The following is a 537,440-nucleotide window of genomic DNA, read 5'->3' on the forward strand; positions in this document are numbered from 1 at the left end:
AGGATCCCTTATCTGATAAAGGAAAAAGAATCCTATCTTATGAATCAGACTGTAAAACTTGGCTGATAATATCAACACGCACCTCCACCACCGAGTTGTTGTTCAGTTTCCACTTGTTACCCGAAAGGACCGGTCTGCCGTCGATGTAGATGGGTCGTCTGCCCTCATTGGCGATGAAGAAATCCCCATTATTCTTCAATTTAATAATTCCTGGGAATATTAAATGTCATTTTACACACACACATTGCTGACAAGTTTTGGTTTTAATTTCTTCGCATTAAACCACCTTGTTTTCTTGAGATTTTCCAGGCCGGCCCCTCTAACGAGAGATCCACATCTATCTGTTTATCTTTGGTTGCCCGGCCCAGTGTAATCTGGATGGGGATAAATGAAAAGGATGTTAAGGAATATCCTCAAGGTGTAACTTGATGCGCTCTTAAGCGTTCACCGGTAGCACTACGTCTGACGTACCTCTCGCGATCTCATGAGGTAGCGCACCATTCGCCCCCTGAGAGCGGCCAGCGTCTGGTTGTCAAAGTCAGGCATGCTCATGCCTGGCACACAAAGTCATAGCAACGTGTAAAAAACAAATAAATTAATTAATTAAAAAAAAAATAAATAGAGACAATTTTTACCTGTGATACTGTCCACAAGGACCTGCCAGCGGGGCAACTCTTGCTCCAATTGCCTGATCTCTCTTTTTTGATGGCGATCTGATATCATCAGTTCTGGAAAAGGAAAGCAGATTTTTAATGTTTTCAAGCTGGGCAATTAACACAAAATGAAACTTTCTCCCCACTCACCGTGTTCCAATACTTCATCTCTGCTCTCCCTGCATGTGATGAGAAGATGACAAATTGATCAGAGGTGTCATTTTAAGGATTCTTTCAAATAAATAAATACATCTTCAAAATGATCGTTAAACAAGAACACCACGCTCTGCCTCTGTTCGACGGCAAAGACAAAACAAAAAAAACGACAACTTCCTTTTTAATTTTGGGCATGGTCTCAATTTATCATTCGGTTTGCATTTTCCAGCAAACTTCCAAAATGAACACAAGTTTCCAAATGTAAGTGTGCCTTACTTTAACTTGACATCATCGACAATCTGCTCAGCATCAGAGAAGTTCAGGACTTGATCCCCCTTTGGGAGCGGCTGGACTGTAAAACATAACGACAAAGATAAAGATGGTCTTTATTAATCCCACAGTGGGGAAATTCACAATGTTTCAGCAGCAAAGATATAGGTCACAAAGAGGTTAAAGTAAAACATTAACAGCAAACACATCTATGTAAATATACACAAATATGAATGTATTTACACACTTATTACATCCCTCCACCTATACAAGTGTAAGGAAACACTCCGATAGTCTGTCCATGGTACAGAGAGGAAATAAAAAAAAAAAACGCAATGATAAAAAAGAAAAAACGCAATGAATTTATTTATGCTCTATATTCACAGCAGAATGTATCACATTTATTCTAGTTATTTAATTACAACTTTTCATGACGAACAATATTTGATTTGGATGTGTGAGCCGACTCACCACTTTGGTCATCCAGTAGGTAGTACTGCTTCAGAAGTTGCCAGTGGACAAGCAGACTTTTGGGAGTTCGTGACTGGTGAAAAACACTCGGGTGTTTACTCAGAAGATCCTGGAATGTGTCTAATTTGGGCTGACTCGTCTGTTTGAGGACAAACGGAGAAACATTCCATTATAACGCTAAAACTGTGAGGCAATTATAGGAGCATCACAAGTACCGACCGAACCAATCTTGGCCAGTAGTACTTCCTCAGCCTGGCTGAAGAGAGCTTTACTTTGTATCGCCGCCACGGCTTCTGGATGAAGCTGCCGCATCGCCTGCCACGCAAGTCTGAACGGACGTGAAAACACGGGAGGAACGTGAAGGGTCAAAATGTCAAGACAGCGAAAGGAGAACACGCTGCTTGCCGGCCCGGTGTCTTACTTTGAGATGACGGGATCGTAGAGCAGCGAGTACCACCGCTCTTTGATTTCTCTCAAAGTGAAACGACAGCTGAATTTGACGCCCAAATGAACAGATGTGAGGTCTGTTGTCTGTAGAAAACAAATACATGAACACGTACAGTAATGCAAATAATTATTCATTAAAATGTATTGCATGAAACTCACCTGTAGCACCGCATTAATAAGCAACAGGTCATCTGTAGGCTTCCAGCGACCCAAGTCTTTTGTGACATGTAGCGGCTGTTTACTTTTTTTCATTCTTTTGGGTATCGGCGTAGGATGCATCAACATTGTCAGAGGCGGCGTCAAAGACGCTCCTGATTTTGCCACCTGACAAAAAATAGCATGAGGGAATGGAGAAAAAATAAATAAAAATTAAAACAAATGTTTTTTTTCCACTCCTATGATTTTTTTTTTTACCTTCTTTTTCTCGCTGGAAGAAGGTTCACTTCCTGAGCAACGTAAAGGCTCCATGAGAGGAGTACCTTTAACGCGACTTGATGATTTGACAAGGCTGCTTTCCACCAGCTCGTCGTCAAACTTCTTCCTCTTTATCGATCTGCGGATTTTTGTTGACAACATTGACACGGTAGTTTGCGATTCAGTACACAAGACTATTACGAGTTGCAAGAAGTAACACTTTATATCTTTATTAATCCCCAACAGAATATGAGGACCAAGCCCGAACTAGACAATAGATAGAATGGAACCTGGAGGAACTTCTGCGTTTGGGAACGCCACCGCCAAACGCTTGCGTCGCCGTCCTTTTCACATCTTTTATGACAAGCGACTCTTCGTCTTCTGAGCGGCTGTGTGAACCTGCTACTGCCATTGCCACACCAGGCTCAACCGCTTGCATCTGCTCAAACAGAACAAAAGACAAAGAAGAACCTGACGTGTCTGTCGTCTTGTGGAATTTTCATTTCACATCCAGAGATGATATAGACATTTTTGTAAACTATAGCAAGCTATAATAAGCCTTTATCAACACTGCAAGGTTCAAGTGATACTAGTAGCAATTGTCTTTTCAAGCTTCTTCCAAGTGCGGATGAAAATCAGATGTTTGACATCATTGAAGTACATTAATTACTGATCTGCATGCAGGTTGTTTCATATATTCAGTTTAAATATGATGACGCTTATTGAAAAGCACTATAGCTACCTGTAAATAGACTACACTGTAAAACCTAAGATTCTAAAATAGAGGATTAACATCGCCTCTCAGCGATTATATTTATGCTTGAATTTTTTTTTACTGTTATTGTACCTGGATGACATAGTAAAACAAAAAATTCAAAGCAATTGTAAAAGTTGTTGTCCTGCATTTAATGACATTATTAAACCACATACCTCACATTTAACGTGCGCGTGTAACAATCGCAACAGCTGTAGCGTGTTAGACGAGTAGAACACACGTATAGTCACTTCAAAACATCACAAGACCTATTAAATACGCGCTTTTCGACAAAGTAATGCCAATTCCTTCGCAGCTAAATGTTTTTGTTTACATGTGAGCGCTTGCCACAGGGCCGAACCAACTAGCAAAACACGCTCTTACGACGTAATATCTGCTCCGGCCATCAGTGCAAAAACATAAAAAAACATTAAAATGAATCTTGCTTTCATAATTTGATTGAAAAACACACTGGCTTTATTCGCCTATCCATATTTGCTGAGTAAAATCTATGTTCCAATGTGCGCTAAAGTTAGCATCTGTTGATTAGCCAGCTAATGCTAGCGAGGTGCACGTTCTCCTGACTCACCGTTCCTTCGTCGGTTTATTGTGGTATTAGATCCAGCCTTTGACTGCGTGTGTATTATATTTCGACGCGCAGTAACCGTATAAGCAAGTGCTTTATTGCACTACATAGCGAGATCGGGACACAACTTTAGCTAGCATAAAGCTCATTGTAGTCGTGTTTTCTTCTTCTTGTGAAGAAACGGCGAGGTCAGTTAATATGTTCACGGGGGTAATGGCGACACCTTGTGGACTGAAGTGACAGTAGCGTAGTCCCAAAAAAATTGGTTATGTATGTAATATGTAATAGCTTCACTGATGCAATAAAAAAAACAAATAGAATAATATAGATTTAATATTGAAATATTGCTGTTTAATGTTGCATTTTAAATAATAATATGAACATTAAATAGATAACAAAAATGCACAATAATATTGGTGAAAACAACCACAATATACAAACAATTTGAAATTACATTTAACATCTTTCTTTTTTAAATTTCATCTATAAATGACCTGGCTCAACTACATTTTGAAATTCAAACGTGGCAATTGACTCCCGTGTTCACACAGCAATTTTAAAATACACCAGAGTACAATCCTATAACCAAAATAATTTTTAATCAAAAATGTACATGTGTCAATGCCGCCGTAGACGTATTGATCGTTTACATTTTGACGCATTATCTGTTGCTAAAGCAAACATCATGAGTGCTGCCCAGGTACAAAAACTTTGACATGCAACGCCACATTTCGGAGGGTTAGGTTTAGGGTTAGGGGGTTAGGGTTAGGGTTAGGGTTAGGGTTAGTGTTAGGGGTTAGGGCTAGGGTTAGGGTTAGGGTTAGGGTTAGGGTTAGGGGTTAGGGTTAGGGTTAGGGTTGGGGTTAGGGTTAGGGGTTAGGGTTAGGGGGTTAGGGGGTTAGGGTTAGGGTTAGGGTTAGGGTTAGGGTTAGGGTTGGGGTGAGGGTTATAGGGTTAGGGTTAGGGTTAGGGTTCGGGTTCGGGTTAGGGGTTAGGGCTAGGTTTAGGGTTAGGGTTAGGGTTAGGGGTTAGGATTAGGGTTAGGGTTAGGGGTTAGGGTTAGGGGTTAGGGTTAGGGTTAGGGTTTAGGGTTAGGGTTAGGGTTAGGGGTTAGGGTTAAGGGTTAGGGTTCCGCCGCGCAAGTGGCTGCCTGTTTACAGAAGCGTGGCTCACTATTGAGCCTTTTTCGTGTGTTTTTTCCCTTTATCCTGTTTTATTTTATTTTGACCTCATCTCCGCAATGGACATACAACTTGCGGTGGTTTTACTGCTGTTGGTGGCCGTTTTTTGCGCGATCGTGTCCGGAGACGAAACTCGGAGCTACGGATCGATCGTGTACTCAAGTGATCAGCTGTTAGCACTCCAGCCCACCCACTCAATGACATTCTGAGAACACTCCACAGCTCCTTCAGTGATAGACTGTTACACCCTCGCTGTACCAAAGAGAGATTTCGCCGCTCCTTCCTGCAGACTGCTGTCAGACTTTTTAACAAGAACATTGGGTCAGGCCTACAAACGGGAGGGCATTAGTGCAATTGTGCAGTCCTAGGATGCAATATTCACTACTACTGTACTTTCAGCCAATGGTGTACTTAAATATTGACCAATGATGTATTTTGTTTACCATTACAGTATTCTTATAACAGTACTTCTATCACTGCAGTATTTCTACCATTGCAGGACGTTCACTATTACAGTACTTTTATCATTGCAGTATTTCCCATCATTGCGGTACTTTTACTATTACAGTACTTTTACCATTGCAGTATATTTTATCATTGCAGTACTTTTTACCATTACAGTACTTTTATCAGTGCAGTATTTTCTATCATGCAGTACTTTTCTAACATTTCAGTACTCTTACCATTACAGTACTTTTATCATTGCAATATTTTTATCATTGCAGTATTTTCAATCATTCAGTAGTTTTTATCATTACAGCGTTCCCCCCTCTGTATAATGTACAGGCATTAGGAGTGTTTCCTTACACTTAGATACGTTTATACTGTGTATATTTGCATGCTTTTTATGAATGTCTGCTGCTAATGTTATACATTAACGGCTACATTACGCCGCCGACTCTGTGTGATCTATATCTTTGCTGCTGTAACACTTCAAATTTCCCCATTGTGGGACTAATAAAGGACATCTTTATCTTTATCATTATGCAACGCCACATTTCGGAGAAATTTATTTCTACGTGCCAAAAGTTAAGCTACTGGCGTGCCAGTTCGAAGAACATCTAATCATTTAGATTCCACCTGAAAAGTGTCGGGTTGGCACAGAAGAATGGACACATACGCACGCATGCACGCACGCACACAAAAATGCTCATGTACCTGGGAATTTATTGTCATGTACGTTCCATGTTAAATTACAATAAATACAGAATTCAGACAATAATGTTGCTACGTTTTCCAAAGTGTAAAAAAATGTGAGAATTGCCTAAACAGTACAGTCAGATTTACAAAGTGAATTCAAAATATTTGCACCATGAATGTTTATGCAAACAACTATTTCTAACAGCTGCCAGTTGGTTGCACGTTGTTTAAAAAAACCCCAAAACAAAACAAAACAATTTTTTTTAACCATAACCGCCTTTTGACATTGACAAAACCTCTTTTTGTATTCTTCAGTGATGCTCTTTGTACCCACACAAACATGTACAGTGGAAGGTCCAAAGTGGAATGCCCCCAATGGTCACACAAATTTGAAGTTTAACCAGAATAAAATTCACACACAATATGGAGTTCAATCGTCACACGTGACATTGAACAAGACGAAGGGGGAAAAGGTGGTGATAAGCACATAACTGCAAATGGAACTTTGTAGAAAATTTAAAATCACCTGGCTGCCCAGCAACAAATAACAAAACATCAAATACCGACACAAATTAATTTTACGGAGCAGATTCAAACGTAAATACTATTACCACTAATTCAAACAGAACAGTATAAAAGTCCACTAGGTGACAGTATCGCTCAGCAAAAACTTGTGTTACCTCCATTTTTTTTCACAGAATTTTTTGCTTTGAGTTTTATTTATGATCGAGGTCAACTTTTTTTTTTTCATTTGTGCATATGAATTAGGACTAAGAAAATCTTAATCACACCAGCTTCATTGGATCCAATACAAAAAAAATCTCCAAAGGCTTAACATGACGAGTAATAAAAAAAACAAAAAAACAAAGTGGTCTGAGGAGCATCTGTTAAACGACATTCATGGGAGCTCTGACTTAGTGCAAATATGCATTATCACAACCAAAAGGCTAGTTAAACCCCCATGGAGCGCCTCGGCCGCTGTACTCGACTCCAGAGGCGTCCTGTGGGCCTTTTAGCCTTTTTGACACGATTCTGAACAGGTCCCCGCCTGCCCGCATGCTTTGTGCTCTTGAGAGCCGTGGTCAATTTGACGTAACTCGGCCTGCGCAGAAGAGTGAGTCATCGTTCAACAAACTGCAGGTTAATGACATTTTCAGGAACGAGCAGCGTCCGTGTCATGGGCTTCACAGAAACGCCTTTCGGGTCCGGCCGCACGTCGAACTCTATCAGGATCTGTCGAGACCAGAAATGCAGAACAGCGAGTGAGACGTGATTGGCAGACGTTAAAACTGCTTGTCGATGAGTTATTGAGAACGTGAACTGGCGGCTCACAACTTTACGCCTGCACACACACGTTTGTCCATTGGAGCCCATAGCAAAACTGTTTTGATTTTATTCATGCTTACAGTTTTGACTGACACTGCCAGAGAGGTCTGAATGTTGAAATATGTTAGTTATTAAGATCGGCATTTGCAGTGGTTTTCATCATACTCAAAAGTACTTCTTATATTTTCGTTACATAGGGCTTGCAAAATTCGCAAGATTTCCTAAATTTGAATCATTTGGGATTTTTTTCATTTTTGACCCATTTTTTTTTTTTGTGGAAAATGCTGAATGCTCGCTATTCAAGAGCTGGCTCGGTCCCTATGCCCCACCCGCTTGTATTAAATGATAACTGACAATGTCAGTCAAATTATAGCATTGCTTTCTTTGAAAAGGCAAACATGGTGAAATGTTATTTAGATTCATAAGAGGGTCGATACAGAATACGTAGTTGAAAGCACGCATCATTATGGTATGTTTAAAGGGGAAGTCAACCCCGCAAAAATCTTTGCAATCATATGTTGCAAGTGCCTTCACTTGTCTAAGCATGACATTCTGATGAATTTTGCATTTGTGGAATATGAGTTTAGCGGCAAAATCCACCCGTTTTTCGCCATCTCAGGGTGGCCATTTTGTCACTTTGTGTCGACTGAAAATGACATCACAGTTGCACAGATCTCAGGTAACGACCAATCGTGGCTCACCTGTTTTCTGAAGCTGAGCCATGATCGGTTGTTAGCTGAGTCCTGTACAAGTGTGATGTTATTTTCGGTCGATAGCGAGGGGCAAAATGGCCGCCGCGTAAGATGAACAAAAACGGGCGGATTTTACCGCTTAACTTCATTTCCGCAAATACAATTTTAATCATAATGTCGTGTTTCGGCTAGTGGGGGTGCTTAGAACATATTCTTGTTCAAAAATGTTGTGGGTTGACTTACCCTTTAAGGAATAAAAACAAGTGTGTTCTCACCCTGGCAAGCGCGAGGTAGAGCTCCAGCTCAGCAATGCGTCGACCTATGCAGCTGCGTTTTCCCACCCCGAAAGGCACAGAGGCGTATGGGTGATGAGTCTGGTCCTTTGTCAACCATCGCTGCGGCACAAACTCATTTGGATTCGGAAACACGGCCGGATCACGTGATGTTGCAAAGTGGCACAGTGTAATCAGAGTCTGCAAGGAGTGATTTTAGTGTTAGTGTTTCGTGGTGATGAAGATACTGCCCAAGTGTATCAGACTGCTTTCGACTCTCCTCACATTTTTAGGAATGAGGTAGCCTCCAACCTGGATGTCTCTCTCAGTGATGACTCGAGCATTTGCAGGAATGACCGGATACAACCTGGAAAAAGTCACCCGTCGTGAGCGTGATCAAACTCACGCATTCCGACGAGGCGTCTTTTGGAAGAATCCTACCTGAGCACTTCTTTGACTACGGCCTTCATAAGAGGCATGCGTGCTACATCTGCTGCCTGAGGCACCTTCCTGCCTTGCAGGACGGTCAGAACTTCATCACGTAGTGAGGCCTGCACCTCGGGGTGACGCGACAGCTCGTACAGCGACCAGGACATCGTCCCGGATATCTGAAAATAACACAAACATCATCACGATTACACGAATAGAATCAGCCCTAAATCACATCAGCATTTATTGATAAGATTCACGGCCCGCCAATGTAATAAATGCACGGGAGATAATGTGAGACAGCAGCAAAGACAAAGATGATGTTTGGTCTTACAGTGTCGACGCCGGCAAGAAGCAGCTCTGTAATATTGCTGTAAACAGTCTTCATGGGCAAATCTGTCCGGGACAAGAAGTAGGCAAGGTAGTGGCCCTTCACTTTTTCGCAGTTGCCCTTTTTCTCTACTTCACTCAGGCGCTGGTCAATGTGGCCTTTCGCTGGAAAAGTTCATGCAGAGGAACACGATGAAGACACCTAATTAGGTACGCATGGCACAATCTAATGAGATGCATTATGATACCATACAACGGTGTTTCACAACTTTTTTTCAACATACCATGAATCCCCATTCACCCTTTTTGATCTTGATATCCAGAGGAACCTACCAAATTCAAACATGTTGTCCCAGCACTGACAGAAGGTGTTCCAGGGCTTGGGGAATAGCCAATGTATCCATTTTGGCATGACCATGGTAAGAAGCGTCTTTACGAACATGGTGTTGATGGACTCGATGAAGAGCTCCGTTTCTTTGGGAACCACCGGCTCCAGGCAGCCGATTCTGGATTCAAACAACACGGAGGAGATTCCTGTCAAAAATTGAAAAGAAAAGAAAAAAACGAGTCAAGACATGTCAACTGATCCAACACTAATTTGGCACAGAACAGAACAGCATGGTTTGATAGCCACTCAAATGTGATGAAACGCTTGACATTAATCATCACTTGTATCCAAAAGTATTTAGTGAGAGATTTACATTTGAGTCTTAAGGATTTATAGAAGCTGATGAAACAAGATATACAACATCCCTCCTTCGTCATGCGGGGTTACATTCCAGATCACCACTGCTGGAAGTCAAATCCATGATTTAAAACTACTCTATTTAAATACTCCGTGGAAATATTTTTTTATGTAATCTGTGACATTTCATTTTTCTTACGGTCTTTAAACGCACCTTTACAATCACACAAATACTTAATATTTTGACAGACTAATGGGAAATGACAGATTATAATACAAACAGTGTAAGAGTGAATTGAACTTTCTGGGTTTACAGTAAAAAAAAAAAAAGCTTTTTCCCTCAGGCATAAAGTGGATGACATAACGAGGTAAAAATACAAGCCATGTCCAAATTAGTGGCTGTGTCCTACAAAGGCCAAATTTGTCGGTCACAAGACAAACGTCCGGTGCGCCCCGACCACACGCTGGTCTCGAAATTCACACGGTCTTCAAATCTGGTTTTCGTTTCCATGGAGACGGAGCCTACACTTTCGTAGGCACCATTGCTTCGTTCTTCTTCTACACTGATTCGTTCGTGAACCCCAATTGCATGTTCACTAAAGCCCCTCCCCCGCCTGACGCTTGGTGTTGATTGGTCATTCGCGAAGATTCTGACTCTGCATTTCCGTTTCCGCTGCATGGCTCAGCTCAAATCAACTAAAGACCTGTCCAAATTTGCAGCAGTGAATCTAGTCAATTAAGGCGACATGAATCGGGAGGAGCCTTCGAAGGACCTCACAGGACACAGCTGCAGTAGCCTACAATATTTCCTGTTTTGATTCTACTTCTTTCAAATTGACAGTCTCAAACTAAATAAGTGTGCCGCTATCTAGTGGTTGTAAGTGGAATTACATTTCATTTTATATGAGCATTAGACCAAAATAGTTATTTCCTGTGCAACAAATGGTGTGGTGGTATTTACTGTACTATACTTCAGTTATCTATAACACAAATAAATAAATAAATAATAATAATAATAAAATGATGCTAGATGAGTGAAAAAGAAAATAGGTCAAGTCAGGCCTTAACATGCACGCATGACTCCAACTATCAGACTCATCACGAAACAGTCCTCCAAGCTCTGTTGAACCTCACCCTCGAGGCCGAAGTAATAGAACTCCCTGGCGATGTCGGTCACGAGGCCTTCGGGATGTCTGCGCAGGCGAAGTTTGGCGATGAGGTCAGTGACCACGCCGTTCAGGGTCTGGTCGTACGCTTCGACCGCCTTGGGCCGCAGCATGTGCTTCGCAAGGAGGCTTCGCACCTCCTGCCACTCCTCACCTTCACTGAGCACAAAAAAAACAAAAAAACATCAATATATTTTTTAAACAAGGAACGTGAAACCAAGCATGTTGAAATTCATGAACATCATGACGTTTGAATGTTCCGTTTGCAAGACCCACTCACTTAGATCGCACCCCGAATATCCAGTAACTGCGTACATGCATGCGAGTATTCTACAGTTCCTGAAGCAGTGGCCGGCGACACACACCGCCAGACCAGTACCACCAGGTGTCGATTTGAAGGAGGCATCGATTTGGATACAATTTGGTACAATTGTACAAGAAAATTCTTACGATTATGTTACAATTAGAACGCGACGCCTCACAGTTTCTCTTTGCGTGTCGTTTTAGTTTTGCTTCCTATCAATAATGCAGTGAAGTTTGAGGCGGAACTAATTGTTGCCTTCCATGAACTTCTGCATGGTCGCATATAATACACGCACGTCTGACAAGCGCTCTGGCAAAATGATGTTGATTCCTGCACTTGCTGTTCGCCCTGCAAGATGGGTGAACGAGGTGGCATGTCGCCTTCTGGATGTCATTTGTCTCAATTTGACATTAAAAAAAGCACACTTACGATGTCAACAGTCCGTAGTGCTGACCTCTGAGCTTCCTGTAGTCCTTCCAGGAGGAAAGGTCAGAGCGCATGGGGCGTTGGCCCTCTTGCCTCAACACTTGCTCAATGAGCGCCGGATGAGCCACATGGACCGTCGTGATGGGGCCGAAGCTCGCCTTCCACATGGGGCCGTACCGCTGGACTCCTTCCAGCTGGGACGTGAAACATGGGTTTGAGCTCATGAAAATAACGTGGCTGTGTGTATCTGGAGGTTTTTCAAATGAAAAGCGTCACTTTTATGAGATATCTGACGACGGGAATATTTTCACCAGAAAATGTAAAACTTCTGACTGCATTTTTACAGCACTGCACAACTTAACCATCATTGTCCTGCAAGGTGTTTTTATCATTTTCCACAGATAACCTTTCAACACTTTGTTCATTCTCAGTAGTCTGTTTTTATATTTTTTAAAAATTCAGATTTTCAAACCTTCTTTACAAAGTAAGGCCCGGAAATGACTTAAAATGATGGTTCTGTTTGCACGAAATAAAAATAGAATTTAGAGCCTGATCATTCCACCTCAAAGGTTCCTCTGATTTCATTGGAAATCCAAGCTTTTTGGCACGTCAATGAGGCGGGTGTGATCAAATCTTTAAGAACATGCAGTAGGTATGCAGCCTTATTGGCAAAAGAACACCTGCACATTGGAATGCAAATTACAAGAAAATGTCCTCCTCATCAGAGCTCATTTTTGTCTGTCAGAAAGTGATCATTTAATAATGGGTGGTTGTTGAACTGCTGGAGCTGACAATTAGATCGTTAACTCGTCATTTTGATGGAATGCTTCTCTAAATCTCGGAAAAAATCTAATAAAATACACTTTCTTGAATCTAATCAGAGCATTTCTAAAGGCAGAATTCTTGATACAGCCAGGAAGCACGTTTGCATTTTGCAGTTAAATGTAAGTCGTTATTCCCTGTGCAACTACTTATTTGCAATAAATAACCAAAAACTTCTCAAATACTGTAATCAACTTGTATAATGCATTTCAATATCCTGCTTTGGATGCAGTCCTGTTGAACGTGCGCCCTACCTGCAACTGGTGCAGCTTGGACAGTCCCCGGCGGGCGAATAAGTCCCAGGCGAAGCCGAGCACGGACGGGCCGGGCATGTCGTCCAGGCTCCTCACCGTCATCCCGTCGGGACCGGCCGCTGCGCCCTCAGCCCACCTTTCCACCCACTTGAGGAGGGGGAAGGCGCTCCGGCCGGACACTCTCAGAGCTTGCTGCAGCATCCTTCTCACAGAGATCATGGAGCGGTCGCCGCACGCCGATGCTCATTTTCTCTCCCCCGCCGGGCTGGAGGCTCTATTTATAACCCGGCGACCTGCTACCTCGAACCCGCGGAGATAAAGCTGTAAATTTTCGCATTCGGGGCCAATGGTGGGTGTGTGTGCGGCGCAGGTCCCGCCCCCGCCTGGATGAGACGAGGGAGCCTGGAGGTGTGTCCAATCACAGGGCCGAACAAGGACCATCCCCGAGAGGCAGCACACGTGGAGCTCCAGGATAAATAATACAAGCCTTACTTGTGAGCGTGCGTCTGAGGGGGGAGAGAGAGAGAGCGAGAGAGAGAGAGAGAGACAGAGAGAGAGGAGAGAGAGAGAGAGAGAGCGAGAGAGAGAGAGACAGAGAGAGAGAGAGAGAGAGAGAGAGAGACAGAGAGAGAGAGAGAGAGAGCGAGAGAGAGAGAGACAGAGAGAGAGAGAAAGAGAGAGAGAGAGAGAGAGAGAGACACTGGCTTATCGCGAGTACTTTGCTCCCCTACAGACCCGCAGGCTGACACTTTTAGTTCGCATGCATTCGTGCATTAATACCATTCAAGGCGAATGTTTTAAGAGGGGGGCGAAGGGTTGCATCATTGGGTTGCTGCCACTGTAAGGATGCCGGTGAACATTTGAAACTTTTGACACATTTCGATGTTCGCGGGGAAATGACACCAAAGAGCCTTGTCAATCAAGTGCGTCACAGTGGGAATTGATTAAACACAAATTGTTGAGTGCATTTTTGTCTACATGGAAGCAGCCTTCCATTAGTGTATAAATGTGTGTGTGAATGGGTGAATGTGAGGCTTTGTGAAGCGCTTCGAACACCATATGGTGTCGATAAAGCGCGATATGAGTTGCATTCCATTCCGTTTAGTATATGCAATGGTGTGCTTTCACTCACTTGTACATTTTTTGGCAAAAGTCAGCTGGACAAAGTGGGACTTTTTCACTTTATAATATGACTAAGCAATGCATTTTATGTCTATAGTAAATGATATTTCACATCAACTTAGGATATCATTCTCAAGCAGTTCTTCTCAAATAGTGAGATGGGCCCCTGGAGGTGTGCGGTGCGAGGCCGGGGGGTGCGCGGGAAATTGCACATCCACTACAGTAGTTGACAGCGGCGCTCTCACTGTCAGTATGGATAGGGAGTATGTTAATAAAGTTATTCTTTGTTGTATGTAGATCTATATAGATTTTGTTTTCTTATTTTTTTGTAACAAAAAAAATTGAGAAGCGTTGTCCTCGATCAGTAGACGATTCGATCTAACATTGTGACCTGAACCTGGCCTTTTTTAATTATTTTATTTTATTTTTTAAAATATTTTCCACCTGTGATGAGGTCATCTGTGTGTACACACATACATATAATTATAATGTATTATAAAATATTATTTTATAGTTATAAAACAGTAGACCTAAATGAGCAGAGTCACATAAGTTTAGGGTGCTTTATAACAGCTTCGTTGAGGGTTTATTTGTTTTTAGGATTTAGTGCAGGCGTGAGCAAACTACGGCCCGGGGGCCACATGCAGCCCGTTAAACGTTTTAATCCGGCCCACTGAACTTGAAAAAAATTAAATGAATAAACCTTGTTCACGTTATTTTCTAAATGTTGTGGTTTTTCAAGTCCATACAAATTGTTGTATTGCTTTTGTTCACTTTCATTTAAAATTAAATGTATTTTTTTTCTCCAATGAGGTGAGGTTACCAAAACACTCCTGAATTGTCAGAATACTAAAACTCCCGTTCATTATTATACATTATGAGAATGCTTTTTCGGAGCAGTTCATCCAAGGACTTCATTACTTTTACCGTCTATGAACAATGAGCAGTCACTTCCCGACCCCTGCTGTTGATTGTTGCCTCAGAGACAGATATAGATGTCTATCCATCCATTATCTATAACGTGTGTCCTCATTGGGGTCACAAGCGAGCTGGAATCAATCCCAGCTAACTTTGGGCAAGAGGCGGGGTACCATCAGAAAAAATACATTTACAATCACATGTATGGATAATTTAGAGACTTTGGTGAAGCTAAGATGCATGATTATGGAATGTTGGGAGAGGCACAGGTGAGAAAATGCACAATGCTCGGACTTTGATTTGACACCAAACGTGAGTTTTAGGGTGAGGTACTAAATCCATATTTGCGACAGCGATCTGATGGCTTCACACAACAAGTCAACGTTGATCTCATCCTATTCTTGAGCATGAGTCACAAAAGAGCTCCTCAGGAGGCAAAACATCTGAGCTCATTTAAAGTTGAAATGGAATAACAAGCCAGTCTGGTGGTGGTGGCGGTGGACTATTTAAAGTGGCTCCACACAATTATTTTCGCTGACTTGCAGGCTTTTCCAAGCCCGGGAGAAAAACCTGACCTGAAGTGGAATTCGTGTAAAGCGCCATGTGTGTGCGCTGTGTTGAGTGACAAGCCAACGGCTATATTCCCAATCGGCCTCAGGGCCTTGGCTGACCCTTATAGGACACTCTAACCAGAGGTCTTAAATCAGCAATGTTTCAGGGAAACACAGGGGATTGATTCATAATCTGCTTTACGTACAGTATATTCAGATTTAGCGGAGTTTGGCATCAGTGACGTGTAGCGTGGTCGAGTCAAGTATTTGCCCCCCCCCCCCCCCCCACCTGTACATACTTTGTGTAGCATGTGTCTCTTTCTAGTCCAGTACTGAACCCCCACAATATAGTATGTGTCATGTTAAAGCAGCCTTAAGTCATTCGCTGCCATTGACGGATATAGACGCCAAAATGTACATTTATTTTACCTGAGCCGGCAGTGAATGAGTTAACATATTTGGAGCATCACTCGCCATTTTCATGCACTATGGGCTCTGTAACGCTAGTTTATTTCAAAACCAAACAAAGAAACTATATCAAGCACCATTGCAAAAAGACAATGCAGCATGACAACACCCCATCATTCCAAATAAAAACACCAAAATAGCAACAACTGAACCGCACTCATTTCTTCCTGATCACAACAAAGGGGAAAAAAATCTTTAACTTCTTATTTCCCTTGGCTCCCTGGCTTTAAAACCATAAACTAAACCGTTCCATCATTTTGACTTGCAAATGATTCTAATTTTAATTGTTGCCAATGACATGAAGGTTGTGTTAATCCAGGGGTGTGCAAACTTTTTGATTGGTGGGCAAGAGTGGGTTCTAAAATTTGACAGAGGGGCCGGACCAGGAACACATAGATGGCATGTTTTGGTCACCTCATCTCATCGGAGAAAAAAAAAAATTCTAAGAAAATGAACAAAAGCATTACAACAATACATATGTCTTTGACACACCAGATTATTTAGAAAATAAAACATTAACATGGTTTATTTTAATTTTTTTCACGTTTGGCGGGCCGAATTAAAACCTTTAACAGGGCCGCATGTGGCCCCCGGGCCGCACTTTGCCCACACCTGTGTTAATCCAAGAGGCAAAGATTCCACAGACATTGTTGCACATCATTTAGGTGTGCTCATTCACGATGACATCCCAAAGTCAGTTATTAGGTTGCGCAATAGTTATGAACACCAATGTTGCGTAACCGTAATCAATTAAAAACACATGGACAACATTGACAAGTGCATCGGAAGAAAAAAAAAAACACGCAAGGCATTTCCAAAACCCGTACATAAAACGAGCGTGATGTTGAAACGGAAGAATGAAAGTCACAGCGCATGGAGCAAAGATCAATCCTTGGGAAGAGTCTCGACATGGGACTCGTACGCGAGGTTTCCCTGGTGGAAGATGTTGCCTTATCTTGGAGGTAAAAGATAAATATTGACACAAACAATTTTTAGACAAGGCCACCAGAATGTCTGGTTGTTACAAAATCGCAACACAAATACAGCAAACGCCGATGCCGAATAGTTGACATCTAATACAGACAATGTTTGCACTCTTCTACTGTATCAGTTGCACATATTGAGCTCCATCTTATCTTCTTACTACAAGCCTGCCTCTTTTTTGTGCATGCAACTTTGCGCCAATGTATTCTCTGTTTAGAGTTTGGGAAAAAAAAAAAATTCTTCGCCATTTACGAGGAAAACCTTGCAAAGTTAGATTATAATTGCGCATTGTAACCATTGTGTGTCTGCATGCATGACCGAAAAAAAGAAAGAAAAAAAAGCTCGATTCTAGAAAATGGAAACCACAGTCTACTAAAACGAGAAAGCCGCTGAGTAGGGTGAACAGCTCTGCCAAAGAGGAACGTCGAAGGCCTGTAAAGAAGAGTTTAAAACAAAACATTGTAAGCAGTTTGCACTTTAAACGTGTTGGCAAATTATGCTTTACTTTTGTTGCAAACCAGAGGTGCGACTTCCACCAGTTAGGCATACTGGATGTTTTTTTTCCCCCGAGAGCGTCGTGGTTTCTCAATAATGAAAATACAGGTACAGGAAGGGGCCAGAGGGGGTCTTTATAATTATGTTCTACTGTCATGTCATATTAACAGTTTTATAAAAAATAAAAATAAAAAAAAGAAAGAAATTGTGAAAAAAAAATTTTTTTTGTTATTTGTTTTTTAAATTGCAAACTCACGCTGTCAAGTAAGGTTATAATAGTTTGGGATTTTTCATTATAGTTCGCTTTCACTTTTGTTGTTTAATTTCAGTTACTTTTAATTAGTTTTACAGGAGGTTTGTTTAGTTTGTATTTTTTCGAAAACGTTTCATTTTGGTTTAGTTTTAGTATTGTTTTTTTTTTTTAATTGAGTATTTGTCAAGTGTAACATAAAGTCAGTAAGTATTTTGAAATACATTAAGTCTCCCTTCTTCTGCGCAGCAAAATCAAAACAAATACATTTAAAATGAACCTTGAATGATCACGTATGACCAGAAAGGACATCTTCGCTGCAATTACAAGTTAGTTTTATACACATAATGTTTAGTTTCCTTTTTTTTTTCAGCATTTTTATTTTATTTCATGACTGAAAATTATATTATAATAATTATATTTCAATGATGTTTTAAAGTTATTTTAGTAGATTTTGTTAACATAATAACCTTGACTCAAGTCCGGGATTATGAAGAGAGGTAACCCTAACATAACAGAACCAGAACATGACCAATAGAAAGTTCATGGAACAGCCCAAAAAAAAAAAAAAAAAAAAAAAAGTGACCAAAAAAAACAAAAAAAAAGTGACCAAAAAAAAAAATCTTCCTTGCATCCAGCATCTCAACAAAGTAAAGTTATATTCATGATTTTTTATATAGCGTGCCGGATAGCGTGAATGATACCATTTGTATTCGAAACCGAGCTCAAACAGAGACGAGAGAAAGACAAGAAATCCCTCCATGTACATTCTTATTCCAGTGAAAACAAAAACCTAAGAGCTTTCAACTATGCACACATTCCAAATGTTTTCAGCTTCAATGGCTTCGTTGCTCATCTTTGCCCACCTCATTTTGCTCATTAGGTAGCTCATTCACGACCACACAAGTAGCCGACGGCTTAAACTCTCGGCCGAATGTCATATATTCAACGAACGGAGAAATGAGGGATTTATATTGATTATGAAAGAACATAAGAGGTGGCATGAAAGAATAGCCTCTTTGTGCCGTCGTGCGGTGGGAACTGATGTGGCCCAGTTGTAGATCATTTTCTGGAGCTCGGTGGGGACAGCCTGAGAGGTATTTTCCCTCATTGTGTTGGCCGGGTGCCCAGAGGGGAGACGGCTCGCTACTCCCAGACCACTAGGTTAAAGTTCATGGCTGCAGCCTGCCTGTCTGCTGGTCTTTGAGCACATGCAAAAATGCGTGTGCGTGCGAGCGTGTGTCTTGTCCAGTGTGTTGTGTCCATCCCGCCACAGACAAGGGATGACTTTGTATTTATGAGCAGTTGGGGCAAATGTGGCGTATTGTATTGGTCGTAGGCAACAGCAACAACCATTTTTGGAATGTCCAGAAAAAAAAAGAAAAAAAGAAAGAAAGCACTGGTGGTGTACTAAGCACCAGATATGGAACAGGTTGGCCAAAGGTATCAAGAGCAGTTGATGACAGAAACATTGCGAGAGCTGTGAAGAAATATCCAAAGACAACAGTGACTGACATCACGTTGAACGGCCACAGCGCAGAGATGAAGGTATCACGATCCACCGCTCGAAGAAGACTTCGAGAGAAGAAACGTACCACAAGATGCAAAGCACTCATCAACAAAAACAATCCAAAGGCCGGATCGGATTTTCAGAAGATGAGTCACAGTCATGAGTTTTGGGGCGACGTTTTTGCGACTGATGATGAAGATTCAAAGGAAGACAAAAAGTATGGAGAAAGAAATTATCTGCTTCGGATCAAAATGACACAAGCTCATCAAGCATGGTGGAGGTAATGTCATGGCTTGGGCCGCTTCGGGAAAGGGCTCACGAGTCTTGCTGATGTAACTCATGGTTGCCACAACAGAATTCGTTCGGATGTCGGCAAAACCATTTGACAATTTACAGAAAAATGCAACGAAAGTAATCAGGAGCGGCTTCTTTTGTGCAACAGGACACTGACCCAAAACACACTGCCGACGAAACAAAGGTCATCATCGGGGGGGGGGGGGGGGAGTGGAAGGTCTTAGACGGGCCAAGTCAATCAGCGGACTTTAACCCAATAGAGCATGTATTTTAGACTGAAGAAACAGAAGCAAATCAGAACTGAAAGATTGCTCACTTAAAAAGTGGGTGCCTTCCAACAAAAAGTGCTCCATCTTAAGTTATTTAATGCAACGAGAAAAAAATAGGATGAAATAAAAGCTTGACTTCTGAACTTTTATTTAAAAAAAATCCAAATGTCTTCAGTATACAGAAAAACCAAAAGAATTGACCGTGACTTTGAGAGGAGACCGTTTGTGACCAATAATATCAGAATATATTTTTTAAAAGGCAGCAAACATCAAAGATGGATAAATAAGGAGAATGGCTAATAATCACTGTATGCTTGAGGTTCTTTCCAAATTTAGCTTGACCGATCCCTTGAAGTCATTTTTTTCACTGGACCCAAATTGTCCTGCGATGGGACATAAAATAGAAGAAAAAGCACTGCGGTCGGGTCCACGTTTAAAATTGGTATTGGAAATCACAGTCATCGAGTCCTCTGGAGCAAAAAATTTCAAGGACCACCCAGCATGTGCAATGCTCAGGGCTCGCGTTAGTGCCCATTAAATGGCCAATGGCAAGAAATTATTCACGTGACGTGACGTGGCTTCGTGGTCAAACAAAATGATTTGCAAAATTTATTTTCCCTTCGCTTTGTTTGTCAGGCAGGGGTGAAGAAGCTTTTTCCTGTCAGGGGACCTTTTGTGTTTCCACCAAGTCGTCTGACGGACACACTGAATTTATGAAAAAAAAAAAAAAAAAAAAGATTATTATTTATTTATATATGACAAGCATTTACGGGTTAAATATTTCTGGCCTTTAACTGTCCGTCTAAGGCTTGATTTGTTTTTCCAGCTGCATGGTGGGTCATATCAAATTGTATATGGCCGAGATGCAGTTTAAGGGGGAGTGTACTTCAGATGTATTTTTGCACTGGATGGCAACTGAAGAAGGCTCTGAAGTGACACGGATGAGCTCTGTTACGCTTTAAAACTTCACTTAAAGGCCAATGAAACAAGAAGCTTATGATGTACATTTGTCTGGATAAATTTGAAGTCGACTCGACGTCATCATTACTTTGACAACTAACTATTCTAGTTTTAGGTTTAGGTTTAGTTTTAGGAAACTAGATGCTACTTTTCAAACGTATACTAGCTTTCGTGGGAAATTTCTGGATCAATCTAAAAAATTTTCCGGCACAACCTTTACAGGTGAGAAAATTTCAATAATAATTTCAATAATTTCAGCAGTTTTTGCACAACTTGCCGTTTTCTAGCAAGGTTGGCCAATAAATTCTGGTCAGGAAACAGTCATCTTACTCATCATTTCAAATCACGAGACTAAGACAACACCTAAAAATAGATTGCCTTCGATGAACGAACAATCATCAGCAGATTGCAACAGAGAGAAACAAAGAATCACATTGAAGTGGATGTCCTTGGATACGTACGTCATGGCTCGAACTGGAAGTTGTGCAAAAAGTTTAGACATGCTCGAATTAAGTTCACCTGAAAAGGTTAGAGTGCATTTCAATTTCATCCTGAAATTGCAGCCGGAAGCTGACTTTCTTTCTTGTGTCCGAAAAGTTCCAAATCCAAACTACAAGGCCCCCCCCCTTCATCAACCCCCCCAGGAGTCCAACACGCATCTTCAACAGAGAAGCCACAACTTAAAGCACTCCGGGAAGGATTCTGCGCGTCTCCGTTTTCATGGCCATCTCAATGTCATCCTTGACTTCAAAATGACTTTTCGCATGATCTTCTGTCATATCAGTCTTGGAGCTTTTCTGACACAGCTCATATTTTATTGATAAGAAGGAATAGTAAAGTCACGCGCTGAAAATAAAACGAGTTAAATTACTGGGGGGCGGGGGGGATTTATGTTGATGATATGAGACAAATGATAAAGCATTAAATTTGGTAATAGTAATAAAATATATCATCGTTTCAGTTTCTACGTGTATGTGTTTTAATTTGTGTTCTAATTTCCTGCTAATTTATATTCCACGGTATGGAAAATGCGTTTTTACAGCTCCAGCTGTTGTGAAATCTAAATACAGTTGTATTGTATTGTAATTTGGATTGACCCAAAAAGGAGACCAACTTTTTAGTTACGGGTCTTGCAATCATCTGCTTTGAGAGGGAATAAAAAAAATAAAAAAAATTGGACCTTCTTTCTGCTAAATGCACATGTAAAGGTCAGTTGCGTATATTTTAATCCCAAAAGAATATTTTACTGACATATTTATTATTGTGTAATGACTTTGTTACAGCTGTTTATTTAGTTTTTTTTTTTAAAAGCTAACCTCAGATTTCAACAAGTGACCCAGTTTACTTGAACGCCAATGGGCAAGGATTGCAATTAATTGACTAATTTACTTCAGGTGCTCCAGCTGCTCATGGCATTGCGTTGACATGAAACTTTTATGTTGCTTTTCCTTTTATTTGTCACCCATTTGTAGGATTTGAAGGTATGTGGTGACTGGCATCTGTTGCGTTAACAGCATCTGGGCGCCACATGTACGCCGCTCGACTGTACGTGGAAGACTTTTACATGGTCCAAATGATGGACGACCACTATGCTGCCGTGGCAACGTGTGTCGCGACAGGAAGTGCGTCTCTCTCTTCTGTGATTGATTACGAAACAAAGAGCCTGCTGGAAGCTAATTAATATAAAGTTAAACGGCGACTAGTGGTCATTATTCCAGCATGTATCGTAACTGCTGGCTCACATGGCGTAATTTTTTTATTTTTTTTGCATGGTAGACTGCAGTCGTACAGTTTTACTGTACACATTCCACTGCAATGTGATACGGCCCAAACCGCCTCTCAAAAAAAAGAAGAAGAAAAAAAAAAAAGAAACATGTTTTGCTCTGGTTGAGGTCTTGTTACATTTAGAAACACAATTTAACTTGGCCTTATAAACATGTTTTGGGCACAGAGAGGTCGACACACGGATTCAAACGCGTGACTTTCTTGCAGCAACGGTGAATAGAAGCAGACCATCCAGATGCGCTGCCACATTCTCGACATATGTTTTAGTTTCAGACGAGACGGCAGATTTAGTAGGATGGCACTGAAACCGGCAGAAAGGTGATGGATTTTTTTGGGGGGGTAAAATGGCAACATGCCCGCCATGTGCGGCGGCGTTACGTCGGGCGGAACAATTAATCAAGCTCAAATTGACAGCGCAATGCGGTAGGATGACATTTTCAAATTGCAAAGGCTGCAATTTGAAAAAGGAACAAACCTCTGCATCATTTCGGTCAGCCGCAGGCTTTCTTTTCTATTTTTGAGATGGATGTCAATTTAGTGTCTAGATCAGAAAACGTGAAACGATGAAGCCTAAGATTTGTTTGCGTAATTGTTGTCATCGGATTTATTTATTTATGTGTTTGACAGGATGAGGTGAAATTGTCGCAAATGCTTAAAAGACTGCAAGTCTAAGAGTTGAGTAAGTTAACAACTCGGATGGAATTCGATAAAAAAAAAAAAAAAGGATCATTTGCCTTTATTTTAGCATAAGCCTAATCAATAAGAGCAAAATATTTATTTTTACGAAATGTGATCAATTTATTGCTTGTGTTTGTTTTCGAAAATACATGGAAAAAGACCTTATTTTTCAAACCATTCAACTTGGTGAACTGATGCTCATATTGCGTCATGAACCAAATGTGGTGATTTACTTTTTATATTCTTGTAAAAATATACAGATTTTTTTTTTTTTAGAGCATTTTGGTTTTAGGCCAATTCCAAGAAACAGATCACCTTCTTGAATAAAAAGCTGCCACCGGCGTGCGCTTGCTGAAAAATGAAAACTTTGTTGAAGCATTTACATTGTTGACAGTTTTGGGCTCAGAGTCTCAGCACGGCACACGTTGATTGAATGACATTTGACCTCTCTTTGTTGCAAAAGTGTCAGATTGTGTCGTTTTCATATAATCAACTGGATTTAGGTCTGGTCTCTGTCTGGGTCGTTCCAAAACTTTAATCATCTTGGAGTGAAAACATTCTTTTGTTAATTTGGATGCAGGGTCAACGTCATGCCAAAAGGTGAAATTCCTCTACAGATTGAGCTTTTTTTTTTTTTTTGCAGACAGCTGAAGGGTTTGCGTTATTTGGACCTGCTCACAATCCCCTCCACCTTGACTAAAGCTCCTGTTCCACCTGAGGCGAAACAGCCCAACGCATGATACTGCCGAGACCACGCTTCAGTGTGCATATGGTGTTTTTCTGGCGATATACGGCCCAAAAATTCAATTCAGTTGAAAACGCGTGGGGGTTGTGCACAAGAGATGCTTCAAAATCGGACAATTTGAGAGCACAGGGAAGAGTGGTCAAATGTTGTTGTGATGCGCCATGCAGACAGACCAATAGCCCAAAAGATTGAATAAGGTAATATAGCAAAGGGTGTTCCAACTTTTAATTTATAGGGAGTGGAGTTATGCAATCAGCCAACAGGAATTTATTTTTTTTTAAATTAATCAGATTCATCCAGTGAAAAAAAATCCATAATTAATTGCAACTAATCACATTTTTCAACTACTATTTTTGTGAAGCATGTAATTACTTGAATAATAATTTGGGATCAATGTAAAATAATCAAGTCTATTTTAATTCCAAGACTGTTTTGAGAAGCTTTCTTTGATCCTTGAATACAATCTAAACTGTGTCATCTTTACGGGCATTTTTCTTTTACATTTAGATCGTCACACAAGCACCACACTACAGAAGTGTAACTTGAACAGAGTGTTTTGTTCTGAGATGATAGGCTAAAGATGTACAGCTAGTATGACTTTGCAAATTATGCAAATTATTTTTGAAGTAAATAAAACTGAGTTCACAGTTAAAATATTCACCTATGTTAAAAATGCAGAATTTAATCTCCAGAGTTAATGCTTTAATATCGACAGCTCTAATATATATTTTTTTAAATATTGAATGTTTATCAGCATTTTCTCACTTGAATGCATTTCAATTGTCGTCAATTATACGCGGAGTTCCGCTGTTATGAAAAGGGGAGGGGGGTGTTCAATAATACTGCCCAAGTTGAGTCATTTAAAAAAAAAAAGGCTCAATATGTTGAACTAGCTCCTCCAGGCCTTACAACTACTGGTATCGATTAGATATTGCTAATATTTCTAACGTTCATATGCTGAACCTTGATTTCATCAAATAATAACAGTAGTGGATCAAGATAAGGCAAAATATTACCGTTATGACCCGAAACTTGACCTGAAAGATTAGAGGGAGCAATTAGAGTGAAATCTCTTAATCCCCTTTAGGGCAAGCAGTCAAATGAGCTCGATGGCCTGAAAGTGGAGGTTGCAAATGATTATGAAATACACAATTTACTTCATGGTGATAAAGCATGCAGACGGAGACGGGTTTTGGGCACATACCGATGAGGCGATTCCAAAATATAGAAGATCTGTAAAAGACAAGAGCAAAAAAAAAAAAAAACGACTTGGATTTAACAATCGTGTCATCTTATTCAACACAATGTTGAAGTCAGAGGATTTCCCCGCAGCATGTGCAGTATGAATCATCTCCGATTTGTAGTGGAGGGAATGCACGAGTCAGGAGTTCTTTAAGTCTTCAAGCTGAGTTTGGGTCTGACGAGTACCCTGAAAAAAAAAGCAGGTCATACTCGCAGGAACATTTTCATTATCACCAGCTGTCTCCGTAAACGCATCCGGACAACGGGGTGATGTCTTCAACAAATCTGAAGTCCAGATGGGACCAAAAGCAACTTCCGCAAGATGTCACTCGCGTTGTCTAATGCAAATTGTGTCAACCTTAAATTTCAGCTTTCAATTTAAAGCCCTTGACTCATTTACTGCCATTGACGGCTAAAGACGTCAAAGATCCAGATCGGTACACCCGGGACTGGTCGCCAGTGAAACGCAGATTACATGTCTTTAATGACCATATTATCTGGCTGCTTTACACAGTTTTGGTACACACGGCATGGATTCATGAATTTATAACACAAACGAGCATCTGGACAGGTGAATATGACGAAGCGTGAGAATGAGAAAACCAAGCTCAGATACCAGGGAAGGACAAAGGTTTTAAATGAACTACTTCACTCAGTGTCAAAATCTCGCACAAACCAAAGATGATAGCGTCTAGGTGCATATTTCTACCTTCACCTTCAATATACTGAGGCAAGTGCTGTCCTGTTTCTAATCGCATCCCCTGCAGCAGCAAATAGTTGCAAACTCCTGACAGAAAAAAAAGAAAAAAAATCAGCCAAAGTGCAAAAATTAACTGATGAGTTCAGAAAGCTGGTAATTGTGTCACAGGCTTCTCTTGGCACTCCAACAACAAGCGCTATCAGCAACATAGAAAATAGTTACTAGTTAAATTCATGCCAATGCTTGTTCACGGTTACATCGTGAACTAGAATCTGTTGCAGTATATTAGGTCCGATGAAAAAAAAAGTTGATACACATACAACGTCGCACCCGTGGATAGAGAATGGATTCTGGATGTTTCTCACCGAGGATCTCCGTGAACATTTTCTTTCGATTTTTTTTTTGTACTCGATAGCCAGTTAAAGACAGAAAAAAAAAATCTTTTAAAAATATACCTGCTCTTTTTATTGTCATCACTTCATGATAAGCGTCTTACTATGATTTGTAGGTTGAGTTTTACAAAATGATTTACGGGGAAACAAAAGAGCATTTTTAAAAAGTCAACAAAAATCATTGAAAAAAAATGTACGTTAAATAAAAAAGCAAAAAAAAAAATAAAATAAAAGACTAGACACACCACTTCTCATATCGGTGTAGTGCGGCAACGACTCGAGAAGACATCCACCTTCTGTTTAATCCTCCAAGTTGCACCAAGAACAGCAAAAGTCCATCGCTGTGAGTCATTCAATGTCCGTAGTTTTTACACCAATACAGGATCTTCAATCCGTCGGAAAATAGCACGAAAGTTTTGCCCTTTGTTCCGCTGCACTTTCTTTCCCTCCTCTGTGCACACACCCAATCGAGAAATGATGACATCATCAACCTGCAAAAACAAAACGATTCGGATGAGACACAAACGATAAAAACACTGAGCGTCATCCTGTAAATAAACCTTAAAATGAGATATCATGATGCGTAAATCAACGTTGTCCAAACGATTTCCTCCGAGGGTTGCTCACGAAAAATTATACAAACACACGTTGGCGTTCTTTGACTTTATCAAAAATGCTGAAAGCATTCTATCAAGCGATTATATATTTCCGTTGTTTTATTGTGTCGGATTTGGCATGGAGTGCAAACCGGACGAGGTCATTTCTGCATTTTAATTTAAGACAACCTCATTATTTTCGTTGCAATTTTTTTTTTTTTTTTTTTGGCATCTTTGAACCTGTCAATATACATTACACGGGATGTCTCAATTTGAAGCTGCACTACAATAGAGACTTTAAATATTTACCAACGTTCTCACTTGAAAAGTTAACCCTCTCAAAGAAACTGGAACACTGCAAAAAAAAAAAAAAAAAAATCGTGCCCTCTCTGGAGCAGACAGAAAACAAATACAGTTGTGTGTGACCTGCAAACAGAGAAGGGGGAAAAAGAAAAAAGCTCCACGTACCAGCTCTTCATCAGGGACCTGTGTAAATAATGGATGTTCGTTGAAGTGCTTCACCATCCAAAGGTGGACCTCCTCCACATCTGTGACGGTGTAAACCAAACCCTAAAGAGACACACGCAGAACGGCCAATAACATAAAAAATATATCCGTACACAGTAAAGTCCACTAGATACGGATCAAGTCCTGCCACAAATTTAAGAAAAAAAAATCCAAGTAATTGACACCCCACCAAAATGTGCCGAATCGCAAGTTTCAACCGTATCCCAAAAACTCAAAAGACTTTCACATCATTTCCCTTTTATCTTACATTACCCTTAAAAATAAATGGCTTGCAGATGACTTTTCACCAGAAATTGCGCTTATGTACCCGTCAAAATAACCAATTGTCAAGAAATAACAAGACAAGTCCTTGTAAACTGAGATTTTTAATGGCCACGCAACAGAGCAAAAACTTTCATGTGGCAAAGACTCTCCACAACTCGCAATCTGACTTCGCTTCCCCTCAACATACAAAAGATCTCCCAACTTCAACATACGCTTTGAGGTTATTTTAGGTCATTTCAGAGAGAGCACAAAAAAAGGTGATTTGGTGAGTTTTATAGCCTTTCTAACACCGACATTTACCTTCTTTCGATGATCTTTAACATCAAAGTGGTGATACTACGCATTTAAAAAAAATAAAAATAAAAAAAAAAATACGTGAATTTGAGAAGCGTGTCTATTTTTTATTGTCTAGGCACTGTCGGTATATTTGGTTGCGCACAACTTGGTACAGATCCAAATGAGAAGTGATGCAACCCCGGCGAGAGTCATTCCGCTTATTAAGCTTTCAGTGTAAATTGCGTCGGAAGGTTTCATCACATGTGCAGAGCAATGATCCTTGGCAGTGTGATAAAAATAACCCAGAGACAACACAGAGGTTAATCCCCTATGTCACTGCAGTTTACACTGGAGACTGCACAGATAGCTTTACTAGAACAAGGACTTCTTAGAAAACTCAGCCATGGCACACATTACCACACCGCACTGCACTTTAGCTCACTTTTTTTTTTTCCAGGGAAGTCGAGGTACGACAGACTGGACTCAATTTATCTGCTCAGCTGTCTCAAATTTGACTTGCGTTCAGATGCAAAAGATTGCGTCACTCGTTAACTATAATTCATACTTTTAGGGAGGGGGCTGCGGCATTAAGTGGCTTTCGACTCAGCATGACACTCGGTTTTGTTTTAGCGTTTTGTGCTTCTTACCGTTTTTATGTTATTAATTTCTTTGAACAGTCTTTGTTGGTGTACGAATCATTTTTGCCCCACGTACAGCACTTTATACGCAAGGGCGGTTGTTAAAGTGCTCGATAAATACAGTCGAGTTGAGTAAGTAGACTTCTATGACAGCCGTCCCACCCAGCAGCACAGGTATGGCTGGCCGCCAAAAGAGAAGGTCCTGGCAGGCCTTGTACACACGCATGCACGCACACACACGCGCAGACATGCACATACATGCCAAAGGAAAATCGATAAAAATTTATTCGGCACAAGGCCCTTCTTTGTTACCAGCAAAGAATTGGTGACTGGAGGGAAGCACATCCTTCCTGCTATTTATATATCCACAATACTTTGTGTAACACAAAACATATAACACGCAGGTGTTCAAATAATCATCTGAGGACGATGCATTTTGCGGTTGAAGGGATACTTTAGACAGCTCGTTAAAAATATGCTGTAGTTGTGGAAATGATCCAATAAAGGTGGAGGGGACTCATTCTGCTGTCTTGACTATGTGACAGGGCAGCGGAAATTATTCAGTAGTGGGGGAGGGGGCGGATGCACAGGTGCGCAATGGGTGGCCGCCACGCCCAAAAATCAGGGAAAACTGAAATGGTGAAAATTCTCCACAACTGATTGCATAAAGTACATATTACTTAGACATTACACGTGTTTTCAGTGCTGTCAAGTGATCAAAAATTTGAACTAACTCACAAAAAAAAAAATCTATGGTTAATAATGATTAAACACATTTTTCTACGACAATTTTTTGTGAAGCTTGTAACAGATATTTACATGAATAATATCTTGGAATAATGCTAAAATAACCAAATATAACGTATGTTATATAAACACATTAAATAACACTTTTGGGGCCAAAATAATTTAGCTTCTCACAAATGTTACACAACCGTGCTTCGATTTGTATCGTACGTACCCCGATTCTCAGTGTGTAGGCATACTCTGCCAACAACGTGGGACTGATGATCCTCCATTTGTGTTTGGTCTTCTTAAAATGAGGGTCCGGGAAAAGGAAGAACATCTTACTAAGCTGAAAAGAAGGGGAATGGGAGAGGAACCTGGAGAATGAGCAACTTTCAAACACTCCAACCAACACGCAATTGTAGTTTCAATTTTTAAAACAACTGCCGGTACCTTAAAGCTATAGAATGTAACCTTTTAAACACGGGCGCCACAAGAATTTGCGGTTGCTAATTAACACTGCTATTTGAAAATTTGGAATTTCCCTTTATAGTTCCCCCGGAGTTTCTCACGTCAAATGCTCAGGCTGTTGATATTAGCCTGTCAGATCCATTAAATAGCATTCAAACCACTTTTTTTTCCAGAAGGAAAATGATTAATGTCAGGTATGGACAGAAAGATGTAAAGGTAATTACTGGGGGATTGCAGCAGCCTAAGGGGACTCAGTGCTGATGGAAGATGGGGAAAAAAAATCAAACGTATTCTTTTTAAAATAAAAAAAAATAAAGTGTTTTAAGGTCTTCAGAAAAAAAAACATTAAGCTTTAAGGGCTGAATAATGGTAAAGTTAAAAAAACAAAAAAAAAACAAGAAACCTGAATTAAGATTTGTTCATGTTTTTGTATGATTTGGAGTGAAATCGCCAAATTCAGAAAGAAATATGCTTGAAAATCCTCACAAAAATATCACACCATCAAGTGGAACTTCAGCAAATTCTTGAGATAATTCAGCCCATTGACGACAGGTATGAATGTGAAAATACTACTTGGAAGATCTTCAAAATGTTAATTAATGTTTTAATAAGTACAAATAGAGTACTGTATTTTAATTTAGATGGACCCGAAAATGGATTATGTTCAACTTCAGAGGTTCCACTTTTCTACTTCAACATGTCAAAATCCTGCCTTGTGACACGAATGGAAACGATCAGCCCCCTGAGACATGCCCTTTGAGAGCTGTTCTCCAGTCATGGACCGGCGGGGCAAACAAACAGACCGGTAATTGATTACGCTACAGTTAAAATCGTTTTACAGTTAAAGGTTTAAAAGTCACTCCTAATTATGATGAACTGTCACCACATTCAAATCTGCTTTGCTGGGATTGAATAATGTGGCTTGTTATATAAACGTAGCATTGATGACATCATTGTAACTTTGGCACTAGACCATCAGAAGCTTTCAATCAAGTCGCTAGGAATTCAAGACAGACTGCAAAAAAAAAAAAAAATGGGACATGTGGTAACTAGTAATGTACAGTTTTTTTCTTTTTAAATCAAGCATGGACTGTTTTAGTTCAAGTTCCTTATCAAGAAACATTTCAGTGTACGAAGGCTTCGTTTCACTCTGTATAAAACCGCCTCAGGCCATTTGAGGTGAACATTTAATCCAAAGTAACTAATATGACTGTGGTACAATACGATCACTGTTTAATCGAACGAGCGTTTTAACAGGTCATAGATTACTGGAGCTAAATGGAGTGGATAAAAAGTGTCTTGCGCTAATTTAACGGTACTCTAAACTCAGCTGATGCGATGCCCCCCTCAACATCAATCACCCCATTGTTGTGAAATCCTACTTTTTTTTTTTTTTCTGAAATCCCTAAAGTAATTCAGCCTATATGTTCAACTACAGGAACGTCATTCTTTGAGTTAGAAAAGAGTACTCTTGTTACCTTGGCAGTGCCAGGACCGAACGTCAGCATTCATTTACGCTTATTAATGGAACGGCAGGCCTTTGGGGTGGCGCTGTTAGTAGGAAGTAGACACGCAAATCTCACAATTAGGATTTGTACATATGTAGTATGATGCCGAAGTAAATGGCATGGCAACTTTCATCTGCATCAGTTGATACAAACAAGTTGCTAATTGATGGTGAAGCATTCTGTTGATTAAGTCACACTCAAATGTTATGTGATTCGAAATGAAACGCGTCAAGAAGCCATTAGGAAAAATGCAGTGCAGTACTTGGCCATGACCAGCAGAGGTGCTGTTACTTCATTCGCTACTCGTTTGTGGTCTAAAGAATAAAAACATGACATTAGTTATGGGTGAATCTATCCAGACTGTTTTTTTTTTTTTTGTTCCAACACTGGCATCAAAAGACGACTTTGTTGCCCACTTAGATGGTCAATAGTCATTACATGTGATGAAAAATTTTGTCTCTCTCTAACTAGAATTTTGGCAAGCCAAAATGGACTTAACTGAGAGTTGATTCGATTTTACGTGAGCTACATGAGTAAGCGTGTGATGCAGTGCAACGCTACACACTATTGGAAACATTCTTGCATTAATACAATTTCAAATCTGAGCATTATAATCTTCGCCAAGGTAGAATTTTCCATTATTTATTGTATGAAACCTTTTACTCCTGCAGGGCTCCCATTCATGTGCTGGTGACTACGCTTGCTTTTTCATTGCATTATTTACATGTGAAGTCCAAAATAAAAACGCCAAATCTTGCAAGCAATCCAACTTGTCATAAAATAATAAGGGGAACAGGCCACATTTGGATCCCGAAAACTGACTAGCCAAGTATCAAGACATCCACGAGGTGTCAATAAACCTGCGAGTAAACACTAATGTGGAAAAACTGTACGGGAACATCACAAACAGTACTATATTATAGTAAAAACAAAATGGATTCATAAATTGCGACAGCCTGAGATGAAGATTACAGAGTTAGAATACGGTTGCTTTTCTGTGAAAAGAAGGTCCGAAAGATGACTGCATGAAAAAGACATCATGCTGTTTACATGCATGAACAGATGGACACTTTTTTTGTCAATGTTTGTTATATACTAATTTCAATTTCACCATTGAACACAACAACGAGGGAGTAAAATCTGTTAACGGTTGACTGCTGAAATAAGACAAAGCAATATAACCAAGTTTCTCCTAATATGACAATTTGTGGTCATGTGACTGTTGAGCAACTCAAAAAAAGGCAACAACAGAGAAACAAATGTATGACCAACCGACCCACGCTTAATCTAACTCATACACATGTATTGTTATTCATGTTTGAATTTGTTATCAATATTTGACACCACAGCATTCTCATGGACGGTTTACAATTCAACAGCCTTGGATTAAAATAATGGTTTACTTGAAATAAATGTAATAAAACAAAGTGCGTTATTGCTGACAAACACAATTAAAAAAAATTGTGAGACAAAAAAAATTATTAGATTATTTTTAGGCACAAGGCACGTAGCAAAAATGTATCAACTTTCTATGGCCCAAAACCAAGATATGGACTGTATAAAGGTTATCTGTACAATCCCACCCCTGGTAGAATTAAATATTTAATCACTGTTTAGAATTTTGTTTTGACCTGTTTTTCCTAATTAATATTACATCATTACACCGTCAGTAACGAACTTTTTAAGTTTAAAAGTAATGAAATGGAATGCATGTAAATCGTACCTGTCCCTTCTTGAAGAAGTTGGGAAGATACTTCATGGCGTTACTGCGAAGGCAGGCAATGTTCTGGTAACTTCCAGGATTGGACTCACGCAATGCTTTGATACGATCCTGGACATAATCGGACACTTTCACCCGAATCTCCAAGCCCAGCATGAGTTTGTCTGGGAAGAGTGGAGATAACTCCACTGAGAGAAGCACGAATGAGCAACAAATGAAATATCCAAAGGTCGACAGAGTACAAGTCTAAAACGTAATTACCTAAAAGTCCTCCGTATCCGCACCCAATGTCTGCAAACTCAACTTGTGGAGTTCCATCCCCAGACTGCTCCTCAGTAAAGAATTGTGGATAGAGCGTGTGCCAGTCCATCTCCTCTGGACACACAGGACTGACAAGACAAGAATGAAAGGAGTGAGTCTCTGTGAACATGTATGGAAATAGTTCAAGCAAGATGATTATGATAAAGAAAAATATTGTTTCGTAAAAGACACGAAGGTGTTTTTGTAATTGCTGGGAAAGGAACGCCACTCACTAATCAAACGAATGATGCGCCATCGGGTTTGAATGTGCTCGCTGCCTGTAGTAACGCTTCTGCGGCATTGATGAACTCATCTTGGCTTCGACAAAGATGTTGCTCCCGAAAACACACAAGTTCTTTTATTCGCTACTTCCAAAACGAGTACTCTTATTCTCAAAATGCCAACTCTCGTGTCACGTTGGTGTCTGCTTATGTTTCCCAAACAAGCGCGTCGCAGAGTTCTACGTCATCGTTAAGCGACCAGTATTTTTCAGCTAAAAAAAGACGGCAACTTCTCAAGCCATTAAAAAAACTTGCTTTTAATAATAATAATAATAATAAATACTCATTTTAGTAGTACTTGTGAATTAAGGGTTAGGTTCAAAAACATTTTTTTCTCTGATGGTTAAATCTTATTGCGCATGCTTTTAAAGATCAAATTTAAAAACAAAAAAACTTATCTAAATTGAAAAATATACTCGAAAAAGTGTATAAGAGTACTTCTGTGAAGTATATAAAACATTATTTAAAAAGTACACTTGAAGTATTCTGCCTCCGTTTTAGTATTAAAAAAAAGTTCTTATACTTGAATAAACTGCTTTTTGCTAAGGGGATGCATGTTGTATTGTACCGGTTACCGGGTCTCGAGTCCCAGTGAAATAATCTTGTCAAGCCACAAATGAATAAAAGTCAAGTCTTTCATATATTTATACATTCCATTTACCTCCACAGATTCAAATACAACAATTTGAGTAAATGCGAGGCCAATGTGTCAATGTGTAGGATGTTTAAATCCTGATCCTTGAGCCTTCCAAGTTCTAATGTCTCAATAGATACATTTGCAGTACAAATACGCACAACAGTATTCTTCAGAAAACAGATAAATTACAATTATTGGTCTTGCCAGTACAAACAAAACAAAACAAAAGATACAATACAAACTTAAATGAATAAATAAAGTTAAAAAACAAACAAAAGAAAAGGATAAAGTTCAACCAAATTATATTTTTATTCAACAATTGTCATGAAAAGGATGCGTTAGGGACTCCGATATAACCAATCCATTCACCCTTTGGACACATAGACAAAATATGTGCTTGTGTGGGTTCAACCTGGACGGAAGTTCATGGGGCTGTTTTAGCTTCAACACCACATTTCACTTGTTTGCTTCCGAGCCTGCTATACAGCGGTCACCCTCATGACGACCTCATGGTTGATGGTAAGGTTGTTGGGCCTTAGCCTATTCAGGATGCTCAGAATCGTATTGCCCACATAGAGAGTAATGCAAGACCTTGAACGTCGCCTCGGCTCCAGTCCGTTTTCGGGAACTTCTACAGCGTTGCTTTCCTCACCACTAATAATTTTCCTGCTGGAACTGCTCAAGTCTTTTGTTGTCTCATAATTCAGCACTTTCCACTTCTGGTTCATTGTATGCCAGCGCCTGATAATCCGGTAAACAGACGGTCCTTCTTGGATTAAAAGTCCTGTGCATAAAGAACAAATGGTAGGGGTACAGCAAAGAGGGTTAAATACTATTTAGTGAATGGGAATCAGGAAATAGAGTTCAGTTAAGTGCAGGAAATGTGTTCAAATTTGTTCAATCATAAAGCGTTTTAGAAAATGTGACATGTCAGTATGTCGTGTCGTACCTATACAAACGAAGTCCATGAAGATGTACATGCAGTATAATATCTGAAAGATATAATCCTGGCGCTGGAATTTGGCAAAGGGGCTGACAATTGACCACAGAAGCCAACCCAAGCTAGCTATGAGGAACAGAGAGCCCAGGATGACGGCCAAAATCTGTACCTTTTCAATCAAGTTCAGAGAGATGGGTTGCCACTGCAGAAACACACAAGACAGATACAAGCAAGTAAGTGCGAGTTTCAGTCATCATGAAATTAGAATTCTGAAACTCCGGTTTTATTATAAGTGGCCAAATAGCTGCACACAAACAGTACCATGATGAAAAGCCTTTTTCTTTTCATTGGATGTTTGCGATTTTGGTATGTCACTAACTGCCCTGTTCATTACTCAATTATACTATATATTTTTTTTTTACATGGTTGGTTTCATTCTTTCTTCAATGGAAGCTGAAGGCACCCTTTGGCGATTCTGATGATTTTTTTCATTAAATGTTTAGATTAAACGATCATTTTCCTGAGAGTTGTTTTCATCGTTTTAAATACACATATTGTGAAATGTTGAGTTTGACGGTAAATTTCAACAGGAAGTGGCATTAAGTCAAGTCAAGTCAAGTCAATTTTATTTGTATAGCCCTTAATCACAGACAGTCTCAAAGGGCTTTACATAGCCACAATCGACATCCCCGATCTTAACCCCCAGGAGGGCAAGGAAAAACTCACAAAACCTCATTAGGGGAAAAGTGAGAAACCTTGAGAAGGGACCACAGATGGGGGAATCCCCCTTCCAGGATGACCAGGTTGCAATGGATGCCAACTGGGCAACATTTGACACATACAATGATGCTATGCAATAATAGATGAGATAATGTGAGTTAATTGAATGAAGTGCTGCAGGAAGATGACTTCAGTGGAGTGGGTCCTCATCCAGGGCCGTAATATCCATGGCAGCATATCCGAGGATGAGCCTTCGATCTTGTACCGGTCAGTTGGTGTAAATTCAGAACAGCCACTTCCAAGTGAATCACCATCACCTAATTCCCAAGTCGGGGAATTGGGAACAGAAAAGAAAGAACAGAAATAGTAAACAGGCCAACAAGTAGTTCAACGAAGTGCTTAAATATAAGGAAATCAGAAGAGGCGCTGCATGAAGACGACTTCGGCAGAGCAGGTCCCTTCCCGGTTCGTCTGTGCCGTAATCTTCAAAGCATGTCCCCATCACCTAATTCCCAAGCAGGGGAAGAGGGGGCAGAAAAGAGAAGAAGCGGCAGTAAACAGGCCAAGACATAATTAAATTAGATGCTAAAGTATATAAATAAATTGCTGCAGGAAGACGACATCACTGGAACAGGTGCATGCCCAGTTGGTCAATGCCTTTAAACTTCCTAGTGGGTCACCGTCACCTAATCCCCCAGCCGGGGGAAAAGGCGGCAGAAAAGAAAACAAAAGAAAAAAAAGCGACTGTAAACAGGCCAACAAATATTTCAGCTAAATGCACAAGAGTATAAATGCGTCTTTAATAGTGTTTTGAACATTTCTACTGAAGTGGCGCCTCTAATATCTGAGGGTAGAGCATTCCAAAGCATTGGTGCCCGAATAGAGAACGCTCTAGAACCTGCGGACTTCTTTTTGGCTCGCGGGATCACTAAAAGACCAGCATTTTGTGAGCGAAGATTCCGGGACGGAACATATGGTACCACGAGGTCAACAAGATAGGAAGGTGCTAAGCCGTGCAATATTTCAAAAGTAAGTAGCAGAACTTTAAAATCACATCTCAAGTGCACCGGAAGCCAATGCAAATTGGTTAATATCGGGGTAATATGATCAAACTTTCTCGTCTTAGTTAAGAATCTAGCTGCTGCATTTTGAACTAACTGCAGACTTCTAATACTAGACATGGGGAGACCCGAGAGCAAAACGTGACAATAGTCGAGGCGAGACGCAACAAACGCGTGGATTAAGATTTCCGCGTCACACGTTGATAGAATTTGGGGAATTTTAGCAATGTTACGCAGATGAAAAAACGCAGTTCGAGTAATATTTTTAATGTGCATTTGAAATGACATAGTTGCGTCAAATATAACACCGAGATTTTTTGTTGAATCCTTTTGGGTAATATTACATTTATCGATACTCAGAGTGGTGTCTTTGAAAAGGTACCGCATGGAAGCGTTTAGTGTAGGGATGGGCAACTTCTGTCCTCGAGGGCCGCCTATCTTGCATGTTTTTGATGTTTCCTTCCTCCTAAAAGTCTGATTCAAATGACCAGGATTGTTATCAGGCTTCTGCAAAACTTGCTGATGAGCTGATCATTTCAATCAGGGATGTTGGTGGCGGTAAACATCAAAAACATGAAGCATAGGGGCCCTCGAGGACCAGAATTGGTGACACGTGCCCTTGAAAAAAAGTCAGGTCACTCAAATCACATGGCACCACTGTAGTTTTCTCAACTGTATGTTGTGAGATTTCAGAAGATTGTTGTACTTGAGGGGCACAATGTTTGGTGATACGAGATAAGCCCAGATCATAGAGTCAATAAAAAATTGAATAAAGTGCACTTATACCAAATGACAAGAAGACTTATTCACGTATCAAGTATAAAACAATATCAAAACAAAATCAATCAACTTAAGTGAATACAATCTTATAAATTTTAAATGTTTAGATGTGCCCAAGTATCACCGTTCAGCTGTACAATGTGGAACAGTTAAAAAAAAAAATCTAAATGTGACACATTTCCTTTTGCAGTGTTGACCAGATGGCGATAGTGGTCAACTATGTAAATAACGTGACACAAGACAGCAAACAGAACATCCAGCATTTCATGTTCACTCATGCAGCAATGCCGTCGACCCATCGAATGAATAATCCACCCTTCAGGTTCTGTATGCATTTTAGCAGATAGCCCCAGCAAAAGGATGCAAAAAAGGTGAAAAAAAAGTGGGAGGGCAATTTAGACATCCCAAAACGTTAAAAAGTACTTTAATCATCCCCCACTTTATGACTACTTTTATGGGGCTGAGGAGTTTGACCAAAAATAAAAGATTGGGGACATTATTGTACCTGGAGTGGGTTCTTGGTGCAAACGGAAAAGACTCGGTACTTGAAGCGGCAGAGCTCACAACTCCAGGAGCTAGTTTCTCCAATCCAGCGGACAAGGCAAGATTGGTGAGAGAAGCGGACAGAGCCATCACAGCGGCAGGGGCTCAACAGCTCCCCCTGCAGAACATAAAGAGCATCTACATGAAGTCACAGACGACCCATTTCATGTGCCTAGTCCCCAAGAAATGAATATCGTTTGTAAAAATTAGAGAACAAATTCTAGTTAGTTTAAAAATTCAACGATCAGAATGTATGGCTGAGGTTAGGATTTAAAACTAGGGATAGGGTTTCAAAGTAAGGTTACGGTTTCAAACTTGGGTTCGGTTTCACAGTAGTGTTAAGGTTTTGAAGTAAGGTTTCAAACTAGGGTAAGGGTTTCAAAATTGGGCTTAAAACTCGTGTAAGTTTCAAAATTAGGCATTTCTCTCCTTAAAGTGCCACACAAAGGTAAACAACCATCCAATTTAGAGTGTCCAATCAACCTAACATGTATGTTTTGGAATGTGGGAGGAAAGCGGAGTACCCAGAGGAAACCCACGCAGGCACAGGGAGAACATGCAAACTCTGCACCGGAAGGATGCAGGTGGAATCGATCCCAAGACCTCTGCACTGCGAGGCCACAGTGTAAACCAGTGCTGCCCTGCTCGATATTACGCTCAATATATTTTTTGGGGGTTTGGACTATATTTGTGTGTGAATATTGCTTATGTGACTATTCATCTGGGATAGGCTAGAGTATGCCGATTACCATGAGGACTTTACTAAATACAGTTCAGAAAAGGGATGGATAAACGTAAAGGCTGGATGTACTGTGGGCTGTGGCACTATGCTGCCTCCTACAGGTCAATCCTCTTAGCACATGAACTAATTCAGCTTCAAGCAGGCCTTAATTGTTTTGTCCTCACTGATTTGTCATTAAAAATCATTCATAAATCTATATAGTGATTGTTGTGCTTATATTGTCCACTTGTGATTTTAATTTGTACATCTAGCTATACATAAAGCGCAATATTTTCACCAATTGTGATCATCTCTCCACTTTTTCCCCCCATTCCAAAGCTTTCCTGTTTTGAGGAAAAGTGTCAACGCTTTATTCGGTATATGATTTAAATTTGTAAATGTATGCCTGCGAGATGCCTTCATAAAGAACACATTGAAGTGAAGTGTACCTTGTCTGGACCCTCGAAGCAGATCCTACACTGCGGAGTGCGCATAGCCGCAAGACTGTTGACGGATACAGCGTCCTCCTGCAGGTGCTTTGCTTTATCACCTGGCTCCTGTTCTTGCTCCATCTCCTCCTCCTCCTTGTGCTCCTTCTCCTCCTCTTCTCCCCGACGAGAGCGGCTGAGCGGCAGCCAAGAACAGCTTCCGATGACCCCCGTCATGCTGGAGCGGGTGTCGGTCGTCTGCTCCTGCTTGATTCGAAGCACAACACGATTAGTCACCTATCATTCTTTTGCGGACACGCTACTCCCAATCGACCTCGGTCAGCGAACAGCTGTGGACCCCTTTAGCGATACATTTCTTCGCTTATTAAATAAATATACGTTTTTTTATGAAACAAATATAAATGATTTTTTAGTTTTTAAACTGAATCCACAAATTAGATTGAGTTTTTGAACTGCAAGTGGAAAGCCTGCGTTTTGTCTCGCATCCATCTAGCCAACACTGTACTGCCTCCTCCTCTTCGTCAGAATGAGTAAGATCATGAGTATAAGTTTTTACAAACTCTCTTCAAGAGATCGTCCCGACGCCACTAATCGTTAAGAGGCCAAGTCAAAACTTGGTCCACTTTTAATCACCTGCTTCTGTCACTGGGGCTGTTGACGTGACGATGGTGAAATTCGCAGAAAAGTGTCAAAGACGACGCGGCTGTTCATCTATTTTTATCAAGGTGATGTAATTGAATATGACAGCAGACGTTAGGTAAACGTATTCTTTCAATGTTTTTTTTTTTGTTTGCTTCCAACATGTGGTGTGATGTTTTTGTTTGTACACTGGATGTAAAAACAACCGTAGACACATGTAAAAGTGTGTTTTATTTATTTACTTATTTATATATTTTTATTGGGTGGTGATATGATATTAAAAAGCAGACAAACGTCAATACTTTCAAATGAACTATAAGACGAGCATGGGGAAAGAGCATCCAAATTCCAAATAAACAAGTTCTAAAGGAGAGATTCAAAACCAAATCTCTTTTCTGTGAACAAGATATCCTGAAAATGTTAACAATTTGCTATGCACTATTCCAGCATGCTGCCAAAGTGAAAATAATGAAAAAAAATTGTAGGTTTTAAATACCTGGAACAGGCTGCAATTGATTTGCCTCCAGTCTGGTGTGAACTTCACCTCTTGCCCATTAACAGCTCGAATAGACTCCAGCTCACCTACAAGCTCAATAAGTGCAATAGAAAAATTATTTATTTTTGTTTTGATTTCTTTGTAAATAAATCATTGACAAAGTAAGAACAGCACTGCTTGCGTGCCAAATTTGAACGATTCCAAAAATTGCAAAGCATATAAAATGAGGCTTCAAAATTGTAAGAAAATCATGCCGCTGTCTCCTCTCTCAAATGCTGTGGGCGTGTCCCCCGCTGATTATCCAAGACAATAGATGATAAAATGGTACACAGTTTGAGAGAAACAGAGCTCAGGACTCAGAACTGGACACTCTTCCTAAATTGATGAAGACAAAACCCTGATCAAGGGCTAGTAAAACACCCGGCGCTTCGTCAACATAGATTAGATTTTGCTTTTATGTAACCAACATATTAATAGCTTTCATTCACATCAAAATTTGTCTCCTTTAATCATTCCAAAAGCTGACATTTTGCGTTCAGTTTTGACTCCACACCATTAGCTTATTGATTTGATTTCTTTTCGCAATCAGTTTCCTGGCAACTAAAACTGGAGTGTGCAATTTTTTTTGTTTAAAAAAAGTGTCATATTTGTCTTATTGGCTCCTCTAAGATCTTGTTGTAGTTTGAAGTCATTTAAAATCTATTTTGACCTTTTATAGAACAGTGACATTCCCGTACTGTCTGAAAATGCCGTTGCGGAAATGACATATTTTACCAAGCATTGGGTTGAACGCTGCCCTTGTCTTCCATTGGTAAAAAGTTGAAGAAAATAATCATATAACAGTTTTCCGTTGTTAATTGTGGTGGGGAGAATGAAAAACAAGGCTGACTGTGATGGCTCTGCACTTGCTGTGTATTTGTGGCAAGTCAAAAACGTTAAAATTCAAGAAACTGGTGGGAATGAAAAGCTCGATGCCAACCTAGAAAACAACCTTCCAATAATAGAAGTTAGAAATGGTTACAACCGTTACAAAATTGTGAATAGAGTGCAGCAGCGACCAACTGTCTCACTTTTGTCCACCGTTTAGAATTAGCATTTAATTTTTTTCAAGTTCGGCGGGCCGGATTAAAATGTTTAATGGGCCACATATGGCCCCCGGGCCACAGTTTGCCCACACCTGGTTTATAGGTACAAAGGCGGTTGTGTGTGTTTGCTTTTTAACCATCTATATTATAAGTTCTTTCAAGATATAGAAACTATCTTCATATACTCACCATCATATTTCAAGGAGTGCATATTTGACCAAAAGGTTTAAGCGACGTGTATGAAAACAAATGATTTGCAGATAATTATCAAAAGTGTTTTGAGCCGACATGTTGGTCTCAACATCACCTGGAACTCCTCGCCTCTGTCATTTCACAAATGATGAACAAAAATGAGAAAAGTTGAAAATAAACCATAATGTGACTTTCCAGCACCGAATTGAACAGAAGACACACAGCCGTCATTTGAGCTCAAGTACAGGATTGACTCGGTAAAACAAACAAAAAAGCAATCAATCTTCAGATTCAAATAAACATTCAGATTCAAACACAAGAGAAATAAATAAAGATGATGATTCTAATTGCAGTTGCAGATCGCTGGATTCTAATCGCATGTAAGCGCCTCCCACCAGAGGATGAAGAAGAAAGGTTTTCAGATGCCCGTTTAATGCTTTGATCCCTCCTCCATGTCATATTTCATGCAAAACATCTTCAACAGATGACACGCCATGCAAGGGACGCGTGTCAAAATTATGAATCATCTGTAACCGCAGATTTCCGATTGAAGCTGTTTAAGTGTGATGAAATTATAAATCAGATATGAACCCTGATCAACTTCCAGATGAAACGGTGCTCGTGATTACTCCTTCCGAAGACATTCCATTCAGCCAAATTGGATCGCATGTAATGTTACAGCTAATAATGTTACATTTTCACAGATGTAACAAAAAGCAAACACACAGCACATATCATCTAAAGTTCAGGCAGAGCCAAACCATTTATATCTTTTTTTTTTTTTTTTTTGCAAGGTAACGCTCTCAGGTCTCTCAATTTAGCCTTTACCTGTTAAATCACATCTATTTGACTCACCATAAATCCGCAACAATTGCATAGGCTTTCCACCGAGGCCTTGCTTACATTCTCACGAACCTCCAATATGTCTGCCGTAACCCACAATGCAAAGCGGTGCAAAAGCCCTGATAGTCAGAATCGGCTTTCCTTACCGATCCAGGTGAGGACATTCTGAAGTTTTTTGGTTTGTTTTCCCTGGCCAGTTGGCTATTCCTGTGTACTATCAAAAAATATACCATATTCTCTATGAAGTGATTCATCACACAGCTGCTGACACCACACATGATGTCGTTTAGCCCAGCCCCTGCATCTGATGACTTATGTTCTTTGTACTCTTACACAAATGGTCACACTTTAAAAGCTGCTGAGTTTGTACAGATCAAATCGTTTGAGGAAACTAGTGACAATGATCCATTTAAATTTGCAGTAACTCAAATAACGTTAACAAGCTTTTTTTTTTTTTTGGACAACAAATAACTCAGATATTTAACTAACATAAGCAAATTAAGTTTTGCTTAATAACCATTAGCATATAAATACGGAATAATAGAGGGCCAAGTACCGATCCCTGCGGTACTCCTAAAGTGATTTTACAATACCCAGACGTCACATTGCCATGGATTACACAGCGCATCCTTTCTGAGAGACAAGATCGAAATCAAGAAAGTTGTAAATCTGTAATGCGGGTACACGTTTCGAGGCGATCTAGTCGTAGGTTAGATCAACGGTGATCAACAATATCGAAGGCAGAGATGAGATTGAGTAATAACATTATTCATGAGGTGTTGTAGTCCATAGCTGGTGAAAGATGTTTAACCACTTTTGCGGGGGCTGTCTCAGTAGAGTGAGCCGGCCTGAATAAGGACTGAAGAATCTGGAATAGATTGCCCGAGGCTATGTGATCATTCATCTTGTTATGTTACTTTTTTTTTTAGATTATTTTTAGATAAAGAGGTCAGTATCGGTCTCTCAGGGTTTATTATTGTGGGTCGGTTCATGTTTAACCAGTGTCAATCCAAAAGTATCAATTATTGTCTGAAATTCAATGATCAGTGGTTCCTACAGGGATATTATCTGATGGTGTCACAAATCAGCAACAAATTCAGAAAATTACTCTGAAAGGTCTGATATAGATAACAGCGAGATAGAATAGCAGTGATGCGACCGGCGCATAACGAGAACCTCAAATGTTTTAAAGTTGTAGTTTGAACGACTGCTGAAGTTGAGAAGAGATTATGAAGTGAGGGCCATGTTCTTTGCCCACTAACTGAAAAACTGTAAACCCTTTAAGCACCACAGTTGCAACATTACAACAACAAACATTTCCAGTGTGCCTTTTTCTCGAACCATTTTCAATCTACATTGTTTTGAAATTATAAAGATGAATATTTTATTGGCGCCTATTGGGTTAATACACAAGTTCCAATGTGTAATACACAAGTACTGAACACAAGTACTTAGAAGTGTCTAACCCAAGGGAGTAGCCATAATTTTTTTCAGCAGAGTGACCCGGGTGACACAACATCTCACTAAGGAGAGGCCATGAGCATCTGCACACATGCGTGCACGTGCTTACATTTTAATGCTTAACTATGAGGGAAATGCAAAGCCACCGAAAATGAAATGACATTATCTAGTAAATTAAGATGAGCAAAACGTTGCTTTTTACTTTGACTTAATCCTGCTTGTATTAGTGTGTTGAGCAGGACTCTGAATGTATTTAATTCTGAATGTGTTGGTATATATCTGCATTTTATTTCATGAAACAAAGACTGTGGATGTGTGATAAACAACGACTTCTCAGTCATATCTGCTTGCTAAGACGCTGATAGTAACAATCAAATGTTCTTTACTTAAATCGGATTGTTTTACAGTTGGCATTCATATCGATTGTAAATTTGTTCTTTAAATATAGTTTAAAAAATGATTTCGGTATTTTTGAATACTGGTTTCATGTGGAAAAAGGCAGAAAACTCACAGGTAGGTATCAAAATGTTCCTCGAGATGTGGCGTGGCCAGAGAGTGATCGCACAAGTATCAAGTATAGTTAAATTTGAAAATAAAAATTTAATTCAATTCTCTGTAGTCGACACAATGTACTCCGTTAACATGTGTCTATACAGCTGTTAGTCAATACTTTTAAAATGCATATTCTGCACCAGTTCTTCCACACGGGGTCAGACTACATCCATATTTCCATCATCATCCATAAATCTGCGTAGAATATCTTTGACACATGAGTGAACAAAATATTCTCCACAATATTCTCCCCAGTATTCTAGTCGTGGTGCGCTAAAGAGGACTGCATTTATTGTAGCGCCGCCCCCCGAAGCGACTTTCTTGAAGCAACAGGAAGCGACCCCCCCCCCCCTTCGAAAAGAGTGCAGCCTGCGAGGAAAAAGAAAGGGTGGGTGGAGGTCGAACTCGGATCGATTGATTGTCTTTTCTCGATTGAGATCTCTGGGTAGGCTGCCCAACTCGTTCTGGCCGTCTCTGAGCTTTTGCGAGTCGGGCAGAACTTCGACGTGGCAGCGCATCGAAAAGCATGTCCGCCTCGTAAAGCTCCAAAGGAAGCGGACCCGGTTCTGCAGAGAGAGACGAAGGTAAGGCATTGCGAAGTAGAAGTGTATGACAAATTCCTTTCTTTTTTTCCCCCCATCCGTGGGCGACAGTTTGGCTCCTGGACATAAATAAGACTTTTTATGTAAACTCGCACTTGTGCAAGTTTTTCCAGGTCACTTTTGCTTTTGGGGTGCGCCACGTCAGAGGATGTGGAGGTGTGGATGCAAACTTGTGGGTGCTTCTTGTTTTTGTTTTTTGTTGCTTAGTGTTCACTTTTCATTAACAAAAGACGGAGCAGCACCACGTGTTGCGCTGCCCCCCCCCCCCCAGTCCTGGCCTGGTTCTGTCTCTGCCCCCGCCCACCGGCCTGCTGTGTCCGGATGGCTTAGATAACTAACAATGTTGTTGAGAAATACAACGAAACGTTGATTGTAACCATAGAACAATCCCTATGTAAACGTGGGATAGCTTTAAGTAGTGAATGAATGACGTCAGTGTTCAGGTGAATGACCTCAGTGTTAGTAGACATCAGTGTGACAGCTGTTTCCCCTGTGGCTATTGTTGAACACGAACAATGAAGCGTCGCAAGCTGATTTGACCACTTTGGAGCAAAATCACAAGGCAGGATGATGTGAGCAGTTCTGAGGTTCAGGGTTTGAAATTTGAATCTGTGACGTTTGCTTGGTCTCCTTATGCTGGATCCAGATACTCCGGATACCTTCCAACTTCAACCAATCAAAGTAACTAGCTCCCCAAGGATCACCATTTTGCAATACGTACAGCAGCGTAGTAAGCCTAAGTGTTCATTAAAAACGAGGCGAGGCTTTATACCTTTAAAGCATATTTAATATTATTGTAATCGACTGCAACATTTTGCAGTTTGAACATTCACACTGCCCTTATATACATGAAAAAAACTGTACTTAGAATGATTGAATTAAAATGCATCCACATATGTTATATTCAAATTGTGCTTGAATAAATAAAAAATATTCATGATTAAATGCAACTGTGTTGTACTCACAAGTTAAATCAAACATTTTTTTCTATACATAGTTTAACAAATCTTAAGTCACTGTAACATTCTGAACAGTTTAAACATTTGATTCAGAAGAATTGACTGATTTCAATCCCTCAAACTAAATTGTCAATGGGCGCGAATGTGACTGGTTGTTGCCTTCTGCTCAAAGTAAGTTTAAAACACCCGTGAACCTAATGAGGACAAGCACTATAGAAAATGGATGGATGGCAAGTCATGTGGCCAGTTGTCTGGATTTCATAATGACTGTCGCCAGAAGAAAGTTGAAGTGAAAGACATTCATCACGTCATGCTGTGCTTCTGTTCATATAATAGCAATCAAATACAGAAGATTCTTTGTAGTAACTTTTGTACACACCCAGTGGGTCCCTGCAGGTAAGCAAAACCGTGGAGGTCCCCCTCAAAAAAGCATCATAAGCAAATGCATTTGATATTATTTATCATGAGGCCCTATTAGAGGGACTCCCAAATCCTGAAGCATTGTTGCGACCTCTAAGGGGGATTCCAGCTGCGTCGTAGATCTTGGCCTATAACATAATAGTATTGTATAATTAGGTTTTCTCAGCTGTCATTTTGGGCCCCATTTAGCTTGAGGGTCTCGATGATTGTCTTGGTTGCCATATCCTGTTTTGGTGGCTCGCGTTGGAACGCGCCATGGTCTAGCACTAACCTACGCTAATGCTAAACTAAAGGCATAAGTTCGTAACTACAGTAAATAAGACTTCAGCGCTATAAATATAAGATGATCAAATTAAAATCATTAGTACGGCATTAAGTGAACATGTCGCGTGTAGCAACATTTATTATGCGCCATTTGTAACATCATATCTCAGTAGGACTTAACATTTACATTTCTTTTGTTGCTTTTCTGCACATTCCTTAAAAGTGCTTCCCAAGCTTTACTAAAGAAAGTCTTATATTTTACATAATAACAATTTCTATTGCACAAGTTTTTATCGGTCAAAACTTTAAAACAAAAAAAAAAAAAAGAAAATATCGCAAAAACCTGATGTGCTAGAAAAAAAATGTAATCCATATTTAAATCAGCGTCAAAAATACATTTAAGGACATATGAAGACATATCTGATTAAAATAACCTGTTAGCATATGTAATTATTGGACCAATTATGGGAGATTGCATAATTTGCCGCGGCACACCTGATGATCTCTGACAGCCACAGCACAGTGCCTGTGAATCGCTGCCTTACACACAGACACACCTATTTTATCCTGTTCAGGGTCACAGAAGGTGACGGAGCCTTTTACAGATGACATGGGGCAAAAGGCTAACTACATCCTAGACTGGTCTACTGTGATTACTCGGGCTGAATTGCAGATTACAAAGTGTGCAAGGTCTGAGAATTGATCCCTTGTATCTCAGATGAATGAGTCAGCTATGCAAACAACTTCACGACCAATGGTGCCTGCCTTGTGCAGAAAATATTGTACTTCATATACTTCACATGTCACGTTTTGGAGTTTGCATGGGTGAGTTTGGAGAACCCAAGTGTAGAGAGGCAACGGTTGCAGGAATCTCACATAGTCACACAAGGCACTTGGGAATGATCAATAATGCTAAATAAAGAAAAGTCCCTAAAACATACTAGAAGTAAAAAAAAAAGCAAAACTTGGAATAAACTCACGACAGCGGTCAAGCAGGGTAATGACAACAGCGGCAGAAATAATGAACTGAAAAAAAAAAACAAAAAGTAATGAGGGAGACAAGACGAGTGCGCTGGAGGAAGCTGATAGGTGGACACAAGGGACCGGGCTGATGAGAACGGGTGGAAACAAAAAAATAAAATTAACAAGCAAGACATGACATGAAAAATAAGGAAAGCATGAAATAAAACTCAAGCTAATCAGTATCTTGCCGCTGTATGAAAAGTGTTCATGAGGTGAATGTTGAAACGAGCGTAAACACGACCAAACAAAACACCGCCAACGTATGAATTTGTTCGTCCAACTATATGAGTACGAATAGTTTTGCCATTGAAAACATGTAAATTATGATCGATGACACCGATGTCTAACGTGCGGAACGTCTTAAAGTGATATTCTTTGAGACTTCTAACATGTTTTGACATGGGCATAATGATTAACTGATTGTTAGGAATTCCAGTGATGTGTGGAGTTAATTGTTGATTTATTGCAATGTGAAGCAATGCAGGAGGGAAAAAAAAGATTGCACTACTTGGTTGCAACCTTGCAGGGGCATTGTTGGTTGGAGAGGCACAATTCCAAATCCCTATGTGATTTGTATTCTTAAATTCATTTCAATAGAGATATACATATATTTTTTAGGGCTTATCCAGATTCGATATATATATATATATATATATTTTTTTTTTTTTTTTTAATTTTTTAAAATATTTTTTTAATATATATATATATATATATTTAAAAAATTCAATATATTCTTAATATATATATATATATATATACATATATATTAATTTTCATATATATTCATTTTCATTTTTAATATATATATATATATATTTTAATTTTTTAAAAATATTTTTTTAATATATATATATATATATTTAAAAAATTCAATATATTCTTAATATAAATATATATATATATATATATATATTCATATATATTCATTTTCATATATATATTCATTTTCATTTTTAATATATATATATATATATATATATATATATATATATATATATATATATGTATATTCAATTAAACTGAGTTGGTCAGTTTGCGAGGAAATTGAAACGATATCATCATTATTTCAGTGTTCATAGTTTACGTGACATTTTTCTTTGGTGGCGTGCCGTGCCATTTTCGAATTTAAAAAGGGCGCTTGGGCTCAGAAAACCTTGCGAAACGCTGCAGTAGATAATTACCAGTTTGGTTTTGTTTAATAAGGAAATGTCAAAGTTAAACAATCATAAATGACAGCAGGGTGAGCTTCGGGCAGTGACTCATCTTTGTTGGCATAGAGTAACGTGCTTTGGCAGCATGAAACATCACTTGTTCTTCTTGTTCACAGCAATCTACGAATTGATGAAAGTGGTCTGGCATGGTAAATAAATATTTAGACCCCATCATTATTTATTCCCACATAGACCGTACATGATAATCATTTGTAATTGTACGTTTTTGCTTTCATTGCTGGCAAGAGTTTTAGCCTGTATTACTCCTGGTGAGATTTTTTTTTTAATTGACCCTCATGCTGCAAAATGTGATCTGATGATTGCAAATTTGTTGTCTCGCACACCATTCTGGTGTGTTTAACCAACTTCTGCTCTCAACTTATGAAGCAACCCCACAAAAGTGAAGTTACAATGCACTTAACGACAAGCTGGACGGCCATTTGAGAGAGTTAGGATTTTAGAAGTCAACACGAACGACACACTACAAAAGGCAGTCGATTCATTGCCTAAAGTGTTTGGCTTTTCAAGTGGTTCTCTTTATTTTCCGCTGCACTTCAATCACTCTCCCCTGCAGAAACAATCCAAGCTGCGGCCCATTTCTCCCCCCTTGAACAAGCTCTGACCCAGCATGGCTTGGAGGCACCATCAAAGTCTCACACACCTCTCTTCAGCATTAGTTAATTCAAAAAGAGTAGGCCTCTCAGGTAACAATTGATCTACAGAACTGTCCCACTTTTTCATTATTAAAAAGCCCCGAGAAATAAGGCAGAATTGCAGAAACATTTGGCATTTAAATGGTGATTAAAAAGTCACGAATCAGTTCGCTGTGAGAAGTCGGGTATTCTTTTGTACGCAGTTGCAGGTGCTTTACGCCAATGGTCCCCAAGCTTTTTTTCTTTCGACTCCAGATGTGAGTTAGGAGGGGGGGCGAGGGGATGCCTAGAGACATTTTTCATTCACACAACACTAACAAAACTTTTCTAAGCAGACATAAATGCTGTGCTTTAATACTCCAGCAAACGTTCGGCGACCGGCTGACCAGACCAAGATGAACCGTGCCTCTTGCCCAGTGCTTCTCAATTATTTTCTGTTACGACCACCCACTAGCAAGAGGAAAACCATTCGCCCACGCCTCACCATCACGCACTCTCTGCCGCAACTATAAATAATAGTATTTTCGTTGCAAAACAAACCTACACCGTAGAGTTAATACTCGCTGCGCACAATGAGCAACTACTGCCAACTACTGGAGTGGATGTGCAATTACACTTTATTGTAGTACGGCGGGAAAAAAGCATATTCCCCTGGGTCACACGCGCCCCCCTCGTCCCCGATGAAGAGTGAACCAGATTTAACAATGGAAAATTATGTCAACTGCTCTCTGGTTGTTGTTATATTGTTATTACACGATAATATAACATGATCTGTATTTATATTTCTCTTTCAGCGTGAAACCGGTCATGGCCCACGGCACCAGCCTCCAGTATGAGCGAGTCGCGGAGATAGGCGGCGGCGCTTACGGGACCGTCTATAAGGCCCGTGATACGGAGAGTGGTAGGTTTGTGGCTCTAAAAAGCGTGCGAGTGCAGACTGACCATAATGGCCTCCCCATCTCCACGGTCAGAGAGGTTGCTCTGTTAAAGCGACTGGAGCAGTTTGACCACCCCAATGTGGTTAGGTAAGACTGTGATGCGCACTCAGCCTGTTGTGTGCGCGTTCTTGCGAACGCACCCTCAAACATCGCCGCTGTTATGCTGAGCATTGCAGGCTCATGGACGTGTGTGCCACCCAGAGGTCAGACCAGGAGACAAAAGTCACTTTAGTCTTTGAACATGTGGAGCAAGATCTCAAGACATACTTGGAGAAAGCGCCAGCTCCTGGGTTGGCCCCTGAACGCATCAAAGTGAGTGCCTCAACTATGATGTTTAGCTGTTTTAAACACTCTAACAGTAAAAATAAAATGAAATAAATATAATGACAATGTCATACGGCTCGGTCTCGCAAATATCTGTTAGCCTAATACTTCCGGAATGTTCTATCTTTTCATCAAATCCACTTGTGTTGTCTGCCCGCAAACGAAACAGCACAAGTGGAAGAAGATTATTCCAATGTCTTATATTTGTGTGAACCGTATTTAATGTTCAGAAAATATTATATTTTTGATAAATATTTAATGGTGTGTATCAGAAGTATTTTATTTTTGAAACTTATGCCATGTTCAATCAAACGTTTTTATCTTAAAAGTCAGACTCACAACTGTTGTTTTGGACGTCATTATTTTCTGCTGGTACCCTTACAACTTTGTAGTTTTTGATGACATGTATCTGCTTGTTTGTATGCAGGACTTGATGAAACAGCTGCTGTGCGGTCTGGCATTCTTGCACTCAAACCGTGTGATGCACAGAGACCTGAAACCAGAGAATATTTTGGTAACCAGCCAGGGTCAGGTGAAGCTCGCTGACTTTGGACTTGCGCGCATGTACAGTTGCCACATGGCTCTTACTCCTGTGGTAAGAACTAGATTACTTTTATATTTTCATCAGTTACACATTAGATGGACATATATATATGTTTTTTTTTTTTTTTTTACAAAATAAACAAATGGTGCTATTCTATCTAGAAACAGATTAAATTGTGCGCCATAGCTTCCATTAAAGGGGAAGCCATCCCCACAAAAAATCTTTGCAATAAAGTGTTCCATGCGCCTTCATTCGTCTAAACACGGCATTCTTATTAATGTCGCATTTGTGGAATATGAATTAAGCAGCAAAATCCACCAGTTTTTAGCCCTCTCCAGGTGGCCATTTTGTCACTTTCTATTGACTGAGAATGACATCACAGTTGCTCAAGGCTCACGTAATGACTAATCATGGCTCACCTGCCATACTTGGTCATTAGCTGAGCCCTCAGCTACTGTGATGTCATTCTCAGTCGACAAAATGGCCGCCCCTGATATGGCTAAAAACGGTTGGACTTTGCTGCTTAACTCATATTCCGCAAACGCAATATTAATCAGAATGCCATGTTTCGATTAGTGGGCCTGCATAGAACACATTCTTATAAAAAAAAAAAAATAAATACATTTAAAAAAAATGAGGGTTGACTACCCCTTTAAAACTTGAAATCAATCTCCTCCAAAAATAACATCGTGGAATTCGCCCACTCTAGTTCTCTTTAAGAAGTCGAGAAGTTGAAAACTGAACATTTTCAACCTGCTCAATGATTTCATTTCAACAAATAAGTGTTGATTTTCCTGATCACTGCCGCATGCATTTCCCTAAGGTGGTGACACTTTGGTATCGGCCTCCTGAGGTTTTACTGCAGTCCAGCTACGCTACACCTGTTGACATCTGGAGCTCCGGCTGCATCTTTGCGGAAATGTTCAAACGCAAGTGAGTCATCAGAATTGCTTATCGGATTCGAACTGGTTATGACGTCAATATCATGCGAGTCCATGCGTTGGGAGCACTCAAATTCGATATTTGATGCGTATATAGAACGTGGAGGTTTGCTGTACATTCACCAGTCACTGACGCACCGCATGTTGCAGTCGTTTTACAAGTCTCATGAGGCTAAATAAGGTCATCAAAACATTAGGCAAACCTCATTTTCTGGTGCAGTGCAGTTCTACACAATATGTCAGTGTCCTTGAAAATTGAACTGAAGTGAAGTCTGACTTTTTAATACAGCGATTGGATTGTAAGAGTACCTAATAAGTTGACCCAGTGAGAAAGTGTCTCCTAATTGGACATTCGGCACATTTGTCATTTAAATAACTTCTCGTTTCAATTGTCAATTTATGACTTTAGTGTTGGATGTTGCATTAAGAATCGGAAAGCACAAGAAGTCATTAACATTCCTATCCGTAAACTGTTCTTTCTGTTAGACCCTTGTTCTGTGGAGACTCCGAAGTGGACCAACTCGGGAAAATCTTTGAGTGAGTCACGCATTCATACCGAGGTTACTTGAGTGTGAGATGATGATTCCAACATCGCTGAAATTGAATGTGTCATTGCAGAGTGATTGGTCTGCCACCAGAGGAGGAGTGGCCAACTGGCGTTACACTTTCAAGAAAACACTTCGCCACATCCTCGGCTCGCCCAATAACTGACTTTGTTCCAGAGATAAATGAGCACGGAGCGCAACTGCTGCTGGTAAGATGTCGGGGAGCTGAAAGTGAAGTGACTGTTGATCAGGAATGCAACCTGAGACTTCTTGCTGACTGAGGAAACGTCAAAAAATGTCAGGATTGCATCATGAACTGGTGCCCTTGTCAATTACTCACATTCGTCACCATCAAAAATGCTGGAATCGTTTCTAGTTTTGGTAAAAATATTTTTTTTTATGTTCAGAATTTAATTATATTATTATTAATTCTAAGTTTATTTTGAAGTAACCTTCCTGAATTAATTGCACATGCGTTTTAAACTATAACCGCTTTAAATCAAAACATTGCTACAAAAAGTACACATTTACATGTTTGTCACGCCTGATTTTATTCTAAATAAAATATATATATCTTCTATTCAATGCTTTTTAAATTAGGCGTTTTTTTTATTATTAAGAATTTATAAGCATAGCGTTTACCATCCCACTAGCTAAAGCTCAAAAGTATTTATGTTAGTGTCCTTGAAAATTTCTGTATGTGTGTGCTTATATGTGATGTAGTAAAAGTTAGACAAAACAACAACCGTGATCGGCGAACTTGACCCTGATTATTCTTTTTACCCTGAACTTCTCCGTTTCTCTTTCGGTTGCCTGGCAACTGGCTTCATCCAGGATGAGAGCAAAACATCCTGTAAAAAAAATAAAAAATGGCAGCTATCAATGTTTGTGTGTTCTAGAGCTGACGGTGAGCTCGTTGAAGGCTCACCTTCAAGACGGTGAATGTCACTTTTCAATTGGACTTTTCTAATATCTCGCTCTTCTCTCTTCCTTTCAGGAAATGTTAACCTTTGACCCTTGTGATCGAATATCCGCCCTGAATGCACTAGATCATCCGTATTTTCGCAACGAGGAGATATTGACTGAGACAAAAAGCTGAGCTGCTGCAATAAAACACAGCAACAAGAGAGGTAACAGCCCAGCTTTGGCCACAAGATTGCACACTCAAGGAGTCCCTCCTGTGCCCTGGGATCTTTTTTTTTTTTTTTATTAATCCCGTATCGAAAACAATTGAAGAGGAGCGAACTTATGGATCACGACCTTGCTTTCCCAAAATGTAAATGTCACGCTTATTGATGTTAGCATAGCATGACTTGATTGTGTGTGCTCTGTCTGTCCCTCATTATTTAGTTACAGGCGCCGCAAAGTGACCGAATTGACATCTTGGTTGTGAGCAAGTCAATTTAGTCAATTGAAAATACACATCATGACATCAATCAACTTCAAAGTCATTACGGAAAAAAATGTTTGGCATTCTTCAATGACTGAAGAGGCGGATTGGAGATTCCAGCGTTTTTTTTTTATGTGTGTGTGTTTTAAAACCCTCTGAATTCAGCCTGCACTGCAACCACAAAGGAATAAAAACACCTTTAATCACAAAACCACTCAATGAGTGAAAGCTTCATTTTGTGTCACTGTTCTTCTGCCGGCTCTTTATGCTCACTCTGCTATGAATGACCAGAGGACTGTGAGTTAAAGTCTAACAGGTTGAATACCACGAAACGAGGAAGACCAGGAAGATCAAGTACAGTGCCGTGAAGACTTATCAACCTCGTAGATGAGGTGGGAAAGGCTTGTGTCCAAAATGATTCCCTGCTTCATGTGCTGTTAAAGTCAAAGCCCACACACACGCACACACACACACGCGGGGTGAGGTGACAGAGTCTAAACAAATGTCAGTGTGTGTACCAAACGTGTTTAACTGGTCTAAGTGTGCAATAGATAGGAAATGCAAGGCCTTGGCAAGTGTAAAGGTCACAGCAATAAATAAACCAGCTCAAGTCCCAACATCTAATTATGTGCCAAAGAGGTCCAAATTGAACATCACAAATCGTGCCTGCACTAAAAAGTGATGCCAGGCAAATCTACACAGCTAAAGTACCCCACTGATTGACACGATTGTGAATTTGTGATAAAGTTCCAGATTGTCACTCTTTTTTTTTTTTTAAATGGCTAAAAATGACAAATTTGAGACCATACACATTTTTGTGCGTCATCAGTAAATTAGAACATTTTTATGGCTCGTTTTGCTGTGTTCCATGTTCATGTCTTTTTTTTTTTTTTGTCTCCGCCTGTTTTCATTAATTCCGCTCCTCTTGTCAATTAATTAGCTGTCTCCAGCTACTCGTCTCATGCAGGTGTGCCTTGTTGTCTCGTCAATGCGTTTGTATTCAGTTCTGTTGTTTCTTTCTGTTGACGTGTTTTGTTTATCCTCTGTTACTTTGTTCACCGATTTTTAGATTTTAGTTCAGTATTTTTTGGGGTTTTAATTTCCTGTTTAACTTTTTGTTTTGCCATTTTCTTAGAATTAATGCGCTTGTTTCATGACACCTTTCAGACAATATAAGCACATATGGAGTACTATTAACTACTAATAATACTGCTGCTACATCGTATCCTTTAAAGATGACAGAGCCTTCCAATAAATTTCCCCCAAAAAGTGAAATGCATTAAAAATTTGTTCAGGCAGGCATTCTGGTAAGACAATTTTTTTTTTTTTTTTTAACTTGCATTTGTTTTATTTTATTTGATTGTATTACGTTTTTCTATACTGTAAAATATTGTGACTCTGTAGTTTCTAACTGACCCACAGATGATATCAGTTATGTGACGCACTAGGACGTGTGGCTTAACGAGAAAATTATGTGCACATTGAATAACACACTAAAGAAACGTCAGGCATACGCACAAAGTAGAGGTGTTTAATTTAGTGCCAATCAAAATTAGGCCTTGGTGAGCGCTACGTGGTTGAATAACAGTTAGCACGTTTTACTCACAGTTGTGAGGTCCGGCGTTCTAAATGCTGCGTTGGCCTTCCCGTGTTGAATTTGCATGTTCGCCAATGCTTGTGTGGGGTTTCTCCTGTGTGCTTTGCTCCCCCCACATTCTGAAGACACGCAAATTATCTCATTGAAGACTCAAAACAGATGTGTATGAGAGTGTTGTGAATGCTACTTTATCTATAGTGCCTTGCAATTGGCTAGCAACCAGTCCAGGTTTTACGCCCCAAAGTTGAGTTAGCTTTGATCGGCTCCAGCTCCCCCGCATCCCAAATCAGGACAAGCGCTCTAGAAAATGGATGGCATTGGCAGACCTTGGCACTGTCTTTTTGTCATCGTGTGGTGACATTTTGCCTCCCCAGATTGTAATGCGCCCTTCCCTCCCTCTCCTCTTCTTCCTAAATCTTCCATTTTTTAATTTGATGTTAAATGTAGTCTATGAGCGTAGCTATGGTAATTGTTCTCATCCTGTGCATCTTCTCTTTTGTATGCGAGCGGCCAGGCAGTGAGAGCAGGCGCTGCCCATAAATTGCTTTGGAAAGGACAGAGAGAGAGAGAGGAAGAGAGAGAGAGAGAGAGAGAGAGAGAGAGAGAGAGCACCAGGGCAGATGCACTGGCAAGAGGTTTGTCCCCCCCCCACCTCCCATCTCTTTTGTAGTGTGCACCAATAAAAGATCTGATGAACGTGAGCAAGAACCGCCGCCACCACCTCGCAGTTAGCTTCTCCTCGGAGCCAGCGAGTCCAGTTGTGCTGCAGGATTACGGTAGCGTAACTGGGGGGGCTTTGAGGGGAGGAAAACGGGAGGAGGGGCTGTGGTGAGCTGGTGGGCTTCCTCTGCCATACAGACACATTTTATTGACTTGCTAATTGGATGAGGCACTCGGAGGAGAGGATGCGGTGACCGAGAGGAGCTGTTCTCCACAGGACCGATACAGACACAAGGAAGCATTTCGGAATTTCTTCTATTTTTGGGGTGCATCACAACAGATGGGATTTTTCCCCCAGTACCCGCCTTGCTGTGGATTCCTGGTTTTATACATGACATTGTCAAATGGAGGCTCCAGCTGCAAGACGCATCATGACAAGTGAATGATTTCCTTTTTTTTTTTTTTTTTCCCCAGCAGGCTCCATTTCACCTTTTTTTATTTCCCATTTGGATCGATCAGCCCTTCACCGTCAGTTCCGTTTGATACCAATAGATCGCCAAAAGAATCCTTTTTACACCAGGACCTCATCTAATTGATGCGCGACAGAATGACGGTATGAACACAATTTAAGAAGAAAAAAAAAAGCAAGGGGAATGTGACATTTGTATTATTTCTAGTGCAAGGGTAGCCAAATCAAATGCAAACTTGTCATTATTAAATATCATGTCATCTCCTATCCATCTGCGTCTACCTGTCAGATTTGTACAGAAGAGTTCAGGATATAAAGCAAGGATCGGCTCATGAATGAATTGAGCGTATAGACAAGTAGTAGCAGTATGCATGGATGGGGATTAAGTGATGCAAAAAAAAAAAAAAAGCAGTCTAGACTGGGTAAGGCATTTAAATACATTCCAAAATTGCGTCCAAGCCGTGCAATGATCCAAAATTCTCTTCTGTGTTTCAGTTCACTCCTGCTGCCATGAATGAGCTTTGCATGCGTGGCCTGGTCAGAGACAAGGTGCGACTGTGGTGAGGTGTTCTGTCCCAATGAGCCAAGCAGACAACCCACAGAGACGCACCACCTATCTCATCTCCCTCACTCTGGTGAAGGTTGAGGCTTTGCCGGAGGATGTAGCCGGGAAACAAGTGGAGAAGGAGGGGGAAGGGAGCCCGGAAGAGAGGGAGGAGGTGAAACGTACCCCGAAAGAGGAGGAAGTATGTGTTGGTCCACAAGTGTCGGATAAAGAGAGCGCACAAGTGGAAGAAGAATCGGAGCAGGTGCATGTCAAGTATGGCAGCCCGAATGAGAAGTGGGGGAAAGCAGAGAGGAGCGACCAAAAAGACGTTGTCCCGGTCGCTAAAAGCAAGGACGTTGCTGTTGTCCACCCGCCTTTGAGGCAAATGGTGAAGGTGTACAGCGGCAGCAGCTTCGAGACCACCGTACGCAGAGAGGGGCCTCGCAACGATGCTTCGCGTCCCAAGACGGAACTCTACCGGGAGCCTCCCAGGCTCTACCTAAAGGGCGAAAACGGAGCTGAGCTCAACAACCGCTCACGTTGCAGCCTCCCTTTTTCGGTCCCGCCTCAGGTCAGCCAGCGCCCCGAAGTCCTGATGAGGTCGCATACAGGGGCGAACTCTGCATCCTGGAGGGAAGCCCGAGAAGCCAACAGCAGCTTGTATCACTCGGCCAAGACGCTGGAGCGGAGGGATAACCGGATCGGGGAGCAGTCCCCCTTAATGGCAGCTACAACCCTGGGGCCTTACAGGGCGTCTTGGGCCGACAGCGACGGACGAGGAACGCTCATTCGTCCGGCGGCTCCCCTCAGCGGAGGCTATTCCGGAATCATGAACAGGGAGAACTCTCACGAGGACAGATTTAGGGTTTCCTTGGTTACGCCAGTTACCTGCGATGTGAACCGACCTCCAAGAAAAGCCACCAGTCGCACCCTAGATAACAGCGACCTACATTGCCTCTCCGAGGACGCCAGGAGAGGGAAAGAGGGCCAAGGAGGAACGATCCAGAGAGCTCCCGCCCGTGACCGCAAGATGCTCAAATTCATTAGTGGGATTTTCTCCAAAAGTGCAGCTGTGCCCCCAAATGTCAGCACGGCATCCGTTCTGTATCCCGCCGCGGAGAGGGGCTCCAGCGAGGAGGAGGGTAAGTTCTTCATTGATTCATCTCTCTGAGAACATGACAGAGATCTATGGCGGGCTCTCTGTACTTTTAACATACACATTGGCCCTCTAATCGGCCCATTATTTCACACAGTGTGCTTTCCTCGCACACTCACTGACACGATGATGCTACAGAGAGAAGATGCAAAACTGCGATTGCAGAAACAGATCACTTGTGAATCTAAATAAGGGAGCAGTCTTGGTGTTTGTTACCAACTCCGACCTGATTCTCAGAAATGCTCTCACTGTTAAGCTATTTATTATCTAATTTTATGAATAGTATACAGTATCTGATTAAAATAAGATTGTGAAAATTAGGATGGTTTTAGAATGGTGCAAAAATATAGCCATCATAAAAAAAAAAAAAAAACACACACAAAAGGGCAAACACGTTTCATCAGTATCTCTTACACTCTTTTGCCGCTGTTGTATTTGCATTTATAATTAAAGATACCCAATAACATCAACAAATAAAAAAAACAACTTGTATTTGATACGATTGAGGGATACGATGCGGAAATGAAAAGTCTACACACCCCCGTCCAAATGCCGTGTTTTGATGATATAAAAAAAAATGAAATCAACCAAAATAGATCATTTCAAGACATCGCCTTTCCTCTCCACTAAACATATGACCTATAAATTATCCAACTCAATTGATCAAGTGAAAAAAACGAGAAATAAAACAAAGTGAAATAATGTCAAAATCATCTTACAACCGAGAAAATGGTATTGTTCGGAATGAACAAATTCCATACAAACTCACAAGTCAGCACATTCCTGCCACCATTCAAAAAGCCTCTGATAAACCTTGAATAATATGAAGCTGTTCTAGCAGGCTTTTCCTGGCATTTTATTCATGCAGCCTGAGGGTTTTGTGATAAAACGTATTTATTACTTGGAACAGTTCATAAATCCCGCTGTACCTCCAACTACGCCGAGGTGGTGAAAACAGCACCCAAGCATGACGCTGACCCCCACTCATCATTATAAGAGCGGCGTTGTTTGGATGATGAGCAGTGTTGTGTTTGTGCCAAAAAAAAGTGGAGGGAATTGTGAACAGTGCTGAACGCCAGTCAGTGTTAGTACAAAAACTTCAAGCTTCCGTTAGAAAAAAAATGTCAGAAAAAGCATACAAGAACAGCTAAAATTTATTTGGAGTTAATCTGTGACATTTCATTGAGACTGGTTGATTTTGAACACATCCACATTGTTTATTTTAATTGGCCCCCTTAAAAAATGTTTCACTTTTTTTCTCCTTTTTTATAGCGCATTTTACATCCGCTATAGCCTGGAAAATTGTAAAATACATCATCACTACATTTTAGGCAAGAAGTGATTAGCTCAGGAAATCTCTAACAGTTACGAACAGCCCTCAAGCTGAAGCCATTTGTTTTTTTGTGTGTGTGTGTGTGTTTATATGGTAATTGACTCAGCCTTTTAAAAAAATCTCGGAATATGACAATGTGCTAAGCTTGTTAAATATTGGCGTTAAAGCATCTTCAAATGACTCCAGGGGCCTCAAGCGTGCCTTTTTAAACAAACGTGTCTTCGCCGTAGAATTGCTAGCAAGCAGGAAAATGCTTCGGTCTTGTCACAAGCAAACGGGGGCAGGAAATACTGATCTTGTCAATTGGAATACCAAGATCCAGATCCATCCTTTTCTCAAGCCTTAAACTGAAGGAAGTTGTCCATGATGGTGATTGTGGTATCGAAGCAAAGAGCTGAATAATTTGTCAGGAGTAAGTGGGACATGAATAATTAAGGTTGGGGAGACACAGAGCTGTGTTCATGCAGAGAACAACCTACTACTTCCTGCTCTGTGCGGCCTGGTCATCAGCATTCACACTGACGACACGTTGACTCTCGGAAGGTAACGTGACGTCGTCTACATTTCACCTGCCGTCTTTAGCAAATCATGTTGTAAAGACCGTAAATTAATATATACTCCATTTGCACCCACGTTGACACACACACACACAGAGGTGGACACAGCCTCTTTATGCCTCTCACATGTCGCCGCAACCGAGAGAGACCATTCATTGTATGGAGGCTTCTGGAAAAAGGAGTTGCCATGGCAACAGCCAGCTGTGAGAATTGTTTGGTTGGTCGTGTGACGCTGATGACGGGGAGTGCAGGGGTTGCCCAAAGATGGAGGATTAGGGTAAGGAGCGGGAGGGGGGGCGGGGGCGGTCATCAAACGGGGTTTAAGGTAGAACGTGTCCTCAGTGTGGCAAACGACAGTGTGGGTGTATTTTGCGCAACATCACAAAAAGGACCTTCGGGGTGTGCAGGCGTGTGTGTGTGTGTGTGTGTGTGCGTGCAAACAGACTGAGTCATGCAGACTAACGATAGTTTCCATGGCCACATTAATGTTCATCTCTTGAGTAGAATCACTCAGGGTGCGTTTACATTAAAAAGTGAAAAACCTCTTTAAGTGCTCAGTCTGTGCCGTTTTTTTTTTTTTTTTTTAAACCACCCTTATAATTGTTGCTTAGTTCCTCATGCATGTATTCTGTTAGGAAAGAACTTTCAAAACAAAATTTCAATCAGAATATGTAGAGCGCTTCAAGGGAGGCACAGCTGATTGAGTAAAAAACAAAAAAAAAAAGGGTCGCGGGGGGCCTATCCCAGCCTAGTGGGCGGGGTACACCCTGAACTGGTTGCCAGCCAATTGCAGGGCACTGAAAGACGAACAACCATACGTTCTCACACTCACGCCGAGGGCCAATTTCGAGTGTCCAATCAACCTACTTTGCATGTTTTTGGAATGTGGGAGAAAACCGGAGTACCCGGAGAAAACCCACGAAGGCACGGGGAGAACATGTAAACGCCACACAGGAAGGCCGGACCCGGAATTGAACCCTGAGTGACCAGATTATATTTCAGAGACTATTTCATGGGGGACTGTTTTCTTCAGTTTTTTTGTTCAAAATATAAGAGTTTAAGATGGTTTGATTGACGATGACCTGAGTTTTTTTTTATGTTCAAATGCACACAGCAGTATAGCAACCACCAACACAACAATAACACCTTGAATATGGCATTTAGATTGTGTACATAAGAGGATGGGGACTAGGGGAGGCATCAGCTGTATTATGTTCACTGAGAGGAAGCTTACTGGCTCACATTTTGAAAACCTCCGTGATTGACGATAGCTCAAGGACAACAAGTCAGACGGCGACTCCACAGAAATAAAACCCACTGTCAGCATGACATTTTAACGGGACCCTCAGTCGTCATGATGTCTCTCTCATGAGAAGAAGCAAAGCATGAGACCAACATCCCTTTTCAAACTTGGCCAAAACACAAACCGTCACGTTGCATTATCACACCGCTGTATTTCTTATCCACATTCTCCTTTTTTTTTGGTTCTAGCTGCATGCACCAGCAGTCAGGAATGGACCATCACTCAAACTGTGCAAGAACTTCACCTGGTAAGATGGACTGCTTTCCTAATCAGAGCTTTGATATGCAAATAGATTCTCAAGGGTTTCATTTGCGTGCTTTTGTGTCAAGGCTGTGTTGGGAGGCCTGTGCAGTGGGAAGTCTGCGTTGGTCCATCGACACTTGACAGGAAGTTACCTGTCACTGGAGAATGCCGAGGGTGGGTTTCGCCTCGAAACATTTCCATATTCTTTCACGACAGACATTCGAACGCTCACTGACCACAACATTAGGTACACAAGCACAATATTACCACCAGCTATGTTCTCATCAGGTGAGCTGGAGCCTATCCCAGCTGACTATGAACCAGACTGATCGTGACTGCCAATCACAAGGAACACATAGGCAAACGAGCACTCACTCACATTTCCACCGATGGGCAATTTAGAATAACAGCCGCTGGTGGAATTCCATTTTTTCATGTCTAGATGACGTAGCTTAGTGTGAGAACTAAATCGACGCAGTAAAAATGTCATTTACTTCTTTGGGACAGCAAGCGTTAAACATTATTCCCATTATCCAGGGCGTCAGTACATCAAGGACGTCTTGATTGATGGACAGAGCCACTTGTTGATCATCAGAGAAGAGACTGAACTCCCAGGAGCCCATGTGAGTTGGGAAGCGAGCTTCGCTTGGATATAATCGAGTCGGTCCTTCTCTTGTGTATCGTGAGCGCCTGCTCCTTGTCTGCCTTGTCTTCAGTTTGCAAGCTGGTTAGACGCGGTTATCCTGGTCTTCAGTTTGGAAAATGAGGCCAGCTTCCAAGAAGTGTACAAGATCTACCATCAGCTTGCTGTTCATCGGCCTGTCACCGAGATACCTTTCGTAGTTGTGGGCACGCAGGGTGAGCGCGTTGAAGTCTTATTCTATTGGGAAGCCAGTTTTGACGTTGTAATTTAAGGCCAGGTTCGTCAATTGTAAGATTAAGAGATCAAGTCCAGATAATTGCCTTCTAGTCAAGATCTGGAGCAACATAATGGATAAAAGTGTTAACAGTCATCTTGGTAAAAATTTGAATTTGCATTTATATGTTAGCAGTGAGACTTGCGTAACATTTCAAAGCATTGCCACGGTATTTACAGTATTTTCATTTCTTTTTCTAAATACTTCTATCACATTTCTTGAGTTGAAATGTGCTTTAAATAGGCTTCACATGATCACGATTTTGGAGTAGAAGATCAATCGGCAAACTTAATAAAAAATAATTAAATAAATCACTGATTCCATTCGAAAACGGACCAATCTATCCAATCAAACTCTGATAAACATCAAATACATGGAAAATTGTGTCAAACACCAAACACCCCCTCCAAAAAACCCCCAACAAAATAATTTTAAAATATTGGGAACATTTTTGAAAAAAAGCTTCCGACTGTATATGCTGAGAAACGTTGTATTATTAACGATGGCAGCACAGAACATCTCTGGAGCAAACAAGATTGTGCTTGCGTATCCGATCATTGATATATAAAATGAAGGCATTGCAACCAATCATGATTTTCCATAAATTTCAAAATAGCCGATCCAGTTGATCAGATCTATGTGTAGTATGGTTTTAAATAAAGTGCTTTTGAACTTCATTAAGGACCTAAAAATGTAAACTTCCAGCTTTAGGATGCAAACAGCTTCTACTCCTTTTACCCGATTTTCAGTTCACCCAAAACCTGCTTCACTACTTGTCTAGCTCACACACACACACCCACTCACACACTCCTCGTGTGAATCTGCTCTGAATATCAACGATTTGACTGTCTGAGTCGTGCCTCGTGGGAGGCGGTAAAATGCATGCGATGGTTCTTCGTAATTTCTGTGCGCATACATTTGCTACAAGGTAAAGAAAGCCGAGCGAGTTGAAATGTAAACGGACAAATAATGTACTGGTTAACAAGCATTATTCAAAATAATAGTTGACTGCAATAATTCTGATCAATAGTAAGACCAACCTGACACCATAGCAGGGCTTCGTTGTCAAATCCCCACACAAGCAACACTATACTGAGGAGGTCAAGGAAAAGCTACGAAGAAACCTTGACCAGAAGCAATTCTTATTTTGGAGCGCTCTGGTTGAGACAATGGAACAAAAAAAAAAATGGAAAAAGTTGATATGATAAAGCTGTGGGGGATAAGAAGGGATAGTCTGGGTTTTATAGGAGCTATCAAACATTCAACAATGTGTTTGCACTGGACTCCTTACTTTCCAGCACGGTTTTAATATTTGTGTCATCCCCAGATAAGATCAGCAGCAGCAACCCGAGGGTCATCGACGACGCCCGGGCCAGGCAGCTCTGCTCGGATGTACGCCGTTGCACCTACTACGAAACATGCGCCACCTACGGGCTCAACGTCAACAGGGTCTTCACTGATGGTATCTCACAGTCCTCATCAACCCCGGACTCTCTAAACAAAAGCGGGAAACTTGCGTAATTTTTTTAGGGAGTGGGGTGTCAATTATTCTATCTTTATTTTGTTGCAGCTGCTCAGAAGATCATGGCTGCCAAGAAGCAAGCTGCTTTACTGGCTTCCTGTAAATCTCTTCCAAACTCTCCCAGTCACTCGGGGGGCTCCACTCCAGTGTCTGGTGTCTTTCCAGGACAGGTAAAAGTAAAGCATTGGAAGAAATGTCACATAACTACCGTTGTCTACTGGCTTGAATCCAATGATTTATTGTTAATTTTCCCCACATGCCCATTCCTCTCATAACGATATGCCGTTTTTTTCGTTTCATTTTCAAAGAAAAGTCAGCTAATAAAATGAAAATACGGGAAAGATTTACACTCCATGAAAATGTAAGTGGCTCATATCACCCGTCAATAAAAAAAAATGTTATTTGTGTTAATTTCCGATTTTACAAGCACGGTCATGGGAAATGTTTAATTTAATTTCACACACGCTGCTATTAACTAGTGCCTCGACTCAATGAAGACCTTTTACCTTTTTCTCTTTGTAAAACACCCTCTCCCCCACCACCCCTCCGCCTCTCGTTTGCAGGCCAGTAATGGGGGTCAGAGTAGCGATTACTCCTCATCACTTCCCTCCACCCCTGTGATTAGCCATAAAGAGATTGGCAGGTCGGCAAGAGGGGAGAAACAGGACAGTGGCACTCCCGGCTCGGTCCGCAGTGCCACCCGCAGACGCACCGCACGCTTTTCGGTAAATATATGCCAAGCACGAGCATGTAAATATGTTGAACCAATTGAAAAATGACGCAGTTAAACAATGAAGCTGGCTGTATCCATAATTAAATACGTTAACTGAATCACCCTCAACCACAGAGGTTCTTTTTAATTGGCCTGTGCGGAGTATGCGTGTTGTAATCCCTTTGTTTCTCTGAGGGCTTCCTTCAATTAGCAGTGTTTAGCAAGTTAAGTCTAATTTGTCAGCTGGTGTGACTGCAATGTAGGTGCCATTTCTGTAATATGGCAGCCACGCGAATGGCTTGTGACCTGTTTTGTGGATAACTTCTCTCGCAGTGCAAGCATTAATTACTCACGCTTCCAATTGATTTTATTTTCTGAGTATCCCTTAAGAAAAACTAGTATATATAAAGTATAGTCAAGTATAAGTACATAGAGTACTCTGAACTATGTACTTGTAGTGTACTTAAAGTATACACACACACATACATATATATATATATATATATATATATATAATTATTATTTTTTTTTGTCAGCTTGCGTTTCGTAATAAAACAATAAAATTAAAGATAAAAAAACCATGATATAAATATTTCTACATAAGCAATCTTAAAGGCAAACAGTCGCTTCCTCACATAATGCAGTCAAGTCACAAGTCCACACACTCCGTGCGGCCATGGTGTTACGTCAAAACCAAAGCTATTACCTATAGCATCAACTAAAAAGGATCCTAGCGAACAATAAAACAACCAAAACAAGGATCAAAGAAATACAGTTTACTCAAAACATGTCTCTCATGGATTCATATCGCAAGTGCTGCAAAGCATCCTGGGAGTGCTTCAGCCTCCCAGTAACGCAACAATATTGCGTTTATTATTGATAGGTTCTAAAATTGTGACAAGATAAGATGTGGATTAAGTGAGATGAATCCCCATTGAAAGCCAAGGCACCAAATGCATGGCCACCCATTGCCCAAGACTAACCACGTTATCTCCATGATTTGCTCACAGCTTCTCATTTTTCTTCACTAATAATGACCACTTGTGATTGCTCGCATTTTTAAATTGCCAGAATTTTTTTCTGTCGTCTTTAAGCGAATCGTTAGTTGTGAGATGGTGTATTTGATTGCCGCTGCTAATGTAGCTTTATCGTGCTAGCAGAAGTTTGCACGGCTTGCGCGTCGTTAGCTGTGAGACAGACTGTTTCAGTGCCACAGAGCAGCTGGCGATGATACGCTGGTGAGCCAGGAGCAGAAGGAGCTGGGAATGAAGATTGGGAGGCCTGTGCATACTTCCACGGAAGATGACAGTTTTTATTGTTTTTTTAAGTCAAGGTGGCAAAGACAAGAACAAAGTTAGTTATGGCCAGGACATTTCATACACGAGAAACTCAAGTGTGGATCTCCTGTCACCTTGCTTTTGGTGGTCTGGACTTTTGTGTGGGGATTTGTTTGACCAAATACATCCTTTCAAACACACAATTTGACGTTGCGATTATAGAAATGATTACGATACAAAAACGCAATATAACAGCATATGTACAAAATCTGGTACATTTCTGAATTATGTATATATTTTGCTTAATAACATTTTAAAAAAAACAAATAATAGTTACCAGAGCCACTGATTACACTGTTCAGGAACAAAGTTTAATCAGAGATGGCTTCATGTGTCCCAAAATGTATTTTTGATTCTGATTTGAAAAACGTCTTTCCCTTTTTTTTCTTGCACATCAGATTTTTGAGATATTTTCATTTTTTGGCTTAAAGCTTGACCAATAAAAGCTTGCGCAGTATAGATTTTACCAAACATTGTAATTTATAGCTACGACGCTTCAGGGGAAAAAAATCTGCCTGTTGCTGAACCTAATACTAAATTCATAAATATGACTTAATATATCCCTATGTTGCGTATTATATTACTGTTGTGAATCAGCATTTTGCTACAGACTTGTTAGACAGCCAGCGAACTAATGAAGAAAACTCCGTGGACAAGGTGGACTTTTCTTGCTTTTGTGAAGTTTTCTTGTCCTTACAGACAACAATTGCAAGGTATTTTTTATAAATATAGTAACCGCAACAAAGAAGAAATAAACGTAGAGTAGATAAATATATTGTAGGTCTGCGCACGAGCACTTAGCTTGATGAAATTACACTTTTCTATACACCTGCGTTCGAAATTAAGTTCACACTTGACCTAAATTAAATGTTTAGGAAATTAGAAACACTCACAAAGACGAAAGTCTTCCAGGGCTCAAGTGTTTTGGAGTACGTTTATCATGTCACGAGATACTCTTATGCAAATACGACGATATCGTCTATCTTTTTCTGCTGAGCTGAAATACGTCAAAGATCCACTATGGAACAGATGCGCTAACATCAATGAATTCGAAAACGATCCACAAAAAGAAGAGTTGTTACTCTTACACTTTTATCTGTAGTTTGAACAGCTTGCACGAAGCAATCGAGAATAATATACTTATTTACGAGAAAACATGACCTTATTCAAAATCTTTGACGAACACAAACTTGTGAAATATTAAATGTCTGTTCAAGACATGACACAGGTCTTCTTAAGTGTTTAGATCTTGCTTTCAAAATGTGCCCCAGTGTAGATCCTAATGAAGAAAAAAGATCTATATAAAATTGAATGTTATGTATGACAACTACAGATTTAAAAATGTTCCTGAAAAAAAATAATGCCTAAGCGTTATTCCATGGTTGAGTTTTGACACTGGAACAAATATTTCCTATGGGACATGTACTACATTCCAAACAACCAACCAACATCCCAGTGTATATCGAGGTTCCACTGTGTAATAGTTACAGCATCACCACACTTTAAAGCACGTTCTTTATCCCCTTGTGGTTCCTTCAGGGTCGAAGAGGCAGTGACTCAGCCAGGCGAAGTGCAGACTGCAAAGGAGATGTGGGAAGTGGGCGTTTTATTCCCATCAAGCAGGTAAGACATACAGAATACAAATCTGGAGTCCATCCAATGAACTTCAGCAGAGGACATCACACCATGACTCCCTTCAAATGACACTTGTCAGGACACCTGTTATTGTGTGAATTAATGCAGACCCCATATGGCTAGATAATACATTTTGGGTGTTTTTGGCCGCCGCCAGCCATCACGCTGCCGAACTGTGTGAGATGAACACGATGTGAACGGCGCTTTTTCGTTTTTTTTTTTCCTGTGACCTCTACCAGGGTTTCTTGCTCAAGCGCAGCGGGAACTCACTCAACAAAGAGTGGAAGAAGAAATATGTCACCCTCTCCAGTGATGGCATACTGTCATACCACTCCAACGTCAATGTGAGTGTGTGTTTTGACCGAGTGCTTTTGAGGGTTTACAAAGCGGTAACGGGGCCTGACTGACTCGGCAGGACTACATGCTGAATACTCCCGGGAAAGAAATGGATCTGTTGCGAGTGACGGTGAAGGTACCGGGAAAGCGTCCTCCTCGTGCTGTACCTACCGGCGGACCTCCTGTCGGGCTTAACGGGAGGGTCAAAGATGTGCCGGGACCAGAAGGCGTCAGCCTTGGTGAGAAAGCGTTTGCTCCCTTCCTGATTTATTTCTTTAGTTTTTAAATGAATTATTATTAAGGGAGAAAAAAAATCCAAACCTGCATGACTTGTGTGAAAAAGTGATTGCCCCCTTCAAAACTAATAACTGGTTCGGGTTAGAGAAATCAAGCATTTTCGATAACTGGCAATGAGTCTTTGACATCTCTGTGGAGATATTTTGGCCCACTCCTTCTTGCAAAATTGCTTTAATGCAGCAACACTGGGCCGTTTTCAAGCATGAACGACTTTATAAAGGTTATGCCACTGCATTTCAATCAGATTCAAGTCTGCATTTCGGCAAGGTCTCTCCAAAATGTTCATTTTATTTTTAGAAGTCAATCAGAAGTTGACTCACTGATGTTTTTTCGATCGTTGTCGTCATGCAGAATTCAAATGTTCTTCAGCTTAAGGTCGTAAACTGATGGCCGAATATTCTCCTTCAGGATTTTCTGTAAAGGAGCAGAATTGATTGTTCCATCACTCACGAGAAGTCATCCAGGTTGTGAAGGAGCAAAGCAGCCCCAGTATATACAGACATTTACACCTATAGATATTACACAGGAGGGTCTGACACCTGATTTGGACCCAGAACTTCTCGACGTTGAAGCGGACATCACAACAATTCCTGACTGTGCTTACATAATTAAAAATCCTTAGAAATGTTATTCACACGTTTTCATCACACCACCTATTGTGGAAATCAGTCAATTAGCCTCAAGCATAATCCTGCAAACAAACAAAAACAAAATGGCCATGAAAACAAATCCGTGGCTGATCACTTCACAGTGGCAAAGAAGCAAACAGAAGAATCAAAAGGTGGATGGATAGAATTGAGCTGTATTTGCTCAACTATTGGCAACTTTTTGCAGCAAAGAAGAAATAGCAGCAGTAGCAAACATAATTAATATCTTTAAATCAAATATATCTATTGCATATTTACGACATCAACGGTAGCAGTGAAGGGGCAAATATGTGGAGCCTGATTGCGAATAAATAAATGAATGTTATGCTCTTGTGAATGGGACGCAATGGAATTGGAAGAAGCGGCAGCCTTGGAGCGGCAGCTGTATATGAATTAATAAATCATATTGACACTGCCATGAATACAGAACAGAGCTCTGTTAATTATGTAGTCTAATAGGACAAAGAGAAATTTGGCCTTTTTTTGTTGACTCGATGCTTGTCATAGTTCCCGTCAGTGCCAGCAGCCTCCTGCAAGTGGACGACATGGAGGGGCTCGGGGGTGCTCTCTTCCTGAGGAGTAACAGAGGAGTGCAGCGATGTTCCTCCAACGTCTCCAACCACGCTCAAAGTGTCGGTGAGGGAGAATTCTCAAAGTGGTACGCATCGACGTGTGAGATGATTCAGTGTCGGTGAACGTGTCGGCAGACTCTGCAGTTGAGGGCGTGTCCAGCTCCTCGTCCACCAAAGATGTCGGCTCCACATCCCCAGTGGAGGACAGGAAGAAGCATCGCAGAAAGAAGAGCACGAACCAGAAAGCGGACGCCACCATTGGCCAAGCAGACGGTGATGAGCTTCCCGCAAACTCACAAATAAAAATATGAGTTTTGACTGTTTGAGAAAAAAAATATTACGGCCATTTTACATAAAAAAAACAAAAAATGTAGAATTCTCGCAATGATAATGATTTCAATTGTTTGTTTTTTGTCATTCCAGCCAAGCGCAAAATGTGGAAACTTAAAAGCTTTGGTAGTTTAAGGAACGTGAGCAAAACAGGTAATATTTTTTATATCATCTGAGTTCTTATTGGATAGTGTCTCATATTGCATGTGATGTGCTCCTGTTTTCGTTTCACTAAAAGGAAAGGAGATTGCATCATTTAGTGCTACTGAATATTACAAAAAGACTACTGGTGTGCTTGTCATCACTCAAAATAGAATTCTGTTGCATATGAGCTAGGGGCGTCTCGATATTATTTTTTCACTTCCGATATGATAGATCAGGGGCGGGCAAACTTTTTGATTGGGTTTTTCAATGGGTTCTAAAATTTGAAGAGGGGCCGGACAAGGAACAGATGGATGGAGCGTTTTGGTAATCTCACCTCATCGAAAAAAAACTACATTTAATTTTAAATGAAAGTGAACAATAGCATTACAACAATACATGTCTTTGAAAAACCACAGCATTTAGAATATCAAACATTAACAAGGTTTATTCATTTAATTTTTTTCAAGTTTGGCGGGCCGGATTAAAACGTTCAATGGGCCGCATGTGGACCCCCGGGCCGTAGTTTGCCCACACCTGTGATAGATATTGCAGCCTTGAGTGAAATGATATCAGTGGAAATGATACATGCTTTATTTTTGTATGAAATGTTAGAAGAGACTTGATCAAATGATACTTTTCAAACAAAGAATAGTGAGCGACAGTCAGTATGAGGAAAGATCCTCCATTTAGATAAATTCAACATCAAATCCTGAGAATGTCCTGCACTTGAATGAAATAAATACAAAATAAATTAAATGATCTTGAGAATCAACGTAATAAAGTCAATAAAAACAAATTAAACTCTTTCAAGTGCGACAACAAAAAAAATCAGATATTATTTTTGATATTGGACCGTTCAATATCAGCTCGGGTCTGACTACCGGTAACGATCTTTTTATTAAGTTTAAGTACAGGATGTGTAACAAAAAATAAAAAATAATGCAGAAGTCGCTAACACTTAGCAATTCTAAGATAGAAGTAATATAATTGCCAATGTATTTAAAAAATGTTTGTGCATATTAACAATCATGCAAGACAATACAAAATAAATAGGGCAGAAGAACCTGCTATTGAGAGTTTGTTTGTGTGTGTGTGCGTGCGTGGGGGTGTGTGTGTTTGAGCCAGATGAAGAAAACAATGACTTTGTCATTGTGTCGAGTTCTGGCCAGACGTGGCATTTTGAAGCCCAGAGTGTGGAGGAGAGGGATTCCTGGGTGCAGGCCATCGAGAGTCAGATCTTGGCCAGCCTGCAGCTGTGTGAGAGCAGTAAGAACAAGGTTAGAAATAAATATATACATATATATATTATTTTATTTTTTTAATCTTGCACCTCGTATTCAATGGCGTCTGCTTTCCGTTTGCGAAGAAAGAAAATCCAGTAAAACCTCCCATCCTTGATTCATGACCCTACAACAGGGTCATGATGGCTTTTGTCAAAAAGATAAAGACAGTTTAATTGATTTTCCACTACTGAAGCCACTTCATCACCAGCGTGTCATGATTTCAGGCCTGCTCAATATTGCCTTGTAAAGATATCCGCAGTGCAGCAAGGACACATTCTCGGATGAGCGCTTAAAAATGTCATTTCCTCCGATATCACAAGTTAATGCAATGATGCAGTTCTCTCTTTTTTTTTTTTTTTTAATGGAAACAATTTAGTCAGGTCAAACCCTTTTGATATGCGCAGTCATTTTATAGAATTTGTTCACGGGCAGATTTGGTTACTGCTAGAGTCATTATGCTTCATAAAGACGAACACTGCTAACACGGAACGCTTTGTGTTTTTCACAGGCTCGCAGGAACAGCCTAAGCGAGGCCGTGGCTCTGCAGGCTATTCGCAACGCAAAAGGAAACAACTTTTGCGTCGACTGCGATGCTCCCAGTTAGTGACATCTTTGTCTACTGAAACCTCTTGTGTTTGTCGACCGTGTCACATCTGACTGATGACTGTTTCAAAGCCATACATGTATTGTATCAATCATCTTTCATCTTTGTGTTACTGCATTCATTCGAAGATGAATAACGCTTGACATAACAATAGAACAAAGTCGCCCATTAGTTATTGAGTCATTTCTCACATTTATTTGCACACTCGACTGATCACGGCGGGGGGGATGGAAATCTCACAATGTTACAGAAATCAGTTTTAAAATCTGGATTACGGCCTGCCAAAAAAAAAAAAAAACACTTTGATGTCATGTTAATTGTTCCACTGAATCAGAATTGGGTCACTGTGATGTGGGACGAAGGGGACTTTTCTTCACAAAAAACATCTTCCTTCTCAGTGACTATAGTCTTCTCTCTGGAAGTGATGTGAAAACATTTCCAATTATTTAATCATATTTTTTTGTTGTTGCAAACCCGACACACTGGAGTCAAGTGACATGGACAGTTTTAGGAACGAATCAACGTTTCATATTATTATTGTAGTTGTAAGGGGTGTACTGCATCATAGTGAGAGCTGTTTCGAAAATGACGCTTTTCCTGTCAGTGGCAAAATATTAGAAACAATTTGAGATTATGCCGCTGCAGGCCTACACCATTGCAAATTAAAATCAAAATCATATGGTTTAACCCTTACAAAAAAATGACCCCATTGGGGGTTATTCTTCAAAATCTTTACAATTAAAAGTGGGAATATTTTCATATTTTATATTCCTCATGAAACAGGTGGTCATTAGTTTTTTACTTAATTTTTCATTAATTTTAAGAAATTACAGTTTTCATATTACCACCCCACTCTTCCAGAAGCAAGCATTTCCTATGGAATCTTCTAAGTACTTTTATTTCCCAGCCACTCTGGCTGTCAATAGACATTTCCTGCCCCACTTACACATCTGATGTCACCTGATTGATTGATTCTTATTTGGTAAATTGTGAAGAAAAAGTGAAAAATGAACAAAAATGAAATTTTCAACAAAACATATAATCTCCAACCAAAATGTCATAAGTTTATTGCAAAAGCGCATTGATTTTAATTTGGGTCATTTTTTTACCCCACTCATGGAAGAGTGTATGTATTGGTCGGCTATGCATCCAAGGGTTAATTAATAAAAAAAAAAAAAAATTCTACAGGTTCTTATTAGACTTTATTTCGCTGCGTCCTTAAGGAAGTAGCAAGTTAGCATTGATTAAAGATTGTGATTGGCTTGCGTGTGTGTTTTTTTTTTTCTTTCCAAGATCCTACGTGGGCCAGTTTGAACCTCGGCGCCCTCATATGCATCGAGTGTTCAGGGATCCACAGGAACTTGGGGACTCACGTTTCGCGCGTTCGCTCTCTCGATCTGGACGATCTACCACGAGAGCTCACGCTGGTTCTCAGTGCCATTGGCAACCACATGGTGAACTGTATTTGGGAGGCACGCACGATGGGTCACCGTAAGCCCCCACCTGATGCTACCAGGTAATCACAATATAAACTGAAAACTCTAGGAAGAACATCCCAAAAAGAAATAATATAACCTTCACATACATGTACTGGAAATGTTCTAAAACTCTTCAGGCTAGAAGCGATGTCCTCGCTGTCAGTGAGGATCAACGACTTTATTGTCTTTGCTGTTTCCAGAGAGGAACGAGAGTCGTGGATTCGGGCCAAATATGAGCAGAAAGTCTTTGTGGCGCCATTGCCCCCTCCCAGCCCCAACGAGGGTCCCGACATCACCCTGTCCGGCCGTCTTTTGCTGGCTGCGATGGAGCACAACCTCCCCAAACTGCTGCTCCTTTTGGCCCACTGCACTAAGGAAGACATCAACGGCCCCCCCAGCATGGCACTCTCCTCCCGGTCTCTCCTGGCACTGCGGCTGCCCGGCTCTGCCCTTCATGCTGCCTGTCAGCAAGCCGACGTGGTGATGACACAGCTTCTCGTTTGGGTCAGTTTACTTTGCTCTTTGTGTATCCCGGTGTGGCTTTGCAGACTGGGATGAACAATTATTGACCACCACATTATAAGATTGCATGGAAAGTTCTGCCTTTCCAAAGACAACAATGCTCAGTTGTGATTGACACCGTGAGAGATGGAATTGTTACGTGTGAAATAGAGCATTTCTTTAACATTTATTTTAGCCTTTAGTTACATGAGAGGGACAATTATCACCAATTATGAATACATAGCGTATTAAACTCTCTTTTTCCTCATTTATTTTATTTATTTATTTTTCATTTATTTAGGTTTCTGAATGCTTCAGAGATCGGCAAAGCAATTGCACAAAAGATTTTTTTTTTAATTTTTTTTTATACAATTGTTTATCTCACAGGTGTCAAACTCAAGGCCCGGGGGCCAGATCTGGCCTGCCACATCATTTTATATGGCCCGCAAAGGAAAATGTTCCTTGCTAAAATACCAAAATTGCGAATTGTCGTCAATTTTAAAGACGACAAATTATCGCAATCCTTTTTTATTTTATACTTTTAAAATGAATTGAATCGTAGTTAAACAAACAACATTTTCCTGAATTCTGACTTTAAAAAATAGTTAGCCATCAGTTTGTTATATAATATTGCCTTTATTAGTCCCACAATGGGGAAATTCGAGATTCGAACCCAGGCCTCCTGGGGAGACTGGGTCCTGAACGCGGCGCCTTAGACCACTCGGCCATCCATGTATATGTAATAATAATAATAATAATAATAATAATAATAATATGATAATGATTTATATGGATTGACTGTCATAATGGCTCACCAACTGAAACTAAAACTATGATGTGGCTCGTGAGAAAAATAGTTTGACACACCTGGTTTATCTCTACAAAGTAGTTAAGTATCATACTGGATCTCGTTAGACCGTGCACATGCACCTAATAAAAAGTCTGGAGAGTGAATAATAATAATAATAATAATAATAATAATATGACAGAGACTCTCCACACTTTGCTTCTCAGCCCCAGGTACAGGAATTTATGTACCGCAATACTGTATTTATTGTATGTCCTGCATTGCTTCACCTTGGCCGCTATTAGGATTCTCGCTTTCTTCCTCGAAAAGCAATTTTTATTTCAGTGACACCAAATTTTGAATGCCACCATAACTAATGTCCGACAGTCAGTCACTCATGAAAAGTTTCAGTACATCACACACGGGTCGGGTGTGTCCCTGGATTTAGGCCTCTGGTGGGTGTGGTCAGTTGATAATAAACATTCTAATAATAATGATAATCTAGCACATATCTCAAAGTGCTGAAGGCATAAAGAAAGTAAATTCCAAGGTCACAGGAATACATAAAGTGTGTTTAGAAGTTAAAATGTCTCTTAAAAATACATCATTTAATAATAACTCCAAAAATTAAAGGAAAATGTGACCAAAACAAACTCATCTCACATCAAAGAGTGCAAAACATCACGTTAGGCGTATGAAGATATAAATGATGTGGAAAAATATTTCTTAAAATGTGAATCCTATTGTTTTATTTCTCCTTGTCAGTATGGATGCGACGTTCGGTACAGGGACGCTCAGGGCCAAACAGCGTTGACCCTGGCTCGCATCGCGGGCAGCCAGGAGTGCGCCGACATCCTTCTGCAGCACGGATGTCCCAATGAGGCCGCCCCTCCCGTCGCCACAACTGGCGGATTCGCATCCGCGGCCAACCCAGGCTTCCCCGTCACCATGACGTCGAATCTGACGGTCGCCACGACGCTCAGGATCTCGCACAGGGGCGGCGGCGGCAACACGAGCTTCAGCTACACGACGTCAAGAAAAGCCGTGTCGTAAAACAGGAGGGGTGTTTGTTTTTAAAGATGGTCGTCCGATTGAGGCCTGCCCTGCACATTCAGGACGGAGGAGGAGCATGTGGCCAGATGTTGCACTAATGCTGTGACACAAGCTCTGATTGGCTGCTTTGTCTACGAGAGAGACGGAAACAGAAGAGGGGAGGAAGAGAGAGAAGAAAAAGCGCAAACTGACTACAAGAGTCACGAAAGGAGGTCGGCCTGAGGAAAAGAAAAATCTCAAATCCAAATGTTAAGAACTGCAATAAGCTAATGAATTGATCTGTATGTATTTGTTTCACTAATTCCACGAGAATGTATATATTGTGTTGCCTTGAACGCAGCCAAACATTTGAGATTTGCGCTACAGCGGCTGTCGCCGTTTTAAAGAAAATCTAGAGATATGATAATAGAGTTCTATAAACCTCCCACAGCAACAACAACAACAACACAAATTGAAGTGCTTAATTTCCTCATTGTACTTTTTGTACAAGGTGGTTCCGTGTACAAAAAGTGGCTCGGGACGAGATTTACAGTTTCTTGCTTTGGTGTTCCTTTGATAATTAACTCTTCGGAAGCTCAAGACTAAGATTTATATGTAATGTTTGTATCACTGTGCGCGACATCAACACTGTCCATGATTTTGTGCATTTTCAAAATCTTGAGCGAGTGACTCCGAGCTGAGGAAATGCCTTCATTTCAACTGAATGTATTTAAAACCGTCACGTCGGTCGGGAAGAGAAGCGTTGCCTCTTTCACGGATGTTAACCGACTCTCCCGCCGTGACTAATAGAGATTAAAAAGTATTATTTAATAGGTTGTTTTCAAGCGTACGTATATCTAGAAGTGAGCATTGGAATGAATGTTTATCAATGAGGGATAATCAGCGTGATGAAAAGAGGAATGTTGCCCACGTGGAGATTTCAAGAGTAGCATAAAAAAGAAGTCATTCCATCCGTACTTTGATGTAATTCTGTGTTCATCTAATGACTGTTGCCGAGTATACCCCGTCTGTGCTGTAAGGAGTCTCTCTATTCATTTGTATTTTTTTACCCATGCGACGATTCATAAATCAATCATTATCAATACACGCGGCTTTTTTCATTGAGTCAAACTGCAAATGTTGCATGTCGGCGAGATTCTGATTATGTCTATTTATGTCCCTCAAGATGACAGGAACATGTTGCAGCTCGGCGGTAATCAGCCAGCAGAAATCACTTCACACTCATCATCTCGCTGTCAGATTGTCGGCTTCTTGGCTTTGCCCGGCAGCTTTCTGGGTCAGAACACTGGGCCTCGCTTTTATTATGGCGCTTCGACACTGCCAGCTGTAGACCCAGAAACCTGGACTAGATGATTTACGATCATAAGGAATGTCAATCATGAATAAATAAACAAAATCACTACCCGTTCAGTAATGAGACGCTGTCAAGACGGAATAAACTTGCTCTGAATTCACGTTGACGTTTCACTTTTCAACCCTTTATTTAGGGTGAAACAAGGAAACACTTGTCGGAAGGTTTAAATAAACCCACGTGCTAAATATTTGATGCTCTTCTTGAAGTTGCTGTCAAAATATGCCAGCGCAAATGAGCCACGCCAACTTGCAATGTCTCAAAAGCCTCCGGGTAAAAGTAAACAGCTTGCGTACGCCAGAAAAACTATCAAATGCACAACTGGGAGTGGGTTTAGGTCTGGGCTCTGGCTGGGTCATCCCAACATTTTAGGTTGTTGTCATGCTTGTGTTATTATTTTCCAGTAAATTGTATTCCTGAAAATGTGCCCATGCAGCAGCTTTTGGGAATGTTACCAAATTGAGGCATTGTGTCCGCTGAATGCGCCACATGAACAGATCTGCATAGTAATTGTGAAAGCGTAAAACTCAGCAGCTTGATGATGAACTGCGACACCCACGAGGGATGATGAATGTTTTCAAACAGCAGTTAAGGAGGCGGGGATGGCCGGCAGCTCATTTGCATGTGACAGGACCGCCCCCTAAAAACAGGCTCATTTCAGAGCGGCTGGGAAAATACAGTGTAAAGGTCTGCTGTAATCGAGTGTTGAGGTATTTTGATGAATGCATCTCACTTGGTATTAAGACTCTAAGGACCCTATCCCACTGAGGGGGCAAACATTTTTAACTCTTGGCGAATGTAGAAAAATGGATGTTCACATCAAGGTCAGTTCAAGATCGCGAATGTTCGCCAAACGATCGACAGACGTTTACCTGTACTTTTCTTCTCGCACTGTTGCAGAACATCCGCGCATTTGCTACTTTCGAAATTGTTCGCTGCTCAGTGGGATAAGTCACAATGGCCGGGGGATCGAATCCAGATCATTCTTCCACCGAGCCATTATGCCACCATCATCGATTTGACTATTTGCAAAGAGTTCGTCATTGAAAATGGGAATTTGCCTTGCCTGGATTCAAGAAACTTAAATAAATACATTCTTCATTCAGGAGGCTGGAATGTAGAAAAAAAAAAGCTGCATTAGTAGATTTTGATCAGATGTTGCTTTGGTGCCACAAATGATGCAAGCGGATGCTGGTGGCACAGCCAACATCAGAGTCCACCGCTTGCACGATTGCACCATCAACACTGAATGCTGAGGCAAGAAAATGGTAAACAAGTTTATTTTTTAATATCTAACAAAAAAAAGAAATATTCATATCACAGTCTACAAAATGTCTCCAGTTTAAAAGGCACGTTCACAGTCGCAAGTATTATATTAGGAAGCCAATCAAATTGAAGACTTCGGATTGACTGAAGGGCAGCATGTCCCCGTGCTTTCATGGGCTTTGTCCAGGTTCCCCCAAAAAACAAAAAAAACAATGCACACGTATACAGACTCAAAATTGTCCTTGGGTATGAATGTGAGTTTGTATGGTTGTTTTCCGTTTTGTGTCCTGCGATTGGCTGGCGAACAATCCCGGCCTCGGTGTACCTTTTGCACAAGGCCAGCTGGGATTGGTTTCAGACCCTCACGAGGACGAGCGCTATACAAAACAGAATGATAATTCACTTCTAATGAGCAGTCTAACAGTGGGTAACATGGACTCCAGGATTTTTTAAAAATGTCATATTTGATATTTTTACATCTATCGGTTTTGTATTCCGCTTATCCTGTCAAGGGAGCCAGAGCCTTTCCCAGCTGAATTCAGGTAGACGTGAACTAAACCTCGGATGGGTCACAAGACAACACATTGAGACAACATTCACAGCATCACTGCGTGGGAATTGAACCCTGAACCCTGGCTGCCTACATGGAACAAGTCTGGAGAGTCAAACATCCATTACATCATCGGAATTGTTTTTTTTTTTAAACACAGTGATGCAAAACAGCTTCTTATGAACCTTGACAACCGAACAGCAGCTTTAAATATGATCCTTTTTGTTTTATCTTTCTAAATTTAATTGATTTGGGAAAATCTAATTTCAGACTTTTAAGCAGCCAGGCTCGCCCCCTTGTATGCGTGAAATGACGAATTTTTGGCCTGCTAGGCAAATATCTTTGCGATGAACTCCTTGAAACGCTTCGCATACTGCTCTGGATGAACTGTTGAGATTTCTGCTCCCGCCTGCACACGCACGCACACACACGCACACACGCGCACGGTTGTCAGTATGAATAACTAGCGTCAGTTGCTTTACACGACACTGATGCTCACCCCGTGTTTGACGGCCTTGGCTGCGTGAGCGGCTTTCTTCTTGGTGTCGTACTGCGTCAGCACATCAATCAGGCCCATGAAATACACTTCCCTCCGTGGCGCGCCTACATTGGAGTGAGGGAGGCTCAACATTCTAGCCTTTGGTGATTGCTTTTGATCTTCATGCATCATCTCATGCGCCCTGTGAAACATGATTTTAAGGCACGCAAAAAAAAAAAAAAAAAAGCGCCGTCAGGACTCACCTACGGCACTCTCGGTAGCGTACACATCCACGTAAGGGTCGAACTCCCCGGGGCCCATCGGCTTGAAGGAGTTCATGTAGCCAGCGATGCCTTCTGGTGAGGTGGAGCCTGGAAGCGCAGATAGGCTGCTTTGGTCTTGCTCTTCTTCACCATCGGATGACTCCATCTCCTCCTCCTCCCTCTCAGCCCTCTCCACATCATGGATTCCCAGCAGGAGGCTGTAGTCCATGATCCTCATACGTACCAGGAACTGCGGAAAGAGGGAATTCTAGCATGCAAGGGAGCATGAAGGGTTTGTCTATATCAAGGATTCGCCAGCACTACGCAAAAATTCCAATTCAGAAATGTCACAAATCAGCAAAGTTTAAATGAAGCGTGAAACTCATTTGGTTCACTGAGTACATTTGTTGGTCTTCAGTTGCGAGGAAAACGTGTTTTTGTAAGCATGACAGATGTAAAAGGCAAACAAACGTTTTGTAAATATTTAAAAAAATAATAATAATAATAAAGATTTCTTACCTCAATATCTCTGTTGAGCTTGTCCATGACAATCTCCTTCTGCTCGTCACACATGTAAATTTTTTGCATGTTGTTCATAAAGTCGATGTCCTTATAGGTAGGAAGCTCTTTGACCTGGGAAGGCATGGCAGCTTTATTTATAAAGTGAATACATGATAAAAAAAAAAAAAGTAAGGAGAGAAAATGTAGCTTACTAAAATGACTTAATGTGACATTGACATGAGGCGTCTTAACTGTTTGTTTTGTAGCGTTACACACATAACAGCCCTATACACATTTCACAGAATTTCCACCAGAGCTTCCGCCGTGTTTGACATATGTTGTGGTATGCTTTGGATCACGAGTCACGCTTTTCCTTCTCAATATCTCCTTTGTAGATTTATGTTGATTTTTCAGCCAAATGACGACATCCGTTTGAATTGAGAGCTTTGGCGTTCGTATTGAAACAATAATCACATACCCGATAGGAATTCCAGACTTTTCATCAGCTTCCTTTGTCTTGAAGTAACAGCGGAGCAAACAAAACATGGCCAATAAACCTCCCACTCAAAACTTGTGAAAACTCTTGACATTTCAATCACATCTAGCTTTTTTTTTAAATTCAAAATCAATTCAGTATAAATCATGAAAAAAAACGTGTACTTGTGAAAAAAAAAAAAGGTCGATTCACTTCATACTCAGCCACTCATATCTAATAGCGCAGTCTGGAGTACGCCAACGCAAGCTGGTTTCCATCATTATTAATGCTGCAGGATCGGATGAGTTCATCACATATGCATGAATATCAATCAGTTCTCGCAGCACTGACACATCCTTTCATGTGAGCTCACCTTCTCCTTAAAAGTTGCTTCTCGAGACACCAGGGAGCCCTGAGGAAATGAAAGACCACACAACATTTCTCATCTGACTGGAGCTCAATTAGAGTGGAGACCCGACTCACACATGACTTCACGGAGCTGTTGGCACATCACTGACTTGAAATTAATGATGTCCTTGTGAAATATTTTAGCGGATCTTGACACCTTGCAACGGTGCTCATAAATTTGCTCTAGTTACATTTGTACAACGGTCGTAAATTTTCTAGTCGCTGCCAATAAAAATGTTCAAAAACGTGAAAGCACTAACAATGTGAATTGATCGCACATCAGCTGAACATCGTCTAAGTCAGTGGTTCCCAAGCTTTTTTTGCAGAGCCCCTGTTTTGGAAAGGAAATTATTTTCTGGGATAAAATAAAAAAAATAACGTAAAAAAAAAAACTTTATTTGGCTGTGTCAGCCAAGGTTATTTTAGTCAACAAAAACTAATAATAAAACTAAAACTAAAATTGAAAAAACATTTTTGTTAATGGAGTAAAATAAAAACTAAAATCATTTAGAAAAACGAAATCTAACAGAAAATAGATTTCACATTTCCAAAAAAAAAACAAAAAAAACCAGAGCATTCCACTTATATCAGGCATCACCAAATGGCGGACGGCGGTCCGCGTCCGGACCGCGCGATGGTTCGGACGCGGACCCATGACCAATCTACGATGAATTTTTTTCAGGGCGCATTCGCATACGTTGGCGCTGCAATTCTAGTTAATACAGAAAAGGCGTCACTGATTCGAGCCAATCAAATCTTTTGTTTACGATCCGCTGCCAATTGCGCAGCAGACCGGAAGACAGTGCTGCTGACAGTGCTGCCTTGCTAAAAAGTTAGCAAGGTCGATGCGCGTTGTTTTAAATGAATGGACGGAGAAATTTAGTTCCGTTCTGGCTACGGCCGATTCAAAACCAGCGTGCATCATATGCTCCGAAACCGTCGCAACATTGCGAAGCGCCACTACGAAACAAAGCACCGCCCCTTTTTTGCAAAGTTATCCGCTGAAGTTTGAGGTGAGCGCACGCAAAAACATCGAACTTCGAGTGCAGTATAACAGATTTTTACATTTCCGTTTACAGCCCAGCGGCATGCAAACGAATGTTCACTAAAAGTATCATGGATTTTGGGGAGACATAAAAAAAACATTCAGTGATAGTGAAGTTGTGAAGGAGTGCTTAAATACGGTTGCGCAAACATTATTTAAAGGAAAACACAAAGCCCAGATGTGTGAAATTATCTACCAAATCCCAGTGGCCCTGACTCCGTTCCAACCCAGATTTAAGTTACTGGCAGGGCAGTCACAAACTCATTTTTCTCATTAAGAGAATTTAAAAAAAATATTCAAAAGAAAAAGTGGTGTCAAAGCTCATTTTGAATGAGTTTTTCATGAGGACAGCCATTTTTATTGATTGTGTACTGAACATGTTGACCTGGTTTACTTGGATAATTAGGCTTTCCGTTTTATTAGGCTGATAACTCTTTGATTTAAAAAAAAAAAAAAAAGGTAGAAGATGTTAACTCAATGCTTAGCACTTGATATATTTCTGCAGGAGATATTTTACAGTTTTTTTTCTGGAAGTGGCAAACTTAAGTTCCTGGAGCCACATTTTCTTGAATGTGAAATAAACGCCTTTTTTTGTTTGACTGGCAAAGGTATTTAAAGTGAACATTGCTAAATATTTAGTATATAAGTGCACTCTGTTGAAAATGACTAATTATTGAAACTAAAAATGTAAACATAGGATAGACATTAAGGGAAGTTGGACTTTGGTTCGGACCTTTTACTGAGAAGACATTTTAGTCGTGGACCTCTGTGACTTTTAATTGAATACCTCTGACTTATATAATAATTAGGTCACATGCATGCATGTCTGCATCGAACTTTAGAAGCGGTTTGCACGGCACTTATTGTGATTCAAAGTCTGTGGACGGTTAAAACCGAAAACTGTACCATTGTTTATCAAAATATTTTGAAATGATATTTTTGTTGAATTTTCACTGCAAACTTTTTTTTTGTAAAATCTTCTGTAAAACATTTTTTTTCTAAAAAAAAAAAAAAAACTAAAACAAAAACTAATACTAAATCTAAGTGTTTTTGAAAAAACTCAAACTAATAAAAAACAACTAACAAATCTGCCCTGAAAAGTAAATTAGAAAGCACGCCACCCATGATTGAAAACCACGGAACTGAGTCAACCACCTCACTACCACGACTTACCCTACCTTCCACACTTTACCTTGAGGTCGTACTTCCTGTGCACATGCAGTCTGTGGCTGAACATGTTCCTCATGACCAACAGGTATGTATCCTCACTCTCCACTGTGACTCTGTACATGGCAAGGAACTGAGGAAGCAGCGTTGAGCCGTGACAGGTGACAACATGCTACATGGGAAGAAAAGAACAGCGGAATATATTTTACGGCATTGATTGGAGAACCAAAATCGTTATGATGACAACGACAGAGGACCGAGTAAGGAGCCACATTTTGCCCGTCGTTAAAATGTGCTTTCAAGCTGTGCATCACCTGGTGATACTCAGAAAGGATGTTGTGCATCTCGGCCACCTCCTCACCGGCGATTTCTTTGACCACCAAAGTGCGGTCGTATGACGCCAGCAGCAGGCCCTCGCATGTCCCCTCCCCGTCTTTGAGGGGCGGACTGCGAGCCAGAGACACCTGTTGATGAAAACGTGTCCTTTTTAACATACCGCATTTTGCACACTCTTTAACATGCAAATTCTTTTCACTGAAATGCAAATCGCAGCAAACAGGACAATTGGAAAAATATATCGCACGTATTGCTGATTTCCTGCAAGGTTTCATCTCAAATAGAAAGTGGATCACATCAGTCAGTTTTAAGCTCAAATGTGTTCTGAGGGGAGCACAGAAATGCAAATTGCACACAAACAAATGCAAATTTAGAGTTGATGCCGAAAAACAAAGCAGACAATGCGTTATTTGAGACGTGTGCTTGGGTCATACTTTTTATTTTGTTCTTCTTAAACTGTACCTGGAAATCCTGGTCCTCAATGCCAAAGCGCTCACGAAGGTTCCTGAAGACTTGCGGACAGTATTCTTTGAATTTAAACTGTCCTGGAAGATTCTCTCTGAGAAATAAAACCACATGGAAAGATCAATTTTATTCAATTAACAAATCCTGAATCAAGTCATTTGATTGGCAGTTGAATGACGTCATACTATATTTCATATTTTGGTTATTATATTTAATGACGTGATCGTTACTATCATGCACTTGAACAAAGCATCCACACAAGTGTGTTCAAAGTTACACCGAAATAAAACAGCTTGTCTGCGTACTAACAAAAAAAGGAGCATGCGATAGAAATTCATAACGAGACATAGAACAAATCTCTCACATGACAAAACACATTTTATTGTTCTCGCCGAGACTGTTACACAACCTGGATTCCAAAGTGGATTAAGGGATTATTTAAAGCTACTCGTTTTACCAGACTTGAGTTATGTCGTATTTCTTTGAAGGATGGAGAAACTTTTATTTTCTTTGTAGGTATGTCGAAAACTCGAGTCTAAACTGCAGAAATTTAATTTTATCGGTGAATTGCATTACAATGTAACATTGGAAAACATTGTTTCGAGTTGGAGTGCCACACTATTTGGACTTTCTCTTAATAATTAATTATGTACAAATTATGAGGTACTGGATGATTAACATTCTGATCGGTGCCAATGAAGTGAAGTGATGCAAAAAAAAACAGTCACGTGAAAGGAAAGACATTGCCGTACTTGTTGAAGAGGTGGTGGTTGACTTTGACCTTGGTGCTGGCTCGGAAGTCATCTGGAAGCAGCATGACAGGCACGGGCACCTGGCTCAGGTCGTTGATCTGCACGCACATTTAGTCAGTGGGAAGAAGAGACCACTTCAGATTTTTCAGGTATCTGTGCAGTAGTTTACCCGAGTGTCTGGTTTTCTGACAGCATTTGACTTTACATTTCAGAACAAATTTCTGTAGTTTTTCTTCCTTTGTCTAAATAAACGTACTTTTTTTCAACCTGCGCAAGATGATGACATGACGTAATAGAGATAGGGAAGGTCATCCGTGTTTGCGATCTTGTCTGATTGATCAGAGGAACGTTGAACGAGAGATTACTAATGATGGCAGCAACAGATGCAAACTAGACAGTGTGAAAATTGGTTGGAAAGTTTGTCTAATGTAAAAATTGTTACACTCAAGATTCAGTGTAAATAAATTATTTTGCCATCAAAAGTACATTTTCATCGTGGATGGTCAGATTATTGCGGCATCGGCTGGCACTCACTCAAATGGTTGTCTTTTCAGTTTTTTTTTTATATGATTGGCATTGAAAGAGTTAAGAGAATTGTTTGATGTTTGCTGCCAAATGTGTTGTGTCCTGTGCCAGCCTGAAAACCAAATCCAGTTATGGCCCAGTTGGGAGGATTAGATCAGGGGATAGCGTTAATATTTGTCAACTGTTGGCTTGTGAATTTCTTTGAGACGCTTTTGTGATCAGAGGCTTTATAAATAAACTTCACTTGGCATTTGAAAATTCTCTCGTCTAACGTAAAAAAAATAAATAGAAAAAAAACACATGCAAGTAATCTATTTTTTCCCCCCAAGTTATCTGTATGGCAACGTAAACATTTTTTCTTACTCAATTGACAATACCAGCGCTTGGTTAAAAAAAAAATATTTTTTTTTTTTTTCATTACAAGTTTTTTTTTTCAACTCGAAAAAAGACGAGGAAGCTATTTATTTGTTTATTTTATTAATTTGAAGTACTTTATTTAACTTACTTACAGACATACCGCTGAGCCTGGGAGCTCCATGTGATTAATGTTTGAATTGTAAAATTTAACAAAAAAAACTACAAATAAATTTTAACAAGTTGCAAATCTAAAAGCTGTTTAACACACTTGTGCTTGAATTAAAAAAATCAAGTGTTGCATTAAAAAATGTTGATGCTAATATTTTCCCTTTTACTGAAAATTTATATCAGCTCAGAATATCGGTTATTGGCCTCCATCGTTAATCATAATCGGTATCAGCCTTGTAAGTCAAACTCTGATTTTTTGTGTAAAGGAATATTTTTTCCATAGTGCCAATGTATCCAAACTAGATTGGACTGCATTTCATTGACAGTAAAGTTCATCTTAGTACATTGGTTTCAGTTTCTTTCTTCTTCTTTTTTTTAACGTGTACTACTTGCCAGTCTCGTTTTACAGAAGTACCAGGAGCCTAGCTATTTCAACTTAGCTACTTCTACATAAGTGCAATGTGAGTAGTTTCACCACTTCTGCTGGACACGCACCAAGACACGCACACTCGAACGGACACGCGCACGCACGCACGCACGCAAAGACAAGAAGTTCTCAATCACATACCCACCGAGTGATTGACTCCCCACATGAGCACGCTCGACACGGGTTCCCCGGCACGGAACACCTCCACTTTCTGCTGCACGAAATGCTTCATCTTGGTCTTCCTCTTGTGGGGGACGCGAACCGCGTTCGGAGAGGACATTGGAGCACTTTGGCGTGACGCAAGACTTTTACGACTCTTTGTCTTGTCGGTGTGCGGTGGTCAGTGGTCACCTCGCGCCGTCGCGGGTCTTTGCGATTTATTTGCATAAGTGGGCTGGATGATGGTGAAGCTGTGGTGGATGGATCAACTTTCTGTTGCAGGTTGGTGGCGCTATATCGTAACACCCACCTGCTATTGAACCCGAATCAGTCACCACGTGATGCATTTTGTTGCAGAAATGCTCGGAATTTGCCCTTAAAGTCATCTGTCGGTGTTGTAAAGCAAAATGGAATTGCTTTTTTTTTTTTTTTTTTTAAACTTGGTTTTAAAGTAATAAACGCAATGCAAATAATAGTTTTGATTCTAATACATGCATTTGAATGTCACAGAACAATCCTGAACAAAATATCCACAGAAGTCACTTTTTTCATAACTTTAATCAAGTCACTGATGGTCAAATAAGGAAAGAAATCTGTAAATAGTACTAAAATGACATTTTAATTTACAATGAAACGTAAAAATATTGAATGCAAAAAAACAACAACCTTTATACCAGGTTATATATTGTTTTAACAACAAAAATGAGTGCATTCAAATTGTATTGTTGCCTACTCTAATGGCTCAGCTATGTTCCCAACCAATTTATTATTATACTTTAAGTATAAAGTCAAGTGAGAAAGGTACAAAAGGATTGTAACTTTGAAGGTAGCCACACAGCTACACTCCTAATGAAAAAAAATCCTCAGGTGTCATGTTATTTTTTTCCTTGTGTTTACTAATTAGCATTGGTTAATGCTTTTGTCATTAATTACTACATGACCATAAATAATGGCGGAAAGAACATAAATAAGATGACAAATAGATATTATATACAATCGGTTGACTGTTACAATAGCAGTGGTGTATTTTGATATTGTATAAATATGTTATAGAAAATAAGATGTGCTGACAAAGGAAAAATAATTAACCAAACTGAGCAAATTAGTCGATGTAATAATAATTGGTAAATTACAAACAGGATATGTTAATATGGAACAATTAGCAGGATTCATTAGGTACAATTACACCATCCAATATAAGAGTTGTTTAATGTTTGTGTGCAATACAATTATCTGGGACTGCTCGATAAGAATATTTTAAAATTACATTATATACTATATTAAACAAAGGAGTTTTGAGACTATTTAGATGGAAACGTTTTATAGGAATTGATAAGGAATAATAGCAATGAACACTTCGGGAAGATAATAACTTCATTATTTTTGTCATAAGCAGACATACAACCTTTTCCATGAAAAGTTTCCATTTGGAAATTCTTTGAATTTGGCAAATAGGAACGTATATTATGATGGTGCATTAGAGTGCACAGCAAACTACGTTCATTGTAATAAATATTGTTGGCTTAATACTTCTCTGAAAGTGTCAATCAAAACTTAACGTTTGATAGAACTCTGATATTAGATGGTATTAATTTGAGCTGGTGTACCTCACATGCGTCTGGAGGGCTTACGCAGACCTGCCTGATCAAAACTATTCACCACGTGCCCCCAAGAGGGCGCCAATACTCAAGTTACACCTGACACCAGACGTGGAATTCCTAAAGTCCGTAAGGAGGTCCTTTATCGGCCCATGCTGGCCACCAAACTTTTGTCCTTTCTTTAATCCAACATGACACTCTTCAGCAAGACAAGCCTTTATGTTTTTGTGACGTCACCGGCATGCCGCTCTCATCCACGCACCAGCACCGACCGCGTTGTTTACCTCGAGAGGACCAACACTGCACACAAACAAACAATATCATTTACTAGCTCCCAAATATGCGTATGCAAACATATGTTAATTTGCAGCGATAGTGTCTGTCTATCTATCTATCTATATATCGTGCAAATGGACCCATGGAATTGTTGTGAGGGTTGCTTATTATATTCCGGTCAGAAACGCAACTCTCGTGTGGTTCCGCACAGTTTTCTTTGTCATGTCGCGATTCCACGGTAGGTTTTTTTTATTTATTTCTTTTTTTTATTGTTTTACTTGTGATTTTTTTTTATTATTGGCATTTTGGTGGGAGGGCGTATGACAAATGAGTGATGTGTTGTTTCATGACTGTGCTATTCTGAAATGGCCATAATTGAATTTTAATCTGATTTAAAATAAAACAATTGTGTTTTGCCTGCTCACTCATGTTTTCATTTGTTTCGTTCGTTATCTATCTAATCTATCTATCTATCTATCTATCTATTTACCTACCAACCTATCCATCCAGTTTCGGTGATAACGTGACAGTACAACTCACCTGCTTCTTTCTGAAGAAGCCACGTTTATCACAGTTGGGCATGTAGATATCATGATGGGACTTGAATAAATGGCTATCAAGGCCTCTGATAAGTGTGGTTAGCAGCTTTCGACATGGGGCCTGTCAGTGGAGAGGATTTTTTAAGTATGACTAATCATTAACTGTCTCCATAGTGTATAATTACTAGAGAAGACAATGGTTACCTCTGCCGGATTCTCAGTAGGTGCGGGATCTAAGGGTGGAAACACATCATAATTGACTATTGAATGTGTTCACATCTAAAATAAGTCATTAAAAATGCCTGAACTAACTGTTATGGCAATTGCTGCTGATTTTCTATTATATGGTTTTATCTAGAAGCATTAATAGCACTGACTGTAATCAAAAATCCACACATTAGACAAGAGAAACATTCGCACCTAAACTTTTGTTATTGCAGCACTACGACTGGCTGATGCATGCACATCCATCAACAGTGCCATTCAGGCATCAAAAACATTACCTGCAGTCTGGCTTTTTTCCGTCCAGCTGATGACGCTGATGTTGCTGCAGACGCCTCTGCCCTCCAGCAGGGTACGGAGGGGCCGTAGATCATTTGGTGCAGGTGCACAACGCAGACCGCTAGCACAGCTCAGTGTGTAGACCCCACATGGCTCTCCAATGCTCAGAGCGGTGACATTTAAAACTCCCGGCATGTGCATTTGGGAATACTTTCCTTTGCAGCCGGGACATCCTCTGGATGGAGCAGTTAGCGGCCTTGGGCTGGAAAGAAGTGGCTGCAGGAAAAGGAGCCCCAGCACTTTAACACACAGAAACATCTCACACTTGAACGTTGTCCAGGGCCTTGATTTGTAGACGGTTGTTTTCTCCGAGGACCTCTGAAGCTTCTTTGTTTATTTCCACTGAGCTTCGAACGGTGGATAGCAAGTTGCTCAAGCCAAGAAATGGTGATAATGAGGCTGACAGATAGCACTGGCAGCAGCTTTTAAAGGGCCCAATACGGAGAGGAGAGGTATGGGAGGGTGCGTGATGAAGAATGCTAGTTTTCCCTCTCATTTCCACAGAGCTGAGCACACCCCATTTCTCCTTGTCACACAAACACACACACACACACAACTCATACCATTTGCTGTCTGTCATCTTGAAGGATAGTCATGTTTTCTATTCCAACATAAATCAGCAGTGACAGTTGCTAATACGTTGCTTTTTTTTTGCAAGTCAAGGTGTAATCTATCCAAATTAACCAATTAGAGCACTGCAAAAAAGTTCTCTATCGATGGACTAATGTTAAGTAGCGCTAGTTTCAGTATTGTTATTTGCTCAAAAGAATTTCGGTCAATGAAAAAAAAACAAAAAGAATTGCCAGTACAATTGCTAGATATTTTTAAAATTATAATATAATGCACTAAAGTTCCACAACACATCTGCTATTGCACAGTCTACATGTGTGAAGTAGATGGGAAAAAAATCTCTGGGCATTCTGTATGCCAAATGTCAACGTTAAGGGAAGTCTTTCATCCATCCATTTGATGTACCGCTTGTCCTTGTCTATTAAAATTAGGGAACAATATTTTATTATTATTGTTATTTTTGTTTTATCATTGGTCTTAGCTGCATGGTGGTCGACTGGCTAATACGGCCACCTCACAGTGCGGAGGTTGCGGGTTTGATTCTAGCCCCGCTCTTCCTGTGTGGAGTTTGCATGTTCTGCCCGTGCCTCACTGGGTTTTCTCCGGGTACTCTGGTTTCCTCCCACATTCCAGTGACATGCATGTTAGGTTGATTGAACTCGCTAAATTGTTCCTAGGTGTGATTGTGAGTGGGAAGGTTGTTTGTCTTTGTGTGCCCTGCGATTAGCAAGCAACCGGTTCAAGATGTACTCCACCTACTGCCAGAAAACAGCTGGGATAGGCTCCAGCACGCCCGCGACCCTCGTGAGGATAAACATCTTGGATAATGGATGGAAGGATGAATGTTTGGTTTTATACACAGCACTTTGTTAGAGCTGCAGTTGTTTTTTGTTTTATATATATATATATATATATATATATATATATATATATATAAAATGCTTTTCTGGAAAATTGCAACCAGTTGAAAAGTAAAGATTATTACATGGATTTTTTGAATAGATGTTATGGTAGTTCTGTGACACTTTGAGATGAACCTTCAGATTATTGTTATCATATTAATCTGTGGAGTGGTGTGAGACTGGATACGAGGTAGCTAGTCACAACTACATACCGAATACACACGCGCACGCACACTTGATGGAAAATGATATACGGTATAGTTCAGTAGCACACTGAATGGAATAAAACACATGTATTAATCAATTCGTTTTATTATTCGCAAATATTCTCCTTCCAAACGCATTTACTAAACAAGCGCAGTCGTGTGCGCAAGAACGCGCTTGAACACGCACGTAAAATACTCACGCGCACGTTGTATGAGTCTGTTGATCTGATTGGCTGCAGAGGCGGAACTTCCGGCAGCACCGGTTGGACAGTGGAAACGAAGTGAAAGACTTCAGCTGCCTATAATCGGAAGAAAGTCTGAAGAACATCGAGTTACGGCTTGTCAAAGAGTAAGAAAGTAGAATGCGAAAGCGGGTATATAATTAGTTTGATTTCTAACTTTCGTTTCGATGAGTTGTCAGCGCTTTTAACCACTCAGCGCAAAAGAGTAGCAGCTAGCCGGCCAACCGTGTCGTTTTGGTGAATCTTGCGGTGCGTTTGACAACCCCGTAAATATGTAAACGGAAGTGTCGAAAGTGCACAATTATCCCTTTGGATAATTGGTTATTCGGTTATGATGTCTCCATACGTGTGAGACGTACAGCAACAATTGATTGCGTTCAATCCGGGATGGTAAATATTCGATTGCTACACATGTTTGTGTCTAATAGAAAACTTTTCATCCCATTACTTTCTGATTACATAACTAATCTACAGTACTCCAAAAAGGTTCAACCGAGTCCACTTTTCTGATGTTGTCTTTAAAACCAAGCCAATTGTGTTTGTGTACTATGATAGCCCTTACATGTTGTTCTTCTGTACTTACCTCTTTTTGATCTGCTTTCCAAACTCGTTTGAATGGTTTCTTAAGTCTTGTCTTGTTTTCTAACTGAGTTGTCAAAGCTATTATGTGTCATCATATCCATCTCTAATTATTTCACCACCCATATAGTTTTGTATTGTCACTGTATTGGTTTCAGGAAGCGCTACTTTTTATAAAATGAACAGCGTGCTGTGTATGTTTTTTTTTTTTGTGAATGTATATTCTGACATGTGACGTTTAGTAGAGGCTTGGTTCACTGATGGTGTAGTTTGCTCACTTGTTCTTGCAAGTCAGTGTGGGTTCAGTTTCCACCCAGCAACAATGTTGTGAACCTCTACATGTGCCATGTGATGAACTGATAATCAGTCCAGGGAGTACCGCAGGGATAGGACCCATCTTCCCACAACAATTAAGAAAATAAGTGGTATTGAAAGAGGATGGATTCAATTGAAAGGGAAGTTCCGATGTTGTATGTCTTGAACTTCAATATTTGTTTGACACAATTTTTTTTTTTTGGGCTTCAGATTGTGATGGTTCTCACAAATGGACGACATCAACCTCCATTATCGCTTTTTGAACTGGAGAAGGCGAATACGAGAAATCCGTGAAGTACGACCAGTGCGTTACCGAGATCGTCTGAAAAGAATGCTGAGGGATGGTGATGTGCTCAGGTAACACCAAAGAGAGTGTATTATCTGCACTGATTACTTTCACTTTCAAAATAAACGAAACCAAGTTGTTGCTTGTCCCATCATGCTTTTGTAATATTTCACACATCAAAGTGTTTAGTAATAGTGTCTTGTTTGTTTTTGTATTCTCTGTGCAGGTACCATGGGAACTCAGATGAAGTTGGCTGTTTCGTGGCGGCGAGGCCATTGTCAAAGAGAAGTCGCTATTTTGAGGTAAGCGTTAAACTAAGGTAAAGTAAATCGAATTCAGTTGCAAATACAGAACAAAAAAATAAACTTCCATACACGTTGCTCCCGCACTTCTGTTCCCTCACATGAATAAGGTTTCACCAGAAAAACAAAATGTCTGACTTCTCAAAACCATCAGTGACGAGACTAGAAAAGTGGTATCCCCAAGAAAAAAATAGCCATTTGAGTGCTTTTACAAGGATGTCCAGATGTGCCATGTGCCTTCACAAAACGATTGAACGCCATGTAGTAATGCAGCCGAAAGTAAACACTCCTTTATTATGGATTGTACAGCAATTAGATTATTAATAATAATAAATAACATGTATATAGAAAAATGCTATGGATAAAATGTTGTTGTTATAATCCACAAAGGGAGTCATGGAAATAAATAAAGCGTCATATAGCCTACTCTATGTATCATAAATCCTTATGAGGCAAATTTGTTCAATTTACATTTAAATATTTCTAAATTCTATGGAAGAAGATGTGGCTTGGCTTTAGAAGTATAAATATGTTAACCAATATGCAGAAAAACCCAAGTATTTCCAGTGTGTATTTGTTAAAAAAAAAAATGCTAAGCATCCTTGTCCCTTATTTTGATTTGTGAGCTCATGCATGTCAGTAACATTGGCAATGTAGGAATTGTCAATCCATTATATATGTGTGTGTGTGTGTGTGTCTTAAGTGCATTCTTGACCAGATATTCTGTCAAATTCTATTACCACTTTTACATTTTCTGACGCTTGCCAAGCTCTCGGTGGCAGGTATTGTACAATAATATAAAGTCATAATTATGGGATCGTGATAACCTCCCCTCTGTAGGTATGTAATTGGGTGTGTTTATAGTGTTCTTCTGACAAACGACAAAAACATTGTCTGCAATTGCGGCGGGGTGTTAGGCCCGTAATTAACGTCTCTGGGGTGTGTTCAGCAAAAAAAGAGCTTACTGTTTGTATGGCTGCTGGCCCGCAGGCTCCATCCATCTGCGTTGGAAGTTGACAATACCGCCTTGATTTGGAGTCTGGGTCAAGGAATTGCTGTCAGTGAAGCAGTCGGGGAAGTTGAGGATATAACTGGAATAGCCCGCAGTGGGAGATGTAACGTAACACCACATGGATGCCTTTTATGGTGTTCCACAAAGCCGTCACATTTTCCCCTCGACACCTACAAATGAGATAGCTCATCGAATGATGCGCTTTTGTTAACAATGACCTGTCCGGGATTGTATTTTACTTTTCCGTGAATGGGTGCGTCAGTTCCCCCACCCCCCCCCTTCCTAGTCTACTGCATAGAGCGTAATATTTCATGGAAATCATCTGCAAATTGTGTAGATTTAAAGCACAGTTTTATGTCGAGGGGACACATAACAGACCTTTGTTATGGTTTGTGTGTCTCCACTTGCATGAGTCAGAATAATTGAGAAATCAAGGCAGTTTCATAAAATTAAACTTGGAAGCTTCTGGATACATCAGAATACATCATCCAAGGTCGCATGCAGTCCCTTCAAGGATACGGTTGACCTCCTATTTCTTTGGATTTGGAAGCAATCTTTCCCATTAGAAAAAAATGAAAATAGAAATAAGCAACTGTTGCCTTTAAAACCTTCAACTATTCATCGTGTGTAATAATTTACAGATCAATTAATGATGTTCTTGATTGGCTCAAACACAATCTCGCGCACTCCAGGGATGTGCTGCCATCATTCATAGTCCAACATTTCTCTGCATATATGGTACTTTATAGTCTGATTATGTTCTTCATTTCCCAATATTAAAAAAAAAAAAAAAAAAGGTTTGGATTTCTTTTTTTGTCCCGCTCCCACATTTTCCGTATGTCGAATTTTTATCAGTGTTTTTTGGGCAGAAATTTTAGGGTTTATTTTTTATTTTTTTCCATTTCATTCTGTGTCAATTCTATGCAAATTTGGGCCGTTTGTGGGCCGTGCACCACCAATTGCAGTGGTTGACTTTACAGTAAGAAATAAGTTACATAGATGGGTCCATCGTCAGATCAGATGGATTTTCTTTTTTTTTTTTTTTTTCAAAATTCAATGAAGAATTTGTTGAATTTTGAATTTCCTGACCAATTTCAAGGTCAGATACAGGTGTAATCATGCAAATCCATCTTGCAAATTCAAAATCTCTGCCGTAAATTAATTTCACGTTCACCTGCTCATGTGGACGTGTTCGTTCTGACCCTTGAACCCCCTTTGAGCATGAACGTGCATGTTGCTATCGCAGCAGTTGGATCAGAACAGGACAATATTTCTTCATTAAACAAAGAACATTCTGTTTCATTATATCAACTTACCTCAGCCTTATTTGCCATGTCGGAATCTCAGTTGTTGGCCTCGAAGAATTTACGAGTCCGTGTGCGAGGGCCGACTACATCATATGTTTTGTTGATCCGAACATTCATCAAGTCATCTTCCAAGTACCTTTTCCTCCAAAACATTTTATTGTCTCTTTCCCACAGTGAGCAACGTTTGTTATTTTTAATTATTATTTGTCTCGTAGTGAGTTGAATAATTCTGCCTGCTGGAGTTGTCATGTCATGAAGAGGATTGGGGTCAAGTGATGGTCCTGTTTAGGCAGCTATCTAAGTTGAGACTGAATTAGCTCGAGCCAAGTAGGACATGTTATTGCCTCAAATTCCACACGACACGACTAATCAACTATCAATTCCACCGAACCTGAATTCCCAACAATCCGTGAATCAATTGTTCCATCCCATGTGCCGGTACACTGGGTTCTGACTTTTCCAACTGACTGCCCTTTTGACTGAAGAATTGAATAATATGTTGTGCGGATCCAAGTTGCAATTGTTTTAGGAGTCTCCTTAATTATTTTACTTGCTTATTACAGGCCGATGACGTGATCCCGCTGAAGCTTACCAACTTTTTTTTCCTGTTTTTTATGACCACATAATATGTCTTCTGACGTGGCTGTTTATCAAGTGAGAAGCTCCTCATTGCGTCAATTTGGCTTTAATAATTTGAAGCATGAAGGAATCTGACTGGATCCAGATGAGATTTTTTGGCCGTGTTGTCTGTGACAAATTCAGCTTGTGGAGGAGTACGTGCTTCTGCCTACGCGGAGTATGGTAGCTCATTGCTGCACACTAATTTGTCACTTGTTTCCGTGTTTTGTTGCGCTTGTACTGAAAGGCGCATTTGTGTCACTGAGCCAAACTGTCGCCATTTTAAAGGCTGTTGTTGAGTAACATTTTACCATCACACATAGGAACTTGTTATACGAATACAACTAAAAGTTAAACGACTCACCGTTTGAAGACACCTGACACAGATACTGGAAAGGAACCAGGGAAAAATGGGGACATTTCTATGCTCGTGCAGTGCTTCTCAATTATTTTCAATTACGCCCCCTCTTAGCAAGAAAAAAACAATTTGCGCCCCCAACCACCCTTCACTCTCCGCCGCAACTATAAATAATAGCATTTTTGTTGCAAAACAAACCTACACCGTACCGTTAATACTCGCATTGCACAATAGGCAATGAGAGCGCCACTGCCAACTACTGGAGTGGATGTGCAATTACACTTTATTGTAATACGGTGGAAAAAAGGCATGTTCGCCAGGGTCACACGCGCCCCGCTCAACATCGCACCATGCCCCCCCCCAAGTTGGCCCGCCCCACGATTTGAGAAGCTGCGCTAGTGCTTGGTAAAGTGAATTTGTGTATTTCAGTGTTGCCTAATAATTTGTAGTGCTTGCATTGTATTGAGCAACCAGACTTTGTCCTATGGCACACTAAGTTTTATCTCCAGTTGGTTGTTGGGTGACTTTTTCCCTTTGTCATAACTAGGATGGGGCATTAAAAAAAATCAATAAATAAAAAAACATTCTGCTCCTGTTGACTCTCTTTTGAGGATTCAACTTCACCATTTATGATTTATGAGACTCTAGATGCTAAGTTGCAGTGGCAGAAGCAACCGTGTTCAAACTTGCTGCACACCCACGAGGCCCCGGTCTACCTTGTAGTGATACAGTAACCACACCTTTGAACCTTTCTGCTTGCATGTGCTTCTTTCTTATGACTCACAATGTGGGAGGCACAGTGGAGAAGGGAGGGGAGAGGCCATCTGCGTCAGTTGGGGTTGGGGGGGCCTAATCAGCGACGCGACCTCCGCATAGAGTTGATGTCAGTATTTATGGGCCATCTGACAGCGTTGAGAAAAAAAAAAAACAGCGATTTATTCCCTTCTCAATCACGAGGGATCTTTGAGGGTTCTGTTGAGGTCATGGGAAAGAAGTTGAAGTTTCCCCTTCTGCTTGCCCTTCGTCTGCCAGCGGTGATCCAGCTTGTGCGCTTCCATGTAGGGCTTCCCGGGAATCACGTCACACACTCGGTATTCAGTTGTGATAACAACGGAACAGACCGCTTCCTAGCGTCACTCTGAGTCAGTATGTGGACGTGCCACAAACTGAATTAAAAAAAAAAAAAAAGACAAATCTAAAAAAAAAAAAGTATTGTATGAGGGCATGTTAAATAATGCTTTCTAATATATATATATATATATATATATATATCCATATTTATTTTATTTATTTATTTATTTTTTTTAAATTTTAATAAATGAACTACAAGCTGACAATGCACATGCAAAAAGGAAAATATGTGAGTCTGCTGGCAAATGTTAACATTTCCTGAGCACACAATCAACATGATTCACTAAGCAAGCTGACTGTACTGTTCAACAAATCTATTTCACATTTCTGAAAGGTTTTCATATCAACTGATATTTCACGTTGACGTAGTGGACATGTGAAGCGAGACAATGTCCAACTGGACACGTAATATGAAAGTTATGATACATAAGCATGAATATTTATTACTCAACTGGCCACTGTTTTCGCCTCCTTTGTAGAAAGATGAAATTTCTTTAAGGCCGCTATGGTTGTTCATCGTAAAAAATCAAATGTTATCAAATCTCTTGTTGTGGACAGTAAAATCATATTAAAATATTTTTTGGATCATTTAACCACTTACACACACTTTTGTTAATAGAGTGTAGTGTGCGACATGCCAAAAATCACACAAATCGAATGGGAAAAAAATTGTATTAATTGAACAAAAACTTACTGCATTTATACAGTTTCATTATGACGCCATTGACACGATATAGAGAAATTTCAGTTTTTTACTCATGCTTATTCTGTTCATGTATGAATCCAGTTTCGTGGTGAGTGTAACATTAAGGGCTGTGCTCTCGATTGGCTTTCTCCGTTGTTCCCAAGCATTCTCACAGTTCCCAGAAACGTACATAAACAATATCTGTCGTCTGCCTCACAAATGCATCGTTATGATGGCGCCGTCACGGAACGTACAGAATGACTCATGAAATTGCTCGTGTCTGCGTTTTGTTGAATCTCCTCTGAACCAATTGCAAATTTAGAACGTGGCATCTTTTAAGGTCATATTCTTCGTGATCTGTTCCTGTGGCTTCTCCTAGGTAACAATCGTCGATACGGGGGTGAGGGGGATGATTGCTGTTGGTTTAGTGCCTCAGCTCTACAAGCTGGACCATCAACCGGGCTGGCTCCCAAATTCTGTGGCTTTCCATGCAGATGATGGCAAGTACGTGTGATTTTTTTTTTTTTTCCAAGGTATACACTTGCGGTCATGTTAAGGAGCTTATAAAATACCTGCAGCTCACTGAGCACATTCATTTAACCTATCTGTATTGCATTTAGGGAATGTAAGCGGGCTATAAATGTACACGACACAACATTTTCATGCTCCTGTGGTTTCGTATGCGCTGTGAATTAATGCAAATTCAAAACTTGCCTGTCACACTTCCCCTTTAAAAGTCGCACAGTGGTGGGAACGGAGAGAAATCAACAGCACAATCTCCTCGCTAGTCCCAGAGTAATAAACAGCAACATTAAGGCCTTAAAAAAAAAAAAAAATCAGCAGTAATATAAATTCACATTGCGTCAGACTATCTCTAGCTTCGTCTCTATATTTGTTCTGCCCTCGGTCGTGTTTTTTTTTCATAATTTTGAAACGACTACTATGATCACCGAAAGATGTTTGGAGTAGCGCTCAACTGAATTGGATTATTATTTTAAAACAAATGGATAAAATAACTTTTGTCTCCCTCAACACTTACAACCTAAAATATATGAATCGCGCGCTAACATCGACCCCTAATATGAAGTCTCAAATTTCTGCAGGCTGTACAACGGCAACACTGTAGGACAACAGTTTGGTCCAAAATGCTGCAGAGGGGACCGAATCGGCTGTGGAATATCCCTGGACTCCGATGATGGACAGTTGACTGTGTTTTTTACCAAGAATGGTAAAGAAGTAAGTACTCTTTGAACGTGACTTGATTGTGTTTTGTGAAATTTGAACGATGTGTAAATATGTGCCCAGGTTGGCAGCTTGGACGTGCCGGCCGCTGAAGCTCTCTACCCTGCTGTAGGAATGCATTCGCTGGGGGAGGAAGTGCTGCTGGACCTGCACGCTGAATGGAGGATGGAGGAGGATGATGGGTTGATGATAGTAGACAGCCATGAAGATGACTGGGGTCGCCTACATGACATCCGGGTGTCTGGCACTGCAAGTACCAAACGTATCAATAGAGCGGTCCAGTGGGTGGCACTTTGAAAAAAAAAAACATCAACAGTTTGTTTAGTTTTTTTTTTTTTTAGCAAGGCAACAATCCTCTAAACAGTTTGGGGTCGACACTGTTGAATCATTACTGTCAGAAATGCCAAACACAGAAGTGTTCACCAATTCTTAATGATAGAATCAAATAATTATTCCGAAGAGGTCGTTGACCTCCCTCCCTTTTTACGATCCCCTCCCTTTTTTTTTTGGAGACATCCAGACTGCAGTGTTGGTGTCTGACTCAGATGCTGAAGTGCACTAAATCTGAGCTCAATTATAGGAGGCAAGAGGGAATCGCAGCTGAATAACCCTCAGGCACCAGCAAAATAACCTCAACGTCTGCAACACCTTTTCTTCATTCCTGATTTCTGTAAATGAGTCCCCAATCATTTTATTAACGTCAATCTTTTGGACGTCACCACATGCGCATGCGAGCGGAATTCCTTCGTGCAGTCCTCAGGAGACCTGTTCGGAACAAAAATAATAACATAACAAACGGGCTCCCTCCTTCAGATAGCTTCAACTTCTGCCAGGCTTGAACTTGCAAAGTGCTGCTTGTTTACATATATTACGGTAGCTGTGCTTGGTGTTTGTCGATTGTAGTTTTTTAAAGTGACATCTAAATATGTTGACATTGATCATAAACAAAAAATATCATTTTAATTTGTTTTGTATTTATGCCATCCCTTGTCCTTATTTTTTTTGTCTTATGTGTCCTTAGATGTATTTTTGAGTCTGATTAATTTTTTTTTCAGGCTTTTGAGATATTTTCATTTTGTGTTTTTTTTTAAGTTTGACCTCTAAAATCTTGCACAAAACAGATTTTGCCATGTGAAGTAATCCATAGCTATGACATCGCAGAAAAAAAATCCACCTGTTGCTGAACCTGACATTTAATTCATTAAATTATATTACTATATGACATATTATATTGTCCTGATGCGCTATAGAAGAATGAGGTTAGATTCGTAATCAGTGTAAAAATTAATCTAGGAAAATGTAATTGCATCTCTGATTCAAAATAATTTTGTAAAAAAATTGTTGAATAGTGTAAATTACGTTTTCACAAATCAGGAACCACATTTTAAATAAAATATATTAATTATGCTTCGGAGATGTGCTGGCTTAACTCATTTAATACCATTGACGGCTAACGACGTCAAAGATCCATCTTTTTTTTACTTGGCTGGTAGTAAAATTAGTTTGAATTTTTTATTTATTTATTTATTTATTTTTTATCCTTGTTTGGAATTAATTGACTCAGTTAATTTATGATCACCCATTTTATTCATTTGGTCGCACGTAGATGTTTTTAATTTGAAGCATGATGACACTGACTTTGGTGTCCTAACCTGTTTTGGAACATTATAATGGAATGCATGTTTGAAACGCTAACATGACCATGTTCTTTCCTCAGCTGCTGGAGTACACGGGCAAAGGGAAAAGCATCGTTGACGTGGGCTTGGCTCAGGCCCTTCGGCCGCTCAACACACGTTTTCACTACTACGAGCTGGAGATCACAGACGCCGGGGAGAAGTGTTACATCGCCCTGGGCCTGGCGCGCAAGGTACGAGACGCCCCGCGCGTTTCACCTTCACAGTGTTTGACAATCAGCGTTAGGCGCTCACTCCTCCGGAGCCCTCCCTTCGACATGTTTTCACTGTTTCCAGTCGACGTGATGATGGATGAGGGAGGAAAAGCGAACAACCGAATAAATATTGTCTCATTGTGCCCTCACATCTGCGTTTCCGTCCAAGGCAGGTTGTTCCACTTAGATGCTAATCTGCCTCATTAAAGAGGAAAGTGCGGTCACGTTGGAGAAACTTAGGTGTTGTTCGATAGCAAATGATTCACATTCTGGAAACGGAAAGAAGACCCGGTGAATGTTTACACATTATCGAGCCATTGTGTCATTGAAATAACACATTTGAGAAGAAGTGGGCCTCAGATCTGGAGATGTTCTGCCATGTGCTCATTGTTTTCTCTTTGCGGCGGCGGCGGCTAACTGACGCACACGTCGCTTTGTGCCAGCTGTGCGCGACGCCGCTCGCAGCCTGGGAGGCGGCGGATCTTTCTTGCTCTTTGCACCCTTTCTAATCTCCTTCTGAGTCCTCTGGCGTTGATGTGTGCGGGCGTGTCGCGACATCGGAGAACAGAGCTGTCATTTCCCTGATCGTTTTCCTTGGAATTGTTTTTCCTGCACGTCTGTGGTTTTGGGAAAACATTATTATTTTTTTTTTAATCCATCAGTCGGTCGTTCCTTTTGCTTCAATCATCAAAACAAAGGTATCTTTCTTTCTGTCAGGCTAACAGTTTGTTCTTTGCTCAGTCCTTCCACAAGGCTTTTATTTCCATGTTCTCTCTGGAGGAAAACGAATCAATCTTTGCTCCGGAGGACCTGCCTCTCACTTTTGATCTGATTTGGGTTTGTTCGCGCTGCGCATAATCCATTTACAGCTTTTTACTTGGAATGTCCAACACGAGGACAAGAAAGGACCAATGAGCCGCTCACGTATCTCGTCGTGCGCCAATCGGGTCGGTCAAGCTCGTGGCATTCCTTAACGCATGTCAGCGTGAAGGAAAGTCAAGGCTGATGATGTCAAAAGCATTTGTTTATAGAACCCTTTAAGCAACCTCACCCTGTTAAATGTACAACTTGGTCAGTTGAAGGCTAATGCTAGAGAGAGCGCAAGTGTTCACGCCAAACGAGAAGCCTCTGCTGTCTTTCTCGTGCAAGGTCAAAGCCGTCATAAGGGAAACTTCATGAGACTTTTAAGACGACCTCACCCTGCAGCACAATATGAAGAGTTGAAGGATGAAGCTTGCCCGAGCACACGCTTCACGCCAGACTCCAAGCCACCTAATTCAGGACTTCATAAAAATAAGTACCCGTTTAAAAAATTACTGTCAGCTTTGTGTTCAACGAAGGCCCAGATTTCATTTTGTGAGTAAATTGATACAAGATCAACATTGTTTTAGTCTTTATACTTGTTTGGTGGCGTGCCATGAGCTTTTTATAATGTTAAAATGAGTGCTTTGGCGCAATAAAGGTTGGCAAACCCCGATAAGATTTTGCGCACCGTTGCCAACAGCTGTTGAGCTTTAATAGTTGAAATCTTTCATGTAAAGCACGACATCAGCAAAACATCTCCTGTATCTGTTTTTTTTTTTTTATCCTCCTCTTGTGTTGGCTTCAAGTATATTTGTAGAACCAGACTGGTTGTATCTATAAGAGAATGCCGCTTTATCAGGGAATTGTCGGCCATCTTGTCGTCTCCCTGGTGATGATTTTGCTCGTTGATGTGATCGCTCGTATCCCGTATTTTAAAGATCATGACTGATCGTCCCAGATCAGCTTCCACACCGTTGAAAGCCTCAAGTAAATCAGGCCCAATATGGACACGGGCCAATGAGGAAAAATACATTTTCACGCATACTTAACGGAACTTATTTTGTCCCGCAGGATTATCCTAAAAACAGACATCCAGGTTGGAGCAGAGGGTCCATAGCTTATCATGCTGGTGAGTGTTGATGATCAACTACATGATCGTCTGACGCCGTCCGTCTCTTCGATGGCAACATTTCAGACTTATTTTTTGAATGCTGTCGTTTATATGCCAGGTCACCCAACCGCTTTTCTTATGTGAAGATGTTAGATATGCGACTAAGAGCTGGATACAATAGTAATGCCGTCAAAAGAACAATGCTGTGCCAATTTCAGATAAAATGAGGAATATGGCAGTTGTCTCATCGCAGCATTGGTGGAATCTACTTGACATGCCATTAAAGCGTCCAAGATAACTGTACTGATGAACTCTTGAATTTAGATCTTTCATTTATCGCACGTGCGCAATAGAATTGTCCCAGTAGTAAAAGTACGAAGAAAATCACACAAGTGGATTATGAAAAACTTTTATTAACCTTAAATGATGCTTCAAATGCTTTTGTAGACGACGGGAAGTTGTTCCAGGGCTGCGGCGTCGGCGACGCCTTCGGACCGCGTTGCTTCGAAGGAGACCTCATGGGCTGCGGCATCATGTTTCCCCGTGACTTCATCCACGAGGGCGGAGGCGAGTCGCCTTACAACGCTGTCCGACGTCTACGCCATCATATCCATCGTCTTAATTTTTTCGTTTTTCACTTGACATCTTTGTTTAGATGATGCGGACGACTGGGACCTGGAAATGTTTCCGCAGCCCTGCGAGGTTCGGAACGATTTATACGTGAGCAATGATGATGATGACGACGACGACGACGAGGGGGAAGACTTGGAGGGAACCAAGGTCACGGTGAGACGCTGCCAAAATCGCACAAAGTCGAGATCTCCTTCAGTGCAACGTTGCTCACTGTTCTTCCGCTCCTCCTTTTGGGGCAGGTGTTCTTCACCCGCAATGGCAAGGTGGTGGGGCGCAGGGAGGTGTCCTTACCAGTAGGGGGCTTCTACCCCACTATCGGCATGATGAGCACCGGCGAGAAGGTTAAAGTGGACCTGCACCCCCTCAGTGGTTGAACGCCGCCACGGGATTCCATTCCCCCATCATCAACGGGCTGCTGCGCGTCGCTCGCAGAAGTCACATCAGGATGGAACTGTGGCCTTCTCATGCTGTAAGAGTCAAATGATCCAAATGCGTTTATTACTTGAAGTTCTTATTGAAGCACACATTGTGGCGTTGATGTTCTCGGAAAGAAGCAGAGCAGACTCAATATTCGCAGCAATCAATTTCGTCTGGGGCCTTATGTCCCATGAATGGTGCATTACAGACACTCGGTGGTGAGAGTCTTGTACTGCAGCTGGCCTGAAGATGGGACAATCCCTACAGTGTTTCCCAACCTTATATTGAACCCATCCATCCATCCTCACGCATATTTTTTGACATTTTTGAATTCTCACAGCTTACTGCAGCAACAAAAATGAAAAAAAATAATGAGGATCTCATTTTTTCAAATTTATTTGGTGTGAAATCTGGGTCTATTAAATTGAACACAAAACTTATTTTCTGTTGTAATGTTGCTGGCATAAATGGGTCAACATTTTTTTTTTTTTTTGGGGAACCTGATTTTCTTGCATTAATGTGGCACACAGCACAGTGGTTGGGAAACATGTCGTGATGGCCTTTAAGGCTCATCTATGGCAAAAAATAGCTTTTCTCTACAATTTTTTCATTTTCTTGGTGTGTCAATTTTGCAAGCTTTTTATCAAATTACGAGATGTAATACTAAAAGGGAAGACGTAATTTTTGATGGAAGGATAATGAATGACCAAAAACAGAAATTGTTTAAATGTTCTTGACGATGAAGCCATAACTATGATTTATTGTTCTCAAGTATATTTAAATATCTAAACTGATTATCTTTTTATTTATTCAAGTCATTGATGTCCTTTGCATCGTGTTGCGTTTTATTTGACTTGCATCTTCTTTTTTTGGGGGGGAAGAATTAATGTGTTCTAAAGAAATGATTTTTTTTTTTTCCTGACACTAAGATTTCCCACTTTCACCCGCGCTTCTTTTCTGCAATTTAGTTCCTGGAATCAAATTCTATTCCTCCAGACGGGCACAGAAAGGTTATTTGTTCTCCTCCCACATGCCACAAACATGTATGCTCAGTTCACTGAACACTAAATTGAGCCTAGGTGTGAATGTGGGATAGGCTCCTGTTTGGCTGTGCGACCCTAAATAGCTTCAACAGTGTATACCGTAAAATGGTTGAATGCGTGAAAAGTTGTCATAGGATTACAAGATTAACTTTGTTTATAAAAAAAACAAAACAAAGTGCCTGCGCGAATGCGTCCATGCTGTCCTCACATCAGCATGTACTATGTTTATGTCAGTGATGTGTTTACAATTAGCAATATTTTAAAAAAAAAAAAAACAGCCAAATGGTGCGCTTGTGCATTTTCACCCTCAGCTCGTGATTATTTCAAAACAATCAACCAAGCCAGGTTTTATATAAAGCTTTGGCTTTTTTGTAAAGCAATCTGATACAAGCCAAAGAGTTATGTACGATATACATTTTATTAACATTTGAAATATTCTTGTAGTTTTGATATTTGCTGCTGCATTTTAGGTACATGTACATATTAAAAGTTCTATGTTACAGTTCATGTGTTTTTTTGTTTTTTTTTAACCAGTGCATTTAATGTGCCTGCAGGCACTGACAGCTGTTACTCTTCAAATTTTACAAAAGTTAAAGTACCGGTTTGTCTTGGAGGCAACTTATTGTGGACAGTTTTATGAATGGGTGCCATGCTGCTTCTTCGGTGGAATATTCGCGCATTTAATGGAAAAATGAAAACTTTTTGTTTTATGTAGTTTTCATTTATTCTATCATTTAAATTCACGTTAATTCATTTACTGCCATTGATGCTAAAAACGCCAAGGGTCCATTTACTCGGCTTGTTGTGAATGAGTCAACAACAAAAAAAAAAAAACACCAGATGTTTTCCTTTAACAATTTATTATGCTTGAACATAAAAACAGTACTATTGAAATGGGATCCATTATACAAGTCATTTAAAAATCATCCAGGAAAACCAAATCAGTGGCACTGCACATTGTTTTTGAAACTAGTACACAAGACCAAATAGAGAAAAAGATTTCTGAAAATATATTAATTCGGAGCGCGTTTTTTTTTTTGTGGCAGTAAGAACATTTCAGGAGCATGACTTTGTAGGTCAGATTCATTCTCAAAGGCTAAAAATAATGTTTACACAAATGTGACATTACAACTTTCTTTGGATACCAGTTCGGCTAATATGGCAACACCGTAGTTTCTATTAAGGTGTTCGGCAAAAGTAAAGGCCTTTCAGAGCAGCTGCATATTTGTAACTAATATTGTTTACCTGAGATTTGTTTCCAGTCTAATTCACGTTTTTAGGACAGTAGGAAGGGAAATGAGAGTTGACTCCTCTAACAGTATAATGAAGAGTTATGTTGAAAAATTGACAAAAGCTAAAACCAAAAAGCATTAACATGAAAAATAATGTCTTTTGTAAGACAAACTGAGTTGACTACGCTCTTCTCAATCGTCGTCTTCATCGTCGTCATCGTCATAGTAACGGTTCCTCTTGATGATGTCCTCGGCCGTCAGCTCCTCTGCGTTGCTCTCATCTTTGTCCTCCTCCCAGAAGCCGACGTCCTGCGAGGCACGGTTCTCTTTGGGTGAGGGGGACGCCGAGATGTCAGGAGAGAGGCTCGGGGAGCCGTCATCGGCCAATGGGCTTCCTTCCTGTGCGTCTTCACCACCTTGATGGTCGCTCTCCACGACCTCCTCCAGACTGCTTTGACTGACTACTTCACTAGCCATTTGCTTCTCTCTCTCCTCTCTCTTCCTCTGCAGCCCCACTTTCTTGTCTGCCATTCTTTCTTGAGATAAGCTCTTTTCCTCCAGGGATGCTCTCCATTCCTGCAGGGCCTTGAGAGGTCGCCGAGGCTCCTTGGGAATGGCGGTGGGTTCAAGGCTGGCCTGGGAAGCCATGGTGAAAGGCCGACTGCGCTCCCTTAGAGAGGAGCTCCTCCTCAGGCTCGTCAATTCGGCGCGCTCGGCGCTGTGAGATGACGATGCCGAGGACAGCGAGTCGTCCTCCGGGGGCCACTTGGCCCTCCAGGCTCGTCCTGAGGTGCCGCCCTCGACACCTGGGCTGCGCAAGCCTGCGCCGGGGGTGGCCTCTCCGGCAGGGGGCGGCCAGGCGATCCTCAACCTGCGGGTCTCGGCCGGCTTCTCTGCAGAGCTGGCGGCCGTCTGCATTTGAGTCTCCAAATGGGCGGCGAGGTCGGTGACCTTGACTGGTGGTGATGCTTCTTCGGCAGTTGGGGTGGCGGGGTGTTTGTCTGACATGCTCTCCACTGACTCGGCTCTCCTCCTCGGTGCCGCAACTTGTTCTCTGGGCTTCAACGCTTCCTCTTCGCCTTCATCTCCATCCTTACGAGGCGCCCACAGCTCCTTGTGAGGCCGGTGGCCGAAGCCCTCGTCGTAGTTGCCCTTGGCTTTAAACAGCTGACTGAAATGAGGCTTGCAGTACACGTTGCCGTGCAGGGAGGCAAAGTTGCCCAGGCTGAAAGCAGACAGAAGGCAGAGTCAGCTAAAGTTGTATTTGACTCAACATTTTGGATGTGAGATCAACCTGAGCTTTGTGCTGCAGTGGAGGCAGCGGAAGCAGCTCTTGTGGTAGACGTGCTGAAGAGCCGCCAATCTCTCCAGAGGATACACCGTCTTCTGACAAGCAACGCACGTCTCCTTGACTGGAGGGCAGAACTTCTGAACACACACACATGGAATTAATCGTATGTCTTGTCTACAGACTGAGAGCTGCACTGCTTTACTCACCCGGGATGGTTTTATGGGCTCACTGCTGGAATCCCCTGAAACATTCAACACACAACCTAGGTTTAATTTATTGACAATCAGTAATAGTTGATGTATATTCAGCTTTCCGGTTAAATTTCAGGATAAACCTAAAATGCCTGATAGTGGGACATTTACAGTTAAACTTAAATGAGATTCTTTCAACTTTTGAAAGCAAGTTCAATTGTTCTAAGCTTTTGAGACGGGCATTTAAGGTTACAGATGTTCAGATTAAGTTCACCTGTTTCACTGCAGTTTTCATTCTGAACTAACTAAGCACTAACTTTTTATCAGTCGTGAATTAGCTACACTCACGTTGACATTTTAAGTTAAGAGACAAAAGTCAAAGTTGATAGTTGTGCACTGCACATGAACGAAGAGCTTGCTGCTCTTAATGTCTAATTATGATTGAATCGAATGCACTCAAGTGCAGTGCAATCGCTCCTCCTGAGTGTTAACAACTGCCACTTCGCAAAAATGGAAATGAAGAGAACGACTCGGACTAATTCACATGGGCACGCATATGACGCCTTTGTCACGAAAGTCTGGTTCGTTTGACAAGTTTGAGCACTTTGTGTGCACTCAAGCTCAATAGGATTGTTCCACCTGTCACAGTAACTAAAGACTCAACCCGGATTTCTTAAAATAATCAAAGCGCACGACATATTCACGTCCACAAGTACAAGCACCGGGCTCTTAGTAATTTCTCCCACCATTAACTAATAATGACCTCCACCTTGCAAACTAGTTCTAAATGTCACGTCTTGAAATAAGCCACACAGCTCCGTCAAAGTACAAATGCTCAGTTTTAACACTCCTCTAGTTGCCTGGAAACTATTTTACATCTACTTTATGATGTCAGCTATTGTCCACATTTAAGGATGAGCTTCCAATGTAGTTTTAAATTGACTTGTAATTTATTTGGGCATTTCGATGATACGCTCCCAATGATTGTCTGCTGTCACGCGTGCATGAACTCTGCCACATGTGCATGGGGGGAAAAAAAAAAAATGATGGTGCCGCCTGAGTCACCTCATGTTGATCGGGCCAGTGACTCACCATTGCACTCGGGTCCAGGTGTCACTTTCTGAATTGAAGATAGAGTTATTTTGGAGGGCAACACGTCTGGTGTCACAGCCTGGAGGAAAAACAAAATGGTTTTTATATACGTAGTGTTAAAAAGGGGGAACATTTTAGTTGGGGGAGGGTTAGTGATCAATCAATACGCAGATAAATTCTCACACTCGCACCTCCACTTGTCAAAGTTCACAGTAACATGAAGTAACATGCTTTTAGGCGGACAGAAATGCGTCCAATCGACATTTCAAAGTACAGTCTAAAACGCTTTGCTCCAAAAAAAAAAAAATCTAGAAAAATGGACACAAATGCATCCCACAAGGAAAACAGTTTCTCATTATCTAGTACGATAATTGTCAAAATGTTGCGATTTTACTAGTAATGCAAAATTACCTGAATCTACCTCGCCTAAACGAAACTCAAGTTATTTTCTTGTTGGCCGGTTCAACAAAGTTGGAAACGAGCATTGTCAAGACTTGTTGTTTCATTATTCTGCTACATTTCCATGACGACGGACACCAAAAGCACTTATCGCAATTTTGCCCCTTACGTGACGGGCGAGGCGGCCATTCTTTTACTCACAATTTTAGTGTTGCTTTGTTTGGACACAGCATCAGAATATTTGGCCAGCTTCTCTCTCAGTGACATCTTCTCCAGCACACGGTCACACACTAATGGAACACAAAAGACAAAAAAAAAAAAAAAAATCAGGTTTTCCTCGTTTCAATCTTAGCACTGAGGTCAAATTATGTTAAACCTCACCAGAGATTTGCTCCATATCTTCTGACGAGGCACTTAGCAGAGTCGACCTGGAGCCCTGGATGAAAGGGGGAGAATGATGGTTGAACATTGGCACCTTAACCTTAACGCTTAATTCAATCAGTGCGCTCGTTTCTCCGCTTATCATTCCTCACAGGCCACTTCCTGTCTTTCAACATGACCGTACTGTAAATGTTACGCTCCCCTGCAGTCTAAACGCAAGTTACAATGCTTCAGCCTAAGCGCGCCGCACTGTCGTGCTGCCAAACGAAGCCTGAGCGATCGTCAAAATGCTCCGACGAGAGCGCTGTGAGAAAATGTTGGAAAGTGAGATAACAGAGGTCTGAATGATGAAACAGTCCTAGGTCAAGAATGTTCCTACATTCCTCGCTTGGCCATGGTGAGCATTTTTTTGTGCATTAGAAAGGAAAGAAATATCCTTTAAAAGCTTTAGATTACATCCTATAGAAGGTTTAACTGGACAATCGGGAGGAAAAAATTACAGCCTGCTACCTACACACGGAGACCGGGCCCTGGAAAAGTAAATCCGGTGTTATTTTTAGCAGTAAACTACATTTTGAGGCACCTGCACTGTAACTGAGCATTTCCTGGACGGGGACTCTCCACACTTAACTTCGATAAGTATGTACTTGTATTATTATATATGTACAGCAGTGCCACTTCATATCCGCAAATGCAATTTTTGCTGTGAAATCTTTCAGCGACAGAGACTCTCCACGCTTCTCTTTTTAACCACATATCCATAGGCTGTAGATAAGTTTTATTATATATATTATTAAAAATACCGAATGAGCGTGTCGGAAGAGGGAAGTCAGCAGTTTAACATGTTTTTGGATCATTCAATAAATTAATGTGAAAGAGAAATCACCAGTCACCTTTCCTGAGGTGTCATGTGCCTTCTCAAACTTCATCTTGAGATTGTTGAGCGGCACTCTTGGCTTTTCATAGGAGGCGCGGGGACTAGTCGGAACTTGTTCGTCTGGCTTTTCGGGTGTTTCGCGCCGCGTCGGCTCATGTTTGTCCATCCCGCTCTGTTCTTCTGCTTGTGGAGCAGCTGGGACCATTAGGACGGGATCTGCGTCAGGTGTGCTGGGTGGAGGTTCCTGCGGAGGCCGCCAGGTCACCGGGCTTTTAGGAGTAGGGGGCTGCTCGCTGAGAGAAGCCGCTCTGGCCAGGATAGGAAAGGTGCTTTGAGTGTGTATGGGCGCAGAGATGAATGGAGTCTTGTCCTGATGACTGCCGTTCCCTGCTTGCTCCCAGCGCTTCTTCAAAGCACTCAGGTTACTTGTGCGCTGAGAGGACGACGCGCCTTCAAAGCCCTGAAAGACAACAACGAATTCATCAGCGATAAACTTGCTTGCTGAGACTGCATGATTGCAGGGGAAAACTCTAAAGGAAATGCCACAATCTCCTCGCTTGGCTTTCTTGGTCCATTTACCGAACATATGTTAAAAAAAGGAGTCCAGGAAATACTGAATATGTCTTTGCCGCATCTGCTTGAGGCAAAACGAATGACCCGAAACGTATCTGACAGGGCTGAGCACGCATGCTGCATTCCATTGTGAACAATTTCACCTTTACTAAAACACACAGAGGAAGGCTGTGTTTGCCATTCGCGCCAATAATAAAAGCATGCGGCGCGACGGACAAGGCGCAGCAGAGCAACGGCTGGCAGCTGCTGTGTCACCTTCAAAAACTTCCTGAATTGTGAAAGGGGAATGACACGTTGTAGAAAAGAGGATCTCTACATGGGCGTCAATCACGCTCAGAAAATCTTGGTTGCCAGCTCTGAATTGACTCAATATTGAGAGAAAACCTAAAAATAACAATGGGATTCTTCTCACCATCCATCCACAAAGTGACACAAATGACCCAAGTAATCACAACAAACCGGTATGCCAACAACTCACATTTGGATGCACAAAAAAAAAATCCACACTGACAATGTGTGTCAAGGCTAATCTGACAAAAACTGAGCAAAAATCAATAAAGTCAACCTGTAGCAAAAACAGCCAGCAAGGTGTGTGAGCGCGTCCTCTTGCTTGGTCTTGTTCCGCTGAGTGCGAGGTGGAAGTATGCCAGATGTTAGCCACCAGACTAAATAAACTCCCATGACTTAGTCCAACCCCTCTGACACCAGGAAAGAGAGTCAAAGCCCGGCAACTCAAGCAGGAAATTATACATACAAGGAAAGTTAACTCTTTGTTTACTGTGCACTCATTGCATAGAAAGCTCTTTAAATCTTTGAAATATTTCAAATTAACATCCAGGACTGAACTAACTTTGATTCGGAATGGAACAAACGCTAAATAGATAAGCAGTCTGCGCACACAAAAACTTTTACAGTCCAGCTGAAAAAAAACGGTTTCTCAAAGTGTCATCAAAGAGAACTTTGTAGTGGTTTGCGAGTACTTTGGATTTCAAATTACGCTCTCATCTTAAATTGTCTTTATAAAAGCGTAATACCTTATGATGCAAGCGGCCATTGTGGCTGCCGAGTATAACCGATAAAAGCCGGACGATTTCAAATGTGCTTGACTGCGATGTGTGGTGTCTTCATGCCACCAAATTTGCCTCGTCGTTCGTCTTTGATGTTCTCTTTGAAAGACGCTCAATTTTCCGAGTTTATGTGCCGTTATTTACACAGGCAATACTTGCCAACAATCCTCGTAGCTCTTTTAATGTTGACGTGGGCTTCTTGGCAGCGTCCCTTATCACATTTCTTCTCGACTTCACGCCCACTTTAAAGGGAGGCCCGGGCGTTGGTACCGTCCCGGATGAGCTGCTTTTTCTCCATCTGTTAAAGGTCTTCATTGTGGACTATGTTGTACTATTGTGTAGCGGTTGCAACACCCTGCCACCGACTTGTACCCTCTACAAACCCTTTCATGCCTTCCTCCCTTTGTGACCAGAGCTTTGGCTTTATGATGCGCTCCAACAAACATCGAGACACGTTGTTTGAGTGATCGGCTTAAAAGTTTCATTTACTGACGAGTTTCCTCAGTGCCGTTCGTTGTGATGATTAACGCACTGCAGCATTAGTTGTTAAATATAAAAGTGAGGCTCTTCTCACATAACCTGTGCAAGCATGTTGATTCACTTTGCAATCCTTCGTCAAGTCTTCCCTGGCTCGTCGATAGTTGAGCTTTCTGAACTCTTGCTTAAACATTTTAAAACAAACTGACAACAGAGACTTTGATGCTAAATCGGACACGCAAGTGTTGTCTTTGTTGACTTTTATGTAATGTTTACCTAATCATTATTTTGTCAAATTGTCCAACAAAGTGTTTTCTTTTTTTTCCCCTTCTTGACTAATTTTGATAGTGTGTTGTATCAAAGGTGGATTTCCTTCCAATTTATCAGTTATTTTTGTATTCTGATATGATTATCGCTGACAAAATACTGCATCACAAGTCACTGCTATTCCCACCTTTAATTTACTTTTCTCATTGTTTTTTCAACCAACAAAGAATTTCAGCGCCTTTTTCGGAATTGCCCTTTACAAGCGGACATGGCATTTGAACAGGTTTCACGGCTAGACTTCACCTGTTTTACTTCCACAGGGCAAAACCGAGCAACAGTTTATCCTTTAAATGCAATGATTTACATTGTGAGGACTCGTGTGCGCGAACGCACAGACGCGCACAAACGACAGATGGTCTTTTTACGCTGCTTATTTAAATGAGCCTCAACTACACCAGGACACCGTTTTTTTTCTTCCTAATAGCTTAGCAATGTTGCATCCTTGAGATCTTTGTGTCTTACACGCAACTACAAATGAATCTTGTTGAAAATTTCAAAACAGCTGAACTTTTAACAGATGACACAAGCTAGTAACAAGCATTTTCCCCCCAATACAAACTTCTACGAATGCAGCACGTAACACACGGCCATATTACCTTGATTTTTTTCATGACAGTGGCTGGCCAGTTGCAATAATAATAATAACCATTAGTCCCGGCATGTGTAGTTTGCCTTCTTTTCAGACAAAGCCGCTAAGAGTCGCAACACCAGAGACCATTACGAGCAGATTACACTGACTGAGGGCGGATTATGGGTTTGATAGCCTGCCCATTGCTACGAGTGGCCAATGAGAGGTCGGCCAGGACAACACAATTTGCCAAGATTTGTGTTGACGGCGTAATGTCTATCTGGCACCATTGCTCGATCCACTTCAGGGAGGCTCGAACGTTTAGTTCGGCTCAAAGTTCCAACATTGATTGATGACTCTGAACGGAGGTTGTACATTTGGGATTAAACTAAAGTTTTCTGGTGAACGGAAAAAGTCAGAGGTCAAACCGTCAGACATTCATTATACTATATAAATATTATAATTATTAATATGAACCTATTTGAAGACACTGTGTTATATATTTGTCACAATAATAATAATAAATATCAATACAGAACAATTGTTTTCTTTTGCACTTCAGAATGATCGCTACACCATTCCTAGGAAATCACAATGTTCCATCACTGGAAGACCTTTTACAACAGGCCCGCGGGCGACTTATGGTCTGAAACTCACGGGCACCATGTTGGTGACCTCTACCTTAGAAGAAAAATGGATGAGCAACTTGAGAATGTGATTTACATGTGTTGCGTATGTCCAGGCTGCTCAGTAAAATAATGATAAAATCCACTCTGCGGCTTGTTTCTAGTACATGCGTCTCTGCTTCTCCAGGATGCTCAGAACTATAAGACCAAGTCAACAAAAATGACACTAAACTAAGAAGAAGAATTGAGTGTGGAAACATGCGCATACTTTAAAAAAAAAATGAATAAAGAAGAGGTTGGACTTGACAGTGTATCTATCCGAAGCATCCGGTTATGTTACTTACCCCTTTTCTCTTGTTTGCATTTAACTGCTCTGCAGCTTTCTGGTACCTGGAAAAAAAGCCCCAAAACAACACAAAGCTTAGGTCTTCTAAATGATTTATTATGCAGAAATTAAAGGACAAATTAACATAAGAGCAGTTATACTCAGTGCACATTGTAGTAATAAACTTTGATAATTCTACAAGTGCTGCTATTTTTTCTGCAGGACAAACTAAAATCAAATATAACGTGCCACAGAAATCATTTTGTTGACTCACTTGGAGAAGCGCTCCGCAATGGCGTTGCTTCTTCCTCGCCCGCTGACCAGTGACAACTCCTTTGCAGTGACACGCAACGAATGCGTCACCCACGACTTTCGGCTGAATGGAGCGCTTTCCATTTTTGCAGCTACCTAAATTCCGAGACACAAACGCAGCGCAGAGGTCAGCACACACTACAATCACTCACCCTTCGCCACAGTTTTGTGCAAGACAAATCAAAATAAAAAAAAACATACTAAGTGTGATACTCAATATGCATTCCTGGTATTGACGCGTTCAAACTTGCACTCTTGTGCCTGCTTGATCGCAAGAAGAAAACTGCAAGCAGCCAGGCTGTTATTTTCGGAGGACCAGCGCACACTCCGCTCTGCGGACATAACTCACTAACGGCTCATAACCACACAGCTCAAAACGCACAGTCGCTATTTAACTTTATTCTGACCGAGCCATATCATAACAGCGGCAGACAGATGATAACCCTCCATTACCTTTCCTGTGTTTAGTGGGGTGGAACTTCCAAAAAGTCTGGGAATGAATCCCACTCCGGGTGTTCCCGGAGTGCGCTATAAACATGATTTAGGAGCAATGGGAAAGACTGAAGAGAAATGCTAAGACATAAACTCTCTAAAAAATGTAGTATTAAATTGGTGTTGGGGTGTGAAATACAGTTTTTTTTATTGCACCAACATTTCCTAGATGGACACCTTTAACACATTATGCATCTCAGCTCATGTCTGTAATACAACGGAAGAGCCAGACCACACAGACAGAAAGCTCCTAAAAAGCGAGAAGCCATCAATAATACCAGAAAACATGACTACATCTTTGTAACTCACTCTTGATTGTCAATGTTTGAGATGCATCATCAGAAAGTGAGCACACGGGTTATCATTAACTTATTTCTACATTTAGGATAACCTTTGGCTAACACTGTCACATTTGCGGCAATGTTTGCTAGTGTGCATTTGAGATGTTGACGACTCAATTTTCTCGTAGTCAAGTACAATAGGATGAAAATGGAGTTGAAGTCGATTAATCGATGACATCACTGATATTTTTGTTAGGACGGCACAGCTTCACGTAATGATAGATATCATCGGATGGGCATAAAAATAAAATATGTGATTAGGAATTACTGGACCTCAAGCGTTAAACATGGCTAGGGAAAAAATTAAGAAATAAAATCTGAATTTGAGTGTTAGTGTTGCCAAAAATATTGCCTGTGCTGTACTGTATATAGGTTTGATGATGGTATCGGTTTGACTTCTAATTGTTACTTTCTATGGAGGGCGGGGGATTAAAATATGAACAGAATTAAAATTAGTGGTCAGACTGTACAGACGACAGATTGACCTTTGAGGTTCTACCGTCTTTTGAATTGCACAAGGGAGTGGCATTTTACCACTGGTGTTAAATTCTAAGTAAACAAAGCAAAACGGGCACAAGTGTTTGATTGCTTTTACAAGTATACTGCGCAAGATCTACCACCAAGCACTGATTGTCTAAATGTCTGGGTCTTCCGCTCTGGCCCTCTTACGTAATCACTGCAATTACAACCTATCGTGTGGACTTTGGACAAATTATTTCAACGCACATTTATTGTCGCTTGTAGTTCTGACATTTAGAATTAACATTCTTTTATTTTAGAGTGTAATTGCCGCCAGCACACCTGCTTGTGTTTCTGCTGAGATTAGGTGAGTGATTACAGGAGAGTTGTGTGACAAATTAAGAAGTCTTCGGGACGTCAGACAAGCCAAAGATGACGACTGAACAATGACATCAGCAAATGAATATGAACTCCCCTGAAAAATAACATGCTTTCAGAATCCTTTCCTTTGTTTATTCCTGTCAAATGAAATGAAATAATAGATTACTGAAGAGTGTGGCGTGTCTCTGACTGTGACACATTACATAGTTGGTTCTTTATATCCTGTCTGCCCTAAAATGCTGACGTGCTTTGCTTTAGGCCTTGTGTGAAGTCATTACATCCACAGATCATGACAAATGGAAAGGGAGTGCTGGCCTTGGTGAGGCTTTAGCTCTTCTTGGTTGATAAAGTATTAAGAAAGGCGTTCAGCTCTGACAGTTTTACATGAACAATAATAAAAAGACAGCAGCCATTATTTCGCGTTGGCGCAAGGTGCATAGTTACTGAATTTATCTAAGTTACTGCAGCACATTATAATACCTATGCGGCATTGACTGAAATTAAATTAAAAAAAATTATCTGCCAAATTAAATTGACAGAACCTCTGATTAGTTCGAACATTTACGTAAAATTGGAGAAGCCTGCTCCTCCCGGCCCCTACACAGCTACTATATCATTAAGTACAGGTGTACGACATAGTGGCTGGATATGAAAATAATAACTTTAAAAAAAAACATTGCGAAAAGTGGTTAAGAAAGACGTGATCTAATTTAAAATTATATTGTTAATCGAGAAAATGTTTGAGTTTACCGTAGGCAGTCAGACAATGTTTAGGGTAGTCATAAATGAGCACATAGAGCGAATTATGACCACAACGAATCTACGAGTAACATTTGACTGCTAAAATTATAATTAAATGTATCCAGTCTTTATCTTTTTCTTTTACCGTGTCGCATTAGAAGCTGTCTTACCTGTACGTACTTCGGTGGAGTTTTGACGAAACTTAGAGACACCTGACACTAGCTCAAGCCTGATGCATGGTTGCCAGATACAGGATGGTCCTCTAGGTTAACGAGACTTTGGCAACTGAAACTAGTCTTTCTCACAAATTGTCCCTCTGTTGTAGTTAAATGCTGTAATTGAAATACGTCATACAATCACCTAACTCAATCAAAATAATCGATAATTTGATACCTCGCGTAACCAAATTGTTGCCATTAAACTATCAAAACTGGCAACATTCACGGTGAGGATACTTTGAGGTGGGGTGAAATGAAAGGTGTCACAGGAGTGGAGGAGGCGGGTCATGTGACTTCATGCACCAATGACCTTTGGTGTTACGTTACTTCTACCTGGCCTGGTTTTGTTTATTGTTCCAAGTCAACCAGTGTACGTTTAGTTTACAAGTTACACTTTAAGAATCCAAAATTTAATTTAGCGGACATGGCTTTACAAAGCACGAAATAGAAAGAATTGAAAGAAAACTATGGGGTCTTTTAAAAGGATTGTGATATAGACGAAGCCAAGAGTGTTTAAATTAAGCATTAACACGTTTCATTAGTCACCCATTTTGCTTATACAGTATTGGTTATATTTTTACGACTGTAGTTTTTTTTCATCTTCTCAACAGTAATTATTATTTTATTTTTAGCCTCCTTGACAGACAACAAATCATCTTTGTGTTGAATAAAATTATTATACTTTTTTATTAGATTAGAATTAGAAATCCCTTTATTGTCATTGTACTCAAGTGTGCAACGAGATTAGACGTACTTAATATCAGGATGAAAATTAATATGGAGGATTCATTTTAAATTTGTAATTCAAATGGTAGTACATTATTGTTGCGTGGGCACTCATTATGAAGGTGGGGGCTGAAGCAGGGGCGCGGGTTGTTGTGCTTAGTGCTTCTCTCCCTCCTCCTCTTCTTCTTCCTCCATCTGCGTCTCCTCAGTCGCAGCAAATCGCGCTAGGACAGCCCCCACGAAAAACATCCACGCAATTACACTCGAAACGTCGAGTAAACGCCGCCAATCTACTATCTAATGTGCAAATGATTTCCACGAGCGTGTAAGGCTCTTTGAGTCGACGCTGGTTGGCCACCGAGTGGTTGAAGAAGATGATCTCTTGGCTCGGGGAGGCTGTGCTGCTGCTGCGTGGGGGAGTGGGTCCTTACATCCTGTGGCGTTTCCTGTGTTTGTAAACTAGACGCTCTCGGAAAAATCCTCGGCCGACCCAAGCTGCAAGGTAAAACGACCATCCGTTCATTTGGTTTTTGGGGTTTTTTCTTAAGGTTTAACGGTTGATTTTTATGCTGAGCGCCGCTTCGTTCTAGACGCCCACGTAAGGACGAGGGTGGACGCGAGACATTTACTCGACGTTTTAGCTTCGACGTTAGCCGTCGCGAGCTAACGTTAGCTTGTGAGACGAGAGGGGGAGGCTCTCCACGACGGCCATTATGAGTGTCGTTATCGCCTCATCTAGTCTCGAGCGATTCGGGCTTTGTCTCTCAAGATTCACGCAGAGAGCTACGTCGTTTATCCCACACTGCGTTACGCATACATTAGTCAGGCTTTTGTGTGTAATTAAAGAATAAATGGCGCCAAAGAACACGCAGTGTGTAAGATTGCAGTGGGCGAGGGCGCTACCAAGACGAGCCTGCTAATGGCTACTTGATGTTCGCTAAACTGGCGTCAGGTTTGGTTGACGCGCGAAGGCCAAGCCCTGCAAAATGTCGGAAAATAGCTACTACTCTTCCTCAAACAAAGTAATAATAAATGACCACGGTCATATCCATGACATACTCCACAATGTACAGTGTTCTTTCGTGAGCCAGTGTTGTGTTGTTCGCGTTATTACTCAGTAACAAGTGTTAACAACGTTAGCTTAGCAACGCCAACATAGCGCTGCAGATTTTCCCTAAATAAATATTTTCTTTTTCCCCCCAACTCTACTTTGGTTTTCAAAACTTTACATTATCTTAACGAATCACGAGGGATATACACTGTACATTATACTGCACATACGCACTAGCAATTATCATGGATTTTTTTTTATTAAACGTTTTTCAATTGTCCTGTTTAGCTTGTTGCTAAAAATCGATCTAGCGAAGTCTGAATGCTATTAAAAATGAGACTTCATTTACAGCAGCTTGCATTTCACTTTGATTTTCAATTAACAAAATTAAATTACGTAAAGAAAATATACTGAATTTCGTTTAGCAGCTTTGTGGTGGATTAAATGTCATTTTCCATCTAAATCCATATCACAATCCCTTGTCAACATGTCCCATGCTATGTATGTTGTCAGTTATTGCCATATATTTCTGTATTGTTTATCACCTAGCAATATATATTGGTACCATTAACAGTTGTAAAGAAGTTCTGATTGTTCACACGGGTGTTACACTCATAGTTCTTTGCCTATGGGTCTTTGAAGCCAATACGTAAATTTACCATTGTACTTTAAAATAACTTAATGGTGTTGATGATTTTGTGAGATAAATATTATATTCAGAAAAGATGCATGCATAGTTCCAGCAGCCCATATACTTGGATAAACATAACCATGGGAGTGTATGTACCTAAAAAGGCAAAAAGTGATGTTGTAATTCCATGTGTTGTCTATTTCATCCACATCCTCCTCTTCTTCAGTTTGAATGCTAGATGAGTGAGGTGGGTGTGGCTTCCCACCAGCCTGACCATCCTGACTGACGGCTCTCTGGATGACCTTGTCCCCACCCCTGTCCCTGCGCTCACACACACCGTTACCACAGCAATGTCACACCTGCCCAGCAGCTCAGTCCGCGACCATATGAAATGGGTTTGTGTTTTATAACACCAAAGTGGTTGCAAGTCACTTTTTGATGAACAGTCTTATGTCACTCAGGATGTTGTCGTTGATCATTGCAGTGCGGTAGATGATAGTCCACAGATTGTTAATCTTAAATCTCATCTTTCATTTCCCAGGCCGGACTGCTCGGCTGTGAAGCGGTGCTTTCGAGTATGGCCCTGATGCAGGCCAGCACCATGGCAGCTCCACCCAAAAAGATGATGGCTCCACTAGGACACGCGCCGCCACAGAGGGACGGACCTGACCGTGGGCCACAGAGTCATATGATCCTCCCTTCTGGCATGAGCTGTCCACCCCTGGTTAGAATTCACTGTGAAATTTGCAAGAAAATTGCACTCTTTGAATGCTACATTTATAATATTTCTAAATGATTTACTTTCTCCTCAGTATGAGGCAAAAACTCTGTATTTTCACCACTGGTTTTATATAGTGTTTAAAATGTTCTCTGTGCTTTATTTTAGCTGATCCGGAAGGAAGGTGAATTCCAAGCTCCGCGCCTGCTGGATGAGAAGGACATGAGGACCAATGAGGACCTGCAGCAGAAAAAAAAGAACAGGAAATCAGTGGCGCCCTGTAAAGTGAGAGAACAAGAGGGAAGGGGAGGGAAGGTCAGTGGCTGTGATTGCAAAACAGGGAACGGTCTCGGAGCGCTCCCCCCTCTTGGGGCTCTCACTAGTCTGCACATTTGTTTGTGTGCGTGGGGGTGGGGGGAGGAGCGCAGGGAAGATGTGGTGGGGGTGGAGGATCTGGAGAGGAAAGCAGGGGGGAGGGGAGCAGGGCAGAGCGGTGCACAATAACAGCAGTTGTGTGCATAACAGGGGGAGCCGCACCACGGCCTTTTGTGGGTGGGGGGTTGTAAATTAATTCTCCATCAATCCGAGACAGAAGTTCTAAAATAAACCTTGATTGTAAGGCATTTATATACAACTTATATATCTTTTCATTAACAAGATGGTCAGGAGAAGGTATGGAACCAAACGCCTTAGTTTATGACTGGTGCACAGGAAGTGTTGCTCAACAACTATTCATTACTGTCCTCCTCAGGGCTCAGGTGGAGATGAGAACGGTCCAGCTTCCAAAGTGCAGAAAAACTTTATATGTGACCACTGTTACGGAGCTTTTAGGAGCGGATACCACCTGAAGAGACACATCCTCATTCACACAGGTGAGCGCCACGCCATCAACCATCGTGCCCTGAATACAGCACATCTAAAATGCTCTGGATAATAGCATTGTGCAGCAACTGTATAAGGTTTAAAATGGCCTGTTTGGTATATTAGGTTTTGCCTCACAGTGTTAGTGGTTTCTGTGGGAGCTTGAACTAAAACTGGTGCTCTTCGGTTTAGGGGAGAAGCCGTATGCTTGTGCCGTATGTGACATGAGGTTTATTCAGCGTTACCACCTGGAGAGACACAGCCTCATTCACACGGGTATGCGTCTTTTAACCGTACCCATGTTGCCTATATCCTCCAGACTGCCTCTTGTCGTCTGACACTTGAAATAATGGACGGATGTTTAGGGTTCATTTTGTCTGTGGACAGTAATTTCCAACAAAGCCACCACGCTAAACTAAATCTTGCCCAAAGCATTTTAAATACAAAGTTGTATTTTCTCAACATCAAGTAAACCTGCTCCAGACGGTTAAACAATGTGTGTGGTCAATCAGTGCCAAGTCCACTATTAAAAACCCTTGCTTTTTGTAGTTTAGCACTTTTCATTCATAGCTTCAGTACATTATTTTGACTGCTGCACATCCTGCAGAATTCACATGCCGATTTTCTTTTTTTATTTATTTTTTTTAAATCCCAGATGTGTGGATGCTACATCTGGCTTTCATTGGTTTCTTGATCTTGGGTCTCTTCCTTTTGTCCGACCCGTTTTGTTCTTACATCAATGGCTTTAAAGAGTAAAACAGGAGGTTCCATTGCTTTTTTTGCTATTGGTCCAAAAAATATGAATTTCTATATTACAAAGACAGAAAAGTGTTTTTTGCAACCATTCTTTTGAAGTGCATGCATTTCCATTTGGTCGCTGGTGCATTTAGGTGTTGTAAGACTAAAGATTTATTTTTGTAGTCAACAATAATGTGATAAAAATTGAGACAAAGTCGATTTATTGATGCCCTCATTGATTCTTCTTTTCATCACAGTTCAGCAGTCCCAAACTTATATTTGTGTCACTGACCAGTTTCATTTTAAGACAATTTGACGAACCATCGTGGAAATAAATGAAAGCAAATGATGAAGAATACAGATCCCGATTTAGCCTGACTGTGGTTGTTTCTATTCGTGTGAGCCTGGCACATAATTTTGTCTTCACCACAGGGCCAGTGTTAGAGATTAATCATTAACCCTTGAGAATTTTCTAACCGAAGTAGTGGCATTTTTTTTTACTTCAGTACATATTTATGCATACTGTCGGAATATATTTTAAGACACATATATAAATACACATACATACATAGATTGAAAGATTGAAATATGTATGCTTGTGTTCAAATATAAGACATCATTTTTGTTATTTATTAATGCAGACACGGCATATTAGCAGCGCTCACAACAGCGCCCCCTGTGGTCACAAAGTCCCATATTATTCCTAACTCTATCTCATGTTGTAAGATAGTTCTGGTAGGAGGTTTTAGAAGTGCAGTAAGCATGTGGGATGAAAATAAATCTTGCTACAAAAGCAAGATTTCTTGATAGTGGACTTGAACATTCACTCGTTGACTACAGAGATCGACCTCATTATATAGGCCTGATGTGCTCTTTTTAAATGAAAAAAAAAACCATTTAATTAAGAGTGACAGCATGGACATCAAAGGACTATGTCACCTTAGATTTGTAAGAATTATGCATTGAAGTAAAATCAGCTTGTGACTTAAGTAACGTTCCTTTTTACGTAACTATCAGAAAGTAAATCCTTAATTACGTTGGTCCTTTGACATTAGGATTATTTTCAAAGAGAGGCCACAATAAACTGAGACGTCAGATGACATGAACAAGAACCCTGTCATAATCACACCACTACCTGTCATCTAGACATCCCAATCACATTTTTTCTTACAATGGACATTGTTGGTATGATGTTAATAATGGAGTTATTAACTAGTTTAATTATTTTTTATTCTATGGATACATTCAATATATTAAATAATGTAGTTTTTTAACACGATGGCATTCCAATAATTATTGGTGGATCACGATTTTCGGTGTATGTAATTTAAACTGATGGCACGTGAGGTGGAAGGAACTACTGGATCGATTAATTATGGCACTGGTAAAATGTGGTTGTCTTATAATTATCCTTGCATTTTTTTAAATAGGTGAACATGTCAGGTGTTGGTTTGTAGTAATTTGCATCCTCCAGCCTGGTGCATTTTTGACTCAAGCCGTTTCCTGCCGCATTACCAATTAGTCCTTTGATGTCCGCCCACGTCTATATATGCACATTAATGGCTGCAGCTCATGTGGCTAAGCTCTAATTATCTCTGGCGTTTTTCTACTCGAGGCTTTCAACAAAATTTCAATGATGTGAGTTTGGAGCAGGGATTGAAAGTCAAGCTTAAGCATTCCGGTACAGGTCATGCCTAAAAAAAAAAATCCTTCCCAGTGTTTAAAAAAAAAAAGGTCATTCCTCATAGTAACTAGTGTTGCAAATGTGTCTGCTTCCGCTGGCCAGTGTGGTCGCTGTCTTGCGCGTTTCTTTGCTGTCTTGCTGCTGCTGCCTTGTGTGTCTCGTTCACGCATGCTTGGCTCACATCCTGTGGCTGTATTTGTGTCATAACTCCACGCCAAAAAAAAAAAATGCTTCCAAATAACAGAAGACACAATTGGACCTAAACAAGCCTTTAATGACTGTCCCTTATAATGCTAAAGTGGGGTCGTAGCTAATGTGTTACTTTGTGTATGTAGGGGTGAAGCCGTACGCTTGCTCCATGTGTGACATGAGGTTCTTCCAACGTTACCATCTGGCAAGACACAGCCTCACTCATACTGGTATGCGTCTACTTACACGCGCTTTTCCGGTCGAAGTGACTCCACTCAATCCGCTCGTTAAAACAACAGACAGAAACATTATCATATCCCAATTGTCTCACATTTTTATTTGACTTGAAATGTTAGGAGGAATGAGGATGTATCCAGACATGTTCCGACAGCCCAAAGCGTTAACATGGACACGTAAATGTACGAAACGTCAGCTTTTCCCCCGCCGAATGCTCTACTTGGCTCCGTGCAATTATTACTTCTTTGTCCCCCCCCAAAAAATATTAAGACGCATTTTTAATGTGGCTGACATAATTTGGGGCATATTAGACGCGCCTAACGTTAGTTGCTGGGAGGATGTGGGGATGTATAAGAAGAGCTACACGTGAGGGAAGAGTTGATGGTTCTGATTTGTTGTGTTTCTAGCTTCTACTGACATACTTTTTGTGTGTAGGGGTGAAGCCATACGCTTGCTCCATTTGTGACATGAGATTTTTCCAACGCTACCACTTGGCAAGACACAGTCTCACTCACACGGGTATGAGGTTGCTCTTCCTTGATCCATTTAAACCTTCCTACTGGCCTAGTAGTCATTAACTCTTCCTTAATCTCGAGAACGATCTCCACTGGTCTTCTCATGCAGGCCTGTAGCGTGTTAGTGCTTGTTACTATTTGACTTAATAACCCTTGAAGCTGTTGTTTCAGAGAGACTTTGGCTTACTTTGACCTTAAACTGAAGACAAACACGTTGAAGTCTTTCAACACGTATTGTGAACGACTATAAAACAATAGCTCAGTGCGTAAAGTGTCGTATACTTGTGCCACTGCCTTTGGCATGTCTGGATACATAATAACCGGGTGTGTCCTGTTGACATCATTGTGGTGTTTGCTTTTTCTTTTTACAAAACTTTTTTTTTTTTTTTTTGCTCTGTGTGTACAGGGGTGAAGCCATATGCTTGCTCCATGTGTGACATGAGATTTTTCCAGAGATACCACCTGGCGAGACACACTCTCACACATACGGGTACATGTTTATTCTCAACCCCCTCTCACCTTAGCGCATTTTGGAGTGTATAGGCCTCACCTCACCCTACCTGTCAGAGCACCGGGACACAAACGCCTTTCCACTGCGCGATACCTACACGGCTCTACTCGCTATTGACCTGTTTCTACTGTTATGGCCAGGTACTATTTCCGGTACCCGGTCGGTTGATGTTCCAAGCATGACGTGACGAGACCATACGGGGTAAACGGCTGCAGATTTGTCGTGTTGCGTTTTTGTCACATTTGGATGCAAGGCTCGGAATGCTGAAAAACGACACACGCGCTAATGTTAACGTGCTTTTTCTGGAACGTTCAAATGTTATGCTCCACAGTGTGTTTTCTTGCTGGTGCCAGACTCCTCTGGGATAAAGTCTCCATTTATCGTTTGTTGGCATGACATTTTTTTTTTTTTTAATTTAAATTGGAAAAAAAGGAAAACCAACGAGGCCAGCCGTGTAGGTGCCACACAGTGGAAAAGCAACTCAAGACAAATACGGGCCCTTTAATTTTGTACTTTTTTCCCATGACTTAATTTTGGTATACTTATTGTGTCGGCATGAATGTGTGACTAGGAACTCGTTAGCCCTGATAGTCTCCCGAGTATGTAATGGCCCCAACCTGATTTGTACATGTCCAAATAAATTTGTCTTTGTAGCTGACAGGAGCACTTTAATAAAGTTTGGTACTGTATGCATTCAGGGGTGAAGCCGTACGCTTGCTCCATGTGTGACATGAGGTTCTTCCAACGTTACCATTTGGCAAGACACAGCCTCACTCATACCGGTATGCTGCATTTGTTCCCCTTTTACTTGAAAACCTTCAAATACAACCGAGCTACAACATGTCTAACCTATTCTTTAAGTCTCATTATGTAATGGGTGGGAAATTTCCACTAAAACTGTAGGCTTTGTTGGAAAACCGTCCACTGAAAAAAATGTCCCTTCTTGTGATTGAAAACTATAATGTTACCATAGCATGTTATCATTGAGCACTTGATGACACCACCAACAGCGGGCACATTACACAAATAAGATTTAATGGCAGACATCAGTAGTCTGAAACACCCAAAAGAGAATTTCCATTTCTCCCAATTGAATCAATGTTTGGCTTTATTGCACCTTTGAAATTGTGCAATTGCAACAACGTCAGCTCAAAAACTGTGTGCATTGAGACTGAACATTATTAAAGTAGCTCCTACGTCAACCTCTTGAGCTCTGCTTCTTTGCAATCACACAACTTAGCTTATGATGTCTGCCAGTTCTTTGTGGCGTAATGTCTCATCTCCGGTCAGTTTGATAGCATGCTGCTATAAAGCACCCAATAGCATGTCCTTGCATCGTTGACATGTTGCGTTTTCTGGAAATGCATCTAACCTTCTTGTGTTCCATTCAGGAGTGAAGCCATATGCTTGCACCATGTGTGACATGCGGTTTATACAACGTTACCAACTGGAAAGACACAGTCTCACTCACACAGGTAGGTCCTTTTGATTTAAATGCGGCATGGGTCACACTGTCACGGTCATCTGGCTTCCTTGAAATTGTGTTACCACATGTCACAATGTAGCCAAATGATCGTGTCTTGTCAAGTGTGTACTTCACGAGCTTTTGTATCGTCTGACGGAATTGAAAGTTCCTTTCCTACTTTGCCTGGGACAAAGTAAAAATGACTGTTTGCTTCATGTGTTTAGTTGTTGCGTTTTTTTTTTTTTGTTGTGTTGTGGCATCTTATATTGAAGAAGCTCGCCTCACGACTGAAAATGACGTGTTTGATATGTAGGCCATTATTCGTAGACATTTATTTAAACGTCTTATTTGACATTAAATAAGTGTGCGGGATTATACAAATTCATTTCGGTTAGTCCTGGGTCTAAAACCTAATTTGTAATTGGTATGTATTTCACCCACAGCACTCCACACAGGTCAATTATTGTGTCATTGTTCATTCAATTTACTGATATTGCCTTTTGTCACTTTATCATTAAAATTATTTTCACGGACGCATGAATTGTTGGCAGATCATGAAGCTGGGCGATATTACTGAAAATATAGCCCGATATATTTCCTATCGGTCGATTATTGATAATTATTGAATTTTTAATTATTACAATCTCTTATTTTTACTTTCCAAAATGAGGAACCCAAAAAAAAGGCTGAATTTAGGTAATTTTACACAAACATATAATATCTAACCTTTAATAAGATGTCTATGCAACTATGTTAAAGTGAAATAAAATGGTCAATATGAAGATGAAATAAATGTATTTTTATTCATAAAGTGCTTAGTAGGACTGGGCAATATAATATGGCCGCAAAATGTTTGACAATATAAGTATTTCATATTGGTCAATATTGATATTTATTGATTTTTTTTTTTTTTTTTATTACCTATTTGAAATAAGAAAATTAACAGTTTTTTTTGTGTGTACATTGTAATGTAGTGTAAATGTGCAAAGTTGCTCCTCCAGCAGTGTACCTACCTATTAGCTATTAGCCTTCATTCAATTTTTCATACACTGCAAGTGTTGTGAACTAATACTCGCGTGCATTGCATGCATTATTTTTTTAGCGGGCTCATTATTGCCATACTCCACAATTCCTGGGTCAGGGGTTTATTCCTGATTTCTCATTTTATCGAAAGCATTTTCTTTTGATATTGAATTATCTATCGCCCAGCTCAAACAGATCAACAGTTTTTCTTTATTTTATTTTATTTATTTTTTATATTGCATCATTCTATGATCACAATGTTTTCCAGAGTATCTGCCATTTTGTAGTTATCAGTTACTCAACTATAAACAGTGTTACATGTCTGATTTTTCATTGCAGATGTTACGTTCTTTATAAATTGTGCATAGTTTGCCAACTGCCTAAAATTGTCTAACCTGCGATCAGCGTTGAAAAATAAATCTGTAGAAATGAGGAAATCTCTTATTGGCTTTTGTGCTTGGTGAAATGTGTCCATTTAGGACCTCAATTATTCCTTTGGATATTTCGGTTTCTAGGTTTGCAGATTGGTTCCTTTTGCCCTCCGGATGATTTTTATTGTCCATCAAGATTTAGAAATTGGAACACTGACTGTCGAATTAGCAATCCTAGTCGTAGAGAAAAGTCATGTTGAATTGGAATGGCAGATGTACTTCCTCACCTGGTGGAATCTCTGCAGCAAACTAAGCGCTGATAAGTGCAAGCAAACTTTACTAAACAACTAGTAAAGTTTAGCGGCGATCATTTTTGGCAGTTGAATCATTTCTTTTCCACGCTAAAGCTGGTACTTTGTGTGCATAGGGGTGAAGCCGTACGCTTGCACCATGTGTGACAAGAGGTTTTTTCAGCGCTACCACCTGGCAAGACACAGCCTCACTCATATGGGTATGCGCCTGCCAATCTTAAGACAGTCACACCATGAGGATGCTGCAACATCTGTTAAATGTCTGTGTTCTGACACATTGTTGATGGGGCAGATTTAGTGTATTAGCACCAAATGACATTATTGGCTCGTGTAAATTAAGTGGATTCGATGATAGTGTCATTTTAAACGAGCACCGTTCTAGCTCAGACTTTGCCCGTGTCACTATTGTTAGGGAATGACATTGGTTATTAACCACAGACATCAATTTAGCCCGGATGAGTTGATTTTTCAATACATCAAGATTTCTTGTTGCTTTGGTGCAGAGACACAAATTAATGCTGTTGATGCTCTGCATTTAGGTGTGAAACCTTATGCTTGCACCATGTGTGACATGAAGTTTTGTCAGCGTTACCACCTGGCGAGACACAGCCTCACTCATACGGGTAGGGGTCCGAACACCGTGCCCAGTACATTCTGTGTGCGCCTTTTCATTTCTCACTTCACTTCAGGAAATCACTCATATGTGTAACCTACCATATCTGAAACAGGGGATTGGAGGAAATCTTTTTTTTTGTGTGTGTTTTTTGTGACGATAGGGCCCTCTGATGATTGGGTGTTATTTTTGTCGGAAAGATGTATTTATTCCTGTAGTTGTGAATGCATTACCTTTACGTAGTATCAAAAATGTATTAATTGAAAATAAAACCCGTAGAAATAGATTAGCTTGTGCACTCCGTTTTGATCGATAGGCAACACAAAAAACAGACAAACAAATCAATACTTTTGGTAACTGGGATTAGTAACATAGTTATTACATATTCTCACGCTGTATTTTTTTCTGCTGGCTGTCTTTTAATTTGAATTCTGCATCTGCTGTATTTGCATAAATACATTAAACATCTTAAAACTTTACGAACATGGGCATAGAATGCTTGTCCGAGGAGGCAAAGGGAGTGGCGATGTTGTTTGGATGCGGGGGAAAAAAGCAAAATTAAAGTTTGTGAAATGTGACGATCTCTGAAGAAGAGAGTGCACCGGTTTATGGAAAGACCACTACTTAACAAGAACCAACGAGTTTTCTTTGGAGCATCTTTCATCTTTTTGTGTTCATTGCTTCGGCTTTCAAGACCCTGATTGCTCGTCAAACATGTCAAGTATATTTTCTTAACTAGTAGCGGTGAACCTCTACTGACCAATTAATAATGGATTTGATAGACATTTGGTAGAACTTGTTTCTTTTGGCTTGTTTGTGATGTTTGACATTAGCTTGCCATGGCTAGCATGTAATTTAGCTAAGTAGTGTTTCATTATGCCACAAAAATCTTTGGCCACTTGCGCTAAATCCTTTATGGCAGAAATGTGAACAGATTGAGATTTTGTCATTGTATTAATTGGGAAATGTGTGGTTAATAACCAATAGCGTAGGTACCGTATGTTTACATAGCCAAATCTGCAAAGTGAAGCAAAATATTATAATGTTGCCACTTTGCATTTAGGTGTGAAACCTTATGCTTGCACCATATGCGACAAGAGGTTTTTTCAGCGCTACCACCTGGCGAGACACAGCCTCACTCATATGGGTATGCGCCCACCTTGCCCATGACACTCAAAAAAAAAGTCCCATTTGACTTTCCATGACATCACACACAGCATATGTGACAGTCGCTTAAATTCTTAGCATATCTACGAATACATCTTAGATCTTCAGCTATGGATTATTGCTTTCCACGTTTTCTACACAGATTGGTCATTTAAAATAAAAAAAAAAGTTTGCTATATTTCCTGAAAATGTTGGTTTACAACCCATCAATTCTGAGTAGAGAAAAAGTACATTGCATCACTGTTGGATTGTGAAGACGTAAAAACCGAAGTGTGAAAGTAATACCTGTAATACTCTGCGTTTAGGTGTGAAACCTTTTGCTTGCACCATGTGTGACATGAGGTTTGTTCAGCGCTACCACCTCGCCAGACACAGCCTCACTCATACTGGTATGCGTCCATGCACCTGCCCCGCAATCGTGTTGAACCCTTACCGCCAAACAAGCTTTAGCACACTCAGCCTCATTTAAAAGATTTTTTTCGTCAGGATTATAGGCGAAATGTCTTTTACAAAAAAAACAAAAACATTTGTGTCCAGTTGCGTCACAGCCGAGTTAGTTTTGCAGTTGAATGCAATCCTCAAGAAACTGGAGGACGCCATCTTAGGATATTGTAGTGTGTTTTCACAATGCAACAGTTACAGCCCGAGATGCCAACTCTCCTAATTTCCTGGAATGTCCGAGATGACGGAAATCAGCCCGACTCCTGACATGAATAGATCCTAAACATTTAAAAAATAATGCATCCTCCATTGTCTCTGTGTGTGCAAGACGCATTAATTATACGACCTGTCTATGTTGCGAGCGCATTCTCATAAATTCACAATTAGACTTAATCGCTAGTCGACGTCCGCCTCGTGGGTGGTTGTGCCGGCTTCTGCCTCCTGGGCATTTCAGGAAGTCAGGAGGATTGGCATCTCTCTATTCCTGGCAGATACGTGCATGAAATACAGTTGAGAACCGCGCCATGTTATCGTTGTTGTCGTCGATGCAAACTGCAGTGCTGCAAAGCCGCTAAACGCACTGCAGAGAGGCTGACTGAAATCGGTTTTCTGCATGAATTGGCGACTGTGTGGTTAATAACCAATAGCGTCGGGATGTACTGGCAAAGAATGAAAATGGAGCGTAAGTCATGTAACATTGCTACTTTGCATTTAGGTGTGAAACCTTATGCTTGCACCATGTGTGACAAGAGGTTTTTTCAGCGTTATCACCTGGCGAGACACAGCCTCACTCATATGGGTATGCCCCCGCCCACCTAAACAATGACACTGACCCAACTTCCAATATGGATTCTGATTATTAAAACACTAGGCGGATTTGGTCGTGTGCCACTAAGCGTTTTGAATCGCAAACACTAAATGAAAGCAAACAAGAGTGTGACATCATCAGCTCATGTTGTGTTAGCTGTGGATTTGAAAATTGGTCCAACACAACTTCAATTTATTTATTGGATTGAGATTTGAAAAAGTGGTTAACAACCCATCAATGATAATTTGACTAATCGATGGATGATGGAGCCGAATGACAAGTCTTGATAATTAATGTCTGAATGCTCTGCGTTTAGGTGTGAAACCTTTTGCGTGCACCATGTGTGACATGAGGTTTGTTCAGCGCTACCACCTGGCGAGACACAGCCTCACTCATACGGGTAGGGGTCCGTACACCTGCCCCCCTCTCATCTTTCCAGTCACTCCGTGTGTTTGGCGCAATCTTTCCAAGAGCGTAGCTTGCGCACTGCCAGAAATATCAACACTGACTTAGACTTTCCTGTCTAATATTAGCAAAAAAAAAAAAAATGTTTGAGAAATCCCCGGAAAGCTTTTACCACACACTCCGGTTGAAGTTAACGACGCCACCAGCCAACTTGTTTTGATCGTCAAACATGCTAATCTCCGAACATACAACTGTAGCTCTGAGTTAAAGAGCGTCTCAGTTGTGGATTTGTGTAATCCTTCGTCTTGTTTTCCCACTGGGATTGATTCACAAGATGACCTAGTGGCTTGCAGTTTAGCGTATTAGATTAACTACTTTTTATAGTTTGTTTCATTTTCTCCAATTTTGAAAGCAAATAGAAAAAAAAATGTTTGCATTGTCTCTGTACCTATGATGCTCATATATAGAATTCGTCATCGCTTGAGTTGAACACGCTTATTTTTGCAGTAACCCTTAACTCAAATGCTGTACAAAGAAAATTAGAATTCTGAGCAAAAGGCATATTTTTACGTTTGTAACCTTTTTGATATGATATACCAGCACAAGACACCGATACAGATATATGCAGCCGATATTTATCTTAAATAATGGGGAAGACAATGGTTTCATAATTAGAAAGAAAAAAAATACAAACCTGCAAATTATTACTTTATTTAAATTTCTTTAAGCATATTCTGATTGAGCAACTTTTGATATTTGCAAAATGCTGATTTTATTTTATTTTTTTAATCATAGACAATTAGTTTTAAAATTCTAACAAAAGATTAAGGGAGCTCCCAGGTTCATCAGCATGTCCTAAAAGTAAAATGAAAACCGAAGTCCATAACTCTCTATTGTTTTCTACTGTAAATCATTTTGGAATTGTTCAAAATAACTTAAATATTAAGCTTTCACTTATCTTTGTTTTTAAATTTCAAACAAAAACAAACGAGAGTTCCCAGAGTCAGGGGGCATCTCATAAAGTTGTCCTCACTGATTGGCTGGGAGAAACCTCAGTTCTCTGCTACCTTCTCACTTGGAATCATTTTGAAGTTAACCCAATATGGCCCCCTGTCCCTACATTTATGACACCGATCTGTGAACGCGGGAGATCAAAAAGTGACTGTTCTCCCAGAACATAGAACGCCTCATTGTTAATCAGACGCAGTGCGCTTGACATATTCTGTGTTCCCAGCTGTTTCCACGTAGTTGCATGTGTGAACATTTCCGCATTGTGTGTGTGTGTGTGTGTGTGGCCGAGGTGATGTTGCACGTTACTTGACCTTGTGTGGTGTGTGGCGGGTAGGCCTAATACGCTGCTCTGTGTGTGTAGGGGTGAAGCCGTATGCTTGTTCCATGTGTGACATGAGGTTTATTCAGCGTAACCACCTGGAGAGACACAGCCTCACTCACACGGGTATGCGTTCCGTTGCCGCGCCCCACCACTGCCGCTCGCACACCTCCCCCCGCCCCGCGACGCGCCACCTCCACTTTGATGGGATGTTGAACCAGCATCACACGCCGCCCAGATGTCGTTGCGTACATCTGGGCCATGATAACTCCACTCTGATCTACACATAATGAGTTGATGAGCAGGCCTTTTGACAATCCAAACACTCATTAGTTACAGATAAGGCTTTCTTCCTACTATTGCTGCTATGCTAGTCCTCAAAGACAGTTTGATACACTTGAGTGGTGCAAAACAACAAATATTGACGCATTGACTCTGTTGTGTGTGCTTTTTGCTAGGGGAGAAGCCGTTTGCGTGTGACATGTGCGATATGAGGTTTATCCAGCGCTACCACCTGGAGAGACACAAGCGCGTCCACAGCGGCGAGAAGCCTTACCAGTGTGAGCGCTGCCAGCAGGTGAGCTTGACATATTTAGTTTTATTTTTCAGGATTAGATTCTAAATGTCTGTATTTTCATTTTTTTTTGTAGTTAGGTTATTCATGGTTCTATGTTTTTTAATGGCTTCTGTAATAAACGGTGTTCCAAATTTAATGTTTTCAACTTAAAAAATGTTGCATTCACAAGTTTTGAAAAGAGGAATTATTCAGCATTATTGTTTTATTTGCTGTCCTTTAAAGATTCTACTGATTCTCAACTGCTGTCACTCGGACTTAAAATGATTATTTTAAGAACTCTGGTCAACAACAAATTTTAATTAGAGATGGCATTATGTGTCGTATTTTAAATACCTTTGACAGCTTTCAAAAATGTTTTGACTTTTTTCCCTGGCACATCAAAAAAAATATTTATATTTGCTTTTTTTGTGTGTGTGTGTTTCAATTTGACCTATAAAAGTTTGCACAATTCGGATTTTAACATGTGTTGTAATTTATAGCTCTGACAGTCCAGACTGAAAATCTGGGAAAATGTTCACCATTCTTTCCAAGTACAAGCAGATGTTTGCAAATGTCTGATTTTGATTAGACACAGATAACATCAGTCGACTTCTACAGAAATCTGAGAAAATTCTTTGTAGAGGCTGAAATCAGGATTTGGACCCTTGAGTTAAATTAAGACTCGAAATACTAAATTATTATCAAAACGGTTGTTGAATAAGTTGCTAATTGATTTGATGTTGATGTGTAGTCGTTACCCCGAGACTGTTTTCCAAAGACTTTGCACCTGTACTTGTATTTAAAGCATGTGTGGAAAACCTGTCTTCTCAAATGTCCACTTGTTGTTTTCCCAAAGAACTTTTCCCGGACAGACCGTCTTCTGCGGCACCGCCGGCTGTGCCAAGGTCGCGGCGTCGCAAAAGTGGAGACCCAACCGTGTTGTGAACCGCGCCAGTATGCCCAAGAAGCACCCCCCGCCCCCCCGACCTGGAGCCCCATGCACCCCCCTCCAGGTCGTCTGGCCGTCTGACATTCCATGTTGGCCGCGTCTACCAGGCCGCCAGACACAGGACTGGCCGACGGGCGCGGCGCTCGCTCTGTGTTGAGCAGCTCGAGCGCAGACTGATCATGCGGCTCCAGTCTTGGATTACTAATAAACTGCGGGACATTTGTTGGTTTCGTTGTAACTTTCTTTTCTCCCCACCATATTTTTTTAACGACTTTTCTGTGATAAAGAGTGTTCCTGTTTTGTACTTACTCGGTTTTTATTGTTCCGATGCATCCACTTTTGTTGGTACTCTGTAATAACGGCAGTTTTTTTTTTTTTTTTCAATTGACATACAGGGACGTAGTTGCGAGGAAAAGCATTTCATTGTGTCACTTAGGTCCAAGTATGGCTCACATCAACCAGATCTTGCCAGTCGTGGCAGCTGTGTTTCAGTTAGTGTTGTTATGGCAACGGCAGCTTGACCGGGACTCTATTGTGAAGCCATCTGGTTGACCAGCGTTCTTTGCCTCTAACAACGTTAGAGGTACACTGTCTGTAAATATTGCTACTAAGTGTTTTTTTTTTTTGTTTTTTTTTTCCCGGGGTGGGGGGGGTCAACTATTACCTACAGTCGTGTTATTGTTAACGAGGACTTCCATGGAGTAGGTGTTGAGTGGACGCCATGTACCCCCATTCTGTTGCTTGTACACATCCCTTCTTTTTTTTTTGTCAATTTTATTTAGCCATTTTCCTCAATGTTTTATTCTTGTGTATCCGATGTATTTACAAAGACAAGGCCGCTTTTATGTCACAGTGGACGTTCCTCTAAACATGTCGTGGTTACAGAATGTTGGTGACCCCAGTGGCACAGAAAATGTCATCGTCACTGATGGGGAGCCACATGATGTCGAATACTGAAGGAAGCCCGGTCTGGTGAAACCAACACTCTGCTGCGCACTAACCATTGCCTTTTTATGCAGATATTATGTGCTTGGTGTGTTTTAACAGGTGTATGTCTTATCATTTGGTGTAGCCTTACCAAAGTGCGGATACACAAATAATCATTGTAATGCTAAACATTAATGTAAAAAAAAAAAAAAAAAACATTTTTGTTGTATCAGCGAAGGCCGAGAGGTTCCATCACGGCCGCTTGACTCCTTGCCGATTCACTTCTCAAACGTGACCCTCTAGTTGTGTTCTCGTTTACGGTCTTGTGATGAGAAAGAGCTTGTGTGTACATAAGACATCCTTGAGGTTGACTGAATGTAAGATAGGCGCAATCCCAGAGTGTATGTAGTTCCTCCGCGGTTGCCAGAAAGAACATTCGTGCTTTATGTTCAATACAAATGAACAGTGTTGATTTCCCTTTGCTGTGTTTACAGCCGTTGGACCGACGGGAGGGTCAGGTTCGAGGAATGCGTCGACACTTTTCCAGCTGTGCACAAAGCATGCTGCTGGTGCATAGTGACACGTGTTTAAAGGGCAATACAGTACTTGTCGGTTTAGTTTTTAGTAAGACCACGCGGAAGAAGCCCGGCGTCGCAGTCGCTTGTTTTTAATTTGGCGGTTTTAACTTCTTGCTCGGATCAAACGTGGGTCCGACCTTTTATTTCAAGTTCCTTTTTATTCAAAAATTGTAAACACTGGAGTGACGGGGGGGGAAAAAAGGCAAACTTGAGTGATGGCTATTTTTGTTCCCTTCAAATTATACTCTGTTTTAGACAAAGCCTCTTAATCCTCAGAGATGAACAGAAAAATTTGGATCAGTACAGTTGACAGCCCACTATGGTGGTTCGTTTGAAGAAAAAGATTTCCTTCTCATGCGAAGTCCCTGCTATTTGTAGTAAATTACATTGATCATGCTATTAGGAGAGCGACGACATAACGGTAGCAATCACAGATTAGTTGTTTTCTTTATTAGTCTTGCATGCAGAGTTATGGTCCTCAGTTGAAATAATAGAATCTTGATATTGATTATTTTGTGTAGAAAAATGAGTGCATACAAGTAACTTCCTAAAACTGTTAAAATAATTATTGTAAAATGGGCTAACTAATAATGTACCCTTGTGATCCAATTAGTTTCAACCGTATGGAAATCGGAGGAGAGGCTTCTTACTATTATGCTGAAATAAAAACATTTGTTAAGGACGACTGTCTCATTACTTAAAATGCTCACATTTGATTAGCAACTGATGCCTTTTTTTTCCCAGCAAGTGACAAAATGGCCGCCCTCTGAGATGGGTTAAAAACAGGTGGATTTTGCTGCTTAATTCTTTTTACACAAACGCAACATTAAGCAGAATGCCATTTTTATATTAGTGGGGGGTGAATAGAACATTATTGGAAACAACATTTTTATTTGACTTTGCCTTTAAGTAAAGAGAATTTTCATCTCAAACTTGCTGTTATTATAAATTCATGTTTCTACAATTTGACAGTAAATCACTCAAAACAAAAAGTGAAACAACTCTTATTGGTCATTTTTATTTTGAAAAATTAACAATTCAAAGTTTTGCATTCCACATTTCCACTGTGTTTTATGAAATCCAACAATTATTCACCGATTACAATTTCAACTTTAAACTATTAAATCCATTGATAACATTCACAGCACTGTTTATCACAGTCACACAGTTCTGATATTCACACTCGCAAAAAAAAATAAAAAATCCCTAAATTAATATATAATTTGATGTCCTGCACACCAACTCCATACTAACCAAATTCCATCAAGACATTCTCAAATTACTTGAGGCATTTGACAAATTTACCTCTTACCTTTATATCGTGAGTTTCAATCTCACAGCATACATTTCTTCAATTTCTATTAATTCTGCAGCCAATTGAGCATTGACCCACAATTTAGTACATTTTTGCTTGTTAATCCGAGCACAAATGTAGTACTTATTCCAGGCCTGTAGGCGGCGGTAATGTGCTCAAGTGTTGGTTGAACGTTTTATGTTACTCAAGACGCACACACGGAAGGAAACAATCACCAAAATATGTAGCTTATGAATATAATGTTAATTGTAAAATTAACTGAACAACAAACATGTTAAATAACAGTGCAATGTCGCAAGGTGATGGAAATGAACAGGACTCAAAAGAACGCGTAGAAGAGAAGTGGACACCGGAGCCGAACGCGACCACTTCATGCAGGTTCTTGCAGCTCGAACTGGAGCTCAACGCGCACCTTCGTGGGCTCAGCTTCGGAGAACCCGTCCGTTATGTGTACAACCCCCTGGAGTACGCGTGGGAGACGCACCGATGCTACGTGGAGAAGTACTGCCAGGCGGGCCAGAGCTTCATGTTTTTAGGCATGAATCCTGGACCGTTCGGAATGGCACAGACGGGGGTGAGTTGAGCTTTAATTACCGACAGGTCATTCGATATGACGTCATTAGTCATCTTGATTGTATAATGCTAAAAATGGGAACATCTGCATTTCATTGTTTAGTTTAATTTATAAGAAAAATCGAAATGTTGAGCATGCAGTATTTCTTACTTGCTTTCTACGCGTAGTAGGGCGTGAGTATACATGTATTACATATAATTGAAATGTAAATATTACTCCTCCACAACAAATGAAAAGACATCGTGTAAAGCAGAATTGTAAATTTAAGTCCAAAGGCTCTCTGGGCTCCTGACACTAGAAAAATAGAAAAAAAATACCATGGTAGTCATAATATTTTGTTTTAAATCAAAAGTTTATTTTTTTAATACAATATTTTAAAGATTAAGGTCGTAATATGAGAATAAAGTTGTATATTGTCAATAATTTAAAAAATATTTTTAGATGAGTTATATTTTTTCTAGAAATGTCATATTACAAGAATCAAGTTCAAAGTCATAATATTACAAGAACAGCTGCTTGGCTTAGATGTTTGCGTTACTTGTTTGGGTAGATTTTGAAATTCTCTCTCTCTATATATATATATATATATATATATATATATATAACTTTAATCCTCATAGATCTTTATCCTGAAGACACAACTTTGTATTTCAATTACATGACTTAAACATTAAATCTTTATTCATTTTTTTTTCAGTTTGAATCAAATACTACTTTTGCTGTTTTTTGTTAAATTTTGCCAGTTTTAGTCATACATCTTGTTTGTCAGACACTGAAACACATCAATTCGCTGGCAGGATATTAAACACTGTTAGAATCTCCATCTCAATTCTCACAGGTTCCCTTTGGTGAAGTGAATTCAGTTGTTAATTGGCTGAATATCACGGGCGAGGTCGGTCGTCCCAACGATGAACATCCGAAGCGCCGCATCACCGGCCTGGCCTGCACTCAGAGCGAAGTGAGCGGCGCCCGCTTTTGGGGCTTCTTCAGAAAGTTGTGCGGTGAGCCTGCGGCATTCTTCCGCCACTGTTTTGTGCACAACCTCTGCCCCCTCATTTTCATGAGCAGCAGCGGGAAGAACCTCACCCCCCCTGAGCTCAAAGTCCGTGAGCGTGAGGAGCTCCTGCGCTTGTGTGACATTGCCCTGTGTCACACTGTGGAGGCCCTGGGTGTCTCCATGGTGATCGGTGTGGGCAGGGTAGCGGAGCAGCGGGCTCGCCGTGCTCTTGCTGCAGCTGGTATGGACGTGCGAGTGGAGGGCATCATGCATCCTTCCCCGAGGAATCCTCTGGCAAATAAGGGCTGGGAGAGTATGGTTAAAGTTAAGCTTGCAGAACTGGGTGTCCTAGCTTTGCTTTCTAACCACACAATGCCAGAATCCTCTCAGACTCAAGACAATTCATAAGGGGAAAATCAATTCCCCTGTTTTCTACAGTGCTTGTCCTCATTAGGGTGGTGGGTCAACTGGATTGCATTCCAGTTAATTTTGGGTGAGTGGCATACATAGAGTGTTCGCAAATGTATGCTTTTGTTACAGGCAGTACTGTATACTGTTTTTTTGTACGTTTATATTGAATTGTTATACAATGATTTATTTTGCATCAGAATTTCACCACTTCTGTTTATTTATATTTCTGTTCCTTGCATTTGTTATGAATAAAAGGTTATTGTATTCTGTTGATCTGTATGTTCATTCATTTTTGTGATTGATCAACAATCGTGTTTGGCATGGCTGCCACATCTTCACAATTCCATCCATCCATCCATCCATCCATCCATCTATTATCCGAACCGATTATCCTCACGAGGGTCACGGGCATGCTGGAGCCTAGAGGCAGGGTATATTCTTAATTGGTTGCCTGCCAATCGCAGCGCAGCAACCATTTACATAAACAGTAACACTGAGGGACAATCTCGAGTGGTCAATTAACCTCGCATGCGTGTTTTTGGAATGTGGGAGGAAACCTGAGTACCTGGAGACTATGCAAACGCTGGTCCTCTGCACCTTGAAGGACCAGAGAACTGTAAAATTTTAATAAAAAAAAAATCTAGGCTTGCATTTCCTCTTTAACTATGTGCCAATTATTCTTCTGTGACAAATCCACAAATTGTTAAATTATGAAGGTCAAATGACATTGTTCACTTTATGATAATTAAAATTAATTGTAGCATTTGACTGAGTTGTATTTGAAGATTTTTGAAGGCTGCCCTTTGTCTCAAAGAAATCGTGAAAAAATATTTAGAAAAATTATTGCGGTATAAGTGACTCTAAGTCCTGTCATTAGGCTATGAATAAGTGTCATAAACAACCCAGCCAGTCTTCCTGGAAAACCTCTGCTACTGCCAAGAAAAGAAAGAAGCGAGTAAACAACTCCGCAACGGATTATGTGTCCAGAAACAGGACTCTGTCGCTTTTAATAATAGTGAACTACATTTCCCATGATCCTCTGGTGTGACTATCATCGGACAGCACCTGGTCAACTTAGTCAGTGTGATGATGGAAGAAAGACCGTGAGCTACTCAGAATCAACGCCATTTTTCAACAGGTAAGACTTTTGAATCGAAATTCTTACTTTTCAAAACAAAAAAGAAACAATTAAGCTTCTCTAGCTTACAGTTTACGTGACTATTAGCCAAAAAGCGCTTAAAACTGAGCGGCAATATAGCCTATAAATATTTTCGTGTATTTAATCGTGCTATATAAACAGTACTCTATCTATCTATCTATCTATCTATCTATCTATCTATCTATCTATCTATCTATCTATCTATCTATCTATCTATCTATCTATCTATCTATCTATCTATCTACCTATCTATCTAATCTATGATGACAGCATGTTGTTTATCAACACGTTGTGGGAGGCCATGCCGCGTTGCCTAACAGTGTTTGTCTCTCATATGTCCTCCCTGCTCAGCTGTCTTCCTCCTGTCGCCGGATCAGCGTGTTCCTTCCTCCTCGTCATCATCATGGAGAAACAATATCCACACTCTGCTGTGGTGTTTCGAAATGTGGGTCAGCGCTACTTCCCCCAAACCAGAGTCGAGTGTCACTACAGCGTGACTTCAGCCCATCAGTGGAGCAGTAGTGACTGGATTGGCATCTTCAAGGTGGTGTTATAGCGCCAAGCACATGGAAAAACGTGCTGCCGCCATTTAAAGTGCTTCTGATAATCCCCCTGTTATATTTTTTCATGTTCTAGTAGGCTTTTTTAATTCTCAATCATAAACACCTGGCAATTAAGCGTGTAGATATTTTATACGGACTATATTGTGTTTGTCATTTGTTTGTGCAATTGTAACTAATGTTGGCGGTCTTTTTCTTCCATAGGTGGGATGGTCGTCACTTCGCGAGTACCACACATACTCATGGTCGCTTGTCCCCGACAGCTACAGCGAAGGAAGCGCTGTCGACTGCTGTGCACTTTTTCAAGGTAAGCATCAAACACTGCAAATAGATGCTTTGTAGTTTTGTTGTTGAAATGCTGTTTTTTGCAGCCTTTTACCTGCCGCGCCCCAGCACGATGGAATACCAGTTTGTCTACGTAGACAAGATGCGGAAAGTTTGCGCCCAAAGCCCACCTTTCACCTTCTGCGCCCCCAAACCTCTGGATGAGTTGGAGACCCTGAGAGAGGAGCGAAATGAGGACGGGGGAGGTGATGATGACGAGGAAGAGCTGCTCCTAGTGGTTCCCAGAGCTCAGCTGCTGCAGGTGAGGGAAAAGGCACATCCTCTTTTCTGCCACACCACTTGAATTTACTGTGCATTATTTTCTGTCCGTAGAGTCAACTGGAGGAGTGCTTGAGGGAGAAGGCAGAGTTGCAGCAGGCTGTGCAGGAGGCCAAACAGGAAGTAGAGGAGGAGAGGAGGAGCAACATAAAAGAAAAGGAGGCGTGGGAGAGCGAAAGGGACTCCTTGATGGAGGAGGTTGACCAGCTCCGTCAAAAACTGACGCACAAATGTGACGCTTTGAAGACAGTGGAAGGAAAACACAAAGTAAGACCTAATACAGATCACCTAATGTTTGATTATTGAGGAATACTCATAGGTTGCTCTTCAGGATGTGAAAAGCAGTCAGGAGAATCTCAACTCTGAACTGAGTCAACTTGCAGCTGAAAAAGTGCACAGCCAACAACAAATCAAAGACTTGGAAAATGAAGTAGAGGTGCTGACTGATAGAGAGAAGGACAGACACGTGGAGATGGAAAGGCAAGACATTGAAACTCGTGATATGTACTTGTACATTGAAGCTCTGCCTATTCGTAATTCACTTTTCACAAATTTACTTGGTACAAGATATCTGGCTAAATAAGAAAGTAGTAATTGGTGCCAAAGTATGTTGACGTTATACATCTCACAGTGAATGTTCAGTGTTTCCCAGTTCCGTAATTATTTTGTCAGTATGCTTTCACATCATGATGTAATAACGAAAAAAATATTTTTGCTCTAAAGTTAAGTCTAAATGTTATTTTAATATTGAAGCAAAACAAAACGCTCAAAATACTCTATGTTAAGCTGGTACTTTGAATTCTGGAACTTTCTGGGTACTTTTGCAAATTACATGTAATTGCACAAGTTACTCTTTTTCTGTTTATGTTTTCACACAAAGTCTTCCACTTGCAGGTTTAAGGAGATATTGATGAAATTATCTGGTCAGATCAAGCATGATGAAGAAAAGAGAAAGTCAGTGCAGGTCTGTAAAGTCCTCCAAACCTCAGACATCACAAAATGTCTGACGCAATTTATTTGTCAGACCCCGGAAGTTCATCCTCGTCGTTCCTTCCCCCTCAGGCGGAGCAAGAGGCCTCGCAGGCGGAAGTTCGCAACCTGCAGGTTCGCCTGGAGGCGAGCGAGCGCTCGGCCGAGGGACTCCGCGGGCAGCTGAGGGAGCTGGGCACCCGTCAGGGCCACGCCCACGCCGAGTTGCACCAAAGCCGCCTGCAGGTGGCCCAGCTGGGCCTGCAGCTCTCTGAGGAGAAGCTTCTACTTAGGGAGGAGCGTGCCAACTGGGCACTGGAAAGAGAAGCTTTGAGGAACGCGGCACAGGTAAAGATGGGCCAAAAGCATAAATAGGTTATGTTCTTGCTGAATGAGGAGAAAGAAATTAATTTAGATTGTGTGCGTGTGCGTGTGCGTGTCAGGGTTATAATAGTTAGGGAATTTTCATTATACATTTTTTTTAAATTTCGTTTTGATTTATTTTTTTAAATTGACTTAGTTTTTGTTATTTCAATCGCAGGTTTGTTAGTTTTTATCAGTCTTGTTTTTATTTTTTGAAAATGCTTTGTTTGGTTATTGGTTGTTTTTTGGGGGTGTATTTGCTCTGCCAGATTAATAAAAAAAAGCGTCATGATAACTACTGTGTAGTTAAAATTCAACAAAATAATATTTTAAGTGGGACCATCCAGAAATCAAACAACACTACCCACCTTGTTTATTTATATATTTTTTTCGTACATGAACCAAAAAATTAAGATTTATCAATTTTAGTTTTAGTAGTTATTTCACCAGTTTTTGTGAACTATAATAACCTTGGTGTGTGTGTAGGCTGACCAACAAAAACTGGAGGAGCTGAGAGTTGAGGTGCAAAGGAAGGATGAGCGACAGCGAGAGGACTCGATCCGGCTCGAGAAGCTGCAAGCAGAGTTTTGGAAAGAGAATGACAGCGATCGAGTGAGTTTATATGGACACACACACACACACACGCGCGCGCTCCTTTTAATATAGCCACCGGTACCGTGGGCTGCATTGCCTTGACACAAACCCGATTGTCTACTCTCCAACCATGCCAACTAACTTCTCGCGTAAAGATTTGCGTGTCACGTGACCTGATCACTATAAATTAGTGACATCACTCACCAGTGCTGCAGATTCAAGCTCTCCCCTTTCATTGCTTACTTGTTCTGCTGGCTCAATCAGAAGCAGACTGAACAACACAGTGACAAGACACAAGTGATGCCCCCGGCACTTGTGGACCCTGTCTTCAGGTGACCTTTATACCATATAAACAACACACACAAGCCCAAATAGACACAGTCGTACACGAACACAAGTCTTTAATTCAAACTATTTCCTCTGCAGTGAAATGACGGGCTCCATCATGTGGTGACGCAGAGAACTGCAAGTTTGTAATTGAGACTGAGCTGTTTGTGTTGAATTGTGTAACTTATGGCAGTGATTCCCAACCTTCGTTGAGGGAAGGCATTAATTTTACATTAAAAACATTTCATGGCAATCCACCCACATAAGTATGCAACAAGATTGATGTACGGAATACTAATAATTGATAATTAGGACAATTAGCAGAAGAGCATGTTGGCAGACAGATGCTTTACTGCAGTCAGGAAAGCTTATTTTCCAGGTTTTGTTGATCTAAAAATGAAATAAACATCCAACCATGAATAGTATATTGAAGCAGATAAACAAAAGCATCAAATAAACAATCCCACATTATACGAGTGCAATATTAACACACCAAATTAGCGTGGCAGCTTGGGAAAATTATGTTGTAAATGTCTGTAACTGGAATTTTGACCGCTCAAAATTGATTTCGATAGTTTGGACTGGACTGCAGATATCTTTAATGAAAATACCAAGTATTGAAAATGTAATGATGGCGAGCCAGAACCGCAAGGTTTGAAGTCCAAAGTCTCTGCTGGAGAACGTCTTCATTACATTGTCACTGGTTAATTAAATCTTCTGCCATCTCGTGGAAGCTTTGTTGCTCTTGTCATTGTAACTGGAAGAGAATCATTTTTGGACCTATAAAATAAAACCGGACAATTTCCCTGTGCCGTGGCACAGTGGTTGGGAGCCACTGCCTTCTAGCATTAATGCTTTTAGAATGAATGTGGAAGATTAACAGGTGTTTTGTTTTTTTATTCTGCCGCTGTAAAAGAGATACAAAAGAAAACATGTATTTCTAGAGAAAATGATACATTTGCTTGAATGGGTTTGTGTTAGTTAGCGTGTGTTAAAAACCGGCTTCAAGTGTGCGACAGATAGACTTGCATGGCACTTGTGTGTAACCTAAGTCCATGCTAAAACGCCTTGTCGAGCCGCTTGACGCTTTCATTCACGGCTCACGTTTCATTGTCAGGATCCAAGTATGACATTTGACTACTTCTGGGTTTATCATGCCACTTACATTCTTGCTAGTGTATTTGAAATGCCGGCTTTTATGTCACAGTAATGAAATGAAATGCATTCTGAGTGTCTGGTTAATGTGACGGTTTTCACTTGATATTTGTCTCATCGGATGACTTTTTTTTTTTATGGTTCACATGCTCATTAAGTTTGAAAGTGATGACAAAATAAATACAGCTGCACGCCGACAGGTGTGAAAACACAAAGCGCCTTTTATGAAAAATACAGCCAAAATAACGAGCAAACCAAAGAAGCAAACTACATAGACAGATTTAATACAAGCAGAAACAGATGAGCCCGTTTATGAGATGTTTAAATCTCTCCACATGGAGATGACGGAGGAGGTCGGCGATTATTAAGGGACACAACGTTTGAGCTTCAAAAGTCATTAAATATTCTCCGCATATAACACAACACAAAAATGTCGCAACCGTCAAGGCGATGGAATTTTAATGAGCCAAAGTTGATTTGATTTGTCACAATTGATACTTTTTGCATACTGATGTCCCGATCAGCCTTGCATGCGGCTTTTGTTTTATTGCACTGGCTCGAGTTCAGGAAAAAGACAAAAGAAATGAGACTTTATTGCCCATGTAAGATCCTGATGCTTGAAGATCTCGTTCGTTGGAAAGCGACATGCTGTGGACAACATTCAACAGTGCAAAACACATTTGACTGATTTTGTTCTTTGAGACATTCAATGTGAATTAACATTCGTTTTAAGCCTTTTTACATCATTTCTATTTAACACTTAGATGACATTCTGTACATTCAGGCTCCGCATGTGAGCATTGTAACAGCTAGAACTGCGAAGATGTGATCAAAAATTAATATTTGGCATCAGAAAAATGACGACTGTGTCCTACGTGTGCGTTTGTTAGCTGTAAAACAAGTTTTTAAAATGATTGGAGGTTGACTGTAGATGGTTGCAGGATTAAAGTAGGCAAGTCATCATTTTTTATATTGTAAAAACAAAACAAAAAAATAAAAATCGCACGCACACACCTGAGGGTTGCTGTGATGTAAAAAGTTCGTAATGGCTGCTGGGGCATCTTTATGGCTTAACGCGTCCTCTTCATTATGTAATGCTGAGTAGTGACATGGAAAGGCATCTGAGCGCTTATGTCCACCTCAAGCCAAATTTGTCCAACTAGTGACGACAAAATTGTGTATTAGTACATGGACCTTAAGATGGGTTTTATAAAAAAAAAAAAAAAAAAAACAGTTTTGTCGTTGAGTTGGGAATCATTGCGGTTGTTTTAGAATCACATATGGGTGACGCTCATGTGAAGGAATGGGAATCGATAAGAATATAGCAATTTTAATTCCGCATCGATTATCTCTGGATGAGGGAATAAAATAATAAAAACGGAATTGCTTGTTTGAACTCTTTTATAACTTCAACCGGTGTTTCTCAAACTTTTCACACTGGTTCAAACAAGATGCAACTTTGACAATGCTACATTTTACCTGAGCGAATAACAGAAAATATGTAACGAGTGAACCGACGGACATTAAATGGATAAGCGCACTCGGCAGGACGCATTTTTTTGGGACGCATTCTGGATTCCCATCCCGATTGATGATATAAGAGTCAATATTGCTTGTTTTGAGAAGACGTCGACCACCTGGAAGACAATTGGAAGTTTGGAGTCCTGCTCATACACACACGCACACACACGCGCTTAAGAAAATGGACAAAGAGCTGAGACAATACATCATCAAATAAGAAAGTATAAGTAGCGTTTCTTGTAACCCCCCAAGAAAGATGAGATGTCTTCTATACAAGGGTAGCCCTTTTCCTGAGGAGGGGGACATTCCTCGTGTCCCTCCCGCCTCCCTCCTGTCACTGCGGACCACAATGAGTCGCTTGTTGAGTGCTTTTGCTTCGTCCCTCACTCCCTGTAAACTTTGCAATTCTTTTATAAGAGCCTGATGGTGTGAGGATGAGGATGCCAGGGAGGGAAGCGTCCTACTGCGTTGTCCCGCTTTTCTTGTGTGTGCTGGTCCCCCCCACCGCCGCCGCCGCTGCCGCCTCCCCCCACGGCTCGGCGTCACTGTCCGCCAGCCGCTCCCTTTCCTCGTCCCAGTAGTCGTCATCCTCGTCCTCTTCTTCCTCCTCCACCGCCGACTCGTACGTGGACTTCTCTTCCCGCTTGATGGCCTGAACGGCGGGCGGCGCAGGAGGCGCGGCAGCGGCGGGGCTTTCCGCCGAGTCGCTGCTGTCCTCGAAGGCGTCTGGGTTTTCCAGCATCTCCCTGATGAGCGGCGGCATGGGGCCGGGGATCTCCATCTTTAGTGTGATGGCTCTCTCGGCACCTGAGTGGACAGACGGGTAGAATGACGCAAATAGTGAGAATCCATGAGTGGTTGACGCCCCCTTTATTGATACATGTGCCACAAATGGCAACAAAGCACTTCTTTTGTCTAAATGAAGCTACTTGGTTCACTTCAACATAGTCTCTTGGCATCAAGATCATCTCGTTTAAAGCGTTGCAAGGAGAAGGTTATGTTGATCAATTGATAGGCGTCGTCTTGGTCTCATGATGTCATTTTAAACGGTTAATGAAAATATACTCTACACACCCGATCTTTGGTGTTCTTAAAAGCCCCTCCCCCAAACATTTTTTGCTAATTTTTCTGTAATGTAAAATCCAAACTGGGAGTGTTTGTATGTGGATTGCGCAGGAGGCAAACTGACCTTTCGTGCTAATTCCTCGCAGGTCGGTGACTTTCATCAGCATGCGTGGAAACATGTGAGGCTTATTGGGGCGTCGGCGGCGTGTGTAAATCTTGAGCGCCTCCAGCAACGGCTCCTGCAGCTTGTCCACCTTCCCGGGTTCTTCAAGGTCCATGCGGTCTGAGGGGGCGGCGAAACGGCGTTAAAATCTCGCCAAAGGGGGAGGGTGGAAAGATACAAAGGAGGTGAGGTTTGCTGTACCTCCGCAAATGAGGCAGATGGCACTGAGGAGCCCCGTCTCGGTGTCGTCCATCTCCAAAGGCAGCAGCTGGCCGGCGAAGGCGAACACCAGGTCTGTGAGCGGGCCGAAGCCGGCGTTATGCATCTGGGTTCTGTTGAGGGTCAGGCCATCAGAGAAGGTCATGGTGTCTTGCTCGGGCGTGTAGCGCGTGCATATCCTCAGCATCTGAAGTTGGTGGGATGTTGGAGAGGGGGGGGGGGGGGGGTAATCGACACTTGAGGAGGCTTGCTGGCAGCTGTTCACATTTTTATGTTTTTTTTTTTTTCCTATCAGAATTTAAGATGCGTGGCGAATGGGGCAGCATTGTGTGTGAGACGTCAGTACCAGGATGTCCAGACATGCAGACTTGAGGAGGGTGATCTGGTCGGCGATGGTTAGGGTTGTAAATCCTGGTAGTCGCTTGGCGAACTCCACAATCTTGATGATGCACTTGGTGGACAACTCGCTGAACTTGTCCCACAGGCCCAAGTCCAGCTGGACTCTGTGGTCAGAGCTCGAGTTCTGGGAGAGAGACAAACGAGGCAGAAGTGTTTGGACTGGGTTGGTAAGCACAGGTCTGCTTTTCCTCGCTTTCTCACTTCAGCTGTGGAAAACATCGTCATTTTTCCGCAACACTCACTGTGGTGTACTTGCCCAGCTGGCACAGTGACGGAAATGTCTCCTGGTGGGCTTTGCTGACTTTGTTGACCAGCTCCTCAAGCTCGCCACTCAGCTCGTAGTTCTCGGGCAGCACCACCTCCTCCTTCACGTCCTTCTTCTTCTTGTTGCGATCGTTACGCACGGCTTCTTTGGACATGCCCACCTCGAAGCACTTCTGCAGTCGGCAGTACTGACAGCGGTTGCGGGTCACCTTGTTTATCTGGCAGTTTTTGTCTCTGTGGCACGTGTACACCATGTTCTTTTGGATGCTGCGCCGGAAAAAACCCTGAAATGCAAACATGATGGATGTCGATGAATGTATATATGTATTAATTTTAACTCGCGGTGGTAGGCTGTTGTGATGCATCTTCACTCCGATCTTTGTCAGCAAAGAGATAAATTTAGCCTGGGTTTAAGTCTAGTTATGGAGAGTATGTCATATGTTTTTTTCCCCCAAGTGTGTGGCTATCAAAAAGCTCAAGCCAACAAATAATTGCTTCATAATAAATTAATATTATATAGGATTTGGGGATTAAATTGAGATGGCATCATCGCTATTTTAGAATGTTTACTTGTATGGCCTGCCATGAGATTTTTCCAAAGTAAGTGATGGGTGTAAAACATTCTGATGACAGACTGCGTAGTACTAGTAAGGCCACACTAGAGGGCAGCAGACTGCTTACAGTCTACCAGCGTACCTTGCAATCGGTCTGTCAGTGGTGCTCGCTATTACCTTGCAGCCCTCACAGGAGCTGACCCCATAGTGATATCCAGACGACTTGTCCTGGCACACAAAGCAGGGCTTGTAGACTCGAGGCGGCGGCGGAGGAGAAGGCGAGCTGGGAACCATCTCCTCTGAGCTGGTGCTCTGGGTCTCCACGGCTGCACGCACAAGAAGCAGCATTGAACTTGTGGAAGTTGAACACAGAAGCAACATTTGACAGCGTGTGGTCACCGGGGCCAGAAGGCCATCTCAAAAGCGGCGATTTTTAAGAGAGAAGGGAGGAGGGAGGCATCTGATTGACAGGGGCTTAAAAGACACACAATTAGCTGATGGCCAGATGGCCCCGCTGATAAAACGCTGATTGGCAGCTGAGATTTGATTGGCTTCTCCATTTACTGGCCAACAGAGGGGGGCGGCATTCCTGTTGACTTTTTCTGGAGTTTTGTGTGTTTGTGTTCACAAGCTCACATTTTTACGTTGAAAGGCCATCCAATGCCCATATACCTCGAGGCCCATGTGAACAAACAAAAGCTGGAAGTTTACAAGGCTCGGCCCCTGTCCCCCCCTCTCTCTCTCCGAAGGGAAACTGTATTATGACAATTGCTAAACTAAGGCCGTGTTGAAAACAAACGAGAAGATAAAAACGCGATGACAAAACGAACCAACGCAAAGAAAAAAATCCAGAGAAGCGGCATCCGACTCCTTTACATTTGGAGGTGATGACTGAAGAAGCAGATTGTCTGGAACATGCCTTTCAACTTTCACCTTCACTCACCCCAACTTCACCTTCCTCTGCCCATTCCCACCCCCACCCCCTTGTTTCCTGGCCCTAAATTCCTCAGCGCAGGCAGGACGGAGTTTAATAGTTGCCCAGGCTTACAAGCGGCCCTATAAAGGTTGTGTCTGGGATGGGAAGGAGGCCCCCGGCCAGGCTGACGACCCCTTTATTGGTATCCAGTCACCTTGGGCAGCTATTCACACATACAGCTCCGTCCTCGCATCCCTTCCTTGTAAAAATTAAAGAATCCGGGGGTCAACCCCCCCCCCAATGTCAATGCCCCTCCTGTCACCTACAGCGGACGACACAGGACCCAACCAAATGTGGCCCACCCCCTACCCTGCTGCAGCAACCCTAAAATGAACCCGGCGGCCTGTCATTAACAAGAGTGGTAAGGTTTCAAAACGCAGAGAGGTAAAAGCACAAAGGAATAATCCAATAAAAACAAAAGAAAGGAGAAAAGAAAGAGAAGGAAGGAGGTGAGCGCGAGGACAGAAACTTCCCAGTGGACAAGAGCTTCAATCAAAGCTTGTCCATTTAACTTTGACCTTGGCTCAAGAGGGTCATTACTAACTACTTGCCCAGCAGACACTTTAAAAGTTCAATGTGTGCGCAAGTGGCATTCGACAATTCACCCTTATGTCTGACAATTACACGCGGGTCACTTTGTCTCATACTAAATAACTGTATTCCCGAAATTAGAAAGAAGGGCCAGAATTTTAGAAGCTTATTAAAAAAAAAAAAAAAGAATAAAAATCCCCCTCGAGTCTCAACATTAGGAATACTGCACTTTAATGCAGATAAGAGAGTTGTATAGGATTGGATAAAAAGGTGATTTTTTTTATTTGATTGTTTTGGGGGGGGGATTCATTAAATGTTAGCTTTTTTTTAAAATATTGGTTTTATAGCTATGGGCCACACATAAGCTAAATAGAGCACTCCACCATTTTATCGCAGTTCTGACAAATCGAAAAGCTGCAGCCATTTTGTGGAGTTTGCATGTTCTCACCGTGCTCCCACATTCCAATAACACATATTTGATCAACTCAAAACTTTCAATTGTTGATATCCGAGTCTGAATGTGAGTGTGTATGGTTGTCTATTGGGACGTTTTCATTTTTTTTTTATTCAAAGCATAAACGTTAACTAGACCTAAATATTAAACGGAAACGTGCAACTTGTGATACAGCCGAGCAATATGACTTTAACACAATGATAAAATGGAATTTTCATTTACCATTTAAGGGGCAAAATTAGTCTTCTTCAATCACTCATGTAACAGCAAGTAACAGGCTCATCAGGTGACGTTTACATAGACATTCTTGTCTCCGTTGCAACAAGTTTCACAGAAATGAGTCACTTTGAAAATATTGCTTGTGTGAAGCTGCCTGCCGAGACCGTGTGCGGTCATGTGATTGCCTGGCTTCATCTGAATATGTCAAATGTCACGAGTAGTTCCGTTTGATTCGGGAGTCGGCTGAAATTATCTATCCATCCATCCATTTTATGAATTGCTGGCATGATCGCTTAAACTATAGTAGACAAATGTAATGTTATCATTTCTTCTAAAAATACAACCAAAAAAGTATCTACTCGCCACCTCCGCCTCTGATCCTGCTGATCAAGGATGGTAGAAATGAATATTCTGCCGCTATAATGTAGCTAAATAAAGTAGTAAAAGGTTAAATAGCTTACTATAGATCTGATAATATCAATCATGGCTTGTGATTTTTTGAGACAGATTTTTGCAGTGGATCGCATTAAAAAGTGTCCTGTGAGAGTATAGCCACTCAGTTGCCCATGCAAATAATGTTACAAGTAGTGTCCACAGAAGAGCGTCTCGCTGGGAATATACAAATATTGTCCTGGTGATGTGTTGACTTTTGAGGCTTTAGAGTTCAGGTGAGAGAGGTTGTGGGCGGAGCTAAAGCAGTAAGCTGATCTGTTGATACACTAACAATGTACGAGAGTGTCTCCGAGTGGGGAAAATAGATTCCATTGAAGCAGAGGTAGCGCATCTGGCGCCAGCCGACAGGTACTGACTGACGGCGTCTGAGTGTGGTGAGAAAGGGCGAGGAGGAGGCAGGCAGTGTTGAAGGTGGAAAATGAGAGGACGAGGGAGGGGGAGGACGAGACGCTACCTGGCGTGACGAAAAGAGGGAGAGGAGCCAAAAAGTGTCAGCAGGCTGTCATCAGCCTGAACTGCGCACGGCCTCGGAGGCTCGGCTTGAAGAAACAGCAGTCTGGTCTTAACCTGCGGCTCACCCCGCTGTGTGTCATAACGTCTATCAGCACACCTTTTGGAGGAGCCACGAGACAACATGACTGGTGGGAATCGACGTCCACTTCAGCCGTACAGTGGGGCCACAACACACACACACACACTTTTCTCGTAACATCCTGGCAGACTTTCTGTCACCTACATCAGCGTACAACTATTCGACCGCCACGTTTGTGTCTTGTTAACATCCCTTCCTTCCTTCCTTTCGGCCATGAGTTTGTCTCATCAACGCAGTCCAGTTTGGCCTCGTAGTTGACACCTAGTTCACATTTGAAACGCGGCCTGTTGGCCCTGCCGTGTCTCCGTCCATTTGGCATCTCTGTGTCAGTTGGACTTGACCAATCTGCCAGTGTGTGCCTTTACACTGACATTGAAGGTGTTTTTTTTTTTTTTTTTTTTTTTTATTGCTTGTGGGGGTGGCTGTGTGGACGACATAGTGACATATGGCATGCAGCTTGACTTTGGCCCGGGGGCCAGCATCACATTAGGGAGGTGTTGAGGATTGTCCATTGTGGAACCTCTAAACGAGAGTGTCCCCACTGTTGTACAATTTGGAACCCGATCTCAGTGAGCCTGCGAGTTTTTCTTGGGTTATTTAGTGATACCAGCAGAGAATGGTTCTGAGTACAGAAAAAAAGTCAAATGTGAGATGACGTGGGGCTGCTACAATTCATAGAATACCTCAAAAAATTTAATTAAAAAAAAAAAAATGCAAGTGCTAAGTCAAACACACCACTCAAGATGTTGCGGCGGTGCGAGCAAGGGAAAAGAATCAGTGATAAACCTACAAATTCCAAGTTTGAGATCACACTGAAAAAAAGAAGAAAAGTTGCTGCAACGTGAATCATCACAAAGTAAAGTACCGATGTTAGCTAATCTGATATAGCCTAACATCACCGGTTAGTACGTATTGGAATTCTGGCCTAAGTGGTCAAGGATAGACACAACCGCCGCCGAAGCGCTTTTAATTACTTCACTGAAAAGAAAACAAACATCTAATAAACATGAGCTGCTGACAACACAACGCCAACTCTGTCAATTTGCTGTTGACCAGTGTAATAGAACAAAACTGTAAGAACAGCAAAATTCCGCTCCACATTTGTCATCGGGCTTAATAAAAAGTGCAGCAATTTTTTGTTTTGTTTTTTAAACACCCTTGGATGTCAGTTAAGAATGTTATAAAGTGTGATGCATGACACGAACTGCCTTCAGCAATCCCGCATGTCCCTGAACACCACGCGTCGATCACAAGTCATCGAAGGCCGGGTGGTTTTGCATTCGATTTGTTTTTAGAACATCATTTCAAACACCTGCATGGCAGTTAAGAATGTTCAAATAATCCCTGAAGCTTTTTATGCCTACAAGAGTTGGAGGGGGGTGGGGGATTTATCCAATTTCAACTTTCCACTTCAGCCTGTCAATCAAAAACCAAGTGTGTGGAGAATCATGACAAAGCGAATCCGCGCTTCCGACAACAGCAAATCTGACGAAAATCTTGTGCGATTATAAGAATTCAAATGCAGCCCTTCAGTTCTTACAAAAATTCTGGCTCCACCTAATGTTCGGCAGCACCCTGTGGAATGTACGTGCACATGTGAATATGTGTGAGTGTGTGTGTGTGTGTCGTCAGCCTGCTGCACAGGGGTCACGGGGTGGGAGACAGCGGCCTCGCACATACACACAAACACGCAGCTAAGACGCAAACGTCTGCCTCGATTCGACTGCATTAAATCCAATGTTGTTGTCGCTGTCAAGTGCTTCGCATTACTTTGTTGTCGAGCCGTGGTGGGGTGGGGGGAGACGGCCGCTGCAAATATGCTGAGTGAGTAATTGCCACAACAGCAGGGAGGAGATGGGGGAGATGTGAGTGACAATCCCTTTCATCAGCTGTTCTAAGTTCAATACCAGCGTCCCCCCCACCCCAAACCCTCCGTAATAACCCTCTTCCCCCCCTCTGTCCTCTCCTGCCTTCCTGCCCGGGTAGGAGGAGGAGCCCTTCCTGTCATTGGTAGCGCCTCTTAAAGGAAAGACTGTGAAAACCGGGCTGCTGTCCAGAAGACAGCTCCATAAAAAACAAAGCACCAGACATTTAAAAAGGAGGTAGACACACACACACACACACACACACGCACGCACGCACACGTTTGCACAAGCTCACCAGAAATCCTGGACAAATACTTCAAGTTGACAAGCTTCACACACTTGCGAACAACGCCCTTGGATTTCAGATGGACTCCACAAAAGTGAATCATCAGCAAGCTTAGCGCTCTGATTGAGTCGAGCTGGATGGACAACACGCATACCAACATTGGTGTCGTAGTTTCCCCTGACTAATGTGGGGAGGGGACGCATATTAAGACAGCGTGTTAAATACGTCTTCGTCCCCCGCCGATATATCATCAGGTCTTCAATACACCCTTCGTTCTCGACCCAGAGCACATGCTCTTAGGGGCCTCAAAACGCATTAAATTGCTTTTAAATATCAGTTGATTAAAAAAAAAACAAATAAAACATGAATGCAAAAGTTACGTAACCGGTCTTGTTGTACTTTAGAGATTCCAAGTGTGATAATCTGCTGGGGCTTGTTCTCACGTGTATTTTGTACACAATGTAACATAATTACTAAGGAAGAAAATACTGATTTTGAGGTTAAGTATTTTAACAAAGATGTATTTTTTTTACACAGAATACAGTGTTGGCAGTTGCACTTTTATAATTGATCTCAGCTGTAAATATTGTCAGATTTCTGTATTGCTCGATGGAAGCAAACTTGTTTTTGTGTTGAATCAAATCAAGCCACAAAGATATCTGCTTCTGCTTTGCAAAACAATGATCAACACGTTTGTTGATTTGCTTACATCGCGATGAGTAACTGAATCCAATTTGATTGCCCGTTATCCGATATCCCGTTTTTCAAAAATCGTGGAAACTTAAAACTTGTTTTGTATCCGATTCATCAACGAATCAACAAAGATGAATCCATCATTCAAATAATCATGAGTTGCAGCCATAAAGCAATGCAAAGCTTAACTTTTCATTGGATTTCACACTAAACACGAGTGGCATTATCTGCGCATTTATCACTCTAATGACTTATAAGAGCTTCTGCTATCTCGAGCTCATCTTGACTTTTAAGATAAGTGATAAAACCGACAGAGCAGCCAAAAGCACATTCAGGGCTCTTTCGCAAGCTTACAGACTATTGTAGTAGCCTCAAAACGCAAACAAAAACTTCCTGACTCATGAGCGAGGGACGGCACATCTCACTTTGGAGACATGGTGGTCCTGCAGCATTGTTGAAGTAGATTTGAGACAGGAGATGTCCCCCCCCCCCCCCCCCCCCCCTTCAAGGCCTGAAACGCCAAGATATAAGGAGTCAGTGGGAGGGAGGGGGTCGCGGGGCTAATCCCAAAACCAAATTCATCCCTCTACTCCGCTTTCATGCCCCCACACGCCTACTTAATCTCTTAATTGAGGCCTTTTCTAATTATAATGGCTTCATTAAAAGCTGCGGGTTACACAAGACGAGGCGTGTAAACTGAGCCGTGCGCGAGGAGGACATCAGAGAGGCGGACCAACACACACTCGTGGACGGGGCCATCGGGGCAAAGAGAGAGTGGATGCTCCAAAGCGGAGAAGAAACAAAACGTCACACCGGAGACGCCGGCGCGCTGTGACACACTTCGCTATGGACACCGCTCCTTTTAATGCCCGTTGACGGTGATACAAAGGAAGGCACAGAGGTGCTCAACTGACCTAAATGCGCAAAAAAAAAAAAAAAAACCCCGGCAAGGAGTGTAAGCAAAGCTTTCCAGAGTCTAACTTTGAGTATCTGCCGATATCGAGTCCCGATCCGATAATCCAGCAATGAAAAAATCAAGCAGGCATCTAAACAACCTCGTCTAATTTTTTTTTAACGACGCATAATGGATCAAGCCAAGTAAACAAATAATATCCTGTCTTTATTATGGCTAAAAATCTCATAAATAAATCTCCGAACTTTTGCTTATAGCAGCAACAAACCAAAGATCCACTCCACTTTTAAGAGGTCGCGTCACAGTAGTCACAAATAAAAACAAAATCCCATTTGAAGTCTCGTGCGGAATGTCGACCAACTGGTCTCGTATTGAAATAAACACGACATTTAAAGGGAGCTGTATTGATTTTCTTTGCGTTTGTTTTCTATAATCTGACGAGTAACTGTACTCATTTTTGCTGACTGATTTTGATTCAATTTGGGGTTCATAAATTATGAACGTGTCGTCGTAGCACAAGTCACTGCTTTCATATCAACTGAATGACTTTGAGCAATGTCACACACGATCGAGTCTTTATCAGCTGTGAATGACACTTCTCTGTTTTTCTCTTTTGATTACGTGACGCTACGGAAGCTAGATGGGCTGAAGGCATTCAAAGAGTTTTTTTCCCCTCTCTTAATTATTACGAGCTTTATTAATAGTTAGTTAAAAGAACTAGCAAGCAGTAAAAATAGTAGTCAGAAGGTCAAAGATGATTGATATTCAGCAGCAATTTGATAAACATCCAAATCGTATTATTTTGATTCTCATTAGAAGTAGATGGCGCATAAAGGTATGAGGTGAGTCACACTCCTTTGCATGTTCCTCTTCAAATAGACGAACAGGTTAGTCCGGGAGTGAAAACACTTTTTGCCGAACGGTTTCTTTCCTCTAATGTTTGGTAAAGCAAAGCATTTGAACGCAGTTCAACAGTTGAGTTTAAAAAAAAAAAAAAATTCAACAAGTTGCATGAATGTGTATCTTTTGGGCTGGCATCTGGGGAAGCTCCCGAGCGAGTCGGGACAGGCCCCGCAGTGGTGTTTGTCAAGCCGACTGCTCATCCGTCATCGTTAGCGTTTCACCGCCGACTTGACAGTCGGCGTCCGAATGAATACTGAAGATAAATAGGCTCAAGGTGCTCGGCCCGAGACGCTTCGAACCACTCGAGCGCAGCACAGGGTGGGCGGGCGTGCTGCAATGTCTGACTGGCACTCGGCAATTTAACTTGAATAGATAGTCAATGTTTGCGTTTGCTTAGCACAGGGCCAAACGGAATAAAAGCGCTCCATGAGGGTAACAAAAAAAATGTGCTTTTATTATCTTGAGCGGGATCGTTCCAGAGTCCACACCTGATGCCAAGCTGGCACACAGTCGACCGCTGCTCTGCTCGCAAACGCCAGTCCAACAGTGCCATTGAAAATGAACATGGACCATGCCGCAGAGGAAAAGCCAAAGTGTTGAAACCCGCGTGGTTCCACACCAGAGGCCAAATTACAAACAATGTGATCTCAAGGCCCGTTCGCCTTCAATCTGTCAAAGCCGTTTCTGTTTGGACATTGTGTTCTGCACTGTCTGCCGGGTCAGGTCCTGTATTGTTCTAAGCAGCTGTCAATCATGTGAAGTCATTCACAAAGACAACAAACATGATGATGTATAAAAAAATATGTGCCGCTTTAAGTCCCCCGCAAAGCTTGCTAAGCACGTCAACAAACGGACGGCGGGGGTGAGAATGGTCACAGAGCATTGAGTGGAATCTGCCTCTTCCTGTGGAGAGAGCGCCGCGATAACATCGGCGGCAACCCTGATAAGGAGCAATCAATGTGATGATGGAGGAGATTTGTCCGAGTACTCACACTGAAGGCTGCCAGTCCCGGCCCAGGCGAAGGGGTCCAGGCTGGAGAAGAACGGGGGCGCCTTGGACAGCATGCAGGAGCCCTGTGCAGACACATCGTAGAGGGGCCGCGGGGCCAGCCCGAGTGCCTCCATGCAGTCGAACATGCTGGAGGGACAGCGCTTGCGTCTCGGAGCTACAAAGTGCGACTCCGGCTAAGTTGAGAGGTCTTAAGCCGTTTCTCCAGTTCTCCGTGGAGCGCCTTCCTTCTGGCCTCGGGTCACTCTGCGGACCTCAGCTCTGTAACTGATCTCAGTTCCCCTCTCAGCGGCTCTGTGGGCCTCTCGCTCTCCACCACAGGCACAGGCAAGGCATGAGCACAGGGGGGAGGGGGGGCGGGGTCCGGGGAGGAGGAGTGGGCGGGGCCGGGTGTGCGCTTGATGTCTGATAGGCCACGCGGAGCACCCCCAGTTTACCTCCGAATCGCCTCCAACTTTTCCAGCTTCGTATTTCAGATTGGATGCAAATAAGAACAAACCCTTTGCCCTGCCTTGCAATACACTTTTGAACTTTCTTTCTTTTTATGCAATGACTTCAAGATGAAACGCTGTCTTTTTCCTCCTCCTCAAATGGTACCTCTGTTGCCGGTAGCGACAAAAACAAACAACAGTAACACTTGAAAAAAAAAAAAAATCACTTCACACCTGTTGGAAGGAAGACAGGAGCGTGTTGAGAGATGAGCGGTACATTGAGATGATGGACTACGGGGAGGTCGAAGTGCTTTCGCAAACACACTTAGTCATGACGTAGCCATTTTCACGACATAAAAATGTCTTCATACTCAAAAAGTGTTTCAAAAACATTCCATTAAAAATATAACATGAAAGCCATGGCATGGTTAACGGATTGATTTGAAAATTACAAAAATGCTTTCTATTTTTTTCCGCAGTTGTTCTCGGGCTAATGAGATGTAGCATTTTTATTTATTTACTTTTTTACATTTTCAAAATAACTAAAAAATGAAATATTTGCTGATTCCCAGGCACGTGCAAGAGTGCTCTTTTTGCTGCAGCCCATTTTTATTTAATTCACTAATGTTTAAAAAAATAATCCGACAGAAATTAATACAGAAGTTAAATGTAGGGTTTTTTTTAATTGTATTTTTGTCTTGAGCAAAGGCCCCCCATTTAAAATCTCTGAGCACATGCATGCATTTCAATGACCTTGATGACTGAAAATCAATACAGAACATGAAGAAAAAATTATTTTTAACAAGTACATTATTTTTATTGATATTGTGACATATAAAAATAGTTATTTTAGTACAAACTTTAAAAAAATCCATATTCTTTTGAGGATGGCCTTATACATTTTATTCTGAAATCTTGATAAAGAAAACATAAAAGAAAAACATAATTTGGTAATTAAAATATCTCTATAATCTATAAATTTATTTATCATTAACAAAAGCATCATGTGGCAGCAATTTAAATCCTGTTAATTGTGTTACAAATCCCATTAGATCATGAAAGAAAATCCCCTTATGGAGCCTTGTCAAATATTTTTTTTAGACCTAGCCTAGATTTGTCTTACACTTATTAAAGTCCAAGTGCTTTTTTTTTTTTTTTTTAAAACAACATCCTAAAATGTGTTTCTCACAAACTTTAAATCATGACTTTTCTTCCTTTCTCCGCAAGCATCCTGTTTTGTGCTGAGTGCCGGCATTTGCGGTTATCTAATTCAATTCTTTCAAATGGGGTCCACACTGATTAAGTTGTGCGTGTTCAGCTTATTGGACCGCAGGACCCAAAGTGTGAGCGTGCTGCAGGCGACACACACACACACACACACACAAACGTGCGCACGCACATGCTGGCCTGCGGTGTGAATAGTTTGTATACTAGACAGCTTCACTCTCCTCCCTCCACTCCTCCCTTTCCTTCCCTCCTTCAAGAGGGATGAACTCTAGAAGAAACCCCCACTGGGGCTCCAACACCCCCCCCCCCTGCACACACACATATACACACACATGCACACCCGCTCCCAAACATGTCATGCCTTCGGCTTTGTACACTCCGAGTATTACAATTGTTTTTTTTTCTCCCCTCTTTGTTTGTTTCTTTTCACCCCCCCCTAACTGAATACATTACGATTTCCAAGTTAAAGGGATGCTGCGCTCTATTTCACACATCTCATGAGCTCTCCTCCGACCCGCTCTTGTTTTTCTTGTTTTGTTTTACCTGTCTTTCAACATCACGGCCGGGCACACAAACACACACTATAATGACACACTGCAGGGAGTAGAGTGGCACAATAACAGCCCGCTGAGCTCTCTCCACACCTTGAGACAATTACCCTCCCCGCCTCGCAGCACCCTGCCCCCTGTTGCTGCTTTGTGCAAAAGAGACACACAAATACAAGGGGAATGTGAAAGAAGAAGACGCTTGGTTTTCATTCACTTTTACAAAAAACGCCAGTCGCCAGCTCGTCGCGCGGGGCCAAATTGCACACGTTTTGCTCTTTAAAAAAAAAAAAAAAACTTGCAAACTGGCTGATTCTGCCTCATACCTTTTTTTTTTTGAAGAGGGTCACATTACAAGCGTTCACAATCAGGTTCTTTAGCTATTCATCCCGTCGTCATGTCTGACACAATCACACAGAGCTGAACAATGGCCTCTCTCTCTCTCTCTCTCTCTCTCTCTCTCTCTCTCTCTCTCTCTCTCTCTCTCTCTCTCTCTCTCACTCTCTCGCTTTCATTCTCCAGCTCGGCCTCAGATATTTGCACAAAGTCTCACTGCGGCCATCAGAGAGCGCACAAATAAGTCACAAATGTGAGGAGCACGGCATTCATGAATGTTGGAATGTGCAGCCTACAGAGTGGCAATGGAAATATCTGTGCGCGTGTGTGTGTGTGTGGGGGGGGGGGGGGTGCACGTGTGTGTGTGTGATATTAGTAACTTGAGTGGGACTTGTGTGTTTTTCTTTGTGTCTGTCATCACAGGCACTCAGTTCGAGCATACACACATAGTTGTGTGTCGGCACACACACACACACGCGCGCACTACAAAGAGTGACTGAATTTATGTGATGAAATAACCGATGGACATTGCGTTCATTATAGGGAAAAATCAATATGGTGATATGTTCAGGTTTTTTGTTTTTTTGAGTCTGCGCAACATTCCACAGCAACTCTCGGGACGAAAGAATTTTCCTGTTTGCACAGGATGACATACAGTTGCTATAAAAAGTCTACACACCCTTGTTCAAACGCCAAATTTTTGTGATGTGAAAAAAAGGAGATCAACATAAATTATTTCCAAACTTTTTTTTTTTTTTTCACCACTACTTTTGACCTGCAGCCTGTACAACTCAATTTTCGTTTTAAATCTTTTTGAGAGGAGAGGTAAAAATGAACTCCGATAACGTGGTTGCACAAGCGTGCGCAGCCTCTTTTAACAAGCGGTTTTCAGAATGTGCCAATCACATTCAAACTCTGGATAAATGGGAGTCAGCACACACCTGCCGCCATTTAAAGTTCCTCTGATTAATCTCAAATAAAGTGCAGAGGTTCTAGGCTCAATCTGACATTGTTTTTGCTTTCGCTCAGTCGCCTTCCAATATTTGTGCTGACACTGATTGCCATTTCCATCAGTTCATAATTCCATCCACTTCTAAGCACCGAGTTGCACCAGAAGTAAAAACAACCCCAAAGTTTGATGCCGCCAGCACCTTGCTTCACTGCACTTTTGGTGATGCGTGAGCAGTGTTGTGTTTGTGCCAAACATACTGAAGCTCTTAGAATGATAGTCTAAAAGTTCAACCTTGGTTTAGTCAGGCCATTTGGGGTCAGTCGTGTTTGGGGTTACACTTTAAATGGTGGCAGGTGTGTGCTGTCTCCCATTTAACATGAGTTTGAATGTGATTGGTTGAGTCTACCGCGGTGATTAAAGGTTGTCCACTCTAAAGCAGCACATTATTTCAGCTGTTTATTTCGAATTCCCTCTCAAAAAGATTTTCAGTGTCCAAAGCTTTGAAATGATTTCTCTTCATCACATATAAAAACTGGCATTTGAACAGGGGTGTGTAGACTTTTCATAACCACGCCGTTCGACTAAATCTATTTGAAAGACGCAGGGTGTCCAATGGGATTTATTAAGTTCCTTGTTTGCTGCTTGCTTTAGGAAAATAAAAGACATCTTATTGTATGAGTGAATCGGCTGCCGCGAGCTTTTGAAGTTGCTACTGTATGCGCTTACTTCAAGTGCACCGATGCTTCAACTCATTAGGGAACACTGCGCACGGATTAATTAGCAAAATAATGAGAGATCACTGCCGCTTTATTTGATGTAAAGGAATGGCCATGCGATCGGGATGGAAACCCTCCGAGAACCATTTCAAACAACTGAACCGGGACCTTGTTGGCATGTTAGCGATTAGTATTCAAAAGGCAGCATCCATCAAGTCGCTTTATATCTTCCCGCTGCGAAGCGAGGGTACCAGTCGAGAATTGGGTGTCATGATAAATCAAAAACACTGAGCTCAAATTTGAAAAATAGCTAAGTGGGATATATCAGAGCTGCTTTGCATTTTTTTTTTCATTTCTTCTCCGTGCTTAGATTTGATTGAAATGTATGTCAACTCCACAATTCTGCTATTTGTATTTATTTTGACTTCAATGGTTGTTTCTATAGCATTGATGTAAGTGTGCTGTGAGTGTGTGTGTGAATCTTATGAAAATTTAATTACCCTCTGAAATGACTTCTGTCTATTAAAACTAAGAGGCTAAAGAAAAATGCAATTCCCCCCAAAAAATCCACATTTTTAGAATAAGAGAGCATAGAATAAAGAGATTAAAGCTGCTTTAATAATAATTCATGTAGTTTATGTAGCTCAGGCTTGTCCTATTCCGAGCTTGCTTGCGTGGAATTTTAAATCATGAACTCCGACGACAACATTATCTTAATGAAACTATCGTAATTACAATTACCGACTGCCTGCCGCTATTTTCCATCATCACCGTCACTAAATCTCAACTACATGACTTAAGTACAAAGTCTGACACATCTGTCTTCATGTGTGATAAAGTACCGGGAGCGACATGTTGGAGATGCAATCACATGCTGGCTGCCAGGATGGCCGAGTGGTCTAAGGCGCCGCGTTCCGGACCCAGTCTCCCCAGGAGGCCTGGGTTCGAATCTCGAATTTCCCCATTGTGGGACTAATAAAGGCATTATTATTATTATTATTATGTTGGAGATGCAATCACATGCTGTGAGCTACTAGCCTGCTGAAATATATGCTGCTGTAGGGTCCACTAAACGACTGCAGATCAAATGATAACAGCTGCTCGGGGAGTGTGCACAATTACGCACACGCACACAAACAGATTGACAGGCATGTTGGGCTCGATGCCCATTTCGCAGGATAGTGGCACCCAAATATGCTGTATAAATTGTTTGATTTGGACCGTGCACGAGCTCCCACCTCCGTGCTGCCTTGTTCTTCTTGCGCGTCACTGGCAGCGCTGCATCATAGCTGCAAGATTGTGCAGCTGGCCGGGACATGACTTCAGACAGACTGCAGCAGGCTAATGTGGAAGCTACGCTCAGTTCAGGACGGGTGTCAGTTACATACTGTAAATGCAGCTATTTATACTCAGGACAGTAAATTGTTAAACAATTTGGGATGGCAGTCAAAAGAAGTTGGCTTTGGAAACGGGAAATTGCAGGAGGAAGAATGGAAAATATGGCTTGTTAGTTGAGAGATGTCCTGGAGCGTGCGCCCTTCAGCAAGGCATCAAATTCAAAACTGCTGAGTGAGCAACACCTCATTATGAGACTATTAAAATCCGCGTCAATCTTAATATGACTATAGCTGGACTTTATAAAAATTGGATTGGCTCAGACTATTTGATCAGAAAGCCAGTTCCTCTTGCATGTACAGTCATGAACTAAATATTGGAGCCGTAGTGAGAATCTGCCCGACCCAACTTTACATTAATTTCCAAGAAAAGACGAACATTGTTTGGACCGAATAGACGAAAGAATACATTGAAAAAAAACCCAGCTTGATAGAAAACGGTGAAATAACTATGAGCCCTTTTCCAAAACAACACAAAAAAATCTCACTCTATTGTGCACCGAGTCTAAACTCTATTAACCTTTGGGCCATTCTAACAGTATAAAATTAACAAGTCTGAGTAAACCATCTCATAATAATCCAAATGGATTAAGCGTGTTTTGGAAAAGAGCTTTTCGCGTGGGATTTGTGTTTTTAACTGCTGAGTTCCTTTAAATGTACCGAAAGGAAGAGTAAGGATATTGCAAAGCAAAAATACATAAAGGCGCAATTTATTTTCGGACATCTTATCCGAATGGGAGCGATATTTCAATTTTTGTACAGTGAAACAGCGGGAGCCTCTGTTCACTACCCTAAGCTTCAAACCTGGAGCGTTATTTCTGCTTACTTCAAGCTAATATTGACTATGCCGACAGCACTGTTTTATTTTTGCAAACAGGAAGTGAACATGCTCGTATGCAATTTCAGGAAACGTACTTTTTCTCCACCCAGAGAAATTAACGTTTGTATCACTTCATGTGTGAAAAAAAAAACATGAGGCCCTCACCAAAAGTGAATTGTACCCAAACTTGACAATGATTGACAACAAACTGGGTGAACCAAGGTAAGAAAAGACCATCTGTGAGCAGTCATTGGACAGTTCCTGAATGCCAACCAGCCACAACATTAGGCACACTTTCACTATATAATGAGGCCAAATATAGTAGCTTTATAAAAAGTTTGCCTTTCAAATTTAATTGACACTGTCAGATAATATTTAACATGTTAATTATGTTTGCAGTTGTCATTAAGTGTGTAAAAAAAAAAAAGAAAAGCAGTGGCGCAGACCTTGTGACGGCGCTAAATGAGATCATCAAAATATTAGAAAGAGCTAGATTGTTGCTGTGGTAATGAGCTCATCCATTTGAAGTTTGGCATTTTGAAATGCCGTTTTTTTTAAGGCTCTTTATACTCAGAAAGTGGGCAACCCTTTTACTGTTCATGTGAGAATGTGTCTGTCTAAATGGTGTCTTTGTTCTCCTTGCTTTTAAGATAGATTCAATGTAACAATAAATATCTGGATGATAATGAAATGAAGCATCACAGGCATAAATGTTAAGGAAAAGCCCCAATCTCGAGGAATGTGAAGAAACCATTTGTTTATGTCTCTTGTATGCGTTCGGGCTTCTGAAAGTACAATAGCACCCCCTGTTGCTCAAAGGACGCAACCTCGCGCTTGAGTTAAAGATTCAATGGAACTTTATTTATGGAGGTCTTTGAAAAACAACCGCAGCTCAAACAAAGCGCTGTGCTCCAAATTGAGCCTGGAAATAGCTCTAAAACGCTCCCAAATTGAGAGGAATTCCAATGTTGTTCACACAGCACAGACAGGCCGCACTCAGTGTCATGTGCAGGACTGTGTGACTGAGATTAAAAATGCCAATTCTTCGCGCATTTTATAATTACCACCAGAGTCTGACCTCAACTGTATTTATGAGCCAGTTGCAGATATTAACTGGAATTCAGAGCGTTTTTATTTGTACATTCATCAATTTTCTATGTTGCTTGATCTCATCTGTTGAGATGGGGGTTATCTCAGCTAACTTTGGGAGATCAACACATTTCTGTGAACATATGGACAAGTAAGGTTGGGTAATTTCGATTTTGGCTACTATTCATCGTAAAAAAAAATCACTGTCCAGAACGGCGCTATAGGTTTCCAAGTTTCCGACGTTGTGAAAGTAACCTGAATGCACCATGCTGCTTGCGTTGCAAGCATGTTGCATATGCGATTCTGCCAATCTCTGAGCGTGCTTTAAAGTTTAATAAAACCCGTGACACGCACCCAAAATAATTATACACATAATACATTTAAGTATTAAACGTGCTTCATTTTTAAAACGTTGTGAATGTTCTAGTCAATGTAAAATCTCATTGACATGCTCATAGAATTAGCATGGATTTAGGAAGTGATATTCCTTTAAATAAACACAAACGATGTAGAAACATCCACAAAGCTAAGATAACAATACCGAAAACCACAAATTCTTCACATCATGTGAAAAACAATTGTATTACTTTACCTCCATGTACAGCACTTTGCATACAGCGGTGCTTGTCTAAAGTGTTTTATAAATACAGTTGAGTTCAGTTATTTTACTTCGGCGCAAATCTTTTCCCCCTCATTATACTATTTAAAGTTGAATCTGCAGGGATTCAAGGAATTACCTTCCCCAGAATTCATGGATACACAGATCTAAGGACTTTTTTGTTCTATCATCACAAATTTCCACATGATATGGCACGAAAAACGATACCCGAGGTCCCAGGTTAGCCCAGTAAGTCCCATGACTCGTGAAAATAAAGATAGAACAATAACACGAGATAAAATAAATGATAATGAGATAAGGGAGATGCTTATTCACGTTTTGAATGTGTGCAAGGCGTCGAAGGTGTGGATGTAGCAGAATCAAAATGCAAGAGGCGTCAAATTCACATGATTTTTTACAAAGTTATTTAGCACTTGACGAAAAGAATAGAAAGTGTTTAAAGTGTAGGCATGAATGGGCATTAGCCTGTGGGGGGGAGTTATCACCACTTAAACTGTAACTAAAGCAACATTTCCTATATTTGGGACCCAGCTCCTTGTTTGTAAACTGAATTCAAGTACTTACACAATGCCGCCATTTCTTTGGGAAGGTCTGCCCCAAAGCGACCAAAGAGGTTGCTGCTGGCCAGCAGGTCAAAGGGGGAGTGGCTCCTCATGGCATTGAAGGGGAAAGGATACATGGTGCGAGGGAAGCCGGCCATATGACGCAGTTGATGCTCCCTGTTGGTCGCCATGGTAACACAAAAAAGCTGCTGGTGTAAATCTGGGTGATGTTGAGCCGACTATTCTTGACGTCTCGGTGGTGGTCAGGGGCCGCGGGTGAATGTGAAAGGGGCCGGTGCCATTCAGCCCGTCAAGGTGCTGACTTCTCCCAGGTTGGGATGCGAGGGGGGGGGGGGCAACGGGGTGAGGCGGATGATGCTGAGGGCCTCCCGGGTACCACGCGACAGAGGTTGGGAAGAGCCTCGCCGCACGCTGTAGAGGACAGTGGACAATAGAGATGAGTTAGATGCTAGAACAAGAAGTTTCTCCACAACTCACCTCCAATCAAGTCAATGTGGAAAAACAATCTCGCCGCTACAGAACAAAAAGAGGCTAGTGAGGAAAAAGCAGCAAAGGAAACAGCCTTTCTCTCTCATGCTCTGTTTCCTGAGTGGTGTAATGATTTCAGGCAATGCCATATGATTTCAATCAGCACAACTGTATTATAAAGGGTCTCTGTGTTCCCCCTGCCAGCCTGCCAGCAACATGGGTAAAATTAACCCCTTCCAGCAACACACACACACAAAACTAAGTCGTGCTCATCGTACCCCACAGGAAGCCCTCTGAGCTTTCGCTTTGCTCAAGGTCGCCGCGATCTCATCCCACCTTTTCTGTCTTTTTGGACTCCCGCTGTGCCTCAGTGACCCGCTGGAAAAGTTATACGAGGGCTGCCCTCGCTCGTTTCGTTCTCATTCCCTTCAGTGATTTCACGAGTGGGCGGGGCTTAAGTCTCTGTGGTAGAGCTGTGGTAAATACAGCTCAGCCAAAGAATGTCTTGTTGTTTTGGGCCTGCTTCAGCTTGCGAATCAAACACACACACATACATACACACACAGAGCAGCGGCTGAGGGAGGGAGATCTGAATACACAAATGTCTTCCACTAAAGTACAAAGAGAATATACTGAATCAACAGGGAAAAAAAAGGGCAAAAATAGCCAGAGTGGTGGAAGTAAAGGCAAATCGCAGCTTGGCTGTCATTGTTATCACGGGTACACGCGGTCACACACAGCCGCTTGTCACTTCTAGAGGGGCTGCAGCGGGTCAACTCATCCCTGCTTCAAAAGTAAAATGTTGCGCATGTTCTTGAAAACATGAACACAAACACTCACATGCATACCTGTTAATGTAGTTGGAATATGTTTCACGCAGCGTCATTGTAAATATGTTTTCGTTTTGTGCTTCACATTTTTAAAGGCATAATGGCATCACCGCTGGCCAAAAACAACACTTCGCTTACTCTGAATATTCCACACGACCCCAGTTTGGAAAGTTTTTCTAGGACTCGCTCCTTTATGAAACAAAATACATCCAGTTTATACAATTGCTCACTTTGACTGGTACTTGACGTTTGCACCTCAAAATGTGGTCTAATACGTCCACAATTTCCCAATACAGTAAATTCATTAAATTAAACAGCAGGAGGTTTGCAAAAGCCCAAAGTGAAACTTCATACGAAATATGCCATCCCAAAAAACTGAATATCATTTAAAAACATAACGCTGAAAAATAAAATGCTGATTTATCCCCCAAAATAATCAGTCAATCAATAAATAAAAATCCAAAATGAAATAACCCAAAAATATTAAATCGGCATTCAAACAGGGGTGTGTAGACTTTTTAAATCCACCATACCTCTTCCAAGCACGTAAACATGGTGGCCAGATGTTGTGTTTATTGGTAAATTTATTAGTAGTAACCAATTGCCATAGTGCAAGGATCAAGAAATCTCCCAAGACATCTCGGTGCACATCTGGATCAGGATTTCCTGTGATCACCATTACAATTCATAGGCACTGTTGTGGCACCAGATTCAGCAGCAAACTCGACGAAAAGTAATTGGCATTACTGCCACCTGCAGGACTGGAGTGAAACTGTATTACACTGGATCGTTATTTACAGTGAGAAGAATAAGTGAGAAGAGTAAGTTTATTTTGCTTTGGCTCATCTTGTCTGCTCCATAAAATCAGCGACAACTCTTATTTTATAGTGTTGTTTAAACAAGCTTAAACAAATATACCATAACTCACAGCTACACCAAAAACAGCCGTGGAAATAATCACATCTCGTGAGCATTAATAATACAGTGCATTGGGTAACATTAGAATGACAAATCAGCAGTTGTCATTACAGTCAAATTCTTTTGCTATTTCTTCCCCCACTCTCTCACACACAAAGTCAGCGCAGTCAATGTTGTTTTTAAAGTCATATTTCCCATATTGACATATTTCTGTAACTGCTCGGCTCCATTGCGGTTTTTCTTCACCGCGAGGGCCAGTTGGGGAGAGTCCCTGCAACTATTTCCACAAAGAACTTGACTGTTTGACGATCAAAGAATGTCAAACACCGGTTGGACAAAGTGGGCAGTTAGTTTAAAAAAAATAAAACTGAAACAAAATCATACACATGAGCAAAATGCCACATTTAACAAACGTTAACGTACACATGCCTGCGTATGAGCGGAATCACCAACACACGCAAGCACGGACATGTAGCCTGCAGACGTGAACGTACACAGATGTTCTGCACGCTTAACCCTTTGGGGTCAAGGACTTTTTTTTTTTTTCCTCCTAACGTTGGATGAATACACTAATTAGTATAACATGGTTTCTTTCTTCAGCACACCCTATGTATTTTTTTTTTTTCTATTTTACACGCTGGTTTGAAAATGTGAAGCGTGAAGCCAAAAGAAACAATGGAATTTCAATTCAAGTGGGAACTACATAAATATTGATCAAAGTTTCAAATACTTGCTTTTCCAGGCATCACAGTGTAGACAAACCTGAGCGGGCTAATCACGCTTTGGGGCAAATAATCAAGTGGAAAATTTGTCAGCTGAAGCGTCATTGAAAGCTGCAATTGACCTTGAAGAATGAACGAGTAAATATCGGACAAAGAATCCCTCCACAGATGTAGCCTTTGGGTCACTCAGGTTTACAAAAATCAAACCCAAAGAAAGACTAAAAAGTCAAGTATGAAAGCCAGATGTATAAAACGGTTTGCCATGGAGAAAAAAAAAAAAAAAAAAACAAGTGTTGAAAGCCGAAAAAAGATGGCAAAAGAGAGCATGGGGAAGGAGTTCCAAGCATCTGGCTGGCCATGTGTAAGAGTAGAGTGCTATTAATTAGAGGCGCGCTGGAAAGTGGATTAATAGGAGAAAGAAGGGACTGTGGTGAAACAGCATGGGGGCAACAAGAAAGCAGACAAGAGTCGTTAGCGAATGCAAACATAAAAAATTAAAGAAACACTTTTATTCCTGCTAATAAACAGTGAAATAATGTGCGCGCCATGCCTAGGTATGGTTTCTTTTTCTCTAATGAGTAACACCCTCCCGCCCCCACGCTTTGCCTCCAGGGGGAATACACCTTGGGTAGGGCAACAAAAGTGGCGCTGTGTCTCCGGGCCTCCGGGCCTCAATGCTGCTTTTATGAGCGCAGGCTGGGTCAGGTCAGACTGGGTCACCTGGTCCCGGTCCTGCTGACACAAACGCACACATAAACGCACAAACTGCTGCTGCCTTCTCCCAGACAATGGGGATTAAAAACAGGTTTGGTGTAAAAACGATGAATGGGGCTTTCCATCGGCGTGTCTTTTCCAACAAGTTGCTACATAAGTTACCATCAGCGCTGCTTATTTTCACTCCATTTCCACATCTAAACAGTTGAAATGACATAAACTTTTTTCAATCACATGTTCCGCTGTTTGAGGCGAGTCATCTGGATATAGTTATCCTTTGTAAATGTGACTGGATTTTATAGTTTTTCCAAATCAGCTTGTGGTTACACTTATGAAACGCACGCAGTCATTACTGAGAGTCACACTGGTAACGTGTCCCAACCAATGTTTCATGTTGAGTTCATTAATGCCCACTTCCACACAAGCGTCCCCAAACAGAAAAAAAAAACAAACAATTGAGTCGACATCAAAAGCACATTTCTGGTCAAACACATTGAAGTACGTTACTTTTCATTCGTCTGGCACAAGCGTTTTGACCAAAGCGGTCTTCTCATGGCAATTTAGAGTTTTAGTACCTTGGCCACTTCAACATGCAGACAGGAGGAGTGAACGCTTTCACTGCCAACCCTTCAGCTTCCATGTCAGGGCTCATTAGCGGACATTGAGGACGACTGGCAGTGTTATAAGCCTTGTTTATCTTAGCTAAACGACGGAGTCACTTCTTTTAAAAACCTCCAGACGTATATTTGACTTGCCGTGATGAATACATGCAGTCATAAACATTTAAACACATGGTCCGAAAACAAAGAAGCCAATGCCGGTTCATGAACGTACTGCACACAAACACAACGGATCTGTGTTACAACATCACGTCTAGTCATAAACATTGTTTGATCAAAGACTGCTCACAAAAACAACAAGTTAGGTGTTCACACTCTGGAACCAAAATACTGTAAGGGAAATTCTGCTCTGTTTCGCATACACTATTTACTGTTTCCATGGTCAGTACTCTTGAATTGTACCAAAATAACTTATGAACCATTTCGTGGCACCCTCCATTTTGGTTGCAACCGCAGTCGCAGAGTGGAAATAGACAAACAAAATCGTCACTTGTGTATAGCAACTAGCATGGAAAGGAAAGAATATAAAACACATTTTCTCAAAACCTGTCGTTTTTTGTTTTTGTTTTTTTTTATTTGCGCAACAGTAATTTTCCAGAGCATTCCTTTTGACCGGTGCAAGCAATTAGCAATTACGGGCAATAGTGAACAAAATACACTTTAAAACGCAACGGGCGCTCTTGCATAAATGTTATCATTCAAGGATGGCACAAAACTGCTGACCAATTTGTGCAATCTTAATATTAGCGAGGGACTATGTTTTGTCTTGCATATCATTCTAGTTCTGCAAAAAAAAAAAAAAATGGCCTGCTCACATTGGAGTGAGCCACGTCTGCCATCAAGTGGCGAAGGGTGATATTGCAATTTAAAACTAGTTAATCCATGCATACTTGTGGTTCGCTACCCGTCGATTTGCATATTCATATTTTTTTGCATTTTGGGGATATTTTGCACATTTTTTTCTCTAAATGTTGTCCCCATTTTTCAAAGATTTAATCAAGGAGCCTCTCAGAATATGGTCGGGGGCTCCATGCGGCCCTCGCGCCACCAGTTGTCCATCCCAGCTGTAAAGTATATACTTGAGCTATTCTAATCTTAGGCTGCTTATGAAAGCACAGAGATCTTGTATCTAAACACACTGAAAAGCATAATATCCTAACTATATTAGTCGCCTAGGTCAAACCAACATAGAATTCACAGATGGGAGTGAAGATAGACACGCTTCATACATGCAGCATCTCTGCAATTTGTATATCATCAATGAGAGCTGGTGGTTAGCCTTGATGCCTTACCGATTTAACACTGGCAAGTGTTGAAATTAAAGTTATAGTTTTTAATGCCATAGCAAGGTTGAATTGTATTGTATTTTTTTATTTTTTTTTTTGCTTTCTTCTCGGCAAACGATGCAAACTCTGACACGCACTCATCTTCTTTTTCCCACTTAGCGCACAGCGCAAAACATGACGTCAAACGACGACAATAAACCAATTCCATGTGACTTTGGTTGAATTAGTGAAATGGGTGTTAATGGTGGAACGCAGACGTGATGTTCGGCAATGCTTGGATGGCCTCCAGTGGTTACAAAGTCGAGCCAGTGGGGGCACATTTTCTGCTTGACACTGTACAATGGTGCTCTTTATGTAGTTTGATCATGTGGTTGATTAGTACTCAATGTTAGCGTATCTTATAGATTACATGGCGATGTGCTTAAGTGTCTACATCCCAAAGTGTGAGAGACTTTTGAAGCTGTGATTTTATGTGAAAGACTGAACTCAAGATCTCAATATTTATGTTTCTCAACCTTCAAGTTGTGGTTATTTTCCAAAGTGACGTTAGCATGTTTAAAGGCAATGTGTTTAATATCATTGGATTTGTCGCTTCCGGATCTCACTTGGTTCTTCCGCGCTCTCTTGAGCATTTTCATATTCTGCCTGTTGCTCACGATACAAATGTGGACCAGGCATTCAAAAAAAGAAGAAATTGAAGAAAACAAAGAGGTCTCAAATTTGTTCCATGATTGTAGCGACTTCAATGACCAGCATTGCAAGATACAGCGTACCGATGGCCAAAATACAAATCCTCCGATCTGACAGAGGTATTGAAACCAGGTCCATAAAGTAAACCCTGCCAGTTTGTCTTTAGCCACAGGTGCTTGCACTCAACCGGCAGGTAAACGAGCTCTTGAGTAGAAGCACCTGTCGCGAAAGACAAACTGGCAGGGTTTACTTTCTGGACCTGAATTTGACACCTCTGTCAGATAGGAAAATTTGCATTTTGGCTCTCAGCAGCATTTGCTTGAACCGGGACCACTTTAAAAAAAAAAAAAAACACACTTCTTAAATAAAAAAAAAGGGTACTTCAGCCACGAAAACCACAAAAAACAATTAAAAAATTTTTAGGAAATAATGAGAAAATGAGACAATAAAATGTAAACACAGCATCCACAACCACAATCTAATTGGGAATATATATATATATATATAATATTTTTTTTTTTAAATATATATAAACATTTTTTCATTAAAAATGGCATATTGGAGGCCTACTATTGGCTAGCGCCCAACCCGCCATGCACCCTGACTCTCGCTCAAAGTCAACGGGAATAGGATCCGGCGACCTTAGTGACAATAAGCAGTATATGACTATTTTGAGGTGGGAAACTCAAAACTCGCTGCCTCACCAAGGTGAGCAGAGCCTGTACCTACATAAGTGTCTCAGATCCAACCACTGCAATTATCTTTTCCCTAAACTGCACACGTCCAATGTAAAGAAAGGGAATGTGTCAATGTGATAATTAATTGATTATTTAAAGTATTTGGCATGTCAAATCGACTCTAAATAGGCTGTTGTTACACTTCATTGGTTTGAAATGTGCTGTTACCCTGGCAAGGACTTTGATAAACGATCTTGGCATTTTTTTTTTTTTTTATACACTGAACACTACATAAATCAAGCACTCTCTGTGAAAACAGGACTACTTGGATCTTGGAATTACACAGCGTAAATGGGGATAATGTGGATGACCGTGATGTTTTATAAAACACACAATGTTGTCATTATGTGGAGTCAAGCCTGTGGGGTGCTCAAGGTCTCGAGGTCGATGCCGGGGTCAGCTTCTGTAGCTCCAGGCCTTGTCGTCCGGCCATGGGTCAGGCCTAATTGAGGCATTTGCTAGGCAGCTTTTCATTTAGTATTTAAGTGAAAAGTGAGTCTAAACTCCCCCGAATCCCCCCCCCCACACGCTCACACGCAGTCTGTGGCTCCAGATAGAAGATTAGAAGTGTGTTTAAAAGGACTTGTAGCCCGTGCTGAGCGCAGAACATCGTCAGGCCACAATTGAACACACATTGAGAACTGCTTTCAATGCACTGGCGCGCACACACACACACACACACAAAAAAGCAGCAATTCAAGTGACTTCCAAATCTCTGAAGCCAATTAGGCATGCATGACTCTCACAATATCTCGCTAAATAATTCCATGGACGATGTGGAATAATGTGAAGGAACAAGAAAACATTTGGTGGGTTGAGGACGCATAAGTTTCGAGTTTCTGCTTATTATACGATAATAACAACTGCTGAGAAAAAAGATTAGACGTTTGTGGAGGAAAAAGGTTGAGGCAGACAAATCCTAACGTCGCCTCGGCCTATGGGGTCATTGCAATTTGTAGACAACGAAGATTGCCGCAGGGTTAAATAATGACATCCAACACACCCAAATCAATTTGAGCAGACACCAATAAAACCGTCTGAGGAGTTTCCATGCTACAGGCTTTAACCAGCAACAGATGCATCCGTCACTTTAGACCGCTCCGAGTTGCTCAGAGGGACCGGTTTACGGTTCAGTCGACAATGGCAGATGTCGGCAGACACGGAAAGAAATTGCAAATGAAAATGGCCGGCTGAGTAGACACGAAAAATATTACTTGGAGTAGCCGACCTCAAAAGACATGCTAGCAATACCGTTGAGCGCCGTTCTGCGGCCATGTGACACGTCTCAGCCAATTAAACCGTCCATTCTTTGCGAGTAGAGTGCGTGGAGGATAAACACGTAATGTTCTGCTTTTTACTTGGATGTGACTTATTTTTTTAGGATTTTTTGGCGTAACTCAAAATGGGCACACCCAAACCTTTTCCTTTGTTCTATTAGCTTTTGCCCCACCAATTTTTAGGCACTTGAGAATGAATCAAATTCACCGCCGATAACATAACTCATCATTCCTACTTCCAGTTCAGTTCGGGACTGAATTATGATCCGGTGTGGAATACTTGGAACGCCAACTTGTAATTGCTATTGTGAGTCAGTCTTCAACGTGACCCGAGTGTTGACTCCAAACTTTTTTTTTTTTACCTCCCCATCGACATGACGAACGTTGACATGATGATGAACTGATATGACGCAAATAACGAGGCATGGCAAGACTGCTCGGCAGTATAGTGTCAGGGGGCCAACCTGGATCGCTCAGATGAAGTGGAGAGAAGGCACTTATTAGCAACTTACTCTTACTCATCAATCACACCGTATTTATAGCTCGCGAGATGAGTCACTGCAGATTATTTGGATTTATGCAACTGGGTAGTATTGAAACCAGTTTGCATAACCTCGAAGGGACTCAGAGACCAAACGGGATCTACTTGGCCATTGTTCCATCACATGAGCTGCACAATCTCACCTGAGGTACTCGACTACATCCAAACGTGCTCCCTTCTGTTCTAAAATAACATCCAATTCAGCATCGGGGAATCCGAGAGGTCAGGCATGCGCATCCGTCACCGGCGCAAAGCGAGACATGCTAACACCCGTGCAAGATCTCATCCGTTCCCATCGAGCGGCCCTCGCGTTCAGCTTTCATTCCCCTCCTTCAATGTTTCTTTCTCTCTGCCCCGTTCTCAATTAAAGCGCTCGTCAGGAAAGCCAACCTCTGCACTCGTGCTGTCCCAACAACACCCAAACACAGAGAGTAAGAAAGACATCCGACTCGTGCTCTGACATGCCCGTCCGTCTTTTCTTACACGCCGCTGGTACACACTCAAGTTTGAAAGGAAAATTCAGATCAAGTGAAAAACAAGACTGCAAGTCAAACTTACCAGATGTGTGATGGGAGTCCGTCACAGTCTGCCTGCTGTTTTTATATGTTTTCTGTCTTTTTTTTTTGTTTTTTTTTGTTTTTTTACAAGGATGTAATTCAGTGGAGGAACGAGCAGAGCTTGAAATCAAAAGTTGTGAAGTTTCTCTCAAGGCGACGACTGACTTTAGCCTGTTGCATTCCGCCTCCCTCTGCTTTCCCCGTCTCTCGCTCTCGCTCCCTCTCTCTCTTGAAGTCATAGTGCGCTTTGATTCACAAACCCTGCCTCTGTCACGTGATCCAAAACCTCAAATATACAGTGCATTTTTTTTTTGCCAGCCGCAGAATGCCCGTAGGAAGGGAGAATGGGGTCCTCAAGGCTTAGGTTTCACTTTGCTGCCCACCCCCTCCACTTTTTTTTTTTTTTTTTTTGTAGCCTTTGTCTCATAGCACGCTTTTACTTTTTACGCATACGCCGCATCATTATTGACTCGAGCTCTTTAGTGCTGTCCAAATATAGTCCACAGCTGACACATGCTCGCATAAATGAAAGAGTCATTAGCTAACAAACACACATGCCAAACGGCGCTGCACACCTTTGGGGGTATCGGTATCAACCCGTAGACCATTGCAGCATGTTTACAATGCCTTGACTTAAACCTGGTGGCCAGCAAATGTGGGGGTGCAAGGGGACTCATTCTTCAGACACATGGGCCATGATTGAGACGAAATGGCCAAATACGCCTGAGTGGGAAGGATCATTTTTGTTTTGTTTTTTTAAATAATTTTAATTTTAGCATAAAAGTACTGATAGCTTAAGACAGTGCTTCTGAAATAGAGGGGCGCACGTGTGACCCTGGGGAACAGGCTTTTTTCCCCCCGCCACACTACAATAAAGTGTAATTGCTCATCCACTCCAGTAGTTGGCAGTGGCGCTCTCATTCCCCATTGGATCAAAAAAAAAAAAATCTGCATAAATTGTTTTATTCATTTTTGTTTGAGTTAATGTTGCTGAAGTCAATTTGAATTTGTCAAAAATGTTTACATCTTAATTTTAGGCAAATTGTTGCACTTAAACTCTTTTCTTTTATAGTCGAATAAAAAATGCAGAAAATAATTGAGAAGGACTGGCTTAAGATGATTGAAATGAAAGTGGATTCGTTTGTCGACTTTTAAAATTGCATTATTACCACCTTAAGCTTGCAATGTTACGTAGCAAATGAAAACTATGTTTATTAAGCGGTTATTACACATAAAAAGAAAAAGAGCATGCTTCATTGTTTCTAATGTGTAGGCACTTTATTTCTTTGAACCACAGACGTGGGATCGGCTCTCGTCTTGCGAGTCTTTACGTCCTTTCAAAACAAAGTGAACGAGGGAGGCGTGTTCCCGAATGCGTTTGAAGGATATTCTCGCATCTCACGACTATCACCCAAAACATGCAGCAACCTCTAAGAACTTTTTTTGCTCGCTGTTCGTCTCACACATGAAGGAGAAAACATCGTAAAGTCTCGTTCGGGTCACATGGCTATCTGTTGTAAATTCCTTTTGTTATAATTTCATACACCTTGATGCAATTTCAAACGCTTTCAAATCACGACAACTCAACGCCGTTTTCATGAATTTCAAACACTTGCGGGACTCGTGCCTTGTAGCGCATTTGCATAAAATATTCATATGAATGCCAATCCGGTGAGACTTTTGGATGACAAAGAGCATAAGAAATTGGGTAACCGATCCCGATGTAGTCACAAATTACAAATATATGCAAAACATTCAATAGATTACAATTTTACAAGATAAACGTGTTACACACAGACTGCAAACTACCACAAGCTCTTTTCCATATCGTCAAACCTGTCTAAATGGTTTCACCAGTGAAAATGACTTCAAGTGTACTTTTTCCTCCGAAGAAGATCAAACCAGATACTGCCTTGTAAAGAATCATTAAATGTCGCCCCATGATGAGATCAAACCTGACCAGTCGGCCCCTCGGGGTCCAGCTACCTGCTTCTTCGTGTCGCAGACAAACATGCCTGACTAAACGCTCACATCTTGGCGACTCCACCACTGCTGGCCCCATAAAAACCAACAACATGCAATAGGGGGGCATGTACTCTATGTTCTTTAATCTCCCTCATAGGCTTTAGAAAGACGTTATCGCAATATCTGTCAAATAAAGACAATATTATGTTTGTCCTCAATTGAATCATTTCGTACAAAATCCTTGAAACACAAAAACACTGGGATTGAGAATTTGTGTTTCATGCCATAAGTTACTTAACTTGATTTGTATCCGCTCACGGCTCCTCCTTCAGCACATCCACGGTAGAGGCCGCTTCTTCCTGCAGTGCGGGTAAATTAAACGGAGGTTCTGGTGGGCCACCTCAAGTCCTTCATATGTATGCTACGTGTCGAGTTTGTTTTTCATGGCAGTCCAAGTGGTGCTACGTGGACACCAATTTTTGGGCCTAGATCGTGTTCTTCTTGGCGCTAATCAGTCGTCGGTTGCTCTCTGACCAGGCAACACTGCATGGTGCCTTTTGACACATCGCACAAGCACCTATACCTCTTCCATCCTTGAAATTCTGCTTCCTTTTAGACATCATTACCTTTGTTTCCCTTTGACAAATTAGAGTGCTTTTATACTTGAATGGGACTGTGCTTGGGGCAAAAGTGAATGACTTAATAAATGTATCTGAACACGTAAAAAAAAAAAAATAATAATAAAAATGTAAATCAATTAGCTTCACTTGTCACAAATAAACATGCTCCTACACAAACTAGATTGAATTCAATTGATTGTTTTAGATTTACTTCATGCATAAAACAAACACGCTATCCATCCACGTGTAAGGCCTTTACAAATATAGTGTGCTTTATCTTTTTCACAGATTTCAATATCATGAACACGTCTCCGAAAATCTCCACGTTCCGTGATCCCAAACAACCTCCGTTGTCCGTGAATCACGTCTCTTTGATAAGGCCACCTTCATTTACGACCTACAGTACGTGCAGTGGGTGTGTCACAATTCTGGATGGGGGAATCAACGTAAATGAAAAGGCCGTAGGACCAGATGCTTCAAAAAAAAAAAAAAAAAAAGAGAGAGAGAGAATCAAGCCGTAAACGCTTATTCTCATGTATCACTGACACAGAGTTGGCTATCGCTGAACTATAACAAACCATCAGGAATTCAGTCACATGGTCCTGTCATATTCAATGCTGACATAAATTTAAGCCATGTGTGGAGAAATGAATATGTGGCAAGTTTAAACACGGGCTCAAACAACTATCACGTGTTGAATGGATGTACAAAACCTCACGACAGAACACAAAGGTCAGAGGTCAGTGCCCCGATGGATCCACTTGATGGCGCTGCTTTGCTGTCTTTTCTAAAATGTATTTCATATTTAATGCAGAGTAACAATTGAACTGCAAAATAACATGCATTCATATTTTTGAGGTTAGCTTTTAAAATCAGCATCCTGATGTATTTAAGTCGTCGGTGCCTGTTTGTGTTATTTTATGTGAAAATACCGTAGCTCCAGGGCAGCTTGAGAAAGATTTTTTTTTTCCGTAATAAAAAAAAAAAAAAAAAACTTGCAGTGAAATTATAGGAAAATATAGTTTCCAATGCAGCTATTTTTTGCGTCGAGTATTCACGCTGTGGCCATAACCATGGCATGCCAAAGTCTGTTTCTGTGGTTTTTGTGAATGCACACCCAGCTTGCACGGAGCTGTGACTCTCATACTGCTTGAAAACAGTCCAATAGTAGATGTCACTTGGGTCATAATTCTGTACAATTTATTACTAAATTGTGGTGTAAACATATTGCTCACAAAAAAAAATATATATATATATATATATATATATATCCCAACGACCACACTTCTAAGCGAGCCCGTCAGTGCAGGAGGTGTAAGGTTACTACTGTTTGTGTTTCTGTGTCAGTGAAATATGCCAAGAGCAGGCCAGTGTGTTACTCCTGGCTGAGTGTGAAAGAAGCAATTTGCGTATTTCTCAATGTTAAACAAAAACAAAAGTTAAGACACATAGTCACATGTTGATGCATGCACTCACATCTGGGAAATAAAACACACATCATGAAAGGAGTTTTGATGAGGATAGTGTCTCAGTTATTTGGGCCTTCCTTGACCGGAATATATAGATCAAGCCCCCTCAAAATTTTTTAATATACAAACACAAGAAATTCTTCAAAAAATGCTAAGAAACGAGGGAGATGAGGGCAAATGTCCCGGAAAAAAACATGAATAATATATATAAATGAATGAATTCTCGGGTGCCATGTGTAACATGTGTAAATGCTTGGGTCATAGTTTTAAGTTGTAATATCAAAACTCACCACTAGATGGCAGAAGTGTCTTAGTGGCACTTTTACTGTGTCTTATACTGCCCGATTTTAGAATGAACAGTCAATTGATTTTAATGACAAGATGCAAAAAAATAATTCCTATTTTGTCATACATCTGGTTCAAAGGTGCATGGTCCTGCGTGGCCCTCCGGTAGCAGTGATGAAAAATTGTGGCCCGCTCCAGCATTTGCCCTTCCCTGATATAGATGAACAACAAAGTGGAGAGAACAAAGAAACATAGTAGGAAATGAGAAAAGGAAAAAGAGGGGCACTTTTAACTTTCTGCAGAACTGGAAAAGGGGCCCTTTTTGGCAGAGTGCAGTGGAGAAACCGCAGAATGGTGAGGACGCTAGAGTTAAGGGTTGGAAGAGGCAGGGGGGTGTGTGCATAGGAAAGGGAAGCAGAGGAGTGTGGAGGGAAGGCAAAAAAAAAAAAAAAAAAAAGACAGGAGAAAAGGGGGCGGGGGGCGGTGAGATTCAGACGGCAGGTTTTAATCAGCAACAGGCTGCTGGTAATGAGATCACTACCCCACTGCTCTCAGATTGATATCATGTGAAGCTGTGCGATGCCCAGAGAGGCACGCCGAGGATGACAGGCATGCATGACAAGCCTGCTTACCGGCTCGGACACGCATAAACATACGAGTACACGACAGGGGTACAAAGGAAGGTTGCTCGTGCATTAACTCGGGCTTATGTCTGCTAAGGTGATTAGTGTTAATGAAAAGTAACAAAATAACTATAAAAAAAATATTTAAAAAACATTTTTGTCAATGAGGAAAAAATATTTTAAAAAAATAAATTAGATGAAACTATGATCACAGTAAAAATGTCCTTCGTTTTCATATTTGTCGCTTAGTCGTTCTGAGCTTTCAGGGTTTATTTCAAATCTATTTATTTCCGTATTGCAGATGAAGGAATGACAAAAAGCATTGTAGTATACTTAATTTTATTATTCAATACTTAGTTCTCTTTTTAATTTAATTATTTTTTTTATTTTTTTTTTAAATACTCCATAAATCTAAAATAAATAAATAAATATAAAACTAAAACAGAAACTAATAAAATCTAAACTAAAAGTATTTCGCTCCACCAAAAAAGGCAAACAAAAAAAAGTGCTATGAAAACTTAAACATATAAAGTCAAAACTAAATAAAAAACGAACTACAATGAAAAATAAAATAAACTATTAATAACCCTGATATGTACAAACCAATAAAGTATCGCAACAGCACAGCACATAAAAGCAACAACAAAGAACCTTAAATACACCAAATCTCCCTGCTGTTATTTGCTGCCTTTTTTTTTTTCGTCGCCAGCAAAAGAGCTGACACAAACATAATCACACCCACACATTCGCCATAAACACTTTTCACGTCCCAGGGCTCCTTTCTGTCTTCTCTTCCTCTAGAAGAGCTAAACATGCCTACACACAAAGAACATACTGTACCAGCGGGCAAATGTTGGCGAGACATGCAGGAAAAAATAGACTTAATACAAGGGGGGGGGGGGGGGAAATAAACGAGGGGGCGAAAAAGAAACGGGTGACACTCTGGGTCGCCATTTTGGGGTTAGCAAGTTTACCTCACATGTTGCGAAATGAAAGGGGTCCTTTCAGTGAACACTAGAGGCAAAAAAAAAATAAAAATCGCAGTAAATCATATGCGCACATGGAAATACAAACAAGCTGAAATGAATATTCAAGCGCCAAAGCATATTTGTTGTTTCTGTGTGGGTGAAAAGGGCGTACATGTGCATCCAATGAACAGTGAATAGCTCTTCCCGTACAAATGTTCCCCAAAATTCAACCATGATGTCACCATGAACCTGTTGTGAACTCAACACTGTCAACTACCATTACCGTCTCGTCCCTCCTCCCAACTCCCCCCCCCCCACCCCCCCCCCCACCGAACCCCCCCACTCCCGCTTCAACCCCACTACCTCTCCGTCCCCATCTTGTTCTTCGGCCTTCCGCTCTTCATCTTTCGCCATGCAACATTGTCTGGATGCATTTTTCTTTTCAACACAAACAGGCACATGTGCCCCCCCCCCCCCCCCCCCACTTCTCCACCACCACCACCACCACCACCAAACACACAAACCGCTCACAGCCATTTGGACTGTCTCTACTCTAACAGGGACAGTTTTAATCAGAACAAGCTGGCATATTTTGGCCAGGACCTGCACTTATGGTAATTCAATCAGAACGAGAGGGAAAAGAAGGGGGGGGGTAGTGTAAAGGGGCACACAGAGGGTAGAAGAGTGTGAGACGGGGAAATAAGAAAAACAGAGGGAGGAAAATGGAGACAGAGGGCGGATTGGAGGTTTGAGTGATTAGAGGAGTTTGATCCGCATGTGGGAATGATTGTCTCATTACAGCAGATACGTTGAAGTGTTGCCGCCTGGGGGACAGCCCGGTGATTGGAGGGCACACCACGTCAAAAATGAGACCATTGGATGAGAGAGAAATCACGACGGGTAATTGGAGGAGAAAGAGATCAGGAGAATTACGCTGGTGGTTCCTAACGAGGAATTTTCCAAATTGACGTCTTGGAAATTTTAAAGGCTTCCTGAAGGCCATTTCAGCCCTCGCCGCATCTCCTCACGTGGACAGGAAGCATTTAGGTGGTCAGTACGTCATTTTTTTTGGTCAAAGGGTCCATTATGGGTAATGTGTTAAACAGGATGCGTATCTTAACAGGAGCGCTCAAAAAGTATCTAGACACAGATTTGATTTTTTTATTTTTTTATTTTGTTTTAGTTGTGACAATATTGTCAAAATGATGCCTCTTCGCACGCACCAGCAAAAATGATGGAACGTTTCGTCGTATGCACACCCGGGCCATTAGCTGCCATTAACGCTTTGTAAAGAAATTGAAAATGTGAATAATTGCGAAGTAAGAACACCAATTTCCTGTAATACTTTGCGCAAATATATTTAATGGGTCAATCTTGGCTTCATAAAAAAATAAAATAAATAAAATAAAAAAAAAAAAGAACACAAGACCTCAGAGTAATTTACTTTCATTGATTTATTTGTTCAGCGAGGTATTAGTCGGACTCTTTTAACAATAATAATGGCAGTAAATACATTTTTAATGACATAAAGGCCACAACTATTACACATTTGTCAATACCTACTTTTTAAAATATGATTGAACAGTGAAAGCAAATTAGACTGATAGTAAATAGTTAAACATTTATATGTAAAATGCTTTTTTTTTTAAATTCATGTTTTCTAATATAAAGTATTTTTCTAAGTTTACCATGACTGCTTTATTATAATTGCTCTTTCTTGGTCATTGCACTCGCTTTAAAAAAAAAAAAAAAAAACTTGTATTATGCAGTGACCGATGACCGCATGTGCACAAACACTCAGTACAGGAAACACCTGGCTGTGACGTGCACACTTTTTTTATTTTTTTTATTTCAACAAGTTGTAGCTTTAAAGATTTATTAGCTCAATTTGGGATGTGGGCGAATTCAACCCTTGAGGGCGATAGTCTGCTTATTTTGTTGACTACATTTTCATGGACTTCAAGAGGCTACTGAGGATTTGTTTGGATTTGGTTTGTTTAGACCAGGGGTGAACAAACCACATAGAGACCGCTTTAAGAAAAAGTGCTGACAGCTGATTGGTGAGAATATAAAATAGTCACTGTTGGACTTGTTCTCCCAATCACCCCATGCGTCCAAGTTTGCCGCTTTGTTGTTGTATTTCTAGGTGAGAGTTTTTATCCAATCAGAATTCAGCTAGCTCGTGTCGCCAGGCAGATTTCACAATACCAGTAACTATTCGTTTGAGGCCTTCAGATACAATTGGGATTTATTCAAGTTGGACTAAGTAGGATTTCACTGAAGGCCGACATGTGAAATGCACATTTTGCTTTGCTTGGATTTAGTGTGTCTAAAGAACCCAAACGGTCCCAGTTGGCTTTTCTTCACCTGACAGCCAAACATAGTCAACTTGATGACATTGCTTAATTTTAGGACAGCATTTCCAAACATAGTCAAGGAATATAGGATCTAGTAAAATAATAACATAATGCAACTTTAAGGCCCGCAGTGCCCCCACAACCACACATTTTTTTTTATCCTTACCATCCTGTAATTTACACAAGATGCAAGACTAATCACATGAAGAAATGTAAGTATAAGGGCCAAGACATACATTGATGCCGCTTAGAACATAGCGTGGCAGAGTTGAAGTCATCCGCACAAGACTGCAGTGTAATTTAAGCGGAAAGGTTCTATACCAAGTCGCAGTGAATGAATAATGGATGGTTGCCCCCCCGCTGGTTCACCGAATATTAGAATTCTCAACCACTGTTTCGGGACAAAAGTAGCTAAATCAAAATATAGATACAGCAGGGATGTGGCGCTCCCCTCTCGGGATAATGTGGCAGCTCATCACAAGAGGCTGCCTGTCAACAGATGTCCGCATAATTTAACTACCTGGTGTGAAGTCAGTGTTCCTGCCAGAAAAATAATGTTTTTGTTTCCCCTCTGGTGAGCGCAAACAAGGACATGTGTACATTTATCAGGCATCGGATGCTGCTGCCGTCACAGTACTAAATTGCAGTTTGATTTTTTTTTTTTAAGCATGAGACTAATATCCTCATGATCAACAGGCCACAAACGCAGTGAAAGCACATTCAATATTTTTTTTCACAATTTTATTATAACCAGCTGTTCAATTCATTCTCTTCATATTTCCTTTGCGCATGCTAAATATACACTCACAAGTCACAACATCGATTGCACAATCTAATAAGATCCAATAAAACAGCAGATGTTTTTAGTGACACTCTCACAGAAGTAGTGAGTTAAAAAAAAATTATTTATTGGGGTGCTAGAACTGCACTGCATCACCCGAAGCGATATTTATCTGTGTGCTAAATTCAAACTGTACAAACATCTTTGAGACATACATTTCCATTCATTCCTATCACCTTTCAAAGTTTTATGCTAATACTAAGAAATAATTGGGTAAGATCACTGAGTGGTAGGAATGCACGCGTACATGAAACAAGATTACAGTTCGTCATTACCTACATAGTTTATGTGGCACCTCACAAGGCCTATACTTTCCTGGAACATCAAAGACCGGTGGCCAAGATTTGACTTGCCCACAAAGAGCCTCATGATCATAAGAATGCTTTTAATGGTCTCTCAGTGGAATAACGTAAACCATGTTTCTCAAGTACTGTACTCCAAGAAACAAAACGATGTACCTCAAAGTAACAGGAGAGACATGCGTTATTATGAGGTGTCTGTGACATGCATGTGACCTTTTATTATAGGAATGATCACATTCTCATCTGAGATGACTAACGCACGGAGAATGTCTGTGAGGATCGAGTTCACGATACACTCGAATAAACCAAGCACACACCGACATCTTGTGGAAGAATGTTTAAGTGAAGCGTGAGGCCATTTTGTGAACATGCAATACTTTGTTTCAACCACATGGGGGTGCTGTTCTTTTATTAATGCATCGAGAGAACGGCAACACAACCTTAGGTCTTTTTTAGCAAACAATTTCTGTCTAGTTCTGACGATGTTACTTTTTCCAAATGTAATGAAATATTAATGATTACGTTTAATATAAATGCGGATGAATGGACGGATGGACTGACAATTTTCATCCCAGTAAAATGAACAGCATTTATACTAACACTTATACTGCATCAAATAAAATAGTAGAACCAACAAAACAACAAACAAAAACAAGCGAGAAAAAAATACTGTTGCGAGATTAACATGTTGGTTTATGGCAAGTAATAAATATAGTCTCAAACTTCTACACTAACATTAGTACAATTAGTCCAAAATTAGATGTACAAAAAATTTGATATAAACCCACTCGGTTGCATTTGCATTTTAAATACCAACTAGTTCAGTCAGTGTGCCCATTAGGGCCCAATTCATTATTGATATTCAAACTGTATCAATTAACACAGGCATTAAAATAGATACAAAATCGGGGTAACCTTTAAAACTATTTTTAACGACGACATTCTTCATTGACTTCGTCAAGAATACATTCGAGCGGTTAAGAACATCACACGCTGAAAGAGCCAGGTCGTAAAACAAAGTGACCCAGATTAAAGCTCCATACACCTGCCGCCAAATGGCTGTCTTTTCATCTTTACTTTTTTCCTGCGATGAGCCCACGATTTTATGCACATTGTATCGTTTTTTTTTTCCTTTCTAAAGCTCATGTTTCCACAAGCAGCTTGTGACCTACATTCGGGCGGTCCCAGCCAATCTTGGGTTGATAGCTTGGCGGTGTGCAAAATACAATCTGCAGAGAGCAGGAACGTGACAAGGTGGGGGAGGGGAGGGGGAAGTCACGCTGAGCACCGCCCACCACGCACGTGCTGGGTGTGACGAGGAAAGATCGTCGAAGCGCCAACACAGCACTCACTCGTGCAAATTGCTGCGGACTGTTTTTAACACTGACGTATTGTTTAGCGCGGAAGGAATGTGCGCAGTCTTGAACACGACAGCATTCATTGCAGTCCTCAACATGTTGACGCTTCAAAACCAAAATAGAAATACCCTATCATGAACTCTATTTTTTGCTGTCCAGCTCATGCCAATGTGGTGAGTTATTTAAAAAAAAAAGGCAACTTGAAAAACTACAAGTTTGTTGCTATAGGTCAGGGGTCACCCACCTTTTTGAGACATTTTCCTGGCTACTGATTAATGCGGAAGGCTACCAGAGTGATACACACTTCTGAAATAACAATTATGCTCATTTATTAATAGTATTATTAGGGCTAAACCAATTTAATTGTCTAATATAAACTAATTTAAAAGGGAAAAATCTGAATTAAAAAAAATCTTCCTTTTTTTATGCATTTATTTTTGCACATTGACGCAACATAAGACAAAGAAAATTTTCAAACATGCACCGGTCAAAAGCAATTGCACATAACAAGCAATGCATTTTGTAAAATTGTATATTTTGCTAAAGTACAAGAGTGACTCCAACCACTGGAGACCAACTTGTGTGTTTTAAAATCCTTGATGCATTCAGATCGTGTATGACTAATGAAGTGAAATTTTATCATTTCCTGTAGCACACCTGCCGATCTCTCACGACACAATAACACAAGCGGTTGGGAAATCACTGCTCGAGTGTGAGAGAGGCAACTACCCCACTTCCCTCCAAAAACAGATGGGAATATTTCACACCGAGTGGGACCTCTCGCCTGTTCTCCCTCGCATCCCCCCACCTAGCTGCGAGCCCAGGCCGCACATTTGCATAAAATGTGTGTCAGTAGGGCAGCGCTGGCTCACATGCCATGCGCACATGCTGCAGAGCTTTAAGCAGCATTCCAATGTGCAAACAGCCCAATGAGCCATCTCCAAGCCCGGGGCCTCAGCCAATGAGAGTCCGAGCACGAGCGACCGGCGGAGTGGGGGCGTGAGGCGGAGGCGGAGGAGCATGAGGGTGGGGGCACAGAAAGAGAGAGAGAAGGAGGGAGACGCATCAACAAACGGGCGGTGGAGGGGACACGAGAAAGGGAAAGAGGGGGGGAAAAAACGGTCACATTTGTCAGGCACCTGAAAACGTGCTGGTTATTTCAGGACGCGTGTTGCTTATTAATGAGTGGGGTGTGTTTAAACTACTTGCACTCTAATCATGTTTTCATGGTGACTGTACATGGCAAGCAGTTCAGTGTGACAGAACCCCTTTGAGGCGCACATACGTAGAGTGCTCTTCACCCCGGAGGTTTTTTTCTTCTCTTCTGGATTGAACACAGCATTGCTCCATTTTATCCTTCCTAAACAGTTTTGTTCTGCTGACCGGATTATTTTTTAAGAACCCCCACATACCAATGCCCTGTGCACATCTCTGCTCTTTTGATCTGTGGGATACACTCTCTATGCCTTGGCGGTTCTGGACTCTTTCACCTGTGTCTACCAAACTCCTCGGCGGTGAGCAGAGACGCTAAACACGAGAAAACAACGGAAGCAACGCCTGTCTATCTGCTAGGAGACATGGAGAATAGCCCCGGAGGTAAGCGTTCTTTTCTATCAAGCCACAGCTAAATAATTCGTGCAATTGTAACAGTCAGTGATGCGGGGCGGGAGATTTGATGTTGTGTGTGTGTCTATTCCAAATATAAAAGCTGTTTTAGCCGTCTATGATTAAACTCAGCGATAGTCTTTATTCCCACATCCCCGCTGTGTTGCCACTTGATGATCATCCGACTGACAGCTGCAAGCGCGGGAACACAGTAACGGCTTTCGGGTTGGGGGGTGGATGCTAAAATCTGCACGCTCTTCATAAGAGTTAGTATGGAGCTGAAATCCTTTTTGACATTTGACTTTCGGGCATCGCATGTAAACAAACTCACGTGGTGTGAGACCTAAAATCTCCCTTGAGCGTGCATGGCACCCCCCAATGATGACCCTCTGAAATCTTAAGTGCATGCATGACATAGAACACCCGATATGGTGATATTGCGCCGAAAATACCGGAGACCCCAGCGGGTGCTGTTCTCAGCACACCAATGTCCCCTAGGTCGTATTGTGTGCCATGTCTTTACATGCCCGGTGCATCATGGGTAGAGGCGGCGGCGATAATACTTGCAATCATGCGGCCGATTTCCGGCACGCAGCCCCGCCCCGCCCCACCTCGAGAGCACAGCACGCACGTGTAACAACCCCGTCGTCCACGTGCAGCGCATGATTTTCTTGTGAGCCCCGCCCCTCGCGGACGATCCTCTCTAAGCAAGCGCGTGCATGCTTGCACGCTGCGGGGGCCAGCACGGGGATTCCTCTGTGTTCGCTGCGAGTTTGGTCAGTGGGTCAGAGAGATTTAAAAGTGTCTTTTTTTTTAAAAAAAAAAATTGCACTACTTGTTGGGACTGCTTCACAAACTACTCATTAGCAGTCGCAGTCGAGTGTAGTAAACATGACTTCATCCGATTATCGAGAGGTAAAACATATGTTCATTTGGTAGGACCGGCTTTTGTGCTGGCATATGGCCAACAAGCGTCCTCATCACAAACCTTTATGTTTCATTCTTAGAATATAATAATAAGAATGTATCCATTTGAGTAGGTTTGGTCGGACGAATGGTGAATTTTCAATTCATTTCAAAGGGGGTGTAACTGGTTTGCTACAGTAAACTTACAAACGTGGCCACACACAAAACAAATTTAAATTGGGGAAAACAAGGTAACACTGAATTCACATGTATTCCAGTGATGATCATGAACTTTCACAGTCATGAAGTGCAAGACAAACAATAATATTTGCATGCCTGTCCCCCCCCAAAAAGTTAACTATTGGCGCTTTACAAGTTGAATATTAAACACTGGCATTTAAATTTAAATGTTGGAACTGTTTATACCCATCAATTATCTACTCGATTTCCACTTATCCAGTTCAGGGTCACAAGGGAGCTGACTTTGTGCGAGAGCGATTGCCAGGCGATCGCAGGGCAGGTGTTAACACGTGCGTGTGAATGTTTGAATGCGTCTCAAATGTCCTCAAAACTACCAAAAACATTCATTTCAATGCCATTTCACGAGTTAAAATGACGCAGGCGCAAAACTCTGCCAGTCACATCTGCACGTTGAATTTACAAGTCAACAACCAAATTATATGACAGTATTTCTGGGAATCAAATTGTTACAACCCACAACATCAGTTGGTTTAACGACCAAGATTTGTTGTTAATGATGTTGAGTCACCACCATGTTAACCTTTGCTGCCTTTAGAGAAACATCCCTTTTCATAAATACACATAAGGCCAGCCTTCGCACGTGGATCGGGGCTAACCACCCATGCACAACTGTAAATGTTCACACAGAACAGTGGTTGGGGGGGGGGGGGGGGGGGGCAGGAAGGTGAGGGGTTTCTCTCTGAGTCATCACAGGAGATTGATGTTTATACAGTAAGCTTGCCATGGTCAGATGCCTCGGAGGCGGGAGTACACGAGATGGGAAGTCATGAAGGCCTGGCAAGAGGGAGGAGGGTGGCTTGTTTTGTTTATTCTATAGCTCTTCCAGCCCTGTGCAAGTCCACAGATCACGTGTTTCAACTTGTGCATGACTACAGTGCTGTATTCCCAGAGCTCACTCTGACACCCAGTCAAACTCGATTCCAGGAAGTTGTTAGGGGCGAGCAGAATAAGGGGATGTTTTGACACGAAAGGGGGCGGGTGCGGAGCGTGCTGCTTGAATGAAGGGAGGAAATATGGAGCATGTGACGGCGAGTGTGACTCAGGTGATACACATGTTCATAGAACTTGACCTTGTTCATACCCACGCTGACTCATTCGGAACAAACTCATCATCGCGGTGTGAAGTCAGGGCCACACATGGCGGTGAGCCACGACGACATCGGGCTCGCTCACGTGTGAGCAGAAGAATTAAAGAGGGAGGCTCTTAAAGCTGCAAACAAATGCAACACGTTTCCTCAAGGAGAGAGAGAGAGAGATCACGGGAGCAAGCGGCTAATCCGTGATCCTCCGATGAGTCAAGGTCATTAATGGGAAATGTACACAAAATAAAATAAATAAATAAAAGATAGTGCAAATGGTCCAAGGGTAAACTTTCTGGTAGACCAAATAGCAAATTCCTCGTAATTACGACAGCATTGGGACATGTTTGTTTATATTAATGTTGCCAACATAAATTTTAGCTGACACTCTCCAAACATACAAAACATAATCTAACTGCTGCTGTAAAACAATATTTAGCATTATAAATTTACATTTCGCCTTAAAATGGTACCTTACACCTTAACTCATTGACTACCATTGACGGCTAAATACGTCAAAGATAAAATTTCTTTACTCGGCTGGTAGTGAATGAGTCAAATTAACACTAAAGTGGGGCTTCTAGATTCGCGCATCCAAAATATTGTAATATTGGAAATACAATCATGTCTAAATTTTGGAATGGAGCCATTCAGGTAGCCGTTCCCCACATGCTGCATTAAAAGCCTCCGTATTCCCAACGTGATCCTCCCCCAGCGCTTATTATTGTACTGCTGCTGTTGTCTACACGAGACTGCGCAAAATGGGCCTTGTGAGCCGGGCGGGAACTGTGTCAAGAGTCCATGTGAGCTGGCGGTCAGGTGGCTGGCGGATAGATGGGCCTGCATGCTCACAGCCAGACGGGAGGGAGGGAGGGAGAGGAGAGGAGAGGAGACGAAGGGAGGGGTAAGCAGGAGGCGGAAGGACTGTGGTGAAGTTAAAGCGAGCAGGCGGGCGGGGAGGGAGTTGGCTGGCTCAGGCTGCACGTGAGAAGGGAGTCTTTCATCTTGTGGGAAGAAAAGTGTCTGCAAAACATGGGGGATGGCTGCAGGGAGATGCATTCAGGCGTAATCGGGCATTTCCAACTTCATGGAACACCCCGAGATGTTACATTTAGTAAGTTAGATTAGTACAATTACATAAATACTTTTTTTTTTTTTTTTTTTTTACCCCTTAGAGCATCTTTCTATTAAGCTAATTGCTTTAAAGTAAATTTCGTTTGAATGCTAATGTGTTACTTGATCAAGCTAATATCAACTCCCAGAGAGCCACATAAAAAAAACGGATGAAAAAATATGAGCCAATGTTTGAATGGTTTTATCATATTTGTGATTAGGGTGTGTTATTTGTTTTTACAATTACATGACGGGCCGGATCCAATAGTCGTAACCACAGGTGCCCCACCCTTGCTATAGTTTGTATTAGCAAATGGATGCCTGAATATTTAATGAGGACATTTTTAGTAGGTTCAGAGTTGTTCTCCCTGGGACCTTGAAAAAAAATATATTCATCGCGTTTCATTGTGATCTCGGTATCTACAAGCAGAACTTGAATATGGATCAACTCATTTTTTTTTTCTCTGCACCCCTTTGTGTGTTCCTCAGGTGGTGTCATCCTTTATGCTGGCTCCTCTGGCAGTGCCAGCCCGAGTCCTGGCAGTCCCTCCAGTGGATACCAGACCCAGTCGCCCTCCTCCCACTCGCAACCCTCATCCCCAGAGGGTGTCTCCTTTCAGGAGATTGGGGCCATGAAGCAGGGAGGGGAACAAAGGGGAGGGACGCCTTCCCCGAAAATGGTCTTCCAATTTCCAGAAGTGAACAACGCTCCGGCTGCCCAAGTGACAACGGTCTCACCGGCCACTTACAACCATCCCACAGTGGCCAAAAGACCTTGTGGCTTTACTGGCACCTTCCCGAGTAAGTACACGGCCACTTCCGTCCGACATGTCTTCTTCTTCCTCCGTCGACCAACGAGGAGTTACTTATTGCATTCCTCTCTTAAATCGTGTGCTTCTGTCTTCACAGAAACTGGAGGCATGGTACTTCTGTGTAAGGTGTGCGGGGACATCGCATCTGGGTTCCATTACGGCGTCCACGCCTGCGAGGGTTGCAAGGTGAGCTCACAAAAGCCGTATCACGTTGACTGCCAAGTCCCATTTCTCTTGGGGATATTTAACGCGCCTTGCACGTCATCCAGGGTTTCTTCAGACGCAGCATTCAGCAGAACATCCACTACAAGATGTGCGTGAAGAACGAAAACTGTCTCATCATGCGCATGAACCGAAACCGCTGCCAACACTGCCGCTTTAAGAAGTGTCTCTCTGTGGGCATGTCCAGAGATGGTAAGAAGGATTTTTTTTAAATGGAGCTTGATGCATTTGCATTGCGGCTGGATCACATATTGAAGCTTAATAAAACCGCACACACTTTCTACATTTTGTCCGATTTATGGCGAGAGGCACTTGAGAGTCCCAGTAGTCGTCAATCAGCGAGAATCTGTGACAAATCGTTTATTTTTGGAAATTGGAACAGCAGAGTTGGTGATCGCGCATTCGGTGCCATGCGCAGTTCGACCGCTTGTTTAAGGCAATCTTATGTTTGCGTTATTGCTATCCTGTTCCATTAATCAGAGCAAAAATGAGTGTTCCAGTTTAGCTACGACGCACGTAACCCGCCCTTTATTGAATATATTCACCGCAAGGCTCCGGCCTCTTGGGAGGCGAGCAAACGAGGTGACGATAAATCATCTCTTTTTAGAGCAAACATTTTTAGTTGACCCCAAAAAGCGTCGGAGTGAGAAATCAGCGCACTGCCGGGAACCTGGATTCTTAGGATCCATTCAATAGTTGTGACTTTTATTACCCCGCCCTCCATAAAAATTATATCTTTTGATGAAAGACATTTGAAAATACATTTATTTGTTCCACCTTAAATAATTACCACCTCCAATACAAGACTTTTCTTTAAAATCTTTTCTCTTATCACTGTACAAATGGCATCATATTTAGCCCTGTTGACCCAGTGACCTACTTCTAAACAAGAGCGAGGCAGCGCTCAACTTTGAGACAGAATGCGAGAAGAGACTGGGGGAGGTGTGAGAGCATATAGCGAACTATAAATAGGACTGAGAGGGGAGGGCGGACTGTTCACGCTGCGGAGGGAAGGAAGAAACTGTCAAACGAGGTGACGACTTTCCAGTCCGTGGAACAATTATCGGCTCTTGAGTTTGTAAACTAAAAAACAAACGAAAAAAAAAAAAACGCAGATAGGACACATTGAATCTGTTTTCATGTATATATATTTTTTTCTGAGACTCTATTCTAACAGAAGGCTCCCTCTCTCTCTCTCTCTCTTGCTTCCCGTCTCCCTCAGCTGTGCGTTTCGGCCGCATTCCCAAACGAGAGAAACAGAGACTATTGGATGAGATGCAGAGCTATATGAACAGTCTAAACGAATCGGCCTCCATGGAGATGGAGATGTCCCCTCCCTCCGACGCCCACTGCAGCCCAAAGAACCAGACGACTGAAGGAGCAGGCTCCATAATGCAGTCATACCAGAGCGACTTAATAAACCGCGAGAAGAAACCTCTCAAGAGGCCCGCCAGCAACAGCAACCTTGGCAATTCTTTCCACAACAGCGCCGCGCAGGAAACGGCCCATCCTCTTCCAACGGCGCAGGCGCACCACACGTTTCAGGGCGACCTGACATCGAGATACAGCGGCCCTTCCAAGTGTCCTGTTGCCCACCCCAATAATGACAACATCGTCAATCATAACGCCAACATTTCCAAGTATAACTTCGCCAATCAAAATCAGTGTCCCATCCGCGGCGGCCTTTCATCTCAGCACTACGCAGTCAACCAGAAGACTGATTCGCTAAACCAAAATTCTTGTCCTTGGAAGCTAAATGGTGGAGCTAAAGTCTTGGTGAGTCTTGGAACGTTCTTGCATTTAAGTCGTCTTCATGTCAGTTCGAGGCAGTTTATGCATCTGATCGCTGTTTTTTCTCCGCTCGTGACAGGCATGTCCACTGAATTCTTGTCCGGTGGCTCCAGCCAGTCGCTCCAGTCAGGAAGTGTGGGAATCCTTTTCCCAGTGTTTCACACCGGCTGTCAAAGAAGTGGTGGAGTTTGCCAAAAGTATTCCTGGCTTCCAGACTCTGAGCCAACAGGACCAAGTCATGCTACTCAAATCTGGCACTTTCCAGGTACGTTCATTTTCGTAGCATGTGAGAGTTGTTTATATATGATTAGAAATCCAATGCCGGAATTAATTTAGTCCAAGCACGAATTGTCAACGTCATAAAGCTTTCGCTTCTCATACATTTTAAATAACATTGCTGGCAAGTATAATGAAATGAAACGGAGAATAAAATAATTCTAAAGTTAAACGTGTCATGTGACATCACGCACGGTGACGCCGATTAAGTCATATTATTCCAGAAAAAAAAAAAACAGTCACATCTGTTCCAAAAATGCTTTTTGTTGTCAGACTTTGTGGGTTCAACAGAAACGTTTCTGACCCTCGCTCTGCTTTTTTTACTTGCAGGTGCTGATGGTGCGATTCTGCTCCTTATTTGACCCCAAGGAGAGGACCGTGACCTTCCTCAATGGGCAGACGTACTCCCTGGCCTCGCTACGGGCACTGGGCATGGGCGTTCTACTGGACGCCATGTTTGATTTCAGCGAGAAGCTCGCATCTCTCCGTTTGGAACCGGATGAGATGGCCCTTTTTATGGCCGTTGTGCTCGTTTCAGCCGGTAAGACTTGACAAACTCACCAAGGAGCAACGTTTTTCCCTTCTGTCCGCGCTGTGTTTCTAACCCATTTCCCGCCATTATTTTTAGATCGCTCTGGTATCGTTGACATGGGAGCAGTGGAGCAGCTACAGGAGAACCTCATTAAAGCTCTGCGCACATTAATTACGAGTCGGCGGCCGGACGACAGCACCCTCTTCCCCAAGCTGCTGCTGCGTCTGCCGGACCTGCGGACCTTGAACAACCAGCACTCTGACAAGCTTTTAGCGTTCCGCATCGATCCGTAAAAACAAGCACGGCACCCAATGAGATGTCTGCTTCGGGGAGCTTCTTGGCTTAAGCCAGGCCCGCCAGATGTTGGCCTCTGCATGACAGACCGTTGTTGTTGTTGGAGCTCGGCCGAGTGCCATGCCGTGAGAGAGGGGACTCTGAAAGGAAAGGACGTCGCCTCGGCAGGGGGGTTGAAGCCCTTGAACTCAACCGATCTCTTGTTTTCAAAAGACTGTCAGTCACGACTTCAAACTGTTCTTCCTGGTTGGTTCACCAAATCTTGACCTCTCCTCCCTGGAGCTCTGTGCTGGTCCATACTTGGACTTTGTCCTCTAATTCCACAAGACAGCAAACACACACTCCAGCCCGGATACAAAGAGTTTGTCCAAACGTTCGCCGACTACGACTTGACTGTACATTCTCACGTCACCTTGTATATGGCATGCTCCGATCCTAAAGAAGCCCCACGACCCCGTGTAGATGATAGCAATAGAAACGACGCAAAGCTAATAAAAGAATGCCCTGTTAAAAAAAGATTTTCACGTCATGAGTAAATCACTTTATTGTGAATGAGAGATGTATAATGATGTATTTTTAAGAAATGAAAAAGACGTTGTATTGTGTCGCTACGTGCTAATCAGGGAGAAATTATTGGTCGTTCAGACCGAGTCTGATGGGTTTTCACTGAATATGTTCTCTGTAAATTGTTGTAAATATTCTGCTTGTTTGGTAGTTTGAAGAGTCTTGGATATGTTAATGAAGTTGTTAAGTATTGTATTAAGCCAGCATCATTAACGATATATTATAAATTGCTCTATAGACTGCATTTGAACCATGCACTCTGAATATAAACTTTTTATTTCAGACTATATGAAAGATCTAAATGTATTGTCAACTGACTGCATCACTTGTGTATATTTTGTAACTGTTTTTGTGGTTACACCATAGAGTACTATTATTAAATAATGTTATATAGCATCTCCCTCGTTCTCATTTTCATTCTTCTTCCTAACGAGATGCGACCACCCTCATTGCCGAGACATAAAACGCAAGGTAACCTAGCAACAGAAGCCATCGGCCAATCTTTTAGATGCTTTAAGAGGCACGAGAAGACTCACCGAGGAGGAAAATCTGAACTTTCAATGGTGTGGTGAGAAGCAAGCATGTTATATTGCAGTAAATACAAGGCTGCCAAAACACAAATAATTCGGGACGAGGAGAGATTTTCCACATAAAACGATCACGGATGTGTACGGTGGCAACCATTAAAGTTAAGGGCTCCCTAGACGGGATACGAGAGAGGATCACGGCCTCGCTCAGTTATCTCCTCACTCGTAGTCCTCAGAAAATCCAAACTGCGACATATATTTCACTTCGAATTTGGTTCATTTCTTTAATGATAGACTCAAGTGGACTTAAATTATCTCTTGTTGTACAATTGTCTTTAAGGAACATCTTGCTTTTTTTTTTTTTATTATACTCAATTTTATGAATTTAATGATTATTTTTCTTCTTCATGTCCCATTGCAGACAACAGATGTCTGACAACTCTTTCAGCGGGGCACCATAAATTCACAGGACTCTTGATTCAATAATTAGGCAAGAGGTTAAGAAATCAAATATGACCCAAACCATAATACGACTATACGAAAGAGACTCGTCGACAGGGCCACACCTGTACCTAAGGGAATGCTGGAAAGGGGTGACAGGTTTCAACACTCCCTCTGTCGTGTTGAAAACAAATGTCACTGTCTGACAAGTTTTCTCAACTCTAAACCAGACACCGACGTCACGCATCAAATTATCAAATGAAGACGTGAACGCACGCATATGCTGCAACATGGGTTCTGTGTTAAAGGCACGGTTGGATAAATGCATTTAAAGGTCTTCTGTTATAGTCATGTCGCTTTTATGGTGATGTGGCAGAACCTTTGAGGAAAACAGGCTAATGTCATGACAAAAAGGCAGAACCTTTGTGACACAATAGAGATTTTAAACAAGATTTGAAAATGGACAAGGAACTCTGAACTTAACAGAAACTTGAATGTAATCAAGGTGTAACAACAGTTCTGTCAGTGATACCTTCATATCCATGTAGCCAATGGCGTAAACCTCAGCTATGGAGTTCCAAACTTCCACGGGGTTCCACAAGCCGTTATCACTCATGGTTTCAGTATAACGATTGAGGTCAAGAAAAAGAACAAAGGGAGACATTGTGATTGAAAGAACATTGCCCCATGGATGTTCAATTACTTGGAAGGCTTATGCTCCTTCACTTCTGCGTCTTAAATTATATGGTGGGTAACCAAACCATCTGCATAGTCAATGCCTTGATCCACCCAAGCCACGACACGACATTCAATATATTTTGCTGTATCATATTTCACAGCTCGGATTTCACGGGAAACAAGCACCAGACATGCTAATGATGCGGTTGTTTGATTAAATTGAGGATAAAAGGGATACCATACCCATCACAAATTTGTGCCCATGACTACTTTTTACCTGGGTAAAGACAAGGCAAAGCCACTTGAAAACGCAGCAGAATTTGTTGCTGTCTTTTGCTGCCATCTGGTGGAAAGGCCGTGACATTGCATGCGGAAATTGCACAACGCGTGTTCTTTGATTTCCAATAAATAGCACCAGATTATCACTTTTAAGGAGTATAAGTACAATGCGTGTATCAAATACTTTTATCGTATACAGAAATATCTACACGAGTTTCCCCCCCACAACACATTATTCAAACGATGAAGACAACATTTTTCTTACATTTTTTTTATTGTTATGTTTTTTTTAAACAAACAAAATAATGAGAAAACCAACAAAAGTGAAGTTAAAAAAAATAAATTAAAAAAAGTAAGAAGTGTGAATTTGTCCTGCCGTCAATTTTCAATGACGTATCCAATCGAGCTCAGGTGCTTGTCTCGCCGCTGCCACGCTAACAACAGTCGCTGCGATTGTATAACTCGTCTCTTCAAACTCAAGAAAACATTTTTGCTTTCATGTATATTAGCTCACTGTCGTTGTTATAATGGATATGAGTTTATACTCGTTTGACAACATTTGTGGTTCAGCAAGTTCGTCAATTTCCTTGATCGATTGTCACTAATGGCGCCGATGGTGAGTACAACAATTTGGTTAGAGAAAGTTAGAAAAAAAAAAAAAAGTATCCCCCCAAAAAATGTATGCACACTGACAAAGCAATGGAATCGCACACATTGCGGAACAGTTCTCTTGGCATTCGCACTTCAACTGTGTTTTCATTCCTCCACTAGCATTTTCGAATGATTTTCCTTTCTTTCAAGTTTGGTCTCGCCGCCATCATTTATTCCAGTGATTTTAATTTAATCTAATTTAATGTGCTAAAAGTGAACATTGTGAGGCCGAAGGTCATCCTATTCCATAGGTGGCTGGCGTGTATCTTGCATTTAGGATGTTTCTCAACATTTGTTGAAGAGTTTTGGCATTCTTGGGGGGGAAAAAAAACAAAACATTGTCGTTTTTTTCTCAATGCATATCAATGGGCGTCAGTTAATTGTGGATTTTCACTATTCGAGGGCCAGTCCTGTCCCCCCTCCTCCATCATTAAAACAAATCTTAGATGTGAATGAGTGCACCCCACCTCTTGCCCCAAATCAACTGAGATGTGCTCTAGTTCACCCATGACCCATTTAGGACAAAAACTGTAGAAAATGGATGAATGGATGTCCTCATTTTAAACCATCTACAGAAAATGTACAACCCCTCTATTTATTTTTTTTTCTCACCACGCAGAGAACCAGATTGCACACATGCGGGAATGCCAGGAAGAATGTCATCCCTTCAACAAGGATGCATTATCCACTAAGTAAGTGATATGCATTTCCAGCATATGATGCAACTTAGCTTTTCCGCCCCTAAACTTGAATTCTGAACCTCTCTTAGAAAAGACATTGTGGTAAATGTTTAGCTTGCTAAAATCATTAATTCACTTGCTTCAAATTTTGCTCTTTGAGTTTAGAATGGCAATACTACTGTAAAATTGGAGGTTTTGCAATCACAAGCATGTTTTGTGTGTCTACAAAAAGGGGGATATCATTCTTAAGGAGGGGTGGCTTGCCAGTAAATCTCATTATTCTACTATGTGGCGGTCATAAGAGCATCAGAATGTTCTTAACTTCCATCTCATTAGTCAGCCGTTACCAAACCTAGTCTCTTACACAAAGCATGATGTCAAAGGTCACCTGGTTGATGTCGGAGTTGAAAATAAGGATCATATTCATACTGAACAATACAACATGAATATTTGCTTCTACGGAGGCATATATGCATGCAATCGCAATATAAATACTTATATTTATAGCTCCTAATCTTGGAATTGAAGAAATCTAATTATTATGCAGAATTTGAAGACATTTGAGTGTTTGTGATTTCCTCTTGGATCAATGAGCACCTTGAACGTGGCCGAAAAGGCCACAAAATGTAACAACACACCTGTTTAGTAAGCTCAATGGTGCAGTCTGTCTTCATCTCGCTGTTTTGAGACTACCTGTACGGTGCTAGAACAACCTCATTAGGAAGAGAAGAGAGGGGTGGCTCGGGATCGGGGTTAGCGAGAGATTAACCACACGGAGGATGGACAGTAAAGCTGCTGCGTAATCCGCACAGTCGATACAAAATCAGACCGGCAACAACTCGCGTACTTTGGACGACATGCTGGCCGTCAACTGAGAAGCACCAAGCTGAGAGTCTTCTGATTTATTTATTTTTTGGGGATCTTGTTTGGAGAAACGGACGGAGGAGAAACTTCACAATATTTTAATCATCCTCATCATCATCACCACAAAGGGAGAAGCATGAAAAAGGCAAAGGTATGTTTTTAATGTTGAGCCAGTGATAACCTTGCTACAAAATAGTGGTTAATCTCTTAACGTGTTCGGGAAAACGTTTTCATATGTTTGTGTCACAGAACAAATGTCTTGATCGTACATTATTTACATTTCTCGCTTCCCGTAGATGAAGGGCTCTCACGTCCAAATGAATATGTGAAACTAACAGAGAAGCTGTTTACGGTGTGCTGTGTCCCGACGTCACAGTCAAATATTAACACACAGGGGAAAATTTCATAATTTGTTGTGTCATGCGTGCGTGTGGACATGGAAAACGTGTTTGTGACTTGGCATTGGAAAAATATTTAACTTGATTGTGTGGTTACGGCTTGTTAAAGTTTAGCAGTAACTGCACCGAGGACGTTATTTATCTCAAGATGATACTCGCTTTGAACAAGAGTTCAGAACATTCAGAGTGCGCTAACATTTTAAAGTTGCATAAAAAAAACAACTAATCTACAACAAATCAAGTGTGTCGACTTCATATTTTTTGCGTAATTAATTTGTGCTTTTAATTTAGCCAGATAGTCTAGACGAACTTTTCTCCGCTTGATACAGATAATGTGATATTATTTCAACACGGTGACGTGATCCGTGATGAAAATTAATTTGACAGCGTTTTATTGTCGCCAATGTTTATTATTGAGCGTGATTCTAATTGCGTTTATTTCAGCAGGTCAACAGTGACAATGAGCCGCCGTCATATCAGGAAGCGACCGCCGGTAAGATGCTGTCTTTCATTTATGCCGAAACAATCTCGTTTTTATTCTTCACTTTACTGCGCAGTGTAGCCTCAAATAGACATTTTTTTCATCAATTTGCCAATCAAACACCTTTAGTAAAGTGAAGACGGCCTCGATTATTGTGACAATATCTTACTTTGTTGACAAAGGCTATGAGGAGATGCAAGCCCAGTTTTCGTGGGATGACCAGACCATCAGGCAGACCTTCATCAGGAAGGTAAACTTTCTTTTAATAGCAATCAGAATTATAACGATGTAGAAAGTGAAGGAATGTCACATTATAATGTTGCGTGATTTCTTCGCAGGTCTACGCCATCCTCATGGTCCAGCTCTTAGTAACCGTGGCGATTGTTGCACTTTTCACATTTTGGTAAGATCTCTTCCGTATCCTGATACAAGTATGCATATCGTGCACTTATTGATCACTTTATTAAGAACTGTGTAAAAAAAAAAAAAAAAATAGAATAGTTTGTGGGATGTGGCATTTAGGTGCGCAGTAAAAGTAAGCCTTTGTAACGACGATTAAATACGATTTTTTTTTTCCCCCAAGTAGTCAGCACATTATAAACTTGTCAATTCTTGTGCCGATCCATGCATGTGGCGCATGCAGCGAACACGTTGCCAGTCACAAATACCCCCACGTACACCATGTCAGCAACTTTTGCCTGCAATACCGTGCTGGTTACCGAAGCTAATGCGTCAAACAAAACTAATTGCAGCTCTGCTTACCATTTAGCTTGGACATAGTTTATCAGGCCGTGTTGTCCGGGCTCGGCTTGAAATTGGCAGCTCTTCACCCAGGCTAGATCCTAAGTCATGCGGAGAAACTCGCTGTGGGGGCCTTTATTCAACAGGAATGTCACTAGCTCAACATTAGGTTATCCCTAATGAAGTGGCCAGTAATTGCCAGGTTGCTGTTGTTGTTTTTGAAGCATGCTAACATTCTCCATTTTTCTTTGCAGCGCACCCGTAAGGTTCTTCATTCAGACTCATCCGAGCCTGTACATGGCATCTTAGTGAGTGCGAATGCATTGTCGCACCTCACCTTGTCCTCAAGTGTCACTTGTTTTTAATCCTGTTGTTTGACTTTTCTGGACAGTCTCATGTTTTTCGCCACTTACATCGCTCTATCTTGCTGTGGAGACTTGAGGTAATTCTACTTTTCAACAGGAATGAAAGTGAAAATGACCCAAGTAGTACTCAGCATCGAATGGACTCATAACCAAGCATTTTTATTTCCTCAACAGGAGGCAGGTTCCCTGGAATATCATTTTGTTAGTTCTCTTTGTGAGTATTCGTCATTGAGAAAAGTGGCACTATTTTATGTGAGTGCACCCAGAGCGAACTGTCGCTTTTTTTCCTCCTCGCACAGACTTTAAGCATGGCCTTCATGATGGGATTTGTGTCGAGGTGAGTTCATATTTGGGTCACACAGACACCCATTTGCAGTGCGCGCTCCGTTCTGTAGTAGGTAAGAAATATGCGACTTAAGTGCTCTCTTTCTCCAGCTTTTACAACACCAAGTCGGTGGTGTTGTGTTTGGGAATCACCGCCCTTGTCTGCTTTTCTGTCACCGTCTTCAGCTTCCAAAGCAAGGTGAGATGCAGCATACTGTCCGATAGGTAGATACATTTCTTATTCATGTAGCTCATTTCATACATGGTCACTCAATGTTCTTCATAGAAAGATAAATTTAATTATGTACAAAATAATTTAAGACATTTAAAAGCAAAGAAAAAGTGATTAATTCATAAAAAGACAGAATTTTGGGAAAATTGGTTATAGAAAGGCATGATAAGACCTTAATCATAGATTTTGGGCAAAAAATGAGCTTGAACTTGATTTAAAAGTATTTATACTTGGGGCAGTTCTGTTGGCATCTTATTCCATCTCATGCAGCATAACAGCTAAATGATGAGTCACCATGTTTGCTTTAAACTCTCGGCTCCACTAATTAACCCATGACTGCTGACCTTAGAACGCCACTAGGTTCTGAAATAGATAGTAAAGGTACAGTGCAAAATTATGATATTGTACAGGGGTGTCAAACTCATTTTTGTGGACGGTCCACATAAAATGAGGTTGTGGGCCAGATATGGCCCCCGGGCCCTGAGTTTGATAGCCTTGATATAGTAGGGGGAGTAATGCATTTTGGAAAACATTTTATTGTTGTCATTTTGACCATTACTATATCTATTTTATCAGTGTGTATTACACATAATAATCACAACGATAATTTGAATAATAACAATATTGCAGGCTGATCTTGCCGTCGTATTGATTATTTGAATATTCTTTCCTGTTTTCAGGTCGACGTGACTTCCTGTCAAGGCGTCCTGTTTTCACTGTGCATGGTCATGCTGCTGTGCGCCATCACCCTCTCCATCGTCGTCCCCTTTGGATACGTACGTTGACGTTCCCTACGTGACCTTCCCATAACATGTCCAAAATAGAGGGGATTTCGGAAACATGATGCCGCCGTGCGTTAACCTGAAGGGATTAGCATCACGGATAATCTCGTCCAAGCGCCACACGGTGTTACCTAAATTAGAAGCATGCTATCCTTCTCAACAGTGTTTTGTAATATCTCTGTTATTTGACAGGTTCCCTGGTTGCACGCCATTTACGCAGTCTTAGGAGCCATCCTCTTCACTCTGGTGAGAAGCACAATAATGCTTTAAATTGCTCCAACCAAACCACACAAATTTGGATCACCAAAATCAACATTCCTGAAATTTCTTGGTCACAATACTAGCACTTATTTACACAAGCAACCCCAAACAAATCACAAATGTATTTGTAATTACAAATTATTGTGTTATTACTGAATTATAAGTTATTATATAATTCAGTCATTGAATGGCAACAGGTGGATTCACTTACTGTGTCTTGTCACGTGAAGGAAATTATTTACCTGTCACTCTAAATCGCTGGCATAGATAGATGAACAAAAATACATTATTTGCAGTCAATAAATAATTTTACGACCCTTGAGGAGAAATTTCACAAACCTCTCACTGCACCCCGCCAAGGCCCCACAATGGGCTTCTTGGTTTATAATCTCCCACCCTGCCAAAATACGACGCAGCCTTTTCCAGTTTGGAGAAATTCTATTATTCTACATGTGGTGTTTTACATGACTTGCCCAAATTAACATCACAGAGGTACATTCTCTTTGCAAATCTAGCAATGGATATGACATCTTGGCGTTTAATGCAAATGCGTTAACCATTCTAAAACAAAACATAATGAATAAATTGCCTGTCCGTCTGTCCTATGCAGTTCCTGGCATTCGATACTCAGATGCTGCTGGGGAACAAACGCTTCAGCATCAGTCCGGAAGAATACGTGTTTGCCACGCTCAGCATCTACCTGGACATCATTTACCTGTTCAGTTTCCTGTTGCAGATTGTGGGAGGCGGTCGCGATTGAAGCGCCGACTCGTATGCATGCTTTGGTAATCTGAGCTGAACTCTTCTTCAAGCCGACAAGCGTTTTTTTTGCAATTCACAAAACCACAAACCACTTTTTACCGTAGTTGTACCTTTGTACTCGTAAGTATCAGCCTTCTGGGAATATGTGTGCACCTTTGTGTGGCTATTTGACTCGTGTGATTTTTGACATAATAGCTGACTTTTTAATACTCCTCTGGTTGGGCAGGATGAGGAATTACAGTCATCTGCGATGAGCTATCCGTTCATTCCAAAAGTACACTATGGCATGGTGAACCTCTTGTTCTTTCCAAGTCTGGCGGGATTGAGGTAGTGCTCATGACCATTTGCTGTATTCCGTACAGGATCTTTTTTTTTTTTACATGTTTTGACTTCAAACATTTATTTTGTTTCAATCATGATGAGCAAGCATGTGTAGGGACCGGCATAAATGTGAAGCCACTCCTAGTTGGTGTGATGTGTGCATTAATAATGAAATTTGTATGTAATATAAACTTTATTATATAGTGGCATGTACTATTTTTCTATTTAAATAACAATGTGATGTTTGAGCTAAAAAAAAAAAAAACTAATTCTCAATTCCCTTGTCTTAGGTCAGTAGTCCGAAACTTTTATGGACCGACAACTATCTTGACACGTACAGGGTCCGATATAATAGCGAGAAGCCGCTCACTTTTCAAAATAAAATATTTTTTGCCTCAAATGATAAATAAACTAGTAGTACCGTAATTTTTTTTTTCCATCGGTGTGGTCCAAAGTGGTCCACTGCCTGAGTTTATCATTGCACATTAAGACTTAAATTCTTTAAACCCATCAGCTCTCTTATAGGTGCAAGTAAGCCCAAAACAAAAATCATAAAATCTCCTTTTTCTATGTGACTTCATTCCACAGGACATCCATTTTGTAGTTTAACGAAAACCTGCCATTATTTAATTTTTACCTCCTAAAATAATTTTAGAGGTTAATTTTTAAAGATTTTGAAATAGAAAAAAAATCCAAATTAAGGTTGACCAATTACATTGCCATCAGAACATTTTTAATTAGCAGTCACGTAAAGTTGTACTTTTAGGCCTTTTGTATGGGGTGTTGGAATTGCGACCTAACGATGATCCAATGTACAGCATCCACAATGACGAATCATTGGAACAAAACTTTTTATTAAAAAAAAAAAAAAAAAAAGTACAACGGACATTTTCAAATTCAAAGATAAAACCAAGGCAGAAGGAAAATCGTTTCTTAAAGTCAATTTAAAAAACAAAACAACAACAAGAACAACAACAAGTTGCAGACAATTTTAGAAACTCTGGCACAGGAAGACAACAGTAGCCAAGTGGCTTTGCAAAATAACCAAATATCAAAAGCTCTTTCCTCTAACAAAACTGTACAAAATGAGTTTTTGTATAAATAAGAAAACTGTTCACAAGCAGGAGGCGGGAAGCAACCGGTGCATTTTCAAAATCTCTCCATTATACTGTTGTTATTTCTTTGGAATTTTGCTCCCTTTTCCCCACATTTTTAATATTTCATCTGTAAATTCTCCAAAACTAAAGATTGAGAAAATGCACACAGGGCGACCACCTGCAACCTGTTGCAAAGTCCTGTTTTAGCAGCAAAACATTTTGAAGCTATGAAACAAGCCATCAACCTCTTTAAGGATGACTTTTATCAAATTGTTGTAAGTACAAATAAGTGCATGGAGAGAAACTATGGACCATTCATCAGAATCGAGTATGACATACCACTACAATTCAAAGTAACTTTTCATGACGCCGATTCCTTTTCCCAGCATCATAATAAACTGTAACGTTCAATTTGCTTAGAATTTGGTCGAAAAACGATCAAATAAATAAACACTGCATTGTAACAAAGTAGTCATTTCATAGTTCCAAAATCCTTTTTGGTGTGTGTGTGTGTTCAAAGTGATGACTAACACATTGAATATACCATTCCTCTCTTATAAACATTTTTCCATGACATACTCCTTCATGGCGCGATTGATTCAGACAACTTGCTAGCCCCCTGTGTGACCTGGACAGTTTATCAAAAAAAAAAAAAAAAACAAGTCGTGAAAACACACTCACACAAGACAAAAAAAATGGTGTCAACAAAAAAGTGGAAAAAAAAAAAACAGACTATGTACAGAATGTGCTCTCTCAAGCTGCACGAGGTGCTCCACCTGGAAGCCTGCTAAGCCCACCATGTTTGCATGCACCGAAGCGTTCCTTCGTATGCGGTAATTAAGCATGGTACTTCCCAATTAACAAAACCACTTTGGAATCAGAGTGCATGAAAACGCCACATGGCCCTTCCGAGTCATGCAGCATGGATAAAAAGCAGTTTGCCCGGCTCGCATCTTAATGTCTTGTTGAGAGCAACACTTGAACGTGAAAGTCAACATCTTTGGTTGCACAACATAGCACACATTACATACATGAGGAAAAAAATTGCGTTTTTTTTTTTTTTTTGCTGGACCCAAAACTGCTGATCAGCTTTTGGCTCCGGTCAACCAAAAAATAGTTAACGCGATGGCTTTCCAACATGTTGGTTGCTGTCATATGTAGTGACAATCCAATTTTGAGGCAATTCACACAAAAATAACATTTAAGGCTTTGCTCATTTTAGAATTTCCAGATTATGTTGTATTTCTCGCTAATCAAAGATATCAATGCCCCTTCCCACATGCTAACGTTAGCGTTCCTCGATGCTGCAGTAATATGCAAATATTTGATGTATTACTCCACAAAAATTCAATTTGCTGCAGCGATTGGTTCCCTCAATCTCACCTTTATAACAAAACATTTTTTTGTCGGATTTTGAGGTGGAAAGCATTTCTAGTCGTGTGCAGTTGAAAAGGGGCATGAATACTTTCTCGAATGGCACTCTCACAGTCTAGTGATCAATCTTTGCGACGTTTACAGTTATGAATTTTTTTTCGAGTCAGCAAACAAAGTCAGTTTGGTTTAGCTGTCCACTTGCAAAGGCTAAAATTTTTTTTTTTTTTTTTTGGTTTTTTTCTTTCTTTTTTTTTTTTTTTTTTTTACAAAAAAAGGCTCAACAGCACAACATCGGTACAAAAGGAACAGCGATCCTTGTGAATCAAAACGAGAGAAAACGTGATGCTGGGCAAGAAAACGGCCAAACTAACAACTACAAACTCATTTCTAATGCGATCTCTCTCTCTAGCGAAAATGTCAACTACTTCTAAAGATAATCCAAAAATAAGGCAAGTTAGCTCAAAAGGTTTTCAAGTGACAGGCAAAAGGAAAAAAAAAACTTTCTACAAAACAACAAAACAATCAATGACTGAAAATCAGGCGACAGCAGCAGCACTGAGAAAAGACCTACAGCTCCCTTTGCAACCAATCGCTCGGAAGTCTTCAGTTCGAGTTCCCTCATGTTTAGATCTCGATTTAACAACTGCGGCCATTTCAACCATGCACTTGCTCCTCGCGACAAGAGGACCAATTGAAGAGTTGCGTGAACAAAACCGCTTAAAACCACTTCTCAACGTGAACAGGTGTCACGCTGATCTACAGCCCGTGTGCACCACATACAACACGACACGCATCCAAAATCCTTGTCCTGTGCCCTAAAAAACAGAACGGACCCTTTTGATCGCGACGTCAGACTGTGTCTTCCTGGGATTATCTTCAACTCCTCAAATTCTTACGGAATACGATGTAAAAAATGAATAAAGGCTAAAGTGAGATTGTTCTTAAAATATTCTGGCAACTATGAAGAAAAAAGTGGCGCTTATTCCCGACCAGGGTGCAAAGAGATCGTCAGGGGTGTGATGGGAAATTATGCGTTTTCACTTAAAGTGTCCGGAAATTCGGATTAATTAATTACAACTAGGGTGGCACGGTGACCTCACAGTGCAGAGGTCGTGGGTTCGATTCCAGCTCCGGCCTTCCTGTGTGGAGTTTGCATGTTCTCCCCGTGTTTGCGTGGGTTTTCTCCGGGTACTCCGGTTTCCTCCCACATTCCAAAAACATGCATGGCAGGTTGATTGGCCACTCTAAATTGTCCCTAGGTGTGAGTGTGAGCGCGAATGGTTGTTCGTCTTTGTGTGCCCTGCGATTGGCTGGCCACCAGTTCAGGGTTCAACTAAGTGACTTTGTGAGTAAATTGAGACCAAATTCTCATCATTCCAGCCCACTTTTTGTGTATATTTTTTTGTTGCTAGGTGGTGTGCTGTGACTTTATTGAATATGAAATGGGTGACTTGGCTGAATAAGCATCAGAAAGCACTGTTCTCGAGTGTGTTAATCGAACGTTAGCAAAGCGTGATTGTTTCCAACTGAATGTCATTAGCACTTTTCCTTAACATCCCTCTTTGTTGCCCTGTGGACGAACATTAGCCAAAAAGAGAGACGGAAAAAAACACTGTTGTTAGCGCTTTGCCTGGCTAGCAACGATATCCGCCAGCAAATCTGCCACTGCTTTTGATTCGTATTTAATTGCTCAAGGCGGGACCCTCAGTTGTGCCAAGTTTTATGATGCGACACGATTTGCTACTTGTTTGTTTAAAGTGAAAAAATGTAGCGTTAGCTTGGCTAGCAACGAAATCCGCGAGCAAATTTGCTTCTGCTTTTGCTATGTTTGTTCAAATTAGAAAATTAGCAATTTATTAGATTCTAAACAAGTCGTTAGAAGTCATAGTCTCTTCACGTGAGGAACGACGACATTTTTGTGAGCAGTTGAAAGGTGAAAAGTGTCTCATTTGTATGAACAAGACAGCTTCCTAATCTCCAAAACTGGCTGGAGGGTGATAAGTGCGCTAGAATTGTTGATGAATTCTTGATGCTCGGGGTGTTTTGACCACGGCACGTCTCAGACATTTCATGAAAACACCATCTGTTTAAATTTGTCTCCTTTAAGAGAATTCGTAAAACGCTTGACGCAAGGGAGCTGAGAAACTGTAGCGCTTGGATTACGACAATCATAAATATTCAAACATTACTCATCTCACTTGATATTCCATTTTTCATTTGTTTACATCGTATTCCATTCGTGAAGTAGCAGAAGGGTGGCGGCACAAGTGATGTGAACGTGAAAAGGGTCACTCGTACAGTTCCCAAAAAATGTCAGCTTATCATTCTGTGGCTTCTTTGTAGTCTTTATAGACCGACTATTAAATAACGTCTTTTGTATAAAGGTTTAAATGGTCTAAAAATTCAGAAAAAAAAGAAAAATACGTCAAATATAAATAAAAGTAATTGATTGTCTTTTGTTCATTAGTTTTTTTTTTTAAAGAAAATAAAAAACGGATTAATAAGTATAAATAAGATGGGTTTCTCTCATTTGTGCATGAATCGGAACAGCAGTTAGAGGAAGAAGTAGCTTTAAACGGTTTGCCTCCCCGCGGTTCCAATGACTCGACATCCAGCAAAAGTGTTCCTGTTCATTTTTTTTTTTTTTTTTAAACCTGTACAAACTGTTGCCCCGCTGCTGCTAATCGAATGTCAAACAACAGACATCAGGAAATAAAAAGTTTGCATATTTTACAAAAAAAAAAATAAAAGACACATTGTGTTTTGACTCTTTTCCTTGAATCACTCTGAAACATCCAGAATGCAATTTTTTAAAAAATAAGAATTTGTTACATTACGTGCATAAAAATAACACTCTGGTTTTTTTTTTTCCTCCTCACTAATTTTCTCCTTTTTTTTTTCCTCCTACATTTTGTCACGTTCCTTGTTTCAGATATCAAAATAGATCAGATCTTCTCTGAAGAAGATTACCTCCTTTGGTAGTTCGACTTGTGAGCAAAAACGTTCAACGTCGTAAGTGTTGTCATGTTTCTTTTAAAATGGAAGAAAAAACGAAATAAAAAGAAACCCACGCACACACATTTTTCGCATCCTCTCTCACACGTGTACACACGTTCCTTTTTTTGTCATCCATGTTCAAGTCCGGATGCTTGGTGACGGAATAGAGCAGAGTTCTCGATTAGCTGAACCCTGATTGGTTGGATTCATCACATGACTTAGGCCCCACCCTCATGGCGCTGGAAAAAAACACACAGTGAAGTGGTATGATGAAAAAAAAGTAATCACCATGCCATGTTCTTAGTTGTCTTTATAATGTGCATTCAAGCTATCTGAAGTCTTCAGTGAACATTTAGAAAAATTTTGTCGGCTACAATTAGAGGGAAAATTGACGTGAGCATTAATGGAAAGAAGCTATGATTTTTACTCATTATTGTTTTGAATTAAATAAGGCTAGGTCACTGCTTCTCAATTGTTCCGTCCCCCTAGCGAGAAGAACAATTCACAATTCACAGAGCGCCACTGCCAACTACTGGAGTGGATGTGCAATTACACTTTATTGTAGTACAGAGGGGAAAAAACAAAGCATGTTTCCCCCGGGTCACACACGCCGCCCTCAACATCGCACCGCCCCCCCAGGCAGCCCCGCCCCACTATTTGAGAAGCACTGGCTTAGCTCAAGAGCCCTCTCATGTCACCAAATACATTTCTGAATGTTGTAAATAAAAATTTATTTTTCGCCACACCGCTTTGTTGACCACTTGGCAGCAGCGGCTAAAGTAGTTGAGATGCAACGTGCCACGTGTGAAAACTCATACCTAAGCTTCACTTGGTGTGTTGGTACGCGTAGTTTGTGTGTTCTGTGGGGGTTTCCATAGCAACCTGTTGCTGTTGACCACCGTTCTCCTGAAAAACAAATGACTAATGATTTAATCGGCTGTCGAGAGTTAGGCTTTTTTTTGGCTGTTGTTTATAATTCACGCTTCACTTCACACCCTTCATTTTCACCCGTACGCTGTTCAACGCTCGCTACCACCACGCCGCTCCCCATTCATAAATGTTGCCCTCTTTTTTCCCCCTGTTGACAGCGCTGCTCATTCGGCAGGTTCCCACCGCCATTTATCCTGAATTAGCTCATTGACGACGCCCCGCAGGCACAGACGGCCTCATGCAGAGAACTCTGCCAGGATGCTTTCATTCAGCAGTTTATGTTGGCTCTTTATCTCAAGTCTTGTTTTCTTTTCATACATTTGAGAAATGTGTTGAAAATGGACTTGTAAGGCGACTAAGTGAGAAACACAGAGACCTTTGTTTGGGATGGCATACAGAACATTATGCGTCATGAAACCAATTGTGCAAAACATCAGAGCTACATTGTAGTTTGAATGTGTTTGGAATTGCACCGAAACAACTGTTATGAATACACAAAATAACCTCATAATCCTCAACTTGCGTATTTAGCAGGACAATAATTCACATTTTCTTCTTTTGGAAAATATCAAGTAATGATTGATTCATTTTGTAGCATTTGATACTATTGCAAATGTACACAGAGTTCAATAGCATACATACATCCATTTGTATCACTCACACACAGAGAGTATATTCATAATTACCTCTACTGGGACGTTGGAGGGAGGCACTGGGGTGTACTGGGGAATGTAGGTCCCCTGCATAGTTGTGTTGGCCGGAATATACTGTGTGGAAGAAGACGAGAGGATGCAAATTGCGTTAGTACTTGGAAGAATCCTTATATGTGCAGATCTTGGCAAAATTTCAAACGGTTAGCCCAACTAGCTTGGGGTAGGGCTGCTCCATTATGAAAAAAAATATTAATCACGATTAATTTAGTAATAATTTAGGAATTATTTATTTTTTTGCTACCAAACATTTTTTTTTTAAATGGAAACGATATTAAGACAAATCAAATTTATTTGATCTTAAAATGAAAAAAAAAAAAAAAGCGCAACTTTATGAATTTGAGTATGGTTTCTTGTAAAAACAAAAGGTGCATTGGAGTTGACTTGCTATATACACTTATAAATTGCCAAAGAACTTTTGCAACGTTATGTTCAAAAATATTTGAACAGAACGCCTACATTTTGAACTCAAGTATTAGATGTTATATAATGAGTACTTTTTTAACAATGTTATATGTAGGGTAATATACATAATAATCGTTTTTTTTACGACTACGGCAATTTTGTAATTGTGTGTCATAATCGTAATTGTAATTGAATTTCAATTAATTGCACAGCTCTAACACGAGGGTTGGTCCGCAAAATAACTTGCAATAACAATACCATCCCCCCCCCCCCCGTAATATAGCATACTTTCCAGACAATACATTTTGTCTCACTCATGGAACCCTCTTGCTTTTAATGTGATGCCGTTTATTTATTTATTTATTTTTTTTTTACTGACGTCTCGTCACATCTGACCAATGAAATTATCGACCCAGTGGGCCAATGAAAATGTCCCGAGTCCGCCCTCATACTGAATATTCATTAGCCATTTGCCTTTCGAGGTGTGCACTCGTGAGGGCTATAGAAATGCACAACCTGTGTCGGGATGAATATAGAGAGTATATAGTACTAAGTCACGTGAAAATAAGCATCTTTGAGTTGAGTTTAATGAGCAAAAGGAACTCTCTGCTGTACGACGCCCGTCTCTCTGTTGTTTGTTTGGCGACCGAGCGCCACCATGACTTCTAAAATCCGTGCATCCGCTGCATCTCCCCAACATGTAACATACTGGTTTCAGTGCTGCATAGTGAAGCTCGCCAGCAAATTTCTGACAACTTAAGACAGAGAAAGATTCTGAGACGCAACTAGGTTCAGCATTGTGAAAGTTGTTATATTCCGAGAACAACATATTATTATTTTTTTTAATTTAGTTCTCTTTCACCGTTGAACCATCAATTTAATATTGTAATTCTGTATTTTGACGTTCTTTTGATTGTGACCGCCTTTCATGACTTTTCTCTTGTTAAGACTACAGTTCTTATAATTCCCATGACTTCAAGCAGCAAATATGGTAGTTGTATTTAGTTTCTGTTAGGATTATGAGGTGACGTTTTGAAAAACTTCACACCTGTAAGATAATTCTGAGAATCTCTTGTTTATATCAAAGACCAAGAAGAAGCACAATAAGAATGTGTGCGTACTCACTGTGCCCGCGCTGCCCAGGGACAGATGGCTTAGCTGCTGGGCGAGCGGTCCCATCATAGACGTGGGCTGGATGGACATAGCGTGATCCATTGCTGGAGTAAGAACTGCACCCTGTGGATGCAATCAGACTCTGGTTAGTGACTAACAAGACGTACACGTGCACCGGTCGAGCTCAAAATGGCGGTTATGCAAAGAAAGGCGACTCACAGCTGGCTGCATGAGGTATGACTGATGGTGCATCCAGGACGGGCTGTGCACCTGAGGGAAGAAGGACAGTAAATGTTTAGTCATAATTTGCGAATGGAAAAGGAGTCAAAAGGTTGACGTGTTTAAAATACGCCACCTGGTAGGATGAGACAGGAGAATGCATGTAAGGTGAAAGAGACGTCTGGGCGATCATCCGGTTTGGAGCCAGACTGTACGGTGACGAGTAGAAGCTGTCGAATAGAAGACAAGACAAATAAAAAATGAAGCACATTCGCTTATCCAATAAGACTTCACTTGCATTAAAAATGGTTCATTAAGAATGGTAACCTCCGCCGAGGCTTTAAAGTTCAACAACAGCTGCAATAAAACTAAGTGTCCATCTAAAATGATTTGCCCGCGTCAGCTAAATGTGTGAAAATACTCTGCCGGGGGAAAAAAAACGATGCTTAATATCCAACATCTTTTTTTGGAGGGAACTTTGGGAGTTCCCTGGTGGTCCAGCCCATGTGACAAAGTGCGATTTCACGGTCTTAACTAGATTCAAGTTTGACAAAGGCTGCCATAGATAGGGAAGGGCAAGTAGAAGCAAGGAGAAAGGTCACAGACAAATAACTGATTAGCTCAAGTTATATGCGGCAAAGAGGCTTCCTCATCTAACAACACTTTCCAATCCTTACATGTTTGTACCGCAGAAAAATATTGGCTAGAAGCATCCTTTTGGTTTGAATATATGCCACTAAGTCATTGTGCTGTGGAAAGCATCGAGAGGTGCTAGCCAACAGCAACGTAGACGGGATTCATGCTGGAGACCAACGTGAGTTATAAGCCATAAAAAAAAAAAAAAAAAGGAAAATTTAAATCGTGTAATATAGTGTAACGCTCTTTGCAAGTCAGTACTACATAATTCACGGTCTTTGCATTTTCAGCTCGCGGCTTTTATTTCGAAACAAATCTTTACAGGGTCTTTAAAATCCAGTGTTGTGAAATTGCACACAAACCATTGACGCAACAAAAAAAAAACCTCAACATCCAGCAGGGGGCAGCATTGCAGCAGAGTTGAGACGCTGCACTTATTTGCGTGGAGGTTGGGACTGTTTTCCCTCAGGCCTCGCATACCACTCACCCATTTTGTAATGCTGTGGGGTCATACGCAAGCGTCATTCCTCCCTGGGAAAACAATGTGGGATTCAGAACCACTGAGGTCATGCAAACAGCAGTGCATTCAGCTCAACACTTTACTAATTCTGAAAAAAAAAAGTTCAAATGGAAGCGTGACTTACGGTCTCTCCGTCTCTGGCCCAGGGCCGTCCGTTGGGGAGGTACTTCCCCTGGTTCTGCCTCTTTTTCTGACCTCCGTCTGCAAACTTACATAATAACGGCTCTGTGGGCACTGGGAAAGCAAACCATTAAAAACAGGTGAACACCGGGACCAACAAAAACAATATCAAGAGCGGGTATTAAGAAAAACAAATTCCACAAACCAGGAACTCCCGGTGGAGTTTTGATGAATTTGCCATTGAAATGTTGAATTATGGCCTCACACTTCTCTGTCGACTCCATCCTGGAATAAGAATGAATAAATATATAAACACAGTCACGGGCTTTACTTTTTTGGATTTGCTGGAGTCGGACCTGGCAAATCCCACACCGCGGCTGGTCCCGTTGGCGTCTCGCAGAATGCGTGTCGAAATGACCTGTCCAAAGGACTTGAGCATGCTCTCCAGCTCCTGCTCGTCCATGGACACCGGCAGGTTGGAGATGTACAGGTTGGTAGGGTCCTGCTCTTGTTGCTATTTGGGAAGTCGGGGTTACAAAAGACGTTTTTAGTTGAAACATTCCTTTATGCGCAGTGTTTGAATCGAAGCACGGCGAAATCCCCCATGAAAACCTCAATTTTTCGGGGTGGAATTCCCCTAAATGGAAAATAGCCATAGCCACAACTTTATCAAACTATCTCCAAAAGTAACATGCCAACCCTCCTCCAATATTTGTGGAAAGTGGTTGTAATTTTGTTCACAAAATAAATAATGGCACTCAAAACAACTCGGTTTGCCATGATATTTTTGCGCTTGGCAGAGATATCGTTGACAAATTGTGTTTGAAAGATAAAAGTCAAAACTTAATCATTTGGTTTCTGTCAGGGACCACCTCCCCCAAAAGATGGAAAAACTAGAAAAAGAAAATGTCTGTCATATAATGTAAAAATTCACAATTTATTATTAGTAATTTTAGGGATGCCCCGATGGCTCTTTTTTTGGGCACCCAAATCAGAGTATTTGCATTTAACGATCTGCCATATGAAACCATGGCAAAAAAAACCCAAACCTGAATACAAATGCCCTGAAATTAATATAAAAATGTACATACAGATATGTCTTTTCGGAACATTAATTTGTATATATATTATTATCAATGAATCTTTTCTCTTTTTCTTTTTAGCTTTGAACTTGGTGATACATAATGCTCAATCTTCGACATTTTGTCTTTTTTTTGTTGTACTGAAACTCTTCATGTTTTTAGCATAAAATTAGCTTATATAGACACACCGTTTATACAAATAGAATGCTAACATTAAGCACGATGCATAACAGTGTGCAGGACGCTTGATAAAAAAAAAAAAAATACTTCCATGTAATTGTATAGCACATTTACACATTTTATTTCCTGGGGACGCAAATTGGAATAATTTGTAGAATGGCTGATACGTATAAGCATTTACATTGAATGACTCCTCTATTTCACCGCATTTCATTTATTTAATGATAAACAAAACATTTACACGGTTATTTATTGGTGTGTGCAGGCTAAGATGCGCAGCTACGCAGTTTGTGTGTACGTCGGTGACAAAGTAGAAACGACACTATTGATTTATGACCTCGTTAAATGCAAGCAGTCGGTAACAAGCTTGCTTGTCACCAAATTATTTACACTTATTAGAAGTTACATTGTTTAGACACGTCACAATTGCTAACCTGACTGTCGCGCTGCCGTATTTGAATGCTGTTCAGTGAATTTTGGCTTACTCTGAGTTTTTACAGATTGTTTGTCAACATATGGAGAGCCTCTATGCGAGTGTTTAAGAAAAAACAGAAAGCAAATATATATATATATATATATATAATTATATTTTTTTACATTTTTTTTTTAAATTTTATTTATTCAATTTCCGAAAATGAAGAGCGAAATACCACTTGATCGTCTCTGATTTCCGATCACGTGACCTGCCCACCCTTACAAGGCTGCCATTGAAAATGTCTCAGAGAATAACTCTTCAGCTCATCTTTTAAGGATTTTAATTAATCTCTTTCAATGATATTTGCATTGGTAAACTTTTTAATGCATCAATATCTATGTAGTGTGACCCTCATTCTCACAATTGTGCCAAGTAGCGCCTTGACATAATAATCCTTCGCAAAGTACATTCAGTAATAATACCCAAAAGGAAGCATTTTTCAAAAATCTGTGGACGTGTAAAGTGTAACCCTGACTAATTTGTCACTTACGCTAGTGGTGCGTCACAGACTTGACTAAGCTGTCTGTCACTTTTAAAACTCTGAACGCACTCATTAATATACTGACACATGCAAATAAGAATTTGTCAACTCGCACACTGCGGCAAAATGTTATCTAATTAAGAAATATTGACAGCTGCGAGTGCATTAAAGCAGAGAGATTATCCTCACACATCCAATTCTGAGACTTAATTTTTGTGGCGCTCGCCGGAAAGTGAAACCGTGTGAGAGTGCAGAGGAAGACAGGAAGTCAGGCATGAAGTTAAAGAGTTCACGGAGCAACAGAAGCCTGGCAACTGGGAGCAAAGAGGCTGGGCTAAAAGGAGGAAGGGAAAACGTGCGGGGAGGGTGAGCGAATGAGTGTCTTGCAACAATATTTGGCCGTGGAGGAGGAAATGACAGGATAGGAAGCAGTGGGAGTTTTGACTAATATGAAAGCAGGATGGCTGAAAAGACGAGAATGGGTCTTCCTCTTTGCTTGATGGATTAGTTATCAAAAAGCGAATAACATTTCTAATCCTGCTTGACAGATGATGTCAAGTGAAACAATTCAAAACTCGACAAACTTAGTTTCCGAGTAACAACGCCGGTGAGCGCAGATGCCTTTGATTGTTGAGTTCACGTGTTATCAGTTATCCTGAACTAAATTGCTGATCAGGGTTGCTCCTGGTATTTTCTCAGTGATTCTCATCATTCTGAGTCCGGCAATTCAGCAACAAGCCGACTGCGGAACACAGAGGCCGAGCCCGCTGGAGGTCATTGACGAAGAATATTTTTGTCGGAGGCTGTGTGACAAGCTGAACAAATAAAACCCTCCTCCCTTTTCATATTTTATTTACCCATGGCCTCTGCTAATTTCAATCGCACAAATACCAAACCTGTGGCGGATAATGCAGTTAGCGCCAGTCCATTATCTGTCAACTGTGAGCGTCAGCTCTGTTAGGCCACATGCAGGGAGGGGCAGGAAAGTAAGGCTTCCACTTTTAATTGTGTCTTTGTTCCCCAGGCTCGATAAAATTGTTTCTATAGGACCTGCAGGCTGCGGTAGCCCATTCGCAGAACAAGTGCTCTCTGAGGACATTTAAGAAGGGGCTTAGTCCATTTTGCTTATAGAAAACACGACAAAACAAGCCACGGTGAAGGTAAAATAATCGACAGCAGCACTCTTTGTCTCGTATTAATATCGAGACGCTTCCGACAACCTGAAGTAACCCAGTCGCTCTGAGCCAGCTGTGTATATTTAGGCTTTTATTGTGGTGATCAACCCCGCAGCCAGAGCACAAGCTGTCTACGGTGAGTCACGTTGTGGTATCCAGTTGCACTTGTCTGGTATGGAGATGCATGATATTGCATGAAGTTCGGGTGCGGATCGCTTACAGTGCGGAGGGATACCCTGGTGTTGCATTACAGTGGGCGCAGGGAGGGGGCGGGGTGAATTAAGCGCGGGTGTCTGCCTCAGGCCTTGGGCACAGACGCCGGACAATGCCAAGCTATTGTAAGTACCCCGTTGACAGTGGCTGTAGTGGCACCCTCCCCTGTGTTCCCTCAATGGGGAGCCGGAGAGCCAAGGGGATCAGCTTAATGGGCCGACAAGGGTTGCTTTGACTGCGGCAGACACCCGTACAAAGAGCTCTGAACAAGAGCTACAACGAGAGCAAGTTAGCAACGTACACAAGCAAAGAGGAGCTGGCGTGCAGAGAAACACGTTTGGGAGGAGAAAATTAAGACAAAATAAGAGGGCTCGACCCTCACACGTGACGGCTACTTAAAATAACACATTGGTGTTGTCGGGTAGATTTGAGAAGACATGATAGCAGTTTGTACAGCTCCAATTGAAGCTTAGGTGGAATTTTTCAAAGTACACGCAATCTTACTTTGGCCATCTGTGCCTGGACGCCACTTGACTTCAGAGCTGTAACCGCTTTCTGAGCCGCTGCCGGACTGTCAAAGTCCACAAAGCCGTAGCCTGTCAAGGACACACATGCATATTAAAGACGTTAAGCGAAATGATAATCATCGAGGTTACAAGTAATAGCAGCGAGCTGGCAAAACTGGAAGAGGGGAACGCATTTGATCTCAATGTTTGCACTTATTCCTGACAAATGATTATCTGGTCGGTGCTTGTTAATTAGCATGATGACAACTAGTAAACGCAAAATATTTTAATCAGAGATGAAAATAAACTTTTAGAATAGTTTAATCATCATGATCGTGTCATGGTTAGTCAGATACTATTAGGCCGAATTAGTTGGATGCCTAAACGGGATGCCGTGGAATTCAAAAGAGAATATTAAAAAGGATGCCAATCTTTGTGGGATCCTTTTTAATTTAATAATTGAAACTAAATAATAAGTTTACAGTTATCTGAAAAGGGAATGGAGTAATATTTCCCTTGTTAGCTAAGTTACCACATCACTAACTCCTTCAGCACTTTTGAACAAGCTAGCTAGCCAACTAGCTAGCCAGCTAGCCAGTTCAAATCTTAGCCCTCAGCATGTTATATTCGTCTACAAAAATCAGCAAGATGGTCACACTTGAATTTGATGGTTTAGTTGACAGGTTCACACGCCAGTGCTCTTTAAAAGTAAAGTTTTTTTTTCTTGCTTTTTTTTTTTTTTAAACAAGGCTAGTAATGTTAGATAGTTTGGCTTGGGTTGATTTTTTTTATGTTAAAAAAAATGCGATCGTATTTTAAATAATTGACTGTTTCCTAGATTATCATTTAAGAAAAATTCTTCAAATATCCATCCCGTTTTTGTATACTTTATCAGTAACCAGTTTGTTATGTGCAATTTCATATGAAAGTATGACAACTCACCTTTACATTTGTTGGTGGTTTTATCCAAAATGGCTTTGGTCGACACAATTTTGCCATACCTTTTCAGACACACAGAAAAAAAAAACATCCTGTCAGTGAGTGATGACAAGGAATCTGCTCCTTCCACATACGTAACAATCCTCACACACTTCCTCAGACTGCATACCAGCATAAACACATGCATCGCTTTTACGTCATAGACAACTATGTCCATGTCCACCCTTCCTGCTGGGTGAGGATTTCTGGCTTTGTTTTTTTTTTTGACAGGTGTACACCTCCTCCCGAGATCAAATGCCATTTTTCCCCAAACATGTCTTCAACATACACCTCTCCTCGTTCCATCCTCGAGTATTGTCGCTATCAGACCGGCCTTTTATGTAACCACCAAAACTACAGTATGACGAAACTCCCTGAGTTTCAATTATGGACTATGACCAATGAGACACAAAAAATAGGCATAAGCTTCTCCAACATTATTCATATTCTGACATTGTCAAGTGCGGAGGTTAATGAGGAGTGGATCTACTTTTCAGTATAACAGATTGGCCCCGCCTGGTTGTTGTATTTATCCAAAGCAGGAGGCTGGTCTTCCTCTGTTTGGGCGACACGGTGTCTGGGCGGATTGTAACCTGATGCTTCCCCCCTCCATTTGGCGTATATCCCTCCTCCTTTTCCGCTCTCACTTCACGGCGCACAGCGAGGTCCGACGCGCCACATGATTTGAATGCGTCCCGTGTGTCTCTTGACATCTCAGTGTGGCATGTTCTTGTACTACTGTGTCATTGCTCGATGTCTTTGGTTTCCTCCACACACACGTCCAACTACGTTCAAGTTAGCCATACAGCATTTCATTACACACACACACACACACACTCACTGTAGAAGAGAGCTTTTGGAGGCATTTATATTTCATTATCATATGTTTTGTTAATCATTTCCCCAAAGTCATAAGGCAGCTGTAAGTGGTGCATGACTAACAGCTCACTGACATCATCATCGGGTACATGTGAGCTTTGTTTCTGCCAATTTAGATTTTTATTAAGCAGATGTCCAGTCTTTTTTTTTTTTTTTTATTAATCATGTAATCATTTTAATAATTTTCTTACCAAGGTTACAGTGAGTGTCGTTTTACACCACGTAATCCTAGGAACCGGTATTTTTCAGGAATATTAATCCAACTTCTAAGTGATGACATTTTAGGCGTGTTTAAAATATGTCTAATGTGCCGTAGAACATAAGAGGTGAACTTTTGACCGTTGTTTTCTTTAGCGGAATAGTATAATGTTATTTTGCTGCAGAGTGACTAAGAGAATTTGCAGGTTTCATAAAGCATTTATTTGCACAAAAGCGTTTTTCTAAGAATGTGAATTCAAAATTTTTCCACAAATTAATAAAACAAAAACATTATTGACTAACACTGTAATAATTATTTCCATTACGATAGTGAAAAGCCGTTTCCATTCACACTACAGAATAATGTCGCAGCCTCCTTTCAGCACATCAGATTTGTGTTTATTTCAACAGGCACAAATTTCACAGTGAGTGATTACGTTTGTGAGTAAATTGAGAGGCGATTATAATTATATCAGTTCATTTTTATTGGGTGCTGTTTCTGTGCGATTTTTCTTACGTAAGCCTTGGCTCTTTTTGCCAAAATCAGATTTTTGCCGGAAATGAGCATGCATACTCCAATGCAGATGTTGCGAAAAGGCCCATCTAAAATATAAAAGATGAGTTAGGCAGTTATATTATCAGCGTGACGGTATGATGCATCTGCAGTACTGAAAATAAAATAACAAACGACTTAAACAATAATGACCCATTTAACAAATTGTATTCGTTGAGATGAGCAAAATTTGAGAAAAATTACAACGATACAAAATTATGAATTAATGACTTAAAAACAAAAACATGATTGCCAACAAAAAAGGCAGCCACTGATAAGCGTTCTTGTTTGACGTGTGACAAGAAAAACAAAAAGCAACGTTTCATGTGTTCATGTTTGCCCTGCCGGGAACACCAAACCAGTTCAAAAGTCCGAAGGCAGTGCTTATGTGACCTTCCACTTAACCCGAGACCCCTCCAAAAGCTCAAAACACTGTAGAGGCCACACACACATAAAAGACAGCCATGACCCACATACAGCTGCTTGACATTCTTTCCCGGCAGGCGGTTCTACTCTTTTCCCACTCATTCATGTTTCCGCTTAAAAGGAGCCCTCGCAATCACGTCAGTCCCCTCTTCACATTTCTGACAGCGCACAATGACTCCTCCTGACTCCCGTCTGCTTTTACAATCAAGTTCCGGCGTTTCACATACCAACCGCAGGCTTCTGCTTCACTTTGATTGCCGCGGCTTTGACAACCGGTTGTACCCACGCTGTGTTAATGTGGCTCGGAGGATTTGACGCCTTCTTTGGGATGCACCGGAGCATCAAAATCAGGTTGTGGGTCGAGTAAGATTAAACTTTTTAAGTCCAGTCATAGAGGGAGGGGGAGCCATCCCTGTGATTTAACACTTTTCACGCTTGACTATGATAGATAATGTTCACAAAAAAGATCTATGACATAAAAGCATAGCCATGACGTTAACCCACTCATGGTGCCAATTAATCACTTGGTGTTTGTGAAGCTGACATGTCACTTTTGTATGTGTCTTGAACAAATTAAAAAACAGTGTTATTTCACTGTATGACACATGAAACGCGACATGTGTGTTCTGTTCTATGTTCTTTTCTAGCAGTGTATCATCAAAAGTTAAAATGAAGTGGTAACTATGAATCTGCTCGACCAGCAGCATTGATTTATATCAGCTATATATGTGCTTAATATAGGGCTGAACGATGTAATCGTTTTGGGACCGAAATTGCGATCTCAGACAACGCGATTTCAAGATTGTCGATTGTGCCCCACGTTCATGAAGCAGGTCACACAGTACTGATTAAAAAAAATGCGTTGCGCTATACAAAGTCCCGGAAGTAATTTCTGCCGCTGATTGAATGCAAGGCGCCAAGCTAGCATGACCTTTATTTGCAAAATAAGCGCTTAGACGTACAGTCGACTTTTAACAGAGGTTGGATTAGGCGGCAAAAGCGTGGAGCGCCAGCAGTTGTGAACAGAAAAGCCGTATTTGAATCAAAACGTATCTAGAACATAAAATAAGACGTCGGCTACGCTAGCAATTTAGCCGAAGCTCTCAGACCGAAACACGGAAATGGCTGGCGTCATCATGATGACAAGCCTATCAAACATATATTAAATATTTAGCATCGCGTCGATATAATATTTGCATTATTTTGCACCACTGTTTTGAGAGCTACACAATAATAGGTCTCCAAATTATTATTTTATCTATTATTTTAATCAATTTAGCTTTGCTAATTTGTGACAATGATTTTATCAACATATAATCTGACATTTATGTCCAAAGAAAATGTACATTAATATCGTATGTAAAACATTAGTTTTTAAAAACTTAAGAACTGCCCTACCACTAAACCTATTTAGTATCTCTGCATTATTACAGTAATAGCTTTTACTGTTTTTAATGATATAATGATATTTTCCGTCATATTTGTAAAGGTCACTGTACATTGTGAAGAAAATCGTGAATCAAATAGAAATCGCAATATCTGTCAGAAAAATCGCAATACGATTTTTTTCCTAGAATAATTCAGCCTTAGCTCAATATACTTTCTATCTCCAATCATGTTCAAGTTGGTGGTTGAGCTGCGGTCTTTGAGTGACACCAGTTCTCGTTGCCAGTCAAATACGGCACAGGTCCACCACAAATAACAATTCACACACGAATGCGCAATTTAGAGTTGTTCACTCACATGCTTGCTTAATGAATCTGGGAGGGAACCAACACAGACAGAATATGACATAAATATATGTCATTGTATTTATTTAAATCCAATCTTGACCAACATTGTTTGGACAAATTGCGGACCAAGAATTTTGAGCTCATTTTTTATATTTTCTTCTCAGAGAAACGGGCAAATCGATCCATTTAAAATCTTGGTGCTCTCATCTGCAGCACTGTTCCTCGTCTAGATGCGCCAATACTTTTGTCCATATGGTATATGGAGCTGAAGCTAACGCTCAAAGGATAAATATGCGTTGACAGCCGTTAGTCACGATTACAGTCATTTTGTCAAAGTTGATTGGATCCACAGAGTTAAGGATTGTGGTTTCGTCATTGCATCATTCATCACTGTAGGTTTCTAAGTCGTAGTGCACAACACATGCCAGGTCCTTACAACTGGATCCAGTTGTCCGTAGACGCGATGCTAAATCTGGAGTAAGAGTCATGCCGATGATGTTCAAGTGAGTTGATAACATCTGCTCTGTGTTGAGCTCTTCATCTGTTGGGCACCTGAAGTTAAATTGTTCAGGCCACAGTTTTATATTAAAAAAAAAAAAAAAAAAAAGCGCTGTCGCCAGTCTAATGAATCAACGGATACAATTAAAGTTTAATTCAATCTTTACAATGGCAGAAACTCAGTGGATTGACAGCCAAGTTTGTTCAACTTTTTGTGTCAAGTAGAGGAAGGAGTGAACTTAAGCCTTATTAAGTCAGGAAAAAAAGAATCGGAGAGAGCAGGGGGCCAGAGAAGGGTACATGCAGCCAGTTGCCTCCTGTCCTCGTCTAACCTTCCACTTTGTGTAAGATTGGGACTGGCTGAGTGGTAAGCAACTTGAACGCTAATGCATTGAGAGTGGGATGTATAACACTCACACACACACACACACACACACACACTTTGTCAGCTGTGTGATTCATCTCATTGAGTATTTCCATTTTACATCAACTAAAGGGTTAAGAGTATTGGAACAGTCTAGCATCAGAACAAACATGGCCCTGCACAAACTGTTCCCACAAAGTTCTAAGTATAGAATTTAACAAATGCATTTTCAGATAATAAAAAATAAAATAAATAAGATTTGGATTCAACTCGCCCAGCGAGCGGCACATTTATTAACTCAACTGGAAGAGTATTTATTTAACTACTGCCAATTAACTGCTTTATATACCAACAATATTTTTTTTATTTTGTTGGGTCATTAAAAAAAATAAAAAATTCCCTCACGAGAGGCGTGATTGACAATATTGTGCATATCACAAAAACGAAAGTCGGCGAAAATATAGGTACCATTTATGTCTAGTTTAATTAATTTTAATCAACTGTGAAAACAGACTTTGCTGATCTCAATGCTCAAAGTGCAAAATGTTGAAACTCACGGCTGGCAGAGCTTGACCAGGTCTTGGTCCGTAGTTCCCGGATGAAGGCCGCGGATATACAGGTTGGTTTTACTTAGCTGTTCGCCACCTCCTCCTCCACTGCTGTTGCTGCTACTGTTGTTGTTGGGACTGGGGGGCGCCATCTGGTGGCCGGAGGACACATAGGCCTGCTGTCAAAAGAGAGGAATGTCAGAATTGGACAGCCGCTTCCACGAAACTTGGAGAGGGCAAAAAAAAAAAAACAACAGTTCTTTGCTATAGCAACAGATCTTGGTTGTTCCTTGACTCGTGCTACTTTCAGAATGTTGTTTGCGCAATTCAACACAAATCTCGTGAACACAAATCCGAGTCATGCAGTTTGGGTTTGCCACGGTCCCCATTTTCAAAAAGCGGAAGTGTTGTTTTTACATTCGATCAGTGCCAGTACAGCTTTGATTAGAGATTTTTTTGCTTCCATTTGAAAGCAAATTTAAAACCACCTTTTCAACGTTCGTGTATCTGCTCGATTAAAAACCACATCGCTGCTTAGTTGGTTTTGCTGTCGTGATTGCGTGATGTTACCACAAGAGTCATTTACAAAAAAAATATATATATATTTGAGACTATTTACAGTCACAAAATCCTACTTCTCACATGTTCATATTTTTCTAAGACTTTTGAAAAGATTGATTCAAGACATCTTAATATCAATGACAGTCTTGTTTTTTCATTTCTGAATTCAGTGCCTTTCAAGACTTTTGAAGGAACGGTGGTTTTGCTCGATGTACGCGTGAAAGTAGATCATTTGCTCATTGTAAACATTCTTGCCCTCAAACTTCCGTGCATCCATTGCGGAGGAATGAACGTTCAGCTATAAATCGGCCAAAGGGCATCGCTCTGAATCTTAGCGTAAAGAAAAGAAAATTGACAGCAAATGCAGAAACGCTGTTTAAATTGATTTTGATTGAAAAAAAAAAATGGTGACAACGTCACAGACAGCGGAGTTTTGTGATCTTATTCTTCTGTGTGAAAGTGGTGAGTGAGAATGAGGGAATGATTTTGCTTGTTGTTTTTGTTGCGTGTAGCTCTGTGCACCGTGAAAATGAAAGCCAATTACCGAGAGAAAACCACTGCAGTCTGTGTGTTGTTATTTCGACATTGACAGGACAGGGCGATTTGCGCTTAAGTCAAAGCACCCTTTAGCCCAAAAGTTTTTCGCATGCGTAGAGCATTAATACACCGTGAACCCTACGGCTTGAGTGCCTATTTGTCACGTCGCTGTTTCACTTAAATCTTGTACGTCGCTTTCAAAGGGCTGCAGACTGTCGAAACACTTGGCGAAGAATTGGTTTCCCCCGTCTGTGAAGCGGGATGCTAACGCTAAAACAGTTCGACAGAAACCCATTGGATCGTCATACGACAGGTTGGGAAATGCAAATCACATTGCAAAGCTGACTCAGAATTAGGCAGTTTTGAATTCTGTCTGAAATATTTAAAAAAAAAAAAAATGTGGTCATTCAGGAAATATGTCAGACCGCCCAGCACCCTACCCAAACTCTTCTACAACTCGTAGCTCATCAAATGGGTACTGAAAAGTCCGGCAGTCTTGGTGGGCTATTTTGGGACGCTTTCCAATGAAGACATTTGAGGTCACCTGCTTGTTTGTGAAGGAATCTTAAAATGTCTGAACAAAAAAAAAATGCAACCAATGATCATTTTCATTTTTTTGGAACATATCAGCTATTTATTTGGGCAGCTGCAGTGCTGTTCTAAGTGAGAACAAGGGAACGTGCTTTTATGAGGAGATAAAAAGTAAATCTGCGGGAGACAGATGTGCACTCTCTTCCGTGAAAAATGATATCACACAGCGCCCGTGTCAACACTCACCAATAATGCTTTCTGAGGGGGAATGCTGGGCCTCTTGGCTGCTTGCGCCATATACGGGGGGAAACGGGGCCTCTTCGCCTCTCTCCATGTTGGATAACTCTGATTAAACCACAACAAATATCTTGCGGTGTGGAGCAAAAATCAGAAACTAGAAAAACCAACGACCAACATTTGGGGAGGGTGCAATTAAAGTTCTGTACTGCTTGCTGTCTCTCATTTCTGATCAAAACTTCAGAAAGAATATTGTTCGTCAACTTCAAGTACGGTCTTGTCTGTTTTAGACTTCGAAGCTTTGAGGGAACAGAAATATGGAGAAAAAAAACACACACCAGGGATTCATTGCGCTAATATTTTCATGCAACCATTTGCCTGATCAATCCCCCCCCCCGCTGTTCTCCTCCAACACTTGCCACCACAACTGACTTTAACGCCACTAGTTCCGAACTACGGCGGCTGACTCGCCGTGACTCACCAATAATAACAGGATGTTACGCAACAACCAGTGAATCATGGACTGAGGCTCTCGGCGGAGAAATCACACAAAAGATTGCGCAACCATTCATCCAAATCTATCTTGAGGTAAACAAGGTTTCATAATCCCTGTGAGCTGTGACAAAAAAAAAAGTCTCTCCAGGAATAGATCAATTGGCATTTTTATGAGTGAGGCCATAAATAGCAGCGCGAGGATTCACCGCAACTGGCAAACTGACTTTATCAAGTTTATTTAGCCAAATAGTTTTGATGTCCTGCATGTGAGGAATAGGAATAGATGTCGCGTCCTACTGGTCTCGCAGTTGGGTGCCGCTAGGCTCCTGTCTCATTTGCAAGAGCAATTGGACAGCTACGACGGGGCAACAATGGCTTCTTTTTTAGAGACGTGAACAGGTCACTGATTAAATTGACATCGTTTGTGGAGAACGCAGCAGGCCGACACAGTCACACCAGCGACATCAACCAATCACGCTAATCAGAGGATCCACAAAGGCACGGTGCCCCTTGATGAAGAGCACCCCTGCCGACCGTTACTTCACCAGCGACAAAACTTTTTCCAAACAACTTGACATGATAGTATAGCGACAGGAAAAATATCGACAACATTATATCTGGTATAAAACAAGGTGTATTTTTTTTTTTTTTAATAAAAGGACTTGGAAAAAAAATTGTAAAATGGCTCTAAAGAAAAGATCTTCAGTAGATTTAAAATAATTAATGAATGATGGTCTTTTTTGGTCAGAGACAATCAAATTGCAGTAATAGAATGGGATTATTATTATGAAAATTCTAAATTCCATGCAACTGTGATGACTAGCTCAATTTCCCATACGACTGGCATGTTCTTTTGACAATTAGTTGAGATGAATCTAAAGTGTTTGTAACCCTGCCACGCAGAATAATTTGCCTCAATTGTGTAATAAAAATTAACAAACAAAACAATCAAGTTGCAATTTTGGTTAATCTGTAAAAAAAAAAAAAAAAAACATACACTCATCTATCGCAATGAAAAGCACAAAGTCAAACAGCTTTTCTTAAAGTACAAATGAAACTGATTAATATTCAGATTTCAAAATTAATGAATTACCTTCCTAATTTTATTAAGAGGAGAAAAGCAGCCTTTATAATTTTTTCTTAAAAGGTCAGCCAATGGCCGGGCACATACACGAGAACGATAATGGTGATATTGAGATATCAACAAACATTCCCACGATATTGGCGTCGTCATGTTACGATATTAAAAGCAGCACATTTCGATCAACAAACATTACCTTTCTGCCGCTTCAGCTGAACGTTGCATTGTGAACTACATAGACCAGGATAATTTGTGCTGCTGAGCCAATTGGTACACGACAATAAAATGACTGCTTTTGTGCATTTCCCCCCCAATATCATGATCTTTTATTTATTTATTTACAATATCGCAAGTTTTTATACAGTATTGTGAGCCCTATCTTTTTAAATATCGCCAATATCGCGATAATTATCGCATCGTGATGTATCGTTACATCCCAAACATACTTTATACTGTAGACGAACAAATGCTCACACTCACATGGACACCCATGGACAATTAATAATCATGAATAAACCTAACAAGCAACATGCAGAGGCCACGCAGGAAGTTTGGTGGCGACATTCAAAACCAGAACCTTTGACTTGTGAAGCTCACAATGTAAATTAGATGACACAAACAATGATGATGGTTCTGTCATCCAAAGCTATTACAGATAAAAGATCCCCGTTCAGTCAGTAAAATTGCTGTCTGTTATCTTCCTTTGCTGCACATTCATAGCAAAGTAACTCAAAATAATCTGGTGCATATTTTTAGAATCCAGCTAAAGATCATTTCCGTAAATAAAACCCTTTGCTGTATCTTGGTGCAAACTTTAAACTCATCAAGCAGCAATACTCTCGGGGGCGATCAAAATATTGCGATCTTTGTAAAGACAGAATTTTCAATCCACTGGACAGCTCGTAGATCTCATAACAGTGGCGCACACAAGTGTACCTAATGAAGTGTCCGGTGATGAAGCTTTTACTGCAGCACCGCCTTGCCCAGTTTCAATGTCCAACCTTTTTATTAGTTTCACTTCACCTCCCTGTGGGGCTTCTCCAGTTGACCCCTGCTCGACCCTCAGAATTTCCTGGATTCCAGGCTATTGGGGAGTTTTCCCGCTTTTGTGTGTCATGGCTTCTTTATCCTGAGGGGACTGCTTGTCTTCTCCTCAGGAGGGAAAGTTGACCAGCTGACTGACGTACATGCTGATGCATGGATTTATAGCCCGGCTGAAAGAGGACCTTGGAGTAAAGCTGCAGGAATGCTACGTTACGAAATTTGTATTCATGAGCCTCTACAATCTGCATTTTTCTTCCTTAACATCCGAACCTTTTCATTTTGCTTTGCATTGCCTATAACATTTAATTTGTTTTCACACCCACAAAGTTTTATGAGACAACTTAAGCTTTCTTCCGCATGCAAATTCAAAAGACTGCTGCTAATGCACAGCGAAGCTCTGTCAAATCCTTTACAGGTGATCAATTGGATTTTGGAAAAAAATCTTCCCATAGGAAATAACATAAATACAAATCTGCATTTCCAGTGTTTAACTGTCACAAAGCAAAAAAAAAAAAAAACCTGTGTTTTTAACTTAATTCTCATACAAGTGTTAAAGTAAGATAACCGTTGTAAAACGTAAAAAAATAAAATAAAATAAATTTAAAAATCCTGTGCAAAATCAGGTGCAAACTCAGATGTGAAAGGTGAGGCAACCACTGCCAAACTAGCAAAATTGCACCGCAATTTATTTAATGCGTTATCGAGGACGTAAATGCAAATAGATTACAGCACGCCGGTCGGTGTGCAGCAGGAAGTCGCCAACTGAAATCGGTTTGCGATTATTCAGAAAATGTATTCTAGCATTCATTAATTGTTGGTGTTTTTTAAAAGCTGGTAATTAGTTTGTACAATGTAGGCTCATTATATCCGAATGTGTTAAGATTTTATTACAGCCTGAAAGATCCTGACAGCAACCAGAACACGTTTGTTAGTCGCGTCTTCCGCTGCAAGCGATCCGACAAACAAGTTTCTGTTTGTGAACGACGTTTATAGCCTCTTATTATCACACACCTCTCTTAATTACTAGTCACATTTCCTGTACACAGAAGAAAACAAATGCGGCAATATGAAATAAAAGCATTAAAAAGAGCTGAGGAATGCGTCTCCGATGAAGCTATAAAGTCAAGATGAAGACAGGAAATCCTGTGCGTCTCCTCTTGATCTTATCACGCCTCCATTTGTACGAAGCACTCCACATTCCAACCAGGTGAGCGGGACACCGAACGCACATCAAGACCGCTTCCTAAATCATCCTCCGCCCCCTCCTTCTGCTTTTATAGGCGATCCAGCGCGCAGATCACTCTTCAATCTGTCGGTCTCCTAGGGCATGATGGCACCTTGACGCGCAGATGCACAGGCACGTGTTTGCTTTCAAGCCGTTTCGGGTGGCACGAGCTAGGGAGCTTTGAAACGTATACGCCCACAACGACACTGGCCCGCAGCCCGGCTGGAGATCTAACAGAGTGAGAGGCACGCAGAGCGTCTGGCATCATCACCGCACTACTTTAGACAACTCCCCCCCCCCCCTCTGTCTGGCCCCCGCCTCTGCCTGCTCACCTTGCCTGGATCGCTCAGCGGGCAGACGCATTTGGGACAAGTCCAAAACATCTGACATGTTAGACCGAGAAATAGATACACATAGCCGTACTTGGGCCAGAGGGGACAAAGGTGAAACTTGAGTCCCGCCAAAAAAAAAATTCAAAGTAGCCCAGCAGACATGAAAATTTGATGTCAGATATTTCCTATAGTTAATTCTTAATATGCATCGCGTCTTTTAAAAGTGCAGATGCAGAACTCAGGACACAATATTGCGATTGATTTCTTTTCAATGCGCAGACGATACAGGTGGGCTACGCTTAATCCCTCGGCAACCATTTGAGGACATTAAGGGCTGTTGGCAGTCTGTCAGTGTGCTGTGCTCCTGGCTTAAAGGCTTGGTTGCACTAAAAAAGAACCAAGTTATGATGTGCCGCATGACAACCATTGCAGATGATTCAAGCGGGCACACTTGAAGGAAAGCAATCGAAAAAATTTTATTATTTTTTTTTGCGTGACCCATCATCGTGAAGCAGGATGCATTATCTGTGTGTGGTGGAACGGGTTGCACGACAGTCTTGGCGTCTCGTGTCAAGCCATTTTTTACAAACCACTTTTGCACAGCGACTGTTACCATGGGCAGCACAGTAAGCCAGCGGTTAGCAGGTTTGCCTCGCAGTCGGGAGGTTCTGGGTTTGAATCGCAGCGCTGCGTGTTTGCGTTCCCCGCTCGCTGGTCTCTTGATTCCTCACACGTTCTAAAAACATGCATGTTAGGTTGAAAGAAGTCTGATTCGCGAATGTGGTTGTTTGTCCAAACTGACTGACTGACGACCAACATACACCACCCAAAGTCAGCTGGGATCAGTTTCAGCTCACCCACGCCCATAATGACGATGTGAATTACACCGATTATCGGAGCCCATATTTGGCATTTTTGGCGAATATAGGCATCAACTTCTTTCTTTTTTTTTTAACTCAACAGAACTTTATTTATCGTGCACTTTAAAAACAGCCACAGCTGCGCATAAGGTGATGCACATAAAGTAAAGATCATGCATATTAAAACAATGAAATTTAAAGCAATAAATTATTAATAGAAATCAATAAACACAATGAAACACTAGAACAATTCAGTCTCATGCTGAGTCCAAAGCAAAAGAATAAAAAATGTGTTTTAAAGATGGATAAAGTCCACCCTACCTGTCAAACATTTAACAGAAAGCTGTTCCACAGGGAAGAGCCAGCAACGGGATAAAAACTCAATCCCCTCTGAGGTTGTGCTTAGTTCTTGGTACCTGCGGTAGCGTCTGATCCGCTGACCTAAGGCACCGGGCAGGTATCTTAACATGAACTCTAAAATGTGTAAAGAGGTCAGAGTTGGAATTCTGTGCCCCCACTTACGAGCAATTAGGATCGAGCAGCAGCCTTTTGGACCAACTGGAAACACTTGAGGGAGGACTGGCTGACTCCAAAATAAAGTGCATTGCAGTGATCCAGCCTAGATGTACGAAGGCATGGAGTGTCGTTGGAAAAGGAAAGGCTTAACGTTAGCCAGCTGCTTACGATTTAAAAAAAAAAAAAAAATTTAATCTGACAGCAGATAAAATATTTTAAACGGTTAACTACTGTGAAACATTTATTTAAAATTTCAGTTAACAGATGACCCTGGGAACAATTGTAACCATTTTTTTTGGTTTGAAAGTCCAACAAAGATGAGGAAGAGTTTTACGTTTCAGTTATTTTCAAACTATTTACTGTACAAAACTACAGGGTGCTCTAATATACTTCGTTATTATTGTGCAGCACTTACAATGAACCTCGATAAACGTCTTACATGACTGGCAAATCAGATGTTGTCCTTTTGTCGCAACAATGACGACCAAACTGAAATCGTGTCGACCTGATTGACTGTGAAAGAGATTCTCGTGACACAGCTTTGCGCACTAAATGACAAAGGCTGCGTTTTGGGGGTGGTTACCCGATTGACTGGGGCTGAGAATTGTGCTGAACAGCTGTTCCGTCTGCCTTTTTTTTTTCTTTTTTGACTCGAACCGACTAAATGTCTCGCAGACAAAGAGAGGAAGCATTTCTGCTCTGAGTGCACAAACAGTCCCCGTGTGCCCTTCTGAAATTTGATCCAGGATGGACCAGTTAGCTGATAGCGCCTCCCCCCCTGTCTCTCCATGAATATGCAGTCACCAACACGTCATTGGCTACACCTGGACAAGATCTAATATATGCATATATATGGATATAGTGTGTGCATATATGGTTCAAAATTAGATGCCTTAATTATGCGTCAAAATTATTTCAGTTTTGAACGCAACGAACTTCAAAATCTACACATGGATTTGGGACATGCTGCATTAATAGAATTCTAATTAAAAGTATTTGGTCCCCAAAAGCTTCAAGCTTCCATATTATATCGTGCATACATACTGAATATTGGAGCAAAACCAGCTCTCAAATATTTGCAGTGTCACAAATTTCTGTCCGAGCATGCCGCTTAAAATGAGCTTTTTGATGAGCACTGACAACTTTGATCAATGAGCATGAAAACAGCCTTGGAGCGCCATGACGCAAATACACCAGCAGCTCAAAGTGGAGTGGGGTTGACTTTGATTTTGGGTGAATTCATTTTTGAGATGGGATGAACGCGTTATAGGGTCAAATGGAAAATATTGAACGCAGATGACGATGTAACTTTCTACAAAAAAATCTAAGGGCTGTCTAAATGGGACCAAGTGTAACAAAATCAGAAAATGTGTTTAGATGCGTCTTTGTAGAACGACAGCGTTTTGAGTGTATGTATCGCCCATATTTTTTTTGCATTTTTTTTTAGCAATACCATAATAATCCTTAGAACGGTGGTAATTTTTATACATTTTTTTTTTTTGCAATCGTCTTTAACCCTAATACATGGTGACAATACTAAGATTATCTTGAAAATCTTCCACCCTGACACCTTTTTGTGAGACCTGTTTGCATATCATTACGGCAATTAAAAAGAAAATTGCGGTTCTCGGGTTAACAAAAAGTAAAAATGATTTTTATCAGTTATAAATGGTGACGAGTAAATAGACTGTAATTTCAAACGTACAGCAACCAACTACTACTTTCCTTTTCCGATTAGCTCGGGTTTCTGCGAAGATTACGAAAAAATATTCATCGGTGAGTATTCCAGCGATTTGCTGATGTTAGAAAAAAAAAAATGTCAATAGTTGAATTTGTGAATAGAAAACTACTGCACTCAAGGAGTTTGCAAAATAAGATGTTGCTCTAAATAAAGTGTACATGCTTCTCAGGGTCGTACAATAAAATTACAAGCTATTTTACTTGTTTAAAGTCATCATTAAATGAAAACGGCACACATGCAAAAAAAGAGGTGCGTAGATGAAAAGGACTTCAGTCATTACAGGGTGGAGTGCAAGGCTGCTCGAGTAAAATTACTCAATGAGCCTTTAAAGGTTTCAACTTAAAGGCTCCGCTACGTGTGCCGAATCTCTTTTTTTTAGTCTCAGTCGGTTCAGTTTTACTCCTGTATTTAGTGAGTGTTGTGATGCTTTCGAGTGTCTGTTGGCTCATCTGGACAATTAAATCACTGTAATAGACGTCGACATTTTTTTCCAATGAGCTCACGACGAGATGAGAACGAACGAACGAACGTCTGGCTGAAAAGAACATAAACAAGCCATTGGATGAGGCCCCGAGCGAGACCCGTGATACCTTGAGAGGCGACAGGCCGTCTCCTGTTATTTTTCCTCTCAGGAAGCCTTACATGGAAAATGACCAAATTTAATTTGAGAACATTAATTCTATTTATTGGAAGGAGGAAATGAGGTGCTGAGTCAAGGGAGGAGCCGGCCGCTTTCCACGCAACAGAAACCAAACACCTTGGAGCTGCCGGGCTCTGTAATCGCCGCCCCCACACAAAGAGCTTTTCTCACCCCTCTCTGTGTTTATTTTGTGTTCAGACATTTATTTTGTGTAATCGTGCGACTCAGATATGGCAGAATGTGAGCAGCGGAGGGAAACTCTTAGAAGGCGGTGGGAGGGGGAAACATTTACACAGTCGCCTGACCTTTTGGTGAACCTTTTCTCCACTAAGTAGGCCAAGGAAGGGTTGGAGATTTTAACAAATGCTCCAATTTTGCCTCTTCTGACTCCTTGAGATTTGTCCGACTGTGTGGGGGCTTATAAAGATATTAGAATATATTAGAAAGATGTAACAAGGGTCTGTCAAATAATCTTTCGATTCTGTGTACGTTAGTCATACCGCATTTTTTTTTTTAAACCACAAGTGAATTTAATTTGTGGTAACAAACCGACATGAGTGGAACCATTTTCCCATTGTGTTCCTTCTGACGAGAAAGGAGCACAGTGTAATGCAATCTTACTGAATGTCAGACGTATCCACCAACTTGGCGTGCAGTTGGACGGCTTATTATAGAAAGTTAAAACCATCACCATTTAAAATGTTCATTTATTAAGGCTTGTGTTTACAAACATGTAACCCTAACATTATCAAATCAGTATTGCCAAATGAAATGAATTGAAACGTCATTAATCTGTACCAGCCTGCCAAAAAAACACGTTTTGTTCCATGTTTTTGATCCAGAAAAAATTTGCACGGTACTATTGTACATAGAACCTTCTACAAAATGGTGTCAACTTATACGTCCGAAAGTTATGATCTATTAATTAACGACAAGTATACTTTTGTCCATCTACAGCAGGTGTGGGCAAACTATGGCCCGGGGGCCACACGCGGCCCATTAAACGGTTTAATCCGGCCCGCCGAACTTGAAAAAAATTCAATGAATAAACCTTGTTAATGTTTTATTTTCTAAATTGTTGTAATTTTTTGTTCATTTTCATTTAAAATAAAAAAAAAAATTTTCTCCAATGAGGTGAGGTGACCAAAACACTCCATCCCTCTGCTCCTGGTCTGGCCCCTCCGTCAAATTTTAGAACCCGTTGTGGCCCGACAATCAAAATGTTTGCCCACCCCTGATCTATAGTATCTATGCAAGCAACAACACAACTAAACGCTCTCCTTTTAGATTCCAGAAAGCACAATAAATAATGCGTACCCACTTGTTGCTACTCATACAACAGAATAAGTCATGGCTGCGAGTAGGGATTTCTGATTCTGATTCTGATGTCAATTTATTTATAATCAATTGTTGTAATCATTGTAAGTAAAATTGCTCGATTATGGTTGGGAAACACTTAATGCATAGTCGTTGTTTTATGTTCTGGATCTCAACATTACCATCCACATTAGTCCCCTTCTGACACAACTAGAAATATTGTGATGCATACAGCATGCAGCCGCTGCCATTTGATATGCCCACGGGTTCACGTAACGTGAAGAAAAAACAAAACATTCACGTAACCTTTTCTATTTTCTGTGCCGTTGCATATGTGTGTTTAAATGCCTCCCCCTCCCCACTTTTACGTCCTTCGCTCAAAGCCTCCATCGCGGCCACACCAACATGCACCACCATAACATCATTAGGTCCATTAACTTAGATTCCGAGTGAGAAACCCTTTGAAACATGAATCTCATGTACACCAACATATATAATTACAGACGACGACTTGAAACGCAGTTCTCCTCAGCGTCTTCAATGACATATTCCGCAGACACAAACGCATATTTTTCAGCCGCTTTTACGCAAGGATTACGCAATATTATCTTCAAAGTAAGTGCGCATAACAGCACTTGAATTGTTTGCACAGACTCTTATCTATGCTGACGAATTGCGGCCCCTTTCATATAGTGTTTTCCGTAAAGCACGTGCGTCAAGCGCATCTGTGTTTTGAAATATGTGCTCTGCTGTTTTAACTGTCCCATTTCGGACACGCTGTCCAAATCGGATGGAATGAACCTGAGGGACTTTTTAATCACTCAAATCCAGCATTGCCTTTTTTTTTTTTTTTTTTAAACCTGTCCAAAATTACTTAACATTGGAACTACCCCACTTTGACACACGAGAGACAACGGCGCACCAACTTAGATTTATTTATTTTTTGCCCACATGTAACCGATTGGCACTCTGGCACTCTGAACAGCACATCTGATATTTATTAATTCAGCCCCGGACCACTTCTTATAGTATGTAGTCCTTGACATCTGATGTTTTGAGATGTGACCGCGGTCTGATTGGCCATGTCGCATTCATCAGAAGTTATTCCAGTCAGTACAGAGTAAATCCGCTGCATAAGCTTAGTGATATGAGTAATTGTGTCTTGCCGTACAAGTATTTAGAATAGGCGCTGACAAATGTACTCATAAATCAAGATTAAAATTAAATTGTTTCGTGACCACGCATGTAGACACTCAACTCTCAAATCTTTCCCCACTGAAATGAATGGAGATTACAATCAATTCCAACCCCCATGATACACCAAGAAGAATATATGTAATAATTGTGTTATAAGAAAAATAGCACTCTACAGGATAGCACTTTATAGAAACATAGCGTAATAACATTGTTAAAACGAACTTAAAGAATGAAACCGTTTGTGCATCATGATTTCATTGTGCGTTTGTTCTGGTGTGAGCATCTTGGCCACCAGGGGGCAATAGAGTGCATGCACAGGAATAAACACGTAAAATATGGTAACAACCACGGGTGGGCATCGTCAGTTCCAGTCAGTATTGGGCCCAGTCTGTCCCTCGACGGAGACAGCCAATTGGCGTCGAAAACATAATTTTCACGTCACAGCAGACACACCCATGCACAGCGTCATAAGTGAATCTGTGGGACAAAAAGCTATACAACACTGTTTTGTTTTTTTTTTAATTTTATTTGGGGGGGGGCTATGTGTCAGGTGTGTGCTGCACCTGAGCGTGATGCGGTACCGGTAAATCTGTTCTCGGCGCTGTTTGCCTAACTCGGACTGACTGGGCAGGTCTAAAACCCTGACGAAAGCGCATAGACAGATTACGCAATTTACTGACGAATGTTAATTAAAACTATTCTTTTGCCGATGATAAAGAATATACAATAATATGTTATAATAATAAATTTGTTACAGCACAATTTATGTTCAAATATCTGTTACTGAAAGAGTTATAACGTTGCAACATCAATGCTAGTTTCATTAGCCCGTCAATGAGCACCCCCCTTGGTGTATGTATCTCGACGTCATGCTTTCTGCACATGCGTGTCATATCTCAGATACTTTGAATTTGCTTTTGTAAGTTGAATGAGTTCATAAAAAGATCAGATTTAACAAAAAAATCGGAATTGGGCATCACGCCCCTTGCAGTGTGAACGTAGCATAAATTAGTCCACTGGAGTTAAAATACAACTTTTGTGTGTGCAGTACACTTTCAATTCACTTTATACATGAAAACGCAAGATTACAAGCAGGAAACTGTTTGGAGTAGGTTATATGGCTAGAAAATGACACCGTGGTTCAATGACTTGTACTACAAAGCAGCTATTTTTAAACAAGTGACAATGAACATCTGAAAATAATCCACTTTGATCATTTATGGAAGGAAGATTTAACAAGAGTTAACAAGTCTCTCAATAACAAATGCGCAGTCCAATGTTGTGTGTGAGCGTGTGTGTGTCATATAAAGCAGACAATTGAAACCTAACGCAGACACAAATGTTGACATGAGAATAGCCAGGCGTTGGCCTTTATCACAGGAAGACAAAACATCACTATACATTGTAACTGTTGAGATTCATACATTATAAGGGGAACATTTTTTCCCCAATAAATATGCTCGCATGGGAGACAGGATGTAAGCAACCTCAGCTTCAGCAGATTCAAATAAAGGGAAATGATTCAAAGACTCCACGGGAATCAATTAAACAGAAACAGATCGGATTTCAATTACGTTTCAACACTTAAATCGTGACTGCTGTAAACTGTTTTAAGGAATGGGCGTCTTCACATTGGTTTGAAAATGTCACAATCTCAACAGTATCCACAGGATTGTCAATTTTGGGAATAAAGCGGTCACCGTGGGCTTTTTTTTTTTTTTGTTCCCTCTAAGGGGTGGGGCATATTTCACTTCCACTAGGGAAACGCACGAAAAACAAAGTTTGCCAACTTAGCCGGTTTCTAACATTCGATGAAAGAAGGCAAAAAGAGAGAGTATTTGTTTTGTGCTCCTGCCTTCTCATACTCGCGCTCGTGCGCCCACGATCGCGCGCGGCGTCCACGCACAAGTTGCTCTGCGCTGGGGACTTTTTCCCCCCACAAGAGTCCGTCAAATCCTCGCCCTCATCCCGCCCGTGGGAGCCGCACACACAAACACTCACACTAGACAAGGCTAGTGACGGCCGCTGCAAAACGCCAACTCGCGACCGATCGCTTCGGACCCAGCCACGTCCGAGCGACTGTGAAAGCTGTCGGCGGTCCGCCAAAGTGTAAAAGTTAAATTCAAGTGGCCTCTCAAGGACACTGCAGCCCACTGTCAGCAGCCTCTCCGTGGCGACGCGCGCGGACGGGCGTGTTGCCCCGCGAGGTGAAGTCGAGTCAAAATGGAGGAAAAGCGCGAGAGACTTTTACCTTTTTGCTGTTTCTGCTGTTAAAGCCGCTGTACGGGTTGATTCCTGCCCTTGGCGGTACGGAGAGCAGCATTTTTCTCGGCGCTATGTCCGGAGCGGCGAGCACTGCCCAGGCTGCCAGCTGACGTCAGCAGCTGGGGAAGTGAGTGCCTGGAGTCCCGCTGCTTGACTGCGAGTGGTGCTGCTGCTACGGGACACGACCGGAGGAGGGGAGAGGAGAGGAGAGGAGGGGAGGGCCGAGCTAGGCAAGGGGAGGAGTACTCCTTCGCACGGCTCCAGGTGGTCGTCTGCCGCTCTTGGTGGGATTACGGTGTTCCCGCGCTACGTCGCAGTTCGGTTACTGCGGCTTTACTCTTACTCCTCATTGCAGTTTTCATTAGTGGCTATAACTTCATCCAGACCTGTCACCAGAGCCGAGCCTTATGGGGGCGGGGGAGATGGGGGGTAATTGGTGCGGGGCAAATTATTATTAAAGGGACACTTAACCAGAGCTGGGCACATGACCCTTTTTTGACGGTCAGTCCCCCGCCCTCCGGCTGCAATCTCAGTACCCACCCGGGTTTGACCTTCCGGCTTTATTCATAAAAATTGTCGTCCCTCAACCCCATTTCGGGCGGGCTCGACCGTTCCGCCCTAAGGACGGACTGCCTAGGTCTGCAGTTTTCATTTGTGACCATAACTTCATCCAGACCTGTCACCACAGCCCAGCCTTCAAAGGGGCACGTGAAATGCATGGTGGTCATTGGATTATTATTGAAGGGACACTGGGATCATCTTAACATTTTCACTAATGTAATAGGTTTGCATGCTCACTAAAATGCCCCCCCCCCCCAAAAAAAAAGATTCTGTCACGATTCAAGCTTTTTTTGTGATGACATTTACAACACATTGGCACGCCCCCTTTTGGAGCTCCGCTTGTTATTCATTCTGGTATCACCGGTCATCACAGCAAGGAGGCTAGCATCGTAATTTTGTTCACTTTGTCAGTTCTGTTGTTGCGACCGATCGGCTCCAAAATGCTAACGCGCATTCCTACTCTTGTGTACGTCAACCGGTGAAAGTATAAAAGTGTTCGTTTGTTTGGATTTATTGACATAAAACGTGAGCATCTCCACAAAATCAAAACCCTTCAATAAACATTAACAATTGTAACGTTAAACCTTATGTCCACATGATATTATTATCCAGGGATTATTAAAAATACGCTAACGAATTGGACAAGAAGGAGAAAACCACACACTTGAGTAAGGCCGGTTTGTTAAAAAGCGATCAGTAGGAACAGCCGCTGTGTCAGGCTGTCTGCATCAAAGTTTGCTGAGTCATTTACGTCTTGTGCTGCCATTAAAAAGTAATCTCATGGCTCTTGCCAGCCTATATGAGGCACTTGAGCGCTGCTGGCCACTTGCACGGCCACCGCTAAAAGTTGGCAACAGGCGCCAAACAATACAGCCTAATTATGTTGTTTTTCAGCACACTTATTTAGCGATTGAACGTTATTTCAGGACGGCGTTGTAGCAACAATTAGTGACGGCAAAATAGTTTCGACTGCGTTCACAAATTAATGTAATTTAGTCACGGGATGTTCGGATCGGTTGAAGAAATGCTGGTTTGATTCCCAATGACTGCCGCAGTGCCCTTGAGCATCAAACCTACCTCCCCAGCTCTAGCGTTGCAGCACTGATTGTGCTCCCCTTTCACGCGAACATCTCTCCTTGCACGCCTGCTTTTCGGTGCGCTGTGCTACACAATTCACTGCGAGTTGAATTTCCCCTTGAAGGATTAATTATCCATCCATCCATTTTCTATGATGCGTATCCTATTCAGAGTAAAATGGAGGATATGCCAGTCAATCTCGGGGAGCATATAGAGACAGGCAACCATTCGCGCGCATATTCACACCATCTCTGAGTGAGAAGTGAACTCACAGTGCCTCCACTGAAGTCAGGCGAGTGCGCCACGATGTCATCAGTTGCCCCTGAGTATGAAAAATGAAAAAAATGTGTTTATTTTGATCGCCAACATTTGCAGACATGTGGCATTCAAATCACCATGGCACTTCTTCACATTAATATGCATGCATATGCAAATTAATATGAAAAAAATGAAAATGTGTATTAACAACTTTGGGATATATATATTTTTTTTTTTACCACATAGGTGCACTTAGGATTTTAATTGAATAGGTAGTTGGTTGTATATTATGGTATAGGACAAATCATGATACAGATGTTTTTCCGAGTTTGCCCCATCATGTATTTTACAAACACCTCAAATATTCGAAATATTCTGCATTAGCAAAACCAAAGTAGGGCAATGACGTAACTTGGCGTCCAAACTCTTGTGCAATGAATGAGAGCAATTGATAGGCAAAGGTCACTCACATGATTCCATCTCACGTCACCTTAAGTGAACCAGCTGCCATTCCTACTTCTGTTTGCGATTTACTTTACAGCACAAATGGGATACGAAGCATTTTCACAGAAGACGCAACAAGTTAGAACCAGTGAAACGCCTGATGGGATCTTGAAACGCGTAACATGTGTAAAAAAAAAAAAATTGATCTCCTTTTTTGTGGCTTTTTTTCTGACATGCCTCAAGTAGAAGATTAGAAAACTGACTGAAAGTTTTGTGAGGGAGGATTGATTTGTTTGTCAAAAATACTGAACGTATCAACAATTATCCCCTTACTTTTGCCTGGCTAAATGGATTCCGTTTTGAGGGGGCGGATTTATCACATGCAAATGAGCAATTTCTCATCCCGCCTACTTTATGACTAGGCCAATCGTGAGGTCGTCTTTCTTTATGAGCTTTGGCGTTGTGACAAGCCAGGGGCTCGTACTAGCCCAGCGTTAAAAAATAAACATGTTTGTATCAAAATTTTCACTCATGGAGGCAGCACTTCTTTGGTGCTCCCAATCTCGGCTGTTTGCTGTCATTAATCTGAATTGACACAGCAGCTCCACCTACCTTTTGACATGTTAGTGCTTTGTCAAGTCTGCCTGCCGCTTGAAAGTGTATCTTTACCCAGCATAGCAACTATGTCAGTGGTGTAGGACCTCAACACGAGAGTGTTATTCTGTAAATCATTACATACAGTCATTATATCATTAAAAATAGAATGAAAAATAATTCAACAGTTTTCGTCACCAGCACGGTACAAATTTTAGTCGTTCTTTGCAGAAGATAAATACTATATGACGAGGCGCTTTTATATTGTCTGTCTACATGCAATGCTGCACCGTTTGTAGTGAAAATGTTAGAGCACCGCGGCATAGAGGGTGTTTAACGCTAGCATTCATTTAGTGGACTGAAAGGCTAGAGCTATGTGGGTGGTGCTTTAATTCACAAAGTGTAAAGTTTGACAGTAAATGTAACCTGCGAGTGGCAATAAACAGCTTGAAGCCTCTTTTTTTTTGAAGAATAACTGCTGCTTGTTGTGAAGTAAATTGAGTTGAGTTCACTGCCAATATACAGCGCTTGTATCTCAGGTCAGTGCTTGTAAGTCAAAGCAAGATTGATTGTCGGTACTCCAGCGGGTTGAGTCCCATGTAAGGCACCATTGTATTTCGCTTTGGTGAAATGATTTCATAAAGTGAATGAGTTGGTGATCTTGGAAATTCTAAAAATATTGGAGTTTTTGTTCGCATTGTAATGTCATTGTTTTGTGTTTTTCTCTCGCATGATACATTTGAAATGAAAATGTTCAGTAAAGAAAGTTTTTGAGGGGGGAAAATGTGGTGGGTTGAGTTGAGTACATCTGCTGCCAACTCTAATGATGCCCTGTAGTTTCCTCTGAAGGTCACAGAGAAACGTTGTTAAACAGCAGACACGCATACATACGCACACACGCACGGCGGGCACTAAACCTAAAAGTCTCAGCGTTGGTGCGTGAATGTCCTCAAGTCACCTTTCCCGTCATATTCATGCTTTGTTTTGTCCTAGACTGTCGGATATACTTTTACTTCTATATTTAAATGTCTTTTCACTTTCTCCTGTTGCTCCAGATTGGCCGGGAGATGAATCCCTGGGCAGATGGCGGCTGAAACCCGACGCCTAAAAGGCAGTGGCATTCAAATGAATCACCACAAGGTAATTAATTCACTGCATTGCAAAGAATGGCTCTGCCAGTTTTACCCAGAAAGCACTTTCAAATCATCGTATGCTCCATCTGCCTCACATTACAGCATGTTTTATGACATCATGACAGCGCCATATGAATATGACATACGAGGAACCGAGACGCTAAAAGCAGGAGACGTGAGAATTCGATCTGAAAATTTCAATCATTTTACGCTTAAATTTCTTCAACGGTGGGCGTGACGCTAAAAAACCCTGCATCGCTCATCACACCTAAAGTTTGACGCAGAATATTTGCATAATGAAGAAACATAATCAATTCTACTCATATACAAATCGTAGATCACCTCACTCAAAAAGCATTTAAATCATTCCATACTATAACTTTATAGCTTTCATAAAATAAAAAAAAATAAATAAAAAAAATCTTCATTGGCTTCCTAAACTGCATGTTCCAACCTAATCTGCCGGAGAGCAAATTTCCGTGTCCACACCCCCGCTACATGGCCACTATTTGAACAGTTGACGGAAAAAATGCAATTTTGATGAGGACAATTTTGCAGTGTTAACAGTTTTTGTTGGCTCATGATTCCTTCAATGCAGCAGGATGTGCCTTCGCGAGTGTGTGTGTGTGTTTCATTGTTGCGCTGAGCACAACCTATAAGTAAGTCAAGCACAACCGGCCTCTTTGACATCAACATTGTTTGCACATCAACAGGCTCGTTGCTATGTAACCGCGCCCCCTCCAAACGGAGTCTTCTGGCCTGGGAATCCATACTCAGCATTAGGAGAAAGTCATTCGATGTGATTGTGTATTACGCAATTGTTACTTAATAGTTTTGTTTAAGATAGTTGCATTGTCCTGGTTGAAAGGAACGTTCAAATTTTGGCTCGGTCATTCAATCAATGGGATCGAAAGGCGACACAATTTCAGCGCTCACATTTCGCTACCATCCACCTCAAGGACAAAAGTATACGCACGGGAAAGGCCGCACAAAGCGTCGATTCAGTGGGCGTGACCCTTGCTGATCAAAGTGGACTGTTGTTTGGGTGGGAGGAAGGCGAGCTTGTGTGTGTGTGTGTGTGTTCGTATGTAAATAGAATAAAACTGGCGTGCAAGGGTTCAATAAGTTCATGTGTGGCTGGTGAGACTGTCAAGTTGGGGTTCAAGGTCACATGAGTGGAAAGTGCATGAAAGAAAGCAGACATCAATGGTGTATGAATAAAAGGAAATGGGTGGGGGGTGGGGGGGGCTATTTCTTCTTTTTTTTTCCCCCCCGAAAAAATTCACATAATTAAACTTCCAAAGTCAAACACAAATCATTCCGAGGCACTGGTTAACTTCCAAGTTGTCCGACTTTAAAAATCACATTTTCCGCAGGAATTCATTTGTTCCAGGCTTAAACTCGCGCTATCATAAATTTTGTAAAGAATTGTTTTAAATTACATTTTAACATTCTTTACTATTATGACAGCTCGGATTTAGATTTAGGATTCACACACTCCACCCATGTGCTCCTGATCCGGCCCCTCTGTCAAATTTTAGAACCCATTGTGGCCCGCCAATCAAAAAGTTTGCCCACCTCTGTTATACATGAAGGTTAATTTACGATTGGAAGAAAAATTAAAATATTTAATATAATAACCGGAATGAGCAAAAGAAATATGTCCACATTAATGAATATTAAAGTGCACCGAGGAGGACCAGTTCCAAGTTTTGTGAATGCTCTTATTGAGGCAACTCAAATTAAAACAAAAACAACTATTTTTGAAACAAGGAACTCTAAACACTGCGTGAAGAGCAAATCTGTCTCCAGTCTTGACTAAAGTTTTTTTTTTTAGTAACACATATAAGCACTACTATGAATAATAGAACCAAGCAAAGTACAAAAAACAACAAAAAAAACCCCAGCAAATTCAGATCTAATCCAAACAAGAAAAAATGATCATCAAGATGTTAGTACGGTGCGTAGTGTGTAATTGATCATAAACAGACCACCAAGTTATTTTTCTTTTACAAAGTTGTATAACAAAGCACCCAAAGCTGTTCCACAAAGCATCCAAAACTGTTCCAAATGCTGCACATCTGCTTTTGTTTCAAGGTATCTTAATATTTAAATCAAGTTGCATTTTAATGAGAAACATCTGGAGCCCGAATCAATGGAGAGGTGCAATTTGCGTCGTCCATGTAGTAAGTATGCCGCGTTGAAGATGTGTGCCAGCAGTGCACCGATAAAGTGATGGATGTACTGGCTTCACACCAGAGTAGTCAGGTTACATGTCTGCCCACCAGACCACACACACACACACACACACTCACGCGCGCAAACGCACACACTTAGACAATCACTCACGCCTTTCCCGTGGCTGGAATGTGTTTTGTAAGGCATGTGTGAAAGAGGACGTTTGGGATGGTTTGGTGTAGAAGGAGAATAGTACACATCTAAGAACGCATTCAGTATATGCATGTGTGTGTGAGCTCGTAAAAGTATGAGGGGAAATTCCAGCATAGTCTCCCGTTTTAACAGGCACATTTAGACTGTTTGCATTGTGAGGTTTTGTTGATTTCATTGACTGGTATCATATACTAAAGTGAAACATGAAATGAATAAGTCTACACACCCCTCTTCAAATGTTTTTTTTTGTGTGTGATACAAAAACAACGAGACCAAGCTACACAGCAACAAAAATCCCCAAAACATTTTAAAGAGAATTAGTGAATATACAGTAAAAAAATTCTGATGATGTGGTTGCAAAAGTGTGCACACCCTCTTATAACTGGAACGCAGCTATCGTCAAAATGAACCAATCACAAACTTAAGATCATGTTTAAAGGGCGTCAGTCCACAACTGCCACCATTTTACATGCTTCTCATCAACCCTGAATAAAGTTCAGCTGTTCAAGTGTTTTTTTTTCCCCCCCAGACATTTTTGTAATCGCATTTTACAGCACAAGCCTTAACAGCTGAAAGTTGTTCAAAGGTATCAGTCAGGAGAAAGGCTGCAGCAGAATTTCCAAGGCAGTGAAGAATGTCGTCATCCATATAAGGAAATATGGCACAATAGTAACATTACCCAGAACAGACGCCACTCCCAAAGTGATGCAAAAATAAGAAGAAAATGTGTCAGGTAGGCTGCCAAGAGACAGACAGCAACACTGATGGAATTGCAGGAATTACTGGCAAGTATTGGCAGTTTAGTATATGTGACAACAATCTCTTCAGGCTGGTCTTAAAACAAAAAACATCCAATCATGGCTACAATTTGCAATTTGTGACTGAATGCTTCGTAATGAAAGCAAGCTGCATCTGTTCCCTTTGGTGTTGCTCACTCAATACATTTTATTCAATATGTTTGCATTCTTAAACCTTATTATTTGACAGGATAATCCCCCCTCGTTCCAATTGAGTGAAGACCATGACAATTCACATCCTGAATCAGACAATACAAAAGCAAACTTTCCTCAAAATGATCCTTTTTGACTTTCAAGAATCTCTGAAGTGGACTATTTAGTCTAACTGGAAGTAACATGAGCAGTGGCTTTGCGGAGGTAGAAAGAAAAGCCCAACGAAGGAGCGGGAGGAAGGGGGCAAGGGCAGGCAAAGGAGAGAGAGAGGAGGGAGAGGGGGGGGGGACTAAACGGATGGGGGATGGTCTGTTTGTGCATGCCTGGAATTCTTTAGGTGTTATCAGCATATCCCGCTGCATAATTGCTGGCTTCAAGGAAGAAGAGGGAGGGGTATGAGAGCAACAGGGAAACATGGTGACGCTTCCTCCCTTGACTGCGTTGACCACAAAGGAGTCAGGGGGGGCAAGATCTTTGAACTGCAATGCTGACGTTTCCGCCGTTGCTATTCTTGTCTCATTAAGACAAAGGACGTATTTGACTTTCCAGCTCCGTGAAAACAAAACCAATCCGAGAAGCACATGTGGGGAAGCTGACAGTGGCTACTTTCCTCCCAGTTAAAATACTCTTTTATATTTTTTTTTCTATCTTAGGCGTCTTTGTGCAGGATTGCTTTTGAAATCATTTTAATTATAGAGATGTGATTAATCCGTTCCAAGGTCAAAGTACCACCATGACAATAAACACCACAGACCATGTTTTGAGTAACATTTCAACATTTCTGTCAAAGAAGTATAAAATTATGTTCACCACAGTTAATGAGTTTGTTAAAACAAAGCGTCCAAAGCAAATGTTTTTAAGATTAAAAATAAATGAACCATTGGCTGCTTTCTTGACATAATACTCCTATTTGCAGTGGATATATAAAAAGTCTACACACCCCTGTTCAAATGCTACATTTTGAGGTATGAAAAACAAAATGATGCAGGTTAGGAAATTCAACCCTTTTCCCATCATTAATGTGTCCAATAACATGTTTCACGCATTTGGGAGGAAAATTGGAATCTTTTTGAGAGGAGATGTAAAAATAAACACCTGAGATAACGCTCTAAAAAAATAGTTGTGTCAATTTGTTTAACTTTGTGCATTGTTTTGTACAAAACTGCTCAAATCTTTGGGTTGATTTCTGCCAAAATAACCCAGAAAGTTGGTTCGAATAAACCCAAATATTGGATTGGTCCAAAAATTGTGTTATTTTTGACTCAACTGTTTTTTTTTTAGAGTGAATATAGTTGCACAAGTGTGCACACCCTCTAATAACTGGGGCGTGGTTGTGTTCAGAATTTACAGATTACAGACCCAAGTTGCTAATTTATTTATTTATTTATTTATTATTTTTAAATGCCCCTCACGCCCAAATAATGGGCAGATGTTCTAATCGGATTTTCCTGACTTTTTATTTATTTATTTTTTTTTAACGATGACTTGTATTGGGAACTGTTCATAATTTCTTCTGTCAAAGGCACCATTTCCAAATAAAGAAATACGACCCTAGAGCATGATGCTACCACCACCAATCTTTTAATTTTACCCTAACAAAGTCTCACAAACAAATTATTTATAAATTAATAATTTATTTTGACTAAATTACATTAAATACATTCTGAGCATTTCAGGTTTTACTGTATTGACTCCACCTTCTTCTTTCCGAACTACCCTGACTCATTTCTTTCCTGATTATTTTTCAATCTGAGTCATTCCCGCTGTTATGCAGTAACATTCAAATTGCAGTTTACTCAAAGCGCAGACTTTCGTGCTGGTGTACGATTAGCGGTTTCCTGTGTCACCCCCCCCCTCGACCCATTCACAATGAGCAAATGGATAGGTATGAATAGTAAAAAAAAAAAAAAAAGTCCTTTTCCAGCATTAGTTTGCATTCCTCACAAAATGGCTGCGGTGCATGAGAGAGTAACTGCGTTGGTGGGACGCGCACACACAGGATGTGATTCCAGGAACTTTGATTGATGAGATAATCCATCTGGCTCAGAGGCAAAGAAGGGGAGGAGCAGGGGAAGGGCGGGAGAAAGGGAGAGTGTAGAACATGAGCGATGGTGTTGCTCCAAATCATGATGCCGTTTCGAGATTTATGCATGTGCTTGCTTACAGCAGGCACACTTGTGGATATGCTGGCTCCGGTTAGTTGGAGTGGGGAAAAAAAACAAACAAAGCGACTGTCAGGATCTATCTTTTCTTAAACATCACATACGTTGACAGTGTTTCTCGATGGTCGATGCCTGTTCCCGGCTTCTATCAGCGCTGCAGCAAAGTGGGTGGAGATGCATCACGGATGGGAGAATGACAGATGAAATACTTGCCCCAGTCATGACATAAGCCAGACGAATGGTGTTTTGGCTTTCTCGTCGTGGACAAGTGGCCCAGTAGAGCAGGCCCGAGGCTAATCTCGAGCAATACTCCACAATTCGACATGACCGCTTTTCCCCGCCTGTTATTTCCCAGTTGGATTACTGAAACTTTGTGTTTCCGATGTCAGTACGTATTCCAAGGAGCGGTCTTTATACAGTCATTTTACACTTTTGCTCTGTGAATAGTAACAGTGCTGTTTACTCAAAAACCTTAATCATCTTTCAGTCAATCAGTAATATGACATTAAGGATGGTCTGCAAAACAAACGGTTCGATTTTTTTTTAGGCAGGGCGGAACGACTGCATCATGTGCAGACTGCAGTATCTGTACGGGATGCGCAAAAGGGCACTGAGCGATTCCCCTCAGATAAAAGTATCATGTTACAGCATGATGCTGCAGAGGCACGAATCAATACACTGCAGCTACTCATGAAAGATAAATTAGTTCAAAGATGAATAAGAAGTGGCATAGGGATGGGGATTTTGATACATTTCTTGGAGGCTTACTCTTTGAATGTTCTGAACTTCTGTTTCCATACTCGTCCTAGTTTGAACAGTTTAATGCTGGACAGAGGGGAGGTGCCACAGTGGAGATTTTTTGCGTTGATTTGGCAGAACTTCACGTAACTCACGTGTACTTATTTAATGAGAAAACAAATGCTGGGGGTAAAGTCTCTGCAAAACTTTCCACCTCATTAATCCTCAATTGCTTTACTACACGATAATTCAACGATTAATTCCACGCGCTCGACAAAATTCTCAACAATCCTGTTCGACCGTATCAAGTTAGTGACTGCATGTTGGTCTCACATTCCCTTTTGGATGTGATTTCATCCTTGAAAAAAACACAAATTTAACAAGGCTTTTTACATGCTGTCCATAATGTTTGACACGTAATTGGTTTTGCGAATATGATTTGTTTGTTTTATTCACCAAATTTTCCTCTGTCATCTTTCCAAAGAATGTGTTTCTATAACATTGGAGGTATCTTGGATGTCTAATCTGTCATGAGTGTTCTTAAATATTCCCATGTGTTTTGTTCGTTGTAAAAGTTCTATATTTTCTATTTCGGACTTTTATTGGGTTTTTCTTCTGCCATCATCCGCTTGAGTTGTTTTCTGCTTCTGTGAAAATAATTTTAAGGTTTATTGAAGACGCCGGATCGCAAAAAGTCGGCTTTGGAATTCTTTGTGGATGTACATACCAATTGGTTTTACATTTTCACTAACAAATATATATCATGCTTAGAATAGCTGCTTTTCTATTTTGTTGAGGTTCGAGGTGGTCTCATTCACTACGGCTTGGGTTTTGCTGCCATCTGCTGGTGAATTGTAAAAAGAAAAAAAAAAGAAAAATATTGACTGCCGTGGTTCAGGTTAAAACAAAGACATACTTTGAAAAGGAGCCACAACTTGGTAGTGCGAGTTTGACAAAAGCACACTAAATGATTTTGTTGATATTTAATTTAACTTTAAATCAACCTGTACACTCAATAAAATATAATGATTGAGTTCAGCTAAATTAAATTGTGGCAGTCTAACCGAAAGTATAGATTCCTTTTTCCTTAGATTGAATTTATTTGCTCGGTATGTTCCCATTGCTCAATAAGTAAACGTAGCTTTCCTGTCTCGTCCACTGCATTTCTGTTTGAGTACTGCCAGACTGGGCAAAAACATCTGGCATGACCACATTTGCAAGCACCAATGAAAGTGCTAAAATAAGCAAGCCACTGCTTTAAAAAAAAAAAAAAAAAAAGTCAAGAATGTGACGAGAAAGTGAAAATGCCTGTAAAAGCTAGTCATTTTTCTTTGTGTGATTGAATAACTGGCCAAGGTAAAGTGGTGGGCTGGAGACCAAACAGTCATTTTGGCGGTGAGTTAGAGCAACACCCACCACCACCTCACCATCCCCCCTCACACGAAGAAAGAACCCTTTGTTCCTCTCCACATTGACATTGGGAAGCCTGAAGGCGTCACTGTTGGGCAGCTTTTCACATGTCTGGCAAATGTGCATGTGGAGGCTGTACCAAAACAAAATAACCAGCAATTAAATTGTACATTTACACAATTACATTACTATTACTATTGCATTAGACTATATTGAAATTATTTTAAAGTAACTTGGTTACACAATCTGCAAATGTGTATGCATCATTGCACACACTCAGAAGACAGAAACTTAAAGTATCGGTCCAGCCGTGAGCGCCCATTTTTCACCAACAAACACAGTTTATTTTTTGATCAGGGAACTGAAATGAATTATGATTTGCCCGCCTGCTGGCAGCTGTCAGCCACCGTCAGCCTGCTTTCGCGTAACAAAATATCCGAAATATAAACAGTCGGGGTTCGTGTGCACATTCTTGCTAATGTGTTGTGATCACCTGATCATTAGCGATGCAGTGAGAAATTACTCCATTTGTGAAAAGCTGATGCTTTACTCAGTTGCTGCAGAATTAATTGACATTTTGAAATTCAGAATGTTTTTGAAACTTTTTAAAAGATGAAGTCTAATAATGTGAGAATAGTTTGAATGGTCTGGGTAGATTGAGAAATGTACAAGGAGCAGAGGAGGTAAAAATATAAAATATCGGTATTGATTTGGGGATTTTGTCATGGAAAATGTGGTTTACAGCGGGGATTTGTGGCCTATGAAAAATACTTTCCGATATGCCACAAATACCCTGAAAAGTTTGATGTTGTATGCTTGAATTAATAGGTAGAGGAATGTGCAAAATCAACCAAATTTGGTGTCTGCATTCATTTGTATGGGAAAGATTTGTTTTTCATGGAAAATGGGAAAAGCTGAAGAGTTCCCAATATGCCCTGAATGAGCTCAACATTTTATTTTTATAAATTAGTTGAAAACAGAGGACAAAACAAAAGTGGGGATAATAATACTACTACTACTAATAATAATAATAATGATAATAATAATTAATAATAATATTAGTTAATAATGTTACCTAATAATAATAATAACAACAATAATAATAATAATAATAACTATAAATATAAAGATTTTTGATTCACGAGTTAAAAACATTTTTAAGGAGGAAATTAAATGGGAATTTATGGGAAATAGTTGTAAATAAATGTATTAATTGAGAAGAATTTATAAACTTTAATATTGGCACTTTTAAGGAACTTGGAGGAATTAAATTATATTTTGACAAACTAGTCAAAAGTTTTTTTATGATTGTATAAAAAAATGAGATCCTTTGGATTTACATAATCCGAACATTCACATGATTAAATATGGTAAACTAATGTAATTTTCCTGTGTTTTTCTAAAAAATAAGCATATCTGTTAGTTTAACACATTTTAATCATGTTTGCAGGATGAGGAGTTCTGTTTTTTGAATGGGGTGAGGGATAATTAATAATTAACTAAAAAAATCATGTTTCTGTTATTCAATGAAGGATTGCTCAATATAATACGTTAAATGTTAGATTGACAAGAGAGACGGAATGTACTTTATTCAATAACAATATGCTAAAGTTTCGAAAGCTTTGAGTACAAGTAAATACTTAATTGTTATTTAACGTCTCAATGTTTATATTCATATGTATATTTTTACATTTATATTTAAGTACGATATCTTTCCACGAATTCAACCAAATTTCCCCATCTTACTTCCCATGGAAATTCCCGGAAACTTTCTGGAAAACTACCGTAAATCTTCCTCCTCTACGATATAAACAATTCGAACAATGCATGGAGAAGAGCCTCATTTGTGGATTTATGCATGCGATGGAGGTTTGGAGTGCTTGGAGAGGAGGTGGAGGAGGAGGAAGAAGAAGAGGAGGAGGAGGAGGAGGAGGAGGCGGCGGAGGAGGGCCAGCCGACGTCACTCATCAGCCCGCTGGTTGACCGCGCTTGGAGCCTCCACCTCCTGCTCGTCAATCTGTGGCCAACGGCGGCAGAGGCAAGCGGCTAAGTGAGCGAGCTCAACCTTCCACCAGCTTCTTGACGCACTCCACTCGCCTCTTCTACCGGAACGAAGAGAACACCCGACCCATCACCTCCCCCCCCCACCCCTTGGACGAGTTGCACGATTAGCGGCTCCAAAAGCCAGGCTAGCTGCGCCCGCTAGCCTTCGAGAGGGTGGCCGGGCTGTCCATGCATCCGGGGAGCCCCGAGGCAGCCCCGGGCTGGCTGGGAGAAGACCGAGCCGGAAGCGTTGAGCCCTGACACGCAGCGGCGGCGGATGCCCGGCGAGGAGCATCTACTCGCCTGTCTGCAACCAACCAGAGTGACAGCTCCAAGAGGCGATTGATGACTAATATTCTCTCCGGATAGAGCACAACAATGTTGCGCACAGCGGCCAACGTGCTGGCAGCGGGATTGCTCGTCTTAGGAATGTTGCACAGCTCGGAAGTCGTCTCACCATCCAGGGCTGTTGATGGTAAGCGGTCTTGTCTTGTTATGCATTCCCTTTCACCTGCTGCTTTGTTTGTGTTTTTTATTTATTTATTTTTTTTACTCATTGTGCTCGACTGCTTGCCCCTGGTTGATGCAACAATTAAAATGGATCTTTTGTTTGGGCCACATGTGAATATTGCATTGTCACTAGTCAGCCTTCGTCTACGAGAGGATGCACATTCACACTGACGGTCATTGAGAAAATGATGGCACAGGCCCCAGGAGCTTTTTTTGCTTTTAGGGAGCACTTAATGCACCGCACGTGTACATTTTTAATGCCAGTGAGTGGTGGTCTTTAAGTCGGTGCTCTCCAAGTGGGGACCCTGGATATTGTGTGCATGCGAATCCTAGCTTGCGGGTCTGCAAAAACAATTTGCAAAAAATATATTTTTCCTGCCAGTTTTTAACAATCGGAAGTCTCTGAACCTTCTTGAAATGTTGCTGCTTCTTTCTACGTTCATTTCTTTAAGGCTGGTTTGGCTATTAGTGCTTAGATGTAGTGCAGGTTTTCATGGACATAGACCATTGGTTCTCAAACTGGGGTCCCCGGGCCATTGGGGGTCAGCAATGTAATTTATGATCAATTATTGCTCTTGTAAAAAGATGAACACTTAAATGTGGCCATTGACTTGCTAATAAAATACTAATAAACCCATTACTCCTTCCTACCTTAGCCTTTTAAAGCCCCGATACACCGTATTTTTTGGACCATAAGCGCACTTAAAAAAAGGTAACTTCCTTAGCATGTCGCGTCGCGATAGCCAAGCAGCTCCGAGACGTACTACGTCACACTTAGCGACGTTGTTTGAAAAAAGAATAAAGAAGGAAATTATCATTGCCATCTGTGAGAGATCTTTACAACACGGCCAGCTACCATGACAAAGACAAAAAAACAAAACAAAACGAGACCAGTCTTGTCGGTGAAACTCCCAACGAATTAACCAAATTAAAACACTCAAATGAATTTGGTGGAACAAATACTCTAACGCTTAAAATTAGAGCTCCAACTGGCACCCTAAAACCACATTTCCAAATCGTGTTGACAGCAGCGAATTGGAAATCACTTCAAATTATGGAATCGTTTTTCTTTTTAGTCTTCTTCTACTTGGCTATTGCTAAATACTTATGGTGCACTTCTTTAGCATGTGGCATCCACATGCTTCTTTTGCATGTGATTTATACTCCGGAGCGGCTTATTGTCGGGAAAAATATGGGAATTGTGACATGCCATCTCATGAATCAGACATTGCTGCAGGACTTTTTTTTTTTTTTTTTTTTTGGTGCAAAAGGTCTTGCATCCATCGGTTCTCTAAACTGCTTATCCACACAATTGGATAGTCTTACTCTTCAGGAAATGAATTTCTAGTTGTACAAGCTAAAAGAGCCCCCTTCTCTTCTTCCTAAGACTGACCTTGCACACCTTCACAGTCTGGAACAACTTCTGGAAACCATTAAAACCTCCCAATCCGACTCACGCACACCTCGCTGTGGTGGCGGAGGAAAAATCTGATTCGCTTTGATTGTGTTCAGTTGAATTGATTGTTTTTAACACGCAGCTACCTCTTCATTGGACCTTTTAACGAATACAAAGCTCCTCTAAAACAAATGAGCATTTGCGTGTGATATATTATTAGATTCTGGAGGTCTTTGAAGGCTTGTCTGTTTTACATCACAAGCTGCATTTTATGAGATTCATGACTCAGCCAAAAAACCTTTGAAGTCATGTTGTTGCACTCGACAAAATCAAGCTCAATTACCACCTTGAATATAGCCGGCAATCGGCAACAAGTCGGCGACAAGCTACCAAATCCACCTTTTACAAGTATTGCCGATACTTTTTGGACGATTCTGAACTCTAACCATGTTTGTTTTTGGGTATCGTCTGTGTGTACGTTGCTCAACTTCGGATATTTGATGTCATGGTTCTTCTTCAGGCTACAAAGCTTTTGAAATTGACTCAATGGCGCCTCTGCTGGTTGTATCCAGGTCGTGCACTCCAGTTTTAACAATGAACCAATCGTTCCATGTGATTTTCTTTTTATTACTCAATGATGACTTCAGTAAGTTATTTTTTGCTCTTAGTGTCATCCCTTTTATTCGATGAATCAACCATGTGTGGTTGATTGTCAGGCCAACATGACTAAAATGATGATTATTTTCATTTATTTATTTATTTATTTTTAAACGCAACATTGTAAAATGTGTTTTTCTCCTGAACAGGTGCATTATGTTTGATTCATTATTGTACGTCAACCTTCTACTAACTCCTCCCAACCATTGACACGTTAACTATTTCTCAAACGTGACAAATCTGGTTCAGAGGATTTAGTGATTTATTTCTTTTTTTTTTTTTTCTGACTTGCAGAGAGGTTTTTTTTTTTTTTTTTGCCATGTGCCGGACCGCCAAAGACTCTTAGTACTGTAGCCAGGCCCCAGGTCACCGGCAAGCCCTTGGTTTAATTGGGTCTAAACTCCTCTTTGTTTCTCAGAGGAGACCTCGGCGAACAGTCTCAGATTGTTCCGAAAACTCTACTAATTGGGGGCTTAGCGGAAAAAGGCCCTAATGAAGGAATTCACATTGCTTCTCTGTACGAAACAATGTCATTGCGAAAACACCCTCCGAGTTTTAGCTACTTGCTATTTTGCACAGCAAAAGTGGTCTCCGTCTTGTCTACATTTGCCGACTCTTTTTCACTTGATCGGTGTTCCTTGCTAAGAAACCGAATATTCACGACCACCATGTGGCCTCAGTTGTAACATTTGGTTTGAGGATCAGCGGGGTACTCGGGCACCACGTGGCCAAAAGGTTCACATTTGACTGTTTGCTGACAAGTCAAAAGCAAGATGGCAAACGGAGTGCATTTGGCAGTTTGGTCTTGCTCACTTAAATTCAAAGTGCATGCGGAATATACATTTTCAGCTGTGCGTATGTCAGCTTGTTCTGCGGTTAAATATCGAACGCAACACTGTAAAGTAGCTGCTTTGCGGTATATAATCCACTACTTTGGTCAGTGGATTTTCGGAGGAAAAATAACAAACGAGGCTCATTGAAATCCAGCCGCATTATTACACTGATACTTTAAGGCTGAGAAGTATCATCAAATTCTTCACAGTTTAAGCTTTAAATTTAAGCTGTCCACAGAGTTGCTTCATGTCTCTTGCGAGCCGAGGATGTCATTTTTTTTTTTTTTATCTCTGTAGAATGCGACATTACAGAATCATAAATCATACATGCATATTTTATTCCTACTTCATTAAAGCGTTTCAGTGTGGTTGTACTTAATGGAAAGCGCTGTAAATCGAATTTTTTATAACGAGTGTAATGCTACAAGACATTTGTTAGCTCACCTGACGTGTTTCAAGTGGGAAAAACAGACTAAAAGTTTAAAGGAAAGATGAATGGATTTCAGTATAATAATATCCGTTAGCTTGTATTATAATTATTCGTTGTATTTCCTTTTGGGGGTTCCAGACATTGACGGGAACGTCACCCTAAAAATATTCGTCATCCACGCATTTTATCTGTCTGCCCCAGCTGAAAAAAATAAAAAATCATCCATGCATGTTGACGTCATGGGAGAAAATCTAATGGGGTAGGTTTCATTAATCATCCCTATTCACATCCACTTTCCGCAATTTATGGACTACAATACACACCTGATTAAAAGCCATAATAGTCCAATTTTGCCATAAAAGCGGAGATGTACATACATGAGCCCCTTTGGACGAATAGCCGCAGATCTCCATGTTAATAAATTGGGCATTATCAACATTCTAAACCCAGAGAGATGACGCTGGACGCAGCTCTAGTTGCAGAGCGTAGCGAAACCTTTCTCAGACTTGTTGTCACACGAGGTCAATTGAGAGATGAGCTTGTTCGCACAACAGAGTTGGCTGTATTTATTGCAATTCCCTTTGCTCAAATGAAACGCAACTTATGATGCTTATTTTGGCTCTCAATTGCTTCTTCACGCGCACTCGGTGTCGCATTCTTGCTCTCTCGCGAGTTGAACTCTCTCTTAAAGGGCCAGTACTCACAACCGCACGTCAAGAATTCATTTGCAAATATGTGCAAATATTTTAAATCTATACATGAATTACTTGACCCGGTTTGGGACGATTAAAGGGATGGATGGAAACTCACTTCTGCCCTTGCTTAGTCTGTCGTTTTTTAGGAACTTCTTGTCCTCCATCCTCCGTCAAATGTGTCTCGAACGAACAAATAGTTTTGTCTTTGGGATGAAATGCCTATTTCTGGTTCCAGAAGTGTAAATATAAAGTTGTCTATTTGTGCTCTGCGATTGGCTCGTGACCAGTCCAGGGTCTTCGCCGTCATTAGATGTCTTTAAGAATCAATGTCCGAGTGGAATATTATGCTTTTACTGTGATAAAAAGGTTCGGTTCGGATTGGCATTGTGAGACGAGTATTAATTTAACAACATGATTATATAAGTGGTGCCGAATTGCACCGTCTCACACTGAGACGTGTTTCTGATTTTTCACTCATCTCATGTATCTGCATAAGCTAAAACATCATACAACACATTTGAGTGCGGTATAATGCATTTCAGCTTTATTTTCTTTTGATGCCGCTCTTGAATCGGAGCACGGGAGCTGTGTAGTGCGTTAGCTTCTTAGGTGGCAGCTTTCCAAGACGAATGGCCCTCTGCTTTGTTGTCAGGCTCTGTTTTATCATCTGGACCCAAATGGCGCCAGAGACATTTTTCTTCTTTACAAGTCTTGTAGCATACTCACCTCTCATTGTTGCCATCTTTCACTGCCTTGATGTCTGTTCCACTTGGAGAGCCAGACGAAAATGCTGACATTGCGCTATGTACAGCGTATAGACAGACTGAGAGAAAATTAAGAACGGACATTTCATGGCGCATGTACTGCCTTGTAATGTTGCTCCTTTGTCCACCTCGGTTACTAATCGCCTTCATATCCTCTGACCATTAATGCACAAAACGATCTCCAGGCGGTGCTCTGGCCTGTTGCCTCATTGTTAAGAGATGATTCCTTCCCCCTATAGAGAATTGAAATGCTTCGACCAATACATAAACTGCGTCCTATTTTAAGCTCCAGCCCACACATCTCAAGCATTCATTCTCATCCCTTTGACTCTTCACTGGGATTTTCATATTTTCAGTGGCAATTGTGCGAGTGAGCCGAGTGGTGCCCTTTGAGATAAGCATTCAGCCCTTGTAAGGAAAATTGAAGCAGGCACACCTTTTTGCTCGCGTAGCTTAGCAATGCAATCCAAATATCCCGACCAACTGTCAGTATGAGGCTATGCATTTCCACTTAGCTGCATATTAGGATATTGTTTGATGAATTGAAAAAGGGATTGTTGATTGTGAGGAATTGATAGTTGACTACCGTCATTGTGTTTTGAAATAAGTGATTCGGTTACTTGGCTCCATCCAACCGGCCGAGATGCTCTTGGTTCTAAGCGAGTTTGTGGACTTAAAGGGGACATATGGAACGTTTATTTTTAATTGCTTTTATACAAATGGGAGGGAGTGTATATGGAGAAATTAAAGAAATCCTGCTCTGAAGGGAGTTTCAAAGACTCCACCAGGCTCTAATTACAACATATAAAGTGGCCAGATTTGATGCTCATTGCTTTTTTTTTTTAAATTAAATAATTTATTTTTAAATAAGGACATTTTTCTGTTTATTTACTTTGAAGTGTTGTAGCATGAATTTAGTAAAATGGGGCTTTTGTGGCGATGTTGTTGTTTAATCAACGTGAGGATATGTACACTATAATGTACATGGTATTTTTTTCCCGTTTAAAAGTTTTTGGATGGGTTCAGGGTGAACTTAAAGCGTATTCATGATGGAAAAATTTGGAGACCCACCACATACTTGGCTTCCTATGCTTCTCATCGCACAGGCACCGTATCACTTCAGATAAATAGTTAAAAAATAAATCTTATTTAATTTTCACCATAGTTGGTAAGGGAAAGAAATTGCCAATATCCACCCCCCAAAAAAGGTTGCTATATTCAGCTTTTAATTTAAGGACTTTAAGACTTTAAACAGGACATTCCCAGAGGGAAGCGGCTTCCGAGAAAAAAAGTCATCAGCAGATTGGAAAAGAAATACAGCAAGACTGGAAGAGTCACAGAAAGGCAAAAACGTGAATGTTCTTGGAAATTTTCCAAATGCCTCTGGTGAATTTTTGCCGCTCAACTCCTTCTTACACGACAAAAATTTGTGCAAAATGTATCAAACATTTGATGCGCAAATTAATGCATTTATGCATTTTAGATCCAAAGGCAATATAATAATATAATCAATTTAAAAAAGATGAGTGAGTCCTTGTAACAATACCAAAAAAATACAGCAGCAGTTTCAGTTTACAGTATAAATAATTTTTCATACACGCTCTTTGTGACATCTGACGTCCACTCAAGCGCCTTTTGTAGCCGCAAAATTCTATTGAATGCTCGCATTTTCTCCTCAACAGAGCTAAACGTATATTTGCAAGCAGTGTGCGAGAAGACAGACCCGCAGAATATCGCGGTTGGGCAATCATTAAACCGGCTTGAATGAAAACGCCAAATTCTTGAGCTGCTCTCGTGACGTCGGTGAAGAAACAGCAAAGAGGTGCCGCGCTTGCTTTGGCACTTGCATGGCGAGTACGAAAGAACATTTTAGAGACTTTAGGCTCCTGCGCCACACGCAAAGTAGAAATTTGTCATTGATCTTGTGAAAAGACACAGTATATTTTTTTTATATAATCTTCTTTAATGTTTCCCTTCATCAGCATGATAAGTAGGTTTAATTGTCATTCTTCTCCCTCCGCGGCTATGTACAGCGTGTCCTCTTGTGGTGGCAGAGGGATTTGTCTAAACTGACTGTTGATAATTGAGGATCACACCTTGGGGTTCTCTTCAATTTATCATCCTTTCTCCCGCCGCTGACTTTGATATAATCCTCACGTGGAAGATAAAGAAACCAAAGTCTTCTTCCTCCGGGTTCCGATGCGGAGCCGAACACAAATATCTGTCTTGGTTGATTTCAGCTTTGGCGTTCTGACGTCGTGAAATCTCAGCCAGACATCCAAGTTGCTCTCGATTTATTTCATTTGTGATTACGGCCGCTTCGTTAAGAGGTTGTGCCTTTCAGTACCACTAAGGCTTGTTTAGATCTACTTTGTGCACAGAACTGACCTGTAAAAAAAAAAAAAAATAATCCTAATTCCCTTCACATAAAATGGCATTGTTGATGTTTAGCCTCCTGTGTTTTTGTTACACTGACTTATGGAGTCCTCTCGTACACACAAAGGATACGCGTAATAATCGCTTAATCGATCTTAAACAAATTAACCAAATGTGTGGAATTGATTGTTGTTCCCTTGCACCGTGAAGCAAATGGGAGTGCACTACCAGGCTGCAACCAGCAGAGGCGCTGTTGATTCAGCTTCAACTCATTCACAGAAGAAGACTATTGTTTCAGCTTAGCCTACATCCACGCAGGTTTTAAACTTGCCGCTTTGTACCACGTAGCATCAAAAGAGCAGTTTGAAACATTCAGTGAGAATCATCCATCCTATTACAAATGCTCCACATTAGTTACATTTGCACAATTTAATGGGATCCGATTTGTGAGCTGGGTCAAAATTCAGCCTTTACTCATGTTTCATTTTGATTTTAATATGTTTGTAATTGTATCGTCAGTCAGTCAAAACAAAACCCGATTATGTCCTTTAGTGCCGATCGGGCTGGTGAGTGTGTAAATGTCTTAACCCAGTCAACTTTGCCATCCGATTCAAGTTCCATCGGAATCCTCATTTGCATTACCGTGAGCTCTTTCTCCTCTCATTTTAGCAGCTTGCGCTGATCCTCCAAACTCTCTTGAAATGGTTTATTTAACAGGCACAGCTGGGGCCCCTTCTTCTCTGTTTTGTAAGATGGCAAATTGGAAAACTTTCCTCCCCACTCCCTTTGCTTCTTCTGCACTTTCCTGTTGCAAAACCTTGGATGTGTTCATCGCTTTGTTGCGGTGGCGGATGAAGAGATGCTAGACTGTAGCCAAACAGGCCAAAATGGATGTTTTTCTCATTTTGACCCACAAAAAGAACCCTTCAGACTGCTTTATTGTTTTTAGCGGGGGAAAAAAAGTCCCCAAAAAAAGATGACTAACATGTTTTTAGGAGACTTATTGCAGTCATTAGTTGCATTTGATTCCTCATAATGCCTGTAAGGATATTTATGAGCGGCTGAGTTGCGGTATCATCGGTGCCTCTCGGAAAGGACAAAGTCGTATCGGAGGCAAGTCGTGTTATTTATCTCCTTCCCCAAAAATACTTGTGAAATCGTAATGAAGAGTAAATTTAAGATGGCAGGATTATAGTCTCTCCTTGAGAAACTCAGTGTTTTGCTTGTGAAAGCACATCCTATCTTTAGTAGACTAAACTCCGTGACTTTTTAACCCCAGTAGACATTGCAAGAGTCTGTAAATGTTTTGAATAACCACGCTATGCAATTACCTCAGCCAACACGCCCACCTGGTGTTTTTGTGTGCCCTGACATTTTTATTATTCTCAATACTAGGCCGAATCATTAAATCCTGACTCCAGAAAGGAACTTGTACCACAGCGGTTGTTCCCTCGGACTGTTTATGGTGTCGCCATGGAGACCAAAAAAAGTTCAACAGACTTATTCTATTTGTATTTCTTATTGTACGCGAATGTCCGAGTGCCGATCATTTAATCTTGCATGGTGTTGACAGTGTGACGATTGTCTGAAAAACAGTCCTGGGTGTGACCGCCATGCCGAAAGTCAGCCGGGATGGGCTCCAGTCAATGAGTTTGCAGTCCAAAGAACGTTATTTCAACTCTTGGAAAATTAGCCACACCCAACCACACATTATTCTGCTCACTTTAACACCGGCATGGACACGGGAGTTCAGAACATTCAAAGAGGGTTGTGGAGAATTGATTGTTGAGGTGGGGGGTCCCGCACATTGTTCAGGGAGGACTTCGTACGACGTACGTGGTCTGTTTTTTACTCGTTTTGCTAGCTTGTGCTTTTAATATTAGCGTAATGCGACAGAGACAATTAGCATCTTGAGAGAATCTGGTGAATTTTCAGAATAAAATATTTTGCAGCCTCGAATAATTAATAAACTGGAAGTAGTGCAAGTTTCTTTCGTCTGTGTGGCCCGATCCAAAGCGGCCCACGAACTGGTACCGGGCCACTGGTCGATGGGAAGTTTTGCTTTATCTTGGTTTTAACTTCTTTAGTTGCTATTTTGCTTAATATGACTCTAGCATGGAAACAGATGTTCAGAACATTAATACAGAGATAATAATATTTTAAAACAATCCATGAAATGATTAAAGTTAAATTCCCCATTTGGCTAATTCCCCTCCCTAGTGTCATTTTACAGAATACTCTCAATCGTCCTCCAAATGCTCAATCCAGAACTCTGTTATCTTTCCTATTCATATAATAGAGTGCCAGATCAGAGAAAGTTTGCCGCTACTTAACTTGTCCCTGCAGGGAAATTCTGTTTCCTTTCTGCTTTAATATGGAGGTCAAAGAAAAGGGTCAGGAACAAATCCGGCCCCCTGGAGCTAGGGCGCATCGACCTTCTCAAGGCCGCGCGAGTGGGGACCGCCTCGGTTGAAGGCAGGTTTCCTCGTATAATTTAATTTCCGCGCCGGACTTTGAACGGTGGATGCGCATTCCTGTTGACCGTGTGTAGTCTCAATGTCTGCTGGAACTTTGGAGTGTACCCGTCGCGTTCCAAAGACAGACGTCCGACTTATTTATAGGCGAGTTGTGGGTGTGAGGAAATGGGGCTGCGGCTGGAGGAGAGGGCGGTGTTTGTCTTCGGCGAAGATGCTTCCTCACAACCGGACTTTTGAAGGCCGCAGCGGTGAGGCCGAACGGGGGGCTGTGGGGGGGGGATCTGGAGGTGATCCAAAAGTTGCCTCTACCTCGGTAAACACCCGGGCTGCTCATTGGTCGCATGTGTGACATTCCTCCATCCCATCTCAGTATCGCACTCAAGCTCTTTTATGCCCCGCCGACCGACACCGCCCAACTTGGACTTTCCGTCCACGCACTTCTCCGTTTGCGCTCACTTCATAGAGTTTGTTCTCTTATGTCATGCGATGTCATATGTTTCTGTTTAGCCTCCTCTGCACTGAATCATCATCTCGTTTGCACTTGTTAGAATAACGAAAGACTGTTTTTGATACCTGAGCGCCCCTCGAAGAGCCCATGGAAGAATAACCGACGGAAAAGTCTTTCTTTCAATGATTTTTGAAAACGGATACATCTGCAAAAAAAGATCTCAAATAGATAAAACGGGAAATGTTCTTTTCAGGGCTGAGCAAAGTTGACTGAGGTTGTTGTGAAACTGCAGTGCTTTCGATTAAACTAAATCTCAGATGTAAACAGGAAGTCACTTAAGTAGATTAATGTTATAGCTCCAAATTGAAATTCAATGAGAAATTGCGTGGGAAAGCTGAGATGAATTCGCAAAGCTGAAATGCCCGAGTCAGAAATGATGACAAATGCAGGTTCATACATTACAAGATGCGTTTTCTTGATAATGTTCAACTCTGTCTTGTCGTGGCTCTGAGTATCATATGCAGTTTGGATCTTCCAATATTCTTCCTTTCTGTAAATGCAAAAAAAGTCAAATAATTTATGAATTTTAGGCTTAGGAAAAAAGAACTCTAACAGATTACCTTGCACTCATTACCTTGCATCAAATATTAATAAAAAATGATGTCGCTATTTTGCGAAATTTTAAAATATTGTAGGGAGGCATGGTGGACGACTGGTTAGCGCGATGACCTCACAGGGCAGAGGTCGTGGGTTCGATTCCGGCTATGGAATTTTTTAGTTTCGTGTTGTCAATAAAGAAAACATAGCAAATAACCAGCGAGAGTTTTGCGGACGCTATGCTGTCTTTTTTTCTTTCTTTCAGCGCTTCTTAATCGGACAATAAATTTAAATTTTCACATTTGTGGGAGCAATACTGAAAAAAAAAAAAAGCTAGCTGAAATACATGAAACGAGAGCGAATGAGGGGCCCAAATGGTCCCTGGGCCAAGGTTTGGACACCTCTGTGTTAGCGGCAGCGACGGGTGTATTTACGGGCCGGTCTAACCACTTTTTAAATCAAATATCAAATAACGGCAGTCTGTTTTTGAATTTGAAGACCTCCCGCAGTCGCACAGCTTGAATGCATGCTGTGCTATGATCATGATTTTTTTTTTTTCAGACATGTTATTGAAGCTAGATAACACTCTGTCGACAGCTGTATTTCCAGATTGAAACGGCGAATCTCACTCCTTTCTCCGTTGCTGTTTCTGTAATTTAGTACGGACACCTGAGTCATTAAGGCACTGAAAACGTGTGGCGTCACATTTTGTGATATTGAAAGAGTGCGTGTGCTGCGTTAAATTAGACGTTAGCAGAATTAACAAAAAAAAAAAAAAGTCATGTTTTATACGTTTCGTCTGCACTCGCTAAGACGGACTTCTCCACTCTAACGATCTCTCATGCTACAGTAACCCGTACCTCCACCTCTCTCACCTCCTGACCTACTTCCTAAGCTCTGTGATATGTTTCTGTCACCAGCACCGAGCGCTCCTCCCACAGCTTTTATTGGAAACAGAGCATCCTGCCAGGCTCCACCATGTCAGCATCTAAATAAACCGTGGACGGGAGACAGGCACAGCGCAAGTATCTGCCTGCCACGGCTGTTGCTGATACCTCCAAACATGCAAACAAACAAAGACCTTTGAGAAAGAAGGATGAGGCAAATTGTCAAGGCATCTGAGTGTAATCCTGGTTGCCGTTCATGAATAAACCAAAACCTTGTGACTTCTCCGAGAGAAATTACGCCACTCACACACACACACACACACACACACACGTTAAGTGGAGTGCAGCAATATGTCAGGTTGAATTCTTCGCATTTAGGTTGAGCTCCATGGAGGCTTGGTTTAAACGTAAATGCTGTCATACTGCTTAACTGCCTTCATCCCATCATCCGCGCACGATGAGAGCGCACTTTCCCATCAGAGGCCCAAACAAATATGTGGTTTCAGCAGTATTTCTAAATGTTTTTTTTTTTTTTTTTATTCTGGCCAGGCTGTGTGAAACACGGTGAGATGAAAAAGCTCCTATCAAGGGTTTGACATGTTTATAACCCACTGAGGTCCATTTGAGGACCACAATCAGGAGCAGAAGTAAAGACTCTGGGGCTTTTGGAACCGGGTCATGGTTTAAGTTCTGCTTGTCCATGTTAGCATTAAGTGAGCAGGCCTTCATTCGAAATGTTTCATTCTCTTTTTATTAGTGTGTCAGTTTTGGAGTAAATTTCAACTTTGCTTCTTATTTAAAAACTGTGCAAATGAGCGTGTTCTCTTTCCTCAAAGTGATGTTATATGACAATCCTTAATTTCTTGACAGCGAGAAAATAAAACGAGGTGCTAATTAATACTTTTTTTTACTTTTTTTTAAGTTAAAAGATTGAAATGTGTCGGAGGGATTAAACTTAAAATATCCTTTATATGGTCTCTCTATGGTGCAGATTTTCTGTAATTAATCCCCCTACGATAAATGGAAGTTTGCTGTACACAGCAGACGGGGAGGTGATTTTCACCTTGAGCTGTTATAATAAGTCCTATATAATAAAGAAAAACACTTTTCACTGTAATGGATGGATATAAATAATGGCAGTGACAAGGAAAAAGTGAAACTTTCATAAGGCTGGCTGCTTTGTCACTGTCACACGGCCATTCATTAGTCACTGACAACGTCTTATGAAAGGAAATTCGCTAAAGCCCAAATTCACTTCATGTTGCCTGTGTGTGCTTATTGATTTATTGGATATTAATCAAGCAAGAATTTGGATTGATACCTCACGAAACCATGTCGTGACACAATGGTTGGTAATATGACATAGGTAAAGCGAGTGAGTATCGAGCAATGCATGTGTGGGTTTATAGTAGGGACGGGCAGGTCTGCGTTAAAGCCAATGGTGTCGTAAAAGCAGTTCTCCAAAGGTTCTGCATACAGACGACATGATTAAAACGATCCGTATTCAAGCAGAGCTGCAAAAATGCCCGAAGACGTTCATTTGCCTGCTTCAGAAGTCTTTGCAATATCTAACATTTAAATTTAAACATGTTATTGGATGGCATGGCTGCTGTCGCTGATAATGATTGAGAGGTGTCTCTTTTATTTATATTAATAATATTATTAATATTTTTACATTATTTGTATTAGGGTTGCAACTAACAAATATTTTTTAAAAAATGTACTAATGTGTCGATTTTGTTTTTTTTTTTTAAAGAAATTTCCAATTTGGCCTAAATTTATTATGAGCCAGTAATTCTTTAGGTCCTTAAAATGTCAAAAATTGTAAAAGTGTTGATCATTCTTCCCCAAAAGTAAAAACTACTTTTTCATTTTTATTCCGCACAAAAATACATAATCGGTCTGCTTTCATGGAGGACTGCAGAAATCGGACAATATTTACAGTTGGAAAGTTGGAATTCCAAATATTTGGACAAATAGAAATGAAAAAGGATATAAACGATTATCAAAAGATTGAAAATAATGAGCAATTTGATAATCGATTATTTCTCGATTAAATGCTGCACCTCCAGTTTGCAGGTCATTTAAGTTATACAATTTATTTACGATTACATAAAAAGTTATTTAGTTATATCAAACGACTAGCCCTCCACATGACCCCTGAAGGGGATGTTATTTGTTATCGTTGCGTTGTAGCATTGGGAGCAATGACCTACGAGCAGCATCAAGTTGATGCAAAACTTTTCCAATTTATTTATTTTTATTATGTAACCACTTTTCCTTTCCATCAGCAAGCAACTGTCCTCAGTTTAATTAGAGCCAGGGGCAAAGATCGAAACAGACGCCTCTGGCTCTTGAAACCTCACGAATAAATATCATTGACACAAAAGGATGATTGTTCTGTCGTGTTTGAATATATTCTGATTTGTTCCTTTTTCAGCTCCAAAGACCTGCAGCCCCAAGCAGTTTGTGTGTAAAGATGGCGTGACGTGTATCTCGAAGGGATGGCGCTGCGACCGCGAGAAAGACTGTCCAGACGGTTCAGACGAGGAGCCGGATGTTTGTAAGTGTTTAAAAAAAAAAAAGTCTACACTGAAGGCGTACTTTTTTAAAAAAATTTTTTGTTTACTCCGATTGTGCGGATCTGCCTGCATTTACATCAAAGTCAACCTTGGCTGACATTTAAGCACTCAGAGTACATAATTGGAGCTTTGGTGGAACAAAATGTTTCTCCAACTCTAAATATGGGCATCATGTAATTTACGTACATCAAGAGGCTTCAGTTCTTTTTTTTTTTTTTTTTTTTTTTTTAATTCACGCCACTCAGTGTGACACACATCGATAATGCTGACAAATGAATGTAATGCAGCTTGAGAAGGAACATTTAAGCTAAATTGTGTTCCTCAGTCTACTTCAATATTTGTTCCTTTTAACGCACTCTGACTGACTTAGATTGGTAGACTTTTTTTGATTTATTTGGTGTGACAGGTGAAAACAAAGGGATGTTTTGTTTGCTCCCCATAGAGGTCATTTTGCCTTAAATCTCATGGTCTTGGAACAATTTGCGATTTTTTTTTGTTGTTGTAATTAATTAATTAATTTATTTATTTTTAACCGGGATTTCTGGTATTTCCTTTTTTCTCCCTGTGCCACATTAGATGCGGTTAATGAGACAAATGCAAACTGAATGCACTAAAAAAAAAAAAAGACAGCCCTGGCTTCAAAGTCAACATTAGAGATGAAATCCTCTCAGGCTGGCGAGGGAATGAGAGCTGCAATGTCTCTGGTCAGCTTTTCAGAAGTAGTTTTCCAAAAGGACCGAACGTTTGGACGTAGGGGAAAAAGTGCGTGTCTTTGTGTGTGCGTGTGTGGGTACGTTTGACATGTTTTTGGAGGGCTGGCATCGAGGCCGGGGTGAAGCCTCAAGTCGAAGTCTAGACGCAAAGACTGTAAGCGAGTCGGTCTGGAAGTCATTAAAAGACGCGCCCACAGCAATGGAGAAACCTGCTGTTTTGCACAACCTGCTCTTTCCTCTTTCTCCTCATCCGTGGGCGAGGCAGCCTGCATGTCTCTATCTGGGACAGAGACAACAGTGACTGCATCCCTTGTCTCATTCGACGTCTCGCTTCTGCCAGAACTTCTGAAAAACAACACTTATGGGAATAGCGCGCTGAAGGAACTTGACTTCACACTGCGGTAGTGGAAAAGTTGTGAGTCAGAGACGGACGGACCTTACGCTATGCGGGCAAAAGTGTTGAGAAATACCTTTTGATCAATCAGAAGTTTCTTTGGACCTCCGACGCCCAATTTTTCTTGAAAAGACGTTTTGGTCTCCACTCTGGGGACAGTTTAAGGAAGAACCTTTTTCTGTTGCAGCCCATCCCCATCAATCCCATCAAACACTTTTGAGATGAAGTAGAACAAAGGATGAATGTACAAAAAGTCCCACGGACACACCTTATAAGAAAGCTGTTATAGACGATGGTTGGATTTCCACTTCAAAATACACCCGCGGGATACTGTGAAAAGGACGTCACGTTGAACACATCAGAAGGAGCCGCACTATCAATGCGGGAGCATCAAGTTCTCTTTCTTTTTAACGCGTTTAAAGTGTATGGGACATGACGTCACTGGCCCAACGGGGTCGTCTTCAGATTCTGAAGATGGGGTTGACAAGCTGTCGGAAAGTATTGGTCGCTCCGTTTTTTTATCGTTTAATTCAAAAACTCCCAGAATCAACGAATCAGATGAAAAAGCAAAGCTAGCATAAGCCCAAGCATTCATTTCACTTGTCAAATGTTATTTTACATTTGACTTTGTGCTCTTTCCATTCAATAATTTCCACTGTAAGGTTGGCAGATTTGATTTATCGCATACTTTTACGTATTCTGCCTTCTTTCAACATGTAATGTTTAGTTTAGCAGATAGCTCGCAGTTGTTCAATTGAGAGGCAAGAGATTTCTTGTTTCAAGCCATTTGTCGTGAATGTTCATTAAAATGACTTTCGACACCGCATTATCATTAGCCTAACAAGTTTGCTGTCTTAATTTGAACACATTGTATAATATGTGTATTGGAAATGGCAAAATTGTGCTAGCTAATGGAAATTAGCAACACTATTATGGTATTTTTAAGCCATCAAAAAAGTGTAACTTTAGACTAAAAATGGCAGTAACCCATACAATTAGGTCATCCGATAGTCCTCGCAGGTACATATTTTCTTTGTTTTGGGAAACAAGAAGAACTGCCGAAGTTTAGCTTTAGCTAACGTGTACACACCCCAGGGGACGTTGCGATCAGTGTAACATGTGCGTGCGGCTTATAAATGGTGTAATGTGCCCAGTAGACCAAATATTATCGTAATTTTATTCAAGCGGACAATGAGGGCTGAGGAAATGTGCTGCCGTGACAGAGACGAGACGGTGAATGATACTTCGCATCCAAAGCTAAGCCACAAACACGTCAAGCTAGCATGATTGATGACCAATCTGCTTGACCAATGAACAACCAGGTGCTTGATTTAGTCCCTCATTTTGCCAATGGAAAAGCGTCAAATGTGAGTGAATAGACACCACGCAACGGACAAAGGGGATTATGTTTCACGTCATTTGATAATTCTTCTAAAAAGCAAACTCAGTTAAAGCTATATGAGTTTGAATGAACTGTAATTATGGTTATCTTTGGAGCTGTGGACTACCATCCACTCCTTCCCGTCATCATACTTTTGTCCTTATGGTGTATGGCCTGTCTCTGACTCATCAGATTTTCCACTACCAACAGCGTGAAGTCAAGTTCATTTCGTTGACTTTTTTTTTTTATGATGAAACTGATGCATAAGGATGGTTTATTGATTCCTTACGTGGCTGCAGTTTCAGAGTGGCCCTTGTCGATCGGGTTGGCCATTGCGAGTGAAGTCAGCCACTGTCCACTGCAGCTGCTGTGTTTCTCACAATGCTCTTCTTTGTAAGTCGGGGTGCTGAGCCACACTGGCATAGAGGGATACTGACAGAGGACAACAAAAACTGAACGGTTGTTTGGGCAAAAGCCCTTTTATACAGATATACATTCCTGGTCAACAATAAGCCAAGCTTCGTCATTCAAAGGGCAGCCCAAAGGTCGTGTGTGAGGCCTTTTTGAGCTCCTCGGTTTCTAGAATTAATTTCGGCCCTGCAGTCCCACATCTCAAGCAAGGTGACCTTAGAAACGTAAAAAGTATAATGCTGCTTTAGGATATTGACTCTTGCTAGGAAGCCCAATTTCCAAATCGCAGTAAAGAAAAAGAGTTTCCTGCAAAAGTAACGCTGCCTCGCATCACTTCAAAAATGAAATGAGAATGATTTTTTTGGGGGTTTGTTCTGCGTTTGCGGTGTCATGTACCCGACGGTTGACCCCAGCCGGCGGTTATGATGCTTAGATTTGAGAGAGGAAGTGAACTGTTTGATCTTGACACTGTTGCCTTGAAGCAACGGGCCCAGATTGCTCATCACAGACAAAAACCTTGACATGAAAGTGACAGAACCTTGTAGATGCATAATTTATGCAAAGGCATGCCTTTCATTAAAGTTTGTTTTCATCTCCGTTTGTTAATTGGTCGGTTAGTCTCCTAAATATTGCAGGACAAATTTATGTCTAAGTAGAGCAGGAAGAATCCAAATATCTTTTTTGATCCTTTGTAGGCCGCTTACAATTGTGCCCAGTCAGGCAGTGACCCACCAAATCCCGCTGATTGTTACAATGGAGCAGGAAAGTTTCACTGTGCTTAAATTTCTCCACTGCTTATTTAAAAACAAAGTCAAATTGTCTAAAAAAATGATTAATTTCATTATAGAATATGAATTCAATCTGTAACAAAGCCAAATGTGGAAATGCTGGGAAAACTTGCACAGTGCTGCCACCTGCAGCATTGGAGTGGAATTATTCCCTGCATATTATGTTTGTGCTTTGCTGATTACCATTCTAGTTTTTAAATGGAAACATGTTGATCAAATTATAGAATGATGTGAATTGATTAAATTGATGGTGAAGAATTAGTTTGTTTGACTGCAACCAGCAGAGGCGCCGTTGAGACAATCGTACATCGTCTTTCCAGGAAACAATTATTAATAGCACAAAACACATTTCCCTACCTTTATCAATGAAAATCATCTCTAAAGTTCAGGATATTTCATCCTCATGTTCGTATCAGCGATGCTTCGACAAACAGAAGCAACATCGAAATGTCGGCATATACAACACACAATATTTCAGGGTGTGCTGGTCCGCCAGCCACCAGTCTAGGCCATTTTTAGACAAGTCTGGCCAAAGCTGCCCCCCTGAAGAAGGACAAGAGGGCCCAGACTGTGTTCAGCCAAGAAAAGCGTGTCAGGGGTTTAAATTGAAGGGGGCGGAAAAAAAAAAAGATCATTATGTAATCCCAGCAGGGCTCCCCACAGACACTGTTGGGGAAGGCCAGAGGCACTCTAAGGGGACACAAGAGACGGCCTGATTCAACAGCGGAGATTAGAATACAGCCGTGCGTGCAAGAGGAGCCGAAATATTATTGTCAAGGCATTAACATAGACGCTGAACATCTGGTTTGAACTGACGGCGCGATCTTTCGGCATGACGACGTCCAGCCCGTCTGTGTGACGGTGCTTTGAAAATCTCTTGAAACATTGGTCTTCTCTTGCCCCTCCCCCTTACCTGTCATGAGCACGGCTCTTAAATGGGATGTCAGCCACCTGGTTCTGCTGAAGATCACACGGTTGAAAAGGCATTATCATTCCACATCTGTTTGCAATAATTAGGCACGGAGAGGCCGAATGTTATTGCAGCAGATGGCCTCTAGTGGCCACCTTTTCCCCGCCTTGCGAGTGGAAATCTCCGCCGTCATGTTAACACTGATTTTAATTAGATTTCTGAGATAAACACAAATGAATATTGTATTGGTTCGCCCCCCTTTTGTTTTCTAATCGTGATATACACAACTGTTTGGCGCTCAATTTATACAATAGAAGTAAATCTTCTCAATTATTCATGACGCAAATAAATGTGTCCTCGTAAAGAAAAGTTTTGTTGTGCTAAGTTGGAGCCGTACTTATCATGTTCAGAGTCACGCTGGAACGAGAAAAGCAGACCGATCACTCTCACAGTCCTAAAGTGGGAATCTGACATTGGCTGCATGATCGGCTGAATATGGTAAATTGTTGGGCATGTTTCGTTTTGCCGATGAATGATGAATTACAAAATTGTGGATGAATGCTGGTCGTTCATCAAACATCAGCGCTGAATTCCAAAGTGGCGTTGTTTGTTTTTCCTCTTCCATAACCTACACTAATATTGTACAGTCTGTTTATTTGCTTGGGATAGCTGCTGATTTTTCTCCTGAATAAATCTCGTTTACTTTTGCATGATAGATGTATTTGCTCAGTGGTTTGTCCCTCCCAAGGAGAAGTCGAGCTGCTGCATTTTTTTTTTTTTGAGCTGGATTTGGGCTTCCTGCTTGGCTTGTGACCTTGCCAGGAGCCCCCCGCCGCCGCCCCCTCCTGCCCATCCTCCCGTCCCCCCGTGAAGGATTGCAAATGTGGTGTTGATATTTTTGAAGAGCAGGGGAGGGGGGCGAGCTGCTAGAAACCAAGGATCCAACTGTCAAGTGCAGCGTGAAGAAAAATTTAGCACAGGGGTAAACTTAAAAGTAAGTTGCGAGAAATGGAAGTTTTGATCAGATCGGTATCAAACTGTTTTTCCATCACAATTTGTGAAAAAGGTTATTCACGAATATCCCGTATCGTGATGGTAAAAGCGGATTACAGCAAAGTGATTTGAAAAGAAATAACTCACGCTGCAGTACAACGTCTAAAGTTATCGAGAAGCGAGTGTTGTGTTGTATTTTCCAGTCTGTGCGGAGTCTCGGGGTAGCGAGCTCACAACTCTCGTCTCTTATCGGACACTAAATGAAAAAAAGGCCTCGGGTTCTCTTTGAGAGCTGCTCTGGTTGATTGTTGGTCCAGTACTGAAGGGGAAAACTTGTAATTTGGACTTTAATAACATTCTGTCTGGAACTTTCCGGACACATCTTGGATGTCTCAGACCAGGCGTGGGCAAACTATGGCCCGGGGGCCACATGCGGCCCGTTAAACGATTTAAACCGGCCCGCCAAACTTGAAAAAAATTAAATGAATAAACCGTGTTAATGTTTTATTTTTCTAAATACTATGGTGTGTCAAACACAGATATTTTGTTGTTATGCTTTTGTTCATTTTCATTTAAAATTAAATGTATTTTTTTCTCCGATATGGTGAGGTTAACGAAACACTCCACCCATCTTTTTTTTTTCCGCCTAGTTTTTTTTATTTTATTTTTTTTATTGGCAAGGCAGTCAGTGGATGCTCGTCAAACAGTTTTATGATGACGCCAGGTCAGAATTTAGTTGCTTCATCCACGAATGCGTCATTCAGGCCATGGGCGTTACAGGCAAATCGTGCCAGCTGGTCAGTGATGGCCTGATCTTCAGTGGTCAGAAAAAAATATTTTAGTGTGTCATTATGGCCATGACGTTAAACTGGTGCAGCACTATTTATTTATGAGGTATATTTGCGGATCAGCATGATCAATTATTCATCGTCATCTGGTTGGCTGACATCTGTGGGAAAGAAAAAAGTGGAAGGATTATATTGGATGATCAAAACCATGTTGAAAGTGTTGGGAGAGCATATATTTGGGAAATGTTCCTTTTATATAGATTCTTGTTAGAGAATCCAGTGACACTTGTTGCCATGGCGAGTATGGTTTCACCACTGTCAGGCATAATGTGTGGGTGTTGTCGGAAGAGTGGCGTCTGAATAATATAATCTGTGACTAATAAACTGCTCTTGTAGTTGGAAGAAGTCATCTCAATATCAATTTGCACGCTCGTATTTTGACAAATGAAGTTGAAATGTGCTCACAATGAGGAGAGACCTTTAGAGTTGAAATGACTTGTCAGTTACTTCCCAGTCGAGTTCAGCGTTATAAATGAGGAATATCCCCGGGAGAAAATAAGAGCCTTAAACTGTGTATCATTTAAATTTACTTGATTTTTTTTTTTTTCCCCATTTAATCTTTTTGTAAAAAAATAAAATAAAAATAATAATATGGTAATGTCCAAGGGGAAGTCAACCCCAAAATTTTCTTTACAAGAATATGTTCGATGCACCTCCACAAGTCTAAACACGGCATTCTGATTAATATTGCGTTTGCGGGAAACAAGATAAGCAGTAAATCCCACCCATTTTTAGTCATCTCAGGGGGCGGCCATTTCCGAAAATGACATCACAGTTACTCAGGGTTCAGCTAACGGCAACCCATGGCTCAGCATCAGAAAACCGGTGAGCTGTGATCGGTCATTACCTGAGCCCTGAGCAACTGTGCTGTCATTTACAGTCGATAGAAAAAGGAAAATGGCCGCCGTGAGATGGCTAAAAATTGTGGCTTTTGCTGCTTAACTCATATTCCACAAACACAATATTAATCACAATGCCATGTTTGGATGAGTGGAAGCTCATAAAACATTTTATTGCAAAGATTTTTTTGGGGAGGTGACTTCCCCTTTAATTGTTGGCAAATTTTGTAGAAAAGTACAAACATAATTTCCATTCCAGTATTTCTCACATACTGTAATTATGGAGTGTAATGTGCCAGGAATCTGGACATATCATATTTTCAGTGTCTATCACCAAAAGACCGCCTCCTCATCTTGTAAGTACTGTGAACTCACTTTAAGTATTGCAAGACCACATCACAATCGCGCAACCAGTCTCCAAGTGTATCGTGCATTGTGCAAAATATCCATAAAGTCCATAAATAAGCTAAATGTGGTTTTCAATTTTTCACAAGACCACGAAAGTTCCAGAAGTATAATGAAATCCTAGACCGTGTGTGCCAATATTTATCAATCACCCCCCCATCTCACGTCTGTGTCTCGTGGCCCTAGCACTTGTGGCCGTGCCACTGTTTCTGATGGAGGTTTGCACATGACATCGCTTACAACACGGGCAGCTCAATGTGATTTGTATGAGGCCACGGCCGACTTAGGTGATCAAACAATGGCTTTATTTCGCGTGGCGTGACTCCATCACGCCGGCCGTTGGAGCATGTGATCCACCTCTGTGTGCAGCGACTTAATGACTCCTCGCGTGCCAGGTGTCTGTCTTGTGCCATGTCTTGTTTTGATAGAAGAATTGTTTGCTTGGCTGAAATAGTAGATTGAGCACCTGCTTAGCTGTTTTTTTTTTTGGTTTTTTTGTGTGTGACATAACATTCAAAGAGTCCAAGGGAACTGTGCGATAAACACAGTCCAACATGAGCAACACAATTAAACAATAATTAGCCAGCCATCCATCTATTATCTGTTCCGCTTCTCCTCACAAGGGTCCCGGGGCGGTGCTGGAGCCTATCCCAGCTGTCTTCGGGATGTAGGCGGGGGGCACCCTGAATTGATTGCCAGTCGAACAACCATCCGCACTCACACTCACACCTAGGGGCAATTTAGAGTGTCCAATCAACCTGCCATGCATGTTTTTTGAAATGTGGGAGGAAACTGGAGTACCCGGAGGAAACCCACACAGGCACGGGGAGAACATGCAAACTCCACACAGGAAGGCCGGACATTAAAAATTGAAGCCAGTGCAGTCACATTAATCATGTACGTGTTATTTAACATGACCTGATCAAAACAATAAATAAAATTGATTTTTGACGTCTTTAGCCGTCAATGGCAGTAAATGTGTTAAAAACTTTTTTTTTTTTTTGCCCTACCAAAGATTTGACAATCGCAATGGTTTCAGCCGAAAAGGGATTTGTTAAATTCCTCCGCATCTAAACTCGGACGACATTAAAGATAAAGAAAAAGATAAAGATGTCCTTTAATAGTCCCACAATGGGGAAATTTGCAAATTCGGCTACACTTTGGAAATTACACGTTATTTCTAACATTCGGCTGACATCTTTTACTAAGAGCGTAAGCTTTTCCAATAATTTCTGGTTGTCCCTCGGAAAATATTAATCAATTGACGACAACAGCATTTGTGCCAGATAACCTCGCTTCATCACCACAGAGGAATATTGAATAAAAGGCCGCGTTTGCTTTAAATTAACAGCCATTTCCACCGTTGCAGCGCTGCTATCTGCTGCCAGCTCACACAAGGAAGAATGGGGCCTTGTGGGACTTTGGACCGCTTCCTATGAATGAGCTGTTCAATTAGCTCCTGCGAGGCTCCCCTATTCTTTCTCTTTCCTTTTCCATCACTTCAATTGTTTTCTTACTTTGGTAATTGAACGCACATTTATTCGTCGTAACACATGCCCAGGAAAAATCTATTCCATGTGGCCTCTGAAGGACGACTCTTGTCGATGTTTGCTTCAGACCTTGTGAAAATTTCTGATTATATTTTGCACTTTTTTCTTACTTGTGCGAGCAAAAGTTTGCCTTCTATCGCCTCGGACTGGTTCCTAGTACTCACGCCTATATGACTGGTGGTGTAATGAACAGCTAAAAACATGAAAAACATCCGGCCAGTTGCTTTCTCGATGTAGCCCAGCGGCATATCTAAAGCTTACTAATCAACACCTTGTATTTGATTTTTTTCCCCTCATATTTAATCCCATGGCCAAACATAAGTGGACTTGGATCAGCTGTTTGATGGCAAGGCCACAGCCGGCTGTGATTATGGCTCCCTGTTCTTTATAAAATGTATTAATCCAGAATGGGGGGCTTTGTTGTCCCGTGTTAAATCGGCAGCTTAGCGACAGGAGAGCCAGCACGGGGGAGAACGTCACACATCAGCCTGATACGATTGTGTTAACATACAACACCACAGTCTTCTGGTATTTTCATCCTTTTCTCCTTATAACGCTTCCGACGTGACTAGCTTCCAAAATATTGCAAGTTTTGTTCAAATATTTTCAGACAATGCTTATTATATTTTTTTTAGAAATATCCACAGAAATTTTGTGACTATGAGACTTTTTTTTTTTTTTTTGACACTGAGCCAGGCAAATATGGACAGACAACCTTACGACGTGACTATCCTTCAAAATATTGTGAGATGTGTTCTAATCATTTCAGAGAATATATTTTGGTGATAATGTTTTTTTTATTTTTATTTTATTTTTTTTAATTTTATTTTATGATTGACGTCGCAGGCTAACTGCTTTGTCCACCATTGCACTGTTACTGTCTCTCCACCCCCCCTTTCTTCTAGGAAGAAAATGAAACCTGATGGTCGGCGTGATATGTAAATTATGTGAATTTTTGACGATGACATCCGCCATTTTTATCACACAATCGACCGGTAAACAATTCCGAAATGAACAGTCTCGCGTACAGCACGCAAAATGTCACAGGGATCATGTGACACGTCCAAAATGGACAATGTGGCAGTCTACAGCTTATGACACTGTTATGACGCTTAATCATCTTAAAACATTTTTCAGGAAATCAGATGCCATTGATGTTCGCACTTTTTTTTTCCTTAAACGCACTGACAAAGCAAATGCTGGAAAATGAATTAGAACCATTCTGTTCCTTTAAAAGATGCTTTTTTCCCCCAGTCTTCGCAAACAATGATCTTAGCGAACATGGTTCATAGATTAGTTGCTATGATGAATCGTACTTCAAAAGAAAAGAAAAACATTGTGTGCCTTTGTTTTGTTCATTAATCATGTCGCACAGCCTTTCGACTTGGAAAGTATGTGACAGCCGTTGGGAGAGTCTCCACAAAATGGTGGGCAACAGGACAGATTTCTTGCTGAGTCATTTGTCCTTTTGTGGATGAAAAACTGGTCCGAGTCACCAGGCACCAAAACCTCAGCCAGGAAAAAAAGTCGAAAAAGACTCTTCGCTTTGATTGTGGCCGTCTATTCACTTGTTTCTTAAATTCAAGCTGCAAAGACCTTTTGAGGAATTCGAGAAAGTCTGCCCAGACTGGTGTTTACGAGATATATTTTCCACCTTGGAGATCCCAAAGATATCTCTGGGCAAACACCAGCGTGCATGCCTCCATGTCACTTCACTGGCATGCTTCTTGTGGGTGTTTCGTCTCCGTGTGAATGCGTGCATGCTGTAGATGCATTGAGGGGATAATAGTGTATTTGTAGTTCTGCGACTTTTCTTCTATGGCCACAGTGGGATTGCGTATGTCAGCCTTGTGGTTACTCTGTAATCTTGCTGTACAGTGAAAACTCTCAAAAATGCCGAGTTGTTTTCCTAACTGACTTGGCTGTGAGTTTTGAGGAGATTGGGTTACTTTTACGTAAGGTTAACTCATTTACTGCCATTGACGGCTAAAGACGTCAAATATACATTTTTTTTTTTTTTTTTTTACTCGGCTGGGTGTGAATAAGTTAAAGATTGGATTTGGCCGGGCTGGAGTGCTGAAGCTGGTCGACATTTTTGACGGTTTTGTGTATGAAAGTTGAAGTCAGTTTAATGTAAAGGGGGTTCAAATCCTGATCATGGCGGATCTGGAATCACGCCAAAAATAACATGCAATTGATTTGCTGTGATGATCCCCGAAAAGGGGAAGGTTGCTTCTTCTTCTTCTAAAATGTTGCTTATAAAATCATTTCAACCACATTTCAACCACCATGTGAAATAATTTGAATAAAAAGAAGTTCAGAGGCAATCAAGAATTGCTTAAGAGACAAAATATTTTGGTTGACAACATCTTAAGCCATTTTCACACACATTAGCAAGTTCAATTTAAGCATTTTTTGTCCACAAACACTTGTCATCTCATTATTATTTAAGTGACTTTATTGTCTCATAAAATATGAATCACGCCTGACTGCCCAGAGTGTTGTAGAGGCTCATCACTTTTTCATTAAGGCTGTGGGAAACCCTTCGTGCCCAGGAAAGAGTCTCAGCAGAACCTCTTATCGTGGAGTGCTGCTGAGGTCGACCATTTCGGAGAGAATAACTCTTCTGGGGTCAAACAAACTTCAGAGTTGAATAATCTGTCACACAAGAATTTACACAGGGGTGTTTGAAAGATGTAGGCAGATTCACGTTCATTTAGAAGAAGAAACGGAATCTTATTTATGGCCGTAAATGAATATTCACAAAATGCGTTCTTAACATTTTAGAACACCACAGCAGTGAATGTGGCACGCACAAATATTTCGTGACACATGCAGAAGGAGCTCAAGAACACGACAGCCGCGGGTCCAGGGGCTGTTGGTCGATGCTCCATTGCCGCATCATCTCGAGCTCAATCGGTCGGTGACTTGAACGTGCTGGAATGTGGCCATCTTAATCACCAAATCATTCCATATTAAATCTGTAAGACTTCAGCATTGTCCAATAATTTCATCTTTTGTTGGTAGAAGCTGTCATTTGTTACACTTGACTGAAAAAAAAATAATCAAAGTGTTACCAAGGCTTGAAAATTGCATTTGGTTTATTGTTTTGATTTCTTATTTTTTCATTTGGATGACTGAAAAGTTTCTTCAAAATGTATCACTGCGACTACATACAAGCCCTCAGTGTCGCCTGACATGTTGTGACTTGTGGAACGACACTGAAAGGCGCTCAAGTCAAAAATGGGACTTTTTTGTATACTGTAAAGCCATAAAAGCAATTGCTTAAAAATCTGGCACATTGCGGGGGCGTAATAATTTGTTAAGTTAATGAGAGTTTTTCATTACAGTCAATTGGGGAAGGTGATTTTAAAATCCAAACAAATTGGTGGTCGACAATTGAGCTGATGGCATTTGACCCGAGCAAAGTCTGTGAAGGTTGCATGGATGAAATGCTTTAAAAAAAAAAAAAAACTGTGGAAAATGCCATTTCTACCAGATATGATTGACCTCGGGAGTAAACGCAAGCAGACGGACTTGACCGGTGTGCCACTGGTCAGCACGACGACCTCACAGTGAGAGGTTGTGGGTTCGATTCCAGCTCCGGAGTGGAGTTTGAATGTTCTCCCTGTACCTGCGTGGGTTTTCTCCGGGTACTCCGGTTTCCTCCCACGTTCCAAAAACATGCATTGCATGTTGATTGGTCACTCTTAATTTCCCCTAGGTTTGAGCGTGAGTGCGGATGGTTGTTCGTCTTTAAGTGCCCTGCGATTGACTGGCAACCAGTTCAGGGTGTAGCTTCCTACATAATCACCATGTTCCATCTTCCTTGAGCTATTTTTAGAACAAACCCGGGGGCCACTCATGTGGTCCTTGAGGCGACCTCTTGACGCCGGGTATACCATGTGTATATATATTTGGTCATTATAACAGGATGCTGATAACCTTTTAAGTTGACCACATTTGTGTTTGTCTCCCTCAGGCCCGCACAGCGCTGTGCTCAAGTGCCCGCCCAATGAGTACCAGTGTGGCGGGACGGAGCTGTGCATCCACATGAGCAAACTGTGCAACGGGGCTCCAGACTGTACCGACGGCTGGGACGAGGGACCTCACTGCCGAGGTATCAACCCTTTTTTCACTTGTCATATTCATCCTCAACATTTGATGACACCTCTTCTTTCGTTATTAATACCAGCCGTGCGCTTATCTTCATATTCCCAATGTTGATATCTCCCTGCTGTGCCACAACAGTCAAGTAATGGTCGTAAATTTATTCCCCATATCAGGGTGATAATATCAGAGCGCGCTGGGTTCAGATGTACTGTCTATATGTTTATGAGAAAACTGAAGGCTTAGATCGTGATATCACGCTAGAGGCTTATTCCGCTAAGTCTCACAATCATAACTGTGCTGCACACCCCCTGATAGAAGTGGCGAGTTTTTATCGCGACAGAAGGACGCGCAGGGCCCAAACCAATCAATGCGCCATGCTTGCGCTTATAAAATATCGACCTTGTCAACATCAACTGACAAACTGAAATTGTCTCTGTGCGTGTGTTGTCTTCATCCCTTACTTGGCTTTAGTGGGTGGACAATTGAGCGAGTGTCAATCAAAGGGGCAGCCAAAATGGAGATTCTCCTCTCATTTATCTGACATATTCTGAGACGAGCAACTATTTAGTGTCAACAGATGCTGCAAATGGGTCGTAATTATAAAGGCGTTCAATAATGGCAATCTTAAATGCTGAAGGAGGCCTCAATTTTTCATCGCTACTGAGGGGGCCTCAAAGCGTCACAGACTTCCTAATCAGACGTATGACAAAAATGCCATTTTAATTTGGTTAAAATACATAAAATATGTGTATAGATCTGTCAAAAATATTAGGGCCACTCACGTAGCGTAAAACCTGCTATGAGCACAATGAAGATGTCTACCATCTAGTGGTGATTTGTGATATTACAACTTAACACTACATTCAACCTCTGCATATTCGCTGTTTGTGACCCACATATTCACATCCATCCATGCATTATCCAAGCCGCTTATTCTTATTTTCAGATATTTTTCTTTCAATGTTTTATTTTTTCCCTTTTTTTCCCGGGATTTCCCCTGCCCCCATCTTCCCACATTTTTTTGGGGCGGGGGGGACATAAATGTTTATCAATGATTTTGAAGAATCTCATTGGCTTTACAAAACCTAAAAACAAAAACGAATTAATCATGCAGCCACTCAACTGAGTGTTGCCTCTCACCACCAGTTGCTCATCCCTAAAGTCGATATGTTAACGAGGCAGGGGGTGCAACGCGACGAATATCCATGAGCCAAATTTGAATGCGCTGTTTTTCATACTGTGGGGAAAAATAGCAATAGAAAGAAAATGCGACATAACATATCTGCGTTAGCGGTCCATTACTGTTTTGATTACTAAATGATTCAGATCCGTAAACCGAAAGAGAGGAGCCTGGCAAGGCGTAATGACAAGCTGCCTCTCTTGCACTGTCTTCACTAATCTTATTCCACCATCTTTGCGCCGCTATTTTCTACAGATTTGTGCACAATTTGGATCAGAATGAAAACAAGCAGCCCTGCCTTTTTTTTTTTTTTTTTTTTTTTTTAATATGTCCATCACGGCCCCCTGTAGGACAGCTAGTTTACCTTCCAATTTGTCCTGCCACACTTTGTTATTGTGACGGGCAGAATAACGCCTCAAGTTGCCTGCAGATTTGGAAGGCCCCCAAAAAATAAAAAAATAAATAATTGTAACAGTAAATGGCTCCAGTGAATTATCATAAATTTGGACAGAGACAGTAAGTGTTAAATGTTCCTATGGCTGTAAATTTACATAAATTGTTTTAATGAGGTAGCCTTTTGCTCTTTAGAAGAATGCACTGGAGCAGGAATAATGATCAGATTTAAATTAAGATTGGTACATGGCGCACAAAAAAAAAAAAAAAAAAGAGCAGAGATTTTATTCATGATGATGTCTTGGGAAAACCAGTATAAATAGAGCATAATTTCATCATTGATAATCCATAATTATAAATTCATGTGTTAAGAAAAACACAACATGATTGGCATGTTCATCCATTTTGAATATGAAGGGAATTAGTGACTGAGAATCTGAACATTCTTGTATTTTCTTTAAAGCAACTATTTGTGGTATGTATCAGATGAGGTTGTTTACATTGCTGCCCGTGTCGCGTTCCTTAAACACATCTGAGTTGTCGAGCGCTCAGGCTTGTTTTGGAAAATTCCGACCATGTCTGTAATTTTAACTGCAGCTGTGCCTGCAAGCCGCGGAAGCGCGCACCAAGTCTTGCGCACGTCTTGTTGATGTCCGTTTTTCGGATTCGCTATATTGCGACACAATCGGCCGCTGTGCATTCTAGCAAAGTTACTCATCAGACGCTTTTTCCATTGATATCCCATCGGCTTCCATTCCCTGAAAGATTGCTGAAAGGAGACAAACAAATGAGTCATGTTATTATGTAATCAAGTGGGAACAGATTTGTTTTTGTAAAATGGTTTCTTGACGAAGCAATTCTTATCCAGGCGTTGCCTTCCATTGCTGCAACAATTGGCATGTCAATGTGATTTTTCTTTCTGGTCACTTTTGACGGGTAGATTACACTGAGATGTGTGTGAGCGTGTGTTTCTGTCTGAAGAGAGATGAGTCACTAGGATTTCTTGTTGTGATTCCGTCTTGAGATGGCCAACTGTCAGGAAGGTGTGATTGTGGCATGTTTGCGTCCTTCTGAATTTGATGCGTCATTTTTAAAATCTGTGCATGGCTTCCTCATTACGACTGGTTTTGATTTCCCTAGTTGTATTTCTTACTTCTGCCGTTCAGTTTGAACCAGAAATATTTGATTGTGAAACCAAATTAAATAAGCACTGCCAAACATTCCTCTCTATTTGCTTGCGCTCTGAACTTGGTCGGCTCTCGAATAATGTTTGTACCCTAAAAAACATTTTGTGTCGTAAAATCACGAGGCATAAAACAAACAATAACACATAACTAAATTCACAAATAAAAGGCAATAAGATCTTAATATCCTTTATGATTCCCAGAGGGGAAATTCAGGTGTTATAGCATTTTCAAAAAAAATTGTCCAGAAATTGGCTTTATTTTATTTTATGTGATTTTATTTTTTTAAATGAACAAAGCAGCAGATGACATTGTCATATGCGTAGCCTCAGGCATAGGCATGTAATACTCCTTTTCTCAAAATGTAGATGGGAGTTTGAAAGCTATTTTAGTGCAGTCGTAGTTGCTGATGCTGCCCGACATAATAACAAACGTGACCAAAAAAAAACACATAATCAGAACCCAAAGAGAAATCTAAGCATACTCGAAAACATTCCATTGTTGAAAAAAGCAGATTTGGTTCCCGACTGATTTCTCACTTCACTGCTTTGCGCTCTTTTTGTATTTCTTTTACTTATTTATTTATTTCTGCGCTTCTTAGTCAAATAATGAGCCATTTAAGTGAAGACCAATTGAGGAAGTACAACTTGTCGGTGCAATTCAATCGTCTTGAATACGTTTTATCCAAGGATAGCATTTGAAGTCGTAGTGAGTTACTGAGCTGACTCTGGAGTTTTTTTTTTTTTATTCTGAAATTTATTATTTGGAATAACTACATTGTCACAAGAAGAACCCTGGCCACATGCTGGAGTTACGTCTCAAAACACATTCGCGATGCCGCCACTTCAGCACACATGCTGACTTGTAAACATTCCCCAGAATGCGCATACTGGCAGCTTTAAGTGCTCCAGTTCCCAGCAGAATGAATTAAACTTGAGTTGCAGTACATCAAATGGATTCTTGTGTAAATTGAAACCCCCGATTGTCTCTTAACCACCACCACCAATGCTCTAATTACTTCCATCTTCACAAAAATTGTATATGCTGCCATGATACACGTACGTCTTTGCACTTGCTCCACTATTGATGCTTTCTAATAAAAAAAAATGTCCCCAATCGCCTCTTTTTCTCCCTCCACAGAATTTATATCCAACTGTTCACTCATGGGCTGTCAGGATAATTGTGCAGTGACTCCAGCGGGACCTGCCTGTTACTGTAAAACTGGTTTTGAGATCAGCTCAGATAGAAAAACATGCAAAGGTGAGTTATATGTAGCGTTTATGCAAATTTCATGTGGATTAGATCACATCTGTAGAGTTTATTCCAAATTATTATACATATTGGATTGAAGTTAATTGATTTTTTAAATATAATTATGTCTTGTTTCTGCTAGATGTTTAGCATGTTTGTCATTTTCCCGACAGGTATCCTCACTCGTTTCCCAGCTAAGCCGAATTAACAGAAAATGACCATACTTCAGGCTGCAGTTTCAAATTATTAAACAAGTCTCAGAGTTAACCATCAATGGCGGGGGGAAAAAAAATAAACATTCTGTTGTTGAAAAGTGTAAAATAATGTAATTCTTTGCGAAAAGGAATGAAAACGTCACACTTTTCAAGAAAATCACTTCAAGCAATCCTTAACAAATGGGTTCATTCCGATAAAGACGTTTTAAGGGAAATTTGTTTCAGGCAAAAGATCAGATTAAGAGGGTAGCGATTTAAAAGCCGGCGAGGAGCAGCATTGCAGGTATTTTTCTTGTTGTTGATGTCTCTGGAACCCTCAGAAACGAGCATGAAGTATTTTCATTCAGTTTTATTTACCGGTGAATTCTGTGCTAATTTTGATGGTCCAGTGGATGGAAGTCTGGTTTCTAAGGTAGTCTAAATATCAAAAACCATTTTATTTATAATTGTGGAAGTCATTTTTAATACACTTAATATATATAAATTGCTAAGTGCCAACAGAAATTCTATTTTTTCTTGTTTTCTAAAAATTATTAAACATGACTTAAGCAATTATGTGATTAAGGTAACAATTTCGAGCACCGTGTATACTCATTGGATGCTTTTGCCGAATCCATTACAATATGCGTGCACATTCTGCATAAAATTCATAAAATGCTGAGTCACGGTGTGTGTTTTTCAGATTTCGATGAGTGCAACGTGTATGGGACGTGCAGTCAGTCCTGCACCAACACTGAAGGCTCTTATTCTTGCTCCTGTGTGGAGGGCTATTTGCCGCAGCCGGACAACCGCTCCTGCAAGGCCAAGAATGGTAAAAAGTCGCTGACGGCGGCACTTTGGCCCAGACGGTATGAATATTCTGTCTTTCGCTCACGTCCCCCTTGTTTATGTTTGTTCTGCCCAGTCCCAGTGGACCGTCTGCCTGTACTGTTGATCGCCAACTCCCAGAACATCCAAGCCACCTCTCTGAGCGGCACCACAGTCCACAGCCTGCTGTCCACCAGCACCAAGCAAACCACAGCCATGGACTTCCTGTACGCTCAGGAAACAGTCTGCTGGATCCATGTGGGAGAATCCCCGTCGTCCACGCATCTCAAATGTGCCAAGATTCCCAATCTTAAGGGCTTCACTGAGGAGCGAGTCATCAACATCTCTCTCAGCTTGCATCGTGAGTACACCTCATCAGCGTGTGATTTACCTGCTTTGATGGCCGAGTGGTCTAAGGCGCCGCGTTCAGGACCCAGTCTCCCCAGGAGGCCTGGGTTCGAATCTCGAATTTCCCCATTGTGGGACTAATAAAGGGAATATTATTATATTATTATGAAAGGAGAGCGGGTATTTTATTCAAATTAGTGAGAAAGCAATAGCGACTTGCAGCTCTCGAAATGCAGTGTGCATCTCAAAGCATCTCTGCGCAAATGAAAATGGATGGAATCCCATCTGTCTAGTCCGGCTTCACCCGCCTCAAAAAAATATATTGTCATTTTTTTTATAAGGAAAATAGACGCTATAATATTCAACTTTGTAAAAACTTAGACAGTAGTAGTATTTAGGATGTTCTTACAATTTACAATGTATTTATTACAACCAATTTAACAGAACGTAAAGAATTAAAAAGTTTTTGCAACATGATTAAATCGTTGTGGCACCTTCTGGTGTGAGTGGCCATCAGGGGGCAGTGTAATATAGTCATGCAGACACAAACAAATAATAGTTCCACAACCGCAGTAATGTTAATTATCACTTAGTCTCACAAATATTTGCCTATTGTTGTATTGTCTGTCTAATTGTGTTGCTGCACCGTTTGTATTTAAATATCCATGGCTTGGAACGTTATAAAGCCGCTACGTGGATGTTGTTTCGTTGCTCGTCAATGGCATTTTGCATTGTGTGTTAGCATTAAGCTAAGCAGACAGAAGGCGCTTTTCTCTCAAATTTTCGCTCGCAAGTCAAAGCAACGGTAATCAGTTTGTATCGCAAAAAACTCATAAATCGGGTCGCTTGAAAAAGTTGTTGCGTCACTTATACCACGAACAAGACAACGTGAACTTTCATTTTTCTGCACTAGTCGAAATTTCTCCACTCATCGACTTTGTTTGTTTGTTTGTTCCCATTCGGGTGGTCGGTGAGCTGGAGCCTATCCCAGCTGACTTTAGGCGACAGACGAGGTACACTCTGGACTGGTCGCCAGTCAATCATTGCACATACAGGCAAACAACCATTCCCACTCACATTCACGCTTGTGTAGAGTCTTCAGTGAAGCTCACATGAGATTATTACTGGTCTGCATACACAATTATCCGTTGCAATAGTAAACATAGCTTTTATTTTCACAATATTTTCATATTAAGAGATTTGGATGCTTACATCCTCTGAGAAAAACAGTCACACTATTTCTTTTGTACTACCTACAACGCAACAGGTCGGAATTTATAATTCTTTTAGCTAATTCTTTAATATTTTTTTGGAAAGTACTGAGTAATTCTATGATATGATTATTCATGCAGGTCAGGCATAAAGCAGGCTTGGGTATTAATAATCCATCCAGAGCAAGATTTTGAAATAAAACTGCTGTTGGCCTTCGACTAGATTTGTTTTCTGTCACATTCATATCTGGCAACTGCCCAATAGGAATCGGAAATCGGCCTGCGTGATTAATTAGATCGCAAGTTTAAATCAGATTGAATTGTTCTTAGTCTCCCCGCCATGTGCCACTGCTGCCACTGCTTGGATTTTGATATCAGACGTAAACAAGCCAACGACACCAAGCATTTCTTACAGATAAAAACGATTAACATCGTTAAATGTGTGCGCATAAGCTGAAATCAAATGTTGCTAGCGCTCGGTCCACAACTCAGTGTTTAACTCTCCGTTCATAATCATATGTGGTCAGATATCCCAACTGATGTAAAACATTTTGTGGTCTTTTCTTGTCAATCTGCCCAACACATTCCTTAGTTAAGCACAAAAAAGGTTTTTAAATTAATGTTGCGTTCACTAAACAAAATAAAACTATAAAATGAGTTGACAAGAACATTCAAGAAAATCGGTACCCAATCACCTGACTACTTCTCAGCTGCCTTGTGTTGCTCAAATATTAATGGAAGGATATTTTATACCCTGTTCAAGATCACAAAAGTATAAGTGGTATAGCATCAGAGATTCTGATTGAATGGGTTTAGAATTCAAGCCGCATTTATGAATACATAGAGCATGCAAAAGCTTTCGGCCTCTCCGATGCTCAGGGTACACAACACGAGGAGAAAGGAGCATAGGTTGTTGAATACAATTTGAGGGTCGTGGACCAGGCATTCAACCCTCAACATTGTGAACGTGCCAAAGTGGGAGGTTTTTGTTTATAGTCCTCGTGTGGAGGAGGCGGGAACATACAGGAAATGATGTAGGTTGGAGTGACTCATGACCTCGGTACGCCACAGATGGCTTGTCCAGATGTGACTTCACCACTTTCTCTCTTCTCTCTTTCTTTTCCTCTCTGTCTATCTCTCTGCATGAAAGTCTCAGTTTCTCCTTCAAAGTGTTATGAAACCTGCCGTTTGTAATCACTCCTATTTCATTGGATCACACAAAAACACATGAGGCGGGATGAATATTCCTTTTATATTAGCTGAATAATAATAATAATAATAAGTCTATATATTATATTATATTATAATATTATATTATAATATATTATATTATATATGCCAGGCTGCCTTCCTTTTGGGTTTTGAATATTGCGATCTTACTGCGATATTTAACATGTCCCTAATGACATTACATTTTTACGATGTAATAAAAAAATACAAAATAAGCAGGCTTTGTGTATTACGCCAATTAATTTGAATAACTTATATATTTTTTTTATTTTTTTTTTTTTATCCATATTTATTATATAGATTTATATTTTTATATACAATTTCTATTGTGTTTGTAATTCCCCCTGGCTGTTTTCCTATTTGATGGTGATGCACATTTAAGTTCCCGTACATCTGATTAGTCAAAATTAGATAAAAGTAAAAAATTGTATAGGAAACTCTGAGCAAGTCTTTGCAACACAACTATGGCGGGCCATTATTGCGATGACTATATTTTATCGATATATTGTGCAGCCCTAATATATGTATGAAATAATGTGGGTAATACACATCGTCTAAGCCAGCGGAAGCATAGCTAATCAATAAATTTGTGCACAAATATGAACATCTTTATGAAAAGTTACACATAAAATGCTTTTTACATTTTAGAGAAAAAAAATAGTTTTTCTTTAAAGAAGAAAGTTCACATTTTCTTATCAGTGCAAATTTCAGGGGAATATGAAAAAAAAAGCCCCAAAACGACAATATTTTATTTTCAAGTACTGTAAGTAATGGCATTTGAACCCTAAGAGCTCCCCTACTGAGAATCGTTCAAAGGAAACCAACATGGGTTCAACAAACACACTGTGAGCAAGAGGACTGATCCCACGGCTGTCGCTAAGCCTCCAGGATAGACCTGCTCCCCTCCCTGCACAGCCTGCACCGTGTTCTGATCAGCACACACACACACACTCACCCCCACGCCCACCCCCGCACACACACCCCCACACGCACCCCCCCCCCCCCCCCCCCGCCACACACACACACAGCGCCTTGAAATCTCCTTACGGGCTCATGTGCTGTAAAAGTCAAGCCAGCCAGCACATTTCAAATTGTTCCCCCATTCACACACGCGCACAAGCACACCTTCACCTTCACTGAAAATAAAACTCTGTGCATACGTTTTAAATTGTCTCTGGTTTCTTTTCCTTCCCGTCTGCAAGCTTTGGCAGCATTTAGCATCTAAAGACATATACTGTTTTTTTTTTCCTATTCTTGACTTTTTTTGTGTGTTTCCATTTGACATACTGACCAGCTGTGGAAGAGGGAGTGTCCTATGGAGTGAGACAAGCTAAGAAAGTCGCATGGTCTTATTTTGAGCAAAGACCTTCAAACAAAGTTGAATCAAAACCATATGCTTCAAAATGACACAACCTGGATGTTGAGGATGCTTCCGCTGAATCTCCCAAAATTCCAAATGCAAATTGTGCTTTTTTGTTTTCCTTCTTAATTTTTTTTTCAATAATTCTTTTTTTAGTACACATTTCTACCAAAATTCCATAAACATCTGTAAAAAACTGAATATTTTCCTCTCTCATGGTACAGTCTCAAAAGTAAAAAAAAACACAGTAATAATAATAATAGAAATAAAATAAACATAGACTTTGACTATCCTCCATTTTAGAGCAAAAACAATGCTGGGTCCGAGCACAATGGTTTGCTTCCTTACATCTATTTTGACCAGTTAAATTAACCAATTTTTTTCTTGTCAACGCGTTGTTAATATTCCCACAAGAAAAAAAAGCTTCCAAAGAGAGTAACAACGACATATCATTCCAACTTCCGTAGCTGTGATTGAAGGCGGTCCCCCAGGATGCCAATATGAAGTCAAATAAAGTTTCCAGCTTTTCCAAATTCGATTAAATTTGTCCGCCTCCAGCCTCAGAGAGAACGTTAACTTTCCCATCGCATATATTATGCATCTTATTTTACTTCTAAGGTCAATCATGTACTCCCAGATGCCTGCAAATGATGAAGAGGCATCGGATTCTGTTCGTTTTAATTAAGTTGCTCAGAGTCTTTATTGTGTGAGATCGACAGAACTCATAATGAAGTGCAACCTAATGAATCCATACCGGGGAGGGGAAACACGACACACGCGGGAGGGGAGAAATGGCAGCGGCTCCTTTCAGAATATCTCCTTCTCTCGTATTTTTGTTTATACATGGCTTAATCAGTGAATCAGTGTGTCGCGGGGCAGCTGGAAGTGTTTAAACAGAGCACTGTGTGTTAAAAATTAAGAGCACCTCTGGGATTATGGCCGCTGACTCCCATAAACCTCAGAAATGCGGCACAATGGCCAAGTTTCCCTGGTGGAAATCAGATCTGCCTTTCCCTCCCAGCTTCTCCTCTATTTTCTTCCTCACATTTTGTTCCTTTCTGCTTCATTCCTTTGTCGGTTTCGCTTACACCTTTTCGCCAACTTCTACTCAAACCAAAACACTTGCAACACCGACAACTCCTCTGCAACGAGAGACAGATTTATTGCTCGGTTGTTGGTAAAAGTAGTTTGTTTTTTTTGTTTTTTGCCAAAGAATCTGCTTAGTCATTTCCTCCTTATCAAAGCTTTTCGGTCTCTGTTGGAGAAATGGGGACGTTGGTCTGCCTTCATCATCATAGTGACCCAGCTCACACTGGAAAACAACCCAGTACTTGCTGACCCGGGACCCCTGCTGCACCACTGCAGCCCCATATCTGGGCTGTTTGTGTTTGTGTGAGGACAGTTCTGGGGTGAGCAGAGCTCATGGCAGCTGTAAAAATAGACGTCGTGTGGTTTGTGAAGACCTCCTCGCCATTCCATTTTCTATCTGTTGCTCACACTTTTCAAATGTGATCCGGCAGATGTGAAACATCATTTTGATCTTTAACATTAAGCTTCCCAATGGACTTTTCAATTCAACATGTTGTTTCTCCTTTTGAGGTCTGTCAAATACTTTGCACGCAATTAATGCCCCTTTTAAAGCCCACTTTTTAAAAAATCATTTATGTTCACATCCAATGTGGTTTGCATTAGGGCTGAACAATTAATTGGAATCAATTCAATGTGGCAGTATAGCAGAATGCAATTTTCAAATCGCAAAGGCTGTAGTTTTGGGGAGAAAAAATGCTTCATATCTGTTGGTCAGTCGGCTCCATCTAACTATCTGGCTGGCTAGCTTGCTAGGTAGCTATTTGGCTGGCTACCTAGCTAGTAAGATATCTGGCTGGTTAGCTAGCTGGCTAACTTGCCAACCATCCATCCTTTATACAAGTATACATGTTCATTTGCTTTTATTTTAGTGTAAGCCTAACGTATAAGACCAAAACATTTATATAATTAATACATGGGGAGAGGTCCTTGAAAAAAAAAAAATACATATTAAATCGCAATGTTAAAGAAAAAAAAAAAATGGAGATTAGCGATTAGATTATTTTTCAAAATCGCCCGGCTTTGGTTTGCATCCATGCTAATGCTTGGTCATCCTGGTCTTTGAACAGTGCTGGCACATTACAGCCGTTGGAATAGCATGGAGCTATTGTTCAGCCGGCATACTTCATCAGCCTTATGCAAAACAGAGACCTATTGAAATGTGGAGAAACGAGAGTATGGCAAAATCCTGCACAGGTCAAACCCACATCCGCCAGAACCATCAAGCTCCCTAACAAAACTGACCTGTCAGCCCTCATTCATGTGAATAGAAAGCACAAACTGAAAAAAAAAGCCATTAATGTATGCTCACAAAAAAAAAAACCCTCAACACCCAAGTTTTACATTGGAATGAATCCGAAACATTAAACTTGTCCATTGTTGCTCCGGCCCAGCTCCCACGAGTGTCACCATGTTTCCTTTGCAATCATCATGTGCCTTCCTTGATGCCAGCAAATGAAAAATCCCATTCGCTCTTTTTGCAAGCAGCAAAGCCATTTAATGTTTTTATGCCTGACTTTTATCGCATCAAACTTCTCCCAAACATCTGATTTAGTCTTCAATGACAAGTTATACACAAGCTCATGTTCCCTTCAAACTCTAATTGTATTCATTATGAGAAGGCTCAGGGGCTGACTTTGACAGTTTAAGTAATTTTGCCTCGATAAGAGAATGATGAACTCGATGGTTATTTCTTACTCTATTTTCTTATAATAAAAAAACAAATTTGATTCGATCTGCTTCCCTCCCGCGCATCATTTTCACCTATGTCAAAGCGAGAAGTTTTGTTGATGAATGCTTGTTGGTTTTAAGGATTATGCAAAAAAAAAAAGGAAATACACATCATAAATTTTCAGGATACTTTATGGAGTGTGGCGAGCAGGAACCCATTACATTTATTGCGTGGATGTGGCATTTTTTTCTTTTTGCTGTTTTAATCTTAATGCAACTGTGCACCGCAAACCACAATATAAATGATTTCTTCAGTCTATTCGTCATGCGCCGGAACGTAGGAAATTAACCCCCCCCCCAAAAAAATAAGGCACTCAACCATTTTTTTCTCTTTTGTTATAGAATTAAAATGATTTAACTTTACACCTTTTTAAAGTTACAATGGATGATTTTATTTTATTCCAGGATTAAAATTACACTATACTTAGTGCCCTTTTTTTTAATTTTTTTATTCTTGCTCTCAACATATACTCCAAATATTAATTTAAAAACTAACCATGATGGAACATCCAAAACTTTTATAACCCTGGTGGCCAGACAAATCAATCTTTTCCCTCCAATTTTTGTTCATAGTTCAAACTTGGTCGAGGTGCCATAAACTTGTAATGCTAGTGTCACTGGTCACGTTGAACCAAGTGCTATATTACAAACAGAATACAGTAAACAAACGACATCATCCTGGGAGGTATTCGACGAGCATTTGGCTTGCGATGCTGTTTGGAGGAAGGAAGGAAGTAATCAAGGGTCGTTTTATACAGTCATCTTTTTTTTTCCGTCCACTGTTTTTCTCTTCACCCACTCCCTCCCCATGTGGCCGCCGTGCACCACATCCAGCAGTGTGCATGGACGCCTTAGTCTTTCCTTCTCCAAATTTCACTCCCTCTAACTTTCTTTATATCTTCATAAAGTCTGCGTGGAGTGTTTAATTCACATTAAGCATCCTGCCTGAGTGGCCTCGAAACCGAAACACGCTTGACATGTTTGCCAGCTCGATGCTGTTCACTGTCAACTCATTTGTCAAACTTCCCGTCCTTGTCCAAAGCTGAAAACATGGGTCGTTTTTGTTCAGAGCATAACTGCTCAGCCATTTGGTGGCTCATTTCGTTTACTTCAACTCATGACCTCTTACTTGCTACAAGTATTTACAACAACATCATAGGATCAGGTTCTTCACAAGTCCACTGGAATTTAAGGTCTAAAAATAAGTGTGGCTTTTCGTCACACCCCCTCCCTCCCCCTCCTCCCTTTCTCTGCGCAGATGTGGAGCAGATGGCCATCGACTGGCTCACCGGAAACTTCTACTTTGTGGATGACGTGGACGACAGGATCTTTGTGTGCGACAAAGACGGGCAGACATGTGTCACCCTTCTGGACCAGGAGCTCTACAACCCTAAAGGCATTGCCCTGGACCCCACCACGGGGTTAGTGCGATGGCTTGCTCTTGATCGGCACGAAAGTCAACGTCACCGAGCTTTAAAGGGAAAGTCAAACCCAAATATTCAGAACAATGATGTGTTCTATGCAGCCCCACTGATGAATATTTAATTTGTGGAATATGATTTAAGCAGTAAGATCCACCGTTTTTGTACATGTCACAGGCGGCCATTTTGTCATGTGCTGTCGACTGAAAATGACATCACAGTTGCTCAAGGCTCAGCTAACAGCCAATCATGGCTCAGCTTCAGAAAACAGGCGAGCTGTGATTGGTTGTTACCTAAGCCTTGAGTAACTGTGATGTCATTTTCAGGAAACAGAAAGTGACAAAATGGCCACCCTGAGATGGCTCAAAATGGGCGGATTTCGCTGCCTAACTCGTATTTCACAAAAAAAGATTAATCAAAATGCCATGTCTTGTTATTGCAAAGAATTATTTTTGGTTTGACTTCCATTTAAGAAAAAAGTATGCAATGGTACTTACTTGCAGGCAGGGTTGAACAGTTACTGTTTTTCATTTGCATTATTTTTATGCTCTAGATTTGTTTTTCGGATTTCCTGTAATTATGACTTCACTACTTTATCATTGTTTAGTGATAGACTGCGGCAGTCCATCATCCATATATAAATTTGGCACCATGGAAGCAAGGACCCACTGACTGATTTATTATGTGATGCTAATGCTAAACTAAGCTAAGCTAATCTGAAAATGCATCTTTTGCTCTCGACAAAGCTTCTGCTTTTGAAAAAATGTTCTCCGTCTCAGTCAGTTAAATGCGGCAAGAAATAAGCACGATTCTAAGAATAAAAAACTTAAAATTATCTTATATATTTGTATTCTATATTTTTCAGGCTCATCCTAAAATAAATCTCAGACAGTAAACGGCCTACTTTGTCAGTAAAATTCTGTCTTTACTGACCAAACAAGCACAATTCCTTCCAATAGGAAGGCAGCTCCTTTGAGGAACCCATCAAACAGCTGTTGAAACAAATGTTTCTTGAAAAATGACTTCAACATATTGATTTTCTACTCTTTGCACCCAGAGAGTATTAAGTTCAATTTGATGGAAATGAAAGCAGATCATTCTTGTATTTAGTGGCCTTTTCACCGGGAAAACTGCCAGATAATTGCATTCTGACTGACTGATATTTTTTTTTTACTTCCAATTTCTTATGCACTGTCAAGTAAATACATATCAAAACATGCAATATTTTTTTTATTGGTGTCATGAAATATTTACATGGCCTCTGATTGCTAGGTACATTCCATAGGGCACAAAACCACCACCTCACTGCCACTCCAAAATTGCCGCTGATAATATTACAAAGTCTTCACTGCCAAGCCATCATGAGTACGATTTGTCCATTTCTCTCCTCAGAAAGGTGTTCTTCACCGACTACGGTCAAATTCCCAAGGTGGAGCGATGCGACATGGATGGCCAGAACCGGACCAAGCTTGTGGACAGTAAAATTGTCTTCCCCCATGGCATCACGCTGGATCTGGTCAGCAGGCTGGTCTACTGGGCCGATGCCTATCTGGACTACATCGAGGTGGTGGACTATGAAGGGAAGAACCGGCACACCATCATTCAAGGCCTGCTGGTAAGCGCATCTAAAACGACGATCACCTCCACATGTCTGCCGAGTGAGGAATGGGCGCAGAAAAGATGGCGGGCATACGTTCTGTCATCGGAGCAGCTGATTAATCGTGTCTAATATCAAGGTGGTTAATGTTCCGTGCGGGTTGCTTCTGATAGCCGTCACCATGACGTTTACTGTGATCTGCGGGAAGTAATGGCTTTCATTTATAGTCAGTAAGCCTCAGGGCACAGACATGCACACACATACATAAACCCCATGCTGTGGTGTGTGCGTGTGCGTGCGTTTGTGTGTGTGTGCGTGCACCCACTCTTGTCAGTGTCCTAGAGCCAACGTAATGTTAGAAGCTAATACTAAATAAATGTAAATCTTAAAATCCAACTCAACTAAAATATGGAGCGGAGGGAAGTAATAGGAAATTCCCACTGGACAATTCATTAGGTACACCCTAACAATGCAAAGCAATCCAATAAATGTATCTGCACTGACTTATTAATTTATGTGTTTTGTTTTGTAAGTTAACAACAATAAATGAAATAGGTACATAAACCGTCTTTCGCATTTATTCATGCATTGTTTGCTTTGAATTAGTGCAAGCTTAACGTAGACCAAAACAATAATGTAGAATGAATCTGATTTTGTTTATTGTAATGCAGATTAATTTATTGCTTGTGTTAAAAAAATATATATGGGAGGTGAACCTTGAAAAAAAAATAATCTCCGGGTAATCAAGCTCAAGCGTTTTTGACGTCAATTTCCCCAAATCAAACAAAAAGATTAAATAATCGATTGATACATGTTGATGCCTATGACTGTTAAAAAAAAAGAGGAACAAATGTTTTTCTAGTGTTATAAAAGCTGCATTCATTTTGTATCGAGCTGGTTTTCGAGCCACTAAATTGTGGCTTGCCAGTGTAGCTCAAAGCTTGTCTGGTTTTCTGCGTCTACTCCACAAAGGATAATTTGGGATGAAAAGAGGTAGAAAAAGTGGTGTCCTTAAAATAATGGGTTTGCAATCCCCGAGTCACCATAGCAGCACCATGTCTTACAGCCTGTGACATATGACCATCTCTGTGTCTCTGTATCGTTACATTTCCGCTTTGGATGACGAGTTGTCGATCATTTCTGTCCTGTGAGAGCAGCGAAAAGCTGTCATTTGTTGCTCTCAACTTAAAGACAGTTTGAATCGCCGAACTCCTTTTCTGCATGATATGGTTGAGTTCAGCAGGTTACCATGGCAACAGAACCTCTGCCACTTGCTACTTTACCAGAGTATTAGACTATGAAATGTGTGTAGGAAAGACATACAGTTGGTTTGTGATGTTTTTGGGGTCTCTGTAATTTTCTCTTTTCTCTGTAATTGCTGTTTTCTTTTTTAAACAAGAAGCATTTAATTGTATGTCAGATTGTTTCATCGCATCTACTGGATTTTAATTAGGCACATTCTGTGTCACCTATATGAACTGTGTGATTGGCTGACGATCATTCCATCGTCTACCCTGCCTCTCGTCTGAAGTCAGAGTCTGGGATAGAATTTCGGATGCCCTCGTCCCTCATGAGGAAAAGCAGTATAGAAATTAAATAGATATATTTGCATGCTGTTTCTCTTGTCTTTTATGATCACTGATATCAATCTCAGACAGTTTTTATGATTATTTTGTCAGTTGAGCCTAATTAAAGGGAAATTACTAAAGGAGCTTGTTACGCGTCATTAAGCAAGTCACAGGATGGATTTTTCCGTAGATGAAAAGTGACAAATAGTCCAATGCCTTGCAAAAGGAAAACAACTGGACATTTCCAAAAAGATATCATGCTGTTAAATAATTTGTGTATGACTCAGAAAGTTAGCGGGTTCTATCTGATAAAGGCGTATTAAGGGAAATATTCAGTCGGGCAAATGCATTATGCAAGAGCGCAGCCGTGAAAAAGCCACTGATGAGTAGTTTATGGCGTCTCTGGAGTCCATAGAACTTCTTGATGCAGGATTCCCCAAATGCTCGCATTGACGCGTGAAGCTGCATTTCGGCCACCCGTGACAAATCTAGCGCGGCGAAACTTTTGCAGTAGGTTCGGAAATCCAGACTAACTGCGCTGTCGTTCGTTTTGTTCGTTCTGCTACTTGGCACTGTCCAATATTATGTGATGTTATTTTTATTTCACATCTGGGAAGCAAAAACACAACCCGTACTCTCAGAGGTACATCATTTGTAGAAAGATAATTCCAATTTGAAATGGGATTAACCCTCTCAAATTGTTTTACAATTTATCTTTAACACTGTAAACTGTTACGTATCATCCCATATCAAAGCTGTTCTCTGATACCATGTAAATATTCCTAGCTGTGGTGATGGATATAAAATGCTGCCTTCAGATACAACTTTAATAATAATGTGCAGTATTTTAATTTATTTTTTCCCCACTGGCTATGTTGGTATATTGACTGATGAGTTTGTAACTTGTCTGTCTACATGTGCTGCTGCATTTATGTTTGAATATCTGGTCGTTAAAGCGTTACGACTCTGCCACGGGATGAAGCCAATTTCTTAAAATGCGAGTAAAATAATATGAAAAACTGTATTTCTTGTCCAAGATCGAGCATCTGTATGGACTGACCGTGTTTGAAAACTACCTGTATGCCACCAACTCGGATAACGCCAACATGCAACCCAAGACCAGCGTGATACGGATCAATCGATTCAACAGCCCCGACTACCAAGTGGTGACGCGTGTGGACAAGGGAGGCGCGCTGCATGTCTATCATCAGAGACGCCAACCACCTGGTACGCTCCACCTTTTGTCACGTACAGCGATGCGTGTGAACACTTTGAATGACATGTTTTCACTCCCGTGCAGTCCGAAGCCACGCGTGTGAGGTGGACCAATTTGGGAAAGCGGGAGGTTGCTCTGACATTTGTCTGCTAGGAAACGGACACAAGACCCGCACGTGCCGGTGTCGCTCCGGATTCAGCCTTGGAAGTGATGGCAAGTCTTGCAAAAGTAAGTGGCGTCATGAAACCATGAGCAGAATGTACTCAATGGTGTGTGAAGGGAAGGGAATGTTATTAATGTCGCGCAGAACCAAATTTAAAATCTCTGCGATATTGAGCATGACAGTAGCTTTGATCTTTAGGGAATTGAGTTTTGAAACTGAAGTTAATGGTTTGAGTGGACAAAATAAAATGGCAACTAGTCTTTCCAGAGATGCTAATCTTCTTCTAATATAGCTACGATAACTAAAACTAATTAAATAACTCACACTAAAATTTAACAGACATTCTGGGTAACAAAATAAAATGAAAAACAATGCTTTAAAAAAAAAAATAACTGAACCAACATTTTACATTTATAAAACTAACAAAAACTAATAATAATTGCAGCAAAAATGTCCTCCATTTTTATCGAGTCAATTAATGTCTTACATGAGCCTCCGTGGTACATTATAAAGGTACTTCTTTGGTATTGCCATTTCCGTACAGATGAAGGAAAGACAAACAGTCGTTTGAGAATTTGTTTTCAATCTTGCACTCGACAAATAATAAAAAAAAATAAAACTGATTCTAAAACTAATAAAACCTGCATGAAAAAAACATTTTTGAGGAAATAAATACTAATAAAAAAAATAACAAACCTGCTTTAAAAATAATTAAAACTAAGTGATTTTAAAAAACAAAAGGAAAAAAAAACAAAATAAATAAATAAGAAAATAAAAAGAAAGAAAATGAAAAATCCTAAACTATTATAACTGCTCTGGACTTCTGTCATGAGGTGCAGCACTGCTTGTGCACCCAATTCCAATCAGACGTACGATTTATTTCTCTGTGTGGTGTGCTACAAAAATATACGGCGGAGTCTGAGTTGAATTTCCCCTGCAGAGTTTAAATCGAACATTACAACATTTGCAAGGCCTTACTCAGCGTGTACGAGGTCGCAAAGGTCAAGTTGCCGGTACATTTTCGACAAATATTCACACTTTAAGGGATTATTGACCAATACCGAGCAAACAATCTGATGGATTTTGAAAGTTATTCAACTCAAAAAGTAGCTGCTTTTCTTTCTGTTGTTTTCACTGAACAAAAGTCTCTTCAGCGATGTCGATCAATACGCAACTTTGCAAGAAAGAACAGATAGTCCATGTGACAGTCTCCCTTGACCTTGTCACAATCATACTGCCAGCCCGCCTGTCATCAGACTACGAGTTCTGCTTTTTATTCTATTTAATACTAAAATTCATATACCTATTTATTACCTTCCTGAGGTCAGTGTCTATGAATATGTTGAAGAATCTCAAAAGCGACATAAAGCTTCCTCCAGAGACACATTTGAATACCACTTGCTATTCATTTCTTATCTTAAAAAAAACAAAATAAAAAAAAAAAACGGACCTGAGTTAGCATCTAATTTGCTCATTTGTTCTAACAAGCAGACATCTCCAAATGATTTCCGCCTCAAAGTGCTGCTGTTGACTCCTTGTTTACTTCAGAACCGGAGCACGAGCTCTTCCTTGTCTACGGGAAGGGTCGCCCGGGGGTCATCAGGGGCATGGACATGAATGCCAAGGTTCCAGATGAGTACATGATCCCTATCGAGAATCTGATGAAGCCCAGAGCTCTGGATTTTCACGCTGAGAGCGAGTTCATTTACTTCGCCGATGCCACCAGCTATATCATCGGGCGGCAGAAGATCGATGGGACTGAGAGAGACACCATCCTGAAAGAAGGTAGGTTTTCACACCAAAAAAAAAAAAAAAAACCTTTCCCACAAGCAGCAGAGGAGACCTCATTTTGATTTCTCCCCACCCAGGGATCCACACGGTGGAGGGCATCGCCGTGGACTGGATGGCAGACAACTTGTACTGGACCGATGACGGGCCCAAAAAAACCATCAGCGTGGCTCGGCTGGAGAAAGCGTCCCAAACTCGCAAGACTCTCATTGAAGATAAAATGACTCACCCTCGCGCAATCGTGGTGGATCCTCTCCATGGGTAAGTGAGAACACACGCGCACGTATTTATTTCTGCTCAATAAAATGGCTTATCAAATAAAAATCAACCCTGGAATCCGGTTAATGGTCTGCTGTGGAGGCGAAGGAATCAAATATGAGCAATATGTGTCTATCCTGTGTATGTTCAAATATGCCGTGCACAAATTCTTGCTTCATTGGCAAAAAAGGCCCTGCTGCATAGTTTGTGAATTACTGAGCTTGAAGATAAAGATAAAAGGAATAACTAGTAGTTCCACCATCAATGTCGCTGTTTGGGCGTGCTTATTTGTGGTCATGGAAAGCACTTTGAGTGATAATGATGGCACATGATCTCATTTAGTCCGCTCGCTTACAATCATTTCCCATCATCTCGTGTTGTCCCTAATAATAACTACAAGGCCACTTGATGTGGTCCACCAAGGCTGGTGTTGATTTCAATCAGCTCTGTGCAGCTTCACTACTCACTTCTCACTTAGTTTTCCTCCTTAGTCACTGAGTAATGTGCATAATGTTAAAAAAAAATACGCTCTCAATATGAATAATTATGGAAAACCAATTCCTGGTTGTACATTTTTTGTCAGTTTTCTTCTGTTCATCAATTTTGGAGACATGTCCAGTTCTTGATGATGTCACTTTTTTGCCATATTTTCGCATTTTCATGACATGACAAATTGGACATTCTTTTGCATCCTTCTCCTGGCCGATCCGATGACTTTTTAAACAAAAGATCGCCTGAGGCTATGGAAGCTAGCTGCAGATTATGGCTTGTGCCACTACAAAACGTCTAAGTAGAAAATATAAACTTTATTTTGGGATCAAAAAGTGCTTTAAATGATGAGAGGTGAGTTTGAATGTGATTGATTAATTTGGAACAGAACCACATCTCCACTTATACGGCTGTGCACGCCACATTATTTCACTACGCTTGCTAAAAGATTTTTTTTGCAGATTGAGTTGTACAGGTTATGGCAGTGGTCCCCAAGCACCGGGCCGCGGCCCAGTACCGGTCCCCGGGCCACTCCGGACCGTGCCGCACAAAAACAAAAAAACTTGCAATTGACCCATGTCAAGAGAATTGTTAATTGTCTCAGTCGCATTCCGCTAATATTAATCGTACAATCTTGTGTAATCAATAACGATAGCACGTACGAAGCCCGCTCTGCACACCATGCGGGCAAAATCAGTCTGCAAAAGTTCTGCCGTTGTATGAATCGGTCCGTGGCTCAAATCAATTGGGAACCACTGGGTGGGTTATAGGTTACATAAATGGTGGGGAAAAAACTTTTGAAATGATTGATCTTGGTCTCATTTTTTATATCGCAAAATATTTTGGACAGGGGTGTTTAAACTTTTATCAATTCTATCTCTCTTCAATGGCTTAGTCACCCACAGGCACGTCTGACTCTCACACCGTCACACAGAACATAATCGGCTTGTGTATGGATCAATCTTATTACCATGACCTCCCGGGCTCTCTCTTGAGAAATACGTACTGGAAAATACACACATTTACTCACGTGCACTTGCGCGTGAACAGATAGACACCTGTAGACGGACACACGTGCACGCACACGCGCGTTTGCTGCTCTGCTGCCGTGATGTGTGTTGACGGCGCTACCCAAGGGATCGGCACTAGCCTGCACTAATGCCTGAAATCCATCAGCCGCCAGGAGAAAAGGCAGGAAGAAGAGACATTTGCAGGAGGAAGGGAAATTAAGAAAGATGGGGGAAGGAAATGCTTTGTATGAGTAAAAGTATTGAGATGGACCTTTTTATCAATTAATCGCTCGTAGCTCGGCGAAAGCTTTTATTGGGCTTGAATTTTGATTGTTCCGCATACTGCGGGAAAAGGTCAAGAAAGGTCATTTTGTGTTCCTGTCATAGTTTGCATCAACGCCAACAAACTGGTGCCCATTCCCCTCTGTCTTCTAAAGGTGGATGTACTGGACCGACTGGGAGGAGGATCCCAAGGAGAGCAAACGAGGAAAAATTGAACGCGCTTGGATGGACGGCTCTAACAGGAACGTTTTCCTCACAAGCAAAACGGTGCTGTGGCCCAACGGCCTGAGCCTGGACATCCCACAGGGAATCCTTTACTGGGTGGACGCCTACTACGACCGCATCGAGATGGTCTACCTCAACACCTCAGAACGCAAGGTCAGAATTTGCCATTATTGACGTGCTTTAGCCTAGCTTAGCTTAGCTTTAGCATTGATGTCATTTCTTTGTTAGTAACTTTATGAGGAAAGCGGTGGAATATATTTTTAGAGGCATGTTTGGTTTATCATTCATTTTGGTGTTTCTTTTTCAAAACTTTAATCTATAAACTTGATGGTTTAGTGTGATGAATTGAGTCTAAATGTTAACACATACCTGATTTAATATTTTAAAATGTGAACTACATCCAGATGTCTGATTTGTTTTTATAAATTGGCTACAAATCAATCAGGAAGCCTTTTATTTTCAAATGTTTTAATGGTTTTGAGGTAATGGGCCCCAAAATGTTAACTGCGCAGATTTCTAGCATCATTAGCTGGAAACAGGCACAAGTTAGCGGAAAGGTCATTACTGTCACATTTTATCTTCTTCCCGCGTTTTTCTCACATGGATAGACGGTGTACGAGGGCCAGGAGCTGAACCACGCCTTTGGTCTCTGTCACTATAAACACTTTTTGTTCTGGAACGAGTATCGCAGTGGCAGCATTTACAAGTTGGACACCACCACCAGCACTGCCACCCTGCTGCGCAATGAAAGGCCGCCCATTTTTGAAATACGCATGTACGACGCTCAGCAACAGCAAGGTAGACCGTGTTAGTTGTGCCTCTGGTCTCGGGTCTCAGTGAGCCTTTGTGTTTACGCCCCGTCACATTCTTTTATCTACAGGTTCTAATGCGTGCCGTGTGCACAACGGAGGCTGCACCAGCCTTTGCTTGGCCATACCGGGCGGCAGGCAGTGTGCCTGCGCAGAGGATCAAATACTCGACCACACGGACAACACGAGCTGCAAAGGCAAGGGGCAACTTTGTGCAATTCCTTTGTCAGCGCACGCACCTGCGTTGTATCGTTGCTAAACGTAACTTGAATGTCTCAGACATCTGGCAAGACCAAATAACATCGGCCTTTCTGATCTGATCAAAAATCATGAATCACCGGGCAAATATAGTTCTTTTCCAGCTCTGTAATTGGCATGATTGTTCGTTAATATTGGACGCCAGCCGAGTCCATGCACTAATTGCCTCAATACATTGGTATACTCCGTTGCTGCCAAGAGTGAAAATAAATACCTTGATTAGCAATCTGGCACGTTTATCAACATCTATTCCAGGACTTATTGACTTCCTCCTTTTGCCACCCCTCTCGTAAAAATCAGTAGTTTGCATCACGTCATATTTGTCAGCCTCTCTCGTAAACCGGAAGTTTTAATAGTCTAAGTTAACTGTTCAAATCACGGCGCAGTAAACAAGGATTTAATGCAGCTGTTATGTTGGATCTCGTTTGATTGTGAAGGTGTTTGTAAAATTGTGGTTACAACACGGAGTTCCAATTTGAAGACTTTTTTTTTTTTAATACAAAGTTTAACAACAAAACGACCAAAACAACATTCATCCAATTAAAATAAAACAAAGTGCAACCACTATGCACAAAACTGACATTGCAAAACCACACATAGACAAAAACACACAAAAATGTCGGAAGTCTCTTTTTTTGGCCAACAGACTGCCCATTGTGTATGCCTCCACATATATCACCTTACTTCTTGACTTTGTTTTTTCCTTTGTTACTATTTTGCCTCTTCTTGTCATCCACAGCCAACCCATCTTACGTGCCGCCTCCTCAGTGCCAAGCTGGAGAGTTTGCCTGTAAGAATAATCGCTGCATCCAGGAGCGCTGGAAGTGCGACGGCGACAACGACTGCCTGGACAACAGTGACGAGGCTCCCGAGCTGTGTCGTAAGTTCGCACACACGCAAGCACCTCAAGCCCATGTCATGTTGGTGCTGAGTGAAATTACCTCCAAAATATGTTGATGTCGTCTTTCTGTCTTTTTGTGTCAACTCTTTCAAACAAACTACAAAACTCATTTGCATATCTCTCCAGCCCACCTCTCACCTATTTTTTTTTCCTCTTACCCAGACCAGCACACTTGCCCCACCGACAGATTTAAGTGCCAGAACAACCGCTGTATTCCCCTGCGCTGGTTGTGTGACGGCGACAATGACTGCGGCAACGATGAAGACGAATCCAACACCACCTGTTCGGGTAGTCGGCCGGATGGCAATCGGACAGAATCGCCTTCACCTTCTGCGCAGTTCTTGTTGTGATCATGTGTTGCCTTTCAGCTCGCACATGCCCGCCCAATCAGTACTCGTGTGCCAGCGGGCGCTGCATCCCCATCTCCTGGACGTGCGACCTGGATGACGACTGTGGCGATCGGTCTGACGAGCCTGCATCTTGTGGTGGGTCCAATAACTGCGTTTTTATCAATGGGATCAAATGGGAGCTTTTTGGCACCTTTTGTGACACACGGAGGAAAGTGTTCAACTGGTGAAGAAAAATATATAAATGTATTTTGACTGTTGTCATTTTGGGCTACTGACACGGAAAAAAACATCCATATCCTTGTATTAAGGATATAGCTTTTGATGTATCAATATTTTTGAAAATTAATTAATTGCTAATGATTTTTTTTTTTTGTTTTTACTGAAAGTTGCAGTGATCGAATCGAAAGGTTGAGCAATCTTGAGTTACTTTTCATGAAAGGCGTCTTCTTACTTTTGTCAGTTGGAAGTTATTTAAGTGACCATAGTGGCTTTTTCTTTCAGTTTTGTCCACATGTTCTCGTTCTTCTGTTATGCCTATGGATGATCAGTTCATCAGGGATTCTGTGTGAAAGTAGCTATATTATAGACAGGGCTCGATTACTGCACAGACTGAAAATTCGTCAAAGTGACACTTTCACAGGCAAGTGAAAATTAAAAAAAAAAAAAATATATAAATCTATTTTAATATGCTTTGATGCAATGCTAGCCTCCTGAGATTTTTTTTTGCTTAATTCATAATCCACAATTGCTCACAGTCATTTCTATTTAAAAAAAAAAATAAATCATCAGTATACAAAGTGAGTGACTTTTTGTGTTCACAGCCTACCCCACCTGTTTCCCCCTCACCCAATTTACCTGCAACAATGGACGCTGTATCAACATTAACTGGCGCTGTGATAATGGTGAGTGTCGTTTCCGGATTTGACGCGCTCTCTCTCTCGCTCTCTCGCTCTCGCTCTCGCTCGCTTTCACTCACGTACTGTCCCTGTTTGAGCACCAATCTCATTCTGGCTTGCGTCCTTATTTTTTACTTAATGCAAATTTGTTTTCTTTTTCTTTCCTACCTGTTGGTGTTCTCGTCCCGTCCTATACGCCCATTCTGGTGTCTTCCATTGGTTCTGTCTTTTCAGAAAAGGATTGCGGTGACGGCTCTGATGAATTACATTGTCCGAACGTGGCCGGTTAGTGCATAGATCAACAGGCTCCGCAGCAGCCAAAGCGCTTGCCCAGCTCGTAGATTAGCCCGGCAGGCTAACAAACACTTAAAAGACTGCTCGGCTTTTAAACGTAGCCACACGCTGATGCCAATATCGCTGCTGCTGCTGCACAAAGGTTCAGAGCTAAATGAGATTGGGCGAAATTGCAAATGCATTATCGAGTCAAGCAAAGATAGAGCAAATCTAATTGGATATTTTCGGATGACAGGTCAAATGATCAAAGGAAGCATCTCGACAGAATTAATTTTCGATTCCCTCGTGCCCATCAAGTTAGATAAACGTTATAAAGGACAGGTTTGGGTAGGTTATAAACTGCTTATCGTGCTCTGCTGCCAAGCTCAATGTATCAACGCTGAGTAGTACATTCTCTCATGGTGCATGGTCTGATTTATGCAGTTTCTGTCATTGTGAAAATGCTCATCTTTTATATTTTGTTCTACGCCATCTGTTTATTATGTGTGTGTTTCTTGTAAAAACAAACAAACAAAAAAAAAACGCCGTCTGAACACTATATAGATTGAAATATTCAAAACCCTCGCCTATGAAAAGTTGCCTATGGGTAACAATTTTGCTTTCAGATAATGACTGTGGGGACAACAGTGACGAGGCGGGCTGCAGTCACTCGTGCTCCAGTGCTCAGTTCAAGTGCAACAGCGGCCGATGCATCCCGGATTATTGGACCTGTGACGGGGATAACGACTGCGGGGACTACAGTGACGAAACCCACGCAAACTGCACAAATCAGGGTCAGTATCTCAGACTGCTTAGACGCAAGACCCTTGAGGAGGTAGAGTAGACTATTGATGGCCAGAAAGATGCATAATTGAATTGTCATAATTACCACTCATTGCGATCCAATTTATGAGGGCTTTATCATTTCTTTATGTGAAGGCTTATCGGCTCCAGATTAATTACTACCCGGTCATCAAAACAAAAAGTGAATCTTGTTTGGGGTAGATGAGCTGTTATTAGTTCTCAGCCCGGCTATTGCTAGTGTAAAATCACGTCCAATCAGATTATTCTTATGTCACCCATATACTGAGAAATAGAAAATTGTCCCAACTCTTGTAACATACCTCATATTATCTGCACCAAACTGAATTTGAAATTAGCAGTCACCAACGTGCAATGTTTCTTCAGTTTATATTGAGAAGCCATTTGGTCAGATAAATGTTTGTAATATTTCTTATCAATGAAAGGAAATAACAAATCTATTTTGCAAGAAACATGGCCTCGGCACACTTGATTTCCTTTCGTGGGTCAAGGTATTTGGGGATTGCTGTCATATTTTGTGATGCATCCAACAACATTCATTAATTCAATCACTTTCTATTTTGACCTTGCATCTCATTAATTCCAACACAATATCAGAGGTTCTCAATAGACTTTTTTTTTTTTTATTTATTTAATTTTATTATTTAATTTAATTTATTTTTTTTGCAATAAGGTGTTGTTATAAGTGGTTTTGTCAAATCTTAACATTATGTCCTGCTTCTAGTATAGTTTTTTTGTTTGTTTTTTTCATTAAACCAAGAAAACGAGCTAATCTCAATCACTTTTACTAATAGCTCAAGTAGTATCTGACCCTGAACAAAGTAGCCTCTCCATGGGATGACTAAATTGAGTCTTTACTGCCTGCAGCGAGTGGCACTTTTTTTTTTTTTTTATGTATAACACTAAAAGCTGTAGCCTTGGGTGATGACTGCACTTCATAGCGGCATTCATCACAGCAAGCAGCCTCGAATGCCAGTGGACTCTTCCTGATAAGCGTTGCCATTTTCACCTATGCCTCAGGTGCACGTCACATCCTGCACATGGAATGCGTTTCATTGGCGTTCAAATACCGGCAAACGAAATTGCTATTTATTGTACACAACACAAGTGCTTGTTTTGAATTGGAATGATGGTGTTGCTGTGAGGGGGAGGCTGCGCCCCCGTTTTTTCTCCGACTCTTGGCTAAGCCTGATACGAGCCAGAGTTTATATTTACATGCTAGACAGGAGGTGTAACAGATCCTTGGATCTGATCGGTACCAGACGGAAAACACACACAAGTGACAACCTAATTGCCATCTGAAGAAAATTTGTATTATAAACATCCGACCTTATCACTTTTATTATGCAGAGAGACGTAAACAAAATAAGCCATTGTCCAATGTGTTTAATGATTAAACAAAGACCGTCTGGTGTGGGATACAAAAAAACAGCCTGTCCGAGCTGCATCTGTTGGTCTGAATTAGATAAACGTGAGATGAGCAATACCGCCGCTTAAGCGTCCTCTCCTTTTTTCTACAGCTACTCGTCCACCTGGAGGCTGCCACACGGATGAGTTCCAGTGTCGTATGGACGGCCTTTGCATTCCCCTGCGTTGGCGCTGCGACGGCGATACAGACTGCATGGACCTGAGCGACGAGAAGAACTGCGAGGGCGTCACGCACATGTGTGACCCGGCAGTCAAGTTTGGCTGCAGGGACTCTGGTGAGGAATCTGGAGATGAAGTCTTTGGGGATGATTTGCTCCGTGAGTGACGCTGTCATCTCTTTTGTAGCCCGGTGCATCAGCAAAGCCTGGATGTGCGACGGAGACAGCGACTGCGAGGACAATTCGGACGAAGAAAACTGCGAAGCGCTGGTTTGTAAACTGTCTCACCACGTGTGCGCCAACGACTCCACCATCTGCCTGCCTGCGGAAAAACTTTGCGATGGCACGGAACACTGCCCAGATGGCTCTGATGAGAAGCTCTGTGGTAAGCATCAATAGAACGAAGAATTTGTTTCTGGTGCTGGAAACATGAAAACAACAAGTAAAATGTAGTATCTTTGTACCACCAGGAAGTACAGAACTTTACACTAATTGTATCTCAATGGAACTGGATTTATAGCTGGCTGCCATCGCAGAACGCAGATCACAATTTGATTAGGCTCACATTCATATTTTTTTGTGTTGGCTACAACAAAGTCATATATCTTTATTGAATTTTCAACAAAATTGTCATAAACTCTGATTTACCATATTTTCCAGACTATAAGCCTCTATGTTTTTCCAAGATTTTGGACCATGCGGCTAATACAATGCTGCAGCTTTTCTATGGATCTTTCTTTCACCAGTAGGGGGCGCTCTATAGTTCAGAAAATATGCCAAAAAAATCTTCTTTTTTTTTTTCCCCTCTTGGGTCTGTTCTGTTTTAATTAGCAAAGTTGTTGCCGTATTCTAAGGCACTGTTTTAACCATCTGTTTTATGTACCTTTATGTGCATTCACAGTACAAAATCGTTCTGTACATGCAGTAAAAAACACGGGTTTTTTTTTCAACATAGAAAACTGCGGTTTGTAGCGTGGTGCGAATTTTGTATCGTTTTTTTTTTTACTATTATTATTATTTATTTATTTATTTTTGCTCTAACATGTGACTTGACTCCATTTTAGACCTGTGTTCGCTGGACAACGGCCACTGCAGCCATAATTGCACCGTGGCCCCTGGTGAGGGTGTGATTTGTTCTTGCCCGCTGGGCATGGAGCTGCATTCGGACAACAAGACCTGTCACATTCAGAGCTTCTGTGCCAAACATCTCAAGTGCAGTCAGCGCTGCCAACAGGACAAGTTCAGTGTGAAATGTTCTTGCTATGAGGGATGGGAGCTGGAGCCCGATATGGAGAACTGCAAGAGCACTGGTAAGGAAAAAAAAAATATGACTGTAAATATTCGTGGAATGTTAAGACACCATAGAACTATTTGAACACTTCATTGATAAATGCTGCCCAGGAAACATAGAAGAAATGTAGAAGTTGCTCTCTTCCTGGCACAGAGTCTTGAAAGGCTAACAAAAAAAAGGAGTTGAACAAGCATACTTGAGACTGAGGGTAAAACACAATAAATATCAAGTCCTATTAAGTAGCGAGGATGAGTGAAGAGGCTTTTATTTTCCGACGCTTTGAATCAGCTTTAAATTCGATTATCCAGTTAAAGAGTGTCCTCTTCCAACAAATTCTGCTGATGAATGATCCTGCGGTTCACTGCCAGACCTTTCATTCATCTTGTTGCTTGTCTAACGGCCTGCGAGACACAAATGCACTGTTTTATTTATTCTACGTTGCAACCAGCCAGGATTTGAGCACTTTTCCGTCAACGGGGCCGAGTCGCATGTACTGTAGGTGTGGAGCTGCTTTTTTATGTCACGCTGAAAAGTGACCCCGCTGTGGCTTAAACACTTTACCGTCTGATCGACTGTGTCCTTTAAAAGTGTGCCCTGTGACTTTTATCCTCCATTCCCGCAGATCCTTTTAAACCCTTTATCATTTTCTCAAATCGCCATGAGATACGCCGCATTGATCTCAATAAGGGAGAGTTCAGCGTGTTGGTGCCTGGTCTGAGGAACACCATCGCCTTGGATTTCCATCTCAGCCAGAGTGCCCTCTATTGGACTGACGTTGTGGAGGATAAGATCTATCGAGGGAAGCTGTCTGAGAATGGGGGTGAGATTTGTCTTGTCATGCAACAAACATGAATTTGATACAATAAAGTGTATTAAATATCTTGACATAGTATTGGTAGAAACTAAAAGCAGAGGAATACTTGATGGCAAAACATAGGATTTAAATTCTTAGTTGTCTCTGTGACCAGTTGCTAGGTTTTGGGGCTCCGGTGGAAACCAAGAAATAAACTAATGCCGATATTTAACAATATATACAGTTTTTGTTCTTGGTTCTTTGTTTTGCTGGAAACTCTTTTTTTTTTTTATGTCAATTTTCAGAAATTTCGTGGCAGTGAATGTTGCACCATACTCACTAAAAAATAGATAAATAAATAAATAAATATATATTTAAATAAATAAAACTTGTTGAATTACATTTCCATAATTTGGAAAACCTGAAGCGAAGTAAATCATCGCTTTGAGGCACATTGAAATCTGAATGCCACGATCTATAAATGTTAAAATATTGTACAAATGGTTTCAGAATTGGAACATGAAGCAATATTATCTATTATTTGCTCGTGTTATTAATTATAAAATAAATAGCACTCCTTTTTCATGGACCAAGTTCTTGAGGCATACCTCATAATTAATTAAATGTTTAATTAAGATTGTCCATTCAATGCTTCACGCCACAGTGACGTGTATGGAAAAAATTGTATTAACATTTTCTTGTGTGTGCATTTGAAGCTTTAACCAGCTTTGACGTGGTTATCCAATATGGGCTGGCGACCCCTGAGGGTCTGGCAGTGGACTGGATAGCAGGAAACATTTACTGGGTGGAAAGCAACCTGGATCAAATCGAGGTGGCCAAGCTGGATGGCACCATGAGGACGACATTGTTGGCCGGAGAGGTGGAGCATCCTCGAGCTATTGCTCTGGATCCCCGTGATGGGTAACACCCGCACTGCAATGCACACACTACACTTTGACAAACATTTACTTAAACATCAACTCTTCTCAGGATCCTCTTCTGGACTGACTGGGATGCCAGTTTACCAAGGATTGAAGCAGCATCCATGAGTGGCGAAGGCAGAAAGACTATCCACAAGGAAACTGGCAATGGTGGATGGCCTAACGGACTCACTGTTGATTATCTGGAGCGACGCATCCTCTGGATCGACGCGAGGTCAGGCACCACAGGCTTTTGGGGTGTAAATACTCGAGTATTCCTTGGATTTAATCGGAAATCCAATTAAATGCTTTTGTTCAATGTAGGTCTGATGCCATTTATTCTGCCAAATATGACGGTTCTGGGCTAATTGAGGTCCTGAGGGGCCACGAGTATCTGTCCCATCCCTTTGCTGTCACCATGTACGGCGGTGAAGTTTACTGGACGGACTGGAGGACCAACACGTTGGCCAAGGCCAATAAGTGGACTGGGAGCAACGTCACCGTCGTCCAGAGAACCAACACGCAACCGTTTGACCTCCAGGTCTACCATCCGTCCAGACAGCCTGAAGGTGAGGAGAAGAACGCTCAACGTATAGTTCACTACGGCTCGCTGTCGTCCGGCTTTTTGTTGGTGAAAAATTCAAGACGATGAATGTGAATTTTAACTGGAAGTACGAAAAGTCAGACGACAGCCTTTTCTCCCTCGTTGTGCTGGGCCATTTGCTCTATTGCGGCCTTTTGGCCGTGGTATTTTATTGAGCAGAGAATATCAGAGCTATTGGACTTTTGCTGCCTGTGTGCAGTGCTAGAACCAGCCGATGTCCATTTGATGAAGAATGAATCCCGAAAGCCATATGGCGCCGTGATCGCAAAATTACAATTTCCCCATCTATGATCCAGTCGCTCTCCGAGTGGAGACTTCAGTCTTGCTCCTTTGTGTCATTGACAAATAACCTCAATGGCGCACTAATGATTTAATTAAACGCTATGTACCGCACACACTGTAGCCTTTGATACCCGAATGACAAAAGTTGTGATTTCATTTAAAATGTTGTTTTTCGCCAGCACCTAACCCGTGCGCAGAAAAAAATGGCCAGAAGCCCTGCACTCATCTATGCCTCATCAACTACAATCAGACATTCTCGTGTGGCTGCCCCCACCTCATGAAGCTCGGGCCTGACAAGCGTACTTGTTATGGTAAGCATGAACACACACAGACACACACACATATATGCACTGTAGCTTCATCTGAAGACGAATTCTCAACTCACTCTCTCTAAGCTTGCAAGTAATTCCCTCTCGCTTGCATGTTGAAAGCAGAATGTAATCCCTGTCCTTGCTGAATAGTTTATTTTTGTTTATGTATATATGAGCGTGTGGGAGACTGAGGGAGGACGGCATTAAACAAGAGGTTTTTTTTTTGTTCCCCCCCCCCCGACTTTGAGGTGCCATTATTATGACGGCTTTGGTGTCCATTGAAGTGACTGTGTATCTAGTCGGCGTGTGAGATTAGTATTCAGGGCAGGGTTTGCTATTCTCTTCAGGGGTAATGGAATGGAGAGGCTCGTTCTTGTCTGATGCAGGCATCCTCTGCACCCCGCACCTCGCCTGGCTGGGCTGATCCAGCTTGACACTGTTATTATTCCCCTCCTTCTCTCTTTCACAGTTCTTCTTTTCCCGTCTATCATTTGTCGGCTCCCGCCCCAGTTAAGTGATAATAGCTTCTCATCGAATTCACTCGCATGCTCGCAACTGTGCAATGGAGTTCGCCGGCCAGACGTAATTGATGCAAAAGCTGCAGGAACATGAACTGTTTATTCAAGTGGCTGTAATGATCTCGTCAATGTTTACGTAAGTCTCTGGAGGCGCAAACAAAGAAAACATCTCATTGCCTGCTCCTCCCTCAGAGTATCGTCAGTTCCTGCTGTACGCGCGGCAAATTGAGATCCGAGGAGTGGACATCGATAACCCCTATTACAACTACATCATCTCCTTCACCGTGCCCGACATCGACAATGTAACCGTGGTGGACTACGACGCCATGGAGCATCGCATCTACTGGTCCGACGTCCGCACTCAGACCATCAAGAGAGCTTTCATTAACGGCACCGGAGTTGAAACTGTGATCTCTGCTGGTATGACTCATGCACAGTATGTCATCAGATATTGCTATCATATAAACCAGTGCTTCTCAATTATTTTCTGTGACGCCCCCCCCCCCCCCCAGCAAGAAGAAAACAATTTGCACCCACCCACCACTCTTCGCCGCAACTATAAATAATAGCATTTTTGTTGCAAAACAAACCTACACTGTACAGTTAATAATCGCTGCGCACAATAGGCAATGAGAGCGCCACTGCCAACTACTGGAGTGGATGTGCAATTACACTTTATTGTAGTTTGGCGGAAAAAAGCAGGTTCGCCAGGTTCACATGCACCCCACTCAGCATCACACTGCGCCCCCGCCCCCATGGGGCCCCGCCCCACAATTTGCGAAGCACTGATGTAAAACAACAGGAAGCTGGATTCATCATATTAAATAGTAAATGCACCATGTTGAAATCTCAGATGACATAAACAAGTGAGTGCAATGGTATTCTGAATTACAAATTCCCTGAATTTATTTATTTTATTTTTTGATATTTTGCTTTGCATTGCCAACCAAAGTTAAAGTTCCGAGATTTAGGTACGATGCCACTCAAGTGATGTGAAAACAACTTCAAGTGCTTTAATGCTCTCGCATGTGGGAGAACCTCAGTTGCTGATGCACTTTCGGCCGTTTATTTATTGCGACAAACTGTCAAATGCACAAAAGCAAAATGACAACGCTTGAAAGGAGCTGCTGTAATCCTCCTTCTATCTTAACCACTTGTTTTGGATTTGAATAGTTACATAACTCGTGGTGACCGGCTGTATTTAATTAGCTATCGATGTTGACTTCACTGGAGACATGCAATTGAGAAAATACTGCACAATACAATAAAAAAAATAAATAAATAAAAAAACTTCTAGAAAAATGTAGAAGTGTTTATTGTATGCATAAAAATAATGTCATTTCAAAATGTTGTCTACTGTGTGATTATCCATCTTTAGATCTGCCCAACGCTCATGGCCTTGCGGTCGACTGGGTGTCCAGGAATCTCTTCTGGACCAGTTATGATGCCAATAAGAAACAGATAAATGTTGCCAGACTGGATGGCTCATTCAAAAATGCCGTGATCCAGGGATTGGACAAACCTCACTGCCTGGTGCTGCATCCCATTTTGGGGTGAGTCACACTTTGGAGCTGTCACACTTTGTCAAAGTCGAGCTTTTTGAAACCTCACAGAGATCACCTTTAACCTGCTAAATGTCCTTCCCTCTCGTCTAGCTCCGGTTTTCGAGATGTTTACACTCCACTGGTCCCTGAATTATTTACAGTCTGTCCGTCCCTATTTTTGTTTCCTTGTTTGTCCTCCATCCTTCGTCTCCTCCTTGTTTAGCAAATGTCTGTTTTCCCAAGTGTCTTGAAACTTAATCCCCCGCTGAGCTCCCCAAACCAAACCTGGCTGGCCTCTCTTCTAACCAGCACAGCCGAGACGGACCATCTGTATTTATATACAATCTGGTTTTGTCCTGCTGGAATTTTTCTTTTTTTTTTTGAGACGGATTAGAAAGTAGACTTTCTGTAGCAAATGTTGTGGCCTTCTTTTTTTTTTTCCCCCTGTCTTTCAGAGTTTTGTCTTTAAAAGCACACTTGAATAGAGGAATGTTTCCGACGTGATCATTGTTGGCGTGGGCGAAAATGAGGACCAGATGCTGCTCGATGCATTTGTCCTCTTTCTGACACTAACGCACTGAATGCATCAGAGGGGGGTGTGTAAGAGGCGAAGAGTGTCAGAGGGTGGGACAAAAAGTCTGCTGCATTCTGTTGTAATTTGAACTGAAGGCATTTTAACAATACAAAAAATAAATAAATAAGAGATTGAACATTCTACACAAGCAGCAACACGGACACTTTATATGTTTTGGAGCCAAAGATGCATTTCCGCCCTAGCCGCCACACTTTCAGGAGCATTATAGCTACTGTCGCTTTATCGATTTATTTATTTTTTTTTCTGTTTGCCTTCCTCAGGAAGCTCTACTGGACAGATGGGGACAACATCAGCATTGCCAACACAGATGGCAGCAACCAAAGTGTTCTATTCACCAACCAGAAAGGCCCAGTTGGTGAGCGAGAATGTTTATTCAGGTGTTCCTCAGGGTTCTGTTCAAAGACACCTTGGGGCCAGGACTATAAACTGTAACGCCCTCGTTCGTGTTTAAAGCACGACACCGTTGCCGATGCTCTTTAGTTGCTTTAGTTCCACAAGTGGGAACAGAATACTCATTTGTTGAGGGGAAAAAAATCTGAATAATTAAAAGTTGACTTGGAGTCAGTCACAAGAAGGAGTCATGCCACATCGCTCTTAACAAAACCCCTGCATTTTCTTGTGTCTGTGTTATCTTAGCGCACGGTGACAATTAGTGCTGGCCTCTCCCAAGGCAACTTTTCGTCTGTGCTGCCCCAAATTTTAAACGCGATGTTTGACATGAGTGAACGCGCAATTTAACGTCTGCTATTTCAAATCTCGGCCAAAAGATCTCAGTCTTCGTAGATCACGTGCAACTCAGCCACCAGCACCACATGCACTATTTTAGCGTGAACACGCAATTGAACTCCTGCTATTTAAGATCTTAGGCTCATAATCTTTTCCTCACGGGGAAATACACGTTCAATTAAATACAAACTAAACCCCATAACTCTTTTATTTTGTTGTGCAGGTCTCTCTATTGACTTTGACACCGAGCAGCTTTACTGGATCAGCTCAGGAAGCAGCACCATCAACCGCTGCAACCTGGATGGTTCCGGACTTGAAATACTGGAAGGAGTCAAGGGCAAGCTGACCAAGGCCACTGCTTTGGCCATCATGGGCAAGTCTAATTTCTTCCCTTTGCAAATATATTTCATTTCCGTCTCATTTTGATATGCCAATGACTGTGTAAAGTTTGGTTCTTATCGGTCGTTATGGTGTGTGTCATCCCGCAGGTGATAAATTATGGTGGGCCGACCAGGGAACTGACCAGATCGGAACGTGTGACAAGGAGGACGGCGGCAACTGGAAAATCCTGAGGAACAGCACGTCCCCGATGATGCACATGAAAATATACAATGAAACTGTACAGAAAGGTGCGTAGGCCCGCTACTGTCAGGCCAAAACAGCAACACAACTAATTAAATCTGATAAGCAAGCACTGTATAAAAAAATGTAAAGTGTCAGGAAACATAATCTCCACCGACAATAAGCACAATATTGCTAAATTAATTTCACTTTTAAAAATCCACATCATTGCAAAGTCAGCTTTTTCTTATTACCTTATGAACCCAATGATGTGTCAAGAATTTCTTTTTCCATATTTGGGAGTGTGTTTCGGTTGAAATAAAAGATACACATTTTAAGGTCTGCTTCTCTTGCCAGCATCTCGCTTGTTTATCACATCTGTTTAGATCTTCACTTTCCTCTGTTTTCAAGCCTTTGCACTCTTGCTTTTTTGTTCCTAGGCACCAATCTTTGCAGCAATAACAATGGTGACTGCTCCCAGCTGTGTCTCCCCACGTCCCCGACCACCAGAGCCTGCATGTGCACTGCAGGATACAGCCTGCGCAGTGGCCAGCAGTCTTGCGAGGGTGCGGCACATTACACTGTATTATCCGCTTTGAAAGAGCGTGTTAATGGGATCGAGCACTTGTTAAAGGGTGTGCATTTGCTGTAGGTGTTGGCTCTTTCCTCCTATACTCTGTGCATGAGGGGATCCGTGGTATTCCCTTGGACCCGTTGGACAAGTCTGATGCCCTGGTGCCAGTGTCAGGCACCTCCCTCGCTGTGGGCATTGATTTCCATGCTGGTAATCTTATAACAAAGAAAATATAAACCCGCATTAAAAAGCATTGTGGACAGAAATAATGTGCAGTTTGTGTTCATCTATTTTGCGTTCTTCCTCAGACAACGACACTATCTACTGGGTGGACATGGGCTTGAGCACAATTAGCAGAGCCAAACGAGATCAAACATGGAGAGAAGATGTAGTTACTAATGGCATTGGCAGGGTGGAGGGGATCGCTGTTGACTGGATAGCAGGTGAGGCAACTAATTCTACAAAAATGTTGCATTCAAGGTATGGCTTACACATTGATTATAAAAAAGAAAAAAAACACTGTAACTACACTCCAAAGAACAAGATTTATACAATGGAATGTAGTAGACAAGTCTTAACATTCAATCATTTAAAATAATTTATTTAGAACCGTGTCCAAGTATTCAATCTGAATCAAATTTTAAGTCAGGTCAAGTCAAGTGAAATTTATTTCTATAGCCCTTTTACAAAAAAACAAAAAAAAAACATCTGGGGAAAAATGAGAAACCTTGAGAAGGGGCCGCAGTTAGGGGAATCTGACCAGGCTGCAATGCCTGTAGAGTGGGCAAAATTTAACATGCTTTGGTGTATACAATGTTAGTTTGAATAATGTAATAGTTCATTTAAAAATATAAAACACTGGAGGAAGATTATTGAAATCTCCATAGCAACTTCTCAGAGTAATCATTTAATTAGAATTTTACCTTCAATTTAATTGTAACTGTTGATTTTCTGATGGTATGCACAGATCACCGTGTTCAAATTGAAAATGATGTGACATAAAGTATTGGGCTCAACGTAGAAATAAAATATCCAACAAATGCAATGCAGCAATCCACACCCTGAGAAATGTGTCGAATAAACTTATTTTCCCTCTTGGTTCCTTCCAGGAAACATCTACTGGACAGACCAAGGCTTTGACGTGATTGAGGTTGCCCGGCTGAATGGCTCCTTCCGCTATGTTGTTATCTCCCAGGGCTTGGACAAGCCCCGCGCCATCACTGTTCACCCTGAGAAAGGGTGAGAAGTCTGCGTCGTTATTGCTCTCATGATTGATTATAAGACGACTCATCTGTGTGCTTTTGTGCGTGCAGATACTTGTTCTGGACAGAGTGGGGCCAGTACCCTCGTATTGAGCGCTCCCGACTGGACGGCACGCAAAGAGCTGTTCTGGTAAACGTCAGCATTAGCTGGCCTAACGGTATCTCCATTGACTATGAGGTACGCTAACTTTCTTGCGCATTACATTGATAAGAGTGCTTGCTTTGAAAAACATTTGCTTTGTTTTTCTTTGCGTGCCCACAGGAGAGTATGCTGTACTGGTGTGACGCCAGAACGGACAAAATTGAGCGCATCAATCTGGAGACTGGAGAGAACAGGGAAGTGGTGCTGGCCAACAACAACATGGACATGTTCTCTGTGTCCGTGTTTGAGAGCTACATCTACTGGAGTGACCGGTGAGACGCGGTCCTTTTTTTTTTTTTTTCCTCATTTAATTATGGTTTATTAAGAGTCACAGTCCGTTTCGTTTATTGCTCTTTGCCTGTTGTCAAGCAGAACTCATGCGAATGGCTCCATAAAGAGAGGCAGTAAAGACAATGCCACAGACTCTGTATCTCTGAGGACCGGGATCGGGGTGCAGCTCAAAGATATTAAGGTCTTCAACCGGGCCAGGCAGCAAGGTGAATAACAGGCCATTTTTTATACATGCAAATGATAAATCAATCATGGACAATTGAATTAGTCCAATCATTTGATATAATAATTATGAGTCACTACTATTCTGATGACTGTCCCGGCAAAAACATGCAAATCACTTTCTCATGAATTGTCAATATTACATTAAACCTCCAAAAATTATTTAATATATAAATAAGGCAGTAATAACTGATTAAATTAAATGTGTTTAATCAATTGTCTAATATTTAATTCTCATTTCTACAATATTCAAATTGATATGCACCCGAATATGTGTGTGTGCAGTCACCAGCCATGACTTGAGATACTTTGGTCATAAATCCAAAATATGCCTTTACAAAGACAATAAGACTCTCAAGGAGGTCAATTTTTTTCCTCGTTTAATCTCTATTTTACATCCATAATATTATGAAAATATTGTCAAATTAATCCCACTTTGACAGCTGAAATGAAAACCGAGCAATATCTTTAGAGAGGCAAATTTATGATCAATTTATAATGACAGTCATGAGGCTGTATTGGTAACCAGCAGTGTAGTTAATATATCGATGACAAAAACTGCAAGAAGGCAATGAAAAAAAAAATATTTCTGACAAATGACTATGTCTGTGCAGGAACAAACGTGTGCAAAGTCAAGAACGGCGGTTGCCAGCAGCTTTGTCTGTACAGCGGCAATGGTCAGCGCACATGCGCCTGTGCTCACGGCATGCTGGCCGAAGACGGCCGCAGCTGCCGCGACTACGACGGCTACCTGCTCTACTCGGAACGAACCATACTGAAGAGCGTCCACCTGTCGGATGAAAACAACCTGAACGCGCCTATAAAACCGTTTGAGGACCCGGAGCACATGAAGAACGTCATAGCGCTGACTTTCGATTACAGAGGAGGAGGTGGCAAGGGAGCAAACAGGGTCTTCTTCAGTGACATCCACTTTGGGAACATCCAGCAGATCAGCGATGATGGATCTGACCGCAAGACTGTAGTCGAGAGTGAGTACTGCCACTTCCTGTCTGTGTCGTTAAACAATCAGTTTGCGTCTGATTTTATTTTTCGCAACTTATTTCTGTTTCACTATTGATGTACGTTATGCATGGCTCTATTTTACTTTCTCAAAAGGGGGGCTTGCCCGATCCATGGGGGGCTGAGATAATAAATTCTAAATAGATTTTTGAATATCAAATAAAAGTCTGGAGGGGCTTAACTGGGGCTACACGGATTTCTGATGGCGCAATAGCGGCCCTTGTGTCACGTCGTCACTTTAAAAAAAATTTTTTCAACATTTTTAGCTCCTGCTTTGTGCCGGCTCTTAAGGCTGAAATTATGCAAATTTCAAAAACATGCTGTTTTAAAATAATTCTGCCTCAAAGATGGGACTATGTCTGCTTTAATTTAACTTAAATGCCTTCATAGTCGGCAAGAGTAAGCGCAATATTTTACAGTCTCTAAACATTTTCAAGCTACAGACTTATGAAATAGTGACATCAAAACCAATATTTTACTGAAAACAAAAAACCGCACCTACAGGGTTAGGACTGAGCACTGTTATCTTTGTAAAACTTGGAAAGTTGGAACAAGTATAGGTTTAAAAAAAAAAATAACAATACAGACAGATTTTTTTTTCTCTTTTGACATAATCTCAACATTCTTCAATGATGACAAAATCAAGGTTGCGTGTTGTCCCATAAAGCACCAAGATTCTTTACAACTTATTGTGTAACACTCAGGAGTGCCCATTCTTGAAAGTAGTCTTTCAAATGATTAAATGTAATTCCCAGTAGGGTGGATCAGCCCCCGTGTTTGTGCAGCCGCTGCGTAATTACTGTCAATCAGGCAGGCCCGCCCCCGCTGGCTCGCTGCCCTTCCCGTTTAAAAAGCTTCAGCAGATCCTGTCGGAACCTTTGGGAGATGAGCACGTAGAGGATGGGGTTTAACACTGTCGACGCGATGGCCATGAGTCGGGCGAACACGCTGAAGGCGCCGTAACGCGGTGAGGTGCCGGTGGCCCCTGAGCTTTTGTCAGATAGCAAGGCCAGTGTCAGGCCATAGGAAGGCAGCCAGCACAGCGTAAACGCCAACACCAGTATCGCTGATGTCTGGGTTACCTTGCTCTGGTAGCGTTCTACTTGTGGAGCCTGAACAGCATTCCGAGTCCTCCACAGGAACAGGTAGATATTACCGTACGCGATGGCGATGGTGACCAGCGGAAGCAAAAACGCCACCAGGAAGTGGACCAATCCATAGATGAGCTGATCTCGGTGGTGCAGGAACGCGAAGCAAGCGAGGGCGTCGGGGTTCTTGGGAGGGCTTGCCACAAAACGAAACACCAGCTGGGGCGCCGCCAGACAGCAAGCCGGGAGCCAAAGAAGCGCGGTCGTCATGGCGACGTGGCGCGGAGAGAGGAGACGATACGTTCTGGCCGGGTGCACTACCGTCATGTAGCGCGACACCGCGAGGATGGACAGCGTGAAAGCGCTGGCCGACGTGCAGGCCGATCCCAAGAAGCCCGCCAGACGACACAGGAAGTCGCCGAAAGGCCACCGCTGCATGGCGATGGCGGCGGTGTGGAAGGGAAGCGTGGCGAGGAGAAGGAGATCTGCAAAGCTCAGGGCCAGCAGGAGGATGTCCGTACCTGTTCCTGACCGAGCCGCCCGTCGCCTGCTCCTCCGGCAGAGGATCACCATCACCGTGGTGTGCCCCCCAACACCCAAAACCAGGATCGCGGCATCAAATATAGGCACAAGGATCTGTTCCACATTGCCGGCCTCACTATGACTGCTGTTCCCTTGTAATTCCTCAACCGCAGCAAAATTCCACAGCAGCATGCTTGTCACTGCGATCATGCTCAAGGTGCTCATAAAACCGCAGATAAGACGAGTGGAAATGATTGCTCACATTGTGGATGAACGGCAGTTTAAGCAAGAAAAGAATAACAATTTGCAACCATTTCTTTAACCGTCATTGAAGAAACATACCACAGGGGAGGGAGCTTGTTGTTGTTGTTAAATTCAATCCACACATCCAGAGAAGTAAATTCATCCTCGTCGTTTCACTGAGCACGATCAATCCTTTCGGAATCCTGGTAAAGTCTTTGTGTTTTTTCTCATCACGTCAAGATATCTTAGCCGGGCTGGTACGCAACAAGCCACAATCTCGCCTTAGTTGTCCACTTGAAGACTTGGCTGGTGGCGGAGGAAGAAAAGAAAGGTTGAATAGCTTTACAGCACGGCGGCATGAAGGCGAGCTATCGGCAGGTGAACTCTGGACTGATTATCAGCGAGCAGGATGGCGATTGGCTGGCCCGCTCACTGTGGGTGGTCCCACTGAGGCCCTAGAGTTTTTTTTTTTTTTTTTCCCAGGGTCTTCTCTTGTGGGTCTATTCCTAAACATTGCTCAGGATTTTTGTACACATATTGAAACGAGATGATATGAAGTGAGCAAATTGAATTGAAACTCAGCTATGCATAAATCGAATAATGAAAGGCACTAAAGTGGAGTGAAATCATCAGAGGCAGATTTAATTATTTATTTATTTATCAGCTTTATTTTGCTGAAAAAAAAAAAAAAAAGATGTCAAATATTGCCCGCTAACAGAAACCTGGCTAATAATTGACTACTGATAACAAACACTAACCTGCAATCGCGTTTGCGTCGCGTAACATTGCAGACCGAATAGTTCTGAACTATTTTCTCCAGATGACCTAAAAATTGTGTTTGTGTGGGTCAATGTGGGGAGGTAGGTAGCAATAATTTTAAGAGTGAAAACAGCAGGCCTATTGATCTGTTCTAAAAATCCTCCACTTGGCTCGTGCAGAGACAAATGTTGACTCATGTCCACGGCATTGCAGCACAGATATTGAGCTTTGGTGTTAAGTGTCTCACCGACGGGTCCACCTCGCAATCTGGCCACGGCTGTTAAAAGAAAAGTGTCAAACTCAGCCCCAGGGAAAGGCAGCTTTAATCGATACAGCTTCACCGTTTGGGGTCAATTAGCAACGTGATGTCTATTAGCTTGTTGTGCTTAATATGACACGCTGGTCTTTGCAAATGAGGAATTCAAAGTGGATATTACATTCCTCCGTTTTTGGCTAGTTCGGCCCATGCCTCTGGCTTCTGTTCCGGTATTAAGGGGGCTATTTTTAAAGATGATTCTGCGTAAAAAAAAAAATAAATAAAAAAAATAAAAATAAAGTAGAGTTTTGCTACTCCTTGGTTGGCGAGGCATTGCAGAAAAATAAATAAATAAAAATTAAAAGATAAATAAATTAAAATTCAAATTAAATAATACAGTAACAGTTGTTGCGACCTTTTTAGTCCAGCAATTGTTGCAGAAAAGCATTGAGTCATTGTGAAGCTGCCTCGGACTTTTCCACTCTGTTGCCTTTTACCCCCACTGGATTTGACATGCTTCCTTTCCCTCATCTATTATCTCTATTTATGCTGCTTCATATCTCTCATTTGCAGTTGTGTTTATAAGTAGGAAAAAAAAACGGTGGAACAAAAACGCAATGCACTGCTCTCTGTTGCATTTTTTTTTCTAATTAGCAATGTGCTAAATTCTGCACAGACATTTCATAGTTGACATAAGAAACATTTGCATTTTTTTTTTGCATGTCCACTTGTTTCGAGGCATATTCGTGGCGTACTTCTACTTTTGCCGAGTAAAGAATCCGCCATATAACAGCCATGCCCACTGTGGTGTTTTCCCCTTGGGGGTCGAGTAGAGATCTTTCTTCACAAAACAGATAAAGGACGAGGGGAGTTGGCAGCATGCTTCAAACGTGCACACACTAAAGATAGTACAGCAAACGCCTGCATATTCGCAATTAGGGAAGTCCGAGTCTATTTTTTTGCAGAAACCATCCATCATTATAAATGTAAAAAACTCACCTATTTGCTGTGGTTGTTCTCAAGAAAAAGCAATAAAAAATTTACGTTGGCAACATAGTGGATGTTGAAGTGAGTTGAGGCGCTTCAGACACAAAAATATTGCTTTGGGCGCCATCTTGTGGCATTTAGAGGGAAAAATAATCCTTCTTGGGGAGGCAGAACACAGATTTGTGATTCCCCCCCTCCTCACTCCTCTGTGTTAAAAATAAAATGCATATTTTGGGGTTTTTGCGCTGTATGTGATTATTTCCCCTTTTGTTCGACTCACTCATTCCATGTTTGGTGTGTTTTTGTAGATGTGGGCTCAGTGGAGGGTCTGGCATACCACAGGGGCTGGGATATGCTGTACTGGACCAGCTACACCACCTCAACTATCACCCGTCACACTGTGGATCAAAGCCGCTGGGGTGCTGTTGACCGGCACACCGTGGTCACCATGTCGGGAGATGACCACCCTCGAGCCTTCGTGCTTGACGAGTGCCAGAGGTTGTCAAATCTCTCTTGTCATAAAATGCCCCCTTTGTTGTTTCACCCCATGCATGTTAATTTATTTTATTTATTCCGCACAGTCTGATGTTCTGGACCAACTGGAACGAGCAGTCCCCCAGTATCATGCGGGCCACACTCACTGGGTCCAACGTGATCGTGATCATTGGCACGGACATCCGAACCCCCAACGGTCTGGCTATTGACCACCGCGCTGAAAAACTTTACTTCTCTGACGCCACCCTGGACAAGATAGAGCGCTGCGAGTACGACGGCAGCAGGCGTTATGTGAGCGACACGTACACATGGCTCCGAATGCCGCGACACAATGGCAATATTTATCCTGCAGTGTGATTGCATATTAGTATCTGTGGGTTTGTTTGTCCTCTCCTAGATTGGAATTTCCTGAAGGCATCAATTCATAAGCGTGGTTGTGCTTCCCCCTGTAGGTGGTTTTGAAGAATGAACCAGTGCACCCGTTCGGCCTGGCAGTATATGGAGACTACCTCTTTTGGACGGACTGGGTGAGGAGGGCTGTGCTTCGGGCGGACAAATACACTGGTGGCGACATGAAGGTTCTGCGTGCCGATATACCTCAGCAGCCAATGGGAATCACCGCCGTGGCCAATGACACAAACAGCTGTGAGTATTTCCCAATGGTAGCGCTTTTCTCCGACAAGATTTTTTTTTTCCAAAGGCCGCCAGTCCGTTTGAGTGATCTGAATCCATTGTGCCTTAAGCGAAATGCAGCCAAAGAGACGGAAGGTTGTAAAAGAAAGCCCCTCGTGTGGTGGTTTGCGTACGTTTTACGCTGCTGGCGTTGCCCTTACGAAAAAGTAGTATACATGAAGTGTATTTAATGAAGTATACTCAAGTATAAGTATACGTTTGTAAAGAGTGCTCTGGATTATGTACTTGTAGTGTCCTGAAAGTATACAAATTCAATACTTTTTTATACTAAATTGGAACACACAAGTATACTACATCCATTTATATACTACTAGTATGCTTCGAGTGCGCACTTAAGTTTACTTAGTGTACTACAAGTACACCCTTTATATACTACAAGTATACTTCTAGTCCACCGTTTAGTTTACTTAAAACATATTACAAGTACACCCTTTATATACTACTAGTATACTTCTAGTCCACAGTTTATTACTTAAAACGTACGACAAGTGCACACATTTATATACTACTAGTATACAGGTTTGTACTTTAAGTGTACTAAAAGTACACTCATTTAAACAGTTTAGTTTGGCTCAGTTCCCAGGAATCACACTGTGACCGTCCATCAGTTCAGGATGTGGTGGTTTTAGCCAAAGTCTTCGGGGTTTGGCTCACATTCCTATTGCGGCTCTAAAAGACAAACTTAGTATTGATACTATTCTGATCGAACGTGTCGGCATAGCAATCCGGTTGAAAATTGATTGGTGGCGTGTTGAAATTTGTGATGGATAACCTCCATGACAATCTTTTACGCTCTGCTCAGGTGAGTTCTCTTTGTGCCGCGTAAACAATGGAGGATGTCAGGACCTGTGTCTGCTGACTTCGGAAGGGAGGGTCAACTGCAGTTGTCGTGGGGACAGGAAGCTTTTGGAGGACAACACTTGCATAGGTAACGCAGTACAGCAAAGAGATTTTTGGATTAATTCATTTCTTTTTCAAAAAGTATGTCTAACACGTTCTTGAAACAGTTTTTTTTTTTTTTTTGCTGAATTTAATTTCAAGAAGAACAGCCAAGAGTCTGATAATAGAGTGGAGTATGTGAATATTATGCCATTTTTTTATTTATTTTTTTCAAAAGAGTTCATAGTTGTCTTAATAAAAGGTCTCTGACATTTGTCATTCAGAGGAACTAAAAAAAGAATGAAAGCACATTTTACTTTTGGAGCTTGGCGGTTGCGACGAGCAAATCTAGCAACTTTTTCTGGTTGCTAGATTGCAAATGAATCATGACCACCACTGGCTCATTTAGCAACATGCCCCCATAACACACTTGAATATGTACGGTCATTGTATTTTCACTCCTGGGCGCAGCACTTCATCATCAAGCCACTGAAATATACTTTGTCGCTTAGTCGTCGTGGATCTGTGCGTTTTGCGCAATTTAGCGCAATTTGGCGAAATTCAGAAATGATTGCTTGCAGACACATTTCCTGAAATAAGCAGCTCACAAAATATTTACTTGGTCACTCACACTTGAAACCCAATTTTTTAATATACAAACAATCAAAAAGTACAGTTTCCATTAGATTTCTCCTCTATTTGAATTAACCGTGAAAAGTGATTTGCGTTTTTCTCTTCCCACTTTAGCTCTGAACGCCACATGCAATCCCAATGATGAGTTTGAATGTGGAAATGGAGATTGCGTCAACTACACGCTGACTTGCGACGGCATGGCCCACTGCAAGGACAAATCTGATGAGAAGCAGTCGTACTGTGGTGGGGGAAAAAAAACAACAACTCGATTTCTGTTTTAATGTTTTCTTTTGCTTGCTATAACATGCCGACTTGTGTTCCAGCCAACCGTGCATGCAAGAAGGGCTTCAGGCGTTGCGTGAATGGCCGCTGTGTCGGGCATCACTCCTGGTGTAATGGACAAGACGACTGTGGAGACAATTCCGATGAGCTTTTCTGTAACGGTGAGTTCATATCATTTGCGCTACATGCCGATTCACAACACGATTGGATTTTTCTAATGGAGGGATATAAAGTGTATGCCGGCTGTCAGGTTCACTCACGAGGCGCTCGTGTCTTGTTTTTAAAATGAAAGGATGTTATTGATGAGCACAAGCTGACCTTCTGTGTTTGTGCATGTCCAGCCACACTTTGCTCAGCCGAACAGTTCCAGTGCAGAGATGGAAGTTGCATCACAAACTCCAGCAAGTGTGACCAGAAAGTGGATTGTGAGGACGCCAGTGATGAGATGAACTGCAGTAAGTTGCGATTAAAAAAGCTTGATGCTGAAAAATAGAAATAAGCGGGGAAAAGAAAGGCAGAGCCCTTGCAGTAAAGTCATTTGTGTGTGTGTCTCTCTTTCTCTGTTTTTTTTTTTTAAGCTGCCACAGACTGTTCCAGTTATTTCCGGCTGGGAGTGAAGGGAGTGACATTTCAGAAGTGCGAGTTCACCACCCTCTGTTATGACCCCGCCTGGCAGTGTGACGGGGCTAACGACTGTGGAGACCTCTCCGATGAGAGAAATTGCCCAGGTTCTGCAGTACACATTGATTTTCACAAAATGGGAAGGCAGTGATCTATGAAAGGTCGTTCTTCACTTAGGAGTAGGAGCATAATGTTGGATTGATTGAATTATTATTTTTAAAAGCGGCAATGCAAATTACATTCCACCTGTTATTTATTTATTTTTTTATGATAGGAGCTTCTAATTAAATCGACCATGTCTGTGTTCTTCCAGGGAGTGGAAAAACCAAGTGTCCGACGCCTTTCTTTGCCTGTCCCAGCGGAAGGTGCATCCCGATGAGCTGGACTTGCGACAAAGAAAACGACTGCGAGAACGGCGCCGACGAGGCTCACTGCGGTAAGTCGGCATACTCGAAGCCGAACGAGCTCAACGGCGTCACGCAGTCGCACGCGCTTCATACGCTGCCTCTCTGAACCTTTCAGATAAATTCTGCTCAGCCTCCCAGTTTGAGTGCGGGAACCACCGCTGCATTCCTAACTCGTGGGTGTGTGACGGAGCGGACGACTGTGGCGACGGCAGCGACGAGGACACTAAATGCAGTGAGTATAAATTCAATTCTCAACAAAAAAATTACTGAGTCGCCCTGCGGGGCTTCAAAAGTGTCGCAGTGCTTATGTTGCTCACCTGCTGTGTCACAAGCAACCTGTTGGCGGTCATTCAGTGTTAGATGCGGCTGACGCTTGAATGTAAACAAATAAGTGCAGTTTTGTAACTGCCCATTGTTCATCCCTTTGAATGCATGATCAAAGGAAGACAATATTTCAAAACTCCTTTCTCACATTCCGTCCTCTCTCTGACTCTACTTGAGTTCACTTTAGTGCCATTTCTCATCATTCATTATGTCCTCCGGGGGGCTTGCACTCTCTGCTGAGGCGACACCGCCTCATAGCATATTAGAGCCAAAAAACGGCAGCAGCTCCTCGCGGCTGTTGGTGAAGCATTGTAAACAAGCGGGATAAAACGTCTGATGGTGTAGCTTGTAGATTATCTCCAATAAGATGTCTTGGACTGCAGAATGGTAAATGTGGGAAGACTATAATAAAGGACAACGAGGCAAAATAAATAAAATAGGGGGGCCCCAACGTGTTAATCCAAGTTTTAATCGACATCTGAAGAACTGCGGAACGGTGATTTAATGGGCGGCTTGTACGGAAGGAGGAGTTGATTGCCGGTTACATTGAAGTAATTCTATGGCCTAAAAAATTGTTTTAGACTTTTTTTTCCATAGCCTAAAAATGTAAAATGCAGTACAAAATGATTTGTTCATCCACTCGGGGCTCAAATGTGCACCACCATTATGTCCGTTGAGCTAAAAGCACCAAGCCGCTAGCTCAGCAGCCAGCACCCTCTTTCAAGATTCCGATGAGGGAGGCTTTGCTTCCGTACAATCGCGCAGCTCAAGCTAGCCTCCATTACAACTTCATGACTAGTGCCTGAATAAAAAAAATAGTCACAGATATGTTAGTTGCTTACAGTGATGCTAAGCTAATGCTTTTTTATTTTATGACCTTTGATGGAACAGTCCCCACTGCTAACATGGCCGCTCCAGCGATGCATATTTTCGCCTGCTCTAGTCTACTGTAGGTTTGTTCATCTATGATGAGAGCAACGTGACCAGAAAAAGCGTGACCAGTCCCTGAGGGACGTTGGTCCGTCGAATCGAGATCCCATGAGTGCCCGATGAAGAGTGTGGTGGGTTCTTAGTGTTTCCTCTTTCATCGGCAGAGACCAAAACATGCAGTCCTGAAGCATTCCAGTGTCCCGGCTCTCACATGTGCATCCCTCAGCGCTGGAAGTGCGACGGAGACCAAGACTGTCCCGACGGAGCGGACGAGAGCGTCAAAGCTGGCTGTGGTGAGTACAGAGTAGACGGAGCTTGGATACAATTTAAAAAAAAAAAAAATGGCATTCTCTGACCTAGCATGTTTGTTTGTGTGCCAGTCTTTAACAACACATGCAGCAACAATGAGTTCATGTGCCAAAACCGGCAGTGTATTCCTAAGCACTTTGTGTGCGACCACGATAACGACTGCAGCGACGGCTCGGATGAGTCGCAAGAGTGCGGTAAGCGGACCCGTTTCTACAAACCGAGTGGGGGATTTTCACAGCTGAATTCTCCTTTCCCCACATGCTACAGAATACCCAACCTGCGGACCCAATGAGTTCCGCTGTACCAATGGACGCTGCCTCATTCAGAGTTCATGGGAGTGCGATGGCGACTTTGACTGCCATGACCACTCAGACGAAGCCCCTAAGAATCCACGCTGCATGGGCCCAGGTTCTAGTCACTGTATTAACATCTTTTTTATTTTTTTTTAGTCTAATGAAATTTAACAACGATAATGACAACAATGCTGAGTTGAGAGTGTAAAATGTATTCAGAATCCCTTCAATTATTTGATGTCGACTTCCATCACATCTCCTTAAGCATCTAATTAGATTGCGTTGTGTCTTCCCTCTTCTGCTCACACTCCTCATGGGGCGTACGGATATGATTTCATTATTTCACAAGCTTTGGTTATGTCATCATTTTCTTTCTGCTCCTTGGCATCGTTCCTCACCATCCACATTAGGGCTGGATTTCGATTCAAATTTCCAATTTGTATTCGATTCGATACACAAGGGGCCCGATTTTATTCGATTTTCGAGTCCCGATTAAATTTTCGATTTTCAAATGCTGCAATTATTACAAATTTTTTGATGTAATCAAAAATAAAAATATTAATATTTACATGATGAATTGAAGCCAATGCAGTCAAATTAATCATGCACATTTTATTTCACATGACCTGATTGAAACGGATCTGCCTTCATGATTGTTGGCGCTGACTTCACTGCTTCCGGCATTTTGTTTTCATACTTAACTTTCGCGTAGTGACAAGAACTCAAGTGACGTGTGAAGTTATGTAAATTCATGGGGAAACAGACATTAAAGTATCGATATATGGTTTTATGTATCAATATCGGGCTATGAAAAGGAAAATCGATTTAAAATCGATATATCGATTTTTTTTTTTTTCTTCTTCTTCTTTTTAAAACAACCTAATTCACATGGAACGTCCATGGGTTTAACACTACGCTTACTGTGTTGTAGAACTGCATACCGCATGAGTGATGGTGCATGTAAGAACACTTTCTTCATTCTGCCCTCGTTTTGTATGCAACAGAGAAAAAATGCAACGACACAGCGTACGCCTGCAACAATGGGAAGTGTATCAACGAGACGTTACTCTGCGACCATAAGGACGACTGCGGCGACGGCTCCGATGAGCTCAACTGCTTTATTAACGAGTGCCTCAACACCAAATTGAGTGGCTGCTCTCAGCTTTGTGAAGACCTGAAGATAGGCTTCAAGGTAAGTGAATGCCATAAGAGCGTTTCAAAGCACACTTCGCAATGTCTACCGCCGCTTCATCTGCTGTTTGCGCGGGCACCTCGCAGTGTAGATGCCACCCGGGATTCCGTCTGAAAGATGACGGCAAGACGTGCGTGGACGTGGATGAGTGTACAAGCACCTACCCCTGCACACAGCGTTGCATCAACACGCATGGAAGCTTCCACTGCTTGTGCGTTGAGGGGTTCCAACTTAGCCCGGAAAACCCCACCGTGTGCAAATCAACATCTGGTAAGCGACAGCCATCAGTCCATCCGTTTTCTTGAAGCCAATTTCGACTCATTCAAGATCATTTAGTCTCAGGGTCATATAGACACATTCACTTTCACAACATGACAATTTAGAATGAGAAAAAAATTCCAGTGTTAGTGAATAGTTTCTCTTCTTTCCACAGATGAGGAACCCTTCCTGATCTTTGCCAACCGCTACTACCTCCGCAAACTCAACTTGGATGGCACCAACTACACTCTCCTCAAACAGGTGTGTTGCGCAGCTCCCGTGACAGTGTCAGTTTCAATGCGCTTCCGCTGGGTTCTCACTGTCCACGCATTGACAGGGATTGAACAACGCTGTGGCTTTGGACTTTGACTATCGCCAGCAGATGATTTATTGGACCGATGTGACCACGCAGGGCAGCATGATCCGACGAATGCACATCAATGGCAGTGATGTTCAGGTCCATGTGGTTGTATTTTAACTTTTTTTTTTTTTTGTCAAGATGTACAGCAAAAAACCTCAGATTGGTACTGTATATGAATTATTTTTTGATTGACAGGTGCTCCATCGCACATCACTCAGCAACCCAGACGGGCTTGCAGTGGACTGGGTAGGAGGAAACCTGTACTGGTGCGATAAAGGACGGGACACTATTGAAGTGTCAAAGCTGAATGGGGCCTACCGGACAGTTCTGGTCAACAATGGCTTGAGAGAACCAAGAGCTGTTGCTGTGGATGTGCGATATGGGTACGAGCATTTATTAAAAAGAAACCAAAATGTTTTGGTTTCGGTGCAGGCAGCATGGGTTCACCTTTGTCTTTTTTGACAGGTACTTGTACTGGTCAGACTGGGGTGACACCCCTCATATTGGGAGGATTGGGATGGACGGCACTAACAGGACCGTCATTGTGGAGGATAAGATCACCTGGCCCAATGGTCTTACTCTGGACTTTGTGAACGATCGCATCTACTGGGCCGACGCCCGAGAGGACTACATCGCCTTCGCCAGCTTGGACGGAACCAACAGACACACGGGTAAAGCACACGAAGACATATTTGCTAGCCGTTTTGCTGGATCTTCCCACCAATGTGCGTGTCTCCTTCCACATCAAGTTCTGACCCAGGATATCCCCCACATCTTTGCCATGACTCTGTTTGAGGAGTACATCTACTGGACAGACTGGGAGACCAAGTCCATCAACAGAGCTCATAAGACTCTGGGAATCAACAAGACCTTGCTGATTAGCACCTTACACAGACCAATGGACGTCCATATTTACCACCCATACCGCCAGCCGGAAGGTACGACCGGGTCATCTCTCAGCTGCTGTGGTGTCACTATTTTCAGTGGGATGTCTAATTTCCTTTCACCTTGTTCTGCAGTGGCAGAACACCCTTGCCAGACGGACAACGGTGGCTGCAGTAACCTGTGTCTACTCTCACCGGGCGGGGGGTACAAATGCGCCTGCCCCACCAACTTTTATCTGGCAGCAGATGGCAAACAGTGCTTGTCTAATTGCACTGCCAGTCAGGTGAGCTACTTTAAAATGATGACGTCGTCGGAGGCTTGCATTATTTTTTTTAATTATTTTTTTAACTAATTAATCGCAAAATAAATATGTAATTAATTGCGATTAATCGCAATTTTTAAACTAATTTTCTGTGAAGCTTTTAACAGGTATTTACTTGAATAACATCTTGGAATTAATGTAAAATCACCAAGTATGTATAAATGAAGTCATCTTTACAGGTATTTTTATTAGAAACATTTCTCAAAACTGCCCACAAGCCCCACACCCCAGCAGTGTTGGTTTGCAAGGCCCGGTGGTAACTTAACCTGAGATGATGTGCTAAAGATGTACAGCTAATACGGTGTATTGTTTGAATTTGGCTTTGCAAATTAATTTTTGAAGTTATTAAAACTGTGTTACCGGAGTTCAAATATTTAATCGCGTGAATTTAAAAAAAAAAATTAATCTGGAGTTAACGCATTAATTTTGGCAGCCTTATTTTGAAACTTTCCAAGGGAATGAAAGCATAGATTGGTAATTTTGGGTTGTTCATTGGAATGATATGAAAATTCACAAAATTACTTTCCTCACTCTTGTCAGCTGTGATTGGCTCCAGCTCACAGGTGACCCTAATAATCACATCTTCAATTTAATTTCTACCACTAGCGCTCCCATGGAACGTTTCGACAAATGTACTGCGTGTGTTTCTTGGCCTCTGCGGCTGCAGTAGACAACTCATGTCTAATCATGAGCGATCCCCTTCTCTGATTCTGCAGTTTGTTTGCAAAAATGACAAGTGTATTCCATTTTGGTGGAAGTGCGACACTGAAGATGACTGTGGGGACCGCTCAGATGAGCCCGCCGATTGCCGTAAGTGACGAATGCTTCCTCGCCGCGGTTGCTTTCATACATTACGGTTCGAGCTAATAATATCCTTTGACCTTGCCGCTGTAGCTGAGTTTAAGTGCAGGCCAGGCCAGTTCCAATGCGGGACAGGAATTTGTACAAATCCCGCCTACATCTGTGATGGAGACAATGACTGCCAAGACAATTCAGATGAAGCCAATTGTGGTATGTTTATTCACTCACAAAGAAGTTAGATTTATTTTTGTTTTTGGTCTTTCAAATTTCTACCAGTAGTAATCCTTTGTGCTCTTGTCCTTCAGATATCCATGTGTGCCTGCCCAGTCAGTTCAAATGCACCCACCCCAGTCGCTGCATCCCCGGCATCTTCCGTTGTAACGGACAGGACAACTGCGGAGAGGGAGAGGATGAGAAAGATTGTCGTAAGTTGTTTTTTTTTTTACCAGCACGGTACTCACTCTAATTGTGAATCTGCTGTATTTATACAGTAGGCCTCATATTGAGAATATTGTAGTGATGAAACCATGTCTTTCCTCTCTGTATGCAAGCAACGCTAATGCTCCTTCTGTCCTCTGTACAGCGGAGGTGACGTGCGCCCCCAACCAGTTCCAGTGTGCCGTTACCAAGCGCTGTATTCCACGAGTGTGGGTGTGTGACCGGGACAATGACTGCGTGGATGGTTCCGATGAGCCTGCTAACTGCAGTAAGACTTCTTTGCCAAACCTAGTACACTCTACATCGGGCGTGGGCAAACTACGGCCCGGGAGCCATATGCGGCCCATTAGACGTTTTAATCCGGCCCGCCGAACTTGAAAAAAATGAAATGAATAAACCTTGTTCATGTTTTATTTTCTAAATACTGTGTTTTTTTCAAAGACATATATATTGTTGTAGAGCTTTTGTCCACTTTCATTTAAAATTAAATGGGTTTTTTTTTTTCTCCGATGAGGTGAGGTTACCAAAACACTCCATTCATCTCTTCTTGGCCCCTCTGTCAAATTTTAGAACCCATTGTGGCCCGCCAATCCAAAAGTTTGCCCACCCCTTGCTCTACACATCACATAGTACTTTTACTGTCGGGCCGCACTGCTCGGACGTTGCACATTAATATGCTAGCAAGCACACTGTTATTTCTTAATAAATATTTTTTTCACATATTTCTATTATTTTCCAGTTTTTATTTATAACCACAAACCGGTACAAATTAGGTAAATGTATCTGTTCTGCAACTGGTATGAATTAATTTAATTTACATTCATCTCAATGGGAAACCACACTTTGGTTTGTGAGCACAGAGTCATAAAACGATTAATTAAATTAATTAATCCAATAAAATGAATTGACCGAGGATCCGTTGTATGTGTTTTCGTCTGCATAAAGCTTGCTTGAACAGGTGCCGTGCGACATTATTTAATTCAGACATAAAATAGTGGTAAAAATATACAGTATTAAAATAGCTACTAATTTAAGAAATTAACTTAAAGTCACGTTGAGGACTCACACATAAAATGACCACCTTCGTGCGACTGTTGATTAATTTATGACGCATGATGTCTGAATTTTCCAAAACATGCCTTCTTCTTTTTTTATGATTTGATGAATTATTTTTTTGACTCACTCTATCATCCTCGCGGCAGCTCAAATGACGTGTGGTGTGGACGAGTTCCGCTGTAAGGACTCAGGCCGCTGCATCCCAGCACGCTGGAAGTGCGATGGCGAGGATGACTGTGGCGATGCTTCCGATGAACCCAAAGAGGAGTGCGGTAAGTCGGCCGTTTCAGAAAATGTTGATCGCTGGAAAATCTTGCATCCTTTTATGTCGCTTTGATGCTCAGATGAGCGGACGTGCGAGCCGTATCAGTTCCGCTGTAAGAACAACCGCTGCGTGCCCGGACGCTGGCAATGCGACTACGACAACGACTGCGGAGACAACTCTGATGAAGATAAGTGTGGTAGGTTCCCGCTCAGCGTGTTACTCGTTGAATAGAACACCTACACAATCTGAAACCTCTCTTGTGAGATAAAGTAACCGCATCTCTCAGCATTGGCTGTGCAGTTTTACGCGACTTTAAACTGCAACCACGACAATACGCCTATTTTGAACAAATCCATTTCATCACAGATTTTGAGATTCTGATCGAGACGGTGTTGCGAATGCAATATAAAAGAATGAAATTAATTTGGGATGCTCTGAGCTTGCTGGCTACTGCAATATTATTAATAGTGCTTTGTTTGTGGAAAGATAACTTTCTGTCAGCAGCTGTGGCAATAATCTTGATGACTTTTTAAAATCCATATTTTGCCGAATAAATTCACATCCCTTCTACCGTGTTGAACTGATTGTGTTAGATCAGGGGCGTCAAACTCATTTTTGTGGACGGGCCACATCGTAGTTGTGGTTTCCCTCAGAGGGCCGTTATGACTGTGAACCCATATAAATGTATGATCGCTTTACGTTATCCCTTGCACTCAACAAATTGATTGGAAAGCCAGTTTTGAAATCAGAAGCTAGTAAGTAATTGTTCAACAAATGTTCAATTTATTTTAAAAGGGGAGGATTGGTAACAAATAAATGGCAATATCTCATATCTCAATGTTGTTAAAAGTGAAGAAAATATGCTAGAAACCGGAAGTTGATGCAGATGATTTGGCCTTTGCGGGCTACATAAAATGAGGTTGCGGGCCAGATCTGGCCCCCGGGCCTTGAGTTTGACACCTGTGTGTTAGATGAAACCAATATAATATATACACAATATATTTAAAAAATAAATAAAAAAAATCTCAATTTATTGCTGTTTTCATGAGTCGAACCCCGAATGCGAGGAGTGGCATTCTGTTGTACTTGTCTCACAAATTCCCAACCTCTTTGGCATTCTGGAATACAAGATTAATTTGTTTTATAGCCACTTAAAAACTAGACACACTTTTGTACTTTTAATCTAGCTGTTCATGTGCGTGCTCAGCAGTGTGTCACATTTCTGTGTTTTGCCGTTTGATTCGCTCGACGACGAGATTCCATTTGAATCGGTCTTTTGCTCATCTGCACATCTCATACCATCTCATATCTATTTTGCTGTGAGCCAGAGGTAGGTGTTCATAGTTTCATTTTAAGACTCTCAGCTTCTTGGTCCTTGTGCTTTCTGCCCTCTTTCAATCCCCTACAACAGCCCCCCCCCCTCATCCCCCAAATCTTCGACCATGTACCATAGTATACAGTGTGCTGTCCCATCCCCACCTCTGCTCCCCATGAGTCATTCCTGAAACAAACTCTTCTTTTTTTAAATGATATCCGCCTGACGCTCGACAGACAGCAACCTTTATGATTTGTCGCAGCGCTTCTCCTTTTTTCTGCTCCTCCTCCATTTTCTTCCCATTTTTCATGTCTCTGTCCCTCCACCTCCTAAACTGCAAACTCTCTTCCCTCAGTTCCTCGGCAGTGTTCAGAGAGCGAATTTGCTTGCACAAATGGCCGCTGCATTGCCGGGCGCTGGAAGTGTGACGGTGACCACGATTGTGCTGATGGCTCCGATGAGGTCTCGCCCAGCAATTCACACACTTGAACACTTGGAAATTGGCGGCACTAATGGAAAGAATTGTTTTTGTTTTTGCACCAGAATGGCTGTGACGTGAAGTGTGACAGTGATCAGTTTCAGTGCAAGAACGGCCACTGCATCCCCATCCGCTGGCGCTGTGATGCTGACCCAGACTGTATGGACGGCAGCGATGAGGAAAAATGTGACATTGGTGGTGAGATACATGTGCTGTTTTTTTTATTTTATTATTTTTTTCACCAGCCATTCCGCAGATCTGAACCAAGGTGCTCAAATATGATCCGTTGCGCCACTAGTCACGCACACACGCACACACACACACACACACACAGACAGAGAGAGAGAGACAGAGAGAGAGAGAGACTTACTTAAAAACATTGATTAATTTAAAAGTAATAATTCTTCCTATTTCAGTGGGAAGACACTGCCCCCCAGATGAATTCCAGTGCAATAACACTTTGTGTAAACCACTGGGCTGGAAGTGTGATGGCGAGGATGACTGCGGAGACAATTCTGACGAGAAGCCAGAGGAATGTGGTAAGAAGAACACACACAAGGACATCTTCCCCGTGGATTGTTTGCAAACAGAAATTTCTCCTCCTTAGAGCTGTCTTTTCTCTCTCTCTCTCTCTCTCTCTCTCTCTCCAAGCTAAATTCCAGTGTCCGCCCACGAGGCAATTCCGTTGTCATAATGACCGTGTGTGTCTGCCAATATCAAAACGCTGCGACGGGATCAACAACTGTGGGGACAACAGCGATGAAATCAACTGTCGTGAGTTGCCATTTAATGTTGGACTGATTGCCTCTGCCAAAGTGGTTGTTTTTTTTTTCAATTCAAATGCAATTTGCTTTGTATATGCAGTGTTGTTTCAGATAGATAGGGTGTCAATTGTCATCATTTTAAATTTAATATGAAGAATCCATTTAACTGAAGAATGAACATCCATTTACTGTCTCTATTATCTCCTCACATCAGCATATGTTGGATCCCCGAACATTTGATTCTCGTCCTTTGTAGAAATTCTGAGAAACACTTCACCTCTTAAATTGCTGACGTACTAGTTTGTTCATATTTAAACCTGGGTGGACGTCTTCTTAAAAAAGTACATAATGACTCTGGATGAACTTCTCCCCCACCGTGTTATCCCAGAGCTTCCTCCATCCACACCAGTTTGCCAAAAAGATGAATTCCAGTGCGCAAATGGCCGCTGCATCAGCTCTGTCCTGCGGTGCAACTTCTTCAACGACTGTGAAGATTACGGCTCTGACGAAATCAATTGCAATAAGAAAGGTAGGCGGTGTTCGAGTGGCGATGCCGTGACGAGGGGGGCGTGGCGCTCCTCCTGCTTCTAACTGTGACAACGTTGTCTTGTAGACACGGTGTTGAACGACTGCCGAAACAACAGGACAGTGTGTGGCGACGGCGACGAAGCTCACTGTGTGGTCAACGCGACGAGCTCTTTTTGTTCCTGCAAACCGGGCTTCCAGACCTACGGGCGTAACCGATGTGAAGGTATGTTCTTTGTCAGCGTTGCTCGCGTTTGATGTTCCGTTAATAATTTGCTACACCTCTCTGTGTGACTCATTTGTTGGCAGATAAGAACGAGTGCAGGGAGTTTGGAGTGTGTTCTCACATTTGCAACAACACAAAGGGCTCGTACAAATGCAGCTGCCACAAGTACTTTACGAGAATCAATGACACTTGCAAGGCTGACAGTGAGTACTGTTTTTCTAAACATTTTTTAGCAATATATTCGGACATTGCCATCACACCTTGGGCTGAGTAGCGATTTAGATTTCCAAAATCGATTTGATTCAATTCACTTCTATTGCCGATTTAGTTCAGGATTTCTTTCAATGCCAATCCTTCCTTTCACCCGGAAGACATTCTCAGAAGAACCAATAATTGCAAAATAGTAGAAATTTCTCACTCTAGCGTGGTGTGTCTGTAAAATATAAATATTTACGTTAAGAATAGAACCCAATGCAGTTAGAATAATCAAAATTTGTGATCTGATCAAAGCAATAATAATTAAAATACATGATACACACAATAGTAGCAATAATTGAAATGGATGAATACATTTCAATGAACTGTAAACATTTTTATATCTTGTATAACCAAAACGAATTAACCAACATTAATAATGACACTTTGTCTTAGCAATTGGCATCCACCAAAGTACCTACGGCTAGCAGTACATTTAATGTATGTGCTAGCGGTGGTTAGCCACACGGGATTAGCATTAGCATCTTGCTAATCGCCAATTAGCATCCTCTTCTACACATTTGATCACAGTAAAAATATGATACAACATAATAAAGTAGTGTTCAACACTTTTAGAACTTCAATGGGTTTTAACCAATTTATTTTCTTGGACATAGTTACGCTAGCTTGTCTAAAACCTTTCCAGTGTTAGGCAAGTTACTTCTAAAATATTTGCATGTAAAAATAACAATTTATTTAAAAAGGATTTTGATACTTTGAAAGGAACATGCAAAATGTTCTCCCATACTGTAGCTGGTAAAGTTAACATGCAAAGAGAATATTTGACTATGTAAATGTTTCAACTCTATGGTGGGCGTTCACTACCTTTGATCAAAATTTGTATCAATAAGATTTTTTTTTTAATGTAACTATTGAATCTGATATTTTGTCCAATAAATAAATAATCCCAGACTGTAAACCATATATGAAATTATCAACATACTCAAATTCATCTATGCCCTCCCCAGCTCAGAGACAAGTGCTCTACATCGCTGATGACAATGAGATCCGCGGCCTGGACCCCTCCATGCCCAACTGGCGCTATGAGCAAATCTTCCAGGGCGACGCCAACGTGCGCATCGATGCCATGGATGTGCACATCAAGACAAATCGCATTTACTGGACTAACTGGCACACGGGCCGCATATCTTCGTATGAACTGCCTTCTTCTTCCTCGCCGTCACCTAACAACAACCGCAACCGACGGCAAACGGAATCACGGGTCACCAATGTGGAGGTGAACAACAAAACAGTTGACTAGTGCTCATTTTTTAATTATTTTTTTTTTTTGTGGTTGTAAATGCTGTCTGTGTTCAGATCCCAGATCTGAAGATGCCCCGTGGCATTGCTGTGGACTGGGTGGCCGGGAACCTGTATTGGACCGACTCTGGTAGAGACGTCATTGAGGTGGCTCAGCTTAGCGGCGGGCACCACCGCAAAACGCTCATCTCAGGCATGATTGATGAGCCTTATGCCATCGTGGTCGACCCTCCGAGAGGGTAAGCGCGGAAGGAAAAGCTTGCTTGTGTTCAAGTTATGCAATTGACATTGTCAAATGTCATTCTCTAGGAAAATGTACTGGGCAGACTGGGGGAACCATCCAAAAATCGAGACAGCTGCCATGGATGGCACCATGAGAGAGACGCTGGTGGAAGAAAACATTCAGTGGCCAACCGGTAAAACATGCAGTACACGTTTGCCGATTAAATGCATTTTTCGTAACTTTGCTCTGTTTTTACACAGGCCTTGCAGTGGACTACTTCAACCAGCGCCTGTACTGGGCCGATGCTAAACTATCGTTGATCGGCAGCGTGAGGCTGAATGGCAGCGACGCGGTTGTGGCGGTGAACAGCATTAAGAACAGTTGAGTGACACGTTTTACTTTTTACAAATGAGAGGTAAGGAAACCCTGAAAGGAAAAAAAAATACTCTAAGTGTGAGACGTTTAGTCAAAATATCACAAGCTTACAGGTATACTTATGTTGAAATGAATACCGTTGAGAATTTTAGCGCAATTACTCCGTCATCTGTAGTGCACTTAAATTCAAATGTGTCCGGAGGCCAGATTTGGCAAGCCAAATATTGTTTTTTGTGGCCCGACTAAAGAAAATGAAATGTACAAGGGTCATGAAATAATGAAGGTGAATTTTTCTGTATAAAGATAGAAGCGTACTTTTATTTATTTTTTTCACTTTTCCCATCTGTGCACAAGCTTCTGTATTTCTTCTCGTGAACGCTTTAGATCACACAGATGAAAAGTCTGAAGAGCACAATAGAAATTTGACACTCTTCGATAAGTTTCAACTGGTTGGCGGTAACCTTCAGCAACCCAAAAATTTGAGAACCGATCGCTGTTCAATCCTGGAGCATGCTTCATTGTTGGCCAGCTTTGATAATCGCCAAAACTCTCAAAGTTTATTTTTTTTAATCTGCAAAACAAATTCAATCCATGTGAGAAACAAGTAAAAAAAAAAAGTGTAAGCTTCTATCTGTATTAGAAGTCATTACATGGATATTTATTGAATGACCCTTGTATCTACATCATATTTCTTGCTAAAAGGATTCGTTATATTAACTTAGCACAAAATCTGTGCCGAAATATATACATAACCAATTTCCCTTTCAAAACGAACTTATTGTTAAAACAAAATATATCAGAAAAGTGAGCTGCAGAGCCAATTGAATTTATTTGCAATGATATTATTTATTTATTCATTATTTATTCAGTATATATTTCCAAATGACTAAATAGCAAATCTCTGTAGAGAAACAACTTTGCTTATGTTAGTGTGGAAGTTGTGACCCATTAATCCATTCACTTCATTCTCCTAACAACCTTTTCTAAAAAAAAAAAAAGAAAATTTTAATCGCATAATTACACATTTTCTCTATTTCCACTTTTGTACATTTTCTTTCTTTTTTTTGTCTGATTTTAATTATAATCTGTTATTACTTTCCACAGAGCTCCATCAACCCTTCAGTATCGATATATTTGAAGACTACATCTACGGCATCACCTACATCCACAACCACGTCTTCCGGGTCAATAAATTTGGCAAGGGCGACGTGGAGAACCTGACAACAAGAATGAACCACGCCACAGATTTGGTTTTGTACCACCGCAACAAGCAACCGGAAAGTGAGTTTGGTGTCAAACAAGCGCATTAAGATGAGAAGAAGAAAGTGTGTTGTTATTGCAACTTATCTGTATTTTCTAGTAAATAATCCCTGCGACCGAAAGAAATGTGAATGGCTGTGCCTTCTAAGTCCGAGTGGCCCGGTGTGTACGTGTCCCAACGGACACAAGTTGGACAACGGCACGTGTGTCAAGCTGCCCACTCCCACGTTGTCTCCGATCTGTGAGTGAGCAAACAGACACAGGCGCACATGCAAAACCTCCAAATGGAACCAGTTTGCCATTATGTGATGATTGCGTATTTACGTGGAACATTATGTCGGGCGGGTTGGCAAAGTTGGATTTGAAAAGTTGCTAAATCTAGCAACAAAAGTGCTAAATTGTTGATAATTGTCCACAGCGCCTCCTAGTGGCCCCTGCCTGGTCCAGTGTCTGAACGGTGGCAGTTGCTTCCTGAACGCCCACAAGCAACCCAAATGTCGCTGCCAGCCAAACTATGGAGGAGATCGTTGTGAGATTGACCAGTGCAGAGACTACTGCAAGAACGGAGGAACGTGCACACCTTCTCCAACAGGTATGAAGCAGAAGCTGATCGAAAGATGACTGATTCAGCTATGATCAATTCTGACCTAAAACTACTGTCTGCCACCCCCAATTAGGGGAGTATTTGTTTGACTTGATGATCTTGTTGAAGTACATAGAAGGTCAGAAGGTGTTGCATTGTGTCTTTATACATCTAGAGCCTATGACATTGTAGCAAAAGTGGCGTGGCAGAGTAGTAGCTTAGAATATGCTATCGGTGTGACTGAGAAATTTAAGGTGGATTTGGGAATGCATCAGGGGTCAACGCTAAGCCCCTTATTTTTCCACTAGTATTGGATAGGCTGACATATGAAGTGAGACTGGAAACCTTATGGACCATAATATTCAAAGATTACATTGTGGTCTGCAGTGAAAGCAGGGAGCTGATGAAGGAACATTTGGAAATATGGAAACAAACACCAAACAACAAGTGCCGGTGCCCTTTTGAGAACCAGACCATAATTCGATAATATTCAGTACTTTATTTGTTCCTTATCGCATTCGCACACACATTCTTACAAATGTATTTATTCCCAATTTCTTCCAAATGCCAACAGGCTCTCCGACCTGCCGATGCTTGCCCGGGTTTACGGGACCGAACTGTAACCTGCACACATGTAGGAATTACTGCATCAATGGAGGCAACTGCACAGTCAGTGCAGGGAACCAACCAGCTTGCAGCTGCCCTCATGACTTCCTGGGTGACCAGTGCCAGTATAGTGAGTGTTGCCGTCTAATAGCTTCAAGATGCACATTTTGTCTAGAACGCAGCACGCTTGCGTAACCTGCATGTGCGTTTGTGTGTTTAGGAAGCTGTGAGGGCCACTGTCTGAACAGAGGCACATGTCTACAGAGTGCGAGTGGCTCCAAACTGTGTCGCTGTCTGCCTCAGTACACCGGCAGCACGTGTGAGATTGACAAGTGTCACTACTGTCGCAACGGCGAGTGTATCCCCAAGGACAGGTTTACATCCACAGGGGAATTCACCTGCCGGTAAACAGCTCAAACACTTCTTTGTCGGTATCTATTTGTTTGGTTCCAATATTCTCCTTCTTAATTGCTAGTTATTAAAATCTGAAATAATTTTCCATCATTCTGCTGTGTAAGTCAGGGGTATGCAAACTATGGCCCGCGGACCACGCGCGGCCCGCTCTGTCCTTTAATCCGGCCCAAAGAGCATTTATAGTACAGTATCCCATCATTTTTATTTATTAATTGCATTAATTCATCTCATTCAATCATTTATTTGATTTTACATTATGAATTATTTTGATTGTTTAAAAAATTATTCTTTAAACAGTTGAAAATGTTTTGTAGCAATCAGCCCTTCATCATCCTCATACCGCATTTGCATTTAGAGCATTTGCACGATTCACATCTTTCTGCCCTCAATAGATGTGCAAACGGAAGAATCCAGCCCAGCTGCTACACGTGTGATACAAATGAATACTGCGCAAACGGCCAGTGCTCCATCAATCCTCTCACCCACCTTCCAGAATGCAGGTGAGCAAACTTTGCATCAAAGATTTCATCATCGCGTCTGGATGTGAAAACCGCCGTATCGCCTCTTATACCATCTCCTGTGTTTGTGTGGGCGCGCAGATGTTCTCCTGGATGGGCGGGGCATCGCTGTGAGTCCGTCACCAGTAGTGAAGGTTCCAGCAGTTCAGGAGGGCGTAAGTGGATGCCTAAAAACAGAATAAACTTGGACCTGCGACTAGAGTTGCCATATATCTAGAAATGTATTTTGTGTGCAGGCACAGCCTCCATCGTGGTACCGGTGCTGCTCCTGCTCCTGCTGGTTCTGTTGGCTGTAGGAGGGTTGTTCTGGTACAGGAGGAGGATGAGAGGGTGAGTCATCGTTAAATGCATTCCAGTTGAGAGAGGTCTTTCATTCTACTTTCATTCTTCTTTCCTCTCTCCTACACTGTAATGGCATCTCCTCTGCTCCTCAGGTCTAGCCGGCCCAGCAAAACCGGCTCCAAACGCTTGCGGTAACCGTTGCAGGGGGGGGGGCACTACACCCAACCCTTTATACCTCGCCTCGTACCCATGAGTCTTAGTTGCTGTGCAGTGTTTGGTCCTGTGATGAGTGTGGCGTCATTCTTGCCTTTCAGTGTCTCTCCTGTTTAATCTGCCTCTTCAGGAGCTGTAGGACAGATCTGCAAGGAACAGATCTGTTTGTGTGTACTGTGGTCCTGTAATTGTCGTTCATGCTGTCACATTGTATTGCACAGTAGGGATGAGCATTTAAAAAGTCACTCTCTCTCTATCTCTCCCTCTCTCTATCCGCTGAAAGATTTATTTATTTATTTATTTTTTATTCAATAATTATTTATTTAATATTTATGTATTTATTTATGTGTTTATTTATTTATATATTTATTTATTTTTTATTCAATATTTATTTATTTAATATTTATGTATCTATTTATGTGTTTATTTATTTATATATTTATTTATTTTTTATTCAATAATTGTTTATTTAATATGTATGTATTTATGTATGTGTTTATTTATTTATATATTTATTTATTTTTTATTCAATATTTATTTATTTAATATTTATGTATTTATTTATGTGTTTATTTATTTATTTAGTTATTTATTTATGCAGGCTTTTTCTTGAGCACACACATCCCAAATATGATGAACTGCCTTGTCATAGCAGAATGAAAATGTTGAATGCAACAATTCATCTAGAAGTAAAAAAAAAAAAATCCACGTGTATGGTGTAAATGTGGCATTGATGCAAGCGTTTTTGCATGCTAACACGCCAGCCGTACCATTGCTACCAATCTGTGAAGTATGTAGACGTTGCTGCGGTATTCACAACAAGTTTTACTCGAATCCATACAGTTCGGCCCGTAAGTATTTGGACAAAAACTGAACAATATATGATTGAAGTGTAGGCTTTCAGCTTTTATACATTTCACAGATCTAAGGCATTGACCATTTTAAAAAAAACAACTTTTTTTATGGTCTCAAAAGAATTTGGACCAAGTGACATCAGTCTTTTTTCCGGGACTCATTTAATGACCCATTTCTGAGTTTTCCCAGATGCTTTCAAACAGTCACTGAAGGCAGATAATGTTCATCAAAATATTGAAAAAGTTGCTTTCTTTGTCCAATTATGTTTTCAACCCTGACATTGGCGCAAGGCTGAAGAAAAATTCTAAACTAGTAATGGCTTTCTTTTTTATGAAACTTCTTACATTAAAGCTGAAAGTCTACACTTTAATTGCATCATTATTGTCAAAGTTCATATCCATTGTGGTGGTGTTTGAACTCAAAATCATTAATTAAAACTCTGAATACTTCACTTCTGGACCTAACTGTATTTCAAGTTTCCACGCCAAACTTTGCTTTGAAACAAATATTAGCCCGATCACGATTGAAGATGCTCATCCCTACCGCATTTCAGTGGTGATTTAATTGCTAGCGATGTGATCTAGGATTTACTGTATGGTTTTTCATTTTGTGCGATGATCCGGATCAGTTTTGGGTTCAATCCAATGCTGGATTTGTGTCTGTGCCTGTGCTGTGGCTTTTGCTTTCCCTCAGTCTGGTTGGACGTGACGTCATGATCCGCCTCTCTTCATCGTATGGATGGATGTGTGCGGGCAACCGTTGTTGTGTCTGAGGGCTTAAACGTGGACCTTTCTGTGTGTCGTGTAGAGCAAAGGGCTTCCAGCACCAACGGATGACCAACGGCGCCATGAATGTTGAGATCGGAAACCCCGCCTACAAGATCTACGAGGGCGAGCCTGATGATGACGCCGGGGAGCTGCTCGACGCAGACTTCACCCTGGATCCAGACAAGGTAGGCCTACAAAGTGTTTGAGATAGCGAAAAAAACGGCCCTTATCCAATCTATAAATCTGATGGATTTTTTTTCCTGCCGTGTTTGACTCCTCCCAGCCTACAAACTTCACCAACCCAGTGTACGCTACGCTGTACATGGGCGCCCACAACAGCCGCAACTCGTTGGCCAGCACGGACGAGAAGAAGGAGCTGCTCTCTCACGGAGAAGAGGAGCCCCTCGTGGACCCCCTGGCGTAGGCCGCCGATCATGCTATTCCAAACACATCCCATCTTCTTGCCTTTTAGCGAAGAAAAAAAAAAAAAAAACATGGAGAGAGAAAAAAATTACAAAAAAAGTGGGAGAGAAAATGACAAAAAAAAAGGTGAACACTGTATAAAATGTACAAAAATGAAGGACTACTTTTGTATGTGATTGCAGTATTATATTTTGTTCTTTTGAGATTCTTCTGGTCAAAAAACAATAACATTTTCTATGAGAGATTTTTAATTTACACGTGTCCCTTACCCCTTTACCTAAATAGCCACTACCTCTGTGCAAAATGAAATGGAAAATTAGAAGTCATTATCATCGGAGCAGTTTTTTTTTTCATTATTTTTTTATGAATTGTAGAGAGAGCAAGAGAGAAAATAGAAGGGAAAAAAAACAACATTGTTCCGTTTCACCCGTGCCAACTTGTTTTGTTGTTTGTGTGAACTTTGAGAGGGAAAGGCAAAAACTCAAAGTTGTCCAAACTTGCGCGGCTGTTGTCTGGCTGAGGATCTTCGCAAGATTGCGTGAGACACGTCGGCGTTTGTGTACAGCACCGAATGCTCTTGAATTGATTGTGTCGTCTTCCTTGCACAGAATTCCAATTTGTTGCTATTTTCTAGGCTTTATATGGTCAGGTGGCTTTTTTAATGACACGGCTCTGACAGCTGGAGCTGGCGAATGAGGACTTTGCTCCCGGGTGAAACATTCCAGGCAGATGTTGCGAATGTGTCGAAGCATAACATGGTCAGCTCGTCAATACTGGGAGGACCAAAGCACACCCAGTCCGCGTGGCGAGGTGGTATCACGTGACTTACAGGGTCTTCCTCGAGTTGAAAGTGAGAAACGCCGACATCCTGATGGACCTTTTTTCTAAAATGTCAGTCTTGAGTAGCTTTTTAACCCCAAGTGGAGCGTTTTGAAAGGACTGTCTTGAAGTGCATTAAGGTCGTTTGGTATTTGTGTTGTTGTCGAGCTTTGTCAAACCTCCCGTGTCTAAATGGTGTGCCCTGCTGCTGCTAATGCTACCACTCTTGTCCTTACGCTCAAAATGCTGCTTCTGTCAGAAATGTGTCAGCCATAATCTTAGTGCATGTAAACACCAATCTTCAATATCTGAAATTATTCTTAAAGACAGCGACTGTTTTATTATTTTTTGGCATACCTGTCAGCAAGTGTTATTTTACTCAGTTGTATATATATATGTGTTTTGTATTTTAATTGAGAGATAAGTACAATCATTTTTGTTTCCCTGAGCAGCAGTTTTGCTTAAATTCATTAATTTTCCAATAGTTTTTTTTTTTTTTTTTAATGAATGACACATAGCTTTTATAGTACACAATGCATGGAGGCTCAGACTTTCTTCTGAAAAGAGACTAATGTTTAATTTTTGCTGGAGTACTTTACAGACTAAATAACAGATATTGTTATAAATAAATTGAAAATTGTACAGATAACAATTTGGTGTGTTATTTTAATTGGGTGCGCTTGTGTTTTGTGTATTTGCTGACGTAAGCTGTGTGTGTTATTACAGCCCAAGCAACAGGAGTTGTAAAGAATAGTGTTATTAGTTGTAATTTATAACAGAGAAGGTAATTTTTGTATTTTTTTTTTTAATATTGATCAATCAAAAAAAGGGCTACAGAAAAAAATGGCACAGCCGATTTTCTTTCGGGCATAAAAAATACTGTTCAAGGACAGCACAAAACTGCTGAGCAAAATTAGCAGCAAGAGCTAAGTTTGTGCATTTTCTTTCACAAAAATTAATTCATTAAAAAAATGTTTTATTTAGGTACTTGTTAGTCCTGGTTATTATTACAAATCCGCAAAAAAAAAAAAAATGCCTTATCTCATTACAAGCACAACTATTCTATGTCTGCCATGTTGTGGTGGTGATCATTAAACTAAACAGTGCCCGCCAATAGAAAAGAAATTGCATATAATTGACGCCTATTGAAATTTATAGGACATTTGTAATTTTATTTTCGTAAACCCACAAAAATTCTTCAAAAAATGCTGATATGATAAACCTCCGATATTCATTTTCCACGAAAAGAATTCTCCCTGACATGGTGCAGGTAATCCGGGTAACACACTAAACTAATTTGACAATACAGTATGTTTATTATTTTGGTTATAGTTTTCAGGGACAGTTCTGATGCATCTGAAAATGAAAAACTCCTCCAAACAACAAATCGGCAGCACAATATATATTTCTGTGTCCCATCTTCCAACACACAAAACACTGTAATCTTTGCAAATATACACAAATCAAACTGAATTCAGCTGATGCGCAAAAAAAAAAAAAACTTATAAAAAGATATATATTAAAAAGGCAACATCAAACCCAAACAAGCAAGGTGCCGTTTTACAAATCAGATAGCAATATTCCTAATACTGAAGTGGCATTTTGGAGTGATACAACAAAAGTCAAAAAAATTATCTGCTCTTTGCACAATATAATGTTTACAAGCCTTTTCATTTTTCCTTCCATGTTTTATTATTATTAATATTTATTATTTATTATCATTTCGTACCTGATGTATGATGACTGTTATATGAGCGTTAGGAGCGCTTCCAACGTTCGGCGCAGGTGAGCCTGCTACAGCGGCGTCTGTTATACGGAAGTGGAAGACATCAAGTGTAAGCAGCGGCGGTGTCGCGTTTGAGCCATGACATCATCAGCGCGGTCGTTACTCTGCTTCATCTCTCAGAATGAACCTGGAATGAACAGAGAATCTTGGGTTCATTGTTTCAAAAAGTGACATCAGGTAGATTAGGTAAGTGAGTATGGAGTCTTTCTTAAAACTCATCAAGAGTCTGAATTAACTTTTTAATGAGAATAAATGTAAAATGAATTTTTTTTTTTTTTGATGAGCAAAGATTTATTTTTTTTATTGCCTTAATTTTGCTGACTTTAAATAATCCTTTACAGCAGTTTGATTATTTGCATGCTTACCACTCAGTAACTCCAGGCACCAGCTGTACCTCCGCCAATTCGATCTGCACCTACAGAACACAATGAGCATATTTGTTTCAGCACATTTACTTAACACAAGTACTTTAAAGAAGTCAAACGAGGAAAGAACAGTAAGTCGAAATTACCTGCCCAATGGCGTCACGACTTCTAAATGAGGCTGAGTTGTTCTTCACTGACACGCTGAGGCGCCTCAACTTCAAATCTTCCGCAGGCAAGTTGTATTCAAACCTGAAGGGAAGTCGCCAAAGATGATATGAGGCAGCCAACATCCCAAACAAACAAGAACCATAAATGAATACGACTTTAGTCAGGTACCTTTCATTAAATTCAGGGTTGAGATCTCGTTTCTTCACAGCCGTCTTCTTCTTGGAGGCCTTGCTTTTGTCTGGCATCAGCATTATGGAGACGTAGCTGTCGACAGCGTCCTTACTGGAGCACAACAGACCTCTGTGCACAGATAACAAAAGCATTCCGAAAGTCTTTCAATCGTACTTTTCGTGTCGATAGACATGAGATATTTCATCAGGGTACGTTACGGCAACACGATCCCTTTTGTTGAGTGGTGCGCATTTTCACAGCAAATTTAGACATACTTTTTTTGTGTTGATGGAGAGGCCGTATATTTCACACTCCCCCAACTCTCCATCTCAAATATATATAGTCTTACTTGTCCATAAAAAAGTATTGTAAGTACGCCTCTACATAACATTGTATCCTTATTAACAGTAAAGAAAACAAAAAAAATAGAAATGATCTGAATAACTAACATTGTTTACACTCAATGTGTACATGCTTGACAATGAGAGCGCCACCTACTGTAATGAATGTGTAATTACACTTTATTCCCTTTTTTTTTTTTTTTTTTTAAATAGCACATTCCCAAGCATTGCACCGCACTGCACGCCCCTCCCTGCTGGGGGTGCCCTTTCTCCAATTTGAGAAAGACTGTTGTAAAGGCAAAGCCATAGTATTGGAACACATTAGTGTAGGTATGGTAAAAAAACATAACATTGTGATTGCTTACCTGCAGGAATGTACAATAATGACCAGCTTTCCCTCTCTTGAGTCATATGAAAGTGACAACTTGACCTGCCCATTCCCAGATCCCCGACTGGCGTCAGCACAAGGCAGTGTCCCACCACTGATCATGTCCACCATTTTGGTCTCCAGAACCTAGAAGTCAATCAACGAGCGTTGTCCACGAGTGCACTACAGTGTGTGCTGTGCACCGGAACCGTTTTCATTCCCACCTTGAGTTCAAGCCTCAGCAGGACCTGGCTGTCGGGTGCCGCTCCATCCAGATGGAACCACTGATCCAGGAGCAGTTGTGGCTGTGCCAGCAGCTCCCTTACACAAACCACCAGCGAACCCATCGGCTGGTCCCAGCCGCTGGACAACTGCGATACAAAAAAAAAAAAAAGTATTCTGACTTAAATATATTAAAGCAAATGAAACTTAATTTTGGAACTGTATGCAGAATGAACATGAATACTGGAACTGGTCTTACCTTGAGTACAAGCATCTGGTGTTGAGGGTCACGCACAAGGAAGTAGAACGACTCACCCCATTGGGGATTGGTGCTGCGGTCACACAGCTTGAGCAAAGACAGTGAACATTTTGGATTGATCATTTTATCATTTCTGGGTACACTGCATTACACGTTCCGAGTCTCACCTGCGTTTTGTAGGTTGTGTCGCCAAGAACAAGCTCAGCTCCCGCTTTGGGCTCCTTTCCACTTTTCTTCAGCTGGAAAAACGTACCGGTACACGTTTTATTTTCTGACAATGCTGCGGTCGTCGTTCAGAATAGACGGAGAAGCCGCCGGCGACTTACGGGTAAGGAGAGCGCTCGCTCCAAATGGACAAAGAGCAAAGCAGCAGAGGGGGTGGCTTTGTTCTTAAATGTCTGGAGTGACTGAAGCTGCAGAACCTGAACAACATATGCCAGACAACAACTTGGCACTCAGTGAATTCTTCATTTGGTACTCTTGCACAATCTAAAGTGAGGTTTTACAATTAGCTTATTTGGGTCCATGAGTGGGGAAATATATCGATGAAGGTAAACAAAACTGTAAAATCGGCGCCTATTATGACGCAATGCAAGCTGCGAGTTACAACCGCAATAATAAAAATGATAGTTAATCATTTTTATCCATTTCTAACTTTTAACAGACTCATGGATTCTCACTTAGTCAATACAATTCCACATTGAATATAATAAAAATAAAATGAAATATAAACCAACACAATTTCCTAATTTGATAAAATTAAATGAATAAAAATTCTAACAATCACGTTTAATAGTTTTTTTTAATCATAGTAATTAAGTTTTTCTATGTGCATATTTTTCCTAAAATTGAAAAAAAAAAAAAGCAGACAGACAGAAAAGGACAGAGAAAAAATATATAACATGATTTTTCTCAGGGTATATTTTGATAATTTATTCGTGTCAGACAATATTTTTTGGGGGCACAAAATGGGTCATAAGCCTGACTGAAAAAGAAAAGCGTCTGGCATTTGTTTGAGGGGAGGCTTTTACTTCTTCAGGCAAGCCCATTAATTGAGGCATAGTTAATTAAATTGTGCAAGTGTACCTAATGATATGGCCACAGACTAAATATTAAATTAGCCGTGTCATTGCTAATGCCTCCCATCCCAAAATTTCTAACTAATAAACATCCAAACCTGGTCAAGTTGAACGGAACGCGACACTGTAGGAACCCACTCCAGGATCAAGTGAAGCCGCCCGGACTTCACATCATTCAGGGTGTACCACTGCAACACATGTTAGTTGAGCTACTGAAGCAAGAAAATGAGAAGAAAAAAAAAACGGTACAAAAAAGATAACTTGACAAACCTGATCTATGTTCTGTGATCTGATGACCTCACTAAGTTTAACACTGAACCTATGAGACATGTCAACAGACATTAATCAGCTATCTGCCGTACCTGAACACACAGACTAAATCCCACTACATGACACAAACCTGCCCAGGAAGTCGTCAGAATCTAAATCTTTATCGAACGCTTCAAATAAAATTTCCTGGACACTGCGACTGCTTAAAACTACCTGTAGAAAGAAAACAGAATAAATAAGGGAAAGAGCCTCATATCATTTTGATACAAAGCTCAACAAATGAAACACCAAATCATTAAATCATGAACTAAAACATGAATTGGAATTAGGTAAAAAAAATGTCCCCACTTTACCATAAAAACGTGTAACCAGTTTAATAAATTATTCATTGAAATATCAAGTGATGTCATTATTAAGGAGTTAAAAATCAAACTTGATCGTTATTTCTACCCGCCTTTGACACTTTGGGGGTAATGGGTCAAATTTATTGCTGTACATGAAAACCGAACAAACTGGATATGGACGGAGGCTTCCTTACAAAGTTGAACCATGTTTACCTCATACATCTCATTCCACGTGGGGTTGAGATTCTCCTTGACAACCAGGCTCTTGAACGTAACCCCTCCAACGTTGATCTTGACATAGGGGTCACTCTTGCCCTTCACCATGCCCCCCATCAGGTTGTCCTTAGCAACCAGACTCTGGGCTGCCAGCAGGTGAATCCTCAGCAACCCCTGCAGCATGTCCAGAGCAAGTCAATTATGATCGTGGATACATAACGAGGCATTAGTTATACATTAGCCAGGATATGATTTGCCATTTAGAACGAGAATGTCACTCAGCGTAGCGCCGAAAACCACACAGGCCAGAACGGACACAAGTTCATTCGTAAGAAGACGACTTCCTTGTTCTTGGAGAGGGGCGGTGCCATTCCAGTGATGCAATAAATGGGAAAATGGTGAAAATAAATTGCTTCAGCAGCAGTTTTAGTTTGATTTGTGTAATATTGCTTTCGCTATGTGTCTTTAATATTTTACTGTCTAAATGACTGAAAGCAACAAAGTGAGACTTTTTCACATTATTGTAAATGCACATAACATAAAAGATAACAAATTGGCTAAGAGATAAAAAAAAAATGTTTCTAAAAGCATGAATCAAGAGAATAACTAATCTGTTCTCCATAATAAAATGTTTGATTTATTATAGTTATTAATAGTAGAACCTTTATATAAGCAGAGTTCACTTCAAACTTTCAGCATAAAGAGTTTGCCTTGCATACAAAATATGCAGCTCAGGTCCACACAGAGTGCAGAGGACAATTTCACAATAATAGTTAAACAAAACAGGAAGTGGGCCATTGATTCACTGTGACTTTAAAAACAAAAAACACAAAAACCACATGGTGTTGATTCATCATCATCATGCGACCGGACGGGTGCAAAGAATGTCGTCTCATTTTGATCAACTTTGAAGGAACCTAATATTTGAAATTCACCTCATATTTCAACATCATACTTCTTGAGACAATAACTAAGCACCTATTTTAAAAACGCAACTATTTCATTTGACTGGCTAATTAGAATACACACCAGACCCACCTCAGTGCCAAAATCCTGGCTGGGGCTTGTGTGCGGTGGAGAAATATCAATTTGGGGAGGTCCAGACACTGTGAAGTGGGCGTCGGCATTCACACCAGCACTGCACACACACACACATAAAAAAAATACTTGTGTGTGCTGACACCATAAACAAGTACAAATTGTAAAAAATCAAAAATTGTATGTCGCACGCTTACTCCTCTGTCATCACATCTTGCATCTCGGTGTCCTCTGTATGAACTTGATGGTCTAATGGCGTTTGCTGCTCTTCGGCATTTGCTTGATCCTGAGGCACATATCAAGCGTGAAGTGTGAAGGTGAAACTCGACAGAACTTTGCAAAAAATGTGCTAAGACGAACCGTCGTGTCAGGGGGCTGAATTGTGAAGGATTCTGCATCATCTTCTCCTGCTTCCATCGACGTTCGCTGGCTTGGAACTACAGCAGGACTGACAAAACACACTCTGGTTTAAAAAAAAAAAAAAAAAATTAAATGCTAAATAAAACACTCACTCATCTAAAGGCAGCCTTGAACCATTTTCCTCCTCCGTGGCGACCATCTTCCTTGAAGTAAGACCATAAGGTTGTGGTGCTTCAGTCATCCTTGAGTTCAAGATCTGTTTTGCAAAAAAAGTTCAGGTTATGTGTTGCACAAACAGCCACAACATAAGGAATGATTTTAGAGTCCAATCAAAATCAAGTCAATTAAATGTTTTTTTTTTTGTTCTCCATTGCTAAACTACACGAAACGTGTACATTCCACCATCTTCCTGTAGGGGGCAGTCATAGGCACCTTAAGTTCAGCCCTCAGTAGGATCTCACTCTCAGGCAATGCTCCATCCAGCGGCAGCCACCAATCCAGGACCAGCTGAGGTTCTGACAGAACCTCTTTCACAGGAATCACGAGGGAGCCAATTGGCTTCTCCCAAGCACTGGATAACTACAGACAAAATATCGGAATATTACACTTTGGTGCACATTCAATATTGCGAGTATTTACCTTGATGATGAGCATCTCCTCGGTAGGGTCATGGACCAAAAAATAGAAGGCCTCGTTCCACTCGGGGGACCTTGTGCGATCACAGACCTTCACACAGGAGAAGGTCAGACTTAACTGTGTCAAGTATAACTTAATACTTTAGTTCAAAGATCCCCGTTGGTAAAAACCATACCTTAGTTTTGTAGGTTGTGTTACCCAAAACAAGCTCAGCCGCAGCCTTTGGCTCCTTTCCACTTTTCTTAAACTGGACACAGAATGACATTATATTAGACGTCGCATTTTTTGTTATAGAAAACACAAATCTAATTAGATTCTGATCTGATATTTGTATCACTTAAATGATTTCATTTTTGAATTGCAAAATAAAAAAATAAAAAGATTTTTTTCCACATCGGTGCCATTATTTGTAATACAGTGCACTGCCACATAGTTGTGATTCGGCTTCGGATTCGTATTATTCCTAGAAATTAAAACAATTAAATAAACTGTTTCAACAGCTGAAATTCCCATCTGGGAATCAATAAATAATCAATTATCCTAGAGGAGCTATTTGCCGTGTGAAGAAGTGACTCACGGGCAACGTGTGTGCTCTGTCCAAATAAACAAAAAGCAAAGCTGCAGAGGGAACCGTCTTGTTCTTGAACGACTGCAAAGACTGCAGCTGCATCACCTGAAAGATACACAGACTTTACAGTATACAGGATATAGTCATCATGGAGACGGATGAGCTACCGAATCAACGTTAACAAAAACCTTGGAACTGTTTAAAAAAAAATGCATTAGTATTGACAATATCCAAGTATCGAGTATTTTTACGTGCAGCAATATGAGCAATGCAGAATGTTCTTACTTTGTCCAGGGAGTCATTATGGGACACCGTTTGGACCCACTCCAGTATGAGACGGACACGACCAGACTTAACATCACTCAGAGTGTACCACTGGAAAATAAGGAATATTTAGTGAGCAAAAAAATAAATAAATAAAAATTAGATATTAACCTATTCACTAACAGTCGAGTAAAAAAGAAAATGGATCATTGACGTCTTTAGCCGTCAATGGCAGTAAATGAGTGAAAACGCAGTTTGGGTGTCTACGCACCTGATCTGTATACTGGGCGCTAATGATGTCCGCCATACTGACGTTAACCCTGTCGAGAATAATTTAGAGGTTGAGTGTGTGCATTTGATGGTGCGTGAAATGAATCTCCATCACTTCCTCACCTTCCTAATAAGTCATCTTTGTCCATGTCTTTGTCATACAGCTCCACATTGACATCCTGTCCACACTGAGGCTTCATCACCACCTGTTGGATCCCAGAGGAAAAAAAAACCCGCTAGATTACTATCCCATCGTGATCATTTCGCCGAACTCGATTAAACGCAGCCCTGTGCTATTTTGTCGCAACTAATGCTGAGCACCTGATACATCTCATTCCAGACGGGGTTGAGATTCTCCTTGATGACGTTGCTTTTAAATACGGTCTCTCCAACTGTGATCTTGGCATAAGGGTCGCTCTTGCCTTTCAACATACCACCCATCAGGTTGTCCTTGGCGACCAGATCCTGAGCCTCCATGAGGATGATTCTCATTAGGCCCTACAGGGAGAAGAAGGATGATTTCACAGGTGTGGAGAGCTATTTTAAGGTCGTTATTTGATGACTTGCTGCCCTTGTAGCAAATAATCAAACAGTAATTATTTGGATTCTTTGAATCTCAACTTGGGCATTGTGGACATTTCTGAGATAAGAAAAAGGTCTTAAAAGGAATGCTTGAATGAATTTGACAAACAGAAATGTGAGGAATGTAATGACGTCATTACCTCGTTGGCAAAGCTGAGGTCTGGTGAAGTATGAAGAGGTTTCACCAGAGCAGGACTTGACGATTCTTCTTTTGTATCGTTGGGCACATCAGCTTCAGGTGTCAGCACGTCAACTTCTTCATGCATCATCACTTGTGGGACAAGGGTTTCTACAGGAGCATCCACTGAACTTGATCTCCAAAAAAAAAAAAAAGAAAATACATTATTGATTTTATTTTATTTATTTGTATTTGTATTTATTTTATTTAACTTATTTATAATTTATTTGTGTTTTTATTTATTTTATTTCATTTATTTAATATTTATTAATTTTTATTTTATTTTTTTATTATTTATATTTGCACTGGAGGGGCGAGCTCTCCGATCTTGTTGTCCACTGAGTATAATGACAATAAAGAACATTTTGATTCTAAAACAAGAAAAATAGTATGTGAGACTAGACTTACTTTTGGATGATATCACCCTCACGTTTCTGTTGATCGGGAAAGCGATTTGCGTCCTTCAAAGTGACCTTAGCTTGATCACTGACACGGGGACACTTGCTTGGTATCAGCATCTGCATCGGAAAAATAATGACAATGACTTCAAATTTGGAATATTTATACGAATAAAAGCTCTCCTACCTTAAGTTCAGCCCGAAGAAGAACCTGACTCTCAGGGGAAGCGCCGTCCAGATGGAACCACTGATCCAGGACCAGCTCTGGCTCAGCGAGCAACTCTTTGATAGGAACCACTAAAGAACCCATGGGCAACGCCCAGCTGTGGGAGAGCTGGAGAAATAAAAATGTTTGCATTGACCTTCCGGTAGCTTCAGTGAGAGAGGAACAACATTACGAGTGGCAGTGGAGTTTTAATACTAAAGAGAACAAAACCTGCTGCAGATCATGCTGTTATTAATAGGGGAGTGATATTGACGTGAAAAAAACCTTTTGGTAAATTTGACAAGAACAGAGTCAATTTTACTTGTTTATTAAATTAAAAAGAAAAGGACTCAAGTCACTCAAGAGAAGGAAGGTTTTTAAGTTGTCTTGTGAATGACATGTACTTTGTAAAAAGAAATTAAAAAAAAAAAAAAGGAAAAAAGGAAAACACCTTCCCTTAAGTGACTTTTATTTTGTATTTAATAAATGAACAAAATGGACTTGAAAACTCTTCTTGTAAAACACATTTTAAAACAAATAAAACTAACACTAAAACTAAGAACTGAACCAAAAATAAGAATTAAAAAAAAATCTACTAAAAACTAGCAAACCTGCTCACAAATTAAGTGAATTTAAATAAATAAATAAATAAATAAATAAAATGTTGCTATAATATCAAGTATTTGCATACCCAACACATCGGAGGTCAACTCCAACCTCCCAATAGTTCTAGTCAAGCACACATAAACCATGACCAAATGATTTCAGAGAAAATGTGACATAAGTGTGATGATAAGTAAACACTGCTGTCTCCATAGCTTTGAGTCTGACTGGTTTTGAGAACAAATAGCAAATCCCCTTTTTCTGAATTTCAAGGCATAGCAAAGTTAAAACACAATGGACAAAACAGACCCAAAGTGGTCTTGAGACCATATTCAAGACCAGACAACCCTATGAAGTAGTCCTGAGACTGCACTCCTAACACTAGCACTTCCTATAAAAAGATTTTAATACATCATAAAAAGGGACTGTGAGCTGATCAGCAAAACAGTTATTACAAAAAAAACAACAACAAAAAACAAGAAACGATCCCGTTGCCGCAAATTACAATAAAAAAAAAGAACTTACGATAAGATCTTTTTGACTCATCTGATCACAGCTACTACGTCTTGAACTGGCCGCGCACTAAGCGGCACTTGCAATTTTGTGAATTTTACAAAGATTTACTTGTCTGTTTGTCTGACTACCTTGACAAGAAGAATATCCTTTCTGGGATCCCGGACCAAGAAGCAGAAGGCCTCATTCCACTCGGGTGAGATAGAGCGATCACACACCTGCAGGAGAGATGAACGCGTCAGTGTAAGGGATGTCATTAAACTGGTTATGATCGTCCTCTCTCTGGCATTTTCAACAAAAAGAGGAGGCGGCGTCTCACAGTTGTTTTCCGAGACATTTCTCCAAGAACAATCTCGGCTCCCACTTTTGGCTCTTTTCCACTCTTCTTCACCTGTTGATCATGGGGAGTAATAAACAGCGACGATGTGTCCAATGTGTGTCCCATTGTCCTCCAACAAACTTACTGGTAAACCATCGGCCTGTTCGATGAAGACAAACAGAAGACCCGCAGACGGAACCGCCTTGTTCTGGTAGGACTGCCTGGAATAGAACTGAAGAACCTGAAGAGACAAAACAGAGCAAGTGACTCATCACCGTCATCATCATCATTTGCATGATGTCACGGTTTGGGTTCAAGTGCCAACCTGATCCACTTGGTCTGCGTCTGACGATGTCGGAACCCATTCCAGTACCAGGTGGATCCGACCGGACTTGACATCGTTAAGAGTGTACCACTGATGGATGAAAACACACCATTATAGGATACTAATACCTACTTCTTGGCGAAATAAAATAGTTGTGCGATCGTACCTGATCAGTGTCCTGAGAATCAATGATGTTCTTTAGATTGATCTTCAGCCTGTATTTGAGGGCAAAGTGAGATTAGTTGACATCTCAAAATTATTAAATTAATGAGCATCAATACATAGAGTATAATATGATGCTACCTGCCCATGAAATCATCCTTCATGTCCATGTCTTTATCAAGCACCTCCAGATGGAGTTCCTGACCGGGCAACTGAGTCAAAATCACCTGAGGAGGAATTAAATTGAGAATATATCAAAGCCATGATCATGTCGCGTTCCTAGAACTGATGACGGGGATTTAGTTACCTCGTACATCTCATTCCAGGTGGGGTTGAGATTAGCCTTGATGACTTGGCTTGTGAAGGTTTCCCCTCCGATATTGATTTGGACATAGGGGTCGCTTTTGCCTTTCACCATGCCGCCCATCAGGTTGTCTTTGGGGACAAGGTTCTGCCCAGTCAGCAGGTGGATTCTAAGCAGTCCCTGCAAACAAAAGTGATACCGAATTAGTAGAATGAGTGCACAAAAAAATAATTTAAATTGGGGTGGAAGATCAGGTGGCAGACTTATCGTTACCTCTGTGGCAAAGCTGCAGTGGGGAGAGGTCTCCTGGGGTAACGTTTTGCTTCCAGATTCCAGGTGAGAAGACACGTCGGCTGTAATACGTTCCTCATCTAACCACAGCATCTATACGGTGAGTGGAAGGAAAAAAAAAATAATGCATCCAAATTCACGGGTCATTCATTTGCGTAAGTCCACACACCCTGAGAACGGCGTTGATATAAATGCGACTAGCTGATCCAGAGTTGTCCAACTGGAACCACTGGTCCAGAGAGAGGTCAGAAGAGGACAGCACACGAGACAGAGGGATGGTCAGACTGCCCAATGTCTGCACACGGTCAACATCCTTCACCTGGTACACATAGTTCAAAGGCAATCATCAGCAATTTCTCTCACGAGAATGAGGCAGACTTGTGGAAAGATGGCATAAGATAGGTGCGTCAAACACATTTTTGTGGACGGGCCACATCGTAGTTATGGTTTCCCTCAGAGGGCCGTTATGAGTGTGAACCCGTATGAAATGTATGATTACCTACACACAACAAATTGATGGAAAACCAGTAAGTTACTGTTTGTTCAGAAATTCTTCAATTTATTTTAAAATAAATGGCAATATCTCATATCTCAATGCAGTTAAAAGTGTAGAAAATGAGCTAGAAACAGTCCCTTTGCGGGCCACATAAAACGAGTTCGCGGGCCAGATCTGGCCCCCGGGCCTCAAGTTTGACACCTGTTGTGTAAAATAAACAGTATCATTTGAGCCATACCGCAATATAACTTCAAGGAAATATGCATTTTTGCATAATCCAGCAAACTAACAAACTAACAAAAAACGATCCAAATATTCTTTTAGTCCCTCCACTTGGAAGAGGTCATAGGTCAAGGACCATGCAGAAGTAAAATTATCTTTTTAAAGTCGCTTGTATTGGATCTTATTAGAGTGTGCAGGCGTACCTAATATTGCGAGGACAAAGCAACATATGAAAAGTTACCTGAATGTCAATATCCTGCTTGCGTGGATCTTGGATAAAAAAGGTAAACGCTTCTTCCCACTCTGGATCGATAGTTGTGTAACATGTCTTAAAATGATAATAAACAGAAGAAGCGGTTAGTCGGTACAGGATCGATAATATGTGACATTGTCATTGAGATCAACCTTGCTCTCTCTGGTGATGTCCTGCACGGATAACTGCACCATGGGGTCGGGCTCTTTATTTCCCTTTTTCATCTATAAAAATGCAGAAGATTGATTTTTTTATGAATAAATAATACAGCACATGTGATCTATAGTGGAGAAACATTTGAATAAAAAGTGAGGAACTTCACCAGCAACTTGTATACAGGAAGCAAGCATTTTATGAGTCCCATTTAAGGAGGCAAAGCTCGACATGACGACCAAAATGAGTTCCACAGATTTTTGTCACGAGGGGGGAGGGGCTAAATATAACCACACTTGAGTCTGTGTTTGTGGGCAGGGTTAGAGGGCACAGGAACAACTGTGAGGTATGCTAGACAGATGGCGAAGAGCGGCGTCATTGTTACCACACAGGAAGCAACTGTGAGCTGCGCAAGCGAGGTGACTCACTGGAAGCGCTTCAGCCTTGTCAAGATAGACCACCAAAATGGCGGAGGAGGGCGGGTCGGCCGTCTTACTGGTCACACTCTCGTTCCTCTTCAGGATCTGGAATGGGAGCGCGTTCCTGTTAATATTTCATGCCCAAATTGTCGTTATCGTGTAGTAAAAAAATAAATAAAATCATCATAGCACACCTGTTCGAGTCGATCAGTGGTCGGCATTAAGGCCAACCACTCCAGTCTGAGATGGACCCGACCTGAAGGAGTATCTTTCAAAGGGAACCACTGAGGACAAAAGAACATAATGAGACCACTTCACGCAATTTAATGAAATGAATGTGTGAATATTGTATATAAGATGTATATTTTGTTTGACTGCATCTTTTCTTAAAACAGAAGCATTCATTATAATGTGGACATTTTTAAATATTGCCCCTAAATTGTCAAGTACAATCGTGAAAATGTCAAATTGTCCAATTAAATATTTATGAATTTTGAGTTTCTACAAATGTCTAAAAAAATATAACAAAATAAATAAATAAAATAAAAAATAAAAATAAATAAATAAAATAAAAAATAAAAAATAAAATAAAAAACCTTTTTAGGAAATGTCTCAAAAAGATATCCAAAATTAAGAAACAGCATTTTCTTACATTATCAACAGCTATGGACTTCTTCACAATACCCAAATCCAATTTGGTCCTAAGTGGAAGAAAAATAAATAAGGGCATTAATAAACCAAATCAGCAAATACACCTTGGGAAAAAAGACAAATCAAAGTGCTTCCCTCATCGCCGTGTGATTGACATTTGTGACACTAAACACACAAAGAGAAATTACAACATGAATGATGCACATGTACCTGCCCAGGAAATCATCCTGGTCGGGATCTTTGTCATAAACCTCCACCTCCAGTTCCTGACCAGGCACTTCATGGACTATCACCTGGCGCACCAGACACGGGTACAAAGAAATGTATACAGACAGAATGCTTGGAAAATGGCTGCTGACTCACATTGAATGAAAGACAAATGGAACATTGAAAGTCAGTCCCGTGTGTCCAAAATGGAACGAACGTTGCGCACGATCATTAGCCCTCCATGTTCCTCACCTCATACATCTCTCCCCACTTGGGTGCGTCGGTGTTGTCAAAGTGGTGGGAGGTGAACATCTGCGGACCCACTCGCAAGATGGCGTAGGGGTCTGACAAGCCCGCCATGACTCCTTTCACGTAGCTGTCTTTTGCTGCTAGTTTTTCAGCCTCCACAAGGTGGATGCGCACCACACCCTTTAGGGAGAATCACGACGGCGTGAAGGTACGAGAAATACGCAACGTTGTGGTGGATTGTATCGTTACCCTGGGCAAAGGGGAGCGAAGATGCGCCACGTGGAGGTTTGGAACCAGGGGGACGACCAGACGGTTGGGCAGCACCAAGAAGGAGGCGATGGCGTCCATGATCATGCTGTCAGACATGACACTGGAGACGAAGACGGAGGACAACAGCATTTTTCAAGACGTTAAGAAGCTACGGCCTCGAGTCAGGTTAAACAACGGGTTGCCAGTAGAAACATTTAAGTCATTATCTTATTTACTTTAAGGGGTCAAACTCAAGGCCCGGGGGCCAGATCTGGCCCGCGGACTCATTTTGTGTGGCCCGCGAAGGGCAAATCATGTGCGTCAACTTCACTTTTAACAACATTGAGATATGAGATCTTGCCATTTATTTGTTACCAATCCTCTCCTTTTAAAATAAATTGAAAAATTGTTGAACAAACAAGTACTGACTGGTGATCATACATTTATGTGGATACACAGTTATAACGGCGCTCTAAGGGAAAAACCATACGATGTGGCCGGTCCACAAAAATTTGTTGGACACCGCTCCTTTAAGGTATTTCTCATATTTAATATGGTGTGGAAAAACATTAGATTATTCGTGCATGACTCACTTCAATCCGGGGATATCCAGCAAATTAGTCAATCCTGTCCAGTTGATATCTAGTTTCTGGGACGACATAAACGAATATTGCAAATCAATCGAGATGGGACTCAATATTGGGGTGTGCGACAAGAAGAGGACAAATAAAAGCGAACGTGGACGACGGATCAACCTACGGGTCTGCGGATGAAGAACATGGTGACGGCACCCACAATGGGGACGTCTCCAATCAGAGGCTCCAGAATGACTCGCATCATCCCATTCAACTAGGTGGACACGGAGAGGAAATAAATGTGACATCCGCGTGGAGATTCCATCCTTCGTGCGACATGATACTTCTTAAGACGATGACTCACTTGTATTCCCTTGACTCCAGCTTTGCAGAAGTATCTCTTTACTTCCACGTTGATCTCTACATTGCCAACGTAGCTAAGAGGAACAGGCCACCCGCATTTATTTTCAGCATTTTTACAAAATGTGACAGCCAACGGCGTGAGGCGACATTTTACCTGATATAAAGATCAAGCAGGACCTGTCCTTTGTCATTCTCTGTGTGAGCTTTGATCCCAACCACCTTCATGGCCTGCAGGAAAACAGAACAAACGTTACGAAGGCAACAGACCTAAAGCATAGCATCAAAGTAAAAGATAACATCCGTCACCTTGTCGCCCATGTCCACTTTTGTGAAACTGAGCGTCTGGAGGTGGCTGCTTGACGCCCGGATAGACGGAGCGATGGTCTCCACCAGGAGCTTCTCCAGATATTGGCCCACAAAAGGCCACACCTGCTGCAGCACCTGCAACAACACCCAGCACGTGGAATCAAACATTTATTCATTTCCTGGACCTTTTAACATTTTTTTTCCCCCCATCACAGGAGAGCTGACTTTCTTTTGCTGCACCCACAGCAACTATTTCTTTTTTCGATCCTCAGAGAGTTCTAATATGCCCTTTATTAGTCCCACAATGGGGAAATTCGAGATTCGAACTCAGGCCTCCTGGGGAGACTGGGTCCTGAACGCGGCGCCTTAGACCACTCGGCCATCCATTAAGTGACATAACGCCCAATGACTCAGAATGAGAGAGCATGAGAGCAATAAAACAAAAAATAACATATAAAAATGTCATATGATAGGGAGGTCATAAATGGCTAATTGGGTTGAATTTGGACAATTTCACATCGGGGTGTACTCACTTTTGTTGCCAGCGATTTAGACAGCAATGACTGTGGGGTGAGTAAAAAAAAATAATTTATGCACCCCATTCATAACGCGGACCTTGCAAAACTAAAAGTCACGTGACAAGGAGGGCAAAAAATGGCTAATTGGGTTCAATTTGGACACTTTCATGAAGGGGTGTGGTCACTTCTGTTGCCACCGATTTCGTTCGTAATGACTGTGGGGTGAGTTATATTGAAGGGGACCGTAAGGTTACACTACTGATGACATTGAATTGTCGCATTTCTTCAGTGTTGTCCTTCAAAAAGAAATCCAAAATTGACAAAAATGCAAGGGGTGAGATAGTCTCTATTTTCCTGTTTCAAAATTTGCCGTGTACTGAGGTCGGATCGTGTATCGGTGTGACACACAGAGTCATGACGATAATTCTTGATGCTCTGCAGCCAGAGATTGCAGCTTCTTTTTTTTTCTTTCTTTCTCTTTTTTTTTTTTTTAAACAGTGCGCTCATAAAACTATGCGGAACATCTAAAAGTCACCCCAAGATTTTTACTCTCAAAATGCTTGATTGCTATAAAGTCAAATGTTGTTTGAGCATAACAATCTCTTGAGAGATTTAGAGGCCATAATGATGAGGCTTTATTAAAAACAGTAAAGCAACAAAAAAATGGAATTGCTTTCTGTAACTTTTAACGCTGAACATTGAGTGTGTGTGTCCTTTTGTGTGAAACGAGCAGCTGACTCCCTCAGGAACAACATGGCAACTGCTCAACTTTTTACCGTTGTGTCATAGACTGCCGCCATGAAAACACATTCTAGTCCCACGAAGGAAAAGAATGAGAAGCAAGCGCAGTGATTGGCTTGTGTGTTGTCGTCTGGGTATTTTTTATTAAAGGTCGGCAACAACCGGCATAAGTGGGGAATGAGTCATCAGATGTCTGCCTCACGTGGAGTCCTCGAAGCAGACTCAAAACTTCACATTGTCTGCCTCTAACATCTTGTGATCCTAATAATGTGTTTGATATTTTTTTTATGACTTCATAATCAACCGAAGTGAGGGACGGGAGAGTGTTCGGACAAAGCCAGCTGTTTCAGTTTCTTCATGCGGGGGTTGCTCCGCCCCCTTCCGCGGTAAAGTGGAAATGTTGAGTGGGTTGACTGGCACGAATACTGTACGGCTTCAGACTGTGTGACTGCAACAACAGGGGGGGGGGGGTTGCCTTCGCTGCTGCAACATGGCTGCCGCCATTAAATAAGCATCACATGTCGATGCCGAAGCGTCAGTCAGCACAGCAGCTGTGTTTGATCCCATGTGTGCTTTAATAAAAGGCCAAACAAACGGATTTTTTTTTTACCTTATTCAGCCATTCTACTTTCTCCACATCCGGAAAGTTGACCTGTGGAGAAGAAAAAAAAAAGGACATAATGTAGTTCAATTGTGATTGGGTACATTTTAATTAAATTATTGTTGTATTGAACTGGAGCGGGGAGCTCGCTAATCTCGTTGCACACTGAGTACAATGACAAAAAAGGGCAATATGATTCTGATTCTGAAATAGTGTAACAAATACTTTACAGTATAAAGCACTGCATGAAGGTGCACCTAATGACACGTGAAGATCTGTCAAGTTAAATCATTTTTGCCGCAGTGCTTCTTTGACTCAAGTTTAATATCTTAGTGTTCCGAAACAAAACATCAATTGAACAAAAATAATGTAAATAAATGTTTTATATCACAGAGTAACTAATTTGAATGTTACTTAGAGGACTGCTTGGTTAAAGGTTTTCTCTAGGCATGGGCAAACTGTGGCCCGTGGGCCACATGCGGCCCGTTCAACGTTTTAATCCGCCCCGCCGAATTTAAGAAAAATGAAATGACTAAACCTTGTTAATGTTTTATTTTCAAAATACTGTGGTTTTCAAAGACATACATATATTCTTGTAATGCTTTTGTTCACTTTCATTTAAAATTAAAAGATTTCTTTTCTCCAATGAGGTGAAGTTACCAAAACACTCCATCCATGCTCCTGGTCTGGCCCCTCTGTCAATTTTTAGAACCCATTGTGGCCCGCCAATCAAAAAGTATGCGCACCCTGCTCGATGTAGTCTGTCTGCTTGCCAACACCATCGTGCAAAACCACTCAGACAGCCAGTATCCAGAAGGATCTCACTCAGCTGGGTGTGGCCTCACAGAAGAACTTGTGGCAATCTGCATGTCCATTTTGGGAATCGTGCTTTCAGGATGCGGTGGCAAATGCATTGATTCCACTTTTGAGAATGGGATTACACTTAAAATGTAGTTTACATTCCAGATAATGTCAACTGACTTTTTTTAGAGTGATGCCAACAAGTATCAAACTATGCTATTCTATGCAATGAGTCATGTTTTTCTTTAGTGTGCTACTTCATATCGTGCAATTCAATAAAGCTCATGTGTGATTAGTGGGGGGGGGGGGTGTCTTACCCAGGCAGGTAGATCTCGCTTTATTTTGGACATTCTCAAGCTGCCGAGCTGCTCCTGCTCGTCGCCGTGCAGCTGCATGGCCGATCTGAGCCTCTCTTCTTTGGCCTCCCGAGCGTGCTTCCATCCCGTGTACACCATCATACCGCACACCAGCAGGCTGGTGCTGACCCGGTAGTAGCCGGCCAGGTAGACGGGAAGCAAAGCGCCCAGACACTTCCCAAAAGTCCAAAGCACAGCTACGGCGTTGATCCCCTTGGCCCGGGGAAGAGGCTGCACTTCGCTGCTGTGACTCTGCAAGATCATCTCCGGCTTGTCTGGGCACGAAACCTCGGCGACTTTCGGCTCCGATTTCTCGCTCTGCATTGTCCTTTAAGTATTTGAACTCCCAGATGAATTCCTTAAGAAACGACGTCTGGAGCAAAAATAACCATTAAAGGGCGTCTTTTTACGAACTTGATCCGCTAATATTCATTTTTAACGCGTCAAGCAATCATTCGAGTAAAAGTACCGAAACACGGATTACCGCTGTAATTAGTTTAAGGTCCGAAACGCATATTTAATGCGATTGCTAAATCCGCCCGGTTGAGGTTGTGCTCCTCTTTCTTCACCAGTCCCGTTATCGCAGTGAAAACACGCCCACTGGAACAAACTACGCATCCTTCTCTGCCTTGTCTGCGTGCTTCGTTGCAGCGAGACTGACGATAATTCCACTTGGCTGACCAGCAGCAGTTTGGAAATATATTTTAAAATACACTACATGCATGTTTGAATGCTTCGGGTAGTCATAACATTCAAAACAAAAACTGTCGACTTTGTAAAATGTTGATGCGTTTTTTGACGCAAAGAAATGTTGCAATTATGTAGACATGCACTGTTGCGTCTCCAGGTTTTTGTGTCTAACTATAATAGACGTTTTGAAAAGCAATTCCTTTGTAAAAACACATCGTTGGGAACGCACACAAAATGTATCTGTGTCGCTCGTGTCCGATTGTAAATTGAATCTCTTCAACCGGTTATAAATAGCAAATTGGCGTTACTAAATTCAGGGGTGTTAAAACACACACGGATGTCGCGTGCTGCTGTGGAGGTATTAGGCATTAAACAAAGTTTATACAACGTGACCCCACCCTTTTAAGTCAAAGGCAAAGAGATGAAGATCGCTTTGCACTATATTCATTTTGTGTGCTTGTGCGCGCATGTCCTCAGAGACAGTCCACACTTGTCGTTGTTTAACTCGAACGTGTTTAGAACGTAATACAAGTCAAGTGTAAACAAAAATGTGATCACTTGTCAACATTGATTTTGTGTGTACAGTAGTCAAAATGAACAGAAAAAACTCGTGCATTGTGTCATTAGCATAAACTAAAAAGGCTAGAAGTCTCTCTACTGCCCTCTGGTGGGGACACACAGGTTTAACCTGTCAAGCAACTGGAAAAATCCAACCAGAAAGAGAAAGGTAGTAGAAGAAAAAGTTTTCAATTATACAATAAAGCAATAACACAAGAATAACGTTGTTTTACATAAAAAGGGGAAATAAAAATCCATCCAATATCAATTTAGGGGCAGGCTTACAGACGACTGCCAGGTTTTAGCCAACTCCATTTCGCTCTAATTTTAATAAAACTCCCACACAAACAAATCAATTCAAAACCAGCCATCACCATTGGCAAACAGTGTAGATGTTTGTCATATATCATGCCCGTATCTATGGAATTTGTCAAACTATTTTAGGCTGGAGATAAAACAAATCAAACGAATAAGAAATGAGCACTTTTAGGGCTTCCTGTATTTTAACTTTATTCTCGTAATAACTTCAAACTTTTCCTATTCTTGCATTGTTACATAATTAAATTGTTTTCAGTGCAGCCCGAAAAGTCAGTTTGGAGTTTGGAGATCCAGAAGCTACAGGTCGCTTGATTAACTTTTATCAGGTAATATGAGGCAGTGTGGTGATCCTCATGCTCTGACTGGCGATGGGGTACGACACCATGGGCGTGGTGGCGTGGCTCATGGTGATGCCCGGCAGAGGCTGCGTCATGGAAACGGCCACTGGAGCCACCGACACCGCCACCGGCGCCATCGAAACGGGTGGCGCCATCCCCTGGGCGATGGTCTGCGCCAGAGCGGCCGACAGCGGTGTGATTTCGGGGTTGAGGTGCGGGGGCGGCGCCGTCGGGGGTGCGGCGTTGCTAGGGGGCGCCGCCGGAGCGCCGGTGGGCGCCACCAGGTCCTGCTGGGTGACGGGACGAGGCTGCAGCCCGGTGCTGCTCAGCGTGGTGTGAGTCTGGGCGATGCTGTGATTGTACGAGCTGACCGCACCAACGGGGGCAGCCAGCGTCTGCTCGGTGGGGGCAGGCGCGGAGGATAGTGTCATCACTTTAGCCTGACTTCGGAATTGCGCGTTCTGCTCCAGGAGAACTTCATTTGTGGCGATGAGATTGGAAACCTGAGAAGAGGACACACAGATGTCAAGCAGAAGTTTCTTGTTAGCACTCAATTTGGGAGACAAAAAAAAAAAAAAAAAAAGAGAAAAAAATCTTGATAATAGTAATTGTAATACAGATTAATTTATTGCTTGTTGAAAAATTACTTGGGATAAGGAGCTTGAACTAATCACATTAAATTGCAATACTGAGGTGAACTCAAAAACATTTTTTTTTTCAAAAATCGTTTAGGCCTCATTCTTATCCTAATACGCGTCCTTTGGAAACAAAAATACGCGGGTCATTATTAGCTCCACTACAGAATGACTTCATCATCATTATGAGATTATCATTTTTGAGTTTTTGAGCAATTTGCGATCTCTAACCTTTATTAACTTAATCTGGATAATGCAACACTTCATTAAAAACTTTTTTTTCAACCCACGTTGTAAATGTTTATTCCACAAGTGTTCTCGTTCTAACCTGTTTCTTCAACTCTTCCACTCTCTTCCTCAGCAGGTTGTTCTCCTCCTCCAACAACCTGTACTCCAGCGGGCGTGTGGGCAAGGCGGCCTGGACTCCGAGCTCATAGTGGCCACCGAGGCTGCCGTCTGCCAGTCGCAGGCCTTCCAACCGCCGCCTCTTGATCTGGAGGGCCGTCTGCTCCAGTGAGCTGTCCAGGCTTGCGGAGTCGAAGAGCCCGCTCTCAAGCAAAGGGTCGTAAACCGACAGTGAGCTCCTGTCGTAACGCCTCTGTCCGGACGGGCCTATTGCCAGACAGCCGCTCATTCCTCCCGCACCAACGCCCCCCACTCCTGTGAGGTTTGGATCTCTGCAACCACCCAAGCTTGGGCAGCCCATCCCCATAATATTATTTCCACCCACACCTCCCACAAGTCCCGGAATCCCCCCACAGGCTCCTCCTCCACCTCCTGCAGCACCTGCGCCACTTCCTACATTCGCCATTCCACTCACACCAGGTCCGATGACGCCGCCTGCTCCAACCCTGGCAGGCTCATATTCAAAGTCTTTTTGGACGTGGCGAAATTTACACTTATTGCCTCTTTGGCACTCGCCTTTCAAAAAGTCTCTGCAGATTGGGACTTCCCCTCTGCTGTGCGGCAGATCCATAGGAGAGAGGCCAAGCCGAGCGGCAACTTTCCCTCTCAGAGCGAGTGGCAACTCTCCACTTTTCTTATAATAGTCTTCATCCTCTTTAGATCCATGTACAAAGCGACAGCTGGCGCGCAGGCACTCTTTATTCTGGTAATCATGGCAGAAGATGAATTCATTCTTTTGCACCCCTAAGTCTGGTACCTCGTTGAAATCGGGATGCTTGTAGCGGCAACGCTTCCCTCTCTTGCAGACATTGCGGATAAAATCCCTGCACACCCCATCCGGTGTCAGTCCGGCACCTTGCACCGCACCTCCACCAGTCCCACAACTGTTGCCATTGCCTAATGCACCTCCTCCTCCCATGCCACCAACACTCCCTCCTGAACTTCCTCTGCCCTCTGCGGCACAAGCAGAGCCCGCTCCTCCCTCCTCGCTCAGATTGCCACCACCCGCACCACCACCTGACAGGTAGGAGCCGTCCCGATCAGGCATGGCGCTGGGCCCAGCTCGAGGAGAAAACAGCACTCATGTGTATGTGGTCTGCAGTGCCCTAGTAACTCTTTAGAAGTACAGCAAAGTAAATCACGGGTTTATTTTTTTCCTAGACTCCAGCCTTCTCCTGTTAAGACCTGCAAAACAAACATTAAAGAACTCAAATTAAGAGTTGTTTAAAAAGTAAAATGACAAAGATTTACAGTGTGAATAACTGTGCTTAAAAGTCAAGATCTGGCCCTTCACAAATATTTTACTTGCACCCCGCAAAAGCTTGCCGCAGATTTTCCTCAAATTCTTATGAGGTGGGGCAGTTTCAGAACTTGTGTCAGTGTCACCAAAGATACATTTCAAACCTAACTTACAAACTACAAGTTTCCCCTTCAAAAAACCCCCCCGGTAGTCTATAATAAATGTGCTTTCCAAATCTTCCTACACTGCTGAAGGAATTCTCTCTTGACCCTCTGTAGCTGTATCACCAGAGCCACTTTGACCTGATTGTCTGTGCCATCAAAACGGGTCCACTAGGTGACCAGTTGAGCTCAGAAAGAGCGGAAGGAAACATGAAGACAAGTTGGCTGACAGAGGAGGTTGCTCCAGCACGGTGATATTTTTCTTAGCTAGGAACTGTCAGATGCTCAGGACATTGAAAGAAGGCATGTTGTCACAGAGAGCAGACACAAGTTGCCCTGTCACAACTCTGAACGCAGCAAACACAGCGGAACCTCTTTGAGGACGTGCTGGTTGATCATCTGACCCTGACTGAAGGCTGATTTTGGGGTTTTTAAGATATCTTTGGAGACCAGTTCTGGAATTTCCTCATGTATACAAGTTTAACTGCCCTCCTGGTTTGCAAACATTGTCGTAAGCAATGTTTTAAGAAGAAAGTTAAACCTCAAATGACCTAATACGAATTAGGTACATAAGTAGTCGTTGCAAAAAGCTTCCAGTAACTTTTAAATGGTTTTTACCACACTCATCTTGAACGAGAAATATTGATGTCGGAACTTCCCGAAAAGAAAATACCTCAGAAGCCAATGCTCCATATTAAAAAAAAATCCATCAAGGGCACGCCCCGCAAAAGTTTTTTTTTTTTTACAGTATCCAAAGTGAACCGAACTTTGAGCTTATAACAAATTAGTCAATATTTACGCTTCGTTAGTGGGCATTTACATAGTTTTACGGTCACAGCCGGCCGAAGTCGAGGTAAACATAACTACGACGTTTCCCGTGATGAAAACATGTTTGACGTCTTCAATCAAAATTGCATTAATTTCGTAAAATGATTGGATTATCATCGTCGCTTCCTAAAATCATGCTAGCTAACCTGAGCTCAAGGCTAGTCAAGGCTACATGCTAGCTCGCGAAGAACAAACGCTGTCTTACCCAATAGATGCCAGCACAAAATCAAAGCAACAACGTTAAAACACGTAAGAGGAGTACACGGCGACCCAAAAAGATGCTTTTACTTTATAATGACCACGTCGGAGTTTGACGTCATTTGAGGCCTTCGTGTGGAATTCTTGAGCTGCTTTTCACGACCAAAAAAGGAAGCTCTTCTTCGGCGTCCCCATTCAGTCGTACGTTTCTGCCACCCAGCGGCACGGAGGGTGAATTGCTCAAAGACGATTTCATACGTGAAGTAGATTTAACTAAAAAGCCTTTTTTTGAGCAGTCAGACGAAAGGATACAGAGACACCAAGTTTAAAAAAAAAAAAGCAGCTATGAGTGCACAATAGAAGTCACGCAGCTGTTCTTTAGTAAATAAGAAAGAAAACGTTAGCGTCCAACCATGGCAGCACAAGCCGTGCACCTGCTTCTCTTGTTGTCACAATTTCTGCCTGCAGCCGCTGCAATGACCAAACAAAATTACTACGAAATACTGGACGTGGAGCCAACAGCAAGTCAGGGCCAGATAAAAAAGGCTTTCCGCAAACTTGCGCTCGTGCACCACCCTGATAAAAACACGGGCGCCGGTGCGGAGAAGACATTCAGGGAGATTGCCGAAGGTAAGCACAATTTACACACTTTCTGCACTCAGTGGTTGACTTTTAAATGTTACTCTTTGACCAAGTTCCATTTTGTTTAGACTTTCACCTCAATGGAATTCGAACAAGAACCATTTTTGCATTATTATACCGCAGCTGCGATCCTTTAGACTTTTTACTGGAGCCTTCTGAATTTCAAGCAATGTCAATTTTATGCATTTTATGCCAACATTCACTTTTATTGAAATTATCACCTCTAAAAGGACAGAAGCTGACAATCACATCACAACCTATAGCAATTCCCAGGTAGTTTGGACTTAAATAAAAATAATACCTAGATGGAACAATAAAAAAATAAATTGACCTTTACTTGAGAACTTGAGATTGTCTAAGTACCCTAAAAATGTCTTCCCTCTATTTTGTCCTTAAGCGTCCTCGGTGCTGTGCAACAAGAATAAGAGGAGGCTGTATGACATTTTGGGCCATGACGCCTTCATGAAACGCGGGGCCTCCGTGGACTCGATGGAAGAAGACGAGGAAGGTTACTTCTTTGTTTTTCCGGACATACGTGATCTTTTTAGTGGGATGCACTTCCACTGGAGCTTCTCTCATGCTCATGATGAAGACAATGAGGAAGGCCCACGTGGTTCTTACGGTTTTGACAGACCTGTTTGGGAGGAAAATGAAGATTACTTATAGAAGAGTACTTTTTCGAAACTTTATTTCAGTGTGATTTTTTTTTCAAATGTCCTGCATTGTATTCTGATAATAAAGTCCGATTGAACTGAAGCTAGTGTTTTGTCATCAGTAGCTATCTATTTTATTGGCTATCTTGTAAATTCAACCCTTCTTTACAGGTCAGTGATTGGGCCGTCATGCCATCTTCCATGTGGGTGTGTCAAAAGTCCGAGTTACTGACTAACACACCATTGACTCCCTTTTCCCCCACGGCCAGCACTTTAGATTTGGCACAGTTGTACAACATTTCTCATCAAGGCAGCGTGCACTTTGACCCAAAGGATATCCTGTGCATTCTCAGCAGTTTGAGCGCATTGCAGCCAGCTGACAGAAGATCTTCACAGCTTTAATGCACATATTCGCCTGCACAAAGAAGGACTTTTGAGCATTCTTTGAAGCAGAAGACAGCAGGCTGAACACGTTGGCACAGAAGGTTGACGATGATGGTAAGTCCTGGAAATGTTCTTTGTGACAATATCGGGAGTCATGTGACAGCCATGACTTGGAGCTGATGTGAGCTTTTATGTCCCGTGAAACTGAATTTTAAGAGTTATTGATTCACTTTGTAGTAATTGAGGCAAAGTCAAACTTATATTTGATTTTACAGGAAGAGGCGAAAGAAGAAGCGCCTTCTCTGAGTGTCCATGGACATAGTGTTAAGGTTGCAGAGGTGCTGCAAGATGGGGACGGACTTACCTTTCTAATTGTGTCTCAAAAAGTAAGGATAAACACGTTAGCTGTGCGCCAGAAATGATCAAATGTGAGGTACAAACTTCTGTCGGGTCATACAAAAGATCGGTTCGTAAGATCACCCGTTGAATAAAGTTGTGCTTGCTCAGCACATTTTGATCTGCTGATGCTCTCCTGGACATGTCTGTTGAACAACATCTGGAGATAAGACTTTGTTTTCTTTGCACCGAGCACCAGACAGTTCCAACTACGATGTGGTTTACGGGCCTGGAATAGTAGCCAAGGCCAATGTTTAACCGTGGTCAAGACACAAAAGTAACGAGGATTTATTGTTCTGGAATCCTACTCAGACATTTTTTTTTAATTCAACTAATGTTTCCCCGATCTGTATTGAGTAATTCACACACCTTTTATGTTTGAAGGAATCTCAGCACAGCGGCAAACAAAAATGTCACAAAAAGAACTGAACTGCAAATTGTTGTTTGAATGTTCTCACAAATTTACTTGAAAACTGGATCTGGTTAGTTGAGCACAACAATGGTTTAATCACAGAAATTAAACAAAGATCTTAAATAATATTTTTAGGACCAATTATGTGAAATTGGATCATTTCTACCTGATGATGAATACAATGAGTTGTCCGTACTTTAAATGTGTTCCTTCAAAGAGATGTTTATATCGCCAATAAAAGATGATTTAATATGTACATTTCTATATGACACAACTCTTTTGTCTCTCCTGTTGGGGTTAGCTGTCCGGGACCGGAGAGTATCACGTGGACCGGACCTATGAGGACTTTGAATGGCTTCAGCAGAACCTGTTCACTCAGGAGGATGTGCCCGGGATACAGGGAGTCATAGTGAGTAAACATTTCCTGATTTCCAAATCCCTTTTGATTGGACGGTCCCCTCATTAGAAATGACTCATTTTATTGTGAAACGCTTTACAATGAAAGGCATGAAATGTTTAAACCGATTGAGACTATTCAACATTGTCTTTGAAAACAATGGGTCATTGTAAAACCTTTTTCCTATTTTCCCCCCCACCAAGTTTCCTCCTCTTCCTGCAAAGGCTCAGATGAACGCAACAGCAAAGGCCATCAGACAGCTCGGTGAGCATATTTGGGCAAAAAAAACGAAACAATGTAGGACAAAAAAGAAGAAAAATAAAAAGCTCAAACTATCCTAGCCTTGCTGGTTCTCTTGAGTGGGGATGTGAGGACAATACTTTGATCCAAGCGGTTGTCACGCAGGTTTCCTTGGTTTGGAAGAGTTTAAGCCATACTCTGCTGCACTGGAGACCTTCCTCCACCAGGTGGCAGCACACAACCTACTCCGAAAAAACAAAGCGTTTGAGATCTTCCTCACCAGCTCTGAAGTGAGTAATAATGTCCAGCTGCAGACCCTAATAAAGACCAATCACAACTCTATGACCACTCGAACAATGAAATTAGCATAAATACAAACAGACATTTGGATTGATATTTACGAATATAATACCCAACGTTATGAAGTTATTAATGTCGTATGGATCTACTGTGACTGACTCTGTTTCTCTACGTGCAGCCGCCTGGTCGACAGAGAGCCAGAAAAAACATTTTCAATCGCTTGAGTCAAGCTGTGGAAGAGATGAGAAAAGAAGGCCACAAGGTCCTCAACTCGAACCCTTTTTGAATTGACAGCATCTCGGCCATCATGCTGTGTGTGTTTTTCAAACTGTGCACTTGATTGCCTTTGCAGGATGTTGATGAGTTCTTTCAAACCAAAAGGGACATCAATCACTCTTTAACCAGCTGCACCAAAAATGCGGTGGACGTGAGTTGCACTCTTCCTTGCTTGCATGATACTGTAAATCTGGACACACCATTTGTGCATTTTTGTTTTATATATTATGTCTTTTCCTGCAGAAATTCCTGGATGTGGTGCTTACTGAGCAAAGTAAGATCATGCCACACTTCTACATAAAGTGCAGATAAAGTAAAAAAAACAACAACTATCGTTTAGAATAACTCAGGGTTAAGGATATTGTAAAGACCAAATTATTACTCAATTTGGTGCTCGACTTTTCCAGTAAAGTTTTGAATAATTCACACGAAACCAAACAGCATTCTTGGCAATCATTCTTTGGTAATCCACCTTGACACCAGTTTTCATGCTTGATACCCTCATGTGTTTACACAGAAATAGCAGTGGCCTGTGGGCATTTTGCAGCTGCCCTTCATCTATGCGTGGAATCAGGTGATGATCCTGACAAAGCAGCTTTTTCCAAGTAAGACTGTAGTGATCTTGAAACTTTGCATGTAAAGATTTGGTTAAAAAATAAGAGACAAATTATGCATTCTATTTTCATTTAGGATTTGTGTGAAATTATCAGAAATCTTTGAGTCAATGAAGGTAATTCGTACCTTTCCAGATAAAAAAAATAATGTGATTATAATGGAATCATTTTTGTTAAATTGTTTTTTTTTTTTGTTTCTGTTTTTCACACACAGAAAAGTATGACGGATGTTGCTGAGAATGATGTGAGCACTCTGGGACTTGGCCTGGATCTGGAGTCACGCTATCAGGAAGCAGAAAAAGTATGTCACGGTCTACCTTGGAACGATAAACTTCTCTTAGGTTTTAATAAGTCATACTGTCACTTTTAGGAAATGCTTTTCAGAAGGACCTGTAAACTAGTGGAGTTGGAAACCGCCACAAAGAATGCAGACAAGGCCAAACCAGCCAAGAAGGCGCCTGTGAGTGGCTACGTAGGACACTGACAGCTTTTGGCCAGCAGGTGTCAGTAGAGTAGTGCTTGTACAAACGTGGTACACTTGCGAAACAGGGAGACGTTTTTTTTTTTTCAACAAATTTATAAGCTGTTGGTGCTGAAACTGTATTTGGCCAATTAAGACCCACTCTTTGTGTTCATCAGTTGGAGGAGACGAAGAAAGCAGCCGAGACCGAGTTTAAGCACGTTTGTGAAGTGGCAAAACAAGAGGTCAATAATGAAATCTAACCTCTCAGAATTGAAATGAATTGTATTCTAAGTGATATGTTGTCTTGCAGATTGAGCACTTCGAGGCTGCTCGTTTGCAGATGTTGCAGCAGGCTCTGGTGAAGTGGTGTGAAAAGCAGCTCCACACTGCCCGGGAAATAGCTGACCAGTATGACCAGCAACTCCAGGCCTTCCGAGCAATGTGACGCCCTCGCTCACCATGTGCACTTCCAGCATGGTTGAACAAAGAATTTCATTTGGTTGCATTGAAGTGTCAATGACGCTCAGTGAAAACTGAAATATAAGCTCATGAGACCAATGCAAAGCTGCATACAACAATGATTCTCTCTCCACTTTCTACACTACTTTTTTGTTTGATGTTGTGATGCCACCAAATAAAATGTGACAAATTGAATCCCCTAAAGCCTTGCATGTGTTCAACATTTAGATCATTAATAATTGTCCAATTCCAAAGAGGTTGGGTCAAATCATGATTTGAAAATAATTTTCAATGTATATTCAATTCAATAGACTACAAAAATATTTTTCAAACTAATAAACATTTTTGCTGATGTCCTCTCATTTTGAATTGATGCTGGGACACGGCCAAGTATTTAAAAAAAAAAAAAAAACATGTTCGGAGCATTCAACAGGTGAACGGCTAAACTGGAAACCGTGGTGTGCCATGATTGCATGTAAAATGAGAATCCTCAAAAGGCTCAGTTATTCACAATTGCCAACAAGGTTCACCACTATGTGAACAATTGCATGACATAACATTTTAAGGAAACATTTCACAATGAAGGTTGTCATCATCTACAGTCCATAATGTCATCCAAAGAAAACCCAACATTGAATTCTTCGAATTCCCTGACTCTCACTGTATTCAAAACTGGCACCACCGTGTAAAGGCTTTTGTCATGTGGTCACTGGAACAACTCAGAAAGCCTTAGTTAACACAGTTTGTCCCTCCATTCTCAAATAGAAATTAAAATTACCTTGCGAATCAAAATCCATATATCAACAACACCCAGAACTTCCGCCAGGTTCTGAGGACCTGTTCTCATCTGAAAAGGACTGACGCAGAGTGGAAAAGTGTGCTGTGGTCTGACGAGTCCACATTTTAAATTGTGTTTGGAAATCATGAACGTCGCGTCCTTCCAGCCAAAGAGCAAAATTTTATCAGTGCAATTCCACCTGCAAAGCTTCAGCATTCAATTGATTCTGGGTTGGAAATGATTTACAAATCGTGTTCTGTTTTGATTTGTTTTACACCAATGACCCATCTTTATTGGACTTGTGATTTGAACAAGGACTTTGCAGCAATGACCATCTGAGCTCTTCTCCCCCTCTCCCTTTGCAATCCTCTTTTTTTTTTAATCTGTGAATGATACACCTTAAATGGTTTTAAATGCAGAATTTTCCTTTGAAAGCTCAAACTAAGACACAGTTCTGCTCACAAGCTTCACGCCCAAGTGTGTTGAGGGCTGCAGCTCCATGCCTCAGAACCGCTGCCTGCTCCATCTCATCTGTTCTGGGTCTGTAATCTCTCCATTGGGTGAATTAGGTGGAGTGGTGGTCCATTTGTGGGAGCGAGTGAGAGGGAGATGGATGGCTCCTCTCATGGGACGAGAAGGCAGAGAGGAAGCTGTGCTCGTTTCACCGTGAAGCTGGAGAGAAAGGATGATCGTCTCATTTAGGGTCCAGGGTGTTTTTTTTCCCACCTGCATTCACTCCAACGAAGATTATACAAGATGTTCAGTTTAGGCATGGGCAACAAATATATGGTTAACATCGCAGGAGCGCAGAATTGTTCATACATTTCTGATTCGATGCAGTTTAGGCAAAAATGGAGTGCAGTACTCAATTGCCACCAGCAGGGGTGCTGTTGGTTCATGTTTGTAGTCTCAAACAACAAGGCCTCAGCTATGAGACTGAGCAACATAGATACAGACCTCAGATACAGTTTAGGGCAAAATGGAAACATGAGAGGGTTGTGTCAGGGAGGGCATCCATTGTATAAACGGAGCCCCCAAAAAATTCCCTGTGGTGATCTCTGATAGGACAACACGAAATAAACAAGAACAAAGAAAACTTTTTGGATCTAATAAAGCTGCCAACAGTTACTTTGGAGTCCAGTTATTAGGTCTGTTGTAGTACATATTATTATAGTTGCAAAAAGGTTCTGTCTCTACACTTTAGATCAAGGGTGGGGAAAGTATGGCCAGCGGGCCACATACGGCCATCTCAGTTCTTTCATTCGGCCCACTGAGAATTGACATGATCACAAATTTGGTCATACTTTGTCGAGCTGTGACCTGTTCAAGACATGGACCAATTTAGCATCATTTAAAATTCAACTGGGATAAGCTACATCTCCCACTGGGACCAAACAGAAAAACGGCTACACATTAAAAAAAAAAAAAATCCACGGACTGAATTTCCACGTAATTAAATTGTTTATATATTACCCAATGGTATTGTCTTTGGGTCAACATAATTTATTATAGTTCATTTGAAACGTCGACTCATTTTTGATGTAGGCTTCAAAGGTAACTTGGTAGTAAAGTGAAAGGTGATGCTCAGTGATGCTCGTTACTGACCTCTGGCAGACAGCAAAGGCGATAGTGTGTATCCGGAACCAAGTAATTCCCACGACAAGGTAATCAGTTTGTCCCACGAGGCAGATTTAAACCAGTTGAGAGCAGTGTCAGTGAGTCCAAGTGACTTGCTTTCTTTCTGGCGCATGGTGACTGCACACAGTCACGCCCAAAGTAATGAGAACGCCTCTCAGCTGAGCGTGACCCTGAATAAGGACGAGGAGAGATCATGGCAAGGCTGCATGCGTTTGAGTTTGCAAAAACATTCACTTAGCGCTGATACACTGAAAGAGCTCATTAAAGACAAAGATGCGGCACTCAGCCCCAGCGCACCCGCAACCCCCCTCATCCCTCACCGTCTGACAAAGGCCTGCTTGTCAAGTGCATAGTGCAGGCGAGGGCTTGTGTGAATGCACAAAATGACGGCGAGACAAGAACAAATAAGGCGACGAGACGTATAGGTTGGTATTTCATTGAAGTCAATCGGTAAATGCACAATGGGAGATTTATAAACAGTATTTATCATGAATATGGAATAGCTTGTCGGGTTGTAAGAGCAACTCTGGATAATTAATCGGCTTGTCTTGTAGCCGTTCTGCACTTCTATTAATTTATAATGCTAGCAGGCAAATGTTTTGATGAGCGGTTGCTTATAGGCAGCTCATTTTCTCTATATAACCACCTTACATGATACCCGCTTTGTCTTTGAGTCCCTGCTACCTGGATTCACCCTTCGTCGCTCCTGTTCTTTTTTTTTTTTTTTTTCTGAGTAGCTTTTGATATCCTGGAGGAGCTCGGACTCCCGGGAGTTGAAAGAACAAATTTGGACTGCATAGTTGCAATATGAAAGCCTCCCCCCTTTTTGCATCTTGCCGTCCCCGCCGAAATGAAATAAAAAAGGAAAATAAACCACGAGTGCTTTAATCTTATATTCACTTGCATCTGAATTGAAGTCCAGGACTCCGTCACGGATGAGTGTGTGCGGCGCAGCTGACGTGTGTCAACCCAAGGTTGCTGGCACATCATTAAATCTAATCACTGCCATGCGCAGATTATGACTCATTAAAAGTTTTGGGGAGCAAGATATGATGTGAGCGAGAGAGGAGGAGGAGAGGAACATAATGTAATGCAGATTTGTTCCCACCTGCAGCTATTACACTTTCATAAGGCCCATCCCAAACAGACCTCTGCGAAACCTGCTACCAACAACCCACCAATATTTTCAGTGGCATTTTCAGTTTTTTTTTCTGCAGCATTGCTAAGCATTAGACTTGCTAATTACATCTATTTGTCACTTCACGAGTGAATGGAGGCCATAAATATTTATACTTTCACACTCCGCCACTGCCTTCCGTACGTTGGAACGATTGCAGATGATGCCATGATACAGTTAATTAGGTTTGCAGGAATAATGTCAGCAGCAGGTTGACATGCTGGGCTGATGACTTCTCTGCCTTTGTCAACGCAAAGGTGTTGAGTGAATAGGCTGCCACATGAACACAAAAGCGGACCATGTACTGACAGCTCCGACAAAAAGCTCCGTTTCAATATCAAAGAAAATCACTTTGAAATAATTGTTGGTCAAGATGTGTGGGACAGCATGAATAACACATAAGTATTTCCACAACATATTTTCACACGCAAATACAAATGCAGCCATTCAAAGTCAAATCAATAATTCATCCATTTTTCCATTACGGCTTTGACCAGACGAGCAGAACATATGATGCAATGATCAGTATGGATCAACCCAGAGGGCAAGTGGTCACTTTTCGTCAACATGATGTGGTCACATGTCATAGTCATAGTACATCCCGTCCGGCACTGGATCACATGCATCACAGTTGTGCAATTGCAAGATGTGGCTTTATTTATTTTTTACCACTGTTTAACCCCGAAAAAAAAACCTCTATTTTCATGATCCTGTTTATGGCATGGCATATCTGCGCAGAGGCAGGTTAGACCCAATGTTGGTAATTTTTCAGACGAGCACAAGGCTGTTGGGTCTGGGCAAGGGAGGCCTGCGCCACTGTGGGAGTGGTCACAGTCGAACTTCCATCGTGGTCTGTCAAAGTAACTCATTTCATTCCCTTTGAATGTGTCATGCTCGTCGCGCACTAGTTTTGACATGGTAGAGGCTCAGCCCCACTTTGAAGTATGCACTCCGCTCCAACACTAACATTGTAATTCGAATTTAGCTGACATTTTAGGTAAAAAAAAATAGGAGTAATCTGTTCAAAGTCAAAAGATTTCTCTTTTTGTTCAAGGTTACTTCATTGTGCCAAAAGACGTCCCACTTGCTTGCACCTCCGCCGCAATATTCAAAGTAGAAGGTTAAAGCAACCTGACTGAATGTCATCCCAAATGGAGTAGCAAACAGAGGTTGAACATCTGCCTCAGGAAAACGTGGCCAAGCTCACCTCTGGTTCCCGGGACGAATGTCACCTCTAACTTTACACTGTTATTTACTAGCCAGTGATTTAGCAAGTAGATACTTATGCATGGCTTCGTAAATGCCTTCTGGTTATATGCTAATACAATTCACTTTGAGATAATGAAAGTCTCATTAATCCTAGTCAGCTGCAACATATGGGAAACTCCCATTAAGGTTTGATGATAAGGCACAAGAGCTGGCATCATACTGATTGTGTTGTTTATCAGCTGCTACAAGAAAAAAAAATTGTAATGATGCAATAATTGAAAACAAGCTGAACAAGCGGTAACATTTTTCTTTCACTCTTACAATTTTGCCAGACAACAAGAAATTGTTATTTATTGTTCTGGCCATAATGAATGTACTATTGGACAATAGTTCTTAAATAGCCACGACTGTGCTGAAAGAGAATTTTGAAGAGAGAGTGCAGACAAAAGAAATGCAATTATTTTCACAATTTAGGTGACTTTAAAATCATCAAACAATCTCTCTATTCAGCGATGATAATACCCAGTTTGATTGACAGTGTCAGTGAGAAAATATTTCAATGATGCTTTTATTGTATTGGTTGAAGATTGTAAATGATATGAAAATACCAAATATGCCATAGCTTTGTAATTATGCGGTGCAGCTGCATGCCACTACAAACGGCAGCCACATTAAACTAATTGTTAAAAGAAAAAATTCCTGACATTGCCAATAAAAACAGCATTATTATCCTTTTAAAGGGAGTATTTATGACAGAGATCATTTATTGGGTCTCATACGAGTGTCTAGTATATAAAGTGGCTGGTTCATTTTATTTTGTCTTCAAAATGTAATTCATGACCACATCTTTGGTCTTATTCAGTTTTCTGCATATCAAAGTAATTACATGATCATTTTAAACTTAAACTCATGACTACACCACAGTTACGATAATCACACTTTGTAGACAATTCTGAGGATCAGAGCCGCTCATAACGCAAAACAGCATCATGTTGAACGTGAAGAGCTAAACCCCGCCAGATTGATGAGACGAGGAACAAAACTCAACGGGGCGGAGGGAGCTGATTGACTCGCACTCGGGACTTGGATGTCAAGCACAGGAGGATCCAATAACGTAATGAGAAACAGACAAAGGTACACGAGGGAAAACAAATTGAATTCTAAATTAATACCAACTAACAATTAACACAAGGAGAAAAGAAAATGACATGATATCAACTGTGTTAAAAGAAGTAAAAATTTTTTATGTAAATTTCTTCCTGCCTTAACAGTGAACTTCAATGCGTGCCATGGAGAGACATTGAGCCAGCACTCTATAAGTGGGCACAAAATAATCAGATTGTCATTACAGCCGTTACAAGGAAAGTGATGTGACGAGTCGAAGCAGAGGATGAGGTGAGGGTAATCTCATACAGCCAAATGTCCTGGAAAGTAAAACTCTGACACCTTTATGCTTTGTCGCTGGGATTAAAGCACACTTATTGGAGGGGCATGGAGCAAGGGATCTGAGTAATGCACAGTAAGGAGGGTATTTTCATTACGTTGTACCAGTAGCAGAGCTGCTTTTTAATCATCCATCTCATGCAGCCGATGATATTTACTCTCTCAAATTGCAATTTAAAGAAGAAATGAGGAGGAAACACAACCTCACATCATAGAGAAAGAGAGGTTTTTCTACAAAATGGGGCAATTGCTAAATGTGGCTATCTCTGCAGAATTAAGACCTTGGTTGCCTTAACTAACTCACTGAAGTACATTGTCTATTATGAGGACTTACACTGCTCTTGAAGTAATTTTTTATTTTCATAAAAAAAAAATATATATATATATATATATAAATAAAATATATAAATATATAAAATTATATATATATATATATATATTTATTTATTTTGTTTATTTTAATTATAATAGCTGAGTTGTTTGGTTGCGCTTCATTTGTTTGCTGGTGTCTGCTGCCTCAGTGCTTAATGATGACTCGTAGCGGTACATTGTAAATGAATCCAGCGAGAGCGACAACATCACAATGTTTGCGAGGGTAATAAATTACATGCAAAACAAGTGCGTGCATTTCCACTAATGGCTCCAATGACGTTAAACTGATTAAAGTCGAGTTCAGTGAGGCATGCCAGTCAAATCGCTGATGAACAGACACAAGTTATTGTGTGAGGTCAAGGGTCAATAATTCAAACAGACCTTTGGTAATTGGAACAGCTTGAAGCAACAGTTATATCATCGATGCTGTACGGTCATGATACTTCCAGTGTGGCAGTCTAACAGCAAAAAGCTGCCATCTCTCAACGCTTCATTACGGGCCTAATGCAGCGTTTGCTGTTCCTACACCTGTGGGATCATTTACCAGCTATTTACCTCGTGTTCCCCACCATGTACCCCAGGCCTCCCATTCCGTGTAATGGCTACATTGATCACACTGCTGCACCCCCCCCCCCAAACAACATCAATAGGGTATTGACTGCAGCTTTGGTCCGTCGCACAATGTGTCGGTGAGACGGTGGAAGGGAAATTCAAAATGCAGTGGACCAAATAGGTTGAAAGTTCAAACAGTACAGTAAAGTCTAATTAGCAAAGATGGGTATTTTGTCCCAGCGAGAGAACGGTACGGACGGATGCCCATTTTTGGGACAATAGATGGAGTACAAGAAGAGCTTATAAAAGGACGTACTAAGCAAGGGAGCGAATGTGGGTTTTCATCCATCCCTTTAATCGCCACTAACCGCGCCAAGTACTACGTGTATATAATTCAAATATTTGCTCTCGGAACAGAATGAAATCTTAAAATGATGATGTTGCGTGCACAGGCCCAACTGAGAGTATGACTGAGAGCAAGCAAGCGAGAGTGAGACTGAGCTGTGCAAAAACAGAAGTGATACACATGGCTGTGTGAAGAAGCAAATGAGAACCAAAATAAGCATCTTAAATTGCGTTTAATTTGAATAAAGGGAAAATGCCCAGGAATATGGGAGGAAGTTGAAGTACTTACAGAAAGAAAAACAAAAATGATGTAAATAAAACACATTACACTCACCTGAGGTGCTAATTACAGTATTTAATGTATGTGTAGATCACTCCGGATGTGTTTTCCTGGTTAAAGTGCTGCAAGTTTTGCTATGACCAATCTATCATCCAACTGACAGGTAAATGCCGATATTATTTTTGAGGTGAGGTGATCTTGAAATCTGATTGGTCAAGGAAACACACTAACACTATTGCAATAAATGACATCAGAACGGCAGATTAGAAGGACATGACAACACATACTGTAGAGATACTCGAAGCAGAAGATGTACCAGAAGCAGTGCAACAGAAAAACGCTATGAAATGCAGATTGCAGACTGTTGGTGAAAATTTGCTATAATTCCATGGAACAAATAAAAGAATTTAGGTTGCAAATCTAGGTCAGAGCTTCTGATTGTGTTTATGCCTGCAGAGAAGGCCTCAGGCTTTGAAATGAAGACACCTTGTAAACTAATTAAGTTAATAACTCGGCCCTGCGAGTTTTATCACTCCGTTTGGCCCTTTTATTTGTGCCTACATCCTCCAGGCTCTTGCCAGCCTCCTGTTCAGAGGTCAAAGTTCACCGCCAAGCTCTGGCGCACTGTTGACGTGTTGTGACATCGTTAGGCTGATTCCATGCTTCTTGTCTCAGCACACAAGGTCCCACACAGTCATCTACGTGATAGGGACAGATGTCCGTATCCAGAGACAACGCCCCACCAGAGCCTGGGAACTTGCGACGGCTTGCTCGGACCGGGTCTGCTCTGGCGTTCACACGTATCCAAATGCCTTCAGTCGGAGGGGGCGGCTGCTCAGCTGTGCAGCGCAGGTGGGGGGTGGGTTGCTGGCTGGGATGCTTCTCCCGCTGCAATCCTTCATACTCTATTGAGATCCTAAAGAGTCCAGGTTAGAGGTCAGCCCTTCAGCACTGACGGGGTCAAACTACATCTCATGAATATGGAAGACGGCCACAGGGCCTAGGGGACCATCTGCTCGACTCTTTTGGAGCCCAAACAAATGAGTCTGCTGAGAGGGTGCCGTATTAGTGTAATTACTGTGGATTTCCCAGGCCTGAATCGAAGTTTTCAGTCACCATTGACAGGTGGAATAGTTGGTAACATATATGGCAAATTTAATACATTTGTCAAATAATGGCATTAGAAATTAAATTGAACACAAAATCACGTTTGATTTTTAAAATGGAGCTATAGGTCATTCACAGAGGAAGTGAAAAAAAAGTTTTTACTAAAATATTTTTAACAATGAAATAACAGAAAATGACAAATAAAAGTTAAATAGTTAAATAATGTACTGTATAATATATAATTAATCTGCTGTATCATGAAATACGGTACGTTTAAAAAAAAGGATAAATATTCATGTTAGCAAGACTTTTGATAATGCAAATTCTCACTGGGCCAGAATAAATAATATGTGAAAAAAATGTTTTTAATGCACTGTGGAATGTGGCCCTTTTTATTTTTTGTCTACCTCATGAATTTTCTTCAATATAGACTTTTTCAAATCTTAACGAACTGGCTGTTCTCTTGTGAATATGGGGCTCATTTGTTATTTGCTAGGGTGGTTGATTTTAACTGACTGTCCTGATTGTTAGAAGTCAATCACCATGTGACCGTAATGACTGCGGATAGAGTACAGTATTGAGGTTCTGCACTGTAATTGCCGAGATTACATAACTTGGCCATGTGCCTTCACTGCCGACGCAGTGCCAAGCTGCCGTCTTTATTTATTTAGTCGCGTTGTCAACCAAACAATTTTGGAACACTGCTTTTGTGTGGAGTATTTTTTGTCATTAAAAACAATGCCGAATTTGTGGTATTGTGTATGAAAGGATGTTCGTTTCTATTGACGTGATTTACAATCATTTGCCAGAAAATAAGGTAGAACTTTACCAGCTACTGCAGGCGTGGGCAAACTACGGCCCGGGGGCCAAATGCGGCCCGTTAAACGTTTTATTCGGCCCGCCGAACTTGAAAAAAATTAAATGAATAAACCTTGTTAATGTTTTGTTTTCTAAATACTGTGGGTTTTCAAAGACATATATATATTGTTTTAAAGCTTTTGTTCATTTTCTTTTAAAAATAAATGTATTTTTTTCTCTCCAATGATGTGAGGTTACCAAAACACTCCATCCATCTGCTCCTGGCTCCTCTGTAAAATTTTAGAACCCATTGTGGCCCGCCAATCAAAAAATTTGCCCACCCCTGATCTACTGTAAATGAATTCTAATAAGACTATAATAATTGTTTTATTCCGTGTACTCTTCACCTCTCAATAGATTGTTCAGGGGTCATGTGACCTTGATAAAAAAAAAAAGAAAAAAAGTTACTTTTTGCAAAGACTTTCACAACAAATCAATCCAATGTTGCCCTCTAACTGACATTCAGCGGTCTCCTTTTCCGTTATATTCAATTCCCACAACGGAGCCGCCTCAAAGCGATGCTATTTGTATTTGTTTTGATGGAGTGCATTTTTCCCTCATGCTTGAATTCAGCAAACAATACACCTATTCTTTGTGCGCTGATGTGGCCGCGTTGGAGCAGATGGAAGCAAGAAAAGATGCTTGTAGATAAGAGCTTTTTTTTTGTCAACTGGAATCTTTTTCCAGAAGTAGTTTTATGTTGGAAATACATTAAAGGAGATGAATCTCATCCTTTTGTCTCACGACTGTGAATCCTTCAGCATGTTTGTGACAAGAATTCACCTTGCTAACTAGCAGACAAAACATTGCAACATTCATCCTGTTTTTTTTTGTTGTTTTTTTTAAATACAACTTATTACCCTCATTCGGGTCACTTTATAGGTAAACTATTCCAGCCAATTTTTGGACGAGAGACAGTACCCTGGACTGGTCATAAGGCACATGTAGACAAACAAGCTATCACATTTATAAACAATTTAGCAAGAAGCTAACATGTAAATTCCACACATTCGAACACTGGACCCCAAAATGGTGAAACTAACGAGCAAACAAATTGTTACATTGTTCAACAGAGTTGATCAGAATTTTTCAGATTTTTTTTTGTAGGAGTCTCACATCACACATTTGCTAAGCACTTGTTACTAGGAAGATTTTGTCTGGAATCATTACCATATTGTGTTCCAAATCCCAATGCAATCTATCAGAAAACACTCGTTTAAATTTGTAACCTGGATCAGATGGCTTGCTTGTACTACACAAAGACAATTTGATTGAGGATCTAAGCATTATTGACTTTTTCGAACAAAGTGACCCTGAGTTATCTTGAATTACAGGTAAGTGGACTTGATGAGCTTTGTTGGCGCTAGTTTTAAATCTGAAAGGAAAGAAAATGTCACCTCAAGTATATGGGAGAAATGTATTGCTATATGATGGTGCTGGTGGATTATATTTAAAGCAAATCACATTTATGTTCAGTGGGGGCTAAGCTTGCAGCTTGCCTGTCAGGCTGAGTGGCACTTAAGACTCGGAGCATGAATAAATCACTACAGTTTGACCCATTTGAATACCAAATGGAGCCAGACCCACTGGGTAACAACAGGCATGCTTGAACTCACAGGCTCATTTCCATGATGTAGAAAAATTGCCACATGCAGACAGTGGGACCATGCCAGCATCATAGTATCATACAGACGACTTTAAAACATGACCTTTTCTTCGGCTCCAACCAGAGACATCCCAGACTGTGGCCCAACGTGTCTGATCAAGACGTAATGTGACCGTGAGGTGAACTCGGCATTTCTCAGATACATTACGGTGATTTTCATTGACCCTTTTAATGCCCCAGTATCACTTCAACAATTCACCCCTATCGGGGCGAGCAGGATGATGAAAACCACTCACTTACTCAACCATGCTGTAACAATTCCTTCACTTACTGTCAAATGAAGTGCTCTCAATTAGTTAAAAAAAAAAAAAAAGAATACATTAATTTTTCAGTATATAGGACTACATTCACTCGCTTTCTATGTTGACATGTTTTCCTACTCATGTGGGTCACTCGCGGTTGGACGAAGATTTTGATTGGCGGGTTCTAAAATTTGACAGAGGGGCAAAATAAAACAAAACAAAAGCATTACAACAATACATATGTTTTTGAAAAAGCACACTATTTAAGAAATAAAACATCAACAAGGATTATTTATTTAATTTTTTTCAAGTTTGGCGGGCCGGATTAAAACATTTAATGGGCCGTATGAGGCCCTCAGGCCGTAGTTTGCCCACACCTGACTTAAGGGTTAGAGTTGGTTAAAGCTACATTCACACTTGGATCTCTCATATTGAGTCTAGCAAAAAAAAAAAAAATGACATGCTGCATTTTGCGTTGCTTATTTGATCGTACTCCTTGTGTCATAATTGAAACAAAGGTTTTACAGTTTGTTTGTTTAAAAAAAAAAAAAACTTTTGAGGCTATTTGCTGTTGTTTAATCTCTGAGCTGAGCTGGGCTCTTGGCAGGCGGCACCAGATGTGGGTTACCTGACAGTGGACAGGGGTGGGGGTGTCTACAGCCGAGTTCACTCACCGCCTATCAACGTCAAAGTCATTCCCTTTAAAATGTAGAACACTCACGGTCTCTTGCATGTCTCGACATAGCACCATTCTCGCGAAAGACGACGCGTTTAATCGCAACAGTCCATGCGTAAGTGGCGCATCGTCACTGCTCTACAGACAAACTGTGTGGGTACCCATAAGAAATAATGAGCTGGTAATAACCGCTGCTGAATTAAAAATGTCTGCCGAGCTCAGTATCTTCCTAACTGCACCACGATCAAATTCACCAAACTCGCATTGGACCAGCGATCCACCAGGCGCCAAGACTTAGACAGGATCTGAGCAGGAGAAAGTTTACATCGACTTTCTGCCATTAAATTGTCACTCCGCTAAGACACGCCCTTCTTGGCACAAACCACAATGTCAATTTGGTACGTAACGAGCTTCGCACTTGAACGAATAACTATATCCGCCAGTATTTGAACTCCACCGCTGATGCTCTGTCCACGAAATCAAGCCGTGGGTGTAGATTTGCAAAAACATCACATTGTACAACGCCATGAGCTGGAAAAAAAAAAAAAAACACATGCTCATGATGTGTCAGACAGCTGGTTTGCACCTGCTGTCAGCATCTGTAAGCCCGTCCCAGAGAGAATGTCCCCTCTTGTCTGAGGAGCGGATTAATTTTTAAACTCCATGTTTGTCAGGATGTGAGGAATGACAAGAATCACAGCACTGGGAGGACAGGAGAGAAATGTGGCTGTCGGAGTCAGGGGGTCGCGCACCGATACATGCGACTCATTAGCCGCTTTTGCACTGCTTGTAAAAGAAAATGTGCTTTTCAGCATCTCTGTTTTGTAACGCGGAATGGGATATTTATCGTTTGTAAGTAGTGTATGACGAATGCATGAAAGGCAAAGCAGATTTTGATTTGTTACTCAGATCTCGCTGCCCTATATTGTTTGAAACAGTCCACCAAAGATTGTTCACTATCACACCAGATACTGAGACTGACATCATCACACATCTAATTATTTGACTGAGCGGTGTCCTTTTGTGGTGTGAAAGTGCAGACGTTGCACACAGTCGCCGCTTCGCTAGCTTCTGAGTAAAAGAAAATGCGGAGAGATGACAGGTCATCTTTTATGATTCTTTTGGTAGCTATATTGCAGGATCAGGCAGTTTGGGGCTTTGTTAACTGCGTGTGGTGCCAGAAGGAGAACGCAATAGACTGATGATGATTGCACAGCTTTACTTAATGGAAGCGTTTTGTAATTGCTGCTCAGATTAATAGGATTCAGCCAGAAAATAGGTATTTAACAAGAATTAAGGAAAGGAGAACCTTGTTTATGGCAGGCAATAATTGTTCATGTGTTTCTAAATGATCGGTTTAATAGCCCCCAAAAAACAAAACAATGACAGAGTTTTCAATAAATAATAATAAAAAAAAATTAAAATAGGTAGTTCACTAATACCAATGATGTGGCAATGTTACAATCGAGGGTAAACATTGGGTTCGGGATGAATATAAAAAAAGGTCATGTGCACGATAAGTCCAGATTTACACTGTTACATATTGTGATTTTTATCCTGACAAGGGCCTCAAAATTGAGGTCAAGAACTCTTAATAACCAGTTCCAAATAATAAGTCAAGAAACATAATTTTAATGGGACAAGCTGTAGAAATGATGAGCCTCATTTACTCACGGGGAGCTATTTGGTTTGAGCTGAGATGAAGCAGCCGAAGTGGGCATTTAGGACCTATAACTGCTCCTTGAAGAAAGTGGCTCATTAAAATTTGCAAGAAGTAAATACAGAAAAATTCCATTTATTATTATTATTATTATTTGATTAAAAGAGGCATTTGAGAGAACATTTTTGTCCCTCTGCTAAGGTGAAATGCACTGTTTGTGTGTTCACCAAAGCTGGCTCTTGTGTTGTTTATTTCCTTAAAAGGAGTTTTGCTAATTAGGCTCATAAGAGCTATAACACAGCCTCACAGGGTCACTTTGAACAGCAGTTTTATTGGCTTAACGAAGTGCAGCGCCCTAAAAATAAAATCCGTCTTGCTGCTGCAAATAGTCCTGAGGCAGCATATAAATGAAAACAGCCCGTTGAGACGTTTGGATTATTATTTTATTAACATCCGTCCATCCACCCATCCAACCATGCATCCATCCATTCATCTTCTCTCCTATTTAACCTGTACAAGAAAAAGGCACACAAACCTTGCAGTGATTAGTTAATCACAAAATGAGAGTCTGAATCTGAAGCTGATTGGAAATTTGAGTGAACTATGGAAACCATTACACTACCAATGGCTCAAAATACATGTATGTTGATAATTAATTGCAAAAAATATACATGAGCTTTATAAGGCAAATATTGGAGCATTGCCATGAACCATGTATTTTTACAATATAATTTTACAGGATGACAGCTTTTATGTTCATCCTCATTTTTATCTCTGGTTCTGTCCCTTCTTTTTAACTTTTATTGCTAACTGGATATGGCTATTCCACAATAGATTCAGCAAAGCAAACGCTGTTACGGTGAGCCCGCAAGTACACAGCCAATTACTGCCATCTCATCAGTTATACGTTTTGTTTCTGATTGACTGTTTTTCCTCAGGGGTTACTTCAAAATGAAATGAGAGATGCAGGATAACGGCAGGGAGGGATTGTTTTTCTAATAAATGAACTATTGACATCTGTCTACTGACAGTTTTAGCTAATATGATAACATGTGACTTCTTTTGTTTTAATTGCAAGTTCCCTCTCTTAATGTTCTGAATTGTAAGTCACCAAATTTGGTTGCTTGGACTCTAAAGGGAAATTATTGTTTCAGAGTGCAATGTAAACCTCTCCGAAACAAAACTACCGAAGGTAGAAAAACGCCATACAAGTGACAGCCCATTTCATTGACATGTCACCTTTAACCTATTGGCCTCCATTGTTTTATTTAACATGAAAACCTTTGAGCTCTTGAAACAAATCTTGAAAAGTGAATAGAATAAGATATAATCTATTATATCCACTCAGTATATTTCCATCAAAGAACACCAAGACTAGCAGTGCTTTGAGACAGAATGAGAAATATTGAATCCAAGAGGAAGACTAAAAGAGGCATCCTCCTCAGCCCACTGTTTCCCCTCGTGCCCAAATAATACCCCTCAGAGAGACGACTACCAAACACTCCATAAGCCTCCAGCACATCAGACCTGCCATATAAGGAAAAAACTGGGTGGGCTAGGAAAATTCCATCACTCATTTTGCCTTTCCTCCTAATGCAAATCATCTCCCGACTTCAGCATGTCTTTATTCACCTGCTTCCCAAAGGTGACAACACCACCTGTCCTTCCCACCCAGGCTTGGAGAGTTTTTTTTCATACCCCGGCAATATTTCGAGTATTGACAGAAAAAAGACCAAGTAGATACTTTAACAGTAACATCTCATCCGACAGGAAAAGAGCAGCACTTCTTTTGGAAATTCTGTCAAGGACACAGAAGGGTTTCAAACAAGAGGTGCTAGCCAGAGAGCCTTTTTGGAAACAGCTGCCTCTCCAGCTCTTCACACACTCAGCCGCCATTGAAAATGTCTGGAAAAAGGTGCTGATGCTCCAAACAGAGTGTGCACAGGGTCTAGAATTATCTCTCGGATTATTTTCTCCCCCCATTGGCTACCCATACACATCCATAGACAGGCATTTCTGAGCCAAAAGCGCCACAGAAGCAAGATAGAGTGTGATTCTCAGGCAGAGCCAACAAAGAGTAGTTGTCTTTGTTCATGGCAGTGCATGAGGGAGGGGTGAACAAGGATGGAGGATGGGTGAGACTTGGCACTTTATTCGCACAAAAAGGGCTGAGAAGCAAAATTTTCCCCACTAATCATCCCCGTATTTAATGTCTGTTAAGGCCCGAGTCCCAAACCGCATATTCGTAAAATCCTCCCTGCCAACTCAGGTGTGTTGAAAGGCGATTTAATTTATTAGCACCTGCACATTAATGCATCTCAGAGCAGCAAAAACATCTTATAAATGTTTTTTTTATGTCCCAAATCAAGCAAATACCCATTAAAGTTCTTTGGAGTTAACTTCTTTTTGTTTGGTGATTAACCGTACGATGGTGACCACAAAGGGTTAAGGTGTATTTACCTATTCCTTCAGCAGAATGAGGGAAATGGTATCAGCGTTGTTTTAAAAAAAAATGCCTGATCTTGTGGCGTGCAAAACATCAGAAGTGTCAGAAGATGCTGACTCCCGACGTCACCTGTCAATTAAATATTAATGCACAATTTAATGTGGATGGACCGGGAGCCTGAGAGTGGACTTAAGAAAGGTTGACTTAGAATGAAGATTTATAGCTGCCTTTTATTTGAAGGGGGTCTTTATTTCGTAGACAGAGACATCTAGTATTAGACTCGATTTCCGTGTTTCAGTGGAATTTCAATTTTCAGTTGGTTCACACTGGTGGTTTCTATTTGTGTGTTGTTTTATTTATGATTCTGATTAATAATGAATATGCCAATTATCTGATTTCCGCACTGACAAATAGAGCGAACAGAAAAAGTCGGCACATCCCTGTTCAAATGCCAGGTTATTATGATGTAAAAATATGAAACTGAGATTGGGGAAAAAAAAAATTCAAAACTTTTCCCACCATTGACATGACCTATGAAATCTTTTTTGAGAGAGGCTTTTAAAATGAACAAGTGGCTATAACATATTTTCCCTTAGACAGGTTGGAGGGAATTATGAACAGTTCAAAATGTCAGGAAAAGCCAACGAGAACACCTGAATTTTTTTGCGGTTACATCAAATGTTGGATTGCTATTTAACATGCTTTGGAAAGTAATTGGCTAATTCTGAACGGAGCCACATCCTCGGTATAAGACAGTGTGCACACGTGTAATCACATGATCTCAGTTGCTTATTTTGACTTCCCTCTTGAAAAGAAATAAAATATAGGTATGCATGGTGGAAGACATTTTGGAAAAAAAAAAAAAAAAGACTATATTTCTCACATCACAAAAACCTGGCATTTGAACATCTGTGTATATAACTTTGTAGAAAACCAGATGTGAAAATTGACCCAAAAAAACAAACTATCCCATTGTTAGCCCAACAGAATCATACTGCTTGAAAAAAAAAAACAGGCTAACGTAAAAATGAAGTCATCACCTCCTATTTTTTTATCCTGATGGGAAATACGAAGACTCTATTTGGCCAAGTGGACCAAGCGTCAGGTGATTAATTGAGGTAAAATGTCCTTTGAGCCACTATTTCAGGATATACAGTATTCAACTTGACCGAAATATACTCAACAAGTGACAACACGACTCCCAAGAGGCTGGGAGAAATTGCTTTGGTAGTAAGCAATTAGAAAGAGGTCTGGTGATGTTGTCAAGTTGCTCTGATTGCTTGTGGGATGGCACGCCAACGTGTACTGTAGACTTATATAAAGTGACATGCGTAGCAAGAGTCGGAACCTCATTACCTCTGTGGCTATTAAGGTAAACTCCCATGAGGCTTTCGACACTCCAACTCATCTTCAAGCCCGGCGAAATGGATGTGGAGATTTGGTGCCATTTTGGGTTAAAAGCAGCTGAGGATTTACAGAAATATTATCAATAAAAAAATGTGCGATGATATTTGAATGTGTTTCTCCTCCTCTGGTGCAACATGCAGCATGACGGCTGTGCACTTTGCTAAAAACGACACATCAAGTACATGAATGATATAAATCAATCCCATAAAGACGTCTAAAAGCTAGCGGGAGAACAATAAAGATACAAGCTTCACTATGTTGCAAGCCCATGCAATAAATTCAACCCCCGCAAAGCTTATAAGCTTCAATTTGTGTCCAGAGCTGCTGATTCAACTCAACTGGGTGGGGGGGGGGGGGGGTGCTTGTCTTGCAGCTGTTGTGTTGTTTTGTTGGCTTGGATTTCATTAGATGGTAAGGTGAGACTGTTTCAGCATCCACACACTGCAGCAACATCGTAAACATTTGTCAACTTCCAGACTTAATGCTTGCCACAGGGTATAGAAGTTAACAGGAACACTATACCGGCGACTTTATCAACATGGTGCAAAAAACTGTTACATTTCCAGGGGGGCAAACATCAGCTGTAGTCACATCCCAGAACAACCTCAAGCTGCTTGGATCCACGCCGATTAAGATGGAGCTTAATCAGATCGTCAAAGAAAGAAAGCTTGTTGATCTTATAAGTAAAAGTATTTATACCCAAGGGAAACAGAATGTTCTTTTCAGTTACATGGAAGGAGTGTTTGTAATTCATGTCCTGGCAATATCCCAACCCCTCCCAAGTGCTATCATGAGGCCTGACGAGGAAAACGGCACCTTGTCTTTGACTCAGACGAGCGCGAAGCTGCAAAATGATGAGAGGCTTGCGAGAGGTAAAGCAGGGGACACGCATTTCTATCCAACTGCTTTCCCCAGATGGCCCATGTGGCAGGAGCTGTGTGATCAGAGATCTAATAAAGAGGCAGATATGCTGCAGCTCCTTTCCTGGAAGGGAGTCGTTGCCATGGCAGCCGCACCCCTTGCATCGCAGGTTAATAGTGGGAAATTAGAATTTGCCCGGCTGCTTCTCACACACCAACTTTGAGCTGCACTTGTGCTGCGGGAAGATACGAGCTTGCTCCTACTTGGCCGCCATTACACGTCAGAAGAATGTAACAGTATTGTATTTTAAAAGCAACAAAGTTGGGGTCACTTTGGTGCAAATTTTTTGTGTGTTGTGAAGGCTACCAAACAGTGGCGGAGCTGAACTTTTATCCTTTGGGGGGGGGGGGGGGGCAAGGCTATTTCAGGGGGTCCACAGACTATAACAATAAATTTGTTTCTCGAGTTATGTAAAAAATGCCAGGGCTGATAAACCACCGTAGTTTAATGTGCAGACTTTTGTTTCATTTATCATTGGAGAAATATGTACATAAATGGCGACTCAAATGTATTAAATGTAGACGTTAATATCGAGCAGCCATGAGCTATAAAGTTCGTTTGCTTGATGCCGTGGCTCTCTGCTTGTAGCAACAACAACAAAATCACATATCTACAAAAGTTATTTTAAACTTACTTTGCGACGAGGATTCCACTGTCCATGACAAGTATGTCCTTAACGTTTCGTTACTTTGTTGATCTTCTGTCTCCAGCAACGATAACAGAGTCAAATCAGATTCATATCTTCCGACTGGTGATTCTTCTTCTCCTACTGAACGTGGATCGCAACGCTTTGTGGTACATAGCGCCAACTACTGTACAGGAGGGACTTAGCACTCGGTGCGGCGATTTGCCAATCATCTGGGGTCCAATCAGATTTCAGGGGGGTCCAGCGCTACCCTGGCCTCCCCACTGGCTCCGCCAGTGATAACAAAATAATTCATTTGCAATACCACTTTTCCAATTTGTAGGTGTTTCTGGTCAGAGAAGTGCATGAGGTAGAAATAAAGTACATATTGTGCATGTTGGGTTTATACGTCATATTGCTATCATCTACAGTCGCACACCAACATCAACACAACACAATGCATACAATCAATAATTTAATTTGAAAAAAATTGCTAATTTATTTCGCTCTTATTGGCTTCAGAGAACCAACTAGCAGTGAGATTCACTCGGTCCCAGTGCACTTTAGAGTTTGCCTTAAGATACTTCTTCAAATCTATAAATGGCCTCGCCCCAGCGTACCTCTCCGAGCTCCTCCACCCCGACTCACATGCCCGCCGCCTCAGGTCTGCGGACCACATGCTGCTGTATGTGCCGAGGACTAAGCGCAGCCTCAGGGGGGATTGCGCCTTTTCAGTTGCCCGGTCCTTCCCTATGGAATGAGCTTCCATTAAATGTTAGGCAAGACCCCTTTTCTGTCCACTTTAAAAACGCGTTTGGAAACGCATATTTATTCTTTAGCGTTTGACTCGACATGAGACTGTCGCTGTTCTTCTGGTATCTATTGTTTTGTGTGTAGAGAGGGTCCACACGTTCAAGTTCCTGGGAGTGCAGATCTCCGACGACCTTTCTTGGACTCACAACACCACAGCAGTGGTAAAGAAGGTCCACCAGCATCTGCACTTCCTGAGAGTCCTCAGGAAATTCAACCTGGACAGGAAGCTGCTGCTGGGCTTCTACCACTCGTCCATCGAGAGCCTGCTGACGTACTGTGTCTCCACCTGGTACAGCGGCTGCACTGAGGCGGACAGAGTGAGGCTCCAGAGGACAGTCAAGACAGCGCAAAGGATTATTGGCTGCCCTCTCCCCTCACTGTCGGACATCTACACCGCCCGGTGCCTCAGCAGGGCTCTCAATATCGTCAAAGACAAGACCCACCCAAACTCACACCTGTTCGACCTGATGCCCTCTGGCAGGCGTTACAGGTGCATCAAATCAAGGACTAATAGACTGAGAAACAGTTTCTTTCCAAGAGCCATTTCCATTCTAAACTCTCACGCACACACACAACCACCCTTACCTTGCAGAACAGCAACGTGATGTTTTTATAAATCCTATCCAGTATTACTTTCCATTGCACTAACTATTCTCTTATCCAATTTATATATTTATCTGAATTATTGTTGTATTGCACTGGAGAGGGGAGCTCTCTAATCTCGTTGCACTCTTGAGTACAATGACTATAAAGGGATTTCTGATTCTGATTCTGATTAGGTGTTTTAATTTGTGTTCTAATTTCCAGCTCATATATATTACACCATATGGAAAGTGCTTTGTCACAACTGCAGCTGTTGTGAAATTTGCTCTATAAAAGATATATTGTATTGTATTGATTACGTTTGGCCAGCAGAGAAGGCCTTGAAGTGGTGGGTGGCCCACTGAAAAAAAGCCGTTATGTTCTTTATTCACCGTCTCATTCGCGCCAATGGATAATTTAGAGTCCACACTCTAAAGTTTTGGGGATGTCAGTGAGTTAAATCCATGCCCAGAAAATAAAAACCCTGACACAGTTTGGCTTCATAGCCCCATCACAAATCTGTGTAGCTACAGTTAAGTTCCGGCATTATATTTGATATTCTAAAATATATTCAAAAATTATTTGATCAGCCTCCCTGGATCGGGAACACCTCACCCCCAAAAATAAATAAATAAATAAAATCCTGGAGCTGTCACTACCACAGGTGCTCCTGCAGCAGGGGCTAAAGCCAAACTGTGGTAGAGTTTTTAAATTCTGGACCTAGATTTGACACCATCTTTGAAGAAAGAGTAGTACAGTGGCCACCAGAGGTGTTGCCACGGAGACTCAAAACCACCTGACTGTTGGGTCGACTGCAATTTAGAGATCATTGGCCTTATGCTGTACGTCTCCCATTTTAGGAGTAAAATATATGGTTAGTGCACGTGAATCCTGACATAAGTAGAGCTTTGGGGCTTGCATGTGAGCAGCTGCTCTTTATAAAGAAAGGAAAAAAAAAATCTAAGCGATCAATGAGGACGGCTACAAGAAGGGAAAAGACGCTGATTGATGTTTTCAATCTGACCTGGAATTGCAGTTTAGAGAAAGATATTTCCTCTATTTTGATGACAGCAGTACTTTAAAGGTCAGCGTATCAACTTTATCGCTGCATCTGCATCTTTGTGCTTCACCACTCATTTATTCAGGCGGTGTCTTTAAGTTCACCTTGTCCACATTGGATGTCATGGCAGTTCAAAACAAATACAAACAATGTGTTTTTGTGTCATTTTAGAAAACAAGTCCAAGAAATTCTGAATCTGAATCTTCGGTTCAGTCTCAACTCACCGTCTTTCTTCTATGGCTACACTTTGCATGAAAACAGCAGTCGGGTTGCTCCCAAAGCTGCAGCTCAGACAGTAAATGATAAAACGCTGTCATTTCTCTGCTCCCCTTAGAGACGAGGAAGCAGAGGAGGAAGAAGCCAAACAAGTGACAGCTCCAAGAGAAAAAGACATTCCTCTCGCGTGCTTTCTGTTTGAGGGTGCAAGCGTTCTCACTTCTTGTCTTATCTGGCCAAAAATCTGTTCGCTGTCACAGTATGTAGGCATGTCTGTTTTATTTGTCCATTGACACTGAACACCACGGAAACGACACTGCCGGGAACAATTCCACTTGAGATCTGTCATTTTAATGCAACAAACATTGCTGAGAACAGAGGCAGGAGTCACACCACATGCAGAAACATAGAGTGGAGATTTGAATAATCTTAGAAGATCCGATAATAAAAAAAAAAAAAAAAGTAAAAAAAAGACAGTTATCAACATATTCACCGCTATGTATGTTTATATTCATCAAGTGGTAGCCAACTGTTTATTGCCACTGACTAGTGGACTTGACAAAACAAGGACCTGACTTGGGAAAACGGGAGTGAGATGACAAGCACAGGTGAACACAATCAGATTGAGCACAAGACACGCACTAAACAAGGAAAAATATGGAACTAAATACTAAATCAAAAACAACAAACACAGACCCTGGCACTTGTCCCTTAATGCCTGATACTCTCTTCAGTTTGGTAAATAGACTTTGTGACCTAAACAAATCATTCTGATCCTGCACTGGATTGGAATGTGCTCCCAATAAAGTGTCCAACGTGCGAACATGTTTATTCATAAAACTTCAGAAACAACAAAGCGGCATTTATATTTTCAAGGAGCCACAAAGCAAAGTTAACTCAATTTTCTACCTCCAAAATTGCAGTGGCTGGCCGTGCATTTCACACGTCGGCCTTCAGTGAAGTCCTACTTTGTCCTAAATGAATAAATCCCCCTCATAATAGCACAATTTATGACACCAATAATATACAGAAACACACTTACACAGTACTGAGCGAGTGTTGGACGACCTAGCTTCTCTTGAAAGGTCCGTCTTGAAAATGGCACCGCAAGCGTATCTGCAATTAAATCCACACTTTTCCCTCCTTTGGCCATTGTGGTTTGAAAAATCAGGAATATATTTTAGGCTTTCGAACGGTCGCCAGATCGCGTAAATCCAGCGAGAAGGCTCACGGTAACCAACTCGTGATCTGATTGGCTATCGCAACTGTCTATGAAATCTGAAATGTCATTGACTTCGACAGAAGAGATGCCCCCACAATTGTATCGGAAGGCCTCGAAAAGAATAATGCGTGCTACTGGTGAAACCTGCCTGGCAACACCTGCCTGGCTAGCGGAATTCTGATTGGATAAAAACTCACACCTAAAAATACAGCACTAGGATATAATATAACATCAATGTGAAGATTATGATTATTTTTTTCTTGATTGAAAAAAATATCTATATAAATAAAGTTGCATTGTATTGTATTGTATTGAAAATCTTGTCATTAAATCTCGTACACCTTGAACAAATTAGAACCTTGTCACGTAAACATTTCAACAAGACGAACATTCAAACAAGGACATTTAGTCCATGCAACTCTATTGGCTCTTCCAACTATAGTGGCTCCGCAAAGCAAACCCTCCCTAAATAAATTCGCACGCTCGGACGGGTATAGGGAGGGACTCTGTGTTCCCATGGTGCCGGGAAGAGAGCAGATGGTGAGGCTGCACCGGTGCCGGTGTCGGTGTCAGACGCGTCTCAGTGCGGCTGACCTGCAGCAAGCAGATGCGATCTCGCGGAGGATCTATTGCGCTGATTTCTGATTTTAAAACTTGCTGAAAATTTGGGCATCATCGGCATCGAGGAGCTGCGGATGCTGCATGGGTCGAACAGACGAACATCTTCTCAGCGCTTCGTTTAGGTGAGACCAATGCGCGTATTTTATGCTCAGAAACGTTCGCTGATGGCGCTCCCTAGATTGAAGGTAATACGTAAACATTGAACAGTTAGTCGTCCTTAATATTGTCATTTGTTACTACACGGAAAAAATGAGGCATTTTTTCACCAGGCGTCCTAGGTGGTCCTCGTGTACGTCGCACATAAAAATCAATAATTTCATAGAAGCACCAAAACAAAGATAGGCTATTTGGCGCAAACACGTCAGTAAATAGCACGAAGGAAAAAAATTAATTCATTTCGAATGTATGCAGTCATCTGCTGCAATATGTGCACTGGGTGAAAAGTCCATAAAAACATTTTCAAGGACGTTATGTGTAGATCTGATTGTTATGTCGCTTTGTGTTCAGAGGGAGCAAAACAAAGAACGTGCAAGTGCAATGTTATATATCGACATTTAGACTCTTTAGTCAGTGGAGCAACTTGCATGAATTCATTTATCCAAATAAGGTGCCTGTTTCTTGAAAATAGAAGTGCACTTGACTGTCATGACACAAATAATGCACAAACTGCAGAGTCAGACATCCGCTGGAACAGTTGATCAGCAACTATGTTGACCATCAGAATCATTTGCATGCTTGGTGGCTTGGTTGCAGATTTTGCCACATGTAAGCGATGAATATTGAGGAGAGTGCAGACACTCAGGGGGTGTGCATTGTTGAGGGATCACCTTTGTCAAGTGGCCGATTGTCTCACACCTGATACTTAAACCAATGGCAGCGGGAAAAGTGGATTACAAACTTGGTGCTTAATTACAAATTGAAACAAGAGAAATGTGATTTTTTTTAATACTCTCGACTCAAGACTGTCAAGTATAACCCCACAACTTTGTGGTGTTTACTTTGTCTAGACAACAAAAGAAGACCTTCAGCCAGTTGTCACAATGTCCATGTGGTCAGTTAGTAACATCTGGAGAAACAAAGGGACATTTTGGTGTTTATGTGTTGCCGTGTATTTGTTGGGCTGTTCTATTGCACTGTTTATTAGATTGGGATTGATCTGAAGGCGCAAACATGGGGAAACACAGTGAGGATTTGTTGGCAAAGTCAACAAAGAAGAAAATCTGCTGAACACATGAGTGGACAATTGTCTTTTATAAGACGGTGTATAATTGAAAAACACGTTTTATTATTTTGGCAAAAAAAAAAAAAGGAGGAAGACGTGAAGAATGAAGTAAATAAAACTCTTTGACCGAGAATTTATTGATGATGCAAATACGAACGTGCTGCATCTTAATTTCTAAGGGATCCTAAACATTTCTCAATACAACAATTTCACGCCATTGTATCTTCATATTGGTCCATCCGTCCTCCCCTATGACCTTCCCGCTTCAGCAGAGCTGCGCATCCGCTCCCTCCTTTCGGACTAAGAGGACATGCATCTATATCTCCTTCTCAGCTCTGCAGCTCTGCCATCAGCAGCTGCACCAAAGCCCCGTGTGATGTGAAGTGAAACTCTTGCATACTAATAGAGCACCAATAGGATGTCTCTCAGGGCGGTTAGAGCAGAGACCGAAGAGTGAAAACATCAGGAGGAGTGGCACACTTCATCCATGATTCTGGAACAAAAAAAAGAAAAAAAAAACGGTTATGTTTGCCTTTATCGATCATGTCAGTCATATGTGTCACATTAACGTTCTCATGAGCAAACTCTTTGTCAAATCCTTTTGGCCCACTTTTGAGCATCAATGGTCGTATTCTCATTTGGTTATGAAACACACACGATGGTGGCATAGGCGTTGCCATGGTGACGGCATGCTAGTGTGCCTGTGTGCGGCTGCTGATCCAGAAAAGGCTGTTTATATTTGGTGCCTATAAAGGCTGCTCGGAATCAGGGGAAGCAGTACCGCCCGTGAAAAGGGGGATGCAGCGTTCCAGTCTTCGTGTTCGGGAGACTCAACATAACGCAAAATCTGTTTGGACAAAAAAAAAAAAAACGAACAACGAACGCCACGACAAGCTGTGTGTGGTAGTCTGTGAACGCCGTTTTGTAAATTTCTGAATATCTTACTTTTGCGTTTTTCCTTAGAGTATGTGGCATGAATCAGAGCAGCCTCATTACATCGCCGCAATTACATTAGTCTGTCGTTGCAAGTCGTGACGTGGTTCTGGTTCTGTTCTGGTTTGTGCATGATATATATGTGACTGCGTGGGTACTTGGATTAAAACCTCATAAGGATTGGCTAAGCAAAGAGAATAAATCCCTCCTTCTGGAGCCTTCAATTTAAACAGTTGGATCATGTCAAGCTGTCCAGGATTTTTGCTGCCTATTCTTGTTGGTTTGTGACTGTGTGCTTCTCCTAAAGTGCAAAAAAAAAAAAATTCTCTTCAAATATTGCAATATAGTTAAAAAAAAATGCATGCAACCAAGTAGACAGTATTGGCTTTATAATGCCACATCTGTCTGCTGCTTCAGCCTGCAGATTTAATAATGGCTTCTCAGGATACAGATGCTACCGGGTAGGCAGTAGGGATGGGGGGGGGGGATTAATCTCAGACCTAATCTCTCTCTTCCCTCAGAATGAGAGTTCACAAAGGTGTTATTCCACCAAAGCCATTCTTACAGCCTTTTGCTCTATCAGGCTTCACTCTAGGAGAAATCATCCTTTGGGTTCCCACATCTACCCCATTGATATTCTTGTCAGGTCAGGAGACAAGCGTGAATATTTGCTCTAGTTCCCCGCATTGCACATGAAAGAAAGTTTGTCTCAATAAATCAAAAAATTATTTTTATTGGCATCCAGTAACATGGAATGATGCTATTGTGATATATTGGAAATTGATGGAGTTGTGAAACGTCAACGATACTAAAAGAGTTAAATTATTAATTAACTTGAGAGAGGTGGTAGGTTTATGTTTGTTCTTTTGGTACAATATTTGGGCAAATGTTTTATTGCAATCATTGTTATATAGTTTGTCCTGAATCTTACAACTTTGGCATGTTCGGAGAATTGCCCTTTCTTGTTCCAGCAGTGCACAAAGCAAGCATCATAAAGTTTGTATGCGTTTTGTGAAGAACTTGAACTCGGCCAAACATCTTTTGGGTGAGTTAGAAAAATAATATGAGCTATAAGATCCTGTCGATGGTCCAAAACATGCCAGCTCTCACCTCACAAACGCGCAAACATAAAACATGTCCGGAAGAGTGGAAGTTGCTAAAACACCAAAGGATGAACCAACCTCATATTTTCATCTAATTTCACTTCCTGTGGCGTAATGGCCGTGCAGGACTGCGGTGATTATGAAGCAGGCCGTCAGTGAAATGGACCAAATGTGCTCAGCAGTGCTTCCTTGGATCAACAAGGTCAACACAGGACAGAGAGAGAGAGAGAGAGAGCGAGAGAGAGTGAGAGAGAGAGAGAGAGAGAAAGGTAAGAAGGGGGGATGGAAGGCGGATGCGGACACCCACAGCGCTGCCAAGCTGCCAAAAACCTGACACCAGGTGACAGAGATTCATGGCCTCAGCATGACAACAACAATTATTCCGGCCATCTCCTCGAATTTCATACCTGAGCAGCACAAACACACATCGCAAGAGAGAGAGATACGATTATAGTTACAACACGGTACATCAAAACAACGGGGAAGCAGTCTAATTAATCAGGTTGAAGAATCTAATGGCTAATTCAAGTGATGTTGAGGTTTATTCAAGTACCATCCTCATTGTTAATCTAAGAAGGATGTTCATTAGGATACACACCCAGTGGACTATAAATAGGCACAGGTGTATATATACTGTATACGAAAAAAAACACGAACTGCTATATGTGCTACGTTCAAGCTGACACGACTGTTAGTGCTACATGACAAAGAATTTATGAACAAACATTACTCATCGAGGCATCCAGCAGGAGCAGCAGAATTATAACTTTGTTTTGTTTTTATGTCCACCTTGTGACGAAGCACCAATGTTCAAGCTTTGGCCTCTCAACTCCTGACGGAAATATCTGGCTCTTAAGCCATTAAAAGCGCCATTCTGTCCACTGCTTATTGTTCGACGTGAATTGTTAAAGGTATTTCCCTGTAAACGTCTGTCAACACCAACAGTGGAAAATATACTGTGTGCATGTGAGCGTGTGTGTGGTATAAAAAGTCTACACACCCCTGTTCAAATGCTGTATTTTAGTAGTAGATCAAAGAAAATAATTACAAATAATTGTGAAAATTGTTGCAGGTGTGTGTACACCCTCTTAAAATTCAGGATGTGGCAGTGTTCACAATTAACCAATCACATTCAAAGTCATGTTAAATGGTTATTGGCAGACATCGACCAGCAGTTAAAAAGCATCGGATTCACCTTCAATACAGTTGCATTCCTTGACATTCTTTTGCTTTCTAGCATCAGGATGAAATTTATTTTTTGCTAAAACTGACGAGGATATGGAGCTTGTGAAAGGATGTGCAAACTTCACAAGATAAATCTGAATCAATATATTGTAACTACTGGATTTTGCTTGACATAATCAAATGTAATGAGGTAAATTTCCGCTGTTGATGTGCGGGTCTGGCTCAGCTCCCCTCCGGACAGGTCGCCAGGCAAGGTTGGCTTGGTGATGGAAAAAACTTCTGACACACACCGGTGGTTGGAAGAAGATTTTATTGATCTCAGCTGATGTCAGAAGTTCCCAAAAGAAAAAGGTCCCTCCCTCTCGCGCCTTCCCTTCTTATAAGGAAGGCAAACAAAGGACATGAATATCTAATTTTCCCTTATTGCATATGCATTTTTATCCTGCTGTCTCTTAGCTGACTTTTCGAACAGCCTCTCTGTGCGAGGCACAGCTCCCATTTCCAGATGCGACTTCTTGGCGCCAGACCCCTCTTCTGTAAACATCTTCCTTGGGGCCCGAATGACCTCTTTGACCCTTAGCAGATAAAGTGAGACTCACTCGCTTCTAAGGCCGTAACTTATGACTTAGGGAGGTTCAGCACAAGGCTTGGTATCTCTAAAGCAACAATATCGTCATGGCCATAAAATGGGTTGCACATGTTAGACCTTGTGAAAATACACTACAGTAATCAAAGGCAACATACCGCATTACGCTAACTAAGACGTATGCTGAGCTACACGCACGATCAAAATATTAGACACACCTCTTTTAATGTGTAGCATTGTCTACACCACTACAAACTACATTAGCAGCAAATTGAGAACAAAACCATAATCATTTTTTTAATTTAGCTCTTAAATTGGCTCTAAAATCAAAATTGCATACTCATGGCTGGACAGCATATGCTTCTTTTACTGTTCAAATCTTCCTTGCACGTCTTGCCCATGCCAAGCATGGATTAGGACGCTGTGCCCAAAGCGCAGCACTGCTATCTGAAAAATGTTTACGCTTCACATTTTTATGACTTTCTGTCATGAGCCTGCATCTCGAGCAGAAAGTGATTAGCAGTGAAGAGCATACGTTCGGTGGTTATTAAGCCGGTTGTGTAATGGGCTCACTGCCATAGCTGCTGACTGTGCCTATCACACGCGCACGCGGACACGCAGACACGCAGACACGTACACAAACACACTCAAGTGGATTACTGACACAAGGCTGGTATGCACAGAATCTAAACCGCACTGAAAAATATAACATGGTAATCTCTCTGGAGTCGGCTGTAAACAACAACAACAAAAAATGAAAATCTCATCATCTCAGATGCAGTACTGTCAAATAACAGTGTGAATATTTCCATGAATCCCTACTCAACTGCCAAATAGTGTCTATTTTGCCAATAACCACAATTTCAGGACTATAAGGCGCACCTGTATATAAGCAGCAACGATATGCAAGTCACACCGACTATAAACCGCAGTTTTCTGTTGAAAAATGCACATGTACAGAACAATACTGTACTGTAAATGCACATTAACAGATCCTTAAAACTGTGCCTTTTAACATGGCAACAACTTTGCTAATTAAAACAGAACAGACCCAAGAGAAAAAAAAAATATTTAGCGCATTTTCTGAACTATAGAGCGCCCCCTACCGGTAAAAGAAAAAAAAAATCCACAGAAAAGCCGCATTGTTGTATTAGCCGCATGGTTCAAAATCTAGGAAAAAAGTAGCGGCTAATAGTCCGGAAAATACGGTTGTTGTTTGCATTGCGGCCAGTGGTTAAAACTGTGGCCTGTAACTAAAGGAACACTCAATGCAGTTGCCTTTCCTCACTGTGCACTTAATGTGTTGTTTACGAAATTGATCAATTGTCTTAATTTAATTAAGATAAAAATATTTTATCGTGTTATTCCAATATTTCAATGTTCTTTCATATTTGTGTCCTTTAGGTTTCCATCTTGATCAAAGGAAAGGAAATCCTCGGAGGTCGAGAGCAGATGTTCGAAGGCATTCGTGAGGATTGCTGGCCACAAGGAGACTAATGCTAAACGTTCCCTTTGAGCCTTTACTTCGACGACTGCCTCTCATCTAACCGTTGTTTGAGCAGAGAGCAGACAAAATGACGCTTGGCTGCCTGCCTTGGCCTCCCCGACTCTGGCTGTGCTTGGCCTTACTTGTAGTCTCTCAGTTTCCTGTACATGCCACCGACTGTCCTCATTTGTGTGTATGTGAGATCCGACCTTGGTTCACCCCTCAGTCAACCTACAAGGAGGCGACAACAGTGGACTGCAATGACCTGAGGCTGACACGCATCCCTAGCGACCTTTCAATAGACACTCAAGTGTTGCTGCTCCAAAGTAATGCCATCTCTCACACGGGTGGCGAGCTAGAGGCCCTGCAAAACCTGACAGAGTTGGACCTGTCCCAGAACAACTTCAGCTCTGTGGAAGCCGTAGGTCTCAAAGGCATGAACCATCTTACCACCTTGCATCTGGAGGAGAACCAGATCAGCCAGCTGCAGGACAACTGTCTGGGAAATCTGTCGAGCTTGCAGGAGCTCTACATAAACCATAACGTCATCAACTCCATATCCTCTCGGGCATTTGCCGGTCTGCACAATCTGTTGCGACTGCACCTAAATTCCAATAAGCTTCATGTCATTGACAGCCGCTGGTTTGTAGAAACTCCTAATCTTGAGATCCTCATGATTGGGGAAAACCCAGTCATCGGGCTTTTGGATATGAACTTCAAGCCTCTCAGAAGTTTGAGGAGCCTCGTTCTGGCTGGCATGGATCTGATTGATGTTCCTCCAAATGCATTTGTAGGCTTGGACAACCTGGAGAGTATCTCTTTCTACGACAACAAACTGGTCAGGATCCCTCAACTGGCACTTGAGAAAGTCCCCAATTTGAAATTTTTGGATTTAAACAAAAATCCAGTTCACAAAATCCAGGAAGGAGACTTCAGAAACATGCTTCATCTAAAAGAGTTGGGAATCAACAACATGATGGAGTTAGTGTCGATTGATCGCTACGCTCTGGACAACCTTCCGGAGCTGACCAAGTTAGAGGCCACAAACAACCCCAAGCTGTCTTATGTCCACCGCCTGGCCTTCAGGGACATGCCTTCCCTGGAGAGCTTGATGCTCAACAATAACGCTCTCACTGCTCTTTACCAACATTCGGTAGAGGCCTTGCCGAACCTTCGGGAGATCAGCCTGCATAGCAATCCGTTGCGATGTGACTGTGTCATTCAGTGGATGAGTTCCAACAAGACCTCCGTACGTTTCATGGAGCCCTTAGCCATGCTTTGCACTTCCCCGCCAGAACTCAGGGGCCAGCGTGTCCGAGAGCTAAGACTGCGAGAGAAATCCGAGCAGTGCATCCCACTCATATGCCATGACACCTTCCCCGGCCACCTCAATCTGAATCTTGGCATGAGTATCAGTCTGGACTGTCGGGCCATGGCTGAGCCAGAGCCGGAGATCTACTGGGTGACCCCTCTTGGAAGCAAAATCACGATGGATACAGTGTCAGAGCACTACCACCTGAGCAGCGAGGGGACTTTGTGGCTGTCCCATGTGCAGGTGGAAGACTCGGGACATTACACCTGTGTGGCCCAGAACATAGAAGGGGCTGACACGCGAGTTGCCTCAATTCGAGTGAATGGAACTCTGCTTGACAGCGCTCAGGTGATGCGAATTTATGTTAAACAGACCGAGTCCCACTCCATCCTTGTCTCTTGGAAAGTCAACTCCAACGTCATGTCCTCCAATATCAAATGGGCCTCCGCCACCATGAAGATCGACAACCCGCACATCACGTATACGGCTCGTGTACCCGTGGATGTCCATGAATACAATCTCACTCATCTTCAGCCTGCCACCGAGTACGAGGTTTGCCTCACAGTGTCCAACGTCCACCTGCAGACGCACAAGTCCTGCGTAAATGTCACAACCCGTAGCGCAACCTTTGCTCTGAACCTGTCGGACCAGCACCCGAGCGCCGCCGTGCTAGCAGTCATGGCAACCGCGCTGGCCTTCCTGAGTCTGGCAACCGTCGGCATCTACACGGCCCGCAGATGGAAGAGAAAGAACTACCACCATTCCTTGAAGAAATACATGCTTAAAACCTCCTCCATCCCTCTCAATGAGCTTTACCCGCCACTCATCAACTTGTGGGAGGCAGACGGAGAGAAGGACAAAGATGGCAGCACAGAGGGAAAACCGTCTCCAGTTGATACCACACGTAGCTACTACATGTGGTGAGAATGGAGCATGGAGGCCTGGTCGCCTCTTCAGCAGCACAAACAGTCAGGAACTTCTTGATATTTTGGTGCAAAAAAAGTCACCAAGTTGTTTTGTGGGCTTTGCTGATTCGAGGCAGAGTGAACAAGAAGGGTGATTTATGAGTAGTATAGCGTATCGCGCTGATTCTTTCTATTTCTTGTTTTGTCTTCAAGGAAGCCGCTGTATTTAGCTTCAATGTTACTTTAGTTGCTATGCTGTATCTGTGGTGCATTTCGAACTCACTTGGACTTGGTTTGATAAAACTGCAGCAGCGGCCGGGGGTCTGACTCTTGTGGCAGCATTGGTAATGAGTGTTTTCTTTCTGTTTTGTAAAACAGGTCAACTTGGCGCACCGATATGGAGTTTGTTTAAACTTCAACAAATAAAAGCTGACAGCGGGTTTTAGACGTGTTACATTGTCTACTGAATGTTAGCGACTGTGCAGTAATGTTGTATCAACTATAACTTTCAATTTTCTGATTTAAATAAAAAAACTTGAAAAAAAACGATTTTAGTTTGCAGATATTTGTTATGTAAATGCTAGAAATACAACTGTTGGTTAGAATGCTTCTTTTTTTAAATTAATTTTTCAAACAATGAACATTTTAAGGTTTTACTAGTACCCTCTATCTCATAAATACCACGGGGACGTACTTTATTTTGCTAGGATTTTTGCTGATTGGTTACTTTATTTTCCACATGTAATATGTTATATTGACAATGCCAAAATAAATACTTTTCTGATTCTTTTGCATATTTGGTCTTTGCTTCTCCTCATTACTTTAGATTTTAGGCAGATGGACTGAGCACTGAACGCAGAAATTTAGAGATTACAATATGCTGCCGGTTCATTGTAATGGTGTGCAATTGTTCAAATGCAAAATAACTGAAAAAAATCATTAAGGGATTATAATTATTCATCACAGATTGTCAGCAGATGAAAAAAATGTTTTAAGAAAATGTGATTCAAATGAGCAGGATACTTATCAGGCTTCTTCAGAGCTTGCTGATGAGCTGATCATTTGAATCAGCTGTGTTGCAGCTGGGAGAGATTGAAAGCAATGCAGGAAAGCGGCCTTCCAGGGCTGAAGTATTTACTGCGTTCTTGTTAACTGTTTGTAAACATATAGACAACTTTGATACAAAATAGTTTTAATTTATTTCACATAAAAATGAGGGGAAAAAAACTTCCAAAAAATCATGAGTTCACTGAATTTCTTCAGTAAAGCAGATCTTATATTTTGAAATACTGGCGCTTGATCCAAAAGATTAAAAATGTCACCTACAAAAAAAGTCAGTCAGTGGAAGTCAATGCGGCTCCTGAGAGACGCAACGAAAACCCAGATTGGAGGCAGAGCTGTCTGGGGTGTTCTGACTTCGCGCTGCACACCGGTACCGGTAACAGTATGACTGAGGGAGGGAGAGATAGGACAAATTTAAGTCACTGATGTACATAAGTAAATCTCAGGGCAGGACACTGCTCACAGCAAACATAGCAGTCTCAATAAATTAGTAGAAGAAGTTGTCACTTTACCTTGTGACACATGTATGACCCTCCTTTCTTGACTTTGTCAGTGCCCGATGAAGGACCTGTCTAAAACAAAAAAGTTAATGTAATATTTTAGCATACCACAAATTGCAGAGGAACGACATTATTGTGCAATGCTGTCAAGTTACTGGATTGTGTTGTTGTTCGGTGGAGTGATGCACTGTCCACCAGTCTGACGTCCATTCCCACGCATTGCCTACCATGTCGAACAGACCAAAAGCATTGGCGGGAAAAGACATCACCTGAGGGGTGACAAGTTCAGACATTAAGTTCATACCGGACCGCCGATTTGATCAAGGTGTGACCATGTATCAAGAATTCTCGAAGAAAGACAAACATTTGTTGATTGGTTTTAATTGAGGAAATCGATTTTTAAAAAGCTCAATTATAATCAATAATATGCAAATGCTAAATTATTGAATTATAAAATATTAACTTTCTGATAGTGTATTAAAGAATGCATAGTTTTCATGTTCACCTACTTAAAATGTGTAAAGTGTAAAATTTCAATTTAATTTACAGGTTGAGAGCTCCCCCTATAGAGGATGAGCTAGAATTAAAGTTCTGGTACTGCTGGAGTATTTGCTATTATCTGTGAAAATGACGGTAGATTTTGAATACAAGTCAATTATAAATCAGGTTTCGTCTTCCACCCACCACAAATCTCTAATATGAAGTCGATTGACAGAAGAAAACGGTAAGATTTAATTTCCTGACTCTCACTTACCGGTGAGGTTTTGACATATCCATCTTCTGCAGAGTTATGGTGCGGAAACTCCCCTTGCCAGATATTGGCATAGTGTTGCCCTTTTGGGTTCAGTCGATTTCCCCAGGGATAAAGTCTGGAAAAAAAAAAAGAATTTAATATTGTAGTAAATATCAACTTTTTGGGCAACATAGTAACCGACTGGTTAGCACGACCACCTCGCAGTAGAGAGGTCGTGGGTTCGATCCCGGGCTCCGGCCTTCACGTGTGGACTTTGCATGTTCTCCCCGTGCCTGCGTGGGTTTCCACCACATACTGCGGTTTCCTCCCACATTCCAGAAACATGCATGGTAGTTTATTTGATGACTCTAAACTGTCCCTTCGTATGGGAGTGATCGCGGCTGGTTGTTCGTCTCTGTGTGCCCTGTGACTGACAGTTCAGGGTGTACCCAGCCTACTGCCCGAGGACAGCTGGGATAGGCTCCAGCACCCCCCGTGACCCTAGTGAGGAGAAGCGGCTTCGCTAATGGATGGGTAGATATTTAATTTTTGGCTTAAAGCAGTGCTCTGTAAAATAGATGGCGTGTATAAATGACCATTTACTTTAATGGTAAAAAAAAAAAAAATAGAAGCATCCAGTGTAAACTAATTCTTAGGAAAGACAATACAGCAACCCACAATTTCAGGAAATATCACTGAAGTTTAAACTGCTGGGAAAACTCATAGTGTGGCCATCATCATTCCCTGACCTCAATCCTATTGAGAGCCCATGAAGCATCTTTAAAAGGATCGGCTGGCGGGAAAGCTCCAAACAGCAGCACTGAAGGCAACTCATACATCCTCAAACGAGATTCAGGAAGTAACTATACATTGAATGACTGTTTGCTGATACGTGGCAGTTTGAACAAGAATGGTGATTTAGACTCTATGGTCATTTTTAGTCAGCGTAATGAGGGGATATTGTACCTGTCTTTTAAATTGCCTCTGCAGGCGTACTCCCACTCTGCTTCTGTCGGAAGCCTCTTGTTGGCCCAGGCACAGTAGCTAAAAGCATCTGCCCAGGATACATGAACAACAGGATGATCCAACCTAAAATAGATTAGTTTTGATTAGCTTATCCTCACATTAGAGGAAGAAATCTGGGTTTAAAAAAAACATGGATCATAAGAGCATCTCCTTGCCTATCTTTGATGTTGGAGTCAGGACCCTCAGGTTGTGTCCAGTTTGCCCCTTTTACTGGAAGCCACCAGGGGGCAGCAGCCACCTAAAAATACAATGAAAAACTGAGCACATTCCATCCTTGAAAAATCGATTATCCTTAAAGTTATTCAAAATAAACAGGAGTCCATGTACATTAACAAGTACAGTGTTGAGTTGAAAAAGAAATAAATACAGAAAGAAAGAAAGAAAGATTAATATTCTTCTTCTATTATAATTATCCTTAGTAAATCACTATGTCCCATCATTGGTGAGTTTTATTATTTCATTTTTAAAGTGGTCTCTAAATAAAGTTTAGTTGAGTTGAATTAAGTTTTCAAGCTGTTTATGCTGCTACCGGGAAGAGTTTTATACTCGCAAGGTGTGATGTGCAATTGTCACATAAAATTGTTATAGGAACACAAAAGAGCTTTAGAAGCTTACTTACACAGTGAATACGTCTCTGTTTGCTTTTTGACCGACTGTGGTTTGCTTTCTGCTAAAATGTGTGGCGACTGCGCACCAGCATCCACTTAGCAAATAAATAAATAAATTGCAGCAAACATGCTCACAGGAAGCAGTGGGAAAAACAAAGCCTGTGAACTTCTCCCCCTGGCGCTGACAGCTGCTGGTTTCCATGACAACCACAGTGAGAGCGCGCCCATCTGTGGGCCATTATACACTTGAGTGGTCTGTGTAAAATATTACGAGTTTGTTTTCATGCTTGCACGCCACCACAACAGTGACAAAAAGGAAGTACTTACCGCTTGCTTTATTTGCCTTTTGACCGTCTCACTAAGGATTCCTTCAAAAACAAACGAGTCCCCAAAATTCTCTGCCTGAAAGAATAAAAAGAGTGAATGACCCACATCACAAAAGAGAACTTAAACATGCATAGCTGTATTGATGGATTTGCACCTCTGTCACGTAACCTGTGGCGTTGGCAAAGATCTGGAACTGTCGGTTACTGACTTCCTGGATGTCCATGTAGAAGGAGTCCACGTGAACCCGTCTCTGAGGACCCTCACCATCAGCAGGAATGCCTGGGTTGTCTGTTCCCATTAGAAATTCTCCACCAGCAATCAGCACCATCTTCATACCGGATAAATACTCGTTAATCTTAGTGCCAAGTGAAGTTTGCCGAGGGGTGTTATGGAATTGAATGGATTAGGAATCTTTAAACAGGGTGCTCTTAATTTTAGCACTGGTGTACAATTGAATGTTGCAGACTTGGACATGCAATGAAATCAAGTAATTTCAATACAGAGTCACTGTCACCCTGGCAACCGATAATGATATTTTTCAAATGTTTTGAAATTACAATATTGGTTTAATTTGAATAGTTTGAATAGCATCATTATTTTCCTTTTGGAAAAAAAAAATCAGTCCAGCCCTTTGAAGCATATTTTTCTGACACAGCACAAAAAAGGCATTACTCCCTAAAAGGTCGTTTTCCCTCACACTAAATGCTATACATTTCCAAATTCTTGCTGCTTTGTAATCACGTTGAAGTGGCCTTTCCAAACAGACTTTGCATTTTGACATATTTTCATTTGTTTTTAATCCTGTCACGTTGTTTTTGTAAAAGAGACATGCTAACCACTAGTCCATCGAACTGCCTTTCCTCACAAATAGAATTTTAAAAACTGATTCGAGTAATTTTAACAAAGAAAGTTAGTGCTAATTTATTAACGCGAGAGGCTTCATTTTTTGTAAACATTTCAGTTCAGTCTTCTTATCATACACATGTAGATATGCAAATACAATTTGCAGTCTGTGATAAAATATAGGTTTAGGTTTTATTGCTGACTTTGAGACGCCAATGTTCCATAACTGGTATACACAGGAAGATACATTTACCTGACTTAACATCTGCTCATCTCCCGGTGTGTTAGAGGGCATCTCATTGGCGACTCTGGAATATTTTACACTTGGCTCCTCCGATGCTGTGCTTTCCTCCAAAACGGCGTCTCTCTTCAAACTCTCACAGCCGCAACCTGATAATCCCGGCGATCTTTGGGGCTCGGACTGAGCCCTGCATACAAGCGCTTTATCCAGAGAAACCGCATAAATGATTAAAAAGACCAAAAAGCGGTGCATTTTTGCTCACAAGTCGCTCATGTTGTTGACACTTCCGCAAAGTCACGTGGTCAGTCAGCTGGTGGTGACTAATTTCATATTGCGCCTCCAGAGGCCGGATGCGGTACTGTCAGTTTAAATACATTTATTTTTCATTCATTTTTAAATGTATTTATTGAATAATTACGACTGTATTATATTAATTTAATTTGAATACAGTCTATGAATAGTCTAATAACATTAGTTGACCCGCTGAATAATGAACCAAAATCATTACCCAGAGATGAACAGTGCCGCCGTGCGGGAAGAAGTGGCAGTGAGCCCCTTGAGCTCAAACTCAGAGCACCGCACCGCACAGCAGAACGCCGCCTGTCCCTCTTCTTAGTGGCCTCCTCTCAGTCCCAAACCCTGGCTTGTCTCACTCCGCTGGTTCTCATCGCTCGGCCGAACGAGGGGAGAGTGGAGCCGCCGTCATGTTGTCGTAGCTGGCCCCCGGAGAGCAGAACATCCGAGCGTTCACTGCCGCCGAGGTAAAGTTGGACTCTTCAACTTCTTTTCCTTATCTTCATCCTCTTCTCTGCAGAGAAGATTGAGCGCTCCATAAATGGCTAACACTGTTTCCGACCGCTCAAGTTAGCCAATGCTGTGATCGTTTGTTCAAGTCATATCTCTTGATTTTTAAATATAATACCGACATTTCCGTTCACTCAGGTGTTTTTTATTTTGACATTGCTATAATAATGAGCAGTCTGCTTGCACTAATTTAAATGTTTTGATTCACATGCAGTGAAAGTCACTGTTTTCTACCTGTTCAGTAAGAGGTTCGTTAGAGGGAGCAAAGTGGACCTGTTGCAGGTGCACAACTTCCTGTTGGCAGTCCTAATTATTAACTATGCGGACCTCACACAGCAGTAATCTATTGCTGTAACATGAAACTGAATTTTCCTGCAAACTCATGCAAATGCATGGATTTGTTGCAGCCTCACATCCAATTTTGCCCCTAACTAATCTATAAGTAAGACTAGCATTAGCAGGATGTTGTATACACCCCCCCCCTTTTTTTTTTTAAACCACACCTAAACGTGATGCACACTTTTAATTGTTGCAATATTTCTTTGCAATTCATTTCAACTTCTTCTGCTGTAGGTGTTCCTTAGTGGGCTTCCAATATGTCGGATAAAATGTCCAGCTTCCTGCACATAGGGGACATCTGCTCCCTGTACGCAGAGGGGTCTACCAGTGGTTTCATCAGCACCCTGGGGTGAGCACATTTGACTAGTCCACATGCAAGAGATGTGTATTTATAAAGGTGTTCAAGTCTGTGGTGAAACAATTTTGGACAATTTGAGCTCATCAAGACTCTGCACAGTGGTAGTTGCAGAGGGGGCACATTCAGCCTACTGCCAACCACGGTTTGTTAACTTGCCAAAACAGAAATCCAAGCAAGCCTGCAATAGTAGATTATTCAAATAAATGTACAGTTTGAATGGTTGGAATGTTGTTTTCAAAATGGTCACAAAATGACTGCTCAAAATGAAGAGGGGAAAAAAAGGACATTATATCATATTCAAACACCATAAAGACAGATAAACAGAGCAGGACAGAGACAGCTGACGATCCTGAGAGTGGGGAGACAGTGAGTGCTGTATGTGCATTCGCAAGCGCTGGGCCATCAGGTTTGTCATTTAAAAAAAAAAAAAATCACTGACACAAAATACACATTTCAGCTACTCACTCTGCAAATGAGGCTACTGTTGCAGGCTTGCTTGGTTTTGTAACGTGGTAAGGTTAGCTAACCTAGCTTGAAGCATGCAATCGACTCACGCCAACATTCACACCTGGTCTGGCAGGCTTCTTTAAAATTAATAAATGTAGCTGGGCCAGAAGTCTCACTTGAAATATTGATTGTGATAATTATTCCCTGTTAGTTCTGACTGCCTCTTGTTGGGTGAATGATGACAACTTCACGATCATGTTTTTTTTTGTCAACAAAACTCGACCTCTTTTTTGAATGGCGCAACACACTTATGGGTCATTTGGGATAACTAGTCTGTAACGTTTTACAGGGATGCTTTTTTTTTTTGAAGACTTGACAATAACGGCTACAGGATGTGTAACGCCTGATTGTTGCCAAGCAGACCGGGTCCTTGTTACCATGTGTCGTTTATAAAAAAAAAAAAAATGCATTGTCAAACCCGCCTTGCTGTGTGATGAACCCTTTGTACAAATGATGACAAATTTGACGTGAATGTTGAGCCACACGCATCGATACCATAATCTTCGTTCAGAGAACGGACCACAGGCCACGGTGTTAAAGGCCACACTCCCACGCCCCGTCACCACTGGGTCTGCACTGAGAGCCTTTATAGTTGTGAATGGATCTATTCAAAATGTAATGAGTTCTTCCTTGGCAAATAGTACACGCCATTAATATCTGCTAGAAATGTACTTTTTGTGCACGATTCTGTGAACGGACAAATGGAGAAAAAAACATTAGAGCCTGTTTCTGTCATTCGGTATTCTTCTCACACAAATTTTGGTCCTATCAGGAACAGTGTTGTAGATGTCAATGGCTGAATTTTTGCATCCATAATTTGCCACTCTCAGTGACAGAAGGACTGGAGAGATGCAGTGATGCAGTTTTGCTGTGTAGCACACAACTTGAAGTGGTGCTCCAGTTCTGAATAATCACATAACAAATGAATGAATATTGTTTGTTTTCTAAAAAAAAAAAAATAAATTATTCATAACCATCAATTTCCACTCGTGGGCCGACACGGTCCTTACCCCCTGCGAATAATGGCTTGTAAGTATATTCATATGACAAGAGTGAAGGTGGCCAGCAGATGGAAACTATAAAAGCTAAAATTGTGTATTGTGGAATCAGTAAAACTATCAGGACTGTGAGTCATGGTGTTGCATAAAATAAAATAAAAATAAATAAATAAATACAAAAAATGAAATGACCCGCTGTATGAAAAAGACCAAGCCTTTATCGGGACTTTGAGGCATTTGCTGAGTTCCACAACTTCCCACGCACATACGAGCGCATAAATTTGCTAAATTGTCATTGCAGTTTTGGCCTGCTGCTATTTTCTCTGTGTGTAACCACCAACTCGGTGACATTCTTCACATGATCAGCAACATTCTTCACAATGAAATGCAACCCTTTAAAAGCCTCAAAATGTTCAAGCTTTTTTTAAAAATTTTTATTTGTTTGTATTTCGAATCACTTGTTACAATAAGAAATAGTGAATTTACGATTATCCGTTCCAGCATCAAACTATAACAACTGATAATACGTAACTGTACTGTACATGTAATTTTATAGTAATAGTTTAACAATCTTTCTGACCTTACATAAAGACGTGATGTAGTTAATTGTAACTTGTGAATTAATTGCATTTGGATGTGGGTGAAAATTTGTATGTATTCATCATTTAAGCTTCCCAGAAGTTTGCCATTTTTATATTGTTTATCTAGAAATTGAAATGATTAAGGCATCGTGCATGAAAGTGAGACTATTTGATATTTGTTATTCTGTTGTGCAGGAACACTATTTGTACTTGGAGTTGCACTTCATTGGGATAATCTCTAAAATGCCCCACAAAACAGTTTCGCAGTTAGTTTTTCATTTGGTAATTTATCCCCCAACTTCCTCACATGTCAGTTTTCTAATCAGAAATGTAACAGTGTTGTAATACGTCAATCTGCAGCCTGGTGGATGACCGCTGTGTGGTCCAGCCTGATGCCGGCGACCTCAACAACCCTCCAAAGAAGTTCAGAGGTAAGAAGCACAGAGATTGTCCTCCCGAGGCTGACATCATCCCCGCTAACTGCTGCGTGTTTATACTGAGAGCTCTGTGATCGACACTGCTCCATGTGTTTTGCGCTGCGTTTCTTTGGTGACGGCCACAATACCTCTGGCCCGCCGGACTTCAAACGGGGGGGGGATGCCATTGACAATGTTCAAGCTGCATCCACCTCAGCTCAGAAAATAAAATTGATGTCTGCACCCTTGAAAAGCTTTTCATACCCCCCCCAAAAAAAGCTTGATGTTTCTTTTTGTGTACTTGCTATTTATAGTCCTCATACAGGAAGTAGAACTCATGACCCTCCGTTCTCAGGCCGGAGACTTGACTCTCTAGGGCCAGCTGGCCCCACATTGCGCAGTGTCGATCTGATCTTGCGTAAAGTTTAAACTCTGTCAGTCATCTCTTTGCAAACAGCTGATTAAAATGTGTCCTATAGGGGAGGACAAATGGTATATGAGGACATTTGCAAGAGCAGACCAAACTAACTTTGACGCAGCAGAGTTATTCCCAAATAGCCCACAGGATAACGATCTACGAATGGAATTCTCCTCGTTGCTGTGGAAATGCAGATTGCGGTAGATTCTTACTCGGCTCAAGCTTATCACATATTCGCCAACATGTTTCAGAGTCACCGAGGCGCAAAACATTTGAAGAAGTATTGATGTAACGTTGTTTACGATGCTATTTTACAATCTCAAAGGTGGGCGGACATTTTAATTGTGTTTAGACACTTTGGTGTGCTCTGAGAGTTGTACTCTCGCTTACAAGCACGGACTCTTTTTTTTAATATCTCAAACAACGGCCCAGTTTATATGCAGCGATGACACGGAAAGAGAAAACTGTTGGCTGCTATGTGTGGGTTGTGTTTAATTTATTATATTCACATTGTGGATATAATCTGGCTTCAAATGGACTGTCTGCATTGGAAATGACCAGCAACACTTTTGAGGAGGATTTTTGGATTTTTTCCCACTGATCACGTCGTTCTTTAGTCCTCCATGCTCCCTCCTCTATCACCTTATTGAATCATCAGAAGGATGTAGATTGAGTGTGCTCTAATCCTTTTGTAATGTCTTTGTACAAGCAGCAATATGCGAGATTTTCCCACCTTTTTCAGCTGGCTCGTTCTTTTTCACGAGCAACAACCTGCTGTTGAGCTTTTAAACAAATTTCAATCACTATAGGTCAACTGTGCTCGTGTTCTATTTCACGAGCAACAACCTGCTGTTGAGCTTTTAAACAAATTTCAATCACTATAGGTCAACTGTGCTCGTGGAACACTCCTGCATGCACCGAGTGAGGTTAAAGTGTCTTTGGTAACTCTTTTGTCAGCTGCTCCTGAACACAAGAGGCCTTTATGTCAGTGTGAGGTGACTGGACGTAGACCGGTAGGTGAAAAGAAGTGTTTGTTTGAATGAAAGCGGGCGATGACGAGCAACACGTTGTCGCTTCTGTGTTTACTATCGCAAACCCGTGTCCAAACAGATTGAACGATTCCTATTTTAGTGGATTCGGTATGCGGATTTGTTCCAAATAAATTGTGCATCCAAAATCCAGAAACAACCAGGCTGATTTGTTCATCAATATTAATATTGACGTTAACAGTGTTCAGTGTCTGCCAGACACGAACCTGCTGGTCTTGCTAACTGTGTCATCGGGGTCTAGTGCTGTCACTGCTGAGGTATGCTCAACATTTCCCCCTAATGTAAACACAAGCACTCGTAATGTAATCAAACTTTCACTCATGCAGGCCATGAGCTATATTTTACACTGACACACAGAAAAGATCTTTGATTGGTCGTCAAAGCAAGGCAATTTACTACCGTGCACAATGTACCAATAATCAATCAGTGTCTATTACTTATTTATAACAGCTGAAACATCTGATAGTTCTTCAAAGCTCATCATCAGCTTGACCCACAATTAGATTCCAATAATCATAACCTCAGCGTGGCTATTTTAATAAGCTTAGAAATGAGGTTATGTTTCCCTCACCATCTCTTCCCTAAATTTGGAACCGATTTCCAGTAAACTCTTAAATTGAATTTGGTGAAAATCCAGGATTCCCCCGCCCTCGACCCCCCCCCCACCCCCCCAATAATGTTATCTGTAAATAACGCATCAATCTGGTAATTGCAGCTGAAGGCATATGCAGGAAATACACAAAGTGTGTCAGAAAAGTTCCAGGATTGTTGTCACAAACGAAATAAGAAACTTTGATTTTTCTTTTTCAGTGTAGGGCAGACAATCCTGAGATGTTTGCTTTGTTCAGTGAGCGAGAAGAGGCGAGCATATGAAGGTGCTGGCAAGGATTTTATGACCATGGCAGAGATCGGCGCTGGACTGGCAGATGCGCTAGAACGAGCACATTTTAGTTCCCAGTGCTATCATTTTGTTCTTGAAAGTCTGAGAATAGCTCTTCCATTAAAGGGGTAGTCGACCCAAAAATGTCTTTACAAGAAAATCTTTTATGCAGTCGAAACATGGCATTCTGGTTGATATTACGTTTCTGGAATACGAGTTAAGCGGTAAAATGAATATTTTTGTCCATCTCCGGTGGCGGCCATTTTGACCCTTGCTGTTGGTGGAAATTGACATCTCAGTTGGTCAGGGCTCAAGTAATGACCAATCATGGCTCAGCTGCAGAAGTGAGCCGTGGTCGTCACATGAGCCCTGCGCAACTGGCTTGTCATTTTCAGGCAACAGATGTGACAAAATGGCAGCCGTGATCTGGCTTTGCTGCTAAACTCATATTTCACAAACATATTATTAATCAGAATGTCATGCTTAGACAAGTGAAGACGCATAGAACTTTTTATTGCAAATAATTTGGGAGGGAGTTGACTTCCCCTTTAAGGACTACACAATTTAGAATACTGTATCAGATTACACCACCCTCGAAATAACTGAGCTACACACAAAAGCTGATGCTGTAGTTATCAGTCTATCTTTCGAACCAATTCAAGTCTATTTTACAGTCCGTGCTGGATTCCAAAGTGCATGTCACTATTTTTATCTTTATGTCTCTAATCAAGATCTTTTCCTAGTTCGTTTCAAATCAGTCCTCCTTTAAGAATGTCTCTGAATACGAATACCCTTAGAGCAATGCAGAGCTTTTTCCACCTTAAAATGACCTTAAGTTCTTCCCAACTCAAATCAGCGTCGCTTCCCGAGAATCCTGTCTGCTGGTTAATTACCAGAAATAGATCTGTCTTTTGGTGCATTCCTTTCCAAATAAGTCCAACCTAAGTGCATACTTTTACTAGCAATCACGATGGAGACACCTTACTGGAGACGGCCAAAGCTGCTCTTGTGGAATGTTTGTTGTCTTAGATGCTATACAAATGATGAGATGCTTCCTCCATCTCTTAACAGGATAAGAACTTTGGAGCGAGTAGCAGTTTATACAACCCAGATCATCGAGGCTGTTGTTGACTTAACACAGAATAGACGTCTCATGCAATGTGTGCCAGATGTTAAATCCACTACATGGAGAGTTGCGTTTGTGTCACATGACATTCAATAGCTTGTATGAGATACTTGCCGGGTAGTAGACCCCAAATTAATTAATTAATTATTGATCATATGCCATGAAATGTAAGTTATTCACTGAGGTCAAATTTGATATTTTGATTATTTTGTTTTTATAAACAAATTTAATAGTCTTCTGTTTATGAAATAAAATATATATTCAGTGCAGTATATCTCGGTAATGCATTGTAAGTAGAGTGTTAAATTACAAGAATGTTAATAATTCTCGGCGATACATGGCTCTGGATTGCTCCCAGCAGTTCTCCTGCCCAGTGACCCCAAAAGGAATTCCGAGAACCACTCTCAGTACAACTGAATCAACATGTGCTCTCACACTTGACTTTAATTAAAAACAATTGAGAGCTGATATCTTTCAGTATGGTACATACTACTCTTAAATCTGCCAGTGGAAAGATGTGCGATGCATATTCAGCCGATGTAAGTCGAGATCCACCGTTCCTGCAGCATGACTCGCTTTCTCTCTCTGCTTAACATTCTTTCACTGTCTTCCTGTCTCCTCCATTTTTTGGCCACTTCCTTCTCTGTGTGTTTTTTTTTTCAAACAGTATTCTGGGTCATACTTAAGTAAACCATATCGGATGTGGTTGAAGGTGAAGAAACCTTTGTGGGGATTTGAGAGAGCGTGGTAAAATTTGTGGAATTTATAAAGGTTTATAAAGATAGGGAATCCCCACCCTCTTTTTTTATCCCACTCCTCTTCTCTTGGTTGGCCTTATTTGGACATGTTGCTCCAACCAAAGCTGGAAGAGAGAGTTAGAAAACAGGGGAAGTGTAGTGCAGTTTTTCTTTTCTTGTTCCTTCCCTCTTCTTTCAACCCCAAAATAGCAGATTGGTCTGAGGCGAGGTGAAGTCGATTGTCATGCAGCTGAAGAAGAGGAACTGGATCTGTGTTAAACTCAACCGTGTCCTCATGCAAATGAGACCACTGCTCGCTCTCCTGCTTCAACTCTATCTATGAAAATGAGTCACAGTCACTGATAAGAGCCTCACATTATTGTTGTTCTTTCGAACTGACCTCACTCCTGTGGCCATGCACTCCCTTGGGTTGTCATACATGCTTGCACGCCCTATGAAGATCATGACCAAATGTTTTTTTTATCTTGTACAAAAGGGCTGCATGTACACATGGACTGACATGCACACAGTTGCTTGTTCCTCATCAAACCTTGCTGAAGCGCTTCCATTTTCATTCTTGAGTTGGGAATGTGTTTGAACTTGAAGTGTGCCGCACATGCACACGTAAATACACAAATACACATTTCAGAGAAGTGTAAATTATCTTGTCTTATATGTATCGTAACACAGTGCTAAATGATACATCATGGTCGAACACCATTGCTGTTCGGTGTGAATGAGTATACGTGATTTAAAAAAATAAAACAATTCTTTGATGTTAGGAATGCGCTGAAATGAAATCATTAAAATTCAAGTCCATTCATCCATTTACAGTTAAAGATCTTAAGTTGAATGACCCTGTTGAACACAATAATTTAAACTCCACCATTGTTTTCTTGAAAAATATGCCAGGAAAAGTGTCATGAGGACTAAAGAAAAGGAAATGGAAGTTATGGCGACATAACGGAAGCGTATAGCGTCAATCTGGTTAATGAGTCTCTATCCTGCTTATCCACTACAACAGGCGTGGGCAAACTACGGCCCGGGGGCCACTTGCGGCCCGTTAAATGTTTCAATCCGGCCCGCCAAACTTGAAAAAAAATTAAATGAATAAACTTTGTCAATGTTTTTTTTTTTCTAAATACGGTGGTGTGTCAAAGACACATATTTTGTTGTAATGCTTTTGTTCATTTTCATTCAAAATTAAATATCTTTTTTTTCGCCGATGAGGTGAGGTTACCAAAACACTCCATCCATCTGCACCTGGTCCGGCCCCTCTGCCAAATTTTAGAACCCATTGTGGCCCGCCAATCAAAAAGTTTGCCCACCCCTGCACTACAAGAAGACACCATATTTAAAGTCAAGTCAAATATTTCCTTCACAATAATGTGTGATGCGCAATCACTAATCTAAATGTGGTATTCTGGTTATCATCGAGTTTGTAAAATTAAGCAGCAAAATCCACTTTTATCCACCTGAGTGCGTGTGTGTGGAGGGGGGGGGCGGGGGTGCGTGTGTGTGTGGGTGTGCGTGTTGGTGTGTGTGCGTGTGTGTGTGCGTGTTGGTGTGTGTGTGTGTGCGTGTTGGTGTGTGTGTGTGTGGGGGGGGGGGTCATTTTGCCACTTGCTGTCGACATGAAAAATTCTCTCACAGTGAAGGTGAATTTTGCTGCTTAATTTGCATTCCGCGACTCCAATATTAATCAGAAAGCCGTGTTCGGGCACACATTGGGGCTGGACTCGCTCCTAAAATCAGGTTTCTCCAATCGTGCCGATGTCAGCAAACGCCTTCCGAATAGATTTCTTTAAAATTTCTTTTTAGAAACTTTTAATTTCACATCCCGAATGCTGACGAGTGCATGCTCAATGCCGCTAGCTACGCTGACCATAGATATTAGCTAAAGCAAGCTAGCCTTAGCTCCTTGATGAATCACATATTGGGTGTGTTTGTCTCAAAGTTCATTGTAAATTGACGAATTCGTTAGCATTTTTTTCTTCTTTTGCAGCTATGATACTAACTTTGTATTTTTTTTAAACCCGGGTTTTAACATCGAGACAATCGCGGGAGTCTTTGTTCAACGCAGCAGACACTGAGAGTGAAGGCTCTATCTATAGATATCTATGCGGACGCTCATGCGTAGCGCGCTGATGAGATGATCATTTGAATCATGTGCTTTGGAGCAGGGAGAGATGAAAAAATGCAAGATAGTGGCTCTCGAGGACCGAAGTTGGACACCTGTGTCCGACCCGTAGCATTTCAAAATATCTTGCGCAGCTTGGTAACTTATTGTGCTGTTGGCGTTTGAACATGCATTTGGAAAACATCGTGCCTCATATTGCTGTTTGTTTTGTCCCTCGCTTTACGTTGGGAAAACAAATAATCCTCACTCTGTTCCTGTCTCTTCACACTGTTTCCCCTGGGAAGACTGTCTCTTCAGACTATGTCCCATGAACCGCTACTCGGCCCAAAAGCAATTCTGGAAAGCGGCCAAGCCTGGAGGGAACACAGACACGGTGCTCCTTAACAAGCTGCACGTAAGAGTGACAACACTTTGGCCTCGCAGTCATCACTCCGGCCGAGGGCATAGCACACTAAGCTGTCCTCACGGCTCAAACACTCAACACAAAGATGGTAGATACAAATGTTTTCACAGTCATTTTCGGATTTTGCTAATAGATTTAGCTGATGTTTTGTAGTGATGTTATGGAATTGTACATGTTCTGTACGCCTACATGTTCTGATGTAGAGTTTTAAGCTTTCATTTTATAGACCATTATAAATCCTTTTACCCAATTTTTTTACTTGCTCCACACTTTCCTCCCTACCATCCAAACTATCAAACAATACCTTTGAAAGCAGTTGACCCCATTCTCATAAAAAAGGAACATTGAAATCTCTCCTTTATTAACATGGACATGGATAGACACAGTTTTGGTCTCGAGTGTGCATTTTCGCTTTTTTTTTTTTTTTTTTTGTAGTGCTTTATTGTCTCTGTTCATATCGGCAGACAATCTTCTTAAGTAAATACCTGAGAAATGTCCCATCAGTGCTTTCGACCTGACCCCTCCCTTATCTACATTTTTTTCTTTATAGCATGCAGCTGACCTGGAGAAGAAACAAAATGACTCAGAAAACAAAAAGCTGCTGGGAACAGTAATTCAGTACGGGAATGTTATTCAGGTTTGTCATAAGCGTTTGCCTTTAATTGACATTAGTCTCACTAATGTCTCACTTAGTGTATTGTAGAAAATTGCATTTGGCTCTTTTTTTACCTGATATTTTCTTACATGTCTAACAATACTAAAACCATTAAGATGTACAGTAGAATTAATATGTGAAAATTTTCCAGCTCAATTAATGTGGCTCCTGACAATGATCATGAGGCCATGTCTAAAGTGTATATTTTGGTGTCCCCTCTTGTATATTTTTATCTAGTTATTTTGGTTTATCTAATTTATTCTGCACAAACAACATCCCCCACTAAAAGTCTCCTCAATGAAAAAAAAAATAATTTACTTATACTATGTCCTTTCGCCCCCCCATTTTAGCTTCTCCACCTAAAGAGCAACAAATACCTGACAGTGAACAAGCGCTTGCCTGCACTCTTAGAAAAGAATGCCATGAGGGTGATGCTGGATCCTGCAGGAAATGAAGGCTCCTGGTTCTACATCCAACCCTTCTACAAGCTGCGCTCCATCGGGGACAGTGTGAGTCTCAACTTACACATGGGGAATTTACCACATATTGTGTTAGTTGTTGTAAAGACATGACTGTCTATGCCAGAATATAGTTAAACCTTTCAGAAAGCTTTTAAGAGCCATTTGAATCTGCAATAAAAGCACCTACTCGTTGAGGCAGAATACAAATAGTGACAAACGAAAAAAAAGTGAAAATCGGTTTAAGCGATCCCAGTGTCTTATTGTGTGAAAGTCCAATGGAAGTCTTTTGATGACACGTGTTTGGCTCAAATATCGGTGGATCCCTCACAAAATAAGTACAATATGATGAGCAGATGTCCTGTTTCCTGTTTCCTCTCCCTTTGCACAGCGAGATAAGGAGCAACTAAATTTTGTTGTTTTTTTTCAGGAAAATATCTGCTTCTACAATTCAAGTGCTAACTTTAAAACTAAGACACAAACAATAATTTTATTTGTTTGTTTTGTAATTACTGAAAATGTACCCCGGATCACTTTCTTCTATAACATCGATTAAGCTATATATATGCGGGTATTTATTTAAAAAAAAATGCTGACAAGTTTTTACAAAAATTATATATTTTCAGGTTTCAAGACCATCCCAATTTAACTCTGTAGTGGCATGATGAGTCGTATATGTAAAAGGTTCAATTTATTAAATAATAAATATTAAATAATATATTTTAAAAAAATAATAAAAAAATAAATAAATAAGTGCAGGAGTGCATGAGTCACCAATCAGATGGCATCTATTGTGCCTCAACATGGAGTTCCGCCAGGCCGCAGTAGGACTTTACCTGGTCATGAATCCTTCCTTAGCACGAGTGCAGCGTTTTTGGCTTGCATCTTGACAATAAGCAGCTCGCATTAGCTCCACCCAGACTCATTTTAGCTATTATAGAAGGTGTGATTATCAACAGGGCCTCAGAAGATACTCCTTGCTTTGTGTAGTTGTTACTGTAGCTTTTAAGAAATGGAAAAACAAATAAGATAAATAAAATCCACATCACTGAGGATAGATGTCGTTAACAAGCACAACTTTCATTTTTCAGTGTTTTGCATGTTGGCGGTGTTTTGTGTGACGACAGGTGGTGATTGGCGACAAAGTGGTCTTGAACCCGGTGAACGCAGGCCAGCCACTCCACGCCAGTACACACCAGCTCGTGGATAACCCGGGATGCAACGAGGTCTGGTGCCGCTGATGCGTCTCAACTCACGCCTTTTGATTTTTCTGTTGGCGTGTTTGGCTGTGGGGAATCTATTTTTAACACATTGCTGCTGCTCGGTTAACAGCCAGCTGATTGAACAGCCACCACCTCTCTCTGTACTCACAAAGTTGTGATTTAGCTCTTGTATGACTGCTTCTTTTTAACTCCGACAAACCTCTGTTCACGCTCATTTATAGAAAGTTGTTTTCAATAGCTTCTTGCTCACTTCCTTTTTTTTTTTTTTTTTTTTTTTTTTTTGGACGCTTTGCTACTAGAATATGTACATATAAAGAAATTGGCTGTCACGATCCGCTCACGTGATTTTCAGCTGATCGATAACGTCTGTCAAAGATCAGATCTTTTAATTTTTCTTAATTTCGAAAGCCAACAATAAAACATTTTGTTTACTTGAATTGAACCAGAGCTGACTTAACGCTATTTAAAAAGTTATTATTTTGTAATACCTTATTCAGACCTTTAAGTATTACTTAATAAATAGTAATACTTAATAAAATACCCGGACTTGGGTGCAAGGACTTTACTAGAATTAATTGATGTACAAAGTGTTACGTGTTTAAAAAAAAAAAAAAAAAAAAAAGGAGTTCCAGCTTGATTTATAAAAGCACACTTCTTCCCCACTGCATGGATCAATGAATCAATTTAAACACTACACTACTCCTTTAACCATGACTAAGTATTAGATTATCCCTTCAGTCACATCACTCTCCTGTTTCTTTTGATTTTTTTTCAGGTGAATTCAGTCAACTGCAACACAAGCTGGAAGATTGTCTTGTTCATGAAATGGAGCGACAATCAGGAGATCATCTTAAAAGGGGTTTGTCCATCATCATCACCTTTTGATATAGCCGGTGTCTCAGTTATTCCGATTGCGTTCAAAGTTCCCAACATGGGCCAACATACAGTATGTATCTTATCAATTAATAATAATAATAATAATAATGAATTAATAATAATGAATTATTGTCACAGATAACAAAATGCACTTAATGCACGGCAATTTTACTGTTACACCATCTCACAATTATTCTTAATCAGTGCGTGTTGATTGAATGCAGGCCAGACGCACTGTTTTTTTTTTTGTTTGTTTGTTTAATTAAAGCTCATGATGCATCTTGTAAATCCACAACAGGACACTTTGTTCCTGAGTACCTTTCATATTAAGCTGCGAATAGGCAATAAAAAAAATGCCTTGTGCTTCTGTCCAGGGCGATGTGGTACGCTTATTTCATGCAGAGCAGGAAAAATTCCTCACTTGTGATGATCACAGAAAAAAACAATACGTCTTTCTTCGCACCACTGGACGGCAGTCAGCTACCTCAGCAACCAGCAGCAAAGCCCTCTGGGAAATAGAGGTGAGAGGAAACAAGTTGTTTAAAATTCCCTTGCTTTGTCGCTGTTTAGTAAATCCTATGCCTGCAACTGTCTATACATCAGGTCGTACAACATGATCCCTGCCGAGGGGGGGCAGGCTACTGGAACAGTCTGTTCAGGTTTAAACACCTAGCCACTGGACATTACCTTGCTTCAGAGGTCAGTCAGTCACAAAATTGTTTAACGCAATGTCATTCAGATTTCGTTTGATATTGAGAAGCACTGTCATAAGAATTTCAAAGAAATTACAGTATACATTTTTAATATTCAATGTGCACAATTGACGGGTATTAAATGAATGGATATTTTGAATTCCTCGCAAAACCTTTTTCTAAAGCGCAACTTTTTATTAATTATTTTCTACAAATAATGTGTTTTGTGTATTTACAGGTGAATCTAGAGTATGAAGAGGAGAGTCTGGAGTCACGTGCCTCAGTAAGAGCCAAACTGCTCTCATACATACTGTTCTAAGTAGTTCCACTCCCAGAACAATTAACAATAAATACCAAACTATTTTATTATTTCAAACAGTCACAAAATTGAAAAAGACAGGCTTTTGGGAAGAGTGCAACAGTCTCACTACTTGTTTTTTCCAGTACTGCTGTCTATTCACGTGTTTGGGTATTGATGACCAGCAGATGGCAGTGACTCACTGTTAATTCTGCTTCACTATTCAAGCAGCTGAGTGCTCTTGTTTTCTAGTCCAGAGTCATTGCGTCATTAATGACTTTAAAATTCTTCTGAGAGAAGTATATAGAGCAAAGTATTTCTTTAATTGTCATTTAACTGTCTGTCTGATCTCAACAGCATATTAATTCAGGATATCTATTGTAGTTAAGCTGATTAGCCTCATTTACATATCAAACAACCACCATTAACCAATTAAAGGAGCCTTCTTCAAAAGCAGTCATTTATTTTTTAACTGGGAAAATTTTGTTTAGTGAAGCATTTGTTTTGTGATCCGAACAAAAATGGTTTTATCTGCTGCATTTCCTGCTGCAGTGCCTACACTCAATTCCTAGAAATCCCCTCACAACATCAAAGCGGGAGACCCTTTCTCTGCTAAAGCTTCTTACCTTTGCTTTAAAATGTCTTTTTAATGTATTTTCTACAACATGTTTTCTACTTCCAGTTGGATTCAGAGCAAGAGGCCTTGCGAGCCCGTTTGAGAAATGTTCAAGAAAAAGTCATGTACACACTTGTCTCCGTCCCTGATGGAAATGATATTTCTTCGATATTTGAGCTGGACCCGACCACGTTAAGAGGAGGCGACTCGCTCGTACCCAGGTACTCTAGTTAATTAGTTTGTTCAATTGACATAATGTGATTCATAGGCGCGCATAACTCCCGAGTGAGCATAGAGTCCACTCTGGTACGCCTCATGTGTAACCTATCGGCCTGACCTTGTTTCTCCATCGTGTTGCGCAACATGTTCATAAGTGCACTTTGCCTTTGTTTATATTCATCTTGCATTTCGCTTGCCTTCAGACTTGCTATATGAGCCTATGCAATAATAGCAAAATTATATCAATAAATTAAAAAGAATTAAATGTGATTTCAGGAATTCGTACGTGCGCCTCAGACACCTGTGCACCAACACTTGGGTTCACAGCACCAACCAACCCATTGACAAAGAGGAGGAAAAACCTGTCATGCTTCGTGTAAGTGGGTCTAGTTGTGCGTCTGCACTAATTGAAAAAAAACGTTAGTGATGAGCTGATGTAAATTGTTTCTTTCCTTACCTACACTGTGTGGAGAAAAATATTTAAATGGAGGAAAATGTTTTTTATTAATGTCGGGTTACAATCTCTATAGGCTAAATTTGTCTCAGACTTTCCGTATGCTAATCATAGATTGGCACGTCTGCACTGAAAGAGGACAAAGAGGCTTTTGCAATCGTGCCCGTCTCGCCCGCTGAAGTGCGAGATCTTGACTTTGCCAACGATGCCAGTAAAGTGCTGGCCTGTATTGCGGGAAAGCTTGAAAAAGGCACCATCACGCAGAATGAAAGAAGGTACGACGCCCTGGCTTAAATTTCTGTTCTGTTCTTTGAATTATGTTGATTTTTCTCTCTTGCATGACCAATCAGAGCAGTTACAAAACTTCTCGAAGATCTCGTCTTCTTTGTTGTTGACATTCCCAACAATGGACAGGATGTTCTTGAGATTACAGTCAACAAACCAAACAGAGAAAGGCAGAAACTCATGCGAGAACAGAATATTCTTAAACAGGTACCGGTTCTAATTCAGCGCTCTGTGTGGTGCAAATACCTTTGTTAGATCTCATAGACATTCAAATCCTTTTTTGGATTCAGATCTTCAAGCTGCTTCAGGCTCCCTTTACTGACAGCGGCGATGGCCCAATGCTTCGATTGGAGGAGCTCGCCGACCAGCGCCACGCCCCCTTCAGACACATCTGCCGACTATGTTACCGGGTTTTGCGTCACTCCCAGCAGGACTATCGCAAGAATCAGGTGCAGGTTTTCTGGACTAGCGGTTCTTAATTTTTGAGTGACTTGGTATAACTTTTAGTTGCAGCTGCAGTGCGTTCTGACATGTCTTCCAGCAACTCAAAAGTTTTCTCTGTCGCAGCACTAATGTGTTTAATCAAATAAAATTCGGGGAATCTTTGGCGTGAAATTGAGTAAATCATAATTGTGCTTTTTTCTGTTTGCAAGGTTTTTTAGCAAATAAATTTTGAATACAAATATCCAAAAACATACACAGCTGCAAATCCTAGAAGTACTAAAATCATTTCAAACTTTCAACAAGATAAACTTGCAGTGGGAACTGGAATGGAAAACTTGATTTGGGCTTTTTTTTTTCTATCCAAATGTGTGACTCTATGAATCAAGCGAGATGAAGGACTTGTTTTGAAAATCTTTTTATAGAACCTGACAAGATCAAGCTTTGACTTTGGACTAATTGCTGCCTCTTTGAATCCACAGGAATATATTGCCAAACAGTTTCGCTTCATGCAGAAACAAATTGGCTATGATGTTCTGGCAGAAGACACAATCACAGCTCTTCTCCATAACAACCGCAAGTTACTGGAGAAACACATTACGGCTGCAGAGATTGACACGTTTGTCAGCCTGGTCCGCAAGAATCGTGAGCCCAGGTTGGTAAACATCCGTGTGGTGAACCAACCGGAACGGAAAGCTGCTGATTTGATTGCAATGGATTTCCATTGAGATTTTTTTTGCCCTAAAATATTTTTTTTTTCTCAGGCATTGATTTCATAGTTTTTAAAGAGGAATGCAATATGTTGCTTGTTTTTGTTTATGTAGTATGTTTTGTGTGTATGTCTAGGTTCTTGGACTACTTGTCGGACTTGTGTGTGTCCATGAATAAGTCCATTCCTGTGACCCAGGAGCTGATTTGCAATGCTGTGCTGGATCCGTCTAACGCTGACATCCTAATTGAAACAAAGTAAGTGTTCCCAAATGAGGCTTGTGCTGATCGCACTTCAGCCACATGGTCTGTTTTAGATCAAGAGTGTAATTCATTAAGTAGACTTATTAAGCTATAATGAAATGCAATTACAAAATGACAAATCTATGTGCCAGAAAAGAGGTTGATTGTAACACCGCCTAAACGTGACTCATATGTTAGCGGTACCAATGAAATGATTCAGTTCATATGAAAAAACAGATAAGATTTTGTTTCAGACAGACCGTCCAGTTTTAAGTGTGTTTATTTCAAAATACTCTACTAATCAAATTTTTTTTTATCTTTCTGATCGTGACATAACATCTTCATACCTTTTAATCATCATTTTTCTTGATCATTTTCTCTTCATCATACCCTGCTGCTGCAGACTCGTACTGTCAAGATTTGAAATCGAAGGCGAAGCACTTGGAGACAACTCTGAGGAGTCGGAGGAAGATGAAGAGGAAGTGTGGTTGTTCTGGAAGGACAGCAATAAAGAGATCCGCAGTAAAAGCATCAGGGAGCTGGCCCAAGATGCCAAGGAGGGTCAAAAGGAGGACCAGGAGGTGATCAGTTATTATAGGTAGTTATTGGCCATTTGTCCCCAAAGAAATGCTTTTGAGGTTTGTTGCGTGGTAATCATGGTTCTTCTTGAATGTTTGTCCTTTTGTAGGTACCAACTGAACCTGTTTGCCAGGATGTGTTTGGACAGACAGTACCTGGCGATTAACAAGATCTCCGGTCAGCTGGATGTCGACTTGATCTTGCGCTGCATGTCGGATGAAGACCTACCTTACGATCTGCGAGCCTCGTTTTGCCGCATGATGCTGCACATGCATGTAGACCGTGACCCCCAGGAACAGGTCACGCCCGTTAAATACGCACGACTGTGGTCGGAGATTCCATCTGAAATTGCAATTGACGAGTGAGTAAATGGGCAAATTTTGACAATTGTGTTCACATTTTCATATTTTTTTTTGTCTGTATTCATCCTTGAAATGATCTCTATGTAGTTATGACAACGACGGAACATCTAAAGATGAAATTAAGGAGCGATTCTCACAGACTATGGAGTTTGTAGAGAACTATCTCAGAGATGTGGTTTGTCAGAGCTTTCCATTTGCAGATAAAGAAAAGAATAAGCTCACCTTTGAGGTGAGTTTTACCAGTTTGGCATATAAAACACAGTCACAATCATGGCACACATTCTGGGAGGGAAAAAAAAAGCAACAAAATAATACCTTCCTTGGCTTTTTTTTTTTTTTTAGGTGGTAAATTTGTCAAGGAATCTGATTTATTTTGGATTTTACAACTTCAGCGACTTACTAAGACTCACCAAGATCCTGCTAGCTATTCTAGACTGTGTCCATGTGAGCACAATTTTCCCTTTCAACAAGCTGGAAAAGGGAGACGAGAGCAAAGGTATGAAACCCAGGAAGGATGGGTACTCGCAGGAGAACTCACTTTCGGCTTTGCCTAGTCCGTCCTTTTTTAAAAACTTCTTGTCCTCCGTTAAAAAAAATAAGCGTTTGTCCAGGACGAAAGGGGCATCCCTGGTAATTAAAACGATGAGTTGTTTTTTTGTTTTTTTTTCTTTCGGGTGCATTTGTATGTTCGTCTAGGCAGTAATGTGATGAGGTCCATTCATGGCGTTGGGGAGCTGATGTCCCAGGTCGTCCTCAGAGGTGGTGGCTTTCTACCTACAACGTCAAATAGCAGCTCCAATGGAAACGCAGTCAAGTCTCAGACTGAACCAGAGAAACAGGACATTTTGGTCATGGACACCAAGCTGAAGATCATTGAGATCCTGCAGGTACATGAAACGCAATCACAATGACACCCATAAATAAATAAATGAAATGTTTGACACATTTCATGATTTGCTCTTCGACACAGTTCATATTAAATGTCCGCCTGGACTATAGAATCTCCTGTCTGCTGTCCATCTTTAAGAGGGAGTTTGATGAAAGCAACTCCCAAAGTGAATTATCTGTAACTGGAACAGTTGAAGGTCCAAACAATATGCCAGGTGAGATTAATATGTTGCTCCATATTTTGATCTGGCCAATGATTTTACTCGTGCCATTTTAGGAGCATTGGATTTTGAACACATAGAGGAGCAGGCTGAAGGGATCTTTGGTGGAAGGTAATCACACTTGGAATATAGCCGTCACAAAGCAGTATGAGTAACTTAAAATCATTACGCTGTGTGCGGCCAGTGAAGAGAACACCCCCTTGGACCTGGACGATCATGGCGGACGCACTTTCCTGAGAGTCCTTCTCCACTTGACCATGCACGACTATCCCCCTCTGGTTTCCAGGGCCCTCCAACTGCTATTTCGGCACTTCAGTCAAAGGCAGGAGGTGCTTCAGGCGTTTAAACAGGTATTGTCCCACATTATATGAATGATAACCACAGCACAGTGCAGAACATTTTTTTCCTGCTTTTTATATCATCATGTCAACCAGGTCCAGTTGTTAGTGACCAGCCAAGACGTGGAGAATTACAAACAAATTAAGTTTGACCTGGACCAACTGCGCTCCATCGTGGAGAAGTCTGAGCTGTGGGTGTACAAAAGGCAGGGGCCAGATGAGGTATTGGATACCGGAGAGGGGCTGTCCACTGAGTCTGAGCATAAAGAGGTACCAACAAATTTGGATTTAATGCTGAAAAATATACCTCGTCCATAAACATGGTGTAACGAAAAAAGCATTTTTTTCCTGTTGCTTCAAAGCGCTGAGGGTTGGAGAGTCTTGAATTTAAAAAACTTTGTTGAACTAACCTGCAAATATTGCTAAATTTTGTCCTTTTTGTAAAAAAATATTTTTGTAAACTAACGTCCCAGTTTAATTATTTTAACTAATTTCTGTCAATTACAAAAAAAAAAACAAAAAACAAGCAACTGAATACTGTCAAGAACATGTCGGGAAACCTACCGGATTTTATTTAATTTTTTTACTCTCTGTGGATTAGAGTGAGGACTCACAAGTTACCGATGATTTAATGGTGTAATATATTCATTCACCTGACGCCAATAAAGACAACGTTGGTTCAGTTCCCACTCTGTGACAGTGTGAACGTGAGATTGAATGGTTGCTGTGACTGTGACTCACCCCGAAAGTCAGTCAGGGTAGGCTCAAGCGTATCCACGACCCCAAGGAGAAAAAGCGGCTTAGAAAATTCATGAATGGATGGATGAATTTACCTCAGTAACTACGCTACTTCATCTTAAGAGTCAAATTTATGAATCTTTCCCAGGTGCATCCTTGTCCTTGTAATAAGATCACTTGATAACCCGGCTCGTCCAAATAGCCCACTTGGACCTTGCTCTTTTGTGTGTAATTGATTTTTAGGGGCAGTCTGGAGGAGCTGATAAGCCAAAGAAACCAGAGAGCACCAGTAGTTACAACTACAGGGTGGTAAAAGAGGTAATCGTCATCCATCAAATGGGTTGCCAATTTAACAAGATGTTTGGTGCATTTCGGTTTTTTTTAAAACTATGATCACTTCTTAATATTTTCTCTCCTTTTAGATCCTCCTCCGCCTCTGCAGGCTTTGTGTCCAGGAAGGTCAGTCAGGTAGGAAGAGCAAGAAGCAGCAACAGAGGCTACTTCGGAACATGGGCGCTCATGCTGTCGTCCTGGAGCTACTACAGATCCCGTATGAGAAGGTGTCTGTGACCTACAATTTTGTAACCTAATCTGCCTTTTTGTATTCTAAGTGAACAAATTATGATTTATTTTTTTTTTGCACCAGGGTGAAGATTTACGCATGCAGGATATCATGAAGTTGGCTCATCAGTTCCTCCAAAACTTCTGTGCTGGGAACCAACAGAACCAAGCTCTGCTTCACAAGCACATTAATCTCTTCCTCAACCCCGGGGTGAGCTATGGTTGCTCCAGTGGCAAGTCCCAATGTTTAAAGTTGTGCAATTTTTTGCCTTTGCTACTTTTTTTTTTTTCAGATCTTGGAAGCAATCACCATGCAGCATATTTTCATGAACAATTTCCAGCTTTGTAGTGAAATCAATGAGCGTGTGGTTCAGCACTTTGTCCACTGCATTGAGACACATGGACGCAACGTCCAGTATCTCAAATTTCTGCAGACTATCGTCAAAGCAGAGAATAAATTCATCAAAAAGTGTCAGGACATCGTTATGGCCGAGGTGAGGTACCATTTGCACCGGTTAACGCCCTTGTCCTCGTTGAAGTCTTGTCCTCAAGCCAACATCTCTTTTTTTTTGTGTTGCTGCACAGCTGGTGAATGCGGGCGAAGACGTTTTGGTCTTCTATAATGATCGCGCCTCCTTTCAAACTCTAGTACAGATGATGCGATCAGAGCGAGATCGTATGGATGAGAACAGCCCGCTGATGTACCACATTCACCTGGTGGAGCTTTTAGCCGTTTGCACAGAGGGCAAGAACGTCTACACGGAAATCAAATGTAACTCGTTGCTGCCACTGGATGACATTGTGCGAGTGGTGACCAACGAGGACTGCATCCCAGAGGTGAGGAGAACGTCAAGATAGACGCATGACATAAATACATTTCTAATAGTTAGCCTTGTAATTATTCCAATAAAATATCTCATCTCACTTGTGTATGTAGGTCAAAATTGCCTATATCAACTTCCTAAATCACTGCTACGTGGACACTGAGGTGGAAATGAAGGAAATCTACACTTCCAACCACATGTGGAAGCTCTTTGAGAACTTCCTAGTTGACATTTGCAGAGTAGGTAACGTGTGTATTGATTGAATAGATGGTGAACTCAAATGAACTTCAACTGATTGTTTTGTTCGCAGGTTTGCAACAATACGAGTGACCGTAAGCACGCCGACACCATCCTGGAGCGCTATGTGACTGAGACCGTCATGAGCATTGTCACCACTTTTTTTAGCTCACCTTTTTCTGACCAGAGCACTACCTTGCAGGTAACTATAATGACGTCAGACTACACAAATGTGCACAAAGTAGTCCATGGAGTGTGACATATTCAATGATTGGTCGTTTGGCGTCTGGGACGCTGTACAACCACCACTAAGAAAGTCTGCCTTGTCAGAGAGTTTGTATAGGGTGACATGTCCTACGTCGTCCTTCGAATGGTTCTTTGGCGTTGGCCAATAGGAAGACAGTGCCCTCCGACTTATGACGAGAGACTGCACATGGTGCACACATACAAACAATCAGAATGGCAAAAATTGAAATGGACAGTAAAGGAGAAATATTGGAAAGTGTATGAAGCATTTCAACTCATGCTTTGTTTGCTCTACACGACCTCGGGCATAATCTAACAGTGGTGGGCCATCAAGGCCTTCTCTGCTGGCCTAACATAATCAAAAAAACATGATCATATTCTTCACATTGATCTCATATTATATCCTAGTGTTGAATTTTTGGTTAGCGTTTTTATCCAATCAGAATTCAGCTAGCTCGTGTTGCCAGGCAGATTTCATAATACCAGTGTGTGACAAGTGTGCAATTCTGAAGGAACTTTTGAATTGGATACTCGTTAGATTATTCAGTTGTATGTAATGATATCGCTGCCAAAAATACAAAATACTGTCCTAAGCTCACCCGTGGATCACCCTGGCCAGTACGTCAGACGTATCCAGTGCTCTCCTGTTCCTCTGAGTCTCAGGTGTCTGTCATTACGAGGAGTGACTGGCTTTTCCAAGAAGCAGCTAACATGAGACGGGCGGCTAGATTAGATTCATGTTTTTCCCTCACTTATTAACAGTTGTGTTGAGATTAGAACCGTGGTGTCCACTGAAGTAACCTTAGGTCATGGCAGTGTATATGAGTCTCTCTGCTATTCCACAAATACAGTGGTGCCTTGAGACATAAGTGAGTCTAGCCGTCTGGCCAAATTTTTTTGCTTTGACTTGCGAGGGCTTTATGGTCAACTCAAGAGTTTGACAAAAAGTGAGCAATTCATCAAAAAAGTGGCTACAGGCGGTTTGATGCCCACTTTCAGATCAAGTTAAATGCATTGGAAAACAAACCCCCAAAAATATTTCTTTATCGCCCCTTCCAAATTCTTCTTTAAATAGATTAATTAAAAAAATATTTTTTTTTTTTTTTATATATTGACAAAAATCTGGGAATAGGTGATTATTTTGTGCTATTTTTCTTCATGGAACTGACTGAATTTCAATGAAAAAAGATGATTTCACATTTTTTGATTTAATCAGATACAAGATGGGGTAATAATGGCATCTGGTATTTTGACGATTATTTAAATGTATATTCCTTGTGAACAATGAGTATGATTGTTCCTCTTCTGATCCATTGACGTGCACCGCGCACGGGCTACTCTATTGGGAAAAATATTCCAGCTTCAGCCTGCCTATGTGTTTTTTGTATGTTCTCCCCGTGCTTATGCAGGATTTCCGTGGGCACTACGGATTCCCACCCACATTCCGTAAACATGACAAATTGAAACTGGTTTAGGTGTGATTGCGAGTGTGAATGGCTTGTTTGTCCATATGTGCCCTGCAATCGGCGAACTGGCTAGGGGGAGTTCTTTCGCTTCAAGTCAGCAGAGGCAGACTCTACCTCACCCGCAACCCAAATGGGAACAGGCGCTGTACAAATAGCATGGATGGATTATTATGATCAATATCATCAAGAAATGTCTTGCTTCCCGATAAGATGTTGTTTCTTTTCTCAGACCAGACAGCCCGTCTTTGTGCAGCTGTTGCAGGCGGTTTTCAGAGTCTACCACTGCAACTGGTTGTTCCCTGTCCAGAAAGGTTCTGTGGAGAATTGTATCAAAGTCCTGTCAGATGTTGGTAAGCTGAATCCCCATTTTGCTAATCGAATTACCCTCCATCATAACCTTATATAAACTCTACATTCCTACACATTCACCTGGTGCAGCCACATGCACAAAGAAGATTTCAGTGTTCAGAATTATCGTATTCAACGTGATTCTTTCACCGTCAGCCAAAGGCAGAGCCATCGCCATTCCCGTGGACCTTGACAACCAGGTGAACAACTTATTTGTGAAATCCAACAACATTGTGCAGAAAACCGCAATGAGCTGGAGACTGTCTGCTCGCAACGCCGCCCGTAGAGACTCTGTGGTGACCGCGTCACGGGACTACAGGAATATCATTGAACGACTGCAGGTACAGCGTGTTAATCGTTTTTTTTTTGTTTTTTTTAAATCCGAATCAAGCATCTGCTAACGGCGTTTGTGTGGGATGTAGGACATTGTATCAGCGTTGGAGGACCGCCTGCGCCCGTTGGTCCAAGCCGAATTGTCTGTCCTTGTGGATGTGTTGCATCGGCCTGAGCTGCTTTTCCCAGAAAACACTGACTCACGCAAAAAGTGTGAAAGCGGTGGTTTCATCTGCAAGTAAGACATTTATGGCTTTCAATACAGATTTATGGTAGATATGAAAGATATAATTGGATGTACTTTTGTAGGCTCATCAAACACACCAAGCAACTTCTAGAGGAAAATGAGGAGAGACTATGCATTAAAGTTCTACAAACACTTCGAGAGATGATGACTAAAGACCGTGGTTATGGAGAGAAGGTAGGAGATACCAAGAATTATGGTGATGTTCTTTTTTTTTTCCTGAACTTATTTATTTATTTATTTATTTCTTACTTTTGAATTTTTGGTACACATTGTATTGAATCTGAGGATGCGCTTGTGCCCCTTATGGAGTGGCCGGGCTTACTTCAGTGTATCTGTGTATATAATGATCACTTTGGTTTTTACGCAAATGTAACTAAAAACAAAAATTAATTTGTTCACGCTCTCTCTGTAATAGAGTACAAACGTGTATGACATTATTGTATACATATAATACGTTTACTTTTTTAATTATTCTATAATGAGTGTATATATTACGAGTGGAGCGCGGACCTCCACCAAGGCTGAATTAGTAGCAGAGCAGTGAAAACGCATTGTATTTATGATTTATATATTCATTTATCTAGAAAAGGATAAGCAGATGGACGGCGCTAGTATAATTCTCGAGTTTGGCTGTTCCATTTAATATATGTCATATTGAGTGAATAAGACATTTTATTTCTCTCTGTGCACTGTTATCCAGATTCTCCACTGTGCTTTTTCATAGTTGTTCCTAAACAATTGTTATGAAAAACATCTTTAAAATAACAAAGCTGGACATGGTCTTGAACTTTTGTGCAGTGGAAATTTTGGATCCAATTTTTTTTTATTGTTCCTACTAAAACGGGAATTACTCCATTACTCCAATCTGAACAACATACGTTGCGTTCCAAATTATTTTGTATTACCGGCTCTAACAATACAATTACCCACCCACCCCTCTTTTGAACGGCTTTCTATCCTTCAATCTTCGTCACATATCAGGACTTTCTCAGATATCTTTCCAGCCAAATGTGACAAATTGAATCAGCGGGTAGCATGTATTCACAAATACGCTTTTATGAGCCACTGAATTGGAGGAGTGTGTCCACATTACTCACTTAACTAACATGTCACGCAGTGTTGTTGACCTCTGCTTCAGCTTTCCTGGCCTGTTATCTAACCCCGCAAACCTTCTGCTCTCTTTCAGCTCAGGGCCTTTGATGATGAGATGGATATGCCTAAGGTTATTTCTTTATTTTTTTTCCTTATCCATTTATGTCCTTGGTTCGTGTATACAGCTTCTATTATATCTGCAGTGACTCGCCGTGTAGTAGTTAGTCTGTGTTCAGTGTAGCACTCTGATGTAGCAATAGTAGAAAATGGTCAACTGAGAGGCAAAGAGAGAATGGGAGGTGTGAGTGATTTATTTTCATTTTTTTTTGTATTTATTTTTTACGAGTTATTTGTTGGTCGGTTATCAGCCAGAGTACCATCACACACTGTAAACATTTATTTTATGCAATGTTGGGTTTTAATTAAATCCTTTTACTGTTGCGTAAACAGACACATAGGTCAATGCAAGCCGGCTTTATTGAATATACGTCATCCAATTGGTACAAAATATGATAAAGCAAAGTAATAGACATGCAAAATAGTATTACTACATATTGTAGCGAGGGAGTTCATAAATATAGTATTTGTCAAAATATTGCCCCATTCAAAGGTATTTTTCATCAAGGTTTCTTCTCTCTTGCCAGTTTTCACTCGTGTCGGATGTTTCCCCTTGTATGTCCTCTCAGTGCCGATAGGGGACACTGTGACCATGTGTGAGTGCGTGTGTGTGCGTGCGTGGGGGTGTGTGTGTGTGCGTGTGCGTGCCATATGCACGTATTAATGAGTTGTGTGGAACTGTGACGACAGTGGCAGTCATTGAGGCTGTGTCCTAGTTTCCCTGCCTGCAAACTGCACGATTCCTGGGCCCCGTCCAACTCTGGGCTGAGGTTACATAAGAACCCAACATTTTTTTTTCTTCCCTCTCTTTCCTGGAACTCAGCCCCTCCGCTGCTGTGTGACCTTCAGCTGTAATTGTGGTGGATAAAAGTGCGCAGCAGCCATTTACCCATGCCATGTGTCCGTGCGTGTGTGTGTGTGTGTGGGTGGGGGGGCGCACGCGCACCTGTGTCTAAAAATTGGTTCGTGAGGATGCAAGGGGTGTAGGGTATTTGCTGGGGCATAAGAGTTCAATGCCCTTCTACACACACACACACACCCCACACATGCACACCTGTCATGTGTTGTATATCTTGTCTCTGACATAAAAATGGCAGTGGTGACGAGATGTATTTGTCCTTCCATGTGTCAGTCTGCATATTTGGACTCTCTTCCTTTACATGCAGCATGCTACTAACCTGTGACACCAGTCCTTTATTTAACCGCAGTCTACGCAATTCTCCCTGGTTCCACACATACGCACGAGCTCTCTCGCATGTAGACTACTACTTCCCAGTCACGACATTACGTGCCCCTGCACAGTCTAATGAGAGCCAAGCGACTGAATTAAGCTTTCATCAGAATCTCTTCAGGAGTGCCTGAGGGCATAGCAGAGAAAATTTGGTCGACTCAAGGGAGATCACTTCCAAAGATGTCATTTGTGACACATGTCCTGGTACTTTTCTGACGCATCTAAAAAAATGGGGGAAGAATTGTTCAAATGAAAAAATATATCGGCATTTATCGGAATCAGTTTACAAAGTTGTTTTACAGCGATGTCACGATAAGCATCGTATCATCAGAGGCAAAACAACATTAGTGGTGCCCCTACGCCATTGCCAAATGTCAGGGACATGGACTCTTCGACTTATATAAGTAAGCTCTCAAGTTTGCCTCTTCACCTAGACTGTGTGTGTGTATGTGTGCGTGTGTGTGCACGAGTGTGTTCGTGCGTGGTCACTGTCTTATTACGCAAGCCCTCATTTAGAGTAAGTCATGCTTCATGCCTTTCACCTCCCCTTTCCCTCCCAAACATTATGGGATCTGTTTTTCAATTTTTATAAGATTTTGCTACATTATGTTGATGTATTCACTTTGGCTTTTGGAGTGTAGGTCAGCTGCAGTGCCCGTAGGAAGCAGTCTAGTGGTAAACACCAGCGCTTCTGTGTCCACCACTGTTTCAGCCCCAGCATACAAAGCTACGTTTGTTTCGATACTTTCAGAGACGTGTTTTGTAGAATTCGGAGTACGTGCTCGTCATATATACTGTACGTCATTTTGTTGAACTCAGTTGTGAGTTGTGATTGTAACCAAGGGGGTTTGTCCCGGGGAATTTCCAGTTCGGTAGAATGTGATGCAGTCAGGGCGGATGTGGCAGCTGTGAGGGGTTGCGCCGTGGTGTGTGTGGTCAGACTTGTGACCATCAACTGAATACGACTTTGCTTCTTTTCCTGCCTCTGGGTTTAATGTGGCGTCTGTGGAAATGTTTTGTGTGCAAGAAATGGAGCCTGTTCATTTGTAGTAATGTTTAATGTTACCTAATGTAATTTGCATATTCATTAATTAAAGTATTCATTGTTAGTGTATCTTACATTTTTGTTTTTGTCATTTGTGATGACGTGATAAATGTCCTGAAGCCCCAGTAAAATTTGTGTAGCTTTTATCATGTGTGTCTTTTCACTAGGGGTGTCACAATACAACATTTTTTTACTTCTGATACAATACCGATATTGCAGAGTGCTCTACGATACCGATATCGATTCTATACGATACCACTTAAATTATATGATGATACGCGTTTATTTTATTTTTTTTTTTAGTTTGAAATGTTGCAACAAACTTGCTCAAGTGGGACTGTTGAAACTAAAACAATAGTCAGCAACAGTAGGTAGACAAGCGCTTTCCATATCATATTGCAAACATTTGGGTTCCATAAATTCTACCTCAAATGAACGCATGAGAATGAGAATGCCGATAAAACAATAAATAAATTCTGAATAAATTAAAGGATGTTGTAAACAGCCCTAATCAAGTCAATAAATACAAATTGAAGTGCAAGTTTTACTTCAGTCCATTCAGATTATAATTTTTTTTTTTTTTTACATTCATTACATGTTGGGAATGGAGTCTGGAATGAGTACATAGATTGGAGATTTTTGATGTTGACCGGCATAATGAGATATTTTTCTTAATTTTTTTTTTTGGGAGGGGGTGGTTGATATCAGATCGATATCCGATGTCAACATTCGATCGGGTTTCTCCTACTTTTCACGTGTGGTGTACTTCAGTATGATACTGATTTGTGTTGACTAAACGCCTGAACTTACAACTTGATGGTAATGAGATTTGACACACATAAAGTGTTTGAGCTTTTCCTTCAAATTTTTAGTGTGTGACTCCACCACACAGAAGAGCGAACTGGAAATCAAATGTATTATAATCTAGCGGTGTCGAAACAAATGTCACACAAATTTGTCCGGGCTGCTCAGTATATCATGGTTCGAGTAACAATAAATCTGCATGGGTGTTGGGGGATTACAATGTTGAAAAATGACTTCCGGTAAAATAATTTTGAATGTAAATTAAGAGATTCGTAGTTAGTTTGATATTCTACAAAATGCCTCCTTCCAGTTATGTAGTTGAGCTCAAGAATACGCAACACTCGCATTGACATAATTTGCTCCTGACTTGGACGTCGGCTGACAAGTTGAGTTGTAAAAGTGTCAGTGTTTGTTGTCTTTCCTCCTACTCCGTGTTTTCGTGACAGATGGCTGCTGTAAGCGGCTCTGTGTCACTGTTTTAGTGACCCGGTTCCTTTTGGATGGATTATGTAACTCTAACCCCTTCTGCCCCTCACCTAGCCAATCCCACTGCTTCCCCCTGCCTTTTTTACATAACTACTTATGTAGAGCATTGCCGCTTTGACCCGTTTCATTGTACATACTGTACACTGAATAATCAGACGTCAAAGCGTACAACCCGAATCACTGTTTGTAGGCGCCTTTACAGAACTAACACAATGCACAAGGTAGAAAAACAACATACCCCCCATGCATCCAATCGCTGAACTTTGATGTTGTGAGTCATTGTTGTATTGACTCATCCTTGACTTTTAAATAGGTGGTTTGAGTCGATGCTTGTTTTTATTCGGTCGTTTTTCCTTTGCAGACATCCGACACGATTGTTTTACTTTGCTTTGCTTTTATACGATCGTTAGGACAGACTTTATCGTCCATGCTAAGGTGGTTTCTGAATGTACACCCGAAAGTGTCTCAAACAGAAATACGTTTCCATGATCTAATATTATCAATGTGATTTTCTTCACATGAACTTTTGTCTTAACTCATTCAATACCATTGACGGCTAAATACGTCAAAGCTCCATTTTTTTTTTTTTACTCGGCTGGTAGTGACTTGCGGCAGTGAGCTGGCGAGTCAATTTTCAGTGATTTGGGAAATAATTATTTTACGTTTTATTCAAAATATCTTCCTGTAGATTAGCAATATCATTTATAATTTCCAGCCTTAAAAGCAAGCATGGCATCTCGCTCTCAGCAAACCTTTGCATGGCCTTTTGCATGGAACTTGATTTTGTTGTGCTGTGTCCTTTAACTTGATGCATGAATCCTAACCCCCTGTGCTTGTATGTGTTTGGCCTAACACTCATCACTGCACCCAGCAGCTGGATCAGAACCAGCCTGAGAAGTTGTTGGAGGACCAAAAAAGGGTACGTGCTTTTATCTGTAGCGAGATGTGAGGGAGGAAGTCATGCAGCATTCGAAGCCATATGGCTATCTATCGCAATAAGACTGCATAAAATTGATTATGCTGAAATTTAGGCAAGGTCATTCTGTGTGTTGGCGGCTCCTTTTCCAGATAAGCTTCAAATAAAGCCTCGTTGTGAAGGCGCTATCATCCATAACCAATTACTTCTCAGGGAAAGGAAGAGGTCAGGCGGACCCAACAGCAAACCACAATCATGAGACAAGTTTGTGAGAGTCAGCAGCTGCACTACAGCTTGAGTCAAGTCAGCATGTATCAATTTCAACTGCAGCACAGCAATTTGGCAGCAAGACGATGATAAAACTCTAGAGAATAATACAAAAAAAAAAAAAAAATTCATGATAAAATTTGATAATTATCAACACGAAAAGTAGTTGGAAAAAGTCACAAAATGGTGGGCTGGTTGTGATTAACTTCTGCTAAAAAGCAGTAATTGCACAATTGACTTTCCATCCCAATTTCCACCTAATCTTAACATGCCCTTTTTGATCATAACTTCAGGAGCAGGTCTTGCGTAATAATCTATCGGGGAACACACGGTTTGGCAAACCGGTCACGTAATTGCACGCAAATACGCGTACGCGCGTCCTTCTTTCATTTCCGGCTCGTTGTCTCACGGGAGGTCTCGTCAGGTAGCTACGGGCTGCCGTTGCTATAGCAACAGCAAAGTCGTGTTGCTTCATGCTCAACAGTTGATGAGTCACAGTTGGCCTCGGTTCTGTCTTAGTGAGGACCGCATCCTTAAATGTCATTAAGCTGGGTGACTGATGATAACGATCACCGTTTTTGCACAGTGGGTGGTAAATGACGGAAAATGTGGCTTCTGCGCCTGTTAAAACCTTTGAAATATTTGAGCGTTTCCTGCTTTTTTAAGAGCCTGCTCTTAGTGAAGACAATGATATTGTGTTGTGATGAAGGTCCGCCGCACCAAACGGATGTCTGCCCCCTTGTTACCTAACCACATGGCTGCAGTCATGTCATTGCATTTTTCTGTTCTTTGCCTCTGATAGGGCGAGGCACTGAGGCAGATTCTGGTGAACCGTTACTATGGCAACTTCCATCGGAGTGGTGGGCGGAGGGACAGCTTGACGTCATTCAGCAGTGGCCCTCTCAGCCCTGTAGGACCCGGCAAAAAGCAGTCAGGTGGTTAACAATCATTCCGAATGCACATTCGCATGAATTGGCCAGCGACACATGAATACGTTGATTTCACCGTCTCGAGTGGGAGGGGCCAATAGTGACAGCTTTAGGGGATAAAGTCCATCTGGGATGTTTCCTAATCTTTACCCAAAATATGTATGCATCATGTAGTTGTAGTAAAACAAATGTCTCTTGGCATGTTAGGCAAGGATGGAGTTCTCTATCTGTCTGACCCTGAGCTCTTATCGTTGTGCACAGGCCTGCCCTTTGAGCATGACCAGCAGCACACACTTATCACATTTTGATAACACAGTCATTGTATTACAGGCTGCAGTCAAAATACCAAAGTGATTCATCTCGGCCCAGTGGTGCATCCTTTATTTTTTGGGCCGCCGATACATGAAATGCAAAATATGACATGTCTAAGGACTTATCGATTGCCTGTGACCTGTTTTGGACTTTGACAATAAGCAATAAGACAGTGTTTATAGTCTCTGTTATGCAGTCCAAGATGAAGGCTTTTCAATCTACATATATATATATATATATATATATATATATATATATATATATATATATATATATATATATATATATATATATATATTTATTTATATATTAGGATTGTCTGAAAACTGGTTGTTGACCTGTGCTGTTTTATAGTGCTCGGTGGGCCTGGCGGCCTGAGTCGTGGGGAAATGAGCCTTGCGGAGGTGCAGTGCCACCTGGACAAAGAAGGAGCTTCTGATCTGGTGATTGACCTCATCATGAACACCATCAGTGACCGAGTTTTCCAGGAAAGCATTCTCCTGGCTATCGCTTTGCTGGAGGGCGGAAATACCACCATCCAGGTCAGTGTTACCCCCATCCCACAAGTGTACAACAGTACATGATCTGCCAATCACTTTGCCAAAGTGTTCACTGCACGTTGCTCTGCGGTATAGCGCATAGTTGTATGAGTATATGGGTCAGTGTGCCAGCATAGCTGCACATGTACATTACATAAGGCGGCACCCCATCTCCTCCAATACGTTGCAATGATCTCAAAGGCCACACTAAGATTATGTATCTTTATCTTGCCTTTGACATTTAAAATTGTTTTCCTCCTCTTATTTTAGCAGAACTCATCATTGTTGTGCTTCTACCCGTACGACGGCATTTTTTTGTCTTTGTTGTCTTGTTTTTTTTTTTTTTTTCCCCTAATTATGCATCTGTTTGTCCATTGATGTGTGTCTTGTGATCAGCCTGCCCATCTATGGGTTGTTGTGCTATCACGGGGCTCGTATAATCAGATTACAGCAAGGAAGCCGCTGCGGTGGAGATAATGCTTTGGCTTCCCACGGCTGCGGCAGAGCCGCATCACGTGATAGGGTTGTTACATAAAGCCTGTGTGAATGAACAATGAGGAATGTCTCCGTCTTCAAAACATTCCTTCTCCCTCTCCCGCTCCCTTGACTTTTCTTGCCGGCCTAAAGTGGGTCATGCTGGGCCTCCGGAAGTGGGGCAGTGGGGAGAGAAGGTGGAGGGATTTGGGGGGAACACAGTAGAGCGATTGAAGAGTAACTGGAGCTCCATTCTCCCTGGTGTTCTACGGTTATCAGGAAGTAGTTAGTCAATCGTGAAACGGTCATACAAGGTCAGTGTATCTAAACCTTCCTTGTTATGACATGCTCGCATGTTTCCCCCTAAAAGAAAAGTTTCAACTTTAGCAAACCAAAAGTTAACCTTTGGTTTCACTTGACCTGTCGAGTTGCGCACCTGTTAGCGCTTATTTTAACGCGGTTAACTATTTACTCATGACCTTCAGAGCACACCGAAATAAACCACTGGGCTGCGTACTCCTTCTGCAATGCTTTCATGCAAAGCTGCGGATATACCATCGCTTTTCAGACTTGTTTCAACACGTTTCAGTTTCAATTAACTGACAAATTGGGATCCCTCTCCAGCCGGCCGTCTGGCAACAGCACGCGCTGCGTGTGTGTGTTTGCTGGTGTTGCGAAATGTCCCCCAAAAAATAATAGTCGCGCTCGCCACGATGATGAGATGGGCGACGGAGTTGAAGGGAGCCGCTCCATTCGGTTTGCATGTGGCGCTGCGTGACAGGCGGGAGGGAGGGAGGGAATATAAATAGCTGTTACATAACATCCCTTTGTTGATGCCAAGTCGCTGAGCGGAAGGAGAGAAAGGGAAGCGCTATGACCTTGTTTTTCAGCGGACCGCCTCCACCTCGCACCTCTCGTCTCTGTCTCATTCCAATCGGAGTTTGTCTCCATGGATACAGACAGGCTGTGTTTACCCAGCACCCCAGAGGGCGTGGGCTGGGATGCTTGTCCCTCTCCCCCCTCTCTCTCTCTCTCTCTTTTACCAACATTTTCTGCTGTTAGCCTTCCTCCATTCTCTCCTTGACCACTCTGACTTCATCCAGCATGTCATCTCCTCATCAGGGTATCCTCGTCATTGAAATGCAAACGCAGACGGGATGCTGTGCGAAAGTTAGTCGCGCACAGCTGTGCACGGAAAGCATTTATTAAGTATCCTTGATTTTCAACTTGAGGTCTATGCACCGGCGCACTCCTCGGAATGGATTTTTTCCACTGCAGTCTTTCACTACTAAATGATATTTCTTCACACGAGTAGGAACATTTTTGACGAACTAGAAGAGCAAGTACATTTTACAAGTGAGGCAAAATTATGCCAGTTTGACAACTGTGCGCGACGACGAATAAATTGCCTGTGGAATTTTATGTCACTTATAGCATGCAGTCCACTATTGCCCAATTTTGCCTCACTAGTAACATTTAGTTGCCGGAAGTTGTCCTATTAGTATGCAAAAGTGTGACTCTAGTGGCGGGTAGTAGAGGCAAAAATGTTCGGAAGACACAGCTGTTCTACACGTGCGCAATAGTCGTCATACTAGAACATGGAACTTAAGTTGGATAGCAAGGATATTGAAATAAATGCACAAATGGCGTTTCCATACATGAACTGCTTATATTGGATTTTTGAAGAAGCCATGAAAGGAATGTTTGGCTGGTGCTTTTTCCAGAGCGTCCACCTGTGTATTCATTGTAGCATTTACACTCTCAGAAAAATGTTTTTGGATTCTGCTTATGTGGATAAAAAATTGTTGGTTGGATGAATGATGTTTTTAACCCTCTCAAATCCTGGGTTATTATAGTTTTGGAATTTTAATTATGGTTAGTTTTCATTTCATTTTGAGTTTTGTTTTTTTAAATGGAGTTCATTTTAATTAGTTTTTAGAGTGTTTTTTTTTTTTAGTTTTTATTAGTTTTACTCCTCGTTTTAGTTTAGTTTTAGTTTTTTTTTTTTTAAGTGTTTTACACGTGATCAAGATTATAAAAAAAAGTATTGTGCAGTAAAAATTCAACATTTTTATAACACAGTTTCTGATTTTTACAGTCCACAAACTGAATCACAATAAATGCCGTGCAGGCCGCTTTTAAAGTTAGATGCAGGCATTCATGCATGCACCCTTAATTATAATAAAGCTTGTCGCCAAATTCTAAAGTTGATTTGTGGGATGAATTACAGTTAAAAAGTATTCAACCTGACTTTGCAGTGTACTTCTTTTTTTCTCTACTGTATATATTTTTTTCATGTTTGAAGCAAAAAAGAAAAGCACATTTTACCTAGCGTTGCGTTGCGAGTTAAATGTCAAGAGCAGGTGAGCCATTTGAGCCAACGCCACGTCAGAGGAGGGATGTCATTTGCGGACTTTTTTATTGACTTTCAGTTTTCATTTTTTCTAAATCATTTTAGTTTCTTTTATTTGGTTAACAAAAATGTTTTTTCAATTTGAGGTCATTCGTTAGCTTTCATTTACAAAAATAACCTTTCTCCAGCCACCATCAGTCAAATAGAATATATTTCACCACTGTGAAATGATAAGATGACACTCCTAAGTCGCTTTGACTGAAGTGTCGTGCCAGCCCTTGTACCGCATACCTGACTGCACAAAATTTCTTTCTATGTTGGCATTAACACACAAACTCAAGTATGATTACATAACTTTGGCAAAGACTTCAGTCTTTCCGAGCGCTTGTATGACATGTGGGTGTGTCTTTTAAACATGGGCATGTGCCTGTTTAGCCGGAGACGGCCGACCTACTTTTGCGGATGACTGTAAAAGTCAGTGGGTGTGGAAGAAGTGTGCGCCCTCTTGCTTGGGTTCAGTATGTATGTGTAACTTATGTAATTTTGCTGGGTGTGTGTTTGTACGCGGGGCTGGTGGGGATATGGAATGGTGAGTGCTTCTGTCGCTGCTAAAGCGAGCCCCTGCCTCACCCAGCCCACTCCAGCCGCCTAATGATAATGAGCAGAGAAGGGCATTCTGATTCTCATCAGCTACCGGCGCAGACATGCTGCAAGATGTGAGCGGGGTGTTAGGTGCGGGCAATCGCTCGCTGCACTCCGTCATCAGGGTTGTTTATTGGATGACGGCCTCGCTCAGCAACTCCCTCCACCTCCTCCCCCCCCCGCCTCCTTAGTCTGCTATCTGCTTGTCCCTGAGTGTTGACGGTGCGTACGTGCAGGAGAGCTCCTGCTTAGTGGTGGAAGTCTGGGGTGGGGTGCGGCACGAGCCTGTGGAATCTGCTTTAGGGCGCAATCGCATAGTTCAAGTTTAGGTGGCTACGGAAGAGATTTGAATTCAACTGTTGTGTTGACTTTCGGACGCCTTAATAATTTTTTGCCTTAGTAATAAATTGGTTGCAATCGTTCATTTGGTTTACAGAATGTTTATGTCAGATCATTGTACAAGTTTTATTGTTTCTTGTTTTTTTTTTTTTTTTCTTTCATTTTTGCTCTTCCAGTAGCCCAGTTTTGCATTTAACCTGGAAAGACAGGTGGTTACATAACCCTCACTGGCCGAGATACTGTCTAACAGAGTATTCTGTGTCTCTTCCTCTCTTTCAGTCATTTGACTTACCAACCCGCCTCTTTTTTTTTTTTTTAATTTTCCTTTCCTTCTTTCTTGCTTTTCGTCTCTGGACTGTGTGTGGTGAGTTGGCCTCTGTTGGGTGAGGCCTTTGCAAAGGGTGACGGGGATAAGAACTGTTACATAATCAAAACAACAGTTTTGTGGGCAGGCCGGCACACTGTACATGATGTCGAAGTGCTCGAATTCTGTATGACCCCATTCCTGAGCAATAACCTCCACGTCTACCTAATTGCAGAATAAACGATCGGTTCATGAGAAATGTGCAGGAAACAAAAATGCTTTCAGCCTCTGATTGAAATGAACCGACAATTTGAGCAGGTATGCTTCGTCGGCGCATGTTCTTTGGTCTAAGACCAGAGATTTATTGACCAGCAGCCAGATTTTCAAATCTGTTCTTTGACTCACTGGGAGCCACTGTAGTGATTTGAGGGCAGGTGTGTTGTCAATTTAGATTGTTCAATTAACCTACCGTGCATGTTTTTGAAACGTGGGAGGAAACCGGAGTACCTGAACAAAACAAATTGAGGCACGAAAAGAACAAGCACACCTCACCCTAACCCACCACGACCTCTGTACTATTTTGCAATAAAAACAAAATGAATATTTATTCAATTATTTGATTAATAAAGAATATTTTAAAGTATTGATTATCGGCCGCCATATTGTTAACTTTGTGACGCTTTCTCTGTGTTGTGTGTCCAGCGTTCATTCTTCTGCCGCCTGACAGAGGACAAAAAGTCGGAAAAGTTCTTCCGTGTTTTCTACGACCGCATGAAGCTGGCACAGTTGGAGATCAAGGCGACAGTGACAGTAAATACCAGCGACCTCGGAAATCGGAAGCGAGACTACGACAGCCAGGACAAAGACATCCCAGTACGCAAAAAAGGTTTGTGGTTCACAGTTAGAAAAAAAGCACTCATGTCTTTAAAATTATTTAACCTGATTACAACCCAGAGTATCCTCAAAGCTATTTTTAAATCTTCATTTTGCATTTAAATGATTATTCGCAAATATTATTTTCAACACTAACAAATAAGCCCAAGCTTAAAATATAATTGAAATAATTCTGTTCATTCAGTCAGAGAATCATCAGTCGTCATGACAGAAGAAGTGCGGGAGCAACTACTTGAGGCTTCGTCTGCCACCAAGAAAGCTTTTAACTCTTATCGGCGGGAAGCTGACCCAGAGGACCACTTCACGTCAGCAGATGGCCAAGCAAGCACCGGGGACAAGAATCAGGATGAAGGCGAGATGAGCTACGTCATCATTATCATGCAGCCCATCCTCCGTTTCCTGCAGCTACTTTGTGAGAATCACAACCGTGACCTGCAGGTTGGTCCATCCAAGCAGCACAATCGATGTGTTTCGCAGTTTGCACTTGTCCTTGACTGCACTTCCTCCTCTGAATGGGTGTTTCATCCGCCTTCTTCCTCTCGAGCTCTTTACACATTTCTTGGTAATGGCTTGGAATTATTCCACCTGACATTATGGTAATTAGATAATTATGATGACGACGATGGTAGTAATTTCAACCTCCTGTGACTTTTCTTAAAAAGAAAAAGAAAAAAAAAAAAGCACCTGCGTTTCCCAACACCCTCTGAAACATGTTTTTTTTTTTTTTTAAAATAGCTTTGCAGGAACAGCAGATAAAATAAAAAAAAATATTTTATATCTTGGTGTATATATATATATATATATATATATATATATATATATATATATATATATATATAATTTTTTTGGGGGGGGGGATTCACGATTCACTTTGATTGATTATCGATTCAATCAAGGATCTCACACAGTACGAATTTTACTCGTATGGATGGCATTCTCAGAAGAACCAATAGAGGAATTACTACAAACCACGTTCTGTAACGAGGTTCATGAGTAAAAATATTGATATTTACCCTAAGGATTGACGCCAATGCAGTTAGATTAATCATACGTTACGTTTTATTTAGCATGACCTGATCAAAACAATAAATACATCTTTCTTCATGCTTGTTGCTGCTGACTTCACCTGCTTCCGCCATTTTGTTTTGATACGCTACTTTCGTGTCCTGACAAGATCGCGTGAAGTCATGTCAATTTAAAACGTACAAATTGATATCGGGCTATGAAGAGGAACATTGATTCAAATCGATTAATTGTTTTTCTTTAAACCCAGCCCCTAATAGTACAATCTCCTCCATTCAGACACCTGTTTCCATGTGACCAACTTGAACAACTTTTATCTCATCAGAACTTTCTCCGCTGCCAAAACCACAAGAACAACTACAATTTAGTGTGTGAGACCCTTCAGTTCCTGGACTGCATCTGCGGCAGCACCACAGGTGGTCTAGGATTGTTAGGGTTGTACATCAACGAAAAGAATGTTGCCCTCATCAACCAAACTCTAGAGAGCCTCACCGAATACTGCCAAGGTCCCTGCCATGAAAACCAGGTTCGCAACAGACTATACCACAGGAGACAACTCTTACAAGATATGCTTTGCATTAATATGCAATCTTTCTTCACGCATTCCTCAGAATTGCATTGCCACTCACGAGTCCAATGGCATTGATATCATCATTGCTCTGATTCTTAATGACATCAACCCTCTCGGAAAGAAGCGCATGGATCTGGTGTTGGAGCTCAAGGCGAGTTTGCAAGATTGGTGAAAGTTGAGCGAAGGAAGGATGTTTTGGTAGAAATTGTATACCGAGGAGAAGAAAGCCAAAGTCATTACTACTTTCTCAAAGTTGTTTCTTACTCGCAGAACAACGCCTCCAAGTTGCTGCTTGCCATTATGGAGAGCCGTCATGACAGCGAGAATGCTGAGAGGATCCTGTACAACATGAGACCGAAAGAGCTGGTGAGGAGATTTGAAAACAGCCTTTTCACAGATCTTTTTTTTCTATTTTTTACTTCTGAATTGCTACTGCTCCCAGCTCTGCACTGCTCAAGTCGTGAGAGTCATTCTTCTGGCAATGTGTGTCTTTCTAGGTGGAGGTGATCAAAAAGGCCTATTTGCAGGGAGAGGTGGAGTTTGAAGACACAAAGGAGGAGGATGATAATGGGGATGATGAGGAACATGATGCGGCATCTCCCAGAAATGTTGGACACAACATTTATATCTTGGCTCATCAGGTCTGAACGCCCACAACGATCGCAATGTATTCGGTTGTTTCATATCCTCTTCTTGTCACTTTCTGTTTGTGTCTTTGTTTTACAGCTGGCCCGCCACAATAAGGAGCTGTCCATAATGTTGAAGCCTGGAGGATCCAGCGGCGATGGAGATGAGGCCTTGGAGTTTTATGCCAACCACACAGCTCAGATCGAGGTAATAAACAACACAACGAGGGGAACCAGGGGAATTGGCTCACAGATTGTGATTGTCATCCCGCGTCTAGATTGTGCGCCAGGACCGCACCATGGAAGAGATTGTGTTCCCAGTGCCTAACATCTGTGAATTCTTGACCTCTGAGTCCAAGCTTCGGGTCTACTACACCACAGAGAGAGACGAGCAAGGCAGTAAGATCAACGACTTCTTCCTGCGAGCGGAGGACCTCTTCAGTGAGATGAACTGGCAGAAGAAGCTTCGAGGTATAAAGTAGCAAAATGTGACCCGCAACAAACCTAACCGAGTACGAATCACCAAATTGTATGGCAAACATCATTTATTCCTCGACCTTGTAACCCAGGGGTGGGCAAACCTTTTGCTTGGCGGGCCACAATGGGTTCTAAAATTTGACAGAGGGGCCGGACCAGGAGCAAATGGATGGAGTGTTTTGGTAACCTCACCTCATCGGCGAAAAAAAAATACATTTAATTTTAAATGAAAGTGAACAAACGCATTACAATCATAAATATGTTTTTGAAAAACCACAGTATTTAGAAAATAAAACATTAACAAGGTTTATTCATGACATTTTTTTCAAGTTCGGCGGGCCGGATTAAAACGTCTAACGGGACGCATGTGGCCCCCGGGCCATAGTTTGACCACACCTGGTGTAACCGATATTTTAATTGGTGATTGAAAAATTGTTTGATCAATAAATGATACTCTTACAAAGGATAATATATTTTTATATTTTCGTGAAATTATGGCAATTTAAGAACTTATTTTAATGATTTCATCTTGGAAAGCATTTGCCATTGTTTATAAGCGAGTCACCGTGATAGTTTTGCACATCCATGCTCTTGTTTCTGGGAAAATAGTCCTATCCAAGTGTAATGCTGCGTTACATTTTTTTTTCCATTTAATTTTCCAACTACATTATTGTGTGTTTCGGCTGAAACAGTTGAGTGCAAGCACGGCAAGTGCAATTGAAAATGGATATGGATTGGGCTAAACTCATTCTTGAGCCCGCAATCATTTATTTTCCATGCAAGTCTGAACAGGCCTTCGCTCCTCTGTGCGTGTGCAATGTGCATTTACGCCTTTCTACTGCCTAAAATTAAAACCGGGACTTTCCGATTTCTCTGTGCCGCGAAACAGTTGTACCGTAACCTTATGAATCACGACTGAGATATTGCTTGCGTATATACACAAACTTACAAATACAGGCCTGCGCCCACGCAGTCACATTTCTAATCCACATTCAAGACCGCATACCATGTACACTGCCGTGTTTTGTCTGTCACTCTAGTGACAGATAAAACTACTGGCGTCTCATTATCATTCAGTCCAAAGCTGGAGTTCACTTCAATTTGTCTGCATCGTTTAAAGTCATCATTTATTGCCATGGTGACCTATTTTCTGTGCTGTTTTATACGAAGCCACAACAAATGCTCGTTTATTCTCTGTATTGGCCAGACGTGCACGAGTTGGTAAGAATGTAACCTGTGCGCTACGTTCAATTCCTTTTGAGTTACGCATTTGCACCTGCTTCCTCTTACGACTGTGGAGGGTGAGAAGCAAAGGTCGGCTAGATCCAGAGAAACAGATTGAGCTGAGACAAAATAACTTTAATGATTTCATTTAGGATTTTCAAGTCACAAACGTAATTATTCTCTCTTTCCCAGCCCAGCCGGTGTTGTACTGGTGTTCCAGAAATATTTCGGTTTGGAGCAACGTTTCCTTCAATTTGGCTGTCCTCATGAACCTGCTCGTCTGCTTCTTCTACCCGCTGGAGGGGATACATGGAGGTCAGTCGTACAGGAACTCAAAGTGTGAACACTAATGTTACTGAGGATGTCCTTTTGCGGACCATGATGCGAGAAATTAGTGAAGTCGATCCCCAACCAGCGGGCCTCGGACCAGTACCGGCCCACGAGCCACTTTGACCGGGCCGCACGGATTTATTTATTATTCAGGCTGAAAAATATTTTATTTTGAAAAGTGACCGTCTACTCTCTATTACATCCATCTATGATGGACTCTTGACGCATGTCAAAATGCTCATATTAAACACACAAACTAACAAAAAAAAAAATACAACCTCGTACAAAGCCCGCTCTGGACAAAAAAAAGGCGTCGAGCGACTCTTGATAAAAACGGTGAGTTACATATGTCCATATGTTGGCGTGTTCAGGTGGACACTGCTAATATAGTTACAGAAAAATGTAGCTTTGCGAATTGTAATATCCAGAGCTGGGCAGTCAAGCCCTCCAGCCCGGTCAGACGCCCATTTTTGAGGCGGCGTGCAGGGGATGACAAATTTTTAAAAAAGGTTTCCATTAATACCACAATCCCTATAACACCAACAATGCGTACTACCAACGTTTTCGTCTTGCTCGTTCATGCACGTTAAAGTTGTTCTGAGGTTTTACGTTACCGTACCATAGTGACCATGTTAAGGTACATAAAAATACACACCAGATTTGCATTTGTTGTTTTAACGTCCCGTCCCGGCCCCGCGGTTGCTGGTTCTCAAAAGTTATGGACTTCCATGAACCGGTCGGCGGCGGGGAAAAAAAGTTTGCGGACCACTGAAGTAAACATGTCTGGTTAATTGACGTGGTAATGGGAATTTCGAGAAGGTTTTAATATTTGCTTTTGGCCACAATTCAGGGTCAAACTCAGGTTATGTGCTCAATAATGCAAAACAGGAAGGACAGCGGCTTAGTGGCATGCTTTTTCTGCCACAGCCTGCTCTCATTATGAGGAGTGTCTTTGAATGACAAACTATGCTGACAGTTCAGTCTTATCTCTCTGCAAAGTTTTTTTTAGTTTTTTTTTTTAGATCCGCTTCCAAATCTGAACAACAAAAATAATTGACGTGTTCCGAAATGACATGGTATAGCAACCCTCGGAGAAGCGAATCCTCCTCAGCTCTTGACCCACTGATCTGCTCTTCCCCTATAGTTCTGATCTGCTGACTTTTATCACCTGACCAGGAATTAAAGAGCATGACCCGAGAATAAGCCTGTCTTTGTTTGAGACCCACCCTCTGCACACAGACAAACACAGCCTGCTTTTGAGTCACAAAGAAGGGAGTCATTTTTTTGGAACTGTGAATGTCGGATTCGGTGTTTTGCTTGTTTTGATTTGTGTTCAAGAGAATACTGAGCATGAGTAATGTCTGACTGTGTTTTTCCCGCCACGCCAAGCATCACGTGAAATGGCAATATACCTTTGGTCGGTTTTAATGAGCGCTTTTATGGCACTACGGCCTTTGCTCATCTGCTCCTCCTCACTCTTGCACGCATATACCGTACACACACACACACACACACGCCGTCTTCCTTGGCCAAGGGCTTTAGAATGATGGTAGAAGACCAGAAGAACTAGGTCACTGTGTTCTGCTGCCAAACATACATACAGTACATACGTACATGCCTGACTGGCTTTTGACTTACCCCGAGGGTTAACATAACACATGTGGCAAGCACTGCATGCTTGCCACATTCCTCACTGACAATTTAATTGATGCCTCTAAAGTTTAGACTTGAACGACCTCTTGCACCTTCCAGAAAAGCGTAAGGTAGCAAATGTAATTACGAATACCGAGTATAAACCTCCCCCTTCCGTCCGGCACATCTCTTTTTTTTTGCGGTGTGTCTTGCTCGCTTTTCTTTCCTGATGAATCTTTCAGCCAAAGTATTTTTAGAGATGGCTGTTATGTAAGTGGCACCTGTCATATGATCTCTACATGGGTTGGGAGGGGGAGAGAGCGAGAGGAGGGGACGGCGTGCGAGAGAGAGAGAGAGCCAAGGAGGGAGGAAAGGAAGTTGAGGGGGGGAGACGTTTTTGACCACTCTGCTTTTAAATGTTTTATTTTCTTCAGACATGCCCCGTTTCCCCCCCATTTTTTTTTTTTTTTCATCTTTGTGACACGTGATCTCATAAACCCCTCGAGGAGTTTCATGCGGCGACGTGTCACGTCTTCTCAAACGCACTTCGACAAAATGTATGTACTGTACCGGCAACTACTTTTCGGTGTTATGTAAGTGAATCGTGTTGAGTTCAGTCCCGCTAATGAAGGCCCCAGTGTTTCCTGCCAGGTACTGAAGCCAGTTGAATGTTATTAAACTGTTCAGCCGCACAAGTTTCAAGCTACAAACTGCATTGTCATCCTTTTGTCGTGAGGACGCGGCGCATTTCATCCATTTAGGGGGTTTGCTGTGAAAGCAAGTCAGCAGTTTCTGTGTGGTAAATCGTTGGCATGAATCCCTTCCAGGTACGCTGGACGCCCACCTGTCTGCGCTGCTGTGGATGGGAGTCTTGGCAACACTCATTATCGTGATCATCATGCCCCAACCGCTGGGCATCCGAGCGCTTGTCATCGTCACAATCCTCCGTCTCATCTTCTCAGTTGGCCTGGAGCCAACTTTGTTCCTCCTCGGGGCCTTCAATGTGAGTCGTTTGCCTGCTTTACTTATTTTCAGTCTTTTCAAAAAGGCGTTGCTTTATTTGCCCATGTGAAATAGTTCACAATTGTCGCAGTTTCCCATGTTTGATTGTCAATATAAGATCCTTTGCAAAAGCTGCACTGATATATTCTGCCTTTAAAAAGATAGTAACTCTCTTCTTTTTCTGTTTTTTTTTTTTTTTTTTTTACAGTAGCTGAGAGGCAGGAATGTTGCAGTGTTTATTTTGGTGGCTGTTTATGCTGCACACTATTACACTGAGAGTTGTTTCTTATATTTTCCCCCATTTTGTAGTGACATAAAGTCATAAAAAATAAATTTTATTATATGTAAAAAAATCTGAATCCGAATAATAATAATAATGGAATCTTCAACATAGCTCTCTTTTTAGAACTCATATTCTTCAGGTGGACCTTAAGTGAAGTTGCATAAATTGGTCAGGTTCTGTGGAAATCTTTAAAAAACCTCGTAAAGTGAATTGCGATATTTGTTTCAAAATACATCATAAATGTTTAAAGGTAATTGCTAAAAAGGTGCCAAGGCTGAGAATTATGTTCCACTCAATTGTGTTGCTAAAGCAATGGACTATTTTTCACCATTTGAGTTTTCCTGATTTGGTGCTTCTTAAAATGATGCCCAGTGGGCATCCAGTGTGAACACCGCCCAGCACGGATTTTAAACTTGGCTTACCATCTTTTTTTCTGAACTTGCAAATGTCGTACTTTTAAAGCTGTTCCCCCCCCCGCTTAAGGTCATCATTATGTTTTTATAAATATCCCATTAACTTGAGTTAAAGCTTGAGCTTTCAAATTGTTCTTATGTAACAGATACTGTCCGTCTTCCAGGTGTGCAATAAAATCATCTTCCTGATGAGTTTTTTGGGAAACCGTGGCACCTTCAGTCGGGGCTACAAGGCCATGGTGATGGACTTTGAGTTCCTCTACCACTTCATCTACCTGCTCATCTGCAGTCTGGGGGTGTTTGTTCACGTCTTCTTCTACAGTTTGTTGGTGAGGAGTTGACACATCTTGCGCAGCGCACACCCATGCAAACAGAAGATTTAGGGTTTTAACACATAATGTAACCTTTGGAGAAATGAAGACATTGCAAAACCCTGAGTAGAACCATGTGCGTAACAGCAGAATCGAATTGTGGCTTTCCATCATTTGAGGACAAGACAGTCCGCCACTGACAGGCCAGATGTTTCCGTATTTGATGGTTTCATGGTGTCATGCTGACTTTCTTTTTAGAAGCCCGCGCTCTAAGTCAGACCAAATATTGTTGCCAAATATCCATGGCAGACACAAAAGGGAAAATGTTCCAAATGGTCATATTTTCTTCTCACTCCTATTTCGTGTTTTTTTGCCTTTGTAGCTGTTTGACCTGGTGTACCGAGAAGAGACATTGCTGAATGTCATCAAGAGCGTCACCCGCAACGGACGCTCCATTGTGTTGACCGCTGTGCTGGCGCTCATCCTGGTCTACTTGTTCTCCATCGTTGGCTACATTTTCTTCAAAGATGACTTCATCCTGGAAGTGGATCGCATTCCCAACGCAACACTAAGTGACGATCTTAAAACTCTCCTTTGAATGGCATCGTGGCTGTTTGTGCGGTTTAAAGACTCCCCGCTAAGTCGCATTTGTTACCACCTTCTGTGCAGAAAATGGAGCCAGCATAGCCAGTGAGTTTCTGTCAACTAGAATATGTCGAGCTGGAGTTGATGAAAACTGCACAGCTGGGAGCGTGCATGAAGGTAATACTGCAGCAACAGGAGTTCCTCCATGTGCTTCGTTAACTATCCTGCTATTCAAACGTCCTTCTGACAATATCCTAAACTCTCATTAAACCAAATATTCGATTGTAATTGAGAAATTATTATTCATGAATTTCACATTTTATTGCAGCTTTTGTTGAATTTCTTATGTCGAGTTGAACAATGTTAAAAGAATGGAATTGCAAAAAGAAAACTGCGTGGTGTTGTAAAAATAGAACAGACGGGGTTTGTGTTTTTGTAGCACCAAGTCATTGATCCTTCTCGTGACGACATCCACATCACATGCCATTTGACCCTGAACAATTCAAATTTGACCTCAATGACTCTCATGTGACATCGACGTGCCCGTGCTTCAGCACGTGGAAGTGGAATTCCTGGCTGTTTGTGAATGAAAACAATTAGTGGAGGGAATGGAGAAAAAAAAAAAAAAAGGAATGGAAAAAAGAAGTCATCGGAAAACACTTTTGCTTTTGGTCACGTGACCTGATCAATCTATTGCGACACGCCTAGAAGTAGCTATGAATCAATAGTAAACTGCGTCACCATATGACAGCAGTTGCTCAAAAAGAAACGTGTCGTTCGTGAGATATCACCATTTGACCACGTGCTGAATTTCAAAGTTGTGTTCCTGACCTGTCAACGTTATCACTTCAGATAAACCCTTCCAAAACATTTATTTGCCTGAACATTCTGGCGAAGCAAAACATTTTTTGTTTTGACTTGCATTTTCAATTGAAACAAAATATCAAGTCAGCTAAGAGAAGAACTGTTTAAAGACTATCCAGGATTCAGATTTATACCACATTAAAAAAAATAAATAAATAAATTTAAAAAAAAATCCTCTTGAGCTTTATCGTGTTGAATTAATTTTCAGATTATACTGTGGCTGCTTTGTGCTTCCTCAGATGTGGACAGCGACGATTCACAGGACAGCGACATGGAGCGGACGTGTGACTCTCTCCTAATGTGTATTGTCACTGTTCTGAGTCACGGCTTGAGGAGCGGAGGGGGGGTAGGCGATGTTCTCCGCAAGCCTTCCAAAGAGGTGCGTGCAATCTAAGTCTATGTGTGTGTGTGTGTGTGTGTGTGCGTGTGTCATGTGAGCTGGCTTTAAAAACCCTCAGGCTCTGAAATAGTCCCCTCTTCAAAAGTGCCGGCGGGGGGTGTTGGGTTGTCGTATTTTTCTGCAGCTGTTAATGTACAACCACACGATTTCCTCAGAATTCAGACTTAAAAGAGGATGTAAAAGCGTACTTCGTGTTGTCATAAAATACAGGCAAGCTCATCAAGTGCCGCCGATAGTAGAATAGCTCACTGACAAAAGTCAGCCACATGGCACGCTTGCAGAAAGACTTTCACGAGTTGCAACTATAAAACAAACTCAATCTTGACTCACGAGCGTTTGACGTAACAGTTCTTCTCATGAGAGCCGATTTACTTGGTGGGAGTTTGCGAAACACTCAAAACTTGATGGTTGTAACATGGTTGAATTTGACTTCCCTCCATCACTGTGCATTAAAATGCATCTATGCTAGCATGAATCGAAATTTAGCATTGCTGAGTTTAGCAACCTTTTTATTTGCATTCAAGCCAGTGTGTATTTTAGTCATCGAACGCAGTATTCACTTTGTTAGAGAACCATTTGGCTAATCACATGTTTCCATGGTGCGTCTTTAAGAGATTACCTGGCTCTCCGCCATCGGTAGCATCTGGCTGGTTACATCTTCGCTCTTATGTTTCAACGTCCATAACAATCAAGGTCAACCTTGTTTTAAACTCATTCCCTGTGTATGCTTACGTAAAGGCTTTGGCCTTTGGGTCATACTCCAAGATACAATCTTGATTACAAAAAAAAAAAAAAAAAATTGGGATCATGACTAACGATGGCCTACAAATTCGGGACAACATCCCACGCGCCATTTAGCCCTCTTTTTTGTCTTTTAATAGGAGCCACTGTTTGCAGCTAGAGTGATCTACGACCTGTTATTCTTCTTCATGGTCATCATCATCGTCCTAAACCTCATTTTTGGTGTCATCATCGACACCTTTGCCGACCTGAGGAGTGAAAAGCAGAAGAAAGAAGAGGTTTTGAAAACGACCTGCTTCATTTGCGGTGAGACCACTTAAACCAAGCTCTGCGCCGTATGCGCGCCAAATACCCAAAGAGGAACCTGATGTCAGAGCACATGAGAGAGTGCAGACCTCAGTCCCGGGCTTGAACATTTGTCCCCTGCCAAATCAATGAGTGAACAGCTGCCATCTAAGACAATATTTCTCAAAATGGGGTTCGAATTCCCCTGGTGGTTCCCGCCGTGCAAAACAAGTCATTTAAAGGTTAAACGTCGCTATATAAACGTATGTGCTGTGCAGTTTATGTTTTTGAAGTTTTAGGGTAGTGCAGTTAATTGTTCTGTTTATGCAAAAAAAAAGGAGTTATACAACTAACCGCTGTTAATAATTAAAACAACTTGAAATATGTTGCAAATCTTACATTTTGTGAGTGCTGCTGTTAGTGATAAGATCCTTTTTTACAAAATTTGTCTTGAGCTATTTATCACTGATAAACTTCTGAAAGACGATACACACGAAGCCAGAAAATGCAATCTTCAAGACTTAATACTAAAATACAGACTAAAAGGCAAGCGAGATAAGATGCCTCGCCCTTCTTGACCCATTTTTTTGTTATCTTGGCAAGTGTTCAACTTGTGAACCAGATTTTCCTATAAAAATTTGAATTGTTCTAAGGGTCTTTTTTTTAGCTATATATAAAAAAAAAACACAGATTTTTGTCACGATCAAAGGCACCAAAATCAGATCCGAAGCCATTTATTATTATCGTTCTTATTATTCTTATAAAGTCTTTTTAAATTCAATGTAAAGGACTCCAAAATTGAAGGAGCCCATCCTTAATAAAATACCTACCCATTAAAATTATAATTAATTAATGAATAAATAAATAAATAAATACATAATTTAAAAAAAAAAGGGTTTACAGGTGATCAAATACTGCAAACAGGCATCCAGCCAACAAATAAAGCAAATAATGAAAACGTAATCCTTCATCTTTCAAGTTGAGGACTGAACTGTGACAGGAAGCATGCTTGACAACATTCAAATCTGTTCTAAAACAGAAACCACCTGTTTACAATGACTCAAGCTTCTTCTAAATAAGTTATTAACAGCATTTTCCTTTTTTTTTTTTTTTGCACAAATAATGCATCATTTGCATTTGGCTATAACTCTTAAAAAACATAAAACGCTCAAGCTGTTTCTTGATGCCAATCAATCAGTCGCTACAGACCTAAATATCTAATGAGAGATTGCGCGCAAGATCGATGTCTTACAAAACCAAGCAAGATGACTGAGAGGCACTTGAGCGTGCGGTGATGGACTCCCTCCGTCTCCTGTTCCCGTGCGGTTCCTCTGGAAACCATAGAGACGGCAGCTGCCCCTGTGGCCTGGCCTTTATTTAACATGAGTGAGTCAGAGCTGATGGCTGCCTTGGTGACATAACGCTGTTCTCATTCCATATGCTTAGAATTCGCCCTGGCTGCCTGACCCAACATGCACACACACGCTCATTATTGGGACAGATTCTGTACGCAAATGCTCCAAACGTTTGTAGACATGAAAGATATTCAAGCGGGTGTTAAAAAAAAAAAGAGATGACCATGCGTTATTGAGGACTTTGTTGAAACATATGATCGGAAAATCAAGCGTGAACGAGCAAGTGAGTGGGAATGTGTGTGTGTGGATGTGTGAGTGAGACTAATATGAATTATGGAGGTGCTGCCTTCATGAGTCAGCATTTTCAAGAACCACCGAGAAGGGGAAGGAGCTGCGTTTTTGTAGACATATTTACTCGAAGCCACTAACCCAAAAGGAAAATCAAAACATGCCAAGAGGGACGTTTGGCAGTCAGCCAAATCACGTGACTTGGAAAATGTCGTTCACAAGTTTGGTCAAAGGTCAAAGCCATGCGATGTCAGTGTCCTTGAAGTATTGCGGAAAGCCATTTTTTTTCTTATTGTCTGATATGCCTCCTTCATCCTTTTCTCAATTTTGGCAAATCCAATGAGAATGTTCACCAAACTCTTCCCACCCATTTGGATGTACAGAATTGTCCAAAATGCTTTGTTGATATAAAAAATTCTGAGTGAATTAATGGGTCAACCCTAATTCTTATCCATAGCCTTTTTTATTTTTATCATTTTTATATTTTAGTGGGTTACTTATGTTGTCACATTAGTGATATATATTTTTTTTAATTTTGAAATTGATAATAGTCAGAGTTACGCAGGAAAAATGGTGAATTGCTATAATCTCCCCTAGAAATTAACGACAAAGAGCAGAACAAATCATTTTTAAATTTGAAATTCCAACAAGATTCAGCTGCACCTTCCTCGACCCTTTATGCTGTAAATACATATCTGGGATTGAATGTCTGGAAAAACATGTCCCTACGATTGAATGAGTTCAAGAAAGTGTGGTATCAATAAGTACTGCAGTACCACATTCTGTCAACTCAAACAATCTATGCAATAAAATTTCCCAAAGATCATCTTGTGATTTTCTTTTTCTATTCGCTAACCATATTGCCCCCCCCCCCCACCCCCTCACAGGGCTGGAGAGGGACAAATTTGACAACAAGACTGTGACGTTTGAGGAGCACATTAAAGAGGAACACAACATGTGGCATTATCTATTCTTCATCGTGTTGGTAAAAGTGAAAGATTCGACTGAGTACACAGGCCCGGAGAGCTACGTGGCGGAGATGATCAAGGTAAACAACTTAAAGAGCAGACACTCCCGTAAACCGCATATTCATTTCCTCCAAATGAACTAGGGCAGATTGTGTTGTGTGTCAAGACTGTCCTGATGAAACATGACGCTTGAAGGTCAGCACATGTTTCAATAGTATGATGAATATATATATTGTGTGCACCGCCTCTGTAAATTCATGTCGACAGATTGCCACGGTGTGTGTGAGCCAGGGCTGCTTTTGTCGGTAATAACAATTTGACGTCTTGGGTGTTTCCCCATTGTTATTATTAATAGATTTTCTAATACCGACGACGCCCTAGAGTTGTGATCAAACACATGCAAACATCGAAAAATAGTGTTGCTCAATTCTCATCTCATCAGTTAAACACAAATGTATTTAATGACACAAATAGGAAGATGGCGAAAATAACACAAGCAATTTGAATTTCATGAAGCCATATTTACGAGAACGTATAATGGTATGCATCTTTACGCCACTGCAACCTATAAACAGAACAGTTTTTTTTTTTTTTAAGGAATTTATCAGATTTAATTGATGCCTCTCTGACTGTCAATCAAGACAGTGTGATTCTTCTGAATTTTATTTGACACATTTCTTGTATAGTACTTGCACAAGATTATCGGATTTTGTGCAGGTGGTGAGAGTCAAAGCCAAATGTAATATAGATAATATATTTAGTGCTCTGAAGCGATTCCAATTTTTTTTAACTAATTCATTGCAGAAAATTACGGAATTAATCGCGATTAATCGTGTTCTTTCAATTAATTTTTTTACGAAGCTTGGAACTGATATTAACTTGAGTAAAATCTTGGAATTCATGTGGAAAAGATATAAAAGTGTATTTCTACTCAGACTGTTCTTCTTTGATCTTTGAATATGATTCTTTTCCTGTAAAATACAGGAAAAAACATTTGAACAATACACCAAAGACATGCAACAAATATGCTATTTGAATTCGGCTTTGCAATATGTGCAAATTATTTTGGATTAAATTTGACTGCACACTGAGGTCAGCTGCTGCAGGAAGTAAATACAACTGAGTTAAGTGAGTTAATTATTTTTAGTGCGTTATAGAATTTAAATTAATCTCCATAGTTAATGCTTTTACTTTGACACCCCAAATAATAATATAACAATAATATATTTATAATGATTACCATTTTTTGTTTTGTAAAGGAGCACAACCTTGACTGGTTTCCAAGGATGCGCGCCATGTCTCTGGTGAGCAGCGATGCAGAGGGCGAGCAGAACGAAATCAGGAGTCTGCAGGAGAAGTTGGAGTCCACCATGAGGCTGGTGGCCAACCTGTCCGGTCAACTGAGCGAGCTCAAAGAGCAGGTATGAAATAACATGACAGTCAACCATGCTTGTATGTTTTGCCGTTTATGATGCCCAAACATAAAGATATTGTCGTAATATAAAGCCGATGAGTCAAACAACCAATCAGTAGAACTCATCTCGTTTTTGTGTATAAAACGGCTAAAACGAATACAGGCGCTAAAAGAGGCTGACACGGTCATCTTTGGTGTCTGGCCGCCATGTTGTAACAGTTTAGAGAACCGTTCACATATTTAAAAATATTCTCTGGATTTTTCTGTGCAGATGACAGAGCAAAGGAAGCAGAAGCAGAGAATCGGTCTTCTTGGTCACCCCCCTCACATGAACATCAACCCCCAGCAACCTGCGTAAGATCCTTTTGCGCACTACTTGACGTTTCTCATTTGTTGAAAAACAAATACCAACATGTGCCAATTTCCAACGTGCATTTCGGTGGAGGAAGTGCAACGATTGTATGACTTCAGCAGGCACTCTTACACACCAGTACAGTGCAAATGTGAAGCAAGCATCGCCAGAGTATGTTACTCGTTGTCTGCGGATTGTACGTAACTGTGTGCGTCGTGTTCATCAAGTGCCTCGGGACCTGAGAAGCCAACCGTGTTGGTTTCGGAAAACACTGATTCTAAATGCCTTTGGCATTGTATCACCATGCCAAAGTTCAGCCAGTTGTTGCTAAGGGAGATTTCCTTTCATGTGGCCTTGTTTTTTTTGTTTTTTTTTTTATTAATCGCCCATGTTGCACCAGCAAACTCAGGTCTCAGGATTTACAGGTTTGCTTAAATTCCAGATTTACGCTCACTTTAATATACTCCAATAAGAGAAGTTCACAAGATGCAATGCCTGTATACGGAAAACTATTTTGGGATTTGGGATTTACTTTTATATTTATTATTATTTGTGATATCATTTATTTAAAAAAAACACAAAATGAAAGTGTTTACATTTTTTTTTTTTTATAAATAATTTTTTTTTGTTAAACAACTCCCTCCAAGGCACTGTGATAAGATTATCACTGTGCAGTGCTCTTGAAACATGTAAGTCATGTGACTTCCTCACTGTGTATTATGCTGTGCTTAATAATGCATGACAAAAAAAAAACAACCCCCCCCCAAAAAAAAGATATGTTTGTATGGATCTATTATTATCCTTTGCACATAAACGTTTAACCCCCTCTAATGAATTTAGTCCCGAACACTGATCTGTATAATCTATTTTTGTTTGGCCACTTTTTGATAGATACACAAAAGAATGAATGCATCGATGTGAGGTTGTAGTGCGTACTCTGAAGAGATTTGCAGTGCTGCTTAACCAAAATATTTTATAACTGTTATGTTTCTGTGTTGTAAATTGTTTTGAGTTAATTTAAATAAACAAGCATGAAAAGCATTCTATTGACTTGAATTGCTCAAATGAAATGGGACGAAACCCTAAGAGGGAACGGATTTATTTTAATTAAAAAAAAAAAAACACAAAAAAAAAAAAAAATCAAACAACAAACAGGAACAAAGTTTACTATTATCAAAAGCTTATAGATTGGAAAATATGACGCATTTGAGCACAGATTCTAATTAAACATACTTATTTTTAAACGTTAAACAGATTTGTATCTCTATAAAGATCCTGGAATGGCCTATCAGCTGTGGCTTCCTGGGCTGGTTGTATATCCACCTCAAATATACTACACGACAGATTTTAAATTCAAATGTGTGTGCATGTGTGTGTAAAATTTAATTTGATCATTATCCACGTCACAATAGAAAAATATTTTTCTTAAACTAATACCACACAAACAGTTACATAACCATGCTATTACTGAACACAACAAATAAAGGGCACAGTTCAGGGTGGAATATTTTGTATTTGCAAAGCAGGTGTAACCAGTTATCAAATTTTTAGAATTGGTTGTTCCTCAAACAAACAGTTTCCGTACTTGCAGATCAGACCTGGAGGATTTTTTTGGGGCCATTCATGTCTACTAAGTTTAGCAAATATCATTCACGGTGAGATCAGGAGGAGTCTTACGGGACTTCTCTGTTCAAGCCATTGAGTTGTTGATTTCTGTCCTTTGGATTGTTGTCCTCTTCTGTAATTCTTCAATTGGCTGACAAATGGCCAGTTGTCTTGCAAACTGTCTTGATAATTTGGGAATTCATTTTTCTGTCCGTGTTGGCAATGCGTCCAAGCCCTGAGGTAGCAAAGCAGTTCCAAACCACGATACCCATTCCACCATACTTGTAAGTCGAGATGACGTTTCGATAGTAGTGTGCTGTCTTTTTCTCTTGCATATGTCTCTTGTTCTTCTTCTTGTCAAACAATTCTCACGAGTGATATGAACATCTTCTAGAAAATTCTTTGTCTTTAGCTGACGCTCTGGGAGTTTTTTTTTTTTTTTTAATATTCTTTTGATTCTGCAGTCATCTTTTGAAGAACAGCCACTTCAAGGAGCGTAACAAAAGCGCTGAACGTTTCCTATTCATAGAAAGGGACTCGGGCATTCAGACTGACTGACCATGAACTGATGGACATCAAGGCTCTTAGCGATATTTGTGACAAGTTAACAATTCTTTATTGTAGGTCTTTGTGTGCGGCATAGTTGATATTTGTTTAAAACGAAGACTCAAAACTGCTGCGTGTTTTTATAGAGCAGAGCAGCTTTAACCCACACCTCCAATCTCATTAGTTTGATTGGACTCCAGGTTGGCTGACTCCTGTCTCCAGATTTACTCTTGGGGGTTGGAGTCATTAGTGAAGGGTCCACATACAGTACTATTGCCACACTGACTATGAATATTTACATGGGGTGTCCAATAAAAACTTAAAACAATAATTGGATATGTATTTGTAAAGTATGTTTAGTGAAGGCCAGTGATTCCCAACCTTCATTTCGACAAGGCACCTATTTTAAAAAAGAGAAATCTCTCGGCACACCACCAAACAAAATTGTCACAAAAATTGGACACACATATCAATTGCTACCATCGAATACAAAATAATTCATTTGTTCTGTCTGTCACTAACCGCGTCTACTGCCCGAAGACAGCTGGTATAGGATATATATATATATATATATATATATTTATATATATATATAAATGTACATTGTAGATATTTTTTTATTAACGTTTGTACTTGATATAGATTATGAAGCTGTACCTTATTTTAGTGGTTGTTGCAATATGCAATTCTGCAATGTGGCTGCCATAGTAAAACGTGACAGCTATTTAGTGCGTATTGAATAATTCCCTACCCATGACAGACATGTGTGCACATGTATGATCATGACGACCACCTGTTTTCTTGGAGGGGTGGGGTGGGGATAAATGATGTCCTGCAAGGCGCCGCCGTGTGCTGAATGCGCTCAGCCGGCTCAGCAGGCTCCGTGTGCGCCATGAGGACTCCAACGTGACAGGCTGCACGCGCCGCCTCATGACAACACAAACTCGTCCATGCACGGGGGCACGTGTCTGCACGGGAGGTGTGAAAGCTTCTATTTGATAATGAGGATACAATGACCTGCTGATGGTGCGTTTTAGGGAGGAAGAGGAATTGGAAATTTAATGAGTTGTAAGTTTCACCTAAATCTTTGTGATTAAAAAAAAAGAGTATATAATAATAATAAAATGTTAGTAATTTGGGCTTCCTGTCATGCGAGCGCGCAAGTGTTTATATGTGATCAACGTGCTCACGCTCCACTCCTGTGTCCTAATCAGTCCCAAACGGTGGACGCGCGGGTTCACCGCCCGCCAGCACGTTTCGTTCGACGTGGTTCTCCCTGCCTTGTTGCCACACACTTCAGCATGGTGGTACACGGGATCGGCTTCGCCCCGCCCACTTTATTTACGTCAACCGCCTTCGCCCACTTAGGCGCCTTTACCGGAGTGAGTGGGCGGGGTTTGCGCCGAGAAGACAGCGCCGCTTGACACGTGAGCCTCATGTGACTGAGCTGGGTCAGGCTGAGCGGACAAGCGGACAGAGTTTTATTTCTCTCGTGGAGCCCTCAACCCCAACTCCCTCTTGCTACCCACGCGGCGTGGAAGAGCCGCCGAGACACCTCTCAACACTTGGAAGGGGAAATAATATTTGTAATCTGCTTTGAATGACAGAATTTGCTGTCTTTTTAAGGGGCAAACTTGCTGCGTAACTTTTTTTTCGGCTGCATAGCGTTTGTAAGTAAAAAAAAGCGTCACGAAAATGGAGCGAATCCCAAGCGCGCAACCTCCTCCTCTGTCCAAGGCTGATCTAGCAGACATCCACGGGTAAGTAAAAAAAACAACTATGATGTAACTTGAATATATTTTTATATATATATTTTATATATTTATATATTTTTTCCTGCAGCATGGATTTCCCAATGTTCGCATATAAACCCAGGCGAGGAATGAAAAGAGGAGAGGAGAGCAAGGTATGCTGTTTTAATTTGTTTTATTACTGAAAAAAATTCATACAATAAGAATAGCGTAGCGTTACTTTGAAGGGCGTGGGAGAAACAGGTCTGGCAACAGTCGTGTACTGTAGTGCAATAAAAGCCTGACCTAATTCTCGCTATGACATAACTGCTCATGAATCTTCGGGCGCGGAGAACAAGTCGCTGACTTTCGTGACGTTTTCTCCTAGGAGACCTACAAGCTGCCTCATAGACTCATTGAGAAAAAGAGACGTGATCGGATAAACGAATGCATTGCTCAGTTGAAAGATTTGTTGCCGGAGCACCTAAAACTTACGGTAAGTTTTTTTTTTTTTTGTTTAATCTATATCATGCCCTCTCCTTGTGATAATGGATTCATTCTGTTAATGCGCCACCTAGTGGGCCGGCAATACTATTACATTAGCTGTGCAGTGTGCGTCTGCATTCATTTGGCACCACACAGAATGGGACTTTATTTAAACTCCAAATGATTTTTATGTGGATTTAGCATCACCGGCCCTTCCAGACAGAGGGAACATGTCATCTAATATGTAACATCGTTGCAAGAATGAGCTCATAGTCGCGGTGTCTCCTGCAGACTTTGGGACATTTGGAGAAGGCCGTGGTTTTGGAACTCACACTCAAGCATGTGAAGACGCTCAGCACTCTTCTGGAGCAGCAGCAACAGAAGATCCTTGCACTTCAGAGCGGCATGCATATCGGTAAGTAAGCCACGTTCTTCTCCATCATTGACGAAAAACAGTATTTCAATGGACACTAAGGAGCACAAAGGCCACCGAGGGGAAAAAAATTGAATAATCATAAAATACATTCAATAGACAATGCAAAAAGCTTATAGCTGTGAATGAAGCAGAATCAGTTTTTTTGTTTTTTTAAGAAATTAGTAAATGTGCAGAAATATTTGGCAAAAAAGTGAAAATAGCCATTGCATTGGTGTCCAAACTATGGCCCGCGGACCATTTGCGGACCGCCTTCTTTTATTATTTTTTTCTAGCTGATTGCATCATTATTTTATTTATTTTTTTCTCAAAAGGGGTGTGTCAAAATAATGGGGGATTGCAGCACCCAAATCGGTTTTACTGAAGAATCAACATAATGCAAGGGCGGATCTTTTCTAGTGCGTCACAGGGCGGATGACCACCCCAAAATTGGCTTTTCACCTCATAACAGAAAGCTGTGATGTAGTCTTTTTTTTTTTTTATAACCACTATTTATTAACAATATGAGATTTCTAGGAAGATTTGTGTTTTTTTTTAAAGTGAAGAATTACATCCCTCCATTTTTCTGTATGCGGCCCTCACAGCAAAAGTTTTGGACACCCCTGCCTCACTACAAGGCTGTGGAACCATGTGACTTCTCACAACCAATCAGCACTCAAATGTTATTCTGGTTTTATTTTTTTCACGAAAAGGGATTTATTCGATTAGTGTAATAATATTTTTCTGCAGTTCAACTTAAGAATCCACAAGTATTTTTACAAATTCGAAAATCGACATTTAGTTCAGTGATTGTTTACCGCACAACTGGAGAGACTCTGCGTCCCGCGAGTGGTCTGCATACCACTGTTCACTAATTAATTGAATGGATGTCAATTTTGAGGAAGTCAAACAAACATGGCTTCTTGTTGTGCTTGCAGAGCAACCTATCGTCAACCAAGAGAAGTCGGAGGAGATGTTCCGCTCCGGTTTCCACATGTGCGCCAAGGAGATTCTTCAGTATCTGGCCAGTTGTGAGAGCGACGGCAACTTTGCGCCGTCGCACGTCATCAACCACCTTCACAAATTAGCCGCTGACGTGCTCCAAAGTCCAAAACGACCCCGGTCTCCCCTCAGCCCTGCGCCTGAGGAAATGCCCATATTCAGCCAGCAACAAACCCACAAAGAGACACCGGCCAGTTTACCCCCCAAGCCGAGCGAGGGCTACGGAAGAGTGCCGGTCATCCAGCGGGCGCACGCTCCGCCTAGCGGCGAGCAAAGCGGCAGTGACACTGACACAGACAGCGGCTACGGAGGAGAGCTGGAGAAGAACGAGTGCGGCGCCCCGCAGAGGCATCCCGACTACTACAGCCAGCAGGGCAAACTGATGAAGCGGAGCGCGGCCGAGAGGCAGAGCTCCGACGTCAAGCGGGAAGACGACGAGCCGAGGCACAAACGAGCCCGGGCCGAGTCGTCTGAGGATGAGATGCTTTCGGGCGGCGAATCCTCAGCCTCGTCCTCCTCCAGCGGTTACAGCAGCTACATGAGCGTCTCCCCCAACCATCCGCCACCGCCCCCGCATCCCCTCTGCATGCCCTTCTACCTCATCCCCCCTTCTGCCGCCACATACCTGCCTATGCTGGAGAAATGCTGGTATCCGGGAGCCATGCCTATGCTGTACCCCGGCATGGGCGGCTCCGCCACCGCTACTGCCGTCCCCAGCGAGAGACCACCACAGATGGTCATGTCTCCAAGGGGAGGCTCTCCAGCTCCAGCCATGTCTCAGACGCCCATGGACTCCCCGGCTCTCCTCCAGGCACTAAAGCAGGTACCCCCCCTCAACCTGGAAACCAAAGACTGAGAGAACATGGCCGCCGAGTTGCTACGTTAGGAGGGAGAACATGACTGAGCCGTCCTGTAGTCCATCAAGTCATTTCTCTACTTTTGCTTCTCATCCTGGAATTCACGAGACGGCTGGCGGAATGGTCCACGTGTAGATGATGAAAATGGTTGAATGTTAAGTGCAAATGGACCTGCCCGACACACGCGCTCGCGCACACGCACATCCACACACTTGGTTGAATGTAAAGAAAGACGTTTCAGATGCTGCTGTTCGAGTCAAAAACGCTGACAACACTGGCGCATTTCACTTGGAGCTTTTGTGGTCGAGACATGCCATTTTTTATTTGATTTTTTTTTTTTTTTTGTACAAGAAAACCGCCGCACCAAATGTAAAGATTTCACCCAAAGTTTGTTGCCTATTGTCGGTCACCGCCACCGCCACCATTATCGCTTAAAAAAAACAAAAAAAGTCACGACACCGTGATGACCATGCTGAATGCATTCACACTTGGTATGGATTTTAATGTAATTATTGTGGATAGACTTGTTGTACATTTCTATTTTTGATACCTGTTCACGCACTCTTGTCCACAGAGCTAGGAGGAAGGAAGGAAGGAGTGCGAGTGTGTACATACTGTAGCACAGTGCTGGACCTGGCCTGCATACTCAACATCTGTTTCTGCTCAAGTCAAACCTGGCGTTTGTTCTTGCTGTTGCCTTTTTACTTGTGAAAAGCTGAGAACTCTCAGATGTTTATGCTCTGTAACTCATTTGAATCCCAGAACGTGGCGGTGAGGGGCGGGGGGAGAGAAGTGAATGTAAACGTTTTACCAGATGACTAGTTTTCTAATAGAGAGAGGTACTTGAGATTTTATATTTTGGGACCTACGTGAAAGATGATTGCTGTTTGTACATATTTTGTCTATAAATGTTGACATACATTATATAAGTGTATTAATAAAGTATTTTTTTTCCTGTGGAAAATGTCTTGGCCTTTCTGTTGTAAAAGCGGCAGGGTGACGCAATTCTGGCGTGGCTGGTGCGGCAGGCCCAGCACGTTCGTGTTACAGAGGGGACGCTTATGTAACCGTGCGTTCACAGCCCGGATCTCCTTCTGATAAACCATTTGTGGCCGCTAATGGAAGTGCAAGAGAAGACACATGCTTGTGAACTGCTGCAAAGGCCTCGTGTCTTTATTGTGACGGAAGCGACCTGCAACGATTTATGCTTTATTTTTTTTATTTTTTTAAATCGCAATTCATTTCATAAAATATCTCAATAATCATTCCCCCCACCAAAAGTGTTCGGATATCAGATGTGTACTGTTTCGAGTTGTGAGAATTATTCCTTGCCGATCGGCAGTTGAACAGGGGTGTGTTGAATTTTTTTTTTTTAATGACCTTTCTATTCATTTTACTGTGTCGCCTTTGTCCTTCTAAAGATGACACGTTAGCGGACTAGTAAAATGAAGAGGACACACTAGCAAGAGCTACAGTACGTTACGAGTGAAGCAAAACTGCATTAGTTACCAGCTGTGTGCGCTATTACTACTACTGGTATGAGGCACTAACGTGTAGAATTTCACAATGTCACTAGCAGTACTAGTTGCATGCAATTAACAACTAGAACAGGTTTGCCTCATTAGTCACATGTACAATAATCATTCCACTAGTGCTCAGAAATGTGGCGTAGAAAAAGAATCACTTGTAGATATTTTATTCTAGTGATGGTATATTGGTGCGCCAGTTATTCTACTAGTGCACTGAATTGTCCATGTCCGGGACTATTATGCTCTTTGTCATCACAATTGAGCAAAAAAAAAAAAACTAGGGCACACTAGTAGCACGATCGCACATGATACTAGTTGACATCTGCATAAAACTTGTACTAGTGAAGCACTTGATGTTTACTAGTGGAGTTTTACAACATCACTAGTAGTGGTTGTGAACTAGTAGTTTTTCCTGGGAGTCAGTGGTTTAAAAAAAAATCATCTTTTCTTGTGAGTCAGTCATTATACTAGTGCAACCACGTTGTTTCATTAATGCGATGAATTGTCTGACAAGTGAGAAACTAGAGTGTTTCATGGACAATTCAGAGCACTAGTAAGATACTGAACACATGCTCAAAGGGCTTTTAGTGCTACAGGTCACTGACCCCACAGCTCAAAACATTTGATAGTTTGTTTTTTGCCAGGGTCTGAGCACTTTCTATTTGTAGTTGTCGTTCTAGGAGTACTATACAGTACATTGCTAGAAAGGCAAATCCATGCACTAGTTGATGTGCACAACCAGATGTTTTAGTAGTCAGCTTGTGCAGTTTAGCTTCACTAGTAGCAAGTAGTTTTACTAGTGCACTAAAAAATGAAAAATGTTAAGGACAAAGTGAATTTGTACATGAACTATTCGGCGCACTAGGATGTGGAATAATTGCTCAAACACTTTGCCTCACTGCAGACTGCGTCACCATTTTTCTCCAAACTGAGGGGGATTTCCCATCGCCCAGTCAGAACAGAGGTCGCCTTCTTTCCTCCTGTCATGGGACATCATTTTATTGCGAATGTAAATTGTGCATAATTTGAGATTTGATTCGTGTGGCGCCATGACAATAGATGCTTACTTACTACCGCTGGTGTCTCCAAGGAATAATTTATTCAATTTAGAGTTTATTTTAAATGCATGTCAGGAAAAACTTATTTTTAAGACATTTTTAGATTTCATTTTAAGTGAATGTTGAAACTACATACTGTATATTGTATATACTACTGTATATTGTGGACCACTGTCACATTCAGTTTATGACAATTTTGAAACTATTTAATAGGTTGCTCTGCCGTCAATATTTTTTCTATTAGTGAACAATTTGTCTTGTTCAAAACATTTTTTCTGAAAAGGTGGCGCCCTCTGATGGAGAAATGAAACACTTACATTTTCTTTCCCAATCTCGATTAGTGCAGTTTTCCATTTTCCTCAAAGAAAGGCTTCAAGGATTTCCGCACAAGGTAATATTTTAAATCATCATTCCATTAAAAAAAACATAAATGCAATTTGTGGAGTCCCAGAATGCTTCCCAAACTGTTAACAATGTAGTTCCCCTTTCTTATATGTTCCACACAATAGTTTGCGGCATGTCTTCATCTCGGAATGAGTTCTCCCTTGTATTTTATTATTTGTATTTGCTTTTTTCCAAGTATACATGTGAGGAAAACGCATGAATGAAAAAGGCACCCAAGAGGCACTTCACATCACTACAACCATATTGTGAACAAATAGTAAACTGCAGTGTGATTTTTTTGTGAACTGCTTGTCGCCATGGTTACTGGCTAAAACAGTAAAAAAAAAGTGATCTTGCAATGTAACTGTAGTCCGATTACTTCGCTGAGAAAAGCAAAGTGTTTGAATAGTCGTTATTTTTCTAACGCGTCATCGCTGGTTGCATTAAATTCTGTATTAGGAAATCAGTGATAGTCTATTAAAAGTAACACCTCTGAAATTTTTTATCAACACTGAGCATTCTTATCTTTTTAAAGACGACTTTTAATGGAACCTATTATAAATTGTGATTGCATGTATGCATTTAATAGTGCCGTATGACTAAGGATGAATTGTGTATTTTTTTTAATCAAATTTGAAGAAAAAAAAACACTACCTGTGTATTGTCATTTATATCTGGACATAGTTTGCACATAACGCTGCTTGTGAAATCTATAACTAGACTCAATTTGAAAGGTCTCCTGAGCTTTTCGATAGCCTGGCAGCATATTTGGCTGCAAGCTTGTGAGCCGCAACACGGGGAGCCGATCCCGACTGAAACAAGTTGCCCATATTGAGGGCCGGGACCAAGGCTCGGAAAAGGTCCCGGGAAGCAAGGACTTCCACAGGTGGGCTCCATGGCTTGGTTTAATTGGAGATTTACATACATGTGAAACACTGCATGGGTGGGTGCTGCGAGTAAAGGGGGTGCTCCTTTGAACAAGTGGAGTTCCGCTGTTGCCGCGAGTCACACTCAAGCGTTGGGGTCTCCTCCTTTGTTCAGTGTGGTCCTCCACCGCACGTTGTTCCGTCACCACAGCGGCATTGGGAACCGCTGCTCTTTCCCGTTGTTCTCTCCTTGGAGGAGGTGTCTGCTGCCTCTTTTCTGGAGAAGACTTTTGCTCTTGCGCCTTCTCGCATGACTTCGTTAGTTTACTCATTGTTTCATTCTCCTCGGTAGAATTGTTTATTCGTGTCGTCTGCGTCAAGCAAGGCTTCGTAGAACCAAGTCGTTGTCTGCGCTTTGTAGATTTTGGTTTCCTGATGTGGTTTCCTTCCACTACCAGGTTCATGCCAGTAAACTGTGGGGGTTCAACTGCAGGCTGACAGGGCGAGAAATCAAAACACAAAATGCACACAAGGTATGCTCATTGAGCAAATTATTAGTTATACATCTGCTGATTATGTATCCAACAGAGCTGGGCACTTGACCTTTTTTTTGCCTTATTCATAAAAAGAATTGTTGACCCTGAACCTGCCCCCAAAAAAGGGTCCGTGCATGACGCTGACGCGGGAGAGATGCTAACGGCAGAGGTTTATTTAAAAATCATTGTTTGCCCGTTTAAACGCACGCTGCTATCTTCTTATTCTGGTAATACGTAACCCGCACCTCCCACCTGCTACTAGGGCATACCATTACAAGAAAGGCGGGAAAATAACTCGATGCCTAAAACAATCATTAGCTGGCTAATTTACTTTTCAAATCCCCTTACCTTATGATGGGTTTATTATGGCGGTAAGTGTTTCATCAAACCGAAGGGGGTTAACATTTTGACTTTGAATCTGTTCTCTCTGACTGTTGTACCCCCCCCTCTTATAATGGTATGGCCCCAGTAGCAGGTGGGAAGCGCAAGGTTACGTGATTTCAGAATAAGGAAATACTGGCCCGCTTGAATGCACGCTGCTGTCTCTTCGCACTGAACAATTGACGCGTTTGAGGCAATTTTTGTCGTTTGCCCTTTTCGTGAGTAGGTTCATCACACGCACGAGGGTAGATTTGTGAGCAGGACTAAAAACAACCTGCGTCTTTGTAAATGGAACCCTTTTTAAAAAATTTTCACATCACGCCCTGGCCCTCAAAATGGGCGTCCGGTCAGGTCGGACCGTTCCGCCCCCAGGACGGACTTCCCTGCTCTGGTATCCAAGATACATATTCACAAAAAGTTTGGAATGCACAGCTTTATTATGAACCTAAAATGTGCTACTACCCTTTTAATCCACATGTCCAGCTGTTAAGTATTTCAGTAGTTTTTTGAAAAACTTGCTTTTCTTTGTCAAGGAGCTGAACGACAGAAAATTTACGACAGGGGTTTGATCCAACAAATTTTCTGACATCCACGTTCATACCTTTCTGTGACTCTTCCAGTCTCTCTCGGCAGCAACCTGCTGAAGTGTACCTCCAAACGGCAAGGTACTGTTCATTATGATTTCATCTAGGTCTCGTGTCAAAAGGTGAGCAGCATGATAAAGAGCCCTGTTGAAATGCCAGTTTTAATCGAACCAGGAAATATATTGGTTGATTCACGGATCATATTCATGTTGTGAATTTTGCCTTTCAGCTCCTTGTTAGCAAACAGCAAGTATTGGGCAAGAAGTACTGAAGCAGAGCAGTTGGACATTTGCTTTCTCAATACGTTAAATTTAACTCAGCTGGACTGTTCTGCTTGAGTGGTGGCGAGGACACGAGAAAACATGATTTTATGCAAATGACTGTTGCAACTTGCCGACTGTCGTTTTGCATCCCAGAAGAGTGACATCATTTGTGGCTGTGTGTGTACTTTGATTTAGGTGATTAGTGGTTGGGTTTCTAAACCGACACTCATGCTCGAGCTGTTCTAGCTCTAGCCAAAGCACATGAAAAGATTAAGCCTGCTTGGAAGAGAGGTGAAACTTTTCTATGAAAACCATAACAGCCCAGTTGTGACGTATCCGTTCAACTGTATCCTAAAACTTTACCCCAACATTCCTAACCTTTGTGAGTGCTGTCGACAGAGCAGGTGTACCAAATTTTGGGTATTTTTTTTTTCAAGCCTTGTGTGATGTCCTAGTCACCTGTCTGTAGATCAACCGGAAGCCTCCCGTAAAGGCGTTGGGGTTATTTCGTCTGTCCAGCACCACCTTCAGTGTGTCCAGCTGCACGGCGGGGCAGAGGCGAGCTGTGACAACGCTGGTGCAGGCCATAGTGGGACTGGCGTTCACTTCAAGGAGCCAAGGCCTCAGATCATTTCCCAACATGAAATCGGCACCATACAACTCAAAGGTTGACTTGCGGTGCTCCACTTGGTCCTGCACGGTCTGCAAGACATGGACCACAGCTTGCTGCATACCCGGCACGACCACTGTGTCCCATTGTGCCCCACGGCCCTGCTGCTGCAGGAAAGCCTTGAAGTCCGTGCTGGACCACATGTTGTCCTTCGGCACGCTTGGATGGCGCTCGTTTGATGGCTGAAGGTGCTTCTGGATGGCATTGTTGCACAGATGGACCGAGCTGATGAGACAATGATGGTGAGTGCTCCTTTAAAATGACACTTACGCACTTATTGTCTTGGTCATTCCAGAATTGGAGAGCAGTTTCTGCCCCCCCCCCCCCAAAAAAAAAACAATAAATATCAAATAATCCATGCACAAATGACTAAAACGTGCGGTTTTTGTGAAAATTACAGCTGTCCTGTGACAAACATGTCCCAAACTGTATAAATAATAATTCCCAACTAATAATTACAATACCAAAAGTCCTTGAGCAGCCCTAAAATAGTTTTTTTCTTTTTTCCCCTCCCTCTTGATGAGCAACTTACATATTCAAAATAAAAGTTAAAATTAGTTTTAAAATATTGTTTTATCAGACATATTTTAAGTTGAATTTATGATCTAAAATATCTCAACATAAACGCCACCCTGTTGCTAAAACCTTTTGAGAAAAAAAAAAACACCAAATGACATGGCAGAAATGACACAAAGCTAATTGAGTTCACCAAATGTTGTCCTAAAGTATGTCGTCGCTTCTATTTTTCATATTTCGACAATGTTTTCAGAAAAAAAGACCAATTTTTTAAGCTAGGTTTGTTCTTGACCAGTTAGCAGCTAACACAGCTAGCTTGTAGAGAGATACCAAATTGAAATTAGTATACAAATAAAATTTTGCTTCTATATCTAATATTCTCAGAAATCGAAGTTTTTTTTTGGGGGGGGGGCGGGGCTGGGTTTGTGTTTTCAAAACATAAATAAATAAAAAAAATAAAATAAAATTGACCATATTCACACGCAGGAAGTTTCTGCCTAACAGCGCTGAAATGTAAAGTAATTTTCCGTGCCTTGCCTGACCTATCAAGTTTCTTGGTGGAATAGGGCTGTGTGGAGAATCTCAGGTAGCACTCCCTGTAGAACCAAACGGTCAGAGGGTTCCAGTCGGTGACGAGAAACCACTGACGCAGGTCAAACTTGGTTCCGTTGACCAACAAAGGATGTTCCAGGTACTTCTGAACCACCCACTTGCTGTCTTTCACCATGGCATTGTCTGCGTCTACAAGCGCTAAAATCTGATCCAAGCGATTCATGCACACAATACCTGGAGGGTGCCATGTAAAAGAAAATATTAGATTTGATTCACATTCAATGGAATTAGATGACCAGGACCATGGGGATATTAATACTGCATTTTTTTAAATTAAAAAGCAGGAGTAAAAGCCTCACCTCTTCCTCTTGACATCGCACCAGGTTTAATAATCCAGATGTTATTGACTCCGTCGGTGTCCAGTTGAGGACACACTTCCTTAAGTTGGCCCAACATGGCCTGGCAGCGCTCCACAAAATCAGCGCTACTTCTGATCGATGCACCTTTACTACACACGATGAAAAATTATCATTATGAGTATCAAGATTTATACAATATTATCCAGCAACATTACACAGCTATACAATGGCAATCACGATCTAACACAACAGCTGTATCATAATTCTGATTTTACAAGAATTATCACTTGTAGATAACATCCTTCCATCAAAAAAAATGAAAATAGCTCAAAAACCTAATTTTCTCAAAGACATTTTTTTAATGAGTGTCGAAAAATACATTTGTGAACACATAAAGCCATCTCTGATTAATATGTAAATGTATGTAGATTATTCAGTCGCTTCACTCAAGTCCGAGAGAAAATATGAACCTACATTAATTACGCATATTGTAAAAGCGCAGGCCTTAACTACGATGAATAAAGCTGTCTTAACTCATTCACTACCAGCCAAGTAAAAAAAAAAAAAAAGATCTTTGACGTCTTTAGCCGTCAATGGCAGTAAATGAATTAAAATGCACTCACTGCACAACCAAGTAGTACTTTTGCAGAAAGTGATTCCACTGATTTTCCTCCACGAAAGGCAACGTTTTCACAGTCGCGTCAATGTCACTGTGCGCTAAGACGCTCAGATACTCCTGACACCTCTGCAAGGCTGTATTGATCACTCCTGCACTGACTGTGGAGACAAACAACATTGGCCACAACTGCCCGTGGCCACATTCGGTATTCTGCAAGTCAAATTAAACATTCTGGCACCCACTTCACCTGGGGAGATGATATTTTCCGCTTTCCCCTCCTCATCTAGCGATGACTCTTTTGTCTTTGTGCTCGTCTCCACCACGTGCTTCAATAGACTGCTGCACGCAGTCCTTCTGTAGTCGTCTTGTCCCCCCCACCCCAAACACACACACACACACACACACACACACACCCCCACAGAAAAAAAAAGCGCAAGGAAATATTGAGGTGAACGTGAAGTCGGCTTGTGCCGGACAGTTTTGCAGCAGTGCAGAGCAAACCAATGAATGCCTCTCTCTCATCCTCAGCCCCAAGCTTGTAACATCTCGGAAAAAAGGTGTCAGGGTCTGCAGTGTCATACCACCTGAGGTTCCGCAGGTTCACACAGAGACCCACCTCAAACGGCAACACAAAATAGCGTCACTGGCATTGCTCTACAAAAAAGTTATGCATCGCACATGTCTTGAGGTATATGACGTAATACTTAAAGGGGGAACCTTGGTGGTGAAGTTTCCAGTATTGGCATAGTGGTTGGTGATTTGGTCCTGTCGCAAGGTGCGACAGTAGGTGGACTCATAACGTGAGCTCCAGTGGAAGATTATCCTTTCGTTTCGTACCAGGCGAGACTGCAAACAAAATAAAAGTGAAATGTTTTTCAAAGATAAATAGGGATACTTATATCTAATTTAGGTTACCTGTATTTAAGAAAATACACCTCTTGATTAAAAAAATAAATAAAAAAAAGTTTTTTCACTGCTACTATTTGTTTTTTGTGGGGATGTTGCATAAGAACTCAAACATAGCTGTGATTCTTACTTTTTATACACGCATCACAACTATAATTAACAAGATTGTGCTAAAAACATAAAAGGTAATTTATGCATAAAAAGCAAGCTTTTATAAGAAGTGAGATATCTGGTAAATTATTATTTTTTTTAATCGAACCAAAAAAAGGAAAATCATTCGAAAAATCATGTTATAATTTAATTCATATTTCAAACTATTTAAATCTTTTTCTTCTGATAAATTATTGTGCTAATTTTAGTGGTAACCCCGTGACTAACCTGTGATGAATTCTAAAATCAGGATATGTGACGGGTCCCCCAAAAAGGTGAAAGTAATCAAAGGATTAAGATGCTACCACTCGTACGCTGATATTAGCGCAATGACTACACAGAATTAAAATGATATTCACTTGATAAAAATCAACTGGAAAGAGATTTAAAAGGAGGCTTGTTGGGTGGTCCATGTGAACATGCTCTTACCATGAAGTCATACATGTCGTCAAGGTCATCTTGCTCACCTTCATCCCCTCTCTCTGAAAATTGTCAAGAAGGTGAATTCTATGCATGATTATTTTTTTTTAAAAAACGTTTCAAGAAATCCTGCTTGGATAAGAAGTATAGAAAAGAAATAGCTTGATTGGGTTTGCCTGAAGGTTGAACCACTAAATCACTGAATCAGCTACCATAGAACACGCCTTTGGGTCTTTTTTTTTTTTTTTTTTTCATGGAATAAGTGATTGAATTGACCTTTTGTCTCAGCGCTATTATCTGCTCCAGTGCTGCCATCATCTTCATCCTTGTCACTCGGGCAGGGAGAACATCCACGGCCGGCGTTGGGCAAATAACGTTCCACCCACCCTCTGGCCCGTAAGCCGGCACGGATGACAGGATAGCGCCCCTGCACTGCAAACACTTTCTGAGCCTGACACCAAACGGGTAAAGTACACAACAGACGTGGTTAGTAGACGGTAAAATTTGCACGTAGGCCGTGCTGTGGATTTATTTTGTTTTTGTAATCACCTTGATTGCTTTTTCTACCAGGGCTTTAGCTGCTTTCATCTTCTCCAGCTTGGTAGATGGAAAGCTACAACGAGCCTTAACATCTCCCGACGGCACGTCTGGAACAAAAGGTCAAGTTGGTGTTTTAGGGCCTTATTTATGAAAGGTTTGCACGGGCAAATAGAAACCCAGATTTAATTGTGCAAACAAATGTTGAATCTGTTGTATTTGATCCGCTTTCTGCCAAATGTGCAAAATTACAACGTAGTTTATTTTGCGTGGTCTGTGATATGCAATGTGATTTATCCAAATAATGACTGATTAGCAAATTTAGCCAAATACCCCTCCCATTAAAAAAAGACTTTGAATCGCCAGCCAATGGGACAAGATGCTGACAAACCTCTACATGGAGCTCCTCAACGTATTTAAACATAGTTCCTTGGCAACTAAAGGTCACAAAATACGGCCCAAAAAAAAAAACAAGGACAAATCTGCAAGTAGTGTCGCGAGAATATGCATTGCATAAGTGTGCAAGTACAAGACAAATGAAAAGATGATACGCCACTCTTACCTGACATTGTTATACAGGATTTCTCTGCAACAAAACCGCTGTTGTTTTTCGGTCCAAAAATCTGCTTTTAAAAATGGGGGACAAACTAAATGGAATCATGTTGTTGTGACAGTGTATGCATCTGTGACAAGAATACATTCAAGACATTAATTGAATGGCGAATCGCAGACGGCGTGCATTGTAGTGGATTTTGTTGCGTCAACATGACGGGTATGGTATGTGCCAATTGCTTTCACTGAAAGCACAAGCGAATACAATTATTGAGCTCCATTGTAAACACATGCACCCTTTCCACAAATGAAAAGGTACAAATGTGTTCCCAAGCAAATGTCAAGTTTGTAAAAGAAAGCCATTAGGGGAAACTTCCGTCCCTTAAAGGTATAATGATTTCCTTCTACCTGTCCATCTATCCATCTTTCCATCTATCCATCTATCAATTCCACAGCGTCCGACATTAAAATCTTTGTCACTTATCCATCGGGGTGCCTCCTCAGTCCTGCTGCCCTCATCGCGCCCACAGATTGTTACCATAACAACCGTGCATGCGCCCACTGTTTTAAGTTACCTTGGCAACCGTACCACGCATGCACCTATGCTTCACCAACAGCAACTATCAGCAATATGTCACACGCCGTGGCAACTTAGTGGAGCTTCAAGGAGAAAGTTAAGGCGGGAAAGAAACAACCTGTTATGTAATTAGCTGCACTGGGCCACGTGTCTTCGCATCGAAGGTGTCCCCTGGCTGTGAAACCTGCGCGACACATCTTCGAACTTGACTGCTGCTGACTTGGTCACCTTCTGATTCAATGTCAACTCATCATCTGTGACAACAAATCCCGTCTGATCGTCTAATAACGCACAGAACGTATTCAAACCCAATATTTCTCGTCACCGTCAAACACGCGCATCAGCTGAATGTGATGACCTATTTTGTGTAATTCCCCATCTTAACGCATGGTGGCAGCAACACCTTCAGGCTTTGCATTCCTTATACATTATTTTGCAGTCTTTTTAGTTGTATTGGATAGTTTGGATAATATGTGAGAGTTAAGAAATAGGTTTTTAATCGTTGTAAAAATAATAATGCGAAATAATTGGTAAAGAAAGACCAAAAATATGCGATTCGCGTTCTTGTCATGTTCATTCATTCACCTTGCTTACTCAAAGTAAGTACAGAGAAAGCATGTTTCCATCATACTGAAAGGAGTTTCTAAAATGTCGGACTACGCAATCGAACGCCAGCCAGAATAATTCATGTACTGCTAAATAAATTGCAATTAATGTGTACCGTGCCTCGCTTGTCTGACATAAATATGGTGTTATTATGGATTACGATGACACGATGTTGTTTATGCGACTCTTGTATTGCGTGTAATTAGATTCTACAAGTGTGGAGTGAGTAACATCAACGTACTTTGTGTTAGAATACCTGGTAAGCTATCTCTAGATCAGCGAAATGGTGATGGTGATATTGATGTTTTTGCCTGTGTTGTATTGGTTTTCTCTGGTATTCCATCTTTGATAATAATGTCTTTTTTTTAATAATAAATAATGGTCTGAGATGTAAATGCAGTTCTTTATATTGATACGAATAGCTTAATTGGATGCGATTTACAGTAAGTTGACTGTGTGACGAGAATCTATCAGATTCTAACCTCTCTATTTGGCTCGGCAGCAGCAGTCCTCTACATCTGCCCTGTCATTGGCTGAATCTCTGACTCCTTTGCTCCGATTGGTTGAAACCGAACCTCTCTGTGCATTCTGAGCTGTGATTGGCTGCTCCAACACCGACTCTCTGCATCCCGTTCCCACAGCCAGGAGCAGGACCAGGCGCAGGGAGGGGGAGCTGGAAAGCGCGGCCAGGAAAGCATCACACTTGGAGGATGTGCAATATCATTTCCCTCATCCGGAAGAGATGTTGACACGCGACATGTTAGCAGAAACCGAAGCGGCTGCTCTGACCAGCTCTCGCCTGTTTTCTTCTTAACGTCCAGTGCAACAAAGCGAAGGTCCAAACCGGAGAAAGTGTCACCTTTACCTCGTCCAGGTCAAAGCTACGGCCACCAGCATGCCCGTCCAGGAACCTGACAGCATCCTAAGCTACCAGGTAAAGTAGTGCCTTGAGTCCTCGCTGTGCTTTTGCACGCATGCATGATGTGCTGACTATCAACCTGTACGCGCACAACTATTCCACTTGAATTCGTCATTCCAAATGAATAAGATGTGTTTCGGGAACTTTTTAAAAGCGCTTCCTGATCGTTGCATCCAGATTCGCTGCACGTTAAAACGTGAATGCCACAATAAATACCCCACGTGATTAAGTTGAAGCCGATGCCAACTTATCGGCTGTGGAGGATTGTTGACATTGTTATTGTGACACCTGCACGCAAGTCAATGTGGAAGCTGTTATCATATTGCAACACGGTGACGTCACTGACGCTCGTGAATTATGTGGTTCTGCAAAAGTGTTCGCCCATGCAAAAAAAATAAATAAAAATTCCCATAGTGGCTTGAGTCGTGGCATTTCTCAAGGTACCCTCAAATGACCTTGACGCCATTCCCTGCCGCCGTCTGCATGTGCGACCACATTATTAGTCATTACAGCAGTGGGACTGTGGAAGTGGCTTGCTTAAGCATACTGCAGCATGCTGCATGTTCTGACGCGTGATGTGATGATCCGAGCTTCAGTCAGGTGCTGATGTGAGGGACGGCCCGTAAGCAGAGGACCAGATGGGCAAACATGTTTGGTCGAACTGCTTTTAGCAAGGACTGTGTGATCCATAACAGAGTTATGCTGTGACTATGATCAATAATGATGTCCCCCATAAAGCCTGGAGATATATGGAGTCAGGAGATGATGAAACTATAAGTGAACCCATTTTATAGACTTGCACTGAAATATGGATGTGGAGCAATTTTACAGAAATATCCTGCACAGGTGAGGTCCACCCAATATGTACACCGCTTACCCTTGTTAAGGTGTTTTGGAGCCGACACGGGGGTACATCCTGGTCACATTTAGATAAACATAGACAACCATTCCTACTTCACATTCACGTCTGAGGGCAAAGTATTCATGACATTTTTTTATGTCACTGGGAGCACATTCAAACTCTTAACAGGAATTCTAAAGTTGTATCAAAGATACAACATTTGATATGCGTAATTCTTGTTTAAATTGAATAGTGTGCTTATTATTGTGGCAGTAATTTGTGTCCACGTCAAGCTACATCGCATGATAATGATAGCTTTTTGTAGTATTTGTTTTCGAGGATGAGGAACCATATTTGGTAGCGTAGTCTGCAGCCGGGACTGCTGGGAAGTAGGTAATTTCCCAGTGGGAACCTCTATGATCCGACCAAAGACTTCCAGTCAAAACAAAACAACAAACATGGCTGATGACGTCTTTGTGCCTCAGAGGTACATTCCTGTCATTTATGCTGAAAATGATACTTACTGTTATGTTTCTATAAAAATACATAACAATTCAGTCTTTTTTAAAAAAATTTTATTTCTGTTTCACGTTGACCACGGCGCCTTCAATTATGTGATGTCAAATTTCTTAGGCTCAACTACGCCGATCATGTTCAGTTCACAAGTAGGAAGTGTGACGTCCCATGAGCTTTTTTTTTTTTTTCTTAAGTCAGACGTTTTCATGACGGCAGCATTGCACCATATGAACGTTCTACGTGATCATGATAAGCCAGATGAACCATGTGATTTCTCACATCCAAGTAAAGATGGAGCCCACTTCTTCAGGAATTGAAAGGGAAACTCCACAAATGAGACAAATGCACTCAAGTCAAGTGAAGAAAATGTAATCAGCCTTTGCTTTGGAGGTTTCGAAAATGATTTCAGAGGAAAGCTTCTCTCTTGAAACACTTTAAAGTACTCTAACCAAACAATATGTGCGAAATAAAAAGAACAGGACTTTGATCTGACTTAAGGTTGAATAGTGTCAACAGAATATTCACTTTGAGGCTCCGGGATAGAGAAAATTCCCCGGTTTGCATATTCCATTCCGGTAAATTATGATCTTGACATTATGCGTCGCAAATTTGTCCCCGTTTTAATTACCTCAGCAATCAAAACTCTCTGCTTCTTTGAAAGTGGCTATTTGGCATGTCTCCCAAAAAAAAACTTGCATTTTAATCAATTTGATAACACTGAGATAGGTTAATGCTGCTTATTGCGTCGTTGGAATTAGAATTAAAAACATTGCTCTCGTTTTGCGCATGCCCACTTGTCACTTTCTGTTTTTTTTTATTTATTTATTTTTTAAACAAGATGCTCTATCCTAACCAAAATGGTTCTTCGCCTGCATAGTTTGGCATTCATCCAGCCATAAATTCATACTTTATCACGTTCTCCTTGCAACAATAACCTCCAAAATGATTGACTCGTCCTGTAAAGATATAAATTATAGTGGGCTGTTGGTTCAACTTCTGATTGTCTCTTGCTGAATTTACATCAAATTAAAATCTCCAACTTCTCATTGACTGCCACAAAATGCAACTAAACTAATCTTTGTAGAACTAAAACAATTAGAGGTGGAAGGCCGGTGAGTGAAATGGAACATGATGCATTGAGCGAGGTGCCTATAGTATGACTCATTCCGCCTGTGGGCTGAAGCAGTCGTTAGAACAGCAGCTCTGTCCTTTCCTGTCTCGCCATTCCATCCTGTCACGTATTGATGAGCGAGCCACTGTCACACGTCTCGAGTCATCACACGGCAAATGTGCATAATTGCGTAATATGATGTGTGTATGGTGTGTGTATGCGTGTGTGTGTGTGTGTGTGTGGCTGCGGCACGGAGAGGCCACCGTGGCCGTCCGGCCTCAGGCACGAACCTCAGTCTGGAAGTGACAGGTCCAGTTGTTTGAGTCAGGATTTGTGTCCCCGCTGTCAAATCAGGGTGCTTCGTTGAGACGAGAGGGGTGGAAGGAGTCCACGTTGATTTGCTTCAAACGCGTTCGGCAAGTGCTTAATTAGACACAATCACATCTGCCAGTTGAAGTGGGGTCAGCCTGATGACAGAGGAACTTTTTATAGTAATGTGAAAGTCAGTTCTTGATCAGATGAACTCAAATGTGTAAAAAAAAAAATGGTTTAATGTTTTCCTTTTTTTTCCCAACATTGACTTGGCAAATGGAAGGACATTTTTATGGTGCTAGAATAAGCTGAAACATGCTTTTTTTTTTATTTATTTTTTTTTTTTTAGGAAATGCAATTAAAATACACCAACTGGAAAGCAAGTTTGGACATAGCACATCACATTTAAAGAGGAGGTTAAAAGGAGAAAAAAATGGGATGGGCAGTGCGCTTATAGAACATATTTGAAGCTCTGTGAAATTGGTCATAAAAATCTATATTCCGTGTTATTGGAATTTTGATGGATAAATCTATTCTTGTTCATTGCTGCTGGGCATGGAATTACTCCCGTATTGATACAGTAATTTAAGTGATAGAAATGTAGTAGTAGCTTCCTGTATGGAAAAAAATACATGCAGGTGGGTTGCATAACTAGTGTTTTTTTTTATTATGTATTTATTTTTAATGAATAGCAGAGAGGACACAAATCATCCTGGATTTATTACAACACCTCAGAACTAAAAAAAAAAAATTGTACTGTTTAGCAGACAGCCATGTGACTGACTTCTTTTTGCTAAGCAGGATGCTTGGCACGGAATCACGGGTGCCCCCAGCCGCGCTTCTCGTCATTTGGGGAACCAAGACAAACCCCGTCAAACCCCCGCCCCAAAATATGCATGCTTTTGTTTTAGTATTTTTATAATTTTGTGTGAGCCATCATCAAACTAGATGGATTGCGGTGATGCTAATTAGAGCTTTGGAGAATTTTAAGTTCTCATTACCCCATTTGTCATGAAGTACAGGGACTTTAGTTGTCTGTTGTGACGGGAGGAAAAAAAGAAGAAAAAAATCTGCGCCATGCCGTGCCATTTCATGAGACCCAGCAGTCCTAATGGAGCGAGAGGGAAAGCACATTGATTGACCTGCCGAGTCGAAGAGGGCTGGGGGTGTTTGGTTGCGGTGAATGCGACTGGTATCAGTGCTGCTCTATTTGTCCTGACTAATTCAATGACTACAACATTCGTACATTCAGATGTGCGACAAACTTGCGTCAAGTCGATTCACTGCGTTGCAAAAGGAGGTTCAAGAATTGCTTTCACGTTATTTTAATGTAAACAATTTTGTAACATATAGACAACATTTTGGGCCTGGAAAAGGTACTACCGGTAGTACTTGTGCATACTCTGATGATGTCATCCAAACGATAATATGCGAGATTTCATAGGATGTTTTTTTTTTTTTTGATAAGTCATTGTGATGAATTCTGAAGAGGTTGCGATTCATTATGTGCAGAATGTGTTCTGCATCAAATGGTGGCTCAACAGCATCCTTGAAAAACTAGGACACTGTGTACAACTGCTCTTTTTTTTCTGTTGTCAAAGTCGGCACATCCTTCTGGGATGCATTCTGAAAAGCAGAACAAGGAAGACAAACAAAAGGCGTATTATACCAACAGTCTATTTTGGGCTTTTACACATCCAAGGATTTGTTACAGTTTTCTAAGTGCTTAAGAAATATATTAAGATAGTAAGACGCATTATCACTTGAGTCTTTTATTGTTTTTACATTTAAGAGTGATTAGCTGCTTTTTATATTCGTGTGGCGATTTGCTCTTTTAAAGGGGAAATCAACCGCAAAATTTTGTTTGCGAGAATATCTTTTATGCAGGCCCACAAGTCAAAACGTGGCATTCTGTTTAATATTTGCATTTGTGGTATTTGAGTCCACCCGTTTTTGTCCGTGTCAGGGGGGCGGCCATTTTGTCATGTCACAGTTACTCAGGGCTCAGATAACGGCTTCAGAAAACAGGTGAGTAGTGATTGGCCGTTACTTGAGCAACTGTGATGTCATTTTCAGTTGACAGAAGTGACAAAATGGCCGCCATCTCTGATGGTTAAACACGTGTGGATTTTGCTGCTTAATTAATATACCACCAAGGCAATTTTCATCAGATAGCCATGTTTTGACTCGTGAAGGCGCACAAAACATTGCACTGAATTTTTGGCGATTGACATCCCCTTTAATATAGCAAACAATCGTATTTCTATCGAGTTTGTGTGAATATAGTTTGAAGAAAAAACATGAGCACCCTAAGGACTTTGCTGTTTTTCTCCATGAAATGTGCATAAAATATGATCCCATCATCATCTGACAAAATATGGAAGCACAAACAATTCTGTTTTCAAATTCTTATTGGACAAGCCATTGTCAACATTCACAGTGAAGGAGGATGTGAACCGCTAGGCTCATGACGTCACGTTTTAGTTGAAGTGCATACATTCCATGATTTTATTTTGTCTCATGTCACATGATCTCCTTCCACTTCCTGTGGCTCTTGAAGGAGCCACAAGGACAAGGCAGCCATTTTGCATCTAACAGAGAACAATTTTCATGGAGGAGTGTCTCTAATCTGCGTGGAAAATGAGTTTTTGAGTCATAAACTTTCCCCAGCGCCGTGTCACTGCCAAGCAGTCGAAACGGGTCGGTTGCCAGGAGATAGAAGCAGGCAGCAGGAACACACAGGATGTGCCCTGTCAGTGGAAACACGTGCACGTGTCCACAGAGGTACGTGCACTCACCTGCAGAAGGAAAACCCTTGAGTCTTTGTGAGGCCCCTTAATTATGTGAAGCACTTAAATGTGAAACAAGGGAGGTGAGTGCTGAATGACAGGGAACCATTAACCTGCAAATAGGAAAGAAAAACAAAAACGCTCGCATGAATATGCAATGAGGCGACGAGAAGCATGCGGCATAACAAAAGATCTAAATGGCAACGTGGTCACGGGGCCTTTCATGTGTGTGTATGTGTGTTTGAACCATGTAAATTGGCAATTGATGATCTGATGCTGCGTTACTATTTCTGGGACAAAGACCTTTCATAGTCTCCCACTGATCACGCTCTCTTGTTTGGTTTATATGTTTGGTAAAGCTCCAACTCTAATGGTGCCCCCAGCCTGAGCTGCAAACCCACACAACGCATAAAGCTTTCACTTCACCAGCCACAGCTGCAATGACTGATAACACGTGCGTGCGTGTGTGCGTGCGCATGTGTAAGTGTGGGAGAGAGAAAGAACCTAACGTCTTTTCTATTTTGGACCGATATTATTCACATTAGAATACTGATAAGGCTACCACAGACCTTTGCCGAGGCTTTACTAAGATTTGTAAACGACTGTACTAAGACTTGTAAAAATCAATGAGTGAACACCTTAGACGCTAGAATTGATATTTTTCTTCTATTGGCTCTAGAGGGAATTCTGATGCTAAATAGAACATCAAGAAATTACATCTTGAGTCGAAATACTTTCATTAGTTTGCCTCTACATAGCACCAGAATCAATTTGAAATAAAGCAACCAAGCTATGACTAAAGTGTAGACTTCCGAGTTTTAATAAGAGGTTCCTTCAAGAGTATTTATTTGAAAGCTTCAATCCTATTTTGATTGTTTTATTTCAAATCCACTGTGTCACTGTTCAAAGACTTCTCAACCTGTGTCTAAAGACTTGTTGCCTGGAATTGGCACGCAATGCAAAATAGATAAGCTAGGCTAATGCGCTAGGCTAATGCGCTAGGCTAATGCGCTAGGCTAATGCGCTAGGCTAATGCGCTAGGCTAATGCGCTAGGCTAATGCGCTAGGCTAATGCGCTAGGCTAATGCGCTAGGCTAATGCGCTAGGCTAATGCGCTAGGCTAATGCGCTAGGCTAATGCGCTAGGCTAATGCTAACAGCGTGCTAATAGGCGCATTTAGCATTACACATTTCTATTTTGATTACAGATCAAATTTCGCCGCCTGTCCTTTTATTCATCCCTCACATTTAGTCTCCCACTTACACCTACTGTAATATTAAACTCGAAATCTCATGGTTAGCCTCAGCATGGCTTCTCCAATTAATGCCTAATGTGAACACGCAATTCTCTCAGGATAAAGTCATGCTTAGCCACAGACTGAAATGTTAATGTTGGGAGAAAAGAGGCCAAAGCGAAAAATCCCACATCCACTTGGTTTTCCCATTCAATTACCATTCATTTTCATTATTGTGACGTGTAATTGTGTTTTTTCCGGGCATGAAGGAGTGAGCATGTTTTCCGCTGAGGTTTCAACTGCCTTGTTGCATCTTCACATGACAGCTTCAAATATTCTCATTTCCTCACTAATTCGGACCCACAAGCTAATGACATTTGAGGAGGATACATTGCGAATATTACACCCAGTGAGCATTACATTAGCTACTCATTTAATAGCGGAATGAGGAATGACTAACAAATTGCATGAAATTGTTGCTTTTGGTCGCATAGTCGAAAAGGCACCAGAGGGTCATCGGTCTGAGATGGGTTTTGGATAATGTTTATCCTCATTCTACTGAGAATTTCTTTTCTCCCCGTCATATTAGCATGCAGACAGCATTTTGCACGCATACTTATTCACCATATTTAATTCATTTAGCACCCGCATCTTGTATTGGTGGGAGTCGAAGAAGCTTTTGTGATATGCAAAAATGGCCTCACAAGAGTTTGAGTGGCTTTTCCCCCAGGAAAATGGAAATTGCATATTATTAGTTACTTGTTGAAGGTTATTTAAAAAAGTTTTGTACCAAGAATTGAATAATACATGAAGGCCTTCTTAGCCTAACCCTCACAATAGTAATTTATGGTTGAAAAAGATCCATTCTGTGAAGTGTGTTGCAGCAATACTTTTTTTTCCTATTTTAACGTGGATGGTGCAAGTGTTTACACTGTCTGTTGAACTGAGCAATCGAACTATAAATAGCTTCTGTTTGTTGGACCTCTAAATTCTTGTGAGAACAACTTACAGTACCGAGTTGTATATGCATGTGGGTGGTCAGATCAAGCACTCTTGCGGAATTGAAAGACGTTCATGCAACTACTCTTCTGTCTACTTTCGCTTCCAAATGTTTTTCTTCCTATCCACAAATTGCGTTCTCAGACAAACACTTAGCGCTCTTGTTACAGTATTTACATATTGATTAGCCAACAGAAGAAATGCTTTGACCAAATGCAATCCGGTTCAGTTTGGAAGTTATGACCTCAGTCATCTTTCAAAAAGATGAACAGTATGTTGGGTGCCACACAATTTGGCATCTGAAACTGCCCTGAATGACAGCATTGAGAAACATTCATCAGACTTAATGGTGTCGTTATGTGTGTGTCATTCAGCGGCCGGATGAGGAGGTGGTGATAGACCAGGGTGGGACCAGCTCAGTGTTGAACATCCACTATGAGAAGGAAGAACTTGAAGGTGGGTACAAAAAGGACTTTACTTTTTTTTTGTGCCCTATTATTGCTGAGACACAATTAAAGGGATCACCCAGCCAGGATAGTCCATTCTTCAACAACAAACTCAATTTATGTATTTTTTAATCAGGAACATTATTTTGGATTGCATTTTTAATTGTTGCAATTCTGTTTTGGAGAAATCAATACTAAACTAAGGAGCTCCTGGGAATGAGCATTATGGCCACGCCCACCTCTCCTCCCTCCATGTCTTGGTGGAAGTCACATCAGGGAACGATCACAATTGGTCCATTCAAAGCTATTGTAAAAATTAAATAAATAAATAAATAATTCTTTTTTTTTCATATATATATATATATATATATATGTATATATATGTATATATATATATATATATATATATACATATATATATATATATGTTTATTTTTTTTAATTTAATTATTATATTGTAATTATTATATTTGTGAAGTAAGAATTATTGATACAGCTTATATTACATCACATTGTATCATGCAGGTGTGTCTGATGGTGTGGCCGGTGACCTTGTATTGCTTCTTCCAGTCAAATAAATGTTGAATAGCCTCTGTCACTTCCTCCTCAGGCCACAGGACTCTCTTCGTGGGTGTTCGGATGCCCCGCCAGAGCCATCGACACCACAAGGCTCATGGCTCTCGGCATCGTAAGAAAGACAGGAGGACGGGAAGCATTACAGTGCCACAAAGCGATGGAAACGAGAAGATGCCTTGTCACGGTACGCACAGAAACACATTTCCTCCATGTTGACAGACTTGTGACACGTCTGCCAGTTCAGTCAGTTTTTAACAATTACATCACACAAACCTTTTAATGGCTGTTCAGTCATGGCTATCAATACTGTTGAACACACACACACACGGATGCCCCAAAGCCATGATTGACAAGCCTGCTAATTAGCAGGAAGTAGTCTGCATGCATGTGCACAACTAAACTAGTAGTGAGAGTTACACTGACTGTAGGATACAATCATAAACATTTTTACACAAAGAAACATGTCACAAGTCATCTCATTTCATGGCAAGATAAATCAAATTAACTGGGGAGAATTGTCACTCACTTGTTGCCACTTTATCAGACACGCCATCCCAGCGGGTGCAGTTCATTCTGGGAACTGAGGAAGATGCTGAACATGTTGCCCACGAGTTGTTCACTGAGCTGGATGAGATCTGTGTGAAAGATGGCAAAGATGCTGAGTGGAAGGAAACAGCCAGGTCAGTATTTTCCTCTGGGCGCCATTGGCAACGAAGCCTGCTAATAAAAGCTTCTGGCGGCTCGGGAAAGACGCAAGTTCACATTTCGAGCCGACTGAAGCGTTTCTTGACCAGGAAGAGCTCGAGTGCTCTCTCCCATTAAGATGCAAAATACATATTTCATATATTTAGCCGTTGTTTTGCTGTTGACGTTTTTTTAACAATTCATAATCTCCTTCATCTGCCCTCAGGTGGCTGAAGTTTGAGGAAGATGTGGAGGATGGCGGCGAGAGGTGGAGCAAGCCGTACGTGGCCACGCTGTCCCTCCACAGTCTCTTTGAGTTGAGGAGTTGCATCATCAATGGCAGCGTGTTGCTCGACATGCATGCTGACTCCATTGAGGAGATTGCAGGTGCACATAATACGAGCACTTTTGACTGAGTTTGCAAGGCCTACGGAATATTAAAGATTAAAAACATGGAGCTCTGACGCAAAAGGCTAAGACGTATAAATCCGTCTTTGGGAGGCGGGACTACAATTTTGAAAACATATATATATATATATTCACATTTTATGGATTCAATGAATTAATATGTCTCTGATGTCACAGATTGAAATGTGTAAAGGCATGGGGGTAAATAATGTCGTTAAGTCAAACCTGCTGGTCCAAATATATCATTAACTAAGTGCTTGTGACTGAATGACCACTGTCTATTCATCTACCGGTCAGTCATCCAGACACATATACACACACACATCCACACTCCTCCATGTGACTCCTGCCACAAGCACCTGCAGAATGTATTGATCCGACCAATGTTTGTGAAACCGAGACCTACTTCTTAGGTACAGATTAATTCAAATTGGGCTACCAGTTTATTTAATAGACACCTCAGAAATTAGCATTCATACTATTATCATTTCTGTCGGGTATTTCATCTTTTTTTAAGACACCGTTCATGTTAATAGTTTCTCTTGACAACGATTTAATTCTGAAGCTGCAACACAATTTCCATAGCAACCTCTGCAAGTGTTCACATGAGCACTTCTTTGACATTCTGAGGAAATCACAATGTCCCATCACAGCTGAGTTAATTTGTTGTTTTCGGGCTCCTCACATAGCGTATATAAACTTAAGAGTGAATTATGGCGTCTTCATGTTGGTGGTCCAATTAGCAGAGCTGATTAAACTGGCACTGAATCAACACGTCAGTACTGGCCTTGAGATGTGCTCAGACTTCATGTGGAATGTCGGCTAGAAAAGTTCATGACTCGCAAAGGACAAAGTAGAAGACAAGGCAATAACGTGCTGATGATTGATCGGACAGTTCAATTATTTAATAATGTCTTGGCAAATATAAGACGAGCAACATAAATGGAACTTCGTTTTGATGCAAGCTTTGCATTCACACCTTTTCTTTCTCGGCGTGTCCCAGACATGGTGCTCGATCATCAGGAGGCGTCTCATGAGCTGGACGACAGCGTGAGGGTTAAAGTACGAGAGGCTTTGCTAAAGCGGCACCATCACCAGAACGAGAAGAAGAAGAACCTCATGCCCATCGTGCGCTCCATCGCCGAGGGCACTCGCAAACAATCCGAGCCCCATCTGACAGGTTTTTTTTTTTTTTTAAGCGTACATTTCATTTATTAGTCATCCATCACGAGTGTCCGCCAACAAATAACTTTTTTGCGCGCAAGACACTGCTAGCAAGTTTTATTGAATACAAATTGGGTGTGTTTGTAATTGTAGTTGAGAAATCAACAAAAATAAACTTTTAAATTTCTTTTGGTTAATAAAGATGTTTTTTTCATAGATTAAACATCATTTAAAAGTTTTCAGTTGAAGTATCTTTGTTATTATAAACGGTTCGCTGAATTTTCACGCGTTCCTGTTAAGGTCAATGCCTCATGATTTTTTCTTTTAAGTTAGGTTCATGTCAAAGATTCAAAATTAACAGAATGGGTTACCAAAATTTGTTTTATGTTTTTTTTCTTTCTGTTTCTCTTGATTTTTTGTGTCTTTCTTTTTTCTTTCCTTCTTTCTTATTTCAGGGTTATGGTTTTAGGGTTTGAGTATTTATTTTTATGTTTTTAATGTTTCTGCGTGAAAAAACATCCGCTTGGCCTTTCCTGTTTTATTAGTAAAACGCCAAGAGCTCACTGAAATTGAATTGAAAGCCTTTTTATGTCGATTAAATTTGTTGCACTGCGCTGTACATAAACCATATCATGAATACGTGGAGAATGCTTAATGGGAGATAGTCCGACCTTGCATTTCGAGTTAAGTCCCACATAATTTCAGATCTACAATAATTAATGGAGAGATAACATAAACTGATAATACAAAAGTAATGTTTCAGAGAGATGCTACGATGACACAGAAAGTTTTTGGGGAAAAAATGGCCTTTTGTATCGCCCTATAAAATCTAAGGCACTATTAGCATATTAAAATGATTTCCTTTTCCGCTTGCACATAGCTGCGTCAGCCACATCTCCCCAGTCTGCACCCTTTGCAGAGCCACCTAAGAACGGCGCAGGACAAGAAGGGCATCAAGTGGACCTCAGTAAGGTAAAACAGCATTCAAAGCAGATTTTATAATTCTCACTCACGTCTTCCAAGAGTACCAAGTCCATGTGGTGCTGAAAATAAAAAATAAAACAATGAAATAAAGAAGCTTTCATATTGGAAAAAGAGTTTGCACACAACTGCTATTTATCAGGTGGACCTCCACTTCATGAAGAAGATCCCAGAGGGAGCAGAGGCCTCCAATGTGCTGGTCGGAGAGCTGGACTTCCTGGAGAGGCCTGTTGTGGCCTTTGTTCGCCTCTCCCCCGCTGTGCTGCTCACTGGCCTCACTGAGGTCCCCATTCCCACCCGGTAGCGAGCAAACCTTGTGACTCTCAATGCTGTGCATTCAATAGTGTGAACATGATATTACTCGAAGTCAACTTGTCCTTTTAGGTTTCTCTTCATTCTCCTGGGCCCGGATGGAAAAGCTCAGCAATACCATGAGATTGGACGCTCGATGGCAACCATTATGACGGATGAGGTGAGGGTTTGCCTTCAAAACAAAACCTCAAAACGTGGTGATCAAAAATGGTCTTTTCCATTTATGTGGTTCAGATTTTCCATGGTGTAGCTTACAAGGCAAAGGACAGAAGTGACCTCCTGGCTGGGATCGATGAGTTCCTGGACCAGGTGACTGTCTTGCCACCGGGGGAGTGGGACCCTTCTATTCGTATTGAGCCACCCAAAAACGTCCCATCTCAGGTACCGCGTTTTTATTTTTTTTATTTATTTTTTTTGGGTGTGGTTGGTGCACTACAATCACAATATATTGAAAATAGTTTATCTTTATTTGATGTAATTAAAGGAGAAGCGGAAGATGCCTGGTGTCCCTAATGGTACAGCATACCAAGTGGAGGAAGACCAACATGCAGAACACCACGGACCAGAGCTGCAGAGAACTGGAAGGTCAATCCACGCCTACCAGATGCACTACAGATTTTTCATTGATTTCCCTATATGGTCGATGCAAATGAGCATCATCCTAATTTTCAAATCACCTTTAGATCAGGGGTGGGCAAACTTTTTGATTGGCGGGCCACAATGGGTTCTAAAATTTGACAGAGGGGCCGGACCAGGAGCAGATAGATGGAGTGTTTTGGTAACCTCACCTCATCAGAGAAAAAATAAAAAAAAACAATAAACAATATATGTATACCACCATATTTAGAAAATAAAACATTAAGGTTTATTCATTTCATTTTTTTCACATTTGGCAGGCCGGATTAAAACGTTTAAGGGGCCGCATGTGGCCCCCGGGCCGTAGTTTGCCCACGCCTGCTTAAGCTAATATCGTCATCCCGCATGTGTTTCCAACTGCATGTACACAGTGTGCTGAAGGTGTTGTTCTGTACCAGCATGGCTGCGTCCCAGCACACAAAGCCAGAACCCAAAAGAAATGATCCCCACAGAGACTCTCCGGAAGCTTGGAGGATCTTCCGAATATTATTTCTCGATTAATCAAACGTTCCCTTTCTGCCTTTGTAATGCCCACGTGTCCCTTTAATTTTGTCTTGTTTTTTCGACTCACGTGTTCTCTCTGTGCGCTTTGTGTTGTGACCAGGTTGTTTGGTGGTCTGATAATGGACATCAAAAGGAAGGCGCCCTTCTATCTGAGTGATTATAAAGATGGGCTGAGCCTGCAGTGCGTGGCCTCCTTCCTCTTCCTCTACTGTGCGTGTATGTCTCCTGTCATCACCTTTGGAGGGCTGCTTGGGGAGGCAACAGAGGGACGCATTGTAAGGGCAAACACTTGCACACAATGTCTGTAAAGAACCATGCATTCCTAAGCTTTGTGCACTTTAACAAATATTTATAGATATTATGAGTAATCTGTAACAAAATGTGTTTTGTATTCCAGAGTGCCATCGAGTCCTTACTCGGTGCATCTATGACTGGAGTAGCCTACTCACTGTTTGCAGGTCAGCCTCTCACAATTCTCGGTAGCACCGGACCTGTTTTGGTGTTTGAGAAAATCCTCTTCAAATTTTGCAAGTATGTTTCAAATGAGTGTTGTTGGTTGTCGCAATTTTATGTATGCTCTGTCTGATGCTCAGATATGTGTCGTTCGTCTGACTCTTTAGGGACTACAACCTCTCCTACCTGTCGCTAAGGGCCTGCATCGGCCTGTGGACGGCGCTGTTGTGTCTGTTGCTGGTTGCCACAGACGCCAGCTCTCTGGTGTGCTACATCACTCGCTTCACTGAGGAGGCTTTTGCTGCGCTCATCTGCATCATCTTCATCTACGAGGCCTTGGAGAAGCTGTGCCACCTGGGAGAAATCTACCCATTCAACGCTCACAATGATTTGGACAAGCTGACACTGGCGTAGTGAGGAAGACGTGGATCTTTTTTTATTCTTTTTTTTTTTTTTCAAACTGTCAGATATATCTTGTGTTTTTATGATGGGTTGATTAGATTGGTAGCAGACTAAATTAATTATTCCTCCCTGTCTTATCTATGGGCCAATTAAAAGCTTGGATATGAGGGTGACATCAAATACATTTACATTTCATATAGTCCTGTCTAGCGATGACATTTTATAATTAATTAATTATTCAAATAGATCCTAAAACAAGATTGTGTTCAAACTTTGAGGTTCTACTGTACAGGATTCTTCTTCTTATTGTGCTCTCTCTGACTTTAGCTGCCGGTGTGCGGAGCCTGACAGTCCGAGCAATAAAACTTTAAATCTGTGGAGCGAGAGAAACATCACAGCTTCTTCGGTTCCTTGGGCCAATCTCACTGTCAAGGTAAACGAATCTTGTGCAAGAAAACACCCACGTAGCACAAAAATGCATTTTCTCATGCATGTGTGCATTTGTTAACAAGCAACTGACCCCTTCGTCTTCTCTCAAGCGACGAACCTCTCAGGAGGTGAACACAGATAAGGACATTTCATCGATTAGCTTTTCTTCGCTGAGCACAACCATAGCTTGTCTTGTGAATGCTCAACTGACTTTTGCACCTTTTCCGCCTCTCTAGGTCACTTATTCACTTACCGGATTTGTGCTTCCTTAAGAGCAACTCAAGTCTTTGCTCAAATCACCTGAGACAAACTTGTACTCGTTCTACAGGAATGTGTGAGTCTGCAGGGGGAATTTGTCGGAACGTCGTGTGGCCATCATGGCCCCTACACCCCCGATGTTCTCTTCTGGTCCGTCATTTTGTTCTTCTCCACGTTCTTCATGTCAGCGTTCCTCAAACAGTTCAAAACGAGTCGCTACTTCCCCACCAAGGTAATCAGCAAAAAAGCACACACGCACTCACAAAAGGTGAAGATAGAGCACCGGTGGCCGTCACCACATTTTGTTCTGCGCATTAAAGCAAATAAAGTGTCAAGTATCTTCCTACTTTTTTGTTAACTGTTTTTTTCTTTTTTTATCATTTTAGCAGAATACCTGTTCTGAAATTGCACTTTTCATTCATTATTTTAACAGTCAGTATGTTTTTCTCCCCGCAAAACAAAAGTGAGGAATTGTTGTATACATGAATATTTGTTTGCCACATTTTTCCTTGATTTGTTGTTAATACTACAAATACTGCCTTCCACAATTTTTAAGTCATCTTTTTCCCCCCAATTTTTTTTTTTTCAAAGATAAATTATCGTAATCAGAATTCTTGACATTGTTATAAAAACAACACTCTTACATAACATTTTTTTTCTTTAAAAAAAAAAATAGGGACATTAAGTGATCCCCAAACTTTTGAATGTCAATTTATGAATACAATGGTGTGTTTTCATAGATTTTTTTTTTTTTTACCGAGATGGTGCAGTTGTATTTATGTAAGAGATGTCTATACATTCAAAACGAACATAACCACATGTGACCTGCCATAAAAAAAAGTTATATGTGTTGAGTTGGCCTCTGAAGAGATGAAACTAGGAGCTCCCTGATTCCTTGAGAGGCTTTCGTCCATCTCGGCCATGCTACTAAAATCGTCGCTAAATTATATTCATCAGAAAGAGGCACAGAGTACTCGTCGCATTTCTTTGAGTGGTCTTTCCTTCTGCAATCAGGTGCGATCCATGATCAGTGACTTTGCCGTCTTCCTCACCATCGTCGTCATGGTATTGCTCGACTACGTCATAGGAGTACCCTCCCAGAAGTTAAAGGTGCCCAGCAAATTCCAGGTAAGTGGAGAAAATGCTCAAATTCTGAAAGAGTCGATTGGGTTTTATTTGCATTTTGTGAACGTGTTCCTCTATTAGCCCACCAGAGATGACAGAGGATGGCTGATCAGCCCAATTGGACGCAACCCGTGGTGGACGCTTCTGGCGGCCTCTATTCCTGCTCTTCTCTGCACCATCCTCATCTTCATGGACCAACAGATCACCGCTGTCATCATCAACCGGAAAGAGCACAAACTGCTGGTACTTAAACTCATTCAATTTGTATTTGATCATGTTGACGTCAATTTGGGCCCTTGCTTCTCTTCTAACTGAACACCCTTCAATCTGCTTTATTTATTTATTTATTTATTTTAATAAAGTGTTTTGCTTGTCACTACGCTGATCTCATCTAAGGCATGCTGAGAAGCTTCATAACATAAATTTCCTGTGCCGTAATGCTGTGCAGTTTAAATCTTCCTCCATTTGTTTCCCAGAAAGGTTGCGGGTACCACTTGGACCTCCTGATGGTTGGGATGATGCTGGCCGTGTGCTCCATCATGGGTCTGCCGTGGTTCGTAGCCGCAACTGTCTTGTCCATCACTCATGTAAACAGTTTGAAGCTGGAGTCCGAGAGCTCGGCTCCTGGAGAGCAGCCTCGTTTTCTGGGCATTCGAGAACAGAGGCTCACGGGCCTGGTCATCTTCTTGCTCATGGGATGCTCTGTATTCATGACTGGAGCACTTCAGGTGAGTGCTGCCACCCTCTGGTTGTCGCATACATTTCAGCCAGAGCATTCATTATTTTACAAAGATTTCATGATAATCTTTTCTTACTCAGTTCATTCCAATGCCGGTGTTATATGGCGTCTTCCTCTACATGGGAGCCTCATCCTTGAAGGGCATCCAGGTACTATGTAATGTGACATATACACTCAGCGTGCACCTCAATAGTTACCTTTGGCCTTTACAAACACTATGGGCACCATAACAACTAGATGGGTCACCAGTGAATCTTATAGACACATGGATAACTGCCTGACAAGCTGTTTAATGCCACTCCCGGTCGCCAAGCTAAACATAAGACAAAGAGACTTACACATGCATTTAAAACAACCTCGTTGCTTTGCCAAGGGAAAGTATGCTCCTATTAATGTTAACAGACAGTACAAAACACTATTCACATGCTAATGGTTAGCATTTTTTTTATGTTTGAACACAAACGGTGGAGCAACTCATGTAGATATAACAATGCTCAAATGCAGATATTCTTTATCCTCTACGGAAAATATTATGGAATTTCACCTGTAGTAATAATGAACAAAGAACTAATATTCTTCTCCATTCGACTGTATTTGACTGCCTCCTAGTGGCCAAAGCGGGTCCACCAGAAGGAGCGGCATTAAATCATGATGCACAAACTGTTTTAGTATCTACTATAATTTAGCATATTTTGAATATACTGTTTTACAAAACACAATATTATTACGAGTTATTTACAATAAAACTTTTTTTCATTTTTTGAGAGGGGCAATGGATATGAAACGGAGGGCCTAACCTCGTCATGTCATTTCAATAAGCAAAGATAATTTGTGATATTAATGTTCTGAGTTCCGAGTGTGGTTCTGGAACAAATTAAGCTTGCATCTCAAGGCATTTCTGTACAATGCTAAATAGAGAGTAGCTTAACTGGTTTTTCGCTGTATTTTCTGCAACAGTGACAATAAAAAGTGCAAACTACAACTGCAAAAAAATACAAATAAAATTAATTTATATCTCTCTGACAGTGACAATAAAATAAATTCTTCAGCAGAGATTTAATACAGCTCCATTATTGGATGTCATAATATTGTGGCTAGGCGATTGTATGGCTCAATTAGATTAAGTGCTAACAGCTACTCCCTCTTGCGCAACCTTTGGTGTCCATATGGCTTGCTCTCATGCATGTAAATCTTAATTGCTTGGCCACAGTTCTTTGACCGTCTGAAGTTATTTGGGATGCCGGCCAAGCACCAGCCAGACTTCATCTACCTGCGTCACGTGCCCTTGAGGAAGGTTCATCTGTTTACGCTCACTCAGCTGACCTGTCTCGTGCTTCTCTGGGTCATCAAGACCTCACCTGCCGCTATTGTCTTCCCCATGATGGTGAGCTGACCAATCATGACGGACGGAATGGAGAATTTTCTATTATTTAGTTTCATTCTACTTCAACTATCTTGATTTCTTCAGGTACTGGCTCTGGTATTCATCCGCAAGCTGCTGGACCTGTGTTTCTCCAACCGGGAGCTGAGCTACTTGGATGATCTAATGCCGGAATGGAAGAAAAAAAACCTTGATGATGCTTCCAAAAAGATTGAGGAGGTAGTTGAAATGCAAAAGGTAAATGCTCCTTTGAAAAAAAAAAATTGAAAAAAAAAACATTGATTTTGCGTGTTCCTGTTGATGCAGGAGTCTCAAGTTATGCTCAGTACAAAAAGTGAAGACGATCCAATTGTTCACATTCCGCTGGAGAGCAGTAAACCAGTGCAGGCCTCAAAGACTCACGACTCCAGGTGAGTGTAAACCCATGGCATAGGTGCATATATTTTAAGGTATCAGGTTCACACGGAGGCTGCTGATACCAACCGCCGATATTTAAAAAAAAATATCTGACATTGAGTAAATCCTCCTCGGCAGTAGGTGGCGCTATACTGTGGCAGTCTGCCACGTAGATGAATCATCAATTAAAACTGAAAATAAATTCAGCTAGTTGCGTTCTAAAATAGACAACTCAGAGTTTTGTAAGGCATAATTGGAAAAAAAGATCAAATATAAATGTATTATCCATGTTGATGTGGACAGTCTTTCTTGTACAATAATCTGTTTTTGGGCATACCTTGTTTGTACTAACACTGTAACACTGCCACTCCCTCTCCCTAAATCAATTTTGAGCTTCTTCTCTCCTTCTCAACTCCTCGCTCCCCAGGTGTGATCCCTCTGATATTAATATATCTGATGAGATGTCTAAAACCACCATGTGGAAATCTCTCAGCTCCAATCAAAAAGACTCTCGTCCGCTTTCTGCTAAGAAGGCAAGGCTTTTCGACCCTTTGTGGAAACTGCACTCACTCTTTCCCCCGTCTTTGCCCATTGTTGTTTTAGCAGCTCCTCCGCTGAACTGTGCGCACTGCTCTCTAATCTTGATTTGTTGACTTTTGTAGGATTGAAGAGCTCGCCTTCATTGATGAGTAAAGAGTCCTACAGTGCACGCCAATGTGCCACGTACAGTAACTGTCCATCTGGACCCTGGGATGCGATTTGGCTGTTTAGGACCATTGGCCGTCCGAGTCCATTTACATGCGCACATACACTTGCACACGCACGCAGCCATGCAGATGGGACAAGTTTTAATTCAGTTTGACAGCAAGAAGAAGTCATTAACCTGATCTTGCTAACCTGAAAAATAAACAGTGATGAAAGCATAAGACAAATCACAATGACCAATATAGACGACACTGAATGATTGTTTAGTGTCGTAATCTGCGCTTAACTTCATGCATTTTAATCAATTTGAGTGTTGGGTTAATGTTAATAGTATTTTATTTTGATAGCCATTTTATGTTATTTGTAAAATTTAATAAAATAAAATACAAGGTATGTTTGCATTCAAATGATTCAGTTCTGACAATAAAGTTGCGAGAGGTTTTAGTGGACACAAATTACCTTCATGAAATTGTACAAAGGTTCAAGCAAGCAGTACATTCACATGTTGACGCAGTCACACCCCAAAAGAAGAAGACATTTTTGGCATTCTGTAATTTCAAAACTGTGAGGGTCAGGGCATTGCAGTCAGTGATTGTTTGAATGGATTTTTTTAATTAGATTAAACATGTAATTGCTGTGCACCTCTTGAACCCTTGATGGCTCAAATCGCTGGGCTGTATGAAAGAGAATGAATCAGTAAACAATTAAATATTTTAGTTAATCATGTACTTTATCCCAAAGTTTAGTGCGTACTGTGAACGTCTGTCAATTTTGTTTAGTGATGAAGTGTGAATGTTATAAAATATGTAGAAACAGCCAAAAGTCTTATTTCTTTGCCTCAGACAAGCTTGATAAAACTCCTGCAAAGGCACTTTGGATTTCAGGATTTAGGATGCGTTGGAGCCTTTCAATTATAAGAGCAGTAATTTTCGATAATGATTGCTTTATTTTGACGAGGTGGGGGGGGGGGGGTAGTGGGGTTATTTAAGCAATAATTTACCCAAAGTCCATCTCGCAATTAATTATCCATTTTTGTTAATCAGGGATGTTTTGCGTCATTTGACCCTCGATAAAACGTGAGTGAAATGCTTAATGACGCTCTGAAATAAGTTTGAACAGCGGCACATTTTCTTCCATCACACGAATTCTACAGCCGCATACAGGTGAGGTCATACTTGATCCACACTCGGACTTAAATACCTTTTTTGTAGTCGCACATTCTGTAGATAAGTACATGTATGATGTTTCTTTCTATTTTCAAGTGCTTGTCGGAATTTAATATTACGTTTGTGTAATCATTTCTTTTCGCTAATGATATTCCAACCTGTTAGCTTGACTGTCTGTATATAGCATAAAATGGTTGCTGGCTTAAAAGAAAAGCTAAGTGGCATTTATTTGCCTCAAAATGACCTTGAATTCAATAAACTAGAAGAGTAACGTGAAAGTGATCTAATGTTATGCGTCTTAGAATCTGCCTTTAATTCTCCAGTAAGTAAGGGACGCTATTTATTTTGTAGTCTTTTGCGTAACACCGTAATCTCGCACTGTATCATGTTGTCATGTTGGCCCGTATGATAGTTTTGTCTATACACGTCCTGTACTTCCAAGTATGTGTAAAACATTTAAATGTTAATATGCTGTATGAGGACCAATAAATATAAGCTAATCGATGGCATGATATTCACACAAGTGTACAGTACATATTCAAAGCCAGGGGTGAGTTGAAATTGTATGAGAAAATACATTTGTATGGATAGAAATATTTTAAAAGCTGTCATACACCAAGCCAAACTGTTTAGTGATTTTTTTTTTTACTCATGTGTTATATGTTCTGATTTGACAACATGAAAATGTACTTGTGAATGTATGGCTGATAAGCAGCTGAATGTGGTCAGATGTACTCATTGCACATAATGTACAGTAGAACAACCTCCTGTAGCACCATTATTGATTGTTTTAGAGCATCACAAACTTTGTCGCAATTAACTGGACTGTTCTTTTTTTCCCCGCATATAGTACAGTACAGTGTACCATAGAGAAAATGACCTTCTCATGATCATGTGTAGTGAAACTGTGCACTGTGGCCCTGGGAAGATAGTGTGACATTTTCTGGCAGATGAGCGACTTGTACTGCAGTTGAAATGGAGCCATATAGTGCAAGTGCTCTCTCTGCTGAAAACACTGAAAGAATGTCTCAGAATAAACTGTACATGTTTTATATGTACGTATATGTAATGTTAATTTTTGGATTATGTAAAAAGACAAATAAACTATCACACTATTGAATCCCCTTTGCCTAAAAAAAAGCAGATTTAAGTATTACCTTTATTCACACTTTCTTGTCAACTAGTTCCACTTAGTTGCACTTTGAATATGCACTCATCACAATTTTCTGCCCGATCACTGACTCACGATCTTTAAAAATAATGATACTGCATGGAGTGGTTCTCAAGCAAAAATGAACACTTTTAGTCAGCAAAAGAGGACAAAGGCAAATTTTTCCAGGCCTCTGCAAATGGAGAAAATATCGGGGGACAAGATCAGTTTTCTTTCAAGGGATTGACTAAACTTCCAAAATTATCCATTTTATCAATCAGTGATATATATATATATATATATATATATATATATATATATATATATATATATATATATATATATATATATATATATATATATATATGGATGGATGGATAGTTTTAAACAAAGATGAACTTTGATTTTAAAATATATTGACCAATAAACAAAACGCTACTTTAAGACACTTTTTTGTTGAGAGGTCTAGAAGAGGGATGGAGGTTGATATTGAGTTTTGAAACAGTTCTGTTTTTTTGTACCACTAGGGGGCAGCCACAATCCTTTCAAGAAAATTGGTTCCCAGACTCTGGGAGGTCAAATCATTCCAATCTTGTCCATGTCTTGCCCACCTAACCAGCAGTATCTCCCTCCATATGCTTCCCTCTTCCCCCGTTTCTGCGCCGCCCTCCCCCACATTTGATCCTTGAGGTGAGAGCAGTGCGCACATCTGGAGGTGATCCTCGCTGTAGAGGAATAGCCTGTGGGAAGGCAGGCCTACCGGGTTAAAGATGCACAGCACCCTTTATGTAGAACTAAATGTGCACGCTGAGCCCGAGGGTGTCATGTGATCCCCACTCTCAATACTGATGATTACAAACAGCTGGCGGGCTGTGGCCTCGGCCAATTGCATACGAGGTTGGCTGTGACATCACGGTGGAGGGGTGGGGTGCAACAGGACATTTTAGATGGCTTTTCACCTTTTGAGTTTAAACAGACACCAACAAAGAGATGTGACCGACACTCGTGTTGCTGCAAGCCTCTTACATTCAAACTATCTATCTATCTATCAATCTATCTATCTATATCTCTATATCTCTGTCTATCTCTCTCTCTCTCTCTCTCTCTCTCTTTCTGAAAAAACAATATTTCGCTGTTAGTAGCTAGCTAGGTATCTATCAATCTATCTATCCATGAAAAAACAATATTTTGCCCTTACTTCAAAGCGAATGTTCGGTTAGTTCAGCCATATTCATCATTATCACCAGTTTTCTGCTGGTTGCATTGCTTTCGTGAGGATGACAACTATTCATGACGTCACACAACATCAAGAATTGAATATTATGCCACGTTCAAAGACAACAGCTAACATTGGCGCATGTAGCTTGGCTCCATCCTAATGATTTTTCTTTTGCCTCTTGTCCAATGTTGGGCCCAGTGAGCTGTGGTGCTCCTTTCTCAGTGAACAGTGGCAGCGCTGGGCTGTCCCTCCCCTCCATCAATCTCTGTCATAAATCTGTCAGGCAGAGAAAAAAGGAACTGCTGAATACAGATTTGTCAGCAATTAATCTAACCTCTATTACTAGGCTGGGATATTGTGTCCTCTATATCGGAGAACAATAAGCCACTCTTAACGTGGAGCATGGCGATGCTAGTGTGTATGCGATTAAAGGAAAAGAGTACTCTTGCAAAGAACAAGGCTGTTTTGTAGATAAAACACTGTGATTCAAAACTTCCTTTCGCCGTTTTCCCTCCTCAGCACAAGTCTTTGCACATAAGCCTGCCTGCTGTCGTCTATAATTGGAAATCATTGAGACAGACCGGTGCCATTAAACCTCGAGGAGAGACAGAGGACTTGGCAAGTGAGTTCAACTAATTGACATTCTGCACTTGACGATGGGAAACGTGTACAAGGAAGACATGGGCTTTATTCCACACACGTGCTGCTGACTGCGCACGTGTGTTTAGATTTTTTTTCAGAGTCCATAATGTTTGTCATCCACTGAAACTTCAAATGACACAATCAGAACATTACCATTAATAATAGCCTTATAATATTGTTGGTGTCTACTGACGGTCATACAATCATGCTAAACTTCATTAGGAACACTTGCACAATGTAATTGGATCAACTGCGTTAAAATTATTTTAGGGAGTGGAAAACAGCTAATCTCCTTATCCACAAAACCTGTACCAAAAATGTGGATCATATGAACCGTACTGTGTGTGAACAACACTGTCCAACCCTTAATATGCATTTATGCACTTTATATATTTAATGTTTATTATTAGAGGTCAGAAACCGTAAAATACTAAGATGATTAAAAAAAAAAAAAAGAAAGCCTTGACATTTGACTGCAGTGACACAGTGGCACATTTCCGTTACATTTCCTCTTGGTTTATCAGGTATCCTGTTCCTGTTTGCTCGCTTCTTTTCTTTTGTTGTCGCACATTTCACCCTTTACATCAGTTCACGTCCAAACACAGAGCCGGTGGGCATGACATTTGTGCGCAGGCGGTCCAGTTTAAAAAAGATTTGTGTGACGTGTTTAACCCCCTTCTCACCCCGCGCACACGAACACGCACGCCCCCTATTATAATTACTGGGACAGTTCAGTGGAGCAGTGGGCCAGAGCTCAGCTGCTGGAGACAGAATTAGAGTGGCAAACAGCTGAGCTTCTCCAGGGTACTATCATGTGACCTATCCCACCCACAGGGCCAAAAGGACCAAGGGTAGAGTTACCATGTGCAGTTTCCAGCATAGCCTTCTGCGTGTGGCGGTACATGTGTTCCAAGTGCGTTTGCAGCACAAGATCCACACCAAGCAAAGTGCTGTGAACTCCAGATTGCTGATTGGTCGAGCTTCATCAAGACTACACACTCTTTTGTAGCCTGTATCCCCCCCTCACCCCACTCAGCTTGTTCCACTGACCCGCTTTGGGCCACATGGCGACACACGGAGGTGTTTCTTCTGTAACAAGAGAGCACATCTGGAAGCTTCAGCTCAACGCTCCCTTATCTACGATGAAAAGAACAGCCCCCTGCAGCACATTGTGCGATTGTTTAGATGCATTGTTTCCTTCCCGGGAAAACAACAGTGTGGCCTTTTTTTTTTTTCAGTGTCTGTCAGCAAAGCACGTAAATGTGAACGGTCTTATGGCAAGCCAACACTTCCAAACCTTCCAATGGCGTCTGTTCAAGTCAAAGTGATTTTGGACTAGAGCATGACATAACAGCCCCCAATCAGAATCAGAAGCGATCCTAAAAGAGTTGTGTCAGTAATGTCATTTAGCAATGACGGAAGCGTGTTTAAAATAACATTGATGGGGTGACGGACTGACGATGACAGATTTGGTCATCTTGAAATAATGACAGACGGGTGGCCCGACCGCTAGCAAATGACATTTTTTACAACACAATTTACTGATGCGCCCACCTCTGTGGTTTAGACTCACACACTAATATAATGTGAAGAGCAATTACTGATTAAATTTTGGCTTGACTTTGTGCGCATCTTGTCAGATGACCATGTTTAGAAATATGAAGAAAATACAGATTTAACAGACTGAATGGGGGAAGGTATCGTCTGTTAGAGCTAATTGTACTTTTTTTTGTTTGTTAAAAAAAAAATGTACTTTTTGCTTGAAAATACTGTTCCAAAGTTTTAAAGTTTATTCAAACTTACCCTTTGGCGCTTAATGACGCATTTGCGCTTCCTATTTTCACCTCTCTTACGATTAGATGCTAGATGAGGGCGTTACAAAAAACAACTCTGTACTGTACCAAAAATGGCACGTTTGAGAGCCTTGTACATGAGTACTCCGTGGCTAAGATATGAATAGGTTGATAAAACGCGCTCTTTTTAAGCTGCATGATGCTAAGCTAATTTCCTTGCTTTCATTACTTTGGATACGACAGTCGCCCCTGCTAACATGGCCGCCACTTTGACATGTGTTTTAGCCTGCTCTAGTGCACTGTAACTCTTGTTTATCTATGACGAGAGCAGCGCAACCTGGAAACATGTGACCTGTCTGTCTGTTCATGACCTCTGGTGAATTGCGGCCCTTTCTGCAACTAACAGATTTAAATGAACTGTTAGTTAAGAAGGTTCCGTTTTGATTGAACACAATTTGTTAAATTGGGCTTCCACTGTATGTTAGAAATCCCTCTGATGGCACGGTGGTGGACCGTAAGCACCTCCGCATATCAGATCTGAGTTCAAACCTCAGCTTTGGTTTTACTGTGTGGGGCTTGCATGTTGTCACCGTGAGTTTTCTCTGACTCTTCTCACACGTCCCCAAAACACGCATGTTAGGTTCATCGAAGGCTGAGGTATAAATGTGAACGTCAATGCTTGTTTGTCTAAATGTGCTCTGTGATTGGCTGGCAACCAGCACAGGTTGTACCACGCCTCTCAGCCAAAAGTCAGATGGCCTAGGCTTCAGCTTACCCGTGACCCTAATGAGGATAAGCAGTATAGAAAATGAATGGATAGATAAATCCCTCTTTCACAAGTAATATTTTTAGTGGTGGAAAGTATATTAAATTCAGCACCAATCACAAAAGAAGAGTATAACTACGTCCTTGTGCAATGAGAAACACTATTAAAATTAAAACCCCACAATGGTTCTTTGATACTGGAAAAAAATCATCTTTTGAAACACATCTAAATTGTGTGTGTGTGTGTGTGTGTGTGTGTGTGTGTGTGTGTAAAAGTTATAGTTCACAAAAACAAATTAAATAAACTAATTGTAAAAACAATTTTTAACGAGAATTATTTTTTAAAACGGAAAAGTCCTTTGTGTTCGTCCTTGTCAATTAATATCATACCTGAGCTTTTGAGCTTCGTGTATGTATTTCAGTATTGTTGTATGTCCATCAAGAAGAAGGTCAAACAGCCATTTAAAAATTGTCATTTACTTTACTTTATTACACAACAGTGGCTTTTCTACTTAATACTCCTGATATTTAAAAAGAAAAACTAAAACTAATGCTCAAAACTAATTTTAAAAAATAACTGAACAATAAATACTAATAAAAGCTAACCTCATCTAAAAAAAGTCCAAACGAAATAAAAAATAGAATGAAAAATCCCAAACTATTATTACAATTGTGTGTGTTGTGTGCGCGTGTGTGCTTGCATTGGCCGAGAGCCTGGTGTTGTGTGTGCAGTGTGTACTGCTGAGCCGTGACTGTTTACAGCAGAGTAACATGAGGAGTTGCCCGGCTTGTCCCGCCTACACCATAACTCTAAATGCAGAACCACAGCTGTGTTTCCACGTTTGAGGCGCTAAGCAAAATAGAGGACACGGGCAGTGTGGGGAAGACATGAACAAATGGAAATGGAAAAAAAAACAGTGCCTTTCCATATATGAAGGGGAATGGATGGTGAGTTACAGGTGAGGAAAATTAACCCACATTCGAGTCAAATGTTGGAGGCCAAAGCTGGGGTCATTTGCTCTTGCCCCGTGCATGTGTGTAGGGGGATGGGGTACATCAGGAATTAGGTAATATTGACATGCTTGTTGCGACCCCGCCCACCCAACAATACGAAGATCAATGCGACTGATCAATAGAAGTCATTGACAATAACTGAACTTCTCATGTGGTTAGCCGAGGAGAAAATTCACTATTTTTCAATCGTGTGTGTCCCTATTCATGCGCATCCGTCAAAGTGTTCCAAAAGATAGCGCACGCGCACACGCACGCGCGCATATCCATATTTATGCACTGCAGGGGGAAGCTGGCTATTCTCTTACATAGCATGATTGGTCATTTCTCTCTCTCTCTCTCTCTCTCTCTTTTCCTGCTGAAATAGTTTTAACAAAAGAGGGGGAGGGGTTGTGCAGTTGGGGGAGGGGATGTATGTGTTGCTCTGTTGTCACTAGGCCAGAGAGGGAGGGAGGCTGAAGGGCGATCGAGGGAGTGGAGGAGAGAAAGATATGGTCCCAGAAAGGAGTGCACACACACATTCGCACACACGCTTCACACACTCTCGGGCTCCCTGCTTGTTTTGTGGAATAGTGGATTACTTTTCAAATATTTGGCAAGCAGATGCAGGCATGATCAGGTCAGTAGTCATTCGCTAACTTGAAGCAGTAAAGGTCTCGTCAGCTCGGAAATGTTCTGCTCTGTCTGCGCTCCTCATGTGATATGATCTCTCCCATGTGTTGTGGGATTCCACTTTACATACTGTTGTTTATTCCTCCAGCAGTGTGTATGGCGTTCACCAGTTTGCCCCTGTGGAGGTCAAGCCAGGGGAGGGAAAGGAGTTGAGACTGTAACTGTTAGTTAGTGCTTAATCATGTTTAGTACATTCTTCAAAATGACACGTCTTGATTTCCTTGAATAAGGCTTGGACATGGGAATGTGTTTTTTGATCTTGTTGTGTACTTTGCGGTGCATCTGCTCATTTAAAGGATTAGAAACTTACCTGCCGGCTGACCGTGTGGTTTTGTGCTCAGATTGGGTTCCGTCTGTTTGAGCATTCAGCGGGACAGAATTGACAGAAACCGGAGGCAGCGAGAGGGCAAGCAAAGACAATGCCACTTTTTTTGTTTTTTTATTGTTTTAGAAAGCAAACAGCAGTCTTCCTGTTCTTCCCTGGGGACAGCATAAAACACTAAGTGGAAAAAAAAAAAGCTTAACACACAAAATGCGATCAAATTTGTGTGCACGTCTCTACTTATGCCCATTTCAACCTCTAAAAATATTCGAAGGATCACACCATTAATTTGGACTTCAAACCTTTTCCTGCGCATGGGGACTCAATTAATGTCAGAAAACTAAAACCAATCATCCCCAACATTTATCTCTACTTGTGTCCACTTCAACTTCTACAAGTATTCGAATGATCGCCCGAATTCATGAGTGTTGAGTTTTCCTCACCATCGAAAAAGCTTAACATCATTTGATGTCAAAAAACTGCGATCGCTGTTCGCCAAAATGTATGTGCACATCTCAACTTAACTTCAATTGCTAGGTGATCACGGCAACTTGTTTTACGCTTGCACTGAGCATTTTAAACATTCCTCCTTTCCTATAATGACCTGCATCAAACTAATTTAACGAGCCGGTCTCTACGTGTGTGACGTCTTCTGAAACTGGCCTGTGCGCGTTCCTCAGGTGGCCGTGTGTCCCAGCTGCCTCGAGGTGTGAGATGAACCATGGAAAGGTGCGGGGGTCCGCTCACTAGCCCAGCTCGCATCCGCCCAAGCGACTGCAGCCCGGGGGGGTCCTGCGGCATGCAGCGGTGCTCTCACTAGCACCAAGTGGACCCGGTCCTGTCCTCCTTACCTGGGGCCAGGGCAGCAGAATGCTCAGTTCTGTCACCCCTTACAGTAAGTTTGCATGAATGCATCCAAATGGGAAGCTTTTACGACGTGTGCCTAAATGGGCCAGAATTTTTTTTTTTTTTTTACATCATCTGTTTTTGACCGTTATCTCATCCTGTGGCAGCAGAGGACAACAAGGGGGTCATCTGGGAAGTCCTGTAGACAGGACAGACATGCTAATGGATTTTACAGCTGAGTCTCCAGACTTTGCATTGAGGAATTTCACAGAAAGTGTGCAGCTTCTCCTCTTTTTTCGGACCCTCCGTGCGAATATGTCCCTCGGACAATAAGATATCTGTTCTCACATTGGTTCACAACAACAAAACATTTGCTGCTTTGTATATAACAATTCCTTATTATTCCAGCGGAGTAGGTTCTTTACTGTAGTCAGATTAAAATGAACAACTATACTTATTTTCTATGCATGTTTAATCCCATAATCGGTTGTGTTAATCAGAAAAGGTTGCTATCCAGCCTGATGAATATGCTTCTATTGATTTACTGGACTATTGATTAGGGGCTAGCTTTAACAGGATTACATTGCTAACCTGATTGGAATAATGCAACAGGAATTTATTTTCACATTTTCGCAGAGTAATGCCAAGGGGAGGTGAGAAATGTAAGCTGGTCGAAAGCACGGGAGGAGGGCCTTTTTTTAGGCTGGACACAAGTCGTACTAGCGTGCATCTGCCACATTCCTCCCTCCAAAAACGACTCACATCTACTTGCTACATTTCTTCTTATTTGATCCTTTTTTTTTTTTTTTTTTTTTTTTGATCCTCCACTTCTGTTTTAATTGCATGGTTGAACTTCTTGTTTGCACCACTGTGCAACCTTGAAGAATCCAAATTGGACGTCTAATTACCGGTTGTCTTTATCGCAATGCGACATCAAGAGAGTGATGTTAATGTAGCCAACTTTTAGTGTCCAGTTACCGGGGTTGAAGCGCTTGTGTGAATGTTAGACGGATTGTTAGTAAGATGGTGTCAACAACCTCTCATTAGCCCTGGATTGAAGCACACATTAACATGGCCTCCGCCTACACATGCATTCGGCTTCGATTACAATTAAAGCAGCTTGTTAAGCAAATTGTAGCACATCTTAGGTCCTCATTAGGTGTCATGGCAAAGACTTGGTTGTGAAAGGAGCAAAAAAGAACACAGTGAAGGGCAGATGGAGAGGACGTGAGGAGGGACTGGTCAGCTGCAGCCTGATATATGAGTGGACACAATAAGCAAAAGGGGGCCAGGCCAGCCTCTGCCACATGTGAGCGTGTGTGTGCGTGTGTTTGTGTGAGAGAGAACTGAAGGCATGGGGGAAGGGAAAACTGACCACACAGGCTCGGACACAGTCGTCTTTTACAATAGTGCAAAGAGAAGGAGGCTGCTTTAAAAAAAGAAAAAAGGAGGGAAATGAAGCTCAAGTGGAAAATCAAAGCAATAGAAAGCAATATTAATTGCTATGAGCTTCATTTGAGCTTGTTTTAGTGCAAACGTTCAAATGATTGAGGTGTGTAAAATCTCATTCTGACATATTACAGTGGATTCTGGCCTTTTCCCCTCTCGCCAAACCAGCTCCTTCGCTTACTCGGGCTCTTCAAGTTGGATTTGGCTCACCGATTACGTAATGCAGCTTGCTTTACTCTGCAAGCAAAAGGAGATAACGCTGTATTAATATCCCGAGCCTTCCATTGGCGTGCTCGTTATGGCTCGACACAGTGGTGTCAAGTCTTTAACTATCCCAAATGAGCCGGTAATGTGCAAATTAGGGCGGGAGGTGGGGGTCATTTATCAGCACTGTGTGCAAGTACAGTCCCCCACTCTGTGGAAGTGGACAGTTGGTGCGCAGTGCATGGACAGAGCGAGGATATGTGCTGTGTAAATAGATGGCAGGTTAGATTCCTGGCATTCCAGCAGCCTGACTCATCTGAAAGATGACCAGGAGTCGCTCTGTCTGTTTGCCAGGCGAACACTACACTGCACCAAAAGGCGCACTTCACTTGTGCAAATGTGCGTCCGGTCGGAAATGGAAGACTTTGTTTATTGGGAGTGGAGTATAAGCAACAACAACTCCCGGCGGCTGTGTTTTTTTTTTTTCTCCCCCCCACTCCTTTTTCCACAGCCACTTCTGATGCTTCACACAACCCCCCAAATCCTATTCCCTCTCAGACCCTTCCCCCACATCTACTTTCATCTAATTAGCCCCTAATTACTCAAACTGACCATGCAGTGGACTGCGGGTCCAGTTTGCTCCTGCAAACATCCATGACTTGCATAACTTATGTTCCGCTGAAGAGGAATTGTCATTTTGATTAACGTAATTACCTGATTGCGCTTTTAAAAAAAAAAGGGGGGGGGGGTTGCGTCACTTTTTGTCGATCCGTTTCATTGAATCAATCACAGTAGTTGGACGATTTCATTTAGTTGAATACATGGATTGGTGGGAGAAGTTGTATTGATGACTGCTATCACTCTTGCTGAGGTCAGCCTTCCAACTAAACACATGTGATGGTGTAAGTGCAACTCTACCAATTCATGTTAACTCTTTTTGCTTCTCCTGCCTCAACATGTTCTGTTATCTTCTGTAGAGTTTGAAGGCACAGCACTGCTCGTACTATTCATACTTTTAGATCTAGTACTAAACTCTAACTCTTACTATTTTCATTTCTGGATACAGCTCTTGGGCTTAACTTTTTAGTTTTGAGCAACATCATCCACTAAGTAGTAAGAACAAATTCAGAGGTTCATATTCTCTGGTCCAGTACTGAAGTGTTCTCGAGGTCAGTTGGCTTCAGCGCTTCCTTTGTTTTTTTGTATTTGATTATTTCAAAGTACCAACAAAGAAGCTTCAATACGTAATCTTGCAACAGGTTATACAGCACTAATTCCAAAATAAGAAAGTGATACAATAGCAAGTCAAATGCAGATGAAATAGTAACATGAAAACTTGGCTGATTGGTTAAATAACCCCCACAAAATTACGAATTATTATTTTTTTTTTTTTTACCTTTTTTTATTTTTTATTAAATTACAAAATTATAAACTACAGCATGCATTAAAGTAATTATCACTTGTGAAATGATTTAAAAAGTTGATTTAAAAAAAAAATATATATTTTTTTTTTTACCTGATTTGGGTATTTTGCACACTCGTGCAAGTGGCTGAAGCATGGCACATTTAAAAAAAAGAAAAGTGGGGGGGGTTCGCCGTTGTGGGTGTGAACTCACCCTATTTGATTTGGAAGCGGCTCACTGATAATAAACAGTCTTGAAAATGATAGGATGGGTGAATATCTATACTGTTCAGAAGTGAAATGCGCTATATAAATAAAGTTGTATTGTTGTATTAATTATCAACAGTCAATTTATTTTAGTGTATGTACCGAAATATTTAACTGTCTCTTAATTAGAGTAACTTTAGTATTGTCCGCAATATGTAGGTATAAGTCAACAATCATTAATAAAAGAACAACAAAAAAATGAAAAGAAACCTCTAACAGGTTAAATGATTAAATATTCACTTCTAAAAAGAATCGGCCATTACAAGATTGAAGCCTAGAAAATTATTATATTACATCACCAGAAAAATTGCATGCCGGCTTGTGAGCTCTATATCCAAGAACTGAAAATGACCACAGCACACCAGGCACCATTTAGTTCAAGTTTGCTAAACCCTGAGTGTGTGTTTCCCTTGAAGGCGTCATCCATGTGCCCATAGACGTGTGATGTGCATCAAACTGGCAGTACGACTGTATGATGATCACACTGATTAAGGAAAGCTGTCACAGTACCAAGCCGGCTTAGTTCTCATCTTTGTCTGCTGCTAAGCCAAGCGTGGCCAAGAATGGAGGGCTCTCTACAAGTTCCAAGCCAACACCAGTTGCTAGATTAGGGCCGGGGCTCCCTCACTCATCCCTCCTAATTCCTGGGCTAACCCACACCAGCCCCCCACAGCACACCCATACATACCCTAATACCCTCCCTCCGACACAGATGTCTGATGCTCCAGCACACATCGGCACTTTTAATGGGTCACTGAAATGCACAATGGAATACATTTCACTTGAATTGGAAAATGAGCGGAATTGAGTGTGAAAGTGCAGCTGCAGGAGTTACATGGTATCTTCATGGTGTAGGTTGATTGTTTAGAAAAAAAAAAGCACCGATTTAATGTCTCTTTACTAGACTTCATACAGATCTGATCGTCTGGATCGGATCGGTACGCATTTTGCATTTTATGTAAAATCAGTGATTGGTTGTAATAATTCATAATTTGCAGATTGGATCAGCAAATTACGACATTACTGCAAACATAATTTTGTTCACTACAGGGAAGTTCTTTGTTATTTTTTTTATGTTTTTAGGTGTTTTAATGTGTGTTCTAATTTACTGCTTAGTTATATTACACTGCATGTAAAGTGCTTTGTTACAGCTCCGGCTGTTATCAAATGCGCTATATAAATAATTTGAATTGTATTGTATTAGGTATCTCAGCATATACAAAATCCGTTAGATTACTTTCCCAATAAATAATTAAACAATTTGGCAATTTTTTGGTCAGATTAACTCCCACCTCCCATGTTCTGTGTATTGAATATTTTTCAACCTTGTGGAGACCAGTCCGTGTTGTTCAAATAGATTGCATGTATTGGTTTGTCTTCTGATTGCATCGGTGATCAGTTATCAGTTAGCGTTTTTTTTTTCCAAACTTGCTAATTGTGATCGGCTCCAAAATCGTGATTGTGTCAAGCCTACTCTTACATATTGATCAGGCAAGAAACAGCAACCTAAAGATTATGCAGCTGTACGTGCAGAATCTAATGAGGTTCAATTCAAGATGTGTATCAACAATTTTTGCCTCCTGTAAAATTATAAGGCCCAGTTTCGATTGTCAGCAGGTCTTTGTTACGATAACCGTTGTCATGGCGATGTTATGAATGGTTTTTACTGTATTCTAAACCTACCACTAAATGATTTGCCTCCTGGTCACAGTTTGAGCTAAAGGGAATTTATACCTGGCCAACAATTACCTTTTGCTTGAATTGATTGTAAAAGGTTCTGTGCGAAGCATTCGTTTACAATTAACAACCACATCAGTTCTAAAGAAGTAGTCGATTAAAATGCTCTTGATCATGTTTGACGTGACCTTGAATTGTCAGAATCTAATGGCCATAATACACGTGACGAGTGATAATAACTGTCAAAGACTCAATGTTTAAGTATTTTAATCAGTGTCTAAATGGTCATTTAACGCCGTTAATGCTCATCCCTCCAATTGTACTGCTGCATGATTAATATTTCCACAGCGCTTGTAGACATGTCTCACAATTACTTGATGGAGGTTTCAAGCCTTCTAGTGGTACTGGTGATGTCTTCCGTTTGTCTGGTTAAGTGTCAGATTGTGACACTAGTCAGATAAAGCCTGTGTGCCTAATCCTTCATTAGTCTGCTTTCCCAATCTGCACACACTCCAACTCCATCTCCCAGCATCTGAGCTCTGTGATCCACTCCCAGTTTTTTGCATTCCATCCTGTTGAATTTTGATGAGGATTGCCGGTCGCGCTAGATTACTCTGGTCAAATTTGTCTTTGAATCGATTATGGGCCATCTGCTGAAGACCAGATAAGAGTAGATTTAAACTATTTGAAATCTGTGAGTGTCGGTACTATGCTTTTATATCCATAGTTGCAAACTGAGAAATTCAATGTTAATCACTCAAAAAATATCATGTATTGCCGCATATTCCTCCCCAACACACTTGTGTTCTTTTTTTCTCTGTTACCGCTACTAAGTTCCTGTTTGGAGTTTGCATGTTCTCCCCGTGCCTGCGTGGGTTTTCTCCGGGTACTGGAGATTCACTCTGACGCCAGTGCACTACTCTCAGAGTGTGTATGTGTTCGGAGAGTCACTGTGTGCTCTCCTCTCATTAATTTCCAAGCACAGCCTGTGTTCTAAACCATCAGCAGCTCATGTTTGAACTGTTTCCATCTGAATTGCCTGTCGCACTGACAGATCGTAGCCCCAGTTGGAGCTTCTTGAACGAGCACGGTGCACTCTGATTAACCGAACAATTCTCTTGAGTTTCCGAACAGTTGGAGTGACCCAGTGCGCGATCTGATCATTTTTTCAAACGTGCCCAAGAGCTCGTTGTCCCGTAAAAAGAATGTAGCCTGAAATTCTGTATTTATTATTTCATTTATTAAGTGAAACAAGTGTCAGAAGGGTATGGACCGTGTTGCATTTTAAAAGAAGCACTCCCCCAAAAAATAAATCAAATGCAAATTAAAACTACAAAAAAATAAATAAATAAATAAACCTCTATTTTGCGGAAATTGACCAATTGCGGTGGGCTTGAAACGTATCGCCCGTATATCACTTGTTTGTGTACATTTTTTAGATTATTCCGCCTGTGTATGGGTCACCGCCATGATCAGGAATTCCCTAGAGTGCTGGGATTTCTCCGATCGTGGGCAGGGCTTCTGATGGCCAAGAGCGCCGCCATCCTTGGATTGGATGAGCAGGATTATTGGGTTGAAGGATCATTTAATTTAGGGCTCAACATGTGGAGCGTTTAGAGGCCCATCTGGTGGTCCTGGTGGACATGTGACACAACCGGCACTAATCTGCATGTAGACAGCGTCAAAGAAGAATGAGCATGTGTGTGAGTGTGTGTGTGTGTGTATTTATTAATGGCCAAACTCAAACATTCCCCACTGCAGCTGAATTCCTTAAAAAAAATGCGCTGAACAAGAAGTGGATTTAGGACCGCTCCCAAGCTCAAACAAGTTGAGCACTTTAAGACCTAGCAACTCGTGCATATGTCAACATTTTGTCTTTCTCATGCATGTACAATTATTAATTGGATGATTAACATAAACATACTGTATTTTCCGTACTATAAGGCGCACCTGTATAAAGCAGGAAAAAACAAAAAATAAAAACCACATGAAGACTATAAACCGCAGTTTTCTCTTTTGAAAAAAATTGTTGTTTGTACATAAACAGATTGTTAAAACAGTGCCTTGAAACGCGGCAACAACTTTGCTTATTAAAACAGAACAGACCCAAGACAAAAAGAAAATCTAGATTTATTTAGTGTATTTTCTGAACTATAGAGCGACCCCTACAGGTGAAAGAAAAATCCACAGAAAAGCTGCACCGTTGTATTAGCCGCATGGTTCAAAATCTAGGAAAAAAGTAGCGGCTTATAGTCCGGAAAATACGGAAACCTCCTTGCTCGACATGAAAAAACGGGAAAAATTACTAAATGAATCACAACGTAATGGCTCAATTACTCAATTGACCATGAATGGGACATTTTATAAAACAAGCACAATAATGTATCAGTAAAACATCTACAAAATCTTAAATAAGGCTCAAGCAGTATAATACATTTACTTTTTCATGATCATTCATTTAAAAATCATATCGCTCTCCTTTCCCTCTAATGGATTACTCCATCATACATCCTCATCTCAACTGTTAGCGTCATTACAATTTTTGAAATATTTTCTGTAGTTTCCCTGAAACAAAAATGTTCATCTGCAGAGGAAACTTTATGGCACTCTCAGAAGCCCCTCTGGGCCCGAGCCTTGGGTAAGTACAGATTAAAATACTCGGCAATGTGTGGAATGTCAGCCTAATGGTAGTCATGTCGACAAGGGCGGAAGAAACCAGTCAAGGCTCCCTCTTCTTGTGGAAGTGTTTCGAATCACACAGGAACATACTTTTTGGACTTCTGAATCAAGTGCTTCTGTCTGCATGCAGCATGACAAAGTAGTTCGGTTCCCCGCTACAAATGACCCCGCCCACACTCGGCCCCCTGTCCAGCACACCCCTGAGGTTTGGGCCGAATTAAATCATACGCTCAGTGGGGGTGGTTTTGTTGACTAGGAGACTCGCTTAGCGACAACAATGGCCCCAATGTGAGAGAGGCAAAGGCAGAGGACAGAGCTGCGGCCAATGGAGGCTTATCGCCGTGGAGACCAGGCTCGGCGCTATGTTGGCAGCTTCTCATAAAGATTAGGACAGTTGCCCCCCCCCCTCCACCCTCCTGCCTCAATGAGGTGGTGTGGAAGAGCACAGGCTAAGCGCTGACATGATGTGATGCTCAGCTAACCAGGGTGACTCTTTGCTTCCTAATCTCCTTGAGAGCAAAATTGTAATATGGACAATTGAATCCTGCTGGAATACATTTATGGTGGCCCTCTGAGAGTTTTTGGGGGTGCGCAGAACACATGTCACAGTTTGATGTGGACCATTTACATTTTTCTACAAACTACTACGACTTGTTTTTTGCGCCAAATACATCAGTATGTTTGTGTGAAGGGATGAACTCTGTGCACTTTGTAAGTTTCTTCTCTAACATCGCTTTAGTTGACATCCGCTACTTCAAATATGACGGACAAGTTAACGGCAAACTCCACTGTGTCTGTGAATGCACATTTATGCTAACACATTCACAATTGTAGTTTTTTTTAATAGTATTGTTACCAGTTTGAGCCTGGTGTCGATTGGCTAAACTATGAAGCTAACTTAGCTAGCTTAGCTGCATCTCTTCGTATTTGTTGTGTCTTATCTTTATGTTGCTAACCTTCCACGTTTCCATGAAATGTAAATGATTCACACGTGCACATTGGTACTCAGGTGTGATGTGTACCAATATAAGCCACATACTCACGCAGGTATTTTTATCACCAGACTAAAAGTTGTACGGTAAAAAAGTTGCGTTCCAACAAGCAACTGGACAACATTTGTCATGTATCACGTGACCGAACGCAAAAGTTCAAAACAATAATGACTGCTTTGTTTAAATTTGTCCATCCGTTTTTTTAAATACTACTAAAGCCTATTCCAGTTGACTTTGGTCAATAGTCGGGACACACGGCAAACTGGTTACCAGCAATTCTCTGAGAGGGAACAAAAACACGGGCTGCCAGTACCAAAGTCAGGCAAGTGTTTGTGATGTCAATAAAACTAAGTGTAGCGTTCTGTGCAGGTCTATTGAAGATGCACTGGTCTCCGGAGCACACCGCCCCTATATCTCAGTGGCCTGAGCAGCACCTCGATGTCACCTCCACGACTTCACCCCCGTCAGTCCACAAACATGAGCCCTACGCCTCCGCCGCTCGCCGCAATTACCCTCACACAGGTTACCCGTGGGCCAGTGACGACATATCAGCCCTTACCGCTTCTTCTCTTCTCAAGCGCTATGCGGAGAAGTACTCTGGACTGGAGTTGCCCTACGAGCGTCCCGCTTCAGGGGCCTACCCAGAGCCCGGAGCTTTTCTGAAGACTGAGTCGGAACCCTGGGCTCTTAGCCAGGGCATCGAGTGCTACCCCGGTATAGAAGCACTAACCGGCACCAAGGTGGGCTCTGGATCCGCGGGCATCGCGACAACAGGAAGTGTGACCGTCGTGAGCAGTAACTTAGCCTCGGACCCGGGCTTCAGTGCTGCTGGCTCCTGCGGTGCCCCGTCGTCCCAGGACTACCCTCCGGCATACAACAGCACCTACTTGTCTTCAGGATACTGCACTCAGCCAGGCACAGCACTTCCCCCTGCTCCTCTTCACACTTTGCAGGCCGCACCCACTCTCGTGCCCAGCTATAGCGCCAGCACTCCAGTCTACAACTACCCGCCGGGCTGCTACCCCCAAAACAGCCTCTCTTCCAGTTACAGCCACCCCAGTGCCTCCTACTTACCTCCAGGGATTAGTGCCCCTACCCCTCTGGCCCCGAGACCCACCATGGTGGGGAGCAGTTACAGCTACCCGTCGCACAGCCTGGGAGGGGGCGGCGAGGGCGGCGCTCCACTGAAACGCAAAGCCTTTGAGATGGGAGAAGACGGACAAGAGGGATCCGAGGTGGAGGGATCACGCTACAGAAAATACGGCAACGGCCTCAACAAAGGCAACGGCCACGGCAACGGCTACGACATAAGTGGCTCCGGTTCAGATCCGCAGCCCTACAAACCCGGGAAGGCCCTCATGTCACCCCCTTATCGCGGAACAGGGGATTACAGCCCCCCGTCTGGCCTAGCGGTGGAGAATGCCACCGGGGAACGCGGCTTTCCTCATCAGAGGATGCCCATGAAGATCCCGGCATCCCACACGCGAGCCGAGGATCCCCCCGGGGGCCAATGACGACGCATTTGGCTTTCAAGAAGATTCCCTCGCGCTTGGCACCAGAGTTTTTAACCCCCAAACACTTGCAAGTATCCACTGAAACGTTTGAATATCACTTGCAACCACAAGAGGGCACAAGATTAAGGTTGATTATACCTCATCTTTTTCATTATCCAATGTTTTCCCAAAGATACACGCGGGCATTTTATTACGCGAGCTCAAAGTATTGTTGGAGCATTCTCTACATAGATAAAGAAAGTCGAAATGTATTCTTCTCTCAGGATCTATTTATTCCTTTCTGCTACTGTGGCAGCACCATGGAAATGTTGCTTTTTTTTTTCGAAAATGGCATAAATATATGTGGCCGTGAGTATTACCAGGCCCGTGACTGCAATGTACTCGAGCGGCCCGCAAAGATAATTTTCTGACCAAAACGTAAAGAAAGCAATAATTCAAAATGTGAGATTGCCGTACTACTTCAGCACAATCATACAGTAGCTGATCAAGAGGCTTTAGGAAATGAATGTTCCTATACGTGCCCCCTCCCCACCCCGCCCCCCACCCTCTTTTGCTTCCTGCCTCTTGTTTCCAACCTGTTCAATGCTACTGTTATCCTGTTTATACAAATTATGCTGCTTCTACAAAGCTGGCCTTTAAGTTGTTTCGCACAGGATGGCATTCCTGTACATTTCATTTTTGGCAGTAGACTTAATGTATGCAACTTTGGGGCACGTTGTTTACATGCAGATGCTGAAACGTCTACAAGAATCCATCTTATATTTTGTCTTAACTATGAGCAACAATCATGCGACATACTGCTGAACTTAATGCAATGGAGCGCCTGTGGTAATACGCACACTGTATGCAAAATGGGCCGGCTTGGATTTACTTTACTGATATTCATTGTCTATATTTTTTTGCCTCTCGAAACGAAGATTTCTCGTCATTTTATTGAATACTCAGGAAGAATTATTGTTACCTCAGAATGATGATGAATACGAATGTATGTTATTACCTTTGGAGTGCTTGTTGGGAGCCCTTTGGAGCAAAACTGGAGCTGTCGAAAAGAAAAAGCATACTCTGAAATCTTCAGGGAATTTACAAGGCCTTTGACAATAACGGTGAAAATACATACGCACACACACACCTACACACACACGCACACACTGCTTTGTTGCTCTGGGAATCAAAGTGGCGATATTGTACCAGGGCCTGAAAGTTGAATGTAATTCAGAATTTCTTTTTTTTTTTTTTAGAAAGTACAATACATGCCATAATATACATCGATGACATTTTTAGAGATATGAAACATATTTTCTTCATGTATAGCTTCCCTTCTAGATTTTGGTGGCGAGATGAATGATGTTATGTGTTAGTTTATGTAGTTTGCAGCAAGGCGAACGGTTTCATGGACAAGCCGCGCATGATGGATTACTGAAAAACAAACACGCTTCAATATATGTTCTCTTTAGGTTTTTCAAAATGTCTTAATGTCTAAGTGTTTGGTTTCTGTTTTCTACGGCATCTTATTGCTGAATTGGCAACCCAAGGAAGGAGTTTTATTGTGACAATATTGCTTAGTGCCATTTTGTTAATCAGCAACAATGAATTTTAGAGCATGACCCTTATTGATTTTTGGATTATGGTTGAAAAATGTCTTTAATAGAGGGCACCAAACGTGTAGAAGATTCAATGTGGGGAAATTGTATCCTAAAGCATCACATTTTTTCCTGCCTTAAACAAATTCAGTTCATGCCGTTCAAAGTGTGACATATCGTCACACCGCTTCAAATTAAAATAAGAGATTGAAAAGGTGTTACACAACTAAACCCCAGTCTTTTAAAAAGTATTTAAGCGCTTAGCTCGAAGAATTGAATGCTCTTCAGTGTCACGCGAGCAATATGCCACGCAAACTGTTGTTCTCATTCAGCAAGTTTTGTTCCAACCCAACTGGATTTCCGTCTTATCTTCTTTTTTTGTCATTGTTGTATCTTGTGCATTCTCTATAACCATTTCTACCTCATTTTGAAGACATTGTACATGGAAATATTTATCTCATGTCCTTTCATATGACAGATTAGGAATTTTGACTTGTTATAGTCTACCTCAGTAAAACTTTCACGTCATGAAAATGAAGATATCGTACCTGCACCCCCCCCACATAAAAATCTAACTTTTGTCTTTTTTGTCTAAACCAAAAATGTTTGACGTTTGAGTGTTGTCTTTCACTAAATGTACAATGTTGACAACTACACGTGGCCCTGGTGTTTTGTCTTCTACAGCTTCTACTACACGTTATCATAACTTGTCAGCACAGATCTTATTCCTGCGTCGATCTTTTGTTGAGAGTCGCGAAAGCCAATCAAATCACGAGTTGGTGACGGTGAGGCCTTCTGGCTGGCCTTACGCTGAAGGTGACCAACGCGTTTTGTGATTGGATACTCACTCGTGAGGGGGCAGCGCTATGCGGAATCAACACACCCGAAAGTCACGTTCAAGTGACTTCGTTCAAGTAGGACTTCACTGAAGGCCTACATGGGAAATGCACCGCCCGCCACTAATTTCATCTAGTGTCATAAGAGTCAATTGAATCATAAGCCTTTTCAATAAACACAAATGGGGAAAAACTAAATTACTATTTCAAAAAAGGCGTGTTTTCTTTTTTAATCCAATTCACTTGGTCATTTGTCGCAATCTGCTGAAATCATGGCAGCGTTCATGGACTCAAACGCAGAAGCAAGATAGCAAGTATCACAGCGACACCTTCAGGCTAGTCTCTGTAAGTGGGTGTTTGTTTAAAATGCCACTTGAGGGCGCTAGAGACTTGGAAGACAGTGGACGATGGTCCTCTTGAGTTTTATGTTGTATTTTCTAAGGTGAACAATGACGTCATACAAACGTGAACGCTCCGTGAAAGTCGGAACAGTCATTTGAATAAATTCCTTTACAACTTACTTTACGCTATTCAAAATATGACAAATTTCATGTTAAAATATTTCAGTGGAATCAATGCTTATTGCGGTCTGTGGCCTTCCCCTCTTGTCTTCCTCCTGCAGATACAAAGAAAACCCAAAAATTCAAAATGACAAACGATGACCTGACAACATTGCAACTATTGCTGATATCTTACAAAGGGCCCATGAGTGACATCATTTAGGATTACGTCCGTACACGCTATTGATATGATCTCATACACATCAATTAGTCCCATTTGACAGGTTTGTTTACCTGGTGTGTCAAATTTATGAGACATTTTTATTTTCATGTCAGATGGACTTTAAACACTTTGTGCATCATGATTAATTTATTGCAACAACTTCTAGTGTGCACGACTTGGCCACCACGGAGCAGTATAATGCATTCATGAAAGCAAACGAAGAAGACTTTCACAACTACTATGACCTAGTGAACTGCAATATTGGCTGTTTTGGGAGAGAATAAAGTCTACACAGACTTATTGTTTCGTTCCATTGTCTGTTGCTATTCGCAATGTTTCCCAACGAGCGGTACGCATGCACGTTGCAATGTTGCTTTGTTGTACTGTATCTCAAATTTGTGGTTATATGTCATGCCAAAAAAATAATCAGAACCGCTCGTTTCTTAAAAAGTTGGGTCATTGCATTTTGCAAATGGCTTTCAATAAGAGATTTCAGGAATGTATGAGAGGTAATCGTGAATTATGTCCTTCATGGGCCCTCACACTGCTTCCCCTCAATCTAGCCCTCACACAAAACATGTCTACAACTTTGTGTAGCAATTAACACTAATCTAAAGATATGCATGCAGGCATGAAGTGTATGTCCGTATCAACATACACTTTCTGTAGGTCTGTCTTTCCGTGGCTTTTTCCACCCCTGTCATCTTGAACAGCAGTTCCCTCTGTTTGCCGTGGGAGGAAGGGAGTGTTAAAAAAGAGCACGGTACAGTCTGAGGCTGCTGATTCAGCCCAGGCCACTGCATTCATACATCTGCACTGCAGTGCTGCCTCTGCTTCGCCCCACGCCTTCCCTTGCTCTCTCTTGCTTGCTCTTACACGCACATGTTACCACTCAGCCATTTTGGTGGCTGGAATTTACAGTGGTAACCTGACGCTCTAATTGAATACGTAGAGTAGCTAGCATGGATCTTATAAATAGATATTTACTTTTCTATCAAATCAATGTTCAAGCCGGATTTGTGTGATGAAGTCAGTGGTAAAGTAGGGATTTTGAGTAACATCCCCCTTGTGGAACTGAGAGGAATTGCAACATTGTTACATTTCTGTTGCTCTGCCATCATGGCTAGAAGGAACGCCTCCTGAAGTATTTGGTTGATGTTATTGGTCGAGATTGCGTTTGAAGGCATTGAAGATGAAAATGTAAATGTTACGCAATGCAACCAAAAGCTGCAACAAACCCTCCACATCGGCTCAGGCAAAAAATAGTCACCCAAAAACGACACTAGTCACAAGTCTAACTGGAAGGCTGCTTTATTGTTTGGAAATAGATTCGTGCTCAAATGAAGACATTCTTTCACTGATTCTCACTGAATTGTCTCGTGGTTGTGCAACATGTTCCTCTCTCTGACTGCATTAGTGGCAAGAGATAATGACATTCAAAAGTTGTCCCCCCACCCCCCCCCCACACCACCACCCCCACCCCAGTCAGCCTATTTTCGGCAAAAGAAAACAAAGATATCCCAGTCATGCTTAATCAAAACAATGGCCCTCCTAGAGAGTGAAGATCCAACATTTGAAAAATGACAGAAACCAGCTAAACAGAAGGGAAGCTTTCACCAGCTTGCGAACGGAACGTACGGGAGAACGACCGAGAGAGAAAGCAAGAGTGAGAGAGAGAGAGAGAGGGAGAGAGAGAGAGTTTGATATGATTCTACAATATAAAGTTAGTCCAGACAGTCGAACCTCCATGGCGAGTTAGCAATATACCAGTTCATTTTAGACTCAACACATTGCTACTATCATGCTCTGTTTTTGATTCCCTCCTGTGAGTTTTGGAGCGCCGCGAAACCGACTTGACCGAGAGACTAAATAGGAAGCTAAAAAGGCACGTGCCGTTTAGAGATATTGCACCAGAAACAAACACACAGGCAACTAAGACGACGAACCCCTTGGGTCTTTACACATATCGCAGTGGAGGGTACTGTCAGTGTGACAAACATGGCGACGGGTTCTTGTTGTAATGCGCATACACTTCACACATTCGGAATGTGCGCACACATCGAAAAGAAGGGGGCAAACGTGGTTCCCAAAAGGGTATGCTGGTTAGTGCAATCCCCCCACACCAAGACAGGCTCCCCCCACCCCACCCCACCCCCGATTCTCAGCAAGCAGCCAGTGCAACAGCATGCATTCTGCGCTGGCACCTTTGGATGTTCCCGGTGGGCCAGAGTTTTGGTTATTGACGGAATATACACACAAAGAAAGCTGCATGATCACTTGTGGTTTCACCCCCTTGCAAAGAGTGGACAGGCGAGTTGCATCACAGACATTGTTCTAATATATATACAGTATATATACTATATATATATTTATCTATGTCGTAGAATATATATATATAATATATGCAATATAGCTCTGTATATGAAGGTATTGATTCGCAATATAGATTATTTTCCCTTAATCCCTTTTTTGTGTGAAAAGTGAATAAAAAAAGTTCTACTCTGACAAACATGTCACAGCCTAACAAGTGTGACGGGGCAGAAGCTGGAAGCCATTCTATTTATGCTTATTTATATTGAAGTGTAAGATTAATAGCTGTAGTTTTTTTGACGTAGTCCAGTATTTACAAAAAAAAAAAACCTACACATGCCATTAAAATAAATGCATTAGGTTCTTACCACTTTTAGCTTCTACTCTTTTCTTTTTTCTTCTTTCAAATAAATCCACTTTTTGTGATTTTTAAATACATGATGAGCGTCGAGAGAATTTTTCGGCTTATCATTCGTGATTTCATTTGGTCGACACCCACACTGATTTTGGGAGCGCTCATGCAGAAAGTGGACCATTTGCAGGACCGGGTGACACATGGGAGGAAGTGACATCACCGCGCAGTGCAGGCGCTCACGGTACCGTGAGATGCATCCGGTGCTCTGGTAGTTTTTGGTATTGAGTGCGGCGCAGAGCGGGTCAAATCTCTGACATCACCTCCCAGTGTTTCCCACGCATACATACTATTGGGATGAATCTGGTTATTTTGCTTCCAGACATGAATGAAGAATTGAATTCAATCCATAATGACTTCCCTCCAAATGCAATCCACGAGCAATTTAACCAGCACCTTTACAAGCGAGAGCAAAAAAAAAAAAAAAAAGTGTCTGTTTCACTGAGATGCTTCTAGCCCTATAAGTCTACGTGTCATAAGCAAGACATTCTACAACAGGATGGACCATTACTCCTACTGAAAGAAGGCGGCCTGCTTAGATCGTTTCCCATCATCATCATCATGGCGTTAAACACAAAGGCGTAAAACGGGATTTAAGAAATGCGGCCGTCACATTCACTTGCATTGTGTAGCAGAGCTCGAGTATAATATCTCCTGAGAAAAAGGGGAGGATTTTTTTTTTTTTTTCAAGCATTGCATACAATTCTCGGGACTCTGTTGCGAGCAAAATAAACCGCTGTAATAAAAAAATAAATAAATGGACATTTAGTCATAAACACAAACCCTCTTCAATGATGAAGAACAACAAGGCAAGATCTCTTTGGCTTCTCCACACGCTCCAATGCTTGCCTTTCTAGTGACTCAACTCAAATCGGACAAACATGTTCCCCCTCGACATCTTAAATGAGGCTTATAAAACTAGAAAACAAGGAGAAAACGCACGCACACACACACACACACACACACACCTGCGTGAATAAGCTTAAGATCTCCCTCTCAGCCCTTTCGGAAAGGAAATGCATCACCAATAAAAAAAAGGCCATACTTGTAAAATCCCCACGGACCACTTCTAAACAATAAAAGCAAATGGAGCGTTACATAGGTGCATAGAAACGTTAAATAGAAGCTTCTGATTTTCTGACATCGCGTCATTCATCTTTCTTTCCACATCTTCGAGAGCAGCAAATAAGTATTCACATTACAACTGAAATCCACTGGTGAGTGTGTGTGTGTGTGTGTTTGAATATACCAGCATTTTCCATTCTTCTATTTATAGAGGCAACAATTGTAATGTCTTGAGTGATGAGACAAGGTTTCCGTTTCGGATGATCGACCCTCGTATCGCGCCACTGCCGTGTTAGTGTCTTGTGGAC

At 41.3% G+C, this 537,440-nt stretch overlaps 29 protein-coding genes and 2 long non-coding RNA genes across 86 annotated transcripts in view; 15 read left to right on the top strand and 16 right to left on the bottom strand.

Annotated features, from left to right (window-relative positions):
- The window catches only part of mcrs1 (microspherule protein 1), a 5,161-nt gene extending 1,219 nt beyond the window's left edge, over positions 1-3,942 (bottom strand). The window contains exons 1-13 of one of the 4 annotated variants that reach the window (XM_088309018.1): positions 3,755-3,942; positions 2,702-2,850; positions 2,412-2,550; positions 2,157-2,321; positions 1,972-2,081; positions 1,770-1,878; positions 1,551-1,689; positions 1,086-1,161; positions 804-832; positions 636-728; positions 472-554; positions 287-374; positions 83-210 (exon numbers count right to left, since the gene is read on the bottom strand). In XM_088309018.1, coding sequence (XP_088165144.1) covers positions 83-210; positions 287-374; positions 472-554; positions 636-728; positions 804-832; positions 1,086-1,161; positions 1,551-1,689; positions 1,770-1,878; positions 1,972-2,081; positions 2,157-2,321; positions 2,412-2,550; positions 2,702-2,850 — 1,308 coding nt within the window. In that variant the 5' untranslated portion in view covers positions 3,755-3,942. Of the gene's footprint in view, positions 1-82; positions 211-286; positions 375-471; positions 555-635; positions 729-803; positions 833-1,085; positions 1,162-1,550; positions 1,690-1,769; positions 1,879-1,971; positions 2,082-2,156; positions 2,322-2,411; positions 2,551-2,701; positions 2,851-3,153; positions 3,294-3,341; positions 3,449-3,754 lie in introns of those variants that run through there. The other 3 variants (XM_088309019.1, XM_088309021.1, XM_088309020.1) reach the window with 3 other exon arrangements.
- Positions 3,943-6,082: 2,140 nt separating this feature from the next.
- On the bottom strand, positions 6,083-13,227 carry cyp27b1 (cytochrome P450, family 27, subfamily B, polypeptide 1). The gene is made up of 9 exons (XM_088308872.1): positions 12,779-13,227; positions 11,706-11,896; positions 10,941-11,131; positions 9,455-9,655; positions 9,126-9,286; positions 8,804-8,970; positions 8,648-8,729; positions 8,366-8,563; positions 6,083-7,305 (listed from the first exon to the last, which is right to left on the bottom strand). The coding sequence occupies exons 1-9, from the start codon at positions 12,995-12,997 to the stop codon at positions 7,192-7,194; spliced, it is 1,524 nt and encodes a 507-aa protein (XP_088164998.1). The 5' UTR covers positions 12,998-13,227; the 3' UTR covers positions 6,083-7,191.
- Positions 13,228-25,144: 11,917 nt separating this feature from the next.
- On the bottom strand, positions 25,145-33,618 carry mettl1 (methyltransferase 1, tRNA methylguanosine). 3 transcript variants are annotated; one of them, XR_015845821.1, is made up of 7 exons: positions 33,402-33,618; positions 33,130-33,257; positions 32,872-33,056; positions 29,405-29,518; positions 27,206-27,307; positions 26,387-26,632; positions 25,145-25,236 (listed from the first exon to the last, which is right to left on the bottom strand). XR_015845821.1 is itself a non-coding variant. In XM_088309354.1 (6 exons), exons 1-6 carry the CDS (start codon positions 33,479-33,481, stop codon positions 26,510-26,512), a joined length of 732 nt encoding a protein of 243 aa, XP_088165480.1. In that variant the 5' UTR covers positions 33,482-33,618; the 3' UTR covers positions 26,189-26,509. The 3 variants fall into 3 exon arrangements, 1 of the variants encoding a protein (XP_088165480.1); XR_015845822.1 differs by lacking the exon at positions 25,145-25,236 and adding an exon at positions 25,521-25,836; XM_088309354.1 differs by lacking the exon at positions 25,145-25,236 and having other exon boundaries at positions 26,189-26,632.
- A 947-nt stretch (positions 33,619-34,565) lies between these two features.
- On the bottom strand, positions 34,566-40,523 carry LOC148327205 (E3 ubiquitin-protein ligase MARCHF9-like). Its single transcript, XM_088309375.1, has 5 exons — positions 40,436-40,523; positions 39,301-39,546; positions 38,093-38,248; positions 35,036-35,228; positions 34,566-34,870 (listed from the first exon to the last, which is right to left on the bottom strand). The coding sequence occupies exons 2-5, from the start codon at positions 39,514-39,516 to the stop codon at positions 34,566-34,568; spliced, it is 870 nt and encodes a 289-aa protein (XP_088165501.1). The 5' UTR covers positions 39,517-39,546; positions 40,436-40,523.
- A 4,485-nt stretch (positions 40,524-45,008) lies between these two features.
- Positions 45,009-54,596, top strand: cdk4 (cyclin dependent kinase 4). Its single transcript, XM_088309374.1, has 8 exons — positions 45,009-45,152; positions 50,495-50,725; positions 50,815-50,950; positions 51,390-51,557; positions 52,330-52,439; positions 52,934-52,984; positions 53,066-53,201; positions 53,990-54,596. The coding sequence occupies exons 2-8, from the start codon at positions 50,508-50,510 to the stop codon at positions 54,089-54,091; spliced, it is 921 nt and encodes a 306-aa protein (XP_088165500.1). The 5' UTR covers positions 45,009-45,152; positions 50,495-50,507; the 3' UTR covers positions 54,092-54,596.
- A 1,975-nt stretch (positions 54,597-56,571) lies between these two features.
- Positions 56,572-77,486, top strand: LOC148327207 (arf-GAP with GTPase, ANK repeat and PH domain-containing protein 1-like). Of its 2 annotated transcripts, none has more exons than XM_088309588.1 (20): positions 56,572-57,252; positions 57,604-58,797; positions 62,193-62,251; positions 62,334-62,421; positions 62,785-62,870; positions 62,964-63,105; positions 64,492-64,626; positions 64,735-64,856; positions 65,250-65,411; positions 68,275-68,358; positions 68,610-68,714; positions 68,786-68,945; positions 70,158-70,286; positions 70,367-70,495; positions 70,646-70,705; positions 71,822-71,973; positions 72,488-72,578; positions 73,877-74,099; positions 74,262-74,565; positions 76,115-77,486. In XM_088309588.1, exons 2-20 carry the CDS (start codon positions 57,687-57,689, stop codon positions 76,400-76,402), a joined length of 3,630 nt encoding a protein of 1,209 aa, XP_088165714.1. In that variant the 5' UTR covers positions 56,572-57,252; positions 57,604-57,686; the 3' UTR covers positions 76,403-77,486. The 2 variants fall into 2 exon arrangements, with proteins under 2 accessions (XP_088165714.1, XP_088165713.1); XM_088309587.1 differs by having other exon boundaries at positions 56,573-57,252; positions 70,358-70,495.
- A 1,578-nt stretch (positions 77,487-79,064) lies between these two features.
- Positions 79,065-87,352, bottom strand: LOC148327208 (phosphatidylinositol 5-phosphate 4-kinase type-2 gamma-like). 3 transcript variants are annotated; one of them, XM_088308840.1, is made up of 10 exons: positions 87,082-87,352; positions 85,460-85,557; positions 84,705-84,801; positions 84,221-84,370; positions 83,932-84,078; positions 81,660-81,698; positions 80,830-80,943; positions 80,311-80,560; positions 80,069-80,172; positions 79,065-79,978 (listed from the first exon to the last, which is right to left on the bottom strand). In XM_088308840.1, exons 1-10 carry the CDS (start codon positions 87,214-87,216, stop codon positions 79,898-79,900), a joined length of 1,215 nt encoding a protein of 404 aa, XP_088164966.1. In that variant the 5' UTR covers positions 87,217-87,352; the 3' UTR covers positions 79,065-79,897. The 3 variants fall into 3 exon arrangements, with proteins under 3 accessions (XP_088164966.1, XP_088164965.1, XP_088164967.1); XM_088308839.1 differs by having other exon boundaries at positions 80,311-80,578; XM_088308841.1 differs by lacking the exon at positions 79,065-79,978 and having other exon boundaries at positions 80,086-80,249; positions 80,311-80,578.
- A 601-nt stretch (positions 87,353-87,953) lies between these two features.
- LOC148327209 (insulin-like growth factor-binding protein 6) lies at positions 87,954-90,515 on the bottom strand. Its single transcript, XM_088309278.1, has 4 exons — positions 90,012-90,515; positions 89,713-89,741; positions 89,510-89,629; positions 87,954-88,993 (listed from the first exon to the last, which is right to left on the bottom strand). The coding sequence occupies exons 1-4, from the start codon at positions 90,325-90,327 to the stop codon at positions 88,895-88,897; spliced, it is 564 nt and encodes a 187-aa protein (XP_088165404.1). The 5' UTR covers positions 90,328-90,515; the 3' UTR covers positions 87,954-88,894.
- Positions 90,516-91,978: 1,463 nt separating this feature from the next.
- Positions 91,979-106,222, top strand: spryd3 (SPRY domain containing 3). 2 transcript variants are annotated; one of them, XM_088309276.1, is made up of 11 exons: positions 91,979-92,096; positions 93,094-93,240; positions 93,396-93,471; positions 98,962-99,086; positions 99,686-99,818; positions 99,888-100,073; positions 101,542-101,691; positions 103,588-103,645; positions 104,075-104,194; positions 104,283-104,413; positions 104,500-106,222. In XM_088309276.1, the coding sequence occupies exons 2-11, from the start codon at positions 93,113-93,115 to the stop codon at positions 104,632-104,634; spliced, it is 1,242 nt and encodes a 413-aa protein (XP_088165402.1). In that variant the 5' UTR covers positions 91,979-92,096; positions 93,094-93,112; the 3' UTR covers positions 104,635-106,222. The 2 variants fall into 2 exon arrangements, with proteins under 2 accessions (XP_088165402.1, XP_088165403.1); XM_088309277.1 differs by lacking the exon at positions 91,979-92,096 and adding an exon at positions 92,100-92,238.
- A 341-nt stretch (positions 106,223-106,563) lies between these two features.
- LOC148327211 (LIM domain and actin-binding protein 1-like) lies at positions 106,564-118,168 on the bottom strand. 5 transcript variants are annotated; one of them, XM_088308050.1, is made up of 10 exons: positions 118,043-118,168; positions 115,421-115,554; positions 115,166-115,211; positions 111,200-111,643; positions 110,307-110,361; positions 110,127-110,215; positions 109,527-109,605; positions 108,450-108,484; positions 108,247-108,380; positions 106,564-108,177 (listed from the first exon to the last, which is right to left on the bottom strand). In XM_088308050.1, the coding sequence occupies exons 2-10, from the start codon at positions 115,540-115,542 to the stop codon at positions 107,145-107,147; spliced, it is 2,037 nt and encodes a 678-aa protein (XP_088164176.1). In that variant the 5' UTR covers positions 115,543-115,554; positions 118,043-118,168; the 3' UTR covers positions 106,564-107,144. The 5 variants fall into 5 exon arrangements, with proteins under 5 accessions (XP_088164176.1, XP_088164179.1, XP_088164177.1 ...); XM_088308053.1 differs by having other exon boundaries at positions 118,053-118,073; XM_088308051.1 differs by having other exon boundaries at positions 118,018-118,044.
- An 808-nt stretch (positions 118,169-118,976) lies between these two features.
- Positions 118,977-137,577, top strand: znf740a (zinc finger protein 740a). Of its 28 annotated transcripts, none has more exons than XM_088308086.1 (20): positions 118,978-119,318; positions 120,725-120,893; positions 121,040-121,222; positions 121,385-121,531; positions 121,968-122,088; positions 122,270-122,353; positions 124,835-124,918; positions 125,361-125,444; positions 125,847-125,930; positions 126,650-126,733; positions 127,343-127,426; positions 129,238-129,321; positions 129,661-129,744; positions 130,798-130,881; positions 131,207-131,290; positions 132,058-132,141; positions 132,467-132,550; positions 133,928-134,011; positions 134,344-134,462; positions 135,298-137,577. In XM_088308086.1, exons 2-20 carry the CDS (start codon positions 120,849-120,851, stop codon positions 135,469-135,471), a joined length of 1,881 nt encoding a protein of 626 aa, XP_088164212.1. In that variant the 5' UTR covers positions 118,978-119,318; positions 120,725-120,848; the 3' UTR covers positions 135,472-137,577. The 28 variants fall into 28 exon arrangements, with proteins under 28 accessions (XP_088164183.1, XP_088164212.1, XP_088164190.1 ...); XM_088308056.1 differs by having other exon boundaries at positions 118,979-119,318; positions 121,385-121,501; XM_088308057.1 differs by lacking the exon at positions 120,725-120,893 and having other exon boundaries at positions 118,977-119,318; positions 121,385-121,501.
- An 808-nt stretch (positions 137,578-138,385) lies between these two features.
- Positions 138,386-140,463, top strand: LOC148327213 (single-strand selective monofunctional uracil DNA glycosylase). Its single transcript, XM_088309540.1, has 2 exons — positions 138,386-138,784; positions 139,623-140,463. The coding sequence occupies exons 1-2, from the start codon at positions 138,482-138,484 to the stop codon at positions 140,187-140,189; spliced, it is 870 nt and encodes a 289-aa protein (XP_088165666.1). The 5' UTR covers positions 138,386-138,481; the 3' UTR covers positions 140,190-140,463.
- A 752-nt stretch (positions 140,464-141,215) lies between these two features.
- calcoco1b (calcium binding and coiled-coil domain 1b) lies at positions 141,216-155,460 on the top strand. 2 transcript variants are annotated; one of them, XM_088308730.1, is made up of 11 exons: positions 141,216-141,330; positions 141,703-141,895; positions 142,116-142,218; positions 142,283-142,497; positions 142,569-142,781; positions 142,846-142,994; positions 143,409-143,478; positions 143,577-143,831; positions 144,333-144,458; positions 144,705-144,772; positions 144,867-146,137. In XM_088308730.1, exons 1-11 carry the CDS (start codon positions 141,224-141,226, stop codon positions 144,892-144,894), a joined length of 1,527 nt encoding a protein of 508 aa, XP_088164856.1. In that variant the 5' UTR covers positions 141,216-141,223; the 3' UTR covers positions 144,895-146,137. The 2 variants fall into 2 exon arrangements, with proteins under 2 accessions (XP_088164856.1, XP_088164855.1); XM_088308729.1 differs by lacking the exons at positions 144,705-144,772; positions 144,867-146,137 and adding an exon at positions 155,319-155,460.
- rargb (retinoic acid receptor, gamma b) lies at positions 146,492-168,022 on the bottom strand. 3 transcript variants are annotated; one of them, XM_088308733.1, is made up of 8 exons: positions 167,702-168,022; positions 158,985-159,111; positions 150,285-150,433; positions 149,532-149,837; positions 149,237-149,413; positions 148,873-149,077; positions 148,633-148,791; positions 146,492-148,250 (listed from the first exon to the last, which is right to left on the bottom strand). In XM_088308733.1, the coding sequence occupies exons 1-8, from the start codon at positions 167,861-167,863 to the stop codon at positions 147,904-147,906; spliced, it is 1,632 nt and encodes a 543-aa protein (XP_088164859.1). In that variant the 5' UTR covers positions 167,864-168,022; the 3' UTR covers positions 146,492-147,903. The 3 variants fall into 3 exon arrangements, with proteins under 3 accessions (XP_088164859.1, XP_088164857.1, XP_088164858.1); XM_088308731.1 differs by lacking the exon at positions 158,985-159,111 and having other exon boundaries at positions 167,695-168,022; XM_088308732.1 differs by lacking the exon at positions 167,702-168,022 and having other exon boundaries at positions 158,985-159,288.
- Positions 168,023-188,731: 20,709 nt separating this feature from the next.
- nr1d4b (nuclear receptor subfamily 1, group D, member 4b) lies at positions 188,732-197,692 on the top strand. Its single transcript, XM_088309829.1, has 8 exons — positions 188,732-189,437; positions 193,295-193,606; positions 193,715-193,803; positions 193,887-194,031; positions 195,062-195,615; positions 195,710-195,895; positions 196,237-196,447; positions 196,535-197,692. Exons 1-8 carry the CDS (start codon positions 189,419-189,421, stop codon positions 196,729-196,731), a joined length of 1,713 nt encoding a protein of 570 aa, XP_088165955.1. The 5' UTR covers positions 188,732-189,418; the 3' UTR covers positions 196,732-197,692.
- Positions 197,693-199,617: 1,925 nt separating this feature from the next.
- faim2b (Fas apoptotic inhibitory molecule 2b) lies at positions 199,618-206,292 on the top strand. The gene is made up of 14 exons (XM_088308384.1): positions 199,618-199,837; positions 200,492-200,564; positions 201,470-201,567; positions 202,259-202,307; positions 202,478-202,545; positions 202,634-202,698; positions 203,291-203,344; positions 203,428-203,478; positions 203,576-203,615; positions 203,701-203,738; positions 203,837-203,924; positions 204,638-204,733; positions 204,932-204,985; positions 205,611-206,292. The coding sequence occupies exons 1-14, from the start codon at positions 199,826-199,828 to the stop codon at positions 205,758-205,760; spliced, it is 936 nt and encodes a 311-aa protein (XP_088164510.1). The 5' UTR covers positions 199,618-199,825; the 3' UTR covers positions 205,761-206,292.
- A 652-nt stretch (positions 206,293-206,944) lies between these two features.
- rbms2a (RNA binding motif, single stranded interacting protein 2a) lies at positions 206,945-241,227 on the bottom strand. 2 transcript variants are annotated; one of them, XM_088308383.1, is made up of 14 exons: positions 241,059-241,227; positions 226,503-226,669; positions 221,259-221,317; positions 220,315-220,406; positions 216,561-216,718; positions 216,410-216,489; positions 216,209-216,318; positions 216,052-216,095; positions 215,065-215,158; positions 214,929-214,979; positions 214,722-214,832; positions 213,168-213,248; positions 212,370-212,457; positions 206,945-211,790 (listed from the first exon to the last, which is right to left on the bottom strand). In XM_088308383.1, exons 1-13 carry the CDS (start codon positions 241,128-241,130, stop codon positions 212,377-212,379), a joined length of 1,200 nt encoding a protein of 399 aa, XP_088164509.1. In that variant the 5' UTR covers positions 241,131-241,227; the 3' UTR covers positions 206,945-211,790; positions 212,370-212,376. The 2 variants fall into 2 exon arrangements, with proteins under 2 accessions (XP_088164509.1, XP_088164508.1); XM_088308382.1 differs by having other exon boundaries at positions 226,503-226,672.
- Positions 241,228-254,782: 13,555 nt separating this feature from the next.
- Positions 254,783-350,506, top strand: LOC148327219 (low-density lipoprotein receptor-related protein 1-like). 2 transcript variants are annotated; one of them, XM_088308534.1, is made up of 90 exons: positions 254,783-255,308; positions 269,344-269,466; positions 282,700-282,837; positions 286,728-286,847; positions 287,736-287,864; positions 287,958-288,221; positions 296,085-296,247; positions 297,640-297,862; positions 300,450-300,639; positions 300,713-300,856; positions 302,340-302,576; positions 302,660-302,840; positions 304,774-304,996; positions 305,452-305,641; positions 305,724-305,849; positions 306,650-306,790; positions 306,974-307,099; positions 307,180-307,296; positions 307,983-308,063; positions 308,957-309,124; positions 310,673-310,855; positions 310,926-311,123; positions 311,803-312,048; positions 312,652-312,849; positions 313,539-313,743; positions 313,813-313,977; positions 314,067-314,311; positions 314,808-314,939; positions 315,650-315,877; positions 316,836-317,010; positions 317,857-317,951; positions 318,546-318,695; positions 318,811-318,951; positions 319,324-319,449; positions 319,536-319,667; positions 319,766-319,900; positions 320,567-320,696; positions 320,771-320,897; positions 320,982-321,133; positions 321,234-321,358; positions 321,989-322,363; positions 326,558-326,747; positions 326,831-327,035; positions 327,197-327,389; positions 328,240-328,365; positions 329,064-329,192; positions 329,273-329,392; positions 329,573-329,686; positions 329,810-329,959; positions 330,166-330,288; positions 330,375-330,491; positions 331,678-331,806; positions 331,894-332,016; positions 332,090-332,230; positions 333,120-333,307; positions 333,394-333,577; positions 333,741-333,826; positions 333,903-334,022; positions 334,122-334,309; positions 334,392-334,597; positions 334,676-334,864; positions 334,946-335,094; positions 335,850-335,943; positions 336,028-336,144; positions 336,240-336,359; positions 336,518-336,640; positions 337,575-337,700; positions 337,773-337,889; positions 339,364-339,470; positions 339,552-339,684; positions 339,903-340,025; positions 340,138-340,260; positions 340,639-340,779; positions 340,864-341,001; positions 341,085-341,204; positions 342,225-342,493; positions 342,574-342,755; positions 342,826-342,932; positions 343,000-343,119; positions 344,219-344,395; positions 344,475-344,615; positions 344,793-344,966; positions 345,532-345,693; positions 345,784-345,967; positions 346,370-346,477; positions 346,577-346,650; positions 346,732-346,825; positions 346,930-346,968; positions 348,653-348,797; positions 348,896-350,506. In XM_088308534.1, the coding sequence occupies exons 1-90, from the start codon at positions 255,212-255,214 to the stop codon at positions 349,034-349,036; spliced, it is 13,713 nt and encodes a 4,570-aa protein (XP_088164660.1). In that variant the 5' UTR covers positions 254,783-255,211; the 3' UTR covers positions 349,037-350,506. The 2 variants fall into 2 exon arrangements, with proteins under 2 accessions (XP_088164660.1, XP_088164661.1); XM_088308535.1 differs by lacking the exon at positions 346,930-346,968.
- On the bottom strand, positions 320,042-324,609 carry LOC148327220 (uncharacterized). The gene is made up of 2 exons (XR_015845774.1): positions 324,347-324,609; positions 320,042-320,686 (listed from the first exon to the last, which is right to left on the bottom strand). It is a non-coding gene; the product is annotated as an uncharacterized LOC148327220 (long non-coding RNA).
- LOC148327221 (galanin receptor type 2-like) lies at positions 321,738-324,316 on the bottom strand. The gene has a single exon (XM_088308538.1). It carries the CDS (start codon positions 324,227-324,229, stop codon positions 323,201-323,203), a length of 1,029 nt encoding a protein of 342 aa, XP_088164664.1. The 5' UTR covers positions 324,230-324,316; the 3' UTR covers positions 321,738-323,200.
- Positions 350,507-350,813: 307 nt separating the features above from the next.
- Positions 350,814-370,205, bottom strand: esyt1b (extended synaptotagmin-like protein 1b). Of its 2 annotated transcripts, XM_088308537.1 has the most exons (53): positions 370,103-370,202; positions 369,580-369,991; positions 368,471-368,512; positions 366,602-366,736; positions 366,450-366,523; positions 366,297-366,369; positions 366,117-366,206; positions 365,951-366,006; positions 365,358-365,478; positions 365,112-365,288; positions 364,863-364,945; positions 364,654-364,702; positions 364,196-364,285; positions 364,011-364,106; positions 363,582-363,653; positions 363,418-363,504; positions 362,628-362,777; positions 362,441-362,551; positions 362,171-362,347; positions 362,005-362,090; positions 361,868-361,916; positions 361,702-361,791; positions 361,522-361,617; positions 361,377-361,448; positions 361,189-361,275; positions 359,924-360,070; positions 359,747-359,856; positions 359,301-359,475; positions 358,900-359,076; positions 358,702-358,784; positions 358,580-358,628; positions 358,330-358,419; positions 358,054-358,149; positions 357,652-357,723; positions 357,480-357,566; positions 357,273-357,419; positions 356,993-357,096; positions 356,841-356,928; positions 356,678-356,766; positions 356,481-356,580; positions 355,440-355,616; positions 355,013-355,095; positions 354,883-354,931; positions 354,711-354,800; positions 353,860-353,955; positions 353,701-353,772; positions 353,534-353,620; positions 353,277-353,423; positions 353,051-353,199; positions 352,342-352,473; positions 352,152-352,254; positions 352,006-352,055; positions 350,814-351,767 (listed from the first exon to the last, which is right to left on the bottom strand). In XM_088308537.1, exons 2-53 carry the CDS (start codon positions 369,940-369,942, stop codon positions 351,740-351,742), a joined length of 5,403 nt encoding a protein of 1,800 aa, XP_088164663.1. In that variant the 5' UTR covers positions 369,943-369,991; positions 370,103-370,202; the 3' UTR covers positions 350,814-351,739. The 2 variants fall into 2 exon arrangements, with proteins under 2 accessions (XP_088164663.1, XP_088164662.1); XM_088308536.1 differs by having other exon boundaries at positions 369,580-370,205.
- Positions 370,206-370,736: 531 nt separating this feature from the next.
- On the bottom strand, positions 370,737-375,451 carry zc3h10 (zinc finger CCCH-type containing 10). Of its 2 annotated transcripts, none has more exons than XM_088309187.1 (3): positions 375,080-375,451; positions 372,486-373,747; positions 370,737-372,025 (listed from the first exon to the last, which is right to left on the bottom strand). In XM_088309187.1, the coding sequence occupies exons 2-3, from the start codon at positions 373,608-373,610 to the stop codon at positions 371,507-371,509; spliced, it is 1,644 nt and encodes a 547-aa protein (XP_088165313.1). In that variant the 5' UTR covers positions 373,611-373,747; positions 375,080-375,451; the 3' UTR covers positions 370,737-371,506. The 2 variants fall into 2 exon arrangements, with proteins under 2 accessions (XP_088165313.1, XP_088165312.1); XM_088309186.1 differs by having other exon boundaries at positions 374,997-375,450.
- Positions 374,698-380,577, top strand: LOC148327224 (sorting nexin-6). 2 transcript variants are annotated; one of them, XM_088309189.1, is made up of 16 exons: positions 374,698-374,816; positions 375,458-375,619; positions 376,029-376,782; positions 376,944-377,054; positions 377,778-377,885; positions 378,077-378,137; positions 378,279-378,403; positions 378,592-378,675; positions 378,766-378,840; positions 378,933-378,963; positions 379,207-379,294; positions 379,380-379,419; positions 379,518-379,604; positions 379,674-379,763; positions 379,943-380,008; positions 380,077-380,577. In XM_088309189.1, the coding sequence occupies exons 3-16, from the start codon at positions 376,777-376,779 to the stop codon at positions 380,209-380,211; spliced, it is 1,107 nt and encodes a 368-aa protein (XP_088165315.1). In that variant the 5' UTR covers positions 374,698-374,816; positions 375,458-375,619; positions 376,029-376,776; the 3' UTR covers positions 380,212-380,577. The 2 variants fall into 2 exon arrangements, with proteins under 2 accessions (XP_088165315.1, XP_088165314.1); XM_088309188.1 differs by lacking the exon at positions 374,698-374,816 and having other exon boundaries at positions 374,833-375,619.
- Positions 380,410-399,799, bottom strand: LOC148327225 (uncharacterized). The gene is made up of 3 exons (XR_015845807.1): positions 399,637-399,799; positions 382,609-382,811; positions 380,410-381,675 (listed from the first exon to the last, which is right to left on the bottom strand). It is a non-coding gene; the product is annotated as an uncharacterized LOC148327225 (long non-coding RNA).
- A 4,200-nt stretch (positions 399,800-403,999) lies between these two features.
- Positions 404,000-413,669, top strand: LOC148327226 (leucine-rich repeat neuronal protein 1-like). The gene is made up of 2 exons (XM_088309884.1): positions 404,000-404,263; positions 410,575-413,669. Exon 2 carries the CDS (start codon positions 410,745-410,747, stop codon positions 412,890-412,892), a length of 2,148 nt encoding a protein of 715 aa, XP_088166010.1. The 5' UTR covers positions 404,000-404,263; positions 410,575-410,744; the 3' UTR covers positions 412,893-413,669.
- A 379-nt stretch (positions 413,670-414,048) lies between these two features.
- Positions 414,049-419,063, bottom strand: sumf1 (sulfatase modifying factor 1). Of its 2 annotated transcripts, none has more exons than XM_088307983.1 (9): positions 418,226-419,063; positions 417,284-417,457; positions 417,130-417,204; positions 416,350-416,432; positions 416,135-416,257; positions 415,190-415,304; positions 414,591-414,704; positions 414,448-414,503; positions 414,049-414,323 (listed from the first exon to the last, which is right to left on the bottom strand). In XM_088307983.1, the coding sequence occupies exons 1-9, from the start codon at positions 418,463-418,465 to the stop codon at positions 414,212-414,214; spliced, it is 1,092 nt and encodes a 363-aa protein (XP_088164109.1). In that variant the 5' UTR covers positions 418,466-419,063; the 3' UTR covers positions 414,049-414,211. The 2 variants fall into 2 exon arrangements, with proteins under 2 accessions (XP_088164109.1, XP_088164110.1); XM_088307984.1 differs by having other exon boundaries at positions 414,448-414,507; positions 418,226-419,016.
- LOC148327228 (inositol 1,4,5-trisphosphate-gated calcium channel ITPR1) lies at positions 418,780-472,454 on the top strand. 4 transcript variants are annotated; one of them, XM_088307979.1, is made up of 60 exons: positions 418,780-418,974; positions 419,591-419,705; positions 422,161-422,231; positions 428,851-428,960; positions 429,520-429,606; positions 429,975-430,133; positions 431,210-431,308; positions 432,081-432,164; positions 432,556-432,702; positions 432,785-432,880; positions 433,112-433,156; positions 433,854-434,008; positions 434,283-434,382; positions 434,575-434,735; positions 434,811-434,952; positions 435,036-435,194; positions 435,669-435,841; positions 436,033-436,152; positions 436,541-436,735; positions 436,826-437,077; positions 437,166-437,307; positions 437,421-437,574; positions 437,775-437,965; positions 438,049-438,181; positions 438,244-438,298; positions 438,372-438,537; positions 438,622-438,795; positions 439,507-439,581; positions 439,686-439,823; positions 439,910-440,035; positions 440,118-440,318; positions 440,410-440,661; positions 440,762-440,887; positions 440,959-441,087; positions 442,827-442,947; positions 443,102-443,286; positions 443,368-443,516; positions 443,588-443,699; positions 444,712-444,747; positions 449,172-449,219; positions 450,286-450,418; positions 451,079-451,266; positions 456,078-456,261; positions 456,454-456,707; positions 457,618-457,818; positions 457,904-458,014; positions 458,134-458,229; positions 458,361-458,504; positions 458,590-458,697; positions 458,768-458,960; positions 460,383-460,505; positions 462,980-463,155; positions 464,015-464,179; positions 464,544-464,733; positions 464,831-464,923; positions 465,850-465,989; positions 466,892-467,057; positions 469,567-469,727; positions 470,907-471,068; positions 471,333-472,454. In XM_088307979.1, the coding sequence occupies exons 2-60, from the start codon at positions 419,614-419,616 to the stop codon at positions 471,417-471,419; spliced, it is 8,235 nt and encodes a 2,744-aa protein (XP_088164105.1). In that variant the 5' UTR covers positions 418,780-418,974; positions 419,591-419,613; the 3' UTR covers positions 471,420-472,454. The 4 variants fall into 4 exon arrangements, with proteins under 4 accessions (XP_088164105.1, XP_088164106.1, XP_088164107.1 ...); XM_088307980.1 differs by having other exon boundaries at positions 449,175-449,219; XM_088307981.1 differs by lacking the exons at positions 444,712-444,747; positions 449,172-449,219.
- Positions 472,455-474,988: 2,534 nt separating this feature from the next.
- LOC148327229 (class E basic helix-loop-helix protein 40-like) lies at positions 474,989-479,015 on the top strand. Its single transcript, XM_088309506.1, has 5 exons — positions 474,989-475,324; positions 475,407-475,470; positions 475,683-475,790; positions 476,072-476,195; positions 477,131-479,015. Exons 1-5 carry the CDS (start codon positions 475,260-475,262, stop codon positions 478,048-478,050), a joined length of 1,281 nt encoding a protein of 426 aa, XP_088165632.1. The 5' UTR covers positions 474,989-475,259; the 3' UTR covers positions 478,051-479,015.
- Positions 479,016-480,975: 1,960 nt separating this feature from the next.
- ttll3 (tubulin tyrosine ligase-like family, member 3) lies at positions 480,976-489,437 on the bottom strand. Its single transcript, XM_088308893.1, has 13 exons — positions 488,944-489,437; positions 488,394-488,491; positions 488,121-488,295; positions 487,854-487,906; positions 487,086-487,214; positions 486,870-486,984; positions 486,616-486,732; positions 486,373-486,526; positions 485,750-485,898; positions 485,381-485,624; positions 484,112-484,547; positions 481,948-482,382; positions 480,976-481,008 (listed from the first exon to the last, which is right to left on the bottom strand). The coding sequence occupies exons 1-13, from the start codon at positions 488,948-488,950 to the stop codon at positions 480,976-480,978; spliced, it is 2,145 nt and encodes a 714-aa protein (XP_088165019.1). The 5' UTR covers positions 488,951-489,437.
- Positions 489,438-490,760: 1,323 nt separating this feature from the next.
- On the top strand, positions 490,761-512,722 carry slc4a8 (solute carrier family 4 member 8). Of its 4 annotated transcripts, none has more exons than XM_088308040.1 (25): positions 490,761-491,050; positions 499,212-499,293; positions 499,894-500,043; positions 500,404-500,539; positions 500,770-500,930; positions 501,955-502,131; positions 502,996-503,087; positions 503,239-503,396; positions 503,481-503,568; positions 503,643-503,789; positions 503,893-503,993; positions 504,649-504,823; positions 504,946-505,079; positions 505,169-505,414; positions 505,731-505,836; positions 506,161-506,322; positions 507,105-507,218; positions 507,297-507,458; positions 507,692-507,943; positions 508,035-508,103; positions 509,165-509,338; positions 509,423-509,572; positions 509,642-509,745; positions 510,159-510,264; positions 510,394-512,722. In XM_088308040.1, the coding sequence occupies exons 1-25, from the start codon at positions 491,012-491,014 to the stop codon at positions 510,397-510,399; spliced, it is 3,291 nt and encodes a 1,096-aa protein (XP_088164166.1). In that variant the 5' UTR covers positions 490,761-491,011; the 3' UTR covers positions 510,400-512,722. The 4 variants fall into 4 exon arrangements, with proteins under 4 accessions (XP_088164166.1, XP_088164167.1, XP_088164168.1 ...); XM_088308041.1 differs by having other exon boundaries at positions 509,423-509,554; XM_088308042.1 differs by lacking the exon at positions 510,159-510,264.
- Positions 512,723-518,644: 5,922 nt separating this feature from the next.
- On the top strand, positions 518,645-532,381 carry LOC148327232 (fidgetin-like protein 2). Its single transcript, XM_088309025.1, has 3 exons — positions 518,645-518,801; positions 519,857-520,071; positions 529,062-532,381. Exons 2-3 carry the CDS (start codon positions 520,047-520,049, stop codon positions 530,204-530,206), a joined length of 1,170 nt encoding a protein of 389 aa, XP_088165151.1. The 5' UTR covers positions 518,645-518,801; positions 519,857-520,046; the 3' UTR covers positions 530,207-532,381.
- The last annotated feature ends 5,059 nt before the right edge of the window (positions 532,382-537,440 follow it).

This window comes from Idiotropiscis lumnitzeri, chromosome 11 (assembly GCF_059441095.1).
Source record: "Idiotropiscis lumnitzeri isolate Australia: NSW breed Sydney's pygmy pipehorse chromosome 11, RoL_Ilum_1.0, whole genome shotgun sequence".
In the NCBI taxonomy this organism is placed as follows: Eukaryota; Metazoa; Chordata; class Actinopteri; order Syngnathiformes; family Syngnathidae; genus Idiotropiscis; species Idiotropiscis lumnitzeri.

Coding starts and splice junctions, on each gene's coding strand:
- nr1d4b (XM_088309829.1), top strand. Junction 195,616..195,709: donor ATGGTGGAGCTAAAGTCTTG/GTGAGTCTTGGA, acceptor CGCTCGTGACAG/GCATGTCCACTGAATTCTTG. Junction 196,448..196,534: donor CGTTGTGCTCGTTTCAGCCG/GTAAGACTTGAC, acceptor CATTATTTTTAG/ATCGCTCTGGTATCGTTGAC.
- faim2b (XM_088308384.1), top strand. Junction 203,739..203,836: donor ATGATGGGATTTGTGTCGAG/GTGAGTTCATAT, acceptor CTCTTTCTCCAG/CTTTTACAACACCAAGTCGG. Junction 204,986..205,610: donor GAGCCATCCTCTTCACTCTG/GTGAGAAGCACA, acceptor TGTCCTATGCAG/TTCCTGGCATTCGATACTCA.
- rargb (XM_088308733.1), bottom strand. CDS start 167,863: ATGGCGACCAACAGGGAGCATCAACTGCGTCATATGGCCGGCTTCCCT. Junction 150,434..158,984: donor CGGGACTGGCAGCCTTCAGT/GTGAGTACTCGG, acceptor TTGTGCGTGCAG/CCGTGGAGACCCAGAGCACC. Junction 149,078..149,236: donor CTGCATGTCTGGACATCCTG/GTACTGACGTCT, acceptor CACCAACTTCAG/ATGCTGAGGATATGCACGCG.
- LOC148327208 (XM_088308839.1), bottom strand. CDS start 87,216: ATGTCCTCTCCGAACGCGGTTCGCGTCCCCCACAAGAGGAAGACCAAG. Junction 85,558..87,081: donor TGTGGGGAGTCAATCACTCG/GTGGGTATGTGA, acceptor ATGTGCGTGCAG/ATCAACGACCTGAGCCAGGT. Junction 84,802..85,459: donor AACCACCACCTCTTCAACAA/GTACGGCAATGT, acceptor TTTATTTCTCAG/AGAGAATCTTCCAGGACAGT.
- calcoco1b (XM_088308729.1), top strand. CDS start 141,224: ATGATCCTCTGGTGTGACTATCATCGGACAGCACCTGGTCAACTTAGT. Junction 141,331..141,702: donor TCAACGCCATTTTTCAACAG/GTAAGACTTTTG, acceptor CTCCCTGCTCAG/CTGTCTTCCTCCTGTCGCCG. Junction 141,896..142,115: donor ACTGGATTGGCATCTTCAAG/GTGGTGTTATAG, acceptor TTTCTTCCATAG/GTGGGATGGTCGTCACTTCG.
- cyp27b1 (XM_088308872.1), bottom strand. CDS start 12,997: ATGATCTCTGTGAGAAGGATGCTGCAGCAAGCTCTGAGAGTGTCCGGC. Junction 9,287..9,454: donor GGACAACATGTTTGAATTTG/GTAGGTTCCTCT, acceptor GAACTTTTCCAG/CGAAAGGCCACATTGACCAG. Junction 7,306..8,365: donor TCTACCTCGCGCTTGCCAGG/GTGAGAACACAC, acceptor TGGTCTCGACAG/ATCCTGATAGAGTTCGACGT.
- spryd3 (XM_088309276.1), top strand. CDS start 93,113: ATGGACGACATCAACCTCCATTATCGCTTTTTGAACTGGAGAAGGCGA. Junction 101,692..103,587: donor CCCTGGGCCTGGCGCGCAAG/GTACGAGACGCC, acceptor TTTGTCCCGCAG/GATTATCCTAAAAACAGACA. Junction 104,195..104,282: donor CTTCATCCACGAGGGCGGAG/GCGAGTCGCCTT, acceptor ATCTTTGTTTAG/ATGATGCGGACGACTGGGAC.
- LOC148327226 (XM_088309884.1), top strand. CDS start 410,745: ATGACGCTTGGCTGCCTGCCTTGGCCTCCCCGACTCTGGCTGTGCTTG.
- zc3h10 (XM_088309187.1), bottom strand. CDS start 373,610: ATGCCTGATCGGGACGGCTCCTACCTGTCAGGTGGTGGTGCGGGTGGT. Junction 372,026..372,485: donor TGGAAGAGTTGAAGAAACAG/GTTAGAACGAGA, acceptor TCCTCTTCTCAG/GTTTCCAATCTCATCGCCAC.
- cdk4 (XM_088309374.1), top strand. CDS start 50,508: ATGGCCCACGGCACCAGCCTCCAGTATGAGCGAGTCGCGGAGATAGGC. Junction 50,951..51,389: donor TGGCCCCTGAACGCATCAAA/GTGAGTGCCTCA, acceptor GTTTGTATGCAG/GACTTGATGAAACAGCTGCT. Junction 52,985..53,065: donor CAACTCGGGAAAATCTTTGA/GTGAGTCACGCA, acceptor GTGTCATTGCAG/AGTGATTGGTCTGCCACCAG.
- mettl1 (XM_088309354.1), bottom strand. CDS start 33,481: ATGAGTTCATCAATGCCGCAGAAGCGTTACTACAGGCAGCGAGCACAT. Junction 29,519..32,871: donor ACTTCTTCAAGAAGGGACAG/GTACGATTTACA, acceptor CCTTCTTTTCAG/CTTAGTAAGATGTTCTTCCT. Junction 26,633..27,205: donor AGGTCCCTGATGAAGAGCTG/GTACGTGGAGCT, acceptor TTGTTTTTGCAG/GTTGATGATGTCATCATTTC.
- LOC148327205 (XM_088309375.1), bottom strand. CDS start 39,516: ATGACGGGGGTCATCGGAAGCTGTTCTTGGCTGCCGCTCAGCCGCTCT. Junction 38,249..39,300: donor GCTTCGAGGGTCCAGACAAG/GTACACTTCACT, acceptor TATGTTCTGCAG/GGGGAGCTGTTGAGCCCCTG. Junction 34,871..35,035: donor CATGGACTTCGTTTGTATAG/GTACGACACGAC, acceptor CTTTATGCACAG/GACTTTTAATCCAAGAAGGA.
- LOC148327213 (XM_088309540.1), top strand. CDS start 138,482: ATGTTAAATAACAGTGCAATGTCGCAAGGTGATGGAAATGAACAGGAC. Junction 138,785..139,622: donor TCGGAATGGCACAGACGGGG/GTGAGTTGAGCT, acceptor CAATTCTCACAG/GTTCCCTTTGGTGAAGTGAA.
- LOC148327228 (XM_088307979.1), top strand. CDS start 419,614: ATGTCGGATAAAATGTCCAGCTTCCTGCACATAGGGGACATCTGCTCC. Junction 458,015..458,133: donor ATCTGGTGTTGGAGCTCAAG/GCGAGTTTGCAA, acceptor TCTTACTCGCAG/AACAACGCCTCCAAGTTGCT. Junction 471,069..471,332: donor TGAGCGAGCTCAAAGAGCAG/GTATGAAATAAC, acceptor TTTTCTGTGCAG/ATGACAGAGCAAAGGAAGCA.
- LOC148327224 (XM_088309189.1), top strand. Junction 379,295..379,379: donor GACAAAGCAGCTTTTTCCAA/GTAAGACTGTAG, acceptor ATTTTCATTTAG/GATTTGTGTGAAATTATCAG. Junction 379,420..379,517: donor AAATCTTTGAGTCAATGAAG/GTAATTCGTACC, acceptor TTTCACACACAG/AAAAGTATGACGGATGTTGC.
- LOC148327219 (XM_088308534.1), top strand. CDS start 255,212: ATGTTGCGCACAGCGGCCAACGTGCTGGCAGCGGGATTGCTCGTCTTA. Junction 309,125..310,672: donor CGCAAACTGCACAAATCAGG/GTCAGTATCTCA, acceptor TTTTTTCTACAG/CTACTCGTCCACCTGGAGGC. Junction 335,095..335,849: donor CTAATTGCACTGCCAGTCAG/GTGAGCTACTTT, acceptor CTGATTCTGCAG/TTTGTTTGCAAAAATGACAA.
- LOC148327232 (XM_088309025.1), top strand. CDS start 520,047: ATGCTCAGTTCTGTCACCCCTTACA. Junction 520,072..529,061: donor CAGTTCTGTCACCCCTTACA/GTAAGTTTGCAT, acceptor CGTTCTGTGCAG/GTCTATTGAAGATGCACTGG.
- LOC148327209 (XM_088309278.1), bottom strand. CDS start 90,327: ATGTTTCTGTGTGTTAAAGTGCTGGGGCTCCTTTTCCTGCAGCCACTT. Junction 89,742..90,011: donor GGAAAAAAGCCAGACTGCAG/GTAATGTTTTTG, acceptor TTCCACCCTTAG/ATCCCGCACCTACTGAGAAT. Junction 88,994..89,509: donor GCTTCTTCAGAAAGAAGCAG/GTGAGTTGTACT, acceptor GTTTGTGTGCAG/TGTTGGTCCTCTCGAGGTAA.
- sumf1 (XM_088307983.1), bottom strand. CDS start 418,465: ATGCACCGCTTTTTGGTCTTTTTAATCATTTATGCGGTTTCTCTGGAT. Junction 417,205..417,283: donor CCACAGGTTACGTGACAGAG/GTGCAAATCCAT, acceptor TTATTCTTTCAG/GCAGAGAATTTTGGGGACTC. Junction 414,504..414,590: donor CCGAACAACAACACAATCCA/GTAACTTGACAG, acceptor TGTTTTAGACAG/GTCCTTCATCGGGCACTGAC.
- esyt1b (XM_088308536.1), bottom strand. CDS start 369,942: ATGCAGAGCGAGAAATCGGAGCCGAAAGTCGCCGAGGTTTCGTGCCCA. Junction 366,737..368,470: donor AAGTAGAATGGCTGAATAAG/GTAAAAAAAAAA, acceptor GTGTTGTTGCAG/GTGCTGCAGCAGGTGTGGCC. Junction 352,474..353,050: donor ATTATTGTACATTCCTGCAG/GTAAGCAATCAC, acceptor ATCTGTGCACAG/AGGTCTGTTGTGCTCCAGTA.
- znf740a (XM_088308086.1), top strand. CDS start 120,849: ATGTCACACCTGCCCAGCAGCTCAGTCCGCGACCATATGAAATGG. Junction 131,291..132,057: donor ACACAGCCTCACTCATACTG/GTATGCGTCCAT, acceptor CTTTGCATTTAG/GTGTGAAACCTTATGCTTGC. Junction 132,551..133,927: donor ACACAGCCTCACTCATACGG/GTAGGGGTCCGT, acceptor CTGTGTGTGTAG/GGGTGAAGCCGTATGCTTGT.
- slc4a8 (XM_088308040.1), top strand. CDS start 491,012: ATGCCCGTCCAGGAACCTGACAGCATCCTAAGCTACCAG. Junction 503,790..503,892: donor CCAAAAACGTCCCATCTCAG/GTACCGCGTTTT, acceptor ATGTAATTAAAG/GAGAAGCGGAAGATGCCTGG. Junction 507,944..508,034: donor TCATGACTGGAGCACTTCAG/GTGAGTGCTGCC, acceptor TTTCTTACTCAG/TTCATTCCAATGCCGGTGTT.
- LOC148327207 (XM_088309587.1), top strand. CDS start 57,687: ATGAGCCAAGCAGACAACCCACAGAGACGCACCACCTATCTCATCTCC. Junction 64,627..64,734: donor CAACAGGGTCTTCACTGATG/GTATCTCACAGT, acceptor ATTTTGTTGCAG/CTGCTCAGAAGATCATGGCT. Junction 68,715..68,785: donor CATACCACTCCAACGTCAAT/GTGAGTGTGTGT, acceptor CTGACTCGGCAG/GACTACATGCTGAATACTCC.
- ttll3 (XM_088308893.1), bottom strand. Junction 485,899..486,372: donor AAGTACTACTTGGTTGTGCA/GTGAGTGCATTT, acceptor CATCGTGTGTAG/TAAAGGTGCATCGATCAGAA. Junction 485,625..485,749: donor TGCGATGTCAAGAGGAAGAG/GTGAGGCTTTTA, acceptor GGCACCCTCCAG/GTATTGTGTGCATGAATCGC.
- LOC148327211 (XM_088308050.1), bottom strand. CDS start 115,542: ATGGAAAGCGCTCCATTCAGCCGAAAGTCGTGGGTGACGCATTCGTTG. Junction 111,644..115,165: donor ATGCAAACAAGAGAAAAGGG/GTAAGTAACATA, acceptor GTTGTCTTTCAG/GGCTTTGAAGGCGCGTCGTC. Junction 110,362..111,199: donor CACATGACACCTCAGGAAAG/GTGACTGGTGAT, acceptor CCTTTCATCCAG/GGCTCCAGGTCGACTCTGCT.
- rbms2a (XM_088308382.1), bottom strand. CDS start 241,130: ATGCTGCTCTCCGTACCGCCAAGGGCAGGAATCAACCCGTACAGCGGC. Junction 221,318..226,502: donor CTGGTCAAGCTCTGCCAGCC/GTGAGTTTCAAC, acceptor GTGTCTGAAAAG/GTATGGCAAAATTGTGTCGA. Junction 216,490..216,560: donor CGCGGTGTGGGATTTGCCAG/GTCCGACTCCAG, acceptor TTCTTATTCCAG/GATGGAGTCGACAGAGAAGT.
- LOC148327229 (XM_088309506.1), top strand. CDS start 475,260: ATGGAGCGAATCCCAAGCGCGCAACCTCCTCCTCTGTCCAAGGCTGAT. Junction 475,471..475,682: donor AAAGAGGAGAGGAGAGCAAG/GTATGCTGTTTT, acceptor GTTTTCTCCTAG/GAGACCTACAAGCTGCCTCA. Junction 476,196..477,130: donor TCAGAGCGGCATGCATATCG/GTAAGTAAGCCA, acceptor TTGTGCTTGCAG/AGCAACCTATCGTCAACCAA.
- LOC148327221 (XM_088308538.1), bottom strand. CDS start 324,229: ATGAGCACCTTGAGCATGATCGCAGTGACAAGCATGCTGCTGTGGAAT.